Raw genomic sequence first — 576,716 nt, 5'->3', positions numbered from 1 at the left:
CAGGGTTGTACTGAGCTGGGTTGTACTCGACTGGGTTCAACTGGACAGGGTTGTACAGGGCTGAATTGTACACTGCAGCGTTATACAGGACTAGGTTGTATCGTGCTGTGTTGTACTGAGCAGGGTTGTACCGAGCTGGGTTGTACTGGACTGGGTTTTACTGGGCTGGGTTTTACTGGGCTGGTATGTACTGAGTTGTTTTGTACAGGTCTGGTGTTGCTCAGCGCTGTGTTGTACAGCGCTGGGTTGTAATGTGCTGGGTTGTACTGAGATGAGTTGTACTGGGTTAGGTTGTATTGGACTGGTTTTTACATTGTTGGGTTGTACTGGACTGGGTTGTACTGGGCTGCGTTGTACTGATCTAGTTTCTATTCGACTGGTTTGAACTAGACTGTGTTTTGCTAGACTGTGTTTTACTGGGCTGAGTTGTACTGATCTGGGTTCTACAGGGCTGGGTTGTACTGAGCTGCGTTGTCCAGGGCTGGGTTGTACTGAGCTGGGTTGTACAGGGTCTGGTTGTACATGGCTCTGTTGAACTGGGCTGGGTTGTACTGGGCTGGGTTTGTACTGGGCTGTGCTGTGCTGGGCTGGGTTGTACTGGGCTGGTTTGTACTGGGCCGGGTTGTACTGAGCTGCATTGTACAGCGCTGGGTTGTACATGGCTAGGTTGTTTTGGGCTGTGTTGTAATGAGCAGGGTTGTACGGAGCTGGGTTTTACAGGGCTGGGTTGTACAGGTCTGAGTTGTACTGGGCTGTGTTTTACAGGGATGGGTAGTGCTGAACTGGGTTGCACTGGGCTGCGTTGTACTGAGCTGGGCTCTACAAGGCTGGGTTTTACTGGGCTGGGTTTTACTGGGCTGGTATGTACTGAGTTGTTTTGTACAGGTCTGATGTTGCTCAGGGCTGTGTTGTACAGCGCTGGGTTGTAATGTGCTGGGTTGTACTGAGATGAGTTGTACTGGGTTAGGTTGTATTGGACTGGTTTTTACAGGGCTGGGTTGTACTGGACTGGGTTGTACCGGGCTGCGTTGTACTGATCTAGGTTCTATTCGATTGGTTTGAACTAGACTGTGTTTTGCTAGACTGTGTTTTACTGGGCTGAGTTGTACTGAGCTGGGTTCTACAGGGCTGGGTTGTACTGAGCTGCGTTGTACAGGGCTGGGTTGTACTGAGCTGGGTTGTACAGGGTCTGGTTGTACATGGCTCTGTAGTACTGGGCTGGGTTGTACTGGGCTGGGTTTGTACTGGGCTGTGCTGTACTGGGCTGGGTTGTACTGGGCTGGTTTGTACTGGGCTGGGTTGTAGTGGGATGGGTTGGACAGGGCTGTGTTGTACTGGGCTGGTTTGGACTGGGCTGGGTTGTAGTGGGCTGGGTTGTACTGGGCTGGCTTGTACTGGGCTGGGTTGTAGTGGGATGGGTTGTATCAGGCTGGGATGTACTGAGCCGGGTTGTACCGAGCTGGGTTGTACTGGGCTAGGTTGGACAGGGCTGTGTTGTACTGGGCTGGGTTGTACTGAGCTGGTTTGTGCTGGGCCTGGTTGTACTGAGCTGCATTGTACAGCGCTGGGTTGTACATGGCTAGGTTGTTTTGGGCTGTGTTGTAATGAGCAGGGTTGTATCGAGCTGGGTTGCACAGGTCTGAGTTGTACTGGGCTGTGTTGTACAGGCATGGGTTGTGCTGAGCTGGGTTGCACTGGGCTGCGTTGTACTGAGCTGATTTGTGCTGGACTCTTTTGTACATGGCTGGGTTGTACTGGACAGGGTTGTACTGAGCTGGGTTGTAATGTACTGACTTGTACTGGGCTGGGTTGTACTGAGCTGTGTTGTGCAGCACTGTGTTGTACATCGCTAAGTTGTTTTGGGCTGTGTTGTAATGAGCAGGGTTGTACCGAGCTGGGTTGTACAGCGCTGGGTTGTACAGGTCTGAGTTGTACTGGGCTGGGTTGTACTGGGCTGAGTAGTACAGGGCTGTGTTGTACTGGGCTGCGTTGTACAGGGCTAAGATGTATCGGGCTGTGTAGTACTGAGCAGGGTTGTACTGGACTGGGTTGTACTGGGCTGGGATGTAGTGAGCAGGGTTGTACTGAGCTGGGTTGTACTCGACTGGGTTCAAATGGACAGGGTTGTACAGGGCTGAATTGTACACTGCAGCGTTATACAGGACTAGGTTGTATCGTGCTGTGTTGTACTGGACTGGTTTGTACTGGGCTGCGTTGTACTGAGCTAGGTTGTATTCGACTGGTTTGAACTAGACTGTGTTTTACTAGTCTGTGTTTTTCTGGGCTGAGTTGTACTGAGCTGGGTGCTACAGGGCTGGGTTGTACTGAGCTGCGTTGTACAGCACTGGGTTGTAATGTGATGGGTTGTACTGAGATGAGTTGTACTGGGTTAGGTTGTATTGGACTGGTTTTTACAGGGCTGGGTTGTACTGGACTGGGTTGTACTGGGCTGCGTTGTACTGATCTAGGTTCTATTCGACTGATTTGAACTAGACTGTGTTTTGCTAGACTGTGTTTTACCTGGCTGAGTTGTACTGAGCTGGGTTCTACAGGGCTGGGTTGTACTGAGCTGCGTTGTACAGCACTGGGTTGTAATGTGCTGGGTTGTACTGAGATGAGTTGTACTGGGTTAGGTTGTATTGGACTGGTTTGTACAGGGCTGGGTTGTACTGGACTGGGTTGTACTGGGCTGCGTTGTACTGAGCTGGTTTGTGTTTGACTGGTTTGTACATGGCTGCGTTGTAATGGGCTGGGTTGTAATGTACTGGCTTGTACAGGGCTGGGTTGTACTGAGCTGGGTTGTACTGGGCTGGGTTGTACTGAGCTGCATTGTACAGCGCTGGGTTGTACATGGCTAGGTTGTTTTGGGCTGTGTTGTAATGAGCAGGGTTGTACCGAGCTGGGTTTTACAGGGCTGGTTTGTACAGGTCTGAGTTGTACTGGGCTGTGTTTTACAGGGATGGGTTGTGCTGAACTGGGTTGCACTGGGATGCGTTGTACTGAACTGATTTGTGCTGGACTGGTTTGTACATGTCTGGGTTGTACTGGACTGGGTTGTATCGGCCTTTGTAGTACTGAGCAGGGTTGTACTGAGCTGGGTTGTAATGGGCTGGGTTGTACTGGTTTGGATTTTACTGGGCTGAGTAGTACTGAGATGGGTTGTACAGGGCTGTGTTGTACTGAGCTGCGTTGTATAGAGCTGGTTTGAAATGTGCTGGGTTGTACTGAGATGAGTTGTACTGGGTTAGGTTGCATTTGACTGGTTTTTACAGGGCTGGGTTGTACTGGACTGGGTTGTACTTGGCTGCGTTGTACTGAGCTAGGTTGTATTAGACTGGTCTGTACAGGGTGGGTTGTATTAGACTGTGTTTTACTGGACTGGGTGTTACTGGGCTGAGTTGTACTGAGCTGGGTTGTACAGGGTCTGGTTGTACATGGCTCTGTAGTACTGGGCTGGGTTGTACTGGGCTGGGTTTGTACTGGGCTGGGCTGTACTGGGCTGGGTTGTACTGGGCTGGTTTGTACTGGGCTGGGTTGTAGTGGGATGGGTTGTATCAGGCTGGGATGTACTGAGCAGGGTTGTACCGAGCTGGGTTGTACTTGGCTGGGTTGGACAGGGCTGTGTTGTACTGGGCTGGGTTGTACTGAGCTGGGTTGTGCTGGGCTGGGTTGTACTGAGCTGCATTGTACAGCGCTGGGTTGTACATGGCTAGGTTGTTTTGGGCTGTGTTGTAATGAGCAGGGTTGTACCGAGCTGGGTTGCACAGGTCTGAGTTGTACTGGGCTGTGTTGTACAGGCATGGGTTGTGCTGAGCTGGGTTGCACTGGGCTGCGTTGTACTGAGCTGATTTGTGCTGGACTCTTTTGTACATGGCTGGGTTGTACTGGACTGGGTTGTACAGAGCTGTGTTGTAATGTACTGTCTTGTGCTGGGCTGGGTTGTACTGAGCTGCATTGTACAGCGCTGGGTTGTACATGGCTAGGTTGTTTTGGGCTGTGTTGTTATGTGCAGGGTTGTACCGAGCTGGGTTGCACAGGTCTGAGTTGTACTGGGCTGTGTTGTACAGGGATGGGTTGTGCTGAGCTGGGTTGCACTGGGCTGCGTTGTACTGAGCTGATTTGTGCTGGACTGGTTTGTACATGGCTGGGTTGTACTGGACTGGGTTGTACTGAGCTGGGTTGTACAGGGTCTGGTTGTACATGGCTTTGTTGTACTGGGCTGGGTTGTACTGGGCTGGGTTTCTACTGGGCTGGGTTGTACTGGGTTGGGTTGTACTGGGCTGGGTGGTAGTGGGATGGGTTGTATCAGGCTGGGATGTACTGAGCAGGGTTGTACCGAGCTGGGTTGTACTGGGCTGGGTTGTACTGAGCTGGTTTGTGTTGGACTGATTTGTACAGGGCTGGGTTGTACTTGTCTGGGTTCTATAGGGTTAAGTTGTTTTGGGCTGGATTGTAATGAGCAGGGTTGTACCAAGCTGGGTTATACTGGGCTGGGTTGGACAGGGCTGTGTTGTACTGGGCTGGGTTATACTGGGCTGGTTTGTACTGGGCTGGGTTGTACTGGGCTGGGTTGTAGTGGGATGGGTTGTATCAGGCTGGGATGTACTGAGCAGGGTTGTACCGAGCTGGGTTGTACTGGGCTGGGTTGTACTGGGCTGGGTTGTACTGAGCTGGTTTGTGTTGGACTGATTTGTACAGGGCTGGGTTGTACTTGTCTGGGTTCTATAGGGTTAAGTTGTTTTGGGCTGATTGTAATGAGCAGGGTTGTACCAAGCTGGGTTATACTGGGCTGGGTTAGACAGGGCTGTGTTGTACTGGGCTGGGTTGTACTGGGCTGGGTTGTACTGGGCTGGGTTATACTGGACTGGTTTGTACTGGGCCGGGTTGTACTGGGCTGCGTTGTACTGAGCTGGGTTGTATTTTTACTGGTTTGTACAAAGCTGGGTTTTGCAGTGCTGGTGTTGTACAGACTGTCTTGTACAGGCTGCGTTGTACAGGGCTTGGTTGTACTGGGCTGGTTTGCACTGTAGCTGCTTTGTACCGGACTGCATTGTACAGGGCTAGGTTGTTTCGGGCTGGGTTGTACTGAGCTGGGTTGTACTGGGCTGAGTTGTACTGAGATGGGTTGTATAGGGTGTGGTGTTGTACAGTGCTGGGTTGTATTGAGCAGGGTTGTACCGAGCTGGTTTGTACTGGGCTGGGTTGGTCTAGGCTGGGTTGTACTGGCCTGGGTTGTACTGGGCTGGTTTGTTCTGGGCTGGGTTGTACTGGGCTGGGTTGTACTGGGCTGGGTTTGTACTGGGCTTGGTTGTACTGGGCTGGTTTGTACTGGGCTGGTTTGTACTGGGCTGGGTTTGTACTGGGCTGGTTTGTACTGGGCTGGGTTGTACTGGGCTGGGTTGTACTGGGCTGGGTTTGTACTGGGCTGGGTTGTACTGGGCTGGGTTGTACTGGGCTTTGTTGTACTGGGCTGGGTTGTACTGAGCTGGGTTGTACAGGGTCTGGTTGTACATGGCTCTGTTGTACTGGGCTGGGTTGTACTGGGCTGAGTAGTACAGGGCTGTGTTGTACTGGGCTGCGTTGTACAGGGCTAAGTTGTATCGGGCTGTGTAGTACTGAGCAGGGTAGTACTGGACTGGGTTGTACTGGGCTGGGATGTAGTGAGCAGGGTTGTACTGAGCTGGGTTGTACTCGACTGGGTTCAACTGGACAGGGTTGTACAGGGCTGAATTGTACACTGCAGCGTTATACAGGACTAGGTTGTATCGTGCTGTGTTGTACTGAGCAGGGTTGTACCGAACTGGGTTGTACTGGACTGGTTTGTACTGGGCTGCGTTGTACTGAGCTAGGTTGTATTCGACAGGTTTGAACTAGACTGTGTTTTACTAGTCTGTGTTTTACTGGGCTGAGTTGTACTGAGCTGGGTTCTACAGGGCTGGGTTGTACTGAGCTGCGTTGTACAGCACTGGGTTGTAATGTGCTGGGTTGTACTGAGATGAGTTGTACTGGGTTAGGTTGCATTTGACTGGTTTTTACAGGGCTGGGTTGTACTGGACTGGGTTGTACTTGGCTGCGTTGTACTGAGCTAGGTTGTATTAGACTGGTCTGTACAGGGTGGGTTGTATTAGACTGTGTTTTACTGGACTGGGTGTTACTGGGCTGAGTTGTACTGAGCTGGGTTGTACAGGGTCTGGTTGTACATGGCTCTGTAGTACTGGGCTGGGTTGTACTGGGCTGGGTTTGTACTGGGCTGGGCTGTACTGGGCTGGGTTGTACTGGGCTGGTTTGTACTGGGCTGGGTTGTAGTGGGATGGGTTGTATCAGGCTGGGATGTACTGAGCAGGGTTGTACCGAGCTGGGTTGTACTTGGCTGGGTTGGACAGGGCTGTGTTGTACTGGGCTGGGTTGTACTGAGCTGGGTTGTGCTGGGCTGGGTTGTACTGAGCTGCATTGTACAGCGCTGGGTTGTACATGGCTAGGTTGTTTTGGGCTGTGTTGTAATGAGCAGGGTTGTACCGAGCTGGGTTGCACAGGTCTGAGTTGTACTGGGCTGTGTTGTACAGGCATGGGTTGTGCTGAGCTGGGTTGCACTGGGCTGCGTTGTACTGAGCTGATTTGTGCTGGACTCTTTTGTACATGGCTGGGTTGTACTGGACTGGGTTGTACAGAGCTGTGTTGTAATGTACTGTCTTGTGCTGGGCTGGGTTGTACTGAGCTGCATTGTACAGCGCTGGGTTGTACATGGCTAGGTTGTTTTGGGCTGTGTTGTTATGTGCAGGGTTGTACCGAGCTGGGTTGCACAGGTCTGAGTTGTACTGGGCTGTGTTGTACAGGGATGGGTTGTGCTGAGCTGGGTTGCACTGGGCTGCGTTGTACTGAGCTGATTTGTGCTGGACTGGTTTGTACATGGCTGGGTTGTACTGGACTGGGTTGTACTGAGCTGGGTTGTACAGGGTCTGGTTGTACATGGCTCTGTTGTACTGGGCTGGGTTGTACTGGGCTGGGTTTCTACTGGGCTGGGTTGTACTGGGTTGGGTTGTACTGGGCTGGGTGGTAGTGGGATGGGTTGTATCAGGCTGGGATGTACTGAGCAGGGTTGTACCGAGCTGGGTTGTACTGGGCTGGGTTGTACTGAGCTGGTTTGTGTTGGACTGATTTGTACAGGGCTGGGTTGTACTTGTCTGGGTTCTATAGGGTTAAGTTGTTTTGGGCTGGATTGTAATGAGCAGGGTTGTACCAAGCTGGGTTATACTGGGCTGGGTTGGACAGGGCTGTGTTGTACTGGGCTGGGTTATACTGGGCTGGTTTGTACTGGGCTGGGTTGTACTGGGCTGGGTTGTAGTGGGATGGGTTGTATCAGGCTGGGATGTACTGAGCAGGGTTGTACCGAGCTGGGTTGTACTGGGCTGGGTTGTACTGGGCTGGGTTGTACTGAGCTGGTTTGTGTTGGACTGATTTGTACAGGGCTGGGTTGTACTTGTCTGGGTTCTATAGGGTTAAGTTGTTTTGGGCTGATTGTAATGAGCAGGGTTGTACCAAGCTGGGTTATACTGGGCTGGGTTAGACAGGGCTGTGTTGTACTGGGCTGGGTTGTACTGGGCTGGGTTGTACTGGGCTGGGTTATACTGGACTGGTTTGTACTGGGCCGGGTTGTACTGGGCTGCGTTGTACTGAGCTGGGTTGTATTTTTACTGGTTTGTACAAAGCTGGGTTTTGCAGTGCTGGTGTTGTACAGACTGTCTTGTACAGGCTGCGTTGTACAGGGCTTGGTTGTACTGGGCTGGTTTGCACTGTAGCTGCTTTGTACCGGACTGCATTGTACAGGGCTAGGTTGTTTCGGGCTGGGTTGTACTGAGCTGGGTTGTACTGGGCTGAGTTGTACTGAGATGGGTTGTATAGGGTGTGGTGTTGTACAGTGCTGGGTTGTATTGAGCAGGGTTGTACCGAGCTGGTTTGTACTGGGCTGGGTTGGTCTAGGCTGGGTTGTACTGGCCTGGGTTGTACTGGGCTGGTTTGTTCTGGGCTGGGTTGTACTGGGCTGGGTTGTACTGGGCTGGGTTTGTACTGGGCTTGGTTGTACTGGGCTGGTTTGTACTGGGCTGGTTTGTACTGGGCTGGGTTTGTACTGGGCTGGTTTGTACTGGGCTGGGTTGTACTGGGCTGGGTTGTACTGGGCTGGGTTGTACTGGGCTGGGTTGTACTGGGCTTTGTTGTACTGGGCTGGGTTGTACTGAGCTGGGTTGTACAGGGTCTGGTTGTACATGGCTCTGTTGTACTGGGCTGGGTTGTACTGGGCTGAGTAGTACAGGGCTGTGTTGTACTGGGCTGCGTTGTACAGGGCTAAGTTGTATCGGGCTGTGTAGTACTGAGCAGGGTTGTACTGGACTGGGTTGTACTGGGCTGGGATGTAGTGAGCAGGGTTGTACTGAGCTGGGTTGTACTCGACTGGGTTCAACTGGACAGGGTTGTACAGGGCTGAATTGTACACTGCAGCGTTATACAGGACTAGGTTGTATCGTGCTGTGTTGTACTGAGCAGGGTTGTACCGAACTGGGTTGTACTGGACTGGTTTGTACTGGGCTGCGTTGTACTGAGCTAGGTTGTATTCGACAGGTTTGAACTAGACTGTGTTTTACTAGTCTGTGTTTTACTGGGCTGAGTTGTACTGAGCTGGGTTCTACAGGGCTGGGTTGTACTGAGCTGCGTTGTACAGCACTGGGTTGTAATGTGCTGGGTTGTACTGAGATGAGTTGTACTGGGTTAGGTTGTATTGGACTGGTTTGTACAGGGCTGGGTTGTACTGGACTGGGTTGTACTGGGCTGCGTTGTACTGAGCTGGTTTGTGTTGGACTGGTTTGTACATGGCTGCGTTGTAATGGGCTGGGTTGTAATGGACTGGCTTGTACAGGGCTGGGTTGTACTGAGCTGGGTTGTACTGGGCTGGGTTGTACTGAGCTGCATTGTACAGCACTGGGTTGTACATGGCTAGGTTGTTTTGGGCTGTGTTGTAATGAGCAGGGTTGTACCGAGCTGGGTTTTACATGGCTGGGTTGTAGAGGTCTGAGTTGTACTGGGCTGTGTTGTACAGGGATGGGTTTTGCTGAACTGGGTTGCACTGGGCTGCGTTGTACTGAACTGATTTGTGTTGGACTGGTTTGTACATGGCTGGGTTGTACTGGACTGGGTTGTAATGGGCTGGGTTATACAGGGCTGGGTTGTACTGAGCTGCGTTGTACGTCGCTGGGTTGTACCTGGCTAGGTTGTTTTGGGCTGTGTTGTAATGAGCAGGGTTGTACCGAGCTGGGTTGTACAGGGCTGGGTTGTAATGGGCTGGCTTGTACTGTGCTGGGTTGTACTGAGCTGCGTTGTACAGCGCTGGGTTGTATATGGCTAGGTTATCTTGGGCTGTGTTGTAATGAGCAGGGTTGTACCGAGCTGGGTTGTAATGTACTGTCTTCTACTGGGCTGGGTTGTACTGAGCTGCGTTGTACATCGCTGGGTTGTACCTGGCTAGGTTGTTTTGGGCTGTGTTGTAATGAGCAGGGTTGTATCGAGCTGGGTTGTACAGGGCTGGGTTGTAATGGGCTGGCTTGTACTGTGCTGGGTTGTACTGAGCTGTGTTGTACAGCGCTGGGTTGTACATCGCTAGGTTGTTTTGGGCTGTGTTGTAAGAGCAGGGTTTTACCAAGCTGGGTTGTACAGGTCTGAGTTGTACTGGGCTGGGTTGTACTGGGCTGAGTAGTACAGGGCTGTGTTGTACTGGGCTGCGTTGTACAGGGCTAAGTTGTATCGGGCTGTGTAGTACTGAGCAGGGTTGTACTGGACTGGGTTGTACTGGGCTGGGATGTAGTGAGCAGGGTTGTACTGAGCTGGGTTGTACTCGACTGGGTTCAACTGGACAGGGTTGTACAGGGCTGAATTGTACACTGCAGCGTTATACAGGACTAGGTTGTATCGTGCTGTGTTGTACTGAGCAGGGTTGTACCGAGCTGGGTTGTACTGGACTGGGTTTTACTTGGCTGGGTTTTACTGGCTGGTATGTACTGAGTTGTTTTGTACAGGTCTAGTGTTGCTCAGGGCTGTGTTGTACAGCGCTGGGTTGTAATGTGCTGGGTTGTACTGAGATGAGTTGTACTGTGTTAGGTTGTATTGGACTGGTTGTTACTGGGCTGGGTTGTACTGGACTGGTTTGTACATGGCTGCGTTGTAATGGGCTGGGTTGTAATGGACTGGCTTGTACAGGGCTGGGTTGTACTGAGCTGGGTTGTACTGGGCTGGGTTGTACTGAGCTGCATTGTACAGCGCTGGGTTGTACATGGCTAGGTTGTTTTGGGCTGTGTTGTAATGAGCAGGGTTGTACCGAGCTGGGTTTTACAGGGCTGGTTTGTACAGGTCTGAGTTGTACTGGGCTGTGTTTTACAGCGATGGGTTGTGCTGAACTGGGTTGCACTGGGATGCGTTGTACTGAACTGATTTGTGCTGGACTGGTTTGTACATGTCTGGGTTGTACTGGACTGGGTTGTAATGGGCTGGGTTATACAGGTCTGAGTTGTATCGGCCTTTGTAGTACTGAGCAGGGTTGTACTGAGCTGGGTTGTACTGGACTGGGTTGTACTGGACTGCTTTGTACTGGGCTGGGATGTACAGAGTTGGTTTGTACAGGTCTGGTGTTGCTCAGGGCTGTGTTGTACTGGGCTGAATTGTACAGCGCTGGGTTGTAATGGGCTGGGTTGTACTGGTTTGGATTTTACTGGGCTGAGTAGTACTGAGATGGGTTGTACAGGGCTGTGTTGTACTGAGCTGCGTTGTATAGAGCTGGTTTGAAATGTGCTGGGTTGTACTGAGATGAGTTGTACTGGGTTAGGTTGCATTTGACTGGTTTTTACAGGGCTGGGTTGTACTGGACTGGGTTGTACTGGGCTGCGTTGTACTGAGCTAGGTTGTATTAGACTGGTTTGTACAGGGTGGGTTGTACTAGACTGTGAATTACTGGACTGGGTTTTACTGGGCTGAGTTGTACTGAGCTGGGTTGTACAGGGTCTGGTTGTACATGGCTCTGTAGTACTGGGCTGGGTTGTACTGGGCTGGGTTTGTACTGGGCTGGGCTGTACTGGGCTGGGTTGTACTGGGCTGGTTTGTACTGGGCTGGGTTGTAGTGGGATGGGTTGTATCAGGCTGGGATGTACTGAGCAGGGTTGTACCGAGCTGGGTTGTACTTGGCTGGGTTGGACAGGGCTGGGTTGTACTGGACTGGGTTGTACTGGGCTGCGTTGTACTGAGCTGGTTTGTGTTGGACTGGTTTGTACATGGCTGCGTTGTAATGGGCTGGGTTGTACTGGTTTGGATTTTACTGGGCTGAGTAGTACTGAGATGGGTTGTACAGGGCTGTGTTGTACTGAGCTGCGTTGTATAGCGCTGGTTTGAAATGTGCTGGGTTGTACTGAGATGAGTTGTACTGGGTTAGGTTGCATTTGTCTGGTTTTTACAGGGCTGGGTTGTACTGGACTGGGTTGTACTGGGCTGCGTTACACTGAGCTAGGTTGTATTAGACTGGTTTGTACAGGGTGGGTTGTACTAGACTGTGTTTTACTGGACTGGGTTTTACTGGGCTGAGTTGTACTTAGCTGGGTTGTACAGGGTCTGGTTGTACATGGCTCTGTTGTACTGGGCTGGGTTTGTACTGGGCTGGGCTGTACTGGGCTGGGTTGTACTGGGCTGGTTTGTACTGGGCTGGGTTGTAGTGGGATGGGTTGTATCAGGCTGGGATGTACTGAGCAGGGTTGTACCGAGCTGGGTTGTACTTGGCTGTGTTGGACAGGGCTGTGTTGTACTGGGCTGGGTTGTACTGAGCTGGGTTGTGCTGGGCTGGGTTGTACTGAGCTGCATTGTACAGCGCTGGGTTGTACATGGCTAGGTTGTTTTGGGCTGTGTTGTAATGAGCAGGGTTGTACCGAGCTGGGTTGCACAGGTCTGAGTTGTACTGGGCTGTGTTGTACAGGCATGGGTTGTGCTGAGCTGGGTTGCACTGGGCTGCGTTGTACTGAGCTGATTTGTGCTGGACTGGTTTGTACATGGCTGGGTTGTACTGGACTGGGTTGTACAGAGCTGTGTTGTAATGTACTGTCTTGTACTGGGCTGGGTTGTACTGAGCTGTGTTGTGCAGCACTGGGTTGTACATCGCTAAGTTGTTTTGGGCTGTGTTGTAATGAGCAGGGTTGTACCGAGCTGGGTTGTACAGCGCTGGGTTGTACAGGTCTGAGTTGTACTGGGCTGGGTTGTACTGGACTGAGTAGTACAGGGCTGTGTTGTACTGGGCTGCGTTGTACAGGGCTAAGTTGTATCGGGCTGTGTAGTACTGAGCAGGGTTGTACTGGACTGGGTTGTACTGGGCTGGGATGTAGTGAGCAGGGTTGTACTGAGCTGGGTTGTACTCGACTGGGTTCAACTGGACAGGGTTGCACAGGGCTGAATTGTACACTGCAGCGTTATACAGGACTAGGTTGTATCGTGCTGTGTTGTACTGAGCAGGGTTGTACCGAGCTGGGTTGTACTGGACTGGTTTGTACTGGGCTGCGTTGTACTGAGCTAGGTTGTATTCGACTGGTTTGAACTAGACTGTGTTTTACTAGTCTGTGTTTTACTGGGCTGAGTTGTACTGAGCTGGGTTCTACAGGGCTGGGTTGTACTGAGCTGCGTTGTACAGCACTGGGTTGTAATGTGCTGGGTTGTACTGAGATGAGTTGTACTGGGTTAGGTTGTATTGGACTGGTTTGTACAGGGCTGGGTTGTACTGGACTGGGTTGTACTGGGCTGCGTTGTACTGAGCTGGTTTGTGTTGGACTGGTTTGTACATGGCTGCGTTGTAATGGGCTGGGTTGTAATGGACTGGCTTGTACAGGGCTGGGTTGTACTGAGCTGGGTTGTACTGGGCTGGGTTGTACTGAGCTGCATTGTACAGCACTGGGTTGTACATGGCTAGGTTGTTTTGGGCGGTGTTGTAATGAGCAGGGTTGTACCGAGCTGGGTTTTACATGGCTGGGTTGTAGAGGTCGGAGTTGTACTGGGCTGTGTTGTACAGGGATGGGTTTTGCTGAACTGGGTTGCACTGGGCTGCATTGTACTGAACTGATTTGTGTTGGACTGGTTTGTACATGGCTGGGTTGTACTGGACTGGGTTGTAATGGGCTGGGTTATACAGGGCTGGGTTGTACTGAGCTGCGTTGTACGTCGCTGGGTTGTACCTGGCTAGGTTGTTTTGGGCTGTGTTGTAATGAGCAGGGTTGTACCGAGCTGGGTTGTACAGGGCTGGGTTGTAATGGGCTGGCTTGTACTGTGCTGGGTTGTACTGAGCTGCGTTGTACAGCGCTGGGTTGTATATGGCTAGGTTATCTTGGGCTGTGTTGTAATGAGCAGGGTTGTACCGAGCTGGGTTGTAATGTACTGTCTTCTACTGGGCTGGGTTGTACTGAGCTGCATTGTACGTCGCTGGGTTGTACCTGGCTAGGTTGTTTTGGGCTGTGTTGTAATGAGCAGGGTTGTATCGAGCTGGGTTGTACAGGGCTGGGTTGTAATGGGCTGGCTTGTACTGTGCTGGGTTGTACTGAGCTGTGTTGTACAGCGCTGGGTTGTACATCGCTAGGTTGTTTTGGGCTGTGTTGTAAGAGCAGGGTTTTACCAAGCTGGGTTGTACAGGTCTGAGTTGTACTGGGCTGGGTTGTACTGGGCTGAGTAGTACAGGGCTGTGTTGTACTGGGCTGCGTTGTACAGGGCTAAGTTGTATCGGGCTGTGTAGTACTGAGCAGGGTTGTACTGGACTGGGTTGTACTGGGCTGGGATGTAGTGAGCAGGGTTGTACTGAGCTGGGTTGTACTCGACTGGGTTCAACTGGACAGGGTTGTACAGGGCTGAATTGTACACTGCAGCGTTATACAGGACTAGGTTGTATCGTGCTGTGTTGTACTGAGCAGGGTTGTACCGAGCTGGGTTGTACTGGACTGGGTTTTACTTGGCTGGGTTTTACTGGCTGGTATGTACTGAGTTGTTTTGTACAGGTCTAGTGTTGCTCAGGGCTGTGTTGTACAGCGCTGGGTTGTAATGTGCTGGGTTGTACTGAGATGAGTTGTACTGTTTTAGGTTGTATTGGACTGGTTGTTACTGGGCTGGGTTGTACTGGACTGGGTTGTACTGGGCTGCGTTGTACTGATCTAGGTTCTATTCGACTGGTTTGAACTAGACTGTGTTTTGCTAGACTGTGTTTTACTGGGCTGAGTTGTACTGAGCTGGGTTCTACAGGGCTGGGTTGTACTGAGCTGCGTTGTACAGCACTGGGTTGTAATGTGCTGGGTTGTACTTAGATGAGTTGTACTGGGTTAGGTTGTATTGGACTGGTTTGTACAGGGCTGGGTTGTACTGGACTGGGTTGTACTGAGCTGGTTTGTGTTGGACTGGTTTGTACATGGCTGCGTTGTAATGGGCTGGGTTGTAATGGACTGGCTTGTACAGGGCTGGGTTGTACTGAGCTGGGTTGTACTGGGCTGGGTTGTACTGAGCTGCATTGTACAGCACTGGGTTGTACATGGCTAGGTTGTTTTGGGCTGTGTTGTAATGAGCAGGGTTGTACCGAGCTGGGTTTTACATGGCTGGGTTGTAGAGGTCTGAGTTGTACTGGGCTGTGTTGTACAGGGATGGGTTTTGCTGAACTGGGTTGCACTGGGCTGCGTTGTACTGAACTGATTTGTGTTGGACTGGTTTGTACATGGCTGGGTTGTACTGGACTGGGTTGTAATGGGCTGGGTTGTACTGAGCTGCGTTGTACGTCGCTGGGTTGTACCTGGCTAGGTTGTTTTGGGCTGTGTTGTAATGAGCAGGGTTGTACCGAGCTGGGTTGTACAGGGATGGGTTGTAATGGGCTGGCTTGTACTGTGCTGGGTTGTACTGAGCTGCGTTGTACAGCGCTGGGTTGTACATGGCTAGGTTATCTTGGGCTGTGTTGTAATGAGCAGGGTTGTACCGAGCTGGGTTGTACAGGGCTGGGTTGTACAGGTCTGAGTTGTACTGGGCTGTGTTTTACAGGGCTGGGTTGTGCTGAGCTGGGTTGTACTGGGCTGGGTTGTACAGGGCTGGGTTGTACTGAGCTGCATTGTACAGCGCTGGATTTTACATGGCTAGGTTGTTTTGGGCTGTGTTGTAATGAGAACGGCTGTACCGAGCTGGGTTCCACAGGTCTGAGTTGTAGTGGGCTGTGTTGTACAGGGATGGGTTGTGCTGTGCTGGGTTGCACTGGGCTGCGTTGTACTGAGCTGATTTGTGCAGCACTGGGTTGTACATCGCTAGGTTGTTTTGGGCTGTGTTGTAAGAGCAGGATTGTACCAAGCTGGGTTGTACAGCACTGTGTTGTACAGTTTTGAGTTGTACTGAGCTGGGTTGTACTGGGCTGAGTAGTACAGTGCTGTGTTGTACTGGGCTGCGTTGTACAGGGCTAAGTTGTATCGGGCTGTGTAGTACTGAGCAGGGTTGTACTGGACTGGGTTGTACTGGGCTGGGATGTAGTGAGCAGGGTTGTACTGAGCTGGGTTGTACTTGACTGGGTTCAACAGGACAGGGTTGTACAGGGCTGAATTGTACACTGCAGCGTTATACAGGACTAGGTTGTATCGTGCTGTGTTGTACTGAGCAGGGTTGTACCGAGCTGGGTTGTACTGGACTGGGTTTTACTGGGCTGGGTTTTACTGGGCTGGTATGTACTGAGTTGTTTTGTACAGGTCTGGTTTTGCTCAGGGCTGTGTTGTACAGCGCTGGGTTGTAATGTGCTGTGTTGTACTGAGATGAGTTGTACTGGGTTAGGTTGTATTGGACTGGTTTTTACAGGGCTGGGTTGTACTGGACTGGGTTGTACTGGGCTGCGTTGTACTGATCTAGGTTCTATTCGACTGGTTTGAACTAGACTGTGTTTTGCTAGACTGTGTTTTACTGGGCTGAGTTGCACTGAGCTGGGTTCTACAGGGCTGGGTTGTACTGAGCTGCGTTGTACAGCACTGGGTTGTAATGTGCTGGGTTGTACTGAGATGAGTTGTACTGGGTTAGGTTGTATTGGACTGGTTTGTACAGGGCTGGGTTGTACTGGACTGGGTTGTACTGGGCTGCGTTGTACTGAGCTGGTTTGTGTTGGACTGGTTTGTACATGGCTGCGTTGTAATGGGCTGGGTTGTACTGGTTTGGATTTTACTGGGCTGAGTAGTACTGAGATGGGTTGTACAGGGCTGTGTTGTACTGAGCTGCGTTGTATAGCGCTGGTTTGAAATGTGCTGGGTTGTACTGAGATGAGTTGTACTGGGTTAGGTTGCATTTGTCTGGTTTTTACAGGGCTGGGTTGTACTGGACTGGGTTGTACTGGGCTGCGTTACACTGAGCTAGGTTGTATTAGACTGGTTTGTACAGGGTGGGTTGTACTAGACTGTGTTTTACTGGACTGGGTTTTACTGGGCTGAGTTGTACTTAGCTGGGTTGTACAGGGTCTGGTTGTACATGGCTCTGTTGTACTGGGCTGGGTTTGTACTGGGCTGGGCTGTACTGGGCTGGGTTGTACTGGGCTGGTTTGTACTGGGCTGGGTTGTAGTGGGATGGGTTGTATCAGGCTGGGATGTACTGAGCAGGGTTGTACCGAGCTGGGTTGTACTTGGCTGGGTTGGACAGGGCTGTGTTGTACTGGGCTGGGTTGTACTGAGCTGGGTTGTGCTGGGCTGGGTTGTACTGAGCTGCATTGTACAGCGCTGGGTTGTACATGGCTAGGTTGTTTTGGGCTGTGTTGTAATGAGCAGGGTTGTACCGAGCTGGGTTGCACAGGTCTGAGTTGTACTGGGCTGTGTTGTACAGGCATGGGTTGTGCTGAGCTGGGTTGCACTGGGCTGCGTTGTACTGAGCTGATTTGTGCTGGACTGGTTTGTACATGGCTGGGTTGTACTGGACTGGGTTGTACAGAGCTGTGTTGTAATGTACTGTCTTGTACTGGGCTGGGTTGTACTGAGCTGTGTTGTGCAGCACTGGGTTGTACATCGCTAAGTTGTTTTGGGCTGTGTTGTAATGAGCAGGGTTGTACCGAGCTGGGTTGTACAGCGCTGGGTTGTACAGGTCTGAGTTGTACTGGGCTGGGTTGTACTGGGCTGAGTAGTACAGGGCTGTGTTGTACTGGGCTGCGTTGTACAGGGCTAAGTTGTATCGGGCTGTGTAGTACTGAGCAGGGTTGTACTGGACTGGGTTGTACTGGGTTGGGATGTAGTGAGCAGGGTTGTACTGAGCTGGGTTGTACTCGACTGGGTTCAACTGGACAGGGTTGCACAGGGCTGAATTGTACACTGCAGCGTTATACAGGACTAGGTTGTATCGTGCTGTGTTGTACTGAGCAGGGTTGTACCGAGCTGGGTTGTACTGGACTGGTTTGTACTGGGCTGCGTTGTACTGAGCTAGGTTGTATTCGACTGGTTTGAACTAGACTGTGTTTTACTAGTCTGTGTTTTACTGGGCTGAGTTGTACTGAGCTGGGTTCTACAGGGCTGGGTTCTACTGAGCTGCGTTGTACAGCACTGGGTTGTAATGTGCTGGGTTGTACTGAGATGAGTTGTACTGGGTTAGGTTGTATTGGACTGGTTTGTACCGAGCTGGGTTGTACTGGACTGGTTTGTACTGGGCTGCGTTGTACTGAGCTAGTTTCTGTTCGACTGGTTTGAACTAGACTGTGTTTTGCTAGACTGTGTTTTACTCGGCTGAGTTGTACTGAGCTGGGTTCTACAGGGCTGGGTTGTACTGAGCTGCGTTGTACAGGGCTGCGTTGTACTGGACTGGGTTGTACAGGGTCTGGTTGTACATGGCTCTGTGGTACAGGGCTGGGTTGTACTGGGCTGGGTTTGTACTGGGCTGGTCTGTACTGGGCTGGGTTGTACTGGGCTGGTTTGTACTGGGCTGGGTTGTAGTGGGATGGGTTGTATCAGGCTGGGATGTACTTAGCAGGGTTGTACCGAGCTGGGTTGTACTGGGCTAGGTTGGACAGGGCTAAGTTGTATCGGGCTGTGTAGTACTGAGCAGGGTTGTACTGGACTGGGTTGTACTGGGCTGCGTTGTACTGAGCTCGGTTGTATTCGACTGGTTTGAACTAGACTGTGTTTTACTAGTCTGTGTTTTACTGGGCTGAGTTGTACTGAGCTGGGTTCTACAGGGCTGGGTTGTACTGAGCTGCGTTGTACAGCACTGGGTTGTAATGTGCTGGGTTGTACTGAGATGAGTTGTACTGGGTTAGGTTGTATTGGACTGGTTTGTACAGGGCTGGGTTGTACTGGACTGGGTTGTACTGGGCTGCGTTGTACTGAGCTGGTTTGTGTTGGACTGGTTTGTACATGGCTGCGTTGTAATGGGCTGGGTTGTAATGGACTGGCTTGTACAGGGCTGGGTTGTACTGAGCTGGGTTGTACTGGGCTGGGTTGTACTGAGCTGCATTGTACAGCACTGGGTTGTACATGGCTAGGTTGTTTTGGGCTGTGTTGTAATGAGCAGGGTTGTACCGAGCTGGGTTTTACATGGCTGGGTTGTAGAGGTCTGAGTTGTACTGGGCTGTGTTGTACAGGGATGGGTTTTGCTGAACTGGGTTGCACTGGGCTGCGTTGTACTGAACAGATTTGTGTTGGACTGGTTTGTACATGGCTGGGTTGTACTGGACTGGGTTGTAATGGGCTGGGTTGTACTGAGCTGCGTTGTACGTCGCTGGGTTGTACCTGGCTAGGTTGTTTTGGGCTGTGTTGTAATGAGCAGGGTTGTACCGAGCTGCGTTGTACAGGGATGGGTTGTAATGGGCTGGCTTGTACTGTGCTGGGTTGTACTGAGCTGCGTTGTACAGCGCTGGGTTGTACATGGCTAGGTTATCTTGGGCTGTGTTGTAATGTGCAGGGTTGTACCGAGCTGGGTTGTACAGGGCTGGGTTGTACAGGTCTGAGTTGTACTGGGCTGTGTTTTACAGGGCTGGGTTGTGCTGAGCTGGGTTGTACTGGGCTGGGTTGTACAGGGCTGGGTTGTACTGAGCTGCATTGTACAGCGCTGGATTTTACATGGCTAGGTTGTTTTGGGCTGTGTTGTAATGAGAACGGTTGTACCGAGCTGGGTTGCACAGGTCTGAGTTGTAGTGGGCTGTGTTGTACAGGGATGGGTTGTGCTGTGCTGGGTTACACTGGGCTGCGTTGTACTGAGCTGATTTGTGCAGCGCTGGGTTGTACATGGCTAGGTTGTTTTGGGCTGTGTTGTAATGAGCAGGGTTGTACCGAGCTGGGTTTTACAGGGCTGGGTTGTACAGGTCTGAGTTGTACTGGGCTGTGTTTTACATGGATGGGTTGTGCTGAACTGGGTTGCACTGGGCTGCGTTGTACTGAACTGATTTGTGTTGGACTGGTTTGTACATGGCTGGTTTGTTCTGGACTGGGTTGTAATGGGCTGTGTTATACAGGTCTGAGTTGTATCGGCCTTTGTAGTACTGAGCAGGGTTGTACTGAGCTGGGTTGTACTGGACTGGGTTGTACTGGACTGCTTTGTACTGGGCTGGGATGTACTGAGTTGGTTTGTACAGGTCTGGTGTTGCTCAGGGCTGTGTTGTACTGGGCTGAATTGTACAGCGCTGGGTTGTAATGGGCTGGGTTGTACTTGTTTGGATTTTACTGGGCTGAGTAGTACTGAGATGGGTTGTACAGGGCTGTGTTGTACTGAGCTGCGTAGTATAGCGCTGGTTTGAAATGTGCTGGGTTGTACTGAGATGAGTTGTACTGGGTTAGGTTGCATTTGTCTGGTTTTTACAGGGCTGGGTTGTACTGGACTGGGTTGTACTGGGCTGCGTTGTACTGAGCTAGGTTGTATTAGACTGGTTTGTACAGGGTGGGTTGTACTAGACTGTGTTTTACTGGACTGGGTTTTACTGGGCTGAGTTGTACTGAGCTGGGTTGTACAGGGTCTGGTTGTACATGGCTCTGTTGTACTGGGCTGGGTTGTACTGGGCTGGGTTTGTACTGGGCTGGGCTGTACTGGGCTGGGTTGTACTGGGCTGGTTTGTACTGGGCTGGGTTGTAGTGGGATGGGTTGTATCAGGCTGGGATGTATTGAGCAGGGTTGTACCGAGCTGGGTTTTACTTGGCTGGCTTGGACATGGCTGTGTTGTACTGGGCTGGGTTGTACTGAGCTGGGTTGTGCTGGGCTGGGTTGTACTGAGCTGCATTGTACAGCGCTGGGTTGTACATGGCTAGGTTGTTTTGGGCTGTGTTGTAATGAGCAGGGTTGTACCGAGCTGGGTTGCACAGGTCTGAGTTGTACTGGGCTGTGTTGTACAGGCATGGGTTGTGCTGAGCTGGGTTGCACTGGCTGCGTTGTACTGAGCTGATTTGTGCTGGACTGGTTTGTACATGGCTGGGTTGTACTGGACTGGGTTGTACAGAGCTGTGTTGTAATGTACTGTCTTGTACTGGGCTGGGTTGTACTGAGCTGTGTTGTGCAGCACTGGGTTGTACATCGCTAAGTTGTTTTGGGCTGTGTTGTAATGAGCAGGGTTGTACCGAGCTGGGTTGTACAGCGCTGGGTTGTACAGGTCTGAGTTGTACTGGGCTGGGTTGTACTGGGCTGAGTAGTACAGGGCTGTGTTGTACTGGGCTGCGTTGTACAGGGCTAAGTTGTATCGGGCTGTGTAGTAGTGAGCAGGGTTGTACTGGACTGGGTTGTACTGGGCTGGGATGTAGTGAGCAGGGTTGTACTGAGCTGGGTTGTACTCGACTGGGTTCAACTGGACAGGGTTGTACAGGGCTGAATTGTACACTGCAGCGTTATACAGGACTAGGTTGTATCGTGCTGTGTTGTACTGAGCAGGGTTGTACCGAGCTGGGTTGTACTGGACTGGTTTGTACTGGGCTGCGTTGTACTGAGCTAGGTTGTATTCGACTGGTTTAACTAGACTGTGTTTTACTAGTCTGTGTTTTACTGGGCTGAGTTGTACTGAGCTGGGTTCTACAGGGCTGGGTTGTACTGAGCTGCGTTGTACAGCACTGGGTTGTAATGTGCTGGGTTGTACTGAGATGAGTTGTACTGGGTTAGGTTGTATTGGACTGGTTTGTACATGGCTGTGTTGTACTGGGCTGCGTTGTACTGATCTAGTTTCTATTCGACTGGTTTGAACTAGACTGTGTTTTGCTAGACTGTGTTTTACTGGGCTGAGTTGTACTGAGCTGGGTTCTACAGGGCTGGGTTGTACTGAGCTGCGTTGTACAGGGCTGCGTTGTACTGGACTGGGTTGTACAGGGTCTGGTTGTACATGGCTCTGTTGTACTGGGCTGGGTTGTACTGGGCTGGGTTTGTACTGGGCTGGGCTGTACTGGGCTGGGTTGTACTGGGCTGGTTTGTACTGGGCTGGGTTGTAGTGGGATGGGTTGTATCAGGCTGGGATATACTGAGCAGGGTTGTACCGAGCTGGGTTGTACTGGGCTAGGTTGGACAGGGCTAAGTTGTATCGGGCTGTGTAGTACTGAGCAGGGTTGTACTGGACTGGGTTGTACTGGGCTGCGTTGTACTGAGCTCGGTTGTATTCGACTGGTTTGAACTAGACTGTGTTTTACTAGTCTGTGTTTTACTGGGCTGAGTTGTACTGAGCTGGGTTCTACAGGGCTGGGTTGTACTGAGCTGTGTTGTACAGCACTGGGTTGTAATGTGCTGGGTTGTACTGAGATGAGTTGTACTGGGTTAGGTTGTATTGGACTGGTTTGTACAGGGCTGGGTTGTACTGGACTGGGTTGTACTGGGCTGGGTTGTACTGGGCTGCGTTGTACTGAGCTAGTTTGTGTTGGACTGGTTTGTACATGGCTGCGTTGTAATGGGCTGGGTTGTAATGGACTGGCTTGTACAGGGCTGGGTTGTACTGAGCTGTGTTGTACTGGGCTGGGTTGTACTGAGCTGCATTGTACAGCACTGGGTTGTACATGGCTAGGTTGTTTTGGGCTGTGTTGTAATGAGCAGGGTTGTACCGAGCTGGGTTTTACATGGCTGGGTTGTAGAGGTCTGAGTTGTACTGGGCTGTGTTGTACAGGGATGGGTTTTGCTGAACTGGGTTGCACTGGGCTGCGTTGTACTGAACTGATTTGTGTTGGACTGGTTTGTACATGGCTGGGTTGTACTGGACTGGGTTGTAATGGGCTGGGTTGTACTGAGCTGCGTTGTACGTCGCTGGGTTGTACCTGGCTAGGTTGTTTTGGGCTGTGTTGTAATGAGCAGGGTTGTACCGAGCTGGGTTGTACAGGGATGGGTTGTAATGGGCTGGCTTGTACTGTTCTGGGTTGTACCGAGCTGGGTTGTACAGGGCTGGGTTGTACAGGTCTGAGTTGTACTGGGCTGTGTTTTACAGGGCTGGGTTGTGCTGAGCTGCATTATACAGCGCTGGATTTTACATGGCTAGGTTGTTTTGGGCTGTGTTGTAATGAGAACGGTTGTACCGAGCTGGGTTGCACAGGTCTGAGTTGTAGTGGGCTGTGTTGTACAGGGATGGGTTGTGCTGTGCTGGGTTGCACTGGGCTGCGTTGTTCTGAGCTGATTTGTGCAGCACTGGGTTGTACATCGCTAGGTTGTTTTGGGCTGTGTTGTAAGAGCAGGGTTGTACCAAGCTGGGTTGTACAGCGCTGGGTTGTACAGGTCTGAGTTGTACTGGGCTGGGTTGTACTGGGCTGAGTAGTACAGGGCTGTGTTGTACTGGGCTGTGTTGTACAGGGCTAAGTTGTATCGGGCTGTGTAGTACTGAGCAGGGTTGTACTGGACTGGGTTGTACTGGGCTGGGATGTAGTGAGCAGGATTGTACTGAGCTGGGTTGTACTCGACTGGGTTCAACAGGACAGGGTTGTACAGGGCTGAATTGTACACTGCAGCGTTATACAGGACTAGGTTGTATCGTGCTGTGTTGTACTGAGCAGGGTTGTACCGAGCTGGGTTGTACTGGACTGGGTTTTACTGGGCTGGGTTTTACTGGGCTGGTATGTACTGAGTTGTTTTGTACAGGTCTGGTGTTGCTCAGGGCTGTGTTGTACAGCGCTGGGTTGTAATGTGCTGGGTTGTACTGAGATGAGTTGTACTGGGTTAGGTTGTATTGGACTGGTTTTTACAGGGCTGGGTTGTACTGGACTGGGTTGTACTGGGCTGCGTTGTACTGATCTAGGTTCTATTCGACTGGTTAGAACTAGACTGTGTTTTGCTAGACTGTGTTTTACTGGGCTGAGTTGTACTGAGCTGGGTTCTACAGGGCTGGGTTGTACTGAGCTGCGTTGTACAGCACTGGGTTGTAATGTGCTGGGTTGTACTGAGATGAGTTGTACTGGGTTAGGTTGTACAGGGCTGGGTTGTACTGAGCTGGGTTGTACTGGGCTGGGTTGTACTGAGCTGCATTGTACAGCGCTGGGTTGTACATGGCTAGGTTGTTTTGGGCTGTGTTGTAATGAGCAGGGTTGTACCGAACTGGGTTTTACAGGGCTGGGTTGTACAGGTCTGAGTTGTACTGGGCTGTGTTTTACAGGGATGGGTTGTGCTGAACTGGGTTGCACTGGGCTGCGTTGTACTGAACTGATTTGTGTTGGACTGGTTTGTACATGGCTGGGTTGTACTGGACTGGGTTGTAATGGGCTGTGTTATACAGGTCTGAGTTGTATCGGCCTTTGTAGTACTGAGCAGGGTTGTACTGAGCTGGGTTGTACTGGACTGGGTTGTACTGGACTGCTTTGTACTGGGCTGGGATGTACTGAGTTGGTTTGTACAGGTCTGGTGTTGCTCAGGGCTGTGTTGTACTGGGCTGAATTGTACAGCGCTGGGTTGTAATGGGCTGGGTTGTACTGGTTTGGATTTTACTGGGCTGAGTAGTACTGAGATGGGTTGTACAGGGCTGTGTTGTACTGAGCTGCGTTGTATAGCGCTGGTTTGAAATGTGCTGGGTTGTACTGAGATGAGTTGTACTGGGTTAGGTTGCATTTGTCTGGTTTTTACAGGGCTGGGTTGTACTGGACTGGGTTGTACTGGGCTGCGTTGAACTGAGCTAGGTTGTATTAGACTGGTTTGTACAGGGTGGGTTGTACTAGACTGTGTTTTACTGGACTGGGTTTTACTGGGCTGAGTTGTACTGAGCTGGGTTGTACAGGGTCTGGTTGTACATGGCTCTGTTGTACTGGGCTGGGTTGTACTGGGCTCGGTTTGTACTGGGCTGGGCTGTACTGGGCTGGGTTGTACTGGGCTGGTTTGTACTGGGCTGGGTTGTAGTGGGATGGGTTGTATCAGGCTGGGATGTACTGAGCAGGGTTGTACCGAGCTGGGTTGTACTTGGCTGGGTTGGACAGGGCTGTGTTGTACTGGGCTGGGTTGTACTGAGCTGGGTTGTGCTGGGCTGGGTTGTACTGAGCTGCATTGTACAGCGCTGGGTTGTACATGGCTAGGTTGTTTTGGGCTGTGTTGTAATGAGCAGGGTTGTACCGAGCTGGGTTGCACAGGTCTGAGCTGTACTGGGCTGTGTTGTACAGGCATGGGTTGTGCTGAGCTGGGTTGCACTGGGCTGCGTTGTACTGATCTAGGTTCTATTCGACTGGTTAGAACTAGACTGTGTTTTGCTAGACTGTGTTTTACTGGGCTGAGTTGTACTGAGCTGGGTTCTACAGGGCTGGGTTGTACTGAGCTGCGTTGTACAGCACTGGGTTGTAATGTGCTGGGTTGTACTGAGATGAGTTGTACTGGGTTAGGTTGTATTGGACTGGTTTGTACAGGGCTGGGTTGTACTGGACTGGGTTGTACTGGGCTGCGTTGTACTGAGCTGGTTTGTGTTGGACTGGTTTGTACATGGCTGCGTTGTAATGGGCTGGGTTGTAATGGACTGGCTTGTACAGGGCTGGGTTGTACTGAGCTGGGTTGTACTGGGCTGGGTTGTACTGAGCTGCATTGTACAGCACTGGGTTGTACATGGCTAGGTTGTTTTGGGCTGTGTTGTAATGAGCAGGGTTGTACCGAGCTGGGTTTTACATGGCTGGGTTGTAGAGGTCTGAGTTGTACTGGGCTGTGTTGTACAGGGATGGGTTTTGCTGAACTGGGTTGCACTGGGCTGCGTTGTACTGAACTGATTTGTGTTGGACTGGTTTGTACATGGCTGGGTTGTACTGGACTGGGTTGTAATGGGCTGGGTTATACAGGGCTGGGTTGTACTGAGCTGCGTTGTACGTCGCTGGGTTGTACCTGGCTAGGTTGTTTTGGGCTGTGTTGTAATGAGCAGGGTTGTACCGAGCTGGGTTGTACAGGGCTGGGTTGTAATGGGCTGGCTTGTACTGTGCTGGGTTGTACTGAGCTGCGTTGTACAGCGCTGGGTTGTATATGGCTAGGTTATCTTGGGCTGTGTTGTAATGAGCAGGGTTGTACCGAGCTGGGTTGTAATGTACTGTCTTCTACTGGGCTGGGTTGTACTGAGCTGCGTTGTACATCGCTGGGTTGTACCTGGCTAGGTTGTTTTGGGCTGTGTTGTAATGAGCAGGGTTGTATCGAGCTGGGTTGTACAGGGCTGGGTTGTAATGGGCTGGCTTGTACTGTGCTGGGTTGTACTGAGCTGTGTTGTACAGCGCTGGGTTGTACATCGCTAGGTTGTTTTGGGCTGTGTTGTAAGAGCAGGGTTTTACCAAGCTGGGTTGTACAGGTCTGAGTTGTACTGGGCTGGGTTGTACTGGGCTGAGTAGTACAGGGCTGTGTTGTACTGGGCTGCGTTGTACAGGGCTAAGTTGTATCGGGCTGTGTAGTACTGAGCAGGGTTGTACTGGACTGGGTTGTACTGGGCTGGGATGTAGTGAGCAGGGTTGTACTGAGCTGGGTTGTACTCGACTGGGTTCAACTGGACAGGGTTGTACAGGGCTGAATTGTACACTGCAGCGTTATACAGGACTAGGTTGTATCGTGCTGTGTTGTACTGAGCAGGGTTGTACCGAGCTGGGTTGTACTGGACTGGGTTTTACTTGGCTGGGTTTTACTGGCTGGTATGTACTGAGTTGTTTTGTACAGGTCTAGTGTTGCTCAGGGCTGTGTTGTACAGCGCTGGGTTGTAATGTGCTGGGTTGTACTGAGATGAGTTGTACTGTGTTAGGTTGTATTGGACTGGTTGTTACTGGGCTGGGTTGTACTGGACTGGTTTGTACATGGCTGCGTTGTAATGGGCTGGGTTGTAATGGACTGGCTTGTACAGGGCTGGGTTGTACTGAGCTGGGTTGTACTGGGCTGGGTTGTACTGAGCTGCATTGTACAGCGCTGGGTTGTACATGGCTAGGTTGTTTTGGGCTGTGTTGTAATGAGCAGGGTTGTACCGAGCTGGGTTTTACAGGGCTGGTTTGTACAGGTCTGAGTTGTACTGGGCTGTGTTTTACAGCGATGGGTTGTGCTGAACTGGGTTGCACTGGGATGCGTTGTACTGAACTGATTTGTGCTGGACTGGTTTGTACATGTCTGGGTTGTACTGGACTGGGTTGTAATGGGCTGGGTTATACAGGTCTGAGTTGTATCGGCCTTTGTAGTACTGAGCAGGGTTGTACTGAGCTGGGTTGTACTGGACTGGGTTGTACTGGACTGCTTTGTACTGGGCTGGGATGTACAGAGTTGGTTTGTACAGGTCTGGTGTTGCTCAGGGCTGTGTTGTACTGGGCTGAATTGTACAGCGCTGGGTTGTAATGGGCTGGGTTGTACTGGTTTGGATTTTACTGGGCTGAGTAGTACTGAGATGGGTTGTACAGGGCTGTGTTGTACTGAGCTGCGTTGTATAGAGCTGGTTTGAAATGTGCTGGGTTGTACTGAGATGAGTTGTACTGGGTTAGGTTGCATTTGACTGGTTTTTACAGGGCTGGGTTGTACTGGACTGGGTTGTACTGGGCTGCGTTGTACTGAGCTAGGTTGTATTAGACTGGTTTGTACAGGGTGGGTTGTACTAGACTGTGAATTACTGGACTGGGTTTTACTGGGCTGAGTTGTACTGAGCTGGGTTGTACAGGGTCTGGTTGTACATGGCTCTGTAGTACTGGGCTGGGTTGTACTGGGCTGGGTTTGTACTGGGCTGGGCTGTACTGGGCTGGGTTGTACTGGGCTGGTTTGTACTGGGCTGGGTTGTAGTGGGATGGGTTGTATCAGGCTGGGATGTACTGAGCAGGGTTGTACCGAGCTGGGTTGTACTTGGCTGGGTTGGACAGGGCTGGGTTGTACTGGACTGGGTTGTACTGGGCTGCGTTGTACTGAGCTGGTTTGTGTTGGACTGGTTTGTACATGGCTGCGTTGTAATGGGCTGGGTTGTACTGGTTTGGATTTTACTGGGCTGAGTAGTACTGAGATGGGTTGTACAGGGCTGTGTTGTACTGAGCTGCGTTGTATAGCGCTGGTTTGAAATGTGCTGGGTTGTACTGAGATGAGTTGTACTGGGTTAGGTTGCATTTGTCTGGTTTTTACAGGGCTGGGTTGTACTGGACTGGGTTGTACTGGGCTGCGTTACACTGAGCTAGGTTGTATTAGACTGGTTTGTACAGGGTGGGTTGTACTAGACTGTGTTTTACTGGACTGGGTTTTACTGGGCTGAGTTGTACTTAGCTGGGTTGTACAGGGTCTGGTTGTACATGGCTCTGTTGTACTGGGCTGGGTTTGTACTGGGCTGGGCTGTACTGGGCTGGGTTGTACTGGGCTGGTTTGTACTGGGCTGGGTTGTAGTGGGATGGGTTGTATCAGGCTGGGATGTACTGAGCAGGGTTGTACCGAGCTGGGTTGTACTTGGCTGTGTTGGACAGGGCTGTGTTGTACTGGGCTGGGTTGTACTGAGCTGGGTTGTGCTGGGCTGGGTTGTACTGAGCTGCATTGTACAGCGCTGGGTTGTACATGGCTAGGTTGTTTTGGGCTGTGTTGTAATGAGCAGGGTTGTACCGAGCTGGGTTGCACAGGTCTGAGTTGTACTGGGCTGTGTTGTACAGGCATGGGTTGTGCTGAGCTGGGTTGCACTGGGCTGCGTTGTACTGAGCTGATTTGTGCTGGACTGGTTTGTACATGGCTGGGTTGTACTGGACTGGGTTGTACAGAGCTGTGTTGTAATGTACTGTCTTGTACTGGGCTGGGTTGTACTGAGCTGTGTTGTGCAGCACTGGGTTGTACATCGCTAAGTTGTTTTGGGCTGTGTTGTAATGAGCAGGGTTGTACCGAGCTGGGTTGTACAGCGCTGGGTTGTACAGGTCTGAGTTGTACTGGGCTGGGTTGTACTGGACTGAGTAGTACAGGGCTGTGTTGTACTGGGCTGCGTTGTACAGGGCTAAGTTGTATCGGGCTGTGTAGTACTGAGCAGGGTTGTACTGGACTGGGTTGTACTGGGCTGGGATGTAGTGAGCAGGGTTGTACTGAGCTGGGTTGTACTCGACTGGGTTCAACTGGACAGGGTTGCACAGGGCTGAATTGTACACTGCAGCGTTATACAGGACTAGGTTGTATCGTGCTGTGTTGTACTGAGCAGGGTTGTACCGAGCTGGGTTGTACTGGACTGGTTTGTACTGGGCTGCGTTGTACTGAGCTAGGTTGTATTCGACTGGTTTGAACTAGACTGTGTTTTACTAGTCTGTGTTTTACTGGGCTGAGTTGTACTGAGCTGGGTTCTACAGGGCTGGGTTGTACTGAGCTGCGTTGTACAGCACTGGGTTGTAATGTGCTGGGTTGTACTGAGATGAGTTGTACTGGGTTAGGTTGTATTGGACTGGTTTGTACAGGGCTGGGTTGTACTGGACTGGGTTGTACTGGGCTGCGTTGTACTGAGCTGGTTTGTGTTGGACTGGTTTGTACATGGCTGCGTTGTAATGGGCTGGGTTGTAATGGACTGGCTTGTACAGGGCTGGGTTGTACTGAGCTGGGTTGTACTGGGCTGGGTTGTACTGAGCTGCATTGTACAGCACTGGGTTGTACATGGCTAGGTTGTTTTGGGCGGTGTTGTAATGAGCAGGGTTGTACCGAGCTGGGTTTTACATGGCTGGGTTGTAGAGGTCGGAGTTGTACTGGGCTGTGTTGTACAGGGATGGGTTTTGCTGAACTGGGTTGCACTGGGCTGCATTGTACTGAACTGATTTGTGTTGGACTGGTTTGTACATGGCTGGGTTGTACTGGACTGGGTTGTAATGGGCTGGGTTATACAGGGCTGGGTTGTACTGAGCTGCGTTGTACGTCGCTGGGTTGTACCTGGCTAGGTTGTTTTGGGCTGTGTTGTAATGAGCAGGGTTGTACCGAGCTGGGTTGTACAGGGCTGGGTTGTAATGGGCTGGCTTGTACTGTGCTGGGTTGTACTGAGCTGCGTTGTACAGCGCTGGGTTGTATATGGCTAGGTTATCTTGGGCTGTGTTGTAATGAGCAGGGTTGTACCGAGCTGGGTTGTAATGTACTGTCTTCTACTGGGCTGGGTTGTACTGAGCTGCATTGTACGTCGCTGGGTTGTACCTGGCTAGGTTGTTTTGGGCTGTGTTGTAATGAGCAGGGTTGTATCGAGCTGGGTTGTACAGGGCTGGGTTGTAATGGGCTGGCTTGTACTGTGCTGGGTTGTACTGAGCTGTGTTGTACAGCGCTGGGTTGTACATCGCTAGGTTGTTTTGGGCTGTGTTGTAAGAGCAGGGTTTTACCAAGCTGGGTTGTACAGGTCTGAGTTGTACTGGGCTGGGTTGTACTGGGCTGAGTAGTACAGGGCTGTGTTGTACTGGGCTGCGTTGTACAGGGCTAAGTTGTATCGGGCTGTGTAGTACTGAGCAGGGTTGTACTGGACTGGGTTGTACTGGGCTGGGATGTAGTGAGCAGGGTTGTACTGAGCTGGGTTGTACTCGACTGGGTTCAACTGGACAGGGTTGTACAGGGCTGAATTGTACACTGCAGCGTTATACAGGACTAGGTTGTATCGTGCTGTGTTGTACTGAGCAGGGTTGTACCGAGCTGGGTTGTACTGGACTGGGTTTTACTTGGCTGGGTTTTACTGGCTGGTATGTACTGAGTTGTTTTGTACAGGTCTAGTGTTGCTCAGGGCTGTGTTGTACAGCGCTGGGTTGTAATGTGCTGGGTTGTACTGAGATGAGTTGTACTGTTTTAGGTTGTATTGGACTGGTTGTTACTGGGCTGGGTTGTACTGGACTGGGTTGTACTGGGCTGCGTTGTACTGATCTAGGTTCTATTCGACTGGTTTGAACTAGACTGTGTTTTGCTAGACTGTGTTTTACTGGGCTGAGTTGTACTGAGCTGGGTTCTACAGGGCTGGGTTGTACTGAGCTGCGTTGTACAGCACTGGGTTGTAATGTGCTGGGTTGTACTTAGATGAGTTGTACTGGGTTAGGTTGTATTGGACTGGTTTGTACAGGGCTGGGTTGTACTGGACTGGGTTGTACTGAGCTGGTTTGTGTTGGACTGGTTTGTACATGGCTGCGTTGTAATGGGCTGGGTTGTAATGGACTGGCTTGTACAGGGCTGGGTTGTACTGAGCTGGGTTGTACTGGGCTGGGTTGTACTGAGCTGCATTGTACAGCACTGGGTTGTACATGGCTAGGTTGTTTTGGGCTGTGTTGTAATGAGCAGGGTTGTACCGAGCTGGGTTTTACATGGCTGGGTTGTAGAGGTCTGAGTTGTACTGGGCTGTGTTGTACAGGGATGGGTTTTGCTGAACTGGGTTGCACTGGGCTGCGTTGTACTGAACTGATTTGTGTTGGACTGGTTTGTACATGGCTGGGTTGTACTGGACTGGGTTGTAATGGGCTGGGTTGTACTGAGCTGCGTTGTACGTCGCTGGGTTGTACCTGGCTAGGTTGTTTTGGGCTGTGTTGTAATGAGCAGGGTTGTACCGAGCTGGGTTGTACAGGGATGGGTTGTAATGGGCTGGCTTGTACTGTGCTGGGTTGTACTGAGCTGCGTTGTACAGCGCTGGGTTGTACATGGCTAGGTTATCTTGGGCTGTGTTGTAATGAGCAGGGTTGTACCGAGCTGGGTTGTACAGGGCTGGGTTGTACAGGTCTGAGTTGTACTGGGCTGTGTTTTACAGGGCTGGGTTGTGCTGAGCTGGGTTGTACTGGGCTGGGTTGTACAGGGCTGGGTTGTACTGAGCTGCATTGTACAGCGCTGGATTTTACATGGCTAGGTTGTTTTGGGCTGTGTTGTAATGAGAACGGCTGTACCGAGCTGGGTTCCACAGGTCTGAGTTGTAGTGGGCTGTGTTGTACAGGGATGGGTTGTGCTGTGCTGGGTTGCACTGGGCTGCGTTGTACTGAGCTGATTTGTGCAGCACTGGGTTGTACATCGCTAGGTTGTTTTGGGCTGTGTTGTAAGAGCAGGATTGTACCAAGCTGGGTTGTACAGCACTGTGTTGTACAGTTTTGAGTTGTACTGAGCTGGGTTGTACTGGGCTGAGTAGTACAGTGCTGTGTTGTACTGGGCTGCGTTGTACAGGGCTAAGTTGTATCGGGCTGTGTAGTACTGAGCAGGGTTGTACTGGACTGGGTTGTACTGGGCTGGGATGTAGTGAGCAGGGTTGTACTGAGCTGGGTTGTACTTGACTGGGTTCAACAGGACAGGGTTGTACAGGGCTGAATTGTACACTGCAGCGTTATACAGGACTAGGTTGTATCGTGCTGTGTTGTACTGAGCAGGGTTGTACCGAGCTGGGTTGTACTGGACTGGGTTTTACTGGGCTGGGTTTTACTGGGCTGGTATGTACTGAGTTGTTTTGTACAGGTCTGGTTTTGCTCAGGGCTGTGTTGTACAGCGCTGGGTTGTAATGTGCTGTGTTGTACTGAGATGAGTTGTACTGGGTTAGGTTGTATTGGACTGGTTTTTACAGGGCTGGGTTGTACTGGACTGGGTTGTACTGGGCTGCGTTGTACTGATCTAGGTTCTATTCGACTGGTTTGAACTAGACTGTGTTTTGCTAGACTGTGTTTTACTGGGCTGAGTTGCACTGAGCTGGGTTCTACAGGGCTGGGTTGTACTGAGCTGCGTTGTACAGCACTGGGTTGTAATGTGCTGGGTTGTACTGAGATGAGTTGTACTGGGTTAGGTTGTATTGGACTGGTTTGTACAGGGCTGGGTTGTACTGGACTGGGTTGTACTGGGCTGCGTTGTACTGAGCTGGTTTGTGTTGGACTGGTTTGTACATGGCTGCGTTGTAATGGGCTGGGTTGTACTGGTTTGGATTTTACTGGGCTGAGTAGTACTGAGATGGGTTGTACAGGGCTGTGTTGTACTGAGCTGCGTTGTATAGCGCTGGTTTGAAATGTGCTGGGTTGTACTGAGATGAGTTGTACTGGGTTAGGTTGCATTTGTCTGGTTTTTACAGGGCTGGGTTGTACTGGACTGGGTTGTACTGGGCTGCGTTACACTGAGCTAGGTTGTATTAGACTGGTTTGTACAGGGTGGGTTGTACTAGACTGTGTTTTACTGGACTGGGTTTTACTGGGCTGAGTTGTACTTAGCTGGGTTGTACAGGGTCTGGTTGTACATGGCTCTGTTGTACTGGGCTGGGTTTGTACTGGGCTGGGCTGTACTGGGCTGGGTTGTACTGGGCTGGTTTGTACTGGGCTGGGTTGTAGTGGGATGGGTTGTATCAGGCTGGGATGTACTGAGCAGGGTTGTACCGAGCTGGGTTGTACTTGGCTGGGTTGGACAGGGCTGTGTTGTACTGGGCTGGGTTGTACTGAGCTGGGTTGTGCTGGGCTGGGTTGTACTGAGCTGCATTGTACAGCGCTGGGTTGTACATGGCTAGGTTGTTTTGGGCTGTGTTGTAATGAGCAGGGTTGTACCGAGCTGGGTTGCACAGGTCTGAGTTGTACTGGGCTGTGTTGTACAGGCATGGGTTGTGCTGAGCTGGGTTGCACTGGGCTGCGTTGTACTGAGCTGATTTGTGCTGGACTGGTTTGTACATGGCTGGGTTGTACTGGACTGGGTTGTACAGAGCTGTGTTGTAATGTACTGTCTTGTACTGGGCTGGGTTGTACTGAGCTGTGTTGTGCAGCACTGGGTTGTACATCGCTAAGTTGTTTTGGGCTGTGTTGTAATGAGCAGGGTTGTACCGAGCTGGGTTGTACAGCGCTGGGTTGTACAGGTCTGAGTTGTACTGGGCTGGGTTGTACTGGGCTGAGTAGTACAGGGCTGTGTTGTACTGGGCTGCGTTGTACAGGGCTAAGTTGTATCGGGCTGTGTAGTACTGAGCAGGGTTGTACTGGACTGGGTTGTACTGGGTTGGGATGTAGTGAGCAGGGTTGTACTGAGCTGGGTTGTACTCGACTGGGTTCAACTGGACAGGGTTGCACAGGGCTGAATTGTACACTGCAGCGTTATACAGGACTAGGTTGTATCGTGCTGTGTTGTACTGAGCAGGGTTGTACCGAGCTGGGTTGTACTGGACTGGTTTGTACTGGGCTGCGTTGTACTGAGCTAGGTTGTATTCGACTGGTTTGAACTAGACTGTGTTTTACTAGTCTGTGTTTTACTGGGCTGAGTTGTACTGAGCTGGGTTCTACAGGGCTGGGTTCTACTGAGCTGCGTTGTACAGCACTGGGTTGTAATGTGCTGGGTTGTACTGAGATGAGTTGTACTGGGTTAGGTTGTATTGGACTGGTTTGTACCGAGCTGGGTTGTACTGGACTGGTTTGTACTGGGCTGCGTTGTACTGAGCTAGTTTCTGTTCGACTGGTTTGAACTAGACTGTGTTTTGCTAGACTGTGTTTTACTCGGCTGAGTTGTACTGAGCTGGGTTCTACAGGGCTGGGTTGTACTGAGCTGCGTTGTACAGGGCTGCGTTGTACTGGACTGGGTTGTACAGGGTCTGGTTGTACATGGCTCTGTGGTACAGGGCTGGGTTGTACTGGGCTGGGTTTGTACTGGGCTGGTCTGTACTGGGCTGGGTTGTACTGGGCTGGTTTGTACTGGGCTGGGTTGTAGTGGGATGGGTTGTATCAGGCTGGGATGTACTTAGCAGGGTTGTACCGAGCTGGGTTGTACTGGGCTAGGTTGGACAGGGCTAAGTTGTATCGGGCTGTGTAGTACTGAGCAGGGTTGTACTGGACTGGGTTGTACTGGGCTGCGTTGTACTGAGCTCGGTTGTATTCGACTGGTTTGAACTAGACTGTGTTTTACTAGTCTGTGTTTTACTGGGCTGAGTTGTACTGAGCTGGGTTCTACAGGGCTGGGTTGTACTGAGCTGCGTTGTACAGCACTGGGTTGTAATGTGCTGGGTTGTACTGAGATGAGTTGTACTGGGTTAGGTTGTATTGGACTGGTTTGTACAGGGCTGGGTTGTACTGGACTGGGTTGTACTGGGCTGCGTTGTACTGAGCTGGTTTGTGTTGGACTGGTTTGTACATGGCTGCGTTGTAATGGGCTGGGTTGTAATGGACTGGCTTGTACAGGGCTGGGTTGTACTGAGCTGGGTTGTACTGGGCTGGGTTGTACTGAGCTGCATTGTACAGCACTGGGTTGTACATGGCTAGGTTGTTTTGGGCTGTGTTGTAATGAGCAGGGTTGTACCGAGCTGGGTTTTACATGGCTGGGTTGTAGAGGTCTGAGTTGTACTGGGCTGTGTTGTACAGGGATGGGTTTTGCTGAACTGGGTTGCACTGGGCTGCGTTGTACTGAACAGATTTGTGTTGGACTGGTTTGTACATGGCTGGGTTGTACTGGACTGGGTTGTAATGGGCTGGGTTGTACTGAGCTGCGTTGTACGTCGCTGGGTTGTACCTGGCTAGGTTGTTTTGGGCTGTGTTGTAATGAGCAGGGTTGTACCGAGCTGCGTTGTACAGGGATGGGTTGTAATGGGCTGGCTTGTACTGTGCTGGGTTGTACTGAGCTGCGTTGTACAGCGCTGGGTTGTACATGGCTAGGTTATCTTGGGCTGTGTTGTAATGTGCAGGGTTGTACCGAGCTGGGTTGTACAGGGCTGGGTTGTACAGGTCTGAGTTGTACTGGGCTGTGTTTTACAGGGCTGGGTTGTGCTGAGCTGGGTTGTACTGGGCTGGGTTGTACAGGGCTGGGTTGTACTGAGCTGCATTGTACAGCGCTGGATTTTACATGGCTAGGTTGTTTTGGGCTGTGTTGTAATGAGAACGGTTGTACCGAGCTGGGTTGCACAGGTCTGAGTTGTAGTGGGCTGTGTTGTACAGGGATGGGTTGTGCTGTGCTGGGTTACACTGGGCTGCGTTGTACTGAGCTGATTTGTGCAGCGCTGGGTTGTACATGGCTAGGTTGTTTTGGGCTGTGTTGTAATGAGCAGGGTTGTACCGAGCTGGGTTTTACAGGGCTGGGTTGTACAGGTCTGAGTTGTACTGGGCTGTGTTTTACATGGATGGGTTGTGCTGAACTGGGTTGCACTGGGCTGCGTTGTACTGAACTGATTTGTGTTGGACTGGTTTGTACATGGCTGGTTTGTTCTGGACTGGGTTGTAATGGGCTGTGTTATACAGGTCTGAGTTGTATCGGCCTTTGTAGTACTGAGCAGGGTTGTACTGAGCTGGGTTGTACTGGACTGGGTTGTACTGGACTGCTTTGTACTGGGCTGGGATGTACTGAGTTGGTTTGTACAGGTCTGGTGTTGCTCAGGGCTGTGTTGTACTGGGCTGAATTGTACAGCGCTGGGTTGTAATGGGCTGGGTTGTACTTGTTTGGATTTTACTGGGCTGAGTAGTACTGAGATGGGTTGTACAGGGCTGTGTTGTACTGAGCTGCGTAGTATAGCGCTGGTTTGAAATGTGCTGGGTTGTACTGAGATGAGTTGTACTGGGTTAGGTTGCATTTGTCTGGTTTTTACAGGGCTGGGTTGTACTGGACTGGGTTGTACTGGGCTGCGTTGTACTGAGCTAGGTTGTATTAGACTGGTTTGTACAGGGTGGGTTGTACTAGACTGTGTTTTACTGGACTGGGTTTTACTGGGCTGAGTTGTACTGAGCTGGGTTGTACAGGGTCTGGTTGTACATGGCTCTGTTGTACTGGGCTGGGTTGTACTGGGCTGGGTTTGTACTGGGCTGGGCTGTACTGGGCTGGGTTGTACTGGGCTGGTTTGTACTGGGCTGGGTTGTAGTGGGATGGGTTGTATCAGGCTGGGATGTATTGAGCAGGGTTGTACCGAGCTGGGTTTTACTTGGCTGGCTTGGACATGGCTGTGTTGTACTGGGCTGGGTTGTACTGAGCTGGGTTGTGCTGGGCTGGGTTGTACTGAGCTGCATTGTACAGCGCTGGGTTGTACATGGCTAGGTTGTTTTGGGCTGTGTTGTAATGAGCAGGGTTGTACCGAGCTGGGTTGCACAGGTCTGAGTTGTACTGGGCTGTGTTGTACAGGCATGGGTTGTGCTGAGCTGGGTTGCACTGGCTGCGTTGTACTGAGCTGATTTGTGCTGGACTGGTTTGTACATGGCTGGGTTGTACTGGACTGGGTTGTACAGAGCTGTGTTGTAATGTACTGTCTTGTACTGGGCTGGGTTGTACTGAGCTGTGTTGTGCAGCACTGGGTTGTACATCGCTAAGTTGTTTTGGGCTGTGTTGTAATGAGCAGGGTTGTACCGAGCTGGGTTGTACAGCGCTGGGTTGTACAGGTCTGAGTTGTACTGGGCTGGGTTGTACTGGGCTGAGTAGTACAGGGCTGTGTTGTACTGGGCTGCGTTGTACAGGGCTAAGTTGTATCGGGCTGTGTAGTAGTGAGCAGGGTTGTACTGGACTGGGTTGTACTGGGCTGGGATGTAGTGAGCAGGGTTGTACTGAGCTGGGTTGTACTCGACTGGGTTCAACTGGACAGGGTTGTACAGGGCTGAATTGTACACTGCAGCGTTATACAGGACTAGGTTGTATCGTGCTGTGTTGTACTGAGCAGGGTTGTACCGAGCTGGGTTGTACTGGACTGGTTTGTACTGGGCTGCGTTGTACTGAGCTAGGTTGTATTCGACTGGTTTAACTAGACTGTGTTTTACTAGTCTGTGTTTTACTGGGCTGAGTTGTACTGAGCTGGGTTCTACAGGGCTGGGTTGTACTGAGCTGCGTTGTACAGCACTGGGTTGTAATGTGCTGGGTTGTACTGAGATGAGTTGTACTGGGTTAGGTTGTATTGGACTGGTTTGTACATGGCTGTGTTGTACTGGGCTGCGTTGTACTGATCTAGTTTCTATTCGACTGGTTTGAACTAGACTGTGTTTTGCTAGACTGTGTTTTACTGGGCTGAGTTGTACTGAGCTGGGTTCTACAGGGCTGGGTTGTACTGAGCTGCGTTGTACAGGGCTGCGTTGTACTGGACTGGGTTGTACAGGGTCTGGTTGTACATGGCTCTGTTGTACTGGGCTGGGTTGTACTGGGCTGGGTTTGTACTGGGCTGGGCTGTACTGGGCTGGGTTGTACTGGGCTGGTTTGTACTGGGCTGGGTTGTAGTGGGATGGGTTGTATCAGGCTGGGATATACTGAGCAGGGTTGTACCGAGCTGGGTTGTACTGGGCTAGGTTGGACAGGGCTAAGTTGTATCGGGCTGTGTAGTACTGAGCAGGGTTGTACTGGACTGGGTTGTACTGGGCTGCGTTGTACTGAGCTCGGTTGTATTCGACTGGTTTGAACTAGACTGTGTTTTACTAGTCTGTGTTTTACTGGGCTGAGTTGTACTGAGCTGGGTTCTACAGGGCTGGGTTGTACTGAGCTGTGTTGTACAGCACTGGGTTGTAATGTGCTGGGTTGTACTGAGATGAGTTGTACTGGGTTAGGTTGTATTGGACTGGTTTGTACAGGGCTGGGTTGTACTGGACTGGGTTGTACTGGGCTGGGTTGTACTGGGCTGCGTTGTACTGAGCTAGTTTGTGTTGGACTGGTTTGTACATGGCTGCGTTGTAATGGGCTGGGTTGTAATGGACTGGCTTGTACAGGGCTGGGTTGTACTGAGCTGTGTTGTACTGGGCTGGGTTGTACTGAGCTGCATTGTACAGCACTGGGTTGTACATGGCTAGGTTGTTTTGGGCTGTGTTGTAATGAGCAGGGTTGTACCGAGCTGGGTTTTACATGGCTGGGTTGTAGAGGTCTGAGTTGTACTGGGCTGTGTTGTACAGGGATGGGTTTTGCTGAACTGGGTTGCACTGGGCTGCGTTGTACTGAACTGATTTGTGTTGGACTGGTTTGTACATGGCTGGGTTGTACTGGACTGGGTTGTAATGGGCTGGGTTGTACTGAGCTGCGTTGTACGTCGCTGGGTTGTACCTGGCTAGGTTGTTTTGGGCTGTGTTGTAATGAGCAGGGTTGTACCGAGCTGGGTTGTACAGGGATGGGTTGTAATGGGCTGGCTTGTACTGTTCTGGGTTGTACCGAGCTGGGTTGTACAGGGCTGGGTTGTACAGGTCTGAGTTGTACTGGGCTGTGTTTTACAGGGCTGGGTTGTGCTGAGCTGCATTATACAGCGCTGGATTTTACATGGCTAGGTTGTTTTGGGCTGTGTTGTAATGAGAACGGTTGTACCGAGCTGGGTTGCACAGGTCTGAGTTGTAGTGGGCTGTGTTGTACAGGGATGGGTTGTGCTGTGCTGGGTTGCACTGGGCTGCGTTGTTCTGAGCTGATTTGTGCAGCACTGGGTTGTACATCGCTAGGTTGTTTTGGGCTGTGTTGTAAGAGCAGGGTTGTACCAAGCTGGGTTGTACAGCGCTGGGTTGTACAGGTCTGAGTTGTACTGGGCTGGGTTGTACTGGGCTGAGTAGTACAGGGCTGTGTTGTACTGGGCTGTGTTGTACAGGGCTAAGTTGTATCGGGCTGTGTAGTACTGAGCAGGGTTGTACTGGACTGGGTTGTACTGGGCTGGGATGTAGTGAGCAGGATTGTACTGAGCTGGGTTGTACTCGACTGGGTTCAACAGGACAGGGTTGTACAGGGCTGAATTGTACACTGCAGCGTTATACAGGACTAGGTTGTATCGTGCTGTGTTGTACTGAGCAGGGTTGTACCGAGCTGGGTTGTACTGGACTGGGTTTTACTGGGCTGGGTTTTACTGGGCTGGTATGTACTGAGTTGTTTTGTACAGGTCTGGTGTTGCTCAGGGCTGTGTTGTACAGCGCTGGGTTGTAATGTGCTGGGTTGTACTGAGATGAGTTGTACTGGGTTAGGTTGTATTGGACTGGTTTTTACAGGGCTGGGTTGTACTGGACTGGGTTGTACTGGGCTGCGTTGTACTGATCTAGGTTCTATTCGACTGGTTAGAACTAGACTGTGTTTTGCTAGACTGTGTTTTACTGGGCTGAGTTGTACTGAGCTGGGTTCTACAGGGCTGGGTTGTACTGAGCTGCGTTGTACAGCACTGGGTTGTAATGTGCTGGGTTGTACTGAGATGAGTTGTACTGGGTTAGGTTGTACAGGGCTGGGTTGTACTGAGCTGGGTTGTACTGGGCTGGGTTGTACTGAGCTGCATTGTACAGCGCTGGGTTGTACATGGCTAGGTTGTTTTGGGCTGTGTTGTAATGAGCAGGGTTGTACCGAACTGGGTTTTACAGGGCTGGGTTGTACAGGTCTGAGTTGTACTGGGCTGTGTTTTACAGGGATGGGTTGTGCTGAACTGGGTTGCACTGGGCTGCGTTGTACTGAACTGATTTGTGTTGGACTGGTTTGTACATGGCTGGGTTGTACTGGACTGGGTTGTAATGGGCTGTGTTATACAGGTCTGAGTTGTATCGGCCTTTGTAGTACTGAGCAGGGTTGTACTGAGCTGGGTTGTACTGGACTGGGTTGTACTGGACTGCTTTGTACTGGGCTGGGATGTACTGAGTTGGTTTGTACAGGTCTGGTGTTGCTCAGGGCTGTGTTGTACTGGGCTGAATTGTACAGCGCTGGGTTGTAATGGGCTGGGTTGTACTGGTTTGGATTTTACTGGGCTGAGTAGTACTGAGATGGGTTGTACAGGGCTGTGTTGTACTGAGCTGCGTTGTATAGCGCTGGTTTGAAATGTGCTGGGTTGTACTGAGATGAGTTGTACTGGGTTAGGTTGCATTTGTCTGGTTTTTACAGGGCTGGGTTGTACTGGACTGGGTTGTACTGGGCTGCGTTGAACTGAGCTAGGTTGTATTAGACTGGTTTGTACAGGGTGGGTTGTACTAGACTGTGTTTTACTGGACTGGGTTTTACTGGGCTGAGTTGTACTGAGCTGGGTTGTACAGGGTCTGGTTGTACATGGCTCTGTTGTACTGGGCTGGGTTGTACTGGGCTCGGTTTGTACTGGGCTGGGCTGTACTGGGCTGGGTTGTACTGGGCTGGTTTGTACTGGGCTGGGTTGTAGTGGGATGGGTTGTATCAGGCTGGGATGTACTGAGCAGGGTTGTACCGAGCTGGGTTGTACTTGGCTGGGTTGGACAGGGCTGTGTTGTACTGGGCTGGGTTGTACTGAGCTGGGTTGTGCTGGGCTGGGTTGTACTGAGCTGCATTGTACAGCGCTGGGTTGTACATGGCTAGGTTGTTTTGGGCTGTGTTGTAATGAGCAGGGTTGTACCGAGCTGGGTTGCACAGGTCTGAGCTGTACTGGGCTGTGTTGTACAGGCATGGGTTGTGCTGAGCTGGGTTGCACTGGGCTGCGTTGTACTGAGCTGATTTGTGCTGGACTGGTTTGTACATGGCTGGGTTGTACTGGACTGGGTTGTACAGAGCTGTGTTGTAATGTACTGTCTTGTACTGGGCTGGGTTGTACTGAGCTGTGTTGTGCAGCACTGGGTTGTACATCGCTAAGTTGTTTTGGGCTGTGTTGTAATGAGCAGGGTTGTACCGAGCTGGGTTGTACAGCGCTGGGTTGTACAGGTCTGAGTTGTACTGGGCTGGGTTGTACTGGGCTGAGTAGTACAGGGCTGTGTTGTACTGGGCTGCGTTGTACAGGGCTAAGTTGTATCGGGCTGTGTAGTAGTGAGCAGGGTTGTACTGGACTGGGTTGTACTGGGCTGGGATGTAGTGAGCAGGGTTGTACCGAGCTGGGTTGTACAGGGATGGGTTGTAATGGGCTGGCTTGTACTGTTCTGGGTTGTACCGAGCTGGGTTGTACAGGGCTGGGTTGTACAGGTCTGAGTTGTACTGGGCTGTGTTTTACAGGGCTGGGTTGTGCTGAGCTGCATTATACAGCGCTGGATTTTACATGGCTAGGTTGTTTTGGGCTGTGTTGTAATGAGAACGGTTGTACCGAGCTGGGTTGCACAGGTCTGAGTTGTAGTGGGCTGTGTTGTACAGGGATGGGTTGTGCTGTGCTGGGTTGCACTGGGCTGCGTTGTACTGAGCTGATTTGTGCAGCACTGGGTTGTACATCGCTAGGTTGTTTTGGGCTGTGTTGTAAGAGCAGGGTTGTACCAAGCTGGGTTGTACAGCGCTGGGTTGTACAGGTCTGAGTTGTACTGGGCTGGGTTGTACTGGGCTGAGTAGTACAGGGCTGTGTTGTACTGGGCTGTGTTGTACAGGGCTAAGTTGTATCGGGCTGTGTAGTACTGAGCAGGGTTGTACTGGACTGGGTTGTACTGGGCTGGGATGTAGTGAGCAGGATTGTACTGAGCTGGGTTGTACTCGACTGGGTTCAACAGGACAGGGTTGTACAGGGCTGAATTGTACACTGCAGCGTTATACAGGACTAGGTTGTATCGTGCTGTGTTGTACTGAGCAGGGTTGTACCGAGCTGGGTTGTACTGGACTGGGTTTTACTGGGCTGGGTTTTACTGGGCTGGTATGTACTGAGTTGTTTTGTACAGGTCTGGTGTTGCTCAGGGCTGTGTTGTACAGCGCTGGGTTGTAATGTGCTGGGTTGTACTGAGATGAGTTGTACTGGGTTAGGTTGTATTGGACTGGTTTTTACAGGGCTGGGTTGTACTGGACTGGGTTGTACTGGGCTGCGTTGTACTGATCTAGGTTCTATTCGACTGGTTAGAACTAGACTGTGTTTTGCTAGACTGTGTTTTACTGGGCTGAGTTGTACTGAGCTGGGTTCTACAGGGCTGGGTTGTACTGAGCTGCGTTGTACAGCACTGGGTTGTAATGTGCTGGGTTGTACTGAGATGAGTTGTACTGGGTTAGGTTGTACAGGGCTGGGTTGTACTGAGCTGGGTTGTACTGGGCTGGGTTGTACTGAGCTGCATTGTACAGCGCTGGGTTGTACATGGCTAGGTTGTTTTGGGCTGTGTTGTAATGAGCAGGGTTGTACCGAACTGGGTTTTACAGGGCTGGGTTGTACAGGTCTGAGTTGTACTGGGCTGTGTTTTACAGGGATGGGTTGTGCTGAACTGGGTTGCACTGGGCTGCGTTGTACTGAACTGATTTGTGTTGGACTGGTTTGTACATGGCTGGGTTGTACTGGACTGGGTTGTAATGGGCTGTGTTATACAGGTCTGAGTTGTATCGGCCTTTGTAGTACTGAGCAGGGTTGTACTGAGCTGGGTTGTACTGGACTGGGTTGTACTGGACTGCTTTGTACTGGGCTGGGATGTACTGAGTTGGTTTGTACAGGTCTGGTGTTGCTCAGGGCTGTGTTGTACTGGGCTGAATTGTACAGCGCTGGGTTGTAATGGGCTGGGTTGTACTGGTTTGGATTTTACTGGGCTGAGTAGTACTGAGATGGGTTGTACAGGGCTGTGTTGTACTGAGCTGCGTTGTATAGCGCTGGTTTGAAATGTGCTGGGTTGTACTGAGATGAGTTGTACTGGGTTAGGTTGCATTTGTCTGGTTTTTACAGGGCTGGGTTGTACTGGACTGGGTTGTACTGGGCTGCGTTGAACTGAGCTAGGTTGTATTAGACTGGTTTGTACAGGGTGGGTTGTACTAGACTGTGTTTTACTGGACTGGGTTTTACTGGGCTGAGTTGTACTGAGCTGGGTTGTACAGGGTCTGGTTGTACATGGCTCTGTTGTACTGGGCTGGGTTGTACTGGGCTCGGTTTGTACTGGGCTGGGCTGTACTGGGCTGGGTTGTACTGGGCTGGTTTGTACTGGGCTGGGTTGTAGTGGGATGGGTTGTATCAGGCTGGGATGTACTGAGCAGGGTTGTACCGAGCTGGGTTGTACTTGGCTGGGTTGGACAGGGCTGTGTTGTACTGGGCTGGGTTGTACTGAGCTGGGTTGTGCTGGGCTGGGTTGTACTGAGCTGCATTGTACAGCGCTGGGTTGTACATGGCTAGGTTGTTTTGGGCTGTGTTGTAATGAGCAGGGTTGTACCGAGCTGGGTTGCACAGGTCTGAGCTGTACTGGGCTGTGTTGTACAGGCATGGGTTGTGCTGAGCTGGGTTGCACTGGGCTGCGTTGTACTGAGCTGATTTGTGCTGGACTGGTTTGTACATGGCTGGGTTGTACTGGACTGGGTTGTACAGAGCTGTGTTGTAATGTACTGTCTTGTACTGGGCTGGGTTGTACTGAGCTGTGTTGTGCAGCACTGGGTTGTACATCGCTAAGTTGTTTTGGGCTGTGTTGTAATGAGCAGGGTTGTACCGAGCTGGGTTGTACAGCGCTGGGTTGTACAGGTCTGAGTTGTACTGGGCTGGGTTGTACTGGGCTGAGTAGTACAGGGCTGTGTTGTACTGGGCTGCGTTGTACAGGGCTAAGTTGTATCGGGCTGTGTAGTAGTGAGCAGGGTTGTACTGGACTGGGTTGTACTGGGCTGGGATGTAGTGAGCAGGGTTGTACTGAGCTGGGTTGTACTCGACTGGGTTCAACTGGACAGGGTTGTACAGGGCTGAATTGTACACTGCAGCGTTATACAGGACTAGGTTGTATCGTGCTGTGTTGTACTGAGCAGGGTTGTACCGAGCTGGGTTGTACTGGACTGGTTTGTACTGGGCTGCGTTGTACTGAGCTAGGTTGTATTCGACTGGTTTAACTAGACTGTGTTTTACTAGTCTGTGTTTTACTGGGCTGAGTTGTACTGAGCTGGGTTCTACAGGGCTGGGTTGTACTGAGCTGCGTTGTACAGCACTGGGTTGTAATGTGCTGGGTTGTACTGAGATGAGTTGTACTGGGTTAGGTTGTATTGGACTGGTTTGTACAGGGCTGTGTTGTACTGGGCTGCGTTGTACTGATCTAGTTTCTATTCGACTGGTTTGAACTAGACTGTGTTTTGCTAGACTGTGTTTTACTGGGCTGAGTTGTACTGAGCTGGGTTCTACAGGGCTGGGTTGTACTGAGCTGCGTTGTACAGGGCTGCGTTGTACTGGACTGGGTTGTACAGGGTCTGGTTGTACATGGCTCTGTTGTACTGGGCTGGGTTGTACTGGGCTGGGTTTGTACTGGGCTGGGCTGTACTGGGCTGGGTTGTACTGGGCTGGTTTGTACTGGGCTGGGTTGTAGTGGGATGGGTTGTATCAGGCTGGGATATACTGAGCAGGGTTGTACCGAGCTGGGTTGTACTGGGCTAGGTTGGACAGGGCTAAGTTGTATCGGGCTGTGTAGTACTGAGCAGGGTTGTACTGGACTGGGTTGTACTGGGCTGCGTTGTACTGAGCTCGGTTGTATTCGACTGGTTTGAACTAGACTGTGTTTTACTAGTCTGTGTTTTACTGGGCTGAGTTGTACTGAGCTGGGTTCTACAGGGCTGGGTTGTACTGAGCTGTGTTGTACAGCACTGGGTTGTAATGTGCTGGGTTGTACTGAGATGAGTTGTACTGGGTTAGGTTGTATTGGACTGGTTTGTACAGGGCTGGGTTGTACTGGACTGGGTTGTACTGGGCTGGGTTGTACTGGGCTGCGTTGTACTGAGCTAGTTTGTGTTGGACTGGTTTGTACATGGCTGCGTTGTAATGGGCTGGGTTGTAATGGACTGGCTTGTACAGGGCTGGGTTGTACTGAGCTGTGTTGTACTGGGCTGGGTTGTACTGAGCTGCATTGTACAGCACTGGGTTGTACATGGCTAGGTTGTTTTGGGCTGTGTTGTAATGAGCAGGGTTGTACCGAGCTGGGTTTTACATGGCTGGGTTGTAGAGGTCTGAGTTGTACTGGGCTGTGTTGTACAGGGATGGGTTTTGCTGAACTGGGTTGCACTGGGCTGCGTTGTACTGAACTGATTTGTGTTGGACTGGTTTGTACATGGCTGGGTTGTACTGGACTGGGTTGTAATGGGCTGGGTAGTACTGAGCTGCGTTGTACGTCGCTGGGTTGTACCTGGCTAGGTTGTTTTGGGCTGTGTTGTAATGAGAACGGTTGTACCGAGCTGGGTTGCACAGGTCTGAGTTGTAGTGGGCTGTGTTGTACAGGGATGGGTTGTGCTGTGCTGGGTTGCACTGGGCTGCGTTGTACTGAGCTGATTTGTGCAGCACTGGGTTGTACATCGCTAGGTTGTTTTGGGCTGTGTTGTAAGAGCAGGGTTGTACCAAGCTGGGTTGTACAGCGCTGGGTTGTACAGGTCTGAGTTGTACTGGGCTGGGTTGTACTGGGCTGAGTAGTACAGGGCTGTGTTGTACTGGGCTGCGTTGTACAGGGCTAAGTTGTATCGGGCTGTGTAGTACTGAGCAGGGTTGTACTGGACTGGGTTGTACTGGGCTGGGATGTAGTGAGCAGGATTGTACTGAGCTGGGTTGTACTCGACTGTGTTCAACAGGACAGGGTTGTACAGGGCTGAATTGTACACTGCAGCGTTATACAGGACTAGGTTGTATCGTGCTGTGTTGTACTGAGCAGGGTTGTACCGAGCTGGGTTGTACTGGACTGGGTTTTACTGGGCTGGGTTTTACTGGGCTGGTATGTACTGAGTTGTTTTGTACAGGTCTGGTGTTGCTCAGGGCTGTGTTGTACAGCGCTGGGTTGTAATGTGCTGGGTTGTACTGAGATGAGTTGTACTGGGTTAGGTTGTATTGGACTGGTTTTTACAGGGCTGGGTTGTACTGGACTGGGTTGTACTGGGCTGCGTTGTACTGATCTAGGTTCTATTCGACTGGTTAGAACTAGACTGTGTTTTGCTAGACTGTGTTTTACTGGGCTGAGTTGTACTGAGCTGGGTTCTACAGGGCTGGGTTGTACTGAGCTGCGTTGTACAGCACTGGGTTGTAATGTGCTGGGTTGTACTGAGATGAGTTGTACTGGGTTAGGTTGTATTGGACTGGTTTGTACAGGGCTGGGTTGTACTGGACTGGGTTGTACTGGGCTGCGTTGTACTGAGCTGGTTTGTGTTGGACTGGTTTGTACATGGCTGCGTTGTAATGGGCTGGGTTGTAATGGACTGGCTTGTACAGGGCTGGGTTGTACTGAGCTGGGTTGTACTGGGCTGGGTTGTACTGAGCTGCATTGTACAGCGCTGGGTTGTACATGGCTAGGTTGTTTTGGGCTGTGTTGTAATGAGCAGGGTTGTACCGAACTGGGTTTTACAGGGCTGGGTTGTACAGGTCTGAGTTGTACTGGGCTGTGTTTTACAGGGATGGGTTGTGCTGAACTGGGTTGCACTGGGCTGCGTTGTACTGAACTGATTTGTGTTGGACTGGTTTGTACATGGCTGGGTTGTACTGGACTGGGTTGTAATGGGCTGTGTTATACAGGTCTGAGTTGTATCGGCCTTTGTAGTACTGAGCAGGGTTGTACTGAGCTGGGTTGTACTGGACTGGGTTGTACTGGACTGCTTTGTACTGGGCTGGGATGTACTGAGTTGGTTTGTACAGGTCTGGTGTTGCTCAGGGCTGTGTTGTACTGGGCTGAATTGTACAGCGCTGGGTTGTAATGGGCTGGGTTGTACTGGTTTGGATTTTACTGGGCTGAGTAGTACTGAGATGGGTTGTACAGGGCTGTGTTGTACTGAGCTGCGTTGTATAGCGCTGGTTTGAAATGTGCTGGGTTGTACTGAGATGAGTTGCACTGGGTTAGGTTGCATTTGTCTGGTTTTTACAGGGCTGGGTTGTACTGGACTGGGTTGTACTGGGCTGCGTTGTACTGAGCTAGGTTGTATTAGACTGGTTTGTACAGTGTGGGTTGTACTAGACTGTGTTTTACTGGACTGGGTTTTACTGGGCTGAGTTGTACTGAGCTGGGTTGTACAGGGTCTGGTTGTACATGGCTCTGTTGTACTGGGCTGGGTTGTACTGGGCTCGGTTTGTACTGGGCTGGGCTGTACTGGGCTGGGTTGTACTGGGCTGGTTTGTACTGGGCTGGGTTGTAGTGGGATGGGTTGTATCAGGCTGGGATGTACTGAGCAGGGTTGTACCGAGCTGGGTTGTACTTGGCTGGGTTGGACAGGGCTGTGTTGTACTGGGCTGGGTTGTACTGAGCTGGGTTGTGCTGGGCTGGGTTGTACTGAGCTGCATTGTACAGCGCTGGGTTGTACATGGCTAGGTTGTTTTGGGCTGTGTTGTAATGAGCAGGGTTGTACCGAGCTGGGTTGCACAGGTCTGAGCTGTACTGGGCTGTGTTGTACAGGCATGGGTTGTGCTGAGCTGGGTTGCACTGGGCTGCGTTGTACTGAGCTGATTTGTGCTGGACTGGTTTGTACATGGCTGGGTTGTACTGGACTGGGTTGTACAGAGCTGTGTTGTAATGTACTGTCTTGTACTGGGCTGGGTTGTACTGAGCTGTGTTGTGCAGCACTGGGTTGTACATCGCTAAGTTGTTTTGGGCTGTGTTGTAATGAGCAGGGTTGTACCGAGCTGGGTTGTACAGCGCTGGGTTGTACAGGTCTGAGTTGTACTGGGCTGGGTTGTACTGGGCTGAGTAGTACAGGGCTGTGTTGTACTGGGCTGCGTTGTACAGGGCTAAGTTGTATCGGGCTGTGTAGTAGTGAGCAGGGTTGTACTGGACTGGGTTGTACTGGGCTGGGATGTAGTGAGCAGGGTTGTACTGAGCTGGGTTGTACTCGACTGGGTTCAACTGGACAGGGTTGTACAGGGCTGAATTGTACACTGCAGCGTTATACAGGACTAGGTTGTATCGTGCTGTGTTGTACTGAGCAGGGTTGTACCGAGCTGGGTTGTACTGGACTGGTTTGTACTGGGCTGCGTTGTACTGAGCTAGGTTGTATTCGACTGGTTTAACTAGACTGTGTTTTACTAGTCTGTGTTTTACTGGGCTGAGTTGTACTGAGCTGGGTTCTACAGGGCTGGGTTGTACTGAGCTGCGTTGTACAGCACTGGGTTGTAATGTGCTGGGTTGTACTGAGATGAGTTGTACTGGGTTAGGTTGTATTGGACTGGTTTGTACAGGGCTGGGTTGTACTGGGCTGCGTTGTACTGAGCTGGTTTGTGTTGGACTGGTTTGTACATGGCTGCGTTGTAATGGGCTGGGTTGTAATGGACTGGCTTGTACAGGGCTGGGTTGTACTGAGCTGGGTTGTACTGGGCTGGGTTGTACTGAGCTGCATTGTACAGCACTGGGTTGTACATGGCTAGGTTGTTTTGGGCTGTGTTGTAATGAGCAGGGTTGTACCGAGCTGGGTTTTACATGGCTGGGTTGTAGAGGTCTGAGTTGTACTGGGCTGTGTTGTACAGGGATGGGTTTTGCTGAACTGGGTTGCACTGGGCTGCGTTGTACTGAACTGATTTGTGTTGGACTGGTTTGTACATGGCTGGGTTGTACTGGACTGGGTTGTACATCGCGGGGTTGTACCTGGCTAGGTTGTTTTGGGCTGTGTTGTAATGAGCAGGGTTGTACCGAGCTGGGTTGTACAGGGCTGGGTTGTACTGAGCTGCGTTGTACAGTGCTGGGTTGTACATGGCTAGGTTATCTTGGGCTGTGTTGTAATGAGCAGGGTTGTACCGAGCTGGGTTGTAATGTACTGTCTTGTACTGGGCTGGGTTGTACTGAGCTGTGTTGTGCAGCACTGGGTTGTACATCGCTAGGTTGTTTTGGGCTGTGTTGTAAGAGCAGGGTTGTACCAAGCTGGCTTGTACAGCGCTGGGTTGTACAGGTCTGAGTTGTACTGGGCTGGGTTGTACTGGGCTGAGTAGTACAGGGCTGTGTTGTACTGGGCTGCGTTGTACAGGGCTAAGTTGTATCGGGCTGGGTAGTACTGAGCTGTGTTGTGCAGCACTGGGTTGTACATCGCTAGGTTGTTTTGGGCTGTGTTGTAAGAGCAGGGTTGTACCAAGCTGGGTTGTACAGCGCTGGGTTGTACAGGTCTGAGTTGTACTGGGCTGGGTTGTACAGGGCTAAGTTGTATCGGGCTGTGTAGTACTGAGCAGGGTTGTACTGGACTGGGTTGTACTGGGCTGGGATGTAGTGAGCAGGGTTGTACTGAGCTGGTTTGTACTGGGCTGGGTTGTAGTGGGATGGGTTGTATCAGGCTGGGATGTACTGAGCAGGGTTGTACCGAGCTGGGTTGTACTTGGCTGGGTTGGACTGGGCTGTGTTGTACTGGGCTGGGTTGTACTGAGCTGGGTTGTTTTGGGCTGGGTTGTACTGAGCTGCATTGTACAGCGCTGGGTTGTACATGGCTAGGTTGTTTTGGGCTGTGTTGTAATGAGCAGGGTTGTACCGAGCTGGGTTGCACAGGTCTGAGTTGTACTGGGCTGTGTTGTACAGGCATGGGTTGTGCTGAGCTGGGTTGCACTGGGCTGCGTTGTCCTGAGCTGATTTGTGCTGGACTGGTTTGTACATGGCTGGGTTGTACTGGACTGGGTTGTACTGAGCTGTGTTGTAATGTACTATCTTGTACTGTGCTGGGTTGTACATGGCTAGGTTATTTTGGGCTGTGTTGTAATGAGCAGGGTTGTTCCGAGCTTGGTTGTACAGGGCTGGGTTGTACAGGTCTGAGTTGTACTGGGCTGTGTTTTACAGGGCTGGGTTGTGCTGAGCTGGGTTGTACTTTGCTGGGTTGTACAGGGCTGGGTTGTACTGAGCTGCGTTGTACAGGGCTGCGTTGTACTGGACTGGGTTGTACAGGGTCTGGTTGTACATGGCTCTGTTGTACTGGGCTGGGTTGTACTGGGCTGGGTTTGTACTGGGCTGGGCTGTACTGGGCTGGGTTGTACTGGGCTGGTTTGTACTGGGCTGGGTTGTAGTGGGATGGGTTGTATCAGGCTGGGATATACTGAGCAGGGTTGTACCGAGCTGGGTTGTACTGGGCTAGGTTGGACAGGGCTAAGTTGTATCGGGCTGTGTAGTACTGAGCAGGGTTGTACTGGACTGGGTTGTACTGGGCTGCGTTGTACTGAGCTCGGTTGTATTCGACTGGTTTGAACTAGACTGTGTTTTACTAGTCTGTGTTTTACTGGGCTGAGTTGTACTGAGCTGGGTTCTACAGGGCTGGGTTGTACTGAGCTGCGTTGTACCGAGCTGGGTTGTACTTGGCTGGGTTGGACAGGGCTGGGTTGTACTGGACTGGGTTGTACTGGGCTGCGTTGTACTGAGCTGGTTTGTGTTGGACTGGTTTGTACATGTCTGCGTTGTAATGGGCTGGGTTGTACTGGTTTGGATTTTACTGGGCTGAGTAGTACTGAGATGGGTTGTACAGGGCTGTGTTGTACTGAGCTGCGTTGTATAGCGCTGGTTTGAAATGTGCTGGGTTGTACTGAGATGAGTTGTACTGGGTTAGGTTGCATTTGTCTGGTTTTTACAGGGCTGGGTTGTACTGGACTGGGTTGTACTGGGCTGCGTTGTACTGAGCTAGGTTGTATTAGACTGGTTTGTACAGTGTGGGTTGTACTAGACTGTGTTTTACTGGACTGGGTTTTACTGGGCTGAGTTGTACTGAGCTGGGTTGTACAGGGTCTGGTTGTACATGGCTCTGTTGTACTGGGCTGGGTTGTACTGGGCTCGGTTTGTACTGGGCTGGGCTGTACTGGGATGGGTTGTACTGGGCTGGTTTGTACTGGGCTGGGTTGTAGTGGGATGGGTTGTATCAGGCTGGGATGTACTGAGCAGGGTTGTACCGAGCTGGGTTGTACTTGGCTGGGTTGGACAGGGCTGTGTTGTACTGGGCTGGGTTGTACTGAGCTGGGTTGTGCTGGGCTGGGTTGTACTGAGCTGCATTGTACAGCGCTGGGTTGTACATGGCTAGGTTGTTTTGGGCTGTGTTGTAATGAGCAGGGTTGTACCGAGCTGGGTTGCACAGGTCTGAGCTGTACTGGGCTGTGTTGTACAGGCATGGGTTGTGCTGAGCTGGGTTGCACTGGGCTGCGTTGTACTGAGCTGATTTGTGCTGGACTGGTTTGTACATGGCTGGGTTGTACTGGACTGGGTTGTACAGAGCTGTGTTGTAATGTACTGTCTTGTACTGGGCTGGGTTGTACTGAGCTGTGTTGTGCAGCACTGGGTTGTACATCGCTAAGTTGTTTTGGGCTGTGTTGTAATGAGCAGGGTTGTACCGAGCTGGGTTGTACAGCGCTGGGTTGTACAGGTCTGAGTTGTACTGGGCTGGGTTGTTCTGGGCTGAGTAGTACAGGGCTGTGTTGTACTGGGCTGCGTTGTACAGGGCTAAGTTGTATCGGGCTGTGTAGTAGTGAGCAGGGTTGTACTGGACTGGGTTGTACTGGGCTGGGATGTAGTGAGCAGGGTTGTACTGAGCTGGGTTGTACTCGACTGGGTTCAACTGGACAGGGTTGTACAGGGCTGAATTGTACACTGCAGCGTTATACAGGACTAGGTTGTATCGTGCTGTGTTGTACTGAGCAGGGTTGTACCGAGCTGGGTTGTACTGGACTGGTTTGTACTGGGCTGCGTTGTACTGAGCTAGGTTGTATTCGACTGGTTTAACTAGACTGTGTTTTACTAGTCTGTGTTTTACTGGGCTGAGTTGTACTGAGCTGGGTTCTACAGGGCTGGGTTGTACTGAGCTGCGTTGTACAGCACTGGGTTGTAATGTGCTGGGTTGTACTGAGATGAGTTGTACTGGGTTAGGTTGTATTGGACTGGTTTGTACAGGGCTGGGTTGTACTGGGCTGCGTTGTACTGAGCTGGTTTGTGTTGGACTGGTTTGTACATGGCTGCGTTGTAATGGGCTGGGTTGTAATGGACTGGCTTGTACAGGGCTGGGTTGTACTGAGCTGGGTTGTACTGGGCTGGGTTGTACTGAGCTGCATTGTACAGCACTGGGTTGTACATGGCTAGGTTGTTTTGGGCTGTGTTGTAATGAGCAGGGTTGTACCGAGCTGGGTTTTACATGGCTGGGTTGTAGAGGTCTGAGTTGTACTGGGCTGTGTTGTACAGGGATGGGTTTTGCTGAACTGGGTTGCACTGGGCTGCGTTGTACTGAACTGATTTGTGTTGGACTGGTTTGTACATGGCTGGGTTGTACTGGACTGGGTTGTACATCGCGGGGTTGTACCTGGCTAGGTTGTTTTGGGCTGTGTTGTAATGAGCAGGGTTGTACCGAGCTGGGTTGTACAGGGCTGGGTTGTACTGAGCTGCGTTGTACAGTGCTGGGTTGTACATGGCTAGGTTATCTTGGGCTGTGTTGTAATGAGCAGGGTTGTACCGAGCTGGGTTGTAATGTACTGTCTTGTACTGGGCTGGGTTGTACTGAGCTGTGTTGTGCAGCACTGAGTTGTACATCGCTAGGTTGTTTTGGGCTGTGTTGTAAGAGCAGGGTTGTACCAAGCTGGCTTGTACAGCGCTGGGTTGTACAGGTCTGAGTTGTACTGGGCTGGGTTGTACTGGGCTGAGTAGTACAGGGCTGTGTTGTACTGGGCTGCGTTGTACAGGGCTAAGTTGTATCGGGCTGGGTAGTACTGAGCTGTGTTGTGCAGCACTGGGTTGTACATCGCTAGGTTGTTTTGGGCTGTGTTGTAAGAGCAGGGTTGTACCAAGCTGGGTTGTACAGCGCTGGGTTGTACAGGTCTGAGTTGTACTGGGCTGGGTTGTACAGGGCTAAGTTGTATCGGGCTGTGTAGTACTGAGCAGGGTTGTACTGGACTGGGTTGTACTGGGCTGGGATGTAGTGAGCAGGGTTGTACTGAGCTGGTTTGTACTGGGCTGGGTTGTAGTGGGATGGGTTGTATCAGGCTGGGATGTACTGAGCAGGGTTGTACCGAGCTGGGTTGTACTTGGCTGGGTTGGACTGGGCTGTGTTGTACTGGGCTGGGTTGTACTGAGCTGGGTTGTTTTGGGCTGGGTTGTACTGAGCTGCATTGTACAGCGCTGGGTTGTACATGGCTAGGTTGTTTTGGGCTGTGTTGTAATGAGCAGGGTTGTACCGAGCTGGGTTGCACAGGTCTGAGTTGTACTGGGCTGTGTTGTACAGGCATGGGTTGTGCTGAGCTGGGTTGCACTGGGCTGCGTTGTCCTGAGCTGATTTGTGCTGGACTGGTTTGTACATGGCTGGGTTGTACTGGACTGGGTTGTACTGAGCTGTGTTGTAATGTACTGTCTTGTACTGTGCTGGGTTGTACATGGCTAGGTTATTTTGGGCTGTGTTGTAATGAGCAGGGTTGTACCGAGCTTGGTTGTACAGGGCTGGGTTGTACAGGTCTGAGTTGTACTGGGCTGTGTTTTACAGGGCTGGGTTGTGCTGAGCTGGGTTGTACTTTGCTGGGTTGTACAGGGCTGGGTTGTACTGAGCTGCGTTGTACAGGGCTGCGTTGTACTGGACTGGGTTGTACAGGGTCTGGTTGTACATGGCTCTGTTGTACTGGGCTGGGTTGTACTGGGCTGGGTTTGTACTGGGCTGGGCTGTACTGGGCTGGGTTGTACTGGGCTGGTTTGTACTGGGCTGGGTTGTAGTGGGATGGGTTGTATCAGGCTGGGATATACTGAGCAGGGTTGTACCGAGCTGGGTTGTACTGGGCTAGGTTGGACAGGGCTAAGTTGTATCGGGCTGTGTAGTACTGAGCAGGGTTGTACTGGACTGGGTTGTACTGGGCTGCGTTGTACTGAGCTCGGTTGTATTCGACTGGTTTGAACTAGACTGTGTTTTACTAGTCTGTGTTTTACTGGGCTGAGTTGTACTGAGCTGGGTTCTACAGGGCTGGGTTGTACTGAGCTGCGTTGTACAGCACTGGGTTGTAATGTGCTGGGTTGTACTGAGATGAGTTGTACTGGGTTAGGTTGTATTGGACTGGTTTGTACAGGGCTGGGTTGTACTGGGCTGCGTTGTACTGATCTAGTTTCTATTCGACTGGTTTGAACTAGACTGTGTTTTGCTAGACTGTGTTTTACTGGGCTGAGTTGTACTGAGCTGGGTTCTACAGGGCTGGGTTGTACTGAGCTGCGTTGTACAGGGCTGCGTTGTACTGGACTGGGTTGTACAGGGTCTGGTTGTACATGGCTCTGTTGTACTGGGCTGGGTTGTACTGGGCTGGGTTTGTACTGGGCTGGGCTGTACTGGGCTGGGTTGTACCGGGCTGGTTTGTACTGGGCTGGGTTGTAGTGGGATGGGTTGTATCAGGCTGGGATATACTGAGCAGGGTTGTACCGAGCTGGGTTGTACTGGGCTAGGTTGGACAGGGCTAAGTTGTATCGGGCTGTGTAGTACTGAGCAGGGTTGTACTGGACTGGGTTGTACTGGGCTGCGTTGTACTGAGCTCGGTTGTATTCGACTGGTTTGAACTAGACTGTGTTTTACTAGTCTGTGTTTTACTGGGCTGAGTTGTACTGAGCTGGGTTCTACAGGGCTGGGTTGTACTGAGCTGTGTTGTACAGCACTGGGTTGTAATGTGCTGGGTTGTACTGAGATGAGTTGTACTGGGTTAGGTTGTATTGGACTGGTTTGTACAGGGCTGGGTTGTACTGGACTGGGTTGTACTGGGCTGGGTTGTACTGGGCTGCGTTGTACTGAGCTAGTTTGTGTTGGACTGGTTTGTACATGGCTGCGTTGTAATGGGCTGGGTTGTAATGGACTGGCTTGTACAGGGCTGGGTTGTACTGAGCTGTGTTGTACTGGGCTGGGTTGTACTGAGCTGCATTGTACAGCACTGGGTTGTACATGGCTAGGTTGTTTTGGGCTGTGTTGTAATGAGCAGGGTTGTACCGAGCTGGGTTTTACATGGCTGGGTTGTAGAGGTCTGAGTTGTACTGGGCTGTGTTGTACAGGGATGGGTTTTGCTGAACTGGGTTGCACTGGGCTGCGTTGTACTGAACTGATTTGTGTTGGACTGGTTTGTACATGGCTGGGTTGTACTGGACTGGGTTGTAATGGGCTGGGTTGTACTGAGCTGCGTTGTACGTCGCTGGGTTGTACCTGGCTAGGTTGTTTTGGGCTGTGTTGTAATGAGCAGGGTTGTACCGAGCTGGGTTGTACAGGGATGGGTTGTAATGGGCTGGCTTGTACTGTTCTGGGTTGTACTGAGCTGCGTTGTACAGCGCTGGGTTGTACATGGCTAGGTTATCTTGGGCTGTGTTGTAATGAGCAGGGTTGTACCGAGCTGGGTTGTACAGGGCTGGGTTGTACAGGTCTGAGTTGTACTGGGCTGTGTTTTACAGGGCTGGGTTGTGCTGAGCTGGGTTGTACTGTGCTGTGTTGTACAGGGCTGGGTTGTACTGAGCTGCATTATACAGCGCTGGATTTTACATGGCTAGGTTGTTTTGGGCTGTGTTGTAATGAGAACGGTTGTACCGAGCTGGGTTGCACAGGTCTGAGTTGTAGTGGGCTGTGTTGTACAGGGATGGGTTGTGCTGTGCTGGGTTGCACTGTGCTGCGTTGTACTGAGCTGATTTGTGCAGCACTGGGTTGTACATCGCTAGGTTGTTTTGGGCTGTGTTGTAAGAGCAGGGTTGTACCAAGCTGGGTTGTACAGCGCTGGGTTGTACAGGTCTGAGTTGTACTGGGCTGGGTTGTACTGGGCTGAGTAGTACAGGGCTGTGTTGTACTGGGCTGCGTTGTACAGGGCTAAGTTGTATCGGGCTGTGTAGTACTGAGCAGGGTTGTACTGGACTGGGTTGTACTGGGCTGGGATGTAGTGAGCAGGATTGTACTGAGCTGGGTTGTACTCGACTGGGTTCAACAGGACAGGGTTGTACAGGGCTGAATTGTACACTGCAGCGTTATACAGGACTAGGTTGTATCGTGCTGTGTTGTACTGAGCAGGGTTGTACCGAGCTGGGTTGTACTGGACTGGGTTTTACTGGGCTGGGTTTTACTGGGCTGGTATGTACTGAGTTGTTTTGTACAGGTCTGGTGTTGCTCAGGGCTGTGTTGTACAGCGCTGGGTTGTAATGTGCTGGGTTGTACTGAGATGAGTTGTACTGGGTTAGGTTGTATTGGACTGGTTTTTACAGGGCTGGGTTGTACTGGACTGGGTTGTACTGGGCTGCGTTGTACTGATCTAGGTTCTATTCGACTGGTTAGAACTAGACTGTGTTTTGCTAGACTGTGTTTTACTGGGCTGAGTTGTACTGAGCTGGGTTCTACAGGGCTGGGTTGTACTGAGCTGCGTTGTACAGCACTGGGTTGTAATGTGCTGGGTTGTACTGAGATGAGTTGTACTGGGTTAGGTTGTATTGGACTGGTTTGTACAGGGCTGGGTTGTACTGGACTGGGTTGTACTGGGCTGCGTTGTACTGAGCTGGTTTGTGTTGGACTGGTTTGTACATGGCTGCGTTGTAATGGGCTGGGTTGTAATGGACTGGCTTGTACAGGGCTGGGTTGTACTGAGCTGGGTTGTACTGGGCTGGGTTGTACTGAGCTGCATTGTACAGCGCTGGGTTGTACATGGCTAGGTTGTTTTGGGCTGTGTTGTAATGAGCAGGGTTGTACCGAACTGGGTTTTACAGGGCTGGGTTGTACAGGTCTGAGTTGTACTGGGCTGTGTTTTACAGGGATGGGTTGTGCTGAACTGGGTTGCACTGGGCTGCGTTGTACTGAACTGATTTGTGTTGGACTGGTTTGTACATGGCTGGGTTGTACTGGACTGGGTTGTAATGGGCTGTGTTATACAGGTCTGAGTTGTATCGGCCTTTGTAGTACTGAGCAGGGTTGTACTGAGCTGGGCTGTACTGGACTGGGTTGTACTGGACTGCTTTGTACTGGGCTGGGATGTACTGAGTTGGTTTGTACAGGTCTGGTGTTGCTCAGGGCTGTGTTGTACTGGGCTGAATTGTACAGCGCTGGGTTGTAATGGGCTGGGTTGTACTGGGCTGCGTTGTACTGATCTAGGTTCTATTCGACTGGTTAGAACTAGACTGTGTTTTGCTAGACTGTGTTTTACTGGGCTGAGTTGTACTGAGCTGGGTTCTACAGGGCTGGGTTGTACTGAGCTGCGTTGTACAGCACTGGGTTGTAATGTGCTGGGTTGTACTGAGATGAGTTGTACTGGGTTAGGTTGTATTGGACTGGTTTGTACAGGGCTGGGTTGTACTGGACTGGGTTGTACTGGGCTGCGTTGTACTGAGCTGGTTTGTGTTGGACTGGTTTGTACATGGCTGCGTTGTAATGGGCTGGGTTGTAATGGACTGGCTTGTACAGGGCTGGGTTGTACTGAGCTGGGTTGTACTGGGCTGGGTTGTACTGAGCTGCATTGTACAGCGCTGGGTTGTACATGGCTAGGTTGTTTTGGGCTGTGTTGTAATGAGCAGGGTTGTACCGAGCTGGGTTGTACAGGGATGGGTTGTAATGGGCTGGCTTGTACTGTTCTGGGTTGTACTGAGCTGCGTTGTACAGCGCTGGGTTGTACATGGCTAGGTTATCTTGGGCTGTGTTGTAATGAGCAGGGTTGTACCGAGCTGGGTTGTACAGGGCTGGGTTGTACAGGTCTGAGTTGTACTGGGCTGTGTTTTACAGGGCTGGGTTGTGCTGAGCTGGGTTGTACTGTGCTGTGTTGTACAGGGCTGGGTTGTACTGAGCTGCATTATACAGCGCTGGATTTTACATGGCTAGGTTGTTTTGGGCTGTGTTGTAATGAGAACGGTTGTACCGAGCTGGGTTGCACAGGTCTGAGTTGTAGTGGGCTGTGTTGTACAGGGATGGGTTGTGCTGTGCTGGGTTGCACTGGGCTGCCTTGTACTGAGCTGATTTGTGCAGCACTGGGTTGTACATCGCTAGGTTGTTTTGGGCTGTATTGTAAGAGCAGGGTTGTACCAAGCTGGGTTGTACAGCGCTGGGTTGTACAGGTCTGAGTTGTACTGGGCTGGGTTGTACTGGGCTGAGTAGTACAGGGCTGTGTTGTACTGGGCTGCGTTGTACAGGGCTAAGTTGTATCGGGCTGTGTAGTACTGAGCAGGGTTGTACTGGACTGGGTTGTACTGGGCTGGGATGTAGTGAGCAGGATTGTACTGAGCTGGGTTGTACTCGACTGGGTTCAACAGGACAGGGTTGTACAGGGCTGAATTGTACACTGCAGCGTTATACAGGAATAGGTTGTATCGTGCTGTGTTGTACTGAGCAGGGTTGTACCGAGCTGGGTTGTACTGGACTGGGTTTTACTGGGCTGGGTTTTACTGGGCTGGTATGTACTGAGTTGTTTTGTACAGGTCTGGTGTTGCTCAGGGCTGTGTTGTACAGCGCTGGGTTGTAATGTGCTGGGTTGTACTGAGATGAGTTGTACTGGGTTAGGTTGTATTGGACTGGTTTTTACAGGGCTGGGTTGTACTGGACTGGGTTGTACTGGGCTGCGTTGTACTGATCTAGGTTCTATTCGACTGGTTAGAACTAGACTGTGTTTTGCTAGACTGTGTTTTACTGGGCTGAGTTGTACTGAGCTGGGTTCTACAGGGCTGGGTTGTACTGAGCTGCGTTGTACAGCACTGGGTTGTAATGTGCTGGGTTGTACTGAGATGAGTTGTACTGGGTTAGGTTGTATTGGACTGGTTTGTACAGGGCTGGGTTGTACTGGACTGGGTTGTACTGGGCTGCGTTGTACTGAGCTGGTTTGTGTTGGACTGGTTTGTACATGGCTGCGTTGTAATGGGCTGGGTTGTAATGGACTGGCTTGTACAGGGCTGGGTTGTACTGAGCTGGGTTGTACTGGGCTGGGTTGTACTGAGCTGCATTGTACAGCGCTGGGTTGTACATGGCTAGGTTGTTTTGGGCTGTGTTGTAATGAGCAGGGTTGTACCGAACTGGGTTTTACAGGGCTGGGTTGTACAGGTCTGAGTTGTACTGGGCTGTGTTTTACAGGGATGGGTTGTGCTGAACTGGGTTGCACTGGGCTGCGTTGTACTGAACTGATTTGTGTTGGACTGGTTTGTACATGGCTGGGTTGTACTGGACTGGGTTGTAATGGGCTGTGTTATACAGGTCTGAGTTGTATCGGCCTTTGTAGTACTGAGCAGGGTTGTACTGAGCTGGGTTGTACTGGACTGGGTTGTACTGGACTGCTTTGTACTGGGCTGGGATGTACTGAGTTGGTTTGTACAGGTCTGGTGTTGCTCAGGGCTGTGTTGTACTGGGCTGAATTGTACAGCGCTGGGTTGTAATGGGCTGGGTTGTACTGGGCTGCGTTGTACTGATCTAGGTTCTATTCGACTGGTTAGAACTAGACTGTGTTTTGCTAGACTGTGTTTTACTGGGCTGAGTTGTACTGAGCTGGGTTCTACAGGGCTGGGTTGTACTGAGCTGCGTTGTACAGCACTGGGTTGTAATGTGCTGGGTTGTACTGAGATGAGTTGTACTGGGTTAGGTTGTATTGGACTGGTTTGTACAGGGCTGGGTTGTACTGGACTGGGTTGTACTGGGCTGCGTTGTACTGAGCTGGTTTGTGTTGGACTGGTTTGTACATGGCTGCGTTGTAATGGGCTGGGTTGTAATGGACTGGCTTGTACAGGGCTGGGTTGTACTGAGCTGGGTTGTACTGGGCTGGGTTGTACTGAGCTGCATTGTACAGCGCTGGGTTGTACATGGCTAGGTTGTTTTGGGCTGTGTTGTAATGAGCAGGGTTGTACCGAACTGGGTTTTACAGGGCTGGGTTGTACAGGTCTGAGTTGTACTGGGCTGTGTTTTACAGGGATGGGTTGTGCTGAACTGGGTTGCACTGGGCTGCGTTGTACTGAACAGATTTGTGTTGGACTGGTTTGTACATGGCTGGGTTGTACTGGACTGGGTTGTAATGGGCTGTGTTATACAGGTCTGAGTTGTATCGGCCTTTGTAGTACTGAGCAGGGTTGTACTGAGCTGGGTTGTACTGGACTGGGTTGTACTGGACTGCTTTGTACTGGGCTGGGATGTACTGAGTTGGTTTGTACAGGTCTGGTGTTGCTCAGGGCTGTGTTGTACTGGGCTGAATTGTACAGCGCTGGGTTGTAATGGGCTGGGTTGTACTGGTTTGGATTTTACTGGGCTGAGTAGTACTGAGATGGGTTGTACAGGGCTGTGTTGTACTGAGCTGCGTTGTATAGCGCTGGTTTGAAATGTGCTGGGTTGTACTGAGATGAGTTGTACTGGGTTAGGTTGCATTTGTCTGGTTTTTACAGGGCTGGGTTGTACTGGACTGGGTTGTACTGGGCTGCGTTGTACTGAGCTAGGTTGTATTAGACTGGTTTGTACAGGGTAGGTTGTACTAGACTGTGTTTTACTGGACTGGGTTTTACTGGGCTGAGTTGTACTGAGCTGGGTTGTACAGGGTCTGGTTGTACATGGCTCTGTTGTACTGGGCTGGGTTGTACTGGGCTCGGTTTGTACCGGGCTGGGCTGTACTGGGCTGGGTTGTACTGGGCTGGTTTGTACTGGGCTGGGTTGTAGTGGGATGGGTTGTATCAGGCTGGGATGTACTGAGCAGGGTTGTACCGAGCTGGGTTGTACTTGGCTGGGTTGGACAGGGCTGTGTTGTACTGGGCTGGGTTGTACTGAGCTGGGTTGTGCTGGGCTGGGTTGTACTGAGCTGCATTGTACAGCGCTGGGTTGTACATGGCTAGGTTGTTTTGGGCTGTGTTGTAATGAGCAGGGTTGTACCGAGCTGGGTTGCACAGGTCTGAGCTGTACTGGGCTGTGTTGTACAGGCATGGGTTGTGCTGAGCTGGGTTGCACTGGGCTGCGTTGTACTGAGCTGATTTGTGCTGGACTGGTTTGTACATGGCTGGGTTGTACTGGACTGGGTTGTACAGAGCTGTGTTGTAATGTACTGTCTTGTACTGGGCTGGGTTGTACTGAGCTGTGTTGTGCAGCACTGGGTTGTACATCGCTAAGTTGTTTTGGGCTGTGTTGTAATGAGCAGGGTTGTACCGAGCTGGGTTGTACAGCGCTGGGTTGTACAGGTCTGAGTTGTACTGGGCTGGGTTGTACTGGGCTGAGTAGTACAGGGCTGTGTTGTACTGGGCTGCGTTGTACAGGGCTAAGTTGTATCGGGCTGTGTAGTAGTGAGCAGGGTTGTACTGGACTGGGTTGTACTGGGCTGGGATGTAGTGAGCAGGGTTGTACTGAGCTGGGTTGTACTCGACTGGGTTCAACTGGACAGGGTTGTACAGGGCTGAATTGTACACTGCAGCGTTATACAGGACTAGGTTGTATCGTGCTGTGTTGTACTGAGCAGGGTTGTACCGAGCTGGGTTGTACTGGACTGGTTTGTACTGGGCTGCGTTGTACTGAGCTAGGTTGTATTCGACTGGTTTAACTAGACTGTGTTTTACTAGTCTGTGTTTTACTGGGCTGAGTTGTACTGAGCTGGGTTCTACAGGGCTGGGTTGTACTGAGCTGCGTTGTACAGCACTGGGTTGTAATGTGCTGGGTTGTACTGAGATGAGTTGTACTGGGTTAGGTTGTATTGGACTGGTTTGTACAGGGCTGGGTTGTACTGGGCTGCGTTGTACTGAGCTGGTTTGTGTTGGACTGGTTTGTACATGGCTGCGTTGTAATGGGCTGGGTTGTAATGGACTGGCTTGTACAGGGCTGGGTTGTACTGAGCTGGGTTGTACTGGGCTGGGTTGTACTGAGCTGCATTGTACAGCACTGGGTTGTACATGGCTAGGTTGTTTTGGGCTGTGTTGTAATGAGCAGGGTTGTACCGAGCTGGGTTTTACATGGCTGGGTTGTAGAGGTCTGAGTTGTACTGGGCTGTGTTGTACAGGGATGGGTTTTGCTGAACTGGGTTGCACTGGGCTGCGTTGTACTGAACTGATTTGTGTTGGACTGGTTTGTACATGGCTGGGTTGTACTGGACTGGGTTGTACATCGCGGGGTTGTACCTGGCTAGGTTGTTTTGGGCTGTGTTGTAATGAGCAGGGTTGTACCGAGCTGGGTTGTACAGGGCTGGGTTGTACTGAGCTGCGTTGTACAGTGCTGGGTTGTACATGGCTAGGTTATCTTGGGCTGTGTTGTAATGAGCAGGGTTGTACCGAGCTGGGTTGTAATGTACTGTCTTGTACTGGGCTGGGTTGTACTGAGCTGTGTTGTGCAGCACTGGGTTGTACATCGCTAGGTTGTTTTGGGCTGTGTTGTAAGAGCAGGGTTGTACCAAGCTGGCTTGTACAGCGCTGGGTTGTACAGGTCTGAGTTGTACTGGGCTGGGTTGTACTGGGCTGAGTAGTACAGGGCTGTGTTGTACTGGGCTGCGTTGTACAGGGCTAAGTTGTATCGGGCTGGGTAGTACTGAGCTGTGTTGTGCAGCACTGGGTTGTACATCGCTAGGTTGTTTTGGGCTGTGTTGTAAGAGCAGGGTTGTACCAAGCTGGGTTGTACAGCGCTGGGTTGTACAGGTCTGAGTTGTACTGGGCTGGGTTGTACAGGGCTAAGTTGTATCGGGCTGTGTAGTACTGAGCAGGGTTGTACTGGACTGGGTTGTACTGGGCTGGGATGTAGTGAGCAGGGTTGTACTGAGCTGGTTTGTACTGGGCTGGGTTGTAGTGGGATGGGTTGTATCAGGCTGGGATGTACTGAGCAGGGTTGTACCGAGCTGGGTTGTACTTGGCTGGGTTGGACTGGGCTGTGTTGTACTGGGCTGGGTTGTACTGAGCTGGGTTGTTTTGGGCTGGGTTGTACTGAGCTGCATTGTACAGCGCTGGGTTGTACATGGCTAGGTTGTTTTGGGCTGTGTTGTAATGAGCAGGGTTGTACCGAGCTGGGTTGCACAGGTCTGAGTTGTACTGGGCTGTGTTGTACAGGCATGGGTTGTGCTGAGCTGGGTTGCACTGGGCTGCGTTGTCCTGAGCTGATTTGTGCTGGACTGGTTTGTACATGGCTGGGTTGTACTGGACTGGGTTGTACTGAGCTGTGTTGTAATGTACTGTCTTGTACTGTGCTGGGTTGTACATGGCTAGGTTATTTTGGGCTGTGTTGTAATGAGCAGGGTTGTACCGAGCTTGGTTGTACAGGGCTGGGTTGTACAGGTCTGAGTTGTACTGGGCTGTGTTTTACAGGGCTGGGTTGTGCTGAGCTGGGTTGTACTTTGCTGGGTTGTACAGGGCTGGGTTGTACTGAGCTGCGTTGTACAGCGCTGTGTTTTACATGGCTAGGTTGTTTTGGGCTGTGTTGTAACGAGCACGGTTGTACCGAGCTGGGTTGTACAGGTCTGAGTTGTACTGGGCTGCGTTGTACAGGGCTAAGTTGTATCGGCCTTTGTAGTACTGAGCAGGGTTGTACTGAGCTGGGTTGTACTGGACTGGGTTGCACTGGACTGCTTTGTACTGGGCTGGGATGTACTGAGTTGGTTTGTACAGGTCTGTTGTTGCTCAGGGATGTGTTGTACTGGGCTGAATTGTACAGCGCTGGGTTGTAATGGGCTGGGTTGTACTGAGATGAGTTGTACTGGGTTAGGTTGCATTTGACTGGTTTGTACAGGGCTGGGTTGTACTGGACTGGGTTGTACTGGGCTGCGTTGTACTGAGCTGGTTTGTGTTGGACTGGTTTGTACATGGCTGCGTTGTAATGGGCTGGCTTGTACAGGGCTGGGTTATGCTGAGCTGGGTTGTACTGGGCTGTGTTGTACTGGACTGGGTTGTACTAGATTGGGTGGTACCAAGATGGGTTGTACTGGGCTAGGTTGTACTGGGTTGGGTTGTACTGGGCTTTTTTGTACTGGGCTTGGTTGTACTGAGCTGGGTTGTACAGGGTCTGGTTGTACATGGCTCTGTTGTACTGGGCTGGGTTGTACTGGGCTGGGTTTGTACTAGGCTGGGTTGTACTGGGCTGGGATGCACTGGGCTGGTTTGTACTGGGCTGGGTTGTACTGGGCTTTGTTGTACTGGGCTGGGATGTACTGGGCTGGGTTGTACTGGGCTGGGTTGTACTGGGCTTTGTTGTACTGGGCTGGGTTGTACTGAGCTGGGTTGTACAGGGTCTGGTTGTACATGGCTCTGTTGTACTGGGCTGGGTTGTACTGGGCTGGGTTTCTACTGGGCTGGGTTGTACTGGGCTGGGTTGTACTGAGCAGGGTTGTACCGAGCTGGGTTGTACTGGGCTGAGTTGGACAGGGCTGTGTTGTACTGGGCTGGGTTGTACTGAGCTGGCTTGTGCTGGGCTGGGTTGTACTGAGCTGCATTGTACAGCACTGGGTTGTACATGGCTAGGTTGTTTTGGGCTGTGTTGTAATGAGCAAGGTTGTACCGAGCTAGGTTGTACAGCGCTGGGTTGTACAGGTCTGAGTTGTACTGGGCTGGGTTGTACTGGGCTGAGTAGTACAGGGCTGTGTTGTACTGGGCTGTGTTTTACAGGGCTGCGTTGTACTGAGCTGATTTGTGCTGGACTGGTTTGTACATGTCTCGGTTGTTTTGGGCTGTGTTGTAATGAGCAGGGTTGTACCGAGCTGGCTTGTACAGCGCTGGGTTGTACAGGTCTGAGTTGTACTGGGCTGGGTTGTACTGGGCTGAGTAGTACAGGGCTGTGTTGTACTGGGCTGCGTTGTACAGGGCTAAGTTGTATCGGGCTTTGTAGTACTGAGTAGGGTTGTACTGGACTGGGTTGTACAGCGCTGGGTTGTACAGGTCTGAGTTGTACTGGGCTGAGTAGTACAGGGCTGTGTTGTACTGGGCTGCGTTGTACAGGGCTAAGTTGTATCGGGCTGTGTAGTAGTGAGCAGGGTTGTACTGGACTGGGTTGTACTGGGCTGGGATGTAGTGAGCAGGGTTGTACTGAGCTGGGTTGTACTCGACTGGGTTCAACTGGACAGGGTTGTACAGGGCTGAATTGTACACTGCAGCGTTATACAGGACTAGGTTGTATCGTGCTGTGTTGTACTGAGCAGGGTTGTACCGAGCTGGGTTGTACTGGACTGGTTTGTACTGGGCTGCGTTGTACTGAGCTAGGTTGTATTCGACTGGTTTAACTAGACTGTGTTTTACTAGTCTGTGTTTTACTGGGCTGAGTTGTACTGAGCTGGGTTCTACAGGGCTGGGTTGTACTGAGCTGCGTTGTACAGCACTGGGTTGTAATGTGCTGGGTTGTACTGAGATGAGTTGTACTGGGTTAGGTTGTATTGGACTGGTTTGTACAGGGCTGGGTTGTACTGGGCTGCATTGTACTGAGCTGGTTTGTGTTGGACTGGTTTGTACATGGCTGCGTTGTAATGGGCTGGGTTGTAATGGACTGGCTTGTACAGGGCTGGGTTGTACTGAGCTGGGTTGTACTGGGCTGGGTTGTACTGAGCTGCATTGTACAGCACTGGGTTGTACATGGCTAGGTTGTTTTGGGCTGTGTTGTAATGAGCAGGGTTGTACCGAGCTGGGTTTTACATGGCTGGGTTGTAGAGGTCTGAGTTGTACTGGGCTGTGTTGTACAGGGATGGGTTTTGCTGAACTGGGTTGCACTGGGCTGCGTTGTACTGAACTGATTTGTGTTGGACTGGTTTGTACATGGCTGGGTTGTACTGGACTGGGTTGTACATCGCGGGGTTGTACCTGGCTAGGTTGTTTTGGGCTGTGTTGTAATGAGCAGGGTTGTACCAAGCTGGGTTGTACAGGGCTGGGTTGTACTGAGCTGCGTTGTACAGTGCTGGGTTGTACATGGCTAGGTTATCTTGGGCTGTGTTGTAATGAGCAGGGTTGTACCGAGCTGGGTTGTAATGTACTGTCTTGTACTGGGCTGGGTTGTACTGAGCTGTGTTGTGCAGCACTGGGTTGTACATCGCTAGGTTGTTTTGGGCTGTGTTGTAAGAGCAGGGTTGTACCAAGCTGGCTTGTACAGCGCTGGGTTGTACAGGTCTGAGTTGTACTGGGCTGGGTTGTACTGGGCTGAGTAGTACAGGGCTGTGTTGTACTGGGCTGCGTTGTACAGGGCTAAGTTGTATCGGGCTGGGTAGTACTGAGCTGTGTTGTGCAGCACTGGGTTGTACATCGCTAGGTTGTTTTGGGCTGTGTTGTAAGAGCAGGGTTGTACCGAGCAGGGTTGTACCAAGCTAGGTTGTACAGCGCTGGGTTGTACAGGTCTGAGTTGTACTGGGCTGGGTTGTACAGGGCTAAGTTGTATCGGGCTGTGTAGTACTGAGCAGGGTTGTACTGGACTGGGTTGTACTGGGCTGGGATGTAGTGAGCAGGGTTGTACTGAGCTGGTTTGTACTGGGCTGGGTTGTAGTGGGATGGGTTGTATCAGGCTGGGATGTACTGAGCAGGGTTGTACCGAGCTGGGTTGTACTTGGCTGGGTTGGACTGGGCTGTGTTGTACTGGGCTGGGTTGTACTGAGCTGGGTTGTTTTGGGCTGGGTTGTACTGAGCTGCATTGTACAGCGCTGGGTTGTACATGGCTAGGTTGTTTTGGGCTGTGTTGTAATGAGCAGGGTTGTACCGAGCTGGGTTGCACAGGTCTGAGTTGTACTGGGCTGTGTTGTACAGGCATGGGTTGTGCTGAGCTGGGTTGCACTGGGCTGCGTTGTCCTGAGCTGATTTGTGCTGGACTGGTTTGTACATGGCTGGGTTGTACTGGACTGGGTTGTACTGAGCTGTGTTGTAATGTACTGTCTTGTACTGTGCTGGGTTGTACATGGCTAGGTTATTTTGGGCTGTGTTGTAATGAGCAGGGTTGTACCGAGCTTGGTTGTACAGGGCTGGGTTGTACAGGTCTGAGTTGTACTGGGCTGTGTTTTACAGGGCTGGGTTGTGCTGAGCTGGGTTGTACTTTGCTGGGTTGTACAGGGCTGGGTTGTACTGAGCTGCGTTGTACAGCGCTGTGTTTTACATGGCTAGGTTGTTTTGGGCTGTGTTGTAACGAGCACGGTTGTACCGAGCTGGGTTGTACAGGTCTGAGTTGTACTGGGCTGCGTTGTACAGGGCTAAGTTGTATCGGCCTTTGTAGTACTGAGCAGGGTTGTACTGAGCTGGGTTGTACTGGACTGGGTTGCACTGGACTGCTTTGTACTGGGCTGGGATGTACTGAGTTGGTTTGTACAGGTCTGTTGTTGCTCAGGGATGTGTTGTACTGGGCTGAATTGTACAGCGCTGGGTTGTAATGGGCTGGGTTGTACTGAGATGAGTTGTACTGGGTTAGGTTGCATTTGACTGGTTTGTACAGGGCTGGGTTGTACTGGACTGGGTTGTACTGGGCTGCGTTGTACTGAGCTGGTTTGTGTTGGACTGGTTTGTACATGGCTGCGTTGTAATGGGCTGGCTTGTACAGGGCTGGGTTATGCTGAGCTGGGTTGTACTGGGCTGTGTTGTACTGGACTGGGTTGTACTAGATTGGGTGGTACCAAGATGGGTTGTACTGGGCTAGGTTGTACTGGGTTGGGTTGTACTGGGCTTTTTTGTACTGGGCTTGGTTGTACTGAGCTGGGTTGTACAGGGTCTGGTTGTACATGGCTCTGTTGTACTGGGCTGGGTTGTACTGGGCTGGGTTTGTACTAGGCTGGGTTGTACTGGGCTGGGATGCACTGGGCTGGTTTGTACTGGGCTGGGTTGTACTGGGCTTTGTTGTACTGGGCTGGGATGTACTGGGCTGGGTTGTACTGGGCTGGGTTGTACTGGGCTTTGTTGTACTGGGCTGGGTTGTACTGAGCTGGGTTGTACAGGGTCTGGTTGTACATGGCTCTGTTGTACTGGGCTGGGTTGTACTGGGCTGGGTTTCTACTGGGCTGGGTTGTACTGGGCTGGGTTGTACTGAGCAGGGTTGTACCGAGCTGGGTTGTACTGGGCTGAGTTGGACAGGGCTGTGTTGTACTGGGCTGGGTTGTACTGAGCTGGCTTGTGCTGGGCTGGGTTGTACTGAGCTGCATTGTACAGCACTGGGTTGTACATGGCTAGGTTGTTTTGGGCTGTGTTGTAATGAGCAGGGTTGTACCGAGCTAGGTTGTACAGCGCTGGGTTGTACAGGTCTGAGTTGTACTGGGCTGGGTTGTACTGGGCTGAGTAGTACAGGGCTGTGTTGTACTGGGCTGTGTTTTACAGGGCTGCGTTGTACTGAGCTGATTTGTGCTGGACTGGTTTGTACATGTCTCGGTTGTTTTGGGCTGTGTTGTAATGAGCAGGGTTGTACCGAGCTGGCTTGTACAGCGCTGGGTTGTACAGGTCTGAGTTGTACTGGGCTGGGTTGTACTGGGCTGAGTAGTACAGGGCTGTGTTGTACTGGGCTGCGTTGTACAGGGCTAAGTTGTATCGGGCTTTGTAGTACTGAGTAGGGTTGTACTGGACTGGGTTGTACTGGGCTGGGATGTAGTGAGCAGGGTTGTACTGAGCTGGGTTGTACTCGACTGGGTTCAACTGGACAGGGTTGTACAGGGCTGAATTGTACACTGCAGCGTTATACAGGACTAGGTTGTATCTTGCTGTGTTGTACTGAGCAGGGTTGTACCGAGCTGGGTTGTACTGGACTGGGTTGTAATGGACTGGCTTGTACCGGACTGGGTTGTACTGAGCTGGATTGTACTGGGCTGGGTGGTACTGAGCTGCATTGTACAGCGCTGGGTTGTACATGGCTAGGTTGTTTTGGGCTGTGTTGTAATGAGCAGGGTTGTACCGAGCTGGGTTGTACAGGGCTGGGTTGTACAGGTCTGAGTTGTACTGGGCTGTGTTTTACAGGGCTGGGTTGTGCTGAGCTGGGTTGTACTTTGCTGGGTTGTACAGGGCTGGGTTGTACTGAGCTGCGTTGTACAGCGCTGAGTTTTACATGGCTAGGTTGTTTTGGGCTGTGTTGTAATGAGCACGGTTGTACTGAGCTGGGTTGTACAGGTCTGAGTTGTACTGGGCTGCGTTGTACAGGGCAAAGTTGTATCGGCCTTTGTAGTACTGAGCAGGGTTGTACTGAGCTGTGTTGTACTGGACTGGGTTGTACTAGATTGGGTGGTACCAAGATGGGTTGTACTGGGCTAGGTTGTACTGGGCTGGGTTGTACTGGGCTTTTTTGTACTGGGCTTGGTTGTACTGAGCTGGGTTGTACAGGGTCTGGTTGTACATGGCTCTGTTGTACTGGGCTGGGTTGTACTGGGCTGGGTTTGTACTGGGCTGGGTTGTACTGGGCTGGGATGTACTGGGCTGGTTTGTACTGGGCTGGGTTGTACTGGGCTTTGTTGTACTGGGCTGGGATGTACTGGGCTGGGTTGTACTGGGCTGGGTTGTACTGGGCTTTGTTGTACTGGGCTGGGTTGTACTGAGCTGGGTTGTACAGGGTCTGGTTGTACATGGCTCTGTTGTACTGGGCTGGGTTGTACTGGGCTGGGTTTCTACTGGGCTGGGTTGTACTGGGCTGGGTTGTAGTGAGCAGGGTTGTACCGAGCTGGGTTGTACTGGGCTGAGTTGGACAGGGCTGTGTTGTACTGGGCTGGGTTGTACTGAGCTGGCTTGTGCTGGGCTGGGTTGTACTGAGCTGCATTGTACAGCGCTGGGTTGTACATGGGTAGGTTGTTTTGGGCTGTGTTGTAATGAGCAGGGTTGTACCGAGCTAGGTTGTACAGCGCTGGGTTGTACAGGTCTGAGTTGTACTGGGCTGGGTTGTACTGGGCTGAGTAGTACAGGGCTGTTGTACTGGGCTGTGTTGTACAGGGATGGGTTGTGCTGAACTGGGTTGCACTGGGCTGCGTTGTGCTGAACTGATTTGTGTTGGACTAGTTTGTAGATGGCTGGGTTGTACTGGACTGGGTTGTAATGGGCTGGGTTATACAGGGCTGGGTTGTACTGAGCTGCGTTGTACGACGCTGGGTTGTACCTGGCTAGGTTGTTTTGGGCTGTGTTGTAATGAGCAGGGTTGTACCGAGCTGGGTTGTACAGGGCTGGGTTGTAATGGGCTGGCTTGTACTGGGCTGGGATGTACTGATCTGCGTTGTACAGCTCTGGGTTGTATATGGCTAGGTTATTTTGGGCTGTGTTGTAATGAGCAGGGTTGTACTGGGCTGTGTTTTACAGGGCTGGGTTGTGCTGAGCTGGGTTGTACTGGGCTGGGTTGTACAGGGCTGGGTTGTACTGAGCTGCGTTGTACAGCGCTGGGTTTTACATGGCTAGGTTGTTTTGGGCTGTGTTGTAACGAGCACGGTTGTACCGAGCTGGGTTGTACAGGTCTGAGTTGTACTGGGCTGCGTTGTACAGGGCTAAGTTGTATCGGCCTTTGTAGTACTGAGCAGGGTTGTACTGAGCTGTGTTGTACTGGACTGGGTTGTACTGGACAGCTTTGTACTGGGCTGGGATGTACTGAGTTGGTTTGTACAGGTCTGGTGTTGCTCAGGGCTGTGTTGTACCTGGCTGAATTGTACAGCGCTGGGTTGTAATGGGCTGGGTTGTACTGGGTTGGATCTTACTGCGCTGAGTTGTACTGAGCTGGGTTGTACATGGCTAGGTTGTTTTGGGCTGTGTTGTAATGAGCAGGGTTGTACCGAGCTGGGTTGTACAGGTCTGAGTTGTACTGGGCTGGGTTGTACAGGGCTGGGTGCTACTGGGCTAGGTTGTACAGGGCTGGGTTGTACTGAGCTGGGTTGCACTGGACTGGGTTGCATTGGGCTTGGTTGTATTGGACTGGTTTGTACAGGGCTCGGTTGTTTTGGACTGGGTTGTACTGGGCTGGGTTGTAATGGGCTGTCTTGTACTGGGCTGGGTTGTACTGAGCTGTGTTGTGCAGCAGTGGGTTGTACATGGCTAGGTTGTTTTGAGCTGTGTTGTAATGAGCAGGGTTGTACCGAGCAGTGTTGTACCGAGCTGGGTTGTACAGCCCTGGGTTGTACAGGTCTGAGTTGTACTGGGCTGTGTTGTACAGGGCAGGATTGTACTGAGCTGGGTTGTACTGGGCTGGGTAGTACATGGCTGTGTTGTACTGGGCTGCATTGTACAGGGCTAAGTTGTATCGGGCTGTGTAGTACTGAGCAGGGTTGTACTGGACTAGGTTGTACCGTGCTGTGTTGGACTGAGCAGGGTTGTACCGAGCTGGGTTCTACTGGACTGGGTTGTACTGGGCTGGGTTTTACTGGGCTGAGTTGTACTGAGCTGGGTTGTACAGGGCTGGGTTGTACTGAGCTGCGTTGTACAGCACTGGGTTGTAATGTTCTGGGTTGTACTGAGATGAGTTGTACTGGGTTAGGTTGTATGAGACTGGTTTGTACAGGGCTGGGTTGTACTGGACTGGGTTGTACTGGGCTGGTTTGTAATGGACTGGGTTGTACTGGGCTGCGTTGTACTGAGCTTGGTTGTATTAGACTGGTTTGTACAGTGTGGGCTGTACTAGACTGTGTTTTACTGGACTGGGTTTTACTGGGCTGAGTTGTACTGAGCTGGGTTGTACAGGGCTGGGTTGTACTGAGCTGCGTTGTACAGTGCTGGGTAGTAATGTGCTGGGTTGTACTGAGATGAGTTGTACTGGGTTAGGTTGTATTTGACTGGTTTGTACAGGGCTGGGTTGTACTGGACTGGGTTGTACTGGGCTGCGTTGTACTGAGCTGGTTTGTGTTGGACTGGTTTGTACAGGGCTGGGTTGTACTGGACTGGGTTGTAATGTGCTGGGTTGTACTGAGATGAGTTGTTCTGGGTTAGGTTGTATGGGACTGGTGTTTACAGGGCTTGTTTGCATTGGATTGGGTTGAACTGGGCTGAGTTTTAATGAGCTGGGTTCTACTGGGCTGTGTTGTACTGGACTGTGTTGTACTAGATTGGGTTATACTGAGATGGGTTTTACTGGGCTGAGTTGTACTGGGCTGTGCTGTACTGGGCTGGGTTGTACTAGACTGGGTTGTACTAAGATATGTTCTACTGGGCTAGGTTGTATTGGCCAGGGTTGAACAGGGCTGCGTTGTACAAGGCTGGGTTGTATTGAGCTGGATTGTACTGCACTGGCTTTTACAGGGCTGTGATGTACGGGGCTAGGTTGTGCTGAGCAGGGTTGTACTGGGCTGGGTAGTACAGGGCTGCATTGTACAGGGCTACGTTGTACCGGGCTTGGTTGCACTGGGCTGGGTTGCACTGTAGCTGCGTTGTACAGGGCTAGGTTGTACTGTGCTGGTTTTTACTGGGCTGTCTTGTACTGAACTGGGTTGTACAGGGCTGGGTTGTACCGGGCTGGGTGGTACTGGGCTAGGTTGTACAGGGCTGTGTTGTACTGAGCTGGGTTGCACTGGACTGGGTTGCATTGGGCTTGGTTGTATTGGACTGGTTTGTACAGGGCTGGGTTGTACTGGACTGGGTTGTACTGGGCTGGGTTGTACTGAGCTGGGTTGCACTGGACTGGGTTGTAATGTGCTGGGTTGTACTGAGATGAGTTGTACTGTGTTAGGTTGTATGGGACTGGTTTTTACAGGGCTGGGTTGTACTGGACTGGGTTGTACTGGGCTGCGTTGTACTGAGCTAGGTTGTATTAGACTGGTTTGTACAGGGTGGGTGTACTAGACTGGGTTTTACTGGACTGGGTTTTACTGGGCTGAGTTGTACTGAACTGGGTTGTACAGGGCTGGGTTGTACTGGACTGGGTTGTACAGGTCTGCATTGTACTGTGCTGGTTTGTGTTGGACTGGTTTGTACATGGCTGCGTTGTAATGGCCTGGGTTGTAATGGGCTGGCTTGTACTGGGCTGGGTTGTACTAGATTGGGTTGTACTGAGATGGGTTCTACTGGGCTAGGTTTTATTGGGCTGGGTTGAACAGAGCTGCGTTGTTCTGTGCTGATTTGAGTTGGACTGGTTTGTATAGGGCTGGGTTGTACTGGGCTGGGTTGTACGGAGATGAGTTGTGCTGGGCTAGGTGGTATTGGGCTGGGTTGTTTTGGATTGGGTTGAATTGGGCTGAGTTTTACTGAGCTGGGTTCTACTGGGCTTGGTTGTATTGGACTGGGTTGAACAGGGCTGTATTGTACTGAGCTGATTTGTGTTGGACTGGTTTGTACAGGGCTGGGTTGTACTGGACTGGGTTGCACTGGGCTGGGTTGTACTGAGCTAGGTTGTATTGGTCTGGTTTGTACAGGGTGGGTTGTATTAGACTGGGTTGTACTGGGCTGTGTTTTACTGGGCTGGGTTGTCCTGAGCTGTGTTGTACAGCACTGGGTTGTAATGTGCTGGGTTGTACTGAGATGAGTTGTACTGGGTTACGTTGTATTGGACTGGTTTGTGTTGGGCTGGGTTGTACTGGACTGGGTTGTACTGGGCTGCATGGTACTGAGCTGGTTTGTGTTGGACTGGGTTGTACTGGGCTGGGTAGTAATGGGCTGGCTTGTACAGGGCTGTGTTGTACTGAGCTGGGTTGTACAGGGCTGGGTTGTATTGAGCTGCGTTGTACAGTGCTGGGGTGTAATGGGCTGGGTTGTACGGAGATGAGTTGTGCTGGGCTAGGTGGTATTGGGCTTGTTAGTATTGGATTGGGTTGAACTGGGCTGAGTTTTAATGAGCTGGGTTCTACTGGGCTGTGTTGTACTGGACTGTGTTGTACTAGATTGGGTTATACTGAGATGGGTTTTACTGGGCTGAGTTGTACTGGGCTGTGCTGTACAGGGCTGGGTTGTACTGGGCTGTGTTGTACTGGGCTGGGTTGTACTAGACTGGGTTGTACTGAGATATGTTCTACAGGGCTAGGTTGTATTGGCCAGGGTTGAACAGGGCTGCGTTGTACAAGGCTGGGTTGTACTGAGCTGGATTGTACTGCGCTGGCTTTTACAGGGCTGTGATGTACGGGGCTAGGTTGTGCTGAGCAGGGTTGTACTGGGCTGGGTAGTACAGGGCTGCATTGTACAGGGCTACGTTGTACCGGGCTTGGTTGCACTGGGCTGGGTTGCACTGTAGCTGCGTTGTACAGGGCTAGGTTGTATCGGGCTGGGTTGTACTGTGTTGGTTTTTACTGGGCTGTCTTGTACTGAACTGGGTTGTACAGGGCTGGGTTGTACAGGGCTGGGTGGTACTGGGCTAGGTTGTACAGAGCTATGTTGTACTGAGCTGGGTTGCACTGGACTGGGTTGCATTGGGCTTGGTTGTATTGGACTGGTTTGTACAGGGCTGGGTTGTACTGGACTGGGTTGTACTGGGCAGGGTTGTACTGAGCTGGGTTGCACTGGACTGGGTTGCAATGGGCTTGGTTGTTTGGACTGGTTTGTACAGGGCTGGGTTGTACTGTGCTGGGTTGTACTGGGCTGGTTTTTACTGGGCTGTCTTGTACTGAACTGGGTTGTACTGGATTGGGCTGTACTGGGCTGGTTTGTACTGGGCTGGGTTGTACCGAGCTGCGTTGTACTGGACTGGGTTGGACTGGGCTGGGTTGTACTGGGCTGGGTTGTACTGAGCTGCGTTGTACAGGGCTGCATTGTACAGGGCTGGGTTGTACAGGGCTGGGTTGTACAGGGCTGGGTGGTACTGGGCTAGGTTGTACAGGGCTGGGTTGTACTGAGCTGGGTTGCACTGGACTGGGTTGCATTGGGCTTGGTTGTATTGGACTGGTTTGTACAGGGCTGGGTTGTACTGGACTGGGTTGTACTGGGCTGGGTTGTACTGAGCTGGGTTGCACTGGACTGGGTTGCATTGGGCTTGGTTGTTTGGACTGGTTTGTACAGGGCTGGGTTATACTGTGCTGGGTTGTACTGGGCTGGTTTTTACTGGGCTGTCTTGTACTGAACTGGGTTGTACTGGATTGGGCTGTACTGGGCTGGTTTGTACTGGATTGGGCTGTACTGGGCTGGGTTGTACCGAGCTGGGTTGTACTGGACTGGGTTGTACTGGGCTGGGTTGTACTGAGCTGTGTTGTACAGGGCTGGTGTTGCACAGGGCTGTGTTGTACAGCGCTGGTTTGTACTGGGCTGGGTTGTAGTGGGGTGGATTTTACTGGACTGGGTTGTACTGGGCTGGGTCGTACTGGGCTGGTGTGTACACCACTTCGTTGTACAAGGCCTGGTTGTACTGGGCTGGGTTGGACTGGGCTAGTTTGTACAAGGCTGTGTTCCACAGGGCTGGGTTGCACTGGGCTGGGTTGTACTGGGCTGTGTTGTACAGGGCTGGATTGTGCTGAGCTGGGTTGTACTGAGATGTCTTTTACAGGGCTGCATTGTACAGGGCTGGGTTGTACAGGGCTGGGTTGTACAGGGCTGGGTGGTACTGGGCTAGGTTGTACAGGGCTGGGTTGTACTGAGCTGGGTTGCACTGGACTGGGTTGCATTGGGCTTGGTTGTATTGGACTGGTTTGTACAGGGCTGGGTTGTACTGGACTGGGTTGTACTGGGCTGGGTTGTACTGAGCTGGGTTGCACTGGACTGGGTTGCATTGGGCTTGGTTGTTTGGACTGGTTTGTACAGGGCTGGGTTATACTGTGCTGGGTTGTACTGGGCTGGTTTTTACTGGGCTGTCTTGTACTGAACTGGGTTGTACTGGATTGGGCTGTACTGGGCTGGTTTGTACTGGATTGGGCTGTACTGGGCTGGGTTGTACCGAGCTGGGTTGTACTGGACTGGGTTGTACTGGGCTGGGTTGTACTGAGCTGTGTTGTACAGGGCTGGTGTTGCACAGGGCTGTGTTGTACAGCGCTGGTTTGTACTGGGCTGGGTTGTAGTGGGGTGGATTTTACTGGACTGGGTTGTACTGGGCTGGGTCGTACTGGGCTGGTGTGTACACCACTTCGTTGTACAAGGCCTGGTTGTACTGGGCTGGGTTGGACTGGGCTAGTTTGTACAAGGCTGTGTTCCACAGGGCTGGGTTGCACTGGGCTGGGTTGTACTGGGCTGTGTTGTACAGGGCTGGATTGTGCTGAGCTGGGTTGTACTGAGATGTCTTTTACAGGGCTGCATTGTACAGGGCTGGGTTGTACTGGACTGGGTTGTAGTGGGGTGGATTTTACTGGACTGGGTTGTACTGGGCTGGGTCGTACTGGGCTGGTTTGTACAGGGCTGGGTTGTACAAGGCTGGGGTGTACACCGCTTCGTTGTACAAGGCTGGGTTGTACTGGGCTGGGTTGGACTGGGCTGGTTTGTACAAGGCTGTGTTCCACAGGGCTGGCTTGCACTGGGCTGGGTTGTACTGGGATGTGTTCTACTGGGCTGTGTTGTACAGGGCTGGATTGTGCTGAGCTGGGTTGTACTGAGATGGCTTTTACAGGGCTGCATTGTACAGGGCTGTGTTGTACAGGGCGATGTTGTTTTGGGCTGGGTTGTAATGAGTAGGGTTGTACTGGACTGGGTTGCACTGGGCTGGGTGGTATTGGGCTGGGTTGTATTGGGCTGGGTTGTACTGAGCTGGGTTGCACTGGACTGGGTTGCACTGGGCTGGGTTGTACTGAGCTGTGTTGTACAGGGCTGGTGTTGCACAGGGCTGTGTTGTACAGCGCTGGTTTGTACTGGGCTGGGTTGTAGTTGGGTGGATTTTACTGGACTGGGTTGTACTGGGCTGGGTCGTACTGGGCTGGGGTGTACACCACTTCGTTGTACAAGGCTGGGTTGTACTGGGCTGGGTTGGACTGGGCTAGTTTGTACAAGGCTGTGTTCCACAGGGCTGGGTTGCACTGGGCTGGGTTGTACTGGGCTGTGTTGTACAGGGCTGGATTGTGCTGAGCTGGGTTGTACTGAGATGGCTTTTACAGGGCTGCATTGTACAGGGCTGGGTTGTACTGGACTGGGTTGTAGTGGGGTGGATTTTACTGGACTGGGTTGTACTGGGCTGGGTCGTACTGGGCTGGTTTGTACAGGGCTGGGTTGTACAAGGCTGGGGTGTACACCGCTTCGTTGTACAAGGCTGGGTTGTACTGGGCTGGGTTGGACTGGGCTGGTTTGTACAAGGCTGTGTTCCACCGGGCTGGGTTGCACTGGGCTGGGTTGTACTGGGCTGTGTTGTACTGGGCTGTGTTGTACAGGGCTCGGTTGTATCGGGCTGTGTGGTACTGGGCTGGTTTGTACTGGGCTGGGTTGTAGTGGGGTGGATTTTACTGGACTGGGTTGTACTGGGCTGGGTCGTACTGGGCTGGTTTGTACAGGGCTGGGTTGTACAAGGCTGGGGTGTACAGGGCTGGGTTGTACAAGGCTGGGATGTATTGGGCTGGGTTGGACTGGGCTGGGTTGTACTGGGCTGGGTTGTACTGGGCTGGGTTGTAGTGGCCTGGGTTGTACTGGGCTGTGTTGTACAGGGCTGGGTTGTACTGGGATGGCTTTTACAGGGCTGCATTGTACAGGGCTGTGTTGTACAGGACGAGGTTGTTTTGGTCTGAGTTGTAATGAGTAGGATTGTACTGGACTGGGTTGCACTGGGCTGGGTTGCATTGGACTGGGTTGCACTGTGCTGGGTTGTATTGGACTGATTTGTGCCGGGCTGGGTTGTACTGGGCTGGTTTTTACTGTGCTGTATTGTTAAGGGCTGCATTGTACAGGGCTAGGTTGTATCGGGCTATGTTGTACTGAGCAGGGTTGTACCGAGCTGGTTTGTACTGGACTGGGTTGTACAGGGTTGGGTTGTATCGGGCTGGGGTGTACTGGTCTGGGTTGTACCGAGCTGGTTTGTACTGGACTGGGTTGTACTGAGCCAGGTTGTGCTGAGCTGGGTTGTACTGGACTGGGTTGTACTGACCTGGGTTGTATTGGACTGGTTTGTACAGGGCTGGGTTATACTGGACTGGGTTGTACTGGGCCCGGTTGTACTGGGCTGTGCTGTATTGAACTGGGTTGTACTGGGCTGGGTTGTACAGGGCTAGTTTGTATCGGGCTGGGGTGTACTGGTCTGGGTTGTACTGGGCTGGGTTATACAAGGCTAGGTTGTATTGGGCTGGGTTGTATTGAGCAGGGTTGTACCAAGCTGGGTTGTACTGGGCTGGGTTGTACTGCACTGGGTTGTACTGAACTGGGTTGTACAGGGCTGGGTGGTACTGGGCTGGGTTGTACAGGGCTGGGTTGTACTGAGCTGGGTTGCACTGGACTGGGTTGCATTGGGCTTGGTTGTTTGGACTGGTTTGTACAGGGCTGGGTTGTACTGTGCTGGGTTGTACTGGGCTGGTTTTTACTGGGCTGTCTTGTACTGAACTGGGTTGTACTGGATTGGGCTGTACTGGGCTGGTTTGTACTGGATTGGGCTGTACCAGGCTGGTTTGTACTGGGCTGGGTTGTACCGAGCTGGGTGGTACCTGACTGGGTTGGACTGGGCTGGGTTGTACTGAGCCGGGTTGTGCTGAGCTGGGTTGTACTGGGCTGGGTTGTACTGACCTGGGTTGTATTGGACTGGTTTGTACAGGGCTGGGTTGTACAGGGCTGTGGTGTTCACAGCTACGTTGTACAAGGCTGGATTGTACTGGGCTGGGTTGGACTGGGCTGGGTTGGACTGGGCTGGGTTGTACTGGGCTGGGTTGTAGTGGCCTGGGTTGTACTGGGCTGGGTTGTACTGGGCTGTGTTGTACAGGGCTGGGCTGTGCTTAGCTGGGTTATACTGTGATGGCTTTTACAGGGCTGCGTTGTACAGGGCTAGTTTGTTTTGGGCTGAGTTGTAATTAGTAGGGTTGTACTGGACTGGGTTGCACTGGGCTGGGTGGTACTGGGCTTTGTTGTACTGGACTGGGTTGTACTGAGCTGGGTTGCGCTGGACTGAGTTGCACTGGGCTGGGTTGTATTGGACTGATTTGTACAGGGCTGGTGTTGCACAGGGCTGTGTTGTACAGCGCTGGTTTGTACTGGGCTGGGTTGTAGTGGGGTGGATTTTACTGGACTGGGTTGTACTGGGCTGGGTCGTACTGGGCTGGGGTGTACACCACTTCGTTGTACAAGGCTGGGTTGTACTGGGCTGGGTTGGACTGGGCTAGTTTGTACAAGGCTGTGTTCCACAGGGCTGGGTTGCACTGGGCTGGGTTGTACTGGGCTGTGTTGTACAGGGCTGGATTGTGCTGAGCTGGGTTGTACTGAGATGGCTTTTACAGGGCTGTCTTGTACTGAACTGGGTTGTACTGGATTGGGCTGTACTGGGCTGGTTTGTACTGGATTGGGCTGTACCAGGCTGGTTTGTACTGGGCTGGGTTGTACCGAGCTGGGTGGTACCTGACTGGGTTGGACTGGGCTGGGTTGTACTGAGCCGGGTTGTGCTGAGCTGGGTTGTACTGGGCTGGGTTGTACTGACCTGGGTTGTATTGGACTGGTTTGTACAGGGCTGGGTTGTACAGGGCTGTGGTGTTCACAGCTACGTTGTACAAGGCTGGATTGTACTGGGCTGGGTTGGACTGGGCTGGGTTGGACTGGGCTGGGTTGTACTGGGCTGGGTTGTACTGGGCTGGGTTGTAGTGGCCTGGGTTGTACTGGGCTGGGTTGTACTGGGCTGTGTTGTACAGGGCTGGGCTGTGCTTAGCTGGGTTATACTGTGATGGCTTTTACAGGGCTGCGTGGTACAGGGCTAGTTTGTTTTGGGCTGAGTTGTAATTAGTAGGGTTGTACTGGACTGGGTTGCACTGGGCTGGGTGGTACTGGGCTTTGTTGTACTGGACTGGGTTGTACTGAGCTGGGTTGCGCTGGACTGAGTTGCACTGGGCTGGGTTGTATTGGACTGATTTGTACAGGGCTGGGTTGTACAGGGCTGGGTTGTACTGAGCTGCGTTGTACTGGACTGGGTTGTAATGTGCTGGGTTGTACTGAGATGAGTTGTACTGTGTTAGGTTGTATGGGACTGGTTTTTACAGGGCTGGGTTGTACTGGACTGGGTTGTACTGGGCTGCGTTGTACTGAGCTAGGTTGTATTAGACTGGTTTGTACAGGGTGGGTTGTACTAGACTGGGTTTTACTGGACTGGGTTTTACTGGGCTGAGTTGTACTGAGCTGGGTTGTACAGGGCTGGGTTGTACTGAGCTGCGTTGAACAGGGCTGGGTTGTACTGGACTGGGTTGTACTAGATTGGGTTGTACTGAGATGGGTTCTACTGGGCTAGGTTGTATTGGGCTGGGTTGAACAGGGCTGCGTTGTTCTGAGCTGATTTGTGTTGGACTGGTTTGTATAGGGCTGGGTTGTACTGGGCTGCGTTGTACTGTGCTGGTTTGTGTTGGACTGGTTTGTACATGGCTGTGTTGTAATGGGCTGGGTTGTAATGGGCTGGCTTGTACTGGGCTGGGTTGTACTAGATTGGGTTGTACTGAGATGGGTTCTACTGGGCTAGGTTGTATTGGGCTGGGTTGAACAGGGCTGCGTTGTTCTGAGCTGATTTGTGTTGGACTGGTTTGTATAGGGCTGGGTTGTACTGGGCTGGGTTGTACGGAGATGAGTTGTGCTGGGTTAGGTGGTATTGGGCTGGGTTGTTTTGGATTGGGTTGAATTGGGCTGAGTTTTACTGAGCTGGGTTCTACTGGGCTGTGTTGTACTGGACTGGGTTGTACTAGGTTGGGTTGTACTGAGTTGGGTTCTACTGGGCTTGGTTGTATTGGACTGGGTTGAACAGGGCTGCATTGTACTGAGCTGATTTGTGTTGGACTGGTTTGTACAGGGCTGGGTTGTACTGGACTGGGTTGCACTGGGCTGGCTTGTACTGGGCTGGGTTGTACTGAGCTAGGTTGTATTGGTCTGGTTTGTACAGGGTGGGTTGTATTAGACTGGGTTGTACCGGGCTGTGTTTTACTGGGCTGGGTTGTACTGAGCTGCGTTGTACAGCACTGGGTTGTAATGTGCAGGGTTGTACTGAGATGAGTTGTACTGGGTTACGTTGTATTGGACTGGTTTGTGTTGGGCTGGGTTGTACTGGAGTGGGTTGTACTGGGCTGCATTGTACTGAGCTGGTTTGTGTTGGACTGGGTTGTACTGGGCTGGGTTGTAATGGGCTGGCTTGTACAGGGCTGTGTTGTATTGAGCTGGGTTGTACAGGGCTGGGTTGTATTGAGCTGCGTTGTACAGTGCTGGGGTGTAATGGGCTGGGTTGTACGGAGATGAGTTGTGCTGGGCTAGGTGGTATTGGGCTTCTTGGTATTGGATTGGGTTGAACTGGGCTGAGTTTTAATGAGCTGGGTTCTATTGGGCTGTGTTGTACTGGACTGGGTTGTTCTAGATTGGGTTGTACTGAGATGGGTTTTACTGGGCTGAGTTGTACTGGGCTGTGCTGTACAGGGCTGGGTTGTACTGGGCTGTGTTGTACTGGGCTGGGTTGTACTAGACTGGGTTGTACTGAGATATGTTCTACTGGGCTAGGTTGTATTGGCCTGGGTTGAAAAGGGCTGCGTTGTACAAGGCTGGGTTGTACTGAGCTGGATTGTACTGCGCTGGCTTTTACAGGGCTGTGATGTACGGGGCTAGGTTGTGCTGAGCAGGGTTGTACTGGGCTGGGTAGTACAGGGCTGCATTGTACAGGGCTAGGTTGTATCGGGCTGGGTTGTACTGTGCTGGTTTTTACTGGGCTGTCTTGTACTGAACTGGGTTGTACAGGGCTGGGTGGTACTGGGCTAGGTTGTACAGGGCTGGGTTGTACTGAGCTGGGTTGCACTGGACTGGGTTGCATTGGGCTTGGTTGTATTGGACTGGTTTGTACAGGGCTGGGTTGTACTGGACTGGGTTGTACTGGGCTGGGTTGTACTGAGCTGGGTTGCACTGGACTGGGTTGCATTGGGCTTGGTTGTTTGGACTGGTTTGTACAGGGCTGGGTTGTACTGTGCTGGGTTGTACTGGGCTGGTTTTTACTGGGCTGTCTTGTACTGAACTGGGTTGTACTGGATTGGGCTGTACTGGGCTGGGTTGTACCGAGCTGGGTTGTACTGGGCTGGGTAGTACAGGGCTGCATTGCACAGGGCTGGGTTGTACTGTGCTGGGTTGTACAGGGCTGGGTTGTACATGGCTGGGTGGAACTGGGCTAGGTTGTACAGGGCTGGGTTGTACTGAGCTGGGTTGCACTGGACTGGGTTGCATTGGGCTTGGTTGCATTGGACTGGTTTGTACAGGGCTTGGTTGTACTGTGCTGGGCTGTACTGGGCTGGTTTTTACTGGGCTGTCTTGTACTGAACTGGGTTGTACTGGATTGGGCTGTACTGGGCTGGTTTGTACTGAGCTGGTTTTTACTGGGCTGTCTTGTACTGAACTGGGTTGTACTGGATTGGGCTGTACTGGACTGGTTTGTACTGGATTGGGCTGTACTGGGCTGGTTTGTACTGGGCTGGTTCGTACTGGGCTGGGTTGTACCGAGCTGGGTTGTACTGGACTGGGTTGGACTGGGCTGGGTTGTACTGGACTGGGTTGTACTGGGCTGGGTTGTACTGAGCTGGGTTGCACTGGACTGGGTTGCATTGGGCTTGGTTGTTTGGACTGGTTTGTACAGGGCTGGGTTGTACTGTGCTGGGTTGTACTGGGCTGGTTTTTACTGGGCTGTCTTGTACTGAACTGGGTTGTACTGGATTGGGCTGTACTGTGCTGGGTTGTACTGGGCTGGTTTTTACTGGGCTGTCTTGTACTGAACTGGGTTGTACTGGATTGGGCTGTACTGGGCTGGTTTGTACTGGATTGGGCTGTACTGGGCTGGTTTGTACTGGGCTGGGTTGTACCAAGCTGGGTTGTACTGGACTGGGTTGGACTGGACTGGGTTGTACTGGGCTGGGTTGTACTGAGCTGCGTTGTACAGGGCTGCATTGTACAGGGCTGGGTTGTATTGAGCAGGGTTGTACTGCACTGTGCTGTACTCGGCTGGGTTGTACTGAACTGGGTTGTACAGGGCTGGGTTGTACTGGACTGGGTTGTACTGGGCTGGGTTGTACTGGACTGGGTTGTACCGAGCTGGGTTGTACTGGGCTGGGTTGTACTGAGTTGTGTTGTACAGGGCTGGTGTTGCACAGGGATGTGTTGTACAGCGCTGGTTTGTACTGGGCTGGGTTGTAGTGGGGTGGATTTTACTGGACTGGGTTGTACTGGGCTGGTTTGTACAGGGCTGGGTTGTACAAGGCTGGGGTGTACACCGCTTCGTTGTACAAGGCTGGGTTGTACTGGGCTGGGTTGGACTGGGCTGGTTTGTACAAGGCTGTGTTCCACAGGGCTGGGTTGCACTGGGCTGGGTTGTACTGGGCTGTGTTGTACTGGGCTGTGTTGTACAGGGCTGGATTGTGCTGAGCTGGTTTGTACTGAGATGGCTTTTACAGGGCTGCATTGTACAGGGCTGGGTTGTACTGGACTGGGTTGTAGTGGGGTGGATTTTACTGGACTGGGTTGTACTGGGCTGGGTCGTACTGGGCTGGTTTGTACAGGGCTGGGTTGTACAAGGCTGGGGTGTACACCGCTTCGTTGTACAAGGCTGGGTTGTACTGGGCTGGGTTGGACTGGGCTGGTTTGTACAAGGCTGTGTTCCACAGGGCTGGGTTGCACTGGGCTGGGTTGTACAGGGCTGGATTGTGCTGAGCTGGGTTGTACTGAGATGGCTTTTACAGGGCTGCATTGTACAGGGCTGGGTTGTACTGGACTGGGTTGTAGTGGGGTGGATTTTACTGGACTGGGTTGTACTGGGCTGGGTCGTACTGGGCTGGTTTGTACAGGGCTGGGTTGTACAAGGCTGGGGTGTACACCGCTTCGTTGTACAAGGCTGGGTTGTACTGGGCTGGGTTGGACTGGGCTGGTTTGTACAAGGCTGTGTTCCACAGGGCTGGGTTGTACTGGGCTGTGTTGTACAGGGCTGGATTGTGCTGAGCTGGGTTGTACTGAGATGGCTTTTACAGGGCTGCATTGTACAGGGCTGCATTGTACAGGGCTGTGTTGTACAGGGCGATGTTGTTTTGGGCTGGGTTGTAATGAGTAGGGTTGTACTGGACTGGGTTGCACTGGGCTGGGTGGTATTGGGCTGGGTTGTACTGGACTGGGTTGTACTGAGCTGGGTTGCACTGGACTGGGTTGCACTGGGCTGGGTTGTACTGAGCTGTGTTGTACAGCGCTGGTTTGTACTGGGCTGGGTTGTAGTGGGGTGGATTTTACTGGACTGGGTTGTACTGGGCTGGGTCGTACTGGGCTGGTTTGTACAGGGCTGGGTTGTACAAGGCTGGGGTGTACACGGCTTTGTTGTACAAGGCTGGGTTGTACTGGGCTGGGTTGGACTGGGCTGGGTTGTGTTGGACTGGGTTGTACTGGGCTGGGTTGTAATGGGCTGGCTTGTACAGGGCTGTGTTGTATTGAGCTGGGTTGTACAGGGCTGGGTTGTATTGAGCTGCGTTGTACAGTGCTGGGGTGTAATGGGCTGGGTTGTACGGAGATGAGTTGTGCTGGGCTAGGTGGTATTGGGCTTCTTGGTATTGGATTGGGTTGAACTGGGCTGAGTTTTAATGAGCTGGGTTCTATTGGGCTGTGTTGTACTGGACTGGGTTGTTCTAGATTGGGTTGTACTGAGATGGGTTTTACTGGGCTGAGTTGTACTGGGCTGTGCTGTACAGGGCTGGGTTGTACTGGGCTGTGTTGTACTGGGCTGGGTTGTACTAGACTGGGTTGTACTGAGATATGTTCTACTGGGCTAGGTTGTATTGGCCTGGGTTGAAAAGGGCTGCGTTGTACAAGGCTGGGTTGTACTGAGCTGGATTGTACTGCGCTGGCTTTTACAGGGCTGTGATGTACGGGGCTAGGTTGTGCTGAGCAGGGTTGTACTGGGCTGGGTAGTACAGGGCTGCATTGTACAGGGCTAGGTTGTATCGGGCTGGGTTGTACTGTGCTGGTTTTTACTGGGCTGGGTAGTACAGGGCTGCATTGTACAGGGCTAGGTTGTATCGGGCTGGGTTGTACTGTGCTGGTTTTTACTGGGCTGTCTTGTACTGAACTGGGTTGTACAGGGCTGGGTGGTACTGGGCTAGGTTGTACAGGGCTGGGTTGTACTGAGCTGGGTTGCACTGGACTGGGTTGCATTGGGCTTGGTTGTATTGGACTGGTTTGTACAGGGCTGGGTTGTACTGGACTGGGTTGTACTGGGCTGGGTTGTACTGAGCTGGGTTGCACTGGACTGGGTTGCATTGGGCTTGGTTGTTTGGACTGGTTTGTACAGGGCTGGGTTGTACTGTGCTGGGTTGTACTGGGCTGGTTTTTACTGGGCTGTCTTGTACTGAACTGGGTTGTACTGGATTGGGCTGTACTGGGCTGGTTTGTACTGGGCTGGGTTGTACCGAGCTGGGTTGTACTGGGCTGGGTAGTACAGGGCTGCATTGCACAGGGCTGGGTTGTACTGTGCTGGGTTGTACAGGGCTGGGTTGTACATGGCTGGGTGGAACTGGGCTAGGTTGTACAGGGCTGGGTTGTACTGAGCTGGGTTGCACTGGACTGGGTTGCATTGGGCTTGGTTGCATTGGACTGGTTTGTACAGGGCTTGGTTGTACTGTGCTGGGCTGTACTGGGCTGGTTTTTACTGGGCTGTCTTGTACTGAACTGGGTTGTACTGGATTGGGCTGTACTGGGCTGGTTTGTACTGGGCTGGTTTTTACTGGGCTGTCTTGTACTGAACTGGGTTGTACTGGATTGGGCTGTACTGGACTGGTTTGTACTGGATTGGGCTGTACTGGGCTGGTTTGTACTGGGCTGGTTCGTACTGGGCTGGGTTGTACCGAGCTGGGTTGTACTGGACTGGGTTGGACTGGGCTGGGTTGTACTGGACTGGGTTGTACTGGGCTGGGTTGTACTGAGCTGGGTTGCACTGGACTGGGTTGCATTGGGCTTGGTTGTTTGGACTGGTTTGTACAGGGCTGGGTTGTACTGTGCTGGGTTGTACTGGGCTGGTTTTTACTGGGCTGTCTTGTACTGAACTGGGTTGTACTGGATTGGGCTGTACTGTGCTGGGTTGTACTGGGCTGGTTTTTACTGGGCTGTCTTGTACTGAACTGGGTTGTACTGGATTGGGCTGTACTGGGCTGGTTTGTACTGGATTGGGCTGTACTGGGCTGGTTTGTACTGGGCTGGGTTGTACCAAGCTGGGTTGTACTGGACTGGGTTGGACTGGACTGGGTTGTACTGGGCTGGGTTGTACTGAGCTGCGTTGTACAGGGCTGCATTGTACAGGGCTGGGTTGTATTGAGCAGGGTTGTACTGCACTGTGCTGTACTCGGCTGGGTTGTACTGAACTGGGTTGTACAGGGCTGGGTTGTACTGGACTGGGTTGTACTGGGCTGGGTTGTACTGGACTGGGTTGTACCGAGCTGGGTTGTACTGGGCTGGGTTGTACTGAGTTGTGTTGTACAGGGCTGGTGTTGCACAGGGCTGTGTTGTACAGCGCTGGTTTGTACTGGGCTGGGTTGTAGTGGGGTGGATTTTACTGGACTGGGTTGTACTGGGCTGGTTTGTACAGGGCTGGGTTGTACAAGGCTGGGGTGTACACCGCTTCGTTGTACAAGGCTGGGTTGTACTGGGCTGGGTTGGACTGGGCTGGTTTGTACAAGGCTGTGTTCCACAGGGCTGGGTTGCACTGGGCTGGGTTGTACTGGGCTGTGTTGTACTGGGCTGTGTTGTACAGGGCTGGATTGTGCTGAGCTGGTTTGTACTGAGATGGCTTTTACAGGGCTGCATTGTACAGGGCTGGGTTGTACTGGACTGGGTTGTAGTGGGGTGGATTTTACTGGACTGGGTTGTACTGGGCTGGGTCGTACTGGGCTGGTTTGTACAGGGCTGGGTTGTACAAGGCTGGGGTGTACACCGCTTCGTTGTACAAGGCTGGGTTGTACTGGGCTGGGTTGGACTGGGCTGGTTTGTACAAGGCTGTGTTCCACAGGGCTGGGTTGCACTGGGCTGGGTTGTACAGGGCTGGATTGTGCTGAGCTGGGTTGTACTGAGATGGCTTTTACAGGGCTGCATTGTACAGGGCTGGGTTGTACTGGACTGGGTTGTAGTGGGGTGGATTTTACTGGACTGGGTTGTACTGGGCTGGGTTGTAGTGGGGTGGATTTTACTGGACTGGGTTGTACTGGGCTGGGTCGTACTGGGCTGGTTTGTACAGGGCTGGGTTGTACAAGGCTGGGGTGTACACCGCTTCGTTGTACAAGGCTGGGTTGTACTGGGCTGGGTTGGACTGGGCTGGTTTGTACAAGGCTGTGTTCCACAGGGCTGGGTTGCACTGGGCTCGGTTGTATCGGGCTGTGTGGTACTGGGCTTGGTTGTACTGGGCTGGGTTGTACAGGGCTAGGTTGTATCGGGCTGGGTTGTATTGAGCAGGGTTGTACTGAGCTGGGTTGTACTGGGCTGAGTTGGTCTCGGCTGGGTTGTACTGGGCTGGGTTGTACTGGACTGGGTTGTACTGGACTGGGTTGTACTGGGCTGGGTTGTACTGGTGTGGGTTGTACTGAGCTGGATTGTACAGTGCTGGTGTTGCAGAGGGCTGTGTTGTAAAGCGCTGGTTTGTAATGTGCTGGGTTGTATTGGGCTGGGTTGTATTGGGCTGGGTTGTACTGAGCAGGTTTGTACCGAGCTGGGTTGTACAGGTCTGGGTTGTACTGGGCTGGGTTGTACTGTGCTGGGTTGTACTGAGCTAGGTTGTGTTATGTACCCCATAACTGGGTCACTTACCAGCAAAGATAGAGAGGTCCGTTGAAGTCTGATGGTACTATTTTTAACAGTATTTATTGATAAAAATACACAAAAATAATATCAATGCAAACTCACAGATAATATACGTCGTCAATACTAAATCTAAAAGCGCGGGTATAATAATAATCAATAAGAAATAGCTCTATCGTTGTCTAGGGGATAATGTATTGTCCGATGGAAATATAAAAGTCACTTTAGTTCAGTCAAGCTGTAGGCTGCTGCCTTTGGTTGGAGAGAAAGACGGGTTAAAACTTGCCCATTCCTTTTATGATGTCAATCCTTCGAGAGTCGTTGGGAGTTGAGTTCCCCGTTGTTAGCTAAAAACCGTTCTTCCGTTGTAAAGGCCACCGATTCCGGGGCAAATGGAAACGGATGCACGTGGCCTTCCACTGGTTTTTGCTATTACGGGATCGCTAGCGTTTCTTCTGGTGCGTCTGAGGGGCTGTTCCCGCAGAGCCTCTTTTTATCCTGACTCACAGGGTCGCAGATGTCGATCAGGTTGGGATGATGCAATCCCTCCACCAACCTCCCCCTCGGTTCATTGCCTGGGGGGTGGGGGGGGGGCTTCGATGCATCGTGCAGGATGCAATACACAAATCCGTCTCCAAGAGACAATAGCCGGTATCAATGGATCCGCCTTTCGGAGGCCAGGCCACATTTGTGGATTCTGCATGTCTTTCTCTCATTTCCTGTGTCCCCTGAACTGACTTAATAGTGATCTTGCGATTCTCACAAAGGAGGGGGCTACCCCGCACCCTTCGGCCCCTCAGAGCTGTGGCACATTCGTAACAGTTGTACAATGCTGCGTTGTACTGAGCTGCGTTGTACAGCGCTGGGTCATAATGGGCTGGGTTGTATTGGGCTGTGTTGCACTGAGCTGCATTGTACAGAGCAGTGTTGTACAGGGCTAGGTTGTATCGGGCTGGGTTGTACTGAGCAGGGTTGTACCGAGCTGGGTTTTACTGGACTGGGTTGTATTGGGCTGTGTTGTAGTGAGCTGGGTTGTATTGGACTGGTTTGTACAAGGCTGGGTTGTACAGTGCTGGTATTGTACAGGCTGTCTTGTACAGGGTTGCGTTGTACAGGGCTGGGTAGTACTGTGCTGGTTTGTACAGGGCTGGGTTGTACTGGGCTGGGTTGTAGTGGGCTGGGTTGTACTGTGCTGGGTTGTATTGGGGTGGATTGTACTGGGCTGGGTTGTACTGGGCTCTGTTGTATCGGGCTGGGTTGTACTGAGCAGGGCTGTACCGAGCTGGGTTGTACTGAGCTGGGTCATACTGGGCTGGGTTGTACAGTGCTGGGTTGTACTGGACTGGGTTGTACTGGGCTGGGTTGTACTGGGCTGGTTTGTACTTAGCTGGGTTGTACTGGATTGGGCTGTACTGGGCTGGTTTGTACTGGATTGGGCTGTACCAGGCTGGTTTGTACCTGACTGGGTTGGACTGGGCTGGGTTGTACTGAGCCGGGTTGTGCTGAGCTGGGTTGTACTGGGCTGGGTTGTACTGACCTGGGTTGTATTGGACTGGTTTGTACAGGGCTGGGTTGTACAGGGCTAGGGTGTACACAGCTACGTTGTACAAGGCTGGATTGTACTGGGCTGGATTGGACTGGGCTGGGTTGGACTGGGCTGGGTTGTACTGGGCTGGGTTGTAGTGGCCTGGGTTGTACTGGGCTGGGTTGTACTGGGCTGGGTTGTACAGGGCTGGGTTGTGCTGAGCTGGGTTGTACTGGACTGGTTTGTACAGGGCTGGGTTGTACAGGGCTGGGTTGTACACAGCTACGTTGTACAAGGCTGGATTGTACTGGGCTGGGTTGGACTGGGCTGGGTTGGACTGGGCTGGGTTGTACTGGGCTGGGTTGTACTGGGCTGTGTTGTACAGGGCTGGGTTGTGCTGAGCTGGGTTATACTGTGATGGCTTTTACAGGGCTGCGTTGTACAGGGCTAGTTTGTTTTGGGCTGAGTTGTAATTAGTAGGGTTGTACTGGGCTTTGTTGTACTGGACTGGGTTGTACTGGGCTGGGTTGTAGTGGGGTGGATTTTACTGGACTGGGTTGTACTGGGCTGGGTCGTACTGGGCTGGTTTGTACAGGGCTGGGTTGTACAAGGCTGGGGTGTACACCGCTTCGTTGTACAAGGCTGGGTTGTACTGGGCTGGGTTGGACTGGGCTGGTTTGTACAAGGCTGTGTTCCACAGGGCTGGGTTGCACTGGGCTCGGTTGTATCGGGCTGTGTGGTACTGGGCTTGGTTGTACTGGGCTGGGTTGTACAGGGCTAGGTTGTATCGGGCTGGGTTGTATTGAGCAGGGTTGTACTGAGCTGGGTTGTACTGGGCTGAGTTGGTCTCGGCTGGGTTGTACTGGGCTGGGTTGTACTGGACTGGGTTGTACTGGACTGGGTTGTACTGGGCTGGGTTGTACTGGTGTGGGTTGTACTGAGCTGGATTGTACAGTGCTGGTGTTGCAGAGGGCTGTGTTGTAAAGCGCTGGTTTGTAATGTGCTGGGTTGTATTGGGCTGGGTTGTATTGGGCTGGGTTGTACTGAGCAGGTTTGTACCGAGCTGGGTTGTACAGGTCTGGGTTGTACTGGGCTGGGTTGTACAGGGCTGGGTTGTGCTGAGCTGGGTTGTACTGGACTGGTTTGTACAGGGCTGGGTTGTACAGGGCTGGGTTGTACACAGCTACGTTGTACAAGGCTGGATTGTACTGGGCTCTGTTGTATCGGGCTGGGTTGTACTGAGCAGGGCTGTACCGAGCTGGGTTGTACTGAGCTGGGTCATACTGGGCTGGGTTGTACAGTGCTGGGTTGTACTGGACTGGGTTGTACTGGGCTGGGTTGTACTGGGCTGGTTTGTACTTAGCTGGGTTGTACTGGATTGGGCTGTACTGGGCTGGTTTGTACTGGATTGGGCTGTACCAGGCTGGTTTGTACCTGACTGGGTTGGACTGGGCTGGGTTGTACTGAGCCGGGTTGTGCTGAGCTGGGTTGTACTGGGCTGGGTTGTACTGACCTGGGTTGTATTGGACTGGTTTGTACAGGGCTGGGTTGTACAGGGCTAGGGTGTACACAGCTACGTTGTACAAGGCTGGATTGTACTGGGCTGGATTGGACTGGGCTGGGTTGGACTGGGCTGGGTTGTACTGGGCTGGGTTGTAGTGGCCTGGGTTGTACTGGGCTGGGTTGTACTGGGCTGGGTTGTACAGGGCTGGGTTGTGCTGAGCTGGGTTGTACTGGACTGGTTTGTACAGGGCTGGGTTGTACAGGGCTGGGTTGTACACAGCTACGTTGTACAAGGCTGGATTGTACTGGGCTGGGTTGGACTGGGCTGGGTTGGACTGGGCTGGGTTGTACTGGGCTGGGTTGTACTGGGCTGTGTTGTACAGGGCTGGGTTGTGCTGAGCTGGGTTATACTGTGATGGCTTTTACAGGGCTGCGTTGTACAGGGCTAGTTTGTTTTGGGCTGAGTTGTAATTAGTAGGGTTGTACTGGGCTTTGTTGTACTGGACTGGGTTGTACTGAGCTGGGTTGCGCTGGACTGAGTTGCACTGGGCTGGGTTGTATTGGACTGATTTGTACAGGGCTGGGTTGTACAGGGCTGGGTTGTACTGAGCTGCGTTGTACTGGACTGGGTTGTAATGTGCTGGGTTGTACTGGGCTGGGTTTTAATGGGCTGAATGTTACTGGGCTGTGCTGTACTGAACTGGGTTGTACAGGGCTGGGTTGTACAGGGCTCGGTTGTATCGGGCTGTGTGGTACTGGGCTTGGTTGTACTGGGCTGGGTTGTACAGGGCTAGGTTGTATCGGGCTGGGTTGTATTGAGCAGGGTTGTACTGAGCTGGGTTGTACTGGGCTGAGTTGGTCTCGGCTGGGTTGTACTGGGCTGGGTTGTACTGGACTGGGTTGTACTGGGCTGGGTTGTACTGGGGTGGGTTGTACTGAGCTGGATTGTACAGTGCTGGTGTTGCAGAGGGCTGTGTTGTAAAGCGCTGGTTTGTAATGTGCTGGGTTGTATTGGGCAGGGTTGTACTGAGCAGGTTTGTACCGAGCTGGGTTGTACAGGTCTGGGTTGTACTGGGCTGGGTTGTACTGTGCTGGGTTGTACTGAGCTAGGTTGTGTTATGTACCCCGTAACTGGGTCACTTACCAGCAAAGATAGAGAGGTCCATTGAAGTCTGATGGTACTATTTTTAACAGTATTTATTGATAAAAATACACAAAAATAATATCAATGCAAACTCACAGATAATATACGTCGTCAATACTAAATCTAAAAGCTCGGGTATAATAATAATCAATAAGAAATAGCTCTATCGTTGTCTAGGGGATAATGTATTGTCCGATGGAAATATAAAAGTCACTTTAGTTCAGTCAAGCTGTAGGCTGCAGCCTTTGGTTGGAGAGAAAGACGGGTTAAAACTTGCCCATTCCTTTTATGATGTCAATCCTTCGAGAGTCGTTGGGAGTTGAGTTCCCCGTTGTTAGCTAAAAACCGTTCTTCCGTGGTAAAGGCCACCGATTCCGGGGCAAATGGAAACGGATGCACGTGGCCTTCCACTGGTTTTTGCTATTACGGGATCGCTAGCGTTTCTTCTGGTGCGTCTGAGGGGCTGTTCCCCCAGACCCTCTTTTTATCCTGACTCACAGGGTCGCAGATGGCGATCAGGTTGGGATGATGCAATCCCTCCACCAACCTCCCCCTCGGTTCATTGCCTGGGGGGTGGGGGGGGGCTTCGATGCATCTTGCAGGATGCAATACACAAATCCGTCTCCAAGAGACAATAGCCGGTATCAATGGATCCGCCTTTCGGAGGCCAGGCCACATTCCAACTCTTTTGTGGATTCTGCATGTCTTTCTCTCATTTCCTGTGTCCCCTGAACTGACTTAATAGTGATCTTGCGATTCTCACAAAGGAGGGGGCTACCCCGCACCCTTCGGCCCCTCAGAGCTGTGGCACATTCGTAACAGTTGTACAAGGCTGCGTTGTACTGAGCTGCGTTGTACAGCGCTGGGTCGTAATGGGCTGGGTTGTATTGGGCTGTGTTGCACTGAGCTGCATTGTACAGAGCAGTGTTGTACAGGGCTAGGTTGTATCGGGCTGGGTTGTACTGAGCAGGGTTGTACCGAGTTGGGTTTTACTGGACTGGGTTGTATTGGGCTGTGTTGTAGTGAGCTGGGTTGTATTGGACTGGTTTGTACAAGGCTGGGTTGTACAGTGCTGGTATTGTACAGGCTGTCTTGTACAGGGTTGCGTTGTACAGGGCTGGGTAGTACTGTGCTGGTTTGTACAGGGCTGGGTTGTACTGGGCTGGGTTGTAGTGGGCTGGGTTGTACTGAGCTGCGTCGTACAGGGCTGGGTTGTACAGGGCTGGGTTGTACTGAACTGGGTTGTACTGTGCTGGGTTGTATTGGGGTGGATTGTACTGGGCTGGGTTGTACTGGGCTCTGTTGTATCGGGCTGGGTTGTACTGAGCAGGGCTGTACTGAGCTGGGTTGTACTGAGCTGGGTCATACTGGGCTGGGTTGTACAGGGCAGCATTGTAGATGGCTGCGTTGTACTGAGATGGGTTATACAGGGCTGGTTTGTACAGAGCTGGATTGTACTGGGCTGGGTTGTACTGAACTGCATTGTACAGTGCTGGGTTGTACTGGACTGGGTTGTACTGGGCTGGGTTGTACTGGGCTGGGTTGTACTTAGCTGGGTTGTACTGGGCTGGTGTTGCACAGGGCTGTGTTGTACTGGGCTGCGTTGTACAGTGCTGGGTTGTAATGCACTGGGTTGTATTGGGCTGGTTTGTACTGGGCAGTGTTGTGTAGGGATGTTTTGTGCAAGGCTGGGTTGTACTGGGCTTGCTTGTACTGAACACAGCTTCTAACCAGTCCTAAATGAGTGCTGTGTCACTAATAATGCTGGGTCTGGATTATTCACTGCCTTCAGCTTTCCAGTCCAGTCACCCAGCGGAGAGTTTCCCTCTACATTTCTGTGTTCCAGGTGTCAACATGGTTTCTTCTGTGAAAGGCAGTCTGCTTGACAGGTTGGCTCCTGTCTTCGGGGGTTTATGCCCTGTTGGCGTTGGCGTAGACATGGTGATAAGTGGACACACCAGAATACCGGCAGCGGCAGGATTACGGGGGTCAGTGATAGATTTGGGGCGATGCTGTATCAGGCTACACAGAGAGGGATCTGAATGTGGAGACACAGGAAAGTTCAACCATGGGCTGAGAAACAAAATTCTGCGTTGGGAAAGATTTGGGGGCAAGATTACTGGGCTGGTGAAGCCCTTTCCCATCCTGTCCTCTCTTTGCCCTCACCTGATGGTTAAAACTTGTCTGCATCCACGTGCCTGTGTTGATGCTGCAAGTGAGTTTTCGTTGCAAGTGTCCCTCACTTGTGTGTGTGGCAATGAACCGAACTAGACAGCTCAAATAGAATTAAAATCACGATTGGTGATGTTAGATTTGCCAGAATTGTAACTCACTTTTAAATCACTCAGTTATGTCTGATCTATGTGGGAAAACTTGCGATGTTAAAGAGCGTTGAGGTGGGCAGTGATCTAGTTAAGGTCTTCCACACTTTTGTACCATAGGTATTAACAATACCGCAGAATTTTTAACAAGTTAAATCAACAAAAGCACACGCGGGGGAAAGCTGAAGACATTTATTTTTTGATATAAATTTTATTCAAATGCATATTTTGCATTAGTTATTCTGTGGAGCGAGATCTAGAAAAACATTTTGGCATTGGCTTGTGGAGATATAAATATCAATCTTTAAGTGAAATTTGAAAAAATCAATTTAAAGACCTCATTAGTACATGAAATAAACGTAAATTAATCTTTCTAATACATGGCATCTCCTTAAGTACCTTTGTATTACACATTTATCAGTAAGGTCATTGGCTCACTATATTTTTGTGTGGTGGTGTGACTTCCAGAATAATGTTAATCATCAGCTTGACTTCAGTCTAAGTGCAAGCTACATACTGAAACGCATAAATAAATGTATGAGTGACATAAGCTGTGTATATCGGACAAGGTCTTATAATGTACAGCATGAACCTGTGAAGCAGCTGATGAAGATTGTTAAAATCTATGGTGCCTATAACCTATATAGTGCTCATGTATCAAATATTCTCCACATATTATCCTAGACTTCGTTAACCACTTGTAAATGAAATTGGAGATTGCTCTGATCTCTGTTCTCTCTATGGATGTTAAACAGTCTCTTAATTGCAGAAAATAAAATTATTTGCATAATTGTTAAACAATCCTCCATCAATAAAATTATAGCCATCATCCCACAACTCATTTTTCAAGGTAAATAATAATACTTTTTTAAAAGACTGAAATTTATATTCTCTTCACGGGTCCAGAATTCGAATCAGCCATTTGGCTCTTTTGTGTTATTTGTTACGCAGGACAGAAATCATTTCGTACTTTGTATTCCCGTCAGTTGTTTGGTCTTTAGTACAGCAGACCTCCTCTAAGACTGCCTCTTGGTGATGAAACTCAATGAAGACAACATAAATGGAACTGCCCAGGATGCCCCCAATCAAGGGTGCGACGACAGGAACCCACCACCAGCCATCACCAGCTCTGCAAAGAGGTAAATGTTAAGTGTTGAAGACTCACTCTGTGCCAACCCAACATCCCAAACTCTTAGAATCCAACAGACCCTGTTCACATTCATGAATGTGTTGCCAGCACTTGAGCCACTCTTATAGGGAGAGGTAGGACTTTACTCTTTGTAGCGTAGGAGACTGCTGGGTGACAGTGTAGATATGCATAAATGAATGAGAAGCAGCATCGGTAAGATGCAGACTTTTTCCCTGGTTGGAGAATAAATACTCAAAGAGCATAGGTTAAAAGTGTGAGCAAAATGATTTAATAGGGATTCGAGGAGCAACACTTTCATGCAAAAGGTCATTTATATCTGGAACAAGCAGGTTAAGGCAGGTATTTTTAAGACTTTTGGACAGGTACATGGATGGGAAAGGTTTAGGGGGTTATTGGTCAGGTGTAGGCAAATGGTCAGCATGGGTGAGATGGACAGATGGGAAAGTTTCCATGTTGTGTTGCCCTATGATTCTAATCTGTGTGTATCGAGTTGGGAGTTCTTTTTCATGAAAAATACATGAAATAGATTTAGAAACATAGAGACATAGAAACATAGAAAATAGGTGCAAGAGTAGGCCATTCGGCCCTTCGAGCCTGCACTGCCATTCAGTACGATCATGGCTGATCATCCAACTCAGAACCCTGTACCTGCTTTCTCTCCATACCCCCGATCCCTTTAGCCACAAGGGCCATATCTAACTTCCTCTTAAATATAGCCATTGAACCGGCCTCAACTGTTTCCTGTGGCAGAGAATTCCACAGTTTCACCACTCACTGTGTGAAGAAGTTTTTCCTCATCTCGGTCCTAAAAGGCTTCCCCTTTATCCTTAAACTGTGACCCCTCATTCTGGACTTCCCCAACATCAGAAACAATCTTCCTGCATCTAGCCTGTCCAATCCCTTTAGAATTTTATACGTTTCAATAAGATCCCCCCTCAATCTTCTAAATTCCAGTGAGTATAAGCCTAGTCGATCCAGTCTTTCTTCATATGAAAGTCCTGCCATCCCAGGAATCAATCTGGTGAACCTTCTCTGTACTCCCTCTATGGCAAGAATGTCTTTCCTCAGATTAGGGGACCAAAACTGCACACAATATGCTAGGTGTGGTCTCACCAAGGCCTTAACAACTGCAGTAGAACCTCCCTGCTCCTGTATTCAAATCCTTTTGCTATGAATGCCAACATACCATTTGCCTTTTTCACCGCCTGCTGTACCTGCATGCCCACCTTCAATGACTGGTGTACAATGACACCCAGGTCTCGTTGCATCTCCCCTTTTCCTAATCGGCCACCATTCAGATAATAATCTGTTTTCCTGTTCTTGCAACCAAAGTGGATAACCTCACATTTATCCACATTAAATTGCATCTGCCATGAATTTGCCCACTCACCTAACCTATCCAAGTCACCCTGCATCCTCTTAGCATCCTCCTCAGTTAACACCACCGCCCAGCTTCGTGTCATCTGCAAACTTGGAGATGCTGCATTTAATTCCCTCATTTAAATCATTAATATATATTGTAAACAACTGGGGTCCCAGCACTGAGCCTTGCGGTACCCCACTAGTCACTGCCTGCCATTCTGAAAAGGTCCCGTTTACTCCCACTCTTTGCTTCCTGTCTGCCAACCAATTCTCTATCCACTTCAATACCATACCCCCAATATGGTGTGCTTTAAGTTTGCAAACTAATCTCCTGTGTGGGACCTTGTCAAAAGCCTTTTGAAAATCTAAATATACCACATCCACTGGCTCTCCCCTATCCACTCTACTAGTTACATCTTCAAAAAATTCTATAAGATTTGTCAGACATGATTTTCCTTTCACAAATCCATGCTGACTTTGTCCAATGATTTCACCTCTTTCCAAATGTGCTGTTATCACATCTTTGATAACCGACTCTAGCATTTTCCCCACCGCCGATGTCAGACTCACCGGTCTATAATTCCCCGGTTTCTCTCTCCCTCCTTTTTTAAAAAGTGGGGTTACATTAGCCACCCTCCAATCCTCAGGAACTAATCCAGAATCTAAGGAGTTTTGAAAAATTATCACTAATGCATCCACTATTTCTTGGGCTACTTCCTTAAGCACTCTGGGATGCAGACCATCTGGCCCTGGGGATTTATCTGCCTTTAATCCCTTCAATTTACCTAACACCACTTCCCTACTAACATGTATTTCTCTCAGTTCCTCCATCTCACTAGACCCTCGGTCCCTTACTATTTCCGGAAGATTATTTATGTTCTCCTTAGTGAAAACAGAACCAAAGTAGTTATTCAATTGGTCTGCCATGTCTTTGTTCCCTATGATCAATTCACCTGTTTCTGACTGTAAAGGACCTACATTTGTCTTGACCAATCTTTTTCTTTTCACGTATCTATAAAAGCTTTTACAGTCAGTTTTTATGTTCCCTGCCAGCTTTCTCTCATAATCTTTCTTCCCTTTCCTAATTAAGCCCTTTGTCCTCCTCTGCTGGTCCCTGAATTTCTCCCAGTCCTCAGGTGTGCCACTTTTTCTGGCTAATTTATATGTTTCTTCTTTGGACTTAATACTATCCCTAATTCCCCTCGTCAGCCATGGGTGCACTACCTTCCCTGGTTTATTCTTTTGCCAAACTGGGATGAACAATTGTTGTAGTTCATCCATGTGATCTTTAAATGCTTGCCATTGCATATCCACCGTCAACCCTTTAAGTATCATTTGCCAGTCTATCTTAGCTAATTCACGTCTCATACCTTCAAAGTTACCCTTCTTTAAGTTCAGAACCTTTGTTTCTGAATTAACAATGTCACTCTCCATCTTAATGAAGAATTCCACCATATTATGGTCACTCTTACCCAAGGGGCCTCGCACGACAAGATTGCTAACTAACCCTTCCTCATTGCTCAATACCCAATCTAGAATGATTCTCTCCTGAGATTCTAGATTTGCTAAATATATCCATGTGCAGCATCGTACATTGCCCTCTGGAAGAGCTTCCCAGCACTAAATCAGCTAGAGACATGATATCAATAGGAAGCAGGGCAGCACAACCCTTTATTACTCAGATGTTTTAGGTAACATGTTTGAGATCTGTCACAGGGGGATCCTTTACTACCATAAGCTCTGTGTAATTGTTCAAATTGATTGCTCCTTTTAGGAGTATTCCATGGTTCTGCAACTGTTTAATTCTGCAGTCAGCTTTGTTACAAAATAAAAATGCTGTCACATCATTTTCGTGTTCGCCTGAGAAGACAGAAGGTGTCTTTGCTTAACATCTCATTCAAAGGATAATACTTCTAGATAGCAGAACATCCTCAGCACAACTCTGAAGTACATTAGTGTTTTGTTCAACAAATAATGTTAAATTTGATTGACATTATGAAAGCAATATTTTCAGTGAAAACACAAATTTGTACTGCTGCACATAGCAAGTTTGCAGTTCACCACAAATTGATTCTAATATTATCCTCATATTAATCTGTGAAATGGCCTGGAATGTATGAAAGAGCACATATTTACACTGCTGGACTACGTGGTATGAAACACAGATGAGTGTTTTAGCTTCCCCTGAAAACCACTCACCAGTCACAGTACATACTGAGTCATTCTCTTGAGCACTAAATTCAAACTGGCATAAGCACATTCTCTTAATCTACCAGCATATCAAGTACTGAAGAATAGACGTAATCAGAACTAATGCTGCCAGGTTAAACAATGCAAGGAACTGGGCTTCTGCCCATTATGGCTATAAACCACTTGCATTAGTTTCAGGAGAATAGACTATCACTTGAGCCTGGTGCCCAAGTAGTCAGATGGCACCATCTGGTACCCTTCAATCAGTAACACGCTCTTTTTCTATATGTATAATGAATGAATTGCTCTCATCCCTTCCACGGTTACCATAATGAAAAATTGGGAATTTCTCTGTTTTCCAAATGTTCTATCAAATTTCACATTTTACATCCAGTCAGAACTGAAATCCCGGCTTCGGGGGCCAAGGGTAGTAAACAACTTGGGGAACATACAACACGCTGGACGAACTCAGCAGGTCAAGCAGCATCTATGGAGGGAATAGGACAATTGACATTTCAGGCTGAGCACCTCCATCTGGACTGGAAGGAAGCGGTTTAGTCCGGGCACCTGGCAAAGAGTGGTTCAGAGGCTTTTTAGAGCTGATGCCTCAGCGTCACAGACAGGGGCTTGATCCTGACCTCTGGCACTGTCTGCCCCCTGTGACTGTGTGGCTTTCCCCTGGGTTTTTTGGCAGATTGGTGGGTTAATTGGCCTCTGTAAATTGCCATGAACTGTGGGTGAGGATGTGTAAATGGAGGAACAGTGGGATTGATGTAGGGTTAGTGTAAATGGGTGTTTGATAGTTGATGTGGATTGTTCTATGCTATACAGTGCCTCTCTAAAGACTCCCTGACTTAATGTGAAGTGGGTTGAATTTACCTCAGTTGCTTAATTACGAGGGAAAAACAGCATGAAGAAATTCAGAATTATTAGCTCTTAACTTTTAAAGTAACATGAAAAACAATGGAAAATATATTGCCTGGGGAATGATCTGAGCCAGAAGCATGGATTTGATGGGATGGGTGGAAAGCTTAGTTAAGGTCCCCGGGGCCAGAGTGCAATCTGTAACAGTGACTTATCAGATGTGGTCCTGTACTTCCAATTACCATGTCCAGTGGAATCAAAGCTAGAAGCTCCCCTGACTTTTGGAGATTGCTTGGGCAATCTCAGAAAGCCTTTATCACTTGCCAGGATTCAAATTAAACCAGCAATGCTTTTGATTTGCTTTTAAATGAAAAACATCATCAGCTGTGCCATTGATGTTCTATCAAACAGGCCAGAGGGTAGTCTTGTGTAGGGGGGCTGACACAGTTGGATTCTAAAAGACTTAGGGCGAGGCCTGTGTCATATACCGTGGCACTAACTGCTTCAGCATTTTGGGGATTTTAATTGGAAGGTATTTCCATCCACAGCATCAGATCAAAACAATGGATTCGGCAACTTTTCACTGACTCCACTGTGTAATATTATAAAATAATAAAGAAAGCTCAAAGAAAAAAACATAGTGTTTGTTTCGTACTCCATTCACTTAAATAGACCTCTTTAATTACGCTATTTGTAATTAAAATACATCCACATGCTTAATGAAACTCAGCCAGCAATTATAATGAGAACCATAAAGTTTTTTTGTACATAATACTCTAAATAATCACAATGGAGGAAGGTGCTCAAATTAAGTTTGTTATTTTAGGCATTCAGTTGCTATTGTGCTGAAATTGTTCATTGTCACATACCTGAAAACCTCAAATCCCCATCCAGCCACAGCAGTGAAGAGCCGTGGTCCCAGGTCACGGGCTGGATTTATGGAACCGCCGCAGTTGAAGCCCATTGAAAGACCGAGAACCAAGATGATGAGACCAATCACTATTGGCTCAAGACCTTTGGGAACACGATCATTTTTGGAGTCCAAGATGGCCAAAATGGAGAAAAGCAGTGCGGCTGTTCCTATAAGCTGTATAAAACACAAAAAAAAATCAATTGACATTTTCCATCATCAGTTCTTGGAGGGTTGGGAGAGAGGAGTCTATGACCTACAGATTAACTTTTCTATTTCCCAACTGAGTCCAGATGATATCAAAGAAAGTTACAGCATTTTTCAGTCGTTATTTTAATGTGCAGGAATTTATTTGACAATACAGGTCACAATGAGGTCTCAAGCAATGCCAGTCTTGGAATTGTTTCTATTAGTGAATTATTTCACTGTTTATAATCTATTTAGGCATTAGAATGGAACCCTAATGTACATTGAAGCAAGTTCTTGTTTCTTGATGGCATGATCAACTAAAATTTAGACATTTAAGGGATAGAGATTTATTGAAAATTGGAAGAGGAGCAAAATGGAAATATACCTCATGTTCAGCAGAGTTGACAAAAAATGGACTTCCATCACATTGAATTGTAGACCAGACTATACTGACACAAAAAGGAAGGATCTATTCCTTCTGCCCTCGGGTTTCTCCGCTTGTCTTTGATGTTGATTAATCAGCCATTCTTGTTCTTTGTTCGTATTCCTTTCTGTTGGTGTTTCTTCCTGATCAATGTTGGGCTTATTGGTAATGAGGGTAATAGCTCAGCACTTGTTCAATGAGTGATTGTGTATTCTTTGTACTTTGTTCAAGTCTCACCAGGCTTGACTGTGTCCAGCACACACCAAGCTGGCGAAACTCACTGGAGCAGGATAGGGAGAGAAATGGAGGGTTGACGGGTCAAGTCAAGACACTTCACATGGACTGAAAGGTTGAAGGGAGAGAGTTAGTGTACAAGGGGGTGCAGCAAGGGCTGGCGGGCAATTGGTGGGACCCAAGTGAGAAAGAGTGATGGGCAGACGGGGAGGGTGAGGGAAAATCATGTCAGAAGCTGGGAGGTGTCAGTTGGAAGTGACAAAGGGCTGAAGGCTATTAGAGAGGAAGGTGGAGCATGGCATAAATGGAAGGAAATGAGGAGAGCAGAGGGGAATCACAGGCAGGAGAACCAGTGGGTGAGTGTGTGCCTGATGGGGAGATGGGTAGAGATAGAATGGTACCGGCTCTGTGGATCAGGAGGGGAAAGAAAGAGGAAGAAAGAGACAAAGGGGAAGCAGTCACTGAAAGTAGGTGAATTCAATATTCATGCCACCATTTTGTATGGTGCCCAGGTAGAATAAAAGGTGCTTTCCCCTAGTTTGCACTTACCCTCAACTTGGCAGTGACTATATTTAAGATGGTTGACGTCCAGCTCTCAGTTTGCATCAAGTCATATTTCACTAGATTTCATTCAAAGTGACTTTTACAACTCAACTGACAATGATTTATAATGGCTGGAAATTGCAGTAGATATGGGGACCCTTGGGGTAGACTTGCTGGCACCATTAGGCAGGATTGGAGCATCTGCCCAGTCATAATCGGCCGGGTTCCCACAGCTGTCTGGCTTGAGATCATTTTAAAGAGGGCTCAAGATGAGTCTATACACATCCATGTATCCTAAAGCAAATATGGATGAACAAGCCACAACAATCATTGGCAAGGTATCAAACATTTTTAATTGATCTTCAGATATCATTTAATAACTGATGGAGAATGCACCAAGAAGCCTCTCATCTGCTTAAGTAGTGGAGGTTGTTTGAAAGTGTTTGAGAACTTGCAAGGAACTTTTGTGGATTTAGGAGTGCTAAAACTTTGAGCACCCTAGAAGAGAGGCTGCAGAGTCATATAGAACACAGAATGTAGAACATTACAGCACAGCTACAGGCCCTTCGGCCCATAATGTTATGCTGAACCAAGTAAATTAGTAATCAAATAGGTATGCATGGGTTATATCCTGATGGGTTATTGGAGGCAGGACAAATGTGACAGCAGAGGACAGGGAAGGAGAATCTGGAGCCAACTATAACGTCTGTAGAAATACAGGTCGAGCAGTTCACAAAGGAACCTGCCTCTGAAAGCACGTATAATAAGAAAGAAGCTCACCAAGTTCATGAGAGGCAGCTCTAACAGCCACACCTATCTAGCTGCATTGCTCTCTCTGGCTATAAATGCAGAAACTTCAGCCACCCTTTGAGGCATAAGATTATATCATGGAGGGCTGCCAAAAGAAAGCAGTATCCATAATCAGGGATCCTACGATCCAGGCCACGCCCCCTCCTCAATCCCCACCATAATAAACTGATTCTTTCACCTACCGACTCACTTTCAAGGACTCTTCACAACTCATAAGAATTATCTTTTATTTGCATGGTTTGTCTTCTTTTACCCATTTGTTGTTTGTCAAGTCTTTGTTTATGTACAGTTTCATTGTAATTATATTGCAATTCTTTTTTCCCTGTAAATGCCCACAAGAAAATGAACCTCAAGGTAGTATAAGGTAACATACAGTATGTGTACATGTACTTTGAACCCTTAAAGCATGGGTTACAAAAAGGCTGGTGATTTTATTGCATTTAGCGTCATTCCTGCAAGACTGTGGAGCCATGTACAATTATGGACATTGGTCAGCTCTTGAGCGCAGATGTTTTTGAGCTCCCATAACAAAGCTCATAACGCACATCAGTCTGGGAAAGCTCTCTGGATACTGTTATCCCCCATAATTCAGCCTTCCCTGACCCATTCAGGCAAAATGCTCGTGGATATGAAATCTCAGCCTTTGGCTCTCATGAAGCTCTGGCTCCCACAAGTATCTACAGTACCAATAATGAGACACATACTTTCTTGTACAACTGGATTGCTGACGCTTCATTTGCAAACCCCAGTCTGTTCGGATTGGGAACAACATCTCCTTCATAATCACCTTTGTCGTGGACTTTATAAAAACTGTCATAGCCGAGTGTGTCCCCATAAACTCATTCACAGCCTTCCCCAACCAGGAGCTTTGGATGAACCATGAGATCTGCGATCTGTTGAGGGCCACATCAGTGGCATTCAGTTCTGGAAACCAACAAAGTTCAAGAGGTCCAGGTATGATCTCCAGAAAGCCATCTCACATGCAAAGTGGCAATTCTGGACCTAACGATGCTCGCAGCTGTGTCAGGGCTTGAATGCTATCACTTCCTACAAAGTGCAACCAAGCAACATAGGTTTCATTGCCAGATGAGCTCAATGCCATTTATACTTACTTTGACCATCAAAACGTGGAGGCACCTTCACAAACTCCCACAGCCCCTGATGACCCCGAGGCCGATGCGAGTGCATCCTTCAGGATGGTAAACCCGTGGAAAGCATCCAGCACAGATGGGGTACCTGGCCGAGTACCGAAGGTCTGTGCATATCAACTGACTGGAGCATTCACTGATATCATTAACTTCTTGCTTTGAGAGTCTGAGCTAACCACCTGCTTCAAGCAGGCTTCAATTATACTGGTGCCTAAAAAGAGCATGGTAACCTGCCTCAACAGCACTTACTCTACATCCACTGTGATGAAGTGTGTAGAGAGCTTGGTGATGAAACATAACAACTCCTAACTGGGGTGCAACTTGGATCTGCTCCATTTTGCCTACCATTACAACAAGTCAACAGCAGATGCTATTTCATTGGCTCTTCACTCAACTCAGGAGCATCTGGACAGTGAAGGTGCTCTTCATTGACTACAGCTCAACATTCAATCCTATCATCCCCTCAAAACTCATCAATAAGCCTCAAGATCTTGGCCTCAATACCTCCTTGTGCAACTGGATCTTCAGTTTTGTCACACGCAGACCTCAGCCAGTTCAGATTGGACACAGCATCTCTGTGTTATTATGTCAGTGTGCAATGTGGGTGGTTCACCCTGAACTGCTTTTGGAGGGTTAGAGGCCCTAAGTAAGATGTGGTCGAGCTGAAGCCATTCTGCAAATCTGTAAATAAAATAGTTCAAGCACATTTACCCATGCAAGTTTGTCTTTGTTAAAGAACAAACATAACATGGTGTCAGAAGTTGGCATGAGGTCTAAATATGAAGCGTAACTGAATACCATGAGTGATTAAGAAAGAGATGCTAGTTCTGACAGAGAGAAGCTGCCAGCAAGAATTCATGCTGTCTTGAAGTTCACAAAGAAATTGAGGTGGGAGCCTAAAAAATCCTCTCAATGCTCCTGCAGCTATGCATTTCACAGGTAACCTTGCTGATAATTTCAAGCAGTGATTCAATATATATTTAGAAGAGAGCAGAGCTGGTGGGGTGGAGGAAAAATTGAAAGTGTCTAGTTTTCTACATGTAATTGGTGAAGGTGCTTTGGACATCTACAACAGCTTTCAAATTGATGAGACAGCCTTGACATTGGACACTCTGATGACAAATTTGTGGGAGTATTTTGTCTGAAGTAGAAATGACATGTTTGAGAGATGTCAGTTCTTTTCCTGCGACCAGAAACAGGGTGTTAGCTTTTCACATACTGAGTAAGTCCTGTGAATTTGGAGATTTGAGAGACTCACTAGTCAGAGACAAAATAGTTGATGGAATCCCAGATAATAGGTCAGAGAGAGCTTGCTCCATGAAAAAGATTCAATGCTGGAAAAGGCTGTGAATATGTGTAGGGCATCAGAGGCCACACAAACACAAGCTGTAGAGCTGCACACTGCATACTGTGAAAACAGGGGGGTTCAGGGCAGGGTTTTCACAAACCAAGCAGATAGACTCAAACAGTAAATGCTGCAAATGTAGAGGTAGGCACATCCCAAAGATGTGTCCTGCTTATGGAAAGTCCTGCTATAATTGTGGGAAGAAGAATCATTTCGCAAAGTGCTGCAAAGCTACCACAAGGTAGGTGCACGTGGTTGCTGAGGCGATGCAGGAAGTCTTTTTGGATTCTCTACAGACTGCTGGTGCTGGAAAAACAGAATGGATTGCTCCATTGACTGTGAGTGAGACAGTAATTCCATTCAAGGTTGACACTGGAGCCCAGGTGAATCTGTTGTCTGTGGATGGTTGCAACACTCTCAAAGTAAAGGGCAAGATTTACCCAGTGAATTTAAAAGTGACAGGCTATAGTGGAAAGAACGTACCAGTAAAAGGACTGTACAGTGACCTTCAAGCGCAAGGTGCAGCATCTAAAAGCATGATCACTGGTTGTACAAAAGAGAGTACAGGTAATATTAGGTCTGAGCGCATGTGAAAAGCTCAACTTGTTGAAAAGAGTTTTCATAGTGGCTTCCTAGACCAAAAATGACCACACTTCACTCATCTTTGAGGGGCTTGGATGCTTACCTGATGTAACTCAAGGATCTTGTAACAGCATCCATGAGAGGTCCAGAGAGGTTATCCAAGAGGAGCACAAGAACTCCACCTTCCATAGACATCTGTACCAGTTACACCAGCATGACAGTCAGGGTGCCAGTGCTGAACTGATTGATCATGTTGAAGAAGTCATCAATCTTACTCCCACATTATGCAGCCTTGGTTCAAAATCTACCTCTCATCGACTTCCAATTAAAGACTGGAAATCAAAAATATCTCCATGATCCTCACTGAAGCTTAAGAGAAAAAATAAAAAAGAAGATGGGGAGACCACACAGACCCAAAGATCTGAACGACAGACACAGACCAACAGGAGGAGTTGCGATCGATGATACACAGCCAACAAAAGGAGTTCTATGAATTGAGACAGGCTCAGTTGGAACTTGTGCAAAGACTCACTGATCACATGGAATAGTTCACTGCTCTATTATTAAGCATGTGAAGTGAATTATGGTCACACAGTTAGAACAAGAACAGAGATGAACAATTAGTATCTTGGCAGAGGATGTGAAAGAAATGAACATGTAGATCAGAGTTCTCAAAAGGACACTGGTATTAACGTAGCAAGTGAAAACAAGACATCTCTGGAAAGAAATTGCAATTCAGAACGGATTATTAAGCCACCACAGAGACAGATTGAGAGTGGTTGAGTGAATAGGGGACAGTATTTGCTTATTACAATTGAAGTTAATGTAAAATCTTTGTTGGAAAGCATTATTGTGTCTTGCAGGTTTATGAGGACATATCATTGTGCTTGTTTTCTTTAAAAGGGGAACAGATGTTATTATGTCTATATATAATAAAGAACTTCACTTCCCTGTGTGCAATGCTGACGGTTCACCCGGAACTGAAAGTGACATTGGTGAAAGGGACACACACACTCACTGGGGAATCAGAGATAGAGAGGGTCAGTAACTTTAAATTCCTCTGTAGTGGAGACTGCCCAGTCCTTTATGGGTAAAGTGCTCCCCATCATTGAATCCATCTACATGGAGAGCTGGGCCCACACATTCTAGGCCATGCTCTATTCTTGCTGCTGCAATCAGGAAGGAATTATGGTAGCCTCAGGATTCACACCATCTGGTTCAGGAACAGTTATTGGCCCTCAACCATCAGACTCCTAAACCAGAGGGGATAACTGCACTCAACTTCACTCCCCCATCACTGAACTGTTCCCACAACCTTTAGACTCACTTTCAGGAACTCTTCCTCTCATGTTCTCAATATTTAATGCTTACCTATTATTATTAATATTATTGTTTCTTGTTATTCTTCCTTTTTGTATTTGTTGTCTTTTGCACATTGGGTGTCTGCCTGTTTTGTTGGGAGCAGTCTTTTATTGATTCTATTATGATTCTTGTATGTACTGTGAATGCGAGCAAGAAAAAGATTCGCAGGGTTTTATATGGTGACATATATGTACTTTGAGAATAAACTTACTTCAAACTTTGAATGTTGAGGTCCAGTAACACAGTGCCAACAACTAAGGAGGGGTTAATTTCCCACATTTTCCTCATATAAATCATGAACTCTTGCTGGTAGCTATACTCTCACCTTAAACAGAATAAGTATTCAATCCTATTGGTAAAATCTCTCAATTTGGAGGTGTTGGTCTAAATGCTAAAGACTATTATCATGATTGCTTCAAAGACTCCTCGGTAACTATTGCAAAGGTTATCAGACCACATCAAATCAGAGATGGTTTCTGTTCTGTGTAACAGACCCTGCCTTTGACACCACAGTGCTTCATTTCTCTCTATAACTTTCCAATAAAGGAAAATGATGTCACTTAACCAAGCGTCCAGCAGCAACACGACATAGAGAGCAGTAACACCACACGGCAGCTCCTAATTACCAACAATGTGTTCACTGATACTCAGTTTTTCTTCAGTCAGGACCACATAGAGACAGAATGTTGTTTTAACAAGTGTGAAAGAGCTGATCTTCATAGATGAGGTGAGATGGACTGCCCAGGTATCAAGAAAGCACTCAACTATCTGAGTCCTTGCAGAGCTTCAGAAACCAAGTATTTCAGGAGTGAAGAGAATCAAAAAACAACGTCTTTGTTGGTTAAAGTCAAAAACAAAGCAGTATGGCTGTGGTTCTTGGAAGTAAGTTGTTTCATTGCATAAGAGAAAGGAGTGAAGACTACAGCATGTTCACTTCTGTTCATAGCTTCTCAGATAATGAAACAGTGAACACACAAAACCTTGGTACTAGGTTGCAACACACAAAATGCTGGTGGAACTCAGCAGGCCGGGCAGCATCTATAAGGAGAAGCACTGTTGACGTTTCGAGCCGAGACCCTTCATCAGGACTAACTGAAAAGAAAGATACTAAGAGATTTGAAAGTAGAAAGGGGAGGGGGAGGGGGAACAGCAGAAGGGAAAAACAAGCTCCAGGACAGCAAGTGAGACGCCACCAGAAAGAAAGGCTGACACAACAGATAAACAAGAGTCCACAACCACTAACAAACAGCCGAGTGTAAAACCAAAACCTTGGTACTGGTTTAAATGTGGTGAGGATGGGCACATAGCCAGATCTTGCTGCTATGAGCCCAATCCAGCATTAGCAGTGGAAAAGAGAAAACAGCTTGAGAAGAGATGGAGTGAGTGGGAGTCATGTCATGGTACTCCGGAGCCTCATTTTAAACTAGAAGCAGGTCCTGCTGCAGGACAGTCAGGGACTGATGTTGGCAAAGCACGTCCCAAAAGCATGAAGATCCTACTTGGTGAACCGAATTCTGAAAGACAGACTGTTAATCTACCTGAGGGATTAGTCGGCACAACGTGCACTGCCCGGATAAGCCTAGCTGGTAGAAAGTGCAAAGGAGTATGGCTGTGGTTCTTGGAAGTAAGTTGTTTCATTGCATAAGAGAAAGGAGTGAAGACTACAGCATGTTCACTTCCGTTCACAGCTCCTCAGATAATGAAACAGTGAGCACACAAAACAGTTGGATTGATAGATGGCCAATGTCATTCTTTCCACAGAAGTACTAGGGAATAGATCTCTTAGATAAGAGCATGAGTACTTGACCTTGAGCAGATTCACCTTGGCTAAATTCTCCATCACCAGCATTCTCCGAGGAGACATCACCACCCTGATGTGTAGAATGTGAGCCTGCCAAGTATCTGGTCGAAAATAGAGCAAGTATCGAAACTGAACCTACCAAAAGCAGGTCAGTGTCGTCACAGTCATCTCATCAGGGAGTGGATAGGAGTGAATGTTTGTGTGGATGAGGTGCTGAGTGACCAGGTTGCTTTGGTCTGTCTTGAATGCTGTGGGAACGGCATTCATCCAGCCAATCAGATGTTATTAAATTCCATGCCTAACACATGTAACATTCGATTGGTTAGATGAGTGCAGCTCCAACAACCCTCATATTCACAAGAGGTTCTGCAGATGCAGCACACACAATAGACAATAGACAATAGGTGCAGAAGTAGACCATTCGGCCCTTCGAGCCTGCACCGCCAGTTTGAGATCATGGCTGATCATCTACTATCAATACCCGGTTCCTGCCTTGTCCCCATATCCCTTGATTCCCCTATCCATAAGGCACCATCTACAGAGAGAAATAAGCAGTCAACGTTTTGGGCCAAGACTCTCCATCAGATCTGGAAAAGTCTCAGTCTGAAGCATTGATTTCAAATTTCCCTCCTTAGATGCTGCATGGCCTGCTGAGTTCTTCCAGCATTTTGCGTCTGTAGTCCAACAACACACATGACAGACCAAAACACTCAGCACTACCTGGACACTCATCTCCTGACACAGACTATTGTCTGCTCACCATGGCAACAGTTTGCATCATGCTACCTTTGAAAGATTAGGGAGCAGAGTAGCGACTGACAGTCTAAGACTCTGCCCTGTGCTCAAAGACCAACAATTCAGATGTGGAATATCCATGGTTGGATGGCAGACCAGCAGAGAGCAGACAATAGGCCCCCCAGGCCACTGAGTTTCCGCGCTGGTTCTTCAACTGGGTGGCCCACCATCTTGGTTCATTGGATGAAATGGTTGATCATCCACGGTAAGTCAATTCACAACTAATTCCCGACCACACAGTAGGGATTTTGGACACTGGTCTCTGCTGATATTGTCTCGTTATAGCTGCTGCGTGTTATAGCTGTAGCTTCAATAAATCCTTTATTGCTATTGTCTCTCTTCCAGGGGTGTCACCCTGAGAGTTTCAGGTTAGTAGGGTAAAGATACTCACTACTAATTCCACTCTTAACAGTTCATGTTTTCAGCTTCTAATCGTTGCTGCATTTCTCTCCTTGTCTGTTCTGTGTCCAGCCCGCCCCTCCTTCACGTAGCATTTTTTTCAAATTTTTTAAAATTTGTAAACCTCGTTTTCAATTCCTCCACAGGTGGAACTTTCTAACAATACAATTTTGGGTTTAATTAACCTGGGTTACAGCCTCCCCCTTTGAATTTATGCAAGTCCCTTTGCATACAGCTGCAGGTTGCACTGTAATGGGTCTGGAGTGTTCTTCATTTGTGAAATCTGGAAGAGATTCTACAATAGCTGAATGCAGAGCTTGGGAAAGGGACTGAATTACTGTCACTAGCTCAGGATATGTTAGTTCTGGGTTTTCCTTCGAGCTAGATGACCTTCAGAGTTCAAGCTCTTCTTTGGGAGCATTTTCATTTGTCGTGTCTTTTCTAGTCAACACTTCATCCTGTGTCTCTTTTTCTTGTCGAATCTCAAACTCATTTGGGATTGATGTAATTTCCAGACTTCTGCCATCAGGTGGAATACACTGATTCCGCATTTCCTCATTTGTTGTTTTTTCCACAGGGTTTTCTTCAGGACTGATAGGTAAGTTACTTTCCACAGTGGACATCAGGTAAGTAACTTGCATTTCTTTGGGATTCCAGCACTGGGTCTGCCACCAGTGTGGTTGCAAATGGGTGGTTTGGGCTTGGGTTGGAGCCCACAGTTCTTCTGTGTAACTGTTCACAAGTTCCTCGATCCTTAGAAGGTTCAGATACAATGTCAAGTCCTTGTCGCATTTGTAAAACTTGTGGGACTTGCTTGTAGCCAAATTTAGGGCAGAATTTCTGGTTACTTTGCAACTTGCAGTAGTGTTTATACAGTTCATCAAAGGTATTCATGCCAACTAACACCACAGGCTGTGAATGTACAGAGACATCTGGAACAATCGATGCTAGGGTGACACTTCCACATCCACTCCTGTAAAGTCATTTGGGAATGTAACATTGACTTCTATATATCCCAGGTATGGGATAGATTGTCCGTTTGCACCTTTAACCTCCAACAAGTCAGTGAGAGAATGAAGTGGTCATAGAAGGATTTAGAGATGGCAATGACCTGAGATCCTGTATCGAATAAACAATTGCATTTTCTACCGGCTAGGCTTATCTGGGCAGTGCACGTTGTGCCAACTAATCCCTCAGGTAGATTAACAGTCTGTCTTTCAGACTTCGGTTCACCAAGCAGGATCTTCATGCTTTTGGGACGTGCTTTGCCAACAACTAGGACCTGCTCCTAGTTTAACATGAGGCTCTGGAGTACCATGACATGACTCCCACTCACTCCATCTCTTCTCAAGCTGTTTTCTCTTTTCCACTGCTAATGCTGGATTGGGCTCATAGCAGCAAGATCTGGCTATGTGCCCATCCTCACCACATTTAAACCAGTACCAAGGTTTTGGTTTTACACTCGGCTGTCTGTTAGTGGTTGTGGACTCTTGTTTATCTGTTGTGTCAGCCTTTCTTTCTGGTGGCGTCTCACTTGCTGTCCTGGAGCTTGCTTTTCCCTTCTGCTGTCTGCAGCTTGTAGAGCATCTAGTTGCCCTTGAAGCTCAAAGGTTTGTTTAGTCAGTTGAGAAGTAATTGAAATTAGTTGTGCTATATCATCATCTACACAGACACCTGGGGTCTGGGACTGTATAATAGCACCTGATTCGGCTGTTCCTACATGCTGTTTCATGCGTGCAGAGCTGGAAGCATGCTTGTCTTCCTCGGTACGTAGAAATGCCAGCAGTTCAGTAAACGGTGTCGGGTTTTATTTTTTCTGTTCCAGTTGCAGCTCTGTTCATGAATTTGGCGAAGAATTCATCTCCATCTTCCATGGGGGCAAAAGCTGCATCTAGAAATTGTATGTAATTACCAGTGAAGCTCCAGGGCCTATTGACTTGAAGATGTCAGAAGCTGGGGGAAGAATACTTTCACATGTTTTCCATGTTCTATGAAGATCAGACACATTTGGGTTTTGCAAGAAAAGTTCAAGACTAACACGCCAAGTCTCATAATCTGCCTCATTAGGTGGACGAGAAGTATGACCAGAAAAAGTTCGGAGCCTTACTGGCGGATTGCCATGAGCCATCAAGTCATTACTGCGCACAATGTGCTCCACTACGACTCTCTGAATATCGGGATCACTGGAAGAGAGGGATGGCTTCACTGCAACTCCAATAGTTTGGAATTATTCTGAATATCAGCTAGAGCTGTTTCCAGCTGGTTAGTATCAGAGGAGTCTGTATTGAATTAAAGAGTTCTGGTCTTATTATGTACATCTTCAGCAGTTTCAACAGTGACTGTTTCCCTGCTCTCGATAGTAAGGGTTTCACTGATCTGGGTTAACAAGATTTCATTATAATCTTTCCCACTGCGCTTTGCTAAGGTTTTTAACTCACCAAGGTAAGCTTGAGTGGTGTCTTTTCCAACTTTCTGAGTGTAAACACTGGCTAAAGTAACTACGTAGTAGGAAACATTTTGGGCACCGCTTGCCTGTTGAGTGTACAGTAGCAAGGGCTGGAGATCTTACATTGCAGAGTCAAAATGGTATTCTACTATGGGGGACTTGGGAAATTCTACACCAGGGTCAGTTAGACGAATAACTCTGGCAAACGAACCAACTTACTGCCCTCTACTGTGCCTATTGTCTTGTTTATTATTTATTGTAATGTTTTGTGCACTTTATGCAGTCCTAGGTAGGCCTGTAGTCTAGTGTAGATTTTTTTCTGTGTTGTTTTTACGTAGCTCAGTGTAATTTTTGTACTGTTTCATGTAGCACCATGGTCCTGAAAAACATTGTCTCATTTTTACTATGCACTGTACCAGCAGTTATGATCGAAATGACAATAAAAAGTGACTTGACGACTTGATATTCTTTTAGAAAGTCTGGTATTTCCTCATCTTGTTCTGTTCCTGTTGTGCCATTGACTAAACAGCATTTGGGATTTTGACACCCTTTTCCTCTATGACTTCCATTTTCTTTCACTGTAGGTCTTAATTGAACACGTGAGCTTGAACAATGAGATTATTTTAATGCTTTGTATACTAATTGGTATGCTACTGGTTATCTAATACACTGCCTCCTGGTTGGCTCGCCATGTTTTATGTAACACCTGTGTAGCACCGGTCTTGTTGTGTGTGACTAGTTGTCGCATTCTTCAGAGAAAATCAAATTACACTCGGTGCTAGTAGGCCATCAGAAGAATCCAGGTGTTAGAAGGAGGCAGTGAATAGAAACCACACACTTCTGGAAATAAGGTTTTGTTTATAAGAAAAACAATATGTACAAAATATTTCCATGAGCAAGAACAATTCAAAATTCAAATATTCTGATTAGGTTTCAAATCTTAGATATCAACAAAAACCAAATTCCTGTTTAGTTAGAATCAGTGATATTCATTAGAATAACCTTTGTTAATCCAATTTCTCTAACTAATTAGATCTAGTGTTACTCCCTATTTAAAAGTTTACAGACTAAACTTCCCTTTTCACTTATCCCTAGTTAGAAAACCAAATATAATTCCTATTCTCAAGTATTATAGTTCACTTCTGTTTCAGTTCCAGGCAGTATATCTACAAGTTTAAATTCAAATTCAATAATTTATACCCAGTTTAATTCATTTCACGACAATTCTCCAACATCACACCTCTTAAACAAAGTAAATCTCATTCAGTAACTTATCAAAGTCTGAAATAATCAGTTCTTGCAGAAAATCAAATTCAAATTCTTGGAATGAAAATAAACTTATACAGTACATTCAACTGTATTCAATGCTATGGGTCATTACACACTTCGTTCCTGCACTGGTTCGTCATCTGGGTGGCTCACCATCTTGGTTCATTGGATGAAATGGTTGATCATCCAGGGTAAGTCAATTCACAACTAATTCCCGACCACACAGTAGGGATTTTGGACACTGGTCTCTGCTGATATTGTCTCGTTATAGCTGCTGCATGTTATAACTGTAGCTTCAATAAACCTTTTATTGCTATTGCCTCTCCTCCAGGGGTGTCACCCTGAGGGTTTCAAGTTAGTAGGGTAAAGATACTCACGACTAATTCCACTCTTAACAGTTCACATCTTCAGTTTCTAATCGTTGCTGTGTTTCTCTCCTTGTCCGTCCTGTGTCCAGCCCGCCACTTGCATAGTGGCATAGTTGCATATGCCACTTGCATAGTGTTTTTTTTGTCAAATTCTTTTTTTTTAAATCGGTAAACCTTGTTTTCATCCCTCCACAGGTAGAACTTTCTAACATTACAATTTTGGGTTTAATTAACCTGGGTTATAGCCAGGTTCATGAATCAGTGAGACCGGTGTTCAAGGCCAAGTGTTCGGGGTCCCGACATTGGCTAGCCTGGAGATCAAGGACTACTGTTCAGTGATGGACATGTTTTGGGATCAATGCCAAGGATCGAGGCCTGAAGGTTGAATTGGAAGTCCAGAAGTTGAGGCCCACTGGCCGAAGCCAAGTCTGTGAATCCCTGTGACTCCACAAGGGGAGTTGAAGCACTGTGTCTGCTGGAGGCTGGAATCTGGGGGCCTGTCCCGGGATTAAAGAGGTGTGTAGTCGGAGTCCAAGAAGGAGATAGGGAGCTTAATACTGTCATAACATTAACCTTTCCCCACAAAGTCAACCTAACAAAAGAGCTGGTCATTGACCTCAGAAAGGGGACAATGCATATGCTCCTATCTACCTCAGACAGTCAAACTCCGAGGTGTGAATATCACCAATACCCTTCCCTGGTCCAGCTATGTTGCTGTCACCAGCACCTCTACTACCTCAAGAGGCCAAAGAAATTTGGCATATCTCCGTTGACGTTGCCAATTGTTATCGATGTATCGCAGAAGCATTCCGCACAATAACATGGTATTTCAGATGCATTGTGGACTTTGATTATGCTGGTTGCTTTACTGAAGTAGCGAGAAATTTAGACAGAGTCTGTAGAGGAGATCCCAGTTTTTGTGTTGAGCTGGGTTTCAAAATCAAGAGCAGGTAGCTTTAAGGTGAGAGTATGGGGTTTTAAGGGGATGTGAGGGGGACATTTTCTTGAATGTGCTGCCAGAGGATGTGGTGGAACTATGTGTTGCGGCAAAACTAATAAACCAAAATCAAAACTAAACTGTTGCTGCTTGCCTGTGACCGTGTGGGCTGTAATACTTGCATGACGCACCCACAGCTCTATTATTTGCTCCAAAAGTCAAACCCTTTACTAGCAATTAGCCAACAAGCAACTAAGCATTTTTTAGTGTTACCTCAGAGGTCAGTGAAAGATATGACATCCACTGGTCCCAGGCTACAAACTGCAGTGAAATAAGCCCCATGGCTTCTGCATCTGAAGTTAAAGCAGAATCTGGTCACAGTCACACAGTGTACAGAGACTAGTGCAGGGGGCTGAGGATGCAACATTGTGGACCACAAACATTGTGTTTAGGATGATAGTTGTGGCGATATTGCTGGCTTTCCTCAATGATAGTGGTCTGTTGGTCAGGAAATCAAGGATCCAGTTGCAGAGGGAGGAATTAAGTCCTGGAGTCCAGAGTTTGGTGATGAGTTTGCTTGGAATAATAGTATGAAGGGAAAAAAACTGTAGTCAATAAACAGTAGTCTGACGTTAAGTGTCTTTACTGTCAAGGTGCTCCAGGAATGAGAACCGTTCAACAGACATAACAGTGAGACAGAAGTTATGCTTGAGCCTGGTAGAATGTCCATGCAAGTTATGTGCAGAATGCTTCTCCCACCTCCCCCCCACCTTACCCCTCTGTAGCGTAATTCAGCTGGTGAATCCATCTCCAGATGTGGATCTAAGCCAAACAGATGGGAAAGGTGCACAGTTTGATCCTTGATGAACTAAGTGAACCCAACTAAGGGACTGATGGGTGGAAACCCCTGTAAAATTGGCCAAATATTCCACCCTTTCAAATTGGAAGCAGCTTGTGTCTGATTTTGTGATAAGGGCCTATTCCTAACAATCTCTTACATCCGAGCCCTGAAGAAGAAAATCTACCCAAGAGACCATGTGTAGGAAATGAGGAACAAGCATCATTAAAAACTGCAGTGAAAATTTATAGATATGGCACAAAAGTATTTCTGAAATGATACGATCCAAGCCACATATCACATTACTAAGTGAAAGCAGGACTTTGAGTAAAAGTAAGAACATATGGGGCAGTTGGTTTTAAATTATTCAATAATTCCATATGAATTGGGATTCATCTAGAAATGTTATAGACTGCGAATGAAAATATTCCAATTATTCAATTAAAAATAAGGCACATGATCAATAATAAAATTAAGCAATTGATTCAAGGGAACATTATTTTTTATTAAGTATTAAGAAACGATGACATTTAGATCATAAAATATTTGAAAGCTAGTAAATAATAATTTAAAATAATCAACTATTAATATGAAACTTGACAAAGTTGCATTGAAATTAAATAAGTCGTCTCTTCCCTAGAGGTGTGCAGTTTATTTAGTTTTGTTATTTACAGTAATTTTATGTCTCCACACTTTGCAGCTGGTGTTGCAAAGGAGCAAATTTCATAAGCCAATGGTAATAAAACAGATTCTGATTCACAGTACCGAAACTTTATTTTTTAATGTTCTTGCATTTTGTCTACATTCTCGATGCTCAAAAGTTCATTTTTAGGATTCCATGCATATTGGAAACTGCACGAGCTCCAGGAATGATGAATAGGAGGAAATTGTGAAACATTTAATTGTTAACTTATTTATTTTTGGATTGCTTCTGACTGTGCATTCCACAAGGCAGAAGTTAGTTAATTTTCCAAATTTACAGCAGCGATTGGGAGTCTGGGTAATGAACAAAGTCAAAGGAAATGTAATCTCTCTCTACTGATGAGCATGTTCCTTGCTGTCCAACCATCCATAGTTAATTTCTGCATTTTTTCCCTTACACACTTTCTGTGTGACATGGTTAAATAATTACTTCTGAGGATTTCACTATCTTATATACATGCTATGCCAAATGGCTATGCAATAATTTAATGATTTCTGTTTATCTTATCTCTCTTTCAGTTAAGATTTTCTAAAATAAGAAATGAGTATTTACTTAGAAAATATACCAGTGGTGTTGACTGGAATACATTGCACAGTTCCCTTGCCTTTATACAAGTGGAATATTCAATCTTTTGTAACTTAGAGTCACCAATGAAGAAATATCAGCGTCTCAATACTGACCTTACATTTTGATTGCTCACTTACATGCTAAAGTATTTACCAATGAGTTAAATTTGAAATGAGTCGCAGCTCTGTAAGGAATATGACGGCTAATTTGCAATCACTAGGATCTCACAAGTGAGGAGTTAATCTATTGCATGCAGCATTAATGTTGGCCAGGCCCTTGGAAGAACCTTTCTGTTCTATTACAAAGAGTTATCATTTTTCCCACCTGCTTTAACAGGCAGGTAGACCTTTGTCATTATGGAGCAACATTTTTGTCTTCACTATCAGCTGGTAACCAGGGCAGAGCAGATTACAAAACCCCATCTATTTTTCATTCCATTGAGACCTCACTTAGACGACTTCTGATGAGATACTGGCCCTACAGTCCATTTTGAGTGGGATCTGAACTCATAGAGGAAGAGATGAGTGATAACATTGGGTACTTGACAGTTAGCATGCCGTGTTGATAGCACGGGTCTGCATATGCATTCCCTTTCAGAGTTAATTTTCAGTTTCCTGTCTGCCATTGGAAAAGGTACTTATGCCCAAATTCCAAGGAAAGGCAACACTTACAACCCTCTGGATGGTCAATTCCAGACCAATGTGACAACAAACCAAATGGTTGACCATTTTATTATGACAGGGAAGGATCTGTAATGCAGAATATGGGACAGGCAGAACATTCTAGGCTGATGCAATGCAAATGAATTTCAGTGCTCTGAGTCACAATTAGTTAAAATTCCACATCTTGGAGCCAATGATAAAGAGAGCAATAAAGGTTAATTGCTTCTATCAAGGAAGATGCAATTACCCTAAGGTGCTCTCCTGTAACTGCTGAACACTGTTTACAGAGTGTTAGAGGATTGGGAGCAAAACGTTAACTATGAGAAATAAAATAAATAACACAGTAATTCCAGGGCTTTGAAGAATTTGTTGATAATGATCAAAAAGTGTGACAGGAAAAACCTAATGAAACCAGATCATAAAGATTATGATGCACGATTAGTTAGGAAGCATTTAGGATTACCTGGTCTGCAAATCCATTTGCAAAAGACAGATGTGGTGCCGGATAAGAAGAGAAAATCTGTGCTGTTGCATTTTGACCAGTTATTGTCAAGTTTCCGCCATTAAATGTCATGAAGGCATCTACAAAGTATACAGAAATTAAGTAGCAGCAATGTCTATTGCATGAATTCCCATGTAAAAATAACGATCTTACCATAATAAAGGCCAAACACTGCCGCTGAACCAGTGAACGCTCCAACGAGCTGAGCAATCCAGTAGACAGGAAGCCTCAGCCAGCGAAGCCGCCCCAGCACGCACATTGACAGTGAGATAGCCGGATTCAGGTGCGCACCTTGAAACAGTTTGAAACATATCGTCAGATTGGGGGAGAGAATAAATAGAAATATTCGCCCTGTGATCATTATTGCATTTCAGAATCAGATGTGATATCGTGAAATCTGCTTCATGGCAGCAAACATTGCAATACATAGTTATATAAATTATAAATTACAGTAAGAAAAGTATTTTAAAATTTTTAATTAAATAAATAGTGCAAAAAGAAAGCAAAAAATATTGAGGTAGTGTACGTGGGTTCATTGTCCATTCAGAAATCCAATGGCAGAGGGGAAGAAGCTGTTCCTAAACCATTGAGTCTGTTGCTTCAGGGTCCCATACCTCCACCTTGATGGTACTACACCGCCCAATTCAGACATATGGCCAATTAGCTTACTAACTCCCCGTACATCTTTGGAATGTGGGAGGAAACCGAAGCACCCAGAGGAAGCCGACATGCACACAGGGAGAATGTACAAGCTCCTTATAGACAGCGGTGGGAATTGAAACTAGGCCCCTGGCACTGCAATAGCGGTATGCCAGTCACTATGTTACCATGTCACCTGAATTGAGGCCTTCTATTCAGTACAATGTGGAACAGCCACTGGGGTAGAACGTGAAGTCCGATGACTGCTGAACTAGTATGTTAAATGGTTGTTGTAAATTGCCCCGATTTTAGGCTAAGGTTAAATCGGGGGTTGTCGAGTGGCATGGCTCAAAGGGCCGGAAGGGCCTATTCTGCACTGCAATTAAACAAAAAAAAATGCAGGCATGCAAGTCATGAGCTACACACACAACTCAGCAGGTCAGGCGTCATCTATGAAGGGAATAAACAGTCAATATTTCAGGCCAAGGTCAGCGGCTGTTTATTCCCCTCCATTGATGCTTCCTGACCTGCTGAGTTCCTCCTGCGTTTTGTATGTGCTGCTCAAGATTTCTGCAGAATCTCTTGTGTCTAAGAAGTCACTAGCTCAGGGGTTCCCAGCCTTTTCTATACCACGGACTAATACCATTAAGCAAGGGGTCTGTGGACCCCAGGCTGGGAACTCATGCTCCAGTTGGAGTTTTTTTTCTGGGCCACTGGGAAAGTTAAGCAACAATTACGGGAAGAACTCAGCGGGTCAAGCAACATCTGTGGGAGGAAAGGAAAAGCATAGTTCCCTGAAAGAGGCAACACAGCTGGAAATGATTTGTGTGGAAACCCTTCATCAGGATAAAGCTACATTAAGTAGATTGGGGCATTGTCTTGGTTGTAAAGTAGCAGTTCAGACAGTGCAGCTCTCTTTCAGTACCACCCTGAAGTAGCAACCGTGACTGTGTGATGTTTCCATCAAATGTGGAAACATTTGAAGGTTTAGCCCAGGAGCCTACAAGGGGAACTAATATTGAGAAAAGCTTAGGGAGTCCAATCTTCGAATAGTAAAACAACCACAGTGAAAACAAGTGCATACTTTAAACTTTTACAGAGGAATATAATGCCAATACTTCATGGACCAACACTCAAGCCATGGCAGTGTTAAAAGTGGTAACCAGGGTGGGTCTCAATGTCTTAAGGTCCGACCTTATAGAAAAACATTTACATTATAAATAATGTTAAATCTTGCTATCTTAGATCTATTTACCCTCTTCTAATTAAAAAGTAAAAAAGGCTGAAGAAACCAGAAAACATTATTGGTGAAATTAAAACAATATGGACTGTTTAACACAACATGGAGGATTAACTGTTGTTCATTGTCCAGACACATCATTGCCTTGCTGTTGTCTAACAACACACAGGATAGAAATTTTACTGGGCTTTATGATTGGAAAACAGTGTCTCACACACAAGATGAATATAGGATCTCTGGCAAATCAATTAATGGTGGCACAGAACTGTGGAGAGGTGCTGAGTTCTTTAACTGCACTGGTCTGAATCGTGGGAACAGGGATTGCGACTGTCCGACTGGGCTCCACTCATCTGTTCCCAGCCCTGACAGCAATAATAATGCCAGCACCTGAATGATGGTGAAAGGGGCTTATTGAACGAGGCAGAAGTTGGGATTTTGAACTCAGTTTAGTCAAACACTGCAATTAAACAGCATGCAGTTGTCTGAAGGAACCCAGGACTGAATTTTAACCAGAGAAAATATTTCATTTAGTGCCTCAGATTCAATGGAATCGATGACTGGCTTCTCAATGAGTCAACACAAGCCCCCTGGGGTATTCATTTCAACAAGGGAAATATATTTTCCCCTTTGGCCACCCCACAGCCTCTTCCTCTCTCCACACCCATTATTTCTCTTCTTTATTCTCCTTAATTTCCTACTTTACTCTTTTCATTTATGTCCTCTCTCAATTGCAGTCAGTTTTGCGATCCTTCCTCTTTTGCTTGGCACTGCTCGGTAACCACTGAATTTCTTCTGACTAGGCATTTTCTCCTGTGCTCAGGACTGGGAGGACATAACCTGCTATGTTAGTCATTGTGAAACAAGCTGACATCAAGCCTTGCACATAAAAAAAGTTCATATATCACGTCCTTTCAGGTTATTTCAAAATGGTTTGCAGTTAACGTGATACCTTTGAAGTGTTTGTGGGAAACACAACAGCTAATTTGCATATAGCAAGTCTCCGAGTAAAGTAATGTGATCTTGACTTGGGATAAGATATAGCCCAGGGTACTGGGATGACAGACCCCATGCAGAGGTTTATCATAACATCCAAAAAGAATGGTGACTGCAGTATTACAATAATCACACAGTAATGAAATCTCTGGTATAGAACTTGAACCTATAACCATCTAACATTAAAATAATTCTGACTAAGATAAAGATGAAGCAATGGAACCATATTGAAAGTAGTTTTTCAGGGTGTTTTGAGGAGAGAGTTGTAGAGAACTGGGGAAACTGAAAGAAGATCGGTGTCCAAAGCTTTGTATCCAGTTCAGGGATGATTCAGCCACCAAGGACATGAAAATGAAAAGTTTGTAAAAGACTGGGAAAGGAGGCGTGTGGGTATCTCAGAGGGTTGTAGGGAAGGAAGTGACCACACAGATAAGCAGAGAAAATGCCACACAGATAATGGCAAGGTTTATAGCTTCGGTCTGCATGTTCATCTCCTGCAAAATTTCGTCTGGTTAAGTAAACCCAAAGTTTTTTTGTCTAGATTTAGTTCCAATTATTCACTGACATGATTCAAAGTCCACAGTGCTTTAGAACCAATAGAATGTTGCACCATTCCCCTCTGACATCAAAATATCAATAACACAAGGGTCAGCACACTGAAATATTTTCCCATAATTTCGGCAGGCCTTTGACAAGCTGCCGCACATGAGGCTGCAAGATAAGAAAGGAGCCCGTGGTATTTTAGGAAGATGCTAGCATGGATGAAAGATTAGCTAACTGGCAGGAAGCAATAAGTGGGAATAATGGGGGTCGTTTCTGGTTGGCTGCCGGTGACTAGTGGAGTTCCACAGGGGTTGGTACTGGGACCACTTCTTTTCATGTTGTATGTCAATGATTTGGACGACAGAATTGATGGCTTTGTGGCCAAGTTTGCAGTCAATACAAGGACAGATGGAGAGACAGGTAGTGTTGAGGAAGCAGGGACTCTGCAAGAGGACTTAAACAGATTAGGAGAAAGGGCAAAGAGGAAGAGGAATGGGCAAATGGAATAAAGTGTAGAATTTTTTAAAGAATAATTTTTAAAGGATAAAATTTGCATGATTGTGCACTTGATAGAAGGAATAAAAGTGTAGATTATTCTCTAAACAGGGAGCAAATTCAAAAATCAGAGGTGCAAAGGGACTTGGGAGTCCTCATGCAGGATTCCATAAAGGATAACTTACAGGTTGCTAAAGAAGGCAAATGCAGTGTTAGCATCCATTTCGACAAGATTGGAATATAAAATCAAGGATGTAGTGCTGAGGCTTTATAAGGCATTGGTCAGGCTGCACTTGGAATATATGGTGAGCAATTTTGTCCCTATTATTTAAGAAAGGATGTGCCTGGCTTTGGAGAGGGTCCAGAGGAGGTTCATGAGAATGAACCTGGGAATGGAAGGGTTAACGTATGAGGAGAGCTTGATGGCTCTGGTCTGTCCTTGCTGGAGTTTAGAACAATGAGGGAGGATCTCATTGAGACCTAACAAATTTTGAAAGGCATGGATAGAGTGGACCCGGAAGGGATGTTTCCTAAAGTGGGAGAGTCTAGGACCAGGGGGAACACATCAGAATAGAAGGACATACCTTTAAAACACTGATGAGGAGGAATTTCTTTAACCAGAGTGTGGTGAATTTGTGGAATTCATTGCCAGGAACTGCTGTGAAGGCCAAGTCATTAGGTATATTTAAAGAGGAGGTTGATAGGTTCTTGATTAGTAGGGTTGTCAAAGGTTACAGGGAGAAGGCAGGATAATGGGGTTGAGAGGGATAATAAATCAGCCATGATGGAATAGTTGAGCAGAGTCAATGGTTCAAATGGCCTCGTTCTCCTCCTATGTCTTATGATTATATGGTCTTATATGTCTTTCACTGATAGATCAAGTTAACAAGCTACCTGCTATGCAGACACTTAAAATACCGGAGGAAGTCTGCAGGCCAGGCAGCAGTCTATAGAAAAGAGTAAACAGTCGATGTTTTGGGTTGAAACCCTTCTCCTACCAGCTATGCTTTCATTTCAACGATTAACATGTATCCATTCACTATTTAACTGAACAAGTAAACATATCTGCTGAATGATTAGAAAAGGATTCAGGAAATGACCTGTGCTCGAGGATGGATTATGACTTTTTAAGAACATTTGCAGACCATTTCTCACAATGCATTCTCCATGGCAACCAGTCCCTGCTAGGAAAGTGAAAATGGCCACTTAATAAAATGTCACAGATAACCGGCTTCTACAGCATAAAGTTGTTCATCTTTGGAATTCAAAGGGGAAGTGAATTGATTTGTGATTCTTCAAGGAGTGCTAGAATGTGAAGGTTGCAGCGAGGGAAGCTATTCCAGGAGATAGATTGACTTTAATAGGACAGAGACAGATGGGGCCAAGACTGGATGATTCCACAGATGGGAATGTGAAATAATAATGATGAACAGAATTATAGAGGTTGCCGAAAAATTGTTGAAGGAGTCACGTCATCACTGCCTTTAGTCAGAATTGAGGGGAAATGCAAACTAGTAGAATAGATTACCAGAATACTGTGTGCATACTGAACCCCACTTCTTTAATCTGTAATTATTATTATGTGTTGGGTCTTTAATGGGTAAGCTACTGGTACAGGGTTGTTCTAGCATGTTCCTCTGGCTTTGGCTGCTGTACTGATATTTAAATTGTCTGCACTCTGTTGTTAACCTGTGAACGTGACAGCAATATCCTGCGCCTGTATTTGCCTATCTCAGAGTGAACAATATCTTTCTCCTTCTGTGGAGCCTTTATAGGAGCAAGGGTTATGCCTTGGTAGCGTAGCGGCTAGCGTGAAACTTTTACAGCTTGACGGGTTCTGGAATTTGGAGTTCAATTCCGGCGCTGTTCTGAAAGGAGTCTGTACTCCCCAGGTATTCCCTTTTGGAATGTGTGGATTTTCCCTGGGTGTCCCAGTTTCCTCCCACAGTCCACAGACGTATTGGGCAGGTTAACTGGTAAATAGTCCTGTGATTAGCTTAGGGTTAATTGGGTTTGCTGAGGTGGCATGGCTCAAAGGGCTGGAAGGGTCTACTTCGTGCTGTATCGCTAAATTAAAAAAGCATCAATGATTTAACCTAAGTGTCAATCTTTTACACCACTATCTCACTGGAAAAAAAACAATGAAATGTTAAAACTTGATGAACAATGTAATACCATTTTTGAGTTGTATATTAAATTACAATTACTGTCAAACATTCTCTCCAGACTTGGAAAAATTAATTTTGCGTATATGGTTTGCAATTTTCATGAAATGGCGATCACAAATTATTCAGTTTAGAGGTTAATAAAACTTGTTAAAATTAATAACTAACTTTTAAATAAAACAAAGTATTTTTAAGAATGTTCTTATATTTTGACTTCTATCTTAATCCCATACATGTTCCAAATCTATTTCACTTTACATTGTTCAATAATTTAATTGAATTTAGTGTTGGCTGACAGGGAGACTGCTCACTGATCAGCTGTTCAGCCACAATGATGACACCACAGCAGCTGGAGGTGCTGATTCCCTAAAAAGGCACAAATTATAAACCATATTAGCAAAGGAGGTTATACATTAGTAATTTAATCTCTGGAGGAAGATTTGATTGAGGTAAGCAGTGAAAACTAAATATGCCACATCCATTGGTTTGTCCTTATTAATTTTGATTATTAAAATATCATTAGAATTCCAGCAAAGAATTGTCAAAATTATTTTCCCTTTCTTGAATCATGTTGACTCTGACCAATCCTTATTCTCTAACCAGGTCTATAAAATTGACTTTAGTCTTCTCCTACTGCTGAGGCCAAGCTAACCAGACAGCTTTGCTATAGTTTGGAAACCCCCAAGTTGTTAGCTTTGTCAATAGTGCCAGACTCCAGGGACACGTTTTTTAATGTAAGTCGTTGCACCTAGATTTCTAACTTTGTAAAGTCATCTTTGATGTGCAATTATTCTTCCTACTTTTAGTGCAAACGCTTGCATTTTCTATTCAAGGTGTAATTCATGGTTCATTCCTTCAGCCATCCGCTTTATTATCTAAGTCGAGTGTGTTTGGAATGTAAAATGCCAATGGGGGAGATAGTCTAAATTCACAAAATCTATTTTTCTGTAATCATTCCCGAGAACTGACTAGTTCAGGCTATATTTTTATTTAGAGTCCAATGCAGCCCAGACTGTGAATCATGCAAATCTCCTTGACAATGAACTCAGTGCCCACTTTACAGTGAGAAACGTTCCACGTACTGGACACAGGCTTACAGATGCACATCACAGACACAAAATGCAAACACATGTTTTGAATGCACATGTTGTACACACACATGGATATGTACACACTACTGGGAGTGGGATTCGACATCTAATTCAGAAAAAGCTTGAAAATATATCAAACAGCATGTTTAAATGTTTACTATGCATTTGGGTGTGGTGTTGTTTTTCCTTTTAGCTAAATATAATAGAGGTGGTGGTTGCATTTTTTGAGTGGGCAAATCCTGAGTGGATGATGGGAGAATTTTGTAATCTTGCTTTGTGCTCTAACATAGATAGCTTGCTAAATGGAGTTGTAAGTCTCCTCCTTGGAGTTGAGGTAGCAGCACTACAATAAAGAGGGAGAAGAGGGCTGGATCAGAAGTTGACTCTGCTTTGGTCTGAAGCCCAACTCCTCATCTGCTCTATTGAAGCCAGCAAGCCAAAAGATTCCATGATCACACCATGCTGCCCGATTCTTCACAACCTCTTGACAAGACTTTGAGATGATTGATCACATTGATCTAACACCATTCCTCCTTTATTTCATTGATCAATGCTCTTTCATCCTGTTCAGTAGAAGGTAGCTTACTTAATTCCATAATTCCTCTTATATTCATGTAATCATTGCCAGTGAATCACAGCAATAGTTTCTCTCTCCAGTCCTGGACCATTACATCTAGAGTCTCCCAATGCCCTTCCTTCACTTTCTCCAATTTATATCATAAACCACGGTAACAACTGCATGTACACAGACTGCTTCATCACCACCTCTTTTAAAAATGTTGGATTGGTCAGTGGATAGGACATGTTTAGGTTATGGGCCAAACACTCACAAGTGGGAGTAGTTTGGATGTGTATGCTTGTTGGCATGGACCAAGTGGGCTGAAGAGCCTACTTCCAAGCTCTCTGACGTTATGAGTCTATCCACTGCCATCAGATTGCCCAACAAACAGCACACACAAAATGCTGGAGGAACTCAGCAGGCCAGACAGCATCTATGTAACAAAGTACAGCTGATTCTTCGAGCCGAGAGGGCATGTCCAACATGCATTTTCAATGATCCAGAATTTCATTGAGTGTTTCCTTGGGAAGACCAGAGCAGTTGGCTTCGAACAGGTAGCACAGATTCCACTGCCCATCATTGATCGTCCACGATCTCCATCAGCACCGATGCTCCACAAAGCCCCCTGCTCTACTCACTTTACACTTACAACTCTGTGGCTCCAAGGCCATATTCAAGCTTGAAGACAACACTGCTATTGTAGTCTGAATCAGTAGAATGGAGAGAGACTGAAAATCTGGCTGAGTGGTACCATAATAACAACATTTGATCACGAGGGGACCCAATATCCTTCCAGGCATGTTTGCTAGAGCTGTTGAGTGGGTTTAAACTAATTTGGCAGGGTGATGGGAACCAGAGTGCTAGGGCTGAGGATGGGGCAGGTGGTATACAGGTAGATGCATTGTGAGTGAAACTGTGAGAAAGGACAGGGAAAAACTGCAGTCAGTAGGATGAGTTGAAATGTAACATGGGGGAAAATCAAAAAGGGTTCTAGTTGAATGCATGCAATATACGGAATAAGGCAGATACTCTTGTAGCTCAACTAGAGTTTGGCAGGTATGACATTGTGGGCATCACTGAGTCATTGCAAAAAGAAGATCAGAGTTGGGAACTTAACATCCAAAGATACACCTTTTAATCGAAAGGATGGGCAGGTAGGCAGAGGGGTGGGGTGGCTCTGTTGGTAAAAAATGAAATCAAATCCTCAGAAAGAGGTGACCTGGAATTGGAATATATGGAATCCTTGTGGGTAAAGTTAAGAAACTGTAAGGGTAAAAAGATCCTGATGGGGGTTATATACAGGCCTCGGAACAGAAGCCAAGATGTGAGATATAAATTACTATGGAAGATAGAAATGGTATGTAATAAGGGATTTCAATAAGCAGGTAGATTGGGAAAATCAGGTTGGTGCTGGATCCCAAGCAAGGGAATTTGTAGCATGCCTACAAGATGGCTTTTTGGAGGAGCTTGTAGTTGAGCCAACTAGGGTAAAGGCAATTCTGGATTGGGTGTTGTGTAATGAACCTGGTTTGATTAGGGAGCTTAAGATAAAGGAACCATTAGGAGATGGGATGATAAGATGATAGAATTCAGCCTGAAATTTGAGAGGGAGAAGGTAAAGTCAAATGTATTGGTATTAGAGTGGAATAAAGGGAATTATAGAGGCATGAGTGAGGAGCTGGTCAAAGTTGACTCGAAGGGGACATTATAAGGGATGATGCCAGAATAGCAATGGCTGGAGTTTCTGGAGCAACTAGGAAGGGGCAGGGTAGAATAATCCCAAAGATGAAGAAGTATTCTAAAGGGAGGATGAGGCAACCATGGTTGACAAGGGAAGTCAAAGACAGCATAAAAACAAACGAGAGCACATACAAAATAGCAAAGACTAGTAGGAAGTTAGAGGATTGGGAAGATTTTAAAAACTAACAGAAGGCAACTAAAAAAAAACATAGGGAAAGAAAAGATGAAATATGAAGGTAAGCTAGCCGATAATATAAAATGGTATACCAAAGGTTTTTTCAGATATAAAAAGAGTAAAAGCAAAGTGAGAGTGGATATTCAGCCACTGGAAAATGATGCTAGGGAAGTAGTAATGGGGGGGGGGGGTAATAATGGCAGACAAACTTAATAAGTATTTTGCGTCAGTCTTCACTGTGGAAGACACAAGCAGTATGCCAGAAATTTGAGAGTGTCAGGGAGCGGAAGTGAGTAATGCTGCTACTACTGAGGAGAAGGTGTTTGGGAAGCTGCAAGTCTGAAGGGCGATAAGTCACCTAGACCAGATTGACTACACCCCAAGGTTCTGAAAGAGGTAGCTGAAGAGGCATAAGTAATGACTTTTCAAGAATCACTAGATTCTGGAATGGTTCCAAGGATTGAAAATTTGCTAATGTCACTCCACTCTTTAAGAAGGGAGGGAGGCAGAAGTTAGGAATTTACAGGCCAGTTAGCCTGACTTCAGTGGTTGGGAAGATATTGAAGTCCATTATTAAGGATGAGGCTTTGGGGTACTTGGAAGCACATGATAAAGTAGACTAAAGTCAGCATGGTTTCATCATGGAGAATTCTTGCCTGACAAACTTATTGGAGTTCTTTGAGGAAATAACAGACAAAGGAGAATCTGAGCTTGGATTTTTAGAAGGCCTTTGACAAGGTGATGCACATGAGGCTGTTCAACAAGATAAGAGCCCATGGTTTTACAGGAAAGATACTAGTATGGCTAGAAGATTGTCTGACTGGCAGGGGGCAAAGAGTTGAATAAGGGGGGCTTATTCTAGTTGGTTGCCTATGACTAGTGGTGTTGCACAGGGGTTTGTATTGGAACCACTCTTTTCATGCTATATGTCAACAATGTGGACGATGGAATTGATGGCTTTGTGGCCAAGTTTGCAGATGATACAAAGATAGGTGAAGAAGCAGGTAGTGTTGAGGAAGCAGGTAGTCTGCAGAAGGACATAGACAGATTGGGAGAATGGGCAAAGAAACGGCAGATAGAATATGCTGTAGGGAAATTATGGTCCTACACTTTGGTAGAGGAATAAAGGCATAGATTATTTTCTAAATGGGAAGAAAATTCAAAAATCAGAAGTGCTAAGTACTTGAGAGTCCTTTGCAGGATTACCTAAAGATTAAATTGCAAGGTAGGTCTATGTTAAGGAAGGCAAATGCAATGTTAGTATTCATTTTGAGAGGACGAGAACATGGGAGGAAGGATGTACTGCAATGGTTGGACTGCACTTGGAGTATTGTGAGCAGTTTTGTTCCCCTTATTTAAGAAAAGATGTGAGGGCATTGGAGAGGGTCCAGCGGATGTTGACAAGAAGGATTCCGGGAATGAAAGGGTTATTGTATGAGGAGCATTTGATGGCTTTGGGCCTGTGCTTGCCCAGATGAGGGGTGATCTCATTGAAACCTATCGAATATTGAAGGTCCTATATAGAGGGAATGTGGAGAGGATGTTTCCTATAGGGTGAGTCTAGGACCAGGGGCCTGAGCCTCAGAACACAGGAATGCCCTTTAGCCAGAGTGTGGTGATTCTGTGGAATTCATTGTCACAGACAACTCTGGAGGCCAAGTCTTTGGGTATGTATAAAGCTTGATAGGTTCCAGGATAGACAGGACATAGAAGGTTATGGAGAGAAGGAAGGAAAACGGGTTTGAGAGGGTTAACAAATCAGCCATAATGGAATGGCAGTGTAGACTCAATGGACTGAGGGGCCTAAGTTTGCTCCTATGTCTTCTGGTCTTATGGTCTTCTTGACTCAGCTTGCCTGTCCTAACATTTTCGCTTTCAGTCCTGTGTGAAAATCTTTGTGGCTCTACCTGTGAGGCACCTTTGGATATTTTACTGTCTAAAGATACAGCATGCTACTAATTTGGCTGCACTGTTGTGTTTACAAATCTCTTTTGTTTTTCTATTCCATTTTACTAGTTTAATACTATATAAAAACATTTTCCTTTCGGGACTCTAAGATTTACTGGTCTAAAATCTTACTACAAACTATTAAAACATTCTTTAGAATAGGCTTGGCTTCAATCCTTTTAAATTGCCTTGTAAATGCTATTATCTGCTTGATCTCCTGATAGCCTTTGCAGTGAATGGATGTTATTGGGCTATCAACCAGTCATAAAATATATGTTTAAGATCGGTTTCAATTAACCTTAGTCTCTGCAAAATCCAGTTAAATTGCACAGCTGAAATCTTTCTGTCGCAGTCTAAGAGTACTCAGAAAACTTAATAGCTGGACTATGAAAACCTTTACACTTAAACATATCTATTTCCAAGCTAAAAGCAATTTGCTCTTGCTTCATTTGAGGCCTGCTTGCTGAGTCCAGTTGACCTTCCTACATATCCTGCCCTCTCTGTCCAGATGAGCGAGGGGTAGGCCCACCCCAGGGCATACCGTTTTCAATCAATATTTCTTTGCAAGGTAGGAATAGTCACATAATTGCACCACATTTTAAAACAAAAGTGGCTGAACTAATATTATAAGTCTATCCCTTTGTGCATTAGTAACCGAAAGGGTACATTTAACAAGGTTGCATTATAGTTTCTAGAGTAGGTTCAGACTCTAGGGATTATTCACATCTACTCCCTGTACCTCAGATGTATAATAGATCCCCTAGAAAGCCAGATCATTATTCTTTTCTTTTAAATGCACATACTTATTTTCTTCCTTCAATCCAGAAATGCCAGAGAATAAGTGTCTGCAAATACTTTCAACTCAGGTTCAGGTTTAAACAAAGTTATTAGCGACGTTTCCATTCCATTTCGGCACCTAGGTGAACCATCATTTGTTTCTTGCGAGGATGGCAGAGAATGCCTCCTTGAAATTCGGCAGTGTTTCTGGCGAAGGTGTCTCGCAGTCATACTGGCAGGAAGTTCCAGGGTTTACGATGAAGGGCAATACTTTTCCAAGTGACAGTGGTGCGTAAAGAGGTGGTGGCGTTCCCTTGCACTGACTGCCCTTGTCTTTCGTGGTGAAGAGATCAAAGCATTGGCAGTTGCTGTAGTGTAGCCTGGCTGAGAAACTACAGTGGATTTTGTAGCTACTTTACACTGTGGCCACTGCTGGCAGTGGGGGTAGGAGTGATGGGGTGCCAGTCCCACAGGCTGTTTCGTCCTGCGTGGTGGTGGGAGTTCTTGGTGCTGTACCAATTCTGAAAAGTCTTCTACCATGCTTCTGACTTATGTTTTGTAGGTGTTGAGAAGGAGTGGGGTTCAGAAGGTAGCCCAGTTGCCAAAGCAACTCAGCCTCTGGCCTTCCCTGTACCCAAGATATTTCTGTGGCTGGGGCAGTTGAGATTCTAGTCCAGGGTGACCCTGAGGATTTTAGTGCTGGGGCAATCAGTAGTGCCGATGTCACTGAACGTCAGGAGCAGATTGCTGGAAAGTTCTGCCACATGAGTGCCTTTTGCTACTGATTGTTCCGTGCCCAGGCTTTGCTGCATGCAGGGATCATCTGCTTTATTGCCAAGGATTGCAACATTGTGCAATAATCAGCAAACAGTCCCGCTTCTGACCTTGTGATCAAAGGACGTCCTGGCCAGAGATGACAAGTGTCCAACCGTGGACAGCACATGGTAAAGCTGGTGGTGCCACTGCCAGGATCAATCCTGGCTTCAGGCGTGTCTGCGTGGAGCTTGCAGTCCCTCCCTGTAACCGCAAGGGTTTCTTCCTGTGCTCCGATTCCCTCTTGGCAGGGTAATTAGCAGCTGTAAGTAGCTCCTAGTGCGTATGTGGGTGGAGGAATGTGGAGGTGGGTAATAAGAATGTGAGGAAAATACAATGGCATTAGAAAAGAATGGCTGCTAGATGGCCAGCACGGACTCAACGGCCCGGATGTATGACTGACTCTACAATCATCTTCCATTGAGGATGGACGGCTTCAGTCCTGACGAAGGGTCTCGGCCCGAAACGTCGACACCGCTTCTCCCTGTAGATGCTGCCTAGCCTGCTGTGTTCTACCAGCATTTTGTGTGTGTTGCTGTTTGAATTTCCAGCATCTGCAGATTTCCTCGTGTTCAGCCACTGGCGTGTTTTCCTATTGATACCATTTGACTTCATTTCTACCCGGTGTTCCTGATGCCACATTTGGTACAGCAGGGGTCAGTCTCACTTCACCTCTGGGACTCAGTACTTTGGTGAGTAAGTGTTGGGGAGTTAGTGCCTTTCAACACTATTGATAATGGCCTTCCCCACTTTGTGGGTAGTTTGAGGCTGGACGTTCCGGGTGGCAATTGTGAACATGCTCAGAGATGCCAGTGTTGGAATTGCACTGGAACAACTTGGCTAGAACTCTACTTTGTTCTGGAGCACAGACCTTTAGTATTACAGCTGGGACATTGCCTAGTCCGGAAGTGCTGGGATAGAACAACTTAAAAGGTTTCTTTCTGTTGTGTTGCTTGTGAAGAAACAACTTATGCGCAACAGCAGGAAATTCAAGCCTCGTCTCTCATTTGCTGGGAGTGCCACATTTCTGCCCTCATCACTGATGCCTTGGCCCTGATTCATTAAATTAAACATCTAATAAATATTCACATGGTAGTCAGTGAAACGTGACAGCCTTGCCTGGCATCCCTTGGTCTTCTATCTCAGGGATACTTAGTGCTGGCTCAGTGTGGTGGTGGAGCACTGTTGACTTTCAGTGAGGAGACTGCCCTGGAGGCAGCCTTAAGCAGCTCCATTGTCAGAGGGTGTTGTTCCAGTGTCATTAGTGGCAGTGCACTGAGCTGGCTGTTTGACGGGGAAGAGCAAGTGAGCAGGGTTTAGGCGTCGAACGCAGAGAGGTGTTAGTTGGCTCATTCTGCATGGGAAACCAACTGCCATTGCAATGGTTTGGGCTCTGTACTCCTGAATGGATTGCTGGTCTCCTAAGAGCCCTTTAAACACACACTGACCTTCTGGGACAACAGGGCTGCCGGCCTGACCTTGCACCCCAGTATTCAGACTGTCAGCGGCAGCTGCTTCTGCGGAGCTGTAAGCTGAGACGTTGGCTCTCAGACATTGCCATCCTAGCTTCTGACGGAGTTGGCCACCAGTACCATGCTGGAAAGGATGGGCGTCAATCTCTGTGCAAAGCCCTGTGCCAAGTTGGCACCAGACTCTGCCATGCTGCTTGTCAGTGTACGTAGGCTTTCTGGCAGCTGACTCCATGCTCGCATTATGTTGTGTTCTGATGCCAACCTGCTTCTGAAGGCTGGCTCACTGACATCCTCGTCCAAATCCTGTGCATTTTGAATTTAATCTTACCCTCTGATGAGAGGCAGCAGCACTAACTCCCACCTCACCCTTCCTTCAGGGTATCTCGCTGTGTGTCAATATTGCCTCTGTGATATTTGCTAAATTTAGGCACTGTTTATGCTAGGTCTAAGTTGTGGTTGATATAAGGCATCAACGATTTCTTCCCTCCCACCAGTGCTGCTTGGCCACTAAGCTCTTCCAGCAGATTGATGTTGATTGATAGAAGTTGTTGGCTGGTCAGTACCAGGACAATGTAGTCAACTAAAAGTGAACATGACTACTGATGACATTTAAGGATGCACTGTGAACTGGAAAACTCATAACAGGTAACTAGAAAGCCTTTGACAAGGTGCCACACATGAGGCTGCTTACCAAATTAAGAGCCCATGGCATTACAGGAAAGTTACCGGCATAGCTAGAGCGTTGGCTGATTGGTAGGAAGCAATGAGTGGGTATAAAAAGATCCTTTTCTGGTTGGCTGCCAGTGACTAGTGGTGTTCCACAGGACTCAGTGTTGGGACCACTTCTTTTTATGCTGTATATCAATGAATTAGATGATGAAATAGATGGCTTTGTTGCCAAGCCTGCAGATGATATGAAGATTGGTGGAGGGGCAAGTAGTGTTGAGGGAACAGGTAGGATGCAGAAGGACTTAGACAGATTAGGAGAATGGGCAAGAAAATGGCAAATGGAATACAGTGTTGGAAAATGCGTGGCTGTGCACTTTGGTAGTAGAAAAAAATGTGCAGACTATTTTCTAAATGGGGAAAAATCCAAATATCTGAGCTGCAAACGGACTTGGGAGTCCTTATGCAGAACACCCTAAAGGTTAACTTGCAGGTACAGTCGGTGGTGAGGAAGGCAAATGCAATGTTAGCTTTCATTTCAAGAGATCTAGAATGTAAAAGCAGGGATGTGATGCTGAGGCTTTATAAGGTGCTGGTGAGGTCTCATCTTGAGTATTATGAACAATTTTGGCTCCTCATCTAAGAAAAGATGTGCTGGCATTGGAGATGGGTTCAGAGGAGGTTCACAAGGAAGATTCCAGGAATGAAAGGGTTATCATACAAGGACTGTTTGATAGCTCTGGATCTGTACTCACTGGAATTTAGAATGAGTGGGAATCACACTGAAACTTTTTGAATGCTGAAAGGCCTAGACAGAGTAGATGTGGAAAGGATATTTCCCATGGTGGGGGAGTGAAGGCACAGCCTCAGGACAGAGGGGTGTCTATTTAAAACAGAGATGTAGAGGTATTTTTTTAGCCAGAGGGTGATGAACTTGTGGAATTTATTACCACAGGCAGTTGAGGAGGTCAGATTGTTGGGTGTATTTAAGGCAGATCTTTTTTTTATTCATCTTTTAATGAGTTTTTACAATGCAACAAAACAAAAAAATACAATAAAAAAGAGGTTTATACAATGCAAAACAAACATATCAAAGTACAATTAAGCAAAGCACCCATAGTAGAATTGTATAAAGTCAGTTACCACCCCACCCTCCCACTAGCCAACTCCAAGCCAACCTTACGCTATATAAAAAAGTTAATTAGAGCTATATCATCACAGATCTGTATTTATAAAAATAAATTATATTGCCTACTACCTAAACTATAATATGTTTACACATAAAAAAAACATAAATCTTAACAGTAAGAAGCTGGAAGTAAGGGACTTAAATGCAAAAGAAAAAAAAAGGGAAGGATGCACCCTTAATCTAAATGGGAATTATGAAAATATTCAAGAAAAGGTCCCCACACCTTTTGGAACTTTATATCTGAATAATGAATCTTTTCAAGGTCTAAGCAGGACTATGCCATTGAGCATGGGTGGGTGGGGCAGCATCTCTCCACAAAAGAAGATCTTGATAGGTTCTTGATTGGACGTGGCATCATAGGTTACGGTGAGAAGGTTGGGGAGTGGGTCTGAAGAGGGGTAAAAAGATTAGCCATGATTGAATAGTGGGCAGATTCAGTGGGCCAAATGGCCTCATTGTGCTTCTATGTCTTATGGTCTTATGGTCTAATTAAGTATCTTCTGCCAGGGATTCAGAACTTAAGTGGATACTGATTCCCTATTACTGAACACTGTTACCTTTTCATGTGTGGCTGGAGGACTTCCTGACACATAGGCTTAAATCAAACATCAAGTAAATATTCCGAACCAAATCATATCACATTGTACATGGTGAAATTCCTCCACCAAGATGTCCAGTGGCTTTTTGGAAATCCTTGAAATGTACAAAATTGGAATCAGAATCAGATCAGGTTATATTATCATTGATATAAGTGAGTTGTTTAGTGGCAGTAGTACAGTGCAATATATAACAATTTATTGTAAGTTAAAATAAAAAACAGTGCAAAGGAGGAATAATAAGGTAGTGTTCATGGGGTCGTGGACAGTACAGAAATCTTATCATCAGACGGGAAGAAACTGTTCCTAAAACTTTGAGTGTGGATCTTCAGGCTCCTGTACTTCCTCCCTGATGGTAATAATGAGAAGAGGGATAACCGGGGCGGTGAGAGTTCTTAATGATGAGTGCTGGCTTCTTGAGACCTCACCTTTTGAAGATATTCTCCATGGTGGCCGGGGAGGGTGAGAAGGCGTGCTCGTGCTCATGACAGAGCTAGCTAAGTCTACAACCCTCTGAAATTTCTTTCGATCCTCTGCAATGGAGCCTACATATCAGGTGGTGATGCAACCAATCAGAATTCACTCCATGGTACATCTGCAGAAATTTGCTAGAGTCTTTGGTGACATCGCAGATCTTCTCAATGTCCTGATGAAGTATAGCCACTGGTGTGCCTACTTCATGATTGTATCAATGTGTAGGGTTCAGGACAGATATTCTGTTGAAGCCCAGGGAGCTGCTTACCCTTTCCACTGTTGACCTCTCAATGAGGATTGGTGTGTGTTCTCCCAACTTCCCCTTTTTTGTCTTGTTGACACAGTGGGTGCAAGGTGGTCTATTGTGTCACCAGTCAACCAGCCAATTTATCACACTCCTGTACACCTCCTTGTCTCCATCTGAGATTCTGATAGCAGTATTGGTATCATCATCGAATTTATACTTGTCATTTGAGCTGTGGCCAGCCACATGGTCGTGAGTGTAGAGAGAGCAGAGTAAAACAGTTTTTTTACTGTACCTCAGTATATGTGACACCAAGAAACCAATTTACCAATCACTGAAATTGTCCGTATACATCCACAGTCTTAATTTTGTATGAAACATCAAATCTTAGAACACTGCAGTACAAAAAAAGGCTTTCGGCCCTTCTAGTCCATTCTGAACTGTTTTTGTCTATTCCCATTTATCTACACACGCATTGTTAAATAACTAGTGCCCCACTTACAACATCCTATCCTCACAATTCCTTGACGACTGCTCAGAATTCAGAGCTTTCTCAGTGTCTCCTCCAGCCATAATACAGCTTCCCTTTAACTGGTGCCATGTATAGTCATTCAGTGAAGGTGAACTTTAAACAATGCAGGTTAACTTTAACAAAGCTTAGACATAAAGTGAATGATCAGCATGATTATTGCTGGCTGCAAATGAACAAGCAGTACAAAACAGGAGAGTTATTCTGGGACTTTGGTCATGAAACACACTCACACTGTAGAATTGCCTATTCATTACTTCTTTCTCTTTCAATCAGCCAATCAACTGTCCGTGAGGCTCAAGAGTTTGAGATGGTAACTGCGTTGCCTGGTGAACTGGTGTGACAAAGTACTCACATCCTGATCAGGTAGCAGTAATTAATCCAGATTATATAGAATGTCTGGACATGACCACAGAATGGTGATGCTTGACATGAAACACCAGAAGACTGAACAATACAGGTTTAGAGCTTCCATCAGCTTGTGCTGGATTTGCAAAAAAAAATGCTTAAAATAAAAATCACACAAAAAATCATGGAACTTTGAAGAAGAATTACACCCAGATTTCGCAATCTGTAATGCTCGTTTAAACAACATTGCACAACGTGGCACTCAGGTTAACAACACTGACCTCAGATCGAAACAGTGACCACAGAGAGTTTCTGCTGATTACGCCTGTGTGCAGGCAGGGATTAATATTATACTCACTTTTCGGCAACAAGATATTAGTAAAGATGTTTTTAAAGTGTATACATGTTGTATCATTCCCTTAGAAACACTGACCAGTGTGCTCTGATAAACAATCCAATTCCGTTTTTAGTCACCAACAATAGGTTGCTCAGGTGCTAAAAATGTGTTAAATTAATTTCCAACTCATTCATATAACTCCATTTCCACTTTAATGAACATCAGATTTTTGCTAATGCAAGAGTACTTTAAAAATCGGTTGCAGTGGCTCAGGGAAGTTCTCTCATTCTCTACCTTGTTGCTCCTCTGACCCACACTGGCCTCCTGTATTGTTTTATTTAGCAATATGGCGTGGAATGGGCCCTTCTGACCCTCCAACAACACCACAATGCTGGATTCTGTTTGGAAACTCACTTTCTCTTTGTGTGTCAGAACTGACCACTTCCTCTGTACATCTGTGATATTGGGTTTGTTATTTTTTCTCTGTTAGAATGACAAACCGGCTGGTCATCTCCTACAATGGATTATTGTAGCTTTTATGTTTCTGTATTTAAATTCATACTTTTCATGTTTTCTGTCCCTACTTCAATCTATCTTCCAGATGACTTCATCTACAGAATATTCAACACAAGCCTGGTTTTATCCTATCAGACATATTCCCTTTAACCTATTCATCCTTATGACCAACAGCTAGCTGGTTTTCTCTTGTTCCCAGGTTTAACGAGGGGTTTCAAACTGAAACATTATTTTATTTCCATAGATACTGTCTGACCTTCTGAGAGTTTTCAGTACTTCCTGATTTTCTTTCAGATTTGCAGCATCTGTGGTTTTCTTTTGAATTGGAGTGCAATTTCACAGTAGAAAACAGCATGAACTTCTACTACAGAATTAAGAAAAATGGATAAGCAACAAATCTTCAGCAGAGAACCAATAAAACATTCGTCACTGGGTCTAAATCCTGAAACCCCCAACTCAACAGTGCCCTGCGAACACTTTCACTAGGACTGCAGTGGTTCAAGAAGTAAGCCACCAGTAGTATTTCAAGGGGAATTAGGGATGGGCAATAAATACTAACCTTGCCAGCAATGCCCATATTCCAACAAGTGTTTTGTGAATGTGTGAATAAACAGATTGATGCGAAGTGCAAAGAGAAATTAAATGAAAGTGTTCAGAAAAGGAAGTGAAGTAAATAATTGTAAAGGCATATTAAGGGGAAGTCAGCATTTAAAAAGTATTTACACAGAGAAAATACACACAAAACTAGAGACAAAAACATAACAAAATACTATTTTATTATTGTAACTTTAGGGTTCAGGAATGAGAATTGCAAAGAATGATAAAAAGAAGTATTGAAAAGAAAGATTGGAGTAATGTTAATTACTTCCTTCAAAAAGTTACTGAGAATGATATAGTCAGTATATTTTACTTAGTAACATTTCAAAAAATTAATCCCACTTCAACATAAATAAGATGAAAGCCCCACATACAGTAAAAAGATGAATGAAATAATTTCAGTAGCGATTCCTGGCACTTACCTCTGAGTAAGGGATATATATGACTGTGAGGATATGAGACAGTGCCATTGTATGTAGTAAAATGGAATCACCATCAAAGGGGAACAGAATACTTGAGTACCTAGAATGCAGGACACTGAAGCATATGTTATTAAATCCAGCTGGTCCATGCCAGTGTTTATCCACCACATGGTTCTTTCTCCACTTCCTTCAAGCAACTCTTGCTAATGCAAGGGTACTTTAATGGCAACTGCTCCTTGGAGGTGTTCATACTTTAAGCATTCTTCAGTAAAACTGTTTGAGTTATTGGTTGCCACTGAATATTTCACCCCTTAGTTTGCACCCTCCATTCTCTCTATTCATCCTCATTAAATTCTTTCATGATCTTATAGACTTTATTTTTGAGAATAGAATTTTGCCACTCCAAACCTCCCTGACCGGTTCAGCCTCTCAGTTCTGGTATCATTCTTGTGATAGCAGCACCAAACTTGGAAACCAATACTTTGATTTGACATCAAAGTTGTGAGGATGTTAAGGTCATTGATGAACCATCTGTGGAGACCGATGACAAATCCAAAAAGTTTGGACTTAACTTTAGTGATTTCTACAGATAACTCGAAATCCTGAGTAATAAATACCCAGTGCGGAGGCAGGGTCTGCAGTGACATACCACTGTCACAGGAGGGCAGGATGCTGCTAACAAAAGCTTTGACAGCTGGCAGAGCCATGCCCTGCCTTAACTACATATTAAAACCTGTCAAAAACTTCAAATCTTCCTGAATGTGCCTGTCATTTTAAGTGTAACTAACAAAAGCTTAACCAATTGAAAAACAAACATCTATTATCTAATGCTTGCTTTGCTCCCTCGTGGCACAGGACGTGGCACTGTTGCTTCAATCTCCAGGAACCCAGTTCAATCCTGACCTTTGTGTGGAGTTCTTTCTTTGTCGCTGGGTCTGAGTGAGTTTCTCCTGGGTGTCTAGTTTCCAGAATCATGATGACTGGTAGGTTAATTTGTTACTGTAAAACTATTGCTCATGTTAGTGGATAGTGGGAAGCTCGGAGGAGAGATGATAGGCTGTGGGAGAGTCTGTCACAGGGAGGGGTCAGGAAATGGAATTGATGGGATGGCTCTGAGTGCCATCATTAAATCTGATGGGCTGAATGGTTTTCCCATATTCCCGTGATATGAAATGGCTCAAGTGGTTCCATTTATTATCAGAGAATGTATACAGTATACAGACTGAAATACTTAATCCTCGCACACATCCGCTAAAAACCGAAGAACCCCAAACGAATGAACGACAGGAAAAGCATTAGAACCCCAAAGCCCCCTCTCCTCCCTCCCCTGCACAAACAACAGCAAAGCATTGACCTCCTCCCCCACCCACTTGGGCAAAAAGTGTCAGTGCCCACCAGCCACCAAGCACAGCAAAGCACCCAAAGTGAGACCATGGTCCGTAGTCAGCAGAAACCATTGTTTACCCGACATGGCAAAATATTGCCCAAAATCTGAAATATGGATCTCAAACTAAATCATGTCAGTAGGATTGCCTCTCCTGTGGTTGTAACAGAAACATGGCTGAGAGAAGGGCGGGATCAGCGGATGGATGTGCTGGGATACTGGTGCTTTCGCTGTGTCAGAAGGTTAGCAGTGTTCGGGGTGTTGCCTTTTTGATAAGGGAGGGCGTAACAGTTGTGCTTAGAGAGGACATTTCTGAGCGGTGATATAACAAAGCCATCTGGATAGAAGAGAAAAGGATGGTCACCTTCATTCGGCTATATTACAGACTCACCAGTCATCAGTGGGAACTTAACTGTGTTTTACAGGAGCACCATTGAGAGTGCCCTGGCAAGTTGCACCTCCATCTAGTATGGGAACAGCCGAACATTGGACCAGCAATCCCTACAAAGGGCTATGAGAACAGCTGAGAGGATCATAGTTGTCTCTCCACCATCCATCGGGGACATTTATCAGGAGTGCTGCATACGCAGGGCCCTTAGTATTACTAAGGATCCCACCCATCTATCCAGCATCCTCTTTGACTTTCTACCATCAGGCAGGAGACTCCGATGCATTAAAACAAGAATGGTTAGAATGAGAAACAGTTTCTTCCCCGGGTCATTAGGTTTCTGAACTCCCTGCCGCATCGTATTTGAAGTGTCCCTGGTTAATCTGTTCCATATCTTATAATATTTAACATTAATGCACTTTAGTTTGTTATTTATGTGTGATTCACCTGTATAATTTCATCCTTACCTTCATAAGTTATTGTTGTGCTATGTGTGTAATGTGTACTATTCTGCTTTACGCCCTGGCTCGGAGAAATGTCTCATTTCTATATATATATATATTATATGGTCATATTCGTTATATACATGCATATACAGGTGTTCCCCCCCCCCCCCTTACAAAGGTAGAGCGTTCCGATGAAACCTTTCTTAAGCCGGAATGGCGTAAAGCGAAGAACCATTAATTTATATGGGAAAAATTTTTGTAAAAGTGAAAATCCTCTTTGTAATGCGAAAACAGGCTACCAATGTAGGTCTTTCGTAAAAGCGAAGCGGTGTAAAGCGAACGTTCGTAAAGCGGGAGAGACCTGCAGTTAAATGAGAATAAACAGCTTGACTTGTGGAGCAGATGAGTAGAGAAATTGCAAATTGTTGTGAGAACAGTGGGGGATTTAAACTTTTCCTTTATTGACTGAGTCACCCAGAGTGCAAAGCAGCTGGGTGGGGCAGAATTTGTATTGTGCATCCAAGACAGTTTCCTCACATGGTACATGGAACACCCTGCTTGAGACAGAGCAATACTCAACTTCTTCTTAGGGAATGAGTGGTAGTTGGGGAGCATTTTGATCCAGCGACCACAATTCTATTAGTTTTTAAATAGTAATGAAAAAAGATAAAACAAGACCATGGATTAAAGTCCTGAAGTGGAGCAGAGCCATCTTTGAGGGCATTAGACAGGATTTAGCTGGGATTAACTGGATGCCTCTTTTTAGAGGGCTTTTTGAACAGTTGGCAAGTGAGAGGCTTTGAAAAAGAGTCAGATTAAGGATCCAAGGCAGTATGTTCCTGTTAGGATATAGGGTAGATAGATATTATATATATGGGGATGCAGTGGGGGACAAGCTCTCATTACCTATTAAATGTTCCCAATGGTGTGCAGCTCAAAAAGCCTCTGACAACCAGTCCAGCTTCTGGCCTTCATGTGTGATTATGCCTGGAAGAACTATTTCCACTGAAAGGAGAAGGGGAAAAGGCATTTACTGGCCCCTAAAAACCAGTTGCTTTGAGCAGACGGGGTTCATCAGCCATGGTTGGCAGCTCGTCTTGGAGAAGGAAAACTCTGATCTCAAACCTCCATGGGCTTGCTGCTATACCCACTCTTGGGGGAAGGCTTCAGGAGTAAACCCTGAAATAAATCTGGAGCTGGAGTCCCTAAGGCAGTCCTACGTCGAGTTCAATGCTGACTGGAAACTCCTGTGATGCCACTGGTGCTAAACTGTATAGGTCTCTGCCGTTTCTTTTGATTCATCAGTTGCATAGAGAGGGGGAGCCTGCTACAGGGGCAACAGCTCGCTCTCCATATTGTGCTGCCCAGGCTTGTGTACCACGTAGACAGCTATGATGCAATATCCATGGCTGACACTGACCGACAGAGGGCCTCATTATTGGGTAGAGATACCAAGTTCAGTGAACCCTGGGTGACAAGACCTATTGAGACTCTGATCAGGAAAAAGAAGGAAGCCCACATTACTTTTAGACTGCTGGGAACAAATAAGCAATGAATATAAAACATTTAGAGCAGGTTTAAAAGGGAAATCAGAAGGGAAAATGAAGACATGAGATGGACTTGGCAGGCAGGGTTAAAGATAATCCTAAGAGGTTCTTTGGTTATAATAACAGTAAAAGAGTGACTAGAGTGAAACTAGTTCCTCTTAAAGACCATCAGGGCCACCTATATGTGGAACTGCAAGAGATGGCCAAGATTCTTAATGTCTTTACTGAGGAGAACATCCTGGATGCTGAAGAAATAATCAATAGGTGGTGAAGTCTTGCAACAGAAGCACATTACACAAAGGGAAGTATTTGCAGCTTTGAGTGCATTAAAGTGGGCAATTCCCCATGGCCTTCCCAAGAGCAGCCCCTTATGGGAGGCAGGAAAGAAATGGTGGAGGCTCTTGTGGAGATACTTGCTTTGCCATTAGCCACTGGTGAAATTCTAGAAGACTAGAGGGTGGCTAGTGTTATTGTATTGTTCAAGAAGGGTGGCAGGGACAAGCCAGGGAACTGTAGGCTGGTGAGATAGGCTTCAGTTGTAGGAAGGTTACAGGAGAGAGTTCTGAGGAACAAAATTGCCAAGGGCTGATCAGAAATAGTCAGCATGGTTTTATGCATGGGAGCTTAGGCTTGATGAGACTTTCAGAGTTTACCTAAGATAATGGATAAAAGTAAGGCAGTTGCTGTTGTCTACTTGGACTTTAGTAAGGCATTTGATAAGTTCCCATATGGGAAGTTGATCTGGAAGTTTAGGTCACATAGGATTCGTGAGAGCCAGCAAGGTGAATTCAGAACTGACTTGATGTTAGGAACCAAAGGGTGATGGTTGAGGTCAATTCTCCAGCTAGAGGTCTGAAATCCAAGATGGCGGCACGACGCAGCTTGCAGCGGCCACACCGGGGCTGATTTTCTGTTATTTGTGAAGTGGGGTGCCGTGCGCAATCATAATCGATTGAAAGCGGACGTGGGAGCACGGAGGAACATCGGGGAAATCTCCAGGAAGACCTTCTTCGTTGCTGCTGTGAGGTCCGGGACTCTGCTGGGAAGAACAGGCCCCCAGTCCTCGGGGTCACATTGCCGATGGCCGTTGGCGGGGCTGACTTAATACGCTCGGCAGAGGATGGTGCTCGGAGAAGCTGTGCCGGAGGGGATGGTCGTCGGCTCGGATGTTCGACGGACTCGGAGTCCGCTGTGGTCAGGTCGCTGCGTCTGCGAGGCTGGTTTCGACGGAGCTTTTGTTGTGCGCTGCGTCTGCGAGGCTGAGTCGGGAGGCGCCATGGAAGTCCATAGCGGGGGTATTCCCTTCTGCCGCCGGCGTGGGATGACGAGTCTGTCGGGACCCTGGGGACTTGTGGAAACTGTGTGGTGATTTCTTTTGAACTTATAGTCCTTTAACATCTTTGGACTATTTTTACTGTGCCCATAGTCTGTTTTTTATCAATTATGCTATTGTTTGCACTGTTGTAACTATGTGGTTTTGTGCAGGTCTTGTATCTTTAGGTTTTGGTCTTGTTTGTCTGGTGGATTTGGAGCTCCTTTCCAGGGAACGCACTAAGATGGTAGAGCGATATTAATACGCAGCAGCCTCTCCGGACTCTGGATTGGGGATTGCCAAATGTTATGTGGATTTTCTAGTGTAGTCTGTTTTGTCATATCATTTTGTGATATCATTCTGGAGGAAAGTTGTCTCATTTTTTAACTGCATTGCATTTGTGATTTCTAAATGACAATAATCTGAATCTGAGACCAGTGGGAAGCCCCAAGGGTCAATGTTGGGACCTCTGTTATTCATAATTTGGATGTAAATGTACATGGCACTATTATCAAGTTTGCTGATGGTACAAAATTAAGGTGTCTTGTTGTTAGTGAAGCAGGTTACAATGAATTACATGATACCAAGGTCTTGAAACTTATTGATTAGTTTTGAGGGGTTGATAGTACTGAATACCAAGCTGTAGTCGTTAAAGAGCAACCTGATGAATGCATTTTCACTGTCCAGATGCTCCAGGATTGAGTGAAGAACCAATGAAATGACATCTGCTGTGGACCTGTTGTGATGGTAGGCAAAATGGAACAGATCCAAGTTGCTTCTCAGATAAGAGTTGTTGTGTTCCATCACTAACTGGTTCTAGATTTCTCACTAGAGGAAACATCCTCTCCATGTCCACTCTATCCAGGCTTTTCATAATTCGATACATTTCAATGAGATTCATCCTTATTCTTCTAAACTCCAGTGAATACAGCCCCAGAGCCATGAAACGCTCCTCACACTCTCTCAATCCTGGGATCTTCCTCATGAATTTCCTTTAAATCTCTGATGCCAGCACATTTTTTCTTAGGTAAAGGGCTCAAAACTGCTCACAATACTCCAGGTGTGGTTTGACCAATACCATATAAAGTCTCAGCATTACATTCTTGCTTTTCAGTTATAGTCCTGTTGAAATCAATGCTAGCATTGCATTTGCTTTCCTTACCACTGACCCAACCTGCAAGTTAACCTTTAGGGAATCCCACACAACGACTCCCAGGTCGCTTTCTATCTCAAATTTCTGAAATTGCTCCCGGTTGAGAAAATAATCCATGTCTTAATTCCTTATACTACAGTGCATGAGTAATACACTGCCCTACAATGCATTCCATCTGCTTCTTCTTTGCCCATACTTCAAACTTGTCTTAGACCTTCTGCAGACCCCTGGCTTCCTCAATAATACCTCCCCCTCCCCCCAACTAAATCGGATCATCCACAAACAAGCTATCAATTCTCTCATTCAAATCATTGACATACAATATGAAAAGAGGCGGTCCCAATGCCGAACCCTTGGGAACAGCACTAGTCACCGACAGCCAACCAGAAAAGGACTACTTTATTCCCAGTCCTTGCCTCCTGCCAGTCGGCCAATCTTCTACCCATGCTAGTATCTTTTCTGTAATACCACCATGGGCTCTTATCTTGTTTAGCAGCCTCACATGTAGCACCTTGTCAAAGGCCTTCTGAAAATTTGCAAGGATGTTGCTTAGACTAGAGGGTCTGAGTTACAGGGAGAGGTTGGCCACACTGGATCTTTGTTCCTCGGAGTGTAGGAGAATGAGGAGTGACCTCACAGAAGTTCATAAAATCATGAGGGGTATAGATAAGATGGATGGTGATGATCTTTATCCTGGAGCTGCTAAGTCCAAAATTAGTGGGCAGAGATACAAGATAAGAGGGGAGAGATTTAAAAGAGACATGAGAGCACCCGGAATAAGATACCAGAGGTAATGTTGAGGTATTATAACATTTAAGAGGCACTTGGATAGGTACATGGTGGGGAGGACTATGGCTGAATGTAGGCAACTGGGACCGTCAGGGAGGATGCTGTGGTCGGCATTGGACCAGTCCATACTGTATTAATCTATGACTCTTGAGTGTGTACAGACAGTTTCAAGCTAGAAAAAGAGAAGCTTAGGGCTGAAATCAGGAAGTTTGCACAATGACAAAGAACATATGCAAATAACACACGTGAGGTTAAAAGCTCAGAAGAGAACAACTGATAAATGAACGAACTGTAGACCCCTATCTTAATCTACATTTTTATCTTGTGACAAGTACTGTAGTTTCTTGAAGCATACTGAATCTAAGTCAAACCCCATTGGTATTTAGCTCAGCTTTATCATAAAGCCTTTACTTAAGGCAGCTAGAGATGGAAATTTTTCCTTTTACACCCAGTATCAAATCTGTGCATTACCTCTTTAAAACAAACTCCTCTATATTTAGATTTTTTCAGTGAAATCTGCTCATCAGTACATACCGTTCAATAATTTCCTTCTGTAAAAATTCAAATAATCTCTTTGTTTACAGTTGATCCTTGCTGAAAGCTGATGAAGCAACAAGCTTCCACTGCCACGTCGACTGCCTAGGTCACAGATCTGCCTAACAAGAAAAATCCGGCTCTACACTAGCCTCTCAACTTTGGGTGTGGATCTTCACAGAATGTGCAATGTCTGCTGATGCTCTGAATAAACTCCTCTTGAGGGAGAGTGTGATTTGTGTTTTAGCATCCAGTGAAGAGCAACTAGAGAGCAGAGAGATGTACAGGACACACGAGCAGAGCACTTCTGCCGCATTATTTGTGGTTGTTTCATTTAGATTCAATGCATAGATGTAATGACCCCAGCAGTCTTCTGATGCACTGGATTCCAGTTTGGAGTAGGCTACTTCCCTTCAGCATACTGACAGGAGCTTTCCAGTGGACACAGCAGGTACTGGCATCACAGTGTTAGCCCCCATACTCTTCTCGTAATGAGATCTAGTCATGGAGTTCTACAGCGTAGAAACAGGCCCGTCAAGCCAACTCATCCATGCTGTTCAATATGTCTGCTTCAGCTAGCCCTATTCACTTGCATGCGGCCCACGTTTCTCCATGAGCTTGTCCAAATGTCTTGTGAACATTGTATCTGCCTATGCCCCTCCTTCTGCAACTGATTACATATATCCATCACCTTCTGAGTGAAGAAGTTGTCACTCAGGTCTCTTTTAAAACTTTCTTTTCTCATGTTAAAACTGTGCCCTCTGGTTTTAGACTCCCCTACCAGAGGTAACTGACTGTGGACTTTCACCTTATCTTTGTCCCTCATGATTTTACAAAACTCCATAAGGCCATTCCTTGATCTCTATTCTCCAGGGAAATTGGTCCCAGCCTATCCAGCCTCAGGCGTCCTAGACCAGGTAACATCCTCGTGAATCGCTTCTCCAGTCTTTCCTGTTTAATAATATTCTTCAGACAGCTGGGCAACAAGAATTGTAAACAATATCCCAAATGCTGCCTCATCAATAATTTACACAGTTGTAGCTTGAAATCCCAACTCCTGCATTCAATGACCTGAAACAGTGTTGTAGAAAAGCAGCATCCGTTATCAGAGAATGCTTCCACCCAGGTGATGCTCTTTTCTCACTGCTGCCATTGGGTAGAAGTTACAAGAGCCTCAGGACTCACACTACCAGCTTCAAGAACAGTTACTACCCCTCAACCATCAGGCTCTTGAACAAAAGGGGGCAACTACACTCACTTACTCACTTAGCAGACACCAACAGAATCAACAAACTCATTTGTAAGGCCAGTGATGTTGTGGGGGTGGAACTGGACTCTCTGACGGTGGTGTCTGAAAAGAGGATGCTGTCCAAGTTGCATGCCATCTTGGACAATCACTCCCATCCACTCCATAATGTACTGGTTAGGCACAGGAGTACATTCAGCCAGAGACTCATTCCACCGAGATGTAACACTGAGCGTCATAGGAAGTCATTCCTGCCTGTGGCCATCAAACTTTACAACTCCTCTCTCGGAGTGTCAGACACCCTGAGCCAATAGGCTGGTCCTGGACTTATTTCCACTTGGCATGATTAAGTTATTATTATTTAATTATTTGTGGTTTTATATTGCTATATTTCTTACTATTCTTGGTTGGCGCGGCTGTAATGAAACCCAGTTTTCCCTCGGGATCAATAAAGTATGTCTGTCTGTCTGTCTGTCTGTCTTGCCCACACTTTGAAATGTTCCTACAACCAATAATCTCACTTTACTGACTCTTTATCTGATTATCTCATGTTCTTTGTTATTTCTTTTTATTTATTTATATTTGCATTTGCACAGTTTGTTGTCTTTAGCATTCTAGTTGATCTTTCACTGATACTGTTATAGTTACTATTTTATAGACTTGCTGAGTATGCCCACAGGAAGAATCTCAGGGTTGTATATGACGACATCAATGTACTTTGATAATAACATTTACTTTGAACTTTAAATTCAACTCAGTGTTCTAATATGCCAAGTGTCTTCTTGGACACCTTATCCACCTGTTTTGCCACTTTCAAGGAATAAAGTACTTGCACCCCTACATCAACTTGTTCGACAACATTCTCTAGGATCCTACCATTAACTGTGTTAGGCTGACTAAGGCACAATACCCCACAATTGAGTCTTACCATTTTATTTAGAATCTCCTCTTTACTGAGTTTTATTGACAGTTACTGTGATGTTCTGCAGCAGGTACACACATTAAATTGTCAACAGATCAATGCAGGCTGTGAGAGTTTGATCAAATCACAAACAAAACTTTTCATCAGTAAGCACTCTGAAATACAGCAAAGGTCACTTTCCTGATGCAACAGGCTGTGTTCCCTTGTAACAGAACATGGTACAATCCAATTTGTACTGATCCAAAGACCACATTGCACATTTCACATTTTTCATAATTGATTTCTTTCTGTTAAATGGTTCAGTACAAAAATCATATCTTACTAAAATTATCCAATTTGTCTTGATAATAATATGAAATTACCTCTTATATCTCAATAATACCTCATCAAACTAGATTAGACTGCTAAGTCCTCAGCTAATGGACAAATTCAGTTCAAGTTTGTAAATTACTTGGGATTTTAGAATCATAGAGTCATACATCATGGAAACAGGCCCTCCATCCCATCTGGTCCATGCTAACCAAGATTCCCATCTAATCCAGTCCCAGTGCCTCTGTTTGGCCCATATCTCTTTGAGCCTTTCCTATCCATATACCCATCCAAGTAGTTTTTAAGTGTTGTTAATGTACCTGATAGCTCATCTCATAATCTGAACAGTCTCTAGATAAGAAAATTGCCCCTCAGGGTCCTGTTAAATCTCTCTCCGCAAATCTAGGCCCTCTAGTTCTTGTAGTTCTTGATTTCCCTCTGCACTGAACAGAGGCTGAGGCCGTAGCCTGCTGTGACTACGGACTCACTTTTGTTCTGAATGCTATTTGCTTGCTTTTTATTGTTAGCACGATTTGTTTTATTTTCTCTCTGCGCATTGCGTGTTTATGGGTTCTTTTGGGTTTCTTTGTTTTGTGGTTGCCTGTAAGACAATGAATCTCAAGGTTTTATAATGTATACATACTTTGTTAATAAAGTACTTTGAACATTGATTTCCCCTTGTCTATGGCCACCTGCCTGCACTTCTCTAAGAGTCTCTGGTAGGGTGCTGGTGAGCTACTTCCCTCAAACACTACAATATTTCTGGTGACATTTGGGTAAGGAGTTCCAAGATTTCACTCAGCAGTAGAGGAATGATGAGAAATCTCCCAGTCAGGATGGTCTGTTATCTGGAGGTGGGGTAGCAGCATGGGTGTATGCACTCATGCACCTACTGTTCTTATCTTCTCGGTGGTAGAGGCTCAAGACGACAAACCTTAAGACCGGGGCCTCTGTACCTCCTTCTGCCACTGGAGACACAACTTCCTCATTGACAGACTTCAATCAGAAGTTCTCTTCCTCATTGACCATCAGCTCACGTACACATCAGGACTGCCTGCTTAGTCACCCTACACACATGACTAAGCATATCTCCAGGGTCTAAGAACAGCTCTGCTATCTTTAAATTTGCTGACAATACTACTGTTGGACAAATCACAGCTTACCAGAGTGAGATAGGACACTTGGTTGAGTGGTGATGCAACAACAAAGTTAAGGAGCTGATTATAGGGTTCAGAAAGGCGAAGGTGTTTGAACATGCAGTCTGGATTGGGTTGGCAGTGGAGAGAATCAGCAGCTTTAAATTGCTGAGAGCTGACCTGTCCTGGGCCCAACACATTGTTGCAATCATAAGGAAGACCCAGCAGCATCTTTACTTTCTTAGGAGGTTAAGGTCATCTGGCTTGTCATTGAACACCAACAAACTTCAACAGATGAACTGTTGAAAGTGTCCTGACTGGCTACATCGTGGTCTGGTACAGCAGTTCAAATTCACAAGAATATGTTCAAAGTAAATTTATTACCGAAGTACATATATGTCACCGTATAAAACCTGAAAATAGTTTTCTTGCAGGCATACTCAACAGGTCCACAATAAAATAATAACCATAATAGAATCAATGAAAGACCACACTAATCAGTATACAACAGTCAACAAACTGTGCAAATACAGAAAGAAAGAAATAATAATAATAAATAAACAAACAAATAAATAAATAAATAATAAGCAATAAATATCGAGAACGTGAGCTGAAGAGTCCTTGAAAGTGAGTCCATAGCTTGTGGGAACATTTTAATGATGGGGCAAGTGAAGTTGAGTGAAGTTATGCCCTTTGGTTCAAGAGCCTGATAGTTGAGGGGTAATAACTGTTCCTGAACCTGGAGGTGTGAGTCCTGAGGCTCCTGTACCTACTTCCCAATAGCAGCAGTGTCATGGGTGGTGGGGTCCCTGATAATGGATGCTGCTTTCCTGCAACATTTCTTGTAGATATGCTCAATGGTGGGGAGGGTTTTACCCATGATTGACTGGGCTGTATCCAATACTTTTTTTGTAGGATTTTCCATGCAAGGACATTGGTGTTTCCATGCCAGGTTGTGATGCAGCCGATCAATATATTCCCCCCTACACATCTATAGAGGTTTGTCAAAGTTTTTGATGTTTTATGAAGTTTCGGCATGCAGAGTAGTGGATTTTACCCAATACATCATGGGAATGTCCCTCCACACCATCAACAGTGTCTATAAAAGGCAGCAACAACCATCATCAAAGATCCCCACCATTTTTCCCACGCCTGAAATTTTAAGGTGCTTGGAAGTAGGTACAGAGGAGATGTCGGGGTAAGTATTTTTACGCAGAGAGTGGTGAGTGCATGGAATGGGCTACCGGTGACAGTGGTTGAGGCAGATATGATAGGGTCTTTTAAGAGACTCCTGGACAGGTACATGGAGCTCAGAAAAATAGAGGGCTATGGGTAACCCTAGGTAATTTCTCAGGTAAGGGCATGTTCAGCACAGCTTTGTGGGCTGAAGGGCCTGTATTGTGCTGTAGGTTTTCTATGTTTCTATCCAGTCTATGCTATCTTTTCACAGCTACCATCATGTAGAAGATACAAAAGCCTTAAGTTTCATGCTATGAATCTCAAGATCAGCTACTTTCCTTCAACCACTTGGTTCTTGAACCAGTAACAAACCCTCACTTTACTACTGTAGCCACCCCATGGCCATTCTAATCATTTTACACTACTGTAGCCACACCATGGGCACTCTAATCACTTTGTGGCAAAGTGGTTGATTTTTTGTAAAGTTGTATATAATTTATGTTTTGATTGTGAATACTATGAAATGGTGCTTTGAGCCTGTGATGCACAAGTAAGTTTTTCTTTACTCCTATGTACAGGTATATTAATTTGAGCAAGGGGCAGAAAACGCTGGTGGGAGTTGTGTACAGGCCACCTAACAGTAGTAGTGAGGTTGGGGATGGCATTAAACAGGAAATTAGAAATGCGTGCAATAAAGGAACAGTAGTTATAATGGGTGACTTCAATCTGCATATAGATTGGGTGAACCAAATTGGTAAGGGTGCTGAGGAAGAGGATTTCTTGGAATGTATGCGGGATGGTTTTCTGAACCAACATGTTGAGGAACCAACTAGAGAGCAGGCCATTCTCAGCTGGGTATTGAGCAATGAGGAAGGGTTAGTTAGCAATCTTGTCGTGCGAGGCCCCTTGGGTAAGAGTGACCATAATATGGTGGAATTCTTCATTAAGATGGAGAGTGACATAGTTAACTCAGAAACAAAGGTTCTGAACTTAAAGAAGGGTAACATTGAAGGTATGAGACGTGAATTAGCTAAGATAGACTGGCAAATGATACTTTAAGGGTTGACGGTGGATATGCAATGGCAAGCATTTAAAGATCGCATGGATGAACTACAACAATTGTTCATCCCAGTTTGGCAAAAGAATAAACCAGGGAAGGTAGTGCACCTGTGGTTGACAAGGGAAAGTAGGGATAGTATCAAGTCCAAAGAAGAAACATATAAATTAGCCAGAAAAAGTGGCACACCTGAGGACTGGGAGAAATTCAGAGACCAGCAGAGGAGGACAAAGGGCTTAATTAGGAAAGGGAAGAAAGATTATGAGAGAAAGCTGGCAGGGAACATAAAAACTGACTGTAAAAGCTTTTATAGATACGTGAAAAGAAAAAGATTGGTCAAGACAAATGTAGGTCCTTTACAGTCAGAAAAAGGTGAATTGATCATAGGGAACAAAGACATGGCAGACCAATTGAATAACTACTTTGGTTCTGTTTTCACTAAGGAGAACATAAATAATCTTCCGGAAATAGTAAGGGACCGAGGGTCTAGTGTGATGGAGGAACTGAGGGAAATACATGTTAGTAGGGAAGTGGTGTTAGGTAAATTGAAGGGATTAAAGGCAGATAAATCTCCAGGGCCAGATGGTCTGCATCCCAGAGTGCTTAAGGAAGTAGCCCAAGAAATAGTGGATGCATTAGTGATAATTTTTCAAAACTCCTTAGATTCTGGATTAGTTCCTGAGGATTGGAGGGTGGCTAATGTAACCCCACTTTTTAAAAAAGGAGGGAGAGAGGAACTGGGGAATTATAGACCAGTTAGTCTGACATCTGTGGTGGGGAAATGCTAGAGTCGGTTATCAAAGATGTGATAACAGCACATTTGGAAAGATGTGAAATCATCGGACAAAGTCAGCATGGACTTGTGAAAGGAAAATCATATCTGACGAATCTTATAGAATTTTTTGGAGATGTAACTAGTAGAGTGGATAGGGGAGAGCCAGTGGATGTGGTATATTTAGATTTTCAAAAGGCTTTTGACAAGGTCCCACACAGGAGATTAGTGTGCAAACTTAAAGCAGACGATATTGGGGGTATGGTATTGATGTGGATAGAGAATTGGTTGGCAGACAGGAAGCAAAGAGTGGGAGTAAACGGGACCTTTTCAGAATGGCAGGCAGTGACTAGTGGGGTACCGCAAGGCTCAGTGCTGGGACCCCAGTTGTTTACAATATATATTAATGATTTAGATGAGGGAATTAAATGCAGCATCTCCAAGTTTTCAGATGACACGAAGCTGGGCGGCGGTGTTAGCTGTGAGGAGGATGCTAAGAGGATGCAGGGTGACTTGGATAGGTTAGGTGAGTGGGCAAATTCATGGCAGATGCAATTTAATGTGGATAAATGTGAGGTTATCCACTTTGGTTGCAAGAACAGGGAAACAGATTATTATCTGAACGGTGGCCGATTAGGAAAAGGGGAGATGCAATGAGACCTGGGTGTCATTGTACACCAGTCATTGAAGGTGGGCATGCAGGTACAGCAGGCGGTGAAAAAGGCAAATGGTATGTTGGCATTCATAGCAAAAGGATTTGAGTACAGGAGCAGGGAGGTTCTACTGCAGTTGTTAAGGCCTTGGTGAGACCGCACCTAGAATATTGTGTGCAGGTTTGGTCCCCTAATCTGAGGAAAGACATTCTTGCCATAGAGGGAGTACAGAGAAGGTTCACCAGATTGATTCCTGGGATGGCAGGACTTTCATATGAAGAAAGACTGGATCGACTAGGCTTATACTCACAGGAATTTAGAAGATTGAGGGGGGATCTTATTGAAACGTATAAAATTCTAAAGGGATTGGACAGGCTAGATGCAGGAAGATTGTTTCCGATGTTGGGGAAGTCCAGAACGAGGGGTCACAGTTTAAGGATAAAGGGGAAGTCTTTTAGGACCGAGATGAGGAAAAACTTCTTCACACAGAGAGTGGTGAATCTGTGAAATTCTCTGCCACAGGAAACAGTTGAGGCCGGTTCATTGGCTATATTTAAGAGGAAGTTAGATATGGCCCTTGTGGCTAAAGGGATCGGGGGTATGGAGAGAAAGCAGGTACAGGGTTCTGAGTTGGATGATCAGCCATGATCATACTGAATGGCGGTGTAGGCTCGAAGGGCCGAATGGCCTACTCCTGCACCTATTTTCTATGTTTCTATGTACAATAAACTTGACTTTTGACTTTTGAGATGATGGTTTGGGAAGTGCTGTTGGAGAAGCCCATGTCTGTAACGTTGGTGCATTTCATAGGTGGTAACCACCACAGCTTGTTTTGGCTGAGGAGAGGGAGAATAGTTAATTTTTTTTTTAATTGCAAATGCTGGAAATCTAGAATACAAACCAAAATTGCTGGAAGTAGTCAGCAGGTCAGGCTGCATCTGAGGGAAGATAAACAGATCTAACATTTTTGGTCAAAGACCTTCCTCAGAACTGGGGAGCTTTTCACCTGAAATACTAATCCAGTTTCTCTACCTGCAGATGTGGCCAGACCTGCCAAGTGTTTCCAACATCCCCCTATTGAACATTTAGGATGCAGAGTGAGATTCCAATCAGATAGAATTCTTTGTCCTGGGTGGTATAACGTTTTGGTTTGTTTTTTTTGGCACACCAGTCATCCAGGCAAATGGAGCATATTGCACCACACTAATGTGCCAAGTTGATGGTGGAAAGGTTTTATTGAGACTGGGAGTCAACCACAGGATCCCCAGTCTCAGGTTGGTGCTGTTACCAGTGTTTCTGTTAGTGCTTTGATCGTTAATAATTCTCAGGACATTGAAGATAAGGGGCTTGGCAATGCCATTAAATATAGAAGCCTCTATGTTATTGGAAATAGTCATTGCCTGGTTTTTATGTGGTGCAAAGTTTACTTGGACTTATCAGCCCAAACTCAAAAGTTGTCAAGGTTGTGCTGCAAATTAACCCGATTACTGATAAAATACAGAAACTTAGTAAGGCTAACCAAGCTTTCATAGCATGACATGTTTCAATAGTTTCATTCTTGAAGGAAGCCACTCATTTCATGCCACAGCTCACTAGTTAAGAGAACAGATTCACAAGTAGCTCCAGTCATATTGAGGGCCATTTTTCTATTATTGACTAAAGACATCACAAGTCAGCTGATTTTGTTAGTAAGTAAACTAAGAAAAATGGTAAAAATAGTTGAGGACAATTGGACATAGTCATTTGTAAAATCCTGCAGACCCACCGATTCCTTCAGCAGCCTAGGACTGAGACACATGAGGGAGTGGACAATAATCAATCAGGTCACCATAATTTCTCATTTACCAACTTTCCAAGCTGACAGAGCACACACCACTCTGTAGTTACCAGGCAATGGAAGTTCTTATTAATTGGCATGGCTTTTGCTCATATCCACTCAATCAGCCAACAATATTGATAAGCACAAGTGATCCCAGAGAAGCTGTAAACCTGAAGTAATACACACAAGTGCTGAAGGAACTCAGGTAGTATCTGTGTAAAGGATAAAGAGATGATGTTTTGGGTCAACTCTACATCAGGACTGGAAAGGAAGTCAGAAGAAGCCAGAATAAGAAGGTACGGGGGGATGTGGAAGGGGAAGGAGCACAAGTTAGAAGACAATAGGTGAAATCAGTGAGGGGTGTGGTGGAGTGGAAGTGAAGTGAGAAACTGGGAGGTGATGGGGGGAAATGGTAAAGGGTTGAAGAAGAAACATCTGATTGGGCGGAGAGTGGTCCATGGGAGAAAGGGAAGGAGAAGAGAAGGGGTAAGAGTGGAGCCAGAATGGGGAATGGAAAAAGATAGGAGGGGGAAGGGGGGACATTACCAGATGTTAGAGAAATTGATGTTCAACAACATTGACAAGGAGTGAGCTAATTCCTTGGATAAGCCTACTAGAGCATAACAATGTTCCTTTTTAATTTTGTTGTCTTTTTTCTAAATTATCTAGTTGTGTTTCTACCCCTCTCAAAACTTTTGATTTTGATGATTGGTTTTACAGTAAGATAAGTGTTAATATGTTTTACCCATGGAAGGTTTGTCAAGTACAACTTCAAGGAAGTGAAAGTGAATTCCGAAATGGAAAGAGATTTATATAAATACTACTATCTCTCTGGCAATCAGATAGTTCGGAGATAATAAAAAACTGTCTTCCAGTGACTGAGTAACAGGCGTTTTTTTGCACTGAGAGACATGGTATTGAGATAAGCACCTAACTTCTTCCAAGTAACAAACTGGAGAAAATCTGCAGATGCTGGAAATCCAAAGCAACACACAAAATACGGGAGGAATTCAGCAGGCCAGGCAGCATCTATGGAAAAGAGTAGTCAGTATTTCGGACCAAGACCCTTTGGCAGGACCCTAATTATTTCTCACAAGTAACCCTAATTTTCTGCACCTGCTGACAGATGTGCTCATGGAAACATTATAATCTGTGGCTTTTTGCATCAATCATCCTAGCCTTTTGCATACTGTTGTACATCTTACCATATCATATGAGAGAACAGTTCGCAAGGAGATAAATGAGAGAATGGTATTGATGGGTGTATTCTGAGAGCTGGCATAGACTTAATGGGCCAAATGGTCTGCTTCTGCTTTGTAACAAAGTATCTGAGAAAGGCTCTCAGTATAAAGCTTCAAGAAGGTGCATTAGACGCTGCAAGTTTACTTGAGCTGTGTGCACCTGATGTACAATCGGTACAATTTTCCATTATTTTCAAAGTGATTAATTGAAGTATTCAGAGAGCCTTCACTCCTTCTTCACCAAGTGAGAAATCAGCAGATGAGTCAAAAATTGGGTTTTGTCCAATATCAGTTGATGTAACTTGTCTCATGATCATAAGTATACCAAAGTTATCCCTGCAGTGACAACAGCTGAATTGGAAATTTGAAAAGAAATTTATAGGATCATCAACCACGACATAAATTTCCACAATAGACAGAATTTATACTGGTCAAAGCCAGGATTAAGAACAACACAATCTGAGGCAGGTATAGGAAATGACGTTGATCCTATAATACAATGTGGATGATTTTCATAATTAATGTGGCAGCAAAGCAATGAGTTTTGCATGCTTTGCTGAGTGCCAACAGTTCATAAAATAAATCTCATCCCATTGTTGCAATGTTACAGTAAATGGGGAAAAGTCCCCTAGCAAGTGTGCTTGGGAAGATTTATTGCTTTGACAAATCCACTATATGTCTTTACAATACGGTGCAAATAAAACCATATGGAATTGTTGATCCCAGGAACTATTTAATGTTCATACATCAGTTTGCAGCAGCATGCACAGAATGCTGATGTAAGTGAAAAAATGCACAAATAGAGCTTCTTTATTACAGAGAATTTGTAAGTTTCTGTAACAACTTTAGAAGGCAAATGGTCTTGTACTCAGACAAAGGCAGCCATGGTGACCATCCTCCCCTCCCCCATTTGCAGGCAGGCATCCCAGTCCTAGGCTGCTGAAGGAGTGGATGGGTGTGTAGGACAAAGAACCAAATTTTCCAAATGGCCATGACCACGTGTCCCCGAAATCCACATGGTTCACAACCATTTGTGCACAAGGAAAACAAGAAGTCAACAGTCTTTTAATCAAAATAGATCTTCTTACAAAAAAAAATAAAGAGGATTGAAGGCAAGCTCTGAAACTGTGCAGCATTGAAACTACGTCCTCATCGGCATCTTAGCATTTCTGTGCCGGCTCCTCATTGAGATATACTCTGTCACAAAGACCACATCGATGTATGGCTGTGATTGGAACATCACTAAACTGTTCCTAATAGATTCCTCCCATAATGGAACTGTCTGGTTAAGAAATTCATGAAAATGTACATGATGAATTTTCTAAATCTTTGTCTGACAAATACCTGTACTAAATAACTGAAACCAATAGGAAGAATAAGTGAATCCCATTGCACTGGATTTTTTGCTTGTGTAAGTGTTCAGATAAGCCCTTCAGCTTGCAGGTTAATAATGTTAAAATTCACATGAATTTACTCAGTTGGAATTCAAGATACTGCTTGGTTAGCTATATTCTCAGATTAGAGAGTTGTTAAGATACGTTGGTTATAGAAACTGATTTAACGATCTACAAAGCAGAAGCAATTTAAAGTGCATAAAGCAGCACTGAGAACATGAAACATTTTTCAATATCAGTTATTGGCCACCTCTACTTGGTCATTTATTTATAGAATCCATTTTAATTCCATCTGAGACAATCCATGCCTTGTGATAGGCACACAATTTCATCTCAAGTCCCTATGGCTTCTCTTGCTCTCTCTTAAATACTGTGGAACAATCATAAATGGCCAACGGGACACATGATCTGGAGTATTTCTCACTCTGTGCATGAATTGGTGAAGGTGTCATAACACAGACATTGAAGTACTGGGAACTGGACTGGACTAGACTTAGGGACGGGACTGGACACAGACTAGGAGCTGGGACAGGAACACAGACTTGGGCTAGGAAAGCAGGACCAGGATGAGGAACTGGGAACTAGGAGCCTGGGCTTAGACTCCGAGCCAGAGACTGGACAAGGACCCAGAACCTGGGTCTCGATTCAGACCCGGACCCCAGAACAAAGTGAGAACATGACATGGCTACTGGGCAGGACAAGGCACTCCTTAGAGCACAGGGCTGGGCCCCTTCCTTGGACACCAGGCCAGGACGCTTTGGCAGGGCCGGGCCCCTTCCTTGGCCGCTAGGCTGTGATGACTGCCGAGGTAAACCACCGAGGAAACTGACAGGGATTCAGATGGGGAGGGGAAGAGAACAGTCCTGCCTCAGGGTAACAGCAAAGATGCCCTGACTTACCCAACAGAGGTGAGGACAGGAAGGTACAGATTGAACCATAGGGTAATGGCAAAGACAGCCTGACTTACCCCACAGAGGCAAGGACAGGAAGGGAGCTGAACCTGGGGTGGCTCCAAATCTCAGGGTAGCCAGCAATCTTGGCTGGCTACGAAAACAGCTGAATCCATATCTAGCTCGGAGTGGGAGACGGCCACTCAGCTGGCTCCGGAAATGGCCGAATCCACACCCCGATGACTGGCCAACTAGAGACAACACAGCTCTGTGAAGCAGTGGTCCTCCAACCAGGCCTAGAGATCACTAATGGCTGCTCCAAGGGAATACTGACAAGATAAACCAGCACCCACATTCGACCCCAGGGCCACTTATATTCCCAGCCTCAAGTGCCTATCAGGTGCCTATGATTAAGCCCAACTGAAACAAGGGACAGCCGGAAGACCCGGAGTCCGGAGTCTACAGACCGGTCTGCAGATTTCACGGACCGGACCATGACAGAAGGTATATTGAATGAACAGAAATCTAAGGACCATCTGACATAAAGGGTTAAATCTTAATCTTATGAGACCTTTTATAGTTAAGATGAACATCTATAACCCAGGACTTGCCCTCTTCTCTTTGCTACCATCAGGCAAGAGGTACAGTAGCCAGAAGGCAAACATTCAGTGATTCAGGAACAGCTCCTTCCCCTCTGTCATCCGATTTCTGAATGGACATTGAACCCATGAACAATACCTCACTACTTTTTCTGCACTACTTAATTAATTTAATATATAGATACTTCTTAGTGTAATTCACAATTTTTATTATTATGTTCTGCAATGTACTGCAATATAACAAATTTCATGACATATGCCAGTTATATTAAACCTGATTGTGATTCTGATTGTTGCTTGTGACTAATCATACCTAGAGATAAACATCAAAAACTTGATAAGTTTATATATCTGTATATAAATTCAAAGACAACAAACTTTTATGTGAATGTATTGTGCTGAATCTAAGCAAAAGCAAAGAAACAAATTAAAAACTAGAAATAATCCCTTTGAGCAACAACTTGATGCGGTACTCTCTGAGGTATGAACTCAGTGGCCACTTTATTAAGTACCTCCTATACCTAATAAAGTGGCCACTGAATGTACGCCTGTGGTCTTCTGTGGCTGGAGCCCATCCACTTCAAAGTTCAATGTGTTGTGCGTTCTGAGATGCTCTTCTGCACACCACTGGTGTTATTTGAGTTACTGTCACCTTGAATCAATCTTGCCATTCTTCTCCAACCTCGCTCATTATCAAGGCATTTTGGCTTCAGAATTGCTGATCACCGGATGTTTTTTTTTGTGTTTTGCTCCTTTCTCTGTAAACTCTAAAGGATTATCATGAATATCGCAGGAATTCAGCAGGTTCTGAGATATTCAAACCACCCATTCTGGCACCAACAATCATACTGCTCTCAAAGTCACTTAGATCACATTTCTTTCCCATTCTAATGTTTGGTCTGAACAGCCACTGAACCTCTCGACCATGTCTGCGTGCTTTTATGCATTGGGTTGCATTAGACTGGCTGATTAGATATTTGCATTAGTGAGCAGGTATACAGGTTTACCTAAAAAGTGGCCACAGAGTGTATTTTTGTTCAGATATTTTTATAATGATATGGAAGGAGAGCTGATTGAGTCCATGCAGCTTCTCAGAGCAATCCCATCAGTGCCGTTCCCCACCTTCCTTCCCTGGAATCCATCCTCCCTCACAAATCAGCTCCCAATTCTCCAGCTACCCATCCAATGGCAGAAGCCAATTATGCTACAAAACAAGAAAACACACATATTCAGAGGGAGAACAAGTGAACACGTAGATAGCATCCAAGCCCAGTATCCCTCTAGAGCCATGCGGGATGAGGTGCTAACAGCCACACCACAATGTCAGCCTGGAGCTGTCAAATGCAAGTCTATTAAACCCATGAAACACTCACCATATTCACTGAACTCAGATGATGAGGCAAGCCAAACCTACACAGGAGCCAGCAACTCTGTTCCCTTTAGCACATTATTTAGTTGCATCTGAAAGAAATCTCTTTCTCCAATGATGCATCAGTAATTCCTCATTGCACTTCTGAAGGTCTTACAGTGTTTAATCAGTCTTGGAAATGACAGTTGCAGACAATTTTGGACTAGTTGTAGTAGTAGGCCTCCGTTAGTCTCTGTAGACCATTAGAAAGTTTTCAGGGTTTTTTAATGGAAGACTGGCAGTTGCCCAAGCTGCAAGTCTCCCCTCTCCACGCCACCGATGTTGTCCAAGGGAAGGGCATTAGGACCCATACAGCTTGGCACCGGTGTCGTCACAAAGCAATGTGTGGTTAAGTGCCTTGCTCAAGGACACACACGCAGCCTCAGCCAAGGCTCGAACTAGCGACCTTCAGATCACTAGATGAACGCCTTAACCACTTGGCCATGCGCCAACACAACGGACTATGGTGATCTTGTTTGACCATACAGATGTTGTATTTCTTACACCTGCCTTTACAACTCCAACTTCTGTTTCTTGGTGGTTGAATGAATCAAAGTAAAGGTGCACCAGCAAAGGAGCTTCCTTTAGTTATTAAGGTGAAAGTTATCAATAATTCCAACTGTCCTCGGACTCTTTGTAATTTTTATGCACTGGCTCTGGAGCTTCTTTTGGTGGAATGCTGTGAGTTGGGAACATGGCTCTACATTAGGTTGGTGGACTGCCTTCTAAGATACAACACTGTCATGGCTGGACAAACGACACCAAAAAAGACATTTAAAATACTGGCAAATTATAAACAGACTCCCAGGTATTCTCTCTTTTTTCTGATATTCCACTATTATTCATGGAAATAAAGAACCAGGTTTGCCAGTGCTGCAGAAAACAGGAGAGGATTTTTATTCTGTGTTCCTTTTTGCTACCTTCATATACTTATGTATGGAATGATCTGTCTGGGTAGCAGGTGAACACACATTTTTCACAATGTCTTTATATCTGTGCCAATAATAAATTAAATCCAGTCCCAGTATTTGTCTCTATCCCAGTAAATATCTAGACCAGCATGAGAGAGAAAAGTCTATGGGGGTAAGTTTCAAAATCTGTTTGGGTGACATGTCTATCATGGCTAAAACTGGTGCTGTGTGTAAATTGCCATGAGTTTGTGTGTGTGTGAGAGAGAGAGTGAGTGTATGTGTTTGTATGTGTGTGTGTGTGTGAGAGAGAAATTGTGTGTGTTTGTGTGTGTGAGAATGTGTGCGTAGGTGTGTGTGAGAGAGCATGTGTCTGTGTGTGTTTGTGTGTGAGAGAGAGAGTGTGTGTGATTTGGTGAGTGCATGTGTTAGTGTGGGTGTGAGTGTGGTGTGTGTGTATGTGTGTGTTGGGTGGGTGTGAGTATATGTGTGTGCACGTGTGTATTTGTGTGTATGTGATTGAGTCAGTGTGTGTGTTTGTTTGAGAGTGTGTGTGTGTGTGTGTGTGCAAACCTTGCAGCTGTATGAAGTGCAGTACAAGTGCAGGACACGGGTCCTGGCTGCTGACTGATGAACAGTGGCAGTGTGGTAGAGGTTGAGAGGCAGTGTGGTAGAGGTTGAGTGGCAGTGTGGTATAGGTTGAGTGTCAGTGTGGTATAGGTTGAGTGGCACTGTGGTAGAGGTTGAGCGGCAGTGTGGTATAGGTTGAGTGGCAGTGTGGTATAGATTGAGTGGCAGTGTGGTAGAGGTTGAGAGGCAGTGTGGTAGAGGTTGAGTGGCAGTGTGGTATAGGTTGAGTGTCAGTGTGGTATAGGTTGAGTGGCACTGTGGTAGAGGTTGAGCGGCAGTGTGGTATAGGTTGAGTGGCAGTGTGGTATAGATTGAGTGGCAGTGTGGTAGAGGTTGAGCGGCAGTGTGGTATAGGTTGAGTGGCAGTGTGGTATAGGTTGAGTGGCAGTGTGGTAGAGGTTGAGCGGCAGTGTGGTATAGGTTGAGTGGCAGTGTGGTATAGGTTGAGTGGCAGTGTGGTAGAGGTTGAGCGGCAGTGTGGTATAGGTTGAGTGGCAGTGTGGTAGAGGTTGAGTGTCAGTGTGGTAGAGGTTGAGTGTCAGTGTGGTAGAGGTTGAGCGGCAGTGTGGTATAGGTTGAGTGGCAGTGTGGTATAGGTTGAGTGGCAGTGTGGTAGAGGTTGAGCGTCAGTGTGGTAGAGGTTGGGTGTCAGTGTGGTAGAGGTTGAGTGGCAGTGTGGTAGAGGTTGAGTGGCAGTGTGGTATAGGTTGCGTGGCAGTGTGGTAGAGGTTGAGTGGCAGTGTGGTACAGATTGTGTGGCAGTGTGGTACAGATTGAGTGACTGTGTGGTACAGATTGTGTGGCAGTGTGGTAGAGGTTGAGTGACAGTGTGGTATAGGTTGAGTGGCAGTGTGGTAGAGGTTGAGCGGCAGTGTGGTATAGGTTGAGTGGCAGTGTGGTAGAGGTTGAGTGGCAGTGTGGTAGAGGTTGAGAGGCAGTGTGGTAGAGGTTGAGTGACAGTGTGGTATAGGTTGAGTGACAGTGTGGTATAGGTTGAGTGGCAGTGTGGTAGAGGTTGAGTGGCAGTGTGGTAGAGGTTGAGAGGCAGTGTGGTAGAGGTTGAGTGACAGTGTGGTAGAGGTTGAGTGACAGTGTGGTATAGGTTGAGTGACAGTGTGGTATAGGTTGAGTGGCAGTGTGGTAGAGGTTGAGTGGCAGTGTGGTATAGGTTGAGTGGCAGTGTGGTACAGATTGTGTGGCAGTGTGGTAGAGGTTGAGTGACAGTGTGGTGTAGGTTGAGCGGCAGTGTGGTAGAGGTTGAGCGGCAGTGTGGTATAGGTTGAGTGACAGTGTGGTATAGGTTGAGTGACAGTGTGGTAGAGGTTGAGTGACAGTGTGGTAGAGGTTGAGTGGCAGTGTGGTAGAGGTTGAGCGGCAGTGTGGTATAGGTTGAGTGGCAGTGTGGTATAGGTTGAGTGGCAGTGTGGTAGAGGTTGAGCGGCAGTGTGGTATAGGTTGAGCGGCAGTGTGGTATAGGTTGAGTGGCAGTGTGGTATAGGTTGAGTGGCAGTGTGGTAGAGGTTGAGCGGCAGTGTGGTATAGGTTGAGTGGCAGTGTGGTAGAGGTTGAGTGTCAGTGTGGTAGAGGTTGAGCGGCAGTGTGGTATAGGTTGAGTGGCAGTGTGGTATAGGTTGAGTGGCAGTGTGGTAGAGGTTGAGCGTCAGTGTGGTAGAGGTTGAGTGGCAGTGTGGTAGAGGTTGAGTGGCAGTGTGGTATAGGTTGCGTGGCAGTGTGGTAGAGGTTGAGTGGCAGTGTGGTACAGATTGTGTGGCAGTGTGGTACAGATTGAGTGACTGTGTGGTACAGATTGTGTGGCAGTGTGGTAGAGGTTGAGTGACAGTGTGGTGTAGGTTGAGTGGCAGTGTGGTAGAGGTTGAGCGGCAGTGTGGTATAGGTTGAGTGGCAGTGTGGTAGAGGTTGAGTGGCAGTGTGGTAGAGGTTGAGAGGCAGTGTGGTAGAGGTTGAGTGGCAGTGTGGTATAGGTTGAGTGTCAGTGTGGTAGAGGTTGAGTGTCAGTGTGGTAGAGGTTGAGTGGCAGTGTGGTACAGATTGTGTGGCAGTGTGGTACAGATTGAGTGACAGTGTGGTGTAGGTTGAGCGGCAGTGTGGTAGAGGTTGAGTGGCAGTGTGGTAGAGGTTGAGAGGCAGTGTGGTATAGGTTGAGTGACAGTGTGGTACAGATTGAGTGGCAGTGTGGTAGAGGTTGAGTGACAGTGTGGTATAGGTTGAGCGGCAGTGTGGTAGAGGTTGAGCGGCAGTGTGGTATAGGTTGAGTGGCAGTGTGGTAGAGGTTGAGTGGCAGTGTGGTAGAGGTTGAGTGGCAGTGTGGTATAGGTTGAGTGGCAGTGTGGTAGAGGTTGAGTGGCAGTGTGGTAGAGGTTGAGAGGCAGTGTGGTATAGGTTGAGTGGCAGTGTGGTAGAGGTTGAGTGGCAGTGTGGTATAGGTTGAGTGGCAGTGTGGTAGAGGTTGAGTGGCAGTGTGGTATAGGTGGAGCGGCAGTGTGGTAGAGGTTGAGTGGCAGTGCGGTAGAGGTTGAGTGGCAGTGCGGTAGAGGTTGAGTGGCAGTGTGGTATAGGTTGAGTGGCAGTGTGGTAGAGGTTGAGCGGCAGTGTGGTATAGATTGAGAGGCAGTGTGGTAGAGGTTGAGTGGCAGTGTGGTAGAGGTTGAGCGGCAGTGTGGTAGAGGTTGAGTGGCAGTGTGGTATAGGTTGAGTGGCAGTGTGGTAGAGGTTGAGTGGCAGTGTGGTAGAGGTTGAGTGGCAGTGTGGTAGAGGTTGAATGGCAGTGTGGTAGAGGTTGATTGTCAGTGTGGTATAGGTTGAGTGACAGTGTGGTAGAGGTTGAGCGGCAGTGTGGTATAGATTGAGTGGCAGTGTGGTAGAGGTTGAGTGGCAGTGTGGTAGAGGTTGTGAGGCAGTGTGGTATAGGTTGAGTGGCAGTGTGGTAGAGGTTGAATGGCAGTGTGGTAGAGGTTGAGTGACAGTGTGGTAGAGGTTGAGCGGCAGTGTGGTAGAGGTTGAGTGACAGTGTGGTAGAGGTTGTGAGGCAGTGTGGTATAGGTTGAGTGGCAGTGTGGTAGAGGTTGAATGGCAGTGTGGTAGAGGTTGAGTGTCAGTGTGGTAGAGGTTGAGCGGCAGTGTGGTAGAGGTTGAGTGGCAGTGTGGTATAGGTTGAGCGGCAGTGTGGTATAGATTGAGTGGCAGTGTGGTGTAGTTTGAGTGGCTGGTGGTGCAGCAACTGGGAGAAAGCATGTCACAATCTTCCTCGTAATGATATCCACTATTTACATAGCCACCATGCACTTTCGCCTCAAGCCATGAGGCTTGTTTTAACTGCTGCTGACTGTACTGAGGGTCATCTATGCAGTGGTGGAATGAATGCTGTGAGGACATTGAAACTGTAGCGATCAGACAAGTATTTGATGTGTTGCTTGCATCTGGCTGAAATGATGCTGGCTAATTATGTATCACTTGCCTCTTTCTGTCGTTGAGGGGCATCCAATTCAGCCCTACCATCTGCTAATGCCTAATTAAAGTGCTTAAAGGAAATTACTCCCTTAGATTCGATAAGGAACACCTGCTGAAAATCCCTTGATCATACTCTGGAAATCCAGATGTTGAGAGAGATCCAGCTGTTTTTAAATGCATTAAGAATATTCCTTCAGCCATTATTTGATACAATGTGAACACTCTCGTGATAATTCTGAATTTTTGTTTCATGATCAACTGATGAATCTATGTAATCTTCTACAAAGATTTCAGAGATGTAGATTAATGTTTCATGGAATGAACTCTATTTACCGAAGTTCTGAAAGAACAAATTTTTACTGGCCTATTTACTCAAAGGATAACTAGCACCTCCAACTCCGACAACTTTCCAGTAATCTTCTAAGTCTATAAAGCAAAATGTTTTATCGGTTTTGTATTGTGAGTAATCATCTCCAAAGCTCAGAATTTATCATTTGGTAGTGATTTTGAATGGAACATATAAAATCAATGTTATACATTGTTATAAACTTAAATACAGAATAAGCTCTTCTCAGACCACCAGCCAGGTAGTGGTTTTGGTATTGGTTTTAACTGACGTTTTGATGACAAACTGTGTCCCCTTCATTGGAGATGATGTCTAGGCATGTCTAGCTCGGTGGTATATACACACCTATCATCCGATCCTCCTGATTGGTTAGTCCTCAACCAATCAGATTTCTGCTGTCCCACCTTCTTTACAATCAAATTCCAGTTCTTACTTAAAGCGAGACCTTCATCTTTGTTAAAATTCTTTTTCTCTAGATATATTTCAATAGCTTCTAAAAGTTCTAAAAGCAATTACCATGGCACAGTAGTTTTGTGCAATCGAAGTCAATCCCATGTCCATTGTGAATGCAGAGTTCTGCTTCTGCTGATTTCTACGGGTAACTCAAATGGATACACCTCTTCTGCTCCTTGATGCGGGTTTCCACCGTTCGCAGGGAATCCGTCCTGAGTCCCAGGTCTTCTCTGAGCCGCATAAACTGGGATTTGAGCTTCCTTATGCGTTTGTGGATGGTATTAATCTGGTATGTCTTCAGGATCCTGCTGATCCTTCCAGAAACTGTGGAAATATAGACAGGTGGTAGCGATGGGTTCCTCCTCATTGTTAGGTTTCCTGGTTTTCCCATCAGCCCTTTTAAGAACCTAAATGATCCCCTTCGCCTTGTAGCCATTCTGTGGGGTTGTTGTACATAATCATCTTATTTCCTCATGAAGATTCTCCGGGTCTGAAATAGTTTTTGCATGTCAATCAAAGTAGAAAGAACCGCTCTATGTGGGGGGTGTGATGGTGTCTGTTATTGTTGAGGTTCAAGTCCGTGTGAGTGGGTTTCCGATGGACGCCATGTCTGAGTCTACCATCTGGTTTCCTTCACATTAGAGTCGATGGTAGCAGAACATTGCATTTATAATGGCCGTAGGAATGACTTCGATAGCACAAAATGGCTTTTGGGACCACCTGGTGAAGGAAGCCATTGAAAAAGATGGAAGTCTCACTCTAAGTAAGAACTTGAATTCGACTGCAAGCAAGGTGGGACGGTGGAATTCAATCAGGAGAATCAGTCGATGGGGCAGATATACCACCAGACTAGACATGTCTAGGCATCATTCTTGATGAAGATGGCAGAGTTTGTTATTGAAATGTCGGTTAAAATTGATACCTATACCCAGCTGGTTGCCCAAGAAAAGTTTATTTGTCATACACGCTGGGAAAGCGCTAGATCTTTTTTGCAATGCAGAACTTGGGAGAAGAGAGATAATGTTTTATTCTCTCAGTTAGAGAATGACAGTGCAACAAACCCTGCCTCTCCATACTCATTCTTACCAACCTCCCACCTTTCAGAAACTGCGTCTCTCACCAGCCATACTGCAGCTGCTGGGAAGAGTGGGTAGAAGGTGAAGGCAAGCAAAATCAGAATCAGGTTTAACATCATCGGAATGTGTCGTGAAATGTGTTATATGCGGCAGCGGTACATTGCAATACATAATAAGCATTTCGAGTTGAGACCCTTCACCGGATGATGATGCCTGTCACAAACAGATTTTTACAAATTTTGTTTGAAACGTTAATTTTGTGTTTGCTTTTATTTTGCCATTACAACCAAGCAGAGCCGGTCAGCAAAAGAGGGAGGGTAAGATTGGAGCTGCTGGCGAAAGGCGTGGTGTTAATTGGAAGTGTAGTTAAAGGGTCAGCCTGGGCACGGAGAGACACTCAGGGTTGTCTCACTGTTTCACCTTCCTCCACCTTGAGCTCTGGAACTGTTCACTGAGTCAAAACGGTGAAGCCATTTTTGAAGAAAGCTCTACCATGGCCTGCCTGATGCCAGCTCCAAAGCAATTGGAGCGCTACGTGTGAATGTGGACTGTAATGGGCTGCTCCAGGCTCGGGGTGCACTCTGACACTTGTTGGATGGAAGTCACCCTTACGTGTGTGAGGTCTGGTCACTCAGGTGCAGATCTCAGCAAGCACCCTCTGTTTGAAATAGTAATTACAGTGCAGATTGTTGCAACGTGAAAGAACTTTGACTGCTATCGTGGCTGAGCACTGACCTAAAGTCAGAGAACGTTGTAAACATTTATCAGGAGTTGAGTATTTTCAGTGCATATATTGAATTTCAGATTTCCAGAGTCTGTAGTTTATTAATTTTGATTTACTGAGCATTGACCTGCCTGCTGTACTGATGGTGGTCACTCAGTGGCTGGGCACTGCGGGAGGAGACTCCCCTCTAGTTGCAGTATCTCTTTGAGCTAACATCTAGTGCCCATTAAGAGACATGCTGCCGGGGACACTCTGCATCACGGGCACATGTGCGCTCCTTGCAAGTCTGTGTGCTCACTCTGCCTGCTGCTTGCAAGAGAGAATTAAGTCAAATGCACAGAGCTCTCCTCGAGCACAAAATACCAGTGACCTTTGCTATATAGTCTGTGATATGTTGCAGAGATCACCAATTCCAACTTGGAGAGTAGCCACACTTCTAAAATGCTCCTCATGCTGCTGTGAGTTTGGAGTTTGTGGCATGTTTCATACAGATTGTCCTAACTAAAGCTCAGGTGACTCCCTCGCGTTCCTCTCCGTGGTTTGCTCTGCTGAGCACCCTGTCCCTGCTTCCCCTCCTTCCTCACCTGGCACCTTCATTCGCCCTGCCGTATGGTACTCCCTACTACAGCATCCACGTTCAACTAGAAACTGCAGAAGTCAACGTTAAGGCAAAGTCCTTCAGTTAATAGCAACCACACCTTGTAGGCTTCACTGATTTCAAGGTCTGGAAACTTTTCCTCAGTCGAAGCAGCAGACAGAAGTAATCAACAACAAGCCTGCAGCTCGTGTTCCCAGTGTTATTTTTATTTGCACAGTGTCTTCCTTTGCACATTGGTTATTTGTCAGTCTTTGTCTGTCTATGTAGAGATTTTCATAAATTCTGTTATATTTTTTCCTATACATGCCTGCAAGAAAATGAATCTGAAAGTAGTATATTATAACATAGTTTGATAATAAATTTACTTTCAACTTTGAGGTGGCAGTGATCCCTTTAAATTGTACAGATGGGGGAGTCACTATGACACCCTGATGCTGAATATTTGAAGTTCCATGTGTGTTTAACACATAGCAGGGAACACAAACTGGCAGAGGTGGCTTCACGCTAAGGCTGACCGTTGATTGACACCAGGTTCTGCGGCAGGCAGTAACATCGAACGTGCTGCTCAGCTCCTTGTGCAGCTGCTCGTGAGTTTATGGTACAAATAAGTCCATGAACATTGATCATCATATTGGAACTAATTCAAGGCTCAAAGTGTCCAAACAACAGGTGCTGCACTGCCAGATTTTGAGCTGAAATATTTCCTCTTCCTTGGAGAACCAATACATAGGTTTATATGCAATATAATTAGGGTGCATCACAGTGAGTGTAGAGCTGAGCAGCTAAATGGTCTTGGACATCTAGCGTGGTGTTGCAGAATCATTAAGGTCCATACGTTGCTATAAATTGTACTTAATATGCAAACAGGTTATGCTGCATTACATTGATGAGTACAGAAGCTGTTGTTTTACTGAGATTTATCAGATATTGTGGAATAATGAACTTACCCGATGAGTCAATGTAGCCTGGGTAGTTTTTAGCCAATTGAGAAAAAAATGGTATTTAAAACTCTAGATACTAGATCAAGTTTCAAACTTTTATACTACTGGCTGCCTCCTATATCTGAGACTTGGAATATTTGCTGCACCATCTCAAGACAGTGGAAAGTTGCCACCAACATCATATTCAAGGACAATTGAACCGATGAGACAGTCCTCTCTACGACCAATGTCTCCAGCATTGTGGCTCTACCGACAACTGGCTAGAGGGCATGCATTTAAAAGGTGAGCAGAGGTAAGTTTAAAGGAGATGTGCAGGGTTAAGCTTTTACACAGCGAGTAAAAGAATGTTCTGGAATGTTCTGCTTGGTGGAGGTAGATACGAATGATGCATTCAAGAGGCTCTTAGATAGACAAGTGAATGAGCAGGAATGGAAGGATATAGACATTGTGTCAGCGGAAGAGATTAGTCTAGTTATATTTTTGATTGCTAATTTGATTAATTCAGAAGAACATTGTGGGCTAATGGGTTATTCCTGTGCTGTCCTGCTCTACATTTTAATAATTGTATGTAGCCAAGATGAATTTTGTAGGGTGCTTGCATGGTCTACAGATCATGGCTTCAATGCTGCAACATAATGCATGAAATGTTATTTTGCTGGAGGGTCGCTAGAAACAAAGGGCAAAGGGGCTCTGACAGATCATTAACTGTACATAACACTTCTGCAGGGTTCACACATGGCAACACACAGGTGAAGGAAGGCTTGACATTAGGGACTGTGATCTCAAGCTGTTCATTAGGAAGCCTTTCAAGGTTGTGCACCTGCTTTTCACGGGCTCCACAGTGGCACAGGGGCTAGTACGACTCTATTACAGCTCGGAATATTAGAGTTCGGTGTTCAATTCTGACGTCATCTGTAAGAAGTCTGCACATCCTCCACGTGGACTGAGTGTGTTTCCTCTGGGTACTCTGGTTTCCTCCCACAGTCCAAAGATGTACCGGTTAGTAGGTTAATTGGTCATTGTAATTATCCCATGATTAGGCTAGGGTTAAATCAGGGTTTGCTGGGCATTTTGGCTTGAAAGGTCAGAAGGGCCTATTTTGATTTGCATCTCAATAAATAAACAATAAATAAATATCAGACTTTGAAAAGTTAAAGGAAGAAATGCTGGGGTTGGACTTGATTCACAAATGTCCATTTCCTGCTTCTTGGGTTGTGGCTCTATACACCTTTCGCTGCCTCGGATGTCCCACTCCCTTATAGCTAATTAAATGCTTCTGAAGTAATACAGGAAGAGTGACAGGCAACTTGAGAATCATTGGGCTCACATCCATTGTTGACTGGATCATACATTTTCATTGTTTACTCAGGATTAAGTACTAGCCAGGATATTAGGGAGAAATGCCCTTTAAAACAGTATCACCAGAGAGGCAATGTGGCCTCAGTCTTGGTCGATGGATGGTGGCTCTGAATTTGCAGCACTCCCTCAGCAGCCATTGGTGGATTAGTTTAGTTTGTGTTTTTGTATGTGGATGAGAAGAAGCTACGGAGGGAAAGGAAAGTATTGCTGAAGGCTGTGAATGCAGTTGTTCCCCCAGGTGGCAGATGTGTATAGATATTCGCTGGAGACACAAGAGACTGCTGATGCTGGAGTCCAGAGCAAAAAAAACAAATGGCTGGAGGAGCTGTGGTTAAGAGACTCCATCTGGACTGGGACGCTGTTCTGGACTTAACTCAGCTCTACTGACAACTGTGCCTGGATGTCTGCACCTGCCTAATGCAGTTCCATTTCAGTTATTCGGTTACATTGCGAGGACTGTAGATTTCTGAAAGAGGAATGGGTGAAGGTATTTCCAAAGGGAGAACATCAGGTTAAATTAGTAGCCCTTTTTGGGTGAAGTCTGAAAGCTAGGGCAAACTTCCTCTGGTGTAAGAAAGTAAGCAGTCTGCATTCATGTAGCAAAAGGATGTGAGACGACTAGAGGGAAGGATGGAGGAGTAAAATTATTTTACATGGACAATGCACCATCTGAAGAGCAGAAACATAGATTGCTCATTATTTTAAAATTATCAGGCAGTAAAATATATTTTTAGATTTAATTGTCTCTGCTGAAATGTGTTGATTATATGGACTGGAAAGTAGAGACAACAGTAAAAATTTAAGAGCCTTACAGCCAATAGACTGAAGAGACTTTTATCCCACCAAGTAGAATATAAATTCCAGAGGTAAATGAACATCAGGCTAAGCCATTAGAGTGCCCCGTGTCAGTAAGTATTTATGTACATGATAGGTGACTCATTAATGATCATCTTAGTGAGATTCACATTGTGTGGCTTATCTGATGGGTGTGGAAGTATAATTCATAACTGATACATTTCTGATTGGAGACATTATTGTCTGGAAATGTGACTACATATCTTCTTCAATGTTTTACAATTGAAAATCTGTTTTTCCCAGTGAAATATAGAACTAGATAGATAGATACTTCAGAGGAAATTACAGCATCACAGTTGCATTATAAGTGCATGGATATAAAAAATAAGTTCCCTTAAACAGTCTAACAGGAGTGGGGATCATCACTTCCCCAGCTATAGGTTGACTCGTTATAGAGCCTAATGGCAGAGGGTAAGAATGACGTTGTAACGTGCTCTTTGGAGCAGCACAGTTGCCTTAGCTATTCTGTGTACTTTGCATCTATCTGAAAACCTGACCGAGTAATTGTTGTTGCAAGTAACTATATGCGAGTCTCCTGTTCAACCGTTACAGGGAAACCAGAATCACACACTCAATCCCCTTGCAACATGATCTGATCACAGAGCACAGACTGAGAAGGCCTGCAGTAGGAGTTAATTACCTCCTTCACTCGTATTGAAGCGACATTCCCAGCACCGTCCTACCTCCAACTCTAAAGCGGTACCTCCCCTCTCTGCAAGCCCCTGACACTTACTGCTGCTTCCAATCCTCACCCATATCTTTCTGCTGGCTCCAACACCCTGACTTCCCTGCTATACTGTGTTCCTCACAGCCCCCACACTGTCCCTCCATCCCTTAGCCCAAACGTACCCACGGCTGATGTCCAGAGACAAACCTTGGCGTAGGAAGAGGAGATGATAAGTTTTCTCCTGTAAGTATTACAATGTCCAGTCTGTTAGCATTGATGCCTCTGGTTCTCTGCAATATTGTTGTGATATTTTTGATATCGGGACACATATTGATCAGGAGTCCATCCCAATAGAGCATTCTAATGGTTTTAGCCCATGCATTACACTACTTGTCACTCAGCCAAATGAGCTGAATTTTCATTCTCATCGCTAATAGCAGATATAACTGCATCAGAGAAATTGAAAAAATGTGAATTTCTACCCCACCCCCCATGTCATATAACCATATAACCATATAAAAATTACAGCACAGAAACAGGCCATCTCGGCCCTTCTAGTCTGTGCCGAACGCTTACACTCACCTAGTCCCACTGACCCGCACTCAGCCCATAACCCTCCATTCCTTTCCTGTCCATATACCTATCCAATTTTTTTTTTAATGACAATATCGAACCTGCCTCTACCACTTCTACTGGAAGCTCATTCCACACAGCTACCACTCTCTGAGTAAAGAAGTTACCCCTCGTGTTACCTCCAGTGAGTGGCCAGTGAGTGAGTGGGCCAGTGAAGGAGTGGAGATTTGAGGCTTTGACTCGAGAGGCTTTGACGAGAAGAGGCAGAGGACGAGCTTCACTCCAAGTGAGGTAAGGCCAGGTAAGTTCCTTTCAAAGGAGAAAGTTTCAAAAGTTGAGGAAAGTATTGGGTAGGTCATGGCAGCTGAGATTGGCCCCGTGGTTTGTTCATCCTGCAGCATGTGGGAAATCAGGGATAATTCCAGTGTCCCTGACAACTATGTGTGCAGGCAGTGTGTCCAACTGCAGCTTCTGGCAGACCACACTGAGCATCTGGAGCTGCGATTGGATTCATACTGGAGCATCCGCAATGCTGAGAAAGTCGTGAATAGCACGTTCAGTGAGTTGGCCACACCGCAGGTAAAGGCTACACAGGCAGAAAGGGAAGGGGTGGCCACTATACAGCGTAGCAGTAGGCAGGTAGTGCAGGAGTCCCCTGGGGTCATCTCCCTCCTAAACAGATATACTGTTTTGGATACTGTTGGGGGAGATGTCTCATCAGGGGAAGGCAACAGCAGCCGAGTTCATTGCACCATGGGTGGCTCTGCGGCACAGGAGAGAAGGAAAAGGAGTGGGAGAGCTATAGTGATAGGGGATTCGATTGTAAGGGGAATAGATAGGCATTTCTGCGGCCGCAAACGAGACTCCAGGATGGTATGTTGCTACCCTGGTGCAAGGGTCAAGGATGTCTCTGAGCGGCTGCAGGACATTCTGGAATGGGAGGGTGAACAGCCAGTGGTCGTGGTGCACATAGGTACCAACGATATAGGTAAAAAATGGGATGAGGTCCTACAAGGTGAATTTAGGGAGTTAGGAGATAAACTAAAAAGTAGGACCACAAAGGTAATAATCTCTGGATTACTACCAGTGCCACATGATAGTCAGAGTAGAAATAGGAGGATATTTCAGATGAATACGTGGCTTGAAAAATGGTGCAAGGGGGAGGGATTCAAATTTCTGGGGCATTGGAACCAGTTCTGGGGGAGGTGGGACCGGTATAAACAGAAGGGTCTGCACCTGGGCTGGACTGGAACCAATGTCCTAGGGGGGGTGTTTGCTACTGCGGTTCAGGAGGCTTTAAACTAATGTGGCAGGGGGATGGGAACAAGTGCAGAGAGACAGTGGGGTGTAAAATGAAGGTAGAAGCAAAAAGTAGTAAGGTGAAAAGTAAAAGTGGCAGGCAAGCAAATCCAGGGCAAAAAGCAAAAAGAGCCACTTTTCAATATAATTGTATAAGGGCTAAGAGTGTTGTAAAAACAAGCCTGAAGGCTTTGTGTGTCAATGCGAGGAGCATTCGTAACAAGGTGGATGAATTGAATGTGCAGATAGTTATTAATGAATATGATATAGTTGGGATCACAGAGACATGGCTCCAGGGTGACCAAGGATGGGAGCTCAACATCCAGGGATATTCAATATTCAGGAGGGATAGACAGGAAAGGAGGTGGGGTAGCATTGCTGGTTAGAGAGGAGATTAACGCAATAGAAAGGAAGGATATTATCCTGGAGGATGTGGAATCGATATGGGTAGAGCTGCATAACACGAAGGAGCAGAAAACGCTGGTGGGAGTTGTGTACAGGCCACCTAACAGTAGTAGTGAGGTTGGGGATGGCATTAAACAGGAAATTAGAAATGCGTGCAATAAAGGAACAGTAGTTATAATGGGTGACTTCAATCTGCATATAGATTGGGTAAACCAAATTGGTAAGGGTGCTGAGGAAGAGGATTTCTTGGAATGTATGCGGGATGGTTTTCTGAACCAACATGTTGAGGAACCAACTAGAGAGCAGGCCATTTTAGATTGGGTATTGAGCAATGAGGAAGGGTTAGTTAGCAATCTTGTCGTGCGAGGCCCCTTGAGTAAGAGTGACCATAATATGGTGGAATTCTTCATTAAGATGGAGAGTGACATAGTTACCTCAGAAACAAAGGTTCTGAACTTAAAGAAGGGTAACTTTGAAGGTATGAGACGTGAATTAGCTAAGATAGACTGGCAAATGATACTTTAAGGGTTGACGGTGGATATGCAATGGCAAGCATTTAGAGATCGCATGGATGAACTACAACAATTGTTCATCCCAGTTTGGCAAAAGAATAAACCAGGGAAGGTAGTGCACCTGTGGATGACAAGGGAAATTAGGGATAGTATCAAGTCCAAAGAAGAAACATAAATTAGCCAGAAAAAGCGGCACACCTGAGGACTGGGAGAAATTCAGAGACCAGCAGAGGAGGACAAAGGGCTTAATTAGGAAAGGGAAAAAAGATTATGAGAGTAAGCTGGCAGGGAACATAAAAACTGACTGTAAAAGCTTTTATAGACACGTGAAAAGAAAAAGATTGGTCAAGACAAATGTAGGTCCTTTACAGTTAGAAAGAGGTGAATTGATCATAGGGAACAAAGACATGGCAGACCAATTGAATAACTACTTTGGTTCTGTCTTCACTAAGGAGGACATAAATAATCTTCCGGAAATAGTAAGGGACCGAGGGTCTAGTGAGATGGAGGAACTGAGGGAAATACATGTTAGTAGGGAAGTGGTGTTAGGTAAATTGAAGGGAATAAAGGCAGATAAATCCCCAGGGCCAGATGGTCTGCATCCCAGAGTGCTTAAGGAAGTAGCCCAAGAAATAGTGGATGCATTAGTGATAATTTTTCAAAACTCCTTAGATTCTGAATTAGTTCCTGAGGATTGGAGGGTGGCTAATGTAACCCCACTTTTTAAAAAAGGAGGGAGAGAGAAACCGGGGAATTATAGACCGGTTAGTCTGACATCGGTGGTGGGGAAAATGCTAGAGTCGGTTATCAAAGATGTGATAACAGCACATTTGGAAAGAGGTGAAATCATCGGACAAAGTCAGCATGAATTTGTGAAAGGAAAATCATGTCTGACGAATCTTATAGAATTTTTTGAAGATGTAACTAGTAGAGTGGATTGGGGAGAGTCAGTGGATGTGGTATATTTAGATTTTCAAAAGGCTTTTGACAAGGTCCCACACAGGAGATTAGTGTGCAAACTTAAAGCAGACGATATTGGGGGTATGGTATTGATGTGGATAGAGAATTGGTTGGCAGACAGGAAGCAAAGAGTGGGAATAAACGGGACCTTTTCAGAATGGCAGGCAGTGACTAGTGGGGTACCGCAAGGCTCAGTGCTGGGACCCCAGTTGTTTACAATATATATTAATGATTTAGATGAGGGAATTAAATGCAGCATCTCCAAGTTTGCGGATGACACGAAGCTGGGCAGCGGTGTTAGATGTGAGGAGGATGCTAAGAGGATGCAGGGTGACTTGGATAGGTTAGGTGAGTGGGCAAATTCATGGCAGATGCAATTTAATGTGGATAAATGTGAGGTTATCCACTTTGGTTGCAAGAACAGGAAAACAGATTATTATCTGAATGGTGGCCGATTAGGAAAAGGGGAGATGCAACGAGACCTGGGTGTCATTGTACACCAGTCATTGAAGGTGGGCATGCAGGTACAGCAGGCGGTGAAAAAGGCAAGTGGTATGTTGGCATTCATAGCAAAAGGATTTGAATACAGGAGCAGGGAGGTTCTACTGCAGTTGTACAAGGCCTTGGTGAGACCGCACCTAGAATATTGTGTGCAGTTTTGGTCCCCTAATCTGAGGAAAGACATTCTTGCCATAGAGGGAGTACAGAGAAGGTTCACCAGATTGATTCCTGGGATGGCAGGACTTTCATATGAAGAAAGACTGGATCGACTAGGCTTATACTCACTGGAATTTAGAAGATTGAGGGGGGATCTTATTGAAACGTATAAAATTCTAAAGGGATTGGACAGGCTAGATGCAGGAAGATTGTTTCTGATGTTGGGGAAGTCCAGAATGAGGGGTCACAGTTTAAGGATAAAGGGGAAGCCTTTTAGGACCGAGATGAGGAAAAACTTCTTCACACAGTGAGTGGTGAAACTGTGGAATTCTCTGCCACAGGAAACAGTTGAGGCCGGTTCAATGGCTATATTTAAGAGAAAGTTAGATATGGCCCTTGTGGCTAAAGGGATCAGGGGGTATGGAGAGAAAGCAGGTACAGGGTTCTGAGTTGGATGATCAGCCATGATCATACTGAATAGTGGTGCAGGCTCGAAGGGCTGAATGGCCTACTGCTGCACCTGTTTTCTATGTTTCTATGTTTCTAAACTTTTGCCCCTTATCTCTCAACTCATAGTCCTCTTGTTTGAATCTCCCCCACTCTCAGTGGAAAAAGCCTATCCAACTCGATCTATCCCCCTCATAATTGTAAATACTTCTATCAAGTCCCCCCTCAACCTTCTACGCTCCAAAGAATAAGCACCTAACTTGTTCGACCTTTCTCTGCAACTGAGGTGCTGAAACCCAGGTAACATTCTAGTACCCTCTGTACTCTCTCTATTTTGTTGACATCTTTCCTATAATTCGGTGACCAGAACTGTACACAATACTCCAAATTTGGCCTCACCGTGTTATGGTCCGGTCCGGAGCCCGCATTCTGGGTTTTGATCTGGTCCGCGTACCCCAGACTCCGGGTCTTGTAGCCATCCCTCCTTTCACTCTTGAGCCCAAGTAGTCACACTTATGGATCATCATGGCTTGTTTGGACTCAAAGAGGCCAACATACCAAGGTCATCCTGCTCCTCTGGTTGCCCTGGCTTAGAGTTCCCCTCATTAAAGACGAGTTCTTTGAGTAAGTCTGGCAGTCACCCTGGACCTAGTTTCCTTCCTATCCCTTGCCTCTGTTGGGCAAACCTGGCTGGACTGCCATTGCCCGGCAGGGAACTCTGCCCCTTTCCATCCCTCGCTGCTGATGGATTGTGCTCTGCAACCTATCCAGGTGTCCTGCGACCTGCTCAGGCCCCCGTGTTCCTGCCTGGGATGTCCAGGCCGTGCCCAGGAGTTATGCGGCCCACCCAGTGAACTCCTAGACCTTGCCTGAACTCTGGGATCCCGCCTTGCCTGAACTCTAAGACTCTCCCGGAATCCCAGAATCACCTTGAACGTCACGTCCCTCATGCACACCAGGGTCACCACATCTTGTCTATCATTTAGTTGTTCCTGTCCTGCCCCTAGTATTTCAGTGCCTGCGTCCTGCACTTGGGTCCAGCCTCCTGTCTCCTTATGATGCACCAATGCCTTGTAAAATTTGAACATTACATCCCAACTCCTATACTCAATGCTCTGCTTTATAAAGGCCAGCATACCAAGAGCTTTCTTCACCACCCTATCCACATGAGATTCCACCTTCAGGAAACTATGCACCATTATTCCTAGATCACTCTGTTCTACTGCATTCTTCAATGCCCTACCATTTACCATGTATGTCCTATTTTGATTAGTCCTACCAAAATGTAGCACCTCAGCATTAAACTCCATCTGCCATCTTTCAGCCCACTCTTCTAACTGGCCTAAATCTCTGCAAGCTTTGAAAACCTATTTCATTATCCACAATGCCACCTTAGTATCATCTGCATACTTGCTAATCCAATTTACCACCCCATCATCCAGATCATTAATGTATATGACAAACAACATTGGACCCAATGCAGATCCCTGAGGCACACCACTAGTCACCGGCCTCCAACCTGACAAACAGTTATCCACCACTACTCTCTGGCATCTCCCATCCAGCTACTGTTGAATCCATTTTACTACTTCAATATTAATACCTAACGATTGAACCTTCCTAACTAGCCTTCCGTGTAGAACCTTGTCAAAGGCCTTACTGAAGTCCATATAGACAACATCCGCTGCTTTACCCTTGTCAACTTTCCTGATAACCTCTTCAAAAAATTCAATAAGATTTGTCAAGCATGACCTTCCATGCACAAATCCATGTTGACTGCTCCTAATCAGACCCAGTCTATCCAGATAATTATATATACCATCTCTAAGAATACTTTCCATTAATTTACCCACCACCGAAGTCAAACTTACAGGCTGATAATTGCTAGGTTTGCTCTTAGAACCCATTTTAAACAATGGAACCACATGAGCAATACGCCAATCCTCCAGCACCATCCCCATTTCTAATGACATTTGAAATATTTCTGTCAGAGCCCCTGCTATTTCTACACTAACTTCCCTCAAGGTCCTAGGGAATATCCTGTCAGGATCTGGAGACTTATCCACTTTATATTTTTTAAAAGTGCCAGTACTTCCTCTTCTTTAATCATCATAGTTTCCATAACTACCCTACTTGTTTCCCTTACCTTACACAATTCAATATCCTTCCCCTCAGTGAATACCAAAGAAAAGAAATTGTTCAAAATCTCCCCCATCTCTTTTGGCTCCACACGTAGCTGTCCACTCTGATTCTCTAAGGGACCAATTTTATCGCTCACTATCCTTTTGCTATTAATATAACTGTAGAAACCCTTTGGATTTATTTTCACCTTACTTGCCAAAGCAACTTCATATCTTCTTTTAGCTTTTCTAATTTCTTTCTTAAGATTCTTTTACATTCTTTATATTCCTCAAGCACCTCACATACTCCATGCTGCCTATATTTATTGTAGATCTCTCTTTTTCTGAACCAAGTTTCCAATATCCCTTGAAAACCATGGCTCTCTCAAACTTTTAACCTTTCCTTTCAACCCAACAGGAATATAAAGATTCTGTACCCTCAAAATTTCACCTTTAAATGACCTCCATTTCTCTACTACATCCTTCCCATAAAACAAATTGTCCCAATCCACTCCTTCTAAATCCTTTCGCATCTCCTTAAAGTTAGCCTTTCTCCAATCAAAAATCTCAACCCTGGATCTAGTCCTATCCTTCTCCATAATTATATTGAAACTAATGGCATTGTGATCACTGGACCCGAAGTGCTCCCCAACACATACCTCTGTCACCTGACCTATCTCATTCCCTAACAGAAGATCCAATACTGCCCCTTCCCTAGTCGGTACCTCTATGTTTTGCTGCAAAAAGCTATCCTGCACACATTTTACAAACTCCAAATCATCCAGCCCTTTTACAGAATGGGCTTCCCAGTCTATGTGTGGAAAATTAAAATCTCCCACAATCACAACCTTGTGCTTACTACAAGTATCTCCTATCTCCTTACAAAATTGCTCCTCTAATTCTTGCTCCCCATTAGGTGATCTATAATACACCCTTATAAGTGTTACTACACCTTTCCCATTCCTCAATTCCATCCAAATAGTCTCCCTAGACGACCCCTCTGATCTATCCTGCCAGAGCACCGCTGTAATGTTTTCTCTGACAAGCAACGCAACACCTCCCCCTCTTGTCCCTCCGATTCTATCACACCTGAAGCAACGAAATCCAGGAATAATTAGTTGCCAATCACACCCCTCCTGCAACCATGTTTCACTAATAGCTACAACATCATATTTCCAGGTATCAATCCATGCTCTAAGCTCATCCACCTTTCTTACAATGCTCCTAGCATTAAAATAAATGCATTTAAGAAATTCTCCACCTCTTACTCTCTGTTTATCCCTAACGGTGTAAACAACTTTACTATCTTCTTTTTCTTCCTTCTCCCATACATCTGAGCGCTACCCTTCTCTATCACCTGCCTATCCTCCCTCACACACCATCTATAAGCTTTCTCTATTTGTGAACTAACCTCCTCTCTTCTAGTCTCTTCAATTTGATTCTCACCCACCAACAATTCTAGTTTAAAGTCTCCCCAGTAGCCTTAGCAAATCTCCCCGCCAGGGTATTGGTCCCCCTAGGATTCAAGTGCAACCCATCCTTTTTGTACAGGTCACACCTACCCCAAAAGAGGTCTTAATGATCCAGAAACTTGAATCCCTGCCCCTTGCTCCAATCCCTCAGCCACGCATTTATCCTCCACCTCATTCCATTCCTACTGTCACTGTCACGTGGCACAGGCAGTAATCCCAAGATTACTACCTTTGCGGTCCTTCTTCTCAACTCCCTTCCTAAATCCCTACATTCTCCTTTCAGGACCTCTTCCCTTTTCCTACCTATGTCATTGGTACCTACATGTACCATGACCACTGGCTCCTCACCCTCCCACTTCAGGATATCTTGGATACGATCAGAAACATCCCGGACCCTGGCACCAGGGAGGCAAACTACCATCTGGGTCTTCTGACTGCATCCACAGAATCGCCTATCTGATCCCCTGACTATTGAGTCCCCTATTACTACTGCCTTCCTCTTCCTTTCCCTACCCTTCTGATCTACAGGGCTGGACTCTGTGCTGGAGGCATGGCCACTGTTGCTTCCCCCAGGTAGGCTGTCCCCCCCAACAATACTCAAACTAGAGTACTTATTGTCAAGGGGTACAGCCACTGGGGCACTCTCTAATACTTGACTCTTCCCCTTCCCTCTCCTAACCATGACCCACCTGTCTGCCTCCCGTGGCCCCAGTGTGACTACCTGCCTGTAACTCCTCTCTATCAACTCCTCACTCTTCCTGACCAGACGAAGGTCATCGAGCTGCAACTCCAGTTCCCTAACACGGTCCCTTAGGAGCTGCAGCTTGGTGCAGCTGGCTCAGGTATGGATGTCCAGGAGGCTAGGAGTCTCCAGGACCTCCCCCATCCGACACTGAGAACAACAAGCTGCCCTCACACTTGTAATTCCCCCTTTCCTCAAATAACACGAAAAATTGAAAACTAAACGAACCTTGCCTCGCATGTTTCCACCTAAGTCCGTTGAGCCAAAGCCTCTAAGCCTTCACTCTGCTTCCGGCTCACTCCGCTGCCCACTGTATAAGGCTATGTTCCTTTTAAATCTTCTGCGCTTCACTGCCCGACATCACACGCCTGCACAGTCCCACCTCTCTGAACCCCGATGAGAAGAAAAAATCAAAATGGCTCCCGCAGTACTCCCATTCTGATTCTCAGACTTCCTTCTCCAAAGTCTCTATAAAACCTGATAACCTGCTTTGTTGTTGCATTAGTTGCTTTTACAACTGACATAAGAAGTACCACATTTCAATTTTTATTTCACTTATGGTGCTGTTGTCACAATGAATGAAACCTCGTCACTGATGTACCCAATTAATCCAAGATCCAATTTATTGAACTTTGGAAAAAAATTCAAGATTTCTAAAATAAAGAGCAACACACACAAAACAGTGGAGGAACTCAGCAGCTCAGGCAGCGTCTATGGAAACAAATAAGTAGTCGACATTTTGGCCGAGGCCCTTCTTCAGATCTGAGAAGGTAGGGGGAAGATGCCAGAACAAAAAGGTGGGAGAGGAGAAAGAAGCTAGTTAGAAGGTGAAAGATAAAGGGTTGGAAAAGATGGAATCTGATGGGAGAGGAGAGGAGAGTCGACCATAGGATAAAGGGAAGGAGGAGGGGCCCCAGGGGAAGTAATAGGCAGGTGAGAAGAAGTAAAGGTCAGAGTGGGGAATAGAGGAAGGGGGAGGAAGGGAATTTGTTTACTGAAAGGAGGAATCGATATTCATGCCATCAGGTTGGAGGCTACCCAAACAGAATATGTTGCTCCTTCACCCTGAGGGTGGTTTTATCTTGGCACAAGAGGAGGCCATGGACCGACATGTTGGAACCAGAAAAATAACTTTCATTTCCATAATGGCTGAAGGTATGATTAGAATCCAATACTACGATCCTACTTTGTTCCAGCATTCATTTATCACTTCAAACAAAAATAATTTTAACTTAGACTGTAAAATATTCTGCACTCTACTTCCATTGCAATATATAGGACATAATGGTGGGTGGGTTTACATAATTTCTACTGTATGTTTCAATGAAATGAGTAATTGATACAGCATGATACTATATCCATGAAATAGATACACTTGAGGTCATATATTGTATGGGTCTTCCAAAATATTTTTAATTGGGTTAAGAAGATAGTTGTAAAGAAGGAGCCTCCTTGGCTGTTTGATTAGGAAAAGAAGTACTTGAATAGGTAGAATGTACGGAGAATGGAAGTAATATTAAACTATCATGCCGCATTTTGCTTTGAAAATAACACTAAAGCTAATTTCACTCACTGCTATTTAAATAAAACTCAGCAATATCGTGTTGCTTATGTGCAGTCAAATGTAGAACTGTGGACAGCGGTGTCAGAGATTCACAGCTCTTCCAAACACCAGTCAAAATCATCATCTCATCAGTGAGTCCTCATTCACATAGATCGAACATTGTGATGTTCCAGCAACACACAGAGGCTGTCACCAGAAGTGACATCTTAGTCATTCGAGCACAATTAACTTATGACAGAACGGGATGCCAGATACTGCCAAACATCCTCCCTAGTGATGAGAAACAACCTTTAAAAATGTGGAGTCTTGTTTCGTCATAGTGTAATTATTGCTCTAGATTTCAGAAAATTGAAGAATTGTTTAGCATATCTTTATCATTTCTCTCTCTCTCTCTCTGTATATATATTTTTTCGAAGTATGTTTATTATCTAAGAACGTATAAATTATTTATTCTCACCTTGAGATTTGTTTGCTTACAGGCAGCTGCAAAGCAAGAAACCCGAAAGAACCCGATAAAAAAAGACCAACCCCCAATGTTCACAGACAAAGAGAAAAAAAAAACAAATCTTGCCAACAATAGAAGTGAGCAACTACGTTTTTGAGCCGAATTGAGTCCTTAGATCCAAATTGCCAGAGCTGCCCCAAGCGGGTCCAAAGCTTCCGTATTCAGTTCATCATATTGGTGGGAGAAATCACCACAATGTTCTGTTTCCTTCAGAATACTGACTTGCAATTATCTTCTGGGTTCAGACACTGGAGGCTCGTTGTTCAATCTTTATCATTATGTGATTGCTTATGCATATGAGTGATGCAATGCTGTGTGCTACTGTTTTAGTGAGAATGTCATTTTCAATTATTTGAAGAGTTTGTAAAGTGTTACTCAAGACTTACAGATTGCTTTATGATCACAGTTTATCTTATTTGCCTAGACACTTTGACCAAGCCAGCAGCACATGTGGTCAATTCTAAACTCTATATCAGAAAAATAGCGATTGCCTCAGCACAGCAGTCAACCATTTCTCACTGCACGTACAGTCCATTAGTCCATTGCTAATGAACTTCTTGCAAAACACTAGACTCCGCAGTCATCAGAAGACACAAAGAAGTCATAAAAATCAACTAGAAGTGTCAGGTCAAAGAAACAATCAACTGCCCCAGCTGATGGCAATCGATCCCAAATCATTGACTCAAAGTTGCAAGGAATTAACAAATCAATGCAAATCTGTTAACACATCAACCTTGTCTAAGACGAGGAGGTGAGGGAGGAATGGTGTAGGCAAAAGGTGACAGTTCAGGTGCCATGCCTGAAGGTTCAAACATTCCCATGTCATATCAGTCATATCAGGCACTGGTGTTCTGACATACATCCTAATGATTGGCCTATATAACACCCCACACCTTATCACATTCCTTGATGGGCTTCACAGGCAACTCTTAGCATCCGAGGAGGAAGGGGATGCCAGAATCAATGGCCCACACTGTGTCATCCTATGGGACAATGTAAACCAGTCACAGACTGGTTTCAGGGTCATCCATGTATGCTCATGGAATTTTTTTCACCAAACTCCCCATTCCTCAACCATATTGAGGATCTTTTTACCTCCTTATGACACCATGAGTGAGCCTTGTCGGGTAATCACCATGTCAGACTGCCAGGGCTGGATTAGGTATTCCCCCAGTCCATCACTATGGAGAACATACTGCATGATACTGACAAAAACTTGTGGCCCAACATCTAGGGACAGAATAGATCGAAGTGACCATTATTGTACTGTATTTCTATTATCAGAGATATCTGAAAGTTTTTCCTAAAGTTGTGAGCAATTTTGTCTCTGACTTTCATGTAATGATAAATAGTAAATTGTTGAGATTTACAATGAAGACTGTGTGTGTGCTTTCACTCTTGTATCTCATTTGGTTGGTCTTTCAATGTTCTTATTAATGACTGGAGTTGTAATCATTGTATTTACTCTACTGGACTAAATGTCCTAATCTCTGGCATTGTACGCAATATGCAACAAGCAACACACTGTACGGCTGACTCAGTGAGAAGAATGGTCAGTGTTTTGCCAGTGATTATCTAGTGATTGCTTATGCATTTAAGTGATGTAATGCTGCGTGCTACTGTTTTAGTTGAATTAGTCACTTTTGCTGTAAGTGTTGTGATGGGCGAACCGAGTTTGAAATGGGGTCCAGAATTGACCCTATGAACTGTACTGCTATGGAGAGAGAGGGGGGGACGTGGACAGAACGGTCATATGTAGGATGGTCATAGTCGGTGACCACAACAGGAAGATGGCGGGAAGATCGACGGCAATGGCATCACCTCTCTCTTTCTCCAACGTTACTCAAATAACTACCTCGACCTGAACTGAACTGAAGTCTTCACCATCGTAAGACTCTATCCATTTACCCCTAGGTTTGAAAGAGCAACACACACAAAATGCTGGTGGAACACAGCAGGCCAGGCAGCATCTATAGGGAGAAGCGCTGTCGACGTTTTGGGCCCAGACCCGAAAGAGATTTGTCTTTTACTATCTTCCCTTTCGGTTAGTCCTGACGAAGGGTCTCGGCCCGAAACGTCGACAGCGCTTCTCCCTATAGATGCTGCCTGGCCTGCTGCGTTCCACCAGCATTTTGTGTGTGTTGTTGTTTGAATTTCCAGCATCTGCAGATTTCCTCGTGTTTGCTCTTAGGTTTGAAAGAGCCTAGTTTTGGTTCCTATTTCCACACTTCTGTATATATCATTGCTAACATGTTACATATATATTAGCATTTATATTACTGTATTGCTCAGTTTACTAATGAACACTATTAGTTACTAGTGATACCAGACTCCAAAGTGTTTTTCATTTCTGCTGGTTCTTTAACCCGGTCATGTGGAACGTGACAGTGTTTATTGATCTGCATAATGTGCTGGTCTTTTGTGGGCTGTGTCGCCTGTTTTGAGAGTGACACTACTGTGCTGCTTTGACTGGCGTGGTTAAGTGAATGCAAAACAACTGTCTTAGAACTTCATTGTTTATAATCTGAAAACCTTACGAAGACCCCATAGTCAGGGAGAGTATTTTATGTGGACCTGCCAGCAATTTAAGGATCATGCAGTCCCGTGGTCTCAAGGCTACATCCAGGTAGCAAAAAATAAGACCTTTATTGATACCATTACTAATATAGCATTAGAGGCATTTTGTAAAGGAAAACCTGAGTTAGTTAAAGCCAGATATTCACTTTCTACTTCAACATTTAAAATCACTGAAATCTTTTGCTGTTGAGAATAATGTCCCCACATACCTGACACTCCCATTGTAGCATAAACAGCGATGGTAACGCCGAATGGAAAGCCGATAGAAGAGGTCAGTATATTGCCACTCACTCCTCTGCTCAGCACTGACTGGGCAATGCAGCCACAACCAAACAGCTGCAACGCACAGAATCGTGAACACTACTTACTGTTAGATCAAAGGATACTATAACATCATCACTTTAAGCTGGAACACCAAACAATAATCGCCTGAATATTTAAAAAAGAGTGCACACGGGTATAATGCCAGCCATGATAGGAGGGAAAAGCAAAGAGGTGGTGAAAAGAGAATTTAGAGAGCTGGGAAGAAAGCAGAGAACCTCCAGGGAAGTAATTTCTGGATTGCTGTCTGTGCCACGCACCAGTGAGGGTAGAAGCAGGATGATTTAGCAGATAAGTTTGTGTCTGAGAAGCCGGTGCAGGGGGCAGGGCTTCAGGTTATTGGATCACTGGGATCTCTTCTGGGGGAGGTTTGACCTGTTCAAAAGCATTGGGTTGCACCTGAACCCAAGGGGCAGGGGAGGGAGCAAATATTTTAGCAGGCAGGTTTGTTAGTGCTGTTGAAGAGGATTTAAGCTAACTTGGCAGGGGGTGGGAACTGGAGTGAAGGGACCTGGGGTAGGATGGATGGTAAAAAAGCAAAGATAATAGACTGTCAGAAAAGGTAGGCAGATTGCAGGTCAAAGTTACAACCAGAATATCAGTGCTTTAGGGATGCAGATCAAAAAAGAGAGCAAATACAGTGCTCAAAGTGTCATATCTCATTGTGCGAAGTATAAGAAATAAGGTGGATGATCTTGTTGCAATATTACAGATTGCCAGGTATAATGTTGTGGCATCACTGAATCGTGGCTGAAGGATGGTTGTAGTTGGGAGCTGAATGTCCAAGGTTGCATGTTATACAGGATCGAACAGTGATCACAATATGATTGAGTCCAACTTGAAACTTAATAGGGAGAAAGTAAAGTCTGATGTAACAGTTTTTCAATGGAGTAATGGAAATTACAGTGGTATGAGAGAGGAGCTCGCCAAGGTAAACTGGAGGGAGATGCTGACAGGGATGACAGCAGAGAAGCAATGGCATGAGCTTTGGGGGAAAATGAGGAAGGTGCAGGATAGATGTATTCCAAAAACAAAGAAATACTCAAATGGCAAAACAGTACAATTATGGCTGACAGGGGAAGTTAAAGCTAATGTAAAAGCAAAAGAGAGGGCATACAACAAAGCAAAAATTAGTGGGAAGATAGAGGATTGGGAAGTTTTTAAAAACCTACAGAGAGCAACTAAAAGAATTATTACAAAGGAAAAGATGAAATATGAAAGGAAGCTATCAAACAATATACAAGCTTTTTCAAGTATGTAAAAAATAAAAGATGAAAGTGGAATTTGGATGGAGAAATAATAATGGGGGACAAGGAGATGGCAGATGAACTAAATGAGTATTTCGCATAAGTCTTCACTGTAGAAGACACTAGCAGTGTGCCAGGTGTTGAAGGGTTTGAGGGAAGAGAAGTGAGTGTATCAACATTGGACCCTGGCGTGGTGCCAAAGGACTGGAAAACTGCAAATGTCGCTCCACTCTTTAAGAAAGGAGGAAGGCAGCAGAGTGGAAATTATAGAACAGTTAGCCTGACCTCAGTGGTTGGGAAGATGTTGAATGAGGTTATGCTTGGTGACACAGGGCAAGATAGAACAAAGTCAACATGGTTTCCTTAAGCGAAAATCCTGCCTGACAAACCTGTTGGAATTCTTTGAGGAGATTGCAAGTAGGATAGATAAAGGGGATGCAATGGATATTGTATATTTGGACTTTCAGAAGGCCTTTGATAAGGTGCCACACATGAGGCTGCTTAGCAAGTTAAGAATCCATGGTATCACAGGAAAGTTACTAGCATGGTTAGAACATTGGTTGATTGGTATGAGGCAGTGAGTGGGAATAAAAGGATCCTTTTCTAGTTGGCTGCCAGAGACTGTTCCATAGGGGTTGGTGTTAGGACCACTTTTTTATGCTGTACATCAATGATTTACATGATGGAATAGATGGCTTTGTTGCCAAGTTTGCAGATGATACAAGGACTAGTGGAGGGGCAGGTAGTGTTGAGGAATCAGGAAGGCTGGAGAAGGACTTAGACAGATTAGGAGAATGGGCAAGAAAATGGCAAATGGAATACAATGTTGGAAAATGCATGGTCATGCACTCTGATAGTAGAAGTAAATATGCAGACTATTTTCTAAATGGGAATTAAGTCTAAAAATTTGAGATGCAAAAGGACTTAGGATTCCTTGTGTAAAACATCCTAAAGGTTAACTTGCAGGTAGAGTCAGTGGTGAGGAAGACAAATGCAAAGTTAGCATTTATCTCAAGAGGTCTAGAATACAAGAGCAGGGATGTGATGCTGAGGCTTTATAAGGCACTGGTGAGGCCTCACCTTGAGTATTGTGAATAGTTTTGGGCTCCTCATCTAAGAAAAGATATGCTGGCATTGGAGAGGGTACAGAGAAGGTTCACAAGAATGATTCTGGGAATGAAAAATTTATCATGGGAGGAATGTTTGATGGCTCTGGGTCTGTACTCGCTGGAATTTAGAAGGATGAGGGAGGATCTCGTTGAAATGTTGAAGGGCCTGGACAGAGTGGATGTGGAAAGGATATTTCCCATGGTGGGGGAATCTAGGACAAGAGGGCACAGCCTCAGGATAGACAGATGTCAATTTAAAACAGAGATCCAGAGAAATTTCTTTAGCCAGAGAGTAGTGAATTTGTGGAATTTATTACCACAGGCAGCTGTGGAGGCCAGTTTGTTGGGCATATTTATGGTGAAGATTGATAGGTTCTTGATCGGCCATGACATAAAAAGGTTATGGGGAGAAGGCTGGGGAATGGGCTGAGGAGTAGAAAAAAGGATCAGCCATGATTAAGTGGTGGATCAGATTCAAAGGGCCAAATGATCTAGTTCTGCTCCAATATCTGATGTCTTATGATCTCAGGATAGGTGTGTCATACCAACAATCAAATGCACTCTTGCCACATAATTTTATTTCAGTGAAATGTTTGAATGTAAATGCCATCTGGGGGAGACTAGAGAATTACTTTCTTTTGCGTAATGATGTGGGCTTCTCTGGTTGAGCCAACCTTTAATTACCCATCTCTGGTTAGCCTTGAGAAGGTGGTGGTAAGCTGATTGAGATGCTGTTTGAACTGTTAGGGAGGCTAGTTCCAGGATTTTGACCTAGTTACAGTGATAGAAGGCTGACACATTCCCACATCGGGATGGGTGAAACTCCTAGTGATGGTGTTCCCATGCTTTGCTGCCCTTGTCCTTCTAGTTGGTAGAGGTCAAGGGTTTGGTAGATGCTGTGTAAGGGTTCTTAGTGAGTTGCTGCAGTACATCCCGCAAAAAGTACAAAGCTCTGCTGTAGATCAGCGGTGGAGTGAGAGAATAGTTGCGGGTCGCATGTCTATTGTGTAACCCCGCTAAAGCGGTCCCCTGAGTGTGGTTGTAGATGAATCAGCGGGAAGATGTCAGTGTCAGCTGTTGTGGACCTGAAACAATTGTTGGAGTCACGTCCCTCAGGAACTTCCAGAAGAATCCATTAATATTTGAGAGCAGGGACTGTGACAATTTAACTCTATCCAAGAGCCAGCACAAGCTTAATGGGCCGAATGGCTTCTTTTTAAATTTACGATTCTACTAAAATAATACTGAGCAACCCCAAGAGCATTTCTGCGTCTCTGAAGGGACTTGGGATGCCCTGGGAATATAAGGTGTGTGAAGGCGAAATAGCTCTCCGCCCAACTGAACGCCACGGGATTTTAGTTTCCTGATCTCCGATCACCTGCTGACAATTCGTGATATTAACAATCTCACAGGTGGTTGTTTTATTGCTTGCTTCATAATCTGTCAACGTACCACAGCCGAGATACGAAAGCCTTCTGTTATGGAGACAAATTCATGGGTAGTGGTGTCACGGGCTACTGTCAATTTATTCTGGACTAACATAAGGCGCTTGCGTCCGGCGGTATCCAGTGTGACCTGGACAACGTTTGTTTGCAGATTGCCTCTTTGTATTTCCTTTCTCTACTTAGCTTTTCCCTTAGTAATTAAAACACGAGGCCCATTAAAAGTTAATAAAGTTTGGCAGTAAAGAGGTCTTTGGGGTTATCGGCTAACTGAAGTAAGGGTCTGCCTTCAAGGATCTGGTTCAGAAACCCCGGAATGAGAGGCAACGGATGCAATCACAGCAAAACTCATCATTGACAATACTTACAATCAGAATAAATGTCCCCAGGAATTCGGCGAGCCCTTCTTTTATCCAATTGGTCTTTAGTCTGCATTTTTCCACCAAACTCATCTTTTGGATCGGTGATTCCATGGCGTCTCCGTCACTTGTTTAACTTCTTCGCAGGGACGGCTACCTGTTATTGATCTGACACAACACACCGCTGTGAACTTCGTCACTGATAACGGTGTTCCGCTGCGAATCAGGTCAGAAAGTGAGGTCCATCCTCAACTTGTCCTTCTCCCTCTCTCTTCCCCTCTCCCCACCTCTCTCTCTCTCACACACACACGCGCGCGCGCACACGCACACACACACACACACACACACACACACACACACACACACACACATACACACTCACACACACACACACATACACACTCACACACACACTCACACACATACACACTCACACACACACACACACACTCACACACACACACACACACACTCACACACACACACACACACACACACACACACACACACACACACACACACACACACACACACACACACACACACACACACACACACACACACACCCTCTTCCCTAAATTCGAGCATTCCCAGTTAATCATTACCAATGCTCACAGTGACTGTCCTTATATCTAGCCCGCCGGGTAAATCAATGTACTGGTGGTAAAAAAGCATTTGGCTTGGAGATTCTGCCAACTTCCCAAAGTTTGTACCCCACAGGACTGAGAGGATGTTTTCGAAGTCTTTGCTTACTGTGTTGTGGCGTGTGGAGGTGCGGGAAGGCTGGGAGATGGAAGGTAGCACCAACTTTATTAACAGTAAGGACAACCGCGACTGTTTGAATACGTTGGCAATTTAAAATGTTCACCTGACTGGTTGGAGTCCACGGTTTTCAAATTGCTGTGTCCTGTATGTATTGAAGATAGTCACTTGTCGCCTCACTGTGCAGGACGGGCTGTATTGTAACTTGGGAGTGTAATGATCGAATATTGAAGTGGATACCCGCGCAGTTCTCGTTGCCTGACTTTGTAAGCCTCAGGTAGTTGACGAAGGACCTTTTTTAGATGGGGTAACGATCACCTCCAGAAAGTACGTAAATGTCTGTGAGACATGACTTATGATTTATTGTACAACAAACTTGCTGACTGTGATTAGGTACGAAGCAAATTTTCTACCAAATTAACAAGCCAATTCCCTTAACCCCCTGAGTAAAATCTCAATGTTAGGATTTTTAAATGGACGTGTTTCTCTCGGACATCACCAGACAAACAGCATTGCCTTCTGTTTGGGAACACCGGCTGCATTCAGAGCCCGTGGCGTGGATATTCCGTTCTGGCAGCTCCAAAGAAGTTGGTGGCAGGTCCCTGCAGCCTGAGCGATTGTAGTGGCTACAGCTCACGGGGTATCTACGTAACATCTTCTGCAGGTATAAACTATCAAAGAATTTTAATTTTTTCCCAGTTCAATTTCAAATAAAGTTTCAGATCTGTAACACTTCATTCTGCATGTTGTCCTTATCCTACCTCAGTGTTCTGATGTGCGGATGGTAAGCAAAACAAAATTTTTCACGGTACCTCAGTAAAGATGATAATAATGATCCAATTATCCCAGAGATGGGATTGAGGGGAGTGACATCCAGCAAAAGCAGTGGGAATAGGATATTGGGAATGATGGAGGCTGAATGATCTAACATCAAGTATTTCACATTGTTTGAAGGGAGTGTTGAAAGGATGGGATTAAGCTGGGTAGGATGTTAAGGGACACTAGGGGACTGGACTGGAGTGCAATGAAATGGAGAAAGGCTCTGCTGGGGCAATCAGGAAATCTGTGCAGTCCAGAACGGGGTCTCTGTGCTGAGGCTGTTAACCTGAGGTGCAGAGCAAACAGGAGAAACTGGAATAGTCAGAGCAGCCCAGCATACTGCAGCTTTGGGGTTTCATTTCAGCAAAGGGACCACTTCAAGACTAGACCAGTGGACGAGGCTGGCAATGACATTGGCAATAGCAGCAGGGTTACCTGTTTCACCTTGGTCAAAGCACCCTTCTCCTTTGGGCAGGTGTCCTGTCTGCAGGTGACTGTGGCGGCAGATCCTTTCCAACTGCCCCATCCAGTAACATGCCACCGTATAACACAGTTGTCATTCGCACCCAACCATATTTATGCCATGTTACCTGTAGAGTGGGAGAGGGAGATGTTACTTGAAAAAACAAGTTAAAACAGAACTTGTGGCCTGGAGAGGGCCTAGTCCTTCATGGGAAGGACTCAACAGAGCTCAGCCCCTGCTGCCAAATCTTAATATGATATTTGACATACTTCATCCTAAAGGTTGTCCTGGAGACGGTGCCAGGACTTGCCCAACCGGGTCGAAGTTGGGAAGAGCCAACTGACACCATGATGGGTTGAAACGAGACAGACAAGTGCTGGGAACGGTGGTTGGCTGATAGCACAGGTCTATTATCTTATCCATATCTACTGGCAATGGGGCAAGTGTTGAGTGAGCAAGATGTATGATCAGAATCATACAACATCTGAAGCATACAAAGCTCTGGTGAGGCCTAACTTGGAGTAAGCAGTTTTGGACCCCTTATCTTAGAAAGAATGTGCTGAAACTGGAGCGGGTTCAAAGGTTCACAAAAATGATTCCAGGATTGAATGGCTTGTCATATGAAGAGCGTTTCCTGGCTCTGGGCCTGTATTCACTAGAGTTCAGAAGAATGAGATGTGATCTAATTGAAACCTATCAAGGTGAAAGACCTTGACAGAGTGAATGTGGAGAGGATGCTTCCTATGGTGGGAGAATTTAAGATTAGAGGACACAACCTTAGAATAGAGGGTCATCCTTCTAGAATGGAGATGAGAATGGATTTCTTTAGCCAGAGAGTGGTGAATCTGTGGAATTCTTTTCCCCAGGAAGCTGTGGAGGACAAGTCTTTATGTATATTTAAGGCAGACATTGATTGATTCTTGATTGGACAGGGCTCAGCCAAGATGAAACGGCAGAGCAGACTTGATGGGCCAAATGGCCTAACTCTGCTCCTATATCCTATGATCTAATTAATCTAACACATAGTTCAAGATGGGTGTACATGAAACTCAACAAGCACTCACAGTCTACAACGTTATTGTCTGGCATTTACTCATTCCTTCCGACAGCATCAAGTCATTTAGAAACATAGAAGCATAGAAAACCTACAGCACAATACAGCCCTTTGGCCCACAAAGCTGTGCAGAACATGTCCTTACCTGAGAAATTACCTAGGTTTGCCCACAGTCCTCTATTCTTCTGAGCTCCATGTACCTGTCCAGGAGTCTCTTAAAAGGCCCTATCATGTCTGCATCCACCACAGTTGCCAGCAGCTCATTCCACGCACTCACCACTCTCTGAGTGAAAAACTTACCCCTGACATCTCCTCTGTACCTACTTCCAAGCACCTTAAAACTGCGCCCTTTCATGCTAGCCATTTCAGCCCTGGGAAAAGGCCTCTGACTCGGTCAATACCGCTCATTATCTTATACAACTCTATCAGGTCACCTCTCATCCTCTGTCGCTCCAAGAAGAAAAGGCCAAGTTCACAAAACCTGTTCTCATAAGACATGCTCCCCAATACATCCCGAATGTAAATCTGCTCTGCACCCTTTCTATGGTTTCTACATCCTTCCTGTAGAGAAGCGACCAGAACTGAGACAGTTGAGCAGCTCTGGTCCGAGGAAGACTCTAGAGAAGTAGGTGAGAAGCAGCATTCTTGAGAATTTGGTGCAACTTGATGAAGCTACCACATAAACATGATGACATGCAACGTGTTCTAGATTGAGTCACACCATTCTTCAGCAAGTCAGGTCAATGCTGGATGGTGTTCCAAAAATTCCTGTTGGTTTGGTTGTGTTTCAGTTGGGAAATATCCAGATTCCCTCTACTGTCCACAGAGTTTTTGCCCCCAGCACCACTGGATTTTCCATTGGGAATCCCTCATCTGAAATAGATGAATGAAGAATGGATCAGGAAAGGTCAGGTTCCATGTGAAATGTAAACCCTTCAGTAGATGCACACCTGCAGCTTCAGGTAGTGATGAATACACCTCATTTGGCAAATGTTGAGGTTGAGATCTTGCCAAGATTGATGTCTGTGTCACAACAATTTTAATGTAACCGTAACTGCAAGGAAAACTGCTGAGACAAATGTGTGTGATTCTTGCTGCCAATGTATACTTGGTGCTAGTGCAGAAAACGTCCAAGAACATCTAATTTTGTGATTCCTTTGAGTGCCACCACTCAGTAAGAAGTAGATGACTGCTCTCTTGCTTATTGAGTAACTTGAGGATTGAAATGGTTGTCATGTCTTGGGAAAAGCATCTTGTGCGAGGCCAGCTTTACTTTGCCTCCTCTCTGCACTGCTGGTGCGCAGTTAGCACTCCACATGGGCTTTGGGACTACATAACCATGCAGTCCCGTTGATTCAATAACATCAGCAAATCTTGTCAATCCCATTCACAATCCAGGTAGGATGTGACAATCATCTCCAGACTGGTATTGTGGGACACTCTGGCATTCATCTGAAAACAATCACACACCTTAATTAGAACCTGGGTCACTTATCCTGTAATTCCTGGAGCTATCACAAGGTCCAGTTTTGTCTGCAATGCCTCAGTCTCATTGAATATTCTTCAGTAAATGCAGGCTGGCTGACCTAGTCACCAGTGTGCCGGACTGTTTCCTCAAAGAAAAATCAGCCAGACATGAATCCTAGAATCATAGAGTCACAGAAGATCACAGCACAGAAACGGCCCTTTGGCTCATCTAGTTCATGAAAAACCATTTAACCTGCCTATTCCTACCAACATGCACCAAGACCATAGCCCTCCATACCCCCACTAACCACGTATCTGTACAAATCGAGCTTACACACACCACTTGTTCTGGCAGCTCGTTCCACACTCTCATAACCCTCTAAGTGAAGACGTTTCCCCTCAAGTTCCCCTTAAATTTTTCACCTTTTACCATTAACGCATGACCTCTAGTTGTAGTCCCACCCTACCTCAGTGGAAAAAGCCTGCTTGCATTTACTCTATCTATATCCATCATAATCACTATCAAATCTCCTCTCAGTCTTCTACATTCCAAGGAATAAAGTCCTAACCTATTCAATCTTTCCTTGTAACTCAGGTTGTTCAGACCTGGCAACATCCTTGTAAAATTTCTCTGTACTCTTTCAACCTTGTTTACACCTTTCCTGTTGGTAGGCAACCAAAACTGCACATAACACTCCAAATCAGGCTCACCAATGGCTTATACAACTTCAATATAACATCCCGTCTCCTGTCCTAAGTACTTTGATTTATGAAGGCCAATGTGCCAAAAGCTTTCTTTATGACTCTATCTACCTGTGATGCCACTTACACTGAATTATGGAGCTATTCCTAGATCTTTGTTCTACCATGTTCCTTAATGCTCTACTATTCACTGTGTAAGGCCTACCCGGGTAGGTTCTATCGAAGTGCAACACCTTACACTTTTCTGCATTAAGTTCCATCTGCCATATTTCAGCCCATTTTTCCTATTGGTCCAGATCCTGCTACAAGCCACGATAGCATTCCTCATTGTCCTGTACACCCCCAATTTTGATGTCAAATGCAAATTTGCTGAGGCAGTTAATCACATTATCATCCAGATTTTTGATACAGAAGACAAACAATGATGGACCTAGCACCAATACATGCGGTGCATCACTAGTCACAGGCTTCAAGTCAGAGGTGGAAATCATCTACTACTCTCTCTTGCTTCTCCCACAAAGCCAATGTCTAAACCAATTTACTACCTCACCTTGAATGCCGAGCGACTGAACTTTCTTAACCAATCTCCCTTGTCAAATGCCTTGCTAAAGTCCATGAAGACAACATTCAGTTTCTTGTCTTTGTCAACTTTCCTGGTAACTTCCTCGAAAAACTCTATAAGATTGGTTAGTCACAACCTACCACACACGAAGCCATGCAGACTATCCCTAATCAGTCCATGTCTATCTAAATACTCAAATATCCAGTCTCTTAGAATACCTTCTAATAACATTCCCACTACTGATGCCAGGCTAACCGGCCTATAATTTGCAGGTTTATTTTAACAACCTTTCTTAAACAGCAGAACAATATTGTCTTTCCTCCAGTCCTTTGCTACCTCACCTGTTGCTAAGGATAATTTAAATATCTCTGCTAGAGCCCTGGCAATTTCTGCAATTGCTTCCTGCAGGGTCCAAAGGAACAGCTTGTCAGAGGCTGGGGATTTACCCATTCTAACTTGCCTCAAGACAGCAACTATCTCCTCCCCTGTAATCTGTATAGAGTCTATGAAATTGATGCTGATTTGCCTTTCTTCTATAGATTCTGTGCCCACCTCCTGAGTAAATACAGAAACAAAAATTCTAATCTTCCAGAGAACCAATTTTGTCCTTTGCAATCCTTTTGCTCTTAACAATATCTGTAGAATTCCTTAGGATTCTTCTTCAGATTGTGCCCGGGTTATGTATATGTTCTGTTTCCTGTACTATGATTTTTCCTTAAGTCAGAAATGTCTGTTTTCATATAGCCATCCATATTATACCATAGAACATAAAAGCAAGGATGTCCAGCTGAGCCGCAGCAAGGTATTTGTCAGATCACATGTGGAACATTGTGGGCAATTTTGCATCCTGTATCTGAGGAAGGATGTACCAGTCTTGGAGAGGGTCCACAGAGATTTCACTGGAATGATCCCAGGAATGAAAGGCTAATGTGCCAGCAGCATTTGATGCCTCTGGACCTATACTCATGGCAATTCACAAGGATGAAAAGGAGATCTCATTAAAACCTACCAGCCATTGAAAGGCCCGGATAGAGTAGATGTAGAGAGGATGTCTCCATTAGCAGGAGAATCTAGGGTCCAAAGGCACGTCCTCAGAAAATCAGCTATGATTAAAAGGCAGCACACATTTGATGAGTCAAGAGGCCTAATTCTGCCCATATACCTCCTCATCTTATGAAAATGCTCTACGTACACTTGCTGTAATTTAATTCAATTGAAAGATCACCCTATCATTACCCGTAATTAAACTAATGGAATGCATACAGTATACAGCCATTAGTGAATACCATGAAATTCACTTGAAAAATGCTTTAAGCAAGCATGGGAAGATTTGCCTGGTGTCAAGTCTTTGTAAGTCAGTTCATTTATAACCAGGCAGTGCCTGCACATGATTGAGGTGAGGTTGAATGAGGGCAGCAATTAGGCAACTTGAATTTGCATTGCTTGTTGTGGACAGAAGATATCTGGGAAATGTTTGACCTCATAGGAAGATATCAGTGTTCAAGTTGTACAGCAAAAGTTTAGCTAAAGGCACAATTGGCCTTCGGTGCTCCAACTGGAATGTTTTCCAAACGCCTACCCTTCCCAGGTTAGTACACCAGCTACGTTTGCACATCATGTAGAGTGAATCAATTTGGCTGAAGTCTGGCTTCTGTAGCAGTGGGGTTTCAGGAGGAGGCCATGACAGACATCCTCCTCCATACTTCAGGCAGATGCATCAGGGTACATGCACTTTCATTATTTTAAAGAACTCTATTAAAATAAACTCAGTTTTGTGATATTCTGCCAAGTCTGGCTCCTGGAATCATCATACTGACGAGGAACAAATAAAGCACTGGCCCAGGAAGTGTTTGGAAATACTGACTCTCTGTGATGAATTATTGGGACTTTCTCCCTGAAAGTGTTGGCAACATTTGGACTTATGCATGAGCGTGACAGTTGGTTAGACCCTGCTGATGATTTCTCAGGCAGGCCTGATGCAGACTGGGGAGTCTGTATTTTATCAGCCTAGCTCACCCACTCCCCAGCCCCCAGTTATGTGACTGACTCCCACCATCATTGTCCAACCTGACTCCCTCTTATTCTTGTGACCCCCCCCCTCCCCCATCTGGACACACTGCATTCTTCATCACTCCACCAAGAGAACTTCCGACTGAATCCAACTCTCCCCTCTGCGTGATCCTCTCCCTGTTGTCACTACCAATCACCTACTGGCCCCTGTCTCACCACCCTCCCTTTCTTCTTTATACTGGTGACTTCCATCTCGACACTCAGACCTGATGCAGGGCTTTGACCTGAAATGTTGACAATTCCTTTGCCCCCTTGGATGCTGCTCAATGCACTGAACGGAGTGATAAGGCTGAGGAAGGGGAGAACAGAAATAAATCAAAGATAGCATGCAACAGAGATGATAGAAAGAACAGGCAGGAGATGAGGCTTAATCAAAGCCAGTGATATGAGTTACAGGACAATAGAGGCGTGGTGCAGCTAAAACAAAAAGCAAGAAATACTGGACTGAGAGTGTTGTATTTGAACACACGTAGCTTAAGAAATAAAATGGATGATCTTGAAATTCAGCTACAGATTGGCAAGTCTTGATGTTGTGGCCATCTCTAAAGCTTGGCTAAAGGATGGCTGCCATTGGGAGCTGAACATCCAAGGACCCTATTGGCAGTTGTATACAGGCCACCAAACAGCAGCCGGAGTGTGGATGACAAATTACAGCAGGAGATAGAAAAGGCGTATCAGAAAGGCAATGTCCTGATAATCGTTGGGGATTTTAACATGAAAATTGATTAATGTTGTGATAATCGTTGGGGATTTTAACATGAAAGTGGATTGGGAAAACCAGGCCAGTACTGGACCTCGAGAGGGAGAATTTGTAGAATGTCTAATGGATGGCTTTTTAGAACAGCTTGTTGTTGAGCCCACGAGGGGATCAGTTGTGCTGGATTGGGTGTTGTGCAATGATCCAGAGGTGATAAGAGAGCTTAAGGTTAAGGAACCCTTAGGGAACAGTGATCACAATATGATCGTGTTCACTTTGAAATTTAAGAGGGAAAAAATAAAATCCAATGTGTTGGTATTTCAGTGGAATAAAGTAAGTTACAATGGCATGAGAGGGGAACTGGCCAAGGTTGATTGGAAAGGCACATTTGCAGGAAGGACAGCAAAGCAGTAGTGGTTAGAGTTTCTGCGATAAATGAGGGAAGTGCAAGACAGATATATTCCAAATAAGAAGAAATTTTCAAAGGGAAGGACACTACTGTGGCTTACAAGTGAAATCAGAGCCAAAGTAAAAGGAAACGAGAAGGCATACAAGGAAGCCAGAGGTGGTGGAAAGATGGAGGTTTGGGAAGCTTTTAAAAACTTTCAGAAGGAAGCTAAGGTTATTAGGAAGGAAAAGATGAATTATGAGAGGAAGCTGGCGACTAATATCAAAGAAGATACTAAAAGCTTTTTTAAGTATATAAAGGGTAAAAGGGAGTCGAGGGTAGATATAGGACCAATACAAAATGACACTGAAGATATTGTAATGAGAAATGCAGAGATGGCAGAGGAACTGAAAGCATATTTTGCATCAGTCTTTATAGTGGAAAAGACATTTGCAGTACACCGGACATTCAAGAGTGTCAGGGAAATGAGGTTTGTGCAGTGAAAATTACAACTGAGAAGGTGCTCAGGAACTTTAATGGTCTGAGGGTGGATAAATCTCCTGGACCTGATGGATTGCACCCTCTGGTTCTGAAGGAAGTAGCTGGAGAGATTGCAGAGGTGTTAATGATGATATTTCAAGAACCAATGGATTCTGGCATTGTACCGGATGACTGGAAAATTGCAAATGTTACTCCGCTATTTAAGAAGGGTGGGAGGCAGCAGAAAGGAAACTATAGACCTATTAGCCTGACATCAGTGGTTGGGAAGTTGTTGGAATCGATTGTTAGGGATGAGATTACGGAATACCTCGAGGCATATTACAAGATAGGCCAAAGCCAGCATGGTTTCCTGAAAAGAAAATCCTGCCTGACAAACCTATTGCAATTCTTTGAGGAAGTTACAAGCAGGCTAGACAAAGGAGATGCAGTAGATGTGGTGTAGTGTACTTGGATTTTCAGAAGGCCTTTGACAAGGCGCTGCACATGAGGCTGCTTAGCAAGATATGAGCCCATGGAATTACAGGGAAGTTACAAGCGTGGGTGGAGCAGTGGCTGGTCGGCAGAAAACAGAGAGTGGGAATAAAGGGATCCTATTCTGGCTGGCTGCCGGTTACTAGTGGAGTTCCACTAGAGTTCCATAGGTCGGTGTAGGGACCGTTCTATTTTATGATGTATGTCAATGATTTGGACTACGGTGTTAAGGGATTTGTGGCTAAATTTGCCGATGATACAAAGATAGGTGGAGGAGCGGGTAGTGTTGAGAAAACAGAGAGCCTGCAGAGAGACTTAGATAGTTTAAGGGAATGGGCAAAGAAGTGGCAAATGAAATACAATGTTGGAAAGTGTATGGTCATGCACTTTGCTGGAAGAAATAAACAGGCAGACTATTATTTAAATGGAAAGAGAATTCAAAATGCAGAGATGCAAAGGGACTTGGGAGTCCTTGTACAAGATACCTTAAAGGTTAACCTGCAGGTTGAGTCAGTTGTGAATAAGGCAAATGCAATGTTGGCTTTCATTTCTAGAGGTATAGAATATAAGAGCAGGGATGTGATGTTGTGGCTCTATAAGGCACTCGTGAGACAACACCTAGAGTATTGTGTGCAGTTTTGGGCTCCTTATTTTAGAAAGGATATACTGACAGTAGAGAGGGTTCAGAGAAGATTCACAATAATGATTCCAGGAATGAGAGGTTTACCGTATGAGGAACATCTGGCAGCTTTTGGGCTGTATTCCCTGGAGTTCAGGAGAATGAGGGAGGAGCTCATAGAAACATTCCGAATGTTAAAAGGCCTGAACAGATTAGATATGGCAAAATTATTTCCCATGGTAGGGGATTCTAGGACAAGAGGGCACAACTTCAGGATTGAAGGACATCCTTTTAGAACTGAAATGTGTAGAAATTACTTTAGTCAGAGGATGGTAAATCTGTGGAATTTGTTGCCATGAGCGGCTGTGGAGGCCAAGTCATTGGGTATATTTAGGGCAGAAATAGATAGGTTCTTGATTAAGCAGGACATCAAAGGGTATGGGGTGAAGGCAGGGGAGTGGGGATGACTGGATGAAGTGGATCAGCCCATGATTGAATGGCGGAGTAGACTCGATGGGCCAAATGGCCTACTTCTGCTCCTATATCATATATGGTCAACTCCTCTAGCAGAATGATTGTTGCCTCTCCTCATCTCACTTCCCCCTCCTGCTCCTTCCACAGACGTGGGAGAGTGTAGTACCTGCACAATGCTGCCAAGCATGCTCAGCAGAATGTAAGAGGCCTTAATCCATAAGCAGCCCTGCCCCATTTATATCAGGCTGACTTTTCTCCTAAGCAATAAATTACAAGATAGATTGTCAACGTCCAACAACTTTTCTTACAGGCTTTGATGTGACATTTGTGCCCAGTTCTATTGTAATTGCAAACCTGCACTATTGTAACATTGACTTACGAGGTTCCATGCATTGCACAAGAACCCAACGAACCCAGAACACACATTTATAGTCAATCCTCACACAGTGGTCATTTAATGCACATCCAGTCAAGTTGGGTATCGAACACAATGTCTGGGCCAAGCAAGTCAAACTGCATGCCAACACAATGGATAACATAGTGCGTGGAGAGCTCCTTCTGTTCAGATGACCATTTGGTGGAGGTTGCCACGGAATCCAACACCATCTCCCAAGAACCTAACTTCAGTGTTAGAAGAAGCTTAATGGCTTCACTTGCACAGTTAAATTGATGAACACAGATCCTGCCTGACGCCAACTATGTAACAGCACAGACTCACTCTATCTTTGTGTATATTTTCCACTGTGATAGAATTCATAGATCTTATGTTCTCTTCTCTTGGTTTGTTTAAGTAGTGAATTGCACTCTGTTACTGTAAAGGCATCATCTTAGGGATATCCATTCATTTCATTTCTATGATTTGATTGCACAGGAAATCTCAGACTTGTTCCCATTTTAATTTTGAATTGTCAATTGAATGTTATTGCCCCATTCACATTGCCTGTCTCATGTCATTTTATAGAACCATTTTCTCTTTATTCCAAAGTACAGTTAATTAGCTCATCAGTAATTGTACAACTTGATTAAAGCCATAAAGTAATTCACTGAAGTTATTGTGCAGCTCGGTTATGTCCATTGATGTTTGGGATTTTTCCATATTGTTTTCAGGATCAAAATGTCAAACATCTGATGTTTAAAGATGACACTATAATGAGATGACACTATAACTTTCTTCATACTAAAATAGGTGGTATAGTGGACAAAAATTACAAGAGATTGTTGATTAGCTGAGTATGTGACCTGAAGAATGGCAAATGGATTTTAATTCAGATAATTGCAAGGTGTTGTATTTTACAAATACAGAACATTCACAGTGAATTATAGATCACTGGGGAGTGTCAAAGAACAGAGGGACATGGTTCCTTGAAAGTAGAGTCAGAGGTGGACAGGGTGGTGAAAAAGGTTTTTGGTGTGCTGACCTTCATAAATCAGGACAAAGGTTGGGAGTTTGTGGTGCAGTTGTACACGACACCGGTGTGGCCACACTCAGAGTATTAGGTTCAGTTTTGGTTGCCCTGCTATTGGGAATATGGCACCAAACTGAAAAGAGTGCAGAAAAGAATGTTGCCAGGACTTGAGGGACTGAGTTATAGGGTCAGGCCAGGACACTGAGAAGCGATCTCTTGGAGGTGCATGTATAAAATCATGGGGGGGCTGAGATCAGTGATGTTCTCAGTAATATTCCCAAGATTGGGGAATTAGAGGGCACAGATTTAAGCTGGGAGGGGAGAGATTTAATAGGAACTTGAGAGATAGATATAGATATATATATATATATATATATATATATAGAGAGAGAGAGAGAGAGATAAACACCATCTACCATCATTCCTTTGGAGCTTGGATCTGTGCCTACACAGCAATTCATTTTATGTTTGCATTTAATCTGATTGTGTTTCATGCCTGCTCTTATTAAAACCCAGTTCATTGTGCTCATGTTTTCTTGAACAACTGGTATTTTGCTGAGCTGATACCACTGGGAGGGTGCCACTACTGAACATCATTGGTGGGCACCTATGTGAGAATAAAACTCAATAGTGACATTGTGGGCCTAAAGAAATCTGATTGCATTTTCACTGTTTTTTTGAAAGTTGCTGAAAACAGTCAGCTGGTCAAGCAGTGTCAATGAAGAGAGAGCTTTAAATTTATTTAGAGATACAGTACGGTTACAGCCTTTCCAGCCCAACGATCCCCTTCCTGCCCAATTACACCATGCCACCAATTATTAACCTGCGCATCTTTGGACAGGTTGAGGAAACTGGAGCACCTAAAGGAAGCCCACACAGTGACAGGGAGAGCATACAAACTCCTCACAGACAGTAGTGCGATTGAAAACCTTCCATCAGAACCGGCTAAGGTTAGAGATAGAAAAGTTTTTAAGAGAGTAGAATGAAAGAGAAAGGGAGAGGAAAGAACAAGGGGAGTTCTGTGGTAAGATGAAAGAAGATCAGATTAAGCTACAAAAACAAGCAAAAGAGGATGTCAGAGAAACAAAATGTTGGGGTACGGTGGTGTAATTTATAGTAACAACATCAGTACCACATCATATTGTGAAAAGGCAGAGTGTTTCAGATCCGACATGGATGATTTCCTGTTCAGTTCAAAAGGAAGTGAAGAACCTAACTGAAAGATGAAACGATCTCCTCAAGATTCCATAGATGGTTTAGGGAGCTCAGCAGCGATGAGCTCAGAGTGAGACCAGGACTGTGTATTACAATGTCACATGAAGAATGCATTACAAGAAAGTTTGGGGCTGCTATGACATAGGATGTAGGCTGTCTGAAAATAACCTCAGGTCATTTTGCTCCCCATTTACACAGCTAGGCCAGTTGCTGCCAACTGAAGCTTGGAGAGAAGTGATAAAAGTTGGGAGACCATTTAATATTAGAGATCCCATGACCTATACAGCACGATAACATGGAGAATTTGCAGCATTTACACAGTGGATGAAATACAAGCAAGATGCTCTATCAGATAGTCTACATGTCTTCTATGCCTGAACAATCAGTATTTAATGAAGAGATCCAAAATCTTCACTTTAAGAATAAAAATATTACAGATAAGTGAAACATGACTCTACATTTTAAAGGATAAGTGAAAAGTGTACCTGAATGCAATGTGCCCGTGATAGACTGTACTCTGATGACAATTCTTCTTTCGGATAAGAAAGTGAGCCACAAATACTGAAGAAGAAATATCAGTTTATGAGCTCATGCTTGCTAACTGATATGACCACTGGAATTAAATTACGTTGTCTGATTTAAAGATCTGCAGTGTACAGGGGTTTAAAAACGTTGGGGGATCTGCAAATGAAATGAGCATCTAAGAGTTCTGGGGCTACTTCCACATTAGAAACGGCTTCTATCCCGAGTAATCTATGGAAAGGCTTTAAGAGGACTCGAGAGTTCTAAATGGCAAAATCTTCAACTGGGTTTCAGGAGGGTTGTTGATCTTGCACTAATGTATTGACCAGATTGACCAGAGACCCGATCTGTGTTGTTGAATGTATAAGCAATTACATGGCATTTAGTGATCTTACTGTGCCAGTGTTCATCCGCATGTTACTAGCACTAGCATGTCAGCGGTCTAGTTTAACAAGTTCATACACGTATTCAACAAAATTGAGATCTGTATTCAAGATGTGAAAGGCTAATGTTTGTTTTATCTCATACCAGCTTTAAGTTAAAATGCTGTGTAAGAGGATTTTCAGTGCTCCTCTCTGAGTGGTAACTGAATCCCCTTGCCTGCCTACAACCACTTGAAATGCCTTAACACCTGTCCAGCATTAAAATCACTTAAAGCCACTTGTGTTTTTATAATGTGTGGTGTTTCAAAGCCAGAAATGCCCTGTTACTCTCTGCCTCCTTTTTATGCATCCTGTCTGAAACTTGTATAGAAAAAAGACGGAAAAATAAAAGGATATTTTACTCAGCAAAATATTTAAGAGCAGTATCTTAAAGTTGTACTACCTTTATTTTTTCCCATGCTACCAATAATAGCTACAGAGTCAGATTAGTCCTCTGAATATTGTGTGCAATGTTAGGGGTAAAAGTCTGCTCTGCTGGATAAGCTCTGTCATGCTCAGGCAGCAGTACATCTCCATTCTCTCTGAATCCCGGTTGGTAGAAGGTGCTGTGTCAGCAATGCTGAGGTCTTGGCAAGGAGTTTCTAATTTAAGTTTTACAGGTTATAGTATAAATGTAGAAATCCACTTGTTGATTTATGGGCTTACGCATACAAGAATTTCCAGGTGTGTCTATGTCATCATATAAGCAAAAATAGTGTATGCTTGGCCTCTGCAATTGCTTTCACAGCTTACGTAATGCACCAAACGGGAGAGCCAGCATAACCCTGTTCTGTCTTGGGTTGTTTTCTCTGGAACATCAGAAGCTGAGGGGCAACCTGAGAGAGCTCTGAGAGGCATAGGCAGGGTCGAGAAACAGAGTCCTATTTCCCAGGGTGGAAATGTCAAATATAAGAGGGCATAGATTTAGGATGATTGAGGGACGGGTGGGGAAAGCGACTGTCCAGTGGTCACTTTACTAAGTACACACCTCCTGTACATGAGCGTACGTCCATGGTCTTCTGCTGCTGTGGCCCGTCCACTTCAAGGTCTGACCTGCTATGCATTCAGAGAAGCTCCTCTGCACACTGCTGTTGTGCTTGTTATCTGAGTGATGCACCATCAATAACTCTTGGAGACGTGAGGCGAGAGATAGGCTTTTATTAGCTGGAAGAGAGCACTATCAGCAGCAAGAGACCATCACACAACATCCTGGAGACTGAGGGAGGAGCAGTGCCTCCAATCGCCTTTATTCAGGGGTCTGTGGGAGGAGCCACAGGAGCAGTCAGCAGAGGGGCGTGTCCAGACAGGTATACACATAGTTCACCACACTGAAGTACTATCACCTCCTGTCAGTCTGAACTGGTCTAGCCATTCTCCTTTGATCTCTTTCATTAACAAAATGTTTTCACCCTGTTGCTCACTGGATGGTTTGCATTTATCACACCCTTCTCTATAAACTCTAAGGACTGTGAACATCCCGGGAGATCAGCAGTTTCTGCGATACTCAAACCACCCCGTAAGGCACCGACAAAGTCACTTAGATCACATTTCTTCCCGACTCTGATGTTTGGTCTGAACGACAACTGAACCTCTTGACCGTGTCTGTATGCTTTTACGCTTTGAGTTGCTGTCATGTGATTGGTTAGATATTCACATTAATGAGCATGTGTACCTAATGAAGTGGCCACTGAGTGTATGTTCTATATTCTCTCTGCCTTTATGCACTCAGAACCACTCAAAATAAAAGTATGAAATGAAATTCAAAAGTAGAAGCTGCTGTGTGGTGCCTGATCAATCATTTGATAGGATTAGAATCAGTTTACAGTTTGAAAACCTTCCTCCAGAGAATGGTTTCGTGCATTGTAAATATTTCTGGTATCGATCTCAGTTTTGCTGAGTCCAAATTCATTATGATAGAGAATGTTTTCACTGCTTCCTCTGTATGGTGGCTAATGTTAATGCAGTTGCTTTATTAGTTCCAGATTAGTTTATTCTATGAACTATCCTCTTTAGCTGATAAAAATGATGGAGACTGGGGATAGTAACTCATCCAAAACCAGCCACACCGTTCACAAGGGATACCAAGTATAGGCACTAGTACTTGCATTAACATTTATTTTTTAAATATATATCCAGTACTTGGTGTCCATTTTTATGTAGAAACTTGTAGAAAGTAATTCTTCCGAATTATACTCTGCTGTAATTGAGTTTAATGTTAGCCCTGGTCAGTGGGTTCTGCTGTAGAATTAGACTGTAGCACAATATCAATTATGCAGCATCGTCCTGGAATGAAGAGCAAGGTCAAAGAGGAAGTTTCATAAAACTGTCGGTTTTATGTGGGAGGTCACATTATTAACATTAAAATAAATCAAGTAACAAACTCAATTAGAATCGAACCTTTATATAGTAAAGAATTGGAGCTTATGGCATTTTTTTATGCAATGCAACTGGTGCTTGGAAACTCACAATGGTTTGAAAAACATTCCAGTGATAGCTCAATGGATACATTAACCATCAGGCATGTCCCATCACTACTGAATGAGGCTTCAGCAACCACTTGCTGGCTCTACACCTTGGACTATGCACTAATTACATATGGAAAATGTATAGGATTAGCCTTTATTAATGCAATTTCCCAAATGTTGGCTGTAATTCCACTTCATGTGCATATATAGAAATGACACTATGACAGAAAAGTGCTGCACTCTATTTGGAGATGTCTGCTTCTGATATCTCTACAAAATAACGTCATAAAAACACAGACCAAGTACAATTTCCTTGTAAAGCCTTCCCTCGCTATTAAGTGATTGTTTTACAACAGATTGCCTTGATCACAATATTGTAACACTCCTCTCTCTATGTCAGTAACATAGCCCCACAGAGCAACACTTCCTGGCTGTGACTATTTGTGAAGATTCCTATCTGAAAAAAAGTGTTGGGGTTTTTTAAGAAGCTACAACAACACGGATAAACAGTGGGAAGGCTGGATCAGTTGCTAACTTTATGATGGTAGTGAATGATAAGAAATAAAAGAAAATCAGAACCACTGTATACATCATGAAGACAGCACAAAGTTGAAGAACAGTCACTTCCTTCAACCATTTAGCTCTTGAACCAACCTGTGTGACCTTAATCGCTACCTCAGTACAACACTGAGGGCACTTTGCACACAAATGGATTTTGTCTTCTTTCATTTTGTTCTTTTTTTGTATAATATTCTGTCATTTATTTTTTCTTATGACTGTTTTGTATCTGATGATGCGTCTGTGATGCTGCTACAAGGAAGTTTTTCTTTGCTCCTGCACATATATGTACTTGTACATCCGTCCATCAACCTGACTTCAGCTTTGTATGATAACATGGCGGTGATGCTTCTGGATTCATATTCAAAATCCATCAATAAGGGCTCTCTTCATGCAGGACATGCCCTTTTCCCATTATTGCCATCAGGGTGGATGTACAGGAGCTTGAAGTGTTTTCGGAACAGCTTCTCACCTCCACCATCAGATTTCTGAATGGTCCACGAACCCAATACCTCACTCGTCCTCCTTTGCACTGTTTATTTATTGTAACCCATACTGACTTTATGTCCTACACTGACAAAAAAACACAACTTTCATGACATATGTCAATGATAGTAATCTTGATTTGGACACTGTAACTGAATTAATGGTCTTGGGACATTACCAAATGGCTAGGCAAACCACCGAATTGCATCAAAACACTAGTAATAAGAATAAACTGGAGGGGCAACCACTTGTCAAATCCTGTGCCAACTCCAGTATAGAGTATATCCAGCCTTACTGACGTGCAAATTCCATCTAGTGAATATCCCATTTGTTCCAGCATTGGAAGAGCAGACAAGGCAAGCTCACTCACAACAATATGTTTTAGTCAATGTCCCATTACTATGGCTGGCTACATCATGTTCCTGTGGCAAGGCAGAGATGGCAGGTGACAGCCCAGGTGGCAGGCAATGGAAATACTTAGTGATGGCACCAGACTCCATGAAATCTCATAGCACCAGAACAAACATGGACAAAAGAAACTCCTGCTATATAAAATCTTTGGTTGATCAAAGCTTTGCTGTCACATTCATTTGTAATTATTAACATAACTAAAGAGAAGGGGATGTTTCCTGAAGATTTCCAACTTGTGAGTGAATAAGGCTGAATAATCTGCACATCATCAGTTTGAATTGACAATTAACTAATTTATCTTGGCTCTTCTTGATATTCCTATGTTTATAGAAGCCAGTTTTTAGCCAACTTGATTCAGTCCAACTGCATCAAGAAAGGGCCAAGCACATTAGATATCCCAGCACCCTCCTGAAAATTAATGTCTGGATTTATTATTTCTCTAGTCAAACTGTCCTAGCAGCACTGCAACACTGCCATCTACCCAACAATTGAAAACATTTCCTCTGAATATCCTGTTGATAAAAGGAGATCAATTTTTGCTAATTATTCACCCCCAGCCAAATGTCAATCTTCATCAAGATGATATAAAGTTCTGTTGACAGTGCCATCAAGTGGCCTGTCAGGTTATCTTTCCAATAACTTACTCAGTTTGGGAGCTCGTCTTCTTGATCTAATTATAGCTTTGGTGCACAACCAGGCAAACAGATCTGGTGTGATATCGGCACAGAATCTGACTGAGTGTGATATCGAGGAACCACTGTAAAAGGAACTCAGTGGAAACTGTTTCACTGGTTGGAGTCATACATGATGCAAGGGAAGATGATTGCAGTTGTTGGAGGCTGCCATCTTAGCCAGAGATCACCACTGTAGATATTCATCTGTGTCCTGGGCCCAATCAGTTTCGGCTACTTCATCAGCCAACTTCCCTCTAACATTAGGTCAGAAGTTAATATGTTCAAAGAGATTCTTGACCAATTAGCTTCATTTGCAGTTAATCAGGTAATGAAGTGTCCATGCTTGCATGAAATAAGACCTGGATGAATTTTACACTGAATAGTGGCATATCATGTGTATGATGTTTGTTCCAAGTAATAATGATTTCCACCATTAAAGGAGTCGGTACACCACCCTTAACCTTGAGCAATATTACATCACTGAGTATCCAGCATCAACATGCTGCGAAGACACAAGACAGCAAATGATGTGGCAAAAAGAGGCTGGGTATTCTGCCTGAGTATCTCATTCACTGACACCTCAAAGCCACTTAATTCTACAAGACTCAAATAGAAATATGAGGAAATACGCTCAACTTAACAGTGTAAGCAGAAATCTGACAGCACACATGTATCTCAGTATCCTACAGAAAATAAGCCCCGATGATGCATGATGGGGAAATTTCATGGTGAGTTTCATGATCAGCATGCCAAAATCCATAAGATACACCCAAAAGTATTTAGAAAGCAAAACCTTTGCTGTCCACTTACAAAATGCCAGTCATGAAATCCTTTTTGGAATACAGTACAATTGAATAGTAACATCTTTAAAAATTCCCTATTCAAAAATTTATCTTTACTTAACCACACCCAACTTTATTCAATTTCTTTTTTTTTCAGTCAAGGAGCTCGATTTTTGTTATATTTCTATCCTTCTACTAAGTCTTATTCTGGTATTTACTTATCTGTTTCCTACTTTACATTGTACCCTCCACCAATTTTTTTATCCAAAAGCAAGCCAAGTAATGATTTATTTCCTGTTGAAATAGCAACAGATTGATGGGAGGATGATTCTGAATATACAGCATAAATAACCATTTCCTCATCACTTATGTTTTCTTCATCCCAGTCTATTTTTAAATATCCAAAGCCACCCACAATTACAACTCTGCCGTGAATATACACCACGCTGATCTGCCTACAAATTTCATTTGGTTTCCATTCCTCTATATACATTAAAACCTGTTTCTAGATGAAATAAGGCTTCTAATGATTTTCTGAAGGCACTGATCATGCAACGATCTTTGACCATGAGAAAGGATAGTCCCATCCACTGAATGTTGGTTCTCTCAATAAATAAAATCAAACACTATTGGTTGAATATTATTCTCATGATGAGAAAAACACAAAACTTGAAATTACGTAACCTAATTAATGCTGACAGGTTCTCAAAATTATTCGATCAGCTTGAGATATAGTCACTCTTCTCTATCTACTTAAATCACCAAAATAAAATGAGACACAGCTCAACCCATTGAGTTCCTCCAGTAGACTGTTTCTGACCCATATAGGTCTTGTTGACCAGAAGGAGGTTCTGTTTGATTCCAGTGCCTCCACAGTGCAAGTGACCTTGGACTCCTGCATGGCACTTTGTAATCAGCTGACCCTTATAAATACCGGTCATTTCATCGTCATTTGCATCTCACTCATAAATCAGCAGATTATACATCAGTAGGTTATTCCAAGTCGCTTCAGGGAACTGCTGGAGGAAATGTACAAGTCAAGTTGAGTTTATTGTGTTATGTGCAAGTAAGTTTAGTATAGGTAAAATGAAAATCTTGCTTGCAGCAACAACACAGACATGTAGTCTCAGAGAACACACAGAAACCATTAATTTAAAGGAAACTTCAAAGGAGGAAATGAGGAAAGTAAGGTTTTAAAAATGCTGCTGAAATGTGTTGCTTAATTTGCAATCAAAGGGACTTTTGGGTCTTGTCATAAAGAAGGGAATGAAAGAAGCCAGCATCAGAAACAAGGACAGTTTAGAGACACACAAAGATGGAGACAAATGGATAAGGTTAGTTGAGATTTTGTCATGAATCCATTTATAAATGAGGCTGAGATATTTAAATACAGTGAAGTAAGAAACTGAGGTGGAATTAGCACAGGATCCAAGGCAGGAAACAGTGTAAGCATTCATCCAGGATTGATGCCAGGAAGTCAAATAGAAGAGAATTGCAATTTGTGGCACTGGATATTTCGGTGAAGGTTTTCAGTAATGGTAGAAGGGATGGGATGAAATTTAATGGTTTAAAACAGAGATGACTTGGTGATGACAGTGTATGTAATTTAAGACTCAAGGACAAATAAGCAGAAAATAAAGATAGATAATAGCAGAAAGGTCTGGGCTTTGTCTACATAGCTTGGACTGTTGAAAACAGGGTTGAATAATTCATAAGGTGAAACAAAACAAGGGTTTGGCATTGGCTATGAAATTTTCAAAGTCCTTTGTGAGGAACAGAAGGTTGGAATGTATTCGTAGTAACAACTTGTGAAGAGGACTTGGCTACATCTGTCTCCCAGTCTTCCATGAAACAGGGAGGCAGACTCCCTAAGGCAGCTGGGTGACTGGTGAGTGTTTTAAGAAGAAAGGGTATCTGTAGTGCGTTTCCATCTCCAGAAGCACCTTACAGAATCTTTGATCTCACCAGAGCATTTTCAGTGGCTCTGCAGTGACGATTGTGATTCTGAAGTGAATGGTTGCATGTGTCAGGTTTTGCACTGAATTGTTTTTAAGAATGGATCAATGCAAGTTGCAGTGGACAAAACAAGATGTTCTCCCTTGCACCAACACATGTGCATTACCTCAGGGCTATAATTTAATGACAAAATTTAATCACAATATTATATATCATTGAGTCCGGAACCGCGTTCCGAGTTTTGATCCGGTCTGGGGGGTCTGGGCTCCGGGTCCTGCAGTTGTCCCTCCCGTCACCCGTGATCTAGTTAGGACCCTCCTGGTTCAAGGAGGCACACCTGTGACTCATTGAGCTGCAGGTGTTTATAAGGGACTGGGACCAGATGGGTGGTCGTTTTGTTCTGTTTCCCGTTTCTCCGCCGGCTCCGAACTCTTCTCTGCATTCTGTGATCCCGCCCGGGCTCAGATCTTCTCCTCATGGTGCTTCTCTGCCCCGTGCCAGTACTACCAGGTTGGTCCGCTCCCCCCACCTTTCTTCCCATGCGCTGGTCCTGCTTCTCCGCTCGTTTGTTTTGTTCACGCGGTCACGCTGTCTGCCGGCCGTTTTCTGATTTTCCCGTTATCATGACTGTTGTGTTGGTCACCCAAGACCTATGCCCGTTCCTACCCCTTGCCTCTGTCGGGCAGGTCTAGCCGACCTGCTGCTGCCCGGCAGTGGTTCTGCCCCATCCTCCTCTTCCGCACGAACAGTGCCCAGGCCTCTGGTGTTTCCGCCTGGGGGGCGTCCCTACCCGGGATATATGCGGCCCACCCAGGGAGGGCTCTCCGCCAGCTTATCTAGCCACCTAGAACTGCCCGAACCCCGTGGATCTGTCTACCTGCCCGAACCCTGTGGACCTGTCTACCTGCATGAACCCCAGGGACCTGTCTACCTGAATGAACCCCGGGGACCTGGCTGCCTGCATGAACCCTGTGGACCTGACTACCTGCCCGAACCCCGTGGACCTGTCTACCTGCCCGAACCCCGGGGACCTGTCTGCCTGCCCGAACCCCGTGGATCTGTCTACCTAAATGAACCCCGGGGACCTGGCTGCCTGCATGAACCCTGAGGACCTGTCTACCTGCCCGAACCCCGTGGACCTGTCTACCTGCCCGAACCCCGTGGACCTGTCTACCTGCATGAACCCCAGGGACCTGTCTACCTGCCCGAACCCCGTGGACCTGTCTACCTGCCCGAACCCCGTGGACCTGTCTACCTGCCTGCCCGAACCCCGTGGACCTGTCTACCCGCATGAACCCCGTGGACCTGTCTACCTGTCTGAACCCCATGGACCTGTCTACCTGCCCGAACCCCGTGGACCTGTCTACCTGCATGAACCCCGTGGACCTGTCTACCTGCCCGAAACCCGTGGACCTGTCTACCTGCCTGCCCGAACCCCGTGGACCTGTCTACCTGCATGAACCCCGTGGACCTGTCTACCTGTCTGAACCCCGGGGACCTGTCTACCTGCCCAAACCCCGGGGACCTGTCTACCTGTCTGCCCGAACCCCGGGGACCTGTCTACCTGTCTGCCTGAACCCCGGGGACCTGTCTACCCGTCTGCCCAAACCCCGAGGACCTGTCTACCTGCCTGAACCCCGTGGACCTGTCTAACTGTCTGCCTGAACCCTGGGGACCTGTCTACCCGTCTGCCCAAACCCCGTCTACCTGCCTGAACCCCGGGGACCTGGCTGCCTGCATGAACCCTGAGGACCTGTCTACCTGCCCGAACCCCGTGGACCTGTCTACCTGCCCGAACCCCGTGGACCTGACTACCTGCCCGAACCCCGGGGACCTGTCTACCTGCCTGAACCCCGGGGACCTGTCTGCCTGCCCGAACCCCGTGGATCTGTCTACCTGAATGAACCCCGGGGACCTGGCTGCCTGCATGAACCCTGAGGACCTGTCTACCTGCCCGAACCCCGTGGAACTGTCTACCTGCCCGAACCCCGTGGACCTGTCTACCTGCCCGAACCCCGGGGACCTGTCTACCTGCCTGAACCCCGGGGACCTGTCTGCCTGCCCGAACCCCGTGGATCTGTCTACCTGAATGAACCCCGGGGACCTGGCTGCCTGCATGAACCCTGAGGACCTGTCTACCTGCCCGAACCCCGTGGAACTGTCTACCTGCCCGAACCCCGTGGACCTGTCTACCTGCCCGAACCCCGTGGACCTGTCTAACTGTCTGCCTGAACCCTGGGGACCTGTCTACCCGTCTGCCCAAACCCCGTCTACCTGCCTGAACCCCGGGGACCTGGCTGCCTGCATGAACCCTGAGGACCTGACTACCTGCCCGAACCCCGTGGACCTGTCTACCTGCCCGAACCCCGTGGACCTGTCTACCTGCCCGAACCCCGGGGACCTGTCTGCCTGCCCGAACCCCGTGGATCTGTCTACCTAAATGAACCCCGGGGACCTGGCTGCCTGCATGAACCCTGAGGACCTGTCTACCTGCCCGAACCCCGTGGACCTGTCTACCTGCCCGAACCCCGTGGACCTGACTACCTGCCCGAACCCCGGGGACCTGTCTACCTGCCTGAACCCCGGGGACCTGTCTGCCTGCCCGAACCCCGTGGATCTGTCTACCTGAATGAACCCCGGGGACCTGGCTGCCTGCATGAACCCTGAGGACCTGTCTACCTGCCCGAACCCCGTGGAACTGTCTACCTGCCCGAACCCCGTGGACCTGTCTACCTGCCCGAACCCCGGGGACCTGTCTACCTGCCCGAACCCCGTGGATCTGTCTACCTGTCTGAATGAACCCCGGGGGAACTGTCTACCTGTCTGAATGAACCCCGGGGACCTGTCTGCCTGAACCCTGAGGACCTGTCTACCTGCCTGCCTGAACCCCGTGGACCTGTCTACCTGCCTGAACCCCGGGGACCTGTCTACCTGCCCGAACCCCGTGGACCTGTCTACCTGTCTACCTGCCCGAACCCCGTGGACCTGTCTACCTGCCCAAACCCCGGGGACCTGTCTACCTGCCTGAACTCCGGGGACCTGTCTACCTGTCTGAACCCCGAGGACCTGTCTACCTGTCTGCCCAAACCCCGGGGACCTGTCTACCTGCCTGAACTCCGGGGACCTGTCTACCTGCCCAAACCCCGTGGACCTGTCTACCTGCCCGAACCCCGGGGACCTGTCTACCTGTCTGAACTCCGGGGACCTGTCTACCTGCATGAACCCCGGGGACCTGTCTGCCTGTCTGCCTGAACCCCGGGGACCTGTCTACCTGCCCAAACCCCGGGGACCTGTCTGCCTGTCTGCCTGAACCCCGGGGACCTGTCTACCTGCCCAAACCCCGGGGACCTGTCTACCTGCCTGAACTCCGGGGACCTGTCTACCTGTCTACCTGCCCAAACCCCGGGGAACTGTCTACCTGCCCAAACCCCGGGGAACTGTCTACCTGTCTGAATGAACCCCGTGGACCTGTCTACCTGTCTGAATGAACCCCGTGGACCTGTCTACCTGCATGAACCCTGAGGACCTGTCTACCTGTCTGAATGAACCCTGAGGACCTGTCTACCTGTCTGAATGAACCCCGGGGACCTGTCTACCTGTCTACCCGAACCCCGGGGACCTGTCTACCCGTCTGCCCAAACCCCGAGGACCTGTCTACCTGTCTACCCGAACCCCGGGGACCTGTCTACCTGTCTACCCAAACCCCGGGGACCTGTCTACCTGCCTGAACCCCAGGGACCTGTCTACCTGTCTGCCTGAACCCCGGGGACCTGTCTACCTGAACCCCGGGGACCTGTCTACCTGCCTGAACCCCGAGGACCTGTATACCTGCCTGCCCGAACCCCGGGGACCTGTCTACCTGTCTACCCGAACCCCGGGGACCTGTCTACCTGCCCGAACCCCGTGGATCTGTCTACCTGTCTGCCTGAACCCCGTGGATCTGTCTACCTGTCTGCCGGAACCCCGGGGACCTGTCTACCTGCCCAAACCCCGGGGACCTGTCTACCTGCCTGAACCCCGTGGACCTGTCTACCTGCCTGAACCCCATGGATCTGTCTACCTGCATGAACCCCGTGGACCTGTCTACCTGCCTGAACCTCGTGGATCTGTCTACCTGCATGAACCCCGGGGACCTGTCTACCTGCATGAATCCCGGGGACCTGTCTACCTGCCCGAACCCCGGGGACCTGTCTACCTGCATGAACCCCGGGGACCTGTCTACCTGCCTGCCTGAACCCCGGGGACCTGTCTACCTGTCTGTCTGAACCCCGGGGACCTGTCTACCTGCCCAAACCCCGTGGATCTGTCTACCTGCCTGAACCCCGGGGACCTGTCTACCTGTCTGCCTGAACCCGGGGACCTATCTACCTGTCTGCATGAACCCCGGGGACCTGTCTACCTGCCTGAACCCCGGGGACCTGTCTACCTGCCTGCATGAACCCCGGGGACCTGTCTACCTGTCTGCATGAACCCCGGGGACCTGTCTACCTGCCCAAACCCCGGGGACCTGTCTACCTGCCTGCCTGAACCCCGGGGACCTGTCTACCTGTCTGCCTGAACACCGGGGACCTATCTACCTGTCTGCCTGAACCCCAGGGACCTGTCTACCTGCCCGAACCCCGGGGACCTGTCTACCTGCATGAACCCCGGGGACCTGTCTACCTGCCTGAACCCCGGGGACCTGTCTACCTGTCTGCATGAACCCCGGGGACTGTCTACCTGCCCAAACCCCGGGGACCTGTCTACCTGCCTGCCTGAACCCCGGGGACCTGTCTACCTGTCTGCCTGAACCCCGGGGACCTATCTACCTGTCTGCCTGAACCCCAGGGACCTGTCTACCTGCCCAAACCCCGGGGACCTGTCTACCTGCATGAACCCCGGGGACCTGTCTACCTGCCTGCCTGAACCCCGGGGACCTGTCTACCTGTCTGCCTGAACCCCGGGGACCTATCTACCTGTCTGCCTGAACCCCAGGGACCTGTCTACCTGCCCAAACCCCGGGGACCTGTCTACCTGCCTGCCTGAACCCCGGGGACCTGTCTACCTGTCTGACTGAACCCCAGGGACCTGTCTACCTGCCTGAACCCCGGGGACCTATCTACCTGTCTGCCTGAACCCCAGGGACCTGTCTACCTGCCCGAACCCCGGGGACCTGTCTACCTGCCTGCCTGAACCCCGGGGACCTGTCTACCTGTCTGCCTGAACCCCAGGGACCTGTCTACCTGCCCGAACCCCGGGGACCTGTCTACCTGCCTGCCTGAACCCCAGGGACCCGTCTACCTGCCTGAACCCCGGGGACCTGTCTACCTGTCTGCATGAACCCCGGGGACCTGTCTACCTGCCTGAACCCCGAGGACCTGTCTACCTGCCTGAACACCAGGGACCTGTCTACCTGTCTGCATGAACCCCGGGGACCTGTCTACCTGCCCAAACCCCGGGGACCTGTCTACCTGCCTGAACCCCGGGGACCTGTCTACCTGTCTGCATGAACCCCGGGGACCTGTCTACCTGCTCAAACCCCGGGGATCTGTCTACCTGTCTGCCTGAACCCCGGGGACCTGTCTACCTGCCTGCATGAACCCCGGGGACCTGTCCACCTGTCTGCCTGTCTACCTGCCCAAACCCCGGGGGCCTGTCTACCTGCCTGCCTGAACCCCGGGGACCTGTCTGTCTGCCTGCATGAACCCCGGGGACCTGTCTACCTGTCTGCCTGTCTACCTGCCCAAACCCCGGGGACCTGTCTACCTGCCTGCCTGAACCCCGGGGACCTGTCTACCTGCCTGCATGAACCCCGGGGACCTGTCTACCTGTCTGCCTGAACCCCGGGGACCTATCTACCTGTCTGCCTGAACCCCAGGGACCTGTCTACCTGCCCGAACCCCGGGGACCTGTCTACCTGTCTGCATGAACCCCGGGGACCTGTCTACCTGCCCAAACCCCGGGGACCTGTCTACCTGTCTGCCTGAACCCCGGGGACCTGTCTACCTGCCTGAACCCCGAGGACCTGTCTACCTGCCTGAACCCCGGGGACCTGTCTACCTGTCTGCATGAACCCCGGGGACCTGTCTACCTGCCCAAACCCCGGGGACCTGTCTACCTGCCTGCCTGAACCCCAGGGACCCGTCTACCTGCCTGAACCCCGGGGACCTGGCTGCCTGCATGAACCCTGAGGACCTGACTACCTGCCCGAACCCCGTGGACCTGTCTACCTGCCCGAACCCCGTGGACCTGTCTACCTGCCCGAACCCCGGGGACCTGTCTGCCTGCCCGAACCCCGTGGATCTGTCTACCTAAATGAACCCCGGGGACCTGGCTGCCTGCATGAACCCTGAGGACCTGTCTACCTGCCCGAACCCCGTGGACCTGTCTACCTGCCCGAACCCCGTGGACCTGACTACCTGCCCGAACCCCGGGGACCTGTCTACCTGCCTGAACCCCGGGGACCTGTCTGCCTGCCCGAACCCCGTGGATCTGTCTACCTGAATGAACCCCGGGGACCTGGCTGCCTGCATGAACCCTGAGGACCTGTCTACCTGCCCGAACCCCGTGGAACTGTCTACCTGCCCGAACCCCGTGGAACTGTCTACCTGCCCGAACCCCGTGGACCTGTCTACCTGCCCGAACCCCGGGGACCTGTCTACCTGCCTGAACCCCGGGGACCTGTCTGCCTGCCCGAACCCCGTGGATCTGTCTACCTGAATGAACCCCGGGGACCTGGCTGCCTGCATGAACCCTGAGGACCTGTCTACCTGCCCGAACCCCGTGGAACTGTCTACCTGCCCGAACCCCGTGGACCTGTCTACCTGCCCGAACCCCGTGGACCTGTCTAACTGTCTGCCTGAACCCTGGGGACCTGTCTACCCGTCTGCCCAAACCCCGTCTACCTGCCTGAACCCCGGGGACCTGGCTGCCTGCATGAACCCTGAGGACCTGACTACCTGCCCGAACCCCGTGGACCTGTCTACCTGCCCGAACCCCGTGGACCTGTCTACCTGCCCGAACCCCGGGGACCTGTCTGCCTGCCCGAACCCCGTGGATCTGTCTACCTAAATGAACCCCGGGGACCTGGCTGCCTGCATGAACCCTGAGGACCTGTCTACCTGCCCGAACCCCGTGGACCTGTCTACCTGCCCGAACCCCGTGGACCTGACTACCTGCCCGAACCCCGGGGACCTGTCTACCTGCCTGAACCCCGGGGACCTGTCTGCCTGCCCGAACCCCGTGGATCTGTCTACCTGAATGAACCCCGGGGACCTGGCTGCCTGCATGAACCCTGAGGACCTGTCTACCTGCCCGAACCCCGTGGAACTGTCTACCTGCCCGAACCCCGTGGACCTGTCTACCTGCCCGAACCCCGGGGACCTGTCTACCTGCCCGAACCCCGTGGATCTGTCTACCTGTCTGAATGAACCCCGGGGAACTGTCTACCTGTCTGAATGAACCCCGGGGACCTGTCTGCCTGAACCCTGAGGACCTGTCTACCTGCCTGCCTGAACCCCGTGGACCTGTCTACCTGCCTGAACCCCGGGGACCTGTCTACCTGCCCGAACCCCGTGGACCTGTCTACCTGTCTACCTGCCCGAACCCCGTGGACCTGTCTACCTGCCCAAACCCCGGGGACCTGTCTACCTGCCTGAACTCCGGGGACCTGTCTACCTGTCTGAACCCCGAGGACCTGTCTACCTGTCTGCCCAAACCCCGGGGACCTGTCTACCTGCCTGAACTCCGGGGACCTGTCTACCTGCCCAAACCCCGTGGACCTGTCTACCTGCCCGAACCCCGGGGACCTGTCTACCTGTCTGAACTCCGGGGACCTGTCTACCTGCATGAACCCCGGGGACCTGTCTGCCTGTCTGCCTGAACCCCGGGGACCTGTCTACCTGCCCAAACCCCGGGGACCTGTCTGCCTGTCTGCCTGAACCCCGGGGACCTGTCTACCTGCCCAAACCCCGGGGACCTGTCTACCTGCCTGAACTCCGGGGACCTGTCTACCTGTCTACCTGCCCAAACCCCGGGGAACTGTCTACCTGCCCAAACCCCGGGGAACTGTCTACCTGTCTGAATGAACCCCGTGGACCTGTCTACCTGTCTGAATGAACCCCGTGGACCTGTCTACCTGCATGAAACCTGAGGACCTGTCTACCTGTCTGAATGAACCCTGAGGACCTGTCTACCTGTCTGAATGAACCCCGGGGACCTGTCTACCTGTCTACCCGAACCCCGGGGACCTGTCTACCCGTCTGCCCAAACCCCGAGGACCTGTCTACCTGTCTACCCGAACCCCGGGGACCTGTCTACCTGTCTACCCGAACCCCGGGGACCTGTCTACCTGCCTGAACCCCAGGGACCTGTCTACCTGTCTGCCTGAACCCCGGGGACCTGTCTACCTGAACCCCGGGGACCTGTCTACCTGCCTGAACCCCGAGGACCTGTATACCTGCCTGCCCGAACCCCGGGGACCTGTCTACCTGTCTACCCGAACCCCGGGGACCTGTCTACCTGCCCGAACCCCGTGGATCTGTCTACCTGTCTGCCTGAACCCCGTGGATCTGTCTACCTGTCTGCCGGAACCCTGGGGACCTGTCTACCTGCCCAAACCCCGGGGACCTGTCTACCTGCCTGAACCCCGTGGACCTGTCTACCTGCCTGAACCCCATGGATCTGTCTACCTGCATGAACCCCGTGGACCTGTCTACCTGCCTGAACCTCGTGGATCTGTCTACCTGCATGAATCCCGGGGACCTGTCTACCTGCCCGAACCCCGGGGACCTGTCTACCTGCATGAACCCCGGGGACCTGTCTACCTGCCTGCCTGAACCCCGGGGACCTGTCTACCTGTCTGTCTGAACCCCGGGGACCTGTCTACCTGCCCAAACCCCGTGGATCTGTCTACCTGCCTGAACCCCGGGGACCTGTCTACCTGTCTGCCTGAACCCCGGGGACCTATCTACCTGTCTGCATGAACCCCGGGGACCTGTCTACCTGCCTGAACCCCGGGGACCTGTCTACCTGCCTGCATGAACCCCGGGGACCTGTCTACCTGTCTGCATGAACCCCGGGGACCTGTCTACCTGCCCAAACCCCGGGGACCTGTCTACCTGCCTGCCTGAACCCCGGGGACCTGTCTACCTGTCTGCCTGAACCCCGGGGACCTATCTACCTGTCTGCCTGAACCCCAGGGACCTGTCTACCTGCCCGAACCCCGGGGACCTGTCTACCTGCATGAACCCCGGGGACCTGTCTACCTGCCTGAACCCCGGGGACCTGTCTACCTGTCTGCATGAACCCCGGGGACTGTCTACCTGCCCAAACCCCGGGGACCTGTCTACCTGCCTGCCTGAACCCCGGGGACCTGTCTACCTGTCTGCCTGAACCCCGGGGACCTATCTACCTGTCTGCCTGAACCCCAGGGACCTGTCTACCTGCCCAAACCCTGGGGACCTGTCTACCTGCATGAACCCCGGGGACCTGTCTACCTGCCTGCCTGAACCCCGGGGACCTATCTACCTGTCTGCCTGAACCCCAGGGACCTGTCTACCTGCCCAAACCCCGGGGACCTGTCTACCTGCCTGCCTGAACCCCGGGGACCTGTCTACCTGTCTGCCTGAACCCCAGGGACCTGTCTACCTGCCTGAACCCCGGGGACCTATCTACCTGTCTGCCTGAACCCCAGGGACCTGTCTACCTGCATGAATCCCGGGGACCTGTCTACCTGCCCGAACCCCGGGGACCTGTCTACCTGCATGAACCCCGGGGACCTGTCTACCTGCATGAATCCCGGGGACCTGTCTACCTGCCCGAACCCCGGGGACCTGTCTACCTGCATGAACCCCGGGGACCTGTCTACCTGCCTGCCTGAACCCCGGGGACCTGTCTACCTGTCTGTCTGAACCCCGGGGACCTGTCTACCTGCCCAAACCCCGTGGATCTGTCTACCTGCCTGAACCCCGGGGACCTGTCTACCTGTCTGCCTGAACCCCGGGGACCTATCTACCTGTCTGCATGAACCCCGGGGACCTGTCTACCTGCCTGAACCCCGGGGACCTGTCTACCTGCCTGCATGAACCCCGGGGACCTGTCTACCTGTCTGCATGAACCCCGGGGACCTGTCTACCTGCCCAAACCCCGGGGACCTGTCTACCTGCCTGCCTGAACCCCGGGGACCTGTCTACCTGTCTGCCTGAACCCCGGGGACCTATCTACCTGTCTGCCTGAACCCCAGGGACCTGTCTACCTGCCCGAACCCCGGGGACCTGTCTACCTGCATGAACCCCGGGGACCTGTCTACCTGCCTGAACCCCGGGGACCTGTCTACCTGTCTGCATGAACCCCGGGGACTGTCTACCTGCCCAAACCCCGGGGACCTGTCTACCTGCCTGCCTGAACCCCGGGGACCTGTCTACCTGTCTGCCTGAACCCCGGGGACCTATCTACCTGTCTGCCTGAACCCCAGGGACCTGTCTACCTGCCCAAACCCTGGGGACCTGTCTACCTGCATGAACCCCGGGGACCTGTCTACCTGCCTGCCTGAACCCCGGGGACCTATCTACCTGTCTGCCTGAACCCCAGGGACCTGTCTACCTGCCCAAACCCCGGGGACCTGTCTACCTGCCTGCCTGAACCCCGGGGACCTGTCTACCTGTCTGCCTGAACCCCAGGGACCTGTCTACCTGCCTGAACCCCGGGGACCTATCTACCTGTCTGCCTGAACCCCAGGGACCTGTCTACCTGCCCGAACCCCGGGGACCTGTCTACCTGCCTGCCTGAACCCCGGGGACCTGTCTACCTGTCTGCCTGAACCCCAGGGACCTGTCTACCTGCCCGAACCCCGGGGACCTGTCTACCTGCCTGCCTGAACCCCAGGGACCCGTCTACCTGCCTGAACCCCGGGGACCTGTCTACCTGTCTGCATGAACCCCGGGGACCTGTCTACCTGCCTGAACCCCGAGGACCTGTCTACCTGCCTGAACACCAGGGACCAGTCTACCTGTCTGCATGAACCCCGGGGACCTGTCTACCTGCCCAAACCCCGGGGACCTGTCTACCTGCCTGAACCCCGGGGACCTGTCTACCTGTCTGCATGAACCCCGGGGACCTGTCTACCTGCTCAAACCCCGGGGATCTGTCTACCTGTCTGCCTGAACCCCGGGGACCTGTCTACCTGCCTGCATGAACCCCGGGGACCTGTCCACCTGTCTGCCTGTCTACCTGCCCAAACCCCGGGGACCTGTCTACCTGCCTGCCTGAACCCCGGGGACCTGTCTGTCTGCCTGCATGAACCCCGGGGACCTGTCTACCTGTCTGCCTGTCTACCTGCCCAAACCCCGGGGACCTGTCTACCTGCCTGCCTGAACCCCGGGGACCTGTCTACCTGCCTGCATGAACCCCGGGGACCTGTCTACCTGTCTGCCTGAACCCCGGGGACCTATCTACCTGTCTGCCTAAACCCCAGGGACCTGTCTACCTGCCCGAACCCCGGGGACCTGTCTACCTGTCTGCATGAACCCCGGGGACCTGTCTACCTGCCCAAACCCCGGGGACCTGTCTACCTGTCTGCCTGAACCCCGGGGACCTGTCTACCTGCCTGAACCCCGAGGACCTGTCTACCTGCCTGAACCCCGGGGACCTGTCTACCTGTCTGCATGAACCCCGGGGACCTGTCTACCTGCCCAAACCCCGGGGACCTGTCTACCTGCCTGCCTGAACCCCAGGGACCCGTCTACCTGCCTGAACCCCGGGGACCTGTCTACCTGTCTGCATGAACCCCGGGGACCTGTCTACCTGCCTGAACCCCGAGGACCTGTCTACCTGCCTGAACACCAGGGACCTGTCTACCTGTCTGCATGAACCCCGGGGACCTGTCTACCTGCCCAAACCCCGGGGACCTGTCTACCTGCCTGAACCCCGGGGACCTGTCTACCTGTCTGCATGAACCCCGGGGACCTGTCTACCTGCTCAAACCCCGGGGATCTGTCTACCTGTCTGCCTGAACCCCGGGGACCTGTCTACCTGCCTGCATGAACCCCGGGGACCTGTCTACCTGTCTGCCTGTCTACCTGCCCAAACCCCGGGGACCTGTCTACCTGCCTGCCTGAACCCCGGGGACCTGTCTGTCTGCCTGCATGAACCCCGGGGACCTGTCTACCTGTCTGCCTGTCTACCTGCCCAAACCCCGGGGACCTGTCTACCTGCCTGCCTGAACCCCGGGGACCTGTCTACCTGCCTGCATGAACCCCGGGGACCTGTCTACCTGTCTGCCTGAACCCCGGGGACCTATCTACCTGTCTGCCTGAACCCCAGGGACCTGTCTACCTGCCCGAACCCCGGGGACCTGTCTACCTGTCTGCATGAACCCCGGGGACCTGTCTACCTGCCCAAACCCCGGGGACCTGTCTACCTGTCTGCCTGAACCCCGGGGACCTGTCTACCTGCCTGAACCCCGAGGACCTGTCTACCTGCCTGAACCCCGGGGACCTGTCTACCTGTCTGCATGAACCCCGGGGACCTGTCTACCTGCCCAAACCCCGGGGACCTGTCTACCTGCCTGCATGAACCCCGGGAGCCTGTCTACCTGAACTCGAACTCCGGGAGCCGCTCCGCTCTGCCTGCCTGAACTTCAGGAGCCCGCTCCACTCTGCCTGACTGAACTCCGAGAGCCCACTCCGCTCCGCCTGCCTGAACCTCGGGAGCCCGCTCCGCTCTGCCTGCCTGAACTCCGGGAGCCCGCTCCACTCCGCCTGCCTGAACTCCGGGAGCCCGCTCCGCTCTGCCTGCCTGAACTCCGGGAGCCCGCTCCGCTCTGCCTGCCTGAACTCCGGGAGCCCGCTCCGCTCCGCCTGCCTGAACTCCGGGAGCCCGCTCCGCTCTGCCTGCCTGAACTCCGGGAGCCCAGTCTGCTCTGCCTGCCTGAACTCCGGGAGCCCGCTCCGCTCTGCCTGACTGAACTCCGGGAGCCCGCTCCGCTCTGCCTGCCTGACACTCTATCTACCTGAACCCCAGCTCTACCCTTCAGTGCCATGGCATCCCCATCCTGTCCTCCCCCTAGTACTTCAGTGTCTGCATCCTGCATTTGGGTCCATCCGGCCCATCCTGACAATCATTTAAAAAGATAGGTTGATTGCAAATCATTGTATTGGAGTCTGAGATCAGCTGTTCAAGTGTGGCATGAATGTAACCATTTTTTTCCTTTGGTCAACCATTAATTTTGTCTGCAAAGAGAGTAAGTCCTCTTCTAAGTTGTTATGCACCCATGATAACATCTGCTCAGGCTTCACAAAGACCAGGGAGCATCTGTCTCAGCCATCAACTCTTCCACCCAGTCCTCTGTGTCTTCTTAGTGTCAGGGTTACAGCTACCAAAGCTAGAAGGATCTGCAGATGGAGAGGCAGTGAGTTGAGATATGTCACTGATTATCTCCTTCTTTAGATTGGTGATCTCTAGGTTAAAGATAACAAAGGAATGGTACTGACACTTATACTCTCATCCCATCAATTCTTTCCCTCTGACCTTTGACCACCTTTTTCTCCTTCCTACTTGCAAGACTGTAACTTTAATAACAGTTTGTGCAGACCAGATATGGTGTCTGTATGTAGTATCTGAGGATGATTATACAGTGTCCAAGAGTGACAGGAATGAACACATTTTGCAACATTTGAGCTTTTCATCTGGAAAGTCCCAACATCAGAAATATTCCATTTTCTGTTCTCTCCTCACATGTTGTGATCAGCAAATGCATGCAATTTCTTCTCTTCAGCCCAACCTCTGAAGAGCACCATTTCACTGACTCTAGTGGCCAGCGGCTGACCCACCCTCTCTTCACCATCCGTGTCCTTGTGCTTGTGAGCTAGTACACCCTCAACTTGAACCGCTGTGTCCATGGCTTCTTCTGAACATCTATTCCACCAGAAGTCCTATTCTGGCCCACAAGCTCAAATTCATCAAAAGCACAATTAGACCAATCTAAAGACCAGACTGAAAATGAGAGACTTTCATATAGACTCATGAATGTGAAGGAAATGGGGGATATTGATCACATGCAGATATAAGAAATTTAGTTCAGTTTGATACCATGTTTTGCATGAATATCACAGACTGAAGAGCCTATTCCAGTTCTGTACTTTTCTGTGTCCTTTGGATGGAGATACACATCTTTGGCACTTTGGTTAGAGTTCTCAATGAAGCTCCGCAGTTTTCTTTCAACTTAACATTCACTTCCCTCTATATTCACACATCCTTTGTCTTCGAGAAATGACTGCTGGCCTATATCAAGGAGGCAAGGAAATCTCCTCTGATCTAATGTTTGTTTTCTGCAGTAAGTGCACATTTATTAAAAAATAATAATGTAGATCATTTACTTATCATAACCTCTTCATATTAAACATATTACAATAAGGAAAAGGAAAAGTTATCTCAGTTTACTAATGTAAGGCAATCACTAAGGCTATAACAACCTATAAGATGATATGTTGAATGACCTTACAATTTTGAAAGTTAAATATTTATGCATATGTGTACAATTATATTTTCTGTTAAATTATAATGTTTCCAATGGTATTACAAAGATTTCTTTAAATTTAGGATTCAGCAGATGTTTTAAATGTATTTTCAGCCATTGAAAAAGACAGTGGGAACTGACAAGGAATTGAACAGTGTATTGATGTTATAGACAGCATTCTTGTTATGGAATTAACTTTCAGAGACACTTAGATTTTAACATATTTTCTTACTTTATTTCCTTCGAAACCCGTTCCTTTGCTGTTATAAATAAATATTCGCCAGTTAAGTGACATCTATCCGACATGCATTTTCTTCATGTATTTAAATTGGAACGCGCTTCTTCTAAAATCAAGTTGATTCTGCCCTCCACAGAAATATCTTCTTTTCCAATCCCCAGAATATGGCCAAAATTGCCGCGTCACAAACCCCCGTTGCCCGCAGCTGGTGGTCTGTCAGTGAAGAACACATTGTTTGCCCTGTGACTCCAGGCCGCCAGCGGAACTCGACCATACACCGTGCTGGGATTCACATCTGAGAGTCACCAGAAAAAACGACGCTCAGAAGTGGGAATGAGATCAAACTGATCCCGAGTTATACTCAACATGGTGCCACAGCCAACGGCGTGAGACCTTGTCTCCAAGTGGTCTGTGGCATTCCATAATAGGATCAACTACAAACTGAGTCAGTAATAAATTTACGCTCCCTCATAATAAATTAGTAGCCACATAAACAAAGATACAGAAATGGCGATACAGTTTGGGTACATATGCCAGCTGATAATTGGGTACCAAAAAGAAAATCTTAAATCATAATATTAAGCTGACACTTTTTGGGAATTTCACTGGTCAGTCCGAATTAATAACGTTAAAAGCGGCCAGGTTAGCAACAATCAAGATGACGCTCTCGCTTTCCTGCGAGTTACATTGGACCTAGATGTTGTCTTTGGCAATACCGGATCGTTAAAGCGGACGTGTGTACCAGTAGAGGGAGCCCGACCTTGCGATTCCAGCATGTGTGCGAGCGGCGCGCACTACTGGCGTGGTTCCGCTGCTTTGTATGTGAGTTCTTGTTTGTCTGTGTTTAAAAGTAATGACTTGAGAGTTAGATGTTTTGATTACATTAATCACTGTCAGTCTCTTCGGGAATTAAGGACTTTGATGTGAACCTCGGCTGTAAGAAAACAATTTTTTTTTAAAAGGAAAATGTATTCACACACGCAGCAGATAACGCCGGTCGGTTTAGGGAAATTTCTCGGAAACCGACGAATTTTGGACCGAGTCTGTTGGTTGTAAGGAATCTATTGATTTACTGCAAGATTTAAAGATTTGTCATTTCCTTAAGCCCGAATGTTTAGTTTCCAGACTTTCGACATCAATAATACGCATTATATTGATTTAGCGGGAAAGAACTCCGTTATACTTGGAAACAAATAATGCAAATCCGTATCTTCCTACATTACTGCCGTCGATTTAGGTTAATTTTGATCATTCACTGTAAATCGGAACTATTAAAATCGTTATTCTAATAAAGGTTGTGGTTGCTATTTGAAGAATTGTAACCTGTGGTATGTAGGCAGACCTAACTAGTGTTGTTTCTTGCCTTAAAGCCATCCTCCGGTCACCAAAGTAGCGAAGGGCGCTCTTTCCCTCGCTGCGGCTTTGCCTCAAGCAAGAGAAACTGTAACACGAACCCAAAACACCGCATTAAACAAACTTTAACCTGAACCACATCACACCTTCTTACCGCTGACAATGGCGGGCATATTGCTTCACTTGGGGTATAAATTACCTGTAGTTGGATCTATAATGTTTCAGCAGCTCCACGGGCGTATACGAATGGTTTTGGGAATGTATGAATGAAATTGACAAATGGGGCATGAATTAACGGTTGGGGCAGTTGCCCCCAGCTATATCGTCATCACCATAGAGAAGCGGTCACTACGTGTTAAACTGGGGAGTCCAGTACATCGGGCTACTGACTGTCCTTGTGAAAAGCGCGTTTATTTTGGACCAGTTCAGCCAGCTTCGTTCCGCAAAAGCTGGTTTGTATACTTAGAGCTTGGGTTTTTGTTGGCAACGAGATATCCCAGCTGTGGAAAAGTGACGGATGTGTCTGGAGGCTGTGGGAAAAGTCCGGTATCGGTGCGGACCTCGGACCCATGCTCGCTCGGGCTCCACTTCTGATTAAATGACACTTTCACTGGGAGAGGAGGGTTCCGGTCCCAACATAGTTACATCGCGTACAGGTCCCACTAAGTACCCCCTCGGACTGCGGAGCGGAATATGATGCTGAAATAATGTCTCCCCTTTAAACCTTCTCGTCTAAACAAGAACGCTTTCCAACAATAATATATTAACCAGAAAAGGCAAAACACAGAGAAGGGTCTTCACTATCGATCTGTCTACAACTTTATGCGCGGGATATATCCTGAAACGAATTGTGCTAATCGTAAATGTAGACAGCAAAACCATGCTGACCCGTTACCTATAAAAATGCGAAAAGGTGGTCGCTGTCACTTCTGCCGGAATTAAAAGTGAAAAAGAGCGGGCGTTAGAAAGCATCTATCTCCCCGGCAGAAACTACAGGCAGGAAGATAGGGCAACCTGAGTACTGATGCCTGCACTGTCTGCCATTTATCTTTACAGATGGCTGTTGGCATAGGTCGGTGTGTTTGGAATGCAGGAAGAGATTTGTTTCCATGTGCACTTACTTTGCATTTAGACTGAAGTTAGCAAATTGCAACACCTCCCCCCCCCCCCCAAACCTCTTTACTCAGCCGCGCTTCCAGTGCGAATATTTGATTTCGGTTCAGGTGATCCCAGGTGTGATTGAATGAGACCGCTCTTTCTCCTCCGCCCGTTATCCCGTCCAGCGCTACGTATAAAACAGGTCTCTGCTCGCCCAGGTTCACAGACCCTGGCATAAGAGAGAGATAAAAAAAAAAGAGAGATGTAGAGTTTCTGATGTGATACCAATTTGAGGAAGTCTCTGGTGGATCCAGTCGTGCGTTATCCCCGCATTAAAACAGTGTGACTGTTTAATCTTAATTTTTGAGCAGAGCATTCCGGGGCCCAGCCCCTTCCCAGCTGATGCCCAATAAGAGAGAGACACGGACTGACACCTGCTTATAAGCAAAGCCCAACCACACGGGACAAGTCAGAATCTCCGATCAGCAAAAATCGAAAACAATCGGCATCGTTGATTGCGCCGGGCTCGCTACTGACATGACTTCCAGTGAGATCGAGTTCCCCAGCGAACTGAAGTCCGATCCCCCTTCCCTGATCGCGTCTCTTCAATTGCTGCCGTCTCCGACTTCAAACCTGGAGATCAAACACACCAAGGTTCGTACTGTTTTAATGAAGTGGGGCGTGAGAACAGGTTACCGTGTTTCACTGGCTGCTCTGTGGTATGTGTGATGTATGCAAAGAGCGGCAGCCGAGTTAATTCATTGCGAATAGAGAGAGTTCAGCGTCAGCGGGAGAATAGGGGGAGTCAGCAACAGTGTTTAAGAACCTGGTCTCCCACTAACCCACAGCCCCAGAAGCGTCCGGGAAAGAACAGTTCTGTCCACTGGGGTGGTTCGGAGGGTAACCCCTACTCCGTCCAACCACTCTCTCACCACTCTGCTCCACCACCGAGCCGCGCTCTCTCCTCTTGCTTATTTGCATTCTAAATGATAATAACAGCAGGTGGGTCTATCCCCGAGACGCTTCTTCAGAGGGGAATAAAAGTGACAAACAGCAGCGTGGAGACACTTCACCGCGGGCCTCTCGGCGTAATAATGTCACCGTGCGTCAAACGGCATGTCTAAATATAAACGAGCAAAAATGATGTAGGTGCATTTTGACTGTGGACGCTCCGTGACCAAGTCCAGTGAGGTGGCAGTGGGGACTGACTGCAGTTCGCACCTAGAAACCGGAGCGGGGCGGGGTGTTGACAAGGGTGCCCTCGAGCCGGTCTGTTTGGATCCGCCGGGGACATCTTCTCCCTGGGGACCGGTGGGGTTGCTGGCAACTTCTCTCTGACATGTGATCATGTCGCTTGGTTCCGCCCGAATCTGCGCTTCGCGGCTCCTTCTGACTCTTCCACCCGTTAACTTTTATCCCGGGATCCTTGCGTCGTGCGCTGTGACTGGTAATCCGAGCATTGAGGGATCTTCCGTAACGGGAGAAATTCCTTCCTTTCCGTGTAGTGTTAAGGAGCTAAAGTAACTCTTTCTGAGCTCTTTTTGCTGGCGTTAGATTTTCAATAAATCTTTTTACATTATTCAACGATAAAGTCTCCAGGTACAAATATCACATCAGATATGTGGAGGTTGTGTTAAGGATTTCCAATTCAATAAACCTTTTCCTGTGAATTCAGTTTCTTTTTAAAAATATGATTCTTACCACTGCAAACATCAGTTGATGGCTTTTCTGCGCAGATCTGTCAAGAGGAATGTGTACATCGTGTATTCTGCAGGGACCTTTCATTGCGTACGATTGGATCTCTACGGGAAGTGAGGGAGATTTATGGCTATTTCGGGTTTTGGGTGTAGATTCGTCCCCAGTCGGCCCTTTAATGCTGTATCCCTTTCCCACTTATTATAAAGAAAAACAAACAGCTGAAATGAGGCAGGGTTTGTAACGTGAGCCTTCGATTTTTTTTTAGATCTAATTGGTAACGAAACCTCACTTACTCGCCAAATGATAATTTCCCGTTAACTTCGCTCAGTTTGTTCCGGAGAGGGCGGTTGGCTTGGGAAGTGAGGAGAACGGTGAGCGGTTCCCATTGTACACTTGTCACCGGGTGCCGTCTACAGTCTTCCACCGGGGTCTTTGATAGGATGAGATGGCAAAACGGGTTGAAAATATTTATACGAACGAAATAAATGCATGAACCTTACTGGACATGATACAGACAAATTAGTGTGTGTCAGTGGGTATCGTCTTGTGCTTAACTGGGCCGAGAACGGGCAATAAGGGAGGGGCTAGCAGAGTGGGTGGGAGGAAGGGGCTCCCGGGAGAAACCTGTCGTTCAACAGTTCCGCACATTGCAAATTGATATTTGCGGTACTGTTGAACGACAGAGATTGCTTTTCCAGATCTCGCCAGTCAGAGACCTGGGAGAGGATGTTCTGAAAATCCACCTCCCCCACCCCGCCAATAATTTTCATTGCTGAAATCTTAAAATCGACTTTTGAGTGTCTCCTAAACTAACCACAAACATCAGTACACGCGCACAAGCTTCATCGTGCAGTTTGGATCTCGGTACTTCAGTTATTAAACCCGGAGTGAAAACAGTAAGACAGTGCCCCACTGTTAGATGACAAGCCCGAACTCTGACTGCTGCCGGGCCGGACTCCGGGGCGAAAGGGTCTGGCAGTTCCACCCTCTCTGCTCACACTCACTTGGGGCGTCGGCACCCAGTTCACAGCACACACGTTCAGCCTGCTGACTGTTGGACATGGATGTGCCACAGCAGTATTTACACGTCTCAGTTTGACAAGGTGTCAGGTGTAAATCCAGTAGATTGTCTGCCTGCTGACCGCGTCGCCGTCTAAACAATTCCAGTTGTTGGAGTCTCGGAAGATATGTGCATGGAGCTCTGCGCGTGCACGCGGACAGAGCCGGGCGCGTGGACAGAGGCACCCGTGAACACCTGAGGAGTCGATCCTCCCTCACTCAGAATCGATGAGCTTATGCAGGGTGGGATAGGCCTGTTTACATGCATAGATGGGGCGCAGGCTGGGGCACTCCTGTGTAGGTACGAGTTCTATGCTTTTGCGGCATACTTAGGAATTGTCCTTTGTATATGCGCTGAGTCAAACCCATTACAACTGGCAGCATAAAACATACTACTCTCCTTGAGTCCTGACGAAGGGTCTCGGCCCGAAACGTCGACTGTGCTTCTTTCTCCCTGTAGATGCTGCCTGGCCTGCTGTGTTCCACCAGCGTTTTGCGTGTGTTGCTTTACTCTCCTTGTTGGTGATTTTTAAAGCCAATCGCCTTAAAGCAGTTTCCTCCTGTGTTGGAAAGGATGTACCTTTATTGCACCGGGTGAAATGGGACCAAAAAACAACTCACAGTGAACTTAGTTCAGTTTTTTATAATGATCCATAAAACTCTGGTCGTTGCCTGGGTGTCGGGTCGGGCAGTGGGACTCCACATTTTCAGTTTATTTTACATTTCAAGGAGATTCAGAAACGCTCCAGATGAAGACTAAGTTGAATTCAATAACGTGTACCTGGATTCTGTGGGTGGAAAGCTGCTTTCTGCTATCTTGAGCAAGTAGCCTCAATGAATGTGTGAGATTTGTCACTATTCACCACAGGGGCATCACAGGTTACCCAGATCTTGTCTTCATTCTGCATCATCTATGTACTCTTACAGCAGGTGTCAATGGATAGTGATTGGTGGTGGGAATCTTGGCTAGTGTTTGCTTCCTAGACTGGGACCAATTATATTGCATCTGCTTCTGTCCCATTTAATGTAAAACAGTCCAGGAACTGATCCATGACATTGAGTAACTTCAATAAACTCACAGAACTACTGGAGGAATATCAGGAATGAAATATTTTTCTGGAAATAAACTACAAAGTCAAAACATAGACAAAACACAAGCAGTAGGCAACTATTTTTAGAATTAAGTGACCCCCCCCCCCCCCCACCAAGACAGCAGGCAGAGTGAGCAGTGGATTAGTCCATGTGATTGGAAGCATAGAGGTTTTTGGAACTGTGAGAGTATGCCAGTAATTTACAGCTACTGAGATTGTGACACCAGAGCTGAGTAAACCAGGGCATTTACTCATTTCATTTTGTGAGTGTTGTTTGAAGCCTAACAGTGAATTCCAAAAATTCTCTTCAGTTCTTTACACATTCTATTAAACTGTAACAATAAGGAATTGTTGGCACAATCAACCAAGAGGAAAGTCTTGTATTTGTCATCTTAGCTGTATCCATTACGAGCTGCAGCTAACTGCGGAGCTGCAACTGTTATACCATAACATGATAGCTTCCTTAATGTCGTTTCCACCTCAAAATCTTTTGTGACCTTCAGTATTTACATTCTCCGGTGTAAATCATTCCACTTCTTGTTCTAAAAAGGGGTTATACTCTGCTGTTAATGGACGATCGATTCTCAGCAGGTTTCTGTGTGTAATCCTTTCACAAAACTATTAACCTATTTAAATCAGTATTAACCAATCACCAAAAATACTACATAAGGAACTAATATCACCATTTATTTGGTGATGAAGCTGTCTTGGGGGAAAGCAATGAAAGGAAAGCTTCCATATCAAAACAGATAGTCTGACAAATATCTTAATGACTTAAGCAGGGTAATCACATAGAGCACATGTAATGATTGTTTTCTAATGGCACGTGCAATATATCACCTTCACTTGCTCCTTCATTCCCCCGGTACTCTTTTATTTTGGAAATGTAGAAGGGTAGAATTTCACAACATGAACCAAAAGACCAGGTAACAAAGTCTCAAATGTACCTGGCCATTGAATCTACCTGCAGAACATTAAACATCACTGGGTTGATGGTCCCAGTTTGAGAGCTCAGAACTAGTGGAGTACAGTTGTATTTAGCAATCTAGCAGAGTACAATCTACAATTGTATCCCTCACAGCAAATTAGAAATTGTGGAACAGAAACATTTACCTCTGCTCTTCTTTTCCACCTGACAAAACTGCTAAAAATAATCATGAAATAACTTTAAAGACATGGCAAAAGATCTGTTAGTCAGTGCATTGTTATATTATCACATGAAATTGTTCAACGTTTTAATTTTTTAATAGGTTCTTTGAAAGTGTATGCCTTTTTCAATTTAACTAATAGCTGAATCTCTTCATGTGTTCAGTAATACCTGCAATAGTTCCAGCAGTAGATGCAATACACTTCAGTATTGGATAATGCTCACAGATCAGGTAGTTTAACAGTAAATTGTTTTGATGGAAATTTGACACTACTCATGTAATGGGTTCACGTTTTGACCAAGTACAAATTGGACCTAATTTTCCTGCATGTTTTCTTTGAGTAAGTGTTTCTTTTCTTCTTAGGCATGAATGTCTCATTAGACATTCTGAGCAAAGGCCTTTTCCTTTCTGCACAAAGTGGCTGTGTGTGAGTAGGGGTCTTTGTAGTTGTGTCTCCCAGCTGTTTGCCTGAGCAGCTCTCAGGGGGTGTGGATGCAGTGAACCTGGAATAACAACAACATTAAACTTCATTTACCTCTCTAGAGAGCTTAAACCCCACTAAATGGATTGGATTGATGTGATATTGTATTCCAGGCAAGGCCAAATGGTTGCGGTGAATTAACTTTCTCTAGTGTGTGTTCATTGAAGCTTCTTTAAAGGACGGCTGGTTATCAGGCTACATGTGTTGGTTGTAATTAATATGGTCTTCCACACCTCCACATGTTGATAAGTATTTGCACTGTCTGGGTGATAAATTTCACAAATGAAAGCGTTGCTGGTGGTTCCAGCCATTTAGTGATTTTGTGTCAGAAAGTTCAATCTATTGAGCATAAATCCTGGCTTGTAAACAGCAGGAGCAGTAATGATCTTTCCTCCACACTTTAGTATCAAATTCGTGAAAGGGTTCTAGCAGATGAAGTAGATGGATGCATTGAACAGGAGAAGAAAGGACCACATTGTGGAAAGCCTCAGGTTCGCTGCGGTGCTAAAGAACTGGTGCTTGTTACTTCACACCTTTATCTCATAACTGCTGACATTTTGTTTGAAATTTTTACCTCGGATGTCATGCCTAGCTTCATGTAAAGGTTAATCACTTTGAGCTGTCAGGGTTTTTTTTGTTCTTTTAAAACACCAACGAAGTCAACAGCATTCCAGTGCCCTCTTGCATCTGGTACTTAAACCATAACTGTCATCACATTTATTTCAGTTGATGGTGTAGTCTGCTTTAATTAGTTACACAAAATCAAATTTTTTAGAAAAACATTTGTTAATAATAAACACAGTACTTTATCAACAAAGATATTTTCAAGTATTAAAACACTCCGATGATAAGAACTGTTACAAATAGCCAAGCTAATCTGAATGCCATTTGAATCTTGGTTGTATAAATTCAGGGAAATATGGAGCAGTGAGAAGCAAGTAGCATTAGTGGATCAGAGATTACAGGCAGAGAAAGTTCAAGAAGTATATTTATCGCTTTGGCCTAAATTATATCTTCTACCACTGTGCAGGTCAGTGGTTCTGCTATTTGTCTCTGACCCAAGTGATCTGCAGCTCTTCAGATCAAAACTAAGTCTTGCTGAGCTGAGATCAAACGGGCGAAGGTAGGGATACTGCCGGTGATTCATCATTGCCAAGGAGGGTGATTGGGCCAAATGGAGCTGTTGCAAATGAAGGTGACATTCCTGCTATCTCCTCTGTTTGATGAGGGGACCATGATGATAACATGAATTTTCATTAAGGAATGCATGCATGCATGTTACAATGCAAAGATGCATCTCCACATACGTGGGTTTTTACATACATACACTTAAACAAAAGTACTTACTGCACATATACATATGTCTATACACACCTAGATGCAAACATAGTGTGCTGTTACCAAATTTCTGCAGTATATTAATAAAAAGAAATGGTTTAGAATCATGAATAACATGTAATTTAGCAGAACATTCTGTATGTGTAGTTCAGCCTAATACCACCATATATTTATTGTTAAATATCAATGACCTTCTGTTATTATTTTTATGGAGAGTTTATCCTGTTGTCAGATTTACACATAAACATTTGTCTACATTTAGGTCAAAGCTGGTAAAGCAAAATCCGTAATTGTAAAACAGTCTTTTTCCCTGTTCGAGTTTCAAAATACTTTTTGTACTAATCTTGCATTTTACTGAAATGATCGCAACAGCATAATTGCCATTTTTTTAACAATACAGAGCATTTTACCTAATGAAAAAAAGCAGAAAAGACCTGAAATCTAGTTGTCTAATTGTATCTTCAGAAATGAGTGGCCAAGTAACAGGTACTTTGTTTTATCCAGGACTGTTTAAAAATCAGCTCACATGCATTGTCAGAATGATGTTACAATGCTCCTTTTTTAGAACAAAGTTAATTGAACACCAAGATATCAGAAACTTAAAAGAAGCCAATGTTAGATATTACCATTTTTATTATTGGTTAAAATTGTGTGTTACTGTGGCAGAGTCCCAGATTCTGGAAATCAGCAAACATTTGGGATGGAAAAGTGCCCCACAGACAAGTTGTCAGAGAAGGAAAATAAACATTTTGGTGCCCTATGCTTGCTCTGTTGCCATATGCAAATTTCGTGACCAATTGAAGAGTCGCGAGAGTGAAAACATTTGGTGCAAGTATTTTGTTCCATAACAAAATGTCAAGTTACATTCCCAGTTTCATAACAGATTGATGTGAGATGGTAAAAGATAGCCAGTGTTCTCTCCTCCCCTCCTATCAATGTGAGACAGCCCTCCCACAGAGCATTCTCACCAAGACACAAGTACTTCTACATTCCTAATGCTTATAATCCTTGTTGGGCCTGATTAGTAGCAAAAGAAGCCATTGCCTACATTGTTTGAATCTTGTCTTTACTCACTAATTATCAGAAGACCTCTCTTGAATGTCTTTGGAATGCAAAATGCAAGAACCCAAAACTAGCTTTGTGCTTTGTAAATAGAACAATAACGCATATTAATATTCTACCAAAAAGTCAAAAGTTGCCACAAGCATGCCAAACTCTTATGCAGTGTCCAATTTACTAGCTTCTAAAAATCAGCTAAAGATGTGATGATTCACTACCAAATCGTACCCCATCTTGAGGGGATCATTGTTTCCCTGACCTTCCAAACTCCACACTCCCTGCTGATTTGTAATCTAACAACATCTTGTTGGTAGATTACAGAACAACAGTGGCTGGTAATGCAGCATTTATTCGCCTCATCATGCCTGTTCATAGTCCAACACAAAATGAATTGGTTCCTTGGCAAACATTCACAAAAAGGAAGAAATTTTATTAGTAAAGATTCTAGCATTGAATTTCCTGGAAGAGCATTGAGGTGGAATTAATTTGAAAAAATATGCAACCATTTTTGATCACAGTGTTTCAAGGGGAATGGGTTTCAGCATTTGATTTCTGTTGGTACAGCACTGTGTTAGATTCTTTGCTAAGAAATCCCAGTGTGGTTCACAATCTACCATGCTCTTTTCCATTTTATTTTGTTTGATCAAGTCCCTGTAAGTCTCATACAAGACACTAGGAGAAAGGGAATGGTATATGTATTGGCCAATCCTTTTCTTCACTCCATGAGGCAAGCCGCATCCCTCATGGATGCCTCCTGGTAGATCAATCTAAGAATGGCATTCATAGTGTCTCTGGAAAAGGAATTGAGGCAGACTTTTACGTGCATCCAGTTGAAATCTTCATGAATTACTTAGTTTGCAGGATTGTATCAACTATTTCCAATGAGTTTTTGCTCAAAGTGGTAACCTTATAGTTTATATCATGTGAAAATAAAATGTAATATAATGAAAGTGGTTTATATTGTAAAGGACTATAATTAGAATTAACCTTTAATCTAATTTACAATTTTAAAAAGAGGGAAGTATAGGGGAAAATAACTTTTCCCCTGATTTAGGCATTTTGTGGGATGGACTTTGCAGAAGTGATTAATATTTCATATTTTTTGCTCTAAGGAAGTTGGAAAGTGTTTTACAAGGAGCAGTAGAACTGCTGTGGATTCTTTCTGAAGTTAGATTTTGGCAAACCCAAGCTGTGGAGTAATTCAAGTTTCAAAGTTAAAAGTAAATTTATTACCAAAATACTTATATGTCACCATATACAAAGCTGAGATACATTTTCTTGTGGGTATTCACAGTAAATGCAAGAAACACAATAGAATCAATGAAAGGTTATACCCGACAAGATGGACAGACAATAAATGTGCAAAAGAGAAAAAAAACCTGCAAATTTTAAAAAAAGGAGAAGAAATAACAATAAATAAATAAATATTGAGAACGTGAGATGAAGAGTGCTTGGAAGTGGGTCCATAGTTTGTGGGAACTGTTCTGTGACAGAGTGAATGAAGTTGAGTGAAGTTATCCCCTTTGGTTCATGACGCAGATGGTTGAGGGGAATAACTGTCACTGACTTGTGGTGTGGATCCTGAGTCTCCTGTATCTCCTTCCTGATGGCAGCGAGAAGAGAGCGTGTCCTGGATGGTGGAGGTCCCTGATGAAGGATGCTACTCTCCTGTGACAGCGCTCCATGTAGATGTGCTCAGTAGTCCAATGCCTTCCCATTCATGGAAGTTGGTGTTGGCATACTAGGCCACAATGCAACCACTCAATATTCTCTCTATAGAAGTTTATCAAAGTTTTATATGACATGCCAAATCTTCACAAACTTCTAAGAAATTAGAGGCTCTGTTGTGCCTCCTTTGTAATGGCACTTATGTGCTGGATCCAGGACAGATCCTTGGAAATGATAACACCAAGTAATTTAAAGTTGCTGACCCTCTCATCCTCTGAACCCACGATGAGGACTGGTTTCCTCCTGAGGTCAATAATCAGCTCCCTGGTCTTGTTGACGTTGAGTACAAGGTTCTTGTTGTGGCACCACTCAGCCGGATTTTTAATCTCCCTCCAATATGCTGATTCGTCATCACTTTTGATTTAGCTTATGACAGTGGTGTCTTCAGCAATCTTACATATGGGTGTAGCCTCACAGTCATAAATGTAAGCGAGTAGAGCAGGGGGCTAAGCACACGGGTTTGTGGTGCATCTGTGCTGATGGAGATCGTGGAGGAGATGTTGTTGCCAATCCAAACTGACTGAGGTCAGCAAGTGAAGAAATCGAAGATCCAGCTCTACAAGAAGGTATCGAGGCTTGGGCCTTGGAGCTTGTTGATAGTTTTCGAGGGGATGATAGTTTTGAATGCTGAGCTGTAGTTAATGAAGAGAATCCTGATCACACACACAAAATGCTGGAGGAACTCAGCAGGTCAGGCAGCGTCTATGGAAAAGAGTAAACAGTTGACACTTCAGGCCAAGGTTTTTCTTCAGGACTGGGAAGGAAGGGGAAGATCCCAGAATAAGGAGGGGAAAGATGCTAGCTAGAGGGTGATAGGTGATGACAGGTGGGTGGGAAAGGTCAAGGGCTGGAGCAGAAAGAATCTGTTAGGAGAGGAGAATGGGCAATAGGGGAATGGGAAGGAGGAGGGGACCCAGGGAGAAGTAATAGGTGAGTGAAAGGCCAGAGTGGGGAATAGGAGGGAGAGGGAAGGAGGTGTGGATGTTGTGGAGGTGCACGATGAGCAGCCCCTCAGTTTACAACGGGTCTCACCAGTGTACAGGAGGCCACGTCAGGAGCACCAGACACAATAGATGAGGCCAGTAGATTTGCAGGTGAAGTGAGCAGCCTAATGTATGCATCTTCACTGTTCAGATATTCCAGGGTTGAGTGAAGAGCCAATGAGATGGCATCTGCTGTTGACTTACTGCTTCAGTAATCAAATTGGAGTGGGTCCAAGTTGCTTCTCAAGCAGGAGTTGATATGCTTCATTACCAGCCTCTCAAAGCACTTCATCATGGTGGATATAAGTGCTACTGGATGATAGTCATTGAGGCAGGTTACCAAGATCTTCTCAGTTACTGGTATAGTTGAAGCCTGTTCGAACCAGGTGGGTAACTCAGACTGTCAACGCAAGAGGTTAAAGATGTCAGTGAACACTCCAGACTGTGGATTAGCACAGGTCTTCAGTACTCAGCCTGGTACCCTGAGTCATCAGGGCCTGTGAGAGTCTGTGAAGGTCAAAACGAGAATAGAAGGCATTGAGCTCATCTGGGAGTGAAACTTTTTTTCACATATTTCACTTGGTTTCACTTTGTAAGAGGTGATAACTTCCAAGCCCTACCTCAACCGTCACTGTCATGGCATCTGGCAATTCCCCATCTTGCTATTACCTCAGTAACTGGGCTTCAATCCCCTTGTCTAATTTCCAATCATTCCCAGTTCCACTAACTACGCACACCTGCCTTCCGTCAGTAAATGCAGGATAAAACCCCTGTAATCACAACATGGAGCTGTCAGTTCGTTGGTTGACTCTTGTATGAGTAACCTCATTTCATGGTTCTTTAGGACTGTCAGTTCTAAATTCCGCATCGTTTCCTGGATTCTCTATGTGAACCTTGTCTCCGTGTCAAGATTCTCTTGGATATCTATTCCACGCTCGCGACTGTGCTAACGCCTCTCGATCCTGCCTCCGTGCCTGTGTCCAGCACTTGGGCTCCCCCCGCTGCCACGTCCTTGCAACAGTCAAGCATCCTTCAGTGATTCAAGTTTGATCTGGAATTGCCAACTTGCATGTGAGATTGCCTTCTGAAGATTGTAACTGGATCTCCTGTATTTTACTTGGTTACCAGAGCAGAACGTCATTGATCTGGCCCCCAGTAGATTGCAGATCTCAGGGTTCATCCAGGGCTTCTGGCTGGGGAAGACTCTGAATGATATTGTGGGGCCACACTTGTCTACAACTGTTTTTATAAAGTCCGTCACAACATCAGCATATTCATTCAGATCCTTTGCTAAGTCCTTGAACATGACCCAATGCACAGATTTGAAGAAATCCCATAACCACTCCTTTGCGGCCTGTCCATATCTGGAGCCTTTCATTTTAGCCTCTGACTTTATGTGAGTAGGAGGAGGATAACCAAGTGATCAGATTCCCAAAATGTGGTCTCTGAGTCGAACGTTTGCCATTCCTTATGGTTGTATAGCAGTGGTTGAGTGTGTTGAGACCTCTGGGGCTGCAGTTGATAAATTGATGGTAATGGGCAGAGATTTTTTTCAATCATGCCTGATTGAAGTCACCGACAATGATTTGAAAGGTGATAGGGTAGGCTGTGTTCAGTTTGATGGTGGCACTCAGTACCTACTTAGCATCAGCCTTTGGCAGAATGTAAATCGCTGTCAGGATCCCAGCGGAGAACTCTCTTAGTAAGTAGAATGGTTGGCACTTAATCATTAGATGTTCCCGGTCGGGGGAACAAGAGTCCAGATTCTGAGTAATCAGTTGAAAGTGCTGGGTCTGTTATTGTTCGTCCTCTGTAGCAATGATCTGGATGATAATGTGGTTAACTGGATCATCAAATTTGTGGATGACACCAAGCTTGGGGGCATAGTGGACAGCGAGGAAGACCATCAGAGCCAGCAGCAGGGCATGGACCAGCTAAAAAAGTGGAATGGAAAATGACAGATGCAATTCAATGCAGACAAGTGCAAGGTGTTGCACTGAGGTAGGACCAGCCAGGGTAGATCTCACCCAGTGAACGGGAGGGCACTGAGGTAGGACCAGCCAGGGTAGGTCTCACCCAGTGAACGGGAGGGCACTGAGGTAGGACCAGCCAGGGTAGATCTCACCCAGTGAACGGGAGGGCACTGAGGTAGGACCAGCCAGGGTAGATCTCACCCAGTGAACGGGAGGGCACTGAGGTAGGACCAGCCAGGGTAGATCTCACCCAGTGAACGGGAGGGCACTGAGGTAGGACCAGCCGGGGTAGATCTCACCCAGTGAACGGGAGGGCACTGAGGTAGGACCAGCCGGGGTAGGTCTCACCCAGTGAACGGGAGGGCACTGAGGTAGGACCAGCCAGGGTAGGTCTCACCCAGTGAACGGGAGGGCACTGAGGTAGGACCAGCCAGGGTAGATCTCACCCAGTGAACGGGAGGGCACTGAGGTAGGACCAGCCAGGGTAGATCTCACCCAGTGAACGGGAGGGCACTGAGGTAGGACCAGCCAGGGTAGGTCTCACCCAGTGAACGGGAGGGCACTGAGGTAGGACCAGTCAGGGTAGATCTCACCCAGTGAACGGGAGGGCACTGAGGTAGGACCAGCCAGGGTAGATCTCACCCAGTGAACGGGAGGGCACTGAGGTAGGACCAGCCAGGGTAGGTCTCACCCAGTGAACGGGAGGACACTGAGGTAGGACCAGCCAGGGTAGGTATCACCCAGTGAACGGGAGGGCACTGAGGTAGGACCAGCCAGGGTAGGTCTCACCCAGTGAACGGGAGGGCACTGAGGTAGGACCAGCCAGGGTAGGTCTCACCCAGTGAACGGGAGGGCACTGAGGTAGGACCAGCCAGGGTAGATCTCACCCAGTGAACGGGAGGGCACTGAGGTAGGACCAGCCAGGGTAGGTCTCACCCAGTGAATGGGAGGGCACTGAGGTAGGACCAGCCAGGGTAGGTCTCACCCAGTGAACGGGAGGGCACTGAGGTAGGACCAGCCAGGGTAGATCTCACCCAGTGAACGGGAGGGCACTGAGGTAGGACCAGCCAGGGTAGGTCTCACCCAGTGAACGGGAGGGCACTGAGGTAGGACCAGCCAGGGTAGGTCTCACCCAGTGACCGGGAGGGCACTGAGGTAGGACCAGCCAGGGTAGATCTCACCCAGTGACCGGGAGGGCACTGAGGTAGGACCAGCCAGGGTAGGTCTCACCCAGTGACCGGGAGGGCACTGAGGTAGGACCAGCCAGGGTAGGTCTCACCCAGTGAACGGGAGGGCACTGAGGTAGGACCAGCCAGTGTAGATCTCACCCAGTGAACGGGAGGGCACTGAGGTAGGACCAGCCAGGATAGGTCTCACCCAGTGAACGGGAGGGCACTGAGGTAGGACCAGCCAGGGTAGGTCTCACCCAGTGACCGGGAAGGCACTGAGGTAGGACCAGCCGGGGTAGGTCTCACCCAGTGACCGGGAGGGCACTGAGGTAGGACCAGCCGGGGTAGATCTCACCCAGTGAACGGGAGGGCACTGAGGTAGGACCAGCCGGGGTAGATCTCACCCAGTGAACGGGAGGGCACTGAGGTAGGACCAGCCGGGGTAGATCTCACCCAGTGAACGGGAGGGCACTGAGGTAGGACCAGCCAGGGTAGATCTCACCCAGTGAACGGGAGGGCACTGAGGTAGGACCAGCCAGGGTAGATCTCACCCAGTGAACGGGAGGGCACTGAAGTAGGACCAGCCAGGGTAGATCTCACCCAGTGAACGGGAGGGCACTGAGGTAGGACCAGCCAGGGTAGATCTCACCCAGTGAACGGGAGGGCACTGAGGTAGGACCAGCCAGGGTAGATCTCACCCAGTGAACGGGAGGGCACTGAGGTAGGACAAAGGGATCTGGAATACAGGTCCGTAATTCAGTGAAAGTGGAGTCACAGGTTGATAGGGTCTTAAAGAAACTCAAAGTATTGTGAAATGGAGATGGGATGTTATGTTGAAGTTTTATAAGATGTTGCTGAGGCCTAATTTGGAATATTATATGCAGCTGTGGTCACCTACCTGATGTAAAGATGTAAGTAAGGTTGAAAAAGTACAGAGAAAATTTACAAGGATTTACAAGGATATTACTGATATCGGAGGACTTGAGTTATAAGAAAAGATTGAACAGGTTATGACTATTCCTTAGAAGGCAGAAGATTGAGGAGAGATTTGACAGAGGTACACAAAATTGAGGGGTATAGGTAGAGTAGATTCAAGCAGGCTTTTTTTTGCTGAGTTTGACTGGGACTACAACCAGAGGTCATGTTTAAAGGGAACAGGAGAGGAAACTTCTTCACTCAGAGGGTTTTGAGAGTGTGGTTCGAGCTACCAGCACAAGTGATGCGTGTGAGCTCAATTTCAATGTTTAAAAGAAGTTTAGATAGGTACATGGATACATTATATGCATTTCTCTGACATTAAATGTACCTATTGGATGGTAGGGTTATGGAGGGCTATGGTTCTGGCGCAGGTCAAGTAGGCAGTTTAAATGGTTCAGCGTGGACTAATTGGACTGAAGGACCTGTTTCTGTGCTGTACTGTTCTATGACTCTAAGTAAAACTTTTAGCTGATTTCCTCAGATCATTGAGTCTCCTATAAATATTTTCCTGGTGTGTGGACTTGCACGGCACTCCTGATGTAGAATATTAAAAGCAGTCGAAGTAGATACAAAAATGCAATTTTTAGTTGCATACACTGCACTAAAACTTTAAGCTGATTGCTAAAATAAACACAATTAAATAACTAAGCTTCCTTTGAATCCACATGAGGACAACTATTGGATTTCATTGTTATTTGATGAATAAACATGCAAGGGATTCATTTGAAATTTAAAGCTCAGTATCTTTACTGGGAAGTATTGTATATTAAAATGCCTAATACTTAGAAATGCTAAACAAAACATTAAGTTTTCAAAGGCAGCAGAGTATATGGAAATAATTCTTGATTTAATGGTTATAAGGGGTACCTCCTGTTATTAGTGATGATTGGAAACACTTTTTTTTTAAACTTCCTGCTGACGTTTGAGATGCAAATAGTGCAGTTTAGTGTGACAACAAAGAGAAAAAAAACACATCTGTGACTCATTGAAATTCTAAAAACTCATCAGGAATACCTCATCATTCACAATAGTATTAAAAGATAATATTTTCCAGCAGCCACTATTACCTATGACTCATGGGCAAATTTCAACCCTGTTTTTAAGAATCGTTTAAAGGAAGCAATCACACCATTTTAACTGGCACCGTACTCTTACAATGCCACTGCTTGCATTACTTTTACTTTCCCTAAACATGACTTTCCATTACATTTGCAAATAGTGGGTTTGGCGATTATTAGGTGTTATAACCTTTCCAAATTGTGCAAATGGGTTTGTGCAGAAACAGAACCTGGAATCATTCAAACCCGAGAAAAAGATTTACCCTGGATGCTGTGTGACAATATGGTAAATGCTTGTGAAAGTATTTACTAATTTGTTAAACACATTGCCTAAAGCAGCGTTTCCCTCAAGGGAGCAAATAAACATGATACATGTTAATAAATATAAAGTTTCCAGTGAATATTGTGACATGTACATTTAAGATTCAAATATGCATTGTAAATCTTTTGGTTGAAATTAATGGGAAGAGTTGCTTAGATTAATAATTGGCTAAGACTAGATCCCTCATTATCTCTTTGCAGGTCTACTCAGGTCATATCAAATTCATTCATACAAGTGTAATACAATTGCCTGTTCAGACTCAAGAGCACTAAATATACAGTATGCACAGAATCACTCTGGCAAAACCCCTGCACCTACACATACATATATAAATCATGGTCTCAACTCTAATTCCTAAACCAAAACAAATGGCTGATACAGGAAATCAAAATCCAAAAGTGTGGTGGAACTATAACAGAAAAGTAAAATGATTGTTGAAAAATATTGATATTAAACTGCTCCCTCAAAGTCTCAAAAGTGATATTAAATGTTTTTTGACATATTTGTGTTTACATAATTAGTATGCGGTGAATGAGAAGTGATTCTAGCTCTGGGTCCATCCAAAATCCAAATTGTCTTCACTTCTGCTCTCAATATCTGGAGCATGGTTATAGCTGAGGTCAAAGGACTTTGATAGGAAGATAAATTTTATGCATGGATATCAGATTAAGGATGTGTTGACGACAAGCACATTGTGTGAACTGTACAATGGACAATGCTCATCCCCAAATCAGAAATCAATAATCTAAACTAGCGGCTCAAATGGAATATCTTTTAATGCTTCTTACTGCCTTCTGCAACAGAGAACTTAAGACAGTTTGCTTGCACTGGAAGTATGGAGGGGTATGATCACGATTTTGGGATTTGCATTCAGTTTACGTTTGGGAATGGCACTTGCAGTGACTATGAAAGGCACAGATAACTGTTCCTAATCAGGTGTAGTGAGGCTGAGGTTTCAGACTCTGTGCCACATATGGCTCACATCAAAACATCTAACAAAGATATCAATCTAGTTGAAAAGTAAGGCCTTTATTTATGCAAAATGCCTTTCAATCATACTTTTATTTAACTTTTATCTGATTACAAGAATGCTCATTCCAAGAATACTTCCTGAGCTTCTTGTTGAACTGACAATGGGCAAAAAATTCTGTGGAGGAGGGAGACTGAACTGATCTAAATTTTCTCTATTTAGGTATTAGTCTTTTCATTCATTCACTTTTTCATTCATCCATTTACTTACTTATGGATCTGCTTATTTGTTTGTTTATTTGTTTATATTTCAACGTCTATTTCCTCCCTTTGGTGCCCCTTAGATGTTTGTTAAACAACCAACATTTTTTTTTTGATTGACCTGTAAGACAGAAATGCATGGAGACCAAACAATTGAATCATATTATTTAGTATTCTCAGATAAAATCATGAATTTACTTAAGACCGTAAGACCATAAGGTACAGGAGCAGAATTAGGCCATTTGGCCCATCTAGTCTGCTCCACCATTTCATCATGACTGATCCATTTTTCCTCTCAGCCCCAATCTCCTGCTTTCATCACACTGTCCAGTTTCCTGTCAGAATTATAGACTTCAGTCAGTTATGTTCATTTCTCCAAGCATACACAGCTATTCAGATATGGCAGAGACAACTGTTGAGCTGCTTCTATGGTTGACCCGACTTGGCATCAAAATCCCACGTGAACATCGCTGTTTTTTCCATGAACACGCTAATAAAGCTCATTCCCTATAAACAAATTAAAATTGATCAGGAGTATTAATGTAGTGATTTTGAAATGTGATCTTCGCATGAACTTTCAGATGATGGAATAATGTGAGAATCAAAACGGCATTTATTTATCTTGTGACGGTGGCTTTATTGGAGCCACTATAATGCCGAACTGGAGATTCTCCTACTTCTAGTGTAGTATCTCTTCAGGATCCTCACAATATGATCATGTATACAGTTTCATGGAAAATATTTTATAAACTACCATAATGATTATACTGGAGTCAAGCATAGCAGGATGTTAGTAACAATTGATAAATGGCCACAGTATAACTGTTCAGAATTTATATTATTAAATCTGTGCAACAATTATATTGTAAAATTGAATACTTCTCAGTACTCATATTTCCCAGGCTCATATCTCTTCCATTACAATGATAATTGTCAGCACTGAATGTTCCAAAATGCCGGAAATGAAGTTCTTAAGTTGGAACAGGATATGAAATTTCCTGCATTATCTTCGGCACAGGTGCCCAGTGTGTATGAGACTCCGGAATATTTACAACACTGTGTCATTCCATGAGTTGGAAGACACTAGGAGCCAAACAGCTGCTAATGCTTCAACAATAGTTGAGCATTTGATGTCTGCCTCTCTGAGCATGGGAGTCGAGAACTCTCAAAGCAGGAAGCCACATATGAGAAAGGAATTATTTTTATGGAATGAAGTTGCAACCAGCTACTAAATCAATTAAAATATAAGAAATTCCCATTCATTCAATCCTCCATTCACCTAAAGTTATTCCTCATGTGGGAAACCATTATTTGGGATGTGGAAAATCTTCCGGTAACAAAACATGTGTGAGGCTGGAAATGCAAAAACATTCCACAACATCCGTGAGAAATGTTTGTGGCTAATTCTCCAGCTATTACGGCAGATTGTAAATCAATTTAAAGATTATTGAATATTAAAAGGAAAAAGAGTAGTACAACTCCTTTTAAAATAAATATTGATCCATCCTCTGCCACCTACTGATGCATCTCATGGACAGGATATTCTTTTAGGTTCTTAAATAGAGTAAGTGTTCTCAAATAAGTAAAAACGGTCCTTTTTCATTTCTCCGGGATTAAACTTCCAGAATCATTCCCTGCGGCCTGGATGTATTATTCTAAGGACGCAAGTGCATGGACCAACATTTTGTACAGTTTTCCATGGTTGAATTCACTTAATTCTGTGTTTCTTGAAGAATGAACTGTGTCTCATAAGCACTGATATTACATTTAATGTACAGGAAGAATGTCATAATTAAAAAATACTTCTGAATCTTGTCTTGATGATTTATCACTTGAATTTATGATATACTTTTCCTCTTGTGCACAATATCATTTATTTTATTGTCATTATTTTGCTATTTGATTGAAGCACACCCAAAGCTACTTCTCAGGGGCAGACACCAAACTAGAATTCAAAGTTGCGGCATAGTGTAGCATAGAAATAGTAGGTATTAATCACAATCTCAAATACGAGACATATTACAGAATGTGTACTGAGCAATAAATAATATTGGCAAAGGCCAAAACAAAATTAGCTCATGGATATTTGTAATTCAGAGGCATTTCTATTTACAGTTTTCCCAAAGCCAGCGTGCCCTTTTCTTGCTGTGAAATGCTTTCTCAATTTTATCGAAGTAGTCCAAGAGATAAAATGTCAATACTTCACACAACAATTCCTGTCCTTGTATTCAGATCTCTCCACGGCCTTGTCCCTGTCTCACTGCCCAATAACTAAAGAATTATTCTTTATTTCTGGTCCCCTGGGCAGGTTTAGCAAGTTGAAAAAGTTTTATCCTAAAAAGTGAATTCTGTGAGGTAACCTGAAATGACTTTTTGAATTATGGGGAGGTTCAATAGGATCACTATAAACATGGTTCCACTTTTGTAGGAATCTTAAAAAACTAAATGTATCAAATAGTAACAACTTTAGAAGCAACAGCCCTATTCAAAGAACAATAGAAGAAGTTATTCTCTACTAGAAATAGGTGGAACAAGTAGCAAAAATGCATATAAAGGTAGAGAGAATGGATGTAAGAATAGAAGAATATGTTGTATTTGTTGGCACAGCCCAACTGGGCCAATAACTTGTTTCTATGCTGTTAAATTCTATATAATTCTATGTATGTAATTAAAGGAAAGGCATTGACTACTGGATGTCTGGGCTAAAAACAGGAATAAGCAACATCTAAAAGAACAGACATTATTAGTAGAACCCTTCATTACTGGAGCTATGAAATAAGAAACTGGAATTGCTGTGGGTAATGTTGTACCAAAACACCTCTAACAAATTCCGCTATCTACTATTTGATTGGAGACATTAGACTGTTTACTTTAAATAGTTCAAAGGCTGTATTAACATTGCAGCAAGAAGAACTTGCTTCAAGTGTATAAAGTATTTGTTTAGGGTGATGCTCATTATGATTTCCCGAGCAACGTCCATGATGCCTGCTTTATAAAATGATGTAGAAATTAAAACCTAATATCACGTTCACACAAATTTGCATTCATTGAAAAGGCACATAATTAGAAAGGTTCTAAATTTGTTTTTATATCATTGTACAGATATGCTAACATTCTGGTTCGCATGAGAAGCAATTCAAGATAGCAGACAATAATATGTCTGAATTAACTGTTCATACATAATTTTTTTTCCAAGATCTATTATAGTTCCATCCCTGAATTAAGAATGGTATAGGCAGGCTGTTGAGAAGAAATCCATCACCTGTTTCCCACAGTCCCCCCCCCCTGCCCCTGGTATGAAGGAATACAGGGGATTTTGAGACCTAAACAGCGGCAAGGGTGAGTGCATTCGGAAATGGAGGCAGAGACAGACATGCACCAATAATGTTCAAACATTCCTATTGTTAGGGGCCAAAGAGAAACTTACAATCTTTGGCAATCAGATATTTGATTGCATGATAGTTTCTGCACTGCTCAGTCCCACTTGGTCTCACTCTGATAAAACCTTCCTCTCTGCCCTCTCATCATTCCCCAATCCCACTCCAAGGATCGGGAACATATAGATCTTTATTCTTTTAATGCTCCAAAAAGGGACATTAAAATAAAATAACTGCCTTTTTATCTTACTTGAGCACATTTTCCGTTTGTCATGATATTAAGGTAAAGTTTGTCAGCATCACCTGACATAAATAGTTTGGCCAAAGGTCAGCCTGATGACTCTTTGCTTTGCAACAACTTTAGATACATTTACTTGGGACAACTGGCCCGACATCTCCAACACCTCCGTGTAGCTTTCCTGGGAAAAATGCAACCTCAGTTTGAAGTTTGGTGGCTGGTTCAAATTTTATATGTTAATTTCAGGTTGTATACTGTATACATTCTCTGATATTAAATGGAACCATTGAGCCATTGAACATACTAGGAGTGAACTGAACGTGCCAACTAAACTTCCACATGTAATATAGTTGGTACATATAGAAAGTTTGCACTCATTTATCTGACTGGTCTAAACGTTAGATCCTATAGATGTAAGGACACTGCTCTATACCATGTCAGCATGCCAATGATTAAGAATTTCAACATTATTTTAATACACGTAATGATTATGATATGTAACAGTTTTGCCATAATAGCTCTTTTTTTTTGTATTTGAAACATTCTCAAGCCAAATCTCATGCTCTTTTTGTGAATCCTCAGCATTGTGCCTCAAGATAGCGCCAACTTTCGCAACTAATCATGACTGGAAAACCAATTTTAACACTTTTATGCAGTAACAGTAGCAAAATAGGATATGAAATTATCAAGGGTGGGAAGGTGGGACTGAGTAATGAAGCTATAATTTATTTGGTTAAATTATGTTATTAAATTTGAGAGCAAAACTTATAGTGACATTTCTGAATCCAAAGTACAATTATGGTTGCTAATTGCTCATGCAATCTATAATTTTAAAGCATGTAATGCCTGCAATGTAGTTTAAAGAATTCTGATGATATTTAAAAGTAGAGCTGAAATTACATTGATTGAAAACGGAGCTATTTTGACATTGTAGCATATCATGCCATATGATTCACTGAGACATTATAAAGTCTTAAAATATACTGTGTATAATCTGTGCAATAAATATCCAAAGCCACACCATTATAAAAGTACAGTGCTTTCCCCAGTCATGTGATATTTGCCAAATTTCATGGTGGACTAATGGAAAATACATTCTCACGTTTATTAAAGTGTATGTATTTGGAGAAAAAAAGGTGGCTTCCAGAAATCTTAAATAAAAACAGAAAACACTGGAAACACTCAGCAGGCCAGGCAGTACCTATGGAAAGAGAACCAGTAAATGTTTTGGGTTAGTTTTTCCTTCTGCAGATGCTCTGCCTTCTCTGCTGGGTGTTTCCAGCATTTCTGTATTTGAACATTTTTGTTCAAACAGCTTGCAAAATAATTTTTGATTATTATGCTGCAATTTAATTCTGACTGGTATTTCCCCACTTAGTCATTAAGTAATCCGAAATAGGGAAAGCCCTTCAGCTCAACTGGTCCACGCCAACCAAATTCCCCTCTGATATAGTCCCATTTGATCACATTTAGCCCATGTCCCTATCTTATCCATGTACTTGTGCAAGTGTCTTTTAAATGTTTAGATAGCTGACTTAAACAGCTCCAAGAGCTCATTCCATACACTGACCATTTCCTGTGAAATAGGTAAAGCCAGGAATGTGTTGTAATGCCACAAGTGACAAAGTAGAGCTTGTTAACCAGCTGTGAGAACTGAGCTTGCATGATTAAGCAGAGGGTGTGTTATTGTGTTAATTTTACTTTGCTGTAGATTTACTACTATAGTAAGTATATCTCACTATAAGAGCCGTATCACATCAGGTGTCTGCCTGTACCCGACACGAGCAAAAGTAAATAGTGCTATTCACCCCACTGCCCAGCAGAGCAAGAATACAATGGTACATGTGTGATGATGTAGGTTAATGAATAAACTCTTCTCAGGCTTCCAGCTGGGTAGAGATACCAATTATAATCAACATTTCAATGACAAACTCTGCTGTCTTCATCAGGGATGATGCCTGGATATGTCTAGCCTGGTGTTATTTATACCCCCATTGTCCATCTGTCCCTTCTGATTGGTTAGTCCTCATCCAATCGAATTTCAGCTCTCCCACCAGGCATCACCCCTGATGAAGGTGGCAGAGTTTGTCATTGAAACATCAGATATAGTCGATATTTGTACCTGGCTGGAAGCCTGCGAAGAGTTTATTCATCACGTATGCTGGGAAAGCACTAGATCCTTTTTCATATAGGCTAATGCTCCTGAAAAATGGATATGAAATACATTTGCCCAATAATCTCCTGCTGCCCCATTCCTCATGTCCTTTACTCATCCACGTTTCTGATGAATTACACTTGCCCTGATCCCTTAGTGTTATAATTTGTTTATTACAGTCAGACATATCAAGATACAGAGATGCAAAGTGTTCCCCTACACAAACCTTTGTCGCCTGTCTCATTCCCTAATAGCAAATCAAGTATTGCACTCTCTCTAGTTGGAACTTCTATGTATCGATTAAGAAAACTTCCCTGGAACTTTCCTAGGTGTGATGCCTATCCTTACTGCTTGTGGCCTGTTGGTCAGGAAGTCAAGGAACCAGTTGTGGAGGGAGGCATTAACTCCCAGGGTCCGGAGTTTGATAATGTGTTTGCATGGATTAATAGTACAGTACTGAAAGCATAGCCACAGTCAAGAAACAATAGCCTGATGTAGATATCTTTACTATTCAGGTGCTTCAGAGAAGAGTGAAGGGAGATGGTACTCACTGTAGACCTATTATGGTAGTGGTCAGATTCTGGTGGAAATCAGGAGCTGATGCCATGACTAGCCTCTAGAAGCACTTCATGATAGTAGACACTGGAGCCACTGTGCAGCCCTCATTAACGCATATTTTCCTGTTTTTTTGGGGGGTGTTACTAGGATTAAAGTGGTTTTCTTAAAGCTGTAGGTTACCACCTGATGTTAATATGACAAATTAATCAAGGCTTGGGAGTTAAAATGTGGAGCAGCTGTGATCTAATTATATAGAGGATTGAAAGACCACAATATTTTCCTTCCTGTTCTTCCTATCTGTTTCTTTGGACTGATGTGTACTTAAGTGTACTGTGAAAGTAATACCTTGGAATGACTTTCCTACACCAGCAGGCACCATAAACCCATAAGTGAGCGTTTAGCCCTACATAAACACATTGGATAAAAACAAATTGCTGACTGTCAAAATATTCCGAAATTCACCTAAAAGTACTGAGTAATGAATTTGAACGCAAGAAGTGAGACAGCTGAAAATACGTCTTGGTTTTATTCACTTCAAATCTTTTTTTCTCTCTATTCTGGAAGCTCTGTGCTCATGTCCCATGGATAACAATCACATTCTGTCCCCTGCCACCCAGCTTTGGTGACCGAATGTCAGCAGGTTATCAGGGAGAGGAACAATGTAGCTACACTCAGGTGTTCTGTTTTCATGTTCATACATCTTCACTTCCCAGCACAAGACACTGAACTGGTTTTGGAAGCAAACACCAGGAAATCTCCACACACACAAAATGCTGGTGGAACACTGCAAGCCAGGCAGCATCTTTAGTTAGAAGCACTGTCGGCGTTTTGGGAAGGGTCTCGGCCTGGCCTGCTGCCTGCCACCAGCATTTTGTGTGTGTTACTGGTTTTGGAACAAGGTTTTGGCCTGGGTTTACTTTCTAGTCCTTGGATCCACTCACACCATGTGTGGGAGAAATCTAAATTTCTTCTCTGGTCATTTAAGCCCAATTAAGCTCTTAAAAGGCATCCTTTGTTTATAAAATCTTGCCACTGATGTACATGAGGCACAAAAGATACAGCCTGCGTAACTAGTAATGGAAAACTCCGATAGTCTCATCATCATGGCTTGAGTGAGAATTGGTTTAATTTAAGCTGTTTAAAACATTCAAGTTTTAGCAGCAAACAACTTTCCTTAATGAAGTGCAAATACCTGGTCGCCAGTCTTCACACGGGTTTCTGAAGAGTGACAATACCAGAGGTTGGTTGCATACATTTTCCAGTCAAATGACACCCGCCATCACACTTAATAACAGGCGGAGACGGACAAGTAAAACGCAGAGCAGAGAGCGCAACGCTAACGCTGATGCATTCTTTGTGTAAATGTCATGGATACCAGGACGTGTTTATTTCAAATTGCAAATAAGCATGTTTAAGAAGAGAGGCAAACATCTCCCTCACCTTCTTCTCATGCTAAGCGACGTTTAGGTTTGTCTCAATAAAGACGCACAACGATCGGAATTTCCACTGCTAATTCAATAAATATTTTTAGTGTGGAAACAATTGCTAATAGGCGTGATCCAGAGCGATTTAATTGCTATAATTCCGATTCTTTAAAGACTAGGTACGTCACTGAGATCACCAAGATTAGGACTAGTCGCTAATGCGGACTGAGACCGAATGTTGAATGTGAAAAGCAAAATATTAGCAAGGAACCTGTAAACCATTTTAGCATTGGCCAACTCTAATATTCTGTTTCCACGCTTGACAGAGGGATTCTTTAAACAATATTAATGACCTCATTTTGCATCGGATTGAGAGTACTCCCGGTAGGCATTACCTAGGAGATAGCGCTGGTCAGGTTAGGTACTGCCGGGAAAGGGACCCCCCCAACTTCAAACCCTTTCCAGTGAAACGCGGTCCCAGCGAGGGGTGTTTGGTTCTTGTGCACTGTGCGCACCTGATGAATTGCGCATCAGCTCACGTTACTTCAACCCCGCGCCCTTCCAGTGCCGCCCAGCCCGTGCAAGCCGAGGAGACGGGGGTTTGGAAAGTGCCGGGGGTCGATGACGGATGAAGTGCAGAGGACCTCTCTGCATGCTTGTGCTACCTCCTGGTGTCGATGCGCTGCGGCGCGGTACCAGCTGGTACCGAATACCTGAACCCATCAGCATGAGTTATGGGGATTCGTGAGTCGCCTTGTAAAACTGCCAGAGCGCCTGTGTGCCAGCTGTAAAGATTCATTCATGACTCTGCTCCAGAGAGCTACTCTCCTGTCTTTTATATCTCCTTGGAAGCGGTTAATCCCTATTTCGCCGACAGATTAAATTTACGGACCCGACTTCAATAAATCAGTATTCTATTATATAAATATTTATAGACTGTTATACATCCATCTGTGGTGCACAGAGGAGTATTATAAATACTGTTCTTTTGCAGACTTAAACAGAGTATAAATGGGAGATCTTAATGACTCCGATAAGCTGTGAAAAGTAAAACAAAGGCGTACACGGTTTCACTTTCCGCATTCCTCGCTTTTTGAAGGGCTCTCTCTTTCGGTTTTATTTAAAAGCTGTTAAATACCAACCGTGCACCTTGGTTGCCTGTTACCGAAGGAACTCGGAGCGAAGCGCATTAGATTTCAGTGGGATGTAGCCGCTCAGGAAAGGGTCGGTTTGTGTATCACTGGAGGATCTAGTTATGTATTAAACCGATCGAGAAATGAGATTTAAGAAGTGCCCGAAGTGACTTCGAGGGAGATTAAATGTTCACTCCAGCTCTCGGCAAAGGTCGAGGCAGCGAGCGCAGAGACGGGAATGGGGCAATTAAAAGAAGCCCCATTCAATGGGCCCTGGTTCTAAGTCGATTTTACATTGGGGTCTACTTTCAAGCATGTTAATACAGGTCGCTTGATGGTACACGGGTTAAAACTGTAAACACTCAGAAACACAAGGGGTTCTGTAGATGCTGGAAATCCAAAGCAACACACCCGAAGTGTTCAGCGGGCCAGGCGGCGTCTATGGACATGTCGACGTTTCGGGTCAAGACCCTTCATCAACATAAAGACTCTCGTGTCGTGGGTCCTGTGCTTTAGGGCAGGTTCCCAAATTACACTGTTGGAGGGGAAACGGTTGCGAATGGTGAGACTTCGGTCCGGGGGCAACTCGGTCCTCGTGTCCCGCCGGCTAGAAAGGTGCATAGGATCAGGCTGTTCTGAGAAAAGACAGTTTCGGTCGCGGTAAAACAAGTCTTTCTGCCCCGGTATTGGGAGCAAATCACCGTCTACACCTGGGGTAGGCGGAGAGGTGATTGGTGTGATATTAACGGGAGCCTTCTGCTGTTGATGACACTGGGGCTCTGTCTACGGTTGTAAATATTGCAGAAAATGGGAACCGCTGTCACATTGTTATGGTGAAAGGGATGAGAGAGATGTTGAGGTGGAAATGCAGGTCTTTACTTGAGAGAGCGCACGGAGAGAGGGCGTTAGAAGCACCTGTCGCCCAGAGTGTTGCGAGTTATGAGAGGTCAGGACCTGAGCGGGGTACGTTTAGCCCACATCCGCCCCACGCACCGCAACTAATCCATTCACGTTTCTGTGGAGAAGAGACATCGGGAGCTATTACTGTCGCTGCGATTTTTATTTTAAAGATCGAGCATACAATGGTAATTGGTTTATATGTGTTCCATCTGCCCAGATCAATGAAAAGTTTTTGAGTGCCTCCCAGACAGATCATTCCTCATGAGTACGTCCAGGTAGTGAAAAGAGGAAAAACAATCAGATTGCTGTCGGTGTCGCCATTACAGAGAAAGGGCAGGGCAGGGAGACAAATACGGTGCAAAGTGAGGGGTGGGGGGGGGCAGGTAGATTGACAGGTGACCCGTTCTGTCTTATGGGACAAGATATTCTGAAAACAGGCTTTCCCTGAGCCTGTGTCATTCTTCATTCTCGTTGGCTTGGATGCTTCCAGCTGCCCCCATGAAGGGTTTCCGCTCAAGACCTCGCTGTTTAATTCCCTCCTTTGATCTCCGTCGATGCCGCCCGAGTCCCACCTGGATTTTGTGTGTCAGTCCTGATGGACGGTCTTGCCTGAAACTCGACTTAATTTCCCTCCATAGCTGCGGCTGATTTCCAAAGTTCCCCCAACATTGTGTGTGAAACATAGAAAAACCTACAGCACAGTACAGGCCCTTTGGCCCACAAAGCTGTGCCGAACCGTAGAAATTACCCAGGGTTACCCACAGCCCTCTTATTTTTCTAAGCTCCATGTGCCTGTCCAGGAGTCTCTTAAAATACCCTATTGTATCCGCCTCCACCACCATCACCGGCAGCCCATTCCACCCACTCACCACTCTCTGAGTAAAAAACTTACCCCTGACGTCTCCTCTGTACCTACTCCCCAGCACCTTAAAACCGTGTTCTCTTGGGCTAGCCATTTCAGTCCTGGGGAAAAGCCTCTGACTATCCACACGATCAATGCGTTGCTTAAGATTTCCAGCATCTGCAGAATCTCTTGTGCCATTGGATCAGTCTCCCGAATGCTCACAGTGCTGGAGACACCAGAGATGGCAGAAGCTGGAAAACAGTTCCACATATGATCTTTCACAAATATCTCTATTTCCTCCCCCACCACCCCATGATCCAGTCTTCACTATCTCTGGGGCAAAGGTTCAGCAGCCGCTCTGCCAAGAGGTTCCTGCACAGGTCAGTTTTAAGCAACAGCACTTTCCCCACCCACCCACCACGTAGCCATCTTGTTTGGATGCTCTCCCAGAAGAGGAAGCATCTTGACATCTCTTCTGTCATGCCTCTGAGATTCTTACGTGTCTCAGTAAGATAGCGCTCCTTATCTTTCCAAACTCCAGAGAATTTCCTCAGTTGCACAACCCTCCCCTCCCAGGCAATAGCCAGGTGAATTTTGTCTACACTGCCTCCCATCCCAGTAAATAGGGGGACTAAATGTGTGCTCAGTACTCAAGGTGCTACTGGGTACTACTGTAGCAATATTTGTCTCTTTCTGACTCCTAAACCTCTTACCATACAGGCCCTCGCCAGGTTACATCAGGGCTCTGTTCCTGTGAACCATTCATAACCTGAACAGTTCACAAGTGGGAAGTGAAGAAATGAACTGAGTTCCTGGGTGACAGAACATGTCGGAAGCCCTACGGCAATCAGAAAATCTATGCCACTGGTCTTCCAAACCCTCGCTCGATGTACAGTCCGTGCATGAGTCGTACTTCCCTAAACTGGGCAGACCTATTAAGACCAATGTGCCACTTCCTTTCCATACCCACTTGCTGCACCTACCAGCTAATTATTTTAATGATTTGTGTATAAGAACACCTAGATCCCTCTGTACTTGGCACACCCGCAGTCTTTCTCCAGTTAGATAGTAGTCTGCCTTCGGATTCCTTTTGCCAAAGTACACAGCTTTACACTTTCCAACATCAAAGTCTATTTTCCAAGTTGTTCCTACTCACTCAACCTATTCATAACCAGTAAAATATCCTCATCATAACAAATTCTCCTACTTGTTTTTGTGACATTAGCCAACTTACCCTCTAACCACCCTGTTCTAAACCATAAATCTCTGGGTTAACAATTAAATAAATCTTCATTTTGATCATACCCTTTGATGAAGTGATACAGAAGGTACCTGTGGTGGAATTTTCAGGATGTCATACAGTGATCAGAACAGAAAGGGGCTAGATGGGTCTTTGGATAGCAGAAATGTGAAATTGATGTACTGTATAGGAGTAAAAGTTCTTAATATGTCCAAGTGAAAAAACCTTCCATATACAGTAAATAATGGTCTAGTCTTGGCTATGAGGTTCATTTCTCAATGTCTGAAAATGATACAGGAACTCAGCAATATACATAGTTATTCAACAGGACAATCTTGACCAACCATACTGGGACTCAAGGGCAGACTAGTGAAAGGAGTTGATTGAATTCATTCAATGCACAGAAGCACAAACTGCTGCTCCTGGTAAGATGAATGAGAGACGTTATAAAATGAACATGTTAACATGGATGCAGGAACAAAGAAATTAGGACTTTTTTAAAGTACCTGGGTAAGTTGATGGGTTACTTAAAAGGCACAGAGGATTGTTTCAAATAGAAGTGCAGAGGAGGGAAAAAATTATCCTTATAACCATATAACCATATAACAATTACAGCACGGAAATAGGCCATCTCGGCCCTTCTAGTCCATGCCGAACACTTACACTCACCTAGTCCCACTGGCCCACACTCAGCCCATAACCCTCCATTCCTTTCCTGTCCATATACCTATCCAATTTTACTTTAAATGACAATATCAAACCTGCCTCTACCACTTCTACTGGAAGCTCGTTCCACATAGCTACCACTCTCTGAGTAAAGAAATTCCCCCTCGTGTTACCCTTAAACTTTTGGCCCCTAAATCTCAAATTATGTCCTCTTGTTTGAATCTCCCCTACTCTCAATGGAAACCTTCCCTGTAACTTAGGTGCTGAAACCCAGGTAACATTCTAATAAATCTTTTCTGTAATACATGTAATACATATGAAATACAAATTAGGCTCCAACTGAAATATTGTGAGCAATTCTGGGAAGGAAGTGATTATAGATATCAGGATGGAAATGGTTTACAGTTTTACTGTATCATACTATGGTTCAATAATTGCTGGAGATTAATTATGAATTTTATTAATGGCAGTCAGGTATTTTGAAGATTGGGAGAACTGCATTTATTTCCCACATGTGCGACAACAGTAAAAATACTATGCTCTGGTCCCCTGAAAGAGTAGTCTCTTCACTGACTTTTCTTGCTACTTGTCTCACCAGCTTTTTATTAACAATGAGTGGCATCATTCAGCAAGTGGAAAGACGTTGCCGACCTATAACCCATCTACTGGAGAGAAAATCTGTGATGTCCAGGAAGCTGATAAGGTAATCTCTCCTTTCACAAAGTCAGAATCAGGTTAACTACCACTGATGTATGTTGTGCAATTCGTTGTTTCGTGGAAGCAGTACAGTGCAAGGCATAAAAACACTGCAAGTTATAACAAATAATGTAACAAGAGAGAAAAGTAATGAGGTCATGTTCTTGGGTCTATGGACCATTTGGAAATCTGATGGTGGGGGGAAGAAGCGCTTCCTAAAATAATGAGTGTGCATCTTCAGACTCCTATACCTGCTCTGTAATGGCAGTAAGGAGAAGACATGGTAAGGATCCTTAATGATGGGTACCACCTTCTCGTGGCACTGCCTCTTGAAGATGTCCTCGATGGTGGGGAGACTAGTGCCCATGATGGAGCTGGCTGAGTGGACAACCCTCTGCAGCTTTTCTTTGATCCTTTTAATTGGAGCCTCCATACCAGGCAGTGAGACAACCAGTTGGAATGCTCTTCCATGGAACTATGTAGAAATTTGCTAGAGTCTTTCGTCACATGCCACATCTCCTCAGATTCCTAATGGAGTATAGCCACTGCCGTGTTTTCTTCATGATTGCATCATTATGTATCAATTGCATCAACAATTGTTCCAAATCCATTTGGTCAAATCATCTTCATTGAAGAACCATTAATTTTGTAACATGGCCAGAATTAGACAATAATTTGCTTTGGGTAAAAAAATTAAGCCAATGAAATTTATAATTTATATCAGCGACTATTACTTCGTAATTTTGTCCAGAAGCAAATTATTTCTGTGCACGTTGTATTATAGTGTATATGCAGAGGTTAGAATGTGCCGGACAACTATTGGTAAATTAAAGTACTAATACATTTATTGTTAGGACTTCACTGTTTTGCAGTTGATAGTGTAGATGAGATGTGCATTGAGGTCTGATTCTCTGGAAGTACTGAGTGATTAAATTATGCACCTCTGTTAATCTTGCTGGAAACATGGAAGTCTTGTCACAAGCCTCACCACAAAACTACATTGTGCTGTTCATGTTAATTAAACTTATTTCCACCCATTAGGGCTGCTAATAGCAATTATAGGAATCTTATTAACATACAACATGTATAACCCAGTAATGGAAACTTGAATCGATAGAGTCACAGGAAAGGTGTTAAATCACTCTCAGAAGTTTTACAATTGTTTTCTCTGCTTCAGCATTCTTTGACACATTTTGCTAATTACATTTATATTAGTGTTGGTAAACAATCCTTTTCCTAATGAATAAGTAAGAAAATCAACTTTTTGAAAATAAATTCTGGGGTTAATGTGAAATATGACCCTGTAAATGGTCCAAGTGCTTTCCAAATCTAAGCTGTATTATTTTGCCATCTCTGAGTCTATTGTAGGTTGATACTGATTGCCCTATTAATCAATTGTCTTGTTCCATTGATGATAGAAGGCCAAGAACTCAGACCCTGAGCATGATGTACAGTCCTTCACTTAGGTAAAAGTCATACACAAATCCACAAACATCCTCCCTGCGAGCTTGCTCTTATCAACAGTTTGTTTACTTTCTTCTTGTTGATTCTTTTTCTACATCCATTCATATCCTGTTTCTCATTATTTCTCTGTTTTTATCAGATGTGATTGTAATTCAGCTCGTTGTCTTCTACATCTCTCTCTCCGATCTCTTATAATTTTCTTAGGGAAGGAGATAGATTGCTGTGCATGATAGTCATAAGGTTATAACAACAACATTGACATAATGGCTGTATTTTTGCTTCAATAGTACAGTTAGGTGTCCCATAGTATTGATGGCCTATCCACTGACAGGTGGTTTCCCCACTTACATAACCTGCTCTCACCTGGTGGAGCCAGACTTTCACTCAGAACAGGGTATCAGCTGATCAGTGGAGGGGTGAAGTACAGGGTGTTTCAAATTGAAACTGGCAAACCCCATCCCAGAATTGTCTTGTGAGCTGGTTCAGCCCTTTCCTTCATCCTACCAGCTGTCAAAATTTGTGAATATCTCCGACCTTCGCAAATATTCAACAACTGTTGTAAAGTAAGAATGCTATTAAAAAATCTCCTTTAAAAATCCTTTTATTCGAGGAAACAATGGAAAAGAAGAACATTTAAATATGTTCAGTTAAAAAGGAAACCAACACATAATTACACTCTGGTCTGTGAGCATTCTTTCTTTGGGTTAAATTTGCATAATTTAATGGACTGGTCCGTCGGTGGAAGTTTTGGGAATCCTGTGGACATTAGTGCCTCCCTGCAACTATACAGAATTACACTGGTTAAAAACTGACAGGAAAAGGGAAACTCTTGTCCATTATATCGGAATAGTGAGGCAACAATCAGTGATGTTTAGAAGGTTATTTTCATACATGTTGCAAAGTGATTGCACTCATTGTGTATTGAGTTTAAAAGTACACTGTACGTATAGACACATGCACTTCCATACTGAATTTGTTGTTAAGCATTAAGAATTTGAATTTTTTTGTATGCTCTTTGCATAGGCTGATGTGGACAAGGCAGTTAAGGCTGCACGACTTGCTTTCTCCCCGGGATCTGTGTGGAGGAGGATGGATGCATCAGAGAGGGGACGACTGATTGACAAATTGGCAGATCTGGTGGAGCACGATCGACCTCAGCTTGCAGTGAGTAGCCAAGCACATCTCTTTGCTGGTTTATTACCCAGTTGCCATGGTGTGGAGGAGCAGGGAGGGTATTTAATTCCCATTGAGAAAATAAGCAAAACAATGCAGTTTAAAATTGAAGCCAACAATAAAATAACTTATCTGAGAACAGTGTACTTTCAGGACATGTTCCTAAAGAAGGCAAACCGCATGACAGTCAATGCAAAGTAAAGCAGGTACAGGAAATTCAAATTTAGAAAAAATACCTAAATAAAAAGAGTTAACCCTATGAATTCAAGTACATTGTTGAGAATCTTTGTATAGAAACACTGAGAAGTACAACTGGGTTTAGCCTGAGAACTCACCAGTGAGATGAGTCCGTCACCTCAATATAAACTGATGGCAAATAAAATTGAAAGCTGAGGGGTTATCACATTTTCAACAGGATTCAATAGGTACGTTTAATGTCAGAGAAATGTATACAGCACACATCCTGAAATGCTTTTTTCGCAACCATCTACGAAAACAGAGGAGTGCCTCAAAGAATGAATGACAGTTAAATGTTAGAACCCAAAAGCCCCCCCAGCTCCCCCCTCCAACGCAAAAGCAGCAGTGAGGCAACGACCCCCCCACTAGCAAAAAAAATCATCGGTGCCCCCCCCCACCGAGCACTCAAGTGTGCAGCAAAGCATCAATAAAGGCACAGACTTGCAGTATTTGTTCACCCAGTATTCAACATACCACAGGCTCTCTCTCTCCCTAATAAGGGAAAAAGAGGTGTCTCCGTTTCACAGCGAGAGGGGAGACATAATAAACAACTCGCTGATTTATGATGTTAAAAGTCTGTTGTGTTGCTTTTTCTGAGCTCTGTGCCCAGAGAGTCGACCCCAGAAAGGCTCAGGTCTCTGCCGGCAGCTAACCCACTGCTCTCGATGTTCCGTGTTCTCCCGCGATGCCTCAGTCAGGGGCACCCGCCCGTCTTCAGAGCCACGAAAAGCCGGCGCTAGTCTTCCAGGCCACGTCCTTGGCATATTGAAAAGCGACTGGTTGTGAAGCCCTGAGAGAGGGCCCCATTCCCACAAAAAACCAAAGTCAAAGTGTAACTGCAGGTCAGGGTCTTCAAAAGAACCTTGAAAAGGGAAAAAAGAGATAGAAATAGAGCTGTTTCTGAAGATACAAGCAAAGGAGTCGTTGCTTAGCACCATTGTACCCTCACTCACCCCTCATTTGAGACTGCAGTGACAAAGCCAATAGCACAGGAAAACACAGAGAACGTGGGGACAATTAGAATGGGATTAATGCAGAATTAGCGAAAAATTAGTGTTTCCAATATGGTGCTGATGATACGTGGTGCCATTTTTCAGGCAGCTCACAACACTTCTAGATATACTAAACACAAAGCACACTGCAGATGTTGTGGTCAAATCAACACGTACAAACAAGCTGGAGGAACTCAGCAGGTCGGGCAGCATCCGTTGAAACGAGCAGTCAACATTTCGGGCCAAGACCCTTCGTCAGGACTGAAGAAGGAGGTGGCAGGGGCCCCATAAAGAAGGTGGGGGGAGGGTGGAAAACCAATCAGAGGAAAGATCAAAGGGTGGGGGAGGGGAATCAAGGAGGGGATAGGCAGGAGAGGTGAAGAAGGAATCTAAGGGGAAAGCACTATGGGTAGTAGAAGAAGGCAGAGTCACGAGAGAGGTGATAGGCAGCTAGAAGAGGAGACAGAGTGTAAGTGGGATGGGGGAAGGGAGAGGGAGGGAATTACCAGAAGTTGGAGAATTCGATGTTCATACCAAGGGGCTGGAGACTACCCAGACGGTATATGAGATGTTGTTCCTCCAACCTGAGCTTAGCCTCATCATGGCAGTAGAGGAGGCCATGTATGGACATATCCGAATGGGAATGTGAAGGAGAGTTGAAATGGGTGGCGACCGGGAGATCCTGTCTGTTATGGCAGACGAAGCGGAGGGGCTCGACGAAGCGGCCCCCCAATCTGCGTCGGGTCTCGCCGATGTAGAGGAGGCCGCACCGGGAGCACCGGATGCAATAGATTACCCCAACAGACTCACAAGTGAAGTGTTGCCTCACCTGGAAGGATTGTTTGGGGCCCAGAATGGTGGTAAGGGGGGAGGTGTAGGGACAGGTGTAGCACTTACGCTTGCAGGGATAAGTGCCAGGTGGGAGATCTGTGGGGAGGGATGTGTGGACCAGGCAGTCGCGGAGGGAACAATCCCTGCGAAAAGCAGAGGGGGTGGAGAGGGAAAGATGTGCTTAGTGGTGGGGTCCTGTTGAAGGTGGCGGAAGTTGCAGAGGATAATATGCTGGATCTGGAGGCTGGTGGGGTGGTAGGTGAGGACAAGGGGGACACAGTCCCTGTTGTGGTAACGAGAGGATGGGGTGAGGGCTGAAGTGCGGGAAATGGAAGAGATGCGGGTGAGGGCATCATTGATGATGGCAGAAGGGAAACCACGATTCTTAAAGAAAGAAGACATTTGGGATGTCCTGGAACAGAAAGCCTCATCCTGGGAGCAGATGTGGCAGAGACGGAGGAACTGGGAATAGGGAATAGCATTTTTACATTTGGCAGGGTGTGAAGAGGTATAATTAAGGTAGTTATGGGAGTTGGTGGGTTTATAGAAGATGTCAGTGGACAGTCTGTCTCCAAAATAGACAGTCTATCTTGGCGAGCACCTCCACTCTGTCCGCAACAACAGACAGGATCTCCCGGTTGCCACCCGCTTCAACTCTGCTTCACATTCCCATCCGGAAATGTCCATACACAGCCTCCTCTACTGCCATGATGAGGCTGAACTCAGGTTGGAGGAGCAACACCTCATATACCGTCTGGGTAGTCTCCAGCCCCTTGGTATGAACATCGAATTCTCCAACTTCCGGTAATTCCCTCCCTCTCCCTTCCCCCATCCCACTTTCACTCTGTCTCCTCTTCCAGCTGCCTATCACCTCTCTCATGATTCTGCCTTCTTCTACTACTCATAGTGCTTTCCCCTTAGATTCCTTCTTCACCTCTCCTGCCTATCCCCTCCCCCACCCCTTGATCTTTCCTCTGATTGTTTTTCCACCCTCCCCCACCTTCTTTATAGGGCCCCTGCCCCCTCCTTCAGTCCTGACGAAGGGTCTCGGCCCGAAACGTTGACTGCTCATTTCAGCGGATGCTGCCCAACCTGCTGAGTTCATCCAGCTTGTTAGTACGTGTTGACTTCTAGATATACGTCTTGTGAACTACTAATGCTGCAGCCTGCTGTCTGTAAGTTTCTTTAAGAAATGTACTTTCCAACCATCTAAATGAACTAGTGATTTCATGATCTTCTGAAGGACTTGGCGAACTTAACTTTTAGGAATGGAGGTACAGCACCTTTAAGTGGATGGAGGTGCACCTTTATGGCTGGAAGAGAGTGGGGAGGACTTCAAGCCAGATTAAAGCAGTGGAGTGTAAAACCTTTTAGATAGATAGATAGATAGATAGATAGATAGATAGATACTTTATTCATCCCCATGGGGAAATTCAACTTTTTTTTTCCAATGTCCCATACACTTGTTGTAGCAAAACTAATTACATACAATACTTAACTCAGTAAAAAATATGATATGCATCTAAATCACTATCTCAAAAAGCATTAATAATAGCTTTTAAAAAGTTCTTAAGTCCTGGTGGTAGAATTGTAAAGCCTAATGGCATTGGGGAGTATTGACCTCTTCATCCTGTCTGAGGAGCATTGCATCAATAGTAACCTGTCGCTGAAACTGCTTCACTGTCTCTGGATGGTGCTATGTAGAGGATGTTCAGAGTTTTCCATAATTGACCGTAGCCTACTCAGCGCCCTTCGCTCAGCTACCGATGTTAAACTCTCCAGTACTTTGCCCACGACAGAGCCCGACTTTTTCTTGTCAGCAAAAGTACGTTCATTGGAGTACAAGCCTGAGGACTTAAGGGCAATTACTGTATTGGAGAGAAATGAGGGATCGCTGTGTTCTCTGTATCATGGAGACACACTGGACATGATGGTCCAGCCTGAGGCCTCGATCTACCAGATGATTGAACTATAGAGCATTTGGGGAAAGCAAGGAGTGGGTGTCTGTGTTTCATGATGAATTTTTCATGGTGCTCGGATGTAGTTGTCTTGTCACACTCCCATTCTCCCAACCTGGAATATGTAATGATTAATGAGAGAGTTCTCCTCCTTGATCCTGGACACACCACCAAAGGCCAAAATTAAGCAAGCTATCAATGCATTAAATACCATAATTGGCAAACAAGAAGCTGCTTTCAACAACGCCTTTCAAGTCATTGCTGGGGACTTCAATCTGGCTTAAAGAAATCTCTGTCCAATTATCATCAACATATCACCCACAGCACTGGGGGTCCCAACACGCTTGACCACTGTTACACCACAATTAGCAATGCCTGCCATTCCATTTCAGGAAATCTGTCTGTCATCCTACCTACATACAGACAGAGGCTAAAGAGCAAGCTACTAGAGGAAAGGACAATGAAGGGGTGGTCACAGGAAGAAGACGACAGGTTTGCTTCATTGGTGGATTGGGCCACATCAGAGGATCTGAATAAATATGTCACAATTGTCACGGACTTTATAAAGTCAGTTGTGGACAAGTGTGTCCTCACAAAATCATTCAGGGTCTTCCTCAACCAGAAACCCTGAATGAACCAAAAGGCAAAACCTACTGAAGGCCAGATCGGTGGTATTCAGGTCTGGCAACCAACTAAAATATAAGAGGTTTAGCTATGACCTCCAGAAAACCATCTCACATGGAAAGTGGTAATCCCAAACCAAATTTAAATCACTGAAGAATGCTCGACAGCTGAATGCTATCACCTTTGATAAAGTAAAACCAAGCGACATACATAAGTGACAACGAAGTTTCACTCCCAGATGAGCTCAATGTCCTTTATGCTTGCTTTGACTGTCAAGACATGGAGGCACCTCCACGATCTCCCACTGTCCCAATGACCCTATGATCTCAGTTTGAGGCCAGCATGAGAGCATCCTACAGGAGGGTGAATCTACGGTAAGCATCTGACCCAGATAGGGTACCTGGCCAAGAATTAGAGACCTGTGTTAATCAACTGGAGTGTTGACTGGTATCTTTAGCCTCTCACTTCAGCAGTCTGCGGCACCCAGCTGCTGTAAGCAGGCTTCAGTTATAGCAGTGCACAGGAAGAACGTGGTAACCTGCCTTAATGACTATCATCCAGTATATCCATGGTGATGAAGGTCTTTGAGAGTTTGGTGCTGAAACATACCAACTCCTGACTGAGGAGCGACTTGAATCCACTCTAATTTGCCTACCAACACAACAAGTCAACAGCAGGTGCCATTTCAGTGGCTTTTCACAAAGCCTGACACATCTGGACAGTGAAGCTGTATACATCAGGATGCTCTTCATTGACTACAGCTCAGCATTGAACACTATCCTCCCTCAAAACTAATCAATGAGCTCCTATACCCAGGTGTCAATACCTCCCCAACTGGATCCTCACTTTTCTCACTTGGAGACCCCAGTCAGTTCGGATTCACAGCAACATCTTCTCCACAATCACCCTCAACAATTTCCCCTTGGGTTTCTTCCACTTCCTTCAAACTAAAAAGAGCCACGGACACTCACACGAGTCCCAGCCTTGCCTATCTTTTCAAAGGCTACATAGTACAGTCCATGTTCCAAGCCTACATCGGCATCGCTTTACAGATCTTCCTACACTACCTCGACTGCTTCCTCACCCATTCTGAGCTCGTTGATTTAATCAACTTTGTCTTCAACTTAAATTTATTTAGTCCACTTCCAACATCTTCTTCCCTTTCTCAGTCTATTGTATCTGCTGCTCCCTGTGTGGCCTCCTGAATATCGGTGAGACCCAGCATAGATTGGGAGATCACTTTGTTGAACATCTTGGCTCTGTCCACCACAAAAAGTGGGATTTCCCAGTAACCATCCATTTCAATTCGGCTTCCCATTCCCATTCTGACATGTCAGTCCCTGGCCCTCTCTACTGCCCCGTTGAGGGCACGCTCAGGTTGGAGGAGCAACACCTTATATTCCATCTGGGTAGATGGAATGACATGAACATTGACTCTCGAACTTCCAGAAATTGTCCTCTCCCTCTCTCTCACCATTCCTGTTTCCCTCTCTCACTTTATCTCCTCACCTGCTCATTACCTCCCTCTGGTGTTCCTCCCTCTTCCCTTTCTTCCATGGTCTTCTGTCCTCTCAATAAGAGACTCCCCCTTCTCCAGTCCTTTATCCCTTCCACCAATCAACTTCCCAGCTCTTTACTTCACCCCTCCCCCTCTCCCAGTTTCACCTATCACCTGTCACGTTGTACTTCCTCCTCCCCTCCCCAAACCTTCTTAGTCTGACTCCTTCCCCCTTCCTTTCCAGTCACGATGAAGGGTCTCAGCCCAAAATATCGACTGTACTCTTTTCCATAGATATTGACTGGCCCGTTGAGTTAATCCAGCACGTGTGTGTGTTGCTTTGAATTTCCAGCATCTGCAGATTTTCTGGTGTTTGTGATCCTCCACAATCACTGTCAGCATAGGTACACTATAAGGCTGTGTGCTTAGCCCCCTGCTTTATACATTTTATACATATAACTGGGAAGCTAAGTACATCTCTAATGCCATATTTAAGTTAGCTGTTGGCTGACTCAAAAGAGGTGATAAATCACCATATAGGAGGGAGATTGAAAATCTGGCTGAGTGGTGTCACAACAACAACCTCTCACTCATTGCCGGCAAAACCAAAGAGCTGATTGCTGACTACAGGAGGAGGAAACTGGTGAGTCAGTCCTCATCAGAGGATCAGGGGTGGAGAAAGTCAGCAACTTTAAATTCCTTGGCATTATCACTTCAGAGGATCTGTCCACGGTCTGGTATGTAAGTGATGTTGCCAAGAAGGCACAGCAGTATCTCAGCTTCCTTAGAAGTTCGTGAAGATTAAATATGTCATTTAAAACTTTGATGGACTTCTATATTTGGGCAATGGGGAGTAGACTGACTAGTTGCATCATGGCCTGGTGTGGCAACACCAATGTCTTTGAATGGAAAAGCCTATAAAATGTAGTGGATATAGCCTAGTCCCACCATCGAGCTCATCTAAATGAGCGTTGCCAGAGAAGCAGCATCTCCTCTCCTCTCGTTGCTGCCATCAGGACAGCAGCTTCAAGTGCCACACCACCAGGTTCAGGAACAGTTTTACCCCTCAACCATCAGGATCTTGAAGTGGAGAGGATAACTTCACTCAACTTTACTCACCCCAACACAACCTATAGACTCACTTTCAAGGACTCTACAACTCGTGCTCAGTATTTATTGCTTGCTTGCTTGCTTGTTTGTTTGTTTGTTTGTTTATTTATTTATTTATCTATCTATTTGTTTATTTATTTATTTATCTATTTATTTATTTATCATCTATCTATTTATTTGTTTGTTTGTTTAATCCATCTAGCTATCTTTTTATTTATTTATTCATTTATTATTACTTTTTACCTAATTTATCTCTTTTTGTGTTTGCAGTTTGTTGTCTGTTTATCCGTCTTTGTTGTATGCAGTTTTTCATTAATTCTATTGTGTTTCTTTGTATTTATTGTTAATTCCCACAAGTAAATGAATCTCAGGGTAGTATCCGGTGACATAAGTGTACTTTGATTATAAATTTACTTTGAACTTTAAGCTTTGAACTTGGAGATCGGTGATTGGACTTCACGGACTGAATGTTTCCATGAAATATCGCCACATGACAATACAATAGAAAATGATAGAAATGCTTAACAGGACAGGCAGATTATGGAGAGAGAAAAACCTGTTTAAGCTTTTCAAGTCAATTACATTTCATCAGAACTTTAATAACCTTTTCCTCGCAACATGTACTTGAGGAATATATTCCATTGACCATGACCTTACCTTTTAACATCATGGCTTTCAATACTTGTTTTCAAGCAAATGATCGACATTGCTTTTGAAAATAATGTCAAATTATTTCTAAAATATTAACACAATTTACTATCATGGAATATCTGCGTTTAACTTGATATAAATCTTATAAAACTGGTACTGTTTTCCGAGGTTCCCCCCACTCCCTCGTGTAATGTTTGAAATTGAATAATTTCCATATAATGACATCAATAACTAACTAAAGTGTTTGGCACTTGACTGGGGGAATTTCTTTATATCTTTAAATATAAGCTACTGAAAGATACGAGGGGTGATTGATAAGTTCGTGGCCTAAGGTAGAAGGAGTCAGTTTTAGAAAACCTAGCACACTTATTTTTCAACAGAGTCCCTTCCTACATTTACACACTTAGTCCAGCGGTCGTGGAGCATACGGATCTCGGACCTCCAGGAAGTGTCCACAGCAGGGGTGATTGAAAAGTTTGTGGTCTAAGGTAGTGGGAGATGAGTTATACAGCTCTCATTACATGTGCATGCAGTTCAACTCTTTGAGTGATTATGCAGAAAGTTTGAAGTTAATAACTCATCTCCTTCTACCTTGGGCCAAAAACTTATCAATCACCCCGATGAGTTATTAACTGATGAGTTATTAACTTCAAACTTTCTGCATAATCACTCAAAGAGTTGAACTGCATGCACATGTAATGAGAGCTGTATAACTCATCTCCCACTACCTTAGACCACAAACTTTTCAATCACCCCTGCTGTGGACACTTCCTGGAGGTCCGAGATCCGTATGCTCCACGACCGCTGGACTAAGTGTGTAAAGTGTGTAGGAGGGGATTCTGTTGAAAAATAAATGTGCTAGGTTTTCTAAAACTGACTCCTTCTACCCCAGGCCACAAACTTATCAATCACCCCTCATATATGGGGAGTAAAGGGGCATACTCATTTATTAGCAAATGTGCGATACTCCTCTGTCTGTTTGCCCATTTCACAGAGATTTATGTAACAATTATAACTGAGGATATTCAAATGCAGTTTGTGTGAAGCATCTAAACTATTAATATGTTTAGTGAATAATACTGCACCAAAATGGATAGTATCTGTAAATCTTCCTTGAAACAGCGATGCACAAATCCTTAAAAATACAAGATAGATACTGATGAGGAAAAGGAAAAGGCATGTGCAGGAGGGAGGGCTAAGTAATGTGGAGTGGGCAGTGCAGCGTACACACCCACAACTGTAATCACTTGACATGCTAAGAACACATGTTTCTGCATTTTATGCACCCTTCTCAAAACCAGTTTCATTTAAATTGCTGCAGATGCCTCTGGGAGGGCCAGATGATCTATACCAGCTTATCTATTCCCCAGGAACCTTGCATGATCGTATCCAGCTGTTTTTTGCCTGATGTAAGAGAGTTTGTTTCGTCCACTCCACCCAAAGGTCCACTCCTTTAATGAAGAACTGATATCAGCCTACATTGTATTGTTCTTCTGCTTGTTCCTGCAGTTTAATAAATTGTTCTCCTAATTCTCCAAATAGTAATGCACCTGCTACAAGCCCAGTGAGAGCCCCATTTCCTCTGGTAGCAACCTGGTAATGCATTCAGGCAGGCTTTGCTAGTGCATTGGTTTAATGTACTGGAGAATGTCCTGTGAACACATTAACCAGAGTCCCACCAGAGGAAATGAAACCCCTAAATGTCAGTCCTCCCTGAGTACGATCCTAATCACAATAACACACTCATCACTTTGTCAATTATGAATGATGTGGCTGAAGTCCAGTTCAGTGAAGTTGTGTACACAGACTATGAGAGACCATTATAGACCTCCAAGTGATTAATATTGTGAAAGGCATGGCTGTAGTCTCACATTCTGTCTCTGGCTTGATTTATTCTCTCACTGATTTGCCTTATGTTCTTTGCAGACACTTGAATCTCTAGATAGTGGAAAACCATTTCTCCAGGCTTATTATGTGGACCTACAGGGAGTCATAAAAACACTCAGATACTTTGCTGGTTGGACTGACAAGATTCACGGGAAGACAATTCCAGTCGGTATGTTGAAGCTTTTTTTAAAAACTATTTTGCTTGAAATTAGAGCTATATACATATATATAAACCCAAGGCTGCAATTAGAATCAATGAATAATTAATTACCTGGATTTTGGAGTCTGTGGTGAAGATTTTAATGCTTGTAACTGACCTCAGAGAAAGAAAAGTGCCCATAAAGTGTAGCCCAGTCTGTGCCAAAGACTTCCCCCACTCTGATGTGACTTTCAGTCTGTTTTACTTAGTTCTGGAATCGTGGGAGTACTGAAGTCATCAGAGGGCTGAGCAGCTAATCAGATCAGTCAAAAGTCTAGGAAATTAAAATAAAGATGGATCATTGTTAACTTCTGAGGTATTTAACAAAGCAACATAAAGACTGGGCCTTACACAAGGACAAAAGTACAGCTGAAATGTCATTAGAAAAATTTAAAGTTAGAAGTTACCATTTTAAAATACTATGATTTTTATTGTGAAGTAAATGACTAGCAGTCTGTTTTTTAAACACTTTTTCATAGTTAAGGAAGATGATTAGTACTGGTTATGACAACACATCAAAAGTGAATTACCTCACATTCTACAGTGTTTAATACTGTCAACAATTTTGCATTGTGATCGCACATAAAAAGATTGGTGTTGATAATAGGCCACTAATTCGAAGTTTAGCTGGCTAGTGGTGCAGTGGCATCAGAACCGGACTTCAAGGCGAGTGGACCCTAGTTCGAATCCGGCCGGCTCCTTGTACACTTTCCATCCGTGTGGGGTTGAGGGTTCAGCTAGCAACTTGATCCCGTAAAAAGCGGACAGGTATGCTAAAGAAATGGCAGGGTTGCCATCCGATGCTCCACAAGGAGCTGAAAGGAACAACAACATTCCAATCTTAGCTACACTTGTGATGGGTGATCAACAGCCCATCCTGTGAAAGGTCTGAGTTTCACTGACAATGGCTTTTGCATTTATGCATCCAACTGTGCAAGTACGGATACCAGCAGTTGCTGATGATTTGGCATAGAAGGATTGATGATCCCTGAAAATTCCTTTATAACTGCAAGCCTTGAAATGTGGGTAATCTGAGTTAATATCCTCATTATAGAGATTATTCACTCTCATGTGTGAAACTTGCAGACAGATTATTGGTCAATTTACAAGTTGGAGCGTAAACCAGTACCATTTTTAAAATTGATATAAACCGTGGATTTTGATGTGCATTTAGCAGATGAAGCCACACGGTCAGTGAAAGGTTCAAGAATGACTCAAATGCTTAGATCTGAGATTCAAGCTAATACTCCAGAAGGTACTTCAGGGCAGCATGGTAACATAGTGTTAAACACAACACCTTATAATACCAATGGCCTGGGTTCAATTCCTACCATTGCCTGTAAGGAGTTTGTATGTTCTCTCCGTGACCGCATGGGTTTCCTCCGGATGCTCCAGTTTCCTCCCACAGTCCAAAGATGTACCAGTAGGTAGGTAATTGGTCATTGTAAATTGTCCCATCATAGACTAGGATTAAATTGCAGGATTGCTTGAAGGGCCAATGGGGCATTCTCCGCACTGTATGCCAGTAAATAAATAAAAATTGCCAAGTACTTGCAACAGGTCATATATATGCCAGCATCTCACTAAGTTCATATACAAACTTGGCTCATTAGCTAACTGACTCTGCTGTGAGAAGACCCCCTTTCATTAGCAATATATATTTAGGGTCGGTATGATATGGGGTTTCACCAAACAGGAAAGTTAGGATGTTCTGACGTAGGGACATTGGTTGTAGCAAATGCTCTGTAAATACTGTCCCATGCACTGTTATCGTTCACCAGGAAATGACAGATTGTACGCTGACATAACATGACTAAGGAAGCATATTTACCACTTTCAACTTCAACAAATAGTTAAAGAGAATGAAAAGAAAAATAAAAGGGCCCACTACAGTTAAACCAATCCAATGTGCACATAGACGTTGGAGCTTGCTTCGGGATTAGTCGGGTGTGTTGCTTCACTCACGCGCTGAACTTACATCCTGTATAAAAGACACCAGCCACAGTCTGAACTTCCCTCGAAGACTATCTGGCTCTCTCAGGAGTATTGGCACTTCCTCATTGGAGCCATTCGTCTGCACAAAGCACTTCTTACAACTGGGTCTCTCCTTTGAATGGGATTTTCTGTGACACTTTCCCTTGCGCCCTGCTCTGCAGCTCCCAACAAAAGACCCCAAACCGGACTACAGTCCTTCAGAAATCTGATCCTCCCCAGTTCTCTAGAATCTTCCCTTGCATGCTACTGGGCACAAAATTACACCACGTACCAAGACAACCCTGATTTGCTGACTTAGCATTCCTAAGTTGGACATCATGGCTCCTTATCTTTAGCTGAAGCCAAAACACTCTTACTGGATACATGGCTATTGCAGAAAACTGCTAAAAGAAAATACCTCACAGCATAGCAATAGAAATCTTAATCAGGGCATTGTATTCTCCCCTCACCAAAAATAGTCATGTCCTCATGACTTTGGAACTTACTAAACTATTATTAATAGCACTGTATTCAAATGAATTTTGTGATTTCAGGAGCCCCAATCCATTTGTGAAGTAATGTATCTCACTGTTGGGATGGATGTGTCACACTGTTTCCCTGGTGCACCATATGTCAGTCTGTTGGGTGTTTCCTTACTCTCTGAGGCCTCCTTATCTCATCTTCAACTTCTTCAGCTTCAGCCACTTCTTATGACCATTCCTGTCCACTAGGACAGGCCTCCCCGACTATCACTCATACCTCCCAGCAGCTCAGGTCACCCACTACCCGACTGAACTCAGCTTCATCCCCAGTGATATTGGAGCTCAGTTTAAGCGGGTGCTGCTGAACATACTCGGCCTCGGCTGATGCTGACTGGTGAGGCCTCTCTTGGAATCGGTGTCTTCTATCCCATCAGCTACTCCTCCAGGACGTAATGTGACACCGGTTTAGACTAGGTGTATCACACCGTTGTTATGAAAACCCCGTAACCAGGTAACTTACCAGCAAAGATAGATGGATCAGCTGAGTTGGATGCTACTATTTTCAACCGTTTTATTCAACAAGGGCACAAACGTATGGTTAATACAAAACATTCAGATCATCAAAACTCAATCTAAAACACCGGTGTAATAATAATCATTCAAAACACAAGCTCGATCATCGTCTAGGGGTAATGTAGATTTTATATCGTTCACTGGATATCTAAAAGTCTTTTAGATCACGGCAGTTTCACTTAGTTGCCGGCGGAAGTGTCGCGTTGGTGCACTTTTAGTTAGAAAGACAGAGAACATGAAGCATTTACCCGACAGGTTTTCCAACCTGTAGGAGGTAGTCGGAAGTCTCGTTGGGAATGGACTCTCATCTGTGGCTTCCCCTGTAGCTAGGCCGTCTTCCGTGGTGAAGTTGCCAATCCCAGGCAAGGGAAGGACGCACACGAACCCCACCACTGGCTGTAGCTATTAAAACGCTGTCGCAGGATTTCTAGCGTTTCTCCTTCGTGTGTTTCCTTGGTGCATCTGAGGGTCCTCCCCTCAGACCCGCCTTTATACTTCTTCACGGGATCGCAGGTGTCAATCAAGTTGCAGGTAATGCGATCTCTCTCTCAACCAGCCCACTTTGCCCGAGGGCTTTTCAGGTGGTCTCCATGAGACAATAGTCAAAGTCACTTTTATTCTGCTTCTTGGGAGAACGTGGTCTTTCGCACGTCTCTCTCTCTTGGGTCAGTTGACCCCCCTTAACTAGAGTTCTTGCGATTTTCACAAAGGAGGGGGCCAACGGCATAACACCTCCCCCCATAATGGGTTTTTAACCAGCGGTTAAAAACAGGTTGACACAGGAATTTTTTTTTTTTTTTTTTTTGAATCTACATACTACACAAGCTTTTCTCTTCACAGAGTACTACTGTTATACATTCAAGTCAGTATCTAAACAGGTAACAAGTACAGTGCCCCTTTTCTTTAATACCTTAACCTCATGTGCCATACTAACGCCTGGTAGCATCAAACTTCAGCTCAATAACCACCTTATTTATTTGCTTTCTTCAGCAACATAACTAAGGAGGTGTGATCTTAGCTTACATACATCTACAAAGGTTCATGCAAAAGACAAATTTTTATGCTACTTTCAAACTTAACAGTCAAGCTTCCATGGGTGTTGTCTTTATTATTCACATACTTTGTCAAAATCCCTTAAAACCGGCTTCTGCTATTTTAAAAATCGCGTCCCCATTAACCCTCGCCTTTTTTCCGGTTAATTCCCTCGTGGCGATCTTGGGCACCCTGGCGAAATAGGCTTTCGCCCGCTCCTTTCATAGGAGTTATTTTATCAGCGTGTTCTAAACTTAGACCACCCAATTCCTTAATTTTAGGCAATTTGTCGTTTTTCTCTTCAGGACCCGTCATGCTATTAGTTTCCAATTTAAGATCCGCAAGCGATCTCGCTTTGTTCAGACAGCATTTCAAATTCTGCCTTTTCACACCACACTCTGGAATAACAATAGCGTGTGGGGCCCCTTTACCTTCCAACTCAACCTGTAATTGATTCACAGGCTTTGTGGTACCAAGCCATTGTCTCTGTAGCCTGGTTGCTGCTTTTGATATCAGTCCAGCCTTTAAATTTTCTTCATTCAATTTGGGAACTACACATCCCCCTTTCCCTTGAGTTCCGTGACTAGGTTCAGCACCATGTGTATCCCCATCTTGGACACACTCAAACGGGACATTGGCCTCTTCCAGGTTTTCAACACCCGTACCTTTTTCAAATTCTAACGTCCCCCCCTCCTTCCAGTAACTCTCCAGGCAGCCCCCTGTTGGGGAAGGCGCAACCCTGCGAGCTGAAACAACCTCCTCGGCCATGTCAGCTGACTTCTCCACAGCAAGGATACCCTTCTCCTCTAAGACTGCCCTCATTTCACTCTCGGGACCATCGAGAACATCTTTAGAACTCTCAACTTCTCCAAACAATTCTGCCAAACCAGACAGATCAACCACGTCCAACTCTGGACGTTTTAACAGCTTTATCCGTTTCTCATCTTTATTTCCTACCTCTAGGACCTTTCTCTTCACTAAGGGGGGAGCTATCTCCTCGCCCTTACCCCCTTTTACTTTACTACCTTCCGTTTTACCACCCTCTGAACCCTCGTGGTGTAGGGTCGGTAAAAACGTCTGGCCCAATTTCAAACTGCGCGCTGTCCCAGCCGCCGCTCTTGACAGGCTGCGAGTGACCGCACATGCGCGATAGCTCGGGGACTCCATGGGCGGGGCCTCAACTATCAGGGCGGTTCCGATCTTCCCACCCGCGAGGTCATTACCCAACAGGAGGTCCACGCCCTCCCCCGGTAACTCCGGCAGGACTCCTAGCTCCACAGGTCCCGACACCAACTCGCAATCGAGAAAGACCCTATGCAAAGGCACGACCGCGGTCTGGTTCCCGATTCCTCTCAGGGCAACCTCCCCCGTCCGAGGGCCGAAATTTAACACATTACGGCTAATTAACGATAGTTCCGCTCCCGTGTCTCTCCAAATTCGTACGGGGATGGGGGGGGTCCCCTTCCCTCAAAGACACGGTTCCTTCGGAACTAAATGTCTCCCGCCCCTCTGGTACTCCATCTACCTGGGGCCCTCTTGTCAACTTCCTGATTACCACTGCATGCCCGATAGGGGTCGCTGCTCTCTCCCTCTCTGGCTCCTTTCTCGGAGCAAAGCATTTTGATGCAATATGTCCCACCTTTCCACAATTAAAACAGTTTAAACCAGGAGATCTCCAGGTTTCCTGTCTGTTATCCTCACTTTTTGTGCTAGCTCCCGGCGGAGTTTCTCCCTTAGCCGGCGGACTTTCCCTACCATTCCGACGGTCTCTCGGGTAACTTTTTGGCGAGGAAAACTTTGTCTTGTGGGTTAGGGCATATTCATCTGCGAGCCTAGCCATCTCTGAGATGGACTGATTCGTCCTCTCATTTAAATACATTCGGATCTCTTCCGGAACGCAACCTTTAAATTCCTCAATCAAAACTAACTCCCTGAGACGCCCATAGTTCTCGGCCACCTTTTCAGCTGTGCACCAACGGTCCAAGAGCACACCCTTCTCATGGGCTAGCTCATGGAATACGTTTGATTCCACCCTCTTTTTAAATTTCGGAACCTTTGTCTATACGCCTCAGGTACTAACTCGTAACCTCGGAGAATGGCCTCCTTTACTTGAGCATAATTTCCGTCCTTTTCCGGGGGCAGCGCGGTATATACCCGCTGTGCTTTTCCTCGTAACACACTTTGTAACAACGCCACCCATTGCTCTCTGGGCCACTGCTGATTCCCTGCCACCTTTTCAAAAAGCAAGAAATAACTGTCAACATCCGTCTCCTCGAACGGGGGGACCAACCTCAACGCCCGACTAATATCAAACCCCTCCTCTCTCTCTTCCCCTTGAGTTCTTCGCTCTTGCTTTCGCCTGTCCAGCTCCAATTCATGGCCCCTTTGTTTCTCTTTCTCTTCTGCTTCTAGCTGCTTTAGTTTGAACACATGCTCTCTTTCCACAGCCCTTTCCTTTGCGGCTCTCTCTTTTTCCCTCTCAGCTCTCTCGGCTTCTTTTTCCCTCTCAGCTCTCTTGGCTTCTTTTTCCCTCTCAGCTCTCTCTCTCTCTCTCTCTCTCTCTCTGCAGCCTTCTCAGCTGCTTCTACTTCTAGCTGCTTTATTTTAAACTCATGTTCCAGCCTTGCTTTCTCCAACTCTGCCTGATTTGTCCCACTCACTAATCTCCTTTCGGGAATATTTTCCAAATCCTCAGCTGCAAACACCTTCTTCCCAACGTAATGCTGTTGTATGACCCTTCGCACTTCCTGCTTTTTCATTGTTGGCTTCACCGCTGTGAGGTCTAATGCCTGCGCCAAATTTACCAAGTCTGATTTTGTAGCCTTCCCTAGCGCCTCTACTGTCGGGTTTCTCCTAAATTCCGACACATCCATCTTTGCTGGTTTCCCGTCTGGCTACCTGCGTAACCAGATTTAAGTTTGGACTTACAGCCCGATTCACTGACCCTCCCATTTGGTTTCAAATCCCGGACGAGCCCCCACTTGTTACGAAAACCCCGTAACCAGGTAACTTACCAGCAAAGATAGATGGATCAGCTGAGTCGGATGCTACTATTTTCAACCGTTTTATTCAACAAGGGCACAAACGTATGGTTAATACAAAACATTCAGATCATCAAAACTCAATCTAAAACACCGGTGTAATAATAATCATTCAAAACACAAGCTCGATCGTCGTCTAGGGGTAATGTAGATTTTATATCGTTCACTGGATATCTAAAAGTCTTTTAGATCACGGCAGTTTCACTTAGTTGCCGGCGGAAGTGTCGCGTTGGTGCACTTTTAGTTAGAAAGACAGAGAACATGAAGCATTTACCCGACAGGTTTTCCAACCTGTAGGAGGTAGTCGGAAGTCTCGTTGGGGGAATGGACTCTCATCTGTGGCTTCCCCTGTAGCTAGGCCGTCTTCCGTGGTGAAGTCGCCAATCCCAGGCAAGGGAAGGACGCACACGAACCCCACCACCGGCTGTAGCTATTAAAACGCTGTCGCAGGATTTCTAGCGTTTCTCCTTCGTGTGTTTCCTTGGTGCATCTGAGGGTCCTCCCCTCAGACCCGCCTTTATACTTCTTCACGGGATCGCAGGTGTCAATCAAGTTGCAGGTAATGCGATCTCTCTCTCAACCAGCCCACTTTGCCCGAGGGCTTTTCAGGTGGTCTCCATGAGACAATAGTCAAAGTCACTTTTATTCTGCTTCTTGGGAGAATGTGGTCTTTCGCACATCTCTCTCTCTTGGGTCAGTTGACCCCCCTTAACTAGAGTTCTTGCAATTTTCACAAAGGAGGGGGCCAACGGCATAACACCGTTCCTTGGGAGGAACTTGCACCTTCTTAAAAGCAGCTCTGAACACCAGAAAAATTCTCTCCATTTCTCTTCTGGCATGCTCCCATGTGCTTTCTCACAGTGGGAGTATTTGTTCCCACAAGCATGGAAGCTTCACTTTTTTCCACTGGATCTGGGCAATGTACACTAGTGTATCAATGGTCTAAGCTACTCTAACATCTGCTACCAAAAACTCCAGTTTCACCGACAAGTAACCACCATACAGGTACTAAGCATCCAAATTTCTAGAGCTTTAAGTGGCACCGTTGGTAAGTGCATCAAATACCAGTTGTAAAAGGATCTGTAAAGTAAAGTAAGTTGAGAAGCTGTATCAAGTATGGTTTTAGCATAAATATTTTCAATCTGTGTGGATATATCCGCGTCTGGGCCCACTAAGCCTTCAGATATAGAGTTTTGCACTTTAGTATTTCCCTTGAATGCTGATTGGAACAACGCACACAAAATGCTGGTGGAACGTAGCAGGCCAGGCAGCATCTATAGGACATACATGGTAAATGGTCAGGCATTGAAGAATGCAGTAGAACAGAGTGATCTAAGAATAATGGTGCATAGTTCCCTGAAGGTGGAATCTCATGTGGATAGGGTGATGAAGAAAACTTTTGGTATGTTGGCCTTTATAAATCAGAGCATTGAGTATAGGAGTTGGGATGTAATGTTAAAATTGTACAAGGCATTGGTAAGGCCAAATTTGGAGTATTGTGTACAGTTCTGGTCACCAAATTATAGGAAAGATGTCAACAAAATAGAGAGAGTACACAGAAGATTTACTAGAATGTTACCTGGGTTTCAGCACCTAAGTTACAGGGAAAGATTGAACAAGTTAGGTCTTTATTCTTTGGAGCATAGAAGGTTGAGGGGGGACTTGATAGAGGTATTTAAAATTATGAGGGGGATAGATTGAGTTGACGTGGATAGGCTTTTTCCATTGAGAGTAGTGGAGATTCAAATAAGAGGACATGAGTTGAGAGTTAGGGGGCAAAAGTTTAAGAGTAACACGTGGGGAAATTTCTTTACTCAGAGAGTGGTAGCTGTGTGGAACGAGCTTCCAGTAGAAGTGGTAGAGGCAGGTTCGGTATTGTCATTTAAAGTAAAATTGGATAGGCTTATGGACAGGAAAGGAATGGAGGGTTATGGGCTGAGTGCGGGCTAGTGGGACTAGGTGAAAGTAAGTGTTCGGCACGGACTAGAAGGGCCGAGATGGCCTGTTTCCGTGCTGTAATTGTTATATGGTTATAAGTACAGTCGACGTTTCGGGCCGAGACCCTTCGTCAGGACTACTGATTGGAACATATTCTTTCGAAGATGCCAGTCCATTCCTTTACTGGGCCCCTTCAAAGTTTTTCATCTTTTCTTTTCGGTTTGTTTAACCGCTGACTTAGAGCCAATGGTGACTGTTTCTCTGCCTTCGCAGAGAAAGAACTTCACTACCTCTCTAGTCAGAGAGGTGGTAGGAGGTTGTCCCTTGTGGCAAACACAAAATACAAAATCACTTCACTCTGTCTCATCACCATCTATGTGTCCGCCCTGGGAAATGAAAGGTTGGATGTTGGCTAGTAGATCCCTGTGCTGCACATCATGTCTCAGTGACTCATTCTGACCAGTGGCCTCCACTGCATAATCACAATCCCGGATGGTCTGGCAGAGACAACAACAAACTTAATGCTATGCCCAAACTCTTAACCAGAAGAGTAAAAGATGCAAAGCTGTGGGATATGGAAGCTGAACATGAACCTGCAAACCCCAGACAACATCAGCAAATGCAAGGGCTTGTTAGAGAACTATGAGAACCTTCCTTGGTGGAAGCAATCAATGAGAAGATCAAGAGATTCTTCGTCATCGAGAATGTTCTGAAAGCAAGAGAGTGTCAGAGGGAGGCGCACCAACTCCTGCGAAGCGTGCAGCATCTGTTCCTATGCGATCTGTAGGAATGTGCAGAGCAGCTCCTAGAGTTACTGGCTGGGAAACTCCACTCTTCGTCTGAGAGTTTTCAAAATCATCTTTCAATCCATGGAACAGGATGAGGCCTGTTCACACTTCTTTTTCTGAGATTAACAAGATAGCTCAGTATATTAGAGTTATAGAGTTGTACTGCATAGAAACTTGTCTTATGGTCTACCATGTCTATGGTGACCATCAAGTCAAGCTATATTAGTTCCATTTTCCTTCTTCAATTCCCTCTCTGTCCTGCTTTTTCAAGTACCAGTCAGATGCCTGCTAAATGTCTTATTGTTCCTGCCTGCACCACAACCAGCTCTGGCAGTTCATTCCCGATACCAGCTAACCTTGAGTGAAAAGTTCACTGCTCAGATCACATTTATACTTCCGCCCTGCTACCTTAAACCCATGCCCTCTAGTTCTCGTTTCCCTCGTATGAGAAACTGTCTGTATGCCTCTATCAGATTACTTCTCATCCTTCCTCACGCCAGGGAGAACAGAGATCTCCTGATAACCCAAGCTTCCCAAATTAGAGAACATCCATGTGAATCTTTTTTGCACCCACGCAGTTTATCACATCTAGTGTATAGTGTGGTAACCAGATCTGCCTACAGTGTTCCAAGTGTGGCCCTACCAATGTCTGTACAACTGCAATGTGATATTTCAACTCTTGTACTCACTGCCTCAGCTGATACGTTCCTCATCACCTTCTATACCATTGTTGCAACTTTCAGGGAACTATGTATTTGTACCTCTTGATCTCTTTGGTTCAAAAATGTTCCCCAAGGCACTGCTACTCACTGTATTTAACATCTCAAAATGCATCACTTTGCAGTTGTCTCATTGAAATTCTAGATGCAGTTCCTCTCTCCCTCCCTCCTGCTGTAATCTTGGACTACCTTCACTGTCGACTGCACCACCAATTTTGGTGTCAACTGCAAACTTACTAACCGTGCCACTTACATTCTCATCAAAATCATTAATGTATGACAAACAACAGTGGACCAGCACTGATCCCTGCAGCAGATTGCTGGTCACGGGCCTCCAATCTGGAAAACAACCCTCCACTACCTCTCTCTGCTTCCCACCACCAAGCCAATTTTGTATTCAGTTGGCTGGCTCACCCTGGATCTAACCTCCGGACTATCCCACCATATATGATGTTGTCAAAGGTCTTCCTAAAGCCCACATGGACAAACTCTACCACCCAGTCCACATCAGTCCTCTTGGTCATCTCTTCCGGAAGTTCAATCAGATTCCTGAGATATAATTTCCTAAGCACAAAGCCACATTGACTATTTCAAATCAGTCTGTGCCTTTCCAAATGCAAATAAATTCTATGCTTCAGAATCCCTTCTAATACCTTTCTCATATAAAGCTCACTGCTCTGTGTTCCCTGACTTATCTCTGCTGCTTTTCTTAAATAAAGGCACATTGGCAATGCTCCTGCCCTTCAGCACCTCTGACATATGTACAAATTCCTCTGTCAAGGCTCCAACAATGTCCTAGGACACACTTGTTCAGGTCCCAAGGACTCATCCAACTTATGTATTTCAAGATCTCCAACACCTCCTTTGCAATGTAGAAATGGTTCATGATATCACTGTCCTTCTCTTGAACCCACTAGCTTCCATATGCTTTTCCACAGAAAATATTGAGGAGAAATATGTCCTTGCCCAGTTCCTGTAATTCCATGAACACATTACACATTGATCCTTAAGAGCATCTACTCTCTCTTCAGTAACCCTTTTAATAGACCTAGTAGAATCTCTTGGGATTCTCCTTTATGTCATCTGTCAGGGATATCGATTTTGCCCTCCCAGTTTCATTCTTATGTGTACTGTTTTGACCCTTATATTTCTCATGAGATTCGCTTGATCCCAGCTGCCTATGCCTGACATGTGCCTTCTTTTTCTGTGCTCAGACCCCTAATATCCCTTGCCATCCTAACTCTTGACTAGTTCTTCATTCCATGCTCATCCTGAACTCTCTTTATCTTACTTTCAAAAACCTTCCACTTGCCTCCAAATGACATCTCCCAATCAGGTTTTGATAGTTCCTTTCTGATGCCATTGCCTCAATTTAGGACTTTGACTTAAAGACCAAACCTTTCCTTTTCCATGACTGTCTTGAAGTTAATTGAATTATCATCACAGCCAAAGTCTCCCCCCACTGACACATTAATCAGTTGCCCACTCTTATTTCCTAAGAGGTTGAGTGTTGCCCCCACCAACCCTGTCTTGCATGGCTTTCTATATATTACTTCAGAAAACATTCTGTGACATATTTAACAAATTCTTCCCCATTTGGTCCACGTTCAGCAGTCTGCGATCTCCCTGCATATTTGCTACTCAAATTGGGGGTCTGTAGAACAATCCCATCAAAGTAATCCTCCATTTCTTATTTCCAAATTCTACCCAAATCACTTGCTGGGCATTCCCTCCAGGCTATCTTCCCTAAGTACCTCCATGGTGTTCTTCCTAAGCTATTTGGTAACACCCTCTCCTCTCTTACCTCCTCCTCTGTCAAGGCAGAAGCATCAAAACCCCAGAACACTGAGCTGCCAGTCCTGCCGTCCCTCTCCTATATTTCCATAGCAACCAGTCCAGGCTTTGAGTTCATCTGCCTTACCCGTCAGGCTTCTTGCATTAAAGTAACTGTAGTTTAGCCTATCAGACCACCATCACTCCCAGGCCTGTCCCTGCCCTGCTGGACTTGTTTGCTTTAATTTCTATATTTGCTTCAACTTTCTGCACCTGATGAACTACTGCTTTGGACCCTTCTCCTTGCCAGAATAACTTAAACCCTTCTAAGCAGTACCAGCAAACCTCCTCACAAGGACACTGGTTTCCATTCAGTTCAGTTGTAACCCTTCCCTCTTGTACAGGTCACCTCTTCCCAATTGAATCCCTCCCTTCACACATTTATTTGCCTTATCCTCCTACGTACCCTCACTAGCACGTGGCACAGAGACTAACCCTGAGATGACAATCCTAAAAGTCCTGCTTTTCAGCCTTCTGCCTAAACTCTCTATATTAATATTAAAGGACCTCATCTCTCTTCCTGCCTGCTGTTAGTACCAATATGGACCACAATCTCTTGTTCATCTTCCCATTTCGGAACATCCTGTGCCTGCTCAGAGACATCCTTGACCCTGGCACCCTGAAGGCAACACATCATTCTGGAGCCTTGCTATGACTACAGAAATGTCCATCTGTGCCCCTGACTATAAAGTTTCCTGTCACTCATTGTATTCCTCACAGCTGGACATAACAAGGATCTATAAATTGATCTAGGCTGTTTTGTATGTTTTGAAGACCAAGACAGGAACTTCCTGTCCTTGATCACAAAGCTTTTAGATAACAGTGAGTGGGAGAGCCTGCAGCAATGGTTAACATTGAGAAGCTCGGTCCATTCTTTCAGGACAGGACCTCTGAAAGTGATGTGCAGTGGGCATGCTTGTCTGGTTCTCATTGACTGAATGAGCCTGGAAGTGTGCAGTCCCACATTTCCTGCTGGCAGCACGTCAGAGTCCATGAGGAAGGGTATCATCACCCTCATCTACAGAGTTGGGGGTTGGAGAGAGAGGAGACCAGAAATGGCAACACATCTCACTGCTTGATGGGGACTACAAGGTTCTGTTTAAGGCCATTACCAGTGGAGACAGGTCTGCTCTGGTGCAAGTGATCCGAACAGACCAGACCAGACCAGACCTGCATGGTACTTGGTGGAAAGATCTCTAACTGACTTGGATTACTAAGGCATACCATTACCTGAATGCAGGGCAGGGTCTTCCCTCATGAGCTTGGATGAGGAGATGGCCTTTGATAGAACATTGCAGGGAGATACATCACAGACCAGCTTTCCAGAGTTGGGGAGGAAATTTGCAATTGTACACAAACGTCTCTAATGCAGTGCTAGTCAATAGATGGGAGAGCTTCCCAGTCAAGTCAGGAGTTAGGCAAGGCTGCTCCCGCCCACCCCACCATTGATTCCAGGCAATGGAGGCACAGAGATCAAAGCCTCCCTGCGACACGAATGATGACCTCTTTCTCTGCTTGGACCTACCGCCAGTTTGCAGACTGATGTGGATCTGTAACTTGGTGCTGGGGCCAGACTGAAATCACAACTAAAGCAAGTACAATGTCTAGAAGCTTATTTGATCGGTGCTTTCACCGCCTCTGCTCATTACTTGTAGCCAATAGGAATATGGCTCTGAGGCATTAAAAACTGTACCATGGGTGAGTTAAAGATAAAAAAACCGGGATCCCCTTGATCAGGAGAAAGGACCCAGTCATCAGCTGTGACGTGCTCTTGGCACTCTGATGTGGCAATCACATATTGATTGGAATGTTTCGTATTATATCATGTGGATGTGCTCTTGGCACTCTGTTGTGGCAATCACATATTGATTGGAATGTTTCGTATTATATCAGTTGTGGTGTGCTCTTGGCACTCTGTTGTGGCAATCACATATTGATTGGAATGTTTCGTATTATATCATGTGGACGTGCTCTTGGCACTCTGTTGTGGCAATCACATATTGATTGGAATGTTTCGTATTATATCATGTGGACGTGCTCTTGGCACTCTGATGTGGCAATCACATATTGATTGGAATGTTTCGTATTATATCATGTGGACGTGCTCTTGGCACTCTGATGAGGCAATCACATATTGATTGGAATGTTTCATATTATATACATAATGAGATCTTTTTGAATAAAGTGTATTTCTGAAAGAAAAAAAATGCCCAGGAATTTAATTGCACAACGCTATTACATTTCAGTATGATTTCAGTACTGTGCTCATTTCCAGCCAGCCCTGATCTGCTCTTTCAGATGAATGGGAAACTTCCTGGACTCTAGAGTGAAGAAGAACAGGACAGTCTCCAAATAGCCCAGAAAATATTGGTTACTCTATCAAAACAGTCTTTGTGGTCATAATGACTTTGCCATTCGCTGCAATTTTCTGTGTACATGTTTCCTACGTCAATGCCTTTGCTTCATTGGGTGCAAAGCCTTTCGAGACGTTCCAAAAGCAAGAATAAAGGGAAGTCTTTCATTCCTCATCTGATGAGCAGAACCATTGGAGTGCTAGGCTTCATTGCATGCCGTTGTTTGTCCTTGAGTTGATTCCTGGTGTATGGTTGCCACATTTGTGCTAAACATCTGAAATCACTTCATATTGACGGGAAGCTGGCAGTATAACATGATGCTTGGAGCCTTTACTATTGCACATCATCCTCTTTCCAAAAATCTGTCAGATCGACTTTTATACCTACCCTGTCCACTGAGTTTGCAGTTATACAACCAGTTTCACTTTGATAATAAAAATCTGTAACAGTTTTATTTTAATGTGGTAATAAGAACTGCAGGGTCACATGTAAACTCCCCAAGTATAAAGATTTATTTAATATGTAAGAGCAAGCTTTGCTGGCATGAAAACCACTCAGAATTAAATCTCACTCCTATTGGTTAGAGTGCAAGTCAAAACCTGTTACATGACTGGACTCACCACCGACCATTCACAAGTAGAACCAGCTGGAGGCTTGTGGATAAGTGGGAAGCTTGCCTAAATCATTCGTTGCCCCAGCACTGAGTGAATAACCCCATGCCCACCATTCTGGCTGTAGTCCTGACCTCTTCCCACCTTGACCTCCTGATCTAGGCCACTCCATCTTGTTCTGATTCTGGCTCTGCCTCTTTCCTCGTGCTAGGACTCCTGATCCCTGATTTCCACTCCACCTGTTGCCCCTGACCCACCCCACTCCATCACCTGCTAAAGGCTGACTATCCCTTCCCTCGCTAGTATCCATGACCAACCCTGTGCCCCGGTACTTGTCCTTGTGTGCTACCCAATCTGCCTCCCTTCACGTACTTCCTCTGCTGCCTCAGGTCTGGGGCCAGTCTCCCACACTTGACTCATGGGGTAGGAGTGATGGTTGAAACACGTTTCAACACCAGTGCCTCAGGTCTTAGTCACTGGGACAGTGAACAGTGTAGCCACTGTCCCACTCTGATAATACCTCTTCCGTCTCCATCAAGGGCACCAGAAGTTCAAGACTTATATGCAGTGTGGCAATTAAATATCCTTATATCTCAAGGCCACCATTATGTCAGCCTTGAGCCATAACAGGATACTGGTCACTTAATGTTGCTCCAAAATGCATCAAGTCCTCCGATCTTCCTATAAAATTTAAAAAAAGTCTCATTGTAGACAATTTAGTGATCAGGACTGCTTAAATTCCCATTGTCCAAATTATGATTGCCCATATCCCCTCTATTCCCTCACCCATCTGTTCTAAAGCAAAGATAATCCTTCTGTTCCAGCACCTAATATTATCAGAACTCTGCTATGGATGGCCACAAGTCCGGCTGTGAAAAGAGGAGGGTTGGACATGAGGCTAGCCACGCCATCCCGTAAAAACCCTATGCTACAGAAATGCCAACAGAAAGCTCCAAAACCCTCACCTGGGGTAGGAAGGATACACCAAGAAGATGGGTTACACCTGGAGACATGTTGAAAGACTGGCCCAGGACATTAGACTCTGGTGAGCTACTGTCAGCAGTCTATGTCCCAGTAGAGGTAATAGGCATAAAAAATATTATTGGGTTGGATTGTGTTCTATCCAGCCTGTTCCTTGTGCCAGCCCCCCTCACCTTTCCTCCAGATCTACTGCTATCCTGTGGTCCATGTGGCTGCCCAAGAAGTGAAGCCACTACGTGTAACAACTGGGCCCCAAGTATCAGGTCCTGGATCTGTGCACCAGACCACCCTCTGGACTTGTGATACTTTACTTATTGTTACCCAAGGCCATCTAACTACCTTGAAGTATCTATGATCAGGGATGTTTTAGAACAGAACAAAAAGGAAATTATAACTATCAATATGAGACATTATTTAAGAAAGAAAAAAATAAAATGAATTTACTTTTAAGAGATTGAATGAAAACATTTGGACTGAGTGAGACAAAGGAAAGAAAGAAAGCAACACCAGCCCACCGGTGGAGCAGCATGAGCGAATTGTCGATGATTTGGGTGAAACTCTGAGAGTGGATGGGAGATGGTTAGTATAAAGAGGAGAAGGGGGCAGGGTGACAGAGGACACGAATGGTGGACTGATAAGGGTTTTAAGATGACAGGCAGGGGAGGGGATAGGGATGGAGTGGGGAGCCAGTGGCACGTGGATGATACATGCAGGAAAAACCACGTGAGATTGGGGGGAGGGGAGGGCAAAGCACTTATACCACTGAAGTGACTGGGATTGCACTAGGCAGACTGCTGCTGGGGTGATACTGTGGGACTGATGAAAGATCCAGATGGTAGTTCAGCTCTGCGATGAGTCGAGTGAGAGGTGTACACTTAGATGCAGGGGGCAGATCTTCTCTGCTTTTGCACTGCAGTATGTGGGAATGGAACTGACCTCCCCAGCAAAACTATACTGTCAAGTCAGGCGATGGTACTGGACGTGTGTACCCACTGTATTAATCCTCATAAGTTACTTATATAGAACAGCTTGAACATATTTGAAGCAAAAGGGCTACTCGGGACTTTTTAACTTAATCATTTAGTGAGCAGTTGAACATAACTGGTTTTTGAAAAGGAAACTTCTTTAGTTGAGACAACTTAAAAAGCAGTATTTGATTAAATGCTTAATCACAGTGAATTGCAGAGTTCTAATCAATGAGTTGTGCCTTTCAGAAGTGAGTGTCTATAGTGGAAACACATTTAAAGACTGGCATAAATGATGACAGAGTTGGGGCACAGATGTCTTCCCAGTTCATGATGTTTTGATGCGTGGCGGAGGAGAGTTCATCAAACGCTATGTAGTGAATCTGTCAGTCAGCAGTAGTGGTATTCTGAAACCAGGTCAGATGTCTCTGCGGATCCATCAAATTATGATCAATGATGGATCTCTGAATAATCTGTGTCCAGCTGAAATAATTAGAGTTCAAGGAATATTTGTTAGTGGGTGGGTATTTAAAAAGGGTTTTGAAATCATCATTTTCAAACACAAACTAATCGTAAGTTCTTGCCTCTTTGATAATAAAACCCAGCACTGCTGCTTAGAAATGAGTCATTTTCTTAAAGCTATACTCTGTTATTTTCAAGAAAGTCTGCTGTAATTTTATGGGTATGGGAGGCTTTCCTGCACCAATACTTCATTACCTCCACAACCACCCTAGTTCTAAAACAGCTCATAAAATGATATTTTGTCATTCTCAAGCCATTGGCAGATAACTCAAAACTAAAGCACTCTTGGATTTCACTTTGAATCTGATTATACATGTGATGTGTGTATTCCCCCTAGTGTTTGGACAGTCCTTTCCGAGGCCATGATTTATACCTTTCCACTGAGCCACTTTCCTGCTAGCCCTGACATTCTGGGCGTGAGAATGAGAATTGTTTATCGAAACATTTAAAGGAAAGAACTCACAACTAGTGGTACATTATGAAATCGCAAGGAATTAGGCTGAACTTTAACATCTTTTCAGTTCTTTTCTGTCTATTTCTGTTGCTTCAGAAAACAGAATTTATTTAAGTGGTTTGAGCTGTTGACAGCATGAAGGAAAGTGGGCCAGGAAAGAGATGCTTATCACAATACCACAAGGAAGCTAAGACCGCTGCACCAAAAAGGATCGCAGAACTCATGTAATTTTAACTGTGTGCAATAAATGAGTGTCCATACAAAGTAATTGCTTTAGGATAATTTTTTTCCAATGCTGTTGCAAATTTAAAAAAAGCCCAATAATATTTCTCCCAATTTCTCGTGCTATTTCAGTGTAATTATGATAATCACACACCGAAGATGATTATGTATCCTAAGAGTGCCTGTTTGTCTTTGTTTTCAGATGTCAATTATTTTCCCAATTATTTGTGAGTCTGTATTAACTGCCAATGAGACATTAAAAATTCAAACATATTTCAGGAATGTTCTAATGGGACAATATTCCTTTATGCAATGTTGTTGGAATATTTTTAGAATTAGTTCAGCTGGTAACAGTTTATGTAACTAACTTACACACTTGTTTTTCCAATTAATTTACAAGTTTGAAGGTGTCACAGCAAGAATCCTTGGTAGGTAGCATGCAAAGCATTGAGTTGTGTCCAATTGGCCACTGTCCATCTCTCAACAATTTCCAGACTCTTAACTGACAGGAGCTCATGTATTTCGAATGTTCGCGTAGAGCTTTGGGTGCCTGTGGGCTTAGACTGTGGAATATCACTGAGCAACTCTGATGTAAATTTCTTTCCCTCCATTAAATGTGCAAGTCACAATTAAAATCATAATCTGTTGACAGATTGGCTGTTCCGCTGATTAAAAAAAAACATTTTGCTCTGTGCTTCCAAAGTAAGTTGCTTCTCCCTGACAGTTCATAAACAACTGGAAAGATAAACAAATCTTTGTTGAATTAATAATGGAACCCAGCTCTGTCAATTTAATTTTTCTGGACAGGAAAAAATACTAAAACTTAAACCATCAAAATGCAACAATAGATTTAAATTATATTGAATATATCATAATGTATCTTAAAACATATATTCATCAAAGATTTAATTTAAGCTCCTACTCTTCAGTAACTTATCCACTGAGGAACTGTATAGACCAGAAAGGATCCATATTGTATCACCAGTTTAAACAGTGGATTAGTGATAGATAGATAGATAGATAGAAGCTCACTAGCAAGCATGGACCTGGGCACATAATTACACTGCAATGAACAAAATGGTGCTTCACAGGAATATGGCGTAGGGATGCTATAGTTGCTGTCAGATACCCAGAAGTACTGTGGCAGAGGAACTGTAGTTACCAAATTTTACCCCAATCTTATATTCCTGAAGAAAGTGCAGACCAATAGGCAGAAGAACTAAAGTTCTTACATTTATATAGCATCCTTCTTGAGCACAAGATGTTCTAATCACAAGATGTTCAAGTTGTTGAGATCTGCCGGACGATGGTGAGGATGTTCTATGAGTCTGTGGTGGCCAGTGCTATCATGTTTGCTGTTGTGTGCTGGGGCAGCAGGCTGAGGGTAGCAGACACCAACAGAATCAACAGACTCATTCGTAAGGCCAGTGATGTTGTGGGGGTGGAACTGGACTCTCTGACGGTGGTGTCTGAAAAGAGGATGCTGTCCAAGTTGCATGCCATCTTGGACAATGTCTCCCATCCACTTCATAATGTACTGGTTAGGCACAGGATTACGTTCAGCCAGAGACTCATTCCACCGAGATGCAACACTGAGCGTCGTAGGAAGTTATTCCTACCTGTGGCCATCAAACTTTACAACTCCTCCCTCGGAGTGTCAGACACCCTGAGCCAATAGGCTGGTCCTGGACTTATTTCCACTTGGCATAATTCACTTATTATTATTTAATTATTTATGGTTTTATATTGCTATATTTCTACACTATTCTTGGTTGGTGCAACTGTAACGAAACCCAGTTTCCCTCGGGATCAATAAAGTATGTCTGTCTGTCTGTAAAGCACTTCCAGCTAATGGAGAGTTTCTGAAGTTTATGAGTTACTGTATAATACTGGAAATATAGAATCAGAATGAGACTCAGGTTTAATAGCATTGCATACTGTATGCCATGAAATATGTTGTTTTGTGGCAGCAGTATCATGTAATACAGTACATAATTAAAAACCTCTAAATTACAATAAAAATATATAAAATTAAATAAGTAGTACAAAGAAAGAACATAATGGGTTCCTTGTCTGTTCGGAAATCTGATGGCAGTGGAGAAGAAGCTTTTCTTAAAATATTAAGTGTGTGTTTTCAGGCTCTCGCACCTCCTGCTTGACGACAGCACTGACAAGAGGGTGATGGTCATCCGTAATGACTGGTACCATCTTCTTGTGGCACAGCGGGTGAAGCAGGACCAATCTGTCAGCAAAGAGTCATCACCTTCAGCAGGAGCTGAGGACTTAGGAAAACAGTATCTTCAGAAAAGCAATTTAGCTTTTCTCAGCATCTTCAACTCAAGGCTATTTAGACCATAAGACATAGGAGCAGAATTGGCCATTCAGCCCATCGAATCATGGCTGATTCTGGATCCCATTCAACCCCACACACCTGACTTCTCACCATATCCTTTGATTTCCTGACCAATCAGAACTTCCACCTTGAATATACCCATGGACTTGGGCTTCACTGTAGTCTGTGGCAAAATATTCCACAGATTCAGTACTCTCTGGCTAATAAAATTCCTCCTTACCTCTGTTCTAAAAGGTTGCCCCTCAATTTTGAGGCCGTGCCCTTTAGCTCTGGATGCCCCCACCATAGGAACATCCTCTCCACATCCAACCTCTCTTGTCCTTTCAACATTCAGCAGGTTTCAATGAGATCCCCACACATTCTTCTGAATTTCAGTAAGTACAGGCCCAAAGCTGCCAAATGCTCCTCATATGTTAACCCCTTCATTCCCAGAGTCATCCTTGTGAACCTCCTCTGGACTATCTCCAAGGACAACACATTCTTTCTGAGATACGGGGCCCAGAACTGTAGTCGATACTCCAAGTCTGGCCTGACTAGTGTCTTATAAAACCTCAGCATTATCTCTTTGTTTTTATATTCTATCCCCCTTGAAATAAATGCCAACATTGCATTTGCTTTCTTTACCACAGACTCAACCTGTGAATTAACCTCTGGGAGTCTTGCATGAGGACCCCTAAGTCCCTCTACACCTCTGGTGTTTGAATCTTCTCACCGTTTAGATAATAGTCTGCACTGTAGTTCCTTTTACCAAAACATATTATCAAACATTTCCCAGCACTGTATTCCATCTGCCACTTTTTTGCCCATTCTTCCAATTTGTCTGCAATCACATTGCTTCCTCAGCACTGCCTACTCTCCACCTATCTTCATATCATCAGCAAACTTTACCACAAAGCCATCAATTCCATTATCCAAATCATTGGCAAACAATGTGAAAAGTAGCGGTCCCAATACTGACCCCTGAGGAACACCACTAGTCACCAGCAGCCAACCAGAAAAGGCTCACAAAATGCTGGAGGAACTTAGCAGTCCAGGCAGCATCTATGGAAAAGAGTAGTGTACAACTGATGTTTTGGAATGAGACTTGCCGAAGGGCCTCGGCCTAAAATGTCAACTGTACTCTTTTCCATAGTTGCTGCCTGGCCTGCTGAGTTCCTCCAGCATTTTGTGTGTGTTGCTTGGATTCCCGGCATTCTCAGATTTTCTCTTGTTTGTAACCAGAAAAGGTCCCCTTTATTCCCACTCCCTGAATTCCTAGCTGTTAGCCATTCCTCTATCCATTCCAGTATCTTTCCTGTAATGCCATAGGAGTTTACCTTGTTCAGCAGCCTCATGTGTGGCACCTTATCAAATGCCTTCTGAAAATCCAAGTAAATGACTTTGTCTCCTTTGTCCACCCTACTTGTTATTTCCTCAAAGAACTCTACCAGATTTTGTCAGGCACATTGAAATAGCAATTTTCTCTACCCTCTAGCTATGGAATCAGAACATTCCAGAAATGAAGTGTTTTATTTCAAAGTCACAGAGCCATTCTGCACAGAAACCACCCAAACTGACTAGAATTGCAGTCTGTAGTAAATCCCATTGACCAGCCCTTAGTCGGAAAGCAGTATTTTGAACACGCCCAATTGACGTGCTAGTACCGATATTAGAGTACCTTGCTCCATCACCCAGTCAGGCAGTATGTTCCAGATTTCAACAACTCTCCAGAAGATGAAGTTCTTCCACAGATTCCCTCAGAACCCCTGCACATCACTGTAAACCTCTGTTTTGTTCTTTTGCTGAGTTTAACTGACAGGCAGTCCCATATCTTGTAGGTCTTGTGTTGGTTAGAGCAGACTGTATCTTGGGATTACCCAGTGCTCGGTGACATGGTGCCTGCATCGTTAGATATTTAGAGAGAAGCAAGAATCCTTAAGGAAATATCATTCAGTTGACAGCGTAATGTTAAACTGATCTTGACTTTGATAAAGGACCATACATCTGGGTTCAAAACATTACTTGCTATTTGAGTTCAGGGCAAAAAATAAATGATCTGTTGATCATTTCACATTTCTCTATCGGTATGCTCAAGTTAGAAATACCCTTTCCTGGCCACAGTGCGTTCCAATAACACTGTTAGATAAATATGAACCCTGAGCAAACATTTTGTTAAAACTTGTTACAGTGATAATAGGTACACTGTTCATTGAACAATTAGTGACTCCTGGGGATGAGTTACAGCCCCATACTAAGATTAGAACTAGGATCTTAATGCTTAGCTCATTTCTGTCCCAAGTGAAAGGGATAAGGTACCAATTATGAACAGCTGCAAAGAAGGGAGGCAGAACAGGGAAATCAGGAATTGAAAAGAAATTATACAGGCAGTCCCTAGGTTAGAAACAAGGTTCCATTTCTGAGACCTGTCCGCAAGTCAGAAACAAACAAAAGGAGCTGTAATGGGAGAGTAAGCAGGCATGGAAAGATCAGCTGCCAGCCGGCCTCATTGATACAGTGAGTGAGCTGGTAGGCTTGCCCCTGACCCTTGTCAAGCAGGGGGTAGCTGAGGGCTCTGCCCAAACCGACTGCGTGCCTTTCTTCTGGAGTTATATCCATAGCTGGGTGTTGTTGCAGAAGGAGCATAAGATCTCTATGAGATCTCAGTGGGCCACCCCAGGGAATCAAGTGTTTTGTAGATAATAGTGATCATAGTTTAATTTGAAATTGTTAATGGTTTTGTGAACTCCTGGGTATTATACGTACTTTTGAGAGTGAATAAACTTTTGTATGTTTTGTACAAAAAATCTGCTCAGTGCTTCTATCTGGGTCTGCTCCACCCAGACCCTGACTGTTGTGGCCTGGGGAGAGAGGTGGTGATGAGAGAAGGTAAATGGAAATGCCCTGTTCCCACCCAGCAGAAGATGCCTGAACCCTGAAGCAGCCAGCAAATTCATCCCTCTCCATACCGTCAGTCTCCCAAACTATGTATCCTATGTCTGAGCTGTCCATAACTTGGACGTTCGTAAACTGGGGAGGACCTGTATAAATAGTAGCTGGTTGTATAAACCAATTATCTTTTAATAATCAAAATGTTGAAGCATGTTTAAAGTTCATTTAAAATGTCCATTTCTAGCCAACTTTTTAAGAATTTTCAGAGTATTTAACTAAATTTCCATTTATTTGTCAATGATAGAAAGAGCAAGAGTGGCCTTCATAAGCCTCATTCTCATGGAAGTGATAATAGTGGTTTAGTGTGGCTAACTCAAATAAGAATGATGAGTAATTACAGTCTTCTGTTACAGATGGAGATTATTTCACATTTACAAGACACGAGCCAATAGGGGTGTGTGGACAGATCATCCCTGTGAGTATTATTCATCTGCAGGAGGTGTTTATCTTCTCAACAATATCACAGACTACAACAGAAGTGTGGTTTTAAATCTTTTCTATTGTTTGATCATCCTAGACATGAAAGTACAAATTCCCGCGCCTGATCTTTAAATAAAGACTTTTGCGTATGAGACACAGCACCAATTACAAATGTATATGGTTGACCATATGCCTCTATCAGCAAGAGTAAAACATGCAGCTTCTGTTCCTGTAACTCAGATAACAACCCCCCCCCCGTCCCCCCAACTCCGGAGTTACATTTCATAAGAACTTTACATTCAATCCAAAGCAGGGTGGTGGTATGTCTCTACCAAAGGTGAGGTTAGGCAATCCTTCCCTCCACTAGCCCGCAGGTCACCCTTGGGGAAAGTGTAGCACCTGCTTTGCACCCCCCCACCCCGATCATGGTCATGTGAAGCCATGCGAGCAGGTGTTGGATGGTGTATTAGTAGCTGGTGCATGTCAACAAGACCTGGTTATATGACCACAGATGTCGGGAAGCCAATTGCTGAAGAGTATTGATAATGGCTAGAGTCACCCATCTTGTAAGGCACTGCCCTGAAGAAGGCACTTCTGTATAAAAATTTGCCAAGAACAATCCTGGTCAAGACCATGACTGCCTGTGTCATATAGCACAGCATATAATGAATGAATGTTAAAACATCCCATTATCCTCTGTTGCCTTGGAAGTACGATAGATGTTCTTGAGGTACAATCGTAGATACGTTTGATAAACAGGTATATAAAAGTTAAAGTTAAAGTCTGTCCCGAGCCTTATAGGCTCATCAGGCCAGTGCTTATGCCAGTTTCCGTGGTGTGAAGCGACTGAGAGTACGAGACCCCCTCCCACACCCCGGGATAGGATGCCAGTCTATCGTGAGGTTAACCCCCAGCATTTTGCCAGCACCAACTTTCAGCTGGGTGGACTGGAGCAATGTGTGGTTAAGTGCCTTGCTCAAGGACACAACACGCTGCCTCGGCTGGGGCTCGAACACATGACCTTCAGATCACTAGTCCAACACCTTAACCACTTGGCCATGCACCACCGTATATTAAAAACAACTGGTTATTAATTAGACTAACAGGTATTCTATTGTATGAAGTCAGGACTTCAGTTTTAACTTGCAGTAAAGCTGATACCTGTTATCTGATTCTTTCAGTTAAAATGATCTGTCATTAGCAATTTCTAATATCTAAAATCAAGAACTAAAATACCTGAATTGGCAGATTTTCAGCTTGCTTATTTGATAGTGAGTGAGATAGTGCAAACTTGTTTTGCTGTCATCACATAAGCATTGCTAGTTTAAATGTCAATTACCTTTTGAGTAGGAAATATAATTGGTCTAAAATTGTCTATTTTTGAAGCTTCTAAAGGCATCTATTTATAGAGTTACATTTAAAGTCAAAATGATCGATTAAACAGGAGTAAATGAACGCATGCAGCCAAATAGACTGTATGGATTGCTACCTATCTGCTCAGGAAGATCTTTTCCCTTATTGAAGGAGTCAGGCACTTCTTCATATCACTGAGTCTTCTCTTGAAGCTGCATCAGCGGGAAAAGATCACAACAAATTCCAGCAGGAAGTCAAGGGAATTGGGGAAAAAAAGTTGTTCAAAAGAGAGTTCTGCTGAAGGGTCTCGGCCTGAAACGTTGACTGTACTCTTTTCCAAAGATGCTACCTGGCAAGCAATTTGTGTGTGTTGCTCTGAATTTCCAGCATCTGCAGATTTTCTCTTCTTTGGACTGTACATTATTATTGGATTGTTTCTTGAGAAACAGATAATTGAACAACAGGAGCCAATTGCCTCCTTAGTGTCAAAGCCAGAGGGGATTGCGAAATGATTGCTAAATGAAATAAATATCTGCTGATGCTAGAACTCTGAAATAAAAACAAAACAAAAAGATGCTGATAACACTCAGTAGGCCAGGAAAATTCTGTAGAAAACAAAGCAGTCCATGTTTTATGTAAGTTGACTGCTTGACCCTGAATTAAGAAAACTGTCAACATAATTCTGTGGGAACCTCTGCTTATAATTACATGGCTAATAACAGCCCGATCACATTGTGCCCAGAATTCACGATGAGAATAGGCTTTAAAAAATCTAAATAAAATAAATAAAGTGGTGGAGAAGGCAAATGTAATGTTAGTATTCATTTCAAGAGGTCTAGGATACAAGAGCAGGGATGTGATGCTGATGCTTTATAAGGCACTGGTGAGGCCTCACCTTGTGTATTGTGAACAGCTTCAGGCTCCCTATCTAAGAAAAGATGTGCTGGCATTGGAGAGGGTCCAGAGGAGATACACAAAGGATGATTCCAGGAATGAAAGTGTTAAATGAGGAACGTTTGATGGCTTTGGGTTTGTACTCACTGGAATTTAGAAGGATGAGGGGCAATCTCATTGAAACCTTTCGAACATTGAAAGGCCTAGACAGAGTAGATGTGGAAAGGATGTTTCCCATGGCGGAGAGTCGGGGACAAGAGGCCACATCCTCGGGACAGAGGGGTGTCCATTTAAAACAGAGATGCAGAGAAATTTTTTTAGCCAGCGGGTGGTGAATTTGCGGAATTTGTTACCACAGGCAGTTGTGTGTATTTAAGGCGGAGATTGCTAGGTTTCTGATTGGCCACAGCATCAAAGGTTACGGGGAAAAGGCCGGGGAATGGGGCTGAGGTGGGGAGGTGGCCAAATGGCCTAATTCTGCTCCAATGACTTATGATCTTATTACAAGGTCCACAATCTCTTTTCCATCTTCCTCTCATAGAAATTTTGAGAAATAAAGCAAAATATAATGAAAATTAAACAAAATAAATAATTAAATAAGTCTAAAATAAAATTCAGAGTAGTTTAACAGAAGGATCATTTCAGAGGCCAATGTGAACATTGCACATAGAATTCTTGACATGGTACTAGGCACCGAGTGACACTATCACCTCATTGTTTCTTTTTCTGTAACTAAAGGTAGAGATTATGGACAGATCAAAAATAAACAGCCCTTTCTCCTTTAGTGGAAGGATTGAACTGTTTAAAGTAAAAGGGTGAGGAGGCAGAGAGATGTCATGGGAATCTGAAACAGCAGTGATCTTGTGTAAATTGTTCCATCAATAATGCTATTAAAGTCCTGTCTGGAATTTCAATTCCACAGTTAAGCTTTTGTAGCAGAATGGGAATATTTCACAGCTTTTAATTGTCATCCTGTTCTCCATCACCTACAGTGGAACTTCCCCCTCCTGATGTTTGCGTGGAAGATAGTTCCAGCCCTGTGCTGTGGAAACACAGTGGTCATCAAGCCAGCAGAACAAACGCCGCTGACTGCCCTGTACATGGGAGCCCTCATCAAAGAGGTATGTCACTTTAACCTTTTTATCTTACTGTCTGTGAGAGCCAGCATTCACTTCTCATTTCCCGGTTTGTATTTAACTGAGCTTGTTTCATCTAATCCTCTTTCCTCAGGCTGGGTTTCCACCAGGGGTGGTTAATATTTTACCTGGATATGGCAAGACTGCTGGTGCGGCAATAGCCTCTCACATGGACATCGACAAAATTTCCTTCACTGGATCTACTGAGGTAGACTATTTCACTGATACACGATTCAGAGCAGTCAGTAGGCTGTATTGCTCTTTTGTAAGTTATCAATGAACATTTAAGCTGATATAGGAATGATAATCATCATGCTTTTCCAGCTCAGGTGGCCCTTCAGAGTCAAGTTATTCTTGAAGAATTATCACTCTTGTTTTGAAGGAAAATGTAGCAGCTAATTTGTGTACAGTAAGAACTGACAGACATAGAATGGGACAAGCAATCAGATGATCTGCTTTAGTTTTGATGGGTTTTATTGGATAAATAATAACCAGGACGCCAAAGAGCTCTGTGTCCTTCGAATCCTGTCAACAAGTCAAAAGGATTTTGGTTTCACACCTCATTCAAGAGTCAATATGTCATCAATGCGACACTCCCTCAGAAATGCCCTGACTCAACCATTATGGATGACTTGAACAGAAGATAAACTTGTACAGGAGCACGTGGCTGGAAAACACGTTGTTAAACAATAATTGTAAAAAACAGGGTGAAATCAGACTCGAAATCAGATTTAATATCACTGGCATACGTCAGAAAATTTGTTATCTTAGCGGCAGCAATACAATGCAATAAGTAGGGGTGTCAAACTCATTTTAGGTCACAGGCCGGATTGAGCAAAATGCAGCTTCATGCGGGCCAGATCAGTCGGACGCGTGCGAACGCAGCTTTCGTTGCCTCCGTTTTTTCAGCCTGCTGTCATGTGTCTCAGTCTCTGCTATAACTACAAAGTGTTTCACTTTACAAATTCCGTTTCTTATGAAGAAGACTGCCGAGCAAGACTGCCGAATAAACACTAAAAACCCTGAAAACCTGGTACCTGAATAAACTCAGCATTAGCCATATCATACGCCATAGGCGCTTCGATTACTGGGGCCAGCTTTAATAGTAATTAGATATTATCTCGCGGGCCAAAGATAATTCCACCGCGGGCCATATGGCCTGCGGGCCTTGAGTTTGACATATATGCAATACAGGGTAAACGTGGAAAAAAAAGAATTACAGTAAGTAATAAAATGTATATTAAATAGTTAAATTTAAAAAATAGTGCAAAACCAGAAATAATAAAAAAGTGAGGCAGTGTTCAGAGGGGAAGAGAAGAAGAGGGGCAAGAAAAGAGGACAAGCATTATGAATGCATTCCTACTACAAAATAGATTTATAAATCAATGACGCATACCCAAAGGTGACTTCTTTGTCATATATGCAAGTACTGTGCATACATGGACAGGTGCACCTTGCAGAGGCATCGCAGGCACACAGTACTAGAGACACAACGTTCACAAGAAAAACATCAAGTAAATAGAACTATACAAGGAAGAGTATAATTTGAACAAAAAGCATTGAACCCCAAAAAACTGGTGGTGTTACAGAAAAATTTACATATGGAATGTTCATTCACTGGAGGATCCCTAAGAACAGACAAAGGATTGAGCATTTTATAGAAAATAAAATGAATTGAAATTTGTGGGATCCTGGCGAATGACTCACTTCCATCCCAAAGGTACTAATCAAGATTGTGAAGAAATATTGTCCACTTGATGATGGTAACTGCAAAAACAGTCAGGAAGCTCGGTGCAGTCCTGGACAAAACCACCTTCCTGACTGGTGCTCTGCATGTCTCACTCTCTTCACTTCCAGCATCAATTCAAAGCAGCCCTGAACCAAGATTGGCAGCTGTGTTGTCTAAACCCATCACTCCACTAGCTCGGACAGCAAGACAGTAGGAACAACCTCTGTCATCAGGAAGGACATCACGTTCCCCTCCTCTTCACAGAATATCCTCTTCTGTAAATGTATCAGTAGTACTCCATTGCTGGTGGACTCCCTGCTCAAGAGCATTGGGTCATCCCTTCACTCCATGAACTGCAGTGGTCAAATAGGCAGCTCATCACCACCTTCTCAGCACTTATCAACAGGCCTCTGTCAGTACGGTTCACAAACCGTGAAGGAATGAACGGAAATAAATAACAATCAGATTCAACAGCAGCTGATTAACGTCCACTTGAGCCCACTATCAAATAGCCCAGAATGAGAATCTGAAATGTCTCTCCATCTATCTTAGGTAATCCTGCAGGGTTGCATCCCTTGTGTTAAAGCATCATCGAAGCGAATGAGCCAGCTCTTTCCAAAAAGAAAATCTTTGAATTCTTAAGTGCTTTTAGCGGATTCAGAGGACAAATAGCAGGATGATTCTGATTCACTGATCCCATTCACACTCCCACAGATGCAGAGAATATTTCCAACAGTATGGCATTTTGAAGTTTTGTCTGTCATATCAGTGTAGAAATATCTGGGGCTCTGACAGAAATATTTCAAATGTCATTAGAAACGGGGATGGTGCCTGAGGATTGGCATATTGCTCATGTAGTTCCATTGTTTAAAAAGGGTTCTAAGAGTAAACCTAGCAATTATAGGCCTGTAAGTCTGACATCAGTGGTGGGTAAATTAATGGAAAGTATTCTTAGAGATGGTATATATAATTATCTGGATAGACGGGTCTGATTAGGAACAGTCAACATGGATTTGTGCATGGAAGATCATGTTTGACAAATCTTATTGAATTTTTTGAAGAGGTTGCTAGGAAAGTTGGCAAGGATAAAGCAGTGGATGTTGTCTATATGGACTTCAGTAAGGCCTTTGACAAGGTTCCGCATGGAAGATTAGTTAGGAAGGTTCAATCTTTAGGTGTTAATATTGAAGTAGTAAAATGGATTCAACAGTGGCTGGATGGGAGATGCCAGAGAGTAGTGGTGGATAACTGTTTGTCAGGTTGGAGGCCGGTGACTAGCGGTATGCCTCAGGGATCTGTACTGGGTCCAATGTTGTTTGTTATATACATTAACGATCTGGATGATGGGATAATAAATTGGATTAGCAAGTATGCCGATGATATGAAGATAGGTGGCATTGTGGATAATGAAGTAGGTTTTCAAAGCTTGCAGAAAGATTTAGGCCAGTTAGAAGAGTGGGCTGAAAGATGGCAGATGGAGTTTAATGCTGATAAGTGTGAGGTGCTACATTTTGGTAGGAATAATCTAAAATCAGACATACATGGTAAATGGTAGGGCATTGAGGAATGCAGTAGAACAGAGTGATCTAGGAATAATGGTGTGTAGTTCCCTGAAGGTGGAATGTCATGTGGATAGGGTGGTGAAGAAAGCTTTTGGTATGCTGGCCTTTATAAATCAGAGCATTGAGTATAAGAGTTGGGATGTAATGTTAAAATTGTACAAGGCATTGATAAAGCCAAATTTGGAGTATTGTGTACAGTTCTGGTCACCGAATTATAGGAAAGATATCAACAAAATAGAGAGAGTACAGAGGAGATTTACTAGAACGTTACCTGGGTTTCAGCACCTAAGTTACAGAGAAATGTTGAACAAGTTAGGTCTTTATTCTTTGGAGCGTAGAAGGTTGAGGGGGGACTTGATAGAGGTATTTAAAATTATGAGAGGGATAGATAGAGTTGACGTGGATAGGCTTTTTCCATTGAGAGGAGGGGAGATTCAAACAAGAGGACATGAGTTGAGAATTAGGGGGCAAAAGGTTAAGGGTAACACGAGGGGGAATTTCTTTACTCAGAGAGTGGTAGCTGGGTGGAATGAGCTTCCAGTAGAAGTGGTAGAGGCAGGTTCGATATTGTCATTTAAAAAAAAATTGGATAGGTATATGGACAGGAAAGGAATGGAGGGTTATGGGCTGAGTGCGGACCAGTGGGACTAGGTGAGAGTAAGCGTTCGGCACGGACTAGAAGGGCCGAGATGGCCTGTTTCCGTGCTGTAATTGTTATATGGTTATATATATCAGGAGCTAAGGGTCAGCACAGCTGCTCTGGAGCCTTCAGAGTTAGATCAGCAGGCAGAGGATGAGAAGAAAAGTTGCATTTAGTTATCTGCGGAGGATGATAGATATGCTGCATCAACAATACACTGAAATCCTGTTGTGACTATTTTTGGCTATCTATTGGTACAAATCTTTCTTATCTGATTCAGAAGAAGTTATACTTCATCACCATTAATAAATTCATGCCAGCATTTGCATTAGTCATACAGTTTCCAGAAGTGGTGTTGCACTGGAGTTAAGAAGATGGGCAGATATTATTTACAAACATGTCATGATCTTTGATTCTTTGTTATTAGACTATTTATCAAGTACTATAAGGTTACGTATTCTTGGAAATTTTGAAGAATGAGGAGTGATCACATTAAGTGAAGTTTGAACTTGACAAGTTTGATGTTGAAAGTCTGTTTCCTCAGCATGGGGAATCCAGAACCAAGGGCCACAGTTATAGAGTAATAAAAGGACCAACATCCGGAACAACTAATAAATTTCCGCAACATTTTTGTCAATTTTCTCTGCATTCTTTCAAGCTTATCATTAGCTTTCCTGTAGGTAGGTGACAAGAACTACAAACAATACTCTAAATTCTGCCTCACCAACATCTTGCATAGATTCAACGAATTATAATCCCACAAGCGGTGGAAGAATAGTTCTTGTACACAATACCCACAACCTGTCAATGATGGTCACTGAGAGAAATCCCAGAGCGTACCTGTATAATCCAGCAGTGGTGCACACTCAGATATTGAATACCTTCTCCAAGCCATCAGATGCTCTGTTGCTGACTGAAGCCTAGGGGCCCTAAATGCCCAGACGTGGGTTGCAAATAGAAAAGCAGTAGATGGCAAGTCATTATAAAACTGGATAATCAGTCAATGTGGGTAATTCTGAGGTGGAGGGCACTCAGCCCTTGAGTGTAATCCCAAAGTCTGTGATGATCAGACATTGAATGTATTCCCAAAGTCTGCATATTGTAACATCAGTGGTTCCAGATGCTCTTTCCAGGAGGATGGTTCTCCAGATACCCCAACAGTAGCCTAGTATAGTAGCGTAGTGGTTAGCAGTGACCCAGGTTCAATTCCTGCCACAGCCTGTAAAGAGTTTGTACATCCCCCTCATGACTGCTTGGGTTTCTCCTGGGTGATCCGATTTTCTTCCATAATCCATAGCCATACCGGTTGGTAGATTAATTGGTCACTGTAACTTGTCCCGTGATTAGGCTAGGGTTAAATTGGGGGAATGCTGGGTGGCGTGGTTTAAAGAACGGGAAGGGTCAACTCCATGCTGTATCTCAATAAAAAAATAAATAAATCTGAATATTCCGCCACTGAATATAGCCAAAGAGGTCATAGATACGCAGTAGATAGATAGATAGATAGATAGATAGATAGATAGATAGATACTTTATTCATCCCCATGGGGAAATTCAACTTTTTTTCCAATGTCCCATACACTTGTTGTAGCAAAACTAATTACATACAATACTTAACTCAGTAAAGAATATGATATGCATCTAAATCACTATCTCAAAAAGCATTAATAATAGCTTTTAAAAAGTTCTTAAGTCCTGGCGGTAGAATTGTAAAGCCTAATGGCATTGGGGAGTATTGACCTCTTCATCCTGTCTGAGGAGCATTGTATCGATAGTAACCTGTCGCTGAAACTGCTTCTCTGTCTCTGGATGGTGCTATGTAGAGGATGTTCAGAGTTATCCATAATTGACCATAGCCTACTCAGCGCCCTTCGCTCAGTTACTGATGTTAAACTCTCCAGTACTTTGCCCATGACAGAGCCCGCCTTCCTTACCAGCTTATTAAGACGTGAGGCGTCCCTCTTCTTAATGCTTCCTCCCCAACACGCCACCACAAAGAAGAGGGCGCTCTCCACAACTGACCTATAGAACATCTTCAGCATCTCACTACAGACATTGAATGACGCCAACCTTCTTAGGAAGTACAGTCGACTCTGTGCCTTCCTGCACAAGGCATCTGTGTTGGCAGTCCTGTCTAGCTTCTCGTCTAACTGTACTCCCAGATACTTGTAGGTCTTAACCTGCTCCACACATTCTCCATTAATGATCACTGGCTCCATATGAGGCCTAGATCTCCTAAAGTCCACCACCATCTCCTTGGTCTTGGTGATATTGAGACGCAGGTAGTTTGAGTTGCACCATATCACAAAGTCCTGTATCAGTTTCCTATACTCCTCCTCCTGTCCATTCCTGACACACCCCACTATGGCCGTGTCATCAGCGAACTTCTGCACATGGCAGGACTCCGAGTTATATTGGAAGTATGTAGTTAATTCCCAGACATTATTGAAGCTCAGCCAAGGACTGAATTTTCCAGTGAATGTCAATGCTTAGTCATGGAATATAATCCAAGAAATAGTTGCAGCACACTTATTGACGGGAGACTCAGAGAATGAATGCTTGGGCACTTATGATCCAGGGATGTTCCATCACTACTGTGGATTCGCCGGGATTGGGCGGCACCGTGGTGTGATTGTTGGAGTTCCAGTGACCCAGGTGCTGTTTGGAATTTGCCGGTTCTCCCTCTGACCATGTAGGTTGTCTTGCACTGGTGCACCTACCACATCCCAAAGAAAATTTGGCTGATAAATTAATTGTTGCTCTAAATTGCCCCTAGTGTGTGGGCAAAGGGTGAAATCTGGGAGGAATTGGTGGGAATGTGGGGAGAATAGTTTCTAAAAACATCAGAGGGGAATGTTTGAATGGTCTCCTACAGCATTTGGAAATCTGTCTTGTCATTGGCTTATCCCCTGGTGTGTGAATGGTGATTCTGTCAATATAGTATATATCAAAAGCAGTGAATTGTATATCATTATAAACTTGGGCAGTATAAACTTGTATTGAGTGTAATCCTAGAGGATTTTTGTCAGTGATGATAATTTTTCATTCTGCGGATGATTAGTCTTTATAGTTCCAGGTGATTTGAATGCTCAGTCATTTATCTCACGTTTCAATATTATTGGTCAATATTATTATAATCCCAGAGGCCGTGTTTGGTTGTTCATCAAGGATAATCCTAACATGCAAAGTCAGCTCTGGCAGACGGGCGGCTGACACCTACAGTGAGATCTAACAGCCAGGAAAGAGGTTCTACAATGCTCATGGAGAGCAAAGGACATGACAAGGCACAGACTACGTCATGGTCACCCACAGCAACCAAGGAAGATCCCAGTTTGTGACTCTAGTTTGTACCACTGGAGCTGGATCTGAGGTCGAGAGAGTGGAACTGTCCCTGGGCAACGTCTTTTAAAAACTCTCCCGCACAGGTCTCCTATCATCGTGGGATGCAACGGACAACCACCAGGCAATAATGCTGGAGGCTGTGGCTGCTCTTTTACTGGGATGCTGCTTTGCCAGTCATTGAAACTGATGCTCTGCTAGGGAGTGAGTAGATCAAGAGGTATGGAAATGCAAGGGACGTGGAGGCTGGGTGTGAATGTAGACAAGGTCAGCAATCTCACTGAAGAGGTGAACAACCTGTTGCTGAATTTTACTTCCTTTTCTTACCCTTAGTGATCATTAGCAAAGGTACAAAGAAGTTCAAAGTTTCATTCATTATCAAAGTACACAACTCTGAGATTCTTCTTCTCCAGATAGCCGTGAAAGCAAGGGGAAAAAAATAAATGCAATGCAGTCATCAACCCCCAAACCCCCCTCCCATGCACAGAACACATCAAGAACATCAGCCCCCCCCCAAACACCTCTCTCACCACACAAAAATGAACAAAAACACAGCAAGGACATTGACCCAGTAACCTCCTCCTTCCCCGCCCCCACACGAAATGCAAAAGGGACATTGGCCTCCAAATCCCCCATCTCCCTGCGCAAGAAACTAACAAAGAAATGCAACAAGAACTCCAAACCCTCCCCCGCACAAAATGCCACTAGAACATTGATCACAAATCCCCCTCCCATGCACAAAAAATGAGAAAGAATGGGCAAAAACAGGAATATAAAAACTATAAGACTGAAAAAAGTCCATAGTCCAAATCCATATCTATACCCATAAAGCAAAATACCTCGGTGACATCGTCCAGGCACAGCAACAGGCCACACAGGCTGCCCTCTCCAGCAGCAGAGCGATCCCACCAGCTTTCAGAGGTATGCAGCCAGCACTCACACTCTGCAATGTTTCAATCTCCCTCTTCACTCTTTAATCGGTGAACAATGGAAACTCTATTGGCAAAATGGAGTGGAACATCCACTCTCACCCGATCCTGCAGCCTCCTCACTTCCAAGCTCGTGCTCACTGCCCCTGCAATTCTCTTGGAGAATTTGTCACAAAACAGGATTCTTGTTCTGTTTGTCACATGTCACAGCAACATAGCGCCATGGTATTTGTGTCCGGGTATGTCAAGGGTTTTTGTGGTCCTCAGTTTCACAGTTCAGACCAACACAGATAAAAATGATACCCGGTCATTCATGACACCAAGTTATGCTAAAAAGCTCAGATGGAAAGAGAAAGACGTTGGATTGTGCGTAGTGGGAGAGAGATTTCAAAAGAAGTGAGTGGGGGGTGTCAGGAAATCTGTGTGCCACAGATTATTAGAGACATTTGATTGTGCATAATTAGGCACATGGCCAGGGCCTATAAAAATAAGTTAGATTTAGGCTGAGTGGCAATTGTGGGAGCGGCCATCGTGTGAGAGGGCCGAAGTTAGAGTGGAGAGTTAAGGCTTTGACTTAGAGAGGCTTAGGAGATGCAGAGGCTTAGGCATTTTCATTTAATCTTCATTCCTTCCTTCTTTTTTTCTTTCTTATTGAATAGGTAGAGCAGTGTGGATGCCAGGCAGGGTAGTGGAATGCTCCTCTTGTAGGATGTGGGAAGACAGGGAGACCTCCAGTGTCCCTGACAACTACTCCTGGAAGGGTGCATCCAGCTTCAGCTTCTTAAGGGATTGGAGCTCTGGATCATTCAGAAGGCTGAAGGTTTGATTGAAAGGTGATACGTACGGGGAGGTAGTTGCATCCAAGATGCAGGACCCAGGTAACTGGGTGACCATCAGGAGGGGAGAGGAGTTAGGCAAACAGAGAAGGTTACCCCTGTGACTGTTCCCCTCGTTGGATATTGTTAGAGGAGTGATGATGTAGCAAAGAAAAGCCACACGGTTTAATTCCCTGCCAGAGAGTCTGGCTCTGTGGCTCAGAAATGAATGGAGGAGAAGAGATGAGCTCCAGTGATAGGGTATTTAATGATTAGGGGAACAGATAGGAGGCTCTGTAGATGAGAATGAGATTCCCAGATGGTATGTTGCCTCCTAGGTGCCAGGGACAGGATCAAGACCAAAGAATTCTTAAATGGGAGGGTGAGCAGCCAGAGGTCGCGGTTCTCATCAGTATCAATGACATGGGTAGGAAGGGTGAGGAAATCATGAGACTTGGTTGCAGGAGGGGCAGTACTGTCAATGTTCCAGACATGTGTTGTTTTAAATGTGACGGAGCAGAAGAAACTGAAAGGAGAGGGCTGGCATTATTGGTCAGGGAAAGCACCATTGTAGTGCTCAAACTGAAGTGCTCATCTATAAGGGTGGAATTGAGAATAAGAAAGGGATGAACATGTTAATGGGATTATATTATAGACTACCCAATTGTCTGTGAGATTTAGAGGAGCAGAGGAACAAATATGTAGAGAGATTGCAGACTGTTGCAAGAAAGATAGGCGATTTTAACCTTCCACATGTTGACTGGGACTCCCATACTGTTCAAGGGCTGGATGGGATAGAGTTTGTCAAACGTGTTCAGGGAAGTTTCCTTGATCGTAGAGGTCCAGTTTAAGATGACGCTGGTGAAATTCAGCAACAACTTGCTGGCAACAAACAAAACAATAAATTACTGTATTAATCACACTTTTTCTCAGAAATGATCACTGCAATTGATCGCCTCCAACTTTCCTTTCACAGTTGAGCTTTTGAACTGCCTGTACAACCTGGCAATTTTGTGGTGTAAACTGAAGTCTTGAGGGTGCAGAATGGCTGAGGTGTGGTGGGTATAGGGCAAATCGAGTTGGCAGGGCCCAGGCCCGAGATTGGGGACTGAGCCAATGTTCCACCATCGCTGGAGTGGACTTAGGGGTGATTCAGTGTGGCAGAACCGAGGTGGTGGACCCCGGGCCTGAGAGTAAAAAATGTCCCACTATTTGGTCAATTTAAGAGCTGGGCCAGATTGGAAAGGTCAGTTTCAGGCCAAATTGAGGTGGTGGGGTCCAGCCCACAAGTGTATTGAAGCAGCAAGGCCCAGGTCCGAGATCGAGGAATGACCCAAGGTTTAACCAATTTAAGTGCTGAGCCAGACTGAAAAGATTAGGGTGTCGGGGCTGGAGGCGAGGGATGGACCAGTTCAGCTTGCTGCTCTGTGAGGTTTGCTCATCTCTGTGCTGAACTGAGGTTGTAGCCTGTAACAGACTCCTGGACCGGCTGCAGTGATGACTGGCTTCAGGGCTGTGGACTCACTTTCATCATCTTCAGTTCTTAATGTTAGTTGTTTCCTTTTATTGTTTGCACAAATCTTTTCTGCACATTGGGTGTTCGACAGTCTTCTTTTTATTGGATCCATTGGTTTCTTTGTTTTGTGGTGCATCTAAGGAGACAAACCTAAAGGTTGTACACAGTATACATACCTTGATAATAAAATATGCTTTAAGCTTTGAATTTTGAACTCAACTAGACAGAGTGTAATACCAGATCTCCTGTTAAGGAACGTGACAGGTTTGTGTAGGAAACACTGCATCTAGTGACCATAATGCCATTACTTTCAAGATTATGTTCAATGATAGGTCTAGCTCTTCGCTTAAGTTTCTACATTAGAGGAAGGCCATTTTGAAGCCATCAGAAAAGATTCGGCAGGTGCAAACTGGGGCAGGTTGTTTTCTGGTGTAACACACTGCAAGGTTTCACTGCTAATGTAATGGTTTCTCTGTGGCAGCAATGTTTGGGTTGTGACTAGAGATAATGGGGCTTTGAAATGTGGGGCTATCCAATAAGAGGGATGTTGTTCTTTCTTGTGGGTCTGGGAGCAGGGATTTCGCGGTCTTTTGCCAGGGAGGGATGAGGAGAGAAGATGCAAATGGAGAGAGATGGTAGACCGCTGGACAGAGTGGACAGAGCGAGGGTCCGAGGGTCGGCTACACTTGGAGGAGGTTGACTGAACCATGAGCTCTCCAACTTGCACATCAGACTGTTTCATGAGAATGGGCCCTTTTCTTTTTTTTTGTTTCTTTACTAACCATATTGTCAAATTAAGAATTATAAAGCTCAATCATTTAATCACATATTGTGTACCATTTGTTGTTTTGGGGTACTGATTTGTAACAGGGGACACATCGTGCAGCATCCACCCAAACGAGATTTCTTAAGTTTGGTCGGGCCGAGAGCTGTCTTCCCCTAGATTAAGCCAGCCAAACTGAAAGTTACACTAGCAAAGGTGTGCTTGGTAAATGGGAGGCCTTCAGCAGAGACATTTTGAGCATGCAGAATTTGTATGTTTCTGTCAGAATAAAAGGCGAGGGTAGCAGGTTTAGGGAACTTGGCTTTCGAGAGATATTGAGGCCCTGGTTAAGAATAAGAAGGAGGTGCAGAGCTGGTATAGTTAGGCAGGAACAAATGAGGTGCTTGAGGAGTATAAGAAGTGCAGGAGAACATGTAAAAAAGATAGGAGGGCTAAAAGGGGCATGAGATTGCCCTAGCAGACAAAGTGGAGGAGAATCTTCAGGGTTTCTAGAGATACATTAGAAGCAAAATGATAGGAAGCAACAAACTTGGTCCTCTTGAAGATCAGAGTGGTCATCTCTGCATGGAGCTTAAAGAGGTGGGGGAGATGTTAAATGATTTTTTGCATCTGTATTTACGTGAAGCAAAGCAGCGGTGAGGTCATAGACCATTACAGAGGTGGAGGGTCTCGGCCCGAAACGTTGGCATTCCTGATGAAGGGTCTCAGCCTGAAACGTTGGCTACTCTTTTCTCACGGATGCTGCCTGACCTGCTGAGTTCTTCCAACATTGCGTACGTATTCTTTGATCCACAGCATCTGCAGTTGTATTTTTGTGCTTTGAGAGGTGAAGGTGTTTGCCGCCTTGAGGAGAATTATGTTGGATGTATCCCTGGAGCCTGACTAGATATTCCCTTGGACTTCGTGGGAAGATAGTTCAGAAACTGCAGGAGCCCTGGCAAAGATATTTAAAATGTCATTTGCAATGTGTGAGGTGCAGGAGGATTGAAGGATAGCTTGTTGTTCCATTGATTTGGAAAGGCTTTAAGAGTAAGCAGGAAATTATGGGCTGGTGAGCCTGACAACAGTAGCTAGTTAGTTACTGGAAGATATTCTAAGGAACTGTATATATACAGCAAGTATCTGGATAGACAGGGACTGATTAGGGATAGTCAATAAGGCTTTTGTGTAATAAGTCATGTCTAACCAATCTTATAGATTTATTGAGGAAGTTGGTACAGAGGAGATGTCAGGGATAAGTATTGTGCTGTAGGCTTTCTATGTTTCTAAGTTACCAGGAATGTGGATGTATGCAAGGCAGTGAATGCTAATATCTACATGGATTTTAGGAAGTCAGTTGACAAGGTCCTGTATGGAAGGCTGGTCTAGAAAGTTCAGTCACCTGTATCAATGATCTGGATAATAATATGGTTAACTGGATCAGCAAATTTGCAGATGACACCAAGATTGGGGGAGTAGTGGACAGCAAGGAAGACTATCAAAGCTTGCAGTGGGATCTGGACCAGCTGGAAAAATGGGCTGAGAAATGGCAGATGGAATTTAATGCAAACAAGTGTGTGGTGTTACACTGTGGGAGGGAGAACCATAGTAGGTCTTACACGGTGAATGGTAGGGCACTGAGGAGTGCGGTAGAACAGAGGGAACTGTGAATACATATCTATCATTCCTTGAAAGTGGCGTCACAGGGAGATAGGGTCATAAAGAAAGCCTTTGGCATATTGGCCTTCATAAATCAATGCATTGAGTACAGGAGTTGGGATGTTATGTTGAAATTGTATAACATATTGATGAGGTATAATTTGGAGTATTGTGTGCAGTTTTGGTCACCTACCTACAGGAAAGCTGTAAATAAGATTGAAAGAGTGGTGAGTAAAGGATGTTGCCAGGACTTGAGGACCTAAGTTATAGAGAAAGTTGAATAGGTTAGGACTTTATTCCTTAGAACATAGAAGATTGATTAGATATTTGATAGAGGTATACAAAATTATTAAGGGCATAGATAGGGTAAATGCAAGTAGGCTTTTTCCACTGAATTTGGGTGGGACTACAACTAGAGGTCATGGGTTAAGGGTGAAAGGTGAAATGTTTAAGGGGAACATGGGGGAAAACTTCACTCAGAGGGTCATGAGAGTGTGGAACGAGCTGTCATCGCAAGTGGTGGATGTGGGGTTGATTTCCACATTTAAGAAAAATTTGGATCGGTACATGAATGAAAGGGGTATGGTCCAGGCGGAGGTTGATGGGAGTAGGCAGATTAAAGGGTCAGGGCACACTAGATGGGCTGAAGGGCCCATTTCTGTGCTGTAGTGTTCTATGACAGGACTTGGCAAGTTAATAGGACTAGGTTAGCCAAAGGGTCTGTTTCTGAGCTGCAGTGTTCTATGACTGAGAGCTTTAAAATTTACAAAATGTTGCTAAGGACTTACATGACTCAAGAGTGTCACATGACTCAATGCAGTAAGAATTCAAAAGGTAACATTGAAACTAGGAGACAGATTTCTTGCAGAAGTTGAATACTTGGAAGTACTTTTTGGGGCAGGAATCCAAAACTTCTGAAGTGCAAATGGATTGTGTTGATTTTTTTTAAATATTAACTGCAGTGCTAAAGAAGTTGTGACATTTTATGCAGATGAAGAAAAATGTTTCCAGTTTCCGTTGTAAATAACAGCTTTAGAAAGGAGAATATTGGTGCATGCTGTTGCAGACATACCAGGACATGGTAAAATGTGGCAGATGATCAGGAGCTTTCTAGATGTGGAGATGGAAAGGAAGAGAGAGTTCTAGAAAAGAATTCCAATGGCCAACGGTTGTCTGGCAGATGGTAGAATGGAAAGCGCTGAGGAGAGTAAACGTGTGTAATAGAATGGGCGCACCTATTGGAGGACGAATAAATAAATTGGGAATTTTGAATTCAATTCAAACAGGCAGCAAATGAAAGCTGGGTTTAAAGTGAGGATGACAGAGTGGTAAATTGGGTAACTTTGGAACTATTTGGGGTAGAGCAGCCTGCATAAAGAATGTAACAGTCAGAGAGACCGAATAACTAATTTAGTCTAGAGATGAATCTTTAGACAAGTGATCAGTCTAAACCAAGTTTCCCATCCACCACAGTATATTCATACAACTGTTTCTTGCAAAGTAAAAGCAAAATCAAATGACTTAATCATTCTAGAACAAAAACATTTGAAAGATTTCTTTTTCTCCTTCTTATTGTTGGAGATTTAATTTGAGGTTTAAAATGTTTCATCCCTGCTACTTCAGAGCTTTAATTGCATTGAACGTGGCTCTTGAGCCAGTGAGCCTTCCACTGCAATTCAAAAAAGTTCTCTTTTCAGGATATTGTGAACATGTTCAAATTTATATTGTTCAATTTACATCAATTGTAGTTTTTCTATTACCTGTACATTTAAATGCTCGTTAATTCAAGAAAAAAAAGATTATGAAAATCTAAAGCCTTTTCTTCTGGAGATGGACAAAAAGCAGATGATCACTGTGACATTCAGCCATTGTAAACTTTGTCCGTTTTAGATTTTGATTTCCTGCTATGATCCAAGTATCCCAAAGCAGCTGCTTTGCACAGAGCTGACATTTGGTTTGATACAAATACCACAAGGCAGCACATCTGTTTTCCAATAAGAATGTGTACCCAGTGCTCTGAGAGAGCTGCTGTTGACCAGCTCTCCGATCCATTGTAAAATGCTGCTCTGTTTCTGCAAAATTCTGTTCTAGAATTTAATCTTTTAATATTTAGTTCCTAAAGACAAACAGCTTCCTTTAGTTTTCTTCAACCATTCATCACTGATTAATTGAATAATTAATCTCGCAATTAACCTAGAGCTTGAAACATGGAACATTGTATTTTTATTTTGAAGGTACACTGTGAAAGAGATCCTACTGCCACTCATGCAGAATTCCAGAGGCCTGCTACTCTCTCATCTCTGTCCCAAACAGTCTACTCATTATTGTCCCCATTGTTGGGTCCTCAGTGAGGGAGTACATTCTCCCTATATCTACTTCTGGCAAATCTTTGAGAATTTTGTATGTTTTTGACGAGATATTATCTCATTATTATAAACTCTTCAGAACCCAGCCCCAGTTTACTCAGTCTCTAATGTGGCAACCAGTCTGGTGAATCTTTATTGTGTTCCCATTATGAAAAGTAAGCCCTTTCAAAACTATACGCAGCCTTCCAGGTGCAGCCTAACTGAGGACCAATGCAATTGCAGCTAAGTCCTTTAATGATATTTACTCATTGTTTGCTAACTTTGTAGTGGTTCTGAGTTATAACCGAGCGCTTTGATAGAGGCCATGGTTAAATAGAGGTGGTGATATGTATAATCTTTGTGAGGTAATCTGTCAGGTACAAATATAAATACACCAGTTTTGTATGGAAATAGATGGAGTGTATTGCAAAAGAACTTTTAATAAATTCAATTTGCATTGTAAATGACGACAATATTACAATTTCTTCATGGATTATCGTCTGGTGGCTTAACCTTTTAAAGTACTGGTATTAGTTTTGGTTCACTGTTGTCATACGTACCAAGATACAGTGAAAAGCTCTCTTGCATATTGTTTAGAGATCAAATTATTACCCAGTGCATTGAGCTAGAATAAGGTAAAACAATAACAATGCAGAATAAAGTGTAAAATCTGCTGGAAGAGTGCAGTGCAGGTAAATGATAAAGTACAAGAACAAGGTAGATTGTGAGGCCACGAGTCCAGTAATATTGGGATAAAGTTGTCCTTGGGCCTGGTGGTATGTGCTTTCATACTTTTGTATTGTCTGCCCAATGGCAGAGGGAAAAGGGAGAATGGTCAGTGTGGGTGGCCTCTTTGATTATGTGGATGCTCTACTGAAGCAGCGAGAGGCACAGATGGAGATCACGATGGAAGCTGACTCACAACTCTCTGTAGTTTCTGAGGTTGCATGCAGAGAAGTTGTCATACCAAGTCGTATTGTATCCAGACAGAATCGATAATAACATGGTGCATCAATAATGATAGGTTAGAGTTGATAGGAGCCTGAGCGTCATCTCCCTTACTGAAATCAATGACCAGATCTTATGTTTTGTTGAAACTGAGGGAAAGATTATTGTCATGACACCATATTCATAAACCCTCTATCTCCTTCCTGTACCCTGACTCATCAGTATTTGAGATGTGGCTTACTATAGTGGGCATCATCTGTAAATGTGTCGGTGGAGTTAGAGCAGTGTCTGGTCATGCAGTCATAAGTAGCACAACCGTGTGGAGCCAGTGTTTAGAATTATTTTATTCTTGGTCTCAGGGATGTTAACTGGAATTGGCTGGTCTCCTGCATTGTTACAACTGCTTGGGGGCACAAACTCTTGCTTTTCCATCAACAACACTTAATTGTCTATAACGTTGAAGTCAATGAAAAACTTGAATTAAGCTGACGTAAATGAGGAAGCTTGTCTAGCAACTCCCTGAACTTTTGAACACAACGAACCCAGCCACCTGAGGTATGATCTTTACATCACACAGCTTCCAATTTCATTCTGTTTGCTGTTGAAGTAACAAGTCAATGTTCTCCTCTTGCCCCTGTTCTCCACCCCCCCTTCTTGCTCTAATTGGAAGCAAAATAACAGAATCCAATATAACCATATAACCATATAACACTTACAGCACAGAAACAGGCCATCTCAGCCCTTCTAGTCCATGCCGAACACTTACTCTCACCTAGTCCCACTGACCCATATAACCATATAACAATTACAGCACAGAAACAGGCCATCTCGGCCCTTCTAGTCCGCACCAAACGCTTACTCTCACCTAGTCCCACTGACCCGCACTCAACCCATAACCCTCCATTCCTTTCCTGTCCATATGCCTATTCAATTTTACTTTAAATGACAATACCGAACCTGCCTCTACCACTTCTACCATTCCACACAGAATGTGCATTTATTGCTGCCAGTTCAGTTCTGGTTTTTTTTTTTTGCTGGCTGTTCTTCCATCTTTCTTCAAACGCCCGGATTTGATTAAAGCCAAAGTCAGTTACTGAGAGCTTGCCAATCATTTGTCGGATTCAGAAAGTCAGCACAAAGGTGAAATCAGGAAGAGTGATTAGGATTCTCCAACAAGCTGACAGTGTTTGCCTGTGCTGTGTTGATAAACTGTTGGCAAGCAAGGCTTGATCCCTGTACTCGCATCCACACAAAGCAGTGGACTACACTACACACTTGTTTATTCAAGGCCCATCACAACAGGACACCGTTTAGATAGGACTAGTACTTGGATAGGAACATGTAAAAGAAATCAGGCAAATGGGATTGGTGAAGATGGGTATCACTGTTGCCATGGACGAGTGGACCACAACACCCCTTCCTTTGTAAATGTAAGATTGAAAGCTTTAATTATAAGAAAATAATTAATGTATCTCAATCTAGAAATTCTTCAACAGGTGAAAACATGGCTGGGACCTCCTGCATAGTGAAAACGCCCTCTGTGACATTCCAGAACTGAGAAGTAATTCAGTACAGAAACAGTCCCTTCACCCATGCTGAACATCAACCACTCATTTACACTGACCATCAACCACTCGTTTACACTGACCATCAACCACTCGTTTACACTGACCATCATTCACACCATTCCCAGCACTAATTCACATCTTTCACACCATTCACACCACTCGTTTACACTGATCATCAACCACTCGTTTACGCTGATCATCGACCACTCGTTTACACTGATCATCGACCACTCATTTACACTGACCATCAACCACTCGTTTACACTGACCATCAACCACTCATTTACACTGACCATCAACCACTCGTTTACACTGACCATCAACCACTCCTTTACACTGACCTTTCACACCACTCATTTACACTGATCATCAACCACTCATTTACACTGACCATCAACCACTCGTTTACACTGATCATCAGCTACTCGTTTACACTGATCATCAACCACTCATTTACACTGATCATCAACCACTCGTTTACACTGATCATCAACCACTCATTTACACTGATCATCAACCACTCGTTTACGCTGATCATCAACCACTCGTTTACACTGACCATCATTCACACTATTCCCAGCACTAATTCACATCTTTCACACCATTCACACCACTCGTTTACACTGATCATCAACCACTCGTTTACACTGATCATCGACCACTCGTTTACACTGATCATCGACCACTCATTTACACTGACCATCAACCACTCGTTTACACTGACCATCAACCACTCATTTACACTGACCATCAACCACTCGTTTACACTGACCATCAACCACTCCTTTACACTGACCTTTCACACCACTCATTTACACTGATCATCAACCACTCATTTACACTGACCATCAACCACTCGTTTACACTGAACATTCACACCACTCATTTACACTGATCATCAACCACTCATTTACACTGACCATCAACCACTCGTTTACACTGACCATCAACCACTCGTTTACACTGATCATCAACCACTCGTTTACACTGACCATCAACCACTCGTTTACACTGATCATCAACCACTCGTTTACACTGACCATCAACCACTCGTTTACACTGACCATCAACCACTCGTTTACACTGATCATCAACCATTCATTTACACTGACCATCGACCACTCGTTTACACTGACCATCAACCACTCGTTTACACTGATCATCAACCACTCATTTACACTGACCATCAACCACTCATTTACACTGATCATCAACCACTCATTTACACTGATCATCAACCACTCGTTTACACTGAACATCAACCACTCATTTACACTGATCATCAACCACTCATTTACACTGATCATCAACCACTCATTTACACTGATCATCATTCACACCATTCCCAGCACTAATTCACATCTTTCACACCATTCACACCACTCGTTTACACTGATCATCAACCACTCGTTTACACTGACCATCAACCACTCGTTTACACTGACCATTCACACCACTCGTTTACACTGATCATCAACCACTCATTTACACTGACCATCAACCATTCATTTACACTGACCATCAACCACTCGTTTACACTGACCATCAACCACTCGTTTACACTGATCATGAACCACTTGTTTACACTGACCATCAACCACACGTTTACACTGATCATCGACCACTCGTTTACACTGACCATCAACCACTCATTTACACTGACCATCAACCATTCATTTACACTGACCATCAACCACTCGTTTACACTGACCATCAACCACTCATTTACACTGACCATCAACCACTCGTTTACACTGATCATCAACCACTCGTTTACACTGACCATCAACCATTCATTTACACTGACCATCAACCACTCGTTTACACTGACCATCAACCACTCGTTTACACTGATCATCAATCACTTGTTTACACTGACCATCAACCACACGTTTACACTGATCATCGACCACTCGTTTACACTGACCATCAACCACTCGTTTACACTGACCATCAACCATTCATTTACACTGACCATCAACCACTCGTTTACACTGACCATCAACCACTCATTTACACTGACCATCAACCACTCGTTTACACTGATCATCGACCACTCATTTTCACTGACCATCAACCACTCATTTACACTGACCATCAACCACTCGTTTACACTGATCATCAACCACTCGTTTACACTGACCATCAACCACTCGTTTACACTGATCATCAACCACTCATTTACACTGACCATCATTCACACCATTCCCAGCACTAATTCACATCTTTCACACCATTCACACCACTCGTTTACACTGATCATCAACCACTCGTTTACACTGATCATCGACCACTCGTTTACACTGACCATCAACCACTCGTTTACACTGATCATCAACCACTCGTTTACACTGATCATCGACCACTCGTTTACACTGACCATCAACCACTCGTTTACACTGATCATCAACCACTTGTTTACACTGACCATCAACCACTCGTTTACACTGACCATCAACCACTCATTTACACTGACCATTCACACCACTCATTTACACTGACCATCAACCACTCGTTTACACTGACCATTCACACCACTCATTTACACTGACCATCAACCACTCATTTACACTGACCATCAACCACTCGTTTACACTGACCATCAACCACTCATTTACACTGACCATTCACACCACTCATTTACACTGACCATCAACCACTCATTTACACTGACCATCAACCACTCGTTTACACTGACCATCAACCACTCATTTACACTGACCATCAACCACTCATTTACACTGACCATCATTCACAACATTCCCAGCACTAATTCACATATTTCACACCATTCACACCATTCCCAACACTAATTCACATCTTTCACACCATTTACACCACTCGTTTACACTGATCATGAACCACTCATTTACACTGATCATCAACCACTCATTTACACTGATCATCAACCACTCGTTTGCACTGATCATCAACCACTCATTTACACTGATCATCAGCTACTCGTTTACACTGATCATCAACCACTCATTTACACTGATCATCAACCACTCATTTACACTGATCATCAACCACTCATTTACACTGATCATCAACTACTCATTTACACTGATCATCAACCACTCGTTTACACTGACCATCAACCACTCATTTACACTGATCATCAACCACTCATTTACACTGACCATCAACTACTCATTTACACTGACCATCAACCACTCGTTTACACTGACCATCATTCACACCATTCCCAGCACTAATTCACATCTTTCACACCATTCACACCATTCCCAGCACTAATTCACATCTTTCACACCATTCACACCACTCGTTTACACTGATCATCAACCACTCGTTTACACTGACCATCAACCACTCGTTTACACTGATCATCAACCACTCATTTACACTGACCATCAACCACTCGTTTACACTGACCATCAACCACTCATTTACACTGACCATCAACCACTCGTTTACACTGATCATCAACCACTCGTTTACACTGACCATCAACCACTCGTTTACACTGATCATCGACCACTCATTTACACTGACCATCAACCACTCATTTACACTGATCATCGACCACTCATTTACACTGACCATCAACCACTCGTTTACACTGACCATCATACACACCATTCCCAGCACTAATTCACATCTTTCACACCATTAACACCACTCGTTTACACTGATCATCAACCACTCATTTACACTGATCATCAACCACTCATTTACACTGATCATCAACTACTCATTTACACTGATCATCAACCCCTCATTTACACTGATCATCAACCACTCGTTTACACTGATCATCAACCACTCATTTACACTAAACATCAGCCACTCATTTGCATTGTCGACTCAAGCCTGAGAGGCCAGCATCGGGCATTTTCACGCCTTACAAGGCGCGGAGCGAAAGACTGTGTGGCACGTCACTCCTCACACAGACATTTCGCAGTATTTTTCTTTATTTTACGAGGTTGAGTTGCGAGCTCAACACTCAACCCAGCACGGATGGAAAGCATACTCGGGAACGGCCCGACTGGATTCGTACCCGGGAACCTCCATTCCGGAGTCCAGCACTGACGTCACTGTGCCATCAGCCACTCATTTATACTGATCATCAACCCTTCAGTTACACTAATCAGCAGGCACTCATTTACACTGATCATCAACCCCTTGTTTACACTGATCATCAACCACTCATTTACACTGATCATCAGCCACTCATTTACACTGATCATCAACCCCTTGTTTACACTGATCATCAGCTATTCATTTACACTAATCATCAGGCACTCATTTACACTGATCATCAACCACTCATTTACACTGATCATCAGCCACTCATTTACACTGATCATCAACCCCTTGTTTACACTGATCATCAGCCACTCATTTACACTGATCATCAACCCCTTGTTTACACTGATCATCAGCTATTCATTTACACTGATCATCAGCCACTCATTTATACTGATTATCAACCCCTCGTTTACACTGATCATCAGCCACTCATTTACACTGATCATCAGCCATTCATTTACAGTGATCATTAATCACTCATTTACACTGATCATCAGCCACTCATTTATACTGATCATCAACCCTTCAGTTACACTAATCAGCAGGCACTCATTTACACTGATCATCAACCCCTTGTTTACACTGATCATCAACCACTCATTTACACTGATCATCAGCCACTCATTTACACTGATCATCAACCCCTTGTTTACACTGATCATCAGCCACTCATTTATACTGATCATCAGCCACTCATTTACACTGATCATCAACCCCTTGTTTACACTGATCATCAGCCACTCATTTACACTGATCATCAGCCATTCATTTACAGTGATCATTAATCACTCATTTACACTGATCATCAACCACTTATTTACTCTAATCCTACTTCATTCTCTCCATATTCCCATCAAATTCCCCAGCTTCCACCCCTCAGCCACACTTGGGAAAATGTACAGCAGCCAATTACCCTACCAAGCCATTTGTCTTTGGGACACCTATATAGTCACAGGAAGGGCACTCAGACTCCACACAGACAGCACTGAAACTTGGGTTTGAACCCAACTCTTCTAGTTGCTCAGTGCCACCCCATCTCTGCCGGTGGGCAACAGACTACAGATGAGGGTGGGGGAGAGAGAAGATTGGTGGAAGTATCTGGTGGTTGGTAGTGGCAAGGCCAGGGTAATAGAGGGAGACTGAAGGCAGGGTGCATTCTAGGAGCTGATGGACTAATGATAAATGGCTGGAGTGAGGGAATGGGACAATAATTTCAGGGTCACTGTTAGTGCCAGGAGGTAACTGGAAAGGGGGGGCATGGAAAAGTCAGAAGTGGGAGTATTGGGATTGTAGTCAGGGAAGATTATCCAGGATAGGGTCTGAGGGAAAGCTCGAAAAGAAGATGAGGAGATGTTCAGATTAACTAAGGACTGGCTGGCAGGAGAGGGGAGAATGTTGGGGACAGCCAAGAACTATGAAACATTAAAGAAGGTATGTCCTGGGGTAAAACTCCTTGTGCCCACCAGTCTGTATCTTTAATGCTAAGCCAGCCTTTGGTCCTTTGCTGAGAACTGATCGTGTTCACGGGCCTCGTGTGCACAGGAGATGCAGTGTTGATCAAGAAAGGTGTGCTGTTTGATGCCACTAAACGCACTCAGTAAACTCTGTGCTTCTGTATATTGCGTATGCAGACAAAGACACACGACTGCGTATCTCCATCAGGTGTCTGTACACTGCACAAAGCATTGTTGTACAGAACCGTAGCACAAAAACAGGCCCGTTAGCTCATCTGATCCATGCTGGACCGGTCTTCTGCCTAGTCCCATCTACTTGCAGCTGGATCATAGCCCTCTCTATCTCTTGCATCCACATACCTATCCAAACTTCTCCTAAACATTACAACTAAACCTGCACCTACCACTTCTGCTGGCAGCTTGTTCCACACTTGCACCATCCTCTGCATGAAGAAGCTCCCCCGCAGGGTTCCCCTTAAATATTTCATCTTTCACTCTTAACTCATGACCTCTAGCTCCAGTCACACCCGAACTGAGAGGAAAAATACTGAGGATTGGTCCAGGTTATTGCCACTGGAGCAAAAGAAGATGAGATTTTAGAACTACGAAAGATGTTTGTGCACTAAATAGACAGAAGACTTCAGCCAAGGAACAGCCATGTTTCTTTGCCAAAGTGTGAGGGAAAAAGTATTTCCCACAGAAGGCAGTTGTGCTTTGTGTTTGTTTAACCTAGGGAGCGGCTGAGACAGAGATTACTGAGTCTATACAGGTTGTCAGCGTGAGGAGAGAACAGGTTAAATTTGTACTGTTGTAGCAAAGAGTGAGTACAGAATCATCAGGCTGAATGGTCTCATTTCGTTTTGCTTGGTTCTATACTTGCTGGTCACATGTTGACTGCAGTAACCAGCTGCACGGTATCAAGCTGAGATTCAAGAATTACTCCCATTGACTTTACTAGGTTTCAGATCATTAAATGTTTAAATAGAAAACGGCTGGATTGATGTCATATTGCAATGTACCATGCCAGCTGCAATGCTTATATTTCATTGCAATAAAGTAAATTCTGCTTTTCATTTAAGAAATAACATTATCCATACTAACAAAGAAGAAATGGGCTGAGAGGACGGAATTGTTCATGAATACATTTGGATGCATTACATGTAGTGAGGGACTTTGCCAGCTTCAAATATCAGTCTGTCACCGGGCTTGTTTTAACAACCAATTATGTCCATAACCACTGACGTATGTTTAATAATTACTTGTTGTTTGGTTAGTACAGAGTAGTTAATGCAGTTAATGTGGGCAAACACAGTCATCCACTTTGGAAATTGAAGTGAAAGCAGAGTGCTTCTGTAGATGTGTAGTAGATGACATGACATCTAAAACTTTGACAAACTTTGATAGATGTGTATTGGCAAGTATATTGACTGGCTGCTCTAAGGAATGCTAATGGCCTAGAATGGACATCTACAAGAAGTAGTGGAGGCAGCCCTATACATCAAAGGAAAAGTCCTCCCAGCCATTGAACAGCATCCATCATCAAAGATCCTCACCACCCAGGCCAGTCATTTTGTTCTTGCTGCCGCCATTAGGTAGGTGGTGCAAGAGCCTCACCACTCACACCACCAGGTTCAAGAACAGTTGCTACCCCTCAACCAACTTGAATGAAAGAGGATAACTTCACTCATCTATTAAGATGTTCCCACTACCAATGATCTCACTTTAAGGACTCTTCATCTTGGTATTTCATGCTCTCGTTATTTATTTATATTTGCACTTGCACAGTTTGTTGTCTGCTTGACCTTTCATTGATCCTGTTATGGTTTTCTATAGATTTGCTGAGTATGCCCACAGGGAAAAGAACCTCAGGGTTGTACGTGGTGACTCTGATAATGAAATTTACTTTGAACTCTGAACTCTGTGGTGAGAAATTAGGATCTTCATAGCAGCAAAGTGAGCAGGCAGTCCATGTGCATAGGTCAATAAATCCAGTAGATAGATTCAGAAAGCAAGTGGAAAGCCTAGTCCAGTGTCGGCATTTATCTCAGAGGGGAGACTGGTAAAGCAAGGGCAGGAATCTGTACTTGTTGTGTTGAGTGTTGCTCAGATTCTGATCACCACGAGAGGGAGGATCAGTAACGGAGGCCCTAAATTATACTCAGCCATAGTCTTTTTGATTACGAGGACAGCTTGTATAGCCGAGTCTAGGCTACTGGGGAGCGATTAAACCAAAGTCTTTAAAGTGACTTAAAGCAAAATATGAGGGTAGGTGTTTAACCTCAGGTGAGGGAATGAAAAGGGTGTGTGTTTAACCTCAGGTGAGGGAATGAAGAGGGTAGGTGTTTAACCTCAGGTGAGGGAATGAAGAGAGAAGAAAATTAGAACCAGGGCATTCTACAACAAAATCCGAATGAATCTTTTCATACAAAGGTATTAGGTGAATGGAGTTTGATCCTCGCTAAATGCCATGTGTAATGAGTTAAATGAAGCTTTCAGCTCGAACTGACTTAGCTTTTATTAGGTGAGGGTGCTGAGGAAAACTGGAGTAATAGAGATGATTAGCCAAAGCTGAATTCAAAGATCCAGTTGGGGTAATATTGTTTCCAGCGTTGCCACATCTCTGGTCTGTATCCCTGGCTGCAGAGACGCGGATCTCCCTGTTGAGAAGAGATGATACTTCAGTTTACAAAACATTTTTCAGTTCCATTCCTCTGAGAGATATTTTAGTCAAGTAATGCATTTTTATTTTTTTTTACTGAGGAAAAGGTTTTCAGGTTGACTGTTTTCAAAAGTAGGTTGTTTAGCAAAGTGGAGGGGGAGATATTCTGGCAAACTGAACTGTTTCAAACATACTCACAGGCTGTTAAAGTGGGACAAGCATTAACCCTGCCCACCTTGGTTGTTCTTCAATGTTGACGCATGGGCAAACCATCAGTGTGTAGACAAATGGGTTTCACTGAAGAGCAACTACACATGTGATATAGAGCACAGTGTGAAATGTCATGGATTGTCCTTCCAGGTGCTAGGGGGTGAAAGTTTAACTCCCAGTATTTTACTAATTTTTAAAAACAGCACAAGCCTGCTGAATCTGGAACCTCCTGCAATTGGAGAGAATTAGGTAATCTGGAAACAGAGAAATGGTTGAGTTCCTCAGGCAAGGAATTGTTAGGCGAAGTATAGATAAGACATAGAGAACAGGGAGGGATATTGTTAATTTGTCACAAGGAAAGAAGAAAAAAGAGAGATATGAAGATCTGGAAGGAAAGAAGCTTCTCACGCAGAGAGTCAATGGAATGAGAATGGGAAAGGTACAAAGTGGGTGAAGACTTGTTGGTTGAGCAGGACATTAGTAGCAGAGAACAAAAAACAGTGCTAGGAGACTATTTGGAGGAGGAGTGACCAAGTGGGCAAACAGGAGAGGAGATATAGTAGGGTTAAAGTAGGTAGAATTGTGTTTGGGCTTTGAGGATTATTGGACATGGGAGGAGATGGGTGAATGGGACAATAGGGTATTTTAAGAAAAAATAAATACAATTTTGCTGAGAAAAGCAAATGACTTCTATTGCAGGTAATTCTACCACGGGAAAGACTGGAACTGAGATCCAATCTAATTGCATCTATGGAAGAAAATTTACCAACAACACTTTTCAGAAGTGCAAGGGAGTTGTCCCAGACTCTTGGCCAAAATCAAGCTATTAAGTACTGTCAAACTGACTGACTAGCAATCAATCTTTTTTGCAGCTTCTATAACATTGCTGCTCCCTGCATACTTGCTACTATATTTACTTACAAAATATGATGGCATTTAGAAAGTAATTAATTAGTCTTGAACCTCCTTTGATTGATATTCAAATCTCAGATCATTGCAACTCTCAGATGATTGTTTATGAGATTATTATTAAATGCAGAAAACATTAGAAATGCCTTACTTCAGTAGAAGTAAATTATTCAATATTAAAAGATCCACAGACTTACTGAGCTCTCACATCACTATTTTCCATCAAATATTGGAGAGAGACTGAAGGGGAACAAGTCCATCCAACATATTTTATGACATTTCCTCTTTCTGAAGCACTCCCCATTCCCTTGTCTTCCAAGTCTGGCAACTTTAGTCTATTGGTGTGTGGTCAGCTTCTAATGCCAATTTAGATAGGAATTCACCTATAAAAGATATTTATTTATTGTTATGTAAGAATTCTCTGATTCTTTGACTTTCCATGATGAGTGATCCACTTCTGCTTCTGAAAGTTTTCAAGAATGTCCTCTTAAAAAGCTGGTCGAGACAGGGAGGGAAGCTGTTTCCTGTCTTAAGCCATTAAAAGCCAGAAATATTTTTTTTCTTAGTTATTTCATTCTAAGCTGTCAATTAAAAGGAGGATCATCCCACAATAACTTTTCCAAACATTTTTATGAAGTTGGTCAGTAAAGATTTCCCTTGATAATTACGAAGTGCAGGGAATGATGAACATTTTCAAAAATCTGTCTGACCAGATCTCACATTGTATTGACTAAACTATGCTGCAAAAACAACATTGAGGAGGTTTGCTTCAAGCCAAAAAGGAAGAGGAAGCAAACAATAACTTGTGGCTTTGACAAATCTTTTGAGAAGTGAAATATTCCCATTAGTGACATTCTTATTAAGCAGGAAATTGCACCCGTTCAGATTCCTATAAACTCCTCCGTGTTTGGCAATAGATCCTCTCATCCTACGGACTCCCCTAAAGTTTTAATCATGAAAGAAGTTCAGTCCAACACATCATATGCACTTTAACGTCTTTGAGTTGATTACTGACTAATCATTGTGAAACTGAATTCCTTTCGGTAGAATATTGTAAAGCTGACTTACTGAATTTTGATAATCTGGCTGGTGAGAACAAGGTAGAAATATCTTTTGTGCTTAGATTTCTTGGATGATCTGACTGTAGAGGAGAGATTCCAATGCTCTTGTGCTCGTTAAATTTTCCCAATTTATTTCATTTCACAAAAGGAAAACTTACAAGCCTGATCAGGCTGCTCACCAACCAACAGTTCCATGGGGAAACATCTGACCAGCTGCTATTAGCCAGTCAGCTTGTTCCTGACACCCACAACAGGTATTTAGGAACAACGTGGAGGTCAGATGTTGGCAGAGTTTGTGTTCCGCTTCTGGGCTCAGCCTTGTGTCTGGTGACGAGCGTGTGGAGGACCAGACCTTCTCTACACCGACCAAGGTTGGTGCATCCAACCTTCCTGTGGTGTTGACAACTTACATGTGAAAGATCAGAGAAAGCCCCGATAAATGGCTGGTTTTCTCTTTATTTTTCTATTCTTAATGCACTCCATAGCTACTTTATTAGGTACCCACGTGCCTAATTAAGTAGCCACTGGGTGTATGCTCATGGTCTTCTCCTGCTGTAGCCCATCCACTTCAAAGTTTGATATGTTGTGCATTCAGAGATGCTCTTCTGCACACCACTGTTGTGAAGGGTGGTTACTTAAGTTACTGTCACCTTCCCATTAGCGTGGAGCAGTCTGGACATGATTCTTCATCCCCTCCTGTTAACAAGGGGTTTCGCCCACAAAACTGACACTCATTGAATTTTTTTTTTGTTTTTTGCACCATTCTCTGTAAACTATAGAGACTGGTGTGCAGTAAAATCCCAGGAGATCAGCAGTTCCTGAGATACTCAAACCACCCCATCTGGCACCAACAATCGTTCCATGGTCAGTGTCACTTAGATCACATTTTTTCCCCATTTTGATGTTTGGTCTGAACAACAACTGAACCTCTTGACCACGTCAGCATGCTTTTATGCCACATTATTGGCTGATTAGAGATTTGTATTAACAATCAGGTGTACCTAAAGACGTGGCCAGTGAATGTATTTTTGATTAATTTTCATCACATTAATGTGTCTTAATTTATTCTTGTTGAGTTATCTCTGTTTTATAAATTCTTTAGTTTTACTTCACCAATTTTTAAATGTCTCTGATTATCAGGGAGATTTTAAAGTAATTTAATCGATCTTTGCTGTCAAAAGGCTATCAGAGCAGATTGAGTGCAGGGGCTCAGATTCCGACATCGCTGTTTTTGGACTGCGTCTCTGCATGGGGCTGCCGTTCACTGCATCCACACGGTTGAAAGCGTAAAGTGTGGACAGGGTGTCAGTTCAGGAGATGAGTGCCAGTTGGTTTAAACACAGACTGGCCTAAGGTTAATAGGACTTGCTGTGATTGGAAGGAGCAGATTCTTTGCTACCATCTGCAGCCTTTCAAGGCCCATCATGACTAATGGAGCAGATTCACTGTTACTAGGCTGGAAACTGCTGCAACCAGTTGATGCTTACCAAGATTTCACAGACGCCAAATCAAAATCCGTGCCCCCGTACAGTAGGGCCATGTCAGGACCAAGAACAAAATAAGTTTATGGGCCTCATTTGGTTGTCAACGATTTGGCCAGGCCAAGGCAGAGTGCAGGTTGGAGCTTGTCTGTGTGTGAGCACAGAGCAGGAGTGAGTCATGGTGAGACAGAATAGAGAGGGCCAGCGATGGGTGAGCAACGCCAGCTTGCAGGTTCATTATGGCAAGGTGAAAGAAAGCCTTTCGTTAATAGTTGGCACATCAAGCCAGTATCTTCACCATCTACCTGAGCAGGAGAAGGATGGTGGTCTGAAATGGCCTTTCAACCCCAAACAATCTTTGGCCTTGTACAGGTACAGGCACAATGCTACAAAAGTCCAATAATCTGGTACTCAATTGTTCACAAATGCTCAGGGTTTGGCATCTGGCTCACTATTAATCTCTGCTGCAAGTGGGTTGTGCAACCAGAGCTAATGTCTAGACAGTGCCCGAAGTCAGCGTTGGGGCTAAAGGTTTGGAACTTGGGTAGGCTTCTGCCTGGAACCAGGATCCAGAGCACACGCATATTTCAGTTTGACTTGGCAGACAGAACATATAAACTGAAGCTTGCATGTTCTGCTTCCTGCTCCCTTTGAACTTGCTGGGTTTTCTGAAACATTTATTCTGCTACCGTGAGACATGGAAAAATTGTGAAATAAAAATATATTGGAGTATTAACAGGAGGAATATCCGGTTGTCTAGGAAATCCGCGAGTCCAGCACCTCCAGGGACTCGAGGGTGATGGATTATTGGAGCTCACATAGGAAACTTCTCCAGTCTGGTGGGGGCCTTATCCAGAGTAGGCACAGAAAAGCTCAGATACACATTTTCTGCTTGTAAGACACTCACGCACTTCAAGACCAACATCTCTCGCATCCGAAGGATCGCTCAGGGCTGCACGTTGACATTTCATTCAAACAGCAGCACCCTCTCAGTACTCAACTGAGCTTCCAGGTCATGGGCTCAAGTCACAGGTCACTGGGAGGGCTCAAGCCCATGGCCTCCATTTAAAGTTAGAACTACAGCACGAAACAGTCCTTCCAGCCTAATGAGCCAGAACAGCCATTCACCCTAGCCTAATTTACAGGACAACTTATAGTGAGTAATTAAGCTATATAGCTGGGAGGACCTGGAGGAAACCCACACACTCACAGGAAGAATGTACACACTTCTTACAGAGGATGTTGGATTTGAACGGCCCGGGCAGGAACAGCGTTGCGCTAACCGTTGCGCTACCTTGTTTTTTTGGGAAAGCAGTAAAGAGCTTCTCAGGGTGGAAATGGGTTTGGAGCACAGCACTTGGGAACTGAGGCGCAGTTGGATCTGTACAGAACACAGTGAACGTTCTAGCTGATAGTGTCTTCGAGTATTTCCAAGTATTGCCATCTGTTCTTTCTACGACACCCACAAGCAAACAAGCCAAGAATTTCAATGTTTTTGCAATTTTTTTTACCTTTGCCAGTGTAACTGCTATTTATAGGGGACTCGTCGGGTATTATAACAGGGGAAGAGTTTCAGACTAGGCCATCTGATGGGTTCAAGTCAGCTCGTCACCTCCTCTGGCAAAACCCAGTGTCACGATGTTGTTCAGTTGGTAAAGAAGTCTGCTCTGAATATTAATCTGAAGCGTGTGCTAACTCCCACATTGGTAGTGAGCTGGATGTGGACGACCGTCAAAGTAAATACAACTAACACAGGGACTAAAATCCCAGCCGCCCAATCTCTGAGTTAACAGCTGTATTAACTACAAAAGCCATCAGTCACACGGCAGGGTTTCCAGTCTTCTCTGAGTGTGATTTATTTTAAAAAGGAAAAGCATTAAAGACTTTGAGTGCCAAAGGAATAAGACATGTGAATGTGCTGCTGCTGCTACAGTGTGCTTGATGCCTCCTCTCTCACACTTCCATCAGTTACAACTGTGATGATGTCCAAACAGCTGCTCTCAAAACATGCCACTCACCTGAGCTAACGTTTGCTTTGCCAGATCTTCTTTTAAGGCAAATTAATAGGATGTTTCTGAAGATCATTTAAGGGGTTTCTATATTTTCAAGAGTTATCACTTTGCCTTAATTGGACTCCGGGCACAGCCTGTTTAGATATTTAGATGTGCTGATATTTGCATTCTGTCTTTACTATTAGGTTGGGAAACTGATCCAGGAAGCAGCTGGGAAGAGCAACCTGAAGAGAGTAACACTGGAGCTGGGAGGAAAGAGCCCAAACATTATTTTTGCAGATGCTGACTGTAGGTTAATTTTAAAATACTGAATATTGTGTTTAATAGGAACAGACCAGGACAGTACAGACAAGTGGGAGGTGTTGCACTGCCAGCACAGGTCTTACACAGGGCGCCGGGGAGTGTGGTGGAACAAAGGGATCTGGGTATACAGGTTCATAATTCATTGAAAGTGGTGTCACAGGTTAAAGAAAGCTTTTGGCACATTGGCCTTAGTGAGTACAGGAGATAGGATGTTATGTTGAAGTTGTATAAGATGTTGGCGAGGCCTGCTTTGGAATATTTTGGGCAGTTTTGGTCACCTACCTACAGAAAGATGTAAATAAGGTTGAAAAAGTACAGAGAAAATGTACGAGGATGTTGCCGGGACTGGAGGAGCTGAGTTATAAAGAAAGATGAAATATGTTAGGACTTTATTCCTTGGAATGTGGAAGACTGAGTGGAGATTTGATAGAGGTATACAAAATTATGAGGGGTATAGATAGGGTAAATGCAAGCAGGTTTTTTCCACTGAGGTAGGGTGGAACTACAACTAAACGTCATGGGTTAAGGGAGAAAGGTGAAAAGTTTAAGGGAACATGAGGGGAAACTTCTTCACTCAGACAATCGTGAGAATGTGGAATGAGCTGCCAGCAAATGGTACATGCGAGCTCGATTTCAACGTTTAAGAGAAGTTTGGATGGGCACATGGATGGTAGGGATAGAGAAGGCTATAGTCCAGGGGTAGATTGATGGGAGTAAGCACTTTGAATAGTTTGGCATGGACTAGATTTTCTGTTTCTGTGCTGTACTTTTCTATGACACTATATGCACATATAGACAACTATACACACACACACACACATTCACACATTCTCACACACACACACACACACACACTCCCACACACACTCCCACACACACACACTCACACACACACTCACTCACGCACACACACTCACACACACACTCGCACGCACACATTCACACACACTCACACACACTCACACACACACACTCCCACACACACTCACACACACACACTCTCACACACACACTCACACACACTCTCACATACACACACTCACACACACTCCCAGACGCGTGCACACACACACATACACAGACACACACACACACACGCACACACACATTCACACACACACACTCCCACACACACACATTCACACACACACTCCCACACACACTCACACACACACTCCCACACACACACACTCACACACACACTCACACACACTCCCACACACACTCATTCATGCACACACACTCACACGCACACTCGCACGCACACATTCACACACACTCACACACACACACACTCCCACACACACTCACACACACACTCTCACACACACACACTCACACACTCACACACACACATTCACACACACACACTCACACACACTCTCACATACACACACTCACACACACTCCCAGACGTGCGCACACACACACATACACAGACACACACACACACGCACACACACATTCACACACACACATTCACACACACACACTCCCACACACACTCACACACACACACTCCCACACACACACACATTCACACACACACACACTCCCACACACACACACACACACTCCCACACACACTCACACACACACTACCACACACACATTCACACACACACACACACACACACACTCACGCACACTCCCTGACGCGCGCGCACACACACACATACACACACACACTCCCACACACACTCATTCACGCACACACACTCACACACACACACTCGCACACACACATTCACACACACACACTCTCACACACACACACACTCTCACACTCACACACACTCCCAGACGCACACACACATACACAGACACACACACACACATTCACACACACTCACACACACACACTCCCACACACACACACTCACACTCACACACACTCACACACACTCACACACACACTCCCACACACACACTCACACACACACTCTCACACACACACACACTCCCAGACACGCGCACGCACACACACATACACAGACACACACACACACACATTCACACACATACACTCACACACACTCCCACACACACACTCACACTCACACACACACTCACACACACACACTTACACACACACTCCCACACACACACACTCCCACACACACAAACACACTAACACACACACACACTCCCACACACACAAACACACTAACACACACACACACTCCCACACACACTCACACACACACACACTCACACACACACTCCCACACACACACTACCACACACACATTCACACACACACACTCACACACACACTCTCACACACACACACACTCCCAGACACGCGCACACACACACACACATACACAGACACACACTCACACTCACACACACACTCACACACACACACTTACACACACTCCCACACACACATTCACACACACACACTCCCACACACACAAACACACTAACACACACACACACACCCTCACACACACACACTCCCACACACACATTCACACACACCCACTCACACACACACACTCACACACACTCCCAGACGCGCGCACACACACACGCACATACACAGACACACATACACAGACACACACACACTCCCACACACACACACACACACATACACAGACACACACACACACACACACACACACACACACACACACACACACACACACACACACACACACACACACACACACTGCAGTTGAGTGAATAGTAGCGATTCCTCATCCATCCAGTTGTACATTAGCCTTGATCAAAGGTGAGCTTGTGGAGAGAGTGATACTGATGCTTGTGTAACATCTTACTGTTTCTCAAATGTCTAATGTTTAACAACCTTCCCTCTTGGAACTTCATGTGACAGGGAAAGCAGGCAATGAATAATAAGTCAGTCCAGATCTTGTCGTATATACATGTGGCAAGAGAGAAATAATTGCAAAAAAAAATCTAATGAGACAGATTAACTTATTGACAAGGCAGAATATATGAAGGAAGAATTGGATTGTTTCTTACAGGTAGGCGTTTAAATCACAGGCAGATGTTGCAGATCCCTTCATACGTGGAGGAATATGTAGAATTTTTGATACCAAACCAGATATCTAGTTCCACAGATGTTGATGCTGTAAATATAAAGCTGAATTGCAATCTCCTAATTTTTTATGATATTTACTTTAGATGTGCATGGTTTACCATTTCTGTAAACATTTGCTTGGAAAATTTTGTTATTATGAAATTTATTGCCCAGACTTTTACTGGCATTTCCTGATTCAGAGAGGTACTAACCCTTGTGCTGTGCTGTTGGCTTGTTCTCACAGTGGACTATGCTGTGGAACAGGCTCATCAGGGAGTGTTCTTCAACCAAGGCCAGTGCTGCACAGCAGGATCCCGCATCTACGTGGAGGAGCCGATCTACGAGGAGTTTGTCCAAAAGAGTACAGAGCGTGCACAGAGGAGAACAGTAGGAAATCCTTTTGATCCTGCCACTGAGCAAGGGCCTCAAGTAAGATTTTCTCAAGCAAAGCAAACAAAAATATGGCTATGTCAGTACTCATCCACTTTTATAACAGTGGAGGTGTTTTATCAGGCTCTATCTTAGTTTCTTAGGAGTTCTAGATGTGGGTCTGTTTAAAGTGAATCAAAACACAAGGGTCATCATGTGTTCTTCATTTCATCGAAAATATTTGAATGAAACAGTTAACTTTAATCTAATAAACCATGTAAATATTAGCATCACATTCCAGAGGCAGAAAGCTTCAGATCATAAACAAGAGAAAATTTGCAGATGCTGGAAATCTAAGCAACACACACAAAATGCTGGAGGAACTCAGCAGGCCAGGCAGCATCTATGGAAAAAGAGTATAGTCTACATTTTGGGCTGAGACCCTTCGGCAGGAGTGCAGAACAAAAGTTGAGGGGTAGATTTAAAAGGTGGGGGGAAGGGAGAGAGAAACACAAGGGGATAGGTGAAACTGGGAGGGGGAGGGAGTGAAGTAAAAAGCTGTGAAATTGATTGGTGAAAGAGATACAGGGCTGGGAAGGGGGGAATCTAATAGGAGAGGACAGAAGGCCATGGAAGAAAGAAAAGGTGGACGGAGCACCAGAGGGAGGCAATGGGCAGGCAAGGAGATAAGGTGAGAGAGGGAAAAGGGGATGGGGAATAGTGAAGCAGGGGAGGGCATTACTGCAGTTTGAGAAATCGATGTTCACACCATCAGGTTGGAGGCTACCCAGACAGAATATAACATGTTCCTCCAACCTGAATGTGGCTTCATCATGACAGTAGAGGAGGCTATGGATTGACATATTGGAATGGGAATGGGAAGTGGAATTAAAATGTGTGGCCACTGGGAGATCCTGCTTCCTCTGGCGGACGGAGCGTAGGTGCTCAGCAAAGCTTCAGATGTTTGTTCTTGGCTTAAGGTTTCTTCTGCCATGTTATAAGGTGGAACATTTTGCAACTGCAATATAATTTCTCTGTCCAAGTGGCTGGTCTTGTTGTAATACATTATAATGATAGATTCTTGATAGCTTCATAGAATGTTGTGACTTTTTATGGAGTAATGTAAGTTTGTGTTTGTTGCAGTTGATCTTGGAGCACAGTTAGAAATTGGCAGATATGATGTTCTGGGCATCTACGATTTGTCACTGGAAGAAGATCAGAGTTGGGGGCTTAACATTTAAGGATACACATTGTATCGAAAGGACAAGCAGATAGGCAGAAAGGGTGGGATAGCTCTGTTGGTAGAAAATGTAATCAAATCCTTAGAAAGAGGTGACATAGGATCAGATGTAGAATTGCTGAGGGTTGAGTTAAGAAACTGCAAGGGTAAAAAGACCCTGGTGGGGGTTATATACAGGCCTTCGAACAGTAGTCAGGATGTGGGATATAAATTACAATGGGAGATAGAAAAGGCATGTAATAAGGGAAATGTTGCCATAATCATGGGGATTTCAATAAGTAGGTAGATTGGGAAAATCCGGTTGGTGCTGAATCCCTACAGATGGAATTTGTTGAGCTTACTAGGCAAATGGCAATCCTGGATTGGATGTTATATAATGACCCAGGTTTGATTAGGAAACTTCAGGTAAAGGAACCCTTAGTTCACAATATCACTTTCCAGTGATCACAATATGATAGAATTCATCCTGCAATTTGAGAAGGAGAAGCTAAAATGAGATGTATCAGTGTTACAGTGGAGTAAAGGGAATTACAGAGGCATGAGAGAGGAGCTGGCCAAAGTTGATTGGAAGGGGACACTAGCAGGGATGATGGCAGAACAGCAATGGCCAGTGTTTCAGGGGGCAATTCAGAAGGTGCAGAAAAGATACATCCCAAAGATGAAGAAGTATTCTGAAGGGAGGATGGGGCAACTGTGGCTGACATGGAAAGTCAACAAGACAGCACAAAAGCAAAAGAGAGGGCATATATTATAGCAAAAATTAACGAGAAGGGAGAGGATTGGGAAGCTTTTAAAAACCAACCGAAGGCAACTAGAAAGCTATTAAGGAGATAAAAGATGAAATATGAAGGTAAGCTAGCTAATGATATGAAAGAGGATACAGAGACTTTTGTCAGATATATAAAGTGTAAAAGAGAGATAAAAGAGGATATTGGACCATGCTAGAAAATGACGCTGGAGAGGTAGCAATGGGGGACAAAGGAATGGTGGAGGAACTTAATAAATAGTTTGAATCAGTCTTCACTGTGGAAGACACGAGCAGTATGCCAGAAATCCATGAGTGTCAGGGGGCAGAAGTGAGTGCAGTTGCTATCACTAAGGAGAAGGTGCTGGGGAAGCTGGAAGGTCTGAAGGTAGATAAGCCACCTGGACCAGTTGGACTATACCCCAGGGCTCTTAAAGAGGTGACTGAGCAGATTGCGGAGACATTAGTAATGATATTTCAGGAATCACTAGATTCGCGAATGGTTCCTGAGGATGTCACTCCACTTTAAGAAGAGCAGGAGGCAGAAGAAAGGAAATTATAAGTCAATTAGCCTGACCTCAGTGGTAGGAAAGAGTTTAGAGTCGATTATTAAGGATAAGCTTTTGGAGCACTTGGAGGCACATGATTTCTTCAGTGGTTTGATCAGAGCATGACTGCGCAAGTGCGTGGTCATCAGCCAGGTAGAACAGCGAGAAGAGTTTAAAAGGAGACAGCTTTATAGAGCAGGTGACAGAGTAGAGGGAGACAGAGTAAGAAGGCTCTGGTTCAACGGGGCTTCGGAGATAATGGGTTGAGGCGAGGTAGCTTGCCTGTGATGAATACAGACAGGAAGAGTATGTGTGTGAGGCCGGTGTTCTGTGCTCGGTGTCACATGTGGGAGGTCCTGGAGACTCCCAGCCTCCTGGTCGGCCACATCTGCACCTGGCGTGTCGAGCTGCAGCTCCTGAGGGACAGCGTTAGGGAACTGGAGATGCAGCTCGATGACCTTCATCTGGTCGGGGAGAGTGAGGAGGTGACAGAGAGGAGCTATAGGCAGGTAGTCACACCAGGGCCTGGGGAGACAGGTAAATGGGTAACAGTCAGGAGAGGAAGGGCAAGAGTCAGATACCCCTGTGGCTGTCCCCCTTAACAATAAGTTCTCCTGCTTGAGTACTGTTGGAGGGACAGCCTACCTGGGAGAAGCAACAGTGGCCGCACCTCTGGCACAGAGTCTGGCCCTCTGGCTCAGAAGGGTAGGGAAAGGAAGAGGATGGCAGATGTGATAGGGGACTCTATAGTTAGGGGGTCAGACAGGCAATTCTGTGGATGCAGGAAAGAAACTCGGATGGTAGTTTGCCTCCCAGGTGCCAGGGTCCGGGATGTTTCTGATCACATCCATGATATCCTGAAGTGGGAAGAACAGCCAGAGGTCATGGTACATATTGGTACCAACAACGTAGGTAGGAAAAGGGAGGAGATCCTGAAAACAGACTACAGGGAGTTAGGAAGGAAGTTGAGAAGCAGGACCACAAAGGTAGTAATCTCGGGATTACTGCCTGTGCTACATGACAGTGAGTATGGGAATAGAATGAGGTGGAGGATAAATGTGTGGCTGAGGGATTGGAGCAGGGGGCAGGGATTCAAATTTCTGGATCATTGGGAACTCTTTTGGGGCAGGTGTGACCTGTACGAAAAGGACGGGAATCTAGGGGGACCAATATCCTGGCAGGGAGGTTTGCTAAGGCTACTGGGGAGAGTTTAAACTAGCATTGCTGGGGGTGGGAACAGAACTGAAGAGTCAGAGGAAGAGGCAGTTGGCTCACGAATAGAGAAAGCTTAGAGATAGTGTGTGAGGGAGGATAGGCAGGTGACAGAGAAGGGACGCGCTCAGATGGATGGTTTGAGATGTGTCTATTTTAAAGCAAGAAGCATCATGAACAAAGTGGATGAGCTTAGAATGTGGATCAGTACTTGGAGCTGTGATGTTGTGGCCATTACAGAGACTTGGATGGATCGGGGCAGGAATGGTTACTTCGAGTGCCAGGTTTTAGATGTTTCAGAAAGGATGGGGGGGGGCAAAAGAGGTGGGGGTGTGGCACTGTTGATCAGAGATAGTGTCACGGCTGCAGAAAAGGAGGAAGTCATGGAGGGATTGTCTATGGAGTCTCGTTGGGTGGAAGTTATGAACAGGATGGGGTCAATAGTCTCACAATTGAGGGATATCTATTTTGAATAGAGATGAGGAGAAATTTCTTTAGCCAGAGGGTGGTGGATCTGTGGAATTCTTTGCTGTAGATGACTGTGCAGTCCAAGTCATTGGGTTGAGGCAGAGGTTAATAGGTTCATGATTAATCAGGGTGTCAAAGATTATGGGGCGAAGGCAGGAGAATGGGATTGAGAGGGATATTAAATGAGCCGTGATAGAACAGCAGAGCAGACTCAATGGGCCAAATGGCCTCATTCTGCTGTTAGGTCTTCTGGTCTACTATATGGCAAATGTTATATCCTTTGGCTCACAGTGATGGGTTATTTCTCTGATGCATTTCATTTGCTTTCAGATTGACAAACTACAAAGTGACAAAGTCCTTGATCTTGTCCTCAGTGGCATAGCTGAAGGAGCAAAGCTCGAATGTGGTGGCAAATCACTGGGAAAGAAAGGATTCTTCATTGAGCCAACTGTGTTTTCAAATGTGACAGATGACATGCGGATAGCAAAGGAAGAGGTACTTCAGTCCAAACCACCAAGTACTTCCTGTAGAAAGTAGTTCGACTCCACCATTCATTGAAACTCTTGGAATGCTATATCACTGCCAATTTCTGTTTAATTCTGAGCATTTCTATCCATTTATTTTAGATTTTTGGCCCAGTTCAACTAATTATTAAGTTCAAAACCATGGAAGAGGTAGTGGAAAGGGCCAATAATTCTCAGTTTGGACTGGTAGCTGCTGTCTTCACCAAGGACATCGATAAAGCACTAACAGTTTCCGCAGCAATGCAGGCTGGAACAGTCTGGTAAGAAAGAATGTAATGTTAACACAGTGGAGATACGACTGTCTAGAGTTAGATCAGCTGCCTAATTAGATCACTCGTCTAACTGATCATTGACCTCCCTACATGATCAATGCCCCAGGCCAGCAAAGCTCTGCTTGGAAAGGATTTCTAGGTAGCTTTGTTTAGACATCCTCAATTGTGGTGGATTCACTCAGCTCTCCAACGAGAATTAAAAATGAATAAATCTTGCAATGTTTTATTCATGTCTTGCATAAAAGGAGCATAGACTGGGAAATCTTTCTAAGAGCTTTCTTCCATGATACTGTGTTGGGATTGTGCATTTTTAAACACATCAACACTTCTACAAATGTTTGGATTTAATATAGACACCAAGTAGTCAATCACGCAATTCTCAACGAACATATTTAGCAGCACTCTGGGCCACATTTACAATAAAAACGCTGTATTTATCTTTGAGAACAAGAAAAGCAAAAACTTTATCCCCAAAAAATTACCATTTTACACTCATCAATACCATATGAGGTCAGAAATAAGCCATTCAATCCATTGTACCTGTGATATCTCCACTTACATCACCGGCAAATGTTTCACAGTCAAATACTTATCCAAGTCACTATTGAATGTTACTGAAACCAGCACTCTTCAGGCAATGTTTCCCAAACCTAACGACTCAGTCACATTTCACCATTCACTGTTTTGCCAGATATCTTAAATTTGTGCTCTCTGATTGTCGACCTTCTTTCCAATAGAAACAGTTTCTTCCTCTCTAATCCTTGTGTTTAATACTTCTTTAGATTTCTCTTGATCTACTTCTGCTCATTCATCCTTAATATTCCAATAAATGCTCAAACAATTTCCTTCGAGACGTAGAGTCCTACAGTATGGACACAAGCCCTTTTACCTCACTTAGCCATGCTGCGTGACAAGCCCACCTAAGCTAGTCCCGTCTGCTTATGTTTGGCCCATATCCCTTTACCTTTCCTATCTAATGTTAACTTATTCGAGTTTACCATTTCTTTTTTCCTATGGTACTCTATATCTAAAGCCAGGGAGTTCATCTACTTTAGAAGCAACCTCCATCTTGTCCTATCACTCTCAGAGACTAGTGCATGTCTGTTTGCATGTCTCCAAATCTCTCTGTATCCCTCTTCAACATTGCACCATTTAATATATATTGTCTCCTTTGTTGTTCCTTACAAAATACATCACTTCACACTTCCCTGCATTTAATTTTATCTCCCTTGTGTTTTAGCGGTCTGTCTCTATGTGTTGCTGCCTTTCTAACACATTATTTTGAGCAGTGTATGGATTTCAGATACTGTGTGTGGGGAGGACAGTCTTTCAACAATGGATTCAAGCTGTCCAAATCAGCTGATGTGCTCTTGCATCACTCATTACTTTAGGAACTTGGCAACCCTGTTACAACGCTGGCTGCTGCCAAGGCTGTTTCTGGCAGAAGCCATTGCCCAGCCTCCTGCCTCAGATGGCTTCCAACCTCATGTAGTATGGTGGACTGTTTCAGACAGCTCTTGCTGATGAATAAACTATTCTCAGGCTTTAAACCGAGTACAGGTATCAAATTTAACCAAAGCTTCGATGACAAACTCTGCCATCTTCTCCAACTCTTTCTGATGTTATTTTCTACCTTGCGTTTTATTCAAGATTAGCGGATTCCAAGGTACATAATAATAACTGAGATCGTTGTCTATTTATAAGTTAGAGAAAACAACTATTTTTGTACTATCAGGCACTCTTTTCATCTTCGAGTATTTTTACTTCAAAGATCTGCTGTTGTCGGTGACTAAATGGGCAATGTCACGTGTGTAAGAATGATAAAGACCAGCTTCGTTCTTTGATCGAAGGAACACTGGTTGGGTTGGAGGTTCGGGTGTGGAGGGTGCACAAATTTATGAAAAATTTTATGGCCTCTTTTCCTGTCATGTTTTCTGCTCCGAAGGCTGCTTAGAAGCCAGCTGTAGCCAATTCCATCCAGCACCTCCCTCCTCAGGATCCTATGGAATAGGTTTCTGAAAAGAAGAACTAGAAGTTTGCTGATCAGAAATGATTGGATCTAAGCAAAGAGTAAAAAGATTGATATAAATTATCACGGTGCTTTCAGATACAATTGCAAGTTATCTCTTGTCCAGATTTGAAAAGTTGAACTTAATTATATGCTCAATAGCTAATCTTAAGTAAAACACAATATTTGGGTAGTCAATAATGAATGTACCAGTAAAAGCATTGACATGTACACAAAACACACATTGCTCCACTCTCACACACATCCAGAGTTGCACAGATCCCACCACTTCATCAGGAGATTGGCAAATTTAATAATTAGTGAAAAGCAACTGGATTTGAACCTAAAAGTGCTTTTTCTGCCATCTAATTTGTTGTGTACATCTGGGTCACATCAATATTTATTCACAGCAGCTAAGCTTGTACTTACATGTCTACATTGTTACCTGGTATTATACATGGCTGCAGCCTTTGTACTGGGATGTATTTTTAATAAAGGGTCCATCACCCACCCATAAATGAATGGCAAATGAACTTTAATCCTATTCATTACCTAGTATCATGTATAGAGTCTTGTTTATTTAAACAATTTAATGAAAATAGTTCTCTTAAAAAATCAGAAAATGCTAAAATACGCACACAGTCATGATTATCTGTTAATGTGCGTGTTTTACATACATAAGGTCATTTTAGAAACATATTTAGCGAGGTTGATAACAGCAAATCACAAACTCATTAAAAGCATGCTCCAAATTGACTCATATTTTAGAAATCCTGGCTTAGCACCAAGGAATTTTAAGGAGTGGGAGTTACTCCAAGAACTGAATCCACTCCATGATACTATGATTACTGACACAGGGCAATTTTTCATTAAGGTTTTGGAAGAGAGCTAAATTGTGACATAATTTAAGTTTAGACCTGCTATCTGTTCTGATTAGTTTGAGTTTATTCTGCTTGCATCTTGTTAGTGGTGCTTCCCACCCCCACTTTTTCATTTCACAAATTTCCAGATTTTGCTTGTCCACAGCAATTAAATTCACTGTCATGTGCCATGCGCCAAGCTCTCCCGTGAATTCTGTTACAAATCATCCTTGACTATTTCTCCAGCAGTCATGCTTGTGGACTTTGTAGTTAAAAACGTTTCTCTGAACAGTAATTGAATTCAAATTAAATTCATTCTTTCTTTATTGCAGGATTAATTGTTACAATGCCTTAAATGTCCAGAGTCCCTTTGGAGGATTTAAAATGTCTGGCAATGGCAGAGAAATGTAAGTAGGTTTATAGACTCAGATTTCAAAACACCGAGTTTCTCACCAAAGTGTGCTGTTGAATTTCTGCTGACACATCCACTGATGAACATGAACATTAAGCAACAGTAAAATTTTATGCTATGAAACATTTAAATTGTATTTTTTTCAAAAAGTGACAACATTGTATTAAGTTAGTCAATCATGTAATGAATTATTTTTTATATCTTCAGGGGAGAGTACGGACTAAGGGAATACACTGAAGTCAAAACCGTGACTGTCAAAATTCAGCAGAAGAATTCTTAAGCATGCTGTGAGGTGGACACAGTGAATCCTCTCACTTACCAGCAAGACAAACACACACAACAGTGGTTGTGCAGCATATGGTTGAAGCTTTATCTTATAAAATGTAAAAAAAATATACTAGTGAATGTATATGTACCACAAATACTGTGTATTTGAAGAAAATACAATAATCTCAGCAAATCCCCGAGTGCTTTCATTAAATTGTTCCCCTTCTGTCACCCTTATTCTTGCATAATCCATAAACGGTGGTCTTGATACACCATGGACTCAACGGTGCCACTGGAACTTCTCATTTCTTTCCATTAATTTGAGACTTGGCATTCAGGATAAATAATGCTTGATAAAAAATGATGCCAGAGGGTTTGTCTGAGATCAGCTCAGAGCAGTGGCCAGTGTAAGAGGAGGTTAAAAGGGTGGCCCCCATGACCTTTGCTCTTCTTTGAAAGTGGCCGTGGAGAAGCATAAGCAGAAGAGGAGAAATCAAAAACCTTGTAAGTGAGCTACATGATTTGGGATGTTCTTTGAGTAGTTCCTCTGGCTGCCCAGATATAAGTACGGTGGATTCCGGTTAATTGGAACTCTTCAGAACCTGTACCTTTTGGCCCAATTAAATGGCTGCCCCAATTTGCCAAAGTTTCAAGGAAATAGTTAAAAAGATATAAAAAAGACAAATCACTGTTTAACTGAGTAACAGTTAATTAATGAACTACAGAACAAATTAGAACACTACCAATACCACCACAGTAGTATAAAACTGTGTATTATTTCCTAATAGTTATTGACAGAGGAATTAATCCAGTGTATGCTGCTGTGAACTTTTGATTTACTGTAAATGAACAAAATCAGTGCAAACACCTAGTGTAGTTAATGAACTGCCTTTTTACAATTTTTGATTATTGCATCCTCCAAATCTTCATTTTCATTATAACATTCAAGATGATTGTCAATGCCTTCAAATTTTTCATAGTTTCTATCTTACTGAAGTAGAGAAATGATTTCATTTTCACTCCCAGCTGTCTCTGGCATCTCCAAGCCTGAATGCTTGAAATCACAGTGAGTAAAACAGTTCTGAGTTATCTTCCTGCTTATTTCTCACCAACTATCAGTGACAAAAATCACTCCTTTTTGAACATAAGTCCACACAATTGATGCTACTTAAAAACTGTTCCCTCTAAGCACAGTGTGGTGTCTAATGGCCACACAAGGGCACGTGACTGATGCTAGTTAGCAACTGTTTGTTAACAGTCTCCTGCCCCAATTAAGTGGCACAGTCCCAAATAAATGAATGGAATCCCAGTTATTTTCTTGATTAGTATTTGTTCTTTAAGAGTTGTCCCAAATATGTGGCAGCCCTAATTAACCAATGGCCCAATTAACCAGAATTCACTCTATTTCAGTACCTGTGTGGTGTTTTTGTTGTCAGTACACTGGCCATTTCTCACAGACGCTGCCTGCCATGTACAGATTACTGAGAATTAGAAATTTACTCAAAGCTATCCTTCCCCTCGTTCCTCCTTAAAGACATTAGGCTGGAGATCCAATTCCTTAGGCATGCACCACCTGGGAATGCCCAGGAGGCAGAGAGATTCTGGAACCAGAAGGGCTTGGGACAGAACTGAACTCTCCAGTCTTCAGTTCCTATCCTGTCACCTGGAGATTCTGGAAGACATCCAGACGTGACTGGGGTAGTGCTGGAGGTTATGTCTGCCTGCATGCCTCCATGGGTCAATTTTGAGTTTTTAAACAGTGGCAGATATTGATTTGATCCCAGTTTGATCAGCGGCCTTGTGGCACTATATACCTTCCCATAATCCTATTTCTTGCAACTCAAAAGTCGATGATTCAACAGATGAGGGTGGTTCCACCTGAGACTCCCCTACCCCTGCATCACAACTCATAACCTTATACTTAAATTCCTTGTGAAGATTCAGCTTCTCCTTCTCTCTTACTGGCCTCATCAACTCTCTGCATCGCAATTTCTATTTTGACCAGCATTCCCATCCAAATGAACTTGTTTGAGTCATTTTGTAGTGTGTTCAGACATTCCTGATAGCTGTAGTATCACGCTAAAGCCATCTGTTACGGTAGTATGGGGAACTTCTGCGGCACGATTTCCCCCCCACGGCCTCATCAAGCCAGGTGGGTACCTCAGCGGCAGAGCAGAAATGTCGAGGCCCAGTTACCACCAGGCAAAGGATCCCACTACTGGCCCGGGCTCAGGGTCCGTGTGAGGGAGAGGATAAAGTTTCTACTTCCCACCTCGCCCACAATTGACCTTGGTGCTAGGGCCAGGATCCTCTGTCTGATTACAGACTGATAGTGGACAACCTTCTGACATCTTTTGTGACACGTTTCTAGCCTGTAACCTGGTGTTGGTAGGAGAGGGAAACTAACTATCACCAGGTCAAAACAATATTTTACAATTCCATAATGCCCAATACAATACCCTGCTCATTACCTACAAAGCCATAAGATGCAGACACCGAGGGGTTTCCACACACTGTTAGTTCCAACAAAATGCTCTCAACTTTTGCTCTTCAAGCATTTGTCCCAGAAAACCAGGCCGAGCTCCATTTATTTACGTAGTCTCAGTGAGCAGCCCACATGACTCCAGCTCGTACGTCACCAGAGCATTGCCTTCTTGTGGATTTGTTCAGCACTTGCATGTTCCTGTTCGCCTCTGAGATGACAATAAATCACCTCCCCACACCATTTGGCTCTTAACCGCGTTCTGGTGAAAACAGTGCATGACTCTTCCAGGCGTTCTCCAAGGCCAAAACAAACAAGGTTTCCAAAATGTTAATTTAGAATGGCAGTTCTGTCTGAAACATGCCAGTTCCCCTTCCAGCATGGGCTGGGTTACCACCATGTGGGTGATTAGCCTTCACTTTTCCATGTGGGATAACACTTTGATTTTGGGTGCTTTGGAAAGCTTAAAGCCACTGAACAATGCATCTTGCTGTAAACCAGACAGCCAAGTCTGACCAGGCACCAGACATTCTTTAAATAACTTTGACTACTTTGGACATCTGATTGATTTAATATATATTGAAATGTTTCCTATTAATTACTATAGAGAAAGAGAAAGAATATTGCTTGTGCTAGATGGGTGATTTAACCCCAACTTTATATTGTACTGCAACATTTCTAAAATGAAATTCTACTATTGGGTTGCTGAACGTCATTAAGAAATGAGGCAGCAGGTAGCACAGATCATTGAGACAAAATTTCCTTATCAACCATGGAATCTAAAATGAGAGCCAAAAAGAAATCAAAGAATGTATGAAATGAAAATGAAGATGCCAAAGTACTTGCAAACCTGTTTCTGCTTTAAATAGATCATTTTTGTATTGATGACTTCAATGACAGTTAGTATGGTCAAAGGACTTCGGTTAATCCAATATATTATCAAAAGACTTGGAAAATAAGAACAGGAATAGGCCATCTGTTCTGTTCTAATGCACCTGCTCTGCTTTTGAATAAAGTCTTGCTTGAACTTACACATCAATTCCAATTTTCTGTCCTAATTCCACACCCTCTGATTCTGTTGATACCCTAAATTCCATTGATCTGAGTATTAAGTGTTGACAGCCCTCCAGAGTAGAGACTTGCTCGTCGCAGTACTAAACGGGTGAACCCTTGTCCTGATATCATGGTCCTGGTTCAAGACTCTCCAACTCTTGCCATTTACCCAGCCAAGCCTCTGAAATATTCAGTGAGGTCACCTTTCATAATCCTTACTCCAGGGAGCAGAGATGTTCATCAACAGGCTCACATATTTATCAAGAGCATAAACAGGGGAATTTCATGTAAATTCATAAGCATTTATCTGTTCCTAAAACTGTCATCTAAAGGCTTTTGTGCTTTTGACATATTTTTTGTTTATAATCACAAGGAATGTTAATCTATTATTGTTTTAATTCATACTTTTCACTCCACCTATGAAATCTGAGCATTAATTTTACAAAGTTTCACCATTTGTGCTGTCTTTTAGTTTTTCTGTTTTAAATCACCTATGGCTGATGTCACAAAAAAGCAATAATGTGTAAATCCGTAAACTTTTATACACTGATTGAATGACTGCAACTTTCTTCTTGATAACTGTATTGCAGTTTTGAAATCATGTATATACAATTATGTACTATGAATATATAAAGTTATTTTCTATGCTGTTTTTCATTAAAAAACAAGACATATTTAGTATCAGAGTGTTAAAATTATGTAAAAGCCGTTTGACGGAAACTCTGCTAATGGTTTAGAATGGAAAATTGATTGCATTGTGTTGTTTACGATAACACCAATATAAATAGTCCGGCAACGGGAGACTAGACCCCAGTGTGTCCTTGAAACATCGTTCCCATTACCTAAGTTTTATGCATTACAGGAAGACAGAAGTCTTGAATGTAGAGGCTGACACCTTACCCTTCACAATTTTGTTTAATAAGTACAGAATTTCACGGTTGGAGCCTCATCCGTCTCTCCTTTCCCAGAGCTACACTCCAATGAAAGTGAGCTTCATCCTGGAAAATGTACACTTACGCGCCCAGAACTGACACCCGCCATGAGTTAAAGCCCCTCCAGAAATTTATGATTAAATTATCCAATTGGATCCTTCCCTACAACTAAATATTATTAATAATTTTTATTGCAATGTATGAAAGTGCATTAACTGCTCAGTATCTTGACTTTTATCATGCTAGAGTTGAAGTGTAAATAATGTACGCATGGAAAAGCCTGCATAAATATTTGGTTATTTGAGTATACCCAGAAATAGAAGTGAACATTTTAGCAATTCATCCTACAGCTAATAAAGGTTTTGTTTTGTTAAGATGTCTGTGATCTGTCATTGTTATTTTTAATGAATTGTGAAAGAGAAGATGTTTGAATTCATTCAGTGTGTTTGGAGATCAGATGTAGAGAAGGCACAGCAATAAAGCTCACCTGTGCAGTTGGTTAAGCAAAGTTCCTTATCATTGTGAATAGGCAAGTCATTTCATTCCACCTTACTTCATCATCTAGAGAAATTATCTCCTTTGCTGCTGCATCAGAACTCCCACTTGGATGAAATTTCTATCACAGAATTCAATCTGTATAAAGAATTCACACTGAAAATATCTGTAACTTGTGCACCTTGTTGTCACAATTTAAAATAGTTTTCTGACTTCATCTCAGCAACCTAATGCACTCTATAAACCATGTTTGAAATTAGAGTTGTAGAAGCCTTTCCTCTTTAGTGAAGTACACCACTTCTTGTCACTGATGTTCGGTGTATGAAATAACGAATGTATTTCCATCCCAGGTCACACTCTGAAGCATCTGAACATCTTTCTGCTTCCTTTGCTCTGCCTCCCGAACTTGAACATTGTCCTTGATCATCAGTGCTTTGACCAGAGCATCAGAAAACTGATAATAAAGCCAGGAATGGTGATAACTTTACACACTTGAGGTGTAGTAATGTTTACTGGTAGATAAATTGTCGAGTATCCACACCAGCCTCTCTCTATCAGATAAGCTATGAAATACCAGTCAATGACTATTTCCAAAAAAGAGAGCCCAAAAAGAGAGTGCATTTGATTTTCAACTGCTTTATAATGGCTCAGCCTCACAGTCACAGTTCAGAAAATTATCATTAACTGGGCACTTAACTGCACAATCAGTATTAAGTGCACGGCTAGAAATAGGGTCTACAATTTGGGTGAATTGCAGTGAAAGTCTTCCCAGAGCTTTCCTGCCATTATTCTGCTCAGTACCCCATCCACACCCTGAAGCTTTCTGTCACTATACTACAGATGCACTGCTGTGAGCACCAGCTACAAAAGCACTGCATTTTCCTCCAGAGTTCCTCTGATAGCTCGCTGGGTCTGTACTGAGCTGGCTTTACAGTCCTCCAGTACCTGCCTGTACATGTGTCAGTCCAAATGCCTCTTAAACGTTGCTATCAGTTCTGCTTCTATCACTCCAGTGATTTAACAAAAACAAACATGGTCCTCCTGATACACTGAAGCAGTACCTACCAACGTGAAAGATGTAAATAAGGTTGAAAGAGTTCAGATCAAATTCACAAGGGTGTTCCAGGGACTGGAGGGCCTGAGTGATAAGGAAAGATTGAATAGGTTAAGATTTTATTCCTTAGAACGTGGAAGACTGAAGGGAGATTTGATAGAGGTACACAAAATTATGGAGGGTTATAGATAGGGTAAATGCAAGCAGACTTTTTCCACTGAGATTGGGTGGGACTACTAGTGGTCGTGTGGTAAGGGTGAAAGGTGAAAAGTTTAAGGGGAATGTGAGGGATAACTTCTTCAGTCAAAGGGTCGTGAGAGTGTGGAATGAGCTGCCAGTGCAATTGGTGCATGAAAGCTCAATGTTGAAGTTTAATGATGCTTGGATAGGTACATGGATGGTAGGGATATGGAAGGCTATGATCCCAGTGCAGGTCAATGGGAGTAGGAGGTTTAAATAGTTTGGCATGGACTAGATGGGCTGAAGGGTCTGTTTCCGTGCAGTATTTTTCTTTGACTAAGCTTAACTTGATAAACCCTATCTATACCTCTAATTATACTTCCATTAGGTCACCCCCTGAGCCTCCAACATTCCAGGCAAACAAATCTAAGTTTGTTTAACCTTCCATTTTGGCCTCTGCACTCCAATCCTGCTGAACCTCTTCTGCCCTCTTTCCAAAGCCTTCATATTTTCCCCCTGCTGGGGTGATCAGAAATGCATGCAATACCCCAAATATGACCTAAGCAAAATTCCATACAGCTGCAACATGAATTGCTAAGCTTTATAAACATTGCTTATGAAGACAATCGTGCCATATTCCTTCTTCAATACCCAATCTACTAGTGTTATCACTTACAGGGGGCTCTGAACTTGCAGCCCATGATCAATGCTTTGATGGATCCTACCATTTATCATATACTTTGCTCTGGCATTTAACCTCCCAAAGTACAACACCCCACAGTTTTTCAGATTAAACTGCATCTGCTATTTATCTGCCCATCTGATCTACACTCCTTCCTCGCTATCCACAGACTGAAAGGGTGGCCTTCATATGAGGCTGTCTGGGAATTCCAGACTAATTCAATGTGCATAGTTTTCGGGTTGAGAGAATGAGGGATGTGAGGAGGAGGATTGAGCACAAGTGGACAGACAGCTATAATCTTTGCTTACCTGATCCTTCAGTGTTGAGTAGAGGCGACTCATAGTGTAAGATTGAACAGGAGCCCCTCAGGAGTTCAGCATGACCCCTTTCCCCGCACGTTCTCAGTCAGCAGTAAGGCAGCAGTGCAAAAACTGACTTTATTGTCCTATACATTAAGGTGCAATAATATTCCTTACTCGTGAGAAGCTCACAGAGTGAACAGCACACACAGTAAACAAACTAGGAGCAGGAGTAGACCACCCAGCCCATTGAGCCTGCTCTGCCACTCAGTTAGATCAGGCCATTGACTCAGCTTCACCTGCCAACCTTTTCTACATAACCCTTCATTCTCCTACTATGTAAAAATCTGCCTAACTATATCTTATATGTATTCAAAGAAGTGACCATTATTGCTTCCTTGGGTGGAGAATTCCGCCGATTCACCACCGTCTGGAAAAACCCATCTCCATTCTAAATCTAAATTTCCTGATCTTGTAGCTATATCCCCCAAGGTCTAGTCTCCCCTATCAGTGGAAATAACTTTCCTGCCCCTATCCCTTTCATAATTTCATATATTTTTATAAGATCACCTGCCATTCTTCTGAATTCTAGTGAGTATGGTCCCAGGCAACTTGATCTCTCCTCATTAGCTAACCACTCATCTCCAGAATCAACCTGTGGAACTTCCTCTGTAGCATCTCCAAAGCCAGGATATCTTTCCTCAGGTAAGGAGATCAGTACTGCGCATTGTACTCCAGGTGCAACCTCACCAGTACCCTATACAAGTGCATTTAATCCCTCTAGAAATGGTGATACTCAATTTGGCTTCTTGATAGCATACTGTATCTGCAAACCAGCTGTAGTGCGATGTCAAGGACAAAACAACAAGGTTAGTGGTGCATAAAGAAATGACTGAGAGAGGTAGAATGAAGATTCTGAGAATGTTGCAACAGCACTGGGGAAGGGGATGTAAAGAGGTGACTGGTTCAGGAGCCAGATAGCCGTGGGGAAGAAGCTGCTCTTTGGACTGGTCATCTGGACTTTTATTCTCCTGCGTCTTCTCTCAGATTTGTTAGTTAGTTCTTACTTATTCCTAGCATGAAGATGATGCTAGCAAGGCCAATGCTCATGGCCCCTCCTTCAGTCCCAGTCAGGAGTTTGTACTGAGCTGCTTTCCTGGTTTGCCCCCTGGTGATGGCAGCCCCACACTATCAGGAGGCGAATGGCCCACTGCAGAATGAGTGGCACCTGACAGTATTAATGTGTCCTGGCCAGCTGGGTTTGTGGTCAAAAGTGACCCCTACCCCACCCCCCCCCCCCCAGGATTCTGACAGTGGGGAACTCAGTAATGGCAATATCTTGGTTATAATGTGTAGGTAATTAAATGCACTCTTCTTTGAAATAGTTGCCTAGAACTTCTGTGTGATGAATGGTCGTTACTAACATGGGCTGCTTCATTTGCTCCTATAATGGAAGGAAAGACACTACAACAAGCAGGTGAAGGTGGTCAGTTTTGGCATAATACCCAGAGAAAGTCACCCTAACGCTTTTCCTGGCAGATTACTGACCAGTGTTAAATGGTTTCTTGGTATGATGAGATGGACTCTTGCCCCCACAATCTACTTTGTTATAATCTTATGATCTTGCACTTTCTCTGCAGCTGTTACGCTTTATCTTGCCGTCGGTTATTGTTTCAGTACGGGGAGAAGCCGCTGCAGAGGATCGATATAAGCTGTAGAAAGTTGTAAACTCAGTCAGCTCCATCATGGGCAATGGACTGTCCAGCACTCGGGACATCTGCATGGAGAGATGCCTCAAGAAGACAGCATCCTTCATTAAAACCCCCATCACCCAGGATATGCCCTTTTCTCATTGCTACCATCAGAGAGGAGGGATGGGAGCCTGAAGGCACACACTCAGTGATTCAGGAATAGCTTCTTCCTCTCTGCCATCAGATTTCTGAATGGACATTGAACCCATGAACAGTTTTATTATGTATTGCAATGTACTGCTGCCGCATAACAACAAATTTTACGACATATGTCAGTGATATTAAACCTGATTCTGATTTTACCTTGTGTTACCACAATGCATTATGTAAGGACTTGATCTGTATTGAAAGTGTGCACACCAAGCTCCTCACTGTATCTCAGTACATGTGACAATAATAATCCAATCAGGTGTCATGGGACCAGCACCATCGTCACGGTATTGTTCTGTACACGGTGAGAGGGAGACGGCATGGACACCTTCCCCATGCAGTCATCAGATGGAGCTTGGTGCAATGTTTTTCTGACACAAGAGATCCAACGAGGCAGTGATCTCTGTGCACAGCTCAAAATAGACCAAAATAGAAATCAGAACAATAATTAAACTGAATTTAAAAAAGCACTCCAACAAGATTTTCCTAAAAAAAAAGTGTTCCCCGTGCTGAACCGGAGCACGTTAGCTCTGCAAAATCAATTGGGAGAAATTTGCAATGTTTTACAGGTGACTGTGCTATCATTGGTATAATCAACGATTTAGAAGTAATTCAGTTAGGCTAAGCTGTTAATAATTGCAGTGCATTTACTGTTTAGAAGGGCTGAGCATTCAGATATCAAGAGTGTTGTAAACTGATGAGACTCTGAGCTCATCAATGTCAGAATGGAGTCGTTAATTGGCATCTCAGTGATGTCAGCATAATGAGTTCCCTCACACAAGGAAACCTGCAGATGCTGGAAATTCAAGTAACACACACAAAATGCTGGTGGAACGCAGCAGGCCAGGCAGCATCTATAGGAAGAAGTACAGTTGACATTTCGGGCTGAGACCTTTCATCAGGACTAACTGAAAGAAGAGATAGTAAGAAATTTGAAAGTAGGAGGGGGAGGGGAAAATGCGAAATAATAGGAGAAGACCGGAGGGGGAGGGGTGAAGCTAAGAGCTGGAAAGGTGATTGGCGAAAGTGATACAGAGCTGGAGAAGGGAAAGGATCATGGGACGGGAGGTCTAGGGAGAAAGAAAGGGGGAAGGGGAACACCACAGGGAGATGGAGAACAGGCAAAGAGTGATGGAGCTGGATGTGGATGTAATGAGTTCCCTGATTTGTTTTTGTAACAGTGTTTCAGAGTTTGCAGTGCACCATTTATGCCAGGGTCAAGGTCGTGTGCAATGCATCAGCTGGTAGATCATCAATGGCACTGAGGTGAACGCACTTGGGTGTGACCAGGACAATTTTCTGATTGATATACTTTCACCTGGAAATGACCACAAGTGTGATCCAATCTGGTGAAAATTACTTGAATGCATGATTTACATTTAATGGATCCAATGTCTAGTCAACTCCTTTTCACTACTGGTTCAGTAGGACATACCCTTTCACTTTACTGGGTGCTGATTGTGTCTGCTTCTTCTGCCTATCCTGCATTTGTTCGCTTACAACCTTCTGCAGTTCCTGACATTCACCTCACTCTCTGACCGTCCCTCTAATTTACTTCACAAATCAATGCTATTTCTTTCCGGTCTGGGCCCAAATCATTTACATATTTAGGAAACAAGAGATCTCTGAATGGCTCCCTAGCGCATTGTCATTCATATCCTGTCAAGCAAACATGTATTTATTTCTGCGCCTCTCTTTATACCCCTTCGCCGTCTAAACAGTGACATTCCTTTCAAAACCATGTCTTCATTTGTGCTTCAACACTCTTGGGAAGAAATTTTCAAATTCCTGCCGAAAATGCATGTAAACAATATCCACTGCGTCTCCACATTTCTATACACTGTGATTTCCTTTACAAATCCATGCAGACTGGTCCTGATTAGCCCATTTCTTTCCAAGAATTCATCAAAAGTAATGTGCTGGCAGGCACCCAGAGAGCTGCTATGCATCAAGCTCCATCTCACTGTGTTACTGGGCACCTGGATCTGGGGCTTAATTTGTGACCAATGCACAGAGCACCATACAACATTGAAGAACTGGGATTCTAAACTGGGGTTGTGGTCGAAATGATGAGTCCTTTGAAAGATGCAACCAGGAGGTATGAACTGTACTGACGTTAAACAGCCTGTTTATCATCAGTTGGACTCTTGTTAAAGTTATATTGTTGTATTTCTAAGCGACTGTTTATATTTGAGTTTGCTAGACAAAATTATGGAAAGTTGTTGGATGTTTTGAATGCTGCTTGCAGCTGTCTTGTGCCTTTTCTAATCACCACATACCCTTTACCATCTGAGCTATGGATATTTCTGTTTACTTCCGTGGATAAATACTCATGAAGCCACTAAGTCTCTTGCCTTGCACTTGGAGACATTCAAGCACACACTTTTACACTGACGCTCGTCTGCTATAGTCCGTTCCATCTGCTTGCATCTTGTGGAAATAATCTGCAATGGAGAGCATTTCTAGCAGAAAAGTTGCCTGCTAAGTGCTTGCCAAAAATACAATTGTTTTTACGTGGTGGGTTCCTTCCAGGCAAGCACATCTCAGTCTTACATGGAAGTATCTCGATCACATCTTCCATTCATGGCAAAGAGTACCCATGAACACTATCTCATTATTCCTTATTTTTGTACTATTTCCTTATTTTGTAAGTTATAGTAATTTTATGTCTTTGCAATGTACTGCTGACGCAAAATGGCAAATATCACGTCATATAGGAAAAAGATCAGTGTCGTTCATTCTAATGTGCATGGATGCACGGCCGTGCAGTAACTGAAATGCTTCCGCACACATAGTTATGAAACATGAAAGATTTCTTTGTTGTACTCTTATTTCATTATACCCTTCAATGAATAAATAAAATCAAAAATATGTGATTTTTTTTCATTTCCATTCTAAATATTCACGGTATACATATTGCAAACAAAAACAGCTGAAGTGCCATGTAGATTTCAGGCTGTGATCAGAGCAATGGTTGGTCCACACAGCTGCAAAAAAAAATAGAGGGAATGTTGAAATAATAAACCTGATTCTGATTCAGTAGCTCTTTGATTGAGCGACAGATTCCAACAAGTGTGAGGTACACATGAGTGTATGCAGGTAGAACCATGACCCGAAGGTTATCTGGCCTCTCAGGGCTGTTGGATCACTCAGTGATAGTGCTGGAGTACCACCTTCCATTATTTGCTCAGTAACATATCCAAGATGAACCATGGCGATGATCTGCAGGTTACGTACAATACTTCCTCCAAACATCTTGCAAAGTACCACTGCTTCTGAATTCTAGAGGCTAAAAACCTTATTTGTTTAATGTCTCCTTTAACTTTCTGGTGATGCACCACCATCAATAACTCTCGGAGATGTGAGGCGAGATATAGGCTTTTATTGGCTGGAAGAAAGAACAAGCAGCAATTGACCACCACACAACATCCTGGAGACTGAGGCCAGGGCTGTGTCTCCAATCACCTTTATACCGGGGTCCGTGGGAGGAGCCACAGGAGCAGTCAGCGGGGGGGGCGTGTCCAGACAGGTATATGTAGTTCACCACATTTGGGAAGGATTCTCGCATTGCCCTTTTCCCAAAGTGAATATGTGCTTGTTAAGGTGCGGTGCTCGGATGTATTTAGAGTATCCAACATGTGGTCTAGTCAGATCCATGTACCTCTAAGCTCTTGCAATTCCGTCCTTTAGCTATGAAGGCCAACATTCTTTTGGGCTTTTCAGATTATTTTCTGGGCCTGTTTGGAACATTTCAACTATCTATGCACAGATACAGCCTCCTGCACCTCTCTCCTTCTCCCCCACCATATCCATCACTCTTTTGATCACTTCTAGATTTCTACTATATAGGACCTGCCTATATTAGTACCTGCCCGCTCACAAACCTAAAGGAAAATATTCATTAATGTGCAGGATGGTTTTGGAAAAAGGTTGAAAATATAAATAAAATCACTCTCACTGGAAATGTTTTTAGTTCATTCATCATTTGACAACCAACAATGTGAGGATTCATCAGTTCTGCAGAAATAATATTTGAATAACTGAGACCCTTTGGATAGAATCATAGAATTGGCCCACCTAGTCCTTACTGACCTGACCTTCTGAATAGTCCTACTCCTGGATTAAATCTCCCCGAATCCATGTATCTATTTAAACTTCCCAGAAGTGTTACAACTAAACCTGCTCCTAATACTTGCACACTCACACCATCCTCTGAGCAAAGAAATTCCCCTCAGATTCCTCTTGAATATTTCACCTTTCACCATAAACCTAAGGCTTCTAGTTCTAGTCCCAACTAAACTAAGGGCAAAAAGCCTGTATTATCACCCTATCTATGTTCCTCATAACTTTGTACACCTGTATAAGATCTCCTCTCATTCTCCTGCATTCCAGTGAAAAAAGTCTTAACCTATTCAACATTTCCCTATAGCTCAGGTCCTCAAGCCCCGACAACATCTTTGTAAATTTTCTCTGTTAGAATAAATTGAACCTTTCTTAGTCTTGTTCGCAGTTGGACCCAATTCCTGCTGGAGTTTCACAGCAAGATCACTTGCTACTTCAAAACAATGACTGACTCAACCAGACTTGCAGATCTCAAATGGCTCCCGCCCTGCAAGATGTTGCTCTCTCATTTGCTATTTCAAAACAGTCTTGGCAGTTCACAGACTGGGAAGGCAGTAATGGAGCTGCTGTATGCATGCTCCAAGATTGTGAACGAAAATGTGTATTTGCAGTATCTATCCAGTGTAGGTGACTGAACAAAGTTAATATCTCTTAAAACTACACTTTTACTCAGCTCCTCATCAGGGGCTCTGTCCAGTAATCTGCTAACAAACATCCTGCAAGATGAATCTAACCACAACAGTGCCTGTCCCTTTTCAATATAACCTAGTGCACTAATGGTTCTGAATTGTTACTCTTCAACTGTCCAACCAGTTCCCCTTCTCAGGGGCCAGAATGCTTGGCATGGGAATCCCTGAAACAGAGTCATTGAGTGATAAGCACAGAAACAGTCCCTTTGGCCCAACTCTCCCATTCCAACCAAGATGCCACCTAACTTAGAAGCATTTGTCCACGTTTGGCCCACATCTGAACCTCTCCTCTTGTATAAAAACTGAATACAGACAGAAGCTAAAGTTACCTTCCAAGCATTTAGGGAGGCCTCCAATTCCTTCAATGGTCTTCCATTGAACGGTACAGAACAAGAATAGACCCTTTGGCTCACAACTCTCACAAGGTGGTTTACCTGCTAGGGCTCTGAAAACCCATGCCAGCCAACTGGTGGGAGTGTTCAAGGACAACTTCAATCTCCCACTGCTGCAGTTAGTGTTCCCATCGGCTTCAAAAGGTCAACAATCATACCAAGAAAAGCAGGGTGAGCTGCCTCAATGGCTATCACCCAGCGGCACTCATACCTACCGTGAGGAAGTGATTTGAGAAGTTGGGTATCAGCTCCTGCCTAAGCAAGGGCCTGAACCCATTGAAATTTGCCTGTTGTCACAATAGGTCTACAGCAGATGCAATCTCACTGGCTCTCCACTTGGCCTTGGATCACCTGGACAATAATAATACCTATGTCAGGCTGCTGTTTATTGATTACAGCTCAGCATTCAACACAATCAACCCTTCAGTTCTAATTGACAAAATCTGGCCCTCTGTACTTCCCTCTGCAACTAGATCCTTGACTTCCTCACTGGGAGATCTCCTGGCTGAAAATCAACTCTGGCACACCTCAAGGATGCATGCTTAGCCCACTGTTCTACTCTCTCTACACCCACAACTGGCTCGGCACAGCTCAAACGCCATCTATAAATTTCCCAATGACACAGCTATTGTTGGTAGAATTTTGGATGATGACAAAGAGTCATGCAAGAGTGAAATAGAACAGGTAGTTGAGTAACAACAACCTTGCACTCATTGTCAGTAAGACCAAGGAATTGACTGTGGATTTCAGGAAGGGGAATTCGAAGGAACAGACATCAGTCCTCATTGAGGATCAGAAATGGAGAGGGTAAGTAGTTTCAAGTTTATGAGTGTCAACATCTCTGAGATTCTATCCTGGGCCCAACAAAGAAGCGGCTATATTTCATTAGGAGTTTGAGTTCACCAAAGGCACTTGTAAATTTATACAAATGTACAGTGGAAAACATTCTAACTGGTTGCATCACCTTCTGGCATGGAGGGGCCACTGCAGGAAGCTGTAAACTCAGCTAGCTCCATCATGGGCGTAAGCCTTCCTAGCATCCAGGAAACCTTCAAGAGGTGACGCCTCAAAATGGTGGGAACCATAGTGGCGATAAGGACCACTATTATCCAGGATATGTTCTATTTTCTTTGCTACCATCAGGGAGGAGGTACAGGAGTCTGAAGACACACACTCAACATTCCAGGAACAGCTTCTTCCCCTCCACCATCAGATTTCTGAATGGACAATGAACCCATGAAGATTACCTCAGTATTTTTCCCTCTCTTTTTGCAATACTCATTTAATTTAACTTTTTATATGTAGTATATACTTCTTATTGCAATTTATTGCTTTAATTATTATGTATTGCAATGTGTTCCTGATGCAAAGTACTATATTTGACGACATATGCCAATGATATTAAACCTAATTCTAATTCTGATTCTGTTGTCCACAGCTTTGCCATATAATTAGCTTCGATGGCAGCACCAAGATTTAACCCCAGTGAAAACAGAAGACGGGCTTCAACCAATTCAATTTATTCCACGTGTTATCAAGAAATGACTAAGGCCTCTGTATACAACAAAGGATATGGTCCAGACACCATCCCAGCTGTAATACTATAGAACCAGATGCTTGTCCAGCCAAGATGTTCCAATTCAGTTACAACACTGGTATCTACCCAACCATGCTGAAAGTTGGCCAGTTATGTCCCTTTCACAAAACAAGGACCAATCTAATCTGCTGTTCTTAATCATCAGCGCGTAATGGAATTTGTCAATGCTAGCAACCAACACAGACTCATCTACAAGCTGCTCACCATGTCTATTTTGGTTTTGCCAGAACCATTTGGCATCAGACTTTGTCACAGCCTTGGTCCAGAGGGGCAAAGAGCCAGTTTTCCAGAGGTGAGGTATGTGACTGTCCTTGACATCAAGGCACCTTCTGATCAAGTGTGGCATCATGGAGCCCAGGTAAAACTGACATCAATGTGGATCAAAAGGGGAAAAGATGCCATTGATTGGAGTTTTATCTTGCAAACTGGAGAGTGATCATGTCAGACCCACATCATCACCACAGGAGGAGCTTAATGTCCTGGGCCCAACTATCTTCAGGGGCTGTATCATTGCCAGTAAGGAGTTTGTACGTTCTCCCCATGGCCGAGTGGATTTCCTCTCACTTTCCAAAGAAATTATGTCATTACAAATTACAAATATAAAACACAAAATAATTGATTGCATAAGTATTCACCCCCTTCAATATGACACACCAAATCATCACTGGTGCAGACAATTGGTTTTAGAAGTCACATGATTAATTCACTGGAGATCTGTTTTTGGATACCTGTGTGCAGTCAAGGTGTTTCAATTGATTGTAGTAAAAATATAAAGCACAAGTGAGGAGATGGATACAAGAACTCGAACTAACAATGAAAATCTAACAATTAACATCTAACATCTAAAAAACTAACAATTTCCAAGTCACTGAAAATCCCTTGGAGTACAGTTAAGTCAATAATCAAGAAATGGAAAGAATATGGTTTGGCTGTAAATCTGCCTAGAGCAGGCTGTCCTCAAAAACTGAGTGACTGTACACCAAGGGGACTAGGGAGGGAGGCCACCAAGAGACCTATGACAACTCTGGAGGAGTTACAAGCTTCAGTAGCTTTTCAATAACCTTTGTTTGTGAAGTTGTTTGAAGTGTTCTTTTGTCTTCATGGTGTAGTTTTTGCCAGGATACTGACTCACCAGCAGTTGGACCTTCCAGATACAGGAGTATGTTTACTACAATCAATTGTAACACCTTGACAGCACACAGGTGATCTCCATTTAACTAATCATGTGACTTCTAGAACCAATTGGCTGCACCCGTGATGATTTGGTGTGTCATGTTAAAAGGAGTGAATACTTCTGCAACCAATTATTTTGTGTTTTAAATTTGCCATTAATTTAGATCACTTTGTAGAGACCTGTTCTTATTTTGACATGAAAGAGACTTTTTTTGTTGATCAGTATCAAAAAAGCCAAATTAAATCCATTGTGATTCAATGTTGTTAAACAATAAAACATGAAATCTTCCAGGGGAGGGGGACATCTTTCTGTTCACTTACTGTGTTTATAATTATATTGGTAACCTGTTCTGCTAACCAGCCATTTTATTTGTTGGCCTTGTATAACTGAGCGTACCAAAACCAGCAGGAAATATTCCCCATTTAAAGGGATCAACAATTTGTAGATATGTTGCTGATTTATTGCTATTTATTCCACTCAGCCTGACTGGCAGTACCCTGGGATTGGTATTGCCTCTGTCAGGGTCCAGTGTAACAGGGAGAACGAGCAGGAGGCACCCAGAGTAGGATAAGCTGCTGGAAGAAACAGGAGTTTCAATCCCTTAGTTTGAGACCATCTCCACCCCGGACTTTCATGCAAACCCATGTGAGCCAAGAGTAATGTATCATGTGTCAACACTGTTGGAATTAGTTTTTCCAGAAAATAATGCTCACTTAAATATGTCAGAGCAGCAATCGTACAGCAGAGTGAGGGCCACAGTACCACTGGTCTTCACTGTCACACTGCCTACAAATTCTATGCATTTACAAGTTAACAGTCATATAGCTTCCAATGAAAGGGACATTTTCTATTTTTCTCCCATGGGTCACAGACAAAGACAGAGACTCAAGTGGCAATTAATTTCTGATTTCTTTGGTAAATGTGCCAAGCAGTCTTTGCTGCACTCTGAACTTCACTGCTGAGGTTTGCTTCCACTGAAGTCAGCCTCGGTATTTCAGAAGTACAATACAAATGGCCACCACTTCTATAATGAGGAAATTCAAACAGTGGCAGCCAGTGCTTACTCTCATACAGAGTTTGCTCCCCTGAAAGTACTGACTTTCAACTGAATTCATCAATTGTTGATTGATTAGAAGTGTCTCTGTGTGTTTCTTGTTTCATATGAAAATGTATCAAAACAAATCATGCTTAGTCATTGCACAAATAAATATCCAGTTTTGTAATAATTCCATAAATCAAGCAATTGTTCAGACATCACAGGAAAAACATGTTTCTCTGTAGACTACATGATTCCGTACATTCTGCAAGGTATTCCTGGAACCATTTAGCATCCTGACCTTCAGAAGATTGGTGATTCCTCGTTAGCTACAATAAAAGTCACAAAAGATACTCTGTTTATTTTATGAAATATTTTGCAGAGAGTGTGCAGTGTTGATACAGTCAAATAAAAAAAAGTATTAAGACTGATGTCTCCAATGTTATGAGATGGGATATTAACAACACAGCACAGATCTACACATCAAATAAATGGTAGACGCAGAGAGCATGGGAAAGGCTGCTTTAAACTGCATGTGTTCCACTTACTAGTCATGTTCAGTGCTTTCACACATTGAGCTGGGGACCGGCCAGATTTTCAGTACAGGAAGCTCTGTCATGACTGAGTTGCACCTTTGAAGTGTAAATCGCCAAGATAATTTTTCTTGAGGAAGCATTTCTGTTAAATCCATGCATGAGAAGTGGTTTGACTGGCTGCAGATGCACTGAGGAGCATGAGATCCATTATTTAGTCTGTAACTGTAATTCTGATTCAGCTGCTGTTTATATTTGAACTGATCCAATCCAGTTCTGCCAAAATACACAGGCAATAATCGGGAGCTTTTTTTTCATCCAGTATAGTTTCCTTAATTTTCCTCGGAGCTCATCTTTTAAAGTTTGCTTCCATTTTCATGTCTCATTTATTGGAAGCTTCAGTTTAACTGCGTTGTTAATTGTTATCCAGGAATAAGAAATGATTTGAAGGAGAGTTAAAACCTTTGAATTCACAGAAATAAATCTCCAATTAAAATAAATAGCTTCTAGGGAGAGAGTGTAAAGAGGCACGTTGTTCACGATCAATGGATTAATAAATGTGTCTGCCACTGAGATGGCAGAGAATTTACAGACCCAGTCCTGTCTCGGGGCAGAAGCCCCAAAGATGGAGGGCAAGTCGGTCGCAAAGCGTCCGAGCCTCAACAGTGTAGGGACAATATGCGTTCCAGTGATTGGTAGCAGAGTGTTGGGAGGGTGCAGGATGTCAAGCAACAGAACCATGAGGGAGCCAGAGCATGCAGTTGGCTCAGCGGCTGAGAAATGGGTGAGGGCAGTACCACTAGCTGCCCTGGTGGCCTTATGGGAGCTCGGTCTAAAGAAAAGCATCACTGCATTTCAGCTAAAGTCCTCTATGGAAGCCCAGAAGAGCCGGTTAGAACCCAATGCCCCTGGAAGACTGCAGCAAAATCCTGGGGGAATGTGAAATGTATAATAAATGGGAGGCCCTGTTTTCCTTGGCAGAGGGGTCATAAACCAGGGCAGGCAGGATCTTGGAACTAAAATAATTTATATATAGATTGGAGGGGAAACGATGCGATATCTGTCTCCCAGAGAGTGGTGGGCATCTAGAACTCACTGGGTGAAAGGGTGTTGGGAGCAAAGACCTGGTCATATTTAAACAGATCTTGGACAGCCACGTCCCGTGGGTGAACAGACGCGGAGCTGGAAAGACATATGAATGTCTGTCTCCCGACCAGCGCACACTGGGTCAAACGACTGCCTTCAGTAAATGTTCTGTGATTCCACGGTTAACCATTTGGTTGCTGTCCGGCAGGTTGATAAAACCACCCTGGAGAAGTCGGTCAAGGAGATAAAGGGTGCAGCAGAGTCACTGCCTTGCAGTGCTAGTTGGTTTTGTAGAACTGGCTGTCTGGAGAGTTTGCATGCCCTCCCTGTGAGCACATGGATTCCTCCCATATCCTAAACACGTGTGGGTTGTTCGGTGAAATGGTAAATTCCTCCTGAGCGGAGGGTGGAACAGGGTGGGGTAGGATTAGTGTGAAAGTGAATGCTGGTCAGCAGGGTCCATTTCTGTGCTGTAGCTGTACATAACTATGAAATAGTTTACATCTTCGGCGATTTTCCTCGAAGTAGTGGCATCTCACGTAATGGTGATGAGTGCTGTTGCCATCCTGAAGCCCACAGCCTTCGTTTCAGTGATTTCAGGTAGGAATTTCCAGCAGTCCTTCTCTGAAGGTTTTCACATCCCAGAGTAACCAACAGCAACTCTGCTGTAGGAGCAGTAATATAAAACAGCCCGCGGCGCATTATTTTAGACAAAAAATGAAGTAGGAAAGCTAGATCACTTAGCTGACAGATGCCTCACTGGGAAACTGTGATGAATGGGTGTCTGTGTTACTGATGGGATATAACACATCCATGTCTTCTCACTTTTCGAAAGCCTTTGTGACGCTTTTGTTGTGTGACTCCGAATCATGAATGGAGTTGCAGACAGAATGATCTGAGGCTTGCACCAGCTTTATTCGTGATCTAGAAGGACCTGCTGTGGCAGCTCGATTTTCTTTATCACAGCACTACCTGAACCAAATGGTGCCACAGTGCGACTGGGTGCCAACCGTCACAGCACCACATCCACCCAACAGGAACTAGGGGATAGATTATTCTAAACTTGTTCCAAAATTCTGTTTAGGAACAGAAAATGCAAATTTTCCCTTTGGCTTTTTAAAGGCGTGAGGAACTATTTGAGTTAAAGTAAAATAGTAAAATTGGCTACACAGAAGACGACAACACACCAGGAGTGTAAGTCGCCAACCTGCCTCTCCTTTGTGACTTCAGTTGGCTGGTTTGAGCTCCTCCCCAAACTCTTCCCATGGCTGAAGAAAGCGATGGGAACTGGACAAAGCTGTTCCTGAGGGCCAGTGCTCAGTAACCCTCCGTTCCCTGCTGTTTACACGTTTCATAAACATCTTTAAGTGAAATACTTTCAGTGATATAAATTATGTTTGTGATACCAAGTTACAGATGTAATGGACAGAAACTTCATTCAATGTTCAGACAAATGGGAGGGAAGTATGGCAAATGGATTAAATGTAGATAATCGCTAAGTTGTGCATATCTAAACAGGAATGACAAACATGTCTATATGATGACAGTATATCCTTTTGATGAGATGGCTGTAGCCACTAACTAAAAGTTTCAATGCAAAGTTAAACAAATATTACGATCCTTCCATGCGCGTATAAAGGGAAGAGAAAGACCACCTGTTCTATCAAAGTCATTGTGTTCTGCACCAACCATCCACTTTGCTCGCTATACCAGTTCCGCACACAGCAACGTAACCAGCACTCACAAGGAAAGAGAAGCCATTGACAGATGTCACTCAGCTCATGTCAGAATCAGAATCAGATTTCGTATCACTTGCATATGTTGTGAAATGTGTGTGTGTGAGTGTGTCTATAGTTAAATAAGCGCAAAAGCAGATATAAAAAAGTAGTGAGGTGGTGTTGACGAATTCAATGTCCATTCAGAAATCAGAAGGCAGAGGGGAAGAAGCTGTTCCTCATCACTGAGTGTGAGTCTTCAGACATCTGTACCTCCTTCCCAATGGTAACAATGAGATGAGGGCATGTCCTGGTTGATAGGCATCCTTAATGAAGGATGCCACTTTTCTGAGGCATCACTCCTTGAAGATGTCCTGGATACTAAGGAGGCTAGTGCCCATGATGGAGCTAGCTAAGTTTAGAACTCTCTGCAGCTTACTTTGATCCTGTGCAGAAGCCCGTGCCCTCTCCCCATACCAGCTGGTGATGCATTCCATAACTTGAAAATATGTCCAAGGCTGAAAATCCCCATGATCTATATTCAGGTAGCAAATAAAATATTTGTTTATCCACTCTGTCAAGAAAATGAACAAAGTATTTTATGTAATTTGTGAGAGATTACAGAGGTTTGAATGCAAATAAAGCAAATGGTTAGGAGTATTGTGTGCAGTTTTGGTCACCTACAGGAAAGATGTAAACAAGTTTGAAGGAGTGCAGAGAAAATTTACAAGGAAGTTGCCGGAACTTGAGAGCCTGGGTTATAGGGAAAGGTTGAATAGTTTAGGACTTTATTCTCTGGAACATAGAAGACTGAGGGGAGATTTGATAGAGGTGTTCAAAATTATGAGGAGTATAGATAGGGTTAATGCAAACAGTCTTTTTCCTCTGGGGTTGTTGGGTGAGACTACAACTAGAGGTCATGGGTTAAGGATGAAAGGTGAAATATTTAAGGGGGAGCATCTTCATCCAGAGGGTAGTGAGTGTGGAACAAGCTGCCAGTGCAAGTGGTGCATGGGGAGTTGATTTCGACATTTAAGAGAACTTTGGATTGGTACATGGATGACAGGTATGGAGGGCTATGTTCTGGCTGCAGGTCAATAGGACTAGGCAGATTAATGGTTCAGCACAGATCAGACTGGCCGAAAGGCCTATTTCTGTGCTGTAGTGTTCTATGACACTAATGTTTCCCAATCACTATCTAAATAAGCTCTGCTGAATGCTCTCATTGAGCTATTTGTGCTAATTGTGGATATGTATGCTGTATTCTCCTTCTAAAAGTCAGTTACTGAGGGTGTTGGTACAGGATTTCAGAAACACTGTGCAATAACTATGTATTGCTGAGTATCCACATTTATCGCAAAAAACAAGGATAAACTCCCACAGAAAATCTGATGAACTATCAATTTGCAGACTTTGAGGACAAACCTCCTTTGAAGATACTCAGCATTCTCATATAACTTCCTGATTCCCCCCCCCCCCGCCCCCAATCATCATGTACCACTTTTCTTACAATACTTTTCCATAGCTTTTGACAAATAAAATCATAAACCTCAGGACATGATTTCTTTTCCCTCTCAAATATTATCACAAATATTGTCTCTGTTAAATAACCAGAAGAGTCCCAGAAGACAGAGTTGTCTGAGAACAAGGCTCATTCAGAACCCCTTCAACCCATTCAAGAAACCAAGGAGGCCTGGAGAAGCAAATGCTTCAGATTTCTGAATGTCATTCATTCCTGAAATTACTCTCAATGGATCAATGTGGCCATTTATTTTCAAACGTACCCTGGTGATGATGCATCATACTGTCATGTTTTGCTGAGGTGAGCACATTTCTTGTCTAAAGTCCCTTCTCCAGCTCCCCTCTCACCTTTCTTACAAAAGAACTAAGTTATGTTCTTCAGCGGTATTGGAATTAGGTTATTATTGTCGCATGTACCAAGCTACAGTGAAAAGCTTGTCTTGCATATTGTTCATGCAAGGCTTTAGACCACCTAGACAACACAAACACCTACGTCAGGATGCTGTTCATCAACTATAGCTCAGCATTTAACACCATCATTCCCACAGTCCTGATTGAGAAACCTGGGCCTCTGTACCTCCCTCTGCAATTGGATCTTCGACTTCATAACTGGGAGGCCACAGTCTGTGCAGATTGGTGATAACATATCCTCTTTGCTGACATTCAACACTGGTGCACCTCAGGGGTGTGTGCTTAGCCCACTGCTCTACTCTCTATATACACATGACTGTGTGGCTAGGCATTGCTCAAATACTGTCTATAAATTTGCTGACAGTACAACCATTGTTGGTAGAATCTCAGGTGGTGACAAGAGGGCGTACAGGGGTGAGGTATGCCAACTAGTGGGATGGTGCCACAGCAACAACCTGGCACTCAATGTCAGTAAGATGAAAGAGCTGATTGTGTACTTCAGGAAGGTTAAGATGAAGGAACACATACCAATCCTAATAGAGGGATCAGAAGTGGAGAGAGTGAGCAATTTCAAGTTTCTGGGTGTCAAGATCTCTGCGGATCTAACCAGGTCCCAACATATCAATGTAGTCATAAAGAAGGCAAGACAGCGGCTATACTTTATTAGGAGTTTAAAGAGATTGGGCATGTCAACAAATACACTCAAAAACTTCTCTATTTGTACCATGGAGAGCATTCTGACAGGCTGCGTCACTGTCAGGTATGGAGGGGCTACTGCACAGGACTGAAAGAAGCTGCAGAAGGTTGTATATCTAGTCAGCTCCATCTTGGGCACTAGCCTACAAAGTACCCAGGACATCTTTAGGGAGCGGTGTCTCAGAAAGACAGCGTCCATTATTAAGGACCTCCAGCACCCAGGGCATGCCCTTTTCTCACTGTTACCATCAGGTGGGAGATACAGAAGCCTGAAGGCACACACTCAGTGATTCAGGAACAGCTTCTTCCCCTCTGCCATCCAATTCCTAAATGGACATTGAAGCTTTGGACACTACCTCACTTTTTTTAATATACAGTATTTCCATTTTTGCACATTTTTAAAAAATCTATTCAATATACATAATTGATTTAGTTGTTTATTTATTAGTATGCTTTATTTTAATTTTTTCTCTCTCTCTCTCTGTTAGATTATGTATCGCATTGAACTGCTGCTGCTAAGTTCACAAATTTCACCTCACATGCCAGTGATAATAAACCTGATTCAGATTCTGATCAGATAATTACACAGTGCATTGAGTTAGAAAAAGGTAAAGCGAAAATAATGCAACATTTATAGAGAAAGTGCAATGTCAGATCATAACGAGTAGTCTGTGAGGTTAAAGACCTTGTTATTATACTAGAGAGTTATTTAATAGTCCTATAACAGCAGAGTAGAAGATGTCCTTGAGTCTGATTGTACATTGGAAAAGGAAATGTCCTGGTTGGGTGTGGTCTTTGATTATGCTGGCTGCTTTACTGGGGCAGCGAAAAGTGTAGATGAAGTCCATGCGGGGAAGCAGGTTTCCATGATGGCTAAGCTGTGTTCACCATTGCCTGTAATTTCTGGTGGTCTTGTGTAAAGTAGCTGCCATACAAAGCCACAATACAAACAGATAGGATGCTTTCTGTTGTATCGATACAAATTGATAAGGGTTGACAGAGACATGCCAAATTTCTTCAGCCTCCTAGGAAGTAGAGGTGCTGGTGAGCTTTCCTGGCCATGAAGTCTGCATGGTTAGACCAGGACAAGCTATTCACTCCAAGGAACCTGAAGCTCTCAATAGCGTTGATGTAGACAGGAGCATGTGCACCACCTTCTTTCTGAGTCAATCTCTTTTGTTTTGCTGTCCACGAGGGAAAGGTTGTGTCACGGCACCATGTTACTAAACTCTCTATCTCCACCCTGTACTCTCACTCGTCATTATTTGAGATCCACAAACTTGTAGGTGAAGTTAGAGCAGAATCCAGCCACACAGTCAATAATGTACAGGGAGAAGAGTAGGGGTCTGATTTTGCAAACTTGTGGAGTACCAGTGTTCAGAATAATTGTGGCAGAATGCTGCTGACTATTTTTGTTGATTGTGTTCTGTTGACTTCCAGGCTCTGGAGTTGGATGATGAGTTAGCTTGGAATTAAGGCTTTGAAGGCAGAGCTGTAGTCAATAAACAAGTTTAACATGGGTATCTTTAGTGTCCAGATGCTTCAGAGATATGTACAGGGTGAGGCTGATGGCATCTGCCATAGTTTCACCAGCAGCGGTTTACACTTGGTCAAGGTTATTTGGGAGGCTGGAGCTGATGTGTTCCTCTCAAAGCACTTCTTGGTGATGGGTGTCAGATCTACTGGGTGGTCGGTAGTCGTTAATGTATGTTATCTTGCTTCTCTAAGTTACTGGGATGATTGTTGTCTTGTTAAAGGAGGAGGGAATCAGAGTGAAGCAATGAGAGTTTTAGAATAATCCCACCAGCATATATGCACAGCATATAAGGACATGGCTAGGGACACTATGTAGGCCAGGATCTTTCCATGGCTTCACTCTCAGAAGATTGATCTTATGTCCACACGGTGATCGTGGGGTCAGTGTACTGGAGGCTTTCGGGGGGGGGGGGGTGGTGGCATACTTATTTCCTTCTGTTCAAAGCATGCATAGAATGCATGAGGCTCATTGGGAAGGGATGTGCTGATGTTGGCAATATTGTCTGACTTCGTATGCAACCCGTTACATAACGTAAGCACTGTCACAACTGATAACTTGTCTGGGACTCAATTTTAGACTGGTACTAGCCCTTAGCATCTCTGATAGCTTTACAAAATTTGTATCTTCCTTGTGGGTTGGGTGAATAAGTAGCGACTGCTGTTAGATTCTGGCATTTTTGATCCAAGGTTCTTTCAGAAGTCAGGAAACAGGCACAAAACTTGTTGCTTCACGATCGTTTAAGTAAGAGTTGATTGAACAAAGGAAAGTTGGACAGACAGTGATAGAGGTCTACTCAGTAAAGAGAGAGACAAAGGAACTGAGAAAAGAAGATGGTGCTGCCTTATGGTAAGATATTTTTGTATCCATAGATATGAAAAGTTCCATTCACATTTACTGACAATAGCTTTCCAGAATTATACTTTGTATAACCACTAGAGACATATTAAACTTGCATATACAGTACATATTACAACCACCAGGAAACATAGTAAGCAGTTACTTATATAAAATACAAGCAGATGATTAATTGTTAAAATGCAAAGAAAATATCAATTAAACAGTCAAATTTAAGAAGTTAACAGATAGATCCACCACTGCTCATGTACTAACTTACTTTCATTATTCCGTCATATTGACTTCACTGGAACCTGATGTGAAGTGGAGAAGACGACTAGTTGGTCAGTGCCAAAATTATTTCTTATCCTCCGCCCTAATGCTTAAAAGATTGAGAAAAATATTAGATGAGGTTAGACAACTAGATAGCCAGGGTGCACATTTTGTGGAGAATTAAAAAACATAATTATCGGGTATTGTCAAAGCTTAAGAACAAGCTTCCCTGTGTCAGACGGTGCAGTGGCAGTTCAGCTTGCACCAGTTACTGTATTTCACAAACTTTCTGAATTAATATCAAAATAAGAGTGGAACAGGAGGTCAAGGCAATCAAAGTGAACTCACAGTATTGGAGCTGAAAATGCTGAGTTGTCTGATCTGAAGAGAAGCATAAAAATTGACCAATCCCCTGGGTTGAAATGGATCTATCCCAAGTTGCTATGGGACGCTAGGGTGGAGGTAGCTGGATATTGTTGCATCTACATTAGTCACAGGTCAGTTGCTGGAAGATTGGAGGATAACTAACATTTTCCTTTATTTAGGAAGGGTAGCTCTAACAGGAAATGTCAGTAAGTCTTATGTCAGTGGTAGAGAAATTACGAGAGAAAATTCTAAGGCACAGGAAATTTGAAAAAGGGAGGGATTGATCAAAGATGGTCAGCATGGATTTCTGTGGATAGATCCTATCCCACTAAATTGACAGCTTTTGTGGAGGTGGCAACTAAGAAGACTGATGAAGATAGTGTGCTAGACATTGTCTGTAGAAACATTAAGGCATTTGACAAGGTACTGCACGGTAGGCTGGCCCAGAAGATAAAGGCACATGGGATCCAAGGTGAGTAGGTTGATCAAATCCAAAATTGACTTGGTGGTGGGAGCCATGGGAGCCGGTGGTTGAAAGGATTGAAAGCCTGTGACCGGCGGTGTACCACAATGATCAGTGCTGTTGTTTGTGGATTCTGATTAATTGGACCATTGGTTAATTGGGAAGGCCACTGTATTGGAACAACTCTTAAAGAACAAAAACTAATCAAGGAAATAGCTGGTATTCCTTTCATTTATTTGGGATGCTATGCCGCTTAATTGTTGTGAAACAATTTCTAAGTAGAGTCAGTCACGTGCGCTACACTGTGCTTAAAGTAAATAGTTTTTAAATAGCATCAGTTGCACGTGCTTGTGTTCGAAAAGCAGCGATTTTTGTCACTGGTAGTTGGAAAGAGTAAGCAGTAAGATATTTCAGAACTGTTTTACTCAATGCAGTTTCAAACATTCAGGCTTGGAGATGCCAGAAATGGCTGGAGTGAACTACAGATAATTGTAGGTAACAACAATCATCTTAAATGTTACAATGAAAATGAAGATTTGGAGGATGCAATCATTGAAAGCAGTGTTTGAAGGTAGTCCATTATCTGCACTAGGTGTCTGCACTAATTGTGTATACTTACAGTCAATGAAAAGAACACTGAATGAATTCCTCCTTCGATAAATATTATGAACTAATCACAGTTTTTTAGTACTGTAGTGGTATTGCTAGTGTTCTAATTTGTTCTGTATTTTATTTAAATATGTAATTTATTAACTTTTTGACTACTTCCATGAAACTTCAGCTAATTGGATCACCCACTTAATTGGGCCAAAATGTACTAGCCCCAATGAGTCTCAATTAACTGTGTGTGTGTGTGTGTGTGTGTGTGTGTGTGTGTGTGTGTGTGTGTGTGTGTGTGTGTGTGTGTGTGTGTGTGTGTGTGTGTGTGTGTGTGTGTGTTGTGCAGTGCATAGTGAGAAACATTTTCTAACCTACAACAGGATATAGATCAGATGCAAAGTTAGGTGGACTATTGGCACATGATGCAAAATGAGGCATTTTGAGATGTCTAATTGGGTTTAGATACATACACCGAATGGTAGGGGACCGAGAACTGTTGATCAGCTGAGACCTGGGGTGCAAGTCCATAGTTCTCTGAAAGTGGAAACATATGTCAATATGGTGGTGAAGAATACATATGAAATGCCGTTTGCAAATTTATTCATCCTACATACGCATCCTTGCTGTTTATGTGGATGTAAGAGCCAGTGGATGTAGTGTACCTGGACTTCCAGAAAGCTTTTGATAAAGTCCCACATAGGAGATTAGTGGGCAAAATTAGGGCACATGGTATTGAGGGCAGAGTACTGACATAGATTAAAAATTGGCTGGCTGACAGGAAACAAAGAGTAGCGATTAACGGGTCCCTTTCGGAATGGCAGGCTGTGACCAGTGGGGTACCGCAAGGTTCGGTGTTGGGACCGCAGCTGTTTACAATATTCATTAATGATTTAGATGAAGGGATTAAAAGTAACATTAGCAAATTTGCCGATGACACAAAGCTGGGTGGCAGTGTGAAATGTCAGGAGGATGTTATGAGAATGCAGGGTGACTTGGACAGGTTGGGCGAGTGGGCAAATGTATGGCAGATGCAGTTTAATGTGGATAAATGTGAGGTTATCCACTTTGGTGGCAAGAACAGGAAGGCAGATTACTATCTAAATGGAGTCAAGTTAGGAAAAGGGGAAGTACAACGAGATCTAGGTGTTCTTGTACATCAGTCAATGAAAGCAAGCACGCAGGTACAGCAGGCAGTGAAGAAAGCTAATGGCATGCTGGCCTTTATAACAAGAGGAATTGAGTATAGGAGTAAAGAGGTCCTTCTGCAGCTGTACAGGGCCCTGGTGAGACCCCACCTGGAGTATTGTGTGCAGTTTTGGTCTCCAAATTTGAGGAAGAACATTCTTGCTATTGAGGGAGTGCAGCGTAGGTTCACAAGGTTAATTCCCGGAATGGCCGGACTGTAATATGTTGAAAGATTGGAGCGACTGGGCTTGTATACACTGGAATTTAGAAGGATGAGAGGGGATCTGATTGAAACATATATGATTATTAAGGGATTGGACACGCTGGAGGCAGGAAGCATGTTCCCGCTGATGGGTGAGTCCAGAACTAGAGGCCACAGTTTAAGAATAAGGGGTAGGCCATTTAGAACAGAGATGCGGAAAAACTTTTTCACCCAGAGAGTGGTGGATATGTGGAATGCTCTGCCCCAGAAGGCAGTGGAGGCCAAGTCTCAGGATGCATTCAAGACAGAGTTAGATAGAGCTCTTATAGATAGCGGGGTCAAGAGATATAGGGAGAGGGCAGGAACGGGGTACTGATTGTGTATGATCAGCCATGATCACAGTAAATGGCGGTGCTGGCTGGAAGGGCCGAATGGCCTACTCCTGCACCTATTGGCTATTGTCTATTGTCTATATAGATTACAAGCACTGGTGCATCTCTGGTCCAATCAGAAAGCAGTTGGCACGCAATTGGTAGTTGGTTTATTATTGTCAGCTGTACCCAGATACAGTGAAAAGCTTTGTTTGTCTGTGATGCAGACAAATTATTCCACACACCGGGAGTGTGCAGAGCATTGCAGTTGCAGAGAAAGTGCAGTGCAGCTCAACAGATAAAGAGTAGGGCCATGACAAAAAGTGAGAGATCAGGGGTTCATCTTTATCAAGAGAACAGCAGAATAGAAACTGTCTGATCCTGCAGGGACATGTACTCAAGCACAATACGATGAGAAGAGAGAAAGACTGGGGTAGGAGGGGCCCTTGATTTGCCAAGAGAGCAGGACAAAGTCAACGGAGGGATTATTGTAACTTGGAGTACATAGAAACATAGAAAACCTACAGCACAATACAGGCCCTTTGGTCCACAAAGCTGTGCTGAACATGTCCTTACCTTAGAAATGACCAAGGGTTACACATAACCCTCTATTTTTCTAAGCTCCATGTACCTACCCAGGAGACTCTTAAAAGACCCTATTGTATCCGCCTCCCCCACTGTCGCCGGCAGCCCATTCCACACACTCACCACTCTCTGCGTAAAAAACTTACCCCTGACATCTCCTCTGTACCTACTTCCAAGTACCTTAAATCTGTGCCCTCTTGTGTTAGCCATTTCAGCCCTGGGAAAAGCCTCTGACTATCCACACAATCAATGCCTCTCATCATCTTATACACCTCTCTCAGGTCACTTCTCATCCTCTGTCACTCCAAGGAGAAAAGGCCCAGTTCACTCAACCTATTCTCATAAGGCATGCTCCCCAATCCAGGCCACATCCTTGTAAATTTCCTCTGCACCCTTTCTATGGTTTCCACATCCTTCCTGTAGTGAGGTGACCAGAACTGAGCACAGTACTCCAAGTGGGGTCTGACCAGGGTCCTATACAGCTGCAACATTACCTCTTGACTCCTAAAGTCAAGTCAAGTCACTGTTATTATCATTTCAACCATAACAGTACATAGTAAAAATGAGACAACGTTTTTCAGGACCATGGTGTTACATGACTAATGCACCATCAATAGCTCTCTGAGACGTGAAGGCGAGATATCGGCTTTTATTGACTGGAAGAAAGAATAAGCAGTAGTTGACCACCATACTACATCCTGGAGACTGAGGGCCGGGCTCAGGCCTCAATTGCCTTTATACCGGGGTCTATGGGAGGAGCCACGGTCAGTGGGAGGGGCCACAGGAGCAGTCAGCAGGGGGCGTGTCCAGACAGGTATATGTAGTTCACCATAATGACACAGTACAAAAACTAGACTGAACTACGTAAAAAACAACACAGAGAAAAAAAAACACACAACAACTATACTAGACTACAGACCTACAGAGGACTGCATGAAGTGTACAAAACAGTGCAGGCATTACAATAAATAATAAACAGGACAGTAGGGCAAGGTATCAGTCCAGGCTCTGGGTATTGAGGAGTCTGATGGCTTGGGGGAAGAAACTGTTACATAGTCTGGTCGTGAGAGCCCGAATGCTTCGGTGCCTTTTCCCAGATGACAGGAGGGAGAAGAGTTTGTATGAGGGGTGCATGGGGTCCCTCATAATGCTGTTTGCTTTGCGGATGCAGCGTGTAGTGTAAATGTCCGTGATGGCAGGAAGAGAGACCCGGATGATCTTCTCAGCTGACCTCACTATCCGCTGCAGGGTCTTGCGATCTGAGATGGTGCAATTTCCAAACCAGGCAGTGATGCAGCTGCTCAGGATGCTCTCAATACAACCCCTGTAGAATGTGATGAGGATGGGGGGTGGGAGATGGACTTTCCTCAGCCTTCGCAGAAAGTAGAGACGCTGCTGGGCTTTCTTTGCTATGGAGCTGGTGTTGAGGGACCAGGTGAGATTCTCCACCAGGTGAACACCAAGAAATTATCCCACAGTTGATGAAGGCCAATGCACCGTATGCCTTCTTAACCACAGAATCAACCTGCACAGCAGCTTTGAGTGTCCTATGGAATCAGACCCCAAGATCCCTCTGATCCTCCACACTACCAAGAGTCTTACCATTAATACTGTATTTTGCCATCATATTGTGTACGGGTCTGATGGTCACACCAAAGGAAAAACGTTGTGCTGGAGAGAATGCAAAGCAGTTCCACCAGAATTTTGCCTGGACTGGAGAACGTTAATTATGGAGAGAAATTGGAAAGGCTGGGTTAGTTTCCCTGGAGCAAAGAAGGCTGAGGGCTGAGCTGACAGACATAGGGAAGGTAGATATGGCAAATAGTGAATATTTATATGTCAATGAAGAGGGAGAATTAAAGAGCAAAGTCCTTTATGCTCAGAGTACTTGATACCTAGAGCACATTGCCAGGTGAAAGTGGTAGAATCAGATAGAAACGCTACACTTTTCGATGGGCACTTGGATAGACAGGGCACAGAAAGATACAGACAGAGTGTGGGCAAACGGGATTGGCGTAGCCAGGCAAAAGTATCTACATGGACATGGTGTTCTGAAGGGTACACTTCTACACTGTGAAACTCCAGGATTCTATTAGGCTTGAACTGCCAATGTAGCAATGGAGAAAATGGGAACTGGGAATACATTTTAGGGAAGGAGAAGGATGGGGGCCGGATGAGTGGAGCATTCAATTAACTCATGCATGGTTCGAATGATGCAGTAGAATTAATATTAAATTACAAGAGCATAAAATCTGAGAATAGAAATTGACAGCAATTTAAGATGCTGTATCCAAGCTGCTCCACACTTGTTGACAAGCACGAGAATATTGCAGAGAGGATAGCTTCGGTGCAAAATGATTTATAGAGACTGAATAAATCAAATCTCATTTTCATTAGATGGAATTCTTGGACTTCTATCAGGGTTTTGCAAATCACCTTCTCCAATTACATTCACTGCTCCATGAAGTAATAAACCAAAGGCCCTCGCTACCTCCAGATGTCAGTTGGCTGGTCCCTTAAACTACTCCCAGTCTATGTCATGAGATCCCCAGCGGAGGGCAAACACTGTGCTTCCTTCCCTCCTCTGCTCATGTAGGGCTATTCTGATCCCGGTAGAAACGTGCCCAGTATTCCAATCTACTGAAGCCAATGGCTCTCACCCAATACACTTGCACTCTAACAGCTGTGAGAAAGGCAGAGAGATTGATATAAAAATACTGCAGCACCTGAATAAAAGTAATTCTGCTCAATAATCAATGTGATATTCCATTGAGTAGCTACAACAGCAAGTCTTGCAACTTCTGCAGAAATAATTGCACATAATCATCTGAGAATTTCTGCTGAAATTAAAAATACACTTTCTTGAAAGTGGAATATCTCTCAGTGCCAATGCAGGGAACATTTCATCCTGTCTCATCAGCTGACGAAGACACAGTGAGCATTAAATATCTTTGGCTGCCAGTTCTGGTTTTGTACAGATAAAGCATTGCCATAACTCATTCTTTGAAGCTATTCAGCAATGAAGGTTGACCAGACTGGCACAATGCACTAAAATAAATCAAAATGCTTTACAAGGTATGAAGATATTTATTTACTTGGCCTTCCTCCAGTTCTTCAGTATTTGCAAATCTATAAACTTCTGTTTTAAATGAAAACTTCCAGTAATGTGCCTCAAGGAACAGTTTGCTTGTCATTTGCATTTGAAAGGTGTGATCAAATTGTAACATTACAGTAACAGCATGCTCTTTCTGAGAGTGCTGGAAGCTGGTGTAAACCTTTGAATATTGCTGAATATCAGGGACTTGTAGACCTCAAACCTGTGAATCCAGGGCCACGGTCAGGAGGTCAGAAGCACAGGAGGCAGCCTGTTCTGGGGCTGGAAGGCATCTGTGCATGGGGGGGGGGGGCGGGGGTGTGCAGGGGAAAGGGGCTTGTTTTGTTGTTGTTGCTTCTTGTATGTTGTTCCGCCGAATATTATGGGCATACTATGTTGGTGCCGGATACATGCTGACTCTTGTAGGCTTCACCCTTCCCATCCTCAGACTGGATTGGTTGTTAACGCAAGTGACACATTTCACTCTATGTTTCAATATTGATGTGATGAATAAATCTAATTCAATCTACAGATTCACAGGCACCCCTTAAGCAGCTGGTCCTGGCCGAAGGGCAAGACTTCATCTTCTATTCCTCATTCTTTCATGTTCTGTCTTTATTCCACTCACACCCATTCTGTTGTCTTCATATGACATTCTTTACACTTGACTCATATCATAAAGGATAATATTACCTTTTTTCATTTAAATATTAAGAAAACTATTCCAAAGTTGTACATGGCTGTCTTCGTTCTACATCTGTGCTTGATTTTGGCTGTTGTTATTTTAATTTCTGGCCTTACAAATGTCCACTTTTGCGGGTTTGCTCAATATGTTTATTTTCTCTTGATCTTTCTGTTTGAGGAATGTCTCCTGATTGAATCATTTAATGTTCTGAATAATACTCTGCCAAAGTGTAAGCCATACGATTAAACAAACAAGTGGTCAAAGCTTCAAACACTATAACCAATGACACATGAACTAAACCTAAGACTGGATAAAGATCCAGCCCTTCCTTCCTGTTAGGTGCTGCGCTTTGACAACAGAAATCAAGGACAAACTGAACGGAAATTTTCTTGCCCTTGCTTCGGTAACAGATGGACTGATCACCATTTGTAGAATACGATGGCTTTTCATGCCTTGTTTCTTCTTATAAATCTGCAACCGTGATGGACAGAATGTAAGACTAGAAATAAATGTGAGATTCTCCGCACTTATTGTGTTATTGAGGGTATTTAAAGCAACAACTGGGGAAAGCACAGGCGTAGTAATAACATCAGTGAATATTTCCCTTTAACAGGGCAAGGAACACTACTGTGCCCTCTCCAGTGAAACCTGCAGAAAACATTGAATTAATAAAAATTCTCCTTTAGGCGTTTGCAAGTTAACTTTTGCTGTAATAACTCCAGACATGTAGTGTAAGAAAGTTTTTAATAATCATCTTAGCTATAATCATCTTTCAGCAAACTGACTTGAAGAAACCAGCTTTACTACCTGGCTTGTCATTCCCTTAGACCAAGCTTTCAAAATGTCAAGTTTAAAATTTAAAAAAAAATTTCTTATGATTTAAGGTTTGTGATGTTTCAGTTTCCATCTTAAACTCATAAACATTCCAATCTTTATTCCATGCTTTGTAAAATGTTCTAAAAGTTCATTAAAAGTTAATGTGGTGACTTCAATCCTTCCAGGTGAGGCGACACTTCACCTGTGAGTTTTTTGGGGTCAGTTACTGTGTCCAGTGCTCCTGGTGTGGCCTCCAATGTATTGGTGAGACATGATGAAGATTGGGAAACTGCTTTGCTTCGTCAGCCAGAAGAAGTGGGATCTCCCAGTGGCCACCCATTTTAATTCCACTTCCCATTCCCATTTCGATATGTCTATCCATGGCCTCCTCCACTGTTGTGATGAGACCACAGTCAGGTTGGAGGAACAACGCCTTATATTCCATCTAAGTAGTCTATAACCTGATGGCATGAACATCAACTTCTTGAACTTTCAGTAATGACCCCACCCTCACCTTCACCATTCCCCATCCCCTTTTCCCTCTCTTACTTTATCTCCTTGCCTGTCCATCGCCTCCCCTTGGTGCTCCTCCCCCATTTTCATTCTTCCTTGGCCTTCTGACCTCTCCTATTAGATTCCCCCTTCTCCAGTCCTGTAGCTTTTTCACCAATCAATTTCCCAGCTCTTTACTTCACCCCTCACCCTCTCGGTTTCACCTGTCACCTCGTGTTTCTCCCTCCCTTCCCCCCCCCCCCCCACCTTTTAAATCTATGCCTCAGCTTTTGTTCTCCAGTCCTGCTGAAGGGTCTCGGCCCAAAACATCAACACTACTCTTTTCCATAGATGCTGCCTGGCCTGCTGAATTCCTCCAGCACTTTGTGTGTGTTGTTAATGTGATAAACTTGCTTTACTGGTCACCTGATTGCCAAATGGAGTCTACAGTACCTCATCCATTCTGTTACCTACATCAGGCCAGCCCTGAAACAGCAGCACCTATATTACCATGGCAACATCAGTGCGGAAATTCTCAGAGGGTTTAAGAATTCTTTTCACAGACAATCCCTCACCAACAGGATCCGCAGAATGTCCCTAAGGTCTGGATTGCCCAGAAGACCATCATAATTAATAGCCATGAAGATATTTTTTGGTTTTTTTTGCCAGAACGCACCAACCAGAACACAAGAAAATGCCGGGGCAACACACACAAAATGCTGGAGGAACTCAGCAGGCCAGGCAGCGTCGATGGAAAAAAGTGAACAGTCGAAGTTTTGGGCTGAACCTTTCACATTTTGTGTGTGCGTTGCTTTGTTTCAAGCGCCTGTAGATTTTCTCATGTTTGTGAAGAATACTGCAGGCAATTTCAGAGGCCACATATTCACAGCCAAGGAAGGAGACAGATCCAGTTGCTGTAACTATACGTATCTCATCACTCTTGCCAAAAGGAAAGTCAGCACTGGAGACTTTTTAGAACAGAGAACATAGAATAACATTATATAGGGTAGGGTCCTTCATCAACAATGTTAGTGTGAATTAATTAAGCAAATTATTCCTAAATCCATTCTCCTTGCGCTTGGGCAATATATCACTCTATTCTCACTCTACATCATCCATATCCCTCCAATCACCTGGCACATGGTCTATACTTCTCCATTCTCCTGGACATAGTCCATGTCCCTCCATTCTCCATGCACAAGGTCCACATCTCTCCATTCTCCCAACACATGGTCTATACCTCTCCATTCTCCTGGACATGGTCCCTATCCCTCCATTTTCCTGGCACATGGTCCATATCCCTCCATTCTCCCTGCGCATCAACCATATCCATCCATTCTCCTGGCACATGATCCATATCTATCCTTTGTCCCTGCACGTGGTCCATATCCATCCATTTTCCTTGCACATGGTCCATATTCTTCTATTCTCCCTGTACATGGTATCTATCCCTCTATTCTCCCTGCCCATCGTCCATATCCCTCCATTCTCCCTGCACATGGTCCATATCTCTCTATTCTCCTGGCACCTGGTCCATATCCCTCCATTCTCCCAACATATGGTCTATATCCCTCCTGTATCCCAATACATGGTCCATATCCCTTCATTCTCCCAACACATGGTTCACTTCAACATGTACAAACAAGCTGGATGAACTCAGCAGGTCAGGCAACATCCGTTGAAACAAGCAGTCAAAGTTTTGGGCCAAGACCCTTTGTCAGGACTGAAGAAGGAGGAAGCAGGGGCCCTATAAAGAAGGTGGGGGAAGGGTGGAAAACCAACCAGAGGAAAGATCAAGGGGTAGGGGAGGGGAAGCAGGGAGGGGATAGGCAGGAGAGATGAAGAAGGAATGTAAGGGGAAAGCACTATGGGTAGTAGAAGAAGGCAGAATCATGAGGGAGGTGATAGGCAGCTGGAAGAGAAGGCAGAGTGAAGGTGGGATGGGGGAAGGGAGAGGGAGGGAATTACCGGAAGTTGGAGAATTCGATGTTCATACCAAGGGGCTGGAGACTACCCAGACGGTATATGAGGTTTTGCTCCTCCAACCTGAGTTTGGCCTCATCATGGCAGTAGAGGAGGCCATGTATAGACATATCTGAATGGGAATGTGAAGGAGAGTTGAAGCGGGTGGCAACCGGGAGATCCTGTCTGTTGTGGCGGACGGAGCGGAGGTGCTCAACGAAGCGGTCCCCCAATCTGCGTCGGGTGTCGCCGATGTAGAGGAGGCTGCACTGGGAGCACCGGATGCAATAGATTACCCCAACAGACTCACAAGTGAAGTGTTGCCTCACCTGGAAGGACTGCTTGGAGCCGTGAATGGTGGTAAGAGAGGAGGTGTAGGGACAGGTGTAGCACTTACACTTGCAGGGATAAATACCAGGTGGGAGATCTGTGGGGAGGGACGTGTGGACCAGGCAGTCATGGAGGGAATGATCCCTGTGAAAAGAGGGAAAGATGTGCTTAGTGGTGGGGTCCTGTTGAAGGTGACGGAAGTTGCGGAGGATAATATGTTGGATCTGGAGGCTGGTGGGGTGGTAGGTGAAGACAAGGGGAACACGGTCACCTGTGGTGACGGGAGGATGGGGTGAGGGCCGAAGTGCAGGAAATGGAGGAGATGCGTGTGAGGGCATCATTGATGACGGTAGGAAACCACGATTCTTAAAGAAAGAGGACATTTGAGATGTCCTGGAACAGAAAGCCTCATCCTGGGAGCAGATGTGGCAGAGACGGAGGAACTGGGAATAGGGAATAGCATTTTTCCATTTGGCAGGGTGAGAAGAGGTATAATCAAGGTATTATGGGAGTCAGTGGGTTTATAGAAGATGTCAGTGGACAGTCTGTCTCCAGAGATGGAGACCGAGAGATCAAGAAAGGGGTGAGAAGTGTCAGAGATGGACCAAGTGAATTTGAGGGCTGGGTGAAAGTTAGAGGCAAAGTTGATGAAATTGATATGGTCCATATCCCTATATTCTCCCTGCACACCATCCATATCCCTCATTTCTCCTGGCACATAGTCCATATCCCTCCATTCTCCTGGCACGTTGTCCATATCTCTCCATTCTCCCTGTATATGGTATATATCCCTCTATTCTTCTTGCCCATCATTCATATCCCTCCATTCTCCCTGCACATCACCCATATCCATCCATTCTCCTGGCACATGGTCCATATCCCTCTATTCTCCCTAAATGTGGATCCAGAACTGGCTTGCCCACAGAAGGCAAAGTGTGGTTGTAGACGGGTCATATTCTGCATGGAGGTCGGTCACCAGTGGTGTGCCTCATGGATCTGTTCTGGAACCCTTACTCTTCGTGATTTTTATAAATGACCTGGATGAGGAAGTGGAGGGATGGGTTAGTAAGTTTGCTGATGACACAAAGGTTGGGGGTGTTGTGGATAGTGTGGAGGGCTGTCAGAGGTTACAGCGGGACATTGATAGAATGCAAAACTGGACTGAGAAGTGGCAGATGGAGTTCAACCCAGATAAGTGTGAAGTGGTTCATTTTGGTAGGTCAAATATGATGGCAGAATATAGTATTAATGGTAAGACTCTTGGCAGTGTGGAGGATCAGAGGGATCTTGGGGTCAAATTCCATAGGATGCTCAAAGCAGCTGCGCAGGTTGGCTCTGTGGTTAAGAAGGTGTACGGTGTATTGGCCTTCATCAATCATGGAATAGAATTTAGGAGCCGAGAGGTAATGTTGCAGCTATATAGGACCCTGGTCAGACCCCACTTGGAGTACTCTGCTCAGTTCTGTTCGTCTCACTACAGGAAGGATGTGGAAGCCATAGAAAGGGTGCAGAGGAGATTTACAAGGATGTTGCCTGGATTGGGGAGCATGCCTTATGAGGATAGGTTGAGTGAACTCGGCCTTTTCTCCTTGGTGCGAAGGAGGATGAGAGGTGACCTGACAGAGGTGTATAAGATGATGAGAGGCATTGATTGTGTGGATAGTCAGAGGCTTTTCCCCAGAGCTGAAATGGTTGCCACAAGAGGACACAGGTTTAAGGTACTGGGGAGTAGGTACAGAGAAGATGTCAGGGGTAAGTTTTTTACGCAGAGAGTGGTGTGTGTGTGGAATGGGCTGCCGGCGATGGTGGTGGAGGTGGATATGATAGGGTCTTTTAAGAGACTTTTGAATAGGTGCATAGAGCTTAGAAAAATAGGGGGCTATGGGTAAGCCTAGTAATTTCTAAGGTAAGGACATGTTTGGCACAGCTTTGTGGGCCAAAGGGCCTGTATTGTGCTGTAGGTTTTCTATGTTTCTGTGCTTCTATATTCCTCCATTCTCCCTGTACATTGTCCATATCCCTCCATTCTCCCTGTACATCGTCCATATCCCTCCATTCTCCCTGTACATCGTCCATATCCCTCCATTCTCCCTGTACATCGTCCATATCCCTCCATTCTCCCTGTACATTGTCCATATCCCTCCATTCTCCCTGTACATTGTCCATATCCCTCCATTCTCCCTGTACATCGTCCATATCCCTCCATTCTCCCTGTACATCGTCCATATCCCTCCATTCTCCCTGTACATTGTCCATATCCCTCCATTCTCCCTGTACATCGTCCATATCCCTCCATTCTCCCTGTACATTGTCCATATCCCTCCATTCTGTGCACATTGTGTGTCTATCTAAGAGCCCCTCCAATGTCTCCACCACTACCCTTGGCAGCATATTCCAGGCACACAGTAATCTTTGTGTTAAAATACTTGGCCCACACTTCTCCTCTGAATGTACACTCTCTCATCTTAAATGGATGCCATTAACTATTAGACATTTTGGCTGTGGGATTAGGACACTCTATTTATGCGTCACATAATTTTATAAACTTCAAAGAGCTCCCGTCAGCAATCACTGCTCCAGAGAAATCATCTGAAGTTTGTCAAACTTCTCCTTATAGCACTTACCCTCTAATCCAGGCAGCATCCTGGTAAACCTCTTCTGCACCATCTCCTAAGTCTCAACATCTTTCCTATAATGGGTTGGCTCCAATGCTCCAGATGTAGTGTAATGAGAGATCTATAAAACTGTAATATATCTCCTGGACTCTTGAATTCAATGCCTTAACCAATATAGGCAAACATGCCAAACAGCCTCCTTTCCATCTCATCAACCTATGTAGCCACTTCACTTTCTTCATTTGACTTCCCTCAGTGTGGAATGATCGCAGTGTGGCTTCTCTCTGCTGGCTCCTTTGACCTTCATCATGCTATTGTGATGGCGTTGGGTTTACTGACTGCAAAACTCTAAACTCAAATGAAGAGTTTAAGGCCTATCAGATGTAGATAACCATGAGTATCTCACTAAGAGGAGATTATACTGTAACTACCCAATCTTTTAAAAACTAGTTTACTTCTCTGCTTTTTTCTCCACGGTGAGTCTAGCTGCCAATAATCACAATTTGAGTGGTGCATCCCTTCTCCCTACCAGGGAAAAGATATTTCCAGCTAAAAAAAAGTAGTTTAAAACACAACTCTTTTATTTTCAGTGATACTTGTTTATAACATATTAAAAACTCACAGACGATTTCTTTCTTAAACATTTCTCAATTACAAACCATTTCTAAAACACAAGCCATTTACAAAACACAAAGTGTTTCTCAAACATAAAGGATTAAGCATTTCTAAAACATGTGTGCAACTGCTATAAAACAAAAAGTTATACCAAAGGTGCAAACAAACATGTTTCCTTTTCAGCCACTTGGGTGACTTCACAAGCACGTGATATTTCCTTAGATACCTTTTTAATGCAGATGGTTTACAAACATTTTCAGTGACATAAATCTTAGCTCGCTACTATGAATGCTGTAAAACTAACATCTTCGAATACGTAAACCTTTCAAACTATAAACATAACAGTTATTGATATGCTATGTGGTTCTGCAAGCTTCCTTGAACTAAGTGATTTAACAGTCAGCTTGTCTGTTTAAAACAACCTAAATTAAACAGCCCATTGTCTTATTCAGCAATAACAAATCAGATGAAGAGACCTTTACAGACTGAGCATCTTTAAAATACAGAGCCTATTTGCAAAGCCGTTCTGGAAAGAGTGCTTTTTATTCACATTTTAAGAACAGAAGTTTGACTTCCATTTGTGACCAGAAGTTAAACAAATTGTTCGTTGGAAGTTTGCTTACAACTGTTTCATCTTAAAAGATGTTCTGTTTCGAGAGTAAGGTTAACAAACATGAGATAGAAGAGTCTACCCATCACACAACAACATCAAGGGAAGTTTGGGGAGCAGCAATCACTGTTGGGTGTGCCATTACTTGGCTTCGCAAATGCTACCCACTCTGTCAACTACGGACATCAATGGAACACACTACTTATGTCTGGCTGCCAGCAGGAACACACTTGTATCTTAACTCTGCCACATGACAACACAAAGCCACAGAATCAACCAACAGGTTCACAGCTGACTTCATCTTGGTGCAAGCCAGCACCAAACAAAGTGACAACGTTGCCCCAAAAGTTTCCTCACTCAATGTGTCAGACTGCCATGTGGTAGTTTGAAGGCAACAAGAGTTCCACTCGGTAGATACACCTGCAGGAAAATGGCCACCTCCACCAGAAGCATCACCACTTCAGTCAGAGAACTGTAGTATGTAGACAACAGTGGTAAGGGTACTGACTTGAAAACCAAGTTCTGAATTATTGGCACAACTATGTCATGGGAGCAGTGAGGGAATGGACTTTAAATTAATATCTGTAGAACCATTTCCCATATCTGAAAAGCCACCTCTCTACACAGCCAGACGCTGACAATGATATCAACACTGTACGGCAATTGGTCATCTGAGGAAAGTGTGTCAAAGAACAAGACCTCAAACCCTGCACAAGTCTCGTGGTTACTGGACACCATTCCTGTTTTCCTGAGCATCTTAGAGCCATGGGCTACCTATCACAGGTGCCTTAGGGCATTGGAGAAGGGTCACCGAGGCTGCATCTGCCAAAAGCTTGGAACCGTTAGGCTAAGCAAACCAGTGTCAGCATCCTCTCCCAGGCGAAATGGAGTGAATCGCACTCAGGCAGCTGCACTGGGCATGCCATGTAGTCTTCATGCTCGCAACAAGATCACAAATCAGGCCCTCCAGCCCGAGATCAGCCGAGGTCGAGGATGACCAGGAGAAGTACTGGAAGTCTCATTGAGAATGTCCATCCAACATCCCTACTGACCCTCACGAATAGCTGGCCCTCGGTTTCTCAAAATGAAGTCGGACCATTTAGCAACTGACTTGAGGAATTCAAGGCCCTTTCTTGGGAGCACATAAAGTCCCAGTGTAACAGGAGAGGGGAGTTCACCTCATCAGTCATTGCCTGCACCACCTGACACAGGATGAGGCCCCACGTTGGGCTCAGCACCCTCTGAGCCGCTGTTGCTCACAAGTAAGTTGCAGTATTGCTCACGAAGGAGGTCAAGGGAAGATTACAGAGTTTGATTAATGCTCCGGATTGAATGACTGCAACATGTTGCAGGGGTGTACATTTTCGATAGCTTTGCTCATCAAATCATCTTGGATCCTGCCAAGTCACAGTATGAAGTTAAAGAACTGGCTGCTGGTTATTTATTAAATGATTAATGATTTTTCTGGCTTTCCTCCAGTACTATTTCATGCGTGCCTGAAGTATTGTGGAGTTATAGAGGCACAGAAAGATAAGGCACGGAATAGGACCACCAGCCATCAATCACCCATTATTCTCCACACATTCCAGTCAACTCCGCCACTCACCTACACACCAGGGGAAATTTAAAGTGACCAATTAACCTACCAACCTGCATATCTTTGAGAGGTGGGAGAGGACCAGAGATCCCAGAGGAAACCCACACAGTCCCAGGGAGGAGCTCCATACACGTAACACATGAAGTGGAGATTGAAGCCCATGTCTCTGGCAGGCTGAGGCAGCGGCCCTACCTCCTGCACACCGTGCCGCCCACTTCCTACGTCTTTCTCATTGCAGGAGGCGGACCTGGTTCATTTCCATAGCATTAAGCCGCCATCTTGAACTACTCCTTTCCATTTGGTCAAGGCGAATAAAGAGGTGCTTTTGGGTATTGAAGTCCAGGACTTGCATCCTGTGATCATGAAGGGATAGAGATCTGTTTGGGGTCCATTTGCTGCATGACATGAAGGGGAGCCTGTGGGCATAGGCCACTCTTGCCCTTCCTGCGCTAGAGCTCATGGGCAGGGAGGTGACATCAGAGGAGAAAGCAGAGCATGGCTTGTGAATGGCACCCACTGCAATAACGGTGAAGGGGTGAAATAATTAAAGTGCTGTAGGTAGTGCCAATTGACTGTGGGTTTCTTGAGCGTCTTTGGAAATGCACTGACCCACACCCTTCTGACTTATTCCATACATATATCGTTTAGCCTCTGGGGATTCAGGAGGTGGCTCACTCGTCCTGCTACTGATGCTGTAGCAGATCAGAGGATTGATCTGGTTGATGTAGTTGAGTTTTAAGTCATTCGTGACTCTCGGGTTGTTGATGGTAGGGCTTCCTTTATTATGGAAGGAAAGTCATTGAAGAGGCAACTGAAGATGGTTGGGTCATAAACACTGCCCCAAGGAGCTCCTGCAGTGATGCCCCAGGGTTGTGATGTTTGGTGTCTGTCAATCTCTGCCATCTTCCATTATATAAGTTGTAATTCCTCTCATGGTGGGCTCTCTCACTGAATTTCATTTTCAGAAATTTTTAACAAAATGGTTCAGAAGGTTACTGCCCTTCATCAGTGAAATGATTCATAGATCCTCATTTGCCCTGGGATTTCAGAGATCTCATATTAACATTGACTGCCTCAGAATGGAAGTTGTGATCTGGGTATCACTTCAAGTCTCACCTACATGTAAGCAAACAAATTCTTTATTAATATAAATATTTGTAATTTTGTGATACATTTTTGCAGTAACTTGGATTTCTACTGAGTCTGAAGGGGTTGGTGGACAACTCAACTCTTCCACAGAGGTCCAGAGGGTCAGATGCAATTTGGAGCCTCCTGGTATGGCAGAAAAGACTAGGAACTTTCATCCACCTTGGAACTGCCACAGCACCAGGCGAGTCCAACTCTGTGTGTATGTGTGTGCGTGCGCGTGCATGTGTTTGTGTGTGTGTACATATGTACATGGGTATGTATGTGTTTGCATGCATGTGTGTCCATGTTTGTGTATGTATATGTTTCTATATGAGTGTATGCATGTGTATGTGTGAACATACATATGTGTATGCATGTGTGCATGTGTCTGTATGTTAGTGTGCACGTGTATGGGTGTGTGTTTATGTGTGTGTGTATGTGTATGTGAGTGTGGGTGTGTGTGGTTGCACATGTGCGTTTATGAGTGTGTGTGTGTACGTGGGTGTGTGTGTTTGTGTGAGCATGTGTGTTTATGTGTGTGTGAGTGTGGGTGTGCGTGTGTGTCTGTGTGCTTATGTGGGTATGTGTGTGTATATGTGTTTATGTGGGTGTGTGTGCGTGTGTGTTTATGTGTGTGTGTGTTTGTGTGAGCATGTGTGTTTTGTGTGTGAGTGTGTATGTGTATGTGTGATTATGTGGGTGTGTGTGTGTATGTGTATTTATGTGGGTGTGTGCGTTTGTGTGTGCATGTGTGTTTATGTGTGTGTGAGTGTGAGTGTGTGTGTGGGTGTGTGCATGTGTGTTTATGTGTGTGTGAGTGTGTATGTGTGTTTATGTAGGTGTGTGTGAGTGTGTGTGTGTGTGTGTTTATGTGTGGGTGAGTGTGGGGGTGTGTGTGTTTGTGTGTGCATGTGTATCTGTCTGTTTGTCATGTACCTGACCCCCTAAATGCATCTGCTTTGCAAATAAAATTCTACAGATGAAAAATTAAAATAAATATTTTTTGAAGTCAGCACTTATGTGCTGAGTTATAATGAACTCTAAACCTAGATTTTCCTTTTGGGCTTATTTCAGTACTGGTCATAATTCATTGAAAATAAATGTTACGTCTGCCATTAAAATGATGTTGATACAGAATGTCTGGTTTATTTCAGTAGACAGTAAATGCGACAAAAAGACTATCAAATGTTTAAAGAGGCACTCCAGGAACCAGGATCGGTTTTCCAGTTACCTGCCCATCACTTCCCAGCTTCAATTCATTACAGTCCAGACAAGGCTCCTTGTATAAGCAGAGAGAATGCTGTCCTCTAACTGATAAGTTAGCAGTTTGGAAAATCTTTCAAATTGTTAAATGATGGATATGAATTGTCTTGTTTGAAATAATTGAATGTAATTAAAACTGGGGCTTAGTGGATAAGGCAGCAGAGATCCTCACTTTGAATTATCTTTTTGAATTCTGTTAAGCTGAAGAGGAAAAAGGGAAATATTGGCACAGTTGACTGGGACCATTTCAAACACAGCTGACCTTCTGTACATATATAATTGGTGTGAGAGCTGAATTTTCCACTGGTGTCAAGAATCATCAGGATGGTGTAAGAGTGCCCTCTCTGGTAGGGTGCCATCTGTGGCAGTGGCTGTGTTGACTTTGGTAATAAGACCACAAGAAAGACATAGGAGCAGAATTAGGCCTTTCAGCCCATTGAGTCTGCTTCACCATTCCATCATGGCTGATTTAGTATCCTTCTTAACCCCATTCTCCTGCCTTCTCCCCTTAATCTTTGATGCCCTAACTGATCAAGAACTTATCAACCTCCACTTTAAATATGCACAATGACTTGGCCTCCACAGTCATCTGTGGCAAGGAATTCCACAGATACATCACCCTCTGGCTAAAGAAATTCCTCCTCATCTCTGTTCTAAATGAGCATTCTTCTATTCTGAGGCTGTGTCCTCTGGTCCTAACCTTCCCCACTATCAAAATGACAGACAGTTAGCAGAGCTCTATGCCTGGGAGATCATGTCTCACGAATCTGATTATAACCATATAACAATTACAGCACGGAAACAGGCCATCTCGGCCCTTCTAGTCCGTGCCAAACGCTTACTCTCACCTAGTCCCACCTACCTGCACTCAGCCCATAACCCTCCATTCCTTTCCTGTCCATATACCTATCCAATTTTACTTTAAATGACAATACCGAACCTGCCTCTACCACTTCTACTGGAAGCTCATTCCACACAGCTACCACTCTCTGAGTAAAGAAATTCCCCCTCGTGTTACCCTTAAACGTTTGCCCCCTAACTCTCAACTCATGCCCTCTCATTTGAATCTCCCCTACTCTCAATGGAAAAAGCCTATCCATGTCAACTCAATCTATTCCCCTCATTATTTTAAATACCTCTATCAAGTCCCCCCTCAACCTTCTACACTCCAAAGAATAAAGACCTAACTTGTTCAGCCTTTCCCTGTAACTTAGGTGCTGAAACCCAGGTAACATTCTAGTAAATCTCTGTACTCTCTCTATTTTGTTGACATCTTTCCTATAATTTGGTGACCAGAACTGTACACAATACTCCAAATTCAGCCTTACCAATGCCTTGTACAATTTTAACATTACATCCCAACTCCTATACTCAATGCTTTGATTTATAAAGGCCAGCATACCAAGAGCTTTCTTCACCACCTTATCCACATGAGATTCCACGAGATTCCATGGGAGTATTTTCTGAAGATTCTCTGATTATCTTCTGAGGTGTGTATATTTCAATGTGAGGAGTATTGTGGGAAAGGCAGATAAGCTGAGGGCCTGGATTGACACGTGCAATTATGACATCATAGCCATTACTGAAACTTGGCTACAGGAGGGGCAGGACTGGCAGCTCAATGTTCCAGGGTTCCAATGTTTCAGACGTGATAGAGGTAGAGGGATGAAGGGTGGGGGGGTTGGCTTTGCTAGTCAGGAAAATATTACAGCAGTGCTTCAGCAGAAAAGATTAGAGGGCTTGTCTACTGAAGCCATATAGGTGGAGCTGAGAAACAGGAAAGGTGTGACCACATTAATAGGGTTGTATTATGGACTACCCAATAGTCAGCGAGAATTGGAGGAGCAAATCTGCAGAGAGATAACAGACAACTGCAGGAGACAGAAAGTTGTGATTGTAGGGGATTTTAATTTTCCACACATTGATTGGGACTCCCATACTGTTACAGGTCTAGATGGGTTAGAGTTTGTGAAATGTGTTCAGGAAAGTTTTCTAAATCAATATATAGATGTACCTACTAGGGAGGATGCAATATTAGATCTCCTATTAGGAAATGAGTTAGGGCAGGTGACAGAAGTGTGTGTAGGGGAACACTTTTGTTCCAGTGATCATTACAACATTAGTTTCAACTTGATCATGGATAAAGATAGATCTGGTCCTCAGGTTGAAGTTCTAAACTGGAAAAAGGCCAAATGTGAAGAAATGAGAAAGGATCTAAAAAACGTGGATTGGGACAGGTTGTTCTCTGGCAAGGATGTGATTGGTAAGTGGGAGGCCTTCAAAGGAGAAATTTTGAGAGTGCAGAGTTTGTATGTTCCTGTCAGGGTTAAAGGCAAAATGAATAAGAATAAGGAACCTTGGTTCTCGAGGGATATTGGAACTCTGATAAAGAAGAAGAGAGAGATGTATAACATGTATAGGCAACAGGGAGGAAATAAGATGCTTGAGGAGTATAAAAAGAGTAAGAAAATACTTAAGAAAGTAATCAGGAGGGCTAAAAGAAGACATGAGGTTTCTTTGGCAGTCAGGGTGAAGGATAATCTTAAGAGCTTCTACAGGTATGTTAAGAGCAAAAGGATAGTAAGGGATAAAATTGGTCCTCTTGAAGATCAGAGTGGTCGGCTATGTATGGGACCAAAAGAAATGGGAGAGATATTAAATGGGTTTTTTGCATCTGTATTTACTAAGGAAACTGGAATGGAGTCTATGGAAACAAGGCAAACAAGTAGTGACGTCATGGAACCTATACAGATTGAAGAGGAGGAGGTGCTTGCTGTCTTGAGGCAAATCAGAGTAGATAAATCCCCAGGACCTGACAGGGTTTTCCCTGGGACCTTGAGGGAGACTAGTGTTGAAATTGCGGGGGACCTGACAGAAATATTTAAAATGTCGATATCCACGGGTCAGGTGCCGGAGGATTGGAGGATAGCACATGTAGTCCCGTTGTTTAAAAAAGGCTCAAAAAGTAAGCCGGGAAATTATAGGCCGGTAAGTTTGACACCGGTAGTAGGTAAATTATTGGAAGGATAGGGTCTACAAGTATTTGGATAGACAGGGACTTATTAGAAAAAGTCAGCATGGCTTTGTGCGTGGTAGGTCATGTTTAACCAATCTATTAGAGTTTTTCGAGGAAGTTACCAGGAAAGTGGATGAAGGGAAGGCAGTGGATGTTGTATACATGGACTTCAGTAAGGCCTTTGACAAGGTCCCGCATGGGAGGTTAGTTAGGAAGATTCAGTCACTAGGTATACATGGAGAGGTAGTAAATTGGATTAGACATTGGCTCAATGGAAGAAGCCAGAGAGTGGTAGTGGAGGATTGCTACTCTGAGTGGAGGCCTGTGACTAGTGGTGTGCCACAGGGATCAGTGCTGGGTCCATTGTTATTTGTCATCTATATCAATGATCTGGATGATAATGTGGCAAATTGGATCAGCAAATTTGCTGATGATACAAAGATTGGAGGTGTAGTGGACAGTGAGGAAGGTTTTCAAAGCTTGCAGAGGGATTTGGACCAGTTGGAGGAATGGCTGACAAATGGCAGATGGAGTTTAATGCAGACAAGTGTGAGGTATTGCACTTCGGAAGGTCAAACCAAGGTAGACCATACAAGGTAAATGGTAGGACACTGAGGAGTGCAGTAGAACAGAGGGATCTGGGAGTACAGATACATAATTCCCTAGAAGTGGCATCACAAGTAGATAGGGTTGTAAAGAGAGCTTTTGGTGCATTGGCCTTTATAAATCAAAGTATTGAGTGTAAGAATTGGAATGTAATGGTGAGGTTGTATAAGACATTGGTGAGACCGAATTTGGAGTATTGTGTGCAGTTTTGGTCACCTAATTACAGGAAGGATATTAATAAGGTTGAAAAAGTGCAGAGAAGGTTTACAAGGATGTTGCCGGGACTTGAGAAACTGAGTTACAGAGAGAGGTTGAATAGGTTAGGACTTTATTCCCTGGGGCGTAGGAGAATGAGGGGTGATTTGATAGAGGTGTATAAAATTATGATAGGTATAGATAGAGTGAATGCAAGCAGGCTTTTTCCACTGAGGCCAGGGGAGAAAAACACCAGAGGTCATGGGTTAAGAGTGAAGGGGGAAAAGTTTAAAGGGAACATTAGGAGGGGCTTCTTCACGCAGAGAGTGGTGGGAGTGTGGAATGAGCTGCCAGATGAAATGGTGAATGCGGGCTCACTTTTGAAATTTAAGAAAAACTTGGACAGGTATATGGATGAGAGGGGTTTGGAGGGATATGGCTCAGGTGCAAGTCAGTGGGGCTAGGCAGAAAAATGGTTCGGCACAGCCAAGAAGGGCCAAAAGGCCTGTTTCTGTGCTGTAATGTTCTATGGTTCTATGGTAACCAAGAACATTGCTGAGGACAGGGTGATAGAGGTGGTTAATATGAACTTCAGTAAGGCCTTTTATAAGGTTCCACACGGTGAGCCTAGATCAAGCTGCTAACTGGATACAGAATGGCTCGATAGTGGGAAGACAAGGGAGATGGTGCAAGGTTGTTTTATAGACCAGAGTTCCATGACTCACAGTGTTATCCAAGGCTTGATGCAAGGCCCATTTATTTATCATCTGTATCAATGATTTGGATGAGGATCCACAAGCCATGGGTAGTAAGTTTGCAGATGACACTAAAATAGGTGGTCATTGACTGTGACTATGGTTATCAGGAACTTTTTCAGATGGGTAATTGGACCATGTAATTTAAAATGGAGTTTAATTTTGGGAAGACAAATAAGGGTAGACCATCACAGTGAATAGTGGGGCACTGGGAAGTGTGCTAGAAGGGAGAGCCCAGGGAAATAAAGCAGTTGAGGGTAGTGTGCATTGTGAGGGGAATTGACTGCAAGTAGGGTCATGTGGTGAGACGGTGAGGAGACGGAATGAGGTGCCCCATTCCATTTGTAAGAGTAGCATAAGAATAAGGGAAGGATCGGATTGACGGTCCAGGGATCGGAGCAGCAGGTCTGTGCAGGCGGTAGGAATAAGGGAAGAAATGATTGATGGTGCAGGGATAAGGGGAGAACTGAGGCAGGGTCTGTATAGACAGTAGAAAAAATATTATCTTGCCAATTTTGACTGGGTGTTTTTTTTCTGAACTATATAATAAGTCTTTGCTACCCTACACCAACGGCAAAGATTAATTTAACTAACCAGCCAGCTCAGCAATGACGGAGTAGCCTATCTCTTTACTGTTACAATGGGAAGCTCAGCACATGACCGAAACCTGCTTCCTGTCAGTGGTCTCTGTCACTGCCGAGTAAAGCTGCCAGCACAACGAAAGACCCCACCCAGTCTCTTCTCTCCTGTTGTATGTCTAGTAAATAATTCTCTTGTACGATATTTACACTCTTGACCTGACAATCTACCTCACTACAATCCTGCACCCTTTTGTTTGCCCGTACTGTACTTTCTCTGGAGCTGTTACACTTATTCAGCATTGATATCAATTTACATTGTTCTACTTCAATACACTGTGTAATTAATCGACCCGTATGAACATTATCACAAGACAGGCTTTTCACTGCATCTTGGTACGTGTGACAAGATTAAATGAACACTGATACCAATACATTTCATCTGGTCATGTTATAATTGCTCAGAACTGTGGAAAAATGTTCCATTTCCATAATGAGTATCATTTCAGTGAGTGAATAGGTTAATGGTGTAAGAATCACATGTTGAATCTGAGCTGGTGTCCTGCTTGAACAATTTCCACTGTTTCTTTTTATTGTGGCTTTAGTGATCTTATCAGAAAAACTAAATTACTTTCTTCTTATTTCTCTCTTTAAACGTCAGTGGTAACCTGCTGCAGCTGTTAGTCATATTGTCTTGATTTAATCATTGTTTTTCTCTTATAAAGTGAAACAAAAATAGCTTTTATTATCTTCCCCTCACATCTCATTGTCCAAGCTGGCATATTGGGAAACTAATTGTACCACATCATTTTGTTTTCCTGAACTCCTGGGAGGGATGTTGGAAGAAACGGAGAGCATGATTGGTCCCCAACTTGAGACCACAGGCACAATAAGCCTTGGCCAAAACCCAACTCAACTGGTGTTGTTTTTGTCCGGACCTCATTATCTGTCCCTGCTTACATCTGCAGAAAAATCTGGCACTGTTTCCCTACTGCAGAGAGGAAAAGCAAACTTTTAATACTTTAGTAGATCAGTCCAGACTGGGTCACTTTTCCCACACATGCACTGGCTACGGGCAAGTCGAGATCCATAAATGAAGGTTTATTTGTTGGTTATGTCCAATTAGACACTTAAGAACCACATCTTTCCCATCAACAATTAAAACAGGCCCAAACAAAAATACAACTCCTGTTTTGTATTAGCAAAAATGTTTTCACCAAAGTGTCTCAGCTCAAAAAATTTCACTCCCTTCGTCCTAACACTGAAGAACGTAAGAGTTGGACAAAGGTCTGGTGGAAGCTGCCAACATTTGGCTGATTAAACAGGGTATCAACTACTGTGACACATGGCCCTGAACCACAACACAATGAAGTCAATTTGGCGAGAGATTCCCATTGGGCAATTTCAGAGCAGTGGATTAAAATGTTGCCCAGATGTCCCTAACAAAGGAAGGAGAAATTAATTCAGTGTGTCACTCCTGCTCTAGTTAGAAGGCTGTTGATTGAAGGTCTGCTCCAAAGACAAGGGTGTATAATATAAATTGGTTATTCATGGTGGTTTTATGAGCGTACAGAGCCATAGGAATGTCATCCTTTGAATCAGATGTTAAACTGACAACTTCTTTGTCCTCTGAAGTGGAATAAAGATTCCTGTAGAACAATTTTGAATAATATAGGAAATAGACACAGGAATAATGTGAGCCAGTTTGACCATCCATTGAGATCCTGGCTAATTCTGTATTTCGAGTTGGTTTTCCTGCCTGATCCCCACATCCTATGCTATCCAAAAGATCTAATATTATTTATGTGTTTATTGCGATACAGCATGGAGTAGGCGGGCTGGACTGCCCAGCAACCATAATGTTCTTAGTGAACAAACAACTGGTCAATCACAGTTTTTTGGGTCAAGGTTTCTGAAAAGCTACACCTTTCCTGGTCAAGCAGTATTTTCCTTATTTCAGTCTCTTTGTCCAGAGACTGACTATCTGACCAGAAGGGCAGGAGTTCTGCCAAATGCTGAGCTACTTGTCTTCCTGTGAGTGGTGTTCTTGGAGCCACAAAGCTTGCCTGAAGGAAGCTGCCTAGTTTTAGGCAAACAGACAAAGCTAAACCTCTTGTGAACAACACCCAAGTTGTGAAGTTATGAGTTATGGCCTCAAAATCATAGCCTGCGGCACAATGTTCATGCAAACCACACAATCCAATTACATGAGGCACAATCTGGGATGTGTAACACTCCTTCCAATTGCTCCCTGCATTCGCTTTGAGCAGAAAGGTTCCCTGACTCACACACTGGCGCCCAAAAGCAACACACATCTGCCCGCCACTCCTGTGATTGCCGCTCACCACTACCATCAGACCGTTCTCACACCAAGTGCACATCACAACCCAGACCGAGGGCACAATGAAGAAAGTTTCTAATGAAACAAAGACTAACCACCTCATTGAGAGTGAGGGAGGGGCAGTTTTAGACAGCATCAGAGGTCAATAAGTTGGTTCAAAATGGTTCTAGGATACTTCCTTTTACAAGCTGAGGCATAGAATACGAAAACAGGGACGTGACGCTTAAAACCGTGTATAACACCACAACGTGAGCACTGTGTACCCTTTAAGTAATTCCACTACAGAAAAGGAGCAATTGCACTGGAGAGGCTGCAGAAAAGATCTGTTAAGGACAGGAAAAGTGTAAGGTAGGATAGTCTAAGTTTGTTTTCTTTGAAGATGAGGAGGCTGGGTAGAGTTTTAACTGATGAGGCGGATTAGATAGGCAACGTGGTCGAAAAGCAGGAGCACAGATATGAAATGCTTGATCAAAAGATTAGACAGAATTTGAGGAAAAGTTTTTTACCCTGAGATTGTGTGGATCTAGAATTCAGAGCTGAAGGGGAGGTGGAGTCAGCCACTGTGGACATACTGTATATGAAAGAGGATCCATTGAGGGAAGGTGGGATTGAGCTGTGCAGCTCAGTTTCAACCATATTACCCCATGCCAGTTCCCCAAAATATTACCCCATGCCAGTTCCCAACATATTACCCCCATGCCAGTTCCCCAAAATATTAACCCCATGCCAGTTCCCAACATATTACCCCCATGCCAGTTCCCAACATATTACCCCCATGCCAGTTCACCAACATATTACCCCATGCCAGTTCCCAACATATTACCCCCCATGCCAGTTCCCAACATATTACCCCCATGCCAGTTCTCCAACATATTACCCCCATGCCAGTTCACCAACATATTACCCCCATGCCAGTTCTCCAACATTTTACCCCCATGCCAGTTCACCAACATATTACCCCCCATGCCAGTTCACCAACATATTACCCCCATGTCAGTTCCCAACATATTACCCCCATGCCAATTCCCCAAAATATTACCCCCCATGCCAGTTCACCAACATTTTACCCCCATGCCAGTTCCCCAAAATATTACCCCCATGCCAATTCCCCAAAATATTAGCCCCATGCCAGTTCCCAAAATATTACCCCCATGTCAGTTCCCAACATATTACCCCATGTCAGTTCCCAACATATTAGCCCCATGCCAATTCCCCAAAATATTAGCCCCATGCCAGTTCCCAAAATATTACCCCCATGTCAGTTCCCAACATATTACCCCATGTCAGTTCCCAACATATTACCCCCATGCCAATTCCCCAAAATATTACCCCATGCCAGTTCACCAACATATTACCTCCCATGCCAGTTCCCCAAAATATTACCCCCATATCAGTTCCCAACATATTACCTCCCATGCCAGTTCCCCAAAATATTACCCCCATGTCAGTTCCCAACATATTACCCCCCATGCCAGTTCCCAACATATTACCCCCCATGCCAGTTCCCAACATATTACCCCCATGTCAGTTCCCAACATATTAGCCCCATGCCAATTCCCCAAAATATTAGCCCCATGCCAGTTCCCAACATATTACCCCCATGTCAGTTCCCAACATATTACCCCCATGCCAATTCCCCAACATATTACCCCCATGCCAGTTCCCAACATATTACCCCCATGCCAATTCCCCAAAATATTACCCCCATGCCAGTTCCCAACATATTACCCCCATGTCAGTTCCCAACATATTACCCCCATGCCAGTTCTCCAACATATTACCTCCTATGCCAGTTCCCCAAAATATTACCCCATGCCAGTTCACCAACATATTACCCCCATGCCAGTTCCCAACATATTACCCCCATGCCAGTTCCCCAAAATATTACCCCATGCCAGTTCACCAACATATTTCCCCCATGCCAGTTCCCAACATATTACCCCCATGTCAGTTCCCAACATATTACCCCATGCCAATTCCCCAAAATATTAGCCCCATGCCAGTTCCCAACATATTACCCCCATGCCAGTTCCCCAAAATATTACCCCCATGCCAGTTCCCAACATATTACCCCATGTCAGTTCCCAACATATTACCCCATGCCAATTCCCCAAAATATTAGCCCCATGCCAGTTCCCAACATATTACCCCCATGTCAGTTCCCAACATATTACCCCCATGCCAATTCCCCAAAATATTACCCCCATGCCAGTTCACCAACATTTTACCCCCATGCCAGTTCTCCAACATATTACCTCCCATGCCAGTTCCCAACATATTACCCCCATGCCAGTTCCCAACATATTACCCCCATGCCAGTTCCCCAAAATATTAGCCCCATGCCAGTTCCCAACATATTACCCCCATGCCAGTTCTCCAACATATTACCTCCCATGCCAGTTCCCAACATATTACCCCCATGCCAGTTCCCCAAAATATTACCCCCATGCCAGTTCCCAACATATTACCCCCATGCCAATTCCCCAAATTTTTACCCCCATGCCAGTTCACCAACATTTTACCCCCAGGCCAGTTCCCAGCATATTACCCCCCATGCCAGTTCCCCAAAATATTACCCCCATGCCAGTTCCCAACATATTACCCCCATGCCAGTTCCCCAAAATATTACCCCCATGCCAGTTCACCAACATTTTACCCCCATGCCAGTTCTCCAACATATTACCTCCCATGCCAGTTCCCAACATATTACCCCCATGCCAGTTCCCAACATATTACCCCCATGCCAATTCCCCAAATTTTTACCCCCATGCCAGTTCCCAACATATTAGCCCCATGCCAGTTCCCCAAAATATTAGCCCCATGCCAGTTCCCAACATATTACCTCCCATGCCAGTTCACCAACATATTACCCCCATGCCAGTTCCCAACATATTACCCCCCATGCCAGTTCCCAGCATATTACCCCCATGCCAGTTCACCAACATATTACCCCCATGCCAGTTCCCAACATATTACCCCCATGCCAGTTCACCAACATATTACCCCCATGCCAGTTCCCAACATATTACCCCCCATGCCAGTTCACCAACATATCTGCCACCTGATTGTGGGTTGACTTACATTCCTCAGCTTGATTGAGACTGCAACAGGCTTCTCACCAGCACCAGCTAACTACCATCCTCCCCCAAGCTCTGCCACCTAAACTACCCACAGAGTACTCAAAGGATCACAGAGTTCTGTGCCAGCCTGCGAGCACCCATTACAGCAACCCTACACTAATCCTAGTGTATTCTCCCTCAACTGCCCGTGGGTTTTAGCTCTGAGGGCAACTTACAGTGGCTATTTAACCAACTGACTAGCGTGTCTTTGAGATGTGTGAGTAAACCAGAGTATCCGGTGGGAAATTGCAGGGTCACGGGCAGAACATGCAAACTCCACATGGACAGCATCTAGAGTCAGGATTAAATGTGGCAGTTGTTTTTCTGCCTGCTCTGACTGAACCCCGTTCTTAGAGTTCCACTGACTGAAGTCACTTCATCTGGGAAAGGGCTTGGCCAAGTTATCATTGAATTGTGGGGATGTAACGAACCTTGGGTATTTACTGAGATTGGATTCGCAGTCAGAATCACAGCATCCATCACACTGGGCTTGTTGGTTTCCTTATCCCATGATCCTCGCCATGCCAGGGGATGTCACTGTGTTATTGGTCCTGGTGTACCTCACCCCTTTAGAAAAGCTTACATCACAAAACAACCTCTCATTCTGAAATTGTGTCATTTCAGCTCCGATGTTATTACTGCAACCTCTAGTATTTCAGAATCACTGACATACATCGTGAAATCTGTTGTTTAGTGGCAGCAGTACATTGCAAAGCGTGAGAATTACTCTAAGGTACAAAAAGGAATAAGTAGACAGTGCACAAGGGTTGATGGACAGCTCAGAAATTTGACGATCGAGGGGAAGTGGCTGTTTCCAAAACATTGTGTCTGGTTCTTCAGGCTCCTGTTCCTTGTCCCTGATGGTAGTAACATGAAGAGGGTGATGAGAGTCCTTGATGATGGCTTCTGCTTTCCTCAAGAACTGCCCCTTGAAGGTGTCTTTGAGGGTGAGGAGAGCTGTGCCTGTGATGGAGCTGGCTGAGTTGACAACCCTTTGCAGCCTCTTTTGGTCCCGTGCATGGGAGCCCCCGTACCACGTGGTGTTACAGCCAGTCAGATTGCTTTCTACTCTACATCTGTAGAAAGCTGGTGGCACAGCAAATCTTCTCAAGCTGCTAATGAAGTATAGACATTGTTGTGCCTTTGTGATTACATCAAAGTGTTGGGCCCTGTGTGTTACCGCCATCTGAGAATTCACCAACAACTCTGGTGTTATGGGCATCTGGTGTCTAGCCATACAGTCATAAGTGTAGAGCAAGTAGAGCAGTGGGTTAAACACGCATCCTTGAGGTGTGCCAGAGTTCATTGTCAATGTTACTTTCCATCTCCACTGACTGTGGTCTCCTGATGAAACAGTCGTGGGTCTTGCAGATGGCAGATACAGAGGGCTAGGTTTAGAAGCTTGTTGACTAATACTGTACAGATTCGAATGGAGTTTCGGTGAGAGCGTGTCCACTGCAGACCTGTTGAGGCATTCTCTTAATTTCTCTTAAGATGTTACTAGGGAACTATAAGGGGGCAAATTACTTCCATGACAGAATAGAACTTCTAAAGTAGTCACTGCTTTGTTTCAGAAAGACACTGATATAAAACTTCCAAAGATGCAGCCTCGGAATCCAAGGGTACAGCCTCAGAATAAAGAGATGTCCCTTTAAAACTGAGCTGAGGAGGAATGCCTTCAGTTCGGGGTGGTGAATCTGTGGAATGTGTCGCCATGATTGTCAAGGTATTTAAGGCAGAGATTGATTGGCTCTTAATTACTAAAGCAATTAAAGGTTATGGAGAAAGGAAGAAAATTAGGCATGATTAAACGGCGGAGACAGCCTGATGGGCCAAGTAGCTGAATGCTCCTGTGTAGCTGACCACCTTCCCTGAGCAGGGACAGGGCAGGTCGCATCCACAATGGATGGATGAGATGAACCCAGCTTTGTGCTGGCTCCAGTTGTCCAGAGAGAAGCTCTGAGGGTATTGCTGCAAACAGTGAGCCGTGTCTCCACGGCTTGTTTTGTGCATTGGTGCAGCTTGGTCTCAGCCGGAAGTCATCCCTTACATGGCACATTGTATATGCCATATACCACATGGCATAGTGGTCGTCAGTACTCTCCTGCCTGTGGTATGGCTCCATTCTGAATGTGATGTAACAACGTAACTGCAGTGATGTGTGTGAGTCAGGGTGTCTCTGTGGGCTTTTTATGCCTGGGGAATGCCTTCCCCTTCCAGGGTGAGTGTACCAGTTGAGGCCATCTGCCCCGTTTTTAGAAATTGCATTAGGCCTGCAATTAGAGAAGGGGTTTGTTACACCTCAGCAAACAGGCCAAGAGCTAAAGATCAATCACACACCAGGGAAAAGGACAAAAAATCTGCAAGTTTTATGGCATTAGCAACAACAGTGCACATTTAATCTAAACACAGTAAATCTCGCCTGTCTAGGATGCCTAGCAACCTTGGACCTTCTTCATGAAGATGATTAAAAACAGGACAGATTCTGCCTCATTTAATTACGTCAGTCCTTCCACTGGCTAAAGGCAAGTATATTGAAAATGGGACTGTTCTAAAATGGCCAGAGTTCAGTCGTAGCAAATATCCATCCAGTTCCCAAGTACAGCAGAGATCCATAGCATTCCCATCAAAAGCAGTGGTCCACAGCATTCCCAACTGAAGCAGAAATCCATAGAATTCCCAATTAGAACAGAGATCCATCCCACCCCCAACTGTAGAAGAAATCCACCCCATTCTCAAAATCAGTGGATATCCAACATAATTCCAGCAACAGAGATTACCCATCTTACCTCCAGCAACACTGGGTATCCAGCATGTTCCCAACTGCAGCAGCAATCCCCCAACAAGAATAGGTTTCAATAGGTACATTTAATGTCAGGGAAATGTATATAATATACATCCTGAAATTCTTTTTCTTCACAAGCATCCAGGAAAACAGAGGAGTGCACCAAAGAATGAAAGGCAGTTAAACGTTTGAACCCCAAAACCCCCCACCCAGCTCCCCTCTGCCATGCACAAGCAGCAGCAAAGCGATGACCCCCATTCCCCCACCAGCAAAAACAAGCATTGGCACCCGTCACTGAGCACTCAACGTGCAGCAGAGCACCAGCAAAGACACAGACTTGCAGTACCCCAAAGGGTCCTCGTTTACCCGGTAAGTTGACAAACCACAGGCTCTCTATCTCTCTCTCTCTCTCTCTCTCTCTAATAAGTGAAAAATAGGTATCCCCCATTTCACAGAAAGGCGTTACATTCCCAACCACAGTAAATATTGATCTTATTCCCAGCAGCATCGACAATCTATCCCATTCCCAACAGCATTAGATATCCATCCCTTTCCTAGTACAACAGACATCCCTGACACAGCACACATGTGGAATACTGCAAACATAGCTTTTCCATGCAGTATGCAGAAAAGGACAGGCGATCATGATGAGAGAGGGACGCAGGCCACACTGGAGCGAGCTGCTTCTGCTGAGGAAGGCTCCCTACTTAGTTTGCATGTGGTGCCATCTTCTGGCCTTTGTAAGCTCTCATATAGTTTAACTAATGGAAGCAAATTGAAGGTCTATAAATGATAACTACTTCTGCTTTCTCTAGCAGGAAATGAATGCTCTGTGGGTTCTTTGTGCTCATATAAATATAGTATAGGATCTTCCAAAGTTGTCCAATCAAGAATGAATGGATCACCCTAACACTTAACTCATATAAATTGTAGGAGACATGAAATGGATCTTTCAATCTTCTCTCCAATCAGATTCCTTATTCTTTAGCCCTTTTACTGCTTCCATCTAACACCTCCTAGCTTCTCTCATCATTCCCTTTCAACCCCCTCCCCCACCTACCTACCTTCTCCCTTATCTGGACTCGCCTATCATCTGCCAGCTTGCACTCCTCCCCATTCCCCCCCCCCTTTCTTACCCTGGCTTCTGCCCCCTTCCTTTCCCATCCAGATGAAGGGTCTCAGCCCGAAACGTTAACTGTTTATTTCCCTCCATAGATGCGGTGCTCATCTGGCACTGTGTGTGTGTTGTTCGGGCTCATTTTGCTTAGTGAGTTGCGTTGATGAATTTGCTGCACTATATTCAGTTCCATTGGTTCTACTGGATTTTGGATGCTGAGGCACCTCATGGCTACTAGACACCAGCTGTGGGAATTTCCCCGAGTCCTCCCTCCAACAGGACATCCGTGAGCACTGAGCAGAGAAAGAAGTGGGATCCCCTTTGCAAATCAGGTCTACCAACTTTGCATAAAAACCTTGAAGCCACTTGGCGTATGCTGGTGTAAAGTGGCATAGGCACAGAGGAAGGGACCGATCACCTAGCCCAGCAGTACTATTCTGTTAGGTCGTGGCTCATCTCTACTTCAGCTGAGACATTTGATTTCCCCTACCCAACAAAAAAACCCATTGATTCAATATGTTGAGCTAGAGCATCTGGTTTGAAGGAGGAAAATATCCACATTTCCGGTACCTTTCGGTCTTAATTTTCCTGGTTTAGGCTTTCAGATCATGACCCCTATCCTGTTCTGGGTAACCTTTTGAGTGGAGCTGGCCTCTCAAAATTTACTGCATTAACTTTACCACTTTAAATAAATTGCCCATCAGCCTCTGAAATCCAAGTGGGGTTTTGGTGATCAGCTGAACCCTATGCTCTAGCTCCACTTCAATGGACGTCTTCCAAGAGCTGTGTTTTCAGTCCATTCCAGTCTCTTCTCAATACCATCCCTCAACCGTCCTGAGCAAAATGTCCTTTCAACCTTCTGAGTACTCACCGAGCGACAAGAAATGGCTGCATGTGTCACTCGCACTGTGAGTTCCTGAGTGGAAACCTTTCAGTGATGGTTATGAATAGATACAGGATAGGAATGGTTAGTTAAATGATTCAAAGATGTAGCACAATCACAATGGACTGAATGGATTCTGTTGGTGAAGATTTTGATAACTCTTACATGTGCAGTTCCCCATCTTGAAATATGTTTTAAGGTCTGTACAGTAATTAAAGGAGTGTTAGGTAAATTAGAATATTGTTTATTTGGTGGATTAATACTAATAATTCATTAAGAGCCCTTTTGCAATGTTTTTATTTCAGTATCTTTTCCTTCATGCTGGCCTTTTACTACTTCGTTTGTCAAAGGATTTGATTTGTGTTGAGAAACAGCCTCGTGTCTACTGCTTTCGGTTCCTGACATATTCTGGCACAAAGTCCAAAAGCTGCTCATTAATATATTCATGTCAAAGCTGACGTGCCTGTGCCAGTTAAATTAAAAAGTCAGTTTGATTTTACTGCGTTTTTATTGATGCCATGTTTGGAAAGGTCTATTGCAGCCCATGTATCAAACAATGAGGCTGTTACACTCTTCAGTGCACATCTCATCAAGCTGTAATCAAAACAGCTGAGTATACCAACATTGTTCAGCATGTGTTCTTCTCATTGCTTCATCACACAATAACCTATTATAGCCTCAGAATAATATTGAATAAATCAAGAGGCATATTGCAGTGAGTGGGTGAGAGGTGTCGAAACTTTTCTCAGACTACATTTTCAGCATTTGAGGAATAAGCGGTTTGAAAAATGGGAATGGTTTGGCAAGTGAGTTATGTCCCCAGGCAATTGATTGAAAGATGTTTTCAGCCCACAATCGGGAATCCATTCCTTCAGAGCCAAGCTCAAGTTGGCAATGCAGGATGCCAGAAACTCTGCCAGAATATAGCCAATCCCCTGAGGTTGCCAGTGCAATTTGTGTAGAACTGGTCAGATTGCTGAGTATCTCTTGTACCCAAACTGCCATCCAATGTCGACGTCATGTGTAAGTAATTAGCTCAAAGGGAGGGGTTCACCATGTGTACAGGCGACCTCGCACTCTTGCACTGTTTCAAAGGACACCAGCGGCTGAGCTGCAGACACCTGTGGGTCATGATTTATCACTGTTTGTGGGCCAAAGTAAGAGAAGACAGAACAGTAAGAGGAATCAAACAGGTACTGGCTCCCTTATTCCCCGGTGAAGTAAATTTAATAACATTGCCGTTGAAATAATCATATCTAATGTCGCTTCAGATTTTAAATAAACAGCCTGTCCCAGTTGACAGCGCACATCAACTGGAATTTGTTAGCTCTGTTTTTCAGTTCCTAGTAACAACCTCCTCCTCTTCTGAAGTGTTAAGAAGACTTGGAAGTACTCCATTGCCATGCAGGTAGTGAGTGGGAGAGATCTCTATCAAAAGCTATCATTTTTAATTACTGAATTAAAGAACTGCTTCAATTGCACTGGTAACACCGACTCAGAGATCATCCACGGCCTGAGTAGTGCGAATGGAGCCTAAGCAAGATTAAGATCCAGGACTGAGACCTACAGGTCGAAGAAAAACTCTTAGTCTACAGAGCAGTCCTCCCTCCTACATGACTGCATAGAGCAGAATTGGGGATCACCTAGTGTAGGCTCCTGAAAGGCTTGGAACAATACTACCAAAGATCCTTACAAAAGACTTGGAGGATTATCTGGAAGGACAGACACACTGACACCAGCGTACTGGAAGGGGCCAACATGAACATCTCCACCATGATAACGCAACACCAACTCCAATGGATAAGTCATGTCATCATGATACCTAACTCCTGTCTCCCCAAACAGATCCTCATGCCCAGTTGAAGGCCCTAGCGGGCAAAGGGAAAGCCTCAAAGATAACATCTAAATCAACCTGTCAAAATTCACATTACATCTAAAAACTGGAAGATACTCAGCAGCTACACCTGGAGGAAATCTGCTGGAGAAGGAGCTGCAATACATGAGAACAGCCTCTGCTGTGCCACAGAGAACAATTGGCAGCTGATGGATGAGAGGCTGAACCAGCCACTCCTCAATCTTGCCCGCACACCAGAATAGGTGGACCCCAGATCGGCCTCCACAGTCACCTTTAGGAAAATATCATACTCAACTCAAGTGATCACACTACACTAAGTGGAAATGCACCATTCACATTGGCTAGTAACACAACCAGGAGTAACTCAGGATATTTTAGAAATACAAATGCTGAACTGGCCTAAAGCTTCAGTAATCTTCCTTTTAAATAGATTTCTGGAAAGTTCCCACTGCTACTTTCTTTGGAAACTAAGTAATGAAGGGATCTGCAGATATGCAGAGAGGGAGAGGTAATAAATTAACTATTTTATATTGATTGTCAAAATGAGTTCAAGTCACTAAATGGCCTATTCCTACTTCTAATTGGGATGTTCTTAATAATACAAAGTCTTCAAAGTTTTGATGCACATAATCCACTGCAGGTTGCACCCCATTCTATATATAAAAGCTGGAATTTATTAAAAGCCCATCAGTTATTGTCTCAAGTCAATTCACGTCAGATTTGGAGGTCCAATATTTCAAGAATGAGCTTCACCTTCTGTTGGAGTTAAACATTTACTGTGTTTCACTCAAGCCCTTTCTAGAAAGATTTCACAAAATTGGGAAAAGTTACATTAAAATGAATGATTTAGTTCACTGATAGACCCTGGTACAGCAAGGGATCCCACCCTAAGAAACGTCATGGTAAAAACGGCACATGGTATGCTTGACTTTATTGGTTGAAGCATTGGGTTCCACAGTCAGGAAGTTATGCTGTAGTTTTATTAAACACTAGTTAGGCTACATCTGGAGTTTTGCATTCAGTTCTGGTTGGCCTACTTCAGGAAGGATGTGGACACTTTGGAGAGGGTACAAATGAGTTTACCAGGATGCTGCCTGGATTAGAGGTCATGTGCTATAATGAGAGGATGAACAAACTTTGGTTGTTTTCTTCGGAGTGGTGGGCTCTGTGCGGACACCTGATGGAAGCTTAGAAAATATTGAGAGGCATAGCTAGACAGCTGGTTTGATTTTCCTATGGTGAAATGTCTAAGACTGGAAGAAGTGCACTTAAGTTGAGAGGGGGTATGGTCAATGGAAACTTGTGGGGCCAGTTTTTGCACAAGGGGTAATGGGTGCCTGGAATGGTGGTGAAGGCAGATATGACAGACGCATTCACGAAGCTCTTGGTTAGGCAATGGGAATGGAAGGATATGGGCTATGTGCAGGAAGAAGGGATTCGGTGTAGTTCAGTGCAATTATACATCATTGTCTATTTAGTTCGACCCAACTTCATGGAGCGGAGGGCCTGTTCCCTTGTTGTACTGTTCTTGGTTCTATATGAGTCGAACAGTTTGGCAGATCTCACACGGAGATGCATAAGATAGTTGTGATCATTGAGAGAGTGGACAGAGACTCTTATCTGTGGGATTAAACATTGAGAAGGGAGTCTGGCAGAAGCTGTAGGTGAAGCAATGGGAACAGATTGATGCCACTTTAATTCCCATCTCCTTACTACTCTGCTCTGAGGCTTCTCTTTAATAAATGAAGGTGGTGGATGAATAGACCATTAGCTGCTGTGAAGCTGACATTGGCTTAATGCATTGGGAGTCATGCATGGAAGTGCCCAGTCCAATTTCTCAATATCCACATTGCACCACTGTTTAAAGTTGGAAAATTGTTTCTATACATGAATGACATATTAAATAAAAGAACGTCTGTGTCTAATTACTTGGCACAAATTTCACTGACAAAGTTTTCTCTAGAAACAGCATTTTCAAACAGGACGACGGTTTGTCCACACATTAACAGCAGAAGCAAATTGCATTTCATTGTGGATTACATACTGATGCCAAGGAGCTGGTGTTAGCCATTCTCTGCTGGGCTAAACAGATATCCTATTGGATCTCTTGCAAGAGATAGGGGAGTTAGCAAAAAAAGAGATTCAATAAGGGTGATTTTCACCCATTCTATTAGCATCTTTACCTGGTGATTTCCTGGAGGCAGAATTCAGGACAGCTATATTGTGACTATGAACCATGGGGAAGTTGTCAGGGCCTAAAGAGCCACTTGCCAGGCAACCTTATGCAGCAGCTGCAGGAAAGGCTGATGTGCATGCAGAGCTCGGGGGGGAGGGGAGGTTATGTGACTCCATTGCCCAACCACACACTCCGGCCCGTCACCCTTCCCCATCATTGTCAATGCCAGGAGTGCAGCAAGTCATTGCATGCACCCTAACAGAGATGGCACCATTCATGTGAACAGGGAATTTTGTGAAAGAGGCCCCTCAAATATTACAAATGTATTAACTTTACACATTATAAGCCATTAAGATTACAAATACTGTATGTTCCCAAAAACAGAAACTGTCAGAAGCAATGAGCAACACATTGATGGAACACTGGGCTTCACATAAATCTTCTGGAGTTGGCTCAGACTGTCGAATGTCCACTTAACCTCCACAGATGCTGCCTAACAAACTGAGTTCCTCCAACTGCACATTCCAGCATCTGCAGCCACTGGAGTCTCACTTTACACTACGCCTCTGTGATGATCGACTGTGGTATCAGTTCCTTAGTTTTTTGGAGATTTATAAACGCAGCTCTCATATATAAATCCAATTTCTGTCATTCTACATGGAAGTGAGTGCAGCATCCCAATCGCACTATTAGTTGACTATTGGACGGGATGGAGTTGCATTGGATGGTCTTGGATTGAATATATTCAAAGTACATTTGCAGTTGCATGACTTCCAGTTTAAGATGTTGCTACTGAAGGCATGCAACAGCTTACTGGTAGTTGGAAAGGCAAGACATTTGACGGCAAACATTAGTAATCACAGCTTTTCTGAAGAAAATTGTGGTAAGCTATCACTGCAAACAATGGAGAAGCAGATGGAGGTGAAGCTTATTGGAAGGACGGGCCGTTAGGGTGCATGGCAAAGCTGAAGACGGGGTCACAGACAGAGTTGGTGTTGCCGTAGGAGTGAGCGATTTGGAGAGGAGTTGAAGTAGAAGAGTTTCAATGCCTGTACGCCTAACCCGGGTGAGAGGTTGGATCACTCCAAGCACTGAGATCGAGAATGGCTTCGTGCTGGGCAGCCCAAGCATACCGCCATGCCAGGGTCAAGGTCCTAGAGTGAGGCACTACCCAGTTCTTGGACAATTTAAACGCTGGCCCAGATAGACTGGAAAGCTTGAGTGTCAGGACCAGAGGCGAAGGTTGGGCTGACTTCGCTCACTGTCCAGCAATGTTCATTCATCTCTTGGCGGTGAACTGCTCCAGGCTCTGTGCTACTGAGACCGAGGCTTGGGCCTGCTCTGGCTGCTCCAGGGAGTGGACCAAACGACACAGTCTGGTTTAGAATGCTGTCGCTTACTTCTGTTGTTCGCATGTTCGCGTTCTTTCCCTTCTCTTTCTCTGTACAGTGGTTTTGGTCTTCCTTTTTTCATTGGGTTCTTTGGGTTTCCTGTTTTATGGCTGCTTGTAAGCAGACAAATTTCAAGGTGTATAATTCTTTGATAATAAATGTACCTTGAATATATTGGATGACACTGTCATTGAATGGGTATTGGATTAAATAACATTGGAGTGAGTGGTGGTGTGTCAGATTCAATGGTTGGATGGTATTGCATTGGTTGGCATTGGATTCTATGGCTATGGATTGGCTGATATTGGATTGGATGACTTCAATGACGTTGTATTGAGTAGCATTGGAGTGGATAGTGTTGCCATTGGATGTACACCAAGTGTCTGGGAGAGAATTAGCTTGTTATTGAGTATGGCATCTAGATGTACCCAGGGCAATTTATCAAAGGTTTCCTGCAATCCATCCTGTGGAAAGCAACTTTAATGTGTAAAGTTCACATTAGAATAGTGCACAAAATGCTCAGTTTTGGTGGGACAAAAGCTACAAATTCTCTTGATGGTATGTTCATCTCCTCTGTCCACGATGTTCACTCTACGTAAGATGTAATCAGACATTCTCGGGGGAAATTACAGAGCAGTGAGTCTTAGATCAGGGGTGGGCAAATTATCAACAAGACACAAAGATTTTACAAATATTTGGAGAAGCATGGTCTGATTAGAGATAACCAGCATGGCTTCGTGAGGGGTAGGTCATGCTCCATGAGCCTGATTGGTTTTTTGAGGATATGACAAAGCATTTTGATGAAAGTAAAGCAATGGATGTGGTGTATATGAATTTTAGTAAGACGCTTGATAAGGTTCCCAATGGTAGGTTCATTCAGAAAGTCAGGAGACAGATAATCCAAGGAAACTTGGCTGTGTGGATTCAAAATTTGCTTGCCCATCGAAGCCAAAGGACGGCTACAGATAAAGTGTATTCTACCTGGAGGTCAGTGACCGGTGGCGTTCTGCAGAGATCTGTTTTTTGTGACTTTTCTAAGTAACTTGCTAGAGGAACTGGAAGGGTGGGTTTGTAAGTTTGCAGATGACACAGAGGTTGGTGGAGTTGTGGGTAGTGTAGAAGGTTGGTGTAGGTTAGAATGGGAAATTGAGGAGATTCAGAGCTGGGATGAAAAGTGGCAAATGGAGTTGAAACCAGAAAGGTGTGAAGTAATTCATTTTGGAAGGCTGAATTTAAAGGCAGAATGCAGGATTAATAACAGGATTCATAGCAGTGTGGAAGAATCTTGGGATCCATGTCCATAGATTTCTCAGAATTGCTGCACAAGTTGAGAGGGTGCTTAAGAAAGTATATTGGTGTGTGGCTTTTCATTAGTCAGGGGAATGAGTTCAACAGCTGCAGGGTAATGATACAGCTCTATAAAACCCTGATTAGACAACGCTTGTAATATTCTGTTCAGCTCTGGTTGCCTCATTTCAGGAAGGATGTCGAAGCTTTAGAAAGGGTGCAGAGGAGATTTACCAGGATTCTGCCTGGATTAGAGAGCATGTCTTATGAGAAAAGGTTGAGGAAGCTAGGGCTTTTCTCTTTGGAGTGAAGGAGGATGAGAGGTGACTTGATAGAGGTGTACAAGATGAGAAGAGGCATACATAGAGTGGATAACCAGAGACCTTCATATGGTTAATATGAAGGGTCATAACTTTAAGTTGATTGGAGGAAAGTATAAGGGAATGTCAGAGTGGTGGGTGCATGAAACACCCTGCCAGGGATGGTGGTAGAGGCAAACACATTAGGAACATTTAAGAAACTCTTAGATGGGCACTTGGATGATAGAAAAATGGAAAGCTATGTAGGAGGGAAGTGTTAGATTGATTTTAGAGTCAGCTAAAAGGTCAATATAACATAATGGGCTGAAGGGCCTGTACTGTGCTGTACTATTCTGTGTTCTATGTTGTATGAATCCAAAACACTCTAGCCAATCAATGAAATCATGCACATCCTTTCTAGCATTGCCCAGTACATGTCCATTCTGGTGACCCCCATCATCAGAACCACACCCAGGCAGACTCCAGAACCGTTGAATTAGTGACCAGTCACTGTGCTTGCTCTCTATATTCTTGTTTGGTAGCTATTACAGCTTACCAAATCTAACATCTGACTTAGAGCACCGGGTGGGGTGTATCTGAGATATTTCACACACCCCTCTGCCTTGGAGTACTGGGTAATATTAAAAGATGGAATGCCAGCTGAAACTATCATACATGGACAAAAAAGTACCCAACTCCACTAACATTTAACAGTTAGTGAAGCAGACAGAAGAACATGTCACAAGATACCTCACTGAGGAAATGAAGAAATTATTAGAAAAAGTTACCAGAATCTTAAAAGGGGGTAGAAAGGTAGAGGTATACATTCTAGTGTTTGGGTGCAGGTGAAAGGAGACTGAGAAAAATGTATTACAGAAAAGGTCAAAAGCAAGAGAGAATTTCTGGGTGGTTAAATTATTCTAGAATGGAAACACTAGGGTTTGTAAGGGTGAGGTTTTAAACAGATTGACATTAATAACTATGAGGAAATGTGAGTCGATGGCCTAGAGAATGGGTGACTAGGTCTTCATAAAGGACGTGATAGAATCCCTATCACATACATCATGAGCTACCTAGGAAATTGTGGAGACTGAGACCAGCTGGGTACAGAGGGAAGCAGGGGTCTTGGGCGATAAAAATCCAAGACAAGCAGAAAGTCAGCTCAGACAGAATATTGTGTAGGGTACTGTAATTGGTGGAAACATACATAGTTTACAGCCACTGATATTGAGTTGCGATTCGTTTTAAGAGGCTGGTGTAGTGATGACATAATTGCATGAAGTACTTTAACCGTGCTTTGTGTTCAGTGTTTGGAGTACAATAAATGAGTTGTTATGGATTTTCTTAAACATAAAATGTCTCCACTATTTTTATTTGCGAAAACCTACAATTGTACTGAGATTTCAAAATTCATTTCAGCCTAGGACTGGGGATAGTCTGCATTTCCAGAGTTTACTAGGGGAAATTTCAATTCGTTCAGGACTGACTAAAGACCATGTAACGTGCTATCAGAGAGGTGCCAGAGAGACACTGGAGCTGCTGGAGGAGGAGAGCTGGTTATACTCGGAAGGCATCACCCTGTAATTGAGGGGGAGGTGATGGATAAAGATAAATACAGGGAGAACCCTTGGTTATCAACGTCAGACAAGGGAGAGAGAAGCAATGCCTGGTACTAACTCTATGTTCTTATTCTGTCTTCTGCCCCCTTCTTTACAGTCCTGATGAAGGATCTCAGCCCGAAACACTGATTGTCTGTTCCCTTCCATAGATGCTGCCTGGCCTGTTGAGTTCCTCCAGCATGTTGTGTGTTTCTGGAAATATGTTGATACCCAGCAGGCAGTGAATATGCACCCACTGGGATAGGCAGTGGGTGAAAAGTGGTGAGAGAGCTGTTCCATGGAAAATGAAGCTGGGGATTTGGAGGAAGGATAGAGCGTACAGGCTCTGCCTGGTACAAGTCAGCGGTGGCAGCAATATGGGAATTTACAAAGCTATAACGGGGAAGGTAAGGCCAGAGGGAGCTGTTGATTGCAGTAGAAAGAGGTAGCATTTATATGTAAAGAGGGGTGGAACTGGGGCAGTGTCTGGAAACAGAAAGATCTTCACAGCCGACCGCGGAGAGGTACAGAGGGGAGATGGTTCCATCAGCAGTCAGTGGGAACGCAATCAGAGGCAGGTCTCGTGGGCAAGAGGAGGCTCCAGTGGGAGGACAGAAATCAGGGAAAGGAACAGAAGCTTGAATCCAACAACTTCCCTAAACTGCCTGAAGTATCCTAATGGGCCTCTGCACATCTGGTCTCCAGCTGCACCTTAGCCCCGTCAGTTATGATCCCCAAACTTCACCCAGCTTCCCACCTTCATTAGCCTGGTGGAAATAAAATATACCGTAATTATATATCCTCTTCCAATGTGACAGACTTGCATTAGCAGAAACCACAGAGGGAGATGGGCAAAGACAAGAAACTTCAGAATCAGGTTTATTGTCACTGACACAAGTCATTAAGTTTGTTGTTTTAAGGAAGCAGTACCCTGCAAGAGATAAAAGATCACTTTAAGTTACAAACAAATCAATAAATAAATAACGTGACAGAGGAATGATGAGGTCATGTTTGTGGGTTCATGGACTGTTCAGAAATCTGATGGTGGAGGGGTAGGAAGTGACTTGGAGGTTAGATATTTGGTCAGAAGTGTCTTCTTTACCAAGGTATCTCCACTTGTCAAGATATGGTAGCCCCAGCATGAAATCAAATAAAGAACACCCTCGCCTGAAGAGGGTGAGGGCATATTACCTACTGACTATTCTAAGGAGAGGGTGAGACTAAAGCTGTCAGTGTATTAATAAAGAAGAAAAAAGGATTTAGATACTTTGCTGTTGGAAAGTATTAGAGATTTACAGCACAGAATAGGCCCTTCAGCCCATCACATGCTGATATTTTTACGTTAGGACCATATCCTTCTATGTTTTGCCCGATTATGTGACCGTCACAAGGTGGCTGTATCTTACTCCACCACCTCCTCGAGCAGAGCACTAAGTTGATGAACTGAATGAGGAAGCATTGGATGAAGCCTGAGTGGAGTATTACTACCAGCATGGGTAGGATGGGCCAAATGGACTGATTCCCTGCTGTAAGTCTATGATTGCAGGACTATCTTTGTTGGGCAGTTTCCTCAACGCTATGATCTTTGAACAGTGAGGAGATGGCGGGAGGGATGTGGAAGAGACTGAGAATATTTTCAAAAGTACTCCTTGGCGCACCAATCCCCTACTGAGTGTGGTTCAGGGAACAAAGAAAGATCTTTGCCAAAAGGAGAAGACATGAAACTATGCAGGAAGTGGGAGGAATAGCTGTTATTAAGGCTTAGAAAGCCAAACGTAAGCAAACCCACAAGAGGTCCATAATTGTTAAATATTATAAATTTGTAGAATACCATTTTTGCAGATGTTATGTGAAAAACAGTAAGCAGGGGTTTGAAAGCTGAAAAACTTCCGGTACTCGAGGTTTACATTTATTTTTTAAGATACACAGGTTGTATACATTATAAATAATAACAGCTGCCATAAAGTATATGTTACAAGTTTGTAGCTCCCACCTCTGGGTTCAGATAGCTTTGTAAATGTTTATGATGGCCAAGCCTTTTAATGCAACCGAGGCGGCAGTTGTTCCATCTGTTTCTGCTTTTGTTTTGCAATATTGCCCTCTCGGTTCGCTTTAATTAGACCATGTTTGAATTGTCTTCTAAACAGATGCCTTTGAATGCTCAGAGAATAACCAAACGCATTCTTTGTCAGCGTTTTGATGCCATTTGGTAGAGGAAGGAGGGATGAAATTTCTCTTGGAAAGAGAAGTAAGTTGCTTATTGCTGCTTGGCTCACTCGCATGGAAAAATATTTGCTCTTTTAATGGATTGTTAATTAAAAGCTGACTGCACTGCGGCTGATGAGGAAGTCTTCTGGGGTTATTTTCACTGGCATGCCTGGGTTCAGACCCATAGGGAAACTTGCTGCCATTTTCCATCCAGCTGCCTCTTGCTTCAGAAAGGTTGCCCGATAGACAGGGATCTTCCTCAGTTAGTGAACAGTCAGGTAGATAGGAAGCTGACTGCCTCTCGGAACATCGCACTGCAGATCGAAGCCTCTGGTGGTCCTGCTGAAGGGCAGCCAAAGCAAAGAGCTCGTGTTTTCTTTTGTGGGTCTTGGAAGGACCATAGAGATAACAGAGTCTGCAGGCTATGATCCAGCTTGATCTCCCACCAACTGGGATTGTGCTGGAATCTTCAAGGATTATGGATTGTAAGAAAAATCTTAGAGACACTAACGAAACTGTGTGCATTTTCAGTTCTCAAGCTGATGGCAACCAGAGATCTAATGTCATACATCAGGGATTCAGGCCACTCTGCTCATCTAGTCTGCACCATCTAAACTGATATCACCTGCCCATGCTCAGTGCATATCTCTCTAAACCTTTCCTATCCTTGCACCTGTCCAAGTACCTTTCAAATCATTCCACATGTGTCAACCATCCTTTGAATGAAAAAGTAGTCCCTTGGCTTCCTATTAAATTTCTCCCTTCTAGAGGATTGTCGAAGATTGCAGAGAGACATTGATAGGATGCAGAAGTGGGCTGAGAAGTGTCAGATGGAGTTCAACCCAAAGAAGTGTGAGGTGGTACACTTTGGAAGGACAAACTCCAAGGCAGAGTACAAAGTAAATGGCAGGATACTTGGTAGTGTGAAGGAGCAGAGGGATCTGGGGGTACATGTCCACAGATCCCTGAAAGTTGCCTCACAGGTAGATAGGGTAGTTAAGAAAGCTTATGGGGTGTTAGCTTTCATAAGTCGAGGGATAGAGTTTAAGAGTCGCGGCGTAATGATGCAGCTCTATAAAACTCTGGTTAGGCCACACTTGGAGTATTGTGTCCAGTTCTGGTCGCCTCACTATAGGAAGGATGTGGAAGCATTAGAAAGGTTACAGAGGAGATTTACCAGGATGCTGCCTGGTTTAGAGAGTATGCATTATGATCAGAGATTAAGGGAGCTAGGGCTTTACTCTCTGGAGAGGAGGATGAGAGGAGACATGATAGAGGTGTACAAGATATTAAGAGGAATAGGCAGAGTGGACAGACAGTGCCTCTTCCCCAGGGTACCACTGCTCAGGACAAGAGGACATGGCTTTAAGGTATGGGGAGGGAAGTTCAAGGGGGATATTAGAGGAAGGTTTTTCACTCAGAGAGTGGTTGGTGCGTGGAATGCACTGCCTGAGTCAGTGGTGGAGGCAGATACACTAGTGAAGTTTAAGAGACTACTAGACAGGTGTATGGAGGATTTTAAAGTGGGGGGTTATATGGGAGGCAGGGTTTGAGGGTCAGCACAACATTGTGGGCCGAAAGGCCTGTAATGTGCTGTACTATTCTATGTTCTATGTTCACCTTGAATGTAATGTCCTCTAGTTCATGATTCTGCAACCCTGTGAAAAGAAACTGTGTGCATTTATACAATATGTCCCTCGAGATTATGTACATCACTATAAGACCACATTGTAGTTTCCTACAACATATAAGGGAATCAGAGCCTTTGCAGGAAGGGCCATGTGAGCAGCTGGCCTGACAAGAGGTGGAATACCGTATGACGACCCTGGAACGCATCCGATCCACAGCACTAAACCAATGTCTGTATGGGAAGCCCAAATCTCAAACTGCACAAGGTCACCTGATCAACCGCATGGTGTAACATCCCATCTGCTGACCGAGAAAAGTTTGCTCTTATTACATAAGTGGCAGTTACAATGGTAGAAAATTTAGAAATGTGTCAAGATTTAAGAGGATAGAGAGCAACTTTTGACAGTTATTTTCCATCAAAGGCTGCAAGGACAGCGTTGATACGTAATGGCACCACAGCTTTAGGATGTGACGCTGCAGCCAGAGGTGAATTCATTGGACTTCACAGTACCAACATGCACAGGACTGGCTGCAAGGCTTCGATCATTGCTCACGCTGGAATCAGTGGAAACCTTGGAAAGAAGGGAACTTTAATGGGAGAAGAAATGGATAAGCTAAAGCAGCAGAGGATTAAAAAAACACATACTCATTGAAGAAGAAATACCTCTAGCGGCTAACACTACATATCTGTGAGAGTTTCATTCACAGCTGTACTCATGTCCCCACATCCCATCCCATTGGACGGATGCAGCTTGGAAAATAACTTGATGACCTTAAGATAGAACTGAGGGTAGATCAGAGGAGTGTGTCAGAATTGTAAGATCCAGTGGTAAAAAAAAACAAATCCCCAACTATGTTCCTTTTATGAAGCTTTAAGATTGGTAAGTTTAACATTTTAGTTTGAAGTTTAGTTGTATTAATAAAGACAAGCAGAGCAGCAGTCACATCTGAACATTAAGAGTGGTCTCCAAGAGATGGTTTCCGTGTTATGCCGACAGACCCATGCCTCTTTTTTGAACACATTGACGGGAGACTTTTGTCAGACATGCTGCTGCTCCCAAAGTCACAACTTTGACGAAATCTTTATCTGCAAATGAGATTTCCACCACACATCTGGCAGGTTTCCTGTGGTGAAGCAGGCGTAGCTGTGAGGTAGTTGCTCGCCAAGGTTTCGATGTCGTATCCAGGCCAGGGATTGCACTTGTACGTTGTGTGTTTCTCTCCTTTGCCTGCTATTTTACTTTGGACACATCAGCAAGTGTGAGACCGACAGGATGTGCGAGCTCTGCATCGGCATTTAGAAAATCCATGATACTGGAACTCTCGAGGAACGTTTTCGCCTTCGGACTGTGGGAGATCAGTGGAACAGAAACTAACCCTCTCAGATATTATCTCCACACTTCTGAAGCGCAGAAATACATGAACTTAAGGGGAAGATGATATATAAACATGGCAGTATGGACAGAAATACAATGATAACTATGTCCCTGTTGACTATGAAGTCACGAGGAACATAGACAGGGTCAATGCTCACAATCTTTATCTCAAGTTTGGGCAGTCACCAATTAGATGACATAGTGAGAAAGACTAGTGACCATTATACTGTAGTCACATGTACCAATGAACAATGAAAAGCTGATCTTGCATACTGAGGGGTATAGGTAGGGTACATGCAAGCAGGCTTTTTCAGCTGAGTTTGGGTGGGACTACAACCCGAGGTCATGACTTGAGGGTGAAAGTTAAGAAGTTTAAGGGGAACACGAGGGGGAACTTCTACACTCAGAGGATTGTGAGAGTGTAGAATGAGCTGCCCGGACAAGTGGTACATGCATGCTCGATTTCAATGTTTAAGAGAAGCGTGAGTAGGTACGTGGATAGCAGGGCTATGGTCCGAGTGCAGAAGCACAATGCAGGTAAATGTTAAAGTGCAAGATCATAATGAGGTAGACTGCAAGGCCAAGAGCCCATATTAACCATATAACCATATAACAATCACAGCACGGAAACAGGCCATTCCGGCCCTCCTAGTCCGTGCCAAACTCTTAATCTCACCTAGTCCCACCTACCCGCACTCAGCCCATAACCCTCCACTCCTTTCCTATCCATATACCTATCCAATTTTACCTTAAATGACACAACCGAACTGGCCTCTACTACTTCTACAGGAAGCTCATTCCACACAGCTATCACTCTCTGAGTAAAGAAATACCCCCTCGTGTTTCCCTTAAACTTTTGCCCCCTAACTCTCAAATCATGTCCTCTCGTTTGAATCTCCCCTACTCTCAATGGAAACAGCCTATTCACGTCAACTCTATCTATCCCTCTCAACATTTTAAATACCTCGATCAAATCCCCCCTCAACCTTCTACGCTCCAATGAATAGAGACCTAACTTGTTCAACCTTTCTCTGTAACTTAAGTGCTGAAACCCAGGTAACATCCTAGTAAATCTTCTCTGCACTCTCTCTAATTTATTGATATCTTTCCTATAATTCGGTGACCAGAACTGTACACAATATTCCAAATTTGGCCTTACCAATGCCTTGTACAATTTTAACATTACATCCCAACTTCTGTACTCAATGCTCTGATTTATAAAGGCCAGCTTTCCAAAAGCCTTCTTCACCACCCTATCTACATGAGACTCCACCTTCAGGGAACTATGCACTGTTATTCCTAGATCTCTCTGTTCCACTGCATTCCTCAATGCCCTACCATTTACCCTGAATGTTCTATTTGGATTATTCCTGCCAAAATGTAGAACCTCACACTTCTCAGCATTAAACTCCATCTGCCAACGTTCAGCCCATTCTTCTAACCGGCATAAATCTCCCTGCAAGCTTTGAAAACCCAACTCATTATCCACAACACCTCCTACCTTAGTATCATCAGCATACTTACTAATCCAATTTACCACCCCATCATCCAGATCATTTATGTATATTACAAACAACATTGGGCCCAAAACAGATCCCTGAGGCACCCTTATTGGGCAAGAGGGCCGTTCGAGAGTCTGGTGACAGAACAACGGAAGTTTGCTGGAGGCTGGTGGTGCATACTTTCTGGGAAGACATTTAATAGGAACCTGAGGGGCAACTTCTTTACCCAGAGGGTGGTTTATAATGAGCTGCCCGAGGAAGTGGTTGAGGCACCTTTAAAAGAAGCTTAGAGAGCCACATGGATAGGGAAGGATTAAAGGAAAATGGACGATCTTGGATGGGAATCATGTTCAGTATGATTTGTACAGATGCATCATTGAAAGTGCCCTCTCCAGGAGCATCACAGCTTGTTATGGTAACTTCAGAAAAGCTTTCATGGCAGGGGTACAGACTACCAAAACCAGGCTCTGTGGAGAGAGAAGCAGTTGCTGCTTTAAGTCAAGATTCTGATGAAGGTCTCTGCTGATGCTGTGTGATGAGGTGACAGTTTCTGTTTTCATTATAACAAACTACACGGCTGAGAGATTGAATATGAAGTGGAGGGGGATGGACTGAGATGAGAGCAACCAGGACAAGGGAATCCGTTTTCCTAGAGTTTAGTTGGAGGCTGTGTAACCAGCATGGGATGTCAGATAGCACGTAACCATACTGAACAAAAGAGAGGGGTAGAGAGCCAGTGGTGAGGTAGAGCTGAGTAGGAATGGAGACTGATGGTTCATGTTGCTGAGGGGAGGCAACGAGGGAGCCTGGGGAATGCTGAAGCAAATAATGGGCAACACCCCAGTAACTCTGCCTGCCTTTCCCCATCTTTACTCTAGAAATACCACATCAATCCAGACACCAGGAAAGCAGGAATCAATAACAAAACTGAAAACATGGAAAAATAAAAAATATTTATGAGTTAACATACAATTCAGTAGCATGGGAGCCAGATGTTTGGGGGTGAATTTCTGCTGAAGCCTCAGTGATGTCTCAGAGTGAGCGTCTGAGTAAGAACAGAAAACTCTCTTATATTATTTGTCAAAGTGTGCAAAGTTAACTAACGGGGACATTTACAAGATGTATTTTCCAGTAGTGAAATGTGCCTAAATGGATTAAGTTTCAGGAAAACAGTTTTGACAATATAACAGTGTACAATTTCAACTGAATATCTGAATCCCCGCTGAATTTCTGTGTTTACAAAAGTCTGCCTAAAACGATTCTGACAAAGCTGCATATATTACACGAAGCTCAAGTGGAAAACACTTGCACCTTGCGTAAAGTGAAATAGGAAACAGATGTTTGCTGATTCAGAGCGTGCAGGTGATGACAAGGTGGCACTCTTACAGCACACATGCTATTAGTCGGACTGCCCTGTTTCCCATTTGCAGCATCAGATCTATAAATGCAGGTCCTTAACATATGATCTATGTGAAGTTTATGTGAGCTCTCAGGTGCATCTGAACCTCAGAGATTGCCCTTAAGCCCAGTGGAAAATATAAACTGACCATCGTTTCTTGATTAGAAATTTTCAAGGCACACCAAGAAAAAGAGCCATATTTGAAACCAAGAAACAGATATAAAATCTGCATGTAACATAATAAGCACAACTGTTTAAACTTGTTTTTAATTCTGCGACTGAACTTAGTAGGTTCAAAGACAGCTTGAAAATAGTGGGGCAATATCACATCCTTATAACCGTTTGCTTTCATTTCCACTGGCACTTTCATTGTCTGCTGCATAACTGGGACGTTATCTGAGAGGTAAACACACGTCTACCAATGTTGAACTGCGATTAGTCAGCAGGAGGGGCAAAGGACACCAGTGCCATCTCCCTCAGTGTTTGTGGATTGCTTAACTGCTTCTCCAGGTGTAAAATACATAGGAAAAAGCCCACAGCACACTGCAGGCCCTTCGGCCCACAATGCCTGTGATATTTTCCATGCCCTTTAAATTATCTTCATTCTGTATTAAAAGAACTACATCAAATAATTGTTTGTGTGTTTTATATGAGATATATTCATATCCGAACAGAAAGGACAAAACTAGCAGCTATTTAATTCCCTTCATAACATCAAGATATCCCAAATTGCGTGACAGCAATGAACACATTACACTTGCTGCTGGAATGAATGAGAGAAGGGGGCAAGACACAAAGTATGTTGAAATATTCCCACGTCAATCGGAATATGTGGGCTCAGTGGGATGCTGGGAATTTAGGAACACCTGTTGGTCAGAAACTGGATCTTGTACAGTCATAGAGCCGTACAACGCAGAAACAGACCCTTTGGCCCAACCTCTCCATGCCGACCCAGATTTCTACCTAAGCCAGTCCCATTTGCCCCTCTTTGGCCCATATCTCTTCATTTTTGTCACTGTTTTCTTGTGTTCCATCAGCAAATTTGGCCAGTCAAGGCCACAAATTACAGGAAGACCCAAATACCTGTAGGGGGTGAGAAAATACCCTTCTCTTAAGCACTCAGTAGAGTCGTGTTCAGAATAATGCAAACACCATGAAGACTGAGTAGTCATAATTGTGGAGATAGAATGACTGGGAAGAACCGGGCACACTGAAAAAACGGTGTTAAACCTGGAACCTCATGCTCAGTAATTCAAAGTTAAGCTACCATCTCACTCCAGGAGCATTAATTCAGTTCCTCCAAAAATATTCCTCACAATTTACTTAATCATTCCACTTCCCTTTCTGATAACTGCATTGCTAGTTTGTTATTGTGTTCAAGTCCAACACTTCGTCCTCCTCCCTGATTACCCTTGAGAAGATCACCTCTTGAGCCACTGGTGAAAGTCCTCACTCGGTGCTTTGGGCTAGTGTTCTAGCTTTTATAGCAGTGCAATCAATGAATACAACATATTTCCAAATTGGTGTAGTGTGCAACTTGGTGAAGAAATTGCAAACAAAATAAGCCACCATATATGTTGTTCTGATCTGCTTTAGAATATGTGAACTGGCTGTTTGCCTCTGCGGAACCACGTTTGGATAAAGATCTAATCAAGAATGAAACCAATGCTTCAGTGCTTTTTGCCTTACACAGATTGTTAAGGGACTGTGGCAAGTCTATAACTTTGCTGCAGCTAAACACTTAAATAAAAGGGAAGCTAATCTTTGCTCTCCTGCTGGCAGGAACCTCTGCATTTAGATGTCACGTAGTTGAAGTGTCTGACTGAGGCGTCGGCAGAGAGTGACGTGGGCAGCAGCTGTGTCTGGGTGTAGCAGGCACAGTAGGCAGCATGTACCAGCAGCTTGCAGCTTCCTAACAGTGTGTGGTACTGTTTGTTAGACCGGCAGCTTCAAAGCGAGTGGAATTTTACCCAAACGATAATGTTATTCAAGCACAGAACTGCGAGACCCATCAATAATTTTCTGTCGTTGCAGCCTTCTTGTTTAGCATTAACGCCGTGTACCGTTGTCTTCAAATGCAGTGGATGGGAAAACATGACATTGGTAACCTTACCACAATAACAAAATGAGCGGTTATGAAGGGCTGGCTGACTTCGAAGTTCCTACTTTTCATTTTGTGTGATGAGAAATGTCAATTAAGAGGGTTGCTTGAATTCTGGTCTGTGATGCAGTCTCAGTCTGCCGCAGACCAAAAGAAACCCAATCAATGATCTTCCCCAGGCACTCACCACATGTCTTACAAATTGCATGAAATGGATTCCAGCAGTCCATCCACTTATTTAAAGGATTGCAAAGAGCAGGGAATGGTTCATCATGTTTTCTACTTCTACCAGGTGATCAAAGGGCTCTGGAGCACATTCCTCCCCTACATCAGGCATTTTGTCAAAGTTAATATACAGATGAAGCAGTTGATTTAGGCTCCATTGGAAACCATTAAAAACATACATTCAGAAAGTTAAATACTAAACTGTTCACAAGTTGAAAGTGCAGTGCACCATTACATCATGAGCAGAAAACCTCTTTCAATCATGAACTGTTTATCTTTATCGGTGAACTGATTAGAAGCAGGAGTATTGTTTGATTGTAACTGGGCCTCGTACAAAAGAAATCTTAATACTTGTAAGCCAGTGCCGCAGAGAGAGAACAAACACGGGGCGGTTGGAAAAAGAAGAGAGTAGATCTGCACAGAGTTCCCATCACGGGCCCATCCAGCTTTTAGTCGGGTGCGGTAGCTTACTGGAGTTCTGGTGCATAGTTTTTCCATGGTCAATGGGCCAGTGCCTGGACAGCCCTTAACAAATACCGTGTTTACTTTGAACACACTGCCAGCCGATGGGAGTTGGCAGCAAACTCACACTGAAAGTAAATTAACCAACCAATTCAAAAAATCCAGTCGCCAGATTAACTATGGATGGCGGAGGCATTGGATTTTGCCTACATCACACAACTGGCTGAAGAAAACCTTGGAAACTTGATTCTGTGTTAAGCACAATGTTTAATCACAGGTCCTCGTCTTTGATTCAAAGGGATCCAGGTTCATGCCACCCTCAACGATTATGCAGATTATTGAGTGTAATGCTAAACTTGAGAGAAAAGCCTTCTCTGGCTTTAGAGTGGTGAGAAAGGTTTTATAAGAGGAGGAATACCTCTGGTGTACCGAACAATATTGTCACCTTCAAGTCAAGTCAAATCTATTGTCACTTAACTATATACAAATGTATACCGTCAAATGAGACAACATTTCTCTGATCCAGGGTCTAAAGCACATTTGTACACACAACTTACATATAACACACAATAACTTATGAAAGTTGAATAAAATCTACAGATGAATTATGCATAAATAAAGTGCCTAAATTAAATATTGTAAGGTTAACAGATTAACCAGTGACACTTGGAATGTGATGCAGCGGGGAGTTCAGAAGCCTAATGGCCTGAGGGAATATGTTGTTTCACATCCTGATTGATAGATAGATAGATAGATAGATACTTTATTCATCCCCAAGGGGAAATTCAATGTTCCTCCAGTATGATATCACATAAACACAAGACAGACCAAGACTAACTGACCAAAAAAACCACATAATTATAACATACAGTTACAACAGTGCAAAGCAATACCATAATTTGATAAGAGCAGACCATGGGCACGGTAAAAAAAAGTCTCAAAGTCCCAGATAGCCCATCATCTCACGCAGATGGCAGAAGGAAGAAACCTCCAACGTGGCAACTGTGAGTCCGTCCGAAAACTTCCGACAACTTCGTGCCTCCGACCAGCCCTCCGACACCGAGCACCGAGCACCATCTCTGCCGAGTGCTTCAACCCCGGCTCCGGCCACCAAGCAACAGGCAAAGCCGAGGATTCGGGGCCTTCCTCTCTGGAAGCTTGTTTTTATGCTTTGGAGTCTCCTGCCAGATGGTAGAAAGTCAAAGAAGGTGCTGGATGGAAGGCTGGGACCTTTAATAATACTAAGGGCCCTGCATACACAGCGGTCCTGATAAATGTCCCCGGTGGATAGTAGGGAGACCCCTATGATCCTCTTAGCCATTCTCACAGTTCCTTGTAGGGACTTTCAGTCCAATGCTTGGCTGCTCCCATATCATACAGTGATGCAACTTGTCAAATGAGACTACCAAATAAACATTCACCTCTTTGCTGCCTGTGGAATCATCCATTATGCAAAAACCTGCTGTGTTGACCTACAAACCAGCCAAACGTTAATATGCTCTGCAGTGCACTGGAAGACATGTTGCTCGAACAGAGCAAGACTGCTGCTTTCATCTCCTTGTTGGCAGTACATTGATGAATTCTTGTGTGATAGAACCTCTCATGGGTGTGAAATGATTCCAAGGTGAGCATGTGTAACATTTCTCATGCAAATTATTGTCAGCCTCATTCAATGTTCTCCACAACCAATTAAAAAGATTTTAGTGAACCTTTTTAAATTCCCCCAAATACTAAGACTTTGGAGGTGAAATTAGCAAGTGCTGATAGGGGTCTCATACCACACATGCCCTGTGTCTTGTTCCATATAACTTTGGGTGTTATAAGGCATTCACTCTGAGAAAACTGACACAATAAGCAGCCAAGTAATATTGGCTCATGGACTTCACAGCTATGTCAGCAGAATACTTGATGCAATCGAAGAAAAATTTAGTGCAGTTAGATGTGATAACCGTGGTTTTCTTACCGAGCATTGTAGCAAATGTTAATTTATTGGTTCCCTTTGTACCAACATGAAATTAACAGCCCTCTCTCTTTGAACTTTCAATAATCCATGGGTTTTCTGACACACAAATCGTTGTAATAAGATTCGTCAAGAGGAATTGGGGATCAGGCCAGAGAGTGCACTTGAAGTAAAGGATAATACATAATCACATTAAACGGCAGAGTTGGTTGAGGGGTCACATCTTGCTTCTGCTTCTGACACTTCTACGCCCAGAGTTCTGTAGAGAGGAACCCAAGAGAGGAGTTTTGAGGAGTTTTACACCACTTCTCCTCAGGCTGCTACTGATGCTGACACCTCGGCATCTCCACATACCATTCAAGCTGGACACGTCCCAGCCAAAACCAAACACATCCGTCACCTCGTAGCCACACACACAGGAAACTCTCAGCAAGAATGGAATGGCAATGATCAGAAGGGGAAATCGGTTTGGGGCTTCCCTCCTTTGGCCAAGTGAAAGGAAAACTTTCAAAGCTCATTGTAAACTGAGGGAATCATGATCTGCGTGTAACTCAATATTTGACTGTGAAGCTACTGACCAATCAACGTCATGAGGCTTCTTTACAAGAGGACACTGGAGCAAAAGGCTAGTAAATCAGACAGCATGGTTCACAAAGAAAAGTGCCTTGGACACATTCTTGATGATTATGACTGCTACATGCAAAGATCATATCAAAAGTGCCTGCTTTTATATTCATTATAAGGGAACAGAAACGTTGCCTAGCACAAGCTGCAACACTGCCTGCACCCCACAGAGAAACGAAACAGAAAGGCTTTGACTTCCTTGACAGAACTGCAAGGGGTCAGCCGAAAGAACTTTCATTCAAGGGACAAGTGTTTTTGAATGGACCACCACAGCTTTGAATCCAACTCACAATGCACAATGTTATTTGATATTTTTAATGTGTTGATGATTGCAGAACTCAGGACTCGGGTCCTGTTGTTCAATTTAAAGGGATAATCATGTACTTACAAGCTTTGTTAGACCACACACAGCACTGCGTACATTCTACTTTCCATGCGACAGGGACGTACAGAGGCACTGGAGAGTAAATGCACAAACATGGTCCCAAACCTGCTCATCTGGAAAGGATGAACACCTTTTATATGCTGGATAACTTTGAGTGGAAAATGCATAGAAAAATGCAGTCAGCGTAGGCAGCAAGAGCTTATATGGAGCTTAAAACATTATTGATAACTTGAGCTGAATGGCTAGTTTCTTGGTTAAAAAATCCCATGTCTATTCTTCTCACTGAAGCAGCCTCAATGGGGACAGCACTCAGTGTACTTTCCAACCTACAACAAGGCCACTGCGTTTGCTGAGGAGACTTACCACAAAGGTTTAGAGATCTCTCTGCCAAGGGATTCTTCTTTCACTGAATTGAATGCTGCAAGGTATCAATTCAATGAAACTTTTTGCATCCAGTAATTAATCTATTAAGTGATACAGCGTGGCCTCATCCCTTCTGGCCCTTTGAGCCATGCTGTCCCAGCAACTCCACAACACCAACTAACTCTAACCTGAGCACAGGACCATTTCTAGTGGCCAATTATTGGACTGTGGGAGGAAACCTGAGGACACACGTATGGACGTATAGAGACTCCTTACAGAATGGCTCCAGAATTGAACTCCAAGCTCTGAACACCGAGCTGAACAAAGTCACACTAACTGCCACACTACCGTGGCGCCCAAATTGATGTTGAAAGGAAAATGTGGAGATTCTCAGGTCATGCAGCATCTGTGGAGAAAGATATTTTTTAGATGAACGAGCATTTCCAACACTTCTGCCATTTTCATTTCATTTCAGATCTTCAGCATTTGCCATGGTTTACTTTTGATTCTTCAAGCTCACCCAGCATCCAGTCATAAGCATGAAAACCAGGGAAGAAAGAACAATGAGATTTGAAACCCATTGTAGACTGCTCAGTAATATACAAATAGTTTCAGTAGAACCTGAAATGCAGTATAGTTCAGAATCTGAGGGAATTTGTTTCCATATATAAAGAATAATCAGGTCAGTGAATTGGTTAAGCAATAACTATGGAGGTGGATATTGCTAAAATTAGTTTAAACCTCATGGAACAAAGCAAAATATTGTCCCAGAATATTTTATAGCAAAGTCATTGCAGTAATATCCCAAGTTCTCTTCACGTCTGTGAACTTTCATGTTTCTGTGACCATAAAGGATGCTACAAAACCATTGTGGGGGAGAAAGGAGCTGAATCACTGACAGAAATGGCAAGATTTGTGCAAAAACTCATAATGCATGGGAACTGACGCTTCCGTCCCTGGCAGAGCATGGAGACAGCAGGCACGCCATCATATTTACCACCAGTTCCGGGGTCTTTAAATAACTCCGGAAATTGTAGGAGGTTCTAAGTCTTCGGTAGAGGCCAGAGATTCAAAGTTCAAATTAACTTTATTATCAAAGTACACATGTGTCACCATATTCAACCTGAGATTCAATTCTCGTGGACATTAGCAGTAAGTACAAGAAAAACAAAGAATCAATCAAATATCGCATCCCACAGGATGGACAACAACTAATTTGTGAAAGGCAACAGAATATGCAAATACAAAACTTTTAAAAAAGAAAATAAATAAACAAATAGAAAATAGATATAAACAAATAAAAATGAATGAATGGATGAAGAAATGGATGTTTACTGAGAACATGAGATGAAGAGTCCTTGAAAGTGAGTCCACAGGTCGGGGGATCAATTCAGTGATGGGGCGAGTGAAGTTGAGTGAAGCTATCCACTCTGATTCAAGAGCCTGATGGAGTGTGGGGTAATAGCTGTTCCTGAACCTGGTGGTGTGGGCCCTGAGGCTCCTCTACATTTTCCTGAAGGCAGCATTGAGAAGAGCTCATGGCCTGGGTACTGGGGATCCGTGTTGATACATGCTGCTTTCATGCATTAACAATCTGCTCAATGGTGGGGAGGGCTTTACACATAATGACCTGGGCCATATCCACCACCTTTCTGTCAGCTTTCCATTCAAAGGCATTATTGTTTCCATACCAGGCTGTGATGCAACCAGTCAATATTCTCCACCACACATCTGTCAAAGTTTGTCAAAGTTTCAGATGATATGCCAAATCTTCACAAACTTCTTAGAAAGAAGCACTGCTCTACTTTCTTCATAATGACACGTACATGCTGGATTCAGGGCTGATCGCCTGCAAATGATAACAGCAAGGAGTTTAAAGTTGCAGACCCTCTCCACCTCTGATCCCCTGAGGAGGACTGGCTCATGGACCTTTCCTCCCTCTGTGGTCAGTAATCAGCTCCTTGGTCTTGCTGACATTGAGTGACAGGTTCATATCATGACACCTCTCAGCCAGAATTTCAATTTCCCTTCTATATGCTGATTTGTCCCCACCTTTGATTTAGCCAACGACAGTGGTATTATCAGCAAATTTAAAAATGGCATTGGAGCTGTGCTTAGCCACACAGTCATAAATGTAAAGCGAGTAGAGCAGGGAGCTAAGCACACAACCTTGCGGTGCATCTGTGCTGATGGAGATCGTGGTGATGTTGTTGCCAATCCAAACTGACTAGGGTCTGCAAGTGAGGAAACTGAGGATCCAATTGCACAAGGAGGTATTGAGGCCAAGGTCTTGAAGCTTATTGATTAGCTTTGAGGGGATGATAGTATTGAATGCTGAGCTGCTGTTGATAAAGAGCATCCTGATGTATGCACCTTCGCTGTACAGATGTTCCAGAATTGAGTGAAGAGCCAATGAAATGGCATCTGCTGTTGACCCTCTGTGACGGTAGGCAAATTAGAGTAGATCCACATTGCTTCTCAGGCAGGAGTTGGTTCAGCACCAGCCTCTCAAACCACTTCATTGTCGTGGATGTAACTGCTACTGGACAATAACCACTGAGGCAGGTTCTCATATTCTTTTCAGGCACCGGTATAATTGAAGCCTGCTTGGGGCAGGTGGCAACATCAACTTGCCAAATGAAAGGTTAAAGGTGTCGGTGAACACTCCAGGCAGTTGATCAGCACAGGGTTTTAGTAATTGGTCAGATACCCCATCTGGGCCAGATGCTTCTTGTGAGTTCATTCTTCTGAAGGATGCTCTCCCATTGGCCTCAGAGACTGAAATCACAGGATCATGATTTGATGGTCAAAGTGGGCATAAAAGACATTGAGCTCATCTGGGAGCGAAGCCTTGTTGTCACCTTGTCAGCTGGTTTCACTTTGCAAGAGGTAATAGCCACAGGTGCCAAGCATCCTTCAGTTATTCAAGTTTGTGGCCATGATGAGGACTGCACTGCAGCTTGGATAGAGTTGCCCATACTTCATATCAATAACAAAAGAGGCCTGAGCTGCTTATGCTGTTGTCAGACTCATTTCTGTTCTTTGGTGTATTCTTAGTGGATCCCTCTCAAGTACTAAGGGTTCAACATTGACTCGGTTAGTAAAGTCGAGCTGATTTCATTGCTCTGATCATGGGTCACTGAGATAGAATCAGATCCTCCAGCTTCAAAGCAGCAGGAAACTAAACAGTCCCATGTACATCTACTGCTAGGAGAGCTAATTAAGGGAACATTTTTAGCAGGGTTCATTGCAATGGACAGATATGGCAGCTCTTATGGTCCTATACATCTAAGAACAGAGAAACACAGGTGCTGAAATGAAAGGTTAGGAAGATTAAACAAAAAGAGACTAAATATATATAGTTTCATTTATCTTAAAACAATTAGAGACATCTTAAAGCATTTATTGGATCTTTTCTGAAATGTACTCGTTGCTATATGCAGGAAAATGATAAACTGCAGAACTGCGGTGAAAGGATGCATTATATGAAGAAGAAAGTCGCCTTTCATCACATTCACTAAATACATTGGAGAATGTGAGTCCTCTCTTGTTCTTCAGTTCCACAGACTTCAACAGAGCTAAATATGTCCAGGCTCAAATATTTATCGCTGTTAACTGCCAGGTGGGGAAATGTCTGATTTGAAAAGGCATTCACTAAACTATTGGGATCATAACAGGCATATCCACCACCTGATTGACAGACAAGAGTGGGAAATATGATACTTGGGAGGTCCTTGTTTGAACCCTTGGATTAAAACCTGGCAGCTAAAATTAAATGGTGATCCCCGGTTGACATATTTAAAGAACTGCCCTTCCTTCCTGCAGGCAATGCTGCTCACCTGCTGCAGACTGCAGGTTAACGTTGGACTATAGTTGAAGGGCCGCAGGTCAGAAAGTGAAGGCAGTGCACTCATTTTAGTTGTCACCAACAGCAGGTTTATTTTAAATAATGCCCTGGTCCTATAGGTAATGTAACCAGGGTCAAGATCAGAACAGACCGGGAAATTGCATCTACATCTCCTGTAGCATGACATCCGCTCATGTTGACACTTTGACTTAAATTTTAAATCGAGGCTGTGGTTTAAGCACACTGAAAAAATAACGAGCTTCTTTTTGGATATTGGAATTCTGGCGATAAAAATTGCCTTTGTAGACCAACATAAAGGAGAAACCTTCATTTGACAATATGCACTCTGCAGATGTGATTGCTCTTCAACAGCTACTGTAAGCTTCAGTGTCAAACACTCCTTTGCTTGAAAGATTATACAGTTGACAAATAACAGTCACAAAGTCCTTTCCAGCCCCAGTGCTCGCATATCAGTCAAGGCCATTTGCTTTGTTAAGTGACTGTGAAGATTACAAAGTGATAATCCAAGTGTGTCTGTGTTGAGCACAACAGATTCGCCATGCTATTGGTAAACTTTCCACTCCAAGTTCCCCAGATATCAGGTATATGAAAGACATGGTAATTTGAACTTCAACATTCTTGCACCTCACTTATTTTGCTTTCCGTGCTAAAGCACAGCTAAAATCAACGGCTTTCTTTGTGTTTGCTCTCGGCTCTCCACTCACTGCATTCTATTGGGATTTTGCTTCCTTTGAATCAGTCATATAGACTTATGGCCAGTGTCCAAGAAAGATGCAACAGTTTAGAGACAGCGGAAGAGAGATACTAAATGTTTATGCTGCAGAGTATACCAGGCGCAAGCATGTGCAAATCTGAGAATTGAAGTGCTTTTTCTTGTTCCACAGTACAAATACCCATATCAACACAAAGAGTGGGAGCTTGGGACAGTGCAGTGGGACGTGGTGATTACAGGCAGGGATGGTCCTCAGAAACAAGATAAAAGAGTTGTTCACAGCAGATGCCAGGCATGAATAAATAAAGCGAAAAGAGGTAAATGTTTTCCTGCCATTCATCAGTACTGGGCTTCAGTTACATCAGGCGATTACAGCGATTACCCAGTTGTTAAGGAAAACCTGACACAGAGAACGCAGATCCACACCGCTCGCTCCGACATGAGCTACCTCTGGACTTTGTAGGGGATTTTTCACTTGTAGGTTAATACAAGAATATTAAGCGAACATTGCATCCATCGGAGTTTTTAAAGCAATATCAAATAAAAATTCTTTTTGGTTTCTATGGAGGCATTTTTAAGCAAAGAAGGAAATAGAGAGGAAAGGAAGACAAATATATCATTCATATATTTTACTAGGAATTTCAGGAATTATTTGCTCTTTCATTGGTAACCTGTTCAAGCAACAAACTTTCAATTACTTTGTGATCTTTGTTTCAATACATTCACATGCCACTTTGAAAGCGCAGTTCTCCAGCTCTGAACATCTAGCTCAGCAGTTTTGACTGGTACGTCCAGTCCAACATTAAAAGGTAAAATTCAAAGCAAGTGGCCACATGGGCAAGAGGTGGGAAAATGGTGACTCAGAGGACCCCATCGTCATCCATGGAAAGTAATGTTGACGAGTTTACCCCAAACACTGGGTGTAGGCCACCAAAGAAGCAAATTTGAATTCCTCTGCATACCTGTCTTCAGGGAACATCCCACCACACCAATTTCTACTCCGCTGAAGCCTGAACTCCATTTCTTCTTTTCCATGGATATTGAGTGTTTTCCGGCATTTACTGATTTTAGTTCAGAATTCCAGCATCTGCAACATCTGAATTTCACATTAATTTCTCAGTTTAGTTAGACCCTGTGTGGACTGGATCTTTGTTTACCGCCTGGCACCTGACCAACACTTTCACCTTGGCTCTGTGAGCTTGGACTGATCTCGCACCCACAGCCCCTGCCTCAGTGATGTACCCGGAACTACAGGTCAAAATGGATTCGACAGATTATAGCTGAGCTCTTCTGCAGTAGGTGGTGAGAAAAAGAAAGATCCACGTTTACACAACCTTCCACCGCATTTATTCTCTTGATACTCCTTACAGCCACTGAAACATGTTTTGAAGTAGAGTCACTTTGTATGTGGGGAAGCCTGCAGTTGAGACACATTCATCCAGCTTCCACAAGAGAGTGATATCACAACTACTGGGGCTTAATGGAGAATAAATATTAGCCCGCACACTGGGGGGATAACCTCCACTCCTCTGTAAAACAGTGCAGTAAGACATCTGGCTCGTGAGAGCAAACAGAACATCAAATGCAAACGGCAGCACCTTTGGTGGACTTCCTCCGCACTCCACTGCAGTTGTGAGCCCAGTAGTCAGGTCTCGAACAGCTGAGGGAGTGCAGTACAACCGCCTGAGCCCATTCCAGTCCGCTGCCACCAATCTCCTCTTCCTCCCACCTCACCTCCAGCCTCCTTCCCATCATTTACAATGACATCTCAGGCATCTCTCTCCTCCTGATGGCACCAGGCTTACAGAGTAGCTTGCAGGTATCAGAATTAAATTACCTTCACTCAGAAGCTAAACCCTTCAGCAGCTGGAATAATTATTTGCCATTTTCAACCACCACTTCAATCTGAGCCATTTACAGCAGAAGTTGACGTAGTCCTCTTATCCTAGAGACCTCAGGTCAGGGCAGAATGAAGAGGGTAATAGTAGGCAATGGTTCTCTTCACCTCATGATTTCCCTTCCTTTACTAAAGTACTTGATCCTTGACCCATCAGATTTTGTATTGTAAATCTTTTAGGCTGTAATAGTGAAGTCACTCAATTTGAGTATGATGTTCTTTTATTGGTGGGTGTTCAGCTGGCTGTGGAGGCCAATCCAAGATGTTAAGGTGGATTCCCTTAATGGAGAACACTGGTGTATGACTCTGTTTAATGAGGAGATCTACCACACAGTTCTTGACCGATCGGGGTCAGGGTCCAGTGACATAGAATGCAAAATGACTGGAACCCCTTCACTACTGCAGCCTTCCTCCACCTTCACTGTCGTTGTGTCATCATCTTCCTCCAGAAGATCATGCCAGATCCACCAGATCTGTCATCTTCTGTTGAGATCTTGTTTGGATCGCTCTTTGTCTGTCATCTCCCCCTTAACCTGACTACCATGGGTAACCCTACCAGGGCCCAAGTACCACTTGGTTAAAGTTCAGACAGCATCACTCTTGGCTTTTCAAGAACTCACAAGCCTCACCACCACAACAAGGTGATGATCCTCAGAGAAGAGACTGTAATAGAAATGCAAAACAAACATAACAGCTTTGATAAGCTCTTGCCACTTTGTAAGCCTAGAACCACAAGGGTAGTTGTAAGTGAAGTCAAGACTCAAGAGCAGCTGAGAGGATCCTGTCCACTCAACCCAGAGCTACAGTGGTGCTAGAAAGTTTGTGAATCCTGTAGAATTTCCTCTATCTCTGCATAAATCTGACATAAAATATGCACACAAGTCCTAAAACTAGATAAAGAGAACCCAATTAAATGTAATACAAAAACATAGTACTTGTTTATCTACTTATTGAGAAAAATGATCTAATATCACATGTGTTTGTTGGAAGAAGTAATGTGAACCTTTGCTCTTAGTAACTGGTGTGACCCCCCTACACCCGTACAGAAATAACTTCAACCAAACATTTCCATTAACTGTTGATCAGTCCGGCACATTGGCCTGGAGGAAGTTTAGGCCATTCCTCCTTATAAAACTGCTTCAACTCTGGGATGTTGGTGGACTTCCCCAATATTTCTACAGGATTAAGGTCAGGACTTTGACTCAACAATTCCAAATCACAGATATTCTTCTTTTGAAACCATTCTGTTGTTGATTTACTCTTGCCTTTTGGATTATTGCCTTGCTGCATTAACCAAAGCCTTAGGTAATGGACTGCTACCCTGACATTCTCCTGTCAAATGTCTTGATACAATTTTGAATTCATTGTTCCCTCAAAGATTACAAGCTGTCCAGGCCCTGTGTCAGCAAACAGCCCCAAACCATGATGCTCCTTCCACCATGCTTCACAGTTCAGACAAGGTTTTCTTGTTGATGTACAGTGCCCTTTACCTCCAAACACAACAATGTGCGTTCCTGCCAAAAAGTTCAACTTTTGTCTCATCTGCCCACAGAACATTGTCCCAGAAGCATTGTAGAACATCCAGGTGGTCTTTTGCAAACTTGAGATGGGTAGCAATTTTTTTATTGGAGAGAAGTGGTTTCCTCCATGGTGACCTTCCATGAAGGCCATTCTTGTTCAGTGTTTTTCTTATAGTGGACACATGAACAGAGACTTTAGCAAGTTCTAGAGATTTCTGTAGGTCTCTTGCTGTTTTCCTTGGGTTCTATTTCTCCTTCTTCATCATTGCACATTGTGCTCTTGGTGTGATCTTTGCAGGACGCCCACTCCAAGGGAGAGTAGCAACAGTACTGAGTTTCCACCATTTGTAGACAATTTCTCTTTCTGTGGACTGATGAACACTCAGGTCTTTAGAAATGCCTTTGTAGCCTTTTCCAGCCTGATGCATCTCTACAATTCTTCTTCTAAGGTCCTCTGAAAGTTGGTTTGATTGAGGCATGGTGCATATAAACAGATCTTTCTTGAGAAGAGCAGGCTCTGTCAGTAACCTGATTTTGTGTGTCTTTTTTGATTGGAACACCTGACTCCAAATAGCTATTTTAGAAGGCATTACCCAGAGGTTCACATACTTTTTCCAACAAATACATGTAATATTGGATCATTTTTCTCAATAAATAAATGAACAAATATAATGTTTTTGTGCTATTTATTTAATTGGGTTCTCTATCTAGTTTTAAGACTTATGTGAAGATGTGCATCACGTGGGAGTCCAAGCATGGGAGAATGAACCCTGGGCGCCCTCCCAAGACTATGGTCAACACGCTCCTAGAAGATAGCGGTGCGGCTAATGTAGATTAACTGAACACACCGATGAGAGAGAGGGAGGAGTGCAGAGTCCGTCATCGTGCCCGACGCCGGCCCCCTAGGCCTGAGTCGACGTAGTAGTAGTAGTAGAAGATCTGATGATATTTAGGCAGAAACAAAGGAAATTCTACTGGGTTCACAAACTTTTCTGCACCACTGTCAGAGTTAAACAGTAACAACACTGATATGAATATTTGATACTAAATGCTGGAATAAGATTACAACCCAAAAGGGCAGTCCTGTCCTTCTATTAGAACTGAAAATGGTTGCATTGTTCTGCAAATGATCTATAGTGTCACTGCAATCTAAGAAACCTCTGGGATATCACTGCAGATGGACTGAGTAACAATCAGCTGATAAATAGTTAATTGGAACTGCACAGAATGTACTTGCGGATCAGAAGTGTGTGCACTGGAGGTGGTGGCTCAGCTAGAACAGCCCTTCTATAATTTTCTTCCTTTTCATGATTAGATCATGGACAGAGTAACATCAAGATTCCCACTGTTCCTCTCCAAGACAGTACACATATTATTTTGATCAGATAGACTACAGTACTTAGAGATTAGTTAATTTTCTCTTTCTGCTCTGAAACGGCAGAACAAAGCAATGGGAAGCTGAATGGGTTTAATTGCAGGAACGTTGAGAACGGTGAGAAACACAGAAGGTGTATTGAAAAGAGGAAAGAAAAACCTTTTGTATTTGAATGAAAGGAAAGCCTTGGCTCACTGAGTCTCCGAATTGGTATAATTTAGTCCAGTGTGCCCGGTTTTCTTGCACATGATGGGTCAGACCTACCTGTGTACATACTGCCTGAAACATATTAGTTTCTAGCTAGACCTCCACTCTTTCCCCGCTGCAGAATAAAATAGATCCTAATTTGCTTTGTGTGTGGTTTGTTACCCACTAATGCAGAAGGATGCTCCTTTTGAAGCGAGGACTGTAGCAATGGGCTTTCCCCCAGGTTTCCTCATATGTGCTGCTTGATATGTGACAGCTGTAAACTTCCCAGTGCAGGTGGTGGCAGGGGCAGGGCTGGAGATTGAGGGGGTTTAATGGGGACAGAAAAAGTGAAGAACTGGATTAGTGTAGGTGAGAACTTGACTGTCAGTGAGATGCATAGAAGAAGACAGCATCCATCACTAAGGACTCTCACCAGGCCATCCCCATTTTCCATTGTTATCATTGGAGAGAGGGCATAGAAGCCTGAAGATCTACAATCAATGATTCAGAAATAGCTTTTACCCTCCATTATCAGACTTCTGAACGGTCCATGAACACGATATCATCACGTCTAGTTCATGCACAATTTAATTTAAAGCAATTTTTTGAACTGTTGGCACAAAATAACATATTTCATGATATATATGTGATAATAAACCTGATTCTGATTCTGATCTCCCCTGTGGGATCTCCAGTCCAGTTGCTTCTCATCAGCGCAATAAGCATTCCATGTGATGGTCTATGCGAAGGTCGCACACCACAGGACAGACCCTTCAACCAGAATCAGAATCAAGTATTTTATCACTGACTTAGTCAGCATGGAATTTGTTGTTGTCTTGGAACAGTACAGGGCAAACATTGAAAATGAGCATAAGTTACAACAATAAATAAATGAAACATATCAATAAATAGTGCAAAAGGAGAGGAAAGTGATAAGCGGGCAATGAATAGAATAGGCAGTTCTTCAGCCTTTCAGAAATCTGATAGCCCAGGGGAAGAAGCTGTTCCTAAAATGTTGAGTGTGTGTCTTCAGTCTCCTGTACCTCCTCCCTGATGGTAATAATGGGAAGAGGATGGTGTGGTTCCTTCAAGGTGGATGCTGCCTTCTTGAGCACCACGTTTTGAAGATGCCCCAATGGTGGGGAGGCTAGTGCCCATGAAGGAGCTGCTTCAGTCTACAACCACTGCAATCCTCTGCACCAGGTGGTGATGCAGCCAGTCAGAATGATCTCCATGCTACATCTGTAGAAATTTGCAAGAGGTTTTGGTGACATACCAAATCTCTTCAAACTCCTCAAGAAGTATAGTCACTGGCGTGCCTTCTTCGTGATTGTATCAATTTGATGATCTGATCAATAGCTCACATTACCTGGTCACATCTTGTAGAAATGCTTCAAACCCTTTCCATATGACATGTTTGAAGTGCTGAGCTTATGTTCTCATTGTGAGTTTAAGCCCAATAAAAGCTTGGAGCAGTCAGTTTAAAATCCTGCATAGTAGGACTGAAAGTATGTTGGAAACACCACGTATGAGTAAGGAATTAAAATGAGTCCCTTTCTGCCCAGGTGGGTATAAAAGGTATTTTGTGAGACCACAGTGTTGGCAGTGATTGGGGGGTGGGGGTAGTCACTGTCGTGACTTTTCTCTCACTCAGTCTCACTGAGATTTCCTACAATACTGCTGCAACTTCACTAAATGTCACTTCACTGGCTGAAATGCACGAGGATTTACAGAAAGGGATCTGAAAGCTGACAGCTAAATGTAAGTCTGGTCTGTTTTATTTTAACAAACAATTAAATCCATTGTTTTTCTTGATGGAGAGATATTGGCCGGAGTGGGACACACAGATTTTTAATATCAACTTGAGAAGCCATAACTAGCAAATCAAGACTTTGGTTTAATATATTGTGTGGTTGTGTCTCAATTAGATCAGCTGCCTCTCAGAATTCAAACTGAAGTTAGAGCCACGGTCTTATGATTTCAAAGGGCAAATGTTACCTCTGATGCATTCTATTAACCTATTGTGTAACTGTCATGACAGGATGATTTAGCAAGCAGCCTTTCTGGGATATGGGAAAATACTGACTTATTCAAGAAATGGAATTATATAGTCATAGAGCCAGACAGCATGGAACCAGGCCATTTGGCCTGTCACATTTATGTTGACCACTGTGCATCCGTGTAAATTAATTCCCTCTTTCTGCACTCGGTCCTTGGCCTTCTATGCCCAGACAATTCAAGTGCTCAGCCAGTCACTTCATAAATGCTATCAGTGACTCTGCTTCCACTGTGCTCTTTGGCATTTTGTGCGAATCTCTGCACCAGGAGTAATTGTTTAAACACAAGAGATTCTCCAGATGCTGGAAATCCAGAGTAATACACACAAAATGTTCAAGGAACCCAGCAGATAGGCTGCATCTATGGAAATGAATAAACGGTCAACATTTTGGGCTGAGACTCTTCTTCAGGACTGGAAACGAAGGGGTGAGTGGCCAGAATTAAAACCTTTATGTTTCCAAATCACCTGGGGAAAATTAAATGTTTTTATCATGGTGATTCTCCCTCCCTCACTTCTTTTCCAGTCCTGAAGAAAGGTCTCGGCTCGAAATGTCGACAATTTATTAATTTCCATAGATGCTGCCTGACCTGCAGAATTCTTCCAGCACTTTGTGCATAATTTTTTGATCAGATGTGGCAAAATTTGTAGAAATGACTGGAGGCTGTTCTCTCATCTCTGAGTCAGACAAGGGGAAGTTCAGAGGTTTGGGCACAATGCTTACGCTGGTAATTCCCTGAAGTAAAGAGGGAGCGTAACCAAGTCAGAGGTTCTTGTTTTTGGGGAAGACATTGTATCCTACCCTTGTCAACTCCAGCTACTAGCTTCCATTGATAACCAGAAGTATTCCTCCTCAAATGGCCAATGTCACCAGATATGGCTGAATAGTTAATGCATGCAGCCTTCTCTGGGAGCTTGTGTCAGTGAGTAGGTTACTGTTGAGGAAACGATTCTTCAGCCCGGTGGTTGATACCATTGAGCTCATTCAGCTGATCAGTTGTGGGCATTTGGCAGGGAATCGATTGAGGATGATTAACCAGACTGGATTTCTCCCACCGGGAAATTTGCTACATTTGTGGGTAAATGCTGGATTTGTAACTGTACTGGAACAGCTCAGCTGGGGGCACAGCTTGCTCTGGGGCACAAGACTGGAGCCAGGATGTTGAGTGCTTCTTCAGCCTTTGTGGTATCCAGTGATGGCAGCCATTTTGTGGAGCGAGTCAAATTGATTGAAGATTGGCTTCGGTGACTGTAGGGACTTCAGCCATCAGCTGAAAAGGATTGGCCACTGGGCACTCCTGGCTGTCTGTGAATGGTTCAGCCTTGTCCCCGGGACCATCCAGGGCTGAGAGATATAGTGAGATCCTCCTTTCATCATCCACCATCATTCCTGACCAGAAAGGGCAGGATTATAGTGGTGATCTGATGTGTTGTCTGTGAGATCACATACTGTTTTCGATGGTCCAGTGTTAGAGCATCACCACATTGTCAGCAAATCTTGGCAGACACCTGCTCCTTGGCGTGTCCTTGTGCACCACTCATGAACCAGCACTAACCTGCAACTGCTCAACTTGATGGCAAAAATTAGTGAGGGAAAACACAGGCCATGAGGTGGCAGAGTGTGGTGATGTATGTGTCTGCTGCTGTGGAGGTCTACCATACCTCACAGATGCCCAGTTCTGAGCTGCCAGAACTATTTGAGTCCCAACAATCGGCAGGATTGTAGTGTCACGCAATGTTATAGAAGGTCCAACCAATCAGCAGCATTGTAGTGTCACACAATGTCATGGAATGTCCAACCAATCAGCAGCATTGTAGTGTCACACAACATAATGGAAGGTGTCCTTGGTGTGATGATGAAACTTTGTAATGGGTGGTCTTTTTAATCCATGCTGTCACTGACAAGCACACGTGCTTCTGATGGAGGGGTGAGAAGCTTTAGTTCTCATGGTACTTCTCTCACGACCTGTCATGGACCAAATCTGGCAGGAGTATCCACCTGATCAGCCAACTCACTCAATAATGATGCCAGCAAGCTACTACTGGTGATGGCAAAGCCTCCAACACAGAGCAGATTTTGTGTCCTTCTGATTCAGTGTTTCTTCCAAGAGTTGTTCAACATAGATTGCACTGATGTCAAGAGAGATTTTGACAAGGGTGGTATTAAGAGCTCCTAATAAAAGCCCAATGGGCATACAAAGGAAGATTGTTTTTGTTGTTGGAGATCAATCACCTCAGCCCCAGAACATGACTATAGGACTTCCTCAGGGCCATTCCCTAGGCCCAACCTCTTCAGCTCCTTCCTCAAAGATTTTCATTCCATTATGAGGTTCGAGATGGGGATATTGCTCGTGGGCTACTAGGTGCAAGTCATGTTCACACCCAAAGTGACAGACAATGATCATCTCCAACAAGAGAAAGTCTAACCATTCAATGGAATCACCATCACAGAGCCTTGAGATTACCATGGACCAAAAACTCCACTGATGTGGCCACATCAACAAAAGAGCAACTCAGAGGCAGAGTACTTCATTTTCTGACACCCCAAATCCTTTCTGCCTTCTACAAGACAAGTCGGGCGATTCACACCTTCCACCTCCCGAGACAAGGGCAGATCTAACAACTCTCCAGGAGCTTAGCACCATTGCTTTTGATTTGCACTTGATTGTCCATCCTGCAGCACAGTGCCCCATCTATGAAACACTGTAGCCACTCATCCAGTCTTCTCCAAGTCTGCCTCCAAACCAGAGATGTACATGGCAACACCAGCCCCTGCAGATTCTCCTCCAAGTCACGTGCCATCCTAACTTGGAAAAGCATCCCTGGCTTGGTTTAAATCCTGCACACCCTCCTCAACAACGCTGTGGAAGTACCTTCACCAGCTGGCCAGCAGCCATTCAACACGGTGGCTCAATACCAGCTGCAGTTAGGGGTGGACAGCTAACACTGGCCTTGAGAAACGAGCGGCTGGAACGTGGAACAGTGGAATGACAATGCAGCTCTGCCCCATCGCTGTGTGGTTCACGGTGAACTGTTTTGGTTCTGGCTGAAGCCGACACCGGGTGATACATGAATGCAAGAAGTGAGGTAACTCTGAGCACAGGCTGTGGAAAGCGGGACACTTACAATCCAGCCAACTGGGGGTTAAATTCCAGACGTTCCCCTTCCTGTGTTTATGCAGCATCAATTCTAAGGAGAACATTGAGTCAACATTGGCAGGGGTGGTAGGTATTGTGCTGTTTATACAGTGGATAATGTATCCAAAACTGAGACTCAGATTACCAACCACTGAGAATGTAGATACAGCCACTTTCCATCTTCACTTTTATTTACATTAAATTGTGACAGAGTTATCCTGACTGCTGTATTCCAGTGAGCTCTGTGAACACACTATGAGAGTTTCCACTTTTCCACAAAGTCTGCTTGCAACACAAATTTGCGAAAGCAATCTCATTTCAAGGTATCTTCAGTTCTGGAGTGAAGGAGAACTGTTTTTGTCGACTAATTCTGTTGCCGCAAAGTTTGAATGTATTAAACATGGAAACATAGACCAGAGCTGGAGGAACAGACCTGCTTCTCCATTCAGTACCATCATGAGCAATCCACCATTACAACAGCTCAGAGTCACAGAGACACTGAAACAGGCCTGTCAACCTAACTGGTCAATGCCACCAAGATACCCTCTAAGCTAATCCCATTTGCCTAAATTTGGCCTATATTCCTCTAAACCTTTTCTATCCACATGTTTTTTTAAATGTTATTAATGTACCTGCCTCTGGCAGCTTACTTGCCTCATCTTTTCTGTTGTAACAACTTAGCAAGATGTTTCACAGGAGTATTATCAAACAGAGCGCAGCATGCTCCTGCTCACTCCCCGCACTCCTCCATAAAATCTCTCTCCTTAAATACATTCTGCAACTTGGCCTCTTCAACTTTCTGCTACAGTGAATTCCAGAGGTTCACCTACCTCCAAGCAAAGTAATTTCTCCTCAACTCATTCTGAAATCTTCCCCCCCCCCCCCCCCCAACAACCAGAGACCATGAACCCTTGTCTAAGTCACCCATTCAGTCTGTCTAGCTCTTTTGGAATTTTACAAGTTTCAATTAAATCCCTTGTCATTCTTCTAAACCCCAATGATCTCATCTCTTGTTAACTACATCTCCTTATACAGCCATTCTGTGATCCCAGAGAGCAGTTTGGTGAACCTTCGCTAAACATCTCCTATGGTAACTGTATCCTTCAGATAAGAGAATGAAAAGCACACACTCCTGCTCCAAGTGCAGTCTCACCAACATCGTGGTCATTACAGCTGGACAGCCTTGCTCCTGTAATCAAATCCTCTTGCTATGAAGGACAACATTGAAATTTTTCTCCTTCCCTGCCTTCTGTACCCGCTGCTTGCTTTCAGTGGGGACAAATAAAGTGGCATCAGAAACAAATGGTGGGAGAACTCAGACAGTATGAGTGGAAAGTCAATGTTTTGAGGCAGGGATAAGTTGTTCTTAGTTCTGATGAAGGATCTTTGACTGGATTCGCTTTCCACAGATGCTGACTGACTGCTGAGTTCTTCCAGCATTTCTGTTTTATGTTTGCTTTCAAGGTACAAGATTGATGTACATGAACACCCATGTCTCTGTGTACACCAACACTTCCTCGCACAATTTAAATTATACGCTGCTTCTTCATTTCTCCTGTTGAAAAAGTAATCCAGATAGTGCGGCACCCCATGCTTTGGTCTATAATGCAGGCTGTCTAAATCACCCTGAAGCCTCTCTGCACCTTCCCCACAAATCACAGTCCCAGTCAGTGTCCTGTCTTGACAATTGCTGAAGGTTTACATTCTGTTCCCTCATCCAGATCATTGACGCTTGTTATGAATAGCTGAGGTTCAAGCACTGAATCGCATGCAGGTGCACCAGCTGTATGGTTCATTTACTTCTACTCTATTGACCAGTTTTCACTCTATGCCTGTGCACTGCTCCAACAACACAGAGTTTAACTTACACACCACCCTTTTAGCAGACTGACATTGGTTTCAGGAACATAGCTGAGGCTTTGCTTCTATTTTTATCCATCACTGTCGCATCAAGTAGCAATAGTCACACACTATAAGGCTGTGGTCAGCCAGGTTCAGACACAGTAACCCTCTGCTCACTGAGAGAGATGTGTTTGTGGTGTGTGACAGATCTTTCATGAAGAGCCAGCAGACACAATGGACCCAGTGGCATCGACTTCCAGCGGTCCAGCTTTGAAAGATCACCAACCAGTAAAATCCCAAAATGTTCCACACATTCTCCAGACTTTCCTGAATACAATATACAGTATTTGACAATCTGTGTGTCAATTGCATAATATTGTTAAATCTGGGAAACTCAGCAAACACTATCGTGACCGTCACAGATTCATTCAACCCCAGGCAAAAGTCAGATGCTAAAGTGCATGATGACTACACATCTCGCACAGCACAACGTAAAGCTTATACCTAACGTGAGGGAAGATGACAGGCCCTCCAGGGGAAGAGAAAACTCACCAAAGTTGCCATGCACTCGCGCTGAGGTAGACATCACCACTCCGTCACTTCCTCGGGCAAACAACCACCTTCACAACTGTGTCAGTCTGTTCTCTTCCTCCCTTCACCTTGCCCTTCCCCCAAAAGGAGCAAGAGACTGGTGTCAATGCTACCGCTAGTCCTCTGAACGTGTCCCTCTCCAAGGCTAAATAACAGGCAGCTGATCAGCCAGTTACATCACACAAAGCCCAGTCCCAAACTTGGCTCAGAGAGCTCCTTTGTGGAATTGTGTTACATCCATGCTGTTGGCCTAAACTTGGTGCAAAAACAATCAGTGTTGCAGAGCAGTGACTCACAACTGATCTGCACGGGCACTTAGGTTAAAGAATAACATTAGCTTTATTTGCCACGTTGAAGCATAGAGTGAAATGCGATGCTTCGCGTCAGTTCGAAGGTGTGCTGGGGTCAGCCTGCACGTGCCACCGCGCTTCGGGTGTCAGCGTAGCACGCACACAACTTTCTAACCCACAAGTCTTTTTGGAACATGGGAGGACACCGGACCATCCGGAGGAAACCCACACAGTCACGGGGAGAGGGTGGAAGCTCCTTACAGACAGTGCCGGGAATTGAGCCCTGGTCTTCCGATCGTTGGCGCATTACGCTCCCGTGTCGACTTTGTTGGAGTGTTGGGTTTTAGGTATTCCATTGGCTGCCAGCTCTCCATTTCCTTCTGGACTCAGCTGTGGATCTTCACTTGCTGGTTAGTTTGTAAGGTTCCAAGGGCAAACTCCAATGCAAATATATCTACATCATGAGCTACTAACGTGAGTGCCCCAGAAACAGTCTGAAACCTCACAGAGTTTATGTTTTTGTGCAGTGGCTTGTCATCAGTCTGGGCACTAGTCTCTTCCAGCCAGCTATACAGGTACTTCAATCGGTAGTCACCAAGCAGAAGATATGGAGAATAGTGAGATCAAGGAGGGGTACGTTGACTTCAGGGAGGAGGTATTCGGCCTTTTGAAGTACAACAAGGTGGATAAGTCCCCAGGTTCTGATCTGGATCTACACCAAGTTATTGAGAGAGGCAAGAAAGAAAATTGCTGGTGCTTTGTCAGAGATCTTTGCATCCTCTTTACCCACAGGTGACATCCCAGAGGACTAGAGAATAGCCAGTGTTGTTCTTTTGATGAAGAAGGGTCGTAGAGCCAAACCAGGAAACTATAGGCTGATAAGAAGATATTGGAGAGATTCTGAGGAATAGGATTTATTTGCCTTTCATGGGCTTATTTGAGATAGAGATACAAATGATTCTGCTAATGCTGGAAGTCTTGATTACCAGAGGAATTCATTCAGCTTGTATGGAAAGAAACGTACAATCAACTGGACAGGAAAGGAAGGCGGAGCACATTCCCAGTCCTCACGAAGAGACTTGGCCCAAAACTTCACCTGCTAGCTTCCCTGCTAACGCTGCCTGACCTGCCGAGTTCTTCCAGCATTTTGTGTGCAGTTTGAGACAGCCAGTATGAATTTGTGCGGGGTAGATCATGTCTTACAAAGCTGATTGTCTTCTGAGCAGGTGATAACGATGATTGCTGAGGGGAGGGAAGAAGATATTTTCTACTGGGCTACTTGGTAAGGCACCTGACAAGGTCCCTCATGGTAACTAATGCCAAGGATTAGGAACCATGGGTTCATGGGCACTTCTTAGATTAGATCCAAAATCTGCTTGGCCATTGAAGATAAAGGGTAGTGGAGGAGTGGTGTTTCTCTGACTGGAGGCCTGTGACCGATGGTTTTGAGCAGAGATCAGCACTGAGACGTCGCAGTACTCTTCTATGTATGGCTCCTACCACTCCATCAATCCCCATTTCTGTCCTACCTCTGCAGGAGTGACATTGGCAGTGTGAAGCTGCAGCAGGATCCCAGTACAGCAGTGAAGATAATGCAGGAGCCTGAGACGTGGTTCAGGCCCCAGGCTGCTCCGTGCAGACATGGCACTGAGTGTAAGGACAATGTCCAAAGCCACACTCAGTTCATCAGAAGTTGACAGACGGTAACAAGAGTAGAAATGGCACTGAATATTCCTTCTTCCACTCACCAGCTTTCCCTTGTCAACCCCCATGACCAGGATCAGCCTGATGTCATGTGTCAGGAAGGTCCAGGAGGGGAACGGGGAGTTTTTAAAACCATCCAGTGCTTTTTAACATGATTCATCTGCACACAAGGCTCAGCTGCTCCTTGAGTCACTCCATGTTCCTATAAAATACTCTAGAGATCAATTGGTTAAGCTAATCCCTGTCAGATCTGGCTGGCTCATGTAACACATCACTGGGCTCGCACTCATTGGGTGAAACGGCTCACTATTCCAGGAATATTTTTACAAAGCTAGTATAATCTCATATATCATTTGCCTATTGCAAGTCACCTTCCTACGCTCTCTCTCTTCCCCACTCCACCCTCACCTGCTTTGCCACCAGCATTGATCCCACCTCCAATCCTCTCCCAAGCCCACATTTCCCTGTCTTTTCTCTCCTGACTCTACAAAGTCATCTTGTCCTCATGACCCACTCCTGCTGGCACAGTTGTATTCCCACTTAGCCTCCAATCACTTCATGAGCCACTGTCGACAACTCTCTCCTCTCAGAGACTCTCAGCCACTGTCGACAACTCTCTCCTCTCAGAGACTCTCAGAGACTCTCCAAGGTTATGGGCAATCATCTAAAACTGATGGGAATTCCTTCCTTTTGAGGGGGATTTAGCTCCAAGATTCCCTGCCTCAGGGGGTTGATGGATGTTTGCTCCTACAGAGAAGGAGGGTACATTTCTGAAAGATTGGGGAAATTGAGGGTGCTGGGGAATTGGTGCAGAAGAATTGAGGCCTGCTATACATCAGGCATGATTGTATTAAATGGAGGAGCAGGTTTGTTGGGCCAAGCAGCCTATTTTATCTCCTAATGTTTTGTGTTCTTTTCCCCTCCATCAGAGCTCCCTCTACAAAGTAAAACCCTTGCCAACTACCTCCTGCTCCACCGCAAAACCCACAATAATGTTGGAGACTCCAAGGTTCACAAATCCCACCAATCAGATTTCTGTTCTGCTGAAAGACTTAAGACACTCTTTAGGACTGACGGTGTCACCCTCCCTGGAGCTCCCAACCCAAATGCAGCTTTTGCTCCCAGGCCACTCTCTCCGCCCTTCCATCGCAGAGAGCAGGTATTCCACCGCCAGGCACGCAGCCACAATGGCTCCCCTCCCACATGCGGACCACTCCCGTCGGTGCCACCTCAACCCAGATCTACCTCCCCCCGTCCTCACCAATGACCTCAGAGGCCATCACCGCATGGTCTTGCACCTGACTCACTGTCTGCACTTTGGCTGTGATGGCGGCTCTTTATTCTGCACTCTGCTTTTCCCCCGTACTGCCCCGATGCACTGTCATGATGAAATGATCTGTATAGACGGGGCTGTCTCTGTACATGTGCCCACAGTTTAACAGTTTACATCTCCTGCTGTCTCTGATGTGTTGGGTGCTGTGTTTCACAGAAATGTCTTTGTATTGAATGCTGGCTGAAGAGTCCTCTACTCCATCACTGCATTTCCACTCCCCCATTCACTGGCTCATACGTGGAACACAGCCATGGGCTCGTTGGCCCACCAAGTCCGTGCTGACCAATGAACACCCATTGAAGATAATCCATGGGTTTTACTACTCAGCTACACTGCGGCCAATTCTCCCAGTCCTCACGTCTTTAAATCAAGTCAAGTCACTTTTTATTGTCATTTCGACCATAACTGCTGGTACAGTACACAGTAAAAACGAGACAACGTTTTTCAGGACCATGCTGTTACATGACACAGTACAAAAGCTAGACTGAACCACGTAAAAACAACACAGAAAAAAAACTACACGAGACTACAGACCTACCCAGGACTGCATGAAGTGCACAAAACAGTGCAGGCATTACAATAAATAATAAACAAGACAATAGGCACAGTAGAGGGCAGTAAGTTGGTGTCAGTCCAGCCTCTGGGTATCGAGGAATCTGATTACTTGGGGGAAGAAACTGTTACATAGTCTGGTCGTGAGAGCCCGAACGTTTTGGTGCCTTTTCCCAGATGGCAGAAGGGAGAAGAGATTGTATGAGGGGTGCGTGGGGTCCTTCATAATGCTGTTTCCTTTGTAGATGCAGCCTGTAGTGTAAATGTCCGTGATGGCAGGAAGAGACACCCCGATGATCTTCTCAGCTGACTTCACTATCCGCTGCAGTGTCTTGCAATTCAAGATGGTGCAACTTCCGAACCAGGCAGTGATGCAGCTGCTCAGGATGCTCTCAATACAACCCCTGTAGAATGTGATGAGGGTGGGGGGTGGGAGATTGACTTTCCTCAGTCTTCACAGAAAGTAGAGACGCTGCTGGGTAGCTGGTGTTGAGGGACCAGGTGAGATTCTCCGCCAGGTGAACACCAAGAAATTTGGTGCTCTTTACGATCTCTACCGAGGAGTCATCGATGTTCAGCAGGGACTGGTTGCTCTGTGCCCTCCTGAAGTCAACTACCACCTCTTTTGTTTTGTTCACATTCAGAGACAGGTTGTTGGCTCTGCACCAGTCCGTTAGCTGCTGCACCTCCTTTCTGTATGCTGACTCATTGTTCTTGCTGATGAGACCCACCACGGTGGTGTTATCGGCGAACTTGATGATGTGGTTCGAGCTGTGTGTTGCAGCACAGTCGTGGGTCAGCAGAGTGAACAGCAGTGGACTGAGCACACAGCCCTGGGGGGCCCCCGTGCTCAGTGTGATGGTCTTGGAGATGCTGCTCCCGATCCGGACTGACTGAGGTCTCCCAGTCAGGAAGTCTAGTCACAGCCACAGGGAGCATGCACAAACTACACACAGACAGCATCGGACATCAGTGTTGAATCCAGGTCACCGGAGCTGTGAGGAGTGGCTCTACCAGCTACGATCCAGTCATCTCCCTAACAACAGACAAACTGGACCCTCTTCTCCTCCATGAGCTTCCAGCCCATCCTGAGATGCACCCATTTCCACCTGCACCTGATTCTGCCTCATCTGCTGCACAAGCCCTTGTTAATTCGACAGTTGGCTATCCACTTTCTTCCTGCTTGTTTGCCCACCTCCTACCCTCTGTGGACCTTGGTTTTACCTGGCACCAAGTCACAGCCACCCCTTCACCTGAAACATAAAGGCAGCTGGTGATGAATTGCCTCCATTTTCAAAATTCTCAATCGAGCAGTCTCATCCCTTCCTTCTCAGTTATCTATTCCAATCATAGAACTCCCTAAAACATCCACGGTCCCCAACGCTGGCCTCTTGCTGTGCCTGGTAGGCATCTGGCCATTCCTAGAGCTATAAGGGCCCCAAGCTCTAGGCTGCCACTTCCCTACCTCCCACAATGCTCTCTGCCCCCCAGCCTCCCTCTTGAAACCTACCTTCTTGCTTTTGTCCATGTCATGTGACTCAGCACCAACCTCGCCATGTGGGCATTTTGCTTCATTACAGCCGTTATATAAATGGAGACAGGTGCTGTTGCAAACAAAATATGCCGAGACATAAATCAGTGTAATGATCCAAATGTGTAGAACAAGGTCTTATTAATAATTCACTACTATGTCTTGGCATCCGACACCCATCACCTGGTTATGAACGTACTTAAAGTCATACTTTAGGTTCTGGTAAAGATTGCCAGATCCCATCAAACCTTCAAACTCCTGAGCAGCTCAAATCAAATGTGTGAGACCGGCTATCGGTAGGTAAGCGTGAGTGAAATGAAATTTCTGGCTTTTGTGGAGGCAACTTCCCCTCCCCATTGCACAGTTCAATTTCTTTTTGAAAGGAGCTTATTTTTAACTTAATTTAATCTAATGAGACAAGCAGCTTCACTCTTGCCAATATTTTTTTCTACTTGAAAAAGGTCCAAGCACAGATGTTTGCATGTCAACCAGCTCAGAACAATTCACGTCAAGTTGCAGCTGGCAATGGAACGCACATCTGCCACATTAAAGTCACATTACCCTGATACAGGTGTTCTCGGACACTCAGCAGGTACCGTGAGCGGTCAATCTTCTCGAGTTGCTATTGATTAAGTTGTAACTGTGATCATTGATTCAAAACCATTACAAAGTTCTGTTAATTGTGAGTGGTAATCATGTTTTGCTGGTCTATTACACCAGCTCGAGCAGTGTGCATGTACTGATCTCACGGCTCTGCAAGAATAAATAAGTTAAACTCTTTCTCTGATGGCCGTCTCTATGCTTTATGGTGATTTGTTTAATATCTGATTACCAATGATAAAACCCAATAGAAATTCAAGAGATTCTGCATTGCTGGAGATCCAGAACTACAAACAGAAAAATCTGGAGGAACTCAGCAGCTCGAGCAATGTCTATGGAGAGGAATAAACAGTTGACATTTTGGGCCGAGACAAGTTATCCACATCTCGTTTTGCACAAAGGTTTAAGTTGGGCATCAGAGCATTTGCACGCATATATCCAAAGAATGGGTCACTTAGCCCCTATGCTTGCTCCGCCCTTTAATAAGACCATGGGGTGATCTCCCTGTAAGCACAGTTCCATATTCCCAGCCTCACCCATCACCCTCTTGCCTTATTATGTATGAATCTAATTCTGCCTTAAAAAGGTGCTGACTCGATCATTTGGGTCAAAATTTCATGTCCCCTGTCTTACATAGGGAACACTTAACTTTAAACAGAGAGTTCAAGATTCTCCCACAAGAGGAGATATCCTATCCACGCCTACCTATCCAGACTCTTCTGTCAGGCCCTTTCTCACACTTCTTATTTTCATGGAATGAAACCCGGCCAGTCCAGCCTCACCTTCTCCAGGTTCACATCTCACAATCCTTACCCATACTCATTCAAGCTTTCAAATTATTAGTTTGCAACAGAAGCTGCCGTGAAGAGCTGGTTGCAGCCACAGTAGCAAGGTTAATGGAAGCGACTGTGTCAATTTTATTAAACAGTGAGGACTACAAACGTGTGCCTTGTACAATTGTTTCTGTTGCTTTGTTTGATGTACAGAAGTACAGTACCAACATATCCAGTGGTCTGCGTCATTACCCAGACACAGGAGCTCAAATTCCAGCACAGAATTCCATTCAGCTAAGTAAGTAAACCTGGGAGTTAAAGTCTTCTATAAGCACCAATAACATTGACAGATTGTCATAAATCCATCCAGCTTGACTCATGCCCTTTCAAGCCCCACAGGTTTGTAGTTGATTTTCAATCGGGTTACTTCTTCAGCGGTTTGATCAGGGCACGATTGTGCAAGCACGTGGACGTCAGCCAGTGAGAACAGCGAGAAGAGTTTAAAAGGAGACATCTTTATAGAGCAGGGAAGAGTAGAGGGAGACAGAGTATGAAGGCTTTGGTTCATTGGGTGTGGTGAACTACATATACCTGTCTGGACAGGCCCCCCCCCCCCCCTGCTGACTGCTCCTGTGGCTCCTCCCACAGACCCCCTGCTGACTGCTCCTGTGGCTCCTCCCACAGACCCTGCTGACTGCTCCTGTGGCTCCTCCCACAGACCCCCTGCTGACTGCTCCTGTGGCTCCTCCCACAGACCCCCTGCTGACTGCTCCTGTGGCTCCTCCCACAGACCCTGCTGACTGCTCCTGTGGCCCCTCCCACAGACCCCCTGCTGACTGCTCCTGTGACTCCTCCCACAGACCCCTGCTGACTGCTCCTGTGGCCCCTCCCACAGACCCCTGCTGACTGCTCCTGTGGCTCATCCCACTGACCCCTGCTGACAGCTCCTGTGGCTCCTCCCACAGACCCCTGCTGACTGCTCCTGTGGCCCCTCCCACAGAACCCCTGCTGACTGCTCCTGTGGCTCCTCCCACAGACCCCCCTCTGCTGACTGCTCCTGTGGCTCCTCCCACAGACCCCGGTATAAAGGCGATTAGAGGCACTGCTCCTCCCTCAGTCTCCAGGATGTTGTGTGATGGTCACTTGCTGCTTGTGCTTTCTTCTAGCCATTAAAAGCCTACCTTAACCCACGTCTCAGAGTTATTGATGGTGCATCATTGGGGAAGACAGGAAGTATGTCTGTGAGGCCGGTGTTCTGTGCTCGGTGTCAGATGTGGGAAGTCCTGGAGACTCCCAGCCTCCCGGACAGCCACATCTTCATCAGGTGCATCGAGCTGCAGCCCCTTAGGGACCACGTTAGGGAGCTGGAGATGCAGCTCGGTGACCTTTGTCTGGTCAGGGAGAGTGAGGAGCTGTAGGCAGGAAGTCACACCGGGGCCTGGGGAGACAGATAAGTGGGTAACTGTCAGAAGAGGGAAGGGCAAGAGTCAGATGCTGGAGAGTACCCCATTGGCTGTACCCCTTGAAAATAAGTACTCCTGCTTGAGTACTGTTGTGGGGGGGGGGGGGGCCTACCGGGGGAAGCAACAGTGGCTGCACCTCTGGCACAGAGTCTGGCCCTCTGGCTCAGAAGGGTAGGGAAAGGAAGAGGAAGGCGGTAGTGATAGGGAACTCTATAGTTAGGGGGTCAGACAGGCAATTCTGTGGATGCAGGAAAGAAACACGGATAGTAGTTTGCCTCCCAGGTGCCAGGGTCCGGGATGTTTCTGATCGCGTCCACGATATCCTGAAGTGGGAATGAGAACAGCCAGAGGTCGTGGTACATATTAACCATATAACAATTACAGCACGGAAACAGGCCATCTCAGCCCTTCTAGTCCGTGCCAAACGCTTACTCTCACCTAATCCCACTGACCCGCACTCAGCCCATAACCCTCCATTCCTTTCCTGTCCATATACCTATCCAATTTTACTTTAAATGACAATACCGAACCTGCCTCTACCACTTCTACTGGAAGCTCGTTCCACACAGCTACCACTCTCTGAGTAAAGAAATTCCCCCCCGTGCTACCCTTAAACTTTTGCCCCCTAACTCTCAACTCATGTCCTCTTGTTTGAATCTCCCCTACTCTCAATAGAAAAAGCCTATTCACGTCAACTCTATCTATCCCCCTCATAATTTTAAATACCTCTATCAAGTCCCCCCTCAACCTTCTACACTCCAAAGAATAAAGATCTAACTTGTTCAGCCTTTCCCTGTAACTTAGGTGCTGAAACCCAGGTAACATTCTAGTAAATCTTCTCTGTACTCTCTCTATTTTGTTGATATCTTTCCTATAATTCGGTGACCAGCACTATACACAATACTCCAAATTCGGCCTTACCAATGCCTTGTACAATTTTAATATTACATCCCAACTCCTATACTCAATGCTCTGATTTATAAAGCCCAACATACCAAAGGCTTTCTTCACCACCCTATCCACATGAGATTCCACCTTCAGGGAACTATTGGTGCCAAAGATGTAGACAGGAAAAAGGAGGAGGTCCTGAAAACAGACTACAGGGAGTTGGGAAGGAAGTTGAGAAGCAGGACCTCAAAGGTAGTAATCTCGGGATTACTGCCTGTGCCACGTGATGGTGAGTATAGGAATCGAGTGAAGTGAAGGATAAATGCGTGGCTGAGGGATTGGAGCGGGGGCAGGGATTCAGATTTCTGGATCATTGGGACCTCTTTTGGAGCAGGCATGACCTGTACAAAAAGGACGGGTTGCACTTGAATCCCAGGGGGACCAATATCCTGGCTGGGACGTTTCCTGAGGCTACTGGGGAGAGTTTAAACTAGGATTGCTGGGGGGTGGGAACCAAACTGAAGAGATGGAGGAAGAGGCGGTTGGGTCACAAATAGAGAAAGCTTGGAGGATAGGCAGGTGATAGAGAAGGAACACGCTCAGACCGATGGTTTGAGATGTGTCTATTTTAATGCAAGGAGTATTATGAACAAAGTGGATGAGCTTAGAGCATGGATCAGTACTTGGAGATATGATGTTGTGGCCATTACAGAGACTGGGATGGCTCAGGGGCAGGAATGGTTACTTGGAGTGCCAGGCTTTAGATGTTTCAGAAAGGATGGGGGGGGGGGGCAAAAGAGGTGGGGTATGGCACTGTTGATCAGAGATAGTGTCACGGCTGCAGAAAAGGTGGATGCCATGGAGGGATTGTCTACGGAGTCTCTGTGGGTGGAAGTTAGGAACAAGAAGGGGTCAATAACTCTACTGGGTGTTTTTTATAGACCACCCAATAGTAACAGTGACATCGAGGAGCAGATAGGGAGACAGATTCTGGGAAGGTGTAATAATAACAGGGTTATTGTGGTGGGAGATTTTAATTTCCCAAATATTGATTGGCATCTCCCTGGAGCAAGGGGTTTAGATGTGGTGGAGTTTGTTAGGTGTGTTCAAGAAGGTTTCTCGACACAATATGTAGATAAGCCTACAAGAGGAGAGGCTGTACTTGATCTGGTATTGGGAAATGAACCTGGTCAGGTGTCAGATCTCTCAGTGGGAGAGCATTTTGGAGATAGTGATCACAATTCTACCTCCTTTACCATAGCTTTGGAGAGGGATAGGAGCAGGCAAGTTCGGAAAATGTTTAATTGGAGTAAGGGGAAATATGACGCTATCAGGCAGGATCTTGGCAGCATAAATTGGGAACAGATGTTTTCAGGAAAATATACAGAAGAAATGTGGCAAACGTTCAGGGGATATTTGCGTGGAGTTCTGCATAGATGCATTCCAATGAGACAGGGAAAGGATGGTAATGTACAAGATCTGTGATGCACAAAGGCTGTTGTAAATCTAATCAACAAGAAAAGAGTAGCTTGCAAAAAGTTCAAAAAACTAGGTAATGATAGAGATCTAGAAGATTATAAGGCTAGCAGGAAGGAGCTTAAGTATGAAATTAGGAGAGCCAGAAGGGGCCATGAGAAGGCCTTGGTGGACAGGATTAAGGAAAACCCCAAGGCATTCTACAAGTATGTGAAGAGCAAGAGGATAATATGTGAGAGAATAGGACCAATCAAGTGTGACGGTGGAAAAGTATGTATGGAACTGGAGGAGATAGCAGAGGTACTTAATGAATACTTTGCTTCAGTATTCACTAAGGAAAAGGATCTTGGCAAATGTAGGGGTGACTTACAGCAAACTGAAAAGCTTGAGCATGTAGATATTAAGAAAAAGGATATGCTGGAGATTTGGAAAGCATCAAGTTGGATAAGTCGCTGGGACCAGATGAGATGTACCCAAGGGTACTGTGGGAGGCGAGGGAGGAGATTGCTGAGCCTCTGGCAATGATCTTTCCATCATCAATGGGGACGGGAGAGGTTCTGGAGGATTGGAAGATTGCAGATGTAGTCCCTTTATTCAAGAAAGGGAGAAGAGATAGCCCAGGAAATTATAGACCAGTGAGTCTTACCTCAGTGGTTGGCAAGTTGATGGAGAAGATCCTGAGAGGCAAGACTTATGAACATTTGGAGAGGCGTAATATGATTAGGAATTGTCAGTATGGCTTTGTCAAAGGCAGGTCGTGCCTTATGAGCTGGATTGAATTTTTTGAGATTGTGACTAAACACATTGATGAAGTAGAGTAGTAGATGTAATGTATATGGATTTCAGAAAAGCATTTGATAAGCTACCCCATGCAAGGCTTATTGAGAAAGTAAGGAGGCATGAGATCCAAGGGGATATTGCTTTGTGGATCCAGAACTGGCTTGCCCACAGAAGGCAAAGAGTGGTTGTAGACAAGTCATATTCTGCATGGAGGTCCGTCACCAGTGGTGTGCCTCAGGGATCTGTTCTAGGACGCCTACTCTTCATGATTTTTATAAATGACCTGGATGAGGAAGTGGAGGGATGGGTTAGTAAATTTGCTGATGACACAAAGATTGGAGGTGTTGTGGATAGTGTGGAGGGCTGTCAGATGTTACAGTGGGACATTGATAGGATGCAAAACTGGGCTGAGAAGTGGCAGATGGAGTTCAACCCAGATAAGTGTGAAGTGGTTCATTTTGGTAGGTCAAATATGATGGCAGAATATTATATTAATGGTAAGACTCCTGGCAGTGTGGAGGATCAGAGGGATCTTGGGGTCAGAGTCCATAGGACACTGAAAGCTGCTGCGCAGGTTGACTCTGTGGTTAAGAAAGCGTACGGTGTATTGGCCTTCATCAATTGTGGGATTGAGTTTAGGAGCCGAGAGGTAATGTTACAGCTATATAGGACACTGGTCAGACCCCACTTGGAGTACTGTGCTCAGTTTTGGTTGCCTCACTACAGGAAGGATGTGGAAACCATAGAAAGGATGCAGAGGAGATTTACAAGGATGTTGCCTAGATTGGGGAGAATGCCCCAGGTTGAGTGAACTCAGCCTTTTTTCCTTGGAGCGATGGAGGATGAGAGGTGACCAGATAGAGGTGTATAAGATGATGAGAGGCATTGATCATGTGGATAGTCAGAGGCTTTTTTCCCAGGGCTGAAATGGCTAACACGAGAGGACACAGTTTTAAGGTGCTTGGAAGTAAGTACAGAGGAGATGTCAGGGGTAAGTTTTTTATGCAGCAAGTGGTGAGTGCGTGGAATGGGTTGCTGGTGACGGTGGTGGAGGCAGATACGATAGGGTATTTTAAGAGACTCCTGGATATGTACATGGAGCTCAGAAAAATAGAGGGCTATGGGTAACCCTAGGTAGTTTCTAGGGTAGGGACATGTTCGGCACAGCTGTGGGCTGAAGGACCGGTGTTGTGCTGTAGGTTTTCTGTGTTTTTTAACCTGGACTAGTGAGCTACTCAGCCCATGGCAATGGCTGCAAAATGCCAGCCCTGTCTACTGTGCTTCAGGCCCAAGGGATTCAAGTGAAATACCCCATGGTGTAGGGAGGAAAATTAGTCATCCAGGTTCCCCACCGCCATTCAGGGAGCTGTGACTACAGCAGGAACAGTGAGGGACCAACAGATTAATGACCACAGTCATTTTGAAATAACTCATAGTCATGACAAGCAAGTGCTGGAGAAATTAAGGGGACTAGAAACTGCAAATCTCAGGGACTTCAGATTTCAAGAAGAGATGGTTACAAAGGAATTAAATACATTAATGGCAACCTCCAAACATTTCCAAAACCCACCAATGTATTCCAGATGGATGAGAGGGGGGGAGGAGGGAAATATCAATCCGCTGGAATCTATTACAATACCCATATTAGTGGTGAAATTAAAATTCATGATATGGTCAGGTGGAGTCAACTTGGTTTTATGAAAAGAAAATTAAATCTGACAATTGTTTCTTCTCGAAGTGTTAAAAAGAATGGGAGCCAGTTGATGAAGTGTATCTGGTTTTTCCAAAAAGCATTTGAGAAGGTCAAACTGAAAAGTTATTTGTTCCATATAATAAAAGCTGAATTGGTATAACGTGTTAGTGCAAGCAGGGGAATTGATCAATGGTTAGAAAATAGGGTTGGAATCAACAGCTTTAACCCCAGGTTGAGAGGATCAGAGTTATCAGAATGCCACAAGAGTTAGTTCTGGCTGTCCAGCAGATTAAAACTTATACCAATGACATGAGTAGTAAGGCAGAGTATAACACAACCAGGTCTATGGACAGTACAGAAGTGGGAGGGGCAGTGAGCCGAGGAAAGTGCAAGAGGAATCTGCAAAACAGGTTCAGAGAGAGGGCAAGAACACAACAAATGAAGTATAACATCGGGAAGTTAATCCTTCTTGAAGGAGGAATATCTTTTAAAGGTAAAACAGTAATGAATGGAATTGTTGAGGAATGTTGACGTGCTGATTCGTGAAACAGAGGAGAGGAGGAAGCAGGTACAACCAGCAAGACAAAACACATGGTTATTGTTAAAAGAGGTCCAGAGAAAAGGTGTGGAAATCTTGTAACTGCAGATCCCTGGAGAGTCATATAACAGTCCAACACAGAAACAGGCCCTTTGGCCTATCTAGTCTGTGATGAGCTGTTACTCTGCTTTAGTCTGATTGATTTGCACCTTGAACACAGCCCTCCATACCACTCCCATCCATAGACCTATCTCTATTTTCCTTAAATGCTGAAATCAGCGCCCATCCACTGGTTCTGCTGGCATCTCATTCCACACTCTCACCACCGTCTGAGTGAAGAAGTTCCCCTCAGGATCCCCTTAAACTTTTCACTTTTTACCCTTAACCAATGACCTCTCGCAATGGAGACATGCAGGGAGCTCCATACGTATGGGCTTTGATCCCCATTCTCCAGAGGAGAAATACCTACCTGGAAGCTGACAGTTTGGACTGAATAGAGTGTGTGGAGAAGGGGTGGTGGGGGTGGAGATGGGACAATTCCAGGGGAGAAGGGGTGGTGGGGGTGGAGATGGGTTAATTCCAGTGGAGAAGGGGCAGTGGAAGTGGAGATGAAGCAACTCCAGTGGAGAAAGGGGTGGTAGGGATTGAAATGGGTTAATTCCAGTGGAGAAGGGCTGGTGGGGATTGAAATGGGTTAATTCCAGTGGAGAAGGGGCAGTGGAAGTGGAGATGAAGCAACTCCAGTGGAGAAAGGTGTGGTGGGGATTGAAATGGGTTAATTCCCCTGGAGAAGGGACAGTGGGGTGGAGCTGGGACAACTCCAGTGGAGAAAGGGGTGGTGGGGATAGATACGGGGTAATTCCAGTGGAGAATGAGATGGTCATCTTAAAACATACAATTCTGACTGGCTTTGAGTGAGTGCAAAGTGAGAGGCCTGTTTTATAAGATGATAAGACTCATACAGAATTAGGTATTCAACCCCCTCATCTCTGCTCTAAAAGGATGTCCTTCTATTCTGAGACTGTGCCCTCTGGTCCTAGACTCCCCACTATTGGAAACATCCTTCCTACGTCCAGTCTATCTAGGCCTTTCAATACTCAGTGGGTTTCAATGAGATCCCCACTCATTCTTCTAAACTCCAGCGAGTACAGCCCCAGATCTGTCTGATATGACGTACTGCCTCAAAATGAGGGGGGGCTGCTGTTTAGGATTGAGGTGAGGAGAAATTCCCTATCACACTAGATTTCCCTTCCTCAGACAATAAGCCTGTAACTACGGTCAAGACTACCACTGGTGTTTGTTTACTAAGGGGGATCAGGGGCATTGGGAGTTGATGGCTGAGTGGGGCAGGTGCAGAATTAACCATGGCGGTAGAGATCTATTCTCACTTCTACTTCTCATGTTCTGAAAACAGACATCGGCAGTGACTGGCTCTAAATTAATGTTTGATGGGAGCAGGGAAAGAGCTTTCTTCCCAGAGCTCAGTAAATGGGTCTCCCTCTGATCACTAAAATCTGTGCCTTGTCCCACTTCGTAGACGGTGACTTTCTGCTAGATTGCAAAGTTGCGTTGAGAGCGAATCAGATCAGATTCTCCCAACTTCACCCTGAACATCAGCCCTGCTGGAGTACTAACCAACCTTACCCCCAGCGCAGGTTCATGACCAGTGCTGGTCTCAGTAAAGTGGGGTCACTCATTCGGTTTTCATGCAGGGCTAGGAATGTAAATAAGAAACTTTTAAAAGCTTTAAATATTAAACTAAGAATGATAGTTGTGCACCATTAAAACCAATAAATGTTTTTGTATTGATTTTAAACTTTAGTTATTTACATACATCTTTCCCTGCTCCCATCAAACATTAATTTAGAGCCAGTCACTGCCGATGTCTGTTTAGTTAGGGCCATAAAGAGAGCTTTTGGTACATTGGCCTTTATAAATCAAAGTATTAAGTATAAGAGTTGGAATGTTATGGTGAGGTTGTATAAAACATTAGTGAGACTGAATTTGGAGTATTGTGTGCAGTTTTGGTCACTTAATTACAGGAAGGATATTAATAAGGTTGAAAGAGTGCAGAGAAGGTTGACAAGGATGTTGCCAGGACTTGAGAAATGGAGTTACAGAGAAAGGTTGAATAGGTTAGGACTTTATTCCCTGGACCGTAGGAGAATGAAGGGTGATTTGATAGAGGTGTATAAAATTATGATGGGTATAGATAGAGTGAATGCAAGCAGGCTTTTTCCACTGAGGCTAGGGGAGAAAAAACCAGAGGTCATGGGTTAAGGGTAAAGGGGGAAAAGTTTAAAGGGAACATTAGGAACTCTTCTTCACGCAGAGAGTGGTGGGAGTGTGGAATGAGCAGCCAGATGAAGGGGTGAATGCAGGCTCACTTTTGACATTTAAGAAAAACTCGGACAGGTATATGGATGAGAGGGGTTTGGAGGGATATGGCCCAGGTGTAGGTCAGTGGGACTAGGCAGAAAAATGGTTCGGCACAGCCAAGGGCCAAAAGGTCTGATTCTGTGCTGTAATGTTCTATGGTTAACTCGGGTTGCTTACAGGTGGAAGAATGTACAACCCCACAGGATTTGAGATGATCCTTTTAATGTTACATTCTAAAAAGCTGCTCGCCCGAGTCACCTTCTTAATAACGCCATGACAAATGCTATCTATAAATTTGCTGATGACACGACAATTGTTGGCAGAATTTCAGATGGTGACACAAAGGCGTACAGGAGTGAGGTAGATCAGCTGGTGGAGTGGTGTCATTGCACCAACCTGGCTCTCAATGTCAGTAAGACCAAAGAATTAACTGTGGACTTCTGAAAGGGTAAGACGAGGGAACACATACCACTCCTCGTCGAGGACTCTGAAGTGAGCAATTTCAAGCTCCTGGGTGTCAACATCTCTGAGGATTTTTCATGGACCCAAAATATCGATGCAATTCCAAAGAAGGCATGACAGTAGCTCTACTTCATTAGGAGTTTGAGGGTGATGTGGTACGTCGCCAAAAACACTCCTAAATTTCTACAGACGTAGCATGGAGAGCATTTTAACTGGCTGCATCCCCATCAGATATGGGGGGGGGGGGGCAGTGTGGAAATGCACAGGATCTGGATAAGCTGCAGAAAGCTACAAGTTCAGTCAGCTCCATTATGGGCATTAGCCTCCCCAGCATCAAGAACATCTTCAAAGAGCAATGTCTCAGAGAGGCAGCATCTATCATTAAGGAACCCATCATCCAGTTCATGGCCTCTTCTCATTGCTGCCATCAGGGAGGAGGTACAGGAGCCTGAAGACTCACACTCAACCATTCAGGAACAGCTTCTTCCCCTCTGCCATCTGATTCCTAAATGGACATTGAACCCTTGGACATGACCTCACTATTTTCCCCTCTTTTTGCTCTACTTATTTAACTTTTAACATATATACTCTGTGTGTGTATATCTCTCTATCTATCTATCTATATATATATATATATATATATATATAGATAGATAGATAGATATAGATAACTATACATATATATATACACACACACACATATATACATATACACTCACTTCTTACTGTAACTTACAGTTTTTATTATTTTGTATTGCAATGTACAACTGCTATAACAACAAATTTCATGACTTATGTCAGTGATATTAAACCTGATTCTGCTAACACAGCAAATTTAGTTTTTGAATAGAATTGCATTTCAAAAGCGCATTTTCGACATTTTTACTTTCCTGCTATTGCTAACTAGGTTTACAGGAAACTTAAACCATTGCGTTCCGTTTCCAGTTTGCACAACTTTGAACGCAATTTGAATCCGAAAGGGAATATCTCTCGAGAAGCAGCTATACCACGTGCTTTCGTTCTCAGATATTACAGGAGTAATGGAAAATCAGAGGGCGTTTCTGCTCTTGATTGCCACCTAGCGGTTGCTGGTGGAACTGCAAAGGAAAGGCCGGTTTGATGAGGAAATTGTCCAATGCCAGTCATTGGATCACATTGCAGAGAGTCATCAGTTTTACTGGGGGAGCAGGTGGGGGTGGATTTTATGAATCAATTGCCAATGAAGTACCACAATGTTGTTCGGAAAGACCAAATTTAACTGAAATGCATCTTGGAAGAGTGTTCATCGGTCACAACTTCACACTGTCCAAACAGCTCATAACGTGGTCAGGAAGTGATGGTTTTGTGAACACACAAGAGGATTTAGTGTGAGAAACTGGTCTTTGGCTCTGAACCAAGGGCTAGGGAGGACTGTCAGACAAATTCCTTCCTTGGGAGCCGCAGGACTTGGTTCCCAGAGGAGGAATGTGGGGGACACAGAAACTTTGACAGTGGGAGCAAGGAGGGTCAGTTGCTACCTATTACTAGCCCCACTATAAGACCATTTTTGTGGATTGGAAAATGTGTCTCACTCCTAGCAGAAATATGGCAGCAATCACAGAGTAAGGACATGGTGGAGAGAGGTGGAATGGAAGAATAGAGGAGAGTTGGGAAGGGGATAGAGGAATAGGAGGAAGAGAGATGGGGAGGGAACTTTAAGTCACACAAGAGACACAAGTATCTGCAAGTTGCTGGAAGCCTGGAACAACACTCAAGATGCTGGAGGAATTCAGGGAACGAGGTGAGTTCCTCCAGTACTTTGTTACTCTTTTAAAATGAGTCAAAGGATTATAAACTCATCTTGATAGCGCCTATTAAAATGGCTATCTGAAGATGCAGAGTTCCATCTGTGTTCAGCTTTCATAAATCCCCTTTTCTTACCCTACCCATGCCTCCTCCTACATCTCAACTTGCCAACAGCATCTTGCTCAGTTAATTCTGCAGTCAAGCCATTTTTCATTACATTCATCTCAGCTTTGCAACCCACTTTTTTCCGCTCATTATTTCACCAACACCCCTGTGGCATTTCATTTCTGCTGCTCTTATGCAACTATGGGGCTGCTTGAATCTATGTTCTGTTGTTCAAGCTAAATCCCTTAAATTCCTCGAGTTACTGACACTCCCGTCAATGTATCAAGGCAGTAGATAGTTGTATTATAATAGACAAGGCCATAAGACCATTGGGGCAGAATCAGGCCATTCTGCTTCACCATTTGATCATGGCAAATCCATTTCCATCTCAAACCCATTCTCCTGCCTCCTTCCCCAACTTTTCACACTCTGACTAATCGAGAACCAATGACTTGGCCTCCACAGTCGACGAATTCCACAGGTTCACCACCCTCCAGCTAAAGAAACTCCTCCTCATCTCCATTCTAATGGCTGTCTCTGAGGTTGTGTCCTCTGGTTCTACACTCCCCCACTACAGGGAGATAGTTATATATTAAAGTTATATTGCCACCTGCTGGAATGAAAAGGAGGTGTTTTGCTGCTGGAAGTATTGAACCGGGTTGATGATGAGGTTCATTCGTTGTCAAGTTGAGTTTGTTGTCATGTACACAAGACCAGTGAGGTGCAATTCAATGAAAAACCTGTTTGTAGCAACATCACAGGCACAGACAACATACAGAATATAGATTATACACAGTTTATATATCAGCATTTACACTAGTAAGTTAGTTTGTAATTCATTAATGTTTCGGTTTTAGCACCCTACAGCTGCTGCAAAACAATTAATTTCATGCCATATAAATCAAAATTTCAAAGTACATTTATTATCAAAGAACGTATAAATTATACAACCTTGAGATTTGTTTGCTTACAGGCAGCCACAAAGCAAGAAACCTGAAAGAACCCAAATTAAAGAATTCAACTAAAAGACCAACACCCGATGCAGAGAGAAAGGGAAAAGAAGCACACACAAATCATGCAAACAATGGAAGCCAGCAACAACATTCAAAACTAAAACAAGACCTTAGATCCGAAGCCCAGAGCAGCCTTGGAGTAGGCCAGAGAAGGCCCAAAGCCTCATTATCAGCCAGCAGATTAGTGGACACGGAGCACAGCAGCCAGGGGCAGTTTTCATAGCCTCAGTTCCATAGAGAGAGAGAAAGAGAAAGAGAGAGAAGAGTGAACATGGAGGGAGAGTGAACAAAATCAGGTCTTGCCTCCAATCACAATGCCCCGTCCTTCCTAATATATCATTTAAATCTCGCACTAGGACCCGGACACCACTGCAGCGAAAGGCTTCGGGCCTAGAACACGCTACCCAGCATCTCACTCTGGGCCCAGATTTCACCGCCTGGTTATCGGATTCAGGTTCAATGAAAACAAGAATGCAAAAATAAGACCTTATTGCTAAAAAAGGTAATGAAAGACGAGTTGATTCTATTCCAAGAGATGGTTGGTACAGTTCCATTGCTGAGGTATGGTTAGGAGTGTGCAGGTAAGTTCAAGAATCTGATGGCTGTAGGAAATAATGCTCCTAATTATAACCAGAAGCAATTCCCACAGCTATCTGCACATAGGTGTTATGGGGTTTTGGAAAAGCTTTTGGAAGAGGACAGCGAGGCTTTGAGAAGAAGTGCGGCGGCGGCCATTTTCAAATTGCTTCTCAGATCAGAGTTCTGAGAGGTGGGACTGCGCAGGCGCGTGAAGGAGGCCTGGGAAGGAGGGAAGATATAAAAAGAACGCAGCCTTAAGCAGCGGGCAGCTTCGTTTGCGGGCAGCGGAGTGAGCCGGGAGCAGAGTGTAGGGCTTGGGCTCAGAGGGCTTAGGCGGAAGAGGGCACAGTAGGCTTATCTTTTAGTTCTCCTTGTTATTTTCAGTTATTCGGGAAGTATGAGTGTGAGGGCAGCTTCTTGTTCTCGGTGTCGGATGTGGGAGATCCTGGAGTCTCCGAGCCTCCCGGATGTCCACATCTGCGCCAGGTGCATCGAACTGCAGCTCCTGAGGGACCGCGTTAGGGAACTGGAGCTGCAGCTCGATGACCTTCGCCTGGTCAGGGAGAGTGAGGAGGTGATAGAGAGGAGTTACAGGCCGGGGACACGGGAAGCAGATAGGTGGGTCACGGTCAGAAAGGGGAAGGGGCAGGTACTAGAGAGTACACCAGTGGCTGTACCCCTTGACAATAAGTACTCATGTTTGAGTACTGTTGGGGGGGGACAGCCTACCTGGAGGAAGTGACAATAGCCAGGCCTCCAGCACAGAGGGCGGCCCTGTAGCTCAGAAGGGTAGGGATAGAAGAAAGAGGACCATAGTAATAGGGGACTCGATAGTCAGGGGTTCAGACAGGCAGTTCTGTGGAGGTGATCGGGAGTCCCGGATGGTAGTTTGCCTCCCTGGTGCCAGGGTCCGGGACGTTTCTGATCGCGTCCAAGATATCCTGAAGTGGGAGGGTGAGGAGCCAGAGGTCGTGGTACATGTAGGTACCAATGACATAGGTAGGAAAGGGGAAGAGGTCCTGAAACGAGAGTATAGGGAGTTGGGAAGGCAGTTAAGAAGAAGGACCGCAAAGGTAGTAATCTCGGGATTACTGCCTGTGCCATGCAACAGTGAGAGTAGGAATGGAATTAGGTGGAGGATGAATGCGTCGCTGAGGGATTGGAGCAGGGGGCAGGGATTCAAGTTTCTGGATCATTGGGACCTCTTCTGGGGCAGGCGTGACCTGTTCAAGAAGGACGGGTTACACTTGAATCCTGGGGGGACCAATATCCTAGTGGGGAGGTTTGCTAGGGCTACAGGGCAGACTTTAAACTAGTAAAATGGGGGGGGGGGGGGGCGGAAATCAATTTGAGGAAACTATGGGAGAGGAGGTTAGTTCACCAGTAGAGCAAGTAAGTAGACAGTGTGTGAGGGAGGAAAGGCAGGTGATGGAGAAGGGATGCGCTCAGCCCAAAGATGTAGGGGAGAAAAAAGAAAAGGATAATAAATTTGAATGCATTGCTAGGGATGAAAAGAGAGGAGGAGGTGGAGAGTATCTTAAATGTATCTATTTTAATGCTAGGAGCATTGTAAGAAAGGTGGATGAGCTTAAAGTGTGGATTGATACCTGGAATTATGATGTTGTAGCTATTAGTGAAACAAGGTTGCAGGAAGGGTGTGATTGGCAACTAAATATTCCTGGATTTAGTTGCTTCAGGTGTGATAGAGTAGGAGGGGCCAGAGGAGGAGGTGTTGCATTGCTTGTCCGAGAAAATCTTATGGCGGTGCTTTGGAAGGATAGATTAGAGAGCTCCTCTAGGGAGACTAATTGGGTGGAATTGAGGAATGGGAAAGGTGTAGTAACACTGATAGGAGTGTATTATAGGCCACCTAATGGGGAGCATGAGTTGGAAGGGCAAATGTGTAAGGAGATAGCAGATATTTGTAGTAAACACAAGGTGGTGATTGTGGGAGATTTTAATTTTCCACACATAGATTGGGAAGCTCATTCTGTAAAAGGGCTGGATGGTTTAGAGTTTGTGAAATGTGTGCAGGATAGTTTTTTGCAACAATACATAGAAGTACCGACTAGAGATGGGGCAGTGTTGGATCTCCTGTTAGGGAATGCGATAGGTCAGTTGACAGATGTATGTGTTGGGGAGCACTTCGGGTCCAGTGATCACAATAGCATTAGCTTCAATATAATTATGGAGAAGGACAGGACTGGACCTAGAGTTGAGATTTTTGATTGGAGAAAGGCTAACTTTGAGGAGATGCACAGGGATTTAGAGAGAGTGGATTGGGTCAAGTTGTTTTATGGGAAGGATGTAATAGAGAAATGGAGGTCATTTAAGGGTGAAATTATGAGGGTACAGAATCTTTATGTTCCTGTTAGGTTGAAAGGAAAGGTTAAAGGTTTGAAAGCACCATGGTTTTCAAGGGATATTAGAAACTTGGTTCGAAAAAGAGGGATGTCTACAATAGATATAGGCAGCATGGAGTAAAGGAATTGCTCGAGGAATATAAAGAATGTAAAAGGAATCTTAAGAAAGAGATTAGAAAAGCTAAAAGAAGTTACGAGTTTGGTTTGGCAAATAAGGTGGAAGTAAATCCGAAAGGCTTCTACAGTTATATTAAAAGCAAGAGGATAGTGAGGGATAAAATTGGTCCCTTAGAGAATCAGGGTGGTCAGCTATGTGTGGAGCCGAGGGAGATGGGAGAGATTTTGAACGATTTCTTCTCTTCGGTATTCACTAAGGAGAAGGATATTGAATGGTGTAAGGTGTGGGAAACAAGTAAGGAAGTTATGGAACCTATGACAATTAAAGAGGTGGAAGTACTGGCGCTTTTAAGAAATTTAAAAGTGGATAAATCTCCAGGTCCTGACAGGATATTCCCCAGGACCTTGAGGGAAGTTTGTGTAGAGATAGCAGGAGCTCTGACGGAGATCTTTCAGATGTCATTAGAAACGGGGATTGTGCCGGAGGATTGGCGTATTGCTCATGTGGTTCCATTGTTTAAAAAGGGTTCTAGAAGTAAGCCTGGCAATTATAGACCTGTCAGTTTGACATCAGTGGTGGGTAAATTAATGGAAAGTATTCTTAGAGATAGTATTTATAATTATCTGGATAGACAGGATCTGTTTAGGAATAGCCAGCATGGATTTGTTTTTTTTTTTTTTGTTTTTTTTAATTTTTTAATTAGTTTTTCAAAACATTTTACAAAATTAAAAACCCCAAATCCCAATGAGGAGCATTAATACAGAGCAAGGTTAAGCATACAATATCAATATGCTACAGAGGAAGAGAATTTAACAAAAAAGCACCTAAATTAAAGACAAGTGAGCTTAGTGTCCTCCCCAAACCCCACAACACAAGAAAAAAAAACAACAATTCCAGACCAACCACCACACAATATAGAGAGTATAAGGCCGGACAGTCAAACTCCCAGACTGTGAAAACACTTAGCAACAGAGGATAATAATGCCTACTACCAGAAAAGAAAGGGACCGAAGGGAAAAAAAAACCCTAGTCAAGAGGAAGGTTATGAAAGTACTCGATAAAAGGCCCCCAGATCTTATGGAACTTTAAATCCGAATTGAGAACTGAATAATGAACGAATATGAGTTTCTTGGAGGAAAGCAATGTCAGCTTTGAGTTGTTTAATATGTGAGAATACCTTCCTCCTTTTAACAGGGTGGTTCAGTCCCTTTACATTCCAGCTCACGAATTTAAGTGCACTAGCCATTATCAATTACTAATGCATAAAAGGCAGCAGGCATATAAAAAGTCAAGCAGTACAATAGCAGTCTGGGAGCAGAGATGTAAACATAGATTCATAAGGTCAAAATATAAACATGTCCTAAACAATAAAGAAATGTTGGAACTGGAAAATCCACCCCACCCACACAACCCAAAACTAGACGGCTACCAAAACAAGTAGCTAGCTCTACCAAAGAAATTAACCCAAATACAACTTCCAGATCTGTGTCATTGACAGCAGTTCCGTATAAATGCTATAACAAACAGTAACTAGTTTATGCACTAGGAAACATAACTACAGATTAGAACACCTTCTGCCAAGATATACAACTTAATACAGAGAAAATCGGAAGAAAACCAAAACTAATCTACCCACGAAATATTATAGAAGGATAAAGTAAGAGAAAGGGGGAAAAAAAGGTAAGAAGGAAAAAGAAAAAAAAGAGGAAGGGGAAAATTGTAAATTCAAGACGAGTATTTATCAACCGTTTACCGAGAAGGGAGAAAAAAACATTCAGAGAATGGAAAAAAAAGGGGGTGAAGAAGAGAAAAAGATAAAATAAATAAGTATTTAAAACAGAGGAAAAATAAATCAGCAGTTGAACTGTGAACCGACAAACAGGGAGGCCTTCACTAAAGACTTCAAACCTCCAAAACAAGTTAGATTTAGTTGTAGAACTCTGTAGGTAAAGTTATACAGAGGTGAAAATAGATTACTCACACACCAAATCCCGGGAGAGATTGTCAACAGCCTTTAGAGTTTCAGTGAATAATGTCTGAGTGATTCAAGTGAATTCCGAGTCCAGAGAAAGTAATTTTACTACGAGGAGTACTTATCCACCATTTTAGGAAGTCCGATCAGATTCCGAAGATGACTGGATAGCCGGAAGACTTGCCACAAACGCTTCGGCTTCCCTCGCTGATTTGAACCACTTGAATTCCCCGGTATTAAACTTGATTCGTAGATCGGCAGGGTTACGAAGGGAAGGTTTGAAACCACGATCAAAAAGCACTTTCATTGCGCCTTTAAACTCAGCGCACATCTTTAAGGTCTGGGGTGCAAAATCTTCCACAAAGCGAATGGTTGTATCCTGGAAAGAAAAAGAGCCTCTGCGACGTGCCTCCACAATCAGACTGTGTTTTACCTGGTATTGATAGAAACACAAGATTACTGGTCGCGGACGGGTGCCCAGAATTCCGGGGGGGGACATTAACTCTGTGTGCCCGTTCGAGCTCGGGCGGGTTTGGAAGCAGATCCTTCCCGAATATCTCACAGAGAAACTCGGCGAAAAACTTCACGGTTGATCCCTTTTCAGTCGCCTCTGGTAATCCCAGAATTCTGATGTTACAGCGTCTGCTACGATTTTCGAGATCCACCATTTTGGAAAGAAGTTTATTAGATTTTTCCTCTAAGCTGGAACAGAGAGTCTCCAAGTATCGAACCCGACTTTCTAAAGCTTCAGAAGTCGAATCGATGCGAGATAAGTGTTCAGCATGTTTGTCCACTTTATCGTTAATCCGATCCAGTTTGTCTTCTAACTGTTTGAAAGCAGTTTTAATTTGCTTTAAGATTTCGTCTCGGAGATTTTCAAGCGCCTTCATCGTCACGCCCGACGAAGTCGTAGTTTCTTTTCTCCCGGATTTAGAGCTCTTGCTAGACATTGTAGGTTAGATATATTCACAGGCAAGTAAGAGATACCGAAAAAATTCCTATCTAAGCTTTATAAAATGGAGACATTTAGTGCAAAGGTAGCGACAGTAACGGAACAAAAGTTCGGAGCAGCTAAGCAATCGCCATGTTACCGGAAGTCCGCCAGCATGGATTTGTGCGTGGAAGGTCATGTTTGACAAACCTTATTGAATTTTTTGAAGTAGTTACGAAGAATGTTGACGAGGGTAAGGCAGTGGATGTAGTCTATATGGACTTCAGCAAGGCCTTTGACAAAGTTCCACATGGAACGTTAGTTAAGAAGGTTCAGTCGTTAGGTATTAATGCTGGAGTAATAAAATGGATTCAACAGTGGCTAGATGGGAGATGCCAGAGAGTAGTGGTGGATAATTGTTTATCGGGATGGAGGCCGGTGACTAGCGGGGTGCCTCAGGGATCTGTTTTGGGCCCAATGTTGTTTGTAATATACATAAATGATCTGGATGATGGGGTGGTAAATTGGATTAGTAAGTATGCTGATGATACTAAGGTAGGAGGTGTTGTGGATAATGAGGTGGGTTTTCAAAGCTTGCAGGGAGATTTATGCCGGTTAGAAGAATGGGCTGAACGTTGGCAGATGGAGTTTAATGCTGAGAAGTGTGAGGTTCTACATTTTGGCAGGAATAATCCAAATAGAACATGCAGGGTAAATGGTAGGGCATTGAGGAATGCAGTGGAACAGAGAGATCTAGGAATAACAGTGCATAGTTCCCTGAAGGTGGAGTCTCATGTAGATAGGGTGGTGAAGAAGGCTTTTGGAACGCTGGCCTTTATAAATCAGAGCACTGAGTACAGAAGTTGGGATGTAATGTTAAAATTGTACAAGGCATTGGTAAGGCCAAATTTGGAATATTGTGTACAGTTCTGGTCACCGAATTATAGGAAAGATATCAATAAATTAGAGAGAGTGCAGAGATGATTTACTAGGATGTTACCTGGGTTTCAGTACTTAAGTTACAGAGAAAGGTTGAACAAGTTAGGTCTCTATTCATTAGATCGTAGAAGGTTGAGGGGGGATTTGATCGAGGTATTTAAAATTTTGAGAGGGATAGATAGAGTTGACGTGAATAGGCCGTTTCCATTGAGAGTAGGGGAGATTCAAACAAGAGGACATGATTTGAGAGTTAGGGGGCAAAAGTTTAAGGGAAACACGAGGGGGTATTTCTTTACTCAGAGAGTGATAGCTGTGTGGAATGAGCTTCCTGTAGAAGTAGTAGAGGCCAGTTCAGTTGTGTCATTTAAGGTAAAATTGGATAGGTATATGGACAGGAAAGGAGTGGAGGGTTATGGGCTGAGTGCGGGTAGGTGGGACTAGGTGAGATTAAGAGTTTGGCACGGACTAGGCCTGTTTCCGTGCTGTGATTGTTATATGATTATATGGTTATATGGGGTATGGGACTGTGTGCAGTCAATCCCAAAGAGCAGGTTTCAGTATGACTGATATTTTTCTGCTGATAGGAGGAGTCAAACGTCTTTCTTTCATTTTGAAAAATGCCTTGCACACCTTCCTTCGGGAGGAAACTGATAACTGTAAGGAGGTCTTTCACCACTGCAGTACGCAACCTCCCCAACCCACCCAAATGGTCTGTCAGAACTATTCCATTGTCATGTGTGTGTGATGTAGTGATTGCAAAACCCCTCAAACACTGTAGCAACATCTGCTGGGAAAGTAGATGTTCAAGTTCTGAAGCAACGACATGAAATCAATCTCTTGGAAATAAATCAGTGGAGTTTTACACAGAAATCAAGAGTTTCACAGTACTGTATTCACACACAGAAACAGGCCATTGAACTCTGCCAGATTGCTGCAAGTTTTGCATGCACAGAGAGTAGCTGCCCCTCAGCTCCAGTAAACTGGGTCAATCTGGACCTCAGCTGCTGTCTGTGTGGAGTTTGCACGTTCTCCCTAAGATGTCCTGGATATTTGTCAGGTTCTCCAGTTTCCTTTACTATCCCAATATGCTGGTACGCAACTGACCTTGCGTAGGTCAGTGGTGAAAGAATCAATAAGGTAGAGTCATTGAGAGTGAAGCTGCAGTGTATTGGTGAGCAGGAGATTGGCCTCTATCATAGCTCTGCTGGGAGCCAGCTTTCTGCTTCATACCAACAAACTCCCACGTTATCTTATTTTGACCCTTCTGAGATAGAAATGGTCCCAAATAACATCCAGCAAAGTGCAAATACCTTCTAAACCAATTCAATGAGTGCAGAATGAATAATCTGGTTTAAGAATTTCTGTACAGAAACACAGTGGTGCTAGAAAGTTTGTGAACCCTGTAGAATTTCCACTATTTCTGCATAAATATGACCCAAAATGTGATCAGGTCTTCAAACAAGTCCTAAAACTAGGTAAAGAGAATCCAATTAAATAACACAAAAAACATTATACTTGTTCATTTATTTTTTGAGAAAAATGATCCAATATTACATGTATTTGTTGGAAAATGTATATGAACCTTTGCTTTCAGTAAGCAGTATGACCCTCTTGTACAGCAATAGCTTCAACCAAAGTTTCTAGTAATTGTTGATCAGTCCCACACATCGGCTTGGAGGAATTTTAGGCCATTCCTCCTTACAAAGCTGCTTCAGCTCTGGGACGTTGATAGGCTTCCTTGCAAGAGCTGCTTGCTTCAGGGCCTTCCACAACATCTTTATAGGATTAAGGTCAGGACTTTGACTCGGCTATTCCAAAACACGGATCTTCTTCTTTTTTAAACCATTCTGTTGTTGATTTACTCTTGCTTCTCAGATCATTCTCTTGTTGTATTATCCAACTTCTATTAGGCTTCAGGTGACAGACTGCTACCCTGACATTCTCCAGTCGAATGTCTTGATACAATTTTGAATTCATTGTTCCCTCAATGATTGGAAGCCGTCCAGGCCCCAAGGCAGCAAAGCAGCTCCAAACCATGAAGCTCCTTCTGCTATGCTTTACATTTGGGGTGAGGCTTTGGTGTTGGTATGTAGTGCCCTTTTCCCTGCAAACATAGCAATGTGCATTTCTGCCAAAAGTTTCAACGTTTGTCTCATCTGTCCACAGAACATTGTCCCAGAGGCGTTGTAGAACATCCAGGTGGTCTTTCGCAAACTTGAGATGTGCAGCAGTTTTTTATTGGAGAGAAGTGGTTTCCTACGTGGTGTCCTTCCATGAAGGCCATTCTTGTTCACTGGTTTTCTTATAATAGACACATGAACAGAGACTTTAGTAAGTTCTAGAAATTTCTGCATGTCTTTTGCTGTTACCTTTGGGTTCTTTTTCACCTCCTTCAGCATTGCATGTTGTACTTTCAGTGTGATCTTTGCAGGATGCCCACCCCTAGGGACTACTGAATTTCCTCCATTCATAGACAATTTCTCTTCCTGTGGACTGTTGAACACTGAGGTTTTTAGAAATGCTTTTGTAGCTTTTTCCAGCTTCGGGCATCTCTACGATTTTTCTTTTAAGATCTTCTGAAAGTTGTTTTGATTGAGGCATGGTGCACATAAACAGATCTTTCTTGAGAAGAGAAGGCCCAGTTGGTAACCTGACTTTGAGTGTCTTGTTGATAGGGCAGGGCAGCTCCACAACCCTAATCTCAAATCTCATCTCATTGATTGGAACACCTGACTCCAAATAGCTTGTGTAGAAGGCATTACCCCAGAGGTTCACATAGCTTTTCCAACAAATACATGTAATATTGGATCAATTTTCTCAATAAATAAATGAACAAGTATCATAAACGAGAAAATCTGCAGCTGCTGGAAATCCAAGCAACACACACAAAATGCTGCAGGAACAAGTATAATGTTTTTTTTTGTGTTATTTACTTAATTGGGTTCCCTTCATCTAGTTTTAGGACTCCTGAACACCTGATCACATTTTAGGTCATATTTATGCAGAGATAGAGAAAATTCTACATGGTTCACTAACTTACTAGTACCACTGTAAAACTTCAGATCAGGCTCTAACCTGGCATGGAAAGTGGATATGAAACATTTCACTACACCGTTCAACAAAAACAGCAGCTCTCTTAATGTCCACACAGTAATGCTGGTCTGTTCCCACCAAGAAGAAAGAACTTGCCTATGTATAATGCATTCCATACCTGCTGGGCTGCCTTAAGCACTTTAGAGCCAATCAGATATTTTCTTTAAGTCACTGCTATAATAAAAAAATTATGTCTGCTGACTTCCGCACACCCAAATCTCACAAATAATGAAATAACAATAAGAGAGCCTCATTTTAGTGATGATGCCCTAATCGTTGGAGTTTGCCAACACTTTGATCATTTTGCACCAAAATTGACTTCAATTTCTTTCTGTTTTTCTTGTATAATTTATGTTTAATTTATGGTTTTCTAGTGAACGCTGCTTATATGTTGCTATGTACCTGTGATGCTGTGGCAAGCAAGTTTTTCAGTGCACCTGTGCATACATGTACTTGTGCATATGACAATAAACTTGCCTTTGACTTTGACTGTCCGGGTCCCTGGGGAAAACTCCCTTTCAGACAGCGCCATAGGAAATGTTCACATCCACCTGAGAGGGCCAAATGTTCTTTAGTTTAAACATCTCACCTGAGAGTTGACATTGCTGAGAGTGCGGCTCTCCTTCTGTGCTGTCTGGGGCTCTTTGTTCGCTGCCATCCTTCTGCATTGAGGCTACCAGCTGAGGTCCACTTCTGTACGGTAGAGTTGGATGCTTGATACTGGAGGTGCTGATGTTCCATCTGAAGAGTGAAATTACAAAGCAATGGTGGGGAGCTGTCATGGATCCTTAAATCTTTTTACTAAAACAGTAATTGGTCACTTTCCGCACTTGAACTTTGCTGTTTCTCAAAAAAAACATTTTCTCCTGACAAGATCTCCTCAAACTTAGCTCGCTTCTCCTTCCACCATATTCTCATGAAGGTAATAAAAATGATTAGCTTAGCCAAGTGGGTTTTGACCCAAAATGTCAACAAATCTTTTCCTCCAACATGCTGTTCAGCCAGATGAGTGTTCCTGCAGGTTGTTTGGTAACTATTGTCACGTGTACCAAGGTACAGTGAAAATCTTTGATTTGCCTGCTATCGATACAGATCATTTCATCACATCAGTCTATCGAGATATACAGGGAAATTAAAATAATGCAAGATTCAGGGAACATTTATTATCAAAGTATGTATGCAGTATACAACCCTGAGATCCCTCTTCCCACAGACACCCATTCAAATAAAAACATCAAACCCCCAAAGTGCAAAAAAAGAACAAATAGCGCAAATGGCAGAATAACAAGCAAAAAATACAGAATACAAAACATCAAAGCACAAAGTCACCAAACAGTCCTGTCCTGGACTGTTCAGTTCAGTTCAACCTAGTGTTGTGTGGCCAAGGTGTTTCATTAAAATACACCTGTATCTGGAAGGTCCAACTGCTGGTGAGTCAGTATCCTGGCAAAAACTACACCACGAAGACAAAAGAACACTCCAAGCAACTCCACAAAAAGATTATTGAAAAGCACAAGTCAGGAGATGGATACAAGAAAATTTCCAAGGTACTGAATATCCCTTGGAGTACAGTTAAGTCAGTCATCAAGAAAAAAAAGAATATGGCACAGCTGTGAATCAGCCTAGAGCAGGTTATCCTCAAAAACTGAGTGACCACGCAAGAAGGGGGCTAGTGAGGGAAGCCACCGAGAGACCTGTGTCAACTCTGGAGGAGTTACAAGCTTCAATGGCTGAGATGGGAGAGACTGCGCAAACAACAACTGTGGCCCAGGTGCTTCACCAGTCACAGCTTTATGGGAGAGTGGCAAAGAGAAAGCCACTGTTGAAATAACTCACAGGGAAAATAGAAGGAAGTCCTGGAGGAAAACCTGAAGCAGACTGCAAGAGAACTATGATTTGGGAGAAGATCTACTTTCTGGTAAGACAATAACTAAAGCATGAAGCATAAAGCCAAAGCTACGCAGGAATGGCTTAAAAACAGCAAAATTAATGTCCTGGAGTGGCCAAGTCAGAATCCAGACCTCAATCCAATTGAGAATTTGTAGCTGGACTTGAAAAGGGCTGTTTGCTCATGATCCCCTTGCAATCTAACTGAGTTTGAGCAGTTTCATTCTGACTCAAGGATGTAATTGCTGACAAAGGTGCATCTACTAAATACTGACTTGAAGGAGGTGAGTAATTATGCAATCAATTATTTTATGTTTAATAATTATAATAAATTTAGATCAATTTGTAGAAATTTGTTTTCACTTTGACATGAAAGAGTCTTTTTCTTTTGATCAGTGTCAAAAAACCAAATTAAATCCACTGTGATTCAGTGTTGTAAAACAATAAAACATGAAAACTTTTTCTATACCAGGAAAGCACTAGATCCTTTTTCACCTAATATGTGGTTACCTTTGCAAACGTAATAGCTAATGCAAAGTTAAACTTCAATTATTAAATTGCTGTCAAAACTGGGAGAGTCAAAGGAACAGACACAATTCTATGCTACCCTCAGCAAAATATGACTAATATGTGTTAAAGCACGGAGCGCTGCCACTTACAGAAGGAAATGAGGTTGGTTGGTTGGATGGTGGTAATGACGTGTCAGCCATTTTGCTCTTCCAGTGTCGGAGTATATTCTCTGTGTAATATGCGAACGAGTCCGCTCTGGACTAAACATCCCGAGAGTTTTCCACAGGGTTTCCATTCTGTCAGGAAAGATTTATTCCCTTCACTTGTGGCCGAGCTAATGTAGTGTACTGCCTGACCTGTCTCATTCGCTCTGCTGCCTCAGTGCTGTAGAAACTGTTACTTCAATTTACTCTCTCTGCTTGGCTTAAATATTATGTTGCTTAATGAAGAGATGCTTGCAAGGTGAATGTTGCCAACTAACACTACATGGTCCTACAGTTAAATGTAGTGACCCCTTCCCCCCAGAGACTCGGTGAAGTGACCACTCGCACCATTGTTCTGTTTGCACAGTGTGTTGGGGTGACTCTGGCTGGGTGGGGGCTTCGAAAGGGCAGAGGAGGATTCAATTTGGCCACTTCAGGGAATATCCAAGGAGTATCAACATCAAGTAATTAGTGTTTCTTGACACATGTTCTGCTCCTGACCGGGCATTCTGAAACACAGAAACAGCTGTAAGGGAGGATTAAGAGAAAAGTGACTACAGATACAAGTTTGGTAATTAAACACTATGGACTGAAGGGAACCAGGAAGGATATGGTCAACACAGAGAGAGCAGAACGAAGGGACAGTCAGCAGCTTTGGGACTTGCACAGGCACCAATACAAAGGTGGCATTAGCTGCTGGTCACGGTGGACAATCTGGCTGGACCCATGGACACCACCTTCTTCATCCTTTTCTGTTTGCACTATTTAATTATTTTAGTAATGTATCATTCCATGTCTTTACACTGCACTCCTGGACACAAAGCAACTTTCATATCCATTAGTCTGTGATAATAAACCTGACTCTAGATCCTGGACTCCTCATGGAATGAGAACACAAGATACACTCTTTGTGCTGATTACAATTCCAAATTAAACTAAATCTCTTTTGCCTGCATATGATCCCTATCCCTCCGTTTCCTGCATGTTCATGTCCTTTAAACTTCCCCCTCTCACCTTAGTATGTGGCATTTCTAGCTGGGAAAACCACCCTGACTGTCTATCCTGTGTATGACACTCATATTTTTACACTTCAGGCAGGATATCCCTCAGCCTCTAACGCTCCAGAGAAAACAGCCCAAGATTGACCAAGCTCTCTTTACTAATACTCTCTAATCCAGACAGCACCCCGGTGAATCACTTCTGTACTCTCACCAAGACCATAAAGCATACGAGCAGAATTAGGCCATTCTGCCCATCATTTCAGCTCTGCTATTTCATCATGGCTGATTTATTTTCCCTCTCAACCCCATTCTCCTGTCTTTAATTATATAGTTTATTTATTTAGTACAGAACAGGCCTTTCTGGCTGAACGAGCCACACCATCCAGCAACTCACTTATTAAACCCTGGCTAATCACAGGACAATTTATAATGACCAATTCAACTAGCAACTGGTATGTCTTTGGAGTGTGGGAAACCCATGCACTTACAGGAAGGACGTATAGACTTCTTACAGACAGCGTTGGAATTGAACTCCGAACTCTGATGCCCAAAACTGTAATAGTGTCACATTAACTGCAAAGCTACCATGGGCCCTATATCTTTGTACGCCCTTATCAACTCTGCTTTAAATATACATAGAAACATAGAAAACCTACAGCAAACTACAGGCCATTCAGCCCACAAAGTTGTGCCGAACATGTCCCTACCTTAGAAATTACTAGACTTACCCATAGCCCTCTATTTTACTAAGCTCCATGTACCTATCCAAAAGTCTCTTAAAAGACCCTATCAGCCAATATACGTTGTGCTACCTTTTGGTCTTTTTTTCATGGCCAACCCGAGTGCCCTAATTGGGTGGCAATGGAGTTGAGCTCCACTAAAGAATTATCTATCTCTGCACTTCTTGGCTCTGTACTCCCTAGTAGTTTGTCCAGATTAATAGTTAACCCTCTTGTTAGACACACTCTGCGTATATGGGCTCAGTTTATGAAATTTTATGGTTTCCATGGTTTTTCCTTTACATAATCACCTTTTTTTACCTACTACGTATGACTCAGCATTCCATGATTGGTATAGGAAGGGCATTAGACATTTTGAAGATCTTTTTATTGATAATCGCTTCGCTTCTTTTCAACAGCTCTCTGCTAAGTTCAATCTGCCCAATGCTCATTTTTTCAGATATCTCCAAATTAGACACTTTATTACTCCTTTAATTCCTAACTTCCCTGAAATGCCTGAGAAAAATGTTATGGACTTATTTCTTTCTATTAATCCACTAGGTAAAGGTTTAATATCATTTATTTGTGATAAATTAGCAGCCTTACAACATGCCCCTGTGGATAAAATTAAAATGGCATGGGAGCATGATTTAAATACCTCCTTATCTGATGAGGCTTGGGACTCGATTCTCAAATCGGTTAATTCAACCTCTCTTTGTGCTCGCCATTGCCTTTTACAGCTTAAGATTGTTCATAGAGCCCATATGTCTAAATCTAAATTATCTTGATTTTATCCTAACATCAGTCCGTTTTGTGATAAATGCAAAAGGGGCGAGGCCTCTCTCATTCATATGTACTGGCTTTGTCCTAGCTTGGAGAAATTTTGGAAAGATGTCTTCATAACATTATCGTGTATTCTGAATCACCACCTAGAACCTAACCCTTTAATTGCTTTGTTCGGTTTCTGGGGTGAGACAGATTTACGTCTGAGTTCGACTAAGTGTCGAATATTATCTTTTGCCTCTCTCCTGGCTAGACGTTTAATCCTCCTTAGATGGAGAGATGTTGCCCCACCCATGCATGCTCAATGGCTTAACGATATTATGGCCTGCTTAGACCTTGAAAAAATTCATTATTCAGTTCTTAATTCGGATTTAAAGTTCCATAAGGTCTGGGGACCTTTTATTGAGTACTTTCATAACCTTCCTCTTGACTAAGGTTTTTTTTCGGTCCCTTGCTTTCAGCTCCTTTTTTTTTGTTGGTAATAGGCATTAATATCTTCTGTTGCTAAGTGTATTTACAGTTTTGGGGGTTTGATTGTCCTGATTTATATTCTCTATATTGTGTTGTGGTTGGTCTGGAGTTTTATTTGTTGTGGGGCTTGGGGAGGATACTAATTTTACATGTCATTAATTTGGGTGCTTTTTCAATTATCTTTCTTTGTATCATTATTATTGTGCGTTTATTTTTGCACTGTAGTAATGTTCATTTTGATCTGGGGTTTTTTATCTGTAGCTATGTAGAAAATGTATTAAAAAACTAATTAAAAAAATAAAAAAAGACCCTATCGTATCTGCCTCCACCACAGTTGCCGGCAGCCCATTCCATGCACTCACCACTCTGAGTAAAAAACTTACCCTGACATTCCCTCTGTACCTACTCCCCAGCACCTTAAACCTGTGTCCTCTTGTGGCAAACGTTTCAGCCCTGGGAAAAAGCCTCTGACTATCCACATGATCAATGCCTCTCATCATCTTATACACCTCTATCATGTTACCTCTCATCCTCCGTTGCTCCAAGGAGAAAAGGCCAAGTTCACTCAACCTATTCTCATAAGGCATGCTCCCCAATCCAGGCAACATCCTTGTAAATCTCCTCTGCACCCTTTCTATGGTTTCCATGTCCTTCCCGTAGTGAGGCAACCAAAACTGAGCACAGTACTCCAAGTGGGGTCTGACCAGGGTCCTATATAGCTGCAACATTACCTCTCGGCTCCTAAATTCAATTCCACAATTGATGAAGGCCAATACACCATATGCCTTCTTAACCACAGAGTTAACCTGTGCAGCTGCTTTGAGCATCCTATGGATTCAGACCGCAAGATCCCTCTGATCCTCCACACTGCCAAGAGTCTTACCATTAATACTATATTCTTCCATCATATTTGACCTACCAAAATGAACCACTTCAAACTTATTTGGGTTGAACTCCATCTGCCACTTCTTAGCCCAGTTTTGCATCTTATCAAAGTCCTGCTGTAACCTCTGACAGCCCTCCACACTATCCACAACACCTCCAACCTTTGTGTCATCAGCAAACTTACTAACCCATCCCTCCACTTCCTCATCCAGGTCATTTATAAAAATCACGAAGAGTAAGGGTCCCAGAACATAACCCTGAGACACTCCACTGGTGACGGACCTCCATGCAGAATATGACTTGTCTACAACCACTCTTTGCCTTCTGTGGGCAAGCCAGTTCTGGATCCACAAAGCAATGTCCCCTTGGATCCCATCCTCCTTACTTTCTCAATAAGCCTTGCATGGGGTACTTTATCAAATGCCTTGCTGAAATCCATATACACTACATCTACAGCTTTTCCTTTATCAATGTGTTTAGTCACATCCTATAAAAATTCAATCAGGCACTTAAGGCACGACCTGCCCTTGACAAAGCCATGCTGACTATTCCTAATCACATTATACCTCTCCAAATGTTCATAAATCCTGCCTGTCAGGATCTTCTCCATCAACTTACCAACCACTGAGGTAAGACTCACTGGTCTATAATTTCCTGGGCTATCCCTACTCCCTTTCTTGAATAAAGGGACAACAGCCACAACCCTCGAATCCTCCAGAATTTCTCCTATCCTCATTGATGATGCAAAGATTATTGCCAGAGGCTCAGCAATCTCCTCTCTCACCTCCCACAGTAGCCTGGGGTACATCTCATCCAGTCCCAGTGACTTATCCAACTTGATGCTTTCCAAAAGTTCCAGCACATCCTCTTTCTTAATATCTACATGCTCAAGCTTTTCAGTCTGTTGCAAGTCATCACTACAATCACCAAGATCCTTTTCCATAGTGAATACTGAAGTAAAGTATTCATTAAGTACCTCTGCGATTTCCTCCAGTTCCATACACATTTTTCCACTGTCACACCTGATTGGTCCTATTCTCTCACGTCTTATCCTCTTGCTCTTCACTTACTTGTAGAATGCCTTGGGGTTTTCCTTAATCCTGTCCGCCAAGGCCTTCTCATGGCCCCTCTGGCTCTCCTAATTTCCTTCTTAAGCTCCTTCCTATTAGCCCTATAATCTTCTAGATCTCTAACATTACCTAGCTCGCTGAACCTTTTGTAAGTTTTTCTTTGTACACCACGGTTCCTGTACCCTACCATAACTTCCCTGTCTCATTGACTGTTCTTATCTCTCTCCAATGCCATGGTAAAGGAGATAGAATTATGATCACTATCTCCAAAATGCTCTCTCACTGAGGGATCTGACACCTGACCAGGTTCATTTCCCAAGATCAAATCAAGTACGGTCTCTCCTCTTGTAGGCTTATCTACATATTGTGTCAAAAAACCTTCCTGAACACACCTAACAAACTCCACCCCATCTAATCCCCTTGCTCTAGGGAGATGCCAATCTATATTTGGGAAATTAAAATCTCCCATCACGACAACTCTGTTATTATTACACCTTTCCAGGATCTGTTTCCCTGTCTGCTCCTCGACATTCCTGTTACTATCAGGCGGCCTATAAAAAACACCCAGTAAAGTTATTGATCCCTTCCTGTTCCTAATCTCCACCCATAGAGACTCCACAGACAATCCCTCCATGGCGTCCACCTTTTCTACAGCCGTGACACTATCTCTGATCAACAGAACCACCTCTTTTGCCTCCCTCCCTGTTCTTTCTGAAACATCTAAAACCCGGCACTTGAAGTAACCATTCCTGTCCCTGAGCCATCCAAGTCTCTGTAATGGCCACCACATCATATCTCCAAGTACTGATCCACACTCTAAGCTCAGCTGCTTTGTTCACAACACTCCTTGCATTAAAATAGACGCATTTCAAACCTTTGGTCTGAGCGGGTCCCTTCTCTATCACCTGCCTATCCTCCATCTCGCACTGTCTACAAGCTTTCTCTATTTGTGAGCCAACCTCCTCTTCCCCAGTCTCTTCAGTTTGGTCCCCTCCCCCAGCAGTTCTAGTTTAAACTCACCCCAGTAGTCTTAGCAAACCCCCCCGCCAGGATATTGGTCCCCCTGGGATTCAAGTTTAACCCGTCCTTTTTGTACAGGTCATGCCTGCTCCAAAAGAGGTCCCAATGATCCAGAAATCTGAATCCCTGCCCCCTGTTCCGATCCCTCAGCCATACATTTATCTTCCACCTCATTCTATTCCTATTCTCACTGTCGCGTGGCACAGGCAGTAATCCCAAGATTACTACCTTTGCGGTCCTGCTTCTCAACTTCCTTCCTAACTCCCTGTACTCCTTTTTCAGGACCTCTTCCCTTTTCCCACCTATGTCATCGGTACCAATATGTACCACGACCTCTGGCTGTTCTCCCTCCCACTGCAGGATATCTTGGACGCAATCAGAAACATCCCGGACCCTGGCACCTGGGAGGCAAACTACCATCCGAGTTTCTTTCCTGCATCCACAGAATCGCGTGAATGACCCCCTAACTGCAGAGTCCCCTATCACTACTGCCTTCCTCTTCCTTTCCCTACCCTTCTGAGCCACAGAGCCAGACTCTGTGCCAGAGGCACGGCCACTGTTGCTTCCCCCAGGTAGGCTGTCCCCCCCAACAGTACTCAAACAGGAGTACTTATTGTCAAGGGGTACAGCCACTGGGGTACTCTCTAGTACCTGACTCTTCCCCTTCCCTCTCCTGACTGTAACCCACTTGTCTGTCTCCCATGGCCCCGGTGTGCTCACCTGCCTGTAATTCCTTTCAATCACCTCCTCACTCTCCCTGACCAGGCGACGGTCATCGAGCTGCATCTCCAGTTCCCTAACTCGGTCCCTTAGGAGCTGTAGCTCGACACACCGGGCGCAGATATGGCCAACCGGGAGGATGGGAGACTCCAGGACAGCACAGCAAACCGGCCTCACACACATACTACTTCCTTTCAGCAAGTAACACAGTTAAAGCTGTCCCGCCTTGTCCCATTACCGCCTAAGCCCATTGAGCCAAAGCCCTATCACTCTGCTGCCTCTCACTCCGCTGCCTGCTCTGACACTGCCCGCTGGATACAGCAGTCTTCTTTCTAAACCTTTCGCACTCTACTGGCTGACATCATGCGCCTGTGCAATCTTGCCTCTCTTTTACCCCGAGTAGTAAAAAAAATCCCTTTGCTCTGGAAATCAGCCGTTCACTCGCAGCCTCCTTGCTCCGAATCCAAAAAAATAACTTGGCTTCCACAGCTGCTTGTGGCAAAAAATTCCACAGATTCACCACTGTCTGGCTAAAAATTTCTTTTTAATATCTATTCTGAGGCTATGATCAATGGTCCTTCAATCTCCTACTAATGGAGAAATCTCCATGGAAACTATCTCGGCCTTTCAATATTCAGTAGGTTTCAAAGGCATCCCCCTCATTCTTCCAAACTCTGGCAAGTACAGGCCCAGAGCCATCAAACACTCCTCATACATTAACCCTTTCAATTCTGAGATCATTCTCATAAACAAACTCTGGCAAGTACAGGCCCAGAGCCATCAAACATGCCTCATAGGTTAACCCTTTCAATTCTGAGAGCATTCTCATAAACAAACTCTGGCAAGTACAGGCCCAGAGCCATCAAACATGCCTCATACATTAACCCTTTCAATCCTGAGATCATTCTAATAAACCTTCTCTGGGCACAATTCTCTACGTGCAGTCTGACCAATGCCTTATAAAGCCCCAGCTTTAGTATTCCAATCCTCTCAAAATTAATGCTAATATTGCATTTGCCTTCCTCACTATTGACTCAACCTGCAAGTTAACCTTTAGGGAATCCTGCACGAGGATTTCCAATTCCCTTTAGAACCATAGAACCATAGAACACTACAGCACAGTACAGGCCCTTCAGCCCTCCATGTTGTGTCGACCCATATAATTCTTTTTAAAAAGTACTAAACCCACACTACCCCATAATCCTCTATTTTTCTTTCATCCATGTGCCTGTCCAAGAGGCTCTTAAATACCCCTAATGTTTTAGCCTCCACCACCATCCCTGGCAAGTCATTCCAGGCACTCACAACCCTCTGTAAAAAAACTTACCCCTGATGTTTCCCCTAAACTTCCCTCCCTTAATTTTGTACATATGCCCTCTGGTGTTTGCTATTGGTGCCCTGGGAAACAGGTACTGACTATCCACCCTATCTATGCCTCTCATAATCTTGTAGACCTCTATCAAGTCCCCCCTCATTCTTCTACGCTCCAAAGAGAAAAGTCCCAGCTCTGCTAACCTTGCTTCATATGACTTGTTCTCCAAACCAGGCAACATCCTGGTAAACCTTCTCTGCACCCTCTCCATAGCTTCCACATCCTTCCTATAATGAGGTGACCAGAATTGAACACAATACTCTAAGTGCAGTCTCACCAGAGATTTGTAGAGTTGCAACATGACCTCTCTACTCTTGAACTCAATCCCCCTGTTAATGAAGCTTAGCATCCCATAGGCCTTCTTAACTACCTATCAACCTGTGCAGCGACCTTGAGGGATGTATGGATTTGAACCCCAAGGTCCCTTTGTTCATCCACACTCTTAAGTAACTGACCATTGTTACGTACCCGTGGGTATCTTGTACCTGTCACATGACCGTGATGCAATTGAGGCTGTACTGGAGATGAGGTAATGGTCTTGTGATGGGGTAGTGATGTCATTTTCCCGTCAGTGAGAGGTCATGTGATAGTTTTTTCAACAGGGTATAAAAGGAGAACCCCTCCCTGTGACGCAGGGCAGTTGGTGGATGATTTCACCAGTGATTCCACGTTGCTGCGTATTCCGATGTTATGACACAGGTTTATTTTAAAGTGGAGCTTTATTTTCTGCCTTAAGTCTCAAGGGTTATTGCCGGCAGTTTTGCTACAATACTGCCAGTAAAGTCAGTGGAGAGTGAAGATTCATCGGAGTTCGGACATACTGAAGGATTTGGAAAGTCAATGTTGACGGTGAAACAGATTCGACCTTTGTTTGATCTTTGCATGAGGAAGTAGTAACTTGTGTCCATGATAATTCCTGCTTTGCCAAAAAAGAGCAGTGAATTGGATACAAAGTTTCAATAGACAATAGACAATAGGTGCAGAAGTAGACCATTCAGCCCTTCGAGCCTGCACCACCATTTTGAGATCATGGCTGATTACCTACTATCAATACCCGGTTCCTGCCTTGTCCCCATATCTCTTGATTCCCCTATCCATAAGATACCTATCTAGCTCCTTCTTGAAAGCATCCAGAGAATTGGCCTCCACTACCTTCCGAGGCAGTGCATTCCAGACCCCCACAACTCTCTGGGAGAAGAAGTTTTTCCTTAACTCTGTCCTAAACGACCTACCCCTTATTCTCAAACCATGCCCTCTGGTACTGGACTCTGCCAGCATCTGGAACATATTTCCTGCCTCTATCTTGTCCAATCCCTTAATAATCTTATGTGTTTCAATCAGATCCCCTCTCAATCTCCTTAATTCCAGCGTGTACAAGCCCAGTCTCTCTAACCTCTCTGCGTAAGACAGTCCAGACATCCCAGGAATTAACCTTGTGAATCTACGCTGCACTTCCTCTACAGCCAGGATGTCCTTCCTTAACCCTGGAGACCAAAACTGTACACAATACTCCAGGTGTGGTCTCACCAGGGCTCTGTACAAATGCAAGAGGATTTCCTTGCTCTTGTATTCAATTCCCTTTGTAATAAAGGCCAACATTCCATTAGCCTTCTTCACTGCCTGCTGCACTTGCTCATTCACCTTCAGTGACTGATGAACAAGGACTTCTAGATCTCTTTGTATTTCTCCCTTACCCAACTCTACACCGTTCTGATAATAATCTGCCTTCCTGTTCTTACTCCCAAAGTGGATAACCTCACACTTATTCACATTAAACGTCATCTGCCAAGTATCTGCCCACTCACCCAGCCTATCCAAGTCACCCTGAATTCTCCTAACATCCTCATCATATGTCACACTGCCACCCAGCTTAGTATCATCAGCAAATTTGCTGATGTTATTCTCAATGCCTTCATCTAAATCGTTGACGTAAATTGTAAACAGCTGTGGTCCCAATACCGAGCCCTATGGCACCCCACTAGTCACCACCTGCCATTCCGAGAAACACCCATTCACCGTTACCCTTTGCTTTCTATCTGCCAACCAGTTTTCTATCCATGTCAATGTCTTCCCCCCAATGCCCTGAGCTTTGATTTTACCCACCAATCTCCTATGTGGGACCTTATCAAATGCCTTCTGAAAATCGAGGTACACTACATCCACTGGATCTCCCCCGTCTAACTTCCTGGTTACATCCTCGAAAAACTCCAACAGATTAGTCAAGCATGATTTACCCTTGGTAAATCCATGCTGGCTCGGCCCAATCCTATCACTGCTATCTAGATATGCCACTATTTCATCCTTAATAATGGACTCTAGCATCTTCCCCAACACCAAAGGAAGCTCAGTGCCTTTTAAGCTGTTTATTTCCTTCGATCAAAAAACCTCTGGGAAAAGCATACTGCAGCTGGGATCAGCAGTAACGCGACAAAAGAGAATTTAACACCTTTCAAGAAGTCTCTCCTTTTAATTGACTGTGTAAAGCTTTGGACCTTCGCATTACCGCTTTAAGAACAGTCTTCGCATTACCACTTTAAGAACAGTCTTCGCATTACCGCTTTAAGAACAGTCTTCGCATTACCGCTTTAAGAACAGTCTTCGCATTACCACTTTAAGAACAGTCTTCGCATTACCGCTTTAAGAACAGTCTTCGCATTACCGCTTTAAGAACTGTTCGAACTGCTGCACGGCAGCTGACTTCCAGTTAAGTTAGTCGTTTGTTTACTTTCAGGGGTTTTTTTAGCAGTGTTTAATAAATGTTTATTTGTTATAAAAAAACCCTGCCTCATTGTTGCTGATTTGTGACACCATTAACCCTGTACTCAGTCTTCTGGTTTGTCCTCCCAAAATGCATCACCTCACACTTGTCCGGATTGAACTCCATCTGCCACTTTTCTGCCCAACTCTGCAGCCTGTCTATATCCTCTTGTAACCTTCGACAACCTGCAGCTCCATCCACAACTCCTCCAATCTTCGTGTCATCTGTAGATCCCCATCCTTCCGCCTCTACATCCAGGTCATTTATAAAAATCACAGATAGCAGGGGTCGCAGGACAGATCCCTGTGGCACTCCTCTAGTTACCGACCTCCAGGCAGAATACTTTCCTTCCCCAACTACCCTCTGCTTTCTTCCTTTACGCCAATTTTTTATCCAAACAGCCAAGGTTCCACTTATCCCATGCCTCATGACTTTCTGGATAAGTCTCTCGTGAGGGACCTTGGCAAATGCCTTGCTAAAGTCCATGTAGACCTCATCCACTGCCCTACCCTCATCAATTTCTTTTGTTACCTCTTCAAAAAACTCAATCAGGCTCATGAGGCATGATCTTCCCTTCACAAAGCCATGTTGACTATCCATGAGTAGACTGTACTTCTCCAAATGCTCGTAGATCCTATCCTTAAGAATCCTTTCCAGTAGTTTGCAGACCACCGATGTAAGACTCACCGGTCTATAGTTCCCAGGTTTCTCCCTATTACTTTTTTTTAAACAAGGGAACTACATTTGCCATTCTCCAGTCCTCCGGCACTTCCCCTGCAGCCAAAGAGGATTCAAAGATCATAGCTAATGCTCCAGCGATCTCTTCTCTCAATTCCCACAACAACCTGGGGTGTATCATATCCGGCCCTGGGGATTTATCAATCTTAATGTTTTTAAGAAGATCCAGCACTTCTTCTTCCGCAATCTCCACATTGTCCAGCACACAGGCCTGCTCTATTTCGACCTCACCCTGATCAAGATCCTTTTCACTTGTGAATACTGAAGCAAAGTATTCATTTAGGACCTCCCCAACCTCCTCTGCCTCCAGGCACATGTTGCCCTCTTTATCCTTTGGCAGTCCCACCTTCGTTCTCGTCATCCTCCTATTCTTCACATACGCATAGAACGCCTTGGGGTTCTCCTTAATCCTACATGCCAAGGCCTTCTCATGCCTCCTTTGAGCTCTCCTAAGTCCTTTCTTTAGCTCCTTCCTGGCTACCCTCTATTTCTCATGAGCCCCTCCAACTTCCTGCTTCTTGTATCTAACATATGCTTCCTTTTTCTTCTTGACGAGTTGCCTCACATGTTTCGTCAGTCACGGTTCCCTTTTCCTACCATTTTTTCCTTGCCTCAGTGGGACAAACCTATCCTGAACCCAGGTCAAGTGGTCCCTAAACTTCTCCCACATTACTTCTATGCTTTCCCCTTTGAACATCTGTTTCCAATTTACTCTCGATAGTTCCTGCCTCATCCCTTCAAAGTTAGCCCTTCCCCTGTTAAGCACTTTACCATTTCGTCTGATTTTATCCCTTTCCACAGCTATGCTGAAGCTAAGGGAGTTGTGGTCACTCTCACCAAAATGCTCCCCCACCAAGAGGTCTGTCACCTGACCAGGTTCATTACCCAGAACAGGATCCAGTATAGCCTCACCTCTCGTTGGCCGGTCCACATACTGTGTCAGGAATCCTTCTTGAACACACCTGACAAATTCAGCCCCATCTATCCCCCTTGCACTCAGGAGGTGCCAGTCAATATGAGGGAAGTTGAAATCACCCATAACTACTACCCTGTATTTTGTGCACCATTCTAAAATCTGCCTACTTATCTGCTCCTTGGTGTCCCGAGGGCTATTTGGGGGCCTATAGACTACTTCCAGCACAGTGATTGATCCCTTCCTATTTCTGACTTCCACCCAGACCGACTCCGTGGACACTCCCTCTGCAGCATCCTCCCTTTCTATAGCTGTGATTCTATCCCTGACCAGCAATGCCACTCCCCCCGCCCCTTTTCTACCTCCCATCCTATTCCTTTTTAAACACCTGAACCCCGGGACCTGCAGCATCCAATCCTGCCCTTCCTCCAACCAAGTTTCAGTAACGGCCACAACATGTTAGTTCCACATACTACTCCATGCTCTAAGTTCATCCTCCTTGTTCCCAATACTCCTAGCATTGAAATAGACACAATTCAACCCCTTTAACTGGCTACAATTATGTTCTGTCCCCTGCTTGTCCTTCCTCATCAACTCAGAACTCTTAGCATCATGCCCTTGTCCTTCTACCTTAATCCCTGCACTCACATTCTGATTCTCACCCCCCTGCCAAACTAGTTTAAACCCTCCCCAACAGCTCTATCAAACCTGCCCGCCAGAATATTGGTCCCCCTGGGATTCAAGTGCAACCCGTCCTTTTTGTACAGGTCACACACCCGCCCCAAAAGAAGTCCCAGTGATCCAGAAATCTGAATCCCTGCCCCCTGCTCCATTCCCTCAGCCACACATTTATCCTCCACCTCATTCCATTCCTATTCTCACTGTCACGTGGCACAGGCAGTAATCCCGAGATTACAACCCTTGCAGTCCTGCTTTTCAACTTCCTTCCTAACTCCCTGTAGTCTTCTTTCAGGACCTCTTCCCTTTTTCTACCTATGTCATTGGTACCAATACCAATTTACACTTCCAATTTTTGAATTCAATCTCCTTTTAGAAAATAGACTACATCTTTATTCTTTCTTAGAAGGTGCATGACCATCAACTTCCCTGCATTGTATTCCGACTGTCCATTCTCCTTCTCTGTCCAAATTTTTCTCAAGACTCCCTGTTTCCTCAGTACTACTTGTCCCTTCACCTATCATTGTGTCATGAGCAAGCTTAACCACAAGCCCACGAATTCCATCGTTCAGATCATTAAGCGTTGAGCATTGACCAGCAACCAATCTGGATGAGGGGGTCTCAATCAGGTCCACTCCTGGAAAAGGCAGCAGCACAGAGCATTTACCAGCGACCAACCCGCATTTGTGGTTGACGAGCAAGAGCAAATTAAAGGAAGGCAGGGCCTTCATCTGAGTGGACAGAGTCAGAGTGGTGATCTTGAGGCTTTCGCTCTTTGAGGCTTCAGTCAGAGAAAGCAGAAGAAAAGAAAAGCTCCAGGTTAAGTTTTATATCTGCTCAGTTAGGACAGTAGAGATGCCAGGCAGGATAGTGGAATGCTCCCTTGTGGGATGTGGGAAGGCAGGAAGACCTCCAGTGTCCCTGACAAACACACCTGCAAGAAATGCATCCAACAGCAGCTTCGAACACTCCGCATTAAGGAGTTGGGGCTGGAACTGGATGAACTCCGGATCATTCGGGAGGCTGAGGGGGTGATAATAGGGCATATAGAGAGGCAGTTACACCCAAGGTGCAGAGCACAGAAAACTGGGTGACAGTCAGGAAGGGGAAATGGGTTAAGGAGCCGGTGCAGAGTACCCCTGTGGCCAACCCCCCTCAACAAGAGGTATAGCACTTTGGGGGGTTGACGTAACAGAGGAAAGTCACAGTGGTCAGGTCCCTGGCACTGAGTCTGCCTCTGTGACTCAGAAGGGAAGGGGTGAGGAGACACACGCTGTGATGACAAGGAATTTGTTGGTTAGGGGAATGGACAATGGAGGTTCTGTGGGTAAAAACGAGATTCCTAGATGGTATGTTGCCTCCCGGGTGCCAGGGCCCGGAACATCTCAGATCGAGTCCTCAGCATTCATAAGTGGGAGAGTGAACAGCCAGAAGTCATGGTCCATGTAGGTACCAATGACATGGGTAGGATGAGTGATGAGGTTCTGCACAGGGAGTTCAGGGAGTTAGGTGCTAAGTTAAAGGGCAGGACCTCCAGGGTTGTGATCTCGGGAATACTACCCATGCCATGTGCTAGTGAGGCCAGAACTAGGAAGATTATACAGTTTAATATGTGACTAAGGAGTTGATGTAGGAGGGAGGGCGTAAAACTTTTGGATCATTGGGGTCTCTTCCAAGTAAGGTGAGACCTGTACAGAAGGAATGGCTTGCACCTGAACTGGAGGGGGACTAATATCCCAGCGGGAAGGTTTGTTAATGCTGAACAGTGGGGTTTAAACTAGTGTTGCAGGGAGCTGGGAACCAGAGTGCCAGAACATTTAGTGGAGAGGTTGTGGAGGCAATGGTTGGTAAGACCTCAGACAAAGTTAGGAATCAAAAGGTTGAGTAGTGTCCTGAGCTGTGTATATTTCAGTGCAAGAAATATCGTAGGAAAGGTGAATCGTGCTGAAGATGAGGAAGCTGGTTTACAAACACAGGCAATGTGTAGTGAGGAGAGGCTGGTGATAAGGCAAAATTGCAGTCAACAGGATGAGTTGCAATGTAAAAAGCAGACAAAATCAAAAAGGGTGAATACAGGACTGAAGGTGTTACACTTGAATGCACGCGGTATATGGAATATGGTAGATGAACTTGCAGCACATTTGCAGATTGGCAGGTATGATGTTGTAACATCACTGAATCATGGCTGAAAGATCATAGCTGGGAGCTTAATGTCCAAGGATACACATTGGATTGAAAGGACAGGCAGGAAGGCAGAGGGGGTGGCGTTGCTCTGTTGGTAAAAAATGAAATCAAGTCTTTAGAAAGAGGTGACCTAGGGTCGGAAGGTGTTGAATCATGGCGGATAGAGCTAAGGAACTGCAAGGGTTAAACAATCGTGATAGGAGTTATGTACAGATCCCTTACAGTTGTAAGGGTGTGGCCTACAAGTTACAATGGGAGATAAAAAATGGAAAACGGCAATGTTACAATAGTCATGGGGAATTTCAATATGCACGTAGGTAGGGAAAATCAAGTTGGTGCTGGATTTCAAGGGGGGGAATTTATAGAATGCCTACGAGATGGCTTTTTAGAGCAGATCATGATTGAGCCCACTAGAGGATCAGCTACTCCAGATTTGGTGTTGTGCAATGAACCAGAAATGATTAGAGACCTTCAGGTAAAAAAAAACCCTTTGGGGAAAGTAATCATGATAGGATCAAATTCACCCTGAAATGTGAGAAGGAGAAGCTCAAGTCAAATGTATCATTATTTCAATGGAGTAAAGGGAATTACAGAGGCATGAGAAAGAAGTTGGACAGAATTGATTGGAAAAGAACACTGGCAAAGATGACGGCAGAGCAGCAATGGACGGAATTTTTGGAAGCAATTCAGAAGGCATAGGATATATACATCCCAAAGAGGAAGAAGTATTCTAAAGGATAGATGACACAACCATGGTTAACAAGAGAAGTCAGAGCCAGCATATAAACCAAAGAGAGGGCATACGATCGATCAAAACTTAGTGGGAAGCTAAAGATTCCAAAGCTTTTAAAAACCAACAGAAGCCAACGAAAGGTGGAATACAAAATTATGCTAGCCAATAATTAGGGAGGATACCAAAAGCTTCTTCATATACACAAACGTAAAAGAGAAGTGAGAGTGGATATCAGACCATTATAGAACAACGCTGGAGAGGTAGTAATGGGGGACAAGGAAATGGCAGATGAACTGAATAAGCATTTTCCATGTCGTCACTGTAGAAGATATAAGCAGTATGGAGGAAGTTCCAGGTGTCAGGGGTCATGAAGTGTGTGAAGTTTCCATTACTAGAGAGAAGGTTCTTGGGAAACTGAAAGGTCTGAAGGTAGATAAGTCACCTGGAGCAGATGGTGTGCACTCCAGGGTTCTGAAGAAGGTGGCTGAAGAGCTTGTGGAGGCATTAATAATGAGCTTGTAAGAAGCACCAGATTCTGGAATGGTTCCAGAAGACTGGAAAATTGCAAATGTCACTTCACTCTTCAAGAAGGGAGAGAGGCAGTAGAAAGGAAACTATAGGCCAGTTAGCTTGACCTTAGTGGTTGGGAAGATGTTGAAATCGATTATTAAGGATGAAGTCTCAGGTACTTGGAGGGACATGATAAAATAAGCTATAGTCAGAGTGGTTTCCTCAAGGGAAATCTTGCCTGACCAATCTGTTGGAATTTTTTGAAGAAATATCAAGCAGGATAGGCAAAGGAGAATTGGTTGATGTTACGTACTTGGATTTTCAGAAGGCCTTTGATAAGGAGCCTCACATGAGGCTGCTTAACAAGCTACGAGCCCATGGTATTACGGGAAAGATTCTAGCATAGATAACGCAATGGCTGATTGGCAGAAGGCGAAGAACAGGAATAAATGGAACCTTTTCTGGCTGGCTGCTGGTGACTAGTGGTGTTCCACAGGGGTCTGTGTTGGGACCTTTTTTTTTACCTTTATTGTCAATGATTTGGATGATGGAATTGATGGCTTTGTTGCAAAGTTTGCAGACAATATGAAGATAGGAGAAGGGACAGGTAGTTTTGAGGAAGTAGAGAGGCTGCAGAAGTAGTTAGACAGATTAGGAGAATGGGCAAAGTGACAGATGGAGTACAGTGTACGGAAGTGTATGGTCATGCACTTTGGTAGAAGAAATGAAAGGGTTTCTAAATGGAGAGAACATACAAAACACTGAGGCGCAAAGGGACTTGTGCAGGATTCCCTTAAGGTTAATTTGCAGGTTGAGTCTATGTTGAGGAAGACAAATACAACGTTAACATTCATTTCAAGAGGACTGGAATATAAAAGCAAGGGTGTAATATTGAGAATTTATAAAGGACAGATGAGGCCTCACTTAAGGTATTCTGAGTTTTGGGCCCCTTATCTTAGAAAGGATGTGCTGAAACTGGAGAGGGTTCAAAGGAGGTTCACGGAAATGATTCCAGGCTTGAACAGCTTGTCATTTGAAAAGCGTTTGATGTTCTGGGCCTGTATTCACTAGAATACAGAAGAATGAGGGGTGACCTAATTGAAACCTATCAAATGGTGAAAAGCCTTGATAGAGTGGATGTGGAAAGAATATTTCCCATGGTGGGAGAGTCTAAGACAAGAAGGCACAGCCTCAGATTAGAGGAGAATCCTTTTAGAAAGGAGATGAGGAGGAATTCTTTAGCCTGAGAGTGGTGAATCTATGGAATTTGTTGCCACCGATGCTGTGGAGGCAAAGTCTTTATGTCTATTTAAGGCAGAGGTTGATAGATTCTTGATTGGTCAGAGTATGAAGGGATACGGGAAAAAGGCAGGAGTCTGGGGCTGAGAGGAAAATTGGATCAGCCATGATGAAACAGTAGAACAGACTCGAGGGGCCAAGAGGCCAAATTCTGCTCCTATATCTTACAGTCTTACAGTCTAACATGAAAAGCAGCAGAGCCAACTATATCCCTTGCAAAACACAACTAGTCACCAGCTGCCAACCAGAAGAGGCTCTTTTATTCCCACACTTTCCTTTCTGCTGGTCAGACAATCTTCAGATCATGTTAGTATCTTTCCTGTAATGCGGTGGGCTTCTATCTTGCTTAGCAGCCTCATGTGTGGCACCTTGGCACAGGATTTCTGAAAATCCAAGTAAGCACCATCCACTGCCACTCTTTTGTCTATCCTGCCTGTTATTTGCTCAAAGAGTTTCAACAAACTTATCAGACAAAATTTCATTGTAAGGAAACCATTCAACATACTTTGTCATGTGTCTCCAATCATCTCAAAACCTCATCCTTAATAATAGACTCCAACATCTTACCAGCCACTGAGGTAAGCCTACCTGGACTATAATTCCCTTTCTTTTGCCTCCCTTCCTTCTTAAAGAAGAGAGTAACCTTTGTAATTTTCCAGTCCTCCGGAACTATTCCAGAATCTAGTGATTCTTTAAAGATCATTGCTAATGCCTTCACAATCTCTTCAGCTATCTCTTCCAGAACCCTGGCGTTTAGTTCATCTGGTCTTGGTGACCTTCAGGACTTTCAGCTTCCAAAGCACCTTCACCTTGGCAATAACAAATTAATTTACTTCTCCCCCTTGACACTCAAATTTGTGGCATGCTACTGCTATCTTTGACAGTGATGACTAATGCAAAATACTTATTCTGTGAAAACGTTCAGGTATGGTCCAAGTGCACGGAGAGAGATGCTGAAACAGATCAACAGTTCACTGACCAATGAGAAATGTTGTAAATTGAAAGGAAAAGAAAACCCATAAGCACTAGGCCAACAGGGCCGTTAACTAAACACTCAGATTGAAAGTTAACGCCAACACCGTGGCTGGAAGGAGTATCTGAATACCAAATCAATGCTGCTCCTTTCCAGCGTCAGTCGGAATGGTAGACCTCTTTCCCAGACAAGGATGAGGGTAAGCAGGTAGTATAAACATTGCCGTTTTTCTGGTCAAATCTCGAGAAGACAAGAACAAAAAGAATGGAGCTAAATGCCACCATAATGGAACACTAATTAACTGGAACTTGCAAACTCATGAGCATAATCGTCAAATCTGTTGCACAGCCTGCCTACACAGGCGAGCAGAGTCCATAGCTGTAATGTTCAGTTCAGCCGCCATTTTATTGTCCCCAATTACTAGCTCACCAGTATCATTTTCCAACATTCCAATATCCACTCTGGTTTCTCTTTTACTCTGAAAAAAACTTATGGTATTTGTTTTTATATTATTGTTCAGTTTACCTTCATATTTCATCTTTTCTCCCCTTAGTGCTTTTTTAGTTGCCTTCTGTTGGTTTTTAATCCTCTAGCTTCCCACTAATTTTTGCTATATTGTTTGCCCTCTCTTTTGCTTTTATGCTGACTTTGACTTCCCTTGTTAGTCGCAGTTGCTTCATCTTCCCTTTGTAATGTTTCTCCTTCTTTGGGATGAACCAATCCTGTGCCTTCAGAATTACTCCCAGAAACTCCAGCCATTTCTTCTCTACCATCATCCATGCTAGTGACCCCTTTCAAACACCTTTGGCTAACTTCTCTCTCATGCTTCTCTAATTCCATTTAATCTACTGTAATACTGAAGCGTCTGATTTAGCTTCTCCTTCCCAAAATGCAAGGTGAATTCCATCATATTATGATCACTGTCTCCTAAAGATTCCTTTACCTAGATTCCTCCCTAATCAAATTTGCTTTTTTACACAACACTCAATCTAGAATTGTCTTCTCCATAATTGACTCAACCACAAGCTGCTCTAAAAAGCCATCTCCTAGGCATTCTACAAATTCCTCCTCTTGGGGTCCAGCAACAATCTGATTTTTCCAATCTACCTACATATTGAAGTACCCCATGGCCATTGTAACATTGCCCTTTATACATCCCTTTTCTATCTCCATTGTAATTTGTACCCCACATCTGGCTACTCTTTGAAGGCCTGTATATACCTCCCATTAGGGACATTATACCCTTGCAGTTTCACAACTCTGCTAGCAAGAATTCTACATCTTCTTATCCTATGTCACTTCTTTCTAAGGATTTTATTTTATTTTTTATCAACAAAGCCACACTACCTCTTCTGACCACCTGCCTTTCTTTTCAATATGATGCATATCCTTCGGTGTTAGGCAACCAGCTGTGATCTTTCAGCCATGACTCAGTGATGCCCACAATGTCATACCTCCCAATACCTAACCACACTACAAGATCATCTACCATCTAGCACTACCTCGTTAGATTATTTAGATGCCTCCTCATCCTTCTGTAATGAGGCAACCAGAAGGAAACAAAATACTTCAAATGCTGCTTCACCAAACTTTTCATTACCTGTACATTGACTCCTTGATACTGAACGACTTCTTTACAGTCAGTTGCCTGACCAATGAAGGTACTTATGATGTACACCAAAGAGCAGATAAAAATTTTCAACAACTCCAATTTGGCAAGGGGAGTAATTTCTCTGTTATGTGGAGAAGATAGATAGAGATAGATAGATAGATAGATACTTTATTCATCCCCATGGGGAAATTCAACATTTTTTCCAATGTCCCATACACTTGTTGTAGCAAAACTAATAACATACAATACTTAACTCAGTAAAAAATATGATATGCATCTAAATCACTATCTCAAAAAGCATTAATAATAGCTTTTAAAAAGTTCTTAAGTCCTGGCGGTTGAATTGTAAAGCCTAATGGCATTGGGGAGTATTGACCTCTTCATCTTGTCTGAGGAGCATTGCATCGATAGTAACCTGTCGCTGAAACTGCTTCTCTGTCTCTGGATGGTGCTATGTAGAGGATGTTCAGAGTTTTCCATAATTGACCGTAGCCTACTCAGCGCCCTTCGCTCAGCTACCGATGTTAAACTCTCCAGTACTTTGCCCACGACAAAGCCCACCTTCCTTACCAGCTTATTAAGACGTGAGGCGTCCCTCTTCTTAATGCTTCCTCCCCAACACGCCACCACAAAGAAGAGGGCGCTCTCCACAACTGACCTATAGAACATCTTCAGCATCTCACTACAGACATTGAATGACGCCAACCTTCTAAGGAAGTACAGTCGACTCTGTGCCTTCCTGCACAAGGCATCTGTGTTGGCAGTCCAGTCTAGCTTCTCGTCTAACTGTACTCCCAGATACTTGTAGGTCTTAACCTGCTCCACACATTCTCCATTAATGATCACTGGCTCCATATGAGGCCTAGATCTCCTAAAGTCCACCACCATCTCCTTGGTCTTGGTGATATTGAGACGCAGGTAGTTTGAGTTGCACCATATCACAAAGTCCTGAATCAGTTTCCTATACTCCTCCTCCTGTCCATTCCTGACACACCCCACTATGGCCATGTCATCAGCGAACTTCTGCACATGGCAGGACTCCGAGTTATATTGGAAGTCTGATGTGTACAGGGTGAACAGGACCGGAGAGAGTACGGTTCCCTGCGGCGGTCCTGTGCTGCTGACCACCGTGTCAGACCTACAGTCTCCCAACCACACATACTGAAGTCTATCTGTCAAGTAGTCCACTATCCAATCCACCATGTGAGAGTCCACTCCCATCTCCGTTAGTTTGTGCCTTAAGATCTTGGGCTGGATGGTGTTAAAGGCACTAGAGAAGTCAAGGAATGTAATCCTCACAGCACAACTGGCCCCATCTAGGTGAGAGAGTGATTTGTGCAGCAAATACATGATAGCATCCTCCACTCCCACCTTCTCCTTATACGCAAACTGAAGAGGATCCTGGGCGTGCCTGGTTTGTGGCCTCAGATTCTGTATTATCAGCCGCTCCATGGTCTTCATCACGTGCGACGTCAAGGCAACAGGTCTGAAGTCATTCAACTCCTTTGGTTGTGGTTTCTTCGGTACCGGGACAATACAGGATGTTTTCCACTGTCTGGGTACTCTTCTCTGCTCCAGGCTCATGTTGAAGATGCACTGTAGTGGTTCTCCCAGCTCAGTCGCACAGGCCCTCAGTAATCGTGGGGAAACTCCATCCGGTCCAGCCGCCTTGCTGGTACAGATCTTCCTCAGTTGACCTTCCACCTGTGCAGCCGTAATCCTGGGCATGGGCAAGGTCTCCTGTGAGTGGCTATTTTCCTGTGAGGGAAGTAAGCCTGGTGTGGGTTTCTGCGGTGAGGATGAGATTGAGCTGTCGAACCTGTTGAAGAAGTTGTTCAGCTGGTTCGCTTTCTCCACATCTCCACTTATGTTCGCCCCCTGCTTTGCACCGCATCCGGTGATGATCTTCATCCCATCCCACACCTCCTTCATGCTTTTTTTCTGCAGCTTTTGTTCTAGCTTCCTCCTATACTGCTCCTTTGCCCCCCTTATCTGTACTCTGAGTTCCTTCTGAACTCTTTTAAGCTCCAACCGATCACCATCTGATCTGAAGAGCTGCAGACAACCAGGGAAAGTCTTAATTTAATTGTTTTTTGTTGCCTTCTGTTGGTTTTTAAAAACATGCTTGCCTTCGTCAATTATTTTTATTATTTTAAATATCATTTGCTTTGCAAAAGAGCTGAATAAAGAGCACAGCCAGAACAACGCCCTCCTACCACAGTAAAGTTTCCTCATGACCGGATAATTTACACCAGCTAGATCCATCCCTTTCCATAAAATGTATGTCAAAACACGAGGAAGATAGAGGCAGGGAGACAGCTGTCGATCAGGTAAAATGTAAAGAATTATACAACTGACACAGACAAAACAGCAGCACAGAGTATCACATTTGCTTGTTGGTTATGCTCACATCAACCACTCTCAGAGAAAAGAACACAAAAAGAGCCAAGCTAACTTCAAAGAAGGATGATTAATCAGCCAGGTACATTTTCTTAGTCTGCATTTTGCAATTTCTGCTTTTTATTTTCTATGTTCTCGTTCTTTAACTGTTCCCATTCACACATTGACCAGGTAACCATGTTTACAGTTTATCTCTATGGTCACCTTAATATTACATCTGCCACCCTGCAGATTAACAAATTGCTTTTAATCCAGATGGGTCTTTGACCCAAAATATTAACTCGGTTTCTCTTTTCTCAAGTGCAGTGTTTTAAGGATTTTTTTGCTTTTATTTCAGATTTTGGATTTTCACTGAAATTTCGAAAGGCAAGGAAGGGATAAATACCCAGTTTCCACTATGTTAAACAAAAAGTTGAAGTAATGAACTAACACTTTGGATTCACATTTTCCCTGGCAGCTGAAGTCGCAGCAAAACCTTTGCTAACTAAATGTTGGGAAGAAATTGAAAAAGGATGCAATCCCTCACAAATTGTGAAGAAAACCTCCAATGATCAGTGCTTGTATAAGGCACGGCCCACTGTAACTAACACCAGCACTAAATGAGTTATTCATCTACTAGGCAGGCAGAACTTGTCACACAGTGAGGTATGGCTCACAACAAAGTACTACTTACCATGACTACGTAACCTAATACTGATCTTTCTCATTAAACTGTAAAATACTATACCATTCATAATTGGCCAAAAGATTTTCACTTTATATTTCCATTATAACTGTACGTAATTTAACCGTAAGCATTACTACCCTTCTTTATTATGTAGAACAGGCAAGTTATCAGCTTCATCTAAAGAATCTGGAGACCTACCAATCACAACACCACTGGAAAACCCTTCAGTTTAAGCAGGAAGATAACCACACCGAGGGTTATACCAATGTCAAAAACAGTAATTCTCATAAAACCATAAGATATAGGAGCAAGATTGGGCCATTCAGCCCATTGGGTCTGGGTCGGCTCTGTCATTTAATCATGGCTGATTTTTCTTTGATCCCATTCTCCCGACTTTCTCTCCATAACCCTTAACCACCATACCAATCAAGAGCCTATCAATCTCTGCCTTAAATACAACCAATAACTTGGTCTCAACAGGCCTGTGTAGCAACAAATATCCCACAGATTCACCATCCTTTGGCGGAAGAAATTCCTCCTCATCTCAGTTTTAAAGGGACTGCTCTTTATTCCGAGGCTGTGCCTTCAGACCCTAGACTCTCTTAGTAATGGAAACATTCTCCATATTCAATCTCTCCAGGCCTCCAGTATCCAGTAGGTTTCTATAACAACCTCCCCTCGTCCCCAAGAATTCCATCAAATACAGGCATAGGGACATCAAATACTCCTCATATGTTAAGCCTTTCACAAATGAGTGCCTAACTCCATTCTCCCAGACAGATTTAATCATGGCTCAAGATCCTATGGAAATCAAATGAAACACAACAGACACAAAAGAACAAGAACACAAACAACATAAAGAAAAAAGAGTAGGATTAGGTCACCAGGCCCTCAAACCTGCCCCAGTGTTCAGTATCATGGCTGATTCATTTACCTTCGTTCCAGATTTTCCCACTCATGAAACATCTACCCCGTCAAGACCCTCATCCTTCCGAACCCCGAGGATAAAACCACAACTCTGCTGACCCTCTATAAATATGAGAACTGACTCGGGCCAGGAACTGTCTGGTGAACCTCTTTTGGAGTGCCCCCAAGACTGCTGAACAGTATGTTTTCTTATTAAGGGGACAAGACGTAAGGACTTAGCTCAGGAAATGTAATAAAGATGTCAGGCTTAGATGAGTTAATGACCAATTAGCAATGGCAGGCATCCATTGGGCAGCTGCCTGCCTGGTTGGAAGGGAAATGTCCATGAGAGGAAAGTGAATGACACCATGGCCGTCAGACACCTCTCCGATGAATTAGTTGACAATTTCAGTTGATGACCTTCTGGATCTAACTCCAAGATCATTGCCAAATAATATTACAGAAAATAGAACACAGAACAGAACAGCAGAGGAACAGGCCATTCAGCCCACAATGTTGTGCTGAACCAGCTAAAGAGCAAATCAAAAACACCAGAATGCTGATCCCCTCCTACCGTCACAATGTCCATATTCCTCCATCTTCCTTACATCCATGTACCTAACTAAACTTCATTTAAAATCCTCTAACATGTTTCCCTCTACCACTATACCACACAGGGCAAACCGGGCATCCCGCCCGCTCTCTGACCCCTCACATCCCCTTTGAACATATCGCCTTGCGCTTTCAATGCGTAATTGAAAATAATGAAGAATGATAAATACGTCACAAGGAACTGATTCAATAAGAGTATCCACTGACCGTCTGGACCTTGAGCTCAGTCCCCTGACCCTCCTGATTGTGTGTTCAGTCCCCTGATCCACAGGACTGTGAGCTCAGTCCCCTGACCCTCAGGACCGTGTATTCACTCCCCTGACCCTCAGGATGGTGTGGTCAGTCCCCTCACCCTCCGAACTGTGTGTTCAGTCCCCTGACCCTCAGGACCGTGTATTCACTCCCCTGACCCTCAGGATGGTGTGGTCAGTCCCCTGACCCTCCGAACTGTGTGTTCAGTCCTCTGACCCTCAGGACCATGTATTCACTCCCCTGACCCTCAGGATGGTGTGGTCAGTCCCCTGACCCTCAGGACCATGTATTCACTCCCCTGACCCTCAGGATGGTGTGGTCAGTCCCCTGACCCTCAGGACCGTGTATTCACTCCCCTGACCCTCAGGATGGTGTGCTCAGTCCCCTGACCCTCAGGATTGTGCGTTCAGTCCCCTGACCCTCAGGATGGTGTGTTCAGTCCCCTGACCCTCCTGATTGAGTGTTCAGTCCCCTGACCCTCAGGACTGTGAGCTCAGTCCCCTGACCCTCAGGATGGTGTGTTCAGTCCCCTGACCCTCAGGACTGTGTATTCAGTCCCCTGACCCTCAGAATTGTGTACTCAGTCCCCTGACCCTCAGGACCGTGTATTCAGTCCCCTGACCCTCTGGACAGTGTACTCAGTCCCCTGACCCTCAGGATGGTGTGTTCAGTCCCCTGACCCTCAGGACTGTGTATTCAGTCCCCTGACCCTCAGAATTGTGTACTCAGTCCCCTGACCCTCAGGACCGTGTATTCAGTCCCCTGACCCTCTGGACAGTGTACTCAGTCCCCTGACCCTCAGGACCGTGTATTCAGTCCCCTGACCCTCTGGACAGTGTACTCAGTCCCCTGACCCTCAGGACCGTGTATTCACTCCCCTGACCCTCAGGATTGTGTGTTCAGTCCCCTGACCCTCAGGACCGTGTGTTCACTCCCCTGACCCTCAGGATGGTGTGGTCAGTCCCCTGACCCTCAGGATTGTGCGTTCAGTCCCCTGACCCTCAGGACCGTGTATTCACTCCCCTGACCCTCAGGATTGTGTGCTCAGTCCCCTGACCCTCAGGACCGTGTATTCACTCCCCTGACCCTCAGGATTGTGTGCTCAGTCCCCTGACCCTCAGGATGGTGTATTCACTCCCCTGACCCTCAGGATGGTGTGGTCAGTCCCCTGACCCTCAGGACTGTGTGTTCAGTCCCCTGACCCTCAGGATTTTGTATTCAGTCCCCTGACCCTCTGGATTGTGTGCTTGGTCCCCTGGCCTTCAGGACCATGAGCTCAATCCCCTGACTCTCAGGACCGTGAGCTCAGTCCCGTTCTACCCCTGGTATACCCATAATATTGTGGCCAAATGCAGCAGAAGTGTAACCTTCAAGTCTGCTGATGACACCACTTTTACAACAGCAACGAAACGGAGTACAGGAGAGTGAATTACAAACCTCATACCAGGAAACAACTTCACACTTAACATCAGCATGTCCATCTAGTATGGAGGGGGCAGGGAATCCTAGTTAACCTGGTCTTGGGGCTGTCTACAATGGCTATCCGGGGTCCTGGAGATGGACAGCAGAGGGCTATCCCTGGGCTGACTGCCTAACTATGGTCAGGGCGTGTGTCCACGTCCGGACAGCTGTGGAAGATGAACATGCAGCTTCCATGGGTAACAGAAAGGTTCTTTGTGCGCACTGGGCACCGCAGGGGATAAATGTTGTCCTCGATGAGGATGGAAATGTGTTAGTTTAGTCTGTGTTAGTCACGATCTGTCTGGTTATGTTTGGAAGGCGATAGTACTGTTGTGGTTTGAATTTATAATAAATGCATTTTTGTAAAAGAAGGACAAAAGAGCTGACTGTAGATCTCAGAAATCTGGGAAGATGGGGGTGTAGGGAATGAACACAACCCTTTCCTCATCAAAGGAGCTGCTACAGATATGGGTGACAGCCTCAGGTTGCTGGGCATCCATAATACCAGCAATTTCTCCTGGTCCTGACATAACCATGTATACATTTCCTGAGATGTCTGAAAAGATTCTGCTTGTCAACAAGGGTTCTTGCGAACTTTGACAGATGCATTATAAAAAGCAGCTTGACAGGTTGCATTGCAGGCCTGGTAGGCCAACTGCTCTGGACTCCATCACATCATCAAAGTCCATCAGAGGCTTTACCCTTCCTTGCATCCAGTCCACCTTTCTGGTATCTTGCATCAGGAAGGCTAACAGTATTGTCAAGGATGCCTGCCTCCCTGGCCATTCCTGCTTCTCTTTTCTGTGAGAAGATACAGGAGCTTGAAAGGCCAGGCAGCCGGACTGAAGAATATTTTAGACCATAAGACATAGGAGCAGAATTAGGCCATCTGGCCTATCGAGTCAGTCAATCACGGCTGATCTTCTTTTCCTCCTCTTCAACCCCAGTTCCCGGTGGCTTTCAGACTCCTGAACCGATAATGTCTTCCACATCCCCTTCCCGGTAGTGCCGCCATGTTCTGCAATACTTAACTCTACCTCACCATTAGTGTCACTTTAGCATCTCATTTTGCAAGGCTTCAGTCGCACGACCGCACTTTGCACCATTTCATTTCTTTTGTCCTCATCACTGCATTTATTGCTGTATTTGTTTTATTACTGTTTGCTCTGTGAACCTCTCACAAACCAGGAATTTCATCAACCCTCGAAGGGTCTCGGCCCGAAACGTCGACAGTCCTTCTCCTTATAGATGCTGCCTGGCCTGCTGTGTCCCACCAGCATTTTGTGTGTGTTGTTTCATCAACCCTATTGTCTACAACATCTGAACTAGAAGTGCAGGTGCAGTGCGAACCAAGGGCAACAAGGGAACCAGATTTTGTTCATGATGCTCCCAGAAGATAAAGGAACAGACCATCCACCCCATGAACGTGCTCTGACACTCAATGATCATAGCTTCACTCAATTTATCAAAGAAAATATGTGTATTGAGTCTCCACATCCTCCATGGGTGAAGAATTCCAAATATTCACTCCTTTTGGGTGAAGATATTTCTTCTCTTCTCTGTCCTGGATGGTCAAAAATAACTGAGATGAACCACAGTTCAGGAAAGCCAGGGTAGGGAAATATATTTCATATTTACCCTCTCAAACATTGTAAGAAACTTGTAGATTTCCACTAAACTGAACTGAACTATTCCCACAACCTATAGACTCACTTTCAAGGACTCTTCATACCATGTTCTCGATGTTTATTATTTATTTATTTATTTTTGTTATTATTACTTCTTTTTTTTCTTTCTTTTTGTGTTTGCAGTTTGTCATTTTTCTCTGTTCTGCCCTATGGTTGCTGTCCGTCCTTTCATTGACTCTATTGTGTTTCTTGTATTGCCCACAAGGAAATGAACCTCGGGGTTCTGTATGGTGACATAAACACTTTGATATTTAATTTACTTTAAACACTCACAGGGGGAAATATAAAATATTCTCAATGCAGTCCTACCAGGGTTCGATTCAATTGAAACTTGATGTCATTAGTCCTGCTCACAAATCTTTGTAAACAGTGTATCACTTGTCTTCCTAATTGCTCACTGAAATACATCTTCTGCAGATGAATCCTGGATCTAACGTCACTCTGTTGAAACTCCTTAGTAACATTCAGTGGTAGAGCTCAGGGCCAGGTTGAACCATGCTGAAATGTAAGAATTCATTTTCAGGCGATTCATACAACGATGCCCAAGTCCCTTTTAACATCCATATCTTTCAATCAATATTTATTGCATTTAATCCAATGAACAGATTTAGGCAAATATTGGCTTATTATTGACACGTGCCAAGATACAGTGGAAAAATTTCAGTTTTGCCAGCCATACTCATTGTTTCAAAATAAAAGTATTTTTAGGTAGAGAAATGGAATGCCAATAAGAGAATGTAGAGTTTGGGTGTTACTGTTACAAAGAATGTGCAGTGTAGGCAGAAAATAAGGTGAAACAGCCATCAAGTGGTAGATTGTGAAGTCAGGAGTTCATTTAACATACAAAAGTCCATTCAGGAGTCTTATAACAGTGGTGTAGAAGTTGTTCTTGAGCTTGGTGGTACGTGTTTTCAGGTTTTTGTATCTTCAGCCCGAGGAGAGAGGGCTAAGAGAGAAAGGGGATTGTTTGCCTTTGCGTGATGTGTTGCTGAAAAAACCAGATGATAAACACATGCAAAAAGAGCAGGTTGCCCACTGGCAGTAAGTGCTGTGAAACTCAGAACTGAACTTTATTAAAACATACTAACACACAAGAAAATTAGTTAACTGATACTTATAAGGGAAGGGATAAAATATGCCTTGATATCTAGATAAGCCTAGATTGTTTCTGATAACTACAGCTATATTTATTAATTGAAAAAAACAAAAACAAGGTCAGAATCTTAAGAAAATAATTATGCTGCTTTTAGCATTTTCTGTTTCTTTATTAATAGAAAGTTGCAGTTTTTGATGAAGGGTTCCATTGGAAGAATTTATAATTTATTATTACAATGGGATAAGTGCCCTTTCTTTAAGATTAAATAAGATTGGGAAAAGGAACTTAATTTGACTTTTATGACGGAGGACTGGATGAGGATCTTGAAGTTGGTTAACTCTTCCTCGATTTGTGCTAGTCATTCATTGATTCAATTTAAAATTGTACATCGTTACTATTTGACGAAGGAGAGATTGTCTAAAATCTTTCCTAATGTTGATAGTTATTGTGATAGATGTAAAACTGAGACAGCTACACTGACACACATGTTTTGGTCTTGTTCTATACTGGAACAGTTTTGGAAGTCCGTTTTTTTCTACAATTTCTAAAGGACTTAAAATTAATCTACAACATAACAAATTAACTGTGCTCTTTGGAATAATTCTTCAAAATATCCGTGGTATTTCTTTGTCTGACCAACATGTTGTTGCGTTTGTTACATTGATAGCTAGGAGGGCCATTCTGTTGAAGTGGAAGGATTCGTCGGCTCCCACTCTGTCACAATGGTTCTCTCAAGTGATGTTATGTCTTAGTTTGGAGAAAATTAGAAGTCAAACCTTCGAAACTATGTTTGATTTTGAGAAAAGATGGGTTCATTTGCTTGTTACTACCAATTGAGTTCATTGATAGATTTCCTCCAGGATCTAATTGTAAATTTTGGTATGATTTTTTTTGCTGGCTGTTTGGTGTTTATCTTTGTATGACGCATGGCTCCAGGGTTCAACACCTAATGGGTTCTATTTTTTTCTCACCTTTTTCTTGCTTTAGTAGGGTTTTTTTCCTTCTCTTCTTTTCTCTTTGTTTGTGTCACCATATTTTTCAATCCTTAAACATTGTTTTTTCTTCCCTTTGAGACATTGTGTTACTTACATCGATGTACTCTTGTTATTTTGGATAATAATAATAATAATAATAAAAAAGATTTGAAAAGAAAGGAAGTTGTGGTGTTGAACCTCACTGTGCAGATGCAAAATCTTCCAATAAGATTTTTCTCATGAATCAATTCTATTCAAACTCAAGTAAAACATATTTTGGTAGATTTAAGATTTCAGCAATTGGGGATTAGACAAAAGATCAGCAAAGGTTTCAACACAAACTGGCTGTCATCAGTCTTTTCCTTTCTGGGTGGTGTTTTTTTATCACTCTTAGTCTGGCTCAGAGTAACATTCTTGTACTGGATCCAAAAATAACAATGTTTGAATTTCTCCAGATACACATAGATAGCTGACACCATTAACTATTCCATCTCTGTGAAACAAAGGCTGGAATATCCAAACGGGGAAGATAGGATAGGAGGCACTTTACCATGGAGTTACTATAAACGCTTGCAGTCAACTTTAGAACTGGCTAAATTTTTGATAACGGCACATGTAAATAATCCTTTTCTATTTTTTGAAATTGCTTGTGAATGAGGCACTTTTCCACCAAGTAAGAATGAGAGATGGAACCTGCTCAAAGTACTGGTTACAATAAAGTAAATCAATATATTTGACACAAAGCAAGATCATAATATTAGGAAAATTTTATGACCATAAAATTGAAGTGGTTTCTCATAATTAGTTTTGAGTTGAAAATTACACTGTTTCATGGTTTATGGTGGTGACTTGTATGGGTGAGCGCCACATGAATGCTGTTTGAACTCAGTGCCTTCTACGCTCATTTCGACCATGAGAGCATCACAAATTCTCAAAAACCCTGATGACTCTGAGGTTTCAGTCTCTGAGGCCGACATGAAAGCCTCATGGAGAACGAACCCATGGAAAGCATCCAGACCAGATGGGGTAACTGGCCAAGTAATGAAGACCCGTGCTGGTCAACTGGCTGGAATGTTCACTGAGATCTTCAACAACTCACCTCAGCATTCTAGAGCAGTCTTCAGTTATATTGGCGCCTAAAAAATACATGGTAACCTGTCTCAATGACAATTGCCCAGTAGCGCTTATATTCACGATGATGACATGATTTGAGAGATTGGTGATGAAACATATCATCTCCTGCCTGAGAGAAAACTTGGATCCACTCCAATTTGCCTACCGGCACAACAGATTTTTGAACTTTCTTCCCGTTTCGAAAATAGTCTATGCTTTTATTTCTTCTACCAAAGTGCATGATTATACACTTCCCAACACTGTATTCTCTCTGCCACCTCTTTGCCCATTAACCTAATCTGTCTGTCCTTCTGCAGCCTCCCTGCTACCTCAACACATCCTGCCTCTTCACTTATCTTCATAATGTCCACAAACTTGGTTGCAAAAGTCATCAATTCCATCATCCAAATCATTGACATAAAACATAAAAAGAACCAGTCCCTGCAGAACACCACTAGTCACCAGCAGCCAATCAGAAAAGGCTCCCTTTGTTCCTACTCTTTGCCTCCTGCCAGTCAGCCAATGCATTCCCAGCTACATTGGCTCTTCTCCCAGGGCAGTGGAAACGGCCGGGCTGGGAGCTATTCTAGGAGCAGGAGGAGAAGAGAGGCTTGTGCTGGTGGGAAACAGTAATGAGTGCCATGGAGTGGCCAAAGGTGGAGGACAACCAGATCTTTCCCTATGGCATTCTCGGAAACGATTGACCAACTTGGTGGCTAGGGAGATTAATGAATCCAGGCTGTTGGTGTCATCTCTTGCTGCCAACTCGTCTTTCACCCTGTCACCAACACCATGTCGAAATACCTCTTGGAGTGCCTTGTCATTCCACCCTGAGTCGGCCACTAACGTCCGGAACTCCACGGAATATTCGGCAACATTGCGTGAGCCCCAACGGAGAGGGAGTAGATGCTTAGCGGCATCTTTACCACGGACAGGGTGGTCAAAGATCTTTCTCATTTCCGCAATAAAGGTGGGGAAAGAAGAGCAGATCTCCAGTTGATTATCTCAAACAGCTGTAGCCCACGCTCAGGCACTTCTCTGTAACAACCCCATGATATAAGCTATCTTTGACTTGTCTGTGGAGTACATGGATGACTGCTGATCGGACACCAAGGAGCATTGCAGAAGGAAGGCCCGGCACTTCCCCAAATCCCCACTGTAGTGTTCAGGTATGTGTGGCTACCTTGGCGGGGGTTTTGCTGACACGTAGGGGGTTGCCACTACAGTCTGTCTGGACTGGTTTGACTGAGTTCCAGGAGAGAATGGGGTAAGATGAATGGATACACAGTCCACCTGGTCACCGAACTTCATTATGTGGTGGACAGGGAATGGAGGTTCTCCATGACATCCCGGAGAAGTTGATCGCACAGACCCAGTAGGGAGCCCTGGCTGGCGAGGGCTTGTTGCAGGGTCTTCGTGTCTGCTGGGTTCATTATGGCCAGTTCATTCTGTTGCAAAGAGCAAAGGAAGTGAACCCAAGTGTAGGACACAGGCACGGAGATTCAGTCTGGATGCTTACACCGGCATAAAGGCTGAACAGTAAACAGGCGGGATCTTGACACGGAGCCCTGATATGGAGCCTTGACTCAGAGAGACGGAGTCTCACAGGTAAACCTTGAAACTGGAGCTAAACTTAGAACAAGCGGTTCTAAGTGGTTGGGAAACGTAGTTATCTCACAGGAAAAAGACCAACGAACTGGTGACTAGTGGTTGTGATACTGGGGTTCTTATACTGCAGATCTTGATGGAAACCAGGTGTGCAGTCATCAAAGTGAATTAGTACCAATTGGGAAATTAACGGTCAGAACCGTGGCAAAATCAAAGGAAATTAGGAGCAAGATAGGGAATTAACGATCGGGACCATGCCACGTCTGTTCCTTCATTGACATTATTGACGTATATATAAAATGAAAAGTCGTGCTTCCAACACTGACCCCTGCATAATGATCTAAGAGTGCTAAGCTGAGAGGAACATAGAAGCATAGAAAACATACAGCACAATACAGGCCCTTCAACCCACAAAGCTATGCCGAACATGTCCTTACCTTAGAACTACCTAGGCTTTACCCATAGCCCTCTATTTTTCCAAGTTGCATGCAGCCATCCAGGAGTCTCTTAAAAGGCCCTATCGTTTCTGTCTCTACCACCACCACCGGCAGCTCATTCCACACACTCACCACTCTCTGTGTAAAAAACTTACCCCTGACATCTCCTCTGTACCTACTTCCAAGCATCTTAAAACTATGCCCTCTCATGCTAGCTATTTCAACCCTGGGCAAAAGCTTCTAACTATCCACACAATCAATGCCTCTCATTATTTTGTACACCTCTATCAAGTCACCTCTCATCTCCGTTGCTCCAAGGAGAAAAGGCCAACTTCACTCAACCTATTCTAATAAGGCATGCTCCCCAATCCAGGCAACATCCTTATAAATCTCCTCTGAAACCTTTCCATGGTTTCCATGTCCTTCCTATAGTGAGGCAACCAGAATTGAACACAGTACTCCAAGTGGGGTCTGACCAGGGTCCTATAGAGCTGCAACATTACCTCTTGGCTCTTAAACTCAATCCTATGATTGATGAAGGCCAAGGCACCGTATTCCTTCTTAGCCACAGAGTCAACCTGTGTAGCAGCTTTTGAGTGTCCTATGGACTCAGACCCCAAGATCTCTCTGATCCTCCACTCTGCCAAGAGTCTTACCATTAATACAATATTCTTCCATCATATTTGACCTACCAAAATGAACCACTCCACACTTATCTGGGTTGAACTCAATCTGCCACTTCTCAGCCCAGTTTTGCATCCTATCAATGTCCCACTGTAACCTTTGATAGTCCTCCACACTATCCATAACACCCCCAACCTTTGTGTCATCAACAAATTTACTAACCAATCCCAACACTTCTTCATCCGGTCATTTATAAAAATCACAGAGAGTAGGGGTCTCAGAACAGATCCCTGAGGCACACCACTGGTCACCGGCCTCCATGCAGAATATGACCCGTCTAAAACCACTCTTTGCCTTCTGTGGGCAAGCCAGTTCTGGATCCACAAAGCAATGTCCTCTTGGATCCCATGCCTCCTTACTTTCTCAATAAGCCTTGCATGGGGTACCTTGTCAAATACCTTGCTGAAATCCATATACACTACATTTACTGCTTTTCCTTCATCAATGTGTTTAGTCACATCCTATAAAAATTCAATCAGGCTCGTAAGGCACAACCTGCCCTTGACAAAGCCATGCTGACTATCCCTAATCATATTATGCCTCTCCAAATGTTCATAAATCCTGCCTCTCAGGATCTTTTCCATCAATTTACCAACCACTGAAGTAAGACTCACTGACCAATAATTTCCTGGGCTATCCCTACTCCCTTTCTTGAATAAGGGAACAATATCTGCAATCCTCCAATGCTCCAGAATCTCTCCTGTCCCCATTGATGATGAAAAGATCATTGCCAGAGACTCAACAATCTCCTCTGTCGCTTCCCACAGTAGTCTGGAGTACCTCCCATCCGATCCCGGTGACTTATCAAACTTGATGCTTTCCAAAAACTCCAGCACATCCTCTTTCTTAATATCTACATTCTCAAGCTTTACAGTCCACTGCAAGTCATCCCTACAATCACCAAGATCCTTTCTGTAGTGAATACTGAAGCAAGGTATTCATTAAGTATCTCCAATATTTCCTCCAGTTCCATACGCACTTTTCCATTGTCACACTTGATTGGTCCTATTCTCTCACATCTTATCCTCTTGTCCTTCACATACTTGTAGAATGCCTTGGGGTTTTCCTTAATCCTGCCCACCAAGGCCTTCCCATGGCCCCTTCTGGCTCTCCTAATTTCATTCTTAAGCTCCTTCCTGCTAACCTTATAACCTTCTAGATTCATATCATTACCTAGTATTTTGAACCTTTCGTAAGCTCTTCTTTTCTTCTTGACTAGATTACAACAGCCTTTGTGCACCACAGATTCTTCAGATGTCTCATTGGAACATACCTACTCAGAACCCCATGCAAATATCCCCTGAACATTTGCCACATCTCTTCTGTACTTCTCCCTGAGAACATCTGTTTCCAATTTATGCTTCCAAGTTCCTGCCTAAAAGCCTCATAGTTCCCCTTACTCCAATTAAACGTTTTCCTAACTTATCTGTTCCTATCCCTCTCTAATGCTATGGTAAATGAGATAGAATTATGAATACTATCTCCAAAATGCTCTCCCACTGAGAGACCTGACACCTGGCCAGGTTCATTTCCAGATCAAGATACAGCCTCTCTCTTGTAGGCTTATCTACATATTGTGTCAAGAAACCTTCCTGAACATACCTAACAAACTCCACCCCATCTAAACCCCTCACTCTAGGGAGATGACAATCAATATTTGAGAAATTAAAATCTCCCACTGCAACAACCCTGTTATTATTACTCCTTTCCAGAATCTGTCTCCCTATCTGCTCCTCAATGTCCCTGTTATTATTGGGTGGTCTATAAAATACACCCAGTAGAGGTATTGACCTCTTCCTGTTCCTAACTTCCACTCACAGAGAGTCCGTAGACAACCCCTCCATGACTTCCTCCTTTTCTGCAGCCGTGACACTATCTCTGATCAACAGTGCCATACCCCACCTCTTTTTCCTCCGTCCCTGTCCTTTCTGAAACATCAAAAGCCTGGCACTTGAAGTAACCGTTCCTGTCCTTGCACCATCTAAGTCTCTGTAATGGCCACAACAAATGGCTCCAAGTGCTGATCCATGCTCTAAGCTCATCCTCTTTACTCATAATACTCCTCGTATTAAATTAGACACATCTCAAATCATTGGATTGAGCATGTCCCTTCTGTATCACCTGCCTATCCTCCCCTTCGCACTGTCTCCAAGCTTTCTCTATTTGTGAGCCAACCTCCCTTTCCACTGTCACTTCAGTTCGGTTCCCACCCCCCAGCAATTCTAGTTTAAACTCTCACCAATAGCCTTTGCAAACCTCCCTGCAGGATATTGGTTCCCCCTTGGATTCAAGTGCAACACGTCCTTTTTGTACAGGTCACACCTGCCCCAGAAGAGGTCCCAATGATCCAAAAATCTGAATCCCTGCCCCAGGCTCCAATCCCTCAGCCACACATTTATCCTCCACCCCACTCTATTCCTATACTCACTCTCACGTGGCACAGGCAGTAATCCCGAGATTACTACCTTTAGGGTCCTGCTTCTCAGCTTCTTTCCTAACTCCCTGTAGTCTGTTTTCAGGACCTCCTCCCTTTTCCCACCTATATAAAACATAGAACAATACAGCACAGTACAGGCCCTTCGGCCTACAATGTTGTACTGACCCTTAAACCCTGCCTCCCATATAAGCCCCCACCTTAAATTCCTCCATATACCTGTCTAGTAGGCTCTTAAATTTCACTAGTGTATCTGCCTCCACCACTGACTCAGGCAGTGCATTCCACGCACCAACCACTCTCTGAGTAAAAAAACCTTCCTCTAATATCCCCCTTGCACTTTCCACCCCTTACCTTAAAGCCATGTCCTCTTGTATTGAGCAGTGGTACCCTGGGGAAGAGGCGCTGGCTGTCCACTCTATCTATTCCTCTTAACATCTTGTATACCTGTATCATGTCTCCTCTCATCCTCCTTCTCTCCAGAGAGTAAAGCCCTGGCTCCCTTAATCTCTGATCATAATGCATACTCTCTAAACCAGGCAGCATCCTGGTAAATCTCCTCTGTACCCTTTCCAATGCTTCCACATCCTTCCTATAGTGAGGCGACCAGAAATGGAAACAGTACTCCAAGTGTGGCCTAACCAGAGTTTTATAGAGTTGCATCATTACATCGCGTCTCTTAAACTCTACCCCTCGATTTTTGAAAGCTAATATCCCATAAGCTTTCTTAACTACCCTATCTACCTGTGAGGCAACTTTCAGGGATCTGTGGACATGTGCCCCCAGATCCCTCTGCTCCTCCACACTATCAAGTATCCTGCCATTTACTTTATACTCTGCCTTGGAGTTTGTCCTTCCGAACTGTACCACCTCACACTTCTTTGGGTTGAACTCCATCTGCCACTTCTCAGCCCACTTCTGCATCCTAGCAATATCTCTCTGCAATCTTCAACAATCCTCAATACTATCCACAACACCACCAACTTTTGTGTCATCTGCAAACTTGCCAAACCACCCTTCTACCCCCACATCCAGGTCATTAATAAAAAATCACGGAAAGTAGAAGTCCCAGAACCGATCCTTGTGGGACACAACAGTGCCGCGCCCCCACTAGTACCACTAGTCACAACCCTCCAGTCCAAATGTACTCCCTCCACGACGACCCTCTGCGTTCTGCAGGCAAGTCAATTCTGAATCCACCTGGCCAAACTTCCCGGGATCCCATTCCTTCTGTCTTTCTGAATAAGCCTACCATGTGGTACCTTGTCAAATGCCATGTAGAGTCCATGTAGATCACATCCACTGCACTACCCTCATCTATATGCCTGGTCACCTCCTCAAAGAACTATCAGGCTTGTTAGACAGGATCTGCCCTTTACAAAGCCATGTTGACTGTCCCTGATCAGACCATGATTCTCTAAATGCCCATAGACTCTATCTCTAAGAATCTTTTCCAACAGATTTCCCACCACAGACGTAAGGCTCACTGGTCTATAATTACCTGGACTATCCTTACTACCTTTTTTGAACAAGGGGACAACATTCACCTCCCTCCAATCGCCCGGTACCATTCCCATGGACAACGAGGACATAAGGATCCTAGCCAGAGGCTCAGCAATCTCTTCCCTCGCCTCGTGGAGCAGCCTGGGGAATATTCCGTCAGGCCCCGGGGACTTATCCGTCCTAATGTATTTTAACAACTCTAACACCTCCTCTCCCTTAATATCAACATGCTCCAGAACATCAACCTCACTCATATTGTCCTCACCATCATCAAGTTCCCTCTCATTGGTGAATACCAAAGTCAAGTATTCATTGAGGATCGCTCGCTATACTTCAAGAGGAATGAAATGAGAGTAAGTGATCAAAAGAAAATCAAAAATATAACCATAGAAAGAATGGAACCACCAGCCCACTGCTAGAAAAACAACTCCAGCAAGGGAAACTGCTTGCTTTTCTTTGACCTTGTGTCAGTATGGCAGAGTTGATGGCTCTGCCCTTGAAGAGAAAGAGTTAGAATACTTATAGAACAGAGCTAATGAAAAAGGAAATGAACAGTTATTTTGCAGAAAAATATGATACATATGTCATTTTCAAATCTGTGGTTAGTGACTGAACTTGTAGGGTTAATCAGTGATAAGCTTGAACAGGAAACTGCTTTGAGTAAATCAAGATGACTGGTCTCCAAAAACCAAAATCATCTTCCATCATTTATTTACAACCCGTCACATAACCCCAAATAATGTCAATTTTTACTCAGGTGTCTTCCTGTCAGATTTGATCAGGTTCTGCCTTAACATCTATTCTGACATTCACCAGAATACAAGTTTGAACCGAGGCTGTAATGAGGTTGGAGCTCAGCAGCAATAAGCAGATGCCATTTTACAGCACATTTGATGATATTACTAGGTAAAACTCAACATTGTTTTCTTGTTGAGATACCTGGCTCTCTTCCATTACTGAATGACATTTGGCCCTGATCCATTATTGTATGATACTTTGCTCTGCTCCCTTGCAGTGCATAATTCAGAATTGTTCCATTACAGAGTGATACTTGGCTCTCTTCCACCACTGTGTGATATTTGGCAATGATCCATTGCTGTATGCTACTCAGTGCTGCTGTTCCACAACTGGGTGATGTTTCACACCGCTCCACCGCTGATAGGCATTATTTTTATTAAATCACTAGTAAAAGAAACCCAAAGAGTAATTGCAGCATTACCACTTGCAAAACTGTCTGAAAATCATAGCCTTGGTAGATAACAGCAGTCATCATCAAATTTGTTCAATCTGAAGAGGCTGAGAACAATTTAAAAAGGTACTTTAATTTTGGCTAATTCACCAGGGCTCTCATGATCCACACATGACTTAAAATCTAAATGGTAATTAAAATTCACATCTCCTTGATTCATAATGCATTTAAATTGCTACCAATAATATTGTTACCATTGTGAAAAGGTGCAGCTTAAAATGATCAATACAAGAGTTAAAGCTTTTGAATTGTAGCAATTTGATTACAGGAAGCAATATAGCATTTTAGACAAAGAAAAACATCTAAAGTTCAAAAGAAACGCAAATATTCTTCAGGAAAGATAGACAGTGATGATCTTTGATAACCTTTTAATAAATTACATTAAAACCGTGTGGGAGACATTTCAGAGGCATCTGGACATTGTGTACTGAGACTCTTCGTGACAACATCCAGAGGGATTCTTTCAACCAGACACAAAAAAAAATCATTGAAAGTCCGACCACAAAATCTTTGAACCTATGGATTTTGTTTTAATTCTTAATGAAGCAGGTACTATTTTAACATCAGACTCAACTTAACCCTCCCTAAAAAATTGGGCATTCCTTTGCCCAGTTTTCAAATTCCAGCCTTTATCACATTTATGCATTTACAAAACATGCATTTGTTATTAATTAAGTGAGAAATAAAATTGTCTTACAAGCTCCATGCCAAAATAACAGAACCTGGGAGCAAGTAAATTTGCCTCCTACAGTACTAGAAAATGAAGGACTTCAGCAAACCAAGCACCACGCCACTTTTACAGGATCCATTACTGACGTTTGACATACGTTGTACAAGCATTTGTGCGTGCAAATATGCCTCCTTTAACAGCTGTTTGGGTAAATGGATGCCATATATGACCATTTCTTAAATGCATCTAGCAGATTGTTCAACCTATTTCCTGGCGTTTGAAACAGAGTTATGTCTCATCTTAGTTTATTCTTTATTCCTTCTATTTATTCTATTTAATAAAAAATACTTTTTCACTTATGATGAGCAGATAGGGAGGGGAGACTGGGAATAGTGCCAGGAACCAGGAGGTGATAGGTGGAAGTGACAGAGGGCTGAAGTTCATGGAATTTGATAGGAGAAGAAGGAGCAACATAGAATCTGGGGCGGGGGGGAGAGTGAAGTGGGGAGAAGAAATGGGAACAGTGGGGGAGGAGTAGAGTGGGTGCAGACGAAGGAGGGGTGATGGAGGCTGGGTAGATTAGGACGAGGAGCAGGTTACCTGAAATTGAAGAATTCAGTGTTTATGCCACTGGGTTGTAGACTACCCAGACAGCATATATAAAGCTGTTCTTCTACTTTGTATTTAGTCTAATCTTGGCAAAAGAAGAGGTACATATGGTGGCATGGGACTGAGTGGGGGGGGGGGGGGGCACGGTCAGGGAAAGAGAATTAAAATGGCTGGTGTTACAACTAAAGAAATGTGTGTCATGTCCAGTGTAGCCGAAGAGGTAACTAACAGCTGGCAGCTGGGAGATCCAGGAAGCTATAGCAGAAAGAGCAACAGTGCTCAGTGAAGCAGTTGCCCAGTCTGTGTTTGGTTTCAACAATATAGAGCAGATCACACTGGGAGCACCAGTAAGGCTGGAGGATATGCAAGTTAAAAACTACCTCACCTGGAAGGGCTGCTTAGGGTCTTGGGCTGGTGAGAGTAGGGATGGATGAGTGGACCAGGGAGGCAGAGAGTGTAGTCCCTGTGGAAAGGGGAAAGTATTGCTGGTGTAGCCAGCGGAAGTGCTGGAGAATGACATTTTTGATGCGCAGGCTTGTGGGGTAATGGATAAGGACCATGGGAACTCTATCCCTGTTCTGACTGAAGGAAGAGGAAGGGGTAAGAGCAGACATACAGAGCATAGAGGAAATGTGGGTGAGATGGACTGTTTTCAATAGGAGGGAAGAACCTGCAGAAATTGGAAATTATTGTGGAGAAGTATAAGATCATACATATTACTCTTTATAGATGGGAAGAGGGTTACATTTTTAAACAAAGCAATTGCTAGATTTACACAGGTCAGATGGCAGAGTACTGTGTACAGTTTTAGTCCTCTGATTTTAAGAAAGCATGTCCTACAATTTGGAAGTAGAAAATGTGCTAATTTCCAGCTTGTGAGCATTGGCTTCTCACAAACACCTAAACAACTTGGACTAGCATTCCTTGGTGTTTGCATGAAGGATAATCTTACTGAAACGTACAAGGTTCTTAGAGGCAACAACAAGGTGAATGTTGAGATATTTCCACTTGAAGGAGAGTCTCAAAAGAGGAGACTAGTTATAAGATGACGGAGGCAGTGGGTAGCTTGGCCGATATACTGCAGTGTGTGTTTGTAGGTGGGGAGCACACTCTTTTGCCTTGTCATGTTTTCTTCATCATGACTGATTTTCAGTAGAGGTTGCTATCCCTCCACCTCCTCTTATTAAAAACTGGAGGGAAGTTATGGAACATAGTGGTTAGCACAAGACTTTACAATACAGGCGATCTGGGTTCACCTCCCACTGCTGCCTGTACATTCTCCCTTTGACTGTATAGGTTTCATCTGGGTGCTCCAGTTCCTTCACACAGTCCAGTGATGTAGGTTAATTGGTCATTGTAAATCGTCGTGTCTGTAGCCTCAGATTAAACCAAGAGCAGTTTGGCTTGAACAGCTGGGAAGGCCTATTCAGTGCTTTATCTCAATAAACAAACAAACAAACAAATAAATAAATAGCCCTGTTTATCAGGAAAGGAGCAAAGCAGGAATGAGCAGACACAGAAAGTAGGAGGCAGCTGCACAGTGTGCTGGTCAGATAGAAAGAGAATAAAGAACACTTTACACAGTCACAGGATAGGGAAACAGGATTCACATAATGTTTCCAACAACCCTTTCCGAAGTCTTCCAAGTTGTTTAAAACTTGTAAATTTCAGTAAAGTGGTGAATTTTCTCCTAAGATAACAGATCAGTATCAGTTAAAAAGAGGAAACCTGCTTTTCTGATAACTAACATGTGCCTTATAATTGGCTGCAAAGCACTATAGGATTTCGTGTCCCATTTATTATTGGCTTAACCAAGTAATAGTTTTCACAGTGGAATGGCCACATGTATCATAATGTCTATGAAATACAGAGCAAAACTTGCAGGAGTCAGAGTGTACAGTACTGTGCAAATATCTTAGACAAATACAGAACCTATAAAAAGTATTCACCCCACCCCCTTGGAAGTTTTCTTTTTTTTTGTTTTACAACATTAAATCACAGTGGATTTAATTTGGCTTTTTTTTACACACTGATCAACAATTTTGTGTCAAAGTGAAAACAGACCTCTACAAAATGGTCTAAATTAATTACAAATATAAAATACAAAATAACTGATTGCAAAAATATTCATCCCCTTTAATATGACTGACCAAATCATCACCAGTGCAGCCAATTGGTTTTCGAAGTCACATAATTTATTAAATGGAGATCACCTGTGTGTAGCCAAGGTGTTTCAATTGACTAGTAAAAATACACCTGTATCTGGAAGGTCCATAACACAAGAACATAAGAAATAGGAACAGGAGTAGGTCATCCTGCCCGTTGAGCCTGCTCTGCCATTCAATAAGGTCATGATTGACCATCTCCACCTACCTGCCTATCCCCATAACTCTTAATTCCCCAACTATGCAAATATCTATCCAACCTTGTCTTAGATATATTTACTGAGGAAGCCTCCACTGCTTCATTGGGCAGAGAATTCCACAGGTTCACCACTCTCCGGGAAAAGCAGTTCCTCTTCATCTCCATCCTAAATCTACTCCCCCAAATCTTGAGGCTACGTCCCCTAGTTCTAGTCTCACCTACCAATGGAAACAACTTTCCTGCCTCTATCTTATCTATCCCTTTCATAATTTTATGTTTCTATAAGATCTCCTCTCATTCTTCTGAATTCCAGCAAGAACACCCCTAACCCTATGTATCCTTATCTTATGGATAAGTCTTTTATGTGGCACCTTATCTAATGCCTTCTGGAAATCCAAGTAAATAATGTCCACGTGTTCCAACTGCACTCATTATATCCTCAAAGAACTCCAGTAAGTTTGTCAAACAGGACCTGCCTTTGCTGAATCCATACTGCGTCTGCCTGATGGGTCCATTTCTTTCCAGATGCCTTGCAATTTCTTCTTTAATGATAGCTTCAAGCATTTTCCCAACTACAGATGTTAAAATAACTGGCCTATACTTACTTGCCTTTTGCCTATATCCTTTTATGAACAGTGGCATGACATTCACCATCTTCCAATCTGCCAGGACCTGCCCAGAGTCCAGAGAATTTTGGTAAATTATTACCAAAGCCTCTACTATAACTTCTGTCTTTTTTTAGTATCCTGGGATGCGTTCCATCAGGACCAGGGGGCTTGTCTATCTTTAAGCCCACAGGTTTGTTCAGCACTACCTCTAGTGATAGCTAACGTATCGAGGTCCTCACCTCCCATTGCATCCATAACATCACTCTTTGGCATGTTAGACATGTCCTCCACCATGAAGACCGATACAAAATAGTCATTCAGAGCTTCTGCCGTTTCCTCATTACCCAATATCAATTCCCCCTTCTCATCCTCCAAAGGACCAACATTTACTTTAGCCACCCTTTTCTGCTTTATATAATTATAAAAATACTTACTGTCTGTTTTTATATTTTGTGCTAGCTTATTTTCATAATATATCTTTGCTTTCTTTATTGGTGCTTTGTTGCTTTTTAAAGTTTTCACAATCTTCCAGTGTCACACTACTCTTGGCAACTTTGAATGAACGAGCTTTTAGTTTGATGTCTTCTTTTATTTCCTTAGTTATCCAAGGCTGGCTCTCCCCACCCTTACTGTCCTTGGCTTTAACTGGAATATACTGTTATTGAGCAAACACCGCACATCATTAAAAACACTCCATCCCTACCATGAAGCATGGTGGTTGCTTCACTGCAGCAGGCCCTGGAAGGCTTGTGAAGGTAGAGGGTAAAATGAATGCAGCAAAATACAGGGAAATCCTGGAGGAAAACCTGATGCAGTCTGCAAGAGAACTGCAACTTGGGAGAAGATTTGTTTTCCAGCAAGACAATAACCCCAAGCATAAAGCCAAAGATATACAAGAATGGCTTTAAAACAAAGTTACTTTTGTGGCCCAGTCAGAGTCTAGATTTCAATTAATTGAGAATTTGTGGTTGGACTTGAAGAGTGCTGTTCACTCACGATCCCCATCCTATATGACAGAGCTTGAGCAGTTTAGTAAAGAAGAATGGGGAAGCATTGCAGTGTCCAGATGTATAAAGACCTATCCACACAGACTCAAGGCTAGAATTGCTTTGAAAGGTACAACTACTAAAAGCTGACTTGAACGGGGTGAATATTTCAAGTCAGTGCCTTTTTCACCTCAGAAGAAACATAGAATATTACAGCACAGAAACAGGCCTTTTGGCCCTTCTTGGCTGGGTCGAACCATTTTTCTGCCTAGTCCCACCGACCTGCACCTGGCCCATATCCCTCCATACATCTCTCATCCATGTACCTGTCCACGTTTTTCTTAAATGTTAAAAGTTAGCCCGCATTTACCACTTCATCTGGCAGCTCATTCCACACTCCCACCACTCTCTGTGTGAAGAAGCCCCCACTAATGTTCCCTTTAAACTTTTCCCCATTCACCCTTAACCCACGTCCTCTGGTTTTTCTCTCCCCAGCCTCAGTGGAAAAAAGCCTGCTTGCATTCACTATACCCATCATAATTTTGTATACCTCTATCAAGTCTCCCCTCATTCTTCTACGTTCCAGGGAATAAAGTCCTAACCTATTCAACCTTCTTCTGTAACTCAGTTTCTCAAGTCCCAGCAACATCCTTGTCAACCTTCTCTGCACTCTTTCAAACTCATTAATATCCTTCCTGTAATTTGGTGGCCAAAACTGCACACAATACTCCAAATTTGGCCTCACCAATGCCTTATACAACCTCACCATAACATTCCAACTCTTATACTCAATACTTTGATTTATAAAGGCAAATGTACCAAAAGCTCTCTTTATGACCCTATCTACCTGTGATGCCACTTTTAGGGAATTTTGTATCTGTATTCCCAGATTCCTGTGTTCCTCTGCACTCCGCAATGCCCTACCATTTACCTTGCATGTTCTACCTTGGTTTGTCCTTCCAAAGTGCAATACCTCACACTTGTCTGTATTAAACTCCATCTGCCATTTTTCAGCCCATTTTTCCAGCTGGTCCAAATTTCTTTACAAACTTTGAAAACCTTCCTCATTGTCCACTACACCTCCAATCTTTGTATCATCAGTAAATTTGCTGATCCAGTTTATCACATTATCATCCAGATCATTGATATAGATGACAAATAACAATGGACCCAGCACTGATCCCTGTGGCACACCACTAGTCACAGGCCTCCACTCAGAGAAGCAATCCTCCACTACCACTCTCTGGCTTCTCCCATTGAGCCAATGTCTAATCCAATTTACTACCTCACCACGTATACCTAGTGACTGAATCTTCCTAACTAACCTCCCATGAGGGACCTTGTCAAAGGCCTTACTGAAGTCCATGTAGACAACATCCACTGCTTTCTCTTCATCCACTTTCCTGGTAACCTCCTCAAAAAACTCCAAAAGATTTGTTAAACATGACCTACCACGCACAAAGCCATGTTGACTCTCCCTAATAAGACCATAAGACAAAGGAGCAGAAGTCAGCCATTCGGCCCATCGAGTCTGCTCCACCATTTCATCATGAGCTGATCCAATCTCCCCTTTAGTCCCATTCCCCCACCTTCTCACCATAACCTTTGACATCCTGACTACTCAGATACCTATCAATCTCTGCCTTAAATACACCCAATGACTTGGCCTCCACTGCCGCCCTGGCAACAAATCCCATAGATTCACCACCCTCTAGCTAAAAAAATTTTTTCGCATCTCTGTTCTGAATGGGCGCCCTGCAATCCTCAAGTCATGTCCTCTCATACTAGACTCCCCCACCATGGGAAACAACTTTGCAACATCCACTCTGTCCATGCCTTTCAACATTCGAAATGTTTCTATGAGGTCCCCCCTCATTCTTCTAAACTCGAAGGAGTACAGTCCAAGAGTGGTCAAACATTCCTCATATGTTAACCCTCTCATTCCCGGAATCATTCTAGTGAATCTTCTCTGAACCCTCTCCAATGTCAGCACATCCTTTCTCAAATAAGGAGCCCAAAACTGCACACAGTATTCCAAGTGAGGTCTTACCAGTGCCTTATAGAGTCTCAACATCACATCCCTGCTCCTATACTCTATTCCTCTAGAAATGAAGGCCAACATTGCATTCACCTTCTTCGCCACCGACTCAACCTGGAGGTTAACCTTAAGGGTATCCTGCACGAGGACTCCCAAGTCCCGTTACATCTCAGAACTTTGAATTCTCTCTGCATTTAAATAATAGTCTGTCCGTTTATTTCTTCCACCAAAGTGCATGACCGTACACTTTCCGACATTGTAATTCATTTGCCACTTCTTTGCCCATTCCCCCAATCTATCCAAGTCTCTCTGCAGACTCTCCGTTTTCTCAGCACTACCTATCTTTGTATCATCAGCAAACTTAGCCACAAAGCCATCTATTCCATAATCCAAATCGTTGACATACAACGTAAAAAGAAGCGGCCCCAACACAGACCCCTGTGGAACACCACTGGTAACCGGCAGCCAACCAGAATGGGATCCCTTTATTCCCACTCTCTGTTTCCTGCCAATCAGCCAACGCTCTATCCACGTATGTAACTTTCCCGTAATTCCATGGGCTCTTATCTTGTTTAGCAGCCTCATGTGCTTTATCTTGTCAAAGGCCTTCTGAAAATTCAAATACACAACATCTACTGCATCTCCCTTGTCTAGCTTACTTGTAATTACCTCAAAAAATTGCACTAGGTTTGTCAGGCAGGATTTTCCTTTAAGGAAACCATGCTGAGTTCTGCCTATTTTGTCATATACCCCCAGGTACTCCGTAACCTCATCCTTGACAACCGTCTCCAATAACTTCCCAACCACCAATGTCAAGCTAACAGGTCTATAATTTCCTTTTTGCTTCCTTGCCCCCTCCTTAAATAGCGGAGTGACATTTGCAATCTTCCAGTCCTCCGGAACCAGGCCAGAATCTATTGACTTTTGAAAGATCATTGCTAATACCTCTGCAATCTCCACTGCTACCTCCTTCAGAACATGAGGGTGTATTCCATCTGGTCCAGGAGATTTATCTACCCTTACACTATTCAGCTTCCTGAGTACTTTCTCTGTCATAATTGTGACTGCGCATATTTCTCTTCCCTGACACCCTTGAATGTCCGGTATATTGCTGATGTCTTCCTCAGTGAAGACTGATGCACAATACTCGTTCAGTTCCTCAGCCATCTCCTTATCTCCCATTACAATTTCTCCAGCATCATTTTCTATCAGTCCTATATCTACTCTCACCTGTCTTTTACTCTTTATACACTTGAAAAAGCTTTTAGTAAGTCCTTGTCTATCCAAATACTTGTAGATCCTATCTCTTAGTACTCCTTCCAATAATTTACCAACTACCAACGTCAAACTTACTGGCCTATAATTTACCGGATTACTTTTAAAGTTTTTTTTAAACAACAGAACAACATGACCTATCACCTCACCCATAGATACCGACATTTTAAATATAACTGCCAGGGCCCCTGCAATTCCAACACTAGTCTCCTTCAAGGTCCAAGGGAATACCCTGTCAGGTCCTGGGGATTTATCTACTCTGATTTGCGTCAAGATAGCAAGCAACTCCTCCTCTTCAATCTGTATAGTTTTCCAAGACCTAACTACTTGTTTGCCTTATTTCCATAGACTCCATGCCAGTTTCCTTAGTAAATACAGACGAAAAAAACCCATTTAAGATCTCCCCCATTTATTTTGGTTCCATGCATAACCGACCACTCTGATCTTCAAGAGGACCAATTTTATCCCTCACTATCCTTTTGCTCTTTAATATACCTGTAGAAGCTCTTTGGATTATCCTTCACCTTGACTGACAAAGCAACCTCATGTCTTCTTTTAGCCCTCCTGATTTCTTCCTTAAGTATTTTGTTGCACTTTTTATACTCCTCAAGCACCTTATTTGCTCCCTGTTGCCTATACATGTTATACATCTCTCTCTTCTTCTTTATCAGAGTTCCAATATCCCTCGAGAACCAATGTTCCTTATTCTTATTCACTTTGCATTTAATCCTGACAGAAACATACAAACTCTTGCACTCTCAAAATTTCTCCTTTGAAGGCCTCCCACTTACCAACAACATCCTTGCCAGAGAACAACCTGTCCCAATCCACGCTTTTTAGATCCTTTCTCATTTCTTCAAATTTGGCCTGGCCTTTTTCCAGTTTAGAACCTCAACCCGAGGACCAGATCTATCTTTATCCATGATCAAGTTGAATCTAATGGTGTTATGATCACTGGAACCAAAGTGTTCTCCTACACACACTTCCGTCACCTGTCCTAATTCGTTTCCTTATAGAAGATTTAATATTGCATCCTCTCTAGTCGGTACCTCTATATATTGATTTAGAAAACTTTCCTGAACACATTTTACAAACTCTAACCCGTCTAGACCTTTAACAGTATGGGTGTCCCAATCAATATGTGGAGATTAAAATCCCCCTGATGCACCATCAATAACTCTCGGAGACGGGAGGCGAACGATAGGCTTTTATTAGCAGCAAAACGGAGCACAGCATCTCAGATTGAGGGGGGAGCAGTGCCTCCAATCGCCTTTATACAGAGGTCTGTGGGAGGAGCAACAGGAGCAGTCAGCAGAGGGGCGTGTCTAGACAGGTATACACATAGTTTACCACATTCACCCCCCCTTTGTTTTAAAAGAGAGTCCCCACGGGGTGAAGTTTCTTACAAGTATATTTACAGGTTAAGTCTATCAGGCGATCTACGTAGCACTGGTGGTGATTGCACTGGTAATGGTGGTTGTGCTGGCTCCGGCCTGACTTGAGGTGCCAGCCCGTTAGGCGTCAGTAATCCCTCACGCGTGTGCGTGGCGCCCGGTATGGGAGTGTCGTGAGGAGTCTGTGTAGGGCTTGGTGTGCGCGGTGTCTCGTGGGTATATACATCAGTGGGTATATAGTCACCGTGGAGTGTTCAGGGTAGGGGTCTGGTGCTCCTACGGGCCCCAGGTCGCGGACGGAGACCGTGTCCTCCCACCCATCAGGTAAGACCACGTAGGCATACTGGGGGTTCGCATGAAGTAGGTGAACCCTCTCGACCAGCGGGGAGTATTTATTGTTCCTCACATGTTTCCGGAGCAGCACTGGCCCTGGGGACGTCAGCCAAGCCGGTAGGGTGGTCCCAGTGGCAGACTTCCTGGGAAAAGAAAATAGGTGCTCATGAGGGGTGGCATTGGTGGACGTGCATAACAGGGAGCGGATAGATTGGAGTGCCTCCGGGTGGACCTCCTGCCAGCGAGAGACCGGCAATCCCTTTGACCTAAGGGCTAAGAGTGTGGCCTTCCACACCGTGGCATTCTCCCTCTCCACCTGTCCATTCCCCCGGGGATTATAGCTCATGGTCCTACTAGTAGCAATACCCCGAGACAGCAGGTACTGGCACAGCTCATCACTCATAAACGAGGACCCTCTATCACTGTGGATATAACAGGGATATCCGAACAGAGTGAAGAGCTGGCGCAGGGTTTTTATGACGGACATGGCAGTGGTATCGGGACAGGGGATGGCAAAGGGGAACCGTGAGTACTTGTCGATTATGTTGAGGAAGTACACATTGCAGTCGGTGGAAGGAAAGGGGGCCCTTAAAGTCGACACTCAGTTGCTCAAAGGGGTGGGTGGCCTTGATAAGTTGTGCCTTTTCAGGATGGTAGAAGTGCAGTTTGCACTCAGCGCAGACTTGACAGCCCCTGGTCATCGTCCTGATTTCCTCAGGGGAGTAAGGCAGGTTCCGGGCTTTCACGAAATGGTAAAGTCGGGTGACCCCCCGGGTGGCAAAGATCTGCATGAAGAGTGTATAGCCGGTCGAGCTGCACGCTGGCACACGCTCCCCGTGATAGGGCATCAGGGGGCTCATTGAGCCTTCCAGGCCGGAACAGGATGTCATAGTTGTAGGTGGAGAGTTCTATTCTCCACCTCAAAATTTTATCATTTTTGATTTTGCCCCGCTGTTGGTTGCAAAACATGAACGCAACTGAGCGCTGGTCGGTCAGCAAGGTGAACCTTTTGCTGGTGAGATAGTGCCTCCAGTGCCTAATAGCTTCCACTATGGCCTGGGCTTCTTTCTCCACCTTGGCGTGCCGAATTTCAGGGGCCTGAAGGGTACGAGAGAAGAATGCTACCGGCCTTAATGCCTGATTGAGGGTAGCAGCCAGCGCGAAGTCGGAGGTGTCACTCTGTACTTGGAAGGGAATGGTCTCATCCACCGCATGCATCATTGCTTTGGCAATGTCCCCTTTAATGCTGCTGAAGGCCGCACGGGTCTCGGCTGAGAGGGGAAATGTAGTGGACTTGACAAGGGGGCGGGCCTTGTCTGCATAGTGAGGGACCCATTGGGCGTAATAAGAAAAGAAGCCCAGGCACCTTTTGAGGGCTCTGAGGGTGGTGGGAAGAGGGAGTTCTAACAGGGGGTGCATACGGTCGGGATCAGGGCCAATGATCCCATTCTCCACAACATACCCAAGGATAGCAAGTTGGGTGGTTCCGAACACACACACGTCCCTGTTATAGGTGAGGTTAAAAGCTTTGGCCGCTTGGAAAAATCGTTGGAGTCCACCATCTGGTCCATTTCCCTCTGGAAGACAGAGACACCATTCGTGACACCGAAGGGGACGCGCAGGAAGTGATAGAGCCTGCCGCCCACCTCGAAGGCAGTGTAGGGGTGGTCCTCCAGGCAGATGGGGAGCTGACAGTAAGCAGATTTCAGGTCTGTGGTTGAGTACACCTTGTACTGAGCTATCTGGTTGACCATATCCGTGATGCGGGGTAGGGGGTACGCGTCAAGCTGCGTGAACCTATTGATGGTCTGGCTATAGTCCACGACCACCCTATTTTTCTGCCCAGTCCGAACAACGACCACCTGGGCCCTCCAAGGACTTGTGCTTGGCGCAATGATCCCCTCCCTGAGCAGCCGCTGCACCTCCGACTGAATGAAGGCCCTGTCCCCCGCGCTGTACCTCCTGCTTTTAGTTGCCACAGGTTTACAGTGGGGGGTCAGGTTGGCGAACAGTGGTGGGGGAGGGATCTTGAGGGTGGAGAGGCTGCAAGTGGTGTCAGTAGCGCGGCCGTTGGCATGGTGTTGGGTGGGATGTGCGGGTCGGTGTGTGTGTGTGTGTGTGTGTGGTCAGTAGCGGGGTATATGACGAAGTCCCACAAAACTGAGGATTTCTGACAGTGATTGGTGGGAGGGGCCCGTCATACTCCATTGTCACACTTTTCAGGTGGCTCTGGAAGTCGAGCCCCAATAGCACAGGGGCACACGGTTGAGGCATGTCCAGTAACGCAAAGTCCCGATATTCTGTGCCCTGCACCACCAATGTCGCTACACAACCCCCCCGGATGTCTGTGGAATGCGATCCAGAAGCCATGGTGACCCTCTAGCTTACCGGCTGTGTCACGAGTCCGCAGCGTTGCACTGTGTCCGGGTGAATAAAACTCTCAGTGCTGCCCGTGTCAAACAGGCAGCTAGTCCTGTGCCCCTCCACCAGGATGTCCATCATTGACCTTGCGAGCTGGTGTGGAGCGCTTTGGTCGAGGGTCACGGAGGCCAGAGTTGCATCACCATCTTGGTGCCTAGTAAGCACCTGTGGGTCAGAGGCGGAGCGAGGTGGTGACCCCCATGCCTCGCACAAGGCGGGCAGGCAAGATGGCAACGACCAAGATGGCGACCCCCATGCCTCGCATGCAGCGCTGCTCGACCCCGCTCGTGGTTCGGACTCACTGTCCTTGGCGAAGTGGCCCTTCTTTCCGTAACTGGAGTAAGTAGCTTCTTGGGCCGGGCAGCGTTTTCGGGGGTGCTTTTCGAGTCCGCAGAAGTAACACTGCACAGACTCGCGACTGGCAGCAGCCGAGGTCGATTCGCCGGCGGGTTGTGGGGACTTCACGGACTCGCGACTGGCAGCAGCCGAGGTCGATTCGCCGGCGGGTTGTGGGGATTTCACGGACTCGCGACTGGCAGCAGCCGAGGTCGATTCGCCGGTGGGTTGCGGGGTCTGCAGCGTCCATGGGGCCGGCGGGAGATTGCACGCCTGGAGAGCGTCAGCATTGTGCAGAGCGGCCTCCAGCATGTTGGCCAGCTCGATTGCCGAATGTAAGGTAAGATCAGCGTGTTCCAGCAGCCGCTGGCGCACGTACACTGACCTGATCCCCGTAATGAAGGCGTCTTTTACTAGCAGCTCCGCATGCTGTTCCACCGTCAGTCCCCTGCAGTCGCAGCCCCGCACGAGTGTCTGTAGGGCCTGGCCAAACTCAGCGCTTGACTCTCTGGCCCGCCATATCGCTAAGCGATGTCTTGCGTAGACGGTGTTCACCGGCCCCAGGTTTTGTCTTTTGAGGGCATCCAGTGCCCCTTTGTAGGTCGGCAGGTCACTGATCAGGGAGTAGACCCACGGACTGACCCTGGAGAGGAGAATTTTGTGCATCGTGGCAGGCTCGGTCACACGAATCTCCTCCAGGTACGATTGGAAGCATGCAAGCCAGAGTTCAAAAGCAATGCTGGCTTCCGGAGATTGAGGGTCAATATCCAATCTGTCGGGTCGTAAAATGCTCTCCATGTTTTAAATAAAATTGATGCTCCATCAATAACTCTCGAAGACGGGAGGCAAACGATAAGCTGTTATTAGCAGCAAAACGGGGCACAGCATCTTGGAGACTGAGGGGGGAGCAGTGCCTCCAATCACCTTTATACAGGGGTCTGTGGGAGGAGCCACAGGAGCAGTCAGCAGAGGGGCGTGTCCAGACAGGTATACATAGTTTACCACACCCCTACTATCACAACTTAATGTTTCCTGCAGTTGTCTGCTCTCTCTCTGCAGATTTGCTTCTCCAATTCTCACTGACTATTGGGTGGTCTATAATACAACCCCATTAATGTGGCCATACCTTTCCTGTTTCTCAGCTCCACCCATGTGGCCTCAGTAGACAAGCCCTCTAATCTGTCCTGCCTGAGCACTGCTGTAATATTTTCCCTGACTAGCAATGCCACCCCCCACCCTTCATCCCTCTACCTCTATCACGTCTGAAACATCAGAACCCTGGAACATTGAGCTGCCAGTCCTGCCCCTCCTGTAGCCAAGTTTCACTAATGGCTATAATGTCATAATTCCACATGTCAATCCACGCTCTCAGCTTGTCAGCCTTCCCCACAATACTCCTCACATTGAAATAGACACACCTCAGAAGATTATTACCACCACACACAACCCTTCTATTTGTGACTTTGAATGAACTTTTAACATCATTTATTTTCACCCCTGCTCTACTATATGCTCTTTGTTTGGTATGGGTTCCCAGATCCTAAGGACTTTCTACAGGGGCAAAATTGAGAGCATCCTGACTGGCTGCATCACTGCCTGGTATAAAAACTGTACTTCCCTCAATCACAGGACTCTGCGGAGAGTGGTGCAGACAGCCCAGCGCATCTGTAGACGTGAACCTCCCACTATTCAGGACATTTACAGAGACAGGTGCATAAAAAGGGCCCGAAGGATCATTGGAGACCTGAGTCACCCCAACCACAAACTGTTCCAGCTGATACCATCTGAGAAATAGTATCACAGCATAAAAGCCAGGACCAACAGGCTCCGGGACAGCTTCTTCCACCAGGCCATCAGGCTGATTAATTAACACTGATACAGTTGTATTTCTATACTATGTTGACTGTCCTGTTGTACATACTGATTATTACAAATTACTATAAATTGCACATTTAGACAGAGATGTAACATATAACCATATAACAATTACAGCACGGAAACAAGCCATCTCGGCCCCTCTAGTCCATGCCAATTGCTTACTCTCACCTAATCCGACCGACCTGCACTCAGCCCATAACCCTCCATTCCTTTCCTGTCCATATACCTATCCAATTTTACTTTAAATGACAATATCGAACCTACCGTTACCACTTCTACTGGAAGCTCGTTCCACACAGCTACCACTCTCTGAGTAAAGAAATGCCCCCTCGTGTTACCCTTAAACTGTTGCCCCCTAACTCTCAACTCATGTCCTGTTGTTTGAATCTCCCCTACTCTCAATGGAAAAAGCCTACCCACGTCAACTCTATCTATCCCTCTCATAATTTTAAATACCTCTATCAAGTCCCCCCTCAACTTTCAACGCTCCAAAGAATAAAGGCCTAACTTGTTCAACCTTTCTCTTTAACTTAGGTGCTGTAACCCAGGTAACATTCTACTAAATCTCCTCTGTACTCTCTCTATTTTGTTGACATCTTTCCTATAACTTGGTGACCAGAACTGTACACAATACTCCAAATTTGGCCTCACCAATGCCTTGTACAATTTTAACATTACATCCCAACTCCTATACTCAATGCTCTGATTTATAAAGGCCAGCATACCAAAAGCTTTCTTCACCACCCTATCCACATGATATTCCACCTTCACCGAACTACACACCATTATTCCTAGATCACTCTGTTCTACTGCATTCTTCAATGCCCTACCATTTACCATGTATGTCCTAATTGGATTATTCCTACCAAAATGTAGCACCTCACACTTATCAGCATTAAACTCCATCTGCCATCTTTCAGTCCACTCTTCTAACTGGCCTAAATCTCTCTGCAAGCTTTGAAAACCTACTTTATTATCCACAATGCCACCTATCTTAGTATCATCTGCATACTTACTAATCCAATTTACCACCCCATCATCCAGATCATTAATGTATATGACAAACAACATTGGACCCAGTACAGGTCCCTGAGGCACACCACTAGTCACCGGCCTCCAACCTGACAAACAGTTATCCACCACTACTCTCTGGCATCTCCCATCCAGCTACTGTTGAATCCATTTTACTACTTCAATATTAATACCTAATGATTGAACCTTCCTAACTAATCTTCCATGTGGAACCTTGTCAAAGGCCTTATATGTCAAAGTCCATATAGACAACATCCACTGCTTTACCCTTGTCAACTTTCCTAGTAACCTCTTCAAAAAATTCAATAATTTTTGTCAAACATGACCTTCCACACACAAATCCATGTTGACTGTTCCTAATCAGACCCTGTCTATCCAGATAATTATATATACCATCTCTAAGAATACTTTCCATTAACTTACCCACCATTGACGTCAAACTTACAGGCCGATAATTGCTAGGTTTACTCTTAGAACCCTTTTTAAACAATGGAACCACATGAGCAATATGCCAATCATCCAGCACCATACCCGATTCTAATGACATTTGAAATATTTCTGTCAGAGCCCGTTATTTCTACACTAACTTCCCTCAAGGTCCTAGGGAATATCCTGTCAGGACCCAGAGACTTTTCAACTTTTATATTCTTTAAAAGAACCAGTACTTCCTCTTCTTTAATCATCATCATAGTTTCCATAACTACCCTACATCTTTCCCTTACCTTACACAATTCAATATCCTTCTCCTTAGTGAATACCGAAGAAATTGTTCAAAATCTCCATCTCTTTCGGCGCCACACATAGCTGTCCACTCTGATTCTCTAAGGGACCAACTTTATCCCTCACTATCCTTTTGCTATTAATAACTATAGAAACCCTTTGGATCTATTTTCACCTTACTTGCCAAAGCAACCTCATCATCTTTTAGCTTTTCCAATTTCTTTAAGATTCTTTTTACATTCTTTATATTCCTCGAGCACCTCATTTACTTCATGCTGCCTATGTATTGTAGATCTCTCTCTTTTTCCAAACCAAGTTTCCAATATCCCTTGAAAATCATGGCTCTCTCAAACCTAACAGGAACATGAAGATTCTGTACACTCAAAATTTCACCTTTAAATGACCTTCATTTCTCTATTACATCCTTCCCATAAAACAAATTGTCCCAATCCACTCCTTCTAAATCCTTTCGCATCCCCTCAAAGTTAGGCTTTCTCCAATCAAAAATCTCAACCCTGGGTCCAGTCCCCTCCTTCTCCATAATTATATTGAAACTAATGGCATTGTGATCACTGGACCCGAAGTGCTCCCCAACACATACCTCTGTCACCTGACCTATCTCATTCCCTAACAAAGATATTTACTCCTTATGTATATGAAGGATGTAAGTAATAAAGTCAACTCAATACTTATGCAATCAATTATTTTGTGTTTTGTATTTGTAATTAATTTAGATCACTTTAGAGAGATCTGTTTTCACTTTGACATGGAAGTCTCTTTCTGTTAATCAGCATCAAAAAAAACCCAAATTAAATCCACTGTGATTCAATGTTGTAAAACAATAGATCATGAAAATTTCCAAGGGGCGGGAGGGGATGAATACTTTTTATAGGCACGTACAGATAGCAAAGCTGCCTAAGACTGCACAGTACTGTACTTGTCAATGCAGAGTGGAAAGTGAGTTTGCAAATCTGGCAGGAGTAAAGGACGTTGGTGAGGGTGTGGGGCAGGTGGCAGAGGTGGTGTGCTTGGGGGCGGGGGGGGGTGTACAGAGTAGCACAAGTGCAAACATACCCAGCCCTGAGACACCAGGTAAGATCATTTGATTCCAAACAACTGGTTTATTGATCATTATAGAATGTTTCCCTAGTGCTTCCCATTCCCTCCCCTCTCTCTTCCCCTCTCCGTCTCCTTCCTACTCAGTCCACAATGGAGACCCACACCATAATCAAGTTATCATCACTCACATATCTCATGAAATTTGTTCTTTTTTGTTGTACAGTGCAATACATAAAATTTCTACACTACTGTGCTGTTTCTAAACAATACATACAGAGGCGTGCAAAAGTTTGAGCACCCCTGGTCAAAATTCCTCTTACTGTGAATTGTTAAGTGAGTAGAAGATGAACTGATCTCCAAAAGTCATAAAGTTAAAGATAAAACATTCTTTTCAACATTTTAAGCAAGATTAGTGCATTAATTTTGTTTTGTACAATTTTAGAGTGAGAAAAAAAGGTAAAGAGCACCATGCAAAAGTTTGGGCACCCCAAGAGATTTGAGCTCTCAGATAACTTTTACCAAGGTCTCAGACCTTAATTAGCTTGTTAGGGCTATGGCTTGTTCACAGTCATCGTTAGGAAAGGCCAGGTGATGCAAATTTCAAAGCTTTATAAATACCCTGACTCCTCAAACCTTGTCACAACATTCAGCAGCCATGGGCTCCTCTAAGCAACTGCCTAGCACTCTGAAAATTAAAATAAATAACACCCACAAAGCAGAAGGCAGGAGGTAGCAGAGCATTTTCAGGTAGCAGTTTCCTCAGTCCGTAATGTAATTAAGAAATGACAGTTAACAGGGATGGTGGAGGTCAAGTTGAGGTCTGGAAGACCAAGAAAACTTTCCGAGAGAACTGCTCGTAGGATTGCTGGAAATGCAAATCAAAACCCCCATTTGACTGAAAAAGACCTTCAGGAAGATTTAGCAGACTCTGGAGTGGTGGTGCACTGTTCTACTGTGCAGCGACACCTGCACAAATATGACATTCATGTAAGTCATCAGAAGAAAACCTTTCCTGCATCCTCACCACAAAACTCAGTGTCAGAAGTTTGCAAAGGAACATCTAAACAAGCCTGATGCATTTTGGAAACAAGTCCTGTGGACTGATGAAGTTAAAATAGAACTTTTTGGCCACAATGAGCAAAGGTATGTTTGGAGAAAAAAAAGTGCAGAATTTCATGAAAAGAACACCTCTCCAACTGCTAAGCATGGGGGTGGATCGATCATGCTTTGGGCTTGTGTTGCAGCCAGTGGCACAGGGAACGTTTCACTGGTAGAGGGAAGAATGAATTCAATTAAATACCAGCAAATTCTGGAAGCAAACATCACACTGTCTGTAAAAAAAAGCTGATGAAGAGAGGATGGCTTCTACAACAGGATAATGGTCCTAAACACACTTCAAAATCCACAATGGACTATCTGAAGATGTGCAAGCTGAAGGTTTTTCCATGACCCTCACAGTTCCCTGAACTAAACATCATTGAAAATCTGTGGATAGACCTCAAAAGAGCAGCAAATGCAAGACGGCCTAAGAACCGCACAGAACTCAAAGCCCTTTGCAAGGAAGAATGGGTGAAAATCCCCCAAACAAGAATTAGCTGGCTACAGAAAGCATTTACAAGCTGTGATACTTGCCAAAGGGGGTGTTAACTAAGTACTGACCATGTAGGGTGGCCAAACTTTTGCTTCAGGCCCTTTGCTTTTTATTTTTGAAACTGTAAAAGATGGAAATAAAAAAAATAATCTTGCCTAAAATTAAAGTGTGTCATCTTTAACTTTATGCCTTACGGTAATGCGGTCATCTTTTACTCTTTTAGCTATAGGCTGTAACAGAAATTGTCTCTCACACACACACACCCCCCCCCCCCCACCCACCCAAGACTTTTGTGCAGTACTGTGTATTTAGGAAAAAATTGTGACTTCAAACAAGTAATTTATACTCAGTTTTATGCCACCAATTACTGACAACGAAATAACCATTTTTCCCCCATGGACAGTGCAAAACATGAGGTCCTACAGAACTCTAGCATTCACGTTTAACCAACCACATGGCCTGTATCATGGAATCAAGTCATCATGCACCCAGCTGCTCAAACACTTCTTAAACATTATACAACTCTCTATTTCGTTGTAAAACAGCTGTCTACAATGCTAAGTATGATACATTGTTAAGGTATTTTAAGCAAAGGTAAGTGATTTTAATAGTTTCAACTAAGCTGGCTTGCATTTTTTTCCGTAACAAAAACAAAACCATAAAGAAATTAAATACATTTTTCATAATGCAAGAAGGTAAAGTCGCCCAGTGTGGATTAATGTCTCTCACTGAATGAACTAAGGATATGAAGTTGATAAATATCACTGTATACATGGAAAACAGATGTAGTTGCTGTGTTTTGTACCTTACCGGGGTTCATGGGTATTTCAAACTATCCACTGAACATACAATGCAAGCTTTTGTAGTTGCCAATCAAACATTTATTTTTAATGCTTTACACTTTATCAGATACTTTAAAATATAACTATTATACAATGGTTCAACTCCCACTTCTTTGCCAACCTTGCTCTATTTATTTGTGTTGCATTTCAACTTTAATGGAAGTTACATTAAAATAAAAACAGGGATACAAAATAGGATTGATATTTTATTCAGTGCAGTGTTGAGTAAACAGTAGCATTTTTAAAATATCAAAACCAAATCCTATTATTACATTAGGAATGCCTGCAGAAAACTTTGCCTGTAATCTCAGCACATGTTAAAAGAAAGAAATGGTATCCATGCTGCAGTGAAACATGTCCCAAGAATACATAGTTTAGTTTTTACTCTGCAACAGAATATCCACTGCAGACTATTGATTCTACCATCCAAACTGCATTACCTTAAAATAAAGTTAAAATGAAGATTCATTGCTTTCACTCTGGTTTAAACAAGAAATTGATATTGTCCAATTTTCCATCATGATGCAAACTGGAAGACAATAAACTTATGTTAACAGTGCCAAGTACTTGTTGCCAAATGAGGTTTAGTAACCTCTGGGTAGAAGATTGGACTGAGTAAGTCAACCACACTGAGTGTCCTCTTTCATTAGCTGGCTGCAAGGATCTATGGATTTTTGATTTGTTTACTATCAAGATATGCTTCCAAACTGCAATAAAACAGAAATGCCAGGCTTTAAGCAACCAAGAGCAAGGGTTGATAAAGCTAAGCATTTCCACAAATTACTACAAAATCTATTAAGAGGCACTAGAACACCATACATTCTTTCATTAACCTCTTTACATGAAGCTCCAATAAACAAAACACAATATTTCTCATTAATTGTCTGACTTGGTTAAATTTATGCAACTTTTCATTCCTATTGTGTTCTACAGTGAGGCCCAAAGTAATTTGAATGATCTCCTCGTCAACCTCCCTCAAAACACCCAATCTCCATCTCATAACTAATATTAGGTAAACAAGTAAAAAAACCTTGCACATAGCATATCCATGCAGTTCAATTTTTCAGGCATGCCGGGATATTTTTCCGCCTTTCAGTATAACTGATCCTTCATCTCAAACTGTTTCTAAACAAAGAGTGTTTTAGCCAACAGTGAAGAAAGAACTGATTAAATAAAAGCAGAAAACTGCTGAAACACTCATTCTGACAGAGTATTCAGCCGTTTCTCTTTCCACAGATGCTGTCCGATTTGCTGTTTTCAGCATTTTCCATTTGAGATTTCCAACAGCAGCAGATTTTTTTTGTTTTACCACATTCGGGCACATTCTTCCGAATGAAAACACATTAATCCAATATTTTCAGAAGACAGTATTTGCTCAAATGAATCAGAAACACCAAATTTAGATAGTGGCAAGAAAAATATTCAAGAAAAGGATGTAGAATTCACTTACTGTGACACGCTTTTATACCAAAGAAATTATGTAAAGAAAATGAGTTACTTAGCATTGATGGTTGTTCGGAGATATTGTGTAACATTTTGAGAACTTACATAATAGATACTAATGTTCTTCTTGATGCTACAAAATAACCATGTCACTTTGGTAGCAATAACTTAGGTCAAGCAAATTTAATGCAACAGTAAACCACTACTTTGAGTTTTATGAATGGCCGATCTATGGTGCAGAAAATGAAGAATTCTGCACAAAATTATCTTTTGAAATGAAAAGATAAAGACCTAGTACTACGTTAACTATATAATAGTCAAAAATAATTCCAATTTTTAATATTTTTTAAATATAAATCCACAAACACAACTTCCTTTGTACAAAGACTCAACAATTAATAAAAGAAATAGAAAATAAGGTGATATTAGACCATAAGGGAGCCATAGCCCAGTGCAATGCAACACCATTCCCTCCAGTAAAGAAAATTCAAATATGAATCTCCCCCTGAACTGAATGACACAATGACAACATTGCAGAAAATGACCAGTTCAAATCCAGTAATCAATTATAAAAATTATCAGTCTCCTTATTTACCCTCGGCAAGATCTACAAGACTAAAACACCCAAATGAAATGGGCCAAAGTTGTGACATGCACTCAATATGACCAGACTAATTCAAGCACATGATAGTTTTTAAGTAAAAAATCTTTAAGGCCACAATTAATTAGGCAGAACAAGAGAGTGCAAAGATGAGGTCCCTTTCCTTCCAATCTCCTGAATGTATGTATATTTCTGAAATATAATCAGCTGGCTCCCAAGGTACTATAAACGTGGAAGCTGCAAGCAACTGTATAAATAAGATACCTAATCTTTCTCATTCATATCATTACACACACATAGATTGAAAAAATAACTGGACAGGTTCTGCAATGGCCTATTCTGGTGCAAATTGCGCCTATTGTACAAACAGAGAATTAAATGTAAACTCTCAGTGGTGATAAATACACAATGGGTGTATTACTAGATTCGTTGGAAGGAAATAAAGGCTGCCTTCCAGCATGATGTCTTTTAAACCAGTAAAACTCAGCATGGATATTCAAGCTCTGAACACAAGTGGTGTTTGAAAGGCCCACAATTGTTTTGTGTCAGTCTGGCTGCATCGCACCAAAGTTCACTGAAAATTCTTAGTCAAAACATTAGAGATCAGTAAGCATTTACTATGCATTTCTTACAAAAGTAATGTTTCAAATATTTGTTTGTAAAAACAGTACTGATGTTCAAAAACAGTACTGATGTTCAGTGATACAAATAGTTGTACCAAATTTTGTATATTCAGATTTCACTTAACTGTCAAAACTGTTAAAACAATAATAGCAGACATTCTAAATGTAACTTTACATTGTTACAAAAAGTAAAAATTTTTTTCAACAATGAGACTTCTGCTTGGCTTAACAAGCATAATGCAGATGACGCAAGCAGCATTAAGGCCACAATGGCACAAACTGACACAATTACAATCATCCACTGCAATCCATCATATGCAAATTGATATTTATTGATTTCCCATGTAGTCCAAGATTGCTCATCACTGCTTACATTGCTGAAATTTAATTAAAAGATTAACATAAACAGCCAGTTCCTACATCAGTAAGGATGGACATAAGACCATTTATTATATTAACAATCATTGATGTAATAACACAAGTATTTGCATAGAGATGTCATTTGGCTAAAGGAAATCAATTTCCAGTCTCTAAGCTATCACAACCAAAACACAACTCTCAAACTTGCTTAATGTCATGTTAGATCATCTTCTGAAGAACTGCTATCTCCTGGATCCCTATATCCTTGATGTATTGGAGTAGCTTCACGTTCCAGATCAAAGGTCACTACTTTAATATTCGCTCTTTGTGTTTGTTTCTCTGCAGCAAACTTGGCCTGTGTAGACTGCAAAAGGGAAAATTTGTGTTAATTTGAAGATGAAACTAGGCGGCATCAACCAGCTTCCATCAATTACATAATTTATTCACTGGACGCACTTAATGTAAAATTAATAAACTACATGAAAACAAGAGCACCTTATTGAAACTTGTAATTAGAAGCTAGAGAAGAAATACAGTTCATTTCAGTATTCTGTCTTAAGAACATTACTCCTAATCAGACTTTGCATGTCCTGTATCAGTTAGGAACCACAATTACTTCTTGTGAATTATTAAAGGAATTTAATATCCACAGGTATATTAAGAGATTTATCAAAGAAGAGACAATTTATCTTTCCCTTTATAGACGAAGTAATAAAAAAAATCTTCAGATGTACATTATTGAGCTCCACACAACATGGAGTACTGTGCATTTTTCATCACAAGCAGAATTACCCTCCACCCTAGCCTAGTGCAAGTAGATCACATTACATCATTTTCAGACGCACAATGGATATTTAAACCATTCATAATCAGCATTACAAGTTCTGTGGTAACAAAATAAAGGATGCAATACCAATTTTCAAAGTAGGTTTAAAAATACAACTATTTTTAAAGTAATTCAACTTAGCAAGCACATTGATAAATAATGTATTGTGGTCATTAATTTTACCTCATATTTCTCCTTTTGAGCCATTTGCAATTTGGCAGATTCTTCAACAGACAATAGTTGAGCAGGAGAATGGTAAAGTGGGGGTAGTCTAGCTGCTGTGATGTCATCAAGGTGTTTCTGGTTTCTCAATCTCCGTTCTGCAGGAGAAAGCTTCAGCTCAGATCTGCCAGGTGACTGGTCTGGAGATGAACCAGGGGATCCAGATAATAGGCTGAAGGAAAACAAAATACATATTCACACAAAGTCCATCTCTAACCCATGAAAAATCACTATCAAATTTATAACTCAATCCTACAGCATTTTACAGATTACCTTTCTAGATAACTGTGGCCAATTCACAATGAGTATCAGCAGATAGAGGAACTAAAGGATGCAGCATTTTAACATAAAACATGATTCCCCCCTCTCCTGCCCCCCCCCCCCCACCAGGCAACCGGAGTTCAATTCCCGCAGCTGTCTGTAAGTAAGCATGGGTTTCCTCCCACAGTCCAAAGATGTACCAGTTGGTACATTAATTGGTCAAAGTCCATTGTTCTGTGATTAGGCTTGGATTAAATTGGGGATTGATGGGTGGCATGGCTCAAAGGGCCTATTCTGCGCTGTATCTCAATAAAATAAAAAATGCTGCCTGACCCAGAGTTCCTCCACAGGCTGTTTGTTGCTCCAGATTACAATATCTTCACTGTTATGTTTCCTCTGATTTCACCCTTTCTAATTACCCACTTACACAGATACAAGAGAGGATAAAATGCAACTTGTAAAACTCTTAAGTACACCTGTATTAGTTGGCAGTCTCCTATGGATCCTTGATGTACACGTACAACATTCTCATGACAGGATATTACAGCATAATTGCTTATGCACCAAATGGTAATATCTTAGGATCTAATAACATACCAGATCAAGATTTTAAGAACTAACAATGCTTAAATTTGGTCAAATGCAATTATCTAGAGCTTCCCAAAATCAAAATGACACACTTACCAGTTAGTTTTAAATTGTGCTTTCTTCACCACTGGATTTATAGCTCTTTGCTGCAGTACATCAATATAATGAGGAGTTTTCTTCATTTGGTGGTGTAGAGTCCAAAAGGGATTGTCGTTTACTTTCATATTGTCAACTACGGTTGGTTCTTCAGGTATTTTCTTCTGCACCTTTCTGTGCTCATTTTCCATTAGGAAGATAGCACCAAATTTATCACTAATCAAATCAGCTGTTTTGTCAAAATCTGTTCCCATTACATTTGTGGCAATTTGCAGATCGGTGTGTTTGTTTTCTTCCTGCTTGGTGTTCTGGTTGTCCGCAATAGAATCAAAAGGGTTCTCATTTTTCACAGCTGCCTTAGCCGTGTGACAGATTGCTTGCTCTCTCTCTAATACAGTGGCTCTCTCAGGACTTGGTTCTTGATTCTCAACACATACTTCAGAAATCTCTTTCTTAACACCTCCTTTAACATCTATCTTTGACAAAGCACTCGTATCTTTCTGCACCGATTTATTGCTAACAACCTGCCCTGCAGTTTGAGTCGATGTTACACTCTCATTAGCAAAGATCTCTGCCACATCCTGCTTCATCTGAAATTCCAGTTTAACTGCTGAAAGCGCTTCTGCCATCTGTTCCACTTCCTCATGGTAAGCAATTGCAGTCTCAAGTTTTTGTATGAACTCATTGATTCGTTTACCCTTGTCTGGCAAGTTCTGAATAAATTTCCTTAAAATAAAAGAAAATTAAATAGATTACAAACATTTTGCTATTTAGAGAGTAGTTCATTTAAACTAGACATTTATTCTAAATCATAAATCAGTTGTGTTTACTTTTCATATTCTATTTTCACTCACAATATATACAAACCCCATTTCCAGAAAAGTTGGGATATTTTCCAAAATGCAATAAAAACAAAAATCTGTGATATGTTAATTCACGTGAACCTTTATTTAACTGACAAAAGTACAAAGAAAAGGTTTTCAATAGTTTTACTGACCAACTTAATTGTATTTTGTAAATATACACAAATTTAGAATTTGATGGCTGCAACACACTCAACAAAAGTTGGGACAGAGGCATGTTTACCATTGTGTTACATCACCTTTCCTTTTGATAACACTTTTTAAATCGTTTTGGAACTGAGGATACTAATTGTAGTAGATTAGCAATTGGAAATTTTGTCCATTCTTGCTTGATATAAGACTTCAGCTGCTCAACAGTCCGTGGTCTCCGTTGTCTGATTCTCCTCTTCATGATGCACCATACACTTTCAATAGGAGATAGATCTGGACTGGCAGCAGGCCAGTCAAGCACACACACTCTGTGTTTACAAAGCCACGCTGTTGTAGCCCGTGCAGAATGTGGTCTGGCATTGTCCTGCTGAAATAAGCATGGACGTCCCGGGAAGAGACGTCGCCCTGATGGCAACATAAGTCTCTCTATTTTCCTAATATACGCCTCAGAGTCAATGGTACCTTCACATACATGCAACTCACCCATGCCGTGGGCACTGATGCACCCCCATACCATCACAGATGCTGGCTTTTGCACCTTTGCTGATAACAATCAGGATGGTCGTTTTCATCTTTGGCACAGAGAACTTGATGCCCATTTTTTTCCGAAAACTAGCTGAAATGTGGACTCATCTGACCACAGCACACGGTTCCACAGTCTTTCAGTCCATCTGAGATGAGCTCGGGCCCAGAGAACCCGCCAGCGTTTCTGCATAGAGTTGATATATAGCTTCCTCCTTGCATAATACAGTTTCAAGTTGCATTTCTGGATGTAGCGACGGACTGTGTTAAGTGACAATGGTTTTCTGAAGTATTCCCGAGCACAGGTGGCTATAATTGTCACAGTAGCATGACGGTTTCTTAGGCAGTGCCGCCTGAGGGCTCGAAGATCACGTGCATTCAACAGTGGTTTCCGACCTTGCCCTTTACGCAATGAGATGTCTCTGAATCTTTTCACAATATTATGTACTGTAGATGTTAAAAGACCTAAATTCTCTGCAATCTTGCATTGGGAAATGTTCCTTTTGAACTGACTAACAATTCTCTCACAAATTTTGGCACAAAGGGGTGAGCCACGACCCATCCTTGCTTGCAAAGACTGAGCCTTTGATGGATGCTACTTTTATACCCAGTCATGATACCTCACCTGCTACCAATTAGCCTGCTTAATGTGAAGTCTTCCAAACCGGTGTTACTTGAATATTCTGTGCACTTTTCAATCTTATTTTAACTCTGTCCCAACTTTTGTTGAGTGTGCTGCAGCCATCAAATTCTAAATTTGTGTATATTTACAAAATACAATTAAGTTGCTCAGTAATACTATTGAAAATCTTTTCTTTGTACTTTTGTCAGTTAAATAAGGGTTCATGTGAATTAACGTCACAGATTTTTGTTTTTATTGCATTTTGGAAAATATCCCAACTTTTCTAGAAATGGGGTTTGTATTTATTATGGACTGTTCTGCTGATTATTTTTGAGGATGATGCACATGTATGAATTAATGTCTATTCATGCTTTCCTCTACAATCTAAAGTATCAGCTGCACAGAAAGGTAATCAAGACATGCCACAAAATGAGGCTTTTGCAAAGTGACACAACCATACATAGTGACCTGTCCCTACCACCTTCTCTTTTACCACTATTCCCGGCCCCGAACAGTCCTTCCAGATGAGGCAACACTTCACTTATGAGTCTGTTGGGGTCACCTATTGCATCCGGTGCTCCCAGTGCAGCCTCCTCTACATTGGTGAGACCCGACGCAGATTGGGGGACCGCTTCGTTGAGCACCTCTGCTCCGTCCGCCACAACAGACAGGATCTCCCGGTTGCCACCCACATCAACTCTGCTTCACGTTCCCATTCGGATATGTCCATACATGGCCTCCTCTACTGCCATGATGAGGCTGAACTCAGGTTGGAGGAGCAACACCTGTGCCGCTCAGTGTTACATCTCAGTGGAATGAGTCTCTGGCTGAATGTACTCCTGTGCCTAATTATGGAGTGGATGGGAGTCATTGTCCAAGATGGCATGCAACTTAGACATCATCCTCTTTTCAGACACCACCGTCAGCGAGTCCACCCTTCCCACCCTCCCCCCACCTTCTTTATAGGGCCCCTGCCCCCTCCCACTTCAGTCCTGACGAAGGGTCTCGGCCCGAAACGACTGTTCGTTTCCATGGATGCCCGACCAGCAGAGTTCCTCCAGCGTGTTGTGTGTGTTGCTTTGAGCCCGGCATCTGCAGAGTATTTTGTGTTTACGTCCCTACATTTGTTGACTCTCTAGTTTGGAATTCAGATCAGCAACAATGTGTAGCTACAGAAAATTGTGAGCTCAGTCAGCTCTATCATGGCCTCGACGCTCCATGGCATCCAGGATATCTTCAAGGAGCAATGGCTCAAAAAAGCAACACACACTGACAGTAATTCAGTTTTTATTATGTATCGCATTGTACAGCTGCCTCAAAAATAACAAATTTCATGACATATGCCAGTGATATTAAACATGATTCTGATTCTTTTTACAGGGACTCCTCCCGGCTTTTTGAGCTATGCCATTCGCCCAGCAATCCCACAACCCTGATTAACCCCAACCTAATTGTGGGATCATTTACAATGAGTAATTAATCTACCGTTCCTCTTGGACTGAGTGAGGAAACTACAGCAAGCTGGGAAAAACCACACATTCCATGGGGAGGACGTACAGAGACTCCTTACAGAATGGCACTGGAATTGAACTCCGAACTCCAGAATGCCCAAGCTGTATTAGTGTCGTGATAATCACTACATTACTGTGGCTTTCTTAGATATGAGGCTCAAAACTACTCACAACACACTAAATGCACTTTTACAAATGCCCAGCATTATATCCCTATTTTTATATTCTAGTCCTCTCAAAACGAATGCTAACATTTCATTGACTTCTTTACTACCAACTCAACCTGCAAGTTGACCTTTAGGGAATCGTGCTTAGGACTCCATTTCTGAATTTGCTTGCCACTTTGAAAAGGGTCTATACCTTTATTTCTACCAGTACACATTCCATGCTGTACTTCTCTATCATTATCCCTACACGGTATTCCATCTGCCGTCTGTCTTTGTATTACTTCTGTGATCTTGATTGACTGATATCTTTTACTACTGCACCATTTACAACTGTAAAAGTGCAAGCTAAATTAGATGGATCTTGGACTTCTCATTTAGAGAAGTTTGCTGTCCAGGTTTTTTATGGCCTCCAATTTTTTTCACCACCTTGCAAACCCATGCTGCAGAAACTCAGCTGCCTTTTAGTAACGCCTCATTTCTTTCAATTTTTTTTCTCCAGTGCTTAACAGAAAGTCCTTTCCATTAATTTGCTAATTTGGAACAGTGACCACAAATCCTTAAGTTTTAAGATAGCTACATACGGATAAGTATGGACCTTGCGGGAGAATATTAAATCGGAGCAGGGCAAATTATGAGAGCATTAATTGGGAACAGCTGCTCTTTGGGCAAGTCCACACCCAACATGTGGAGGGTGTTTAAAGACCAACTGCACAGAGTACAGGACAGGTGCAGCATGTTCCAGTCAGAAGGACAGGCAAAGATGGGAAGGTAAGAGAACCTTAAATACCGAGAGAGATGATGAATTTAGTCAAGTAATAAAAGAAAGTGTATGTAAAGTTTAGGACACCAAAATCAAAGAGCTCTTGAGGATTATAAAGAAGTTAGAAAAGACCTCAAAGGAATTAGAAAAGTCAGGAGGGACCATGAAAAGTCTTCGGAAAGTAGGATTAAGGAGAATCCCAAGGCCTTCTATACGTACATCAGGAGCAAGAAGGTAATTAGGGAAAGGGTGGGACCACTCAGAGATAAAGGGGGAACATTTACTCGGTTGCGAAGGATGCGGATAAGGTTCTTAATGAGTATTTTACATGAGTATTTTCCAAGGAGAAAGATGTGGCGCACAGGGAGATCAGTGCCGAGAGTATTAATATGCTAGGCATTTTGAAGCAAAGGAAGAGGTTGTATTGGGCCACTTAAAGAGCATTAAGGTGGACAAGTCCCCAGGGTCTGATGGGATATACCCCAGGTTGTTGAGAGAGCCAAGTATTGGGGCCTTGACCAATACCTTTGTGTCATCTCTAGCCACAGGGCAGGTTCTGGAGGACTGGAGAGTAGCTGGTATTGTTTCATTGTTCAAGAAAGGAACCAGGAATAATCATAGACCGGTGAGTTCATGTCAGTAGCAAGGAAGTTACTGCAGAGAATTCTTAGGGACATATTTAGGAGCATTTGGAAAACCACAGCCTAATTAGGGAGAGCCAGCGTGGCTTTGTATGGGGCAAGTCGTAGATATTTGGATTCAGAACTGGCTTGTCCATAGAAGACAGAGGGGAGTGGTCAAAGGGACTTATTTGAGCTGGAGATCTGGGATAGTGGTGTTCTGCAGGGATCTGTACAGGGACCTCTGCTGTTTGTGATGTATATAAATGATATGTATGAAAATGTTAATGGGTAGGGTTGGGAATTTTGCAAATGATATGAAGATTGGATCTGTTGTAGATAGCATAGATGACTGGCAAGAATATAGTAGGATACAGATCAGTTGCAAATATGGATGGAGAAATGGCAGATGGAGTTTAACTTATCCAAATGTGAAGTGTTGCACCTTGGTAGGTCAAACGTATGTAAGGGGTTTCTTATGTTTTTGCGTATGTTAATCAAAATGGCTTCTTTGTTAAGTACAAGTAGGAGTGCTTCCTTGTTATGGTAACTGGTGAGAGAGTGCTTTCTCTCGCAGCTTGGTTGGGTTATAATTACTGATAATGACAATTGTATTCATTTGTTAACCAATTGGGATAGAAGTTATTCTTTCTTGTGGATCTGTGAGCTGTTGTTGCACAGACTTTTGGGGAGTTGGAGAGGAGATCGCGAGGAAGGTGCTGGATGCGCTCTGGTCGACCTCCGAGGTTGGTCCCAGGTGCGGGGGTCATGGAGGTCGGAGAAAATCGAATAGTGGACCGAAGACTTTGATGGTTGAGCTCCAACGATTGTGCACTAATTGACTGAACCCTGATAAGTTCTGGCACCTTTTCTTTCCCTTCTTTTCTTTCATATATATTGTATCGCTATTAATCACTTAGTTTTAGTAAGATTTATAAAGTGTATTCTGTAAACGTACATGGTGTGCGGTTTGATATTGTGTGTACGAGTTTGTACTAGTGTGCATTTCACAGCATCCACGTATATGGGAGGCGCGGTTTGGCGGGTGGACGAATTTTCCCCTAGACATACACCAGCCAATCGCGTGAGCGTTACATGTAAACAGAACGGACACTGTTAAGGGCAAGACCCTTAACAATGTCGATGAGCAGAGGGATCTTGGGGTCCAAGTTCAGAGCTCCCTGAAAGTTGCTACACAGGTTCATAGGATGGTTAATGGGGCATGTAACATGTTTTGCCTTGATTAGTTGAGGCAGAGTTCAAAAGTCAGGAAGTTGAGTTGCAGTTTTATAAAACTCTAGTTAGACCGCATCTGGACTATTGCTTAAAGCTCTGATCGCCCCATTATTGGAAGGATGTCGAGGCTTTGGAGCGGGGGCAGAAGAGGTTTACGAGGATGCTGTCTAGATTAGAGGGTCATGTGCTATCACAAGAGGCTGGACAAACATTGTATTTTTCTGGAGCAGCGTAGGCTGAGAGGAGTTTTGATAGAGGCTTATAGCTATGAAAGGCATAGATAGAGCAGACAGACAGTATCTTTTTCCTGGAGATGAAATGTCTAATATCAGAAGGCATGCATTTAAGATGAGAGGGGTAATTTCAATGGAGATGTGAGAGGCTGCTTTTTCTTAAAAACAGTGATGGGAGCCTGGAATGTGCTTCCTGGTAGAGACATTAGGGACTTTTTAAAGGGATGTTCAGCTAGGCACATGTATGTGAGGAAAATGGAAGGACATGGACATGGTGTCAGCATAAGGGATTAGTTTAGATGGCCTCTTGATTACTAATTTATTTGGTTCAGCACACTGTGGGCCTTAGAACCTGTTCCTGCGCAATACTGTTCTATGTTCTCTGCTAGGTTTCCATATTTTAATGTGAATTCAGAGAATTATACAGTACATCAAATCACAAATATAAGACTTACTGACTATTCACCTTATGAAATTCATAAATATGTCTCTATGATAGGTGGAAGTCAAGGTTGTCCAAGAGACACAATTGCTTTTGGTACTGAGTGAAGGAAATTAATACAGTTAATCATAGCTGGTCTGTCCTGAGTATGAGGAATTAGGATAGTTAGAGGAAAAAAATAACATGCTGTAATTGTGAGAAGCAGAAGACAGCAGCTGCTGGAAATTTAAAATAATAGACAAGTCAGTAAATACAAGCATGCATTATAAGTGCATTGGAACAGTGCATTGGAACAGTGCATTGGAAGTGCATTGTGCATTGGAACAGGAGAATAATTCAGATTTGATGAATTCTGTATTCTGTCCCTAGGGCTTCAAAGATGCGATGCTGTTTCTCAGGCCTACATGAGGCCCCTACTCTCACTGAGGATGTAGGATACCAAAAGACAGACAGGCAAGGGGTATGGAGAATCAAGGTGAGAGAAGCAAGGAAAGGGGGGGGGAGAGAGGAGTTGAAGTCGGAGACAGTGGCTGGTGGGTGATAGATAAGGAAAAAGGGGAAAAAAGGAAGATGAACTCAAATGGGGGGGGGGAATGGAATGGGAGCATGCCGGTAGAAACAGAGCTAGAAGGTGATGTGGAGACACAAGAGGCTGAAAACTGATCATCTCTTCTCACTTTTTTATCCTGGCTATCTCCCCCTGCACACTCAATCTTGCTGTAGGGTCTCAACCCGAAATAGCGACCACCCCTCTGCCTCCAGAGTTCCTCGAGCAGTTGTATTTTTGCCCAGATTACAGCATCCAGATTTTGCTTGTATCTCCAAGTCACCCAATCTGTATTTGGTTCTTCACAAGCAACTGATGCAACTTATTAACTTGGAAATGGTGCAAAAGGCTTCACCTGGAAGGGCTGACTGTGGCCCTTGGTGGTTAAAAGGGATAAGAAAATCATATGTATTTTTACATGCTACAAATGCGTGGGAAATAGTAGTGAGAAGAGGATTGGATGGGGGAAATGGAAAAGTGACCAAGGGTCATAGAAAGAACAGTCCCTTCTGAATGCCGAAATGGGAGGAGAGAGAAAAAAATTACCTTGTGCTGGAATTGTGTTGCACAATATGTAGACTATGATTAGCTAACTATGGAGGCTAGTGGGGTAGAAGGTCAGAATCTGAGGAATCTCAACTTTGATCTCTCTGGAAGGAAAGATGAAAATGATAGAATGAGAAATTAGATGCTCTGTCAACCATGGTAGATGGAAGCCACAGTTAAGGGAAAAGGAAAACATTTTGGGAAGGACTAGTGAATAAGATAAGATTGAATAAGTTAGGACTTTATTCCTTGGATCATAGAAGACTGAAGGAAGATTTGATAGAGGTATACAAAATTATGAGGGGTATAAAAAGGGTAAATGCAAGTAGGCTTTTTCCACTGAGGCTGAGTGAGACTACAACTAGAGGTCATGGGTTAAGAATAAAAGGAGAAACATTTCAGGGGTATCATGAGGGCAAAATTTCTTCAGCCAGAGGGTCATGAGAGTGTGGATTGCGCTGCCAGCAGAAGTGGTGCATGCGAGTTTGCTTTCAACATTTAAGAGAAGCATGGATAGAGATGATGAGAATTAATCTAAGGGAATTGGGGGTGCAGGAATTCACATTAAAAGGGTTACTGGGCATGGGTGAGAGAGCACAAGACAGGGTAATTTTAGCTTTCTTAAGGGATACAAGGGTTTTTTTAAAAATAGGATATGATGGATAAGCAGGAATAGGGTACTAGGATGGCCAAAGAAGGAAGGATAAAGTGTAGGGGTGTGAGGGTGAGAGTGAATGGGTGAAGGGATGTAGAATGTAAGTGTATGGTCTAATCTGGGGAGGGGGGAGAGAGAAGAGAGAGAGAGACAGGGGGTAGGGGGGATGAGGAGGGGGAAGAGGAGGGAGGAGGAGGAGGAGCTTGGATAGGTACATGGATGGTAGGGGTATGGAGGACTGTGGTCCTAGTGCAGATTGATGGGAGTAGGCAGCTTAAATGGTTTGGCATGGACTGGATGGGCCAAAGAAAGGCACAGAAAAGGGCCCTAAGACCATGATTCTTACAAAGCAGGTACAATGAGATGTTCAGAGAATGGAACGGTCCTTACTGGAAACCCTAGCTAGGCTATATTTGGCTTACTGAATTCAATTCTGGTTGCCACATCATAGGAAGGATGGAGGGTCCTGGCCTGAAACATTGACTCTTTATTTCCTTTCACAGATGCTGCCTGACCTGCTGAATACCTCCAGCATTTTGTGTTTGTTACGTAGCAAGGATGTAGAGGCTTTGGAAAGGATGCAGGAGAGAATTAGCTGGATGCTGCCTGGATTGGAAAGCATTTTCTCTAAGGAGAGGTTGGACCTGGGGTTGATTTCCCTGGAGTAGCAGAGGCTGAAGGGAGACCTGGTAGAGGTTTATAAGATTATTAGAGGCATAGATATGGTAGACAATCGGAATCTTTCCCCCAGGTTTATAATGTCCAAGATTAGAGGGCATGCATTTAAGGTGAGAGGGGTTAAGTGTGGGTGGAAAGTTTTGTTTTTAAACATAATACAAACCACATTTCCAGAAAAGTTGGGATATTTTCCAAAATACAATAAAAACAAAAATCTGTGATATGTTAATTCACGTGAACCTTTATTTAACTGACAAAAGTACAAAGAAAAGGTTTTCAATAGTTTTACTAACCAACTTAATTGTATTTTGTAAATATACACAAATTTAGAATTTGATGGCTGCAACACACTCAACAAAAGTTGGGACAGAGGCATGTTTACCATTGTGTTACATCACCTTTCCTTTTAATAACACTTTTTAATTGTTTTGGAACTGAGGATACTAATTGTAGATTTGCAATTGGAAATTTTGTCCATTCTTGCTTGATATAAGACTTCAGCTGCTCAACAGTCTATGGTCTCCATTGTCCGATTCCCCTCTTCATGATGTGCCATACATTTTCAATAGGAGATAGATCTGGTCTGGCAGCAGGCCAGTCAAGCACACGCACTCTGTGTCTACAAAGCCACGCTGTTGTAGCCCGTGCAGAATGTGGTCTGGCATTGTCCTGCTGAAATAAGCATGGACGTTCCAGGAAGAGACGTCGCCCTGATGGCAACATATGTCTCTCTATTTTCCTAATATACGCCTCAGAGTCAATGGTACCTTCACATACATGCAACTCACCCATGCCATGGGCACTGATGCACCCCCATACCATCACAGATGCTGGCTTTTGCAACTTTGCTGATAACAATCAGGATGGTCGTTTTCATCTTTGGCACGGAGAACTCGACACCCGTTTTTTCTGAAAACTAGCTGAAATGTGGACTCATCTGACCACAGCACATGGTTCCACAGTCTTTCGGTCCATCTGAGATGAGCTCGGGCCCAGAGAACTCGCCGGCGTTTCTGCATAGAGTTGACGTATGGCTTCCTCCTTGCGTAATACAGTTTCAAGTTGCATTTCTGGACTGTGTTAAGTGACAATGGTTTTCCGAAGTACTCATGAGCCCAGGTAGCTATAATTGTCACAGTAGCATGACAGTTTCTTAGGCAGTGCCGCCTGAGGGCTCGAAGATCACGTGCATTCAACAGTGATTTCTGACCTTGCCCTTTACGCACTGAGACGTCTCTGATTTCTCTGAATCTTTTCACAATATTATGTACTGTAGATGTTGAAAGACCTAAACTCTCTGCAATCTTGCATTGGGAAATGTTCCTTTTGAACTAACAATTCTCTCACAAATTTTGGCACAAAGGGGTGAGCCACAACCCATCCTTGCTTGCAAAGATTGAGCCTTTGATGGATGCTACTTTTATACCCAGTCATGATACCTTGCCTGCTACCAATTAGCCTGCTTAATGTGAAGTCTTTCAAACTGGTGTTACTTGAATATTCTGCGCACTTTTCAATCTTATTTTAACTCTGTCCCAACTTTTGTTGAGTGTGTTGCAGCCATCAAATTCTAAATTTGTGTATATTTACAAAATACAATTAAGTTGATCAGTAAAACTATTGAAAATCTTTTCTTTGTACTTTTGCCAGTTAAATAAAGGTTCACGTGAATTAACATGTCACAGATTTTTGTTTTTATTGCATTTTGGAAAATAGCCCAACTTTTCTGGAAATGGGGTTTGTATATGGTGGGTGCTTGAAAAGTTCTGCCAGGTGTTGTGGTGGAGGCAAATATGATAGAGGTGTTTAAGAGGCTCTTAGGCTACATCCACACTACACCGGATAAATCCGTAACCGAAGCTTTTTCTCTTCATTTTTACCCTCAGTCCACAATAAAACGGTGTTTTCGTCCCCCAAAACCAGAGATTTTCAGAAACGCTCTCCAGGGTGTGTAATTTTGAAAATGCCGTTTGGACGGAGCAGTGTGGACAGGGTAACCGGAGAAATCTAAAAACACTGTCATGCCGTGCCGGAACAGATGGTGACGGCAGCGTGTCATTTCACTGTTTTCCTGAACGCAACCTAACAATTTCAGAACAGACGGCAATGAGACTAAAGCCAGAAGAGTTAGAAATGTAGTCACCAAATACTTTGACCCATAACTTACTGAATAAGTAAGTATACTCACTTTGCCCTGTTTTCTGTCCTTGCTCGTATGAAGGTGGTTTACCTATTTATGCAAGTACTTCTCTGACAATAGATGTGTAACAGCCTAATGTAACATTGTATGGAAATACAATACTGATGCAGACATGTTTTATACATTTAACAAGGAGCCTTATTAATGCAACAGATTTCGTCAGTTTTTCAATGTTCGTCGTCAGCCGGGTCATACTGTCCATGAACTCCCTGTCAGTTGCCTCCATACGCTCCAGTATTTGTGTTTTTTTTTTAACTTTTAAGTCCTCCTGCGCGAGAGCCAACAGCTGTCCATCATTTAAGTTTTTCTAGTCTGTAACTGGACAAACACGCAGCAAGTCTTTCACGGCGAGATTCGACACCAAACATGTTGCTTGTTTTCGGTAGATGTGTCCTGCGCATGCACATTAGGAGATTCGCTGAAATATCCATTTTAATGTGGACAGAAATATTTTTAAAAACCCATAGTGTGGACGCCTATCGTTTTTTATGCGAAACCAGCGTTTTCAAAATTATCCGATATAGTGTGGACTTAGCACATGAATATGCAGAAAAATAAAGGGTATGAGAATTGCATAGGCAGAAGAGATTAGTTCAGTTAGGCATTTAAATACTAGATTAATTACTTCAGCACAACATCATGGACCAAAAGGCCTGTTTCTGTGTTGTACTGTTCAACATCCTATCAAACAAGATGGAAGAAAGAGTGATCTAGATAGTTGAGGGAGCCTGTGGGCTTGTCATGGAGTTTCTTCAGGTCCCTTCCTATACTGGAGAATCCAATCCACCTATTCTCCAGCCACACATATTCCCTTTCAAACCAAGTATGTGCAGCAAGGAGGAGGTGGACTATTATTACATTTTCCTTGATTTCTGAGCATTACCTCAAGTAAATTGTGGATACTGTAGAAGGTTGTGGTAGGTTACAACAGGACATTGACAGGATGCAGAGCTGGGACGAGAAGAGGCAGATGGAGTTCAACCCAGAAGAGCGTGAAGTGGTTTACTTTGGAAGGTCGAATTTAAAGGCAGAATACAGTGTTAGTGGCAGTGTTCTTAACAGTGTGGAGGAACAGACGAATCTTGGGATCGACATCCACAGACCCCTCAAAGTTCCCATGCACATTGATAGGGTTGTCAGGGGAATAAGTTCAAGAGCCACGAGGTATTGTCGCAGTTCTATAAAACCCTTGTTAGACCATACTTGGAATATGGTGTTCAGTTCTGGTCACCTCATTATAGAAGGATGCAGAAGCTTCAGAGGGCGCACAGGAGGTTTACCAGGATATCGTCTGAATTTGAGAGCATGCTTTTTGAAGATAGGTTGAGCGAGCTAGGGCTCTTCTCTTTGAAGCGAAAGAGAATGAGAAGTGACGTGATAGAGGTGTACGAGATGAATCAGAGGCATAGATCAAGTGGATAGCTAGAGAGGTTTTTCCCAGGGTGGAGATAGCTAATATGAGGGGACATAATTTTAAGGTGACTGGAGAAAATATGGAGTGAAAATAAGGGCTGATATCAGGAATATATTTTTTTTTTTAAAACACGGAAAGTGATGGGTGCGTGGAACACCCTGCCAGAAGTGGTGCAGAGCCAGATACATTAGGTACATTTAAGAAACTCTTAGATAAGCACATGGATGAAAGAAAAATGGAGGTCTGTGCAAGAAGGAAGGGTTAGATTGATCTGAGAGTATCTCAGCACAAAATTGTACGCCAAAGATCAGGTAATGAATTGAACTGAATTGAATTGACTTTATTTCTTACATCCTTCACATACATGAGTAAGAATCTTTACGTTATGTTTCCATCTAAATGTGCAATGTGCAATCATAGTAATTTGTAATTATTTATAATAAATAGAACAATTTATGTAATATAGAGTACACTCAAATCAGTGTGAATTAATTATTCTGATGGCCTGGTGGAAGAAGCTGTCCCTGAGCCTGTTGGTCCTGGCTTTTATGCTGTGGTACAGCTTCCCGGATGGTAGCAACTTGAAAAGATTGTGGCTTGGGTCTCCAATGATTCTACAGATCCTTTTTACACACCTGTCCTTGTAAATGTCCTGAAACATGGGAAGTTCACAACTACAGATGTGCTGGGCTGTCTGCACCACTCTCTGCAGGATCCTGTGATTATTGGAGGTACAGTTCCCATACCAGGCAGTGATGCAGCCAGTCAGGATGCTCTCAATTCTGCCCCTGTAGAAAGTTCTTAGGATTTGGGGGCCCATATCAAACTTTCTCAACCGTCTGAGGTGAAAAAGGCACTGTTGTGCCTTTTCCACCACACAGCTGGTGTGTACAGACCACGTGAAGTCCTCAGTGATATGGATGCCAAGGAACTTGAAGCTGTTTGCCCTCTCAACCCCAGATCCATTTATGTCAATAGGGGTTAGTCAGTATCCATTCCTCCTTTAATCCACAACCAGCTCCTCTGTTTTTGCAACTCTGAGGGAGAGGTGTTTTCTTGACACCACTGTGTCAGAGAGTTAACTTCTTCCCTGTAGGCCACCTTGTTATTATTTGAGATAAGGCCAATCAATGTAGTGTCGTCGGCAAATTTAATTAGCAGATTGGAGCTGTGAATGGTGATACAGTCATAGGTATACAGGGAATCAAGGAGGGGACTCAGTATGTTCGTGCTCAGTGCACCAACGTGTGGTTCTTGAATTTAAAATGATACTAGGAGGATCACACAATTAATCCCAATAGAGCATAGAATGGTACAGCAGAGGCCGTTCTGCCCATTATGTTGTGCCAAGTTAATTAGACATGTAATTAAACACCTAGATAACTAATCTCTTCTACCCACACAATGTCTGTATCCCTCCGTTCTTTGTAAATTCATGTACCTATCTAAGAGCCTCTTAAGAACCTTTATCTTCTCTGTCTCCACTACCACCCTGGCAGCACATTCCAGTCACTCATTCCATTTAATAAAATACTAGCCCTATACACCTCCTTGCCCTCCTCATCTTAAATGCATGCCCTCAAGTATTAGAAATTTTGACCCTGGAGAAAAAGATAGCAACTGTCTACCTATGCCTCTCATACTCTTATAAACCTCTATTAGATCTCCCCTCAGCTTCTGCTAATTCTAGAGAAAACAACCTATGTTTGTCCAACCTCTCCTTATAGCTCATACCTTCTAATCCAGGCAATTGCCCAGTAAATGCATCTCCACATCCTTCTATAATAGGGGTTCAGAACTGAACACAATGTAGCCTAAACAGAGTTTTATAAAGCCGCAACAGAACTTGACTCTTGAGTTCATAAGCATGACATTGCCTTCTAAACCACCATACCTACCTGTGTAGCCAACCTCTGAGAGCTATAAACTTGGACTCCAAGATGCATCTGTACCTGTTAAGCATATTGCCATTAACAGTTCATGCCTTTACATTTGATCTCCCAAAGGGCAACATCTCACACTTGGCCAAATTAAAGTTCATCTACCATTTCTCTGCCCATACCTGCAACTGATCTCTGAACTACCGTATCCTTGGGAAACCCACGGAAGGCTGCTGGACCAGACAATATCCTTGGTAGAGTGTTTAGAGGATGTGCAGACCAGGTAACAGATGTTTTCACTGACATCGTCAACATCTCCCTGAGCAGCACCACCGTTCCAACGTGTTTCAAGGCCGCCACCATTGTCCCCGTGCCGAAGAAATCTTCAGTGTCCTGCCTCAATGACTACCGTCCCGTTGCACTCACATCCATCATCATGAAGTGTTGCGAGAGGCTCATCATGAGGCACAGCCAGACCCTGCTGCCCCCCTCTCTGGACCCCCTGCAGTTTGCGTACCGTCCCAACTGTTCAACAGATGACGCCATTGCCATCACCCTCCACCTGGCCCTAACCCACCTGGACAAAAAAGACACGTACATTCGAATGCTGTTCATAGACTTCAGTTCAGCATTCAACACAATCATCCCTCAGAAACTGATTGCAAAGCTGAGCCTACTGGGCCTGAACACCTCCCTCTGCAACTGGATCCTAGACTTCCTGACTGGGAGACCTCAGTCAGTCCGGAGCGGAGGCAGCATCTCCAACACCATCACATTGAGCACGTGGGCCCCCCAGGGCTGTGTGCTCAGTCCACTGCTGTTCACTCTGCTGACCCATGACTGTGCTGCAACACACAGCTCGAACTACATCATCAAGTTCGCTGATGCAACGACCATGGTGGGTCTCATCAGCAAGAACGACAAGTCAGCTTACAGAGAGGAGATGCAGTGGCTAACGGACTGGTGCAGAGCCAACAATCTGTCTCTGAATGTGAACAAAAGAGATAGTTGTTGACTTCAGGAGGGCACGGAGCGACCACTCCCCGCTGAACATTGACGGCTCCTCGGTAGAGATAGTTAATAGTACCAAATTTCTTGGTGTTCACCTGGTGGAGAATCTCACCGGGTCCCTCAAAACCAGCTCCATAGCAAAGAAAGCCCAACAGCATCTCTACTTTCTGAGAAGGCTGAGGAAAGTCCATCTCCCACCCCCCATCCTCATCACATTCTACAGGGGTTGTATTGAGAGCATCCTGAGCAGCTGCATTACTGCCTGGTTCGGAAATTGCACCATCTCGGATCGCAAGACCCTGCAGCGGATAGTGACATCATCAGGGTCTCTCTTCCCGCCATTACAGACATTTACACTTCACGCTGCATCCGCAAATCAAACAGCATTATGAAGGACCCCACGCACCCCTCATACAAACTCTTCTCCCTCCTGCCATCTGGGGAAAGGCACCAAAGCATTCAGGCTCTCACGACCAGACTGTAAGTTTCTTCCCCCAAGCTATCAGACTCCTCATTACCCAGAGCCTGGACTGACACCAACTTACTGCCCTCTACTGTGCCTGTTGTCTTGTTTATTATTTACTGTAATGCCTGCACTGTTTTGTGCACTTTATGCAGTCCTGGTAGGTCTGTAGTGTAGTGTAGCTTTTTTCTGTGTTGTTTTTACATAGTTCAATGTAGTTTTTGTACTGTTTCATGTAGCACCATGGTCCTGAAAAACATTGCCTCGTTTTTACTGTGTACTGTACCAGCAGTTATGGTCAAAATGACAATAAAAAGTGACTAGACTTGACTTGAAATATTCTACTCTATCTACAATGCCACCATTCTTTGTGTCGTGTGTAAATTCACTAACCCACCCATCGACATTTTCCATCTAAGTCATTTACATACTATCAAAAGCAGAGAGCCCAGTACAGATCTCTGTGGTACACTAGCAGTACAATGGACAATAGCCAGAAGAAATCCCATGGACCACTACCTTGCCTTCTGCAGGCAAACCAATTCTGAATCCTAACACCCAATCCACTGTGGATGTCATTCAGCTTAATATTCTAGATTAGCCTCCCACAAGGGACCGTGCCAAACGTATTCTATTTATACAGCATTCAAATTACAGCCACAAGAACCTGTAGCGGATGTCTGAAGGCCACCTCCAAACAGCAGATGTTACACGGTCATATCACTCCATAACCAGGCTCACTTGAGGTCCACTGGCCCTCACTTACTCCCCCTTCTCCCCACCTCCGTTTCCTTCCCCTACCTCCCACCCCGGTCCCACTCCATCACGAACCCCTCCCTAATACTTCCCCTCCACATCCACCCGACTCCCCTTCCCCACTCCCCAGTCCCTCCATCCGTTTACTCCCTCCCCTTCCCCAGGCCCGGGTACTTACTTGTTCGCCTTCAGCTTCAGCTGCCGCCTCAGCAACTCCTCGAGCTCCCCTTTGGACTTGCCGCCTAGCTTGCCCGGGGCTCTCTCGCCCAGCTCGCCACGACCCCGACCGAGCGGCCTGCCCCACATGATGATGCCCCAAGACCCGCCGCTCGCAGTCCGCCAGAGCGAGCCGCCATCACACCGGAAGTGGCCGGTTTCAATACAACCAACTTTATTGTACCGGCGGCAGCGAGCGAGCGGGCGGGGGTAAACACCGCCCGTGTCCCTCGAGAGGCCCACTGTCGCTTTGGGGGAATGGGACGGGCAGAGGAGCAAGGCTTGGGGGTATTAACTGCTAAACACTGTGGCCCTCATCAAGCTTCTGCCGCCACCGCCGAGTGCTGAGAGCGGGGCTGCAGAACTTTAGCTGGAGCTCAAATGCTCAGTTGCCGACTATCACATTTTAGTCTGAGTGAACAAGTAGTGGAAAACACGCAGTCAGAACCAACTGTGTTATCACCGACGGTTATCGGGAAATATTTTATAGCAGCAGTACAAATGACTGTAAGTTAAAACAAAAAAAAAATGATGGGAAAGAGGAAAGTCAGGAGGTGTTCATGGACCTTTCAGAAATCTGATGGCAAAGGGGAAGTTCCTAAAACCTTGAGTGTGGTTCTTGTACCTCTTCCCTGATGGTAGTAACCAAAGGAGGGTCCTTAATACCACCTTCTGAAGATGTCCTCAATGATGGGGAAGGTTGTTCCCTTGATGGATTTGGCTGAGTCTGCAACTTTTCACAGCCTCTTTTGATCCTGGGCATTGGAGACAGTGATGCAACCAGTCAGAATGTTCTCAACGGTACAGACGTAGAAATTTGCTAGAGTCTTAGGTGACATACCAAATCTTCTCAAACTCCTAATGAGGTACAGCAGCTGGCGTGTCTTCTTCACGATTGCCTGGGATAGATCCTTTGGGATGTTGATGCCCAGGAACTTGAAGCTGCTCATCCTTTCCACTGCAGACTCCTCAATAACACTGACAATATTGCTTGTGCCAACTTTCATTCATAAACCATTTCTGACAGCAGAGTGTGGGAATACAAAAAGAAAGAAAGAATAATAAATAAATAGTCAAGAACATGAGATGAAAAGTCCTTGAAAGTGGGAACAGTTCAGTAATGAGGCGAGTGAAGTTATCCTCTCTGGTTCAAGAGCCTGATGGTTGAGGGGTAATAACTATTCCTGAACTTGCAGGTATAAGTCCTGAGGCTCCTGTGCCTTCTTCCTGATGGCAGTAATGAGAAGAGAGCATGACCTGGGTGGTGGTGGTTCTTGATGAATGCTGCTTTCCTGCGACAATGCTTCGTGTAGATGGGCTCAGTGGTGGAGAGAGTTTTACCCATGATAGACCAGGCCATATCTACTTTTTGTAAGTTTTTCTGTACAAGGGCATTGGTATTTGCATACCAAGTCAGGATGCGACCAACTAATATACGCTCCATCACACATCTATAGAAGGTTGTCAAAGTAGTTGAGTTGTTCACCGATCTTGGCAACTTACTTGCAAACGTTTCACCATCATGTGAGGAGATATTGTCAGTGCACTGTTGATTGTGGTGTGTCCTCCGAATGCTTGACCTTTGTGTACGTACTTTTCAATCAGCTGACTGGTTGTCATTTCAGAAACTCAATTGTGATATGAAGAGGAAATAAGACCATAAGACATAGGAGCAGAATTAGTCCATTTGGCCCATCGAGTCTGCTCCACCATCCAATCGTGGCCAATACTTTTTCCCCTCCTCAACCCAGTTCCCCGGCCTTCTCCCCGTAATCTTCAATGCCATGGCCAATCAAGAACCTATCAATCTCTGCCTTAAATACACCCAACAATCCAGCCTCTACAGCTGCCTGCAGTAACAAATTCCACAAATTCACCACCCTCTGACTAAAGAAATTTCTCCACATCTCTGTTTTTAATGGATTCCCCTCTATCCTGAGGCTGCATCCTCTTGTCCTAGACTCCCCCACCATGGGAAACATCCTTACCACATCTACTCTGTCTAGGCCTTTTAACATTCAAAACCTCATTGTTGATTGGCTGTGTGGTCTGCATTGTGCTCTGGAATTTGGCCTGCATCAGCTCATAAGTAGGATTGAGGTCTATGCGTTTGTTTATAGAATTGTTTGTGAAAAAACCACGCTTCTAGAAATTCTCTTACATGCTGCAAGTTTGTGCCATGACTTTCAGTGATGCCCAGTCTTCATAGGTAGAGAGCAAGGAGAGTTGGTCATGCAGCTTTACAGCCAGTTGATATTCATGGATCCTTTGGATTCTTGCTAAGAAGATTTCCTCCCCATATCACAATTGAGTTTCTGAAATGATGACCAATCAGCAGATTGAGAAGTATATAAAGTCCAAGCATTCGGAGCACACACCACAATCAGAAATGCACTGACGATATCTCCTCACATGGTGACAAAACGTTTGCAAGTAAATTGCCAAGATCGGAGAACAACTCAACCCAACCATCAACCACCCAAGCTACACATCTTCTGAATTATTTCCAGAGTCTGTCAAAGTTTTGTTTTTTCCCTTCAATGAACTGTTGTAATGAGGTGAACTATGTGGATGAAATGCAAAACAAAGTCTTTCACTATCTCTTGGTACATGGGACAATAACAAACTGATTTACCATTTACTCAGTTTTCCAAACCAAGACTAAGCAGTTTGCATCAAAGATTAACTGCTAACCTGTAATTAAGACTATAAGTCATGCATCAATCACTCTGTATATTCACAGACACAACTTAAAGTTGAACACAGACTTACATGCAATCGGTAATCTTGCTCTTAATCAGCAAATAAATAATGAACAAAGCTGATAGAGCATCAGGCAAATGATACAACGTATACTATTAAATAGTACCACTGAAGTAACAGTAATAACTGTACCTGGTTACTGAGCATTTTTTTAAGCAAATGCAATGTGTTTTTTTGCAGTGTTTAGTCTGCTGACTTGTTCATTTTAATTCCCATGGATCGACTTACTCCAAGTATTCCTAGTGTGATCTCCTATGCTTGACTGTGTCTGTTGAGCTTGGTACGTGGTGTGTCGGTGCGGGCAGCGGAGCGGGAGTAAGGAGTGCTCGTGATCGACAGACAACTGGAGATCGGAGGATCAGCCATTGTAGGTAGGCCGAGACCCTCGGACCTACCTGGAGAGTACCTGAGGAGGAAGGTAAAGCTGCGCAAGCGCGGGTGACGTCAGTGGCGAGCGCGGGCTTTAAAAAGCGGCCCACTTTCAGGAGCGGGCAGCGGAGTGCTGGGCTTTGGCTCAGCGGGCTTCGGTGCAAGAGGACTTCGGCAGGAAGCCTGTTTTTCATTTATTCCGACTAATCTGGGATCAGGTAATGGGGGAGACAGTTAGAGCAGTGGTGTGCTCCGTATGCAGTATGTGGGAGGTCAGGGTCAACACAGTTGTCCCTGATGACCACACCTGCAATAGGTGCATCCAGCTGCAGCTCCTATCAGACCGAGTTAGGGAATTGGAGCAGGAGCTGGATGAACTATGGATCATTTGGGAGGCAGAGGCAGAGATAGATAAGGGTTATCAGGAGGTAGTCACACCGAAAAGACAGGAGGTAGGCAAATGGGTGACAGCCAAGAGAGGCAGGGGGAGCAGACAGAGAGAGCAGAGCACCCCTATGGCCGTTCCCATCAAAAATAAGTATACCGTTTTGGATACTGTTGGTGGGGATGACCTACCAGGAACAAGTTGCAGTGGTCCTGTCTCTGGCACTGAGGTTGGACCCTCGACTAGGAAGGGGAGGAGGAAAGAGAAGAGAGCGGTAGTGACAGGGGATTCTATAGTCAGGGGGGCGGATAGGAGATTTTGTGGGGAAGATCGGGAGTCTCGGATGGTATGTTGCTTCCCTGGTGCCGGGGTCCGAGACATCTCAGATCGGGTGCAGGTTATTCTCGAGAGGGAGGGCAAGAATCCAGATGTTGTGGTCCATGTAGGGACCAATGACATGGGTAGGATGAGTGAGGGGGTCCTGCGTAGGGAGTTCAGGGAGTTAGGTGGGACGCTGAAGAGCAGGACCTCCAGGGTAACAATCTCAGGATTGCTACCTGTGCCACGTGCGAGTGAGGCAAGGAACAGAAAGATTATAAAGATTAATACGTGGCTGAGAGGATGGTGCAGGAGGGAGGGCTTCAGGTTTGTAGATAATTGGGCTTTGTTCCAGGGAAGGTGGGTGATGCACCATCAATAACTCACTCTGAGATGTAGGAAGCGAGGTATCGGCTTTTATTGACTGGAAGAATGAACAACACTACATCCTGGGGAATGAAGCTGGGCAACAGGCCTCAGTCGCCTTTATACAGGGGTCTGTGGGAGGAGCCACAGGAGCAGTCCAGACAGGTATATGTAGTTCACCACAGTGGGATCTGTTCCGAAGGGTCAGTTTACACCTAAACTGGAGCGGTACTAACATTCTTGCAGGGAAGTTTGCTAGTGCTTCTTGGGGGGGGGGGGGGGGGTTAAACTAAATTTGCAGGGGGCGGGGATCCAGAATGTGAGAGAGGATAGCGAGAGGAAGAATAAAGGACAGGTGGGGACTACACGGTTCCGGAATATTAAGTGTGTAGTAGAGAAAGGTGAGGTGGAACAAGTGATAAGGAGGACACATGTACAGAGGGATGGTCTGACGGAACATGGAGTTAAATGTGTTGAAAGAATAAGTAAATTTAGGAAGGACAACAAAATTCAAAGGGCGTATAGCCCGATGGGAGTTCGGGGAGCTGGGTTAAGCACAATAGGCAGCGATTCAAACAGAGAGAGGAGAAATGGGCTAAAAATTCTATATCTGAATGCACAAAGTGTCAGAAATAAGGCGGATGAGCTTGAAGCTCAGGTGCGAATGGGTAACTCTGATGTTGTTGGGATAATGGAGACATGGCTGCAGGGAGATCAGACCTGGGAAATGAATGTACAAGGGTATACGTGCTATCGTAGGGACAGAAATGTGGGCAGAGGGGGTGGGGTGGCCCTGTTGGTGAGGAATGAGATTCAGTCCTTTGCAAGGGGGGTCATAGGGTCAGGAGAAGTAGAGTCTGTGTGGATAGAACTGAGGAACAGTAAGGGCAAAAGGACCCAAATGGGTGTTGTCTACAGGCCACCAAACAGTAGCATGGATATTGGGTGCAAGTTGAATAGGGAGTTAACATTGGCATGTGGCAAAGGTAATGTCGCAGTAGTTATGGGGGATTTCAACATGCAGGTGAACTGGGAGAATCAGGTTGGTGCTGGACCACAGGATAGGGAGTTTGTAGAGTGCTTACGGGATGCATTCTTGGAACAGCTTGTACGAGAGCCGACCAGGGAAAAGACTATTCTGGATTTAGTGTTATGTAATGAACAGGATTTGATAAGCGATCTTGCAGAAAAGGAGCCATTAGGAGGTAGTGATCATAATATGATAAGTTTTTATCTGCAATTTGAGAAGGATAAGGGCAGCTCAGAGGTGTCAGTGTTGCAGTTGAACAGGGGAAACTATGGAGCCATGAGGGAGGAGCTGGCCAAAGTTGACTGGACGGATAGCCTAGCAGAAAAGACAGTGGAACAGCAATGGCAGGTATTCTTGGGAATAATGCACAAGGTGCAAAATCAGTTCATCCCCCAGAGAAGGAAGGATTCAAAGGGGGGAAAGGGGCCACAGTGGTTGACAAAGGAAGTCAGAGATTGCATAGCATTAAAAAAAAGGAAGTATGACAGAGCTAAGGTGAGTGGGAGGACAGATGATTGAGAAGTTTTTAAGGAACAACAGAACTTAACTAAAAAGGCAATACGGGGAGAAAAAATGAGGTACGAACGCAAGCTAGCCAGGAATATAAAGGAAGATAGCAAAAGCTTTTTTAGGTATGTGAAGAGAAAGAAGATAGTTAAGAACAATGTTGGACCCTTAAAGAATGAATTGGGTGAAATTGTTATGGGCAACAGAGAAATGGCAAAGAATTTAATGAGTACTTTAGATCTGTTTTCACTAAGGAAGACACAAGCAATCTCCCAGATGTATGGATGGGCCAAGGACAGAGGAAATGAAACAGATTGACATTAGGAGGGAAACGGTGATGAGTAGACTGATGGGACTGAAGGCTGACAAATCCCCAGGTCCAGATGGTCTGCATCCTAGGGTACTAAAGGAGGTGGCCCTGGAAATTGCAGATGCATTGGTAATCATTTTCCAATGTTCCTTAGATTCAGGATCAGTTCCTGAGGATTGGAGAATGGCTAATGTTATCCCACTTTTTAAGAAAGGAGGGAGGGAGAAAGCAGAGAACTATCGACCTGTCAGCCTGACATCGGTGGTGGGGAAGATGCTAGAGTCCATTATTAAGGATGTAATAGTGGCATATCTAGATAGCAGTGATAGGATTGGGCCGAGCCAGCATAGATTTACCAAGGGTAAATCATGCTTGACTAATCTGTTGGAGTTTTTCGAGGATGTAACCAGGAAGTTAGACGGGGGAGATCCAGTGGATGTAGTGTACCTCGATTTTCAGAAGGCATTTGATAAAGTCCCACATAGGAGATTGGTGGGTAAAATCAAAGCTCAAGGCATCGGGGGGAAGACATTGACATGGATAGAAAACTGGTTGGCAGATAGAAAGCAAAGGGTAGCGGTGAATGGGTGTTTCTCGGAATGGCAGGTGGTGACTAGTGGGGTGCCACAGGGCTCGGTATTGGGACCACAGCTGTTTACAATTTACGTCAACGATTTAGATGAAGGCATTGAGAATAACATCAGCAAATTTGCTGATGATACTAAGCTGGGTGGCAGTGTGACATATGATGAGGATGTTAGGAGAATTCAGGGTGACTTGGATAGGCTGGGTGAGTGGGCAGATACTTGGCAGATGACGTTTAATGTGAATAAGTGTGAGGTTATCCACTTTGGGAGTAAGAACAGGAAGGCAGATTATTATCTGAACGGTGTAGAGTTGGGTAAGGGAGAAATACAAAGAGATCTAGAAGTCCTTGTTCATCAGTCACTGAAGGTGAATGAGCAAGTGCAGCAGGTAGTGAAGAAGGCTAATGGAATGTTGGCCTTTATTACAAAGGGAATTGAGTACAAGAGCAAGGAAATCCTCTTGCATTTGTACAGAGCCCTGGTGAGACTACACCTGGAGTATTGTGTACAGTTTTGGTCTCCAGGGTTAAGGAAGGACATCCTGGCTGTAGAGGAAGTGCAGCGTAGATTCACAAGGTTAATTCCTGGGATGTCTGGACCGTCTTACGCAGAGAGGTTAGAGAGACTGAGCTTGTACACGCTGGAATTAAGGAGATTGAGAGGGGATCTGATTGAAACATATAAGATTATTAAGGGATTGGACAAGACAGAGGCAGGAAATATGTTCCAGATGCTGGGAGAGTCCAGTACCAGAGGGCATGGTTTGAGAATAAGAGGTAGGTCATTTAGGACAGAGTTAAGGAAAAACTTCTTCTCCCAGAGAGTTGTGGGGGTCTGGAATGCACTGCCTCGGAAGGTAGTGGAGGCCAATTCTCTGGATGCTTTCAAGAAGGAGCTAGATAGGTATCTTATGGATAGGGGAATCAAGGGATATGGGGACAAGGCAGGAACTGGGTATTGATAGTAGATCATCAGCCATGATCTCAGAATGGCGGTGCAGGCTCAAAGGGCCGAATGGTCTACTTCTGCACCTATTGTCTATTGTCTATTGTGACAAAAGCATTGCTTCCCATTGAGGCTAGGAATTACAGTGATTACTTTAAGAGTGAGATATTAAACCAATTCACAGCTACCAGTTGGTGCAAGGTTACCTGTGAGTTTAACAATTCAGATATTACACATACTCTATCCTTCTTTGAGGTGTAAACATTAATGCAGCTAAAACCCTTGCAGCAGGTAATCTATCACATTATGATTTTATGACTTACATTCCACAGAGTCCTTCTGTTTAACACTTAAAGTTGGGAGGATCTGTGCCTCTGACCATGAGGTAAGTGGGTTCCTTTAAGGGTGGATCTGAATCTAAGTGAGGCAGGGAGTTATATATATTTTTCATTCTTCAAAGATTGTTAATTATGGCTTCCTGATTGCACTAACAGCAGATAAAGTAATGTATCATCTGATATCTGAAACACACCAGTGAAGTTACAGCATAAGATCAGATCACCTATAAAGGTAAGCTTTTACCAATGGGCATCTTAATTGGGATTTACCGTTTTGTTATTTCACTTTGTGAAACCATGTGCTTCATTTCTTTTCTGTCTTGAGTGTGGTCCTGGGACTGTTGGAGCCTGTGATTTGCAGTTTGGAGATTGTTTAGGTGTTTCGGCTCTCGGCGGTCTCTGAGAGGACTCCGGGAGGCAGACACTGCCTCTTTATCACTAGTGGAATCTCTCTGCTGCAGAGAGAGGAGACTGCCTCTTTATCACTGGTGAGTTCACTCTGCTACAGAGAGAGGAGACTGCCTCTTTATCAGTGGTGAGTTCACTCTGCTACAGAGAAAGGAAACTGCCTCTTTATCACTGGTGGAATCGCTCTGCTACAGAGAGAGGAGACTGCCTCTTTATCACTGGTGAGTTCACTCTGCTGCAGAGAGAGGAGACTGCCTCTTTATCACTGGTGAGTTCACTCTGCTGCAGAGAGAGGAGACTGCCTCTTTATCACTGGTGGAATCGCTCTGCTGCAGAGAGAGGAGACTGCCTCTTTATCACTGGTGAGTTCACTCTGCTACAGAGAGAGGAGACTGCCTCTTTATCACTGGTGGAATCTCTCTGCTGCAGAGAGAGGAGACTGCCTCTTTATCACCGGTGGAATCTCTCTGCTGCAGAGAGAGGAGACTGCCTCTTTATCACTGGTGAGTTCACTCTGCTGCAGAGAGAGGAGACTGCCTCTTTATCACTGGTGAGTTCACTCTGCTGCAGAGAGAGGAGACTGCCTCTTTATCACTGGTGGAATCGCTCTGCTGCAGAGAGAGGAGACTGCCTCTTTATCACTGGTGAGTTCACTCTGCTACAGAGAGAGGAGACTGCCTCTTTATCACTGGTGGAATCTCTCTGCTGCAGAGAGAGGAGACTGCCTCTTTATCACTGGTGGAATCTCTCTGCTGTAGAGAGAGGAGACTGCCTCTTTATCACTGGTGGAATCGCTCTGCTACAGAGAGAGGAGACTGCCTCTTTATCACTGGTGGAATCGCTCTGCTACAGAGAGAGGAGACTGCCTCTTTATCACTGGTGAGTTCACTCTGCTGCAGAGAGAGGAGACTGCCTCTTTATCACTGGTGAGTTCACTCTGCTGCAGAGAGAGGAGACTGCCTCTTTATCACTGGTGGAATCGCTCTGCTGCAGAGAGAGGAGACTGCCTCTTTATCACTGGTGAGTTCACTCTGCTACAGAGAGAGGAGACTGCCTCTTTATCACTGGTGGAATCTCTCTGCTGCAGAGAGAGGAGACTGCCTCTTTATCACTGGTGAGTTCACTCTGCTGCAGAGAGAGGAGACTGCCTCTTTATCACTGGTGCGTTCGCTCTGCTACAGAGAGAGGAGACTGCCTCTTTATCACTGGTGGAATCGCTCTGCTACAGAGAGAGGAGACTGCCTCTTTATCACTGGTGGAATCTCTCTGCTACAGAGAGAGGAGACTGCCTCTTTATCACTGGTGAGTTCACTCTGCTGCAGAGAGACGAGACTGCCTCTTTATCACTGGTGGAATCTCTCTGCTACAGAGAGAGGAGACTGCCTCTTTATCACTGGTGAGTTCACTCTGCTGCAGAGAGAGGAGACTGCCTCTTTATCACTGGTGAGTTCACTCTGCTACAGAGAGAGGAGACTGCCTCTTTATCACTGGTGCGTTCGCTCTGCTACAGAGAGAGGAGACTGCCTCTTTATCACTGGTGGAATCTCTCTGCTACAGAGAGAGGAGACTGCCTCTTTATCACTGGTGGAATCTCTCTGCTACAGAGAGAGGAGACTGCCTCTTTATCACTGGTGAGTTCACTCTGCTGCAGAGAGAGGAGACTGCCTCTTTATCACTGGTGAGTTCACTCTGCTACAGAGAGAGGAGACTGCCTCCTTATCACTGGTGCGTTCGCTCTGCTACAGAGAGAGGAGACTGCCTCTTTATCACTGGTGGAATCGCTCTGCTACAGAGAGAGGAGACTGCCTCTTTATCACTGGTGGAATCTCTCTGCTACAGAGAGAGGAGACTGCCTCTTTATCACTGGTGGAATCTCTCTGCTACAGAGAGAGGAGACTGCCTCTTTATCACTGGTGGAATCTCTCTGCTACAGAGAGAGGAGACTGCCTCTTTATCACTGGTGGAATCGCTCTGCTACAGAGAGAGGAGACTGCCTCTTTATCACTGGTGAGTTCACTCTGCTACAGAGAGAGGAGACTGCCTCTTTATCACTGGTGGAATCTCTCTGCTACAGAGAGAGGAGACTGCCTCTTTATCACTGGTGGAATCTCTCTGCTACAGAGAGAGGAGACTGCCTCTTTATCACTGGTGGAATCGCTCTGCTACAGAGAGAGGAGACTGCCTCTTTATCACTGGTGGAATCGCTCTGCTACAGAGAGAGGAGACTGCCTCTTTATCACTGGTGAGTTCACTCTGCTACAGAGAGAGGAGACTGCCTCTTTATCACTGGTGGAATCGCTCTGCTACAGAGAGAGGAGACTGCCTCTTTATCACTGGTGGAATCGCTCTGCTACAGAGAGAGGAGACTGCCTCTTTATCACTGGTGAGTTCACTCTGCTACAGAGAGAGGAGACTGCCTCTTTATCACTGGTGGAATCGCTCTGCTACAGAGAGAGGAGACTGCCTCTTTATCACTGGTGGAATTTCTCTGCTACATAGAGAGGAGACTGCCTCTTTATCACTGGTGAGTTCACTCTGCTGCAGAGAGAGGAGACTGCCTCTTTATCACTGGTGAGTTCACTCTGCTACAGAGAGAGGAGACTGCCTCTTTATCACTGGTGCGTTCGCTCTGCTACAGAGAGAGGAGACTGCCTCTTTATCACTGGTGGAATCTCTCTGCTACAGAGAGAGGAGACTGCCTCTTTATCACTGGTGGAATCTCTCTGCTACAGAGAGAGGAGACTGCCTCTTTATCACTGGTGGAATCGCTCTGCTACAGAGAGAGGAGACTGCCTCTTTATCACTGGTGAGTTCACTCTGCTGCAGAGAGAGGAGACTGCCTCTTTATCACTGGTGCGTTCGCTCTGCTACAGAGAGAGGAGACTGCCTCTTTATCACTGGTGGAATCGCTCTGCTACAGAGAGAGGAGACTGCCTCTTTATCACTGGTGGAATCGCTCTGCTACAGAGAGAGGAGACTGCCTCTTTATCACCGGTGAGTTCACTCTGCTACAGAGAGAGGAGACTGCCTCTTTATCACTGGTGCGTTCGCTCTGCTACAGAGAGAGGAGACTGCCTCTTTATCACTGGTGGAATCGCTCTGCTACAGAGAGAGGAGACTGCCTCTTTATCACTGGTGGAATCTCTCTGCTACAGAGAGAGGAGACTGCCTCTTTATCACTGGTGGAATCTCTCTGCTACAGAGAGAGGAGACTGCCTCTTTATCACTGGTGGAATCTCTCTGCTACAGAGAGAGGAGACTGCCTCTTTATCACTGGTGGAATCGCTCTGCTACAGAGAGAGGAGACTGCCTCTTTATCACTGGTGAGTTCACTCTGCTGCAGAGAGAGGAGACTGCCTCTTTATCACTGGTGAGTTCACTCTGCTACAGAGAGAGGAGACTGCCTCTTTATCACTGGTGCGTTCGCTCTGCTACAGAGAGAGGAGACTGCCTCTTTATCACTGGTGGAATCGCTCTGCTACAGAGAGAGGAGACTGCCTCTTTATCACTGGTGGAATCTCTCTGCTACAGAGAGAGGAGACTGCCTCTTTATCACTGGTGGAATCGCTCTGCTACATAGAGAGGAGACTGCCTCTTTATCACTGGTGGAATCGCTCTGCTACAGAGAGAGGAGACTGCCTCTTTATCACTGGTGAGTTCACTCTGCTACAGAGAGAGGAGACTGCCTCTTTATCACTGGTGCGTTTGCTCTGCTACAGAGAGAGGAGACTGCCTCTTTATCACTGGTGGAATCGCTCTGCTACAGAGAGAGGAGACTGCCTCTTTATCACTGGTGGAATCTCTCTGCTACAGAGAGAGGAGACTGCCTCTTTATCACTGGTGGAATCTCTCTGCTACAGAGAGAGGAGACTGCCTCTTTATCACTGGTGGAATCTCTCTGCTACAGAGAGAGGAGACTGCCTCTTTATCACTGGTGGAATCTCTCTGCTACAGAGAGAGGAGACTGCCTCTTTATCACTGGTGGAATCGCTCTGCTACATAGAGAGGAGACTGCCTCTTTATCACTGGTGGAATCGCTCTGCTACAGAGAGAGGAGACTGCCTCTTTATCACTGGTGAGTTCACTCTGCTACAGAGAGAGGAGACTGCCTCTTTATCACTGGTGCGTTTGCTCTGCTACAGAGAGAGGAGACTGCCTCTTTATCACTGGTGGAATCGCTCTGCTACAGAGAGAGGAGACTGCCTCTTTATCACTGGTGGAATCTCTCTGCTACAGAGAGAGTAGACTGCCTCTTTATCACTGGTGGAATCTCTCTGCTACAGAGAGAGGAGACTGCCTCTTTATCACTGGTGGAATCGCTCTGCTACAGAGAGAGGAGACTGCCTCTTTATCACTGGTGAGTTCACTCTGCTGCAGAGAGAGGAGACTGCCTCTTTATCACTGGTGGAATCACTCTGCTACAGAGAGAGGAGACTGCCTCTTTATCACTGGTGGAATCTCTCTGCTACAGAGAGAGGAGACTGCCTCTTTATCACTGGTGGAATCGCTCTGCTACAGAGAGAGGAGACTGCCTCTTTATCACTGGTGGAATCGCTCTGCTACAGAGAGAGGAGACTGCCTCTTTATCACTGGTGAGTTCACTCTGCTACAGAGAGAGGAGACTGCCTCTTTATCACTGGTGGAATCGCTCTGCTACAGAGAGAGGAGACTGCCTCTTTATCACTGGTGGAATCGCTCTGCTACAGAGAGAGGAGACTGCCTCTTTATCACTGGTGAGTTCACTCTGCTACAGAGAGAGGAGACTGCCTCTTTATCACTGGTGGAATCGCTCTGCTACAGAGAGAGGAGACTGCCTCTTTATCACTGGTGGAATTTCTCTGCTACATAGAGAGGAGACTGCCTCTTTATCACTGGTGAGTTCACTCTGCTGCAGAGAGAGGAGACTGCCTCTTTATCACTGGTGAGTTCACTCTGCTACAGAGAGAGGAGACTGCCTCTTTATCACTGGTGCGTTCGCTCTGCTACAGAGAGAGGAGACTGCCTCTTTATCACTGGTGGAATCTCTCTGCTACAGAGAGAGGGGACTGCCTCTTTATCACTGGTGGAATCTCTCTGCTACAGAGAGCGGAGACTGCCTCTTTATCACTGGTGGAATCGCTCTGCTACAGAGAGAGGAGACTGCCTCTTTATCACTGGTGAGTTCACTCTGCTGCAGAGAGAGGAGACTGCCTCTTTATCACTGGTGCGTTCGCTCTGCTACAGAGAGAGGAGACTGCCTCTTTATCACTGGTGGAATCGCTCTGCTACAGAGAGAGGAGACTGCCTCTTTATCACTGGTGGAATCGCTCTGCTACAGAGAGAGGAGACTGCCTCTTTATCACTGGTGAGTTCACTCTGCTACAGAGAGAGGAGACTGCCTCTTTATCACTGGTGCGTTCGCTCTGCTACAGAGAGAGGAGACTGCCTCTTTATCACTGGTGGAATCGCTCTGCTACAGAGAGAGGAGACTGCCTCTTTATCACTGGTGGAATCTCTCTGCTACAGAGAGAGGAGACTGCCTCTTTATCACTGGTGGAATCGCTCTGCTACAGAGAGAGGAGACTGCCTCTTTATCACTGGTGGTATCGCTCTGCTACAGAGAGAGGAGACTGCCTCTTTATCACTGGTGGAATCTCTCTGCTACAGAGAGAGGAGACTGCCTCTTTATCACTGGTGGAATCTCTCTGCTACAGAGAGAGGAGACTGCCTCTTTATCACTGGTGGAATCTCTCTGCTACAGAGAGAGGAGACTGCCTCTTTATCACTGGTGGAATCTCTCTGCTACAGAGAGAGGAGACTGCCTCTTTATCACTGGTGGAATCGCTCTGCTACAGAGAGAGGAGACTGCCTCTTTATCACTGGTGGAATCGCTCTGCTACAGAGAGAGGAGACTGACTCTTTATCACTGGTGGAATCGCTCTGCTACAGAGAGAGGAGACTGCCTCTTTATCACTGGTGAGTTCACTCTGCTACAGAGAGAGGAGACTGCCTCTTTATCACTGGTGGAATCGCTCTGCTACAGAGAGAGGAGACTGCCTCTTTATCACTGGTGGAATCGCTCTGCTACAGAGAGAGGAGACTGCCTCTTTATCACTGGTGAGTTCACTCTGCTACAGAGAGAGGAGACTGCCTCTTTATCACTGGTGGAATCGCTCTGCTACAGAGAGAGGAGACTGCCTCTTTATCACTGGTGGAATTTCTCTGCTACATAGAGAGGAGACTGCCTCTTTATCACTGGTGAGTTCACTCTGCTGCAGAGAGAGGAGACTGCCTCTTTATCACTGGTGAGTTCACTCTGCTACAGAGAGAGGAGACTGCCTCTTTATCACTGGTGCGTTCGCTCTGCTACAGAGAGAGGAGACTGCCTCTTTATCACTGGTGGAATCTCTCTGCTACAGAGAGAGGGGACTGCCTCTTTATCACTGGTGGAATCTCTCTGCTACAGAGAGAGGAGACTGCCTCTTTATCACTGGTGGAATCGCTCTGCTACAGAGAGAGGAGACTGCCTCTTTATCACTGGTGAGTTCACTCTGCTGCAGAGAGAGGAGACTGCCTCTTTATCACTGGTGCGTTCGCTCTGCTACAGAGAGAGGAGACTGCCTCTTTATCACTGGTGGAATCGCTCTGCTACAGAGAGAGGAGACTGCCTCTTTATCACTGGTGGAATCGCTCTGCTACAGAGAGAGGAGACTGCCTCTTTATCACTGGTGAGTTCACTCTGCTACAGAGAGAGGAGACTGCCTCTTTATCACTGGTGCGTTCGCTCTGCTACAGAGAGAGGAGACTGCCTCTTTATCACTGGTGGAATCGCTCTGCTACAGAGAGAGGAGACTGCCTCTTTATCACTGGTGGAATCTCTCTGCTACAGAGAGAGGAGACTGCCTCTTTATCACTGGTGGAATCTCTCTGCTACAGAGAGAGGAGACTGCCTCTTTATCACTGGTGGAATCTCTCTGCTACAGAGAGAGGAGACTGCCTCTTTATCACTGGTGGAATCGCTCTGCTACAGAGAGAGGAGACTGCCTCTTTATCACTGGTGAGTTCACTCTGCTACAGAGAGAGGAGACTGCCTCTTTATCACTGGTGGAATCTCTCTGCTACAGAGAGAGGAGACTGCCTCTTTATCACTGGTGGAATCGCTCTGCTACAGAGAGAGGAGACTGCCTCTTTATCACTGGTGAGTTCACTCTGCTGCAGAGAGAGGAGACTGCCTCTTTATCACTGGTGGAATCACTCTGCTACAGAGAGAGGAGACTGCCTCTTTATCACTGGTGGAATCTCTCTGCTACAGAGAGAGGAGACTGCCTCTTTATCACTGGTGGAATCTCTCTGCTACAGAGAGAGGAGACTGCCTCTTTATCACTGGTGGAATCGCTCTGCTACAGAGAGAGGAGACTGCCTCTTTATCACTGGTGAGTTCACTCTGCTACAGAGAGAGGAGACTGCCTCTTTATCACTGGTGGAATCTCTCTGCTACAGAGAGAGGAGACTGCCTCTTTATCACTGGTGAGTTCACTCTGCTACAGAGAGAGGAGACTGCCTCTTTATCACTGGTGAGTTCACTCTGCTACAGAGAGAGGAGACAGCCTCTTTATCACTGGTGGAATCTCTCTGCTACAGAGAGAGGAGACTGCCTCTTTATCACTGGTGGAATCTCTGCTACAGAGAGAGGAGACTGCCTCTTTATCACTGGTGAGTTCGCTCTGCTACAGAGAGAGGAGACTGCCTCTTTATCACTGGTGGAATCGCTCTGCTACAGAGAGAGGAGACTGCCTCTTTATCACTGGTGGAATCTCTCTGCTACAGAGAGAGGAGACTGCCTCTTTATCACTGGTGGAATCTCTCTGCTACAGAGAGAGGAGACTGCCTCTTTATCACTGGTGGAATCTCTCTGCTACAGAG

At 45.1% G+C, this 576,716-nt stretch overlaps 3 protein-coding genes and 1 long non-coding RNA gene across 12 annotated transcripts; 1 reads left to right on the top strand and 3 right to left on the bottom strand.

Annotated features, from left to right (window-relative positions):
* Positions 1 to 94,412: 94,412 nt before the first annotated feature.
* aqp9b (aquaporin 9b) lies at positions 94,413 to 191,818 on the bottom strand. 4 transcript variants are annotated; one of them, XM_073032918.1, is made up of 6 exons: positions 191,448 to 191,818; positions 187,170 to 187,320; positions 118,511 to 118,648; positions 118,319 to 118,437; positions 100,393 to 100,610; positions 94,413 to 95,086 (listed from the first exon to the last, which is right to left on the bottom strand). In XM_073032918.1, exons 1-6 carry the CDS (start codon positions 191,550 to 191,552, stop codon positions 94,894 to 94,896), a joined length of 924 nt encoding a protein of 307 aa, XP_072889019.1. In that variant the 5' UTR covers positions 191,553 to 191,818; the 3' UTR covers positions 94,413 to 94,893. The 4 variants fall into 4 exon arrangements, with proteins under 4 accessions (XP_072889019.1, XP_072889020.1, XP_072889021.1 ...); XM_073032919.1 differs by having other exon boundaries at positions 187,170 to 187,296; positions 191,448 to 191,791; XM_073032920.1 differs by lacking the exon at positions 187,170 to 187,320.
* On the top strand, positions 186,256 to 350,083 carry aldh1a2 (aldehyde dehydrogenase 1 family, member A2). Of its 6 annotated transcripts, none has more exons than XM_073032914.1 (14): positions 191,876 to 192,235; positions 192,703 to 192,864; positions 261,016 to 261,120; positions 263,601 to 263,741; positions 273,578 to 273,707; positions 297,861 to 297,922; positions 301,167 to 301,295; positions 301,405 to 301,518; positions 333,148 to 333,250; positions 336,562 to 336,746; positions 341,230 to 341,394; positions 341,526 to 341,683; positions 344,896 to 344,970; positions 345,183 to 350,083. In XM_073032914.1, exons 4-14 carry the CDS (start codon positions 263,667 to 263,669, stop codon positions 345,253 to 345,255), a joined length of 1,269 nt encoding a protein of 422 aa, XP_072889015.1. In that variant the 5' UTR covers positions 191,876 to 192,235; positions 192,703 to 192,864; positions 261,016 to 261,120; positions 263,601 to 263,666; the 3' UTR covers positions 345,256 to 350,083. The 6 variants fall into 6 exon arrangements, with proteins under 6 accessions (XP_072889017.1, XP_072889015.1, XP_072889016.1 ...); XM_073032915.1 differs by having other exon boundaries at positions 191,876 to 192,256; XM_073032916.1 differs by lacking the exons at positions 191,876 to 192,235; positions 192,703 to 192,864 and adding an exon at positions 186,256 to 186,271.
* Positions 350,084 to 363,553: 13,470 nt separating this feature from the next.
* Positions 363,554 to 476,372, bottom strand: LOC140718775 (uncharacterized). The gene is made up of 3 exons (XR_012096786.1): positions 476,287 to 476,372; positions 371,944 to 372,045; positions 363,554 to 363,659 (listed from the first exon to the last, which is right to left on the bottom strand). It is a non-coding gene; the product is annotated as an uncharacterized lncRNA (long non-coding RNA).
* A 61,797-nt stretch (positions 476,373 to 538,169) lies between these two features.
* polr2m (RNA polymerase II subunit M) lies at positions 538,170 to 560,650 on the bottom strand. The gene is made up of 4 exons (XM_073032910.1): positions 560,451 to 560,650; positions 542,997 to 543,722; positions 542,013 to 542,223; positions 538,170 to 541,367 (listed from the first exon to the last, which is right to left on the bottom strand). The coding sequence occupies exons 1-4, from the start codon at positions 560,576 to 560,578 to the stop codon at positions 541,218 to 541,220; spliced, it is 1,215 nt and encodes a 404-aa protein (XP_072889011.1). The 5' UTR covers positions 560,579 to 560,650; the 3' UTR covers positions 538,170 to 541,217.
* Positions 560,651 to 576,716: the final 16,066 nt, after the last annotated feature.

This window comes from Hemitrygon akajei, chromosome 30 (genome assembly GCF_048418815.1).
Source record: "Hemitrygon akajei chromosome 30, sHemAka1.3, whole genome shotgun sequence".
Classification (NCBI taxonomy): domain Eukaryota; kingdom Metazoa; phylum Chordata; class Chondrichthyes; order Myliobatiformes; family Dasyatidae; genus Hemitrygon; species Hemitrygon akajei.
Note: the sequence above shows the minus strand (reverse complement) of the source record. Positions and strands in the feature narration are given on the sequence as shown.

Excerpts from the sequence above, each read along its gene's own strand:
- aqp9b (XM_073032918.1), bottom strand. The coding sequence starts at position 191,552 with ATGGAATCACCGATCCAAAAGATGAGTTTGGTGGAAAAATGCAGACTA. Across the intron at positions 187,321-191,447 it reads TGGGGACATTTATTCTGATT|TGTTCACGATTCTGTGCGTT; the intron begins GTAAGTATTGTC and ends AACAGTAAGTAG. Across the intron at positions 118,438-118,510 it reads AGTGTTTGGCCTTTATTATG|ATGCCTTCATGACATTTAAT; the intron begins GTAAGATCGTTA and ends TATACTTTGTAG.
- aldh1a2 (XM_073032911.1), top strand. The coding sequence starts at position 231,105 with ATGACTTCCAGTGAGATCGAGTTCCCCAGCGAACTGAAGTCCGATCCC. Across the intron at positions 231,222-261,015 it reads TGGAGATCAAACACACCAAG|CTTTTTATTAACAATGAGTG; the intron begins GTTCGTACTGTT and ends TTGTCTCACCAG. Across the intron at positions 301,519-333,147 it reads CCTTCACTGGATCTACTGAG|GTTGGGAAACTGATCCAGGA; the intron begins GTAGACTATTTC and ends CTTTACTATTAG.
- polr2m (XM_073032910.1), bottom strand. The coding sequence starts at position 560,578 with ATGTGGGGCAGGCCGCTCGGTCGGGGTCGTGGCGAGCTGGGCGAGAGA. Across the intron at positions 542,224-542,996 it reads GCACAATTTAAAACTAACTG|CCTATTATCTGGATCCCCTG; the intron begins GTAAGTGTGTCA and ends GTTTTCCTTCAG. Across the intron at positions 541,368-542,012 it reads CTCAAAAGGAGAAATATGAG|TCTACACAGGCCAAGTTTGC; the intron begins GTAAAATTAATG and ends TCCCTTTTGCAG.